The 576716-nt window shown below is 43.9% G+C and overlaps 4 protein-coding genes, 5 long non-coding RNA genes, 2 other non-coding genes and 4 pseudogenes across 95 annotated transcripts in view, besides 24 other annotated features; 5 read left to right on the top strand and 10 right to left on the bottom strand.

The window, feature by feature from the left end:
• MATR3 (matrin 3) overlaps positions 1–35547 on the bottom strand; it is a 57577-nt gene extending 22030 nt beyond the window's left edge. For 3 of the 31 annotated variants that reach the window (NM_001400460.1, NM_001282278.2, NM_001400462.1), the window contains exons 1-4: positions 35487–35547; positions 33498–33527; positions 31240–31321; positions 30519–30597 (exon numbers count right to left, since the gene is read on the bottom strand). Coding sequence is in view for 23 of the 31 variants with exons in the window: in NM_001400455.1 (NP_001387384.1) it covers positions 1321–2232 (912 nt within the window). In the remaining 8 variants the exon portion in view is untranslated. Of the gene's footprint in view, positions 1–1320; positions 2410–14650; positions 15909–16072; positions 16196–17573; positions 19181–29589; positions 29714–30518; positions 30598–31239; positions 31322–33497; positions 33528–35218; positions 35285–35482 lie in introns of those variants that run through there. The other 28 variants (NM_001400444.1, NM_001400448.1, NM_001400442.1 and 25 more) reach the window with 24 other exon arrangements.
• Positions 7494–7788: a silencer, noted in NCBI's record as "tiled region #13556; HepG2 Repressive non-DNase unmatched - State 14:Gen5'". NCBI's record gives its function as "represses a minimal TATA promoter and a strong SV40 promoter by Sharpr-MPRA in HepG2 cells {active_cell/tissue: HepG2}" and the evidence as "EXISTENCE:reporter gene assay evidence [ECO:0000049][PMID:27701403]".
• RNA5SP195 (RNA, 5S ribosomal pseudogene 195) lies at positions 9680–9796 on the bottom strand (annotated as a pseudogene).
• Positions 14430–15132: an enhancer, noted in NCBI's record as "NANOG-H3K27ac-H3K4me1 hESC enhancer chr5:138630205-138630907 (GRCh37/hg19 assembly coordinates)". NCBI's record gives its function as "activates a minimal SCP1, AML or CMV promoter by ChIP-STARR-seq in naive H9 embryonic stem cells {active_cell/tissue: H9 hESC(naive)}" and the evidence as "EXISTENCE:reporter gene assay evidence [ECO:0000049][PMID:30033119]".
• Positions 15133–15836: an enhancer, noted in NCBI's record as "NANOG-H3K27ac-H3K4me1 hESC enhancer chr5:138629501-138630204 (GRCh37/hg19 assembly coordinates)". NCBI's record gives its function as "activates a minimal SCP1, AML or CMV promoter by ChIP-STARR-seq in naive and primed H9 embryonic stem cells {active_cell/tissue: H9 hESC(naive and primed)}" and the evidence as "EXISTENCE:reporter gene assay evidence [ECO:0000049][PMID:30033119]".
• LOC124901081 (uncharacterized) lies at positions 16091–36581 on the top strand. Of its 4 annotated transcripts, none has more exons than XR_007058956.1 (4): positions 16091–16374; positions 24338–24400; positions 28963–29080; positions 35994–36581. It is a non-coding gene; the product is annotated as an uncharacterized LOC124901081 (long non-coding RNA). The 4 variants fall into 4 exon arrangements; XR_007058958.1 differs by lacking the exon at positions 35994–36581 and adding an exon at positions 30904–30994 and having other exon boundaries at positions 16091–16225; XR_007058957.1 differs by lacking the exon at positions 35994–36581 and adding an exon at positions 30904–30994 and having other exon boundaries at positions 16236–16374.
• On the bottom strand, positions 24748–35547 carry SNHG4 (small nucleolar RNA host gene 4). 11 transcript variants are annotated; one of them, NR_182757.1, is made up of 7 exons: positions 35487–35547; positions 35034–35284; positions 33498–33527; positions 31240–31321; positions 30519–30597; positions 29590–29713; positions 24748–26909 (listed from the first exon to the last, which is right to left on the bottom strand). It is a non-coding gene; the product is annotated as a small nucleolar RNA host gene 4 (long non-coding RNA). The 11 variants fall into 11 exon arrangements; NR_182752.1 differs by having other exon boundaries at positions 35219–35284; NR_182755.1 differs by lacking the exon at positions 35034–35284 and adding an exon at positions 30908–31083.
• On the bottom strand, positions 30669–30868 carry SNORA74A (small nucleolar RNA, H/ACA box 74A). The gene has a single exon (NR_002915.1). It is a non-coding gene; the product is annotated as a small nucleolar RNA, H/ACA box 74A (small nucleolar RNA).
• Positions 33325–33468, bottom strand: SNORA74D (small nucleolar RNA, H/ACA box 74D). The gene has a single exon (NR_145749.2). It is a non-coding gene; the product is annotated as a small nucleolar RNA, H/ACA box 74D (small nucleolar RNA).
• Positions 35474–35553: a silencer, noted in NCBI's record as "silent region_16407". NCBI's record gives its function as "represses an Ori minimal core promoter by ATAC-STARR-seq in GM12878 lymphoblastoid cells {active_cell/tissue: GM12878}" and the evidence as "EXISTENCE:reporter gene assay evidence [ECO:0000049][PMID:35858748]".
• Positions 35844–36193: an enhancer, noted in NCBI's record as "active region_23218". NCBI's record gives its function as "activates an Ori minimal core promoter by ATAC-STARR-seq in GM12878 lymphoblastoid cells {active_cell/tissue: GM12878}" and the evidence as "EXISTENCE:reporter gene assay evidence [ECO:0000049][PMID:35858748]".
• Positions 40853–40902: a silencer, noted in NCBI's record as "silent region_16406". NCBI's record gives its function as "represses an Ori minimal core promoter by ATAC-STARR-seq in GM12878 lymphoblastoid cells {active_cell/tissue: GM12878}" and the evidence as "EXISTENCE:reporter gene assay evidence [ECO:0000049][PMID:35858748]".
• Positions 46924–46993: an enhancer, noted in NCBI's record as "active region_23217". NCBI's record gives its function as "activates an Ori minimal core promoter by ATAC-STARR-seq in GM12878 lymphoblastoid cells {active_cell/tissue: GM12878}" and the evidence as "EXISTENCE:reporter gene assay evidence [ECO:0000049][PMID:35858748]".
• Positions 77299–77798: an enhancer, noted in NCBI's record as "H3K27ac hESC enhancer chr5:138567539-138568038 (GRCh37/hg19 assembly coordinates)". NCBI's record gives its function as "activates a minimal SCP1, AML or CMV promoter by ChIP-STARR-seq in primed H9 embryonic stem cells {active_cell/tissue: H9 hESC(primed)}" and the evidence as "EXISTENCE:reporter gene assay evidence [ECO:0000049][PMID:30033119]".
• Positions 85173–86019: an enhancer, noted in NCBI's record as "H3K27ac-H3K4me1 hESC enhancer chr5:138559318-138560164 (GRCh37/hg19 assembly coordinates)". NCBI's record gives its function as "activates a minimal SCP1, AML or CMV promoter by ChIP-STARR-seq in primed H9 embryonic stem cells {active_cell/tissue: H9 hESC(primed)}" and the evidence as "EXISTENCE:reporter gene assay evidence [ECO:0000049][PMID:30033119]".
• RNU6-572P (RNA, U6 small nuclear 572, pseudogene) lies at positions 87811–87890 on the bottom strand (annotated as a pseudogene).
• Positions 111075–111604: a silencer, noted in NCBI's record as "silent region_16405". NCBI's record gives its function as "represses an Ori minimal core promoter by ATAC-STARR-seq in GM12878 lymphoblastoid cells {active_cell/tissue: GM12878}" and the evidence as "EXISTENCE:reporter gene assay evidence [ECO:0000049][PMID:35858748]".
• On the top strand, positions 111280–362924 carry SIL1 (SIL1 nucleotide exchange factor). 5 transcript variants are annotated; one of them, XM_047417496.1, is made up of 13 exons: positions 111280–111379; positions 113120–113207; positions 176177–176314; positions 181596–181704; positions 181795–181909; positions 188475–188613; positions 258602–258710; positions 266929–267028; positions 282656–282847; positions 288356–288477; positions 357764–357860; positions 358313–358477; positions 362175–362924. In XM_047417496.1, the coding sequence occupies exons 4-13, from the start codon at positions 181685–181687 to the stop codon at positions 362529–362531; spliced, it is 1416 nt and encodes a 471-aa protein (XP_047273452.1). In that variant the 5' UTR covers positions 111280–111379; positions 113120–113207; positions 176177–176314; positions 181596–181684; the 3' UTR covers positions 362532–362924. The 5 variants fall into 5 exon arrangements, with proteins under 5 accessions (XP_047273452.1, XP_011541872.1, XP_047273454.1 ...); XM_011543570.3 differs by lacking the exon at positions 176177–176314; XM_047417498.1 differs by lacking the exon at positions 181596–181704.
• Positions 145321–145521: a silencer, noted in NCBI's record as "peak5496 fragment used in MPRA reporter construct". NCBI's record gives its function as "represses an SCP1 promoter by STARR-seq MPRAs in K562 erythroleukemia cells {active_cell/tissue: K562}" and the evidence as "EXISTENCE:reporter gene assay evidence [ECO:0000049][PMID:32103011]".
• RPL12P21 (ribosomal protein L12 pseudogene 21) lies at positions 274003–274541 on the top strand (annotated as a pseudogene).
• Positions 296821–298547, bottom strand: LOC124901080 (uncharacterized). Its single transcript, XR_007058955.1, has 2 exons — positions 298504–298547; positions 296821–296998 (listed from the first exon to the last, which is right to left on the bottom strand). It is a non-coding gene; the product is annotated as an uncharacterized LOC124901080 (long non-coding RNA).
• Positions 297207–297319, bottom strand: RNA5SP194 (RNA, 5S ribosomal pseudogene 194; annotated as a pseudogene).
• Positions 298457–299104: an enhancer, noted in NCBI's record as "NANOG-H3K27ac-H3K4me1 hESC enhancer chr5:138346233-138346880 (GRCh37/hg19 assembly coordinates)". NCBI's record gives its function as "activates a minimal SCP1, AML or CMV promoter by ChIP-STARR-seq in naive H9 embryonic stem cells {active_cell/tissue: H9 hESC(naive)}" and the evidence as "EXISTENCE:reporter gene assay evidence [ECO:0000049][PMID:30033119]".
• Positions 333709–357766, bottom strand: LOC124901079 (uncharacterized). The gene is made up of 2 exons (XR_007058954.1): positions 347427–357766; positions 333709–347314 (listed from the first exon to the last, which is right to left on the bottom strand). It is a non-coding gene; the product is annotated as an uncharacterized LOC124901079 (long non-coding RNA).
• Positions 355333–356270: an enhancer, noted in NCBI's record as "H3K4me1 hESC enhancer chr5:138289067-138290004 (GRCh37/hg19 assembly coordinates)". NCBI's record gives its function as "activates a minimal SCP1, AML or CMV promoter by ChIP-STARR-seq in naive H9 embryonic stem cells {active_cell/tissue: H9 hESC(naive)}" and the evidence as "EXISTENCE:reporter gene assay evidence [ECO:0000049][PMID:30033119]".
• Positions 359935–360799: an enhancer, noted in NCBI's record as "H3K4me1 hESC enhancer chr5:138284538-138285402 (GRCh37/hg19 assembly coordinates)". NCBI's record gives its function as "activates a minimal SCP1, AML or CMV promoter by ChIP-STARR-seq in naive H9 embryonic stem cells {active_cell/tissue: H9 hESC(naive)}" and the evidence as "EXISTENCE:reporter gene assay evidence [ECO:0000049][PMID:30033119]".
• Positions 365239–365451: a silencer, noted in NCBI's record as "fragment chr5:138279886-138280098 (GRCh37/hg19 assembly coordinates)". NCBI's record gives its function as "represses an EF-1alpha promoter that drives an FKBP-Casp9 reporter gene in an ReSE screen in K562 erythroleukemia cells {active_cell/tissue: K562}" and the evidence as "EXISTENCE:reporter gene assay evidence [ECO:0000049][PMID:32094911]".
• CTNNA1 (catenin alpha 1) lies at positions 374614–556223 on the bottom strand. Of its 37 annotated transcripts, none has more exons than NM_001323982.2 (19): positions 556138–556223; positions 554485–554954; positions 527619–527725; positions 526276–526471; positions 499444–499610; positions 497346–497465; positions 484849–485118; positions 481930–482133; positions 423356–423436; positions 422006–422158; positions 405207–405299; positions 391750–391906; positions 384938–385138; positions 384241–384392; positions 380292–380402; positions 378994–379175; positions 378713–378818; positions 376936–377070; positions 374614–375846 (listed from the first exon to the last, which is right to left on the bottom strand). In NM_001323982.2, exons 3-19 carry the CDS (start codon positions 527721–527723, stop codon positions 375559–375561), a joined length of 2721 nt encoding a protein of 906 aa, NP_001310911.1. In that variant the 5' UTR covers positions 527724–527725; positions 554485–554954; positions 556138–556223; the 3' UTR covers positions 374614–375558. The 37 variants fall into 37 exon arrangements, with proteins under 37 accessions (NP_001310911.1, NP_001310913.1, NP_001277236.1 ...); NM_001323984.2 differs by having other exon boundaries at positions 554937–554954; NM_001290307.3 differs by lacking the exon at positions 554485–554954 and adding an exon at positions 376690–376760.
• On the top strand, positions 434313–440727 carry LRRTM2 (leucine rich repeat transmembrane neuronal 2). Its single transcript, NM_015564.3, has 2 exons — positions 434313–434740; positions 435092–440727. The coding sequence occupies exons 1-2, from the start codon at positions 434737–434739 to the stop codon at positions 436636–436638; spliced, it is 1551 nt and encodes a 516-aa protein (NP_056379.1). The 5' UTR covers positions 434313–434736; the 3' UTR covers positions 436639–440727.
• Positions 456255–456787: an enhancer, noted in NCBI's record as "H3K4me1 hESC enhancer chr5:138188550-138189082 (GRCh37/hg19 assembly coordinates)". NCBI's record gives its function as "activates a minimal SCP1, AML or CMV promoter by ChIP-STARR-seq in primed H9 embryonic stem cells {active_cell/tissue: H9 hESC(primed)}" and the evidence as "EXISTENCE:reporter gene assay evidence [ECO:0000049][PMID:30033119]".
• Positions 480649–481149: an enhancer, noted in NCBI's record as "H3K4me1 hESC enhancer chr5:138164188-138164688 (GRCh37/hg19 assembly coordinates)". NCBI's record gives its function as "activates a minimal SCP1, AML or CMV promoter by ChIP-STARR-seq in primed H9 embryonic stem cells {active_cell/tissue: H9 hESC(primed)}" and the evidence as "EXISTENCE:reporter gene assay evidence [ECO:0000049][PMID:30033119]".
• Positions 519557–519726: an enhancer, noted in NCBI's record as "active region_23216". NCBI's record gives its function as "activates an Ori minimal core promoter by ATAC-STARR-seq in GM12878 lymphoblastoid cells {active_cell/tissue: GM12878}" and the evidence as "EXISTENCE:reporter gene assay evidence [ECO:0000049][PMID:35858748]".
• Positions 555056–555622: an enhancer, noted in NCBI's record as "H3K27ac hESC enhancer chr5:138089715-138090281 (GRCh37/hg19 assembly coordinates)". NCBI's record gives its function as "activates a minimal SCP1, AML or CMV promoter by ChIP-STARR-seq in primed H9 embryonic stem cells {active_cell/tissue: H9 hESC(primed)}" and the evidence as "EXISTENCE:reporter gene assay evidence [ECO:0000049][PMID:30033119]".
• Positions 555623–556190: an enhancer, noted in NCBI's record as "H3K27ac hESC enhancer chr5:138089147-138089714 (GRCh37/hg19 assembly coordinates)". NCBI's record gives its function as "activates a minimal SCP1, AML or CMV promoter by ChIP-STARR-seq in naive and primed H9 embryonic stem cells {active_cell/tissue: H9 hESC(naive and primed)}" and the evidence as "EXISTENCE:reporter gene assay evidence [ECO:0000049][PMID:30033119]".
• Positions 555623–556333: a biological region, named in NCBI's record as "H3K27ac hESC enhancer GRCh37_chr5:138089147-138089714".
• On the top strand, positions 555724–565218 carry CTNNA1-AS1 (CTNNA1 antisense RNA 1). 2 transcript variants are annotated; one of them, NR_134244.1, is made up of 2 exons: positions 555724–556125; positions 564886–565218. It is a non-coding gene; the product is annotated as a CTNNA1 antisense RNA 1 (long non-coding RNA). The 2 variants fall into 2 exon arrangements; NR_134245.1 differs by lacking the exon at positions 555724–556125 and adding an exon at positions 556339–556596.
• Positions 555894–556333: a silencer, noted in NCBI's record as "silent region_16404". NCBI's record gives its function as "represses an Ori minimal core promoter by ATAC-STARR-seq in GM12878 lymphoblastoid cells {active_cell/tissue: GM12878}" and the evidence as "EXISTENCE:reporter gene assay evidence [ECO:0000049][PMID:35858748]".
• Positions 566876–567175: an enhancer, noted in NCBI's record as "active region_23215". NCBI's record gives its function as "activates an Ori minimal core promoter by ATAC-STARR-seq in GM12878 lymphoblastoid cells {active_cell/tissue: GM12878}" and the evidence as "EXISTENCE:reporter gene assay evidence [ECO:0000049][PMID:35858748]".
• Positions 570532–570671: a silencer, noted in NCBI's record as "silent region_16403". NCBI's record gives its function as "represses an Ori minimal core promoter by ATAC-STARR-seq in GM12878 lymphoblastoid cells {active_cell/tissue: GM12878}" and the evidence as "EXISTENCE:reporter gene assay evidence [ECO:0000049][PMID:35858748]".

Here is a 576716-nt window from a genome sequence, read left to right as displayed (position 1 = left end):
GAAAATACATCTTCTTAAATGTTTAAATAAACCTAAATTTAGCATTTATGTTAATTTACTTTGGTACAGATTAAAGATTAAAAGACAAAAATACTGAGATCCAAACACAAGGAAAGGGAGTGACTGGTAATACTCTTTAACAGAATATTAAAAACAATGGTATGATTTAGTCTACTAAAAAAAAATCCATACTCATTTACTAAAAAATGCTTATCAAAGGATTAGCTATGAAAAGAAAATGACCCTTCCAGATGTTACTGTAAAGAAAAACCCTGTAACAGTAACCATCAAATCAATTTCATGGCAGCAACTTGTTCCAGTTAAGTAGAGCACATCAGGAAAAAATGGACGGTCACAGATTATAGATCAAGCTAGTGGGGTGCTATAACAATGACTTTAAGTCAACTGCACCATATATTGGGGGAAAAAAAGTCAGAATGAGTAACACTGAAAAAGTTGAAAGAGAAAGGACAACATATTTAAAAGGGCATTTTGAAAAAGTTCCCATTTTGCCAGATGTGATAATTAAAGCAAAGGAGAATTAGATTTTCTTTTCAAATGACTATTTCAGAAGTCTAAGCCTAACTCAGAAAAAGAATTTGTTTATGAGGAACACAGAGCAGGATACTGTAGTAGTTGATTTGTCCAAGTCTCTAAAGGGACAGATGTAACATGGGATAATAAAAAGTGAGTTTTGAAGTATGTTTAAGAAAGTTGTGGAAAAGGAGAAAAAAAATGATGAAAAATTTCAGTCATAGTATGAGAGTTTGTGTTAAAGGGAAATTAAAAAAGGAAGAATGAACTAATCTAAAATATGAAACATACTGAAACAAACACCAGGGCTCTACATTAACTCTTTCCCTGTAGCCACAGATAAGGAAAAAAAGAGAATTGTTCAAGAATACATCTTTACTACATACAAATCAGCAATCAAGACAGATGGAGAGCTGAAATCTAGCATCCTGAATGGCAGAGCACATTGACTGCAAAAAAAATACTTAAAACAATTCAACAAAGCAGACAAAAAAAACCTGCTTAAATATATGATTAAGAAGAACATATTGATGCCAAAAACCAACAAGATAATCTCAGTGGATGATAGCTTTGTGGCCAGAAGTAATCTAGGCAGAATATATTAATGTAAAGCCCTGGTTTAAAATGCTCAAAAACAATTACCTTCCAAATAAAGTAAGTGTTCTCAAAAGTTTAAAAATGCTTGATCAACTCAATGTCATCAGACTACAGAATTAGAGTCAAAGATATAGGTAAATAGGCACTACAATGTAAAAGAAATTAGAAGCATCTGTTGAGTTAACTCACCTTATTAGAATGAACTGGCAAATCACATATAGAGCACAGATGGGGATAACCCTTCGGTAAGAGTCCATGGAAGTCTTCAATATTGCTACTTGGAGGAGCGCCTCTCTTTTTCTCAAAGAGAGATCTCTCTTGTAAGGGGCCAGGACCACGTCCCATTCTCTCATACTCACTGTCAAATTTATGATAGTTATGCGAGGTCTCACCAAAAAAAGAATCATCCCTACACCTTTCTCCATCTCTTAATCTGTCATCTTCATAATCCATTCTGTCATAATAACCAGATTCTTGAGAACGACTTCCATGGTCATAATCAAGCACTGGGTTGAGACTAGGACCACGATCATCAAAACTATCTCTTCTAAAGTGCCTTTTTTCTTCCCAATCATCCCTAGGTACTCTGTATGGTGGCTCCCGTGTAGCAGATCTGCCATCTCTACCATAACTCAAGGTAGGGCCTTCTTCAGTTCTCCTCCTTTTAAGCTGTAGAAGGATTTGGGGCAAATTCTCAGGAGTAATCTTGTCCTCTGGATAACGACTCAGTTCATCTAAGTCTCTAGCAGACAGACCAAAGCTGGCCAAAATGTTACTGGCCTGGTCTGCATCTCCACGGTGTTGAGAAGATAAAGGGAGTGGACCTCTACTTCCAATGTTAAATATAGACTGCAAATTATGGGAAGAAGTACTAGCAGAAGACAGTGCACTATGAGCTCCTTGTTGATTCAATGAAGAACTCATTCCAAGATTCATTAAACTAGCAAGGCGTGCAGTACCCTGGTTCATCCTTCCAAGAGATGCTGGCATACTTAAAGACTGGGTAGCAGCAGCAAGAAGGCCTATTCCTGCCGCAGACAGGTCACGCCCATGACCCTGTGAGTCCCTACTGAGAGATGACTGCTGGAATGACTTGGACATTGTAGAACTAGCTCTTGTCTATTTTATAGATTAAAAAAAAAAATTTTTTTAAAGACGGCCAAAAAGAAAGCTCAAACTAGAAAGCTAGGTTAACTTTGCTTCAAAAATGGTAACGCCAAGAAAAAGGATCAATAAGGACTGCAGAATCTTCTTCAAGCTGAGAACCAGCAGACAACTCTGTAGAAAAATAAGCAATTTTAGTCATAAATCCCTTTAAGCAGATGCCGTTTTTTTAAGAAAAAAAAACTTATGCATCATGTTGATTTAAAAAAAAAACATTTAAGATCTCAAACTTACAAGGAATTTATTACATATCTTAAACAGATTCCTGATGTATGCAGAGCCTGCATATAGATATTTAAAAAGTAGTATTTCATGCTAAAGCTTAACTATTAAAGGGACTTTCATACTGAGTTTAAAAACATGTAAATTGAAAGGTTAGATGTCTGAGTACATCAAAATTTCAGTAAAAATATAGATGGGTTTCTTCTTTTAGAAGAATAAAAATACACCCTATAGTATGATGCTTAAGTTCCAGAAGACTAAAAACAAAAAAATCAAGGTCAGCAAGTCAAAGATGAATCAGTTGTACTGTGCTTTGGAAAATGAGACCTATTATCACTATCAGAAAGAACCAAGTAAAATCACAAGTAAATGAAGCTTAGGTTTCAAGTACCTAATGTAAGATATAAGACCAAACATAATAGCTGAGACCTTTATACAGCAAAATCAATTTGAGGTGAAGATAGATGTGAATAAGAAAAATAAGTCATTTCCTATAGTTTTAAGGATTGCTGCCCAAATTTAAGTTATACAACTAATTGCCTTCTTACTGACCATCCTACATCAGGCAGTGTTTACTTCATATCTAGTCTTTTAAAGTAAGGAGAACTAACTCTGGTCAGTACAGGAATAGGAGCCCTCCCAAGAAAAAACCTAGGTACAGGAAATACAGGTGATTTAAAGAAGGGAACTCCCCAAATCAGCATCCATCAGTACTCATTTAATGCTCAGGGCTACAGCACATCTAGAGCACAAAACAGGTAAAAATGAAAATGAGATCTTGGTTACACAGTTTCCTGTAAACTTTTCACAAGAATAGCCCAAATCACCTGGTAAATTTATGTTCTGATTATGATCCCCCAAGACGTGTTTCTAGATGAAATTGTTTTCTTTCTTAAATCATTATTGTTGTACCTCAGAAACTGTCACATAAGAATTTCCAAATCTTTTATATCACGATTGTCATAAAATATTAGTTGAAAGATATACATAACATCTTCAGTGAAACAATTTTATAATCACAACTACATACAGAGGTAAATCTGAAGTTGTTTGGTACAGAATTCTATGAGGCATTGCTTAAATTTTCTATTTTTTGATCACCAATACACTCAGCACTGGTAGCTTAATATGTGAAACTTTAACAGTAAAACCAGACAATATCCAGTAGTTACAAGTCTATTACAGGATCAATTTCACCAATGATAGATTAAAGCAAGGATACAATGGACAAATACAGTGGCAAAGGAAGTATAAAAAAAGTTGCAGGCAAGAAAGATTTAGACTGGATTTTAAAAAATAGATATAATCAAGTTTTAAAAGACACAGAAATGCTATAAGAGGTGGCTGGAGTTACAGGAAGATGTTTTTGCACACCAAGAAAGATGAATTTGAGAAAATACACCAAAGAAACTATTAATAGTTCTAGACAAGATCCACTATGTAAACTACTTAAGCTTTAAGATTAATAAAGACGAGAATAAGTGGACTTCTTCAGATGAAAGTTTCTTTGATATGTCTTATAAATGCCAGACAGAATGGCGGCTGAGATGCTATGTAAATGGTGGTGGACCCTCTAAATTTTCACACATATTTTTACAAATCAAATCCTTTAGAGGGTTTTTCAAAATAAAAATGTTGAAGTATCAGGGTTATTAATTGCAGCTTTGACCTTCATGTTGTAGCCAAAGCTTTGCATTACTGAAAAGTCAGTCTTTTGAATTATTTTTTCCCTAAGAGAAATTATATAATGGTATTACAATTATGTTTAAAATTTTTAAAACGGCCATATTTTAAGGAAATGTGACTGTTAGACTACAGAGCTCTGAATTACATTTTTTGGTAGCTCATAGGAAAACAGTGGATCAACAAAAGGAAAAAGTTAAGAGAAGCAAAGGTAAAGGATAACCTTAAGACAAACAGAAAATGAATGTCAGAAAAACTCAGAAAAGAGTCAAGACAAACAATGTAAATCCCATGACAACGTGTAATTCCATAACCACCTTAGTAGTTTTAAGATACTCAGTTTCAACGTAAAATGCAGCTCCATCAAGGATATTAGGGTAAAATTAGTGAAAAGCAACTTAAGTTAGATTTTGGATTAAACCACAAATAAACCAAATTCTTAAAAATGGTTTTATTAGAACAAAGTTGGGAGAAACCAGATGTGGCAACATTGTTGAAAAAGCATTAATGAAAACAGTTCCTCTATCATGTCAATGCTGAACATAAGATGTACAAGCCACTTTTAAAGGCTCATTCACATGGGCCCCACTGCCTATTAGCAAAGGCAGCACAATATGGAGACACTTACTAAAGATTTACAAAAGATTAGCTCCTTTTACTGTATTGTTTTTTCCTGTAATTATAAAATTGCCTTTCTATAGGAAACTGCACTAGAGGTTAAAACAATTTTAAATATAGTAGCTTTGGGAGAACATTTATTATCAAAATCCAATTTACCTATTTAAAATCTCTATATACTAGTGTAAATGCCCATCAATGCAGAACCCTTCACTTCCAAAAAAGAAAGCACCTGCACCCCCCTAAAAACTATCAACATTACCCACAATTTCACTACACAAATGCCATTTACTACAATCTTGATAACCAAATTCTTTTTTTTTTTTTTTCAGATGGAGTTTCACTCTTGATGCCCAGGCTGGAATGCAATGGCACGATCTCAGCTCACTGCAACCTCTGCCTCCTAGGTTCAAGTGATTCTCCTGCCTCAGCCTCCCAAGTAGCTGAAATTACAGACACACACCACCACTTCCAGCTAATTTTGTATTTTTAGTAGAGACGGGGTTTCTCCATGTTGGTCAGGCTGGTCTCGACCTCAGGTGATCCCCCTGCCTCGTCCTCTCAAAGTGCTGGGATTATATAGGCATGAGCCACCACGCCTGGCCCGATAACCAAATTCTTAACAAATTAGCTTAAAAATTCATTTTTATAGGCAACTCAAAACAAACTGTAACTTAAAATTATTTTATGATACAATTTTAAGCTGTTTAAAAATGTTAGCTTCACATTCAACATCTAAACAAATCTGAGTATCATCCCTATGTATGGTTAGGAAACGTTTCAGTTAATATTCTACCTCCCATTACATGAGAATCTGATTTTTGTTATTGGCTTTTTCTTCTCCAATTAAAAGAACTAGAGTACTAAAATATTTCTGAAAAATTTCACATACCCTGAAAATTCACGGAGAACAGAAGCAAACAGCTGTTCCAGATCTAAATTTCCTTAAAGATTACCGGTAAGTCCTTAGTCATTCTTTCAGAGTAATATCTAGCAGAATTACTAAAATAAGCGCAAGCTAACTTTAATTTCTTAGAAGGTATTAGAAAAAAATGAAAAGATTTTTAGTTTAAAAAAAAAAGACAGTGTCTGACTCCTTCATTGCCCAGGCTGGAGTGGAATGGCATCACACCTGGGAGTGCATTGCCCAGGCTCACTGTAACCTCTGCCTCCCAGGCTCAAACCATCCTCCCACCTCAGCCCAAGTAGCCGGGACTACAGACACATGCCACCATGCTCGGCTAGTTTTCATTGTTTTGGTAGAGAGGGGGTTTTCACCATGTTGGCCAGGCTGGTCTCGAACTCCTGGGCTCAAGCAATCCTCCCGCCTTGACCTCCCAAAATGCTAAGAGGTATCTACTACTCCACATGGATCTTCAGCTATGCTCTCAACTGTGTGAGATAATCACTCCTTTAAATAATTTTTCTCTGGCAGGGCGCAGTGGCTCACGCCTGTAATCCCTGCACTTTGGGAAGCCGAGGTGGGTTGATCACGAGGTCAAGAGATCAAGACCATCCTGGCCAACATGGTGAAACCTCGTCTCTACTAAAAATATAAAAATTAGCTGGGCATGGTGGCACGCACCTGTAGTCCCACCTACGTGGGAGGCTAAGGCCGGAGAATCACTTGAACCTGGGAGATGGAGGCTGCACTGAGCCGAGATTGGGGCACTGCACTCCAGCCTGGGCCACAGAGCAAACATCGTCTCAAAAAACAAAACAAATAAAAAAATAATTTTTCTCTTCTCAGTCTTTGTAGTCAGAATTAAAAAAAAAAAAAACAACTAATTTGAGATGGTTTACCCATAAAACTATGAAAGATTATTTATGGTTTAACCATAAAACTAGAGATACTCAGGGAAAAAAATACCTTCATAATGACATTATTTTAACTTCACATTGAAACTTACAAGCAACAGCTAGAAAACTACAGTTTCTTATATTTTCCTCTTCTGAATTGCAAGAAATGCTCAGATTTTCCAAATGTTCTATCAAGGCCAATCACCTTGATCATTTATTAGCTTATTCATGTGAAAATATACCAAATATGTTTTAGGTAGCAATCAACAATACCAATTTAGTAAAAATGTCTTAACCTATGTCACTGATAGATGGCAGACATAGTTGACTGTCAGTAATTTCAAAGCAGCACCATTTGGAAGGTAGCTGCTTGATTTTTGTCATAAATCACACAAAAATATTGATTCCTGCGGTCAGGACTTTCAAACCAAGCATCCAACTTATTTTCAATTCAAGAACAGGTTTCAGTTACTATTTAAATTTTTCTTCATTTATTAAATTTTATAATGGTTTTATAAAGAATTTACCATAGTTTCCATTTTAAAAGTACTACAAGTTTTCATTTTAATGGTGTATATAATATTTCCTAACATATTTTGTAACAATTATTTCATTTAAGGGTTTTTTTGAAGTATGCTGAAGAACTACATTTTTTTCCTAGAGTTTCAGCCACTTTCAAATCTTATGCTCTCTAATCTATGTTTTTGAGTGTCACAATCTCATCTCAGTATGGCATGTACCTTGAGTGGCTTAAGAGTTTTTAAAATAGGCCAGGCGCAGTGGCTCACACCTGTAATCCTGCACTTTGGGAGGCCGAGGCGGGCAGATTACCTGAGGTCAGGAGTTTGAGACCAGCCCGGCCAACATGGTGAAACCCCGTCTCTACTAAAAATGCAAAAATTAGGTGGGTGTGGTAAAGTAGCATGTGTCATCATACAATAGAAAAGATAAAAAAGTGTAGTGCCAGGAAGGCTGAAATACAAGCATGAATATTTTCAAGTGCTTTAAGACCACTGTTCTTAATCCATCTAACAGACGTGAAGTCAATTTTTAGTCCACTTCTTGATCCTTAGGCTAATGAATGACAAGAATGTTGCAGAGTGGCGTCAGCTGCTGAGAAGACAGAAAACTACTTGTTAACCAGTGTAAGAAATTCCCACTCAGACCTGGAATAATACTGTCTTCTTCCTAGGTTTAAAATTTTTTCCCAGTGACCTTCAATCAGGCAAGAAATAGTTTCAGATTAGAACTACACAGAATTGATGAAGTAAACCCGTATTACAAGATAGAAAGTTACCCCGTGTACCTGATGATGTTCATTGTCTATTTGAACTACGACATAAACTTGGCTCTTTACTTTCTTCTCTGCTTAAGCAAAATCAGTGATTTCTTTCAAGGCTCCATTCTGGGCTGGGCGCGGTGGCTTATACCTGTAATCCCAGCCCTTTGGGAGGCCGAGGCGAGAGGATCACTTTAAGGTCAGGAGTCCGAGACCAGCCTGGCCAATACGCTGAAACCCCATCTCTACTAAAAAATACAAAAATTAGCCGGGTGTGGTGGCACACGCCTGTAGTCCCAGCTACTTGGGAGGCTGAGGCAGGAGAATCTCTTGAACCCGGGAGGTGGAGGCTGCAGTGAGCCAAGATTGTGCCACTGTACTCCAGCCTGGGTGACAGAGTGAGACTCTGTCTCAAATAAAGAAAAAAGGCTCCATTCTGTATCCCTAAGAGCCCTATTCTCTTGACTTCCATAAACATTTCTACAACTATTTCATACATACTGAATTTTGGGGGCCCAAAAGCCTTCGTGTGAATCCTGGTTCTATTACAAACAGCTGTGTGACCTTGAGCCAAAAAGGGTGGTGGGAAATAAAAATAATACCTACTTCATAAGGCCATAAAGACTCGATAAATTAGGCCAGGCACAGTGGCTCATGGCTGTAATCCTAGCACTTTGGGAAGCTGAGGTGGGAGAATCACTTAAGGCCACAAGTTCGAGACCAGCTTGGCCAACATGGGGAAACCCTGTCTCTACCCAAAAATACAAAAAAGAGCCAGGTGTGGTGGCAGGCGCCTGTAATCCCAGCTACTCGGGAGGCTGAGGCAGGAGAATCACTTGAACCCAGAAGACGGAGGTTGCAGTGAGCTGAGATCATGCCATTGCACTCCAGCCTGGGCAACAAGAGCAAAACTCTGTCTCAAAACAACAAAACACCAAAAATCAGCCAGGTGTGGTGGCATGTGCCTGTAATCCCAGCTACTGGGGAGGCTGAGGCAGAAGAATCACTTGAACCCTGGAGGCAGAGGTTGCAGTGAGCCACTGCAGCCTGGGTGACAGAGTGAGACTCTGACTCAAAAAGACTTAATAAATTAGTCTAAATAAAACATTTAAAATAGTGTCTGACACACAGCACCGTAGTAATCATCTCATTTGGTATAATCTGATCCTCATAAAACTAAGAAGGTAAAATCTATTTTTCTTTATTTTTAGATGAGAAAAACTTTTAGAGGCAAAAGGACTGAGATCCAAAGACAAATGAATAAAGAGCTTATAAACTTTTTATCTGCACCGTAGTCTCTTTCATGTATCAACTTTAATGTCATACTGGTCACCAGGAATCAGCTTTCAAAAACAGACTTAAAGACTGGTAGTAACTTTTGTTTTTGAGACAGAGTCTCGCACAGTTGCCAGGCCTGGAGTGCAATGGCGTGATCTTGGCTCACTGCAACCTCCGCCTCTCGGGTTCCCGTGATTCTCCTGCCTCAGCCTCTGGAGTAGCTGGGGTTACAGGTGCACACCACCACACCTGGCAAATTTTCTGTATTTTTTAGTAGAGACAAGGTTTCACCATGTTGGCCAGACTGGTCTCGAACTCCTGACCTTGTGATTCACCCACCTTGGCCTCCCAAAGTGCTGGGATTACAGGTGTGAGCCAACTGGTAGTAACTTTCAACAGACAAGCTAAAGAACAATACACTATCTATATTGCAGTAATTCTAGTAAAAGTGGAAAAATTAAACATCTTCCTTCTTCATTCTGTATTGCCAACCTGTGTTTAAATCACCCTTCACCCTGCATCCTTAACCTGTTTCCCATCCAAGCACTAACCAGGCCCAACACTGCTTAGCTTCCAAGATCAGACGAAATCAGGTGCGTTTAGGGTGGTATGGCCATAGATCTTACCTTTCTATTCTCTCTGCCATAATCTTAGTCCTCCTGCTTTTTAGCTAGCCTCCTGGCATCAAAGCTCACACCTCATCACCTTTCAACATAAACAACCTGAAACATCACTCATTTCACACTCTCCTGGCTCAAAAACCTACTACTCCCTACCACTTACCACATGAAATCCACACTACGATTTCCTTTTTCAAGACAGGGTCTTCCTCTGTTGCCCAGTGCAGTGGCACAATCTTGGCTCATTGCAGACTCAATCTCTTGGGCTCAAGTGATCCTCCTTGGTCTCAGCAGGGACCACAGGCATGCACCACTATACCCGACTAATTTTTAACATTTTTAGTAGAGACAAGGTCTCACTACGTTGCATGAGCTGGTCATGAACTCCTGGGTTCAAGTGATCCTCCTCCCTCAGCCTCCCAAAGTGCTGAGGTTATAGACATGAACCACTGTGCCCTGCCTCACATATAATTTTCACTGCCTTTCATGTGTTGGTTCCATTCTACTTCTCTAAACCTTTTCCCCAACCATAACCAAACACCTTACAGAAACGTCTGCTTACTATTCCATTTACAGAAACTACTCAATGCTTGTGTAAATAAAATTATTAGCTGGGAGGCATCCCTCTGTCATTTCATGTAATACCAGTTATTTTCTCAAGGCCCAGCATCCCCTTTTAATCATTCAATGTATTATACAAACCAGTGTATATAAAAATACGAAACAAAACATTAACGAGACTTTGGAAATAAATCTACATAGCAATTTCCAACGACTCCCTCCCCTTGTGTTTAAGTTTGACTACTTAATGTATGTACCCTTAAAAAGTGTTATTTTTGCATTTCTGAACTTCATGCAAATTGACTTAAAATGTACTGTTCTGACTTGCTTTTAAAAACTGATTTATCCACAATTGTGAGTTAAACCTACATTTTCACTGCAATATAGGTATCATTATGTATGCACATGTACTTTATTCTGCAGATGATGAACATTTAAGTTGTTTTCAATTTCTTGCCATTACCAAGAACAACGCTGTTTCTTGGTGTCCCTTGGTGCAAAACTGCAAAACTTCCTCCTCCATGGTGCTCTTCCAAAATACCATGGCCCACACAAAGACAGACACAAGCATTAAAACTGATAGCCTTTTCCAATCTTTTCAGTCACGTATCTAAAAATCTCTCAACTCCTAGGCTTTTCTCTCTGCTCTAGTTTTAATTATCCATTAGATTTTTCTACACACAAAGAATATTTGGAGTTCAAATATTTGTGTTTCTTTTCTTTTTGAGACAGTCTTGCTCTGTCACCAGCCTTGGAGTGCAGTGGCACGATCTCGCCTCACTGCAACTTCCGCCTCCCAGGTTCAAGCAATTCTGCTTCAGCGTCTCCAACAGCTGGAATTACAGGAACGCGCCATCACGACCCGCTAATTTTTGTATTTTTAGTAGAGACGGGGTTTTCCGTATGTTGCCCAGGTTGGTCTCGAACTCCTGGCCTGAAGTGATCTGCCCACCTCAGCCCCCAAAGTGCTGGGATTACAGGTGTGAATCACTGCACCCAGCCAAATGTTTGTATTTCTTTGACATTATTCTTTCCCCAACTACTGCTTAAGTTGAGTGCTCAAATAATTGACTTTTAATTTTCACATATGGTATAGGTTCCCGTGTGTTAAGAGGGACGGTTAATATCCTAATAATCCTCACAAAGGAGGAAAAAAACCAAACACATCATCCTAAAAGATCTGAAAGTTATGCATCTTCATGAAGTAAATGCAGATAATACTGCTCCCTAATATTAATTAAATGACTACTTTCCATACTTGCTGCATTTACTGCTGGCCCACTAAGACATTTACCATAGGCACTCTGCTTTTACTTTTCTTACCCATCTGCAACTACTCTCTCCTTCTCCACAGGCAAGCTCCCCTCTTGTTTTCCTACTAACCTGTTTCTGCCTGAACCACATTAAAGAGAATGTCAGATAAGATGTTTTTAAGGTTTGGTGGGTGGGGAGCAAGCATACTTTAAATTTTGGAATAGCTTTAAAATTTTTTCAAACCTAAGCTTTCATTACTACTTCACTTTTTATTTTCCACTTCCAAAGAGCCTTGAGCTTTATCTATACAGAGAACATTAGGGCTTGATGTACAACTGGAAAATTATACATCACATCAAAGGCACTCCGCACTCCATCCACACAGAAGTGCCACAGTAATAAATTATATTCAGGTTAGGTCAGATAACAGCACTTTATCATGTAACTTTTACTGTATTACAAATAGGATTATAATAGAAATGCGTTAAAACCTAACACTTATACTCAATTTTTTAAATTACACATAAAACCCCTTTAAAGGTACATATCTAAAACTCAACCCATAGGCTTGTTTTCTGTTTTACTTTTAATTATCCATTAAATTTTCTACACATAAACTTTTATCAAGAACTTCAGAGCCCTTAATCCTAATGATCCAATGAGAAAGGTTTGCTACATAGCTAATAATTATAAATTACAGCACTTTATTTCTTGGACAGCGTTGTGCCTTAGAATAACCAACCACATATACAGAAAATGGCAAAACTACACTCCCAGCCTATAACCCTTCCAATCCATCCCAACAAACTTAGCACTGTCCATCCCAAATGTTAAGTCAATCATCCACTTTACTTTTTTTTGAGATGGAGTCCCGCTCTGTTGCCCAGGCTGGAATGCAGTGGCGCCACCTCGGCTAACTGCTACCTCCGCCTCCTGGGTTCAAGTGATTTCTCCTCCCTCACCCTCCCAAGTAGCTGGGATTACATTACAGGTGCCTGCCACCACGCCCGGCTAATTTTTGTAATTTTTAGTAGAAATGGGGTTTCGCCATGTTGGGCAAGCTGGTCTCAGAACTCTTTACCTCAGATGATCCGCCCGCCTTGGCCTCCTAATGTGCTGGGATCACGGGCCACTGGCCGCAATCATCCACTTTTAGAACCTGTTGCCAGAAGTGTGGGATAGCTGTACTGTAATTCTAACTAAAGGAGATATATAAAATCAAGTATCCCTAACAAAAAGATGTTCTAAGAACATCTAACCATTATTCAATTCTTTGGCTGCAATTCATATTGTAAGCTAATTAGTACTATTTCCAATAATAATGATTTTAACATTTTTGCCTAAGAATATTCTGATTCCTGTGTTTGCTTATACCCAATATCCAAAATGTTACACAAGCACTACTTTCTGTCACTTCTCAGTACTTTTCACTTCAGACTTGAAGCAGCTAGTTTGTCTATGCCAATTTCGCTTAAAAATACAGAGGACTCTAATATTTTAAGCAGTTACAGTATTTACAAAATATGTTTTTCATTTTTTTCTCTCATTACAAAAGTTGATGTTATTTCTCGTGGTAAATTCAGAAAAACATCAGGGAGTAAACAATGCCAACATCTGAGCAAACATTTTGGGGTATATCTCTATTTTCATGTTTACATTGTCGTTTAAAAAACAATCAAACGACATTAGCAGTTTTCCAACATTTTCCTTTCCAGTTAAAACTGTATACCGTTACCATTTTCCCATCATACTCTTCACCTACGATACTGTTTTAAGTGGCTGTATAGATTTCCACTTTCACAACAGAATTAGCAGATTCCCAAAACTTGAATATTTAATTTTAAAAAAAATTCTTAATAACTGATATTAAATTTATATACGCAAATCTGACACATTACTTCCTTAGGATAAATTCCTGTACGCACAGTCTTTCCATTTTAAGCCTATTATACTATGAAGGAGTCTGAATCAACATCTAAGAGCTCCGAGAGTTCAACACCAGCCTGGGCCATATTGTGAGAACACGTCTCTACAGACGATCAAAAAATTAGCTTGGTGTGGTGGCGCGCGCCTGTGATCTCAGCTACCCAGGAGGCTGAGGTGGGAGGATTACTTAAGCCTGGGAGGTCGAGGCTGCTGTGAGCCGTGAGCCACTGATCATACCACTGCACTCCAGTCTGGGCAACAGAGCGATCCTGTTTCAGAGAAAAAAAAGATCCAAGACCTCTGTAGACCACACTGACAGCACTGCTACTATTTGCAACTGGTCACGACCTATCTGGGCTTTAACCTTCTCTTCTATAAAATTAGGGATTTGAACTACGTGATGCTCCTAAAATACGACACCACCGTTGCACTCCTCAGTAAAAACCATTAACTGACTTGTAATATTAGCGTTTACAAACTCTAAAAGCATTAGTAAAAAAATTAGTATGTTTAAAGACTAAAACAAATGCACAGATCAAGGGTAGTTAAATCCTTCCAAGTTAGTTCAAAATGTGATATAAAAGCTGTACACGGCTGAAAAATATATAAAGATGATAAAGCGAAACTTCTCTGGGTAAAGTACAAAGTAATGTTCTAAGTATATACTGTTAAGTGCAAAGGAAGAAATACAAATTTAAAGCACTTCAACACACATCTGGCTAAATGATCTTTTCCAAATCTTACATAACCAAGAAACTTCATGCAGTATTTTAATGTTGTTTAATTTCGAGTTTGCAAAAACATTCTATTTAAGTGGAAAAGGCATCATCCAGAGCGTTTTTGCAACGAAAATGTCAAGCCTTTCTTGATTTTTAAAACAATACTGTGAAAAACGTCGATAGACTGCGTAGATGACTGAGCCATTAGTAAAGAAATGTTTTTAAAGGGAAATTTTAAACATTTATTAAAATAGCCTGAAACATCATTTTTGTCCGCATAGTCAACTGTTTAGATTTCCCTGGGAGAAAAATGTATTTTACCGACTATTCAGAAATCTTAAGCCAAGGTTTAAAACACAGAACGCAGTACCAATACAAAATCTCGTGACCCCTACCTACGAAATCAACGATTCTTCACATTATTCCAGCGCGCCCGAAAGACTAGCCATTTCAGAACCACCATAACCGTTCTAGAAATATCTGGCTAAAAAACTGTAACTGATCCAATAGGAATATTCCACAGAACAGGGCCACAGAGCAGGATAAACACCTAGGGGATATTCATCCACGGTAAATGCCGAACACAGAACATGGCACAGAGCTCGAAATGCAAAGAACGATGCGGCGACTACACCACGGTACTCCAAAACCCTTTGTCTGGAAACCGGAAGGTCCCACACCACACGATCCTCTCTGGAGGAACCTGGACTAATACTATTTTGATAAAGAGAAAAAGGATGTGAGGTGACTTGACTAAACAAGTGCAAATCACCCGCCTCGCACTGTACTGCAGGCGGCTTGTTCCACGACGCAGTACGAAAAACAAGCGTTAACGTTTCATTTTTCGGCCATTTTTACGCGATGGGGGGCGGGGAGGAATTGTTTCTGATGTCCAGCTAACGCCGCGCGCGCGCGCGCGTGTGGGCCGGGAGTCTTAGGGGGCGCTCTGAGGCGATGGGCAAGGAGCGGCGTGAAGGCCGAGACACCGGGAAAAGAAAGAAACGCTGCTCAAACAAGCAGGCTCTTCAGAGTCTGCGAAATCCTCCATTTTGGGGGAACATTTTCAGAGAAAAAAAGGCGAACGGGTTATTTGGCACTGGCGCTACCCAAGGACTTAGATATCTTAACCATCCTCCTCAAACGGCAAGCCCCCAGTGTACAGTCTGTCCCTCAGGCCTCGAGCGAGCTCCTCCCTCCCCCTCAGCGCCGCGGCCCGCGTGTAACGGGCTAGTCGTCCCGCCCCCGCCCACAACGAGCCCAGGACGCGCAGGAAGCTCGGCCGGTCAGCGCACCTCTTCACCCAAAATCTCCCGCCGCACCCTGGGCCCTTGGCCGGCCGCGTGTTTCCCTCCCGGACCGCTCACCTCCGCCGCCCTAGAAGGCTGGTTGCGCCGCCACTGCGCTCCTAACATGGCGGCCGCCGATCAGGCGGCTCACATACGCAACGCGGAGGGAGGCAGAGCGGGAGCGAGCAAGAAAGGCGCGCCGCCGGCTCCCCGCAGCCCCTGTCGCCGTCGTTGTCCCCTCCCGGCGGACACGGAGAACCCCCAGCCACCCGACCCCGACTCTTACCCGCTTCACGCCTACCTTAGGGAAAGGGAGAGGGAAAAGGAGAGGTACCTCTCTCCCAGCGAGCGGGACGCGGAGACTCCCACAATCCCCCGCAGCAACGGCGCTGGCGAGAAGCGGCGGCAGCGGCTGCAGCCCAAGAACAAACCCACTCTCGCGAGAGAGCTCGCCCCCACCCCCTCGATCTGGTTCGGCGCGCGCCAGGCCCCTCCCCCTACTCAGCGCGCGCACCTCGCTCGTGCACTCGCCTGCGGTCGTTGTTCTTTAATCCCGGAGATCCCTCTCCGTCATCCAGCTGAGGCGGGAAATGGAGGAACAGACGTGGCTTACGAGTTCGAGTCCCATTCCCGAAAAGGCTGTTTGTCAACCTCCTGAATAGCATAATACAAAGTTTAAATAGGGTATGCCTTAGAAGGGATTCGCGAGAGTCCCTGGCTTAGACTCGACTTTTATGCTCTCTGGTTGTTCTGTTTGCCAAGGAATGGTGGAAAGCGCCAGATATTGGGGCCACAAAGGGAAAACGATACCATTTTGGCTGGTTTTTATTTAGGTATGTTTATTTATTTATCATAAATAAACTGTGTTGCTCAGGTTGGAGTGCGCTGGCGTTATCATGGCTCATTGCAGCCTCGAACTCCTATCCTCAAGGGATCCTCCCACCTCAGCCTCCCCAGTAGCTGGGACTACAGGCTCGCACCACCATGGCCAGCTAACTTTTTTATTTTTATTTTTTCCGTAGAGATGGTGTCTCGTTATTTTGCCTAGGCTGGTCTGGAACTCCTTGGCTCAAGCAGTGCTCCCGCCTCCGCCTCTCAGCATTGGATTAAGGGCGTGAGCCTACACGCCCAGCCAGCTGTTTTTTTTGTTTTGTTTTTTGTTTTGAGACGGAGTCTCACTCTGTCACCCAGGCTGGAGTGCAGTGGCGCGATCTCGGCTCACTGCAAACTCCGCCTCCCGGGTTCACGCCATTCTCCTGCCTCAGCCTCCGGAGTAGCTGGGACTACAGGCGCCCGCCACGACGCCTGGCTAATTTCTTTTTGCATTTTTAATAGAGGCGGGGGTTTCACCGTGTTAGCCAGGATGCTCTCGATCTCCTGACCTTGTGATCCGCCCGCCTCGGCCTCCCAAAGTGGCCAGCTGGTTTTTAAAATCAGGAATTCTGTGCAGGAGGGTCGTTGAGGCGGAGGACCGCGAGCCTTTTCCTTCCTAAAGACCACCGCCGCCTTTTGGTGAATTTGACTGAATGCAATACACTCTTGGGACTGAGGTACTGGTTAGGTACCCGGGTTGGAGGGATTTGAGCTCCGGCCTTCAGAGGCTTAAGTAAATTGTTTGGAGACCTAATCTGGCTGCAACTCTCTCCCCAACCATCCTTGCAGAACTCCGCATCTGGAGAGTTGGGAATTTTCCAGCACAGTTAATGATTATAATATGGAGTGCTTTCTATAAGGTGGGCAATGCAATAAGCAGTTTACACATAACCCTACAATAACCTTGAGAGGCGGCTACTGTGGGATACCATTTGGTAGATCACAAAACTGAGACATTAAAAGGTTATGTGATTTGAGGCACGGTAGATCTCGCCTGTAATCCCACCACTTTTGGAGGCCTTGGCGGGTGGATCACTTGAGTTCAAGAGTTCCAGACCAGCCTGGGCATCGTGGCGAAACACCGTCTCTACTAAAATAATAATAATAACACAAAGTTAGCTGGGCGTGGTGGTGTACGCCTGTGGTCCCAGCTACTCACCTGGTACGGAGGACGGGGCTGAGGATCGTTTGAGCCGGAGGCGGAGGTTGCCGTGAGCCTAGTGCACCACTGCACACTCCAGCCTGGGCTACAGAGTCAGACATTGTCTCAAAAAAAAAAAAAAAAAAAAAAAAAAGGTTATGTAATTCAATAAAGTGAAAAAGCTGGTCAGTGGAGTCTTGATGCCTCAACGAAGCACTACCTGAAATGGCATAGCCATAAAAATGAAGTTACTTGGCCAGGCGCGGTGACTCATGCCTGTAATCCCAGCACTTTGGAAACCCGAGGCAGGTGGATCACTTGAGGTCGGGAGTTCGAGACTAGCCTGACCAACATGGAGAAACCCCGTCTCTACTCGAAATACAAAAATTAACCGGGCATGGTGGTGCATACCAGTAATCCCAGCTACTCGAGAGGCTGAGGCAGGAGAATCGCTTGAACCCGGGAGGCGGAGGTTGCGGTGAAGCCAAGGTCGCGCCATTGCACGCCAGCCTGGGCAACAAAAGCAAAACTCCGTTTCAAAAAAAAATGAAGTTACCATCTCAAGACAGGGTAAATTGTTTTATCTACAAAATAAGTAGTAAGCCACTGATTCACAATATTACTTTATCTCAATCTAATTTAGTCAGTGATACAAGAAATATTTCTTGAGTACCTACTGTGTCAATATATTAGGCCTCAGCCAAAGAGCAGGAAAGGAGACAAAGGCACTGCCCTCATGGAGCTTACACTTTATGCAGACATTAAACCAATAAATATGTATTTGAGACGAGTGAATAATCTGAGGGAATGAGGAGCTTTCCTGAGAAACTGAGGTTTGAGCTAATATCTGACGAGTAGGCAATTAACTAGGTGAAGGGAATAAAGCATCCCCAGGCAGAGGGATCAGAATGTGTGAAAACTCTGAGGTAGACTTTGGGAAACTGCAGAATTTTTGGTGTGTTGTTTATTTTTGGAGACAGGGTCTTGCTCTGTTGCTCAGGCTGGAGTGCAGTGGTGTGACCATGGCTCACTGCAACCTCTGCGTCCCGGGTTTAAGCAATCCTTCCGCCTCAGCCTCCTGTGCATAGACATTAAAAAGGGCTGGAGATGTAGGAAAGGGCCATTTCCCTGGGGTTACAAATTCAAATGCAGAATCTAAGATAAACTGGGTAATACAAGTCCTATTTAATACTATCCAACGCAAGTTCAGTTGGGGACACATGAATTTTAAGGTAAGGAGTGGTATATATGGGTCTTGAGCCCAGGGAAAGATTGTGGGTTAGTGACAAATTTACAAGTTAATGCCGTAAACGAAGTAACAGGAGTTGAAAAATAAACTTAAAGCCAGACACAGTGGTTCACACCTGTAATCCCAGCACTTTGGAAGGCTAAAGTGGGCCGATCGCTTGAGGCCAGAAAGTTCAAGACCATCATAGGCAACATGGTGAAACCATGTCTCTACAAAAAATACAAAAATTACCCAGGCGTGGTGGCATACGCACCTGTAGTCCCAGCTACTCCGGGGCAGGGGTAGACAGGGTCAGGGGTGGCTGATGTGGAAGGATCGACTGAGCCTGGGAGGGGGTGGCACTGCACTCCAGCTAGGCAACAGAGCAGGACCCTGTTAAAAAAAAAAAAAAAAAAAAAAAAAAAAGAGCGGCCAGGCGCAGTGGCTCATGCCTGTAATCACAGAATTTTGGGAGGCAGATCGTTTGAGGTCAGGAGTTCGAGACCAGCCTGGCCAACATAGTGAAACCCCATCTCTACCAAAAATATAAAAAATTAGCTGGGTGTGGTGGCGCTCGCCTGTAATCCCAGCTACTTGGGAGGCTGAGGTTGCAGTGAGCCATGATCACACCACTGCACTCCAGCCTGATCAACAGAGCAAGACTCTGTCTCAAAAAAAAAAAAGAACCTTAAGTGGATGCAGTGAAAAAAGAGGCCTGAGCGCCAATCCTTGAGGAACTTTAATCAAGTATAGCAAAGGAAACTTAGTGGACAGGGGTAGGGGGAGAAAAGCAAATATATGTATATATGAAGGGAAGGCAGAGGAAGGAAAGCACAGAAATTGTGTTGCCTTGAAAACAACAACAAAATACTTCAAGGACAAAGTGATCAACAGGGTCAAATGCTACCAAGAGGTCAAGATGAAGACCAATGACATCTACAAGATTTAGCAACATGGATATCAGGTAACATTGAGAGTTGCTTCCACTGAAGCGTGAAATAGACTGGAAAGGCTGAATATGGGAAGAAGGAAGACAAAAAGTACTCAATGCAGAAAATTTTGGCTATGAAGAGACTAGAGGAGAGAAAGCAGGATTAAGGGTTTTTTGTTTTACTACGTGAGGGACTTCAGCACAACGAATTGGCAGTAAGGATATCTTAACGAAGGAATTGTTGGAAAGACAAGGAGATGGGATAATCCATAATAGAGGTTCCTGAAAGGATAGGGAAGAAAGATAATTTCCTTTACAGTAACAGGAGGTATGGAGCAGACAGTGCTGAAATTTCATTAGATTGGTAGAAGGAAGACATGGACATTATAGTCAGCTAATATCAATTTACTCTGTGAGAAAGTCTTCTGTTGAGAGCTGGAGCTGCAAGAAGGAAATTTATATATTTATGTATTTTTTATCATATTTATAAATTTAGAGACAGGGTATATATTTAGAGATGGGGTCTTGCTCTCTCATCCAGGATGGAGTGCAGTAGCTTGATTGTGGCTCACTGTAGCCTCTAATTCCTGGGCTATAAGCTATCCTCCTTCCTCAGCCTCCCAAGTACTGGGACTTACAGGGGTGTGCCACCACGCCCAGGCAAGGAAAATGTTTAAATAGCCATTGTGAAAGTGGAACTGCAATCTTACATCTGTATGTTATTTTCTGTTTTTCAAAGGTTTGAGCAAAGCTTACAAAATGTGATTCACATCTTTGAGGCCAATCATTTGACAGGCTTGGAAAAGGAATTTGGTAGGATTCATCAAGGGCTGGGGCTTCCCTCATGATGTTGGCCGGGTGTGGTGGCTCACGCCTGTAATCCTAGCACTTTGGGAGGCTGAGACGGGCAAATCACAAGGTCAGGAGTTCAAGACCAACCTGGCCAACATGATGAAACCATGTCTCTACTAAAAATCCAAAAATTAGCTGGGTGTGGCCGGGCGTGGTGGCTCATGCCTGTAATCCCAGCACTTTGGGAGGTTGAGGCGGGTGGATCATGAGGTCAGATCGAGACCATCCTTTCTGACATGGTGAAACCCTGTCTCTACTAAAAATACAAAAAAAATTAGCTGGGCGTGGTGGCAGGCACCTGTAGTCCCAGCTACTCGGGAGGTTGAGGCAGGAGAATGGCGTGAACCCAGGAGGCGGAGCTTGCAGTGAGCTGAGATTGTGCCACTGCACTCCAGCCTGGGCGACAGAGTGAGACTCCGTCTCAAAAAAAAAAAGAGATGATGTTTAAACCCACCATGTAGCTAGCTTTGGAAAGACAAAATTTTTTTGGAGGGAATCTTACTTTTCAGTGACTCTTGAGTCTTCCACTCAAAAGCTGATCTGCTTTCTACTCTGCAAGTCTGATTCCAACTGATCTTGTTCTCAACTATTAGATGAAACAACAGCCTCTGGTCCTTTGGCAGACAGAAACATGACTGCCTATCAAATCTCAGTTCAGATACACACCTACCCATGTTTGCATAAGGTTCTAATGCCATCTGGTGATCGTGCAGAGAAAGTCAAACTTTTTCAACGAAGTAATTATTTATTGAGGAACTTAGTGATGATGTGGGAGATTCAAAAGAAATATAACAGGTGCTTAGGGGCTTATCAGCAAAAAGACACAAAGGAAAAAAAGTTTGGTTTTTGTTTGTTGGTTTGTTTGTTTTTTGAGACAGGGTCTCGTGTTTCCCAGGCTGGAGTGCACTAGTGCCATCTTGGCTCACTGTAGCCTTGATTTCCTGGGCTCAAGTGTTCCTTCACCTCAGCCTCCGAGTACCTGGGACTACAGAAGCGCGCCGCCAAACCCAGCTAATTTTTTTTTGGTATTTTTTGTAGAGACGGGGTTTCATTATGTTGCCTAGGCTGGTGTCGAACTCCTGGGCTTATGTGATCTGGCTGCCTTGGCCTCCCAAAGTACTGGGATTAGAGGTGTGAGCCACCATGCCCGGCCACCAAAATTAATGCAAGATTTCATTCATCAAATGCCTATTTCATGAAGGACATTCTACAATGATGGAAAAGACAAACTTCCAGCCCTTAGGATCTTGGTTTGATGGAGATTGACAAGGAGTTTGACCTCAAAGTGGGCCTGTTTGTGAGCAGGCATGGGTAAAAAGCTGTATTCACATTTGGGTGTGGGAGTGGGTGTGCATCAGGAATGGTAAAGAATGGGGCCTTTCAAAGCAAGAATTGCTGGTGAGACTTTGAAAGGTCTAAGTGACAAGTTTGGTACAGCTTAATGATGAAACTTTTTTTTTTTTAGAGACGGAGTTTTGCTCGTTGCCCAGGCTAGTGTGCAATGGCGCAATCTTGGCTCACGGCAACCTCCGCCCACCGGGTTCAGGCGATTCTCCTGCCTCAGCCTTCTGAGTAGCTGGGATTACAGGTGCGCGCCAACATGTCCAGCTAATTTTTGTACTTTTAGTAGAGATGGGGTTTCGCCACATTGGCCAGGCTGGTCTCGAACTCCTGACCTCAGGTGATCCACCCGCCTTGGCCTCCCAAAGTGGTAGGATTACAGGCGTGAGCCTCCTCTCCCAGCCCTGTAATGAAACTTTCAATGCCAGAATAGAGTATGGATTTGAGATTATAATGAGGACCTTTTCCAATTTTGAGTAGAGGAAAAAGCAAGAAAAGATTGGGGACATATACTTTGACACCACAAAATCCATTAAAATATATTATGTGAATATGAGGAGTCCTGTCATCAATGACATTTTTCTTGAAATTTCTTTTGATGAGAAAATTAAGCTTGACAAAGGTAAAAGTCCTAAAAGACGACAAAATGGAATTATGGAATTCACACCTTTGAGGTCAACCATTTGATATTCAGCAGCCAACTAATATTTGAGAGACTATTTATTACTATTGTATACTAGGCACTTGCCAGTACATAATAGTAAACAAAATAAAACAAAATAAAAGGTCTCTGCTCTCATGGAGCTCAGGAGTCTAGCAGAATAGACCACTATTTACATGCTCTACTAAGCAGTTGATAACACATTTTAATTACCATTATTCCTTTTTTTTTTTTTTGAGACGGAGTCTGGCTCTCTTGCCCGGGCTGGAGTATAGTGGCATGATCTTGGCTCACTGCAACCTCCGCCTCCCAGGTTCAAGCAATTCTCCTGCCTCAGCCTCCCAAGTAACTGGGATTACAGGCCCGTGCCACCAGCTTGGCTAATTTTTGTATTTTTAGTAAAGATGGGATTTCACCAAGTTGGCTAGGCTGGTCTTGTACTCCTGACCTCAAGCGATTTGCCCGCCTCAGCCTCCCAAAGTGCTGGGATTACAGGTGTGAGCCACTGTGCCTGGCCAACGTACCATTATTCCTATTTCACATAAGATATCAAGAAGCTTGTCCACAGAGGAGGTCTACAGAAATAAATAATAAAATTAAAAAGTCCAGGCACAGTGGCTCACACCTGTAATCATAGCACTTTGGGAGGCCGAGGTGGGAGGATTACTTGAGGGCAGTTCGAGACCAGCCTGATCAACACAGTGAGACCCCATTTCTATTTTATAATAAATAAATAGCTTTTAAAAAGAAGATTGCCTATGATCTTGCAGCTAGAGACAAATGCAGAGCCTTTGAATGTTATGCTGTCTGCAGCAGAGTTGACACCTCAGAAATCTACTGGGACAGTTTTAATGCCCTGGAACCAGGTCATTTTTTAAGGCTACTTAAAAACAGAAAACTTAACCAGTAGCTGCTCTTCTAGCAGTGGCAAGAGGATGGGGTCAGGTCTTACAAAGGAGTTTTTGAAAAGGTTATATATGAATTTCAAAACTCTGTCTTTTGAGAGTTTAATTATAATGTGTCCTGGTCAAGATATCTTTAATATATTTGGGGTTCTTGGATCTGGATATTCATTTGTCTCTCTAGATTGGGGAAGTTTCCTTTAAGTAAACTTTCTGCCCTTTATTCTGCTCTTTCTGAAATACCCAAAGTGCGTATATGGGTTCACCTGATGGTGTCCCATAGGCTTCACTTTTTCATTTTTTTTTCCTCTGACTAATTTCAAGTGATCTGTCTCAAGTTCATTGATTCTTTTTTTGAGTCTGTTGTTGAAACGTCTGTGGAATTTTCCAATTTAGTCATTGTGTTCTCTAGCTCCAGAATTTGGTTCTTTTTAATGATTTCTGTTTGTTGAACTTCATATTGTTCATGTCTTGTTTTCCTGATCTCATTTAATTCTTTTTTTTGAGACGGAGTTTCACTCTTATTGACCAGGCTGGAGTGCAATGGTGCAATCTTGGCTCATTGCAACCTCCACCTCCCAGGTTCAAATAATTCTCCTGCCTCAGCCTCCCAAGTAACTGGGAGTAGAGGCCTGTGCCACCAGTAGAGCGAGATTCTGTCTCAAATAAAAATTTTAAAAATGTCTTGAAATTCTTATTCTGGCCCACAGTTTCTTCAAGACACAACAGGGCAAGCATTGAGGAATTTTAATAAAAAGTGATAAATCATATCATGGGGCAAGACTAGGGATTAGAATGTGGCATTCATTAAGGCTTTCCAGAGGAATATTTTTTAAAAATCTAAAAGACTATGTTTTGTTCTGTTAGGACAAACAGAACCCACTGCACACTACAGCAAGAGTAGCCAAGATGTTGACCATCTGAAACAAGGTATTTGGCATTTGAAATAGTTGTAAGAATCTGTAAGTAAGACATTTGAGTAGTTCCTTCAAGATGTTAGATTGAACGAGGTTGATGATTGAAGAAGCAGAAATTTACAAGACTTGAGGGCACTATACATGAAAGCTCCTAAACCAAACAGTACTTTTGGAGCCAGATTCATTCAGCACCACACAAGTTCTCGTGTGACTGTGACTTTGGGCAAGTAACATGTACCTTGTAGGGCTGTTGAAAAAAGAGATGTGTTAAATGTATTTAACATGGTCAACATGTAGTAAATAGTGTTGATATTCTATGGCGCCACATGTCCCAAAGTATACCCTAATGACAAAAAATCATAGATTCAAAGATTTTATTTTTTATAGAACCCCAGAATAATAACATATTATAATTATACACTTCAATCTGGTTATAAGTTATATCCTCGCAGCTACTTACCAATATGCCTGCTTGTAAGAGAGGTTCTTCAAGTTATAATTTACACAAAGATGTCTCACAAATTTTCTCAAATATAAAGATATTTACAGATTACTGAAATAAGTAACAAAAGCCTACACATGTGTTTTAGTTAACAGATGTCTGAAATCTAAATAGCAAGTCTCTGCAAATCCATTATTTTCTTTTTTTTTTTTTGAGACTGTCTCAGTCTGTCACCCAGGCTGGAGTGCAGTGGCACGATCTCAGCTCACTGCAACCTCTGCCTTCCAAGTTCAAGCGATTCTCGTGCCTCAGCCACCCAAATAGTTGGGATTACAGGCATACACCACAACACCCAGCTAATTTTTGTATTTTTTTCTTTTGTAGAGACGGGGTTTCACCATGTTGGCCATGCTGGTCCTGTCCTGGCCTCAAGTGATCCACCCACCTCAGCCTCTCAGTGTTGGGATTATAGGCAACCGCGCCCGGCCAAATCCATTATCATCACTTAATGTTTAAAGGCTACGTTCAGTTTCCTATAGGTGATATTGTTAGGATCTACTAGCAAATGATTTGGTAACCTGACATCTTTGTATTCATGTCCAAAAAAATTCTTTTATAAGAACAAAAATGGTACTCTTAGCCTCATTCACTGGAGTATTACTGAAAAGCATGATATTCTTACTCTATTTTGGGTACATTATGACAGAGAGGTTATTATTACCAACTGTCAGTAGAACTGAGGCTTCTTGAGTAAAGGGGATTGAGGTAAACCTTTGGAAGCTGGTGAATACATTTCAAGACACAACATGGCACCTGTGTCTAGCTCTATGGTACAACATGGTACTATGACACATATAATGGGTTGCCAGATGGGGAAGGCAGCTTCTCTGCAACTGAGCTGAGATCTCAAAATAGACAATGTCAAGATGGAATGAGAAGGGAAAAACAGCATGTGTAGACAGGTAGTGACAAAAGGCTAATTAAGGACTGAAAGAAACCAGTGGCCAACAAGGGAATCTACGGGTGATAAAGATAAGACGGTGAGAGAGATAAGGCTAGATTGTATAAGGCTTGACAGACCATAGCAAGATAAGCAAGAACTGTGTCCTGTTAACCATTTATCCCTAACATCTAGCATAGAGTTCAGTTAGTAAAAGCCATAAACCCTTTGAGTCTTCTGGCAAGATAAGTAATTAGCACAGATTATTGTCACTCACTGCAACTCAGCCTTGGAGGGAGTACACAAATCAGAAGGAGGTCAAGTGTCTGGGAAATTAAATGACGGCACCTGGAAGAACAGATCATTGTTGGGGTAAGAAATGGAAGCCCAGTGTAGAAAAGGATAGAATGCCATGGGGTTAGAGGTAGCAGAGGCTGGGACAGAACTTGTCTGTTCTGCCCCCTTTCACCCCTCCTGTTCTTTGCCTTATGTCCAACCCATCACTTGCTGGGGTAGTCAGCCTAGTTGAACAGGTTTAGACAACCCTAGAGTTCTCTCCAGGAGAATTAATACTGAGAAGGAGAAGTTCTACCATTGTCACTCTGGTGAAGCACAGATTCTAACTCAGAGGCTCTTTGCCTTGAGGGGCATCTTCCCTCTCCTTCAACTCATCAGAACCCTTAGTTCTGGGCTTGGCTTCTCCCTTTTAGCAGCTGATAACAAAATCCCCATCCTCTACTATAAGCTTACGGGCTGAAAGTCAGCCATGTAAGGACTACAGCATCCACTCTCAAAAGACAACAGGCTCAACCACTATTCTCTACATGACAGAATAAAGTAAGACCACAGAATAAAAATGGAATGTTTTGAGAATTTAGGAGGCAGCCGGGCACGGTGGCTCATGCCTGTAATCCCAGCTACTGGGGAGGCTGAGGCAGGAGAATCACTTGAACCCGGGAGGCAGAGGTTGCAGTGAGCTGAGATTGAGCCATTACATTGCACTCCAGCCTGGATGACAGAGACTCCGTCTCAAAAACAAACAAACAAAAAAACAAAACTGTCAAGGTCATTAAAAACAAGTCTAAGAAGCTGTCATGGCCAACAGGAGCCTAAGTGTAATGTGGTATCTTCAACGGGATCCTAGAACAGACAAAAGACATTACATAAAAACTAATGAAATCTGAACAAAGTATGGACTTTAGTTAATACTAATGTATCAATATTAGCCCATTTAATTGTGACAACCATAATATACCAATGTAAGATGTTATTAGGGGAAACTGGGTATGGTATATATGGGAACTCTTTGTACCATCTTCCCAACTTTTCTATAAATCTAAAAGTATTGTAAAATAAAATAAATTTTAAAGTCCTTTTTACTGTACTTTCCCAATGAGTATATCACCCTTAAGAAGCAGCACAGAACATTCTTACATCCTAAAGGGCCTTTACTGGAGGGCAAGGAAGACCAAACAAGTAACAGGGTCTCCTCTGAACAAGCCTTAGGCTACTAAACTGACAAATTTATGACTCATCAAGTTGGCTCATTACAAGTGTTCCTAAATAGCATTAAGGAGAAAGATGTTGCTAAGCAGAGATTTTAAGTTATTACAGTTAATTTGTTAATTCAGTGAAATTGTTTTTCAAGAGTATATTGACAGGTCCATTAACTGGAGCTGTGTTCATAAAGCCCTAATTAAGCAACAACATTCACAGGAGTCATTGTCACTCTTTTTAAGTTCTTAATTAGTTGCTCTTAGCACGGTGTTTTCCTTTGTGTGAATTCCTAGGCACTTAGCCACCTCTTTGTGTCCCTTTGGGACTTGCAGAATTTATCCCTCTGGGTTTTGCTTTTCTGGTTTAAATTTGAGTGAGGCATGATCCAAAATTTCAACATAAAATCCCACTGACACTAGTTTGTTTCAACCCAGCAAGTGAAATCATGGACAGGTGCCAGGAATAGTGTTTATTAATTGTGGTTCCCTCATTTTTTAAAAAATTCAAGGTTGGTGGGGGTGTTTGGAAACCCTCCTTATTTTTAGTTTTTCCTCTTAATATGGTACAGGCCTAAGACCTGAAACTTGGCCTAAGCAATGAAAAGAGGCACTTGTGTTTACTGCTACCTATGGCAGCTGGCAGCCTGGGTATTTACAGACCAGTAACCCTGCCAGTCTCATTCAAGTTTTCATTGCAGCATGGGAAAAGATTAACAGAAAAAAACTACTTCGGCTGGGTGTGGTAGCTCACACCTGTAATCCAGCACTTTGGGAGGCTGAGGCGGGTGGATCACCTGAGGTAAGGAGTTTGAGACCAGCCTGGCTGAAATGGCATGGCAAAACCCCATCTCTACTAAAAATACAAAAAAAAATTTAGCCAGGTGTGGTGGCGTGTGACTATAGTCCCAGCTACTTGGGTGGCTGAGGCAAGAGAATTGCTTGAACCCAGGAGGTGGAGGTTGCAGTGAGCTGAGATCGTGCCACTGCACTCCAGCCTGGGCAACAGAGCAAAAAAAAAAAAAAAAACAAAAAAAAAAACTACTTCGAGGCCAGGCAGAGTGACATCTGTAATCCTAGCTACTCAGGAGGCTGAGTCAGGAGGACCACGTGAGCCCAGAAAGTTGAGACTGCAGTGAGCTGTGACCACACCACTGCACACCAGCCTGAGTGAGACCTTGTCTCTAAAAAAAACAAATAACTACTTTGAAGCCAGGCATGGCAGCACATGCCTATAGTCCCAGCTACATGGGAGGCTGAGGCAGGAGGTTTGCTTGGCCCAGGAGGTCAAGGGTGCAGTGAGCTGTGCTTGTGCCACTGCACACCAGGCTGGGTGACACAGTTGAGACCCTCTATCAAAAAAGATTTTAAAAACTAATCTTCTTAGACTCACCAGGAAATATATTTCTTTGCTTAAAAAAAAAAAAATCGACAGGGATAAGTAGGTGAGTAACTTTATTTATCAAGTAGGAAATCCCATCAAATTATTTAAATGCACATGATTACACCATTGATGCCTTTTGGGATATTGAATACAGGAATACCAATGAATTATCTATTTTCAAGTAGCAATATAGGAACGTCTCTGCACATGGATAGCGCTACTGTAGTCAGGAAGACAACCTGTATGCTTAGAACTTGAGGCCTCAGATTTAAAGTACTGTGACTATTCATGACATAAAATTTTCCTCTTTCCTTAGGAGCCATTTCGGTTTTACCAACTCAGACTGAGATTGTGGCTGAGTTTGATAAGTGCAGACTGCTATTCTTTCTTAAGACCTCTCCCTTTGGAGCACATTAAAAGTGGAGAGAACTGCTGTAAGTAACCCATGCAAAAAAACACATAAACAAATCCCAAACACACAAAAAACAGACTATTTTTACTACTGGTTAATTTCTTGCAGTCACCTTAGTGCCCTAAAAGATGAAGAGTATGATGCTCTAAGGCAAAGCTATTGATAACATTAAACTTTTCAGAAAGACACATTGCTATTGGCTCTGAACCTGTCACTAATGAGCTGTTCAACTTTCAAGGCCTGAATTTCATTCTCCAGGACAGAGGTTGGCAAACCATAGCCTATGGGCCAATTCCAGCCTGCTGTTTTTGTATGGCTCTCAAAATAAGAATGGTCTTTAAATTTGTAAATCATTGAAAACAATTTTGACACTGAAAATTTTATGAAATTCTAATTCAGTGTCCATAAATAATGTTCTATTAGAACTATAGACTTGCTCATGTGTTGATATTGTCTAAGGCTGTGTTTGCACTAGAGCTGCAAAAATAGTTGCAAAAACCACATGGCTGAACAAGCATAATATTATATTACCTGGCTCTTTACAGCAAGTTTGCTGATCCCTGCTCTAGAACAGCAGTGCATAATAAACTTTCTGAATTGGTGGAAATGTTCTCTAATATTGGAGTTGTCCAATAGGGTAGTCAGCAGCCAGATTCTGAGATTAAGAAATTGATTAATTTTTATCAACTTACACAGCCACATGTAGCATATACCTACTGCACAGCAGAGCTCCAGAAAAGTGAGGGATGGACTTTAGATCCTAAGAATTCTCTAAAATTCTGATACTTGGCTGGGCGCGGTGGCTCATGCCTGTACTCCCATCACTTTAGGAGGCCAAGGCAGGTGGATCACGAGGTCAGGAGTTCGAGACCAGCCTGACCAACATGGTGAAACCCCATCTCTACTAAAAATACAAAAATTAGCTGGGCGTGGTAGTGCACGCCTATAATCCCAGCTACTCAGGAGGCCGAGGCAGGAGAATCGCTTGAACCCAGGAGGTAGAGGTTGTAGTGAGCCGAGATTGCGCCATTGCACTCCAGCCTGGGAGACAGTGAGACTCCGTCTCAAAAAACAAACAAAAAAACCTGTAATCCCAGCATTTTGGGAGGCCAAGGCAGGCAAATCGCAAGGTCAGGAGTTTCAGACCAGCCTGGCCAATATGGTGAAACCTCGTCTCTACTTAAAATAAAAAAATTAGCCTGGCATGGTGGCAGGTGCCTGTAGTCCCAGCTACTCGGGAGGCTGAGGCAGGAGAATCGCTTGAACCCAGGAGGCAGAGGTTGCAGTGAGCCGAGATCGAGCCACTGTACTCTAGCCTGGGCAACTGAGCAAGACTCCGTCCCCCCCCAAAAAAAAGTCTGATACTCTACATAATTTTTCACATCATAATTTTAAGTCCCCTACCCCCATCTGAGCTATAGTAATTTAATTGGGACCTACATGACAAGAAGACTACATACGTTACTTATCTTGGTGTCACACAGGGCTGTCAGACATCTGGGGTCCTGATGGAGGTAGATGTCATTCAGGTGAAGGCATCTAGGATTCAAAGAGGTAAAGAATGACAGGCTGTCCCTAAGACAACCTGTCTTTTTCTGCAAACAGAAAAAAATTGTTTGCACCCAGACTAGGATCAACTCCACAGGAGTCATTCCACTCTCAGAGGTGCAAAACACTGCCCAAAGGTACTCAGCTACAACACCAAAACAGTGCTTGGAGCCAAACCTCAATAAAGACAGTGTTTGCTCTTCCAACAGTGTAACACCATCACAGGCACCACATGAGCCTGGATAGCTGACAACCGCTGGATGATTCCTGAAACAGCTTTCTCATTATTTGTTTCAGATACCTAGGCACTCCAGGTAGAAGACGTATCAGTTGAATATTGACTGCAAAACAGGCGTGGAAGCACTAATTGCAGACCCTGTTGTCAAACCCTTTAACAGGAATCCCCTTCTGTGTTTTCAGTTGTTTTATGCAACATTCAGGGAGGTCCTGCCATGTGCCAAGCACTGCGATTGGGATCTAGCAGTGAATAAAACAAGATATATTGTCCTTTCCTTCATGGATCTTACAAATACAGGTTAATTTACCTCCCATTTGTTTCCTGATAGATACCAACTAGCCCACAGGCCTGGCACAGAGGAGGTAGTCAATGTTGGAATGAATAGGGATATTTACCTGAAAACTGCACATGCAGACTGTCACCTGCCACTATTTCCTCCCTTCAGATGGGTGAAGGATGCCCTACTTTCAAGTCATCCTAAAAAGGAAGACAAGCAAACTTAGTGATCTAGTACACAGAATATAATAAATAGCAATGCATTGTGTGTGTGTGTGTATATATATATATATATTTTTTGAGATAGGGTCTCACTCTGTCTAGACTGAGTGCAGTGGCATGACCATGGTTCACTGTAGTCTCAATCTCCTGGGTCAAGTGATCCTCCCAGCTTAGCCTCCCAAGCAGCTGGGACTACAGGTGCATGCCAACACACCCACCTAATTTCTTTTTTGTTTTTTATAGAGATGAGATCTCTTTCTGTTGCCCAGGCTTGTCTCAAACTCCTGGGTTCAAATGATCCTCCCACCTCAGCCTCCCAAAGTGCTGGGAATACAGGTGCGAGCCACCGTGCCTGGCCTGTATATTTCAAAATTGCTAAAAGATACTAAATGTTTTCACCACAACAAAATATAAGTATGTGAGGTGCTAGATGTGTTAACTAGCATGATTTACTCATTCCACAATGTAAACATGTATGAAAACCTCATGTTGTACCCCATATAACATATACAATTACTGTCAATTAAAAAAAAAAAAAAAAAAAGACGAGCAGACATGATATATTTCCCATGAATTTGAATGTTTGGCACCCTGGTCTAAAATAGCAGCTCCTAAGGACCCTTATCTGGAGAGATGGAAATAGAATGCTGCTTGCCATTTACCCCAATTTCTATAGCCTCAGGAATTATTTTATTTACCATTATTTGCCTTTTCCCTGCCTATAGTACTATAAAGCTAACCATCCCCCAAGCCCTACAGATATCACTAGCCTTAAGACCCCATATGTAAAAGGCTATTCACAGTTGAGGCATTCACACAAAGCACTCACATTTAGTTGAGAGAATCCTATTAAGGGAATGCCAACTGATCTAACAAAACAAGCTTTGATAAACAACTCCCCTGCCCCCCAACATCCTCCCCATTTCCTCCTGTGGAAACTAGTATGTCACTTTTCACAGCAACCGAGGGTCATCTCTTCTCAAAAGATTAGCATTCCAGGCCAGGCACGGTGCAGTGGCTCATGCCTGTAACCCCAGCACTTTGAGAGGCAGGAGATCACTTGAGCCCAGGAGTTCGAGACCAGCCTGGACAACGTCGTGAAACCTTGTCTCTACTAAAGCCTGGGCAACATAATGAGACTTTGTCTCTACAAATTAAAAAAAAAAAAATTATCTGGTTGTGGTGGCACACACCTATCATCCCAACTACTTGGGAAAAAGCATTCCAAAACAAAATTACTACAAAGGGAACTCAATATCTACCACTTTAATGGGGCAACAACTGTTCATTTCTGAAAATCAGTAAGCAACTAAAGCAAATATACTGTCAGCCCAAAGGAGAAATTAGTGTGGTTGTAGTTGTTCAGTTCCCAGAGCCCCCTCAATCAATATTTTAATATTTTATTAAACAGCTAGAGAATGCCCATAATTTTAAAGTGAATTACCATCAATGTTTCCCTAATAGGGAATCCATCCCTCTACAAAGGGTGTCATGACTAGCTTTTATGGTGGGTAGTAGGAGCCATGGACTTTAATTTCAGTGAAATTAGCAAAAATCCCATTGTATCTGGCCCCCTTTGAGCCCTTGGTAGGCACTAAAAATAAAGGTGTGACTTTTCCGTCTATTTTTACCAACCCCCTCTTCCCATTAGCTTTGTTCTGTTTCCAAGGTATGATTCAAGTAACTTCATGCTACCCAAACCTGTTGGACCAGAACTATTCAGGAAGGTCTGGACTTATTCTCTGCAAAAAGTCATGCTCTCACAGATTAAACCTTAATGCAAGCTTTTCCAACCCGCAGCCCAACACAAATTGGTAAACTTTCTTAACACATTATGAGGAGTTATTTTTGGCAATTTTTTTTTAAATTTAGCTATCAGTTATCGTTAGTGTTACTATATTTTATGTATGGCCCAAGACAATTCTTATCCTTCCAATGTGGCCCAGGGAAGCCAAAAAACACGCCTGCCTTAATGGATAAGCAACTATGCTGGCATCCTGGGGTAGTCAACACAAGAGTTGGCATGAACCAGGGCCAGAATGCCAACCAGCTATTGGCTGCTGTTCTCCCAGCAGTGTAACACTTGCCTAGGTACAAGACAACCTAGGCAGCTGCCTACAGCTGGAGCCAAGAGAGCTGAAGGGGTTGCACTCACCTGCAGTTGCATCTGCCACAGCCAGCCTCTCTGCAATGAAACAACTCCAGGTTAGTCAGCCAACAGTGAACACGTGTGCAGCTCAGAGTCCCTCCCCTCAAAACACGGTAACTTAGGCCTAAGCCACAGAAACAATAGCAGACAATAAAACCAATAGCTTATCCTTGTTTAGCTTTGTTTTCATCTCTTGTTACTTATACACCACAGCAGTTCAATAGTAGCAAAAGAGTCGATTAAACAAATATCAGGGAGCCTGGCTCTATCCCCTAACCAGTGTCTAGCCAAATGATACTGGGCGAGAAACCTCTCTATACCTCAGTCTCATTTGTAGAATGGAGGTATTATATTACAGGGTCTTTCTCTGCCACCCAGGCTGGAGTGCAGTGGCACAATCATGGCTCACTGCAGCCTCCACTTCCTGGGCTCAAGTGATTCTCCTACCTCAGCCTCCTGAGTAGCTGGGACTACAGGCGTGAGCGAGCACACCAAGCTGAATGGGGATATTACTAATAGTCCTCTGTAAATAGGGTGGTTGGGAGGCTTAAGTGAAATATAAGCTAATCCTCAGGATAATGTCTGGTATAGTGTGGGCACTCAGTAAACACCTGAGGAGCTACATTCCAAAAAAGGCTTAGATGGTGAATATGAGTGAGTAAAAAGGGAAAAGTTATCCAGTGAGAGAAACGGGCAGTGAACAGTGGGAACACTGGATAGAGGAGGGCCTCCAATACTTCCTGAAGGACAATAAAAACAGCACTTGGAAAAATAACTGCAGTATTGGATGTGAGGGGAATTGGAGGCAGTAGTCGTGCCAAGACCTCAACTACTGATTAAAAGCAATAACGAAAATGTTAGGCCGGGCGCGGTGGCTCACGCCTGTAATCCCAGCACTTTGGGAGGCTGAGGCTGGCGGATCACGAGTTCAGGAGATCGAGACCATACTGGCTAACACGGTGAAACCCCGTCTCTACTAAAAATACAAAAAAAAAAAAAAAAAAAAAAAAAAAATTAGCCGGGCGTGGTGGCGGGCACCTGTAGTCCCTGTTACTCGGGATGCTGAGGCAGGAGAATGGCATGAACCCAGGAGGCGGAGGTTGCAGTGAGCCGAGATCGCCCTACTGCACTCCAGCCTGGGCAACAGAGCAAGACTCCGTTAAAAAAAATAAAAATAACCAAAATGTTTGCACAAATGATAATAAATATTCCTACACAGTCACCATTTTTTTTTAGACGGAGTCTTGCTCTGTTACCAGGTTGGAATGCAGTGGTGCTATCTCGGCTCACTGCAATCTCTGCCTCCCGGGTTCAAGCGATTCTCCTGCCTCAGCCTCCCGACTTCAGGCGTGCGACACCACGCCCAGCTAAGTTTTGTATTTTTAGTAGAGACGGGGTTTCACCATGTTGGCCAGGATGGTCTTCTTCTCTTGACCTCGTCATCCGCCCGCCTCGGCCTCCCAAAGTGCTGAGATTACAGGCGTGAGCCACGCGCCCGGCCTCACAGTCACCATTATAATTTATGTAAGGCTAAGATCATACCTTTTTCCAGCCATCCCCAAATTTCACTCCTGACTTCCTCCAAATAATTTAGAGGAACAGGAAAATGAGTAGAGAGGGTTCATTGTTCGCTGGGTCTAAAAACAGATCTAAAAATAGCCTGCCCCTTTCAAGGCTCGGGTTAAAGGGGCTGACTCAGTTCCACCGGACATTTGTTCCTCACAAACCTTCCAAAGTCCCTGCCTCTGGCCCTGGGAGATCGAGGCTCTCGGAGTCAGGCTCTATGGGACTCCCTAGGGAGAAGAGGGAAGAGGGATGGTAGAAAAACAGGGGACGACTCCGAGGCCCAAGTCTCTTTCAGATGCCCTCCAAGCTCGGGATCACGAGGGGACGAACCCCAATTTCGTCCCGTGCCCCGGCAGAAGCCACCCTGCACTGCTTCTTTCCCCAGGCTGGGAAACCTCCAAGGACTCTCCCCTCTGGGTCCTTACTCACGCGCACGTGTTCGGAGCTCCGCAGGGCGCAGCAGCACCGGCAGAGGCCGGAGGGGAAAGGGCAGCCGGGAGCCGAGGGGAACCCCGCCCCGGGGCGGCTACTGGGCGTGGCTTCGGTGGGCGGGGCCCTTGACCCCGCCTAGGAAAGGCCGGGCTTTAAAAAAAAAAAAAAATGCGAGTGCGGTGGCAGAGGTGAACCTGCTTCTTAGAGGAGAGAAGGGCTGGGGTCTGAGCAATGGCTGGGTTTGTTGGACTCCCATCCCATCTCTTAAGGGTAGAAGGGGCGCATAGTTCGCAGCTGCTCAGGAGAGAATCTGTGTGTCCTAGTGGAGCCAGGCTTCCTGCCTGCCCACACTGAGCGCCCCCGGAACGCTGGTTCCGCTCACGAGCGTGGCGCCTTTCCGTTGCTGCAGGCCCAGCCCACGCTTTTGCGCTTCCCACGCATATCCTTTTTCTGGCTTTCTGCGGCAGCGCTGTCATTCGGCTAATGGATCGCTCACCCACGCAGGTCACCTTGGTCCACGGTCTTCGGGATCTTTCCAGGAGGTTTTCGAATAGATTAAGCCAGTCACTCCTACTGCTGACCTCTGCAGGACCGGCCTCCCTAGTGCCCTGCAGTGGGATTCTTCGCCGAGCTGCAGTAACTGAAGAACACTGGCTTTCTCTGCTAGACTTGCCCTGCACCATGGCACAGTCAGGCAGAGTCCTTGGTCAGGACAGACTGCCTGCAAGGCTACCAGGATTTCTTTGGAACACTAAAACTTCCCTCTCCCAGTGGCTAGAGTCCATATGATTCTGCTGGGGTCCAGAGTGGAAGGCCTACAAGCAGTGATTCCCAACTCCATTCTCTAATTCCCCCAAATTCCTTTCCGACACCCGCCCCCCAACAACAACAACCAATCCTGTAAGTTTTGCTGATCTCTTGCACCTGGCACCATTGCCAGGTGAACCCCTGGGAACCAAGCCACTGCCCTTGGCATCTGCCAACATGTTTCATTGTCTATTTCCTCAGCTCTTTCATAATGAAAAAGGTATGCTTCTTGTGCACCCCAACTCTTGCAGACCTCTCCTAAGAAAGCCCAGAGCCCCAGTTTGATTCCAGCAAGAGACCCTAGGCTGTAGGGCCAAAGAGCCACTGGAGGGGAAGTGGCAAGCTCAAATCCTCCCCAGTTTTGATGCAGTTGGACATAGGCTCTGGTTGGGAAAAGGCTTACATAAATACAGTAATTTAAAAAGTCACATGACCAGTGCTGGGCTGGTAGGCAGGAGCTCTGCTTTGCAGTTAAATAGGAATGTGGCTGAAGACTGCTGCCATAATCAATGCCCACATCCGGCTGTCACAGCGTGTTCATAAAGGAAGGTTATGAGAGCTATAAAACCAGGCAGATTGGGTGGGTAATTGTCCTACCGAGCTCTGCTAAAGGAGAAATTGCATTGGCATCTCATATATTTCGCTTTCTTTCCTTCCAAACACACAAAGTGGAGAGGGCAGAGCTACCCTGAAGATTCATGAAAAGGAAAGATAGGGTGTGTGTGTGTGTGTGTGTGTGTGTGTGTATGTGTGTGTGTGAATGTGCATGTGTGCTTTCAGAGAAGAGACAAGAAGTAACTGAGGACAGGGAGCTATGCAGACCTTTGGGGAGAGAGGGACCAATAATCTGGTGATGACTGGATTCAGATTAGTCCAGGTAGAAGGCAGGATTTATGTGGAAGGCCAGCCATTATAAATAAGGCTGTGAGGTAAGCCATATTTTCATGTCCTGTTGAACAAGTGGTCAACTTTTTGGGCTATAGGTCTTTCAATGACCTTTGGAGAAAAACCTAGATGAAGATTTTGTTTCCAACTTAAAAATCCTTCATAGTCAACCTTTTTGACTTCCATCCTTTTAAATTCTGAATTAATTTTGATGGGTTGATTTATGTTTTTTTTACCTGTAATATCAACTATTTTTCTACTTTTTTGTTTCTTCTTGCAAAGACAAAATTATTGAGAATAATAACAAAAAATAAAAGGGAACATTTCTAGAAAAAAAGATGCAGCTAGATGGAAAGCAAAGGACTAGGGGAAGTCCATTAGCTCTGAGTTTGACCTCATAACTTAAAGCTGACCTCAAGTGACACCAGGTCCCCAAGCTTCTTCCCTGCCTTTCTCTTTATCCTCCATCTCTCCTCTCATTCCTGCTTCCCTCCTTGATGCTTTCTGCCTCTAAGACTGCTCTTTTTCTTTCTCCCTGAACAGGGAGAAAAACCACCAGTAGAGAAATATCTAGTCATTTGTTCAGTTAGTCAGTCACTCAGTCAATCAACATTTACGAAACATCTATCATGTGCCAGACTCTGTTCAGATGCTGCAGATAAAGTCAGAACAATAGAGATTCCTGCCTGCCTAAAGCTTACAGTCTAGAGGAGAAGAATGACAAGTACTATATGTATACTTGGTCACATGTCTGGGGGCAGCTAACATAGCCTAGGGGGTCAGGAAGAGTACTAGAGATAGCTGTATTCTCTCTGGCTGATCCTAAGGGCTTAGAGTAGAGGAGGGACCCCTCCTCCATCCCTGCACTCCTCTTGCTGCTATGTACTAGCTACCCAATTAGAGTGGGGCTCTTCAGTTGTCCTTGTTATTTCTCAAAAGCATAGTTGGATTGGCAAGGATGTGGAGAAATTGGAACCCTCATACACTGCTGGTGGGAATGTAAAATGGTGCAGCTGCTTTGGAAAACCGTCTGGCAGTTCCTCAAATGATTAAACACAGAGTTACTTTATGACTCAGCAATTCCAGTCCTAGGTATGTACCCAAGAGAAATTAAAGCCCGTCACACAAAAGCCTATACAGAAATGTTTACAGCAGCATTATTCATAATAGCCCTCCAAAACCAAACGTTCATTACTTGATGAATGGATAAACAAAATGTGGCATATCCACACAATGGACTATTACTTGGCCATAAAAGGGAATTAATCCTGTAATCCCAGCACTTTGAAGAGGCTAAGGCAAGAGGATTGCTTGAGCCCAGGAGTTCAAGACCAGCCTGGGCAACATAGAGATGGGACCCCATCTCTACAAAAAATAAAAAAATTAGGTGGGCATGGTGATACACAACTGTAGTCCCAGCTACTTTAGGGGGCTAAGGTGAGAGGATTGCTTAAGCCTGGGAGATTGAGGCTGCAGTGAGCTGTGATCATGCCATTGCACTCCAGCCTGAGTGACAGTGAAACTCTGTCTCAAAAAAAAAAAAAAAAAAAAAAGAGGCCAGGCGTGATGGCTCACACCTGTAATCCTAGCACTTTGGCAGGCTGAGGCAGGCGGATCACTTGAGGTCAGGAGTTTGAGACCAGCCTGGCCAACATGGTGAAACCCCATCTCTACTAAAAATACAAAATATTAGCTGGGTGTGGTGGCTTGTGCATGTAGTCCCAGCTACTTGGGAGGCTGAGGCAGGAGAACGGCTTGAACCCGGGAGGCGGAGATTGTAGCAAGCAGAGATGGAGCCACTGCACTTCAGCCTGGCAACAGAGCAAGACTCTGTCTCAAAAGAAAAAAAGAAAAAAATGAATCATGTACTGATTCATGCTATAACATAGATGAACCTTGAAAACATTAAGATAGGCAGGGTGCAGTGGCTCACGCCTGTAATCCCAGCACTTTGGGAGGCCGAGGCGGGTGGATCACAAGGTCCAGAGATCGAGACCATCCTGGCTAACACAGTGAAATCCCGTCTCTACTGAAAAATAGAAAAAATTAGCCAGGCATGGTGGCAGGAGCCTGTAGTCCCAGCTACTCAGAAGGCTGAGGCAGGAGAATGGCGTGAACCCAGGAGGCGGAGCTTGCAGTGAGCCGAGATTGTGCCACTGCACTCCAGCCTGGGCAACAGAGCGAGACTCCATCTAAAAAAAAAAGAAAGAAAAGAAAACATTAAGATAAAGAAGCTAGTCACAAAATGTCACATATCGTTTGATCCCGTTCATATGAAAGTCCAGAATAGGAAAATCTGTAGAGACAGGAAGTAGATTGGGGTGGCTTAGGGTTGAGTGGGGGACAAGGTGATAGCTAAGGGGCTTGGAGTTTCTTTTTGATGTGATGAAAATGTTCTGAAATTGTGACAATGGTTGCACGTAGCTGTGACTATAATAAAAACCATTGAATTGCACTCCTTAAATGTGTAGGTTTTAGGGTGTGTGAATTATATCTCAATAAAACTGTTTAAATAACAACAATGAAAAGCATGTGGGGCCGGGTATGGTGGCTCACTCCTGTAATCCCAGCATTTTGGGAGGCTGAGGTGGGAGGATCACTTGAGCCCAGGAGCACAAGACCAGCCTGGACAACATAGCAAGACTCTGTCTCTATGTATTAAAAAATAAATAAATAAAATAAAACAAAATACGGCCGGGTGCGGTGGCTCACGCCTGTAATCCCAGTACTTTGGGAGGTCAGGAGATTGAGACCATTCTGGCTAACACAGTGAAACCCCATCTCTACTAAAAATACAAAAAATTAGCCAGGTGTGGTGGCAGGTGCCTGTAGTCGCAGTTACTCTAGAGGCTGAGGCAGGAGAATGGTGTGAACCCGGGAGGCAGAGCTTGCAGTGAGCCAATATCACGCCACTGCACTCCAGCCTGGGCAACGGAGTGAGACTCCGTCTCAAAATAAAATAAAATAAAATAAAATAAAATAAAATAAAATAAAATAAAATAAACACACACACACACAGTTATAAAAGAAAGCAGCATACTTGAGAGCCTGAAAAAAATCTGTAATTCTGCTTGTAATTGTGGGCTGCATGGTCACTGTCAATTTTTTTTTTGAAGTGGAGTCTCACTCACTCTGTCACCCAGGCTGGAGTGCAGTGGCATGATCACTGCAACCTCTGCCTCCTGGGTTCAAGCGATTCTCTTGCCTCAGCCTCCCGAGTAGCTGGGATTACCGGTGTGCACCACCATGCTCAGCTAATTTTTGTATTTTTTGTAGAGACCAGGTTACACCATGTTGTCCAGGCTGGTCTCCAACTCCTGGGCTCAAGTGATCTGCCCGCCTCAGCCTCCCAAAGAGCTGGGATTAAGACATGAGCCACCACATCCGGCCTGTCATTGTCAATTTTAAGGACTAAAATAAAAAGGACTTTGTATTCTGAGTCCTGTGGCCTCTCAGAGCTCTGTTCTCTATCTATGGAAAAACTGAAGACATTTGGCCAGCAGCACAGATGCAAAGGGGTGGACTGGGCATTCCCATGCTTTTCTTCCATAACTCAACCCCCTCACTGTGACTCAGTTTAACATGTATGGCATACCTGCTATGTAGAAGGCATGTGGGACCTGAAAGAGCCACAGTCTATTTATTCCCTCTAATGTTTGAAATTGTTATTAACATATTGCCTTCTGTTTAAACAAACAAAGCTCTTTAGACAATAGGCAATGTGATACAAAGCATAGTTGCCAGGCAGCCTGGGACTGTGGGCTCCCTCTACAGCATGAAGGGAAACATCATCGTGACACCAGCTAGAGTAAGATCAATTCCCAGTCCTTCTTGGAGTTGAACAAGTTCCAGGACTTGGTTCCTTCCTCACATGCCTTCAATCACCTCTTCATTTGGTTTCTAGCTCAATTTGTTAGTCTATTTCCATACCCCTCATTTTCTCACCAGCCCCACCCCCACAATGTCCAAATTGGCCCTCCAATACTGAAACCATTTGCCGGAAATTCATTAAACTGAACACATGGGAAATTACAGAGGAGATTTCACTTGTCGCTTAAGCTCAAATATAGAAAGTAATTTTAAAAGGACAGTGGTGGTGAGAGGCTATTTTTATCTTGCTTGTTTGTGCTGAGTTTTCTTATCTTGCTGTCTCTCGTTCTTTTCCTGGCTACCTCTCTTCTTCTTTGCTTCTTCTTTAAACTAAACATTGACCCTTTTAAATCTTTGTCAGGTTGGTTCTCTTACCTTGTTTTTAGAGTCTTTGTCTGACTTCATCATTCATTCATTGAACCAATATTGAGTATCTGCCATGTGGCAGGCCCTGTGCTAGGCTCTAGGAGGGATACAATGATAAATAAAACAGACATAGTCCTTACCTTTATGGAGATTACAATGGACATCAGGTAGAGTGAGTTCAGATTTGGTCACAGGAAAGCCTCCAGGTAGGCCTGCCCTGGCCCAGCTCAAACAGATACTTTAAGAAAAGGAGATTCTGCTGCTCTCTCAGGCATCCACTTGATGGAGTTACTTGCATCTTTGTGGTGCTAAGTTTACCAAATAGTAAATAGGCATGTAAAATAGCCAGAACCTCAGCATGTTTATTGGACAATAAACCAAATATCTCACAGCAATGTAAGGAAACTAAAGACCTAGGTTTCTGTGTGATATATACAAGCTCCCTGGGTAGAGAGAACATGAACCTAGGAGTCAGATGTGGATTTGATTCTGACTCCACCACTTACATGTTAGCTGTTTGACTTTTAGGTACATGACCTCTGGCCTCAGTTCCATCACCTATAAAATGGGAATAGTAATCTCTATATTTTAGAGCTGTCGTGAGGATTAAATGAGATGTCATATATAAGAGATCAGGCAGGTACTCAATGCATGTTGCTTCCTTTCCATTACTTCCCTATCCTACACTTGAATCCCACAATTTAAAATAAATAAATAACCAACCTGGGCAACACAGTGAGACCTCGTCTCTATTTATTTAAATAAATAAGTAAGTAGAGATATAAAGATAAATAGATAAATAAATATAAAGCCTAGTCTCCCAATTGACTGGAAATGAGGAGTCTCAAGTGATATTCACCAATTATACGACCAGAGAAATGGGTTGTTTCTATATTGTTTACTATACATTGCACTATGCATGCAACTTATGACAGATCACTGTCTTATTCTGGGATAAGAGAAAGGCAAAAAAAAAAACCCCGAAATTATAGGAAAAAGACTGAAATGAGATATAACAAAGGACTTCCTCACCATGAGGGCTAGAAATATAAGTGGATGCCTGAGAGAGCTGCAAAATCTCCTTTTCTAAGAGCATCTGTTTTGGCTGGCCCAGGGCAGGCCTACCTGGAGGTCAAGAATAAACCTGATGGCCTCTTCATGTCCCACTTAGCCTAAGGAATCCTTTCAGGAGGAATTGCTGGTCCTCTTCCTTTTCCAAGCCAGGCGTGCTTCCAAGGCTTATTGCTCAAAAGGAAAGGAAAAAAATGGCAGCTGCCATTTCAGGCACTTAATAAGTACACTAAATTAAGAAATTGCTGATTTGGAGGCCGGGCGCGGTGGCTGACGCCTGTAATCCCAGCACTTTGGGAGGCCAAGGTGGGCGGATCACGAGGTCAGGAGATCGAGACCATCCTGGCTAACACGGTGAAATCCCGTCTCTACTAAAAATACAAAAACTTAGCCGGGCGAGGTGGCGCGTGCCTGTAGTCCCAGCTACTCAGGAGGCTGAGGCAGGAGAATGGCGTGAACCAGGGAGGCAGAGCTTGCGGTGAGCAGAGATCGCGCCTTTGCACTCCAGCCTGGGCAACAGAGCGAGACTCCGTCTCGAAAAAAAAAAAGAAAGAAATTGCTGATTTGTTTTACCTGATTCCTCCTCTCTGATAAGGAAGAAATATCGATTTAATTTTTTTTTGAGGAAATAAAACAACCAAGTGCAAAAAAAAAAAAAAAAAAAAAAGGAAGAAATATCTTCAATCAGAGATTCCTCGAAGTTGAAAAGGAAGCCTGAGCTCCAACTGCGGAAATTGGCAGAGGTCACACTTAAAGGAACAAGCAGGGCTCGGCAGGCAGCGCTAGGATTCTAGGATTCTCTCTCCCACCCCATCCGTAGGAGATCTCAGGCTGCCTTTATTTATTTATTTATTTATTTATTTTTGAGATGGAGTTTCGCTTTCGTTGCCCAGGCTGGAGTACAATGGTGTGATCTCGGCTCATGGCAACCTCTGCCTCCCAGGTTTAAGCAATTCTCCTGCCTCAGCCTCCCAAGTAGCTGGGATTACAGGCATGCGCTACCACACCTGGCTAATTTTGTATTTTTAGTAGAGATGGGGTTTCTCCGTGATGGTCAGGCTGGTCTCGAGCTCCCAACCTCAGGTGATCTGCCCACCTTGGCCTCCCAAAGTGCTGGGATTACAGGCGTGAGCCACCGTGCCAGACCTGCCTTTTTTCTACAGTTATTTGCAAAGGGGATTAGTTTAGTTGTCCTTTTCTCCCTTCACCACCATTTTTGTTTCTTCTTCTTATTTTCCTTGCTCTTCTTTTCCTTTCTTCCTCTCTTGTGCCACCTCCTTTTCTATTTTCTCCTCCTCCTTCTTCCCTCCTCCAATCTCCATTTCAGCTGCTGGATCTCATTGCCCAACCCACTGGAATTTCTGTTCCAAGAACGTTAGCACTCCTTCTTGATCTAAAGTAACAATAGGCCGAGCGTGATGGTTCATGCCTGTAATCCCAGCACTCTGGGAGACTGAGGTGGGCAGATCACCTGAGGTCAGGAGTTTGAGACCAGCCTGGCCAACGTGGTGAAAACATGTCTCTGTCTCTACTAAAAATACAAAAATTAGCTGGGCGTGGTCGCAGGCTCCTGTAATCCCAGCTAATCGGGAGGCTGAGGCATGAGAATCTCTTGAACTTGGGAGGCGGAGGTTGCAGTGAGCCAAGATTGTGCCACTGCACTCCAGCCTGGGTGACAGCAAAAGACTTTGTCTCAAAAAAAAATAATAAATTATAAACTAACAGTACTATTCTGATAATAAAGATAATGCTCTGTATTTGTATAGAGCAAGTTTTCCCAATGTATAGTTAGGTGCACTGGGAGTAGATATTTATGTGCAGGATTTTCAGAGCCTGTCATGTGCTAATGTGAGTTGCGAATGTCCAGCAGGAGTTAGAATATGGGAACTCACATTTTGCAAACCTCTTTGACCTTTCTTTTTCTTCATACCCTGGGATAACTGGTCTTTGGAACACATTTCAGAAACACTTACATCATGTGTTAGACTCTTTAAAAATGCTGTAACATTTGTCATCTTATTTGATCCCTACAACTACTCTATGATAAGACAAGGAAGTTATATTAGTCTTGCTTTACAGACGAGTAAAACAGACCCAGAGAGGTTACATGCCTGGCTCATGGTCACATAGCTGGCCAACAAGCAACAAGTCTGGGTCTCCTTTTTTTTTTTTTTTTGGAGACATAGGCTGGCTCTGTCCCCCAAGCTGGCGTGCAGTGGTGTGATCTTAGCTCACTGCAACCTCCACCTCCTGGGTTCAAGCTATTCTCCTGCCTCAGCCTCCCTAGTAGCTGGTATTTAGGCACCCACCACCATGCCCAGGTAATTTTTGTATTTTTAGTAGAGACGGGGTTTCACCATGTTGACCAGGCTGGTCTCGAACTCCTGACCTCAAGTGATCTGCCTGCCTCGGCCTCCCAAAGTGCCGGGATTACAGGCGTGAGCCACCATGCCTGGCTGGATCTTCTTATTTATGGCCCTTGTATCTGCACTGCCTTGTACTGCATTTAAATACAACATATATGTCAACTATCATACTATGGCATATGATATATAACATGGAATCTAGAAGATATAAATGGCAAATTATGACATTCATTTTTTTCCCATTCAACTAAATATATTGCATATCTCCCATATGCTTGTCACCATTCCAGATGCTAAGAATAGAACATTAACTAAAATAGACAAAAACACAAATTCTTGCCTTCATGGAGCTTACATTCTAGTGGAGGAAGACAGAAATTACAAGATAAATATGTAAAAGATATTTTATTACATGTTATATAACTATAAGGGCTAAGAATACAGTAGCGAAAAAAAAGGAAGATGTAGGAGTTACTATACAAGGAGTGAAGAGTGTCAAGACAGGCTATACTGAGGAGGTGACATTTGAATGAAGACTTGAAGGAGATAAAGAAGTTACCATGCAGAGATTTTGGGGTTGGTTGAGTGGGAGGGAGTTCCATCAGAGAGAAAAGCAAATTCAACGGGTCTGTGGCAGACTGAGCCAAGGGTGAGACTAAGCCGGCGGGGAGGCAGGGTGGTAAGAGATGAGGTTAGAGAGATTAAGGGGGTGGAGTCCAGACACCAGACTTTATAAGGAAAAGAAGTGATATAATGCAGATGATATACCATGATATAATAATAATACCATACAACAAATTTATTATGTTGCTGCAAAACAAATTATCCCAAAACTTCAAGAACTTAAAGTAACAAATGTTTATTTCATACAGTTTCTGGGGGTCAGGATTGGGGAGCAGCTCAGCTAAGCTGGCTCAGGGTCACTCATGAGGTTGTAGTCAAGCCGTCCACTAGGGCTGCAGTCATCTGAGGCCCTGATGAGGGCCAGAGGATCTGCTACCAAGATGGCTCACTTGGCTGTTGATAGAAGGCCTAGTTCCTTATCACATGACCTTCCACAGCACTGTTCACTACATGGCAACTGGCTTGCCCCAGAGTGAGTGATCAGATGACAGAGTGACCAAGAAAGAAGCCACAGTGTCTTTTATAACCTAATCTTGTATGTTACATATGATTACTTCTGTCATATTCTATTGGTCACACAGACAAACCCTGGTACCATATGGGAGAGGGGATTTACAAGTGCATGAATATCAGTACATGGACAGCATTGGGGATGGATCATCCTGGAGGCTGGTTACCACACTGGCTTGTAGAAAATTTCCTCAGAATAACCATTTCTTCAAGAAATACCAACAAATATGTGGCCCCTAAAATACTAGAGTTCCCAACCCTATCTGGGTTGGAGCCTGAACGAGGACAGTCCAAAGAGCAGGGGCTTCAAAAACTGCTGAGAGTCTGAAGATTTTATTTCAATTCTGCATGAGCATGCTTTTTTCTTCAAAGCCCCACTTCCTCTAGGCCTGGCCTCATTATTTCATTCAGCCAATTAACTCAACTTGTAATAATCTTAGTTAAACCTGCAAATTAAAAAAAAAAAAAAGCAAAAGAAAAGAAAAGACAAAAATAAACCCTTTGAGGAAATCTATAGAACTTCAGAGGCAGCCTGGACCTCTCTCGGTAATTTAACCTTGAGATGACACTGAACTTTGCGAAGGGCAGAGCAGACCCACCCATCCCCCTAAAATCCCTAGGTCTCTTCTTGTCGAAGAGAGGCATCTTGTCTAGTCTAAGAAGAATGACTGAGGACAGACTATTTGCTCTGTCCCGGAAGGCCAGTACTGGATTTATCCAGAAACAAAAAACATGGCTCTCCTGAGACCCAGGGCGGGCCTCTTGCCCAGCCCCCACCAGACTCAGCCTTGGCTGTGCAGCCCATCAGCCAGTTTCCTAAGCTGAGCAGCAGATGGCATCCCAGCCTCAGGAGCGAGCAGCTGAGGTTTCTAGAAAGAGCAGCATCACTGTAAGGAACTCAGACTGCGGCTTGGCATCTGGGAGCCCTGCCTCCCCAGCTCCCAGCTCAGGGAAGTTTCTGCTCTGTGCCTACAGATTAGGATACTGTTAGGCCAGTGTCTCAGAGAGTAGGGCCTGAAGCCCCTAGTCAGGAAACAGATGGTGAACACAGGGTCTTTTCTGAGAAAGATAAAAATCAGTGGTTTCTGCAATTATATAAGCACTAAAAAAAATTTTTTTAAACGAAGAAAACCAGTGGCTGCTGTTCTCAGACAGGCTGTTTTTCCTTCACTTGCCCTTTGCTTGAGAGGGTCCACAATGACTATATCTTGGTCTGGGGGCTGGCAGGTCCCTGGCGGGAGCCTCCTGGGATGGCCAGATGGAGCCAAAGACAACTTGAGGGATCAGTGGGCTACTGAAAGCATCTAGGGAATTCCAAGGGTTCAAAATTGAATATTTTTTTTCCCCTGATGACCCAAATGAAGAGCTATACCCCAGAGCTGACCGCCAATGACGCAGGCAGGGCTCAGTCCTGCAGGCCTTGTTTCTGTGCCTCAATCTTACTCCCTCTCCTTATGCTCCTCCTCCTCTCTGTTCCATTTTTTCTCTCCTTCCTTTTTCCTCTATCATTTCTATCCTTTTACGTCTTTCACTGTGTGGCTCTATTTCTTTCTTCTGCTCCAGTGTAGGAAAGAAAGCTGATTACCAAACTGCCTCGGCAAAGTGGCCATGGGCATTGAGCCACACACAATTCCCTGTCTTTAGGGACTCAGACCTTGTCTATACTTGCCTCTCTCTCCCTTCCTCATTTCTTCCCTCCCTGCTGCTGATACCTGATGGCCAGTCCCAAGGAGACCTGGACAAAGAGAGGTCCAGAGGTCACCAAGAAAATCTACTCTCCCCCCACAGAACCTGTACTCCCTGCTTTGTAGCTCCTGACAGGAAATACTCCAGAGGCTTCCCAGTAGGGCTGAGGTCCACTGAGCCTCCTGTTCACTGAGCACTCACTGTTTGCCACTAAAATGTGAGCTTGAGGGCAGGGCCCTGTCTACCTTGTTCACTGCTATACCCACCATATCTAGCACACAGTAGATACTCAAGAAATAATTGTTAAAAAATAATGAGTGGGGGATGGAAAGATGAATGTTGAGCACTGTATTAAGTATTAGGGGCACAGGGCTGGGCGTGGTGGCTCACGCCTGTAATCCCAGCACTTTGGGAGGCCGAGGTGGGCAGATCACAAGGTCAGGAGATCGAGACCATCCTGGCTAACATGGTGAAACCCCGTCTCTACTAAAAATACAAAAAATTAGCCAGGTGTGGTGGCATGCACCTGTGGTCTCAGCTACTTGGGAGGCTGAGGCAGGAGAATCGCTTGAACCTGGGAGGCTGAGGTTGCAGTGAGCCGAGCCAAGATTGTGCCACTGCACTCCAGCCTAGGCAACAGAGCGAGACTCTGTCTAAAAAAAAAAAGTATTAGGGGTACAAACATTAAAGGTGCAATCCCAGTCCATAAAGAGAAGAACACCCAGACAATCAGTCACCTATGATCTGGAACAGTAACTATGAGAATGATGGTGGTAGAAGCTGCAGCAGTGCCTGAGTATGTGCTGTGAAGACAGGGAATGCTTGGTTCACTCACTAATTCAACAATTATTCATAAAGAGCCTACTAGACTCTGGGCTAAGCAAGGAATAAGGTAGGTCCTTGTCCTCAAGGAGCTCCCAGTTGGATGTGGGAGACATATGAGTAAATAAATAAGCAGTTAACAGGATCACTGCTGTATTGGGAAAAATACTGGGCAGTAAGAGCAGGAAGCAGAGGCAGCTCACTGAGTCTGGGGAAGGGCTTATAGTGAAGTGAGTTCAGGCTAAGACCTACCTGAAGGGTCAGTAGAAGTTAGCTAGGAGAAGAAGAGAGAGAGTTCCAAGCCAAGGGAACATCACGTAGGGTCAAGACAGGCAAGTTTCAGGCCGGGTGCGGTAGCTCACGCCTGTAATCCCAGCACTTCGGGAGGCTGAGGCGGGTGGATCATCTGAGGTCTGGAGTTCAAGACCAGCCTGGCCAACATGGTGAAACCCCGTCTCTACTAAAAATACAAAACATTATCCAGGCATGGTGGCGTGCACCTGTAATCCCAGCTACTTGGGAGGCTGAGGCAGAAGAATCGTTTGAACCTAGGAGGCGGAGGTTGCAGTGAGCAGAAATTGCACCATTATACTCCAGCCTGGGGAACAAGAGCAAAACTCCGTCTCAAAAAAAAAAAAAAAGAGAGGCAAGTTTCAAGGAGCTGAGAAAATGTGTCAGGAACTCTGGCTGAGGTACCAGTAGGGTAGTAAGTGGGGCCAGAAAACAAGAAGCAAGAGAAGTGGGTGGGAGTGAGGTAGAAGAGCCCAAACTGGGTTAAGGGGTCATGACTTTACCTTTAGGGCAGGGGAAACCATATAAGAGTTTTAAGGAGAGTGATACAATCAAGTTTGCATTTTAGAAAGTAGACCAGGTGAGGTGGCTCATGCCTGCAATCCCAGCCCTTTGGAAGATTGAGGTGGGAGGATTGCTTGAGTCAAGGAGTTCAAGACCAACTTTGGCAACAGTGCAAGAGCCCATCTCTACAAAAAAATTTTTTTGAAAGAGTGAGGCATGGTGGCATGCACCTGTAGTCCTAGCTACCCTGGAGGCTGAGGCAGGAGGATCGTTTAATCCCAGGAGTTCAAGGTTTCAGTGAGCTATAATCATGCCACTTCATTCCAGCCTGGGTGACAAAGCCAGACCCTGTCTCTAAAAGAATTACTCTGGGTGCAGTATGAAAAATGGATGGGGTAGGGCCAGAGTGGCAGTCCTAGAGATGAGTTAGGGAGTAGTCCAGGCAAGAAATGATGATCTGAGTGATGATGATATTGGTGGGGAGAGAGGTCATATTTGAGTTGAGATTGAGGATAGTTAGGAATTTTCCTGGTCTAAAACGTAGGGGGAATACTGGCATTCCAGAGAGAGAAAATATACATACAAAGGTTTCAAGAACTTGTCATGTTCTGGGAAGCACATGTGATTATGTATTTAGAGATGAGGTAAGAAGGAGCCAACCTTTGCTGAAGAATTTGGGAAGCCCAGGGTGAAGCCAAAGCCATTTTGTTAGAGCTGGGGAAGGAGAGAGAAGGTATGGCGATCTTCCGCAGTTACCCAAAATACCCAGAGGGGTTCCAGAGGGTCATGATCCATCCAGGCATTTTCAGAACACACATATCACCCAGGACCCAGAACACAAGAGCAAACAATGTCCAAGGAAGTAAAGTAGGGCCTGGAAACGGGAGTAAGCAAGTGAACTAAGAAAATAAGTAAGGAGAATCGGGAGAGACCATCTGCCAAGCACAAAGAGGTGGGTAAGACTGAGTGAGATGGACCCCATCAGAACCTGGAAATCCCTCCTGCAGAGCTGCCCAGCCCCAGGACTCAATCTTTACTCTTCTGCCTCCAGATCTCAAAGGTGCCTTGATAGATATCTCTAATCTGTGGCCGGGTGCAATGGCTCACGCCTGTAATCCCAGCACTTTGGGAGGCCGAGATGGGTGGATCACCTGCGGTCAGGAGTTCAAGACCAACCTGGCCAAAATGGTGAAACCCCATCTCTACTAAAAATACAAAAATTAGCCGGGCATGGTGGTGGGTGCCTGTAATCCCAGCTACTTGAGAGGCTGAGGCAGGAGTATCACTTGAACCCGGGAGGCGGAGGTTGCAGTGAGCCAAGATTGCACTGTTGCACTCCAGCCTGGGTGACAGAGTCAGACTCTGTCTCAAAAAAAAAAAAAAAAGAAGAGGAAAGAAAAATACCTAATTTGTTCTCCAAAGAAGAGAGTTAGAAATGGATAGAGAGGATAGACCAAAATTAGTATAATGGTTATAAAACTGGGCTCTGCTTCTTCCTTGATCTGTGACTTAGGGCAAATAACTTACTGAACCCGTTTCATCACCCATGGGTACTAAAAGTTTAAAATGAGGTAATGTGAACAGAAAGCTGACATAATGAAGGCTCTCAAGAAATCTTTGGTGTTACTAAGATTTTGGTATGAGCCAGATGAGAAAAGGTGTGCAAAGCAGCAAGGACTGAGTGGAAAGGGAGTGAGTTCCAGCATGCTCAAATCCTTCAATGGCTTCCATAGCCTACAAAGCAAAACCCTCCACCAAGGCTGGTTCCTGCCTACCTGTCCTTCCTCATCACCCACTGTTTACAACCTCACTTTACAGACTGTTTTATCACCTTTTGTGATTCCCAGAACATACCATGCTCTTCAAGCCTTTGCACAAGCTGTTCTTCTGGAAAGAAAATGGCCCCTCAAACCTGTCTTCAGCGCCAAATATCAGGGAGCCTACAGAGCCCTAGAGCAGGAGTTAGGAAGGAACTCAGAGTATGTATATTGTGAGAGGAGCACCATGCACTAAGGAGAAGGAGGCACCCAAGCAAGTTAATATGGCTCAAATAAACATTTGACAGAGTACTTAGGTGAGACAGAGGGACAGGCAGGCAGGTTTTCGGCAGGCTTGTCTTGGTAGTGAGGCTAAGACTAGAAGAGAAGAAGGAAAGTGGAAAGGTTTAGGGAAGCCCCAGCATAGCCCTGGCCTTCCACCTCCTTCCCTGTTTTCTCCCTCCTTCCTTCCATTAGGGGCCAAGTTCTCTGGGCAGTAACTGTAAGCCTGGGAGTGTAGCCCAAATACCCACTTTTTCCTTTTAGGAGGCTCTACTAAAGCACCAGGATACAAAGGTCCAGTTATCTGGAAAGTGCTTTAGAAAGACATGTGCAAAAGGGCCGGGCACGGTGGCTCATGCCTGTAATCCTAGCACTTTGGGAGGCTGAGGCAGGTGGATCACAAGGTCAAGAGATCGAGACCATCCTGGCTGACATGGTGAAACCCCACCTCTACTAAAAATTAAAAAAAAAAAATAGCTGGGCGTGGTGGCACACGCCTGTAGTTCCAGCTACTCAGGAGGCTGAGGCAGGAGAATTGCTTGAACCTGGGAGGTGGAGGTTGCAGTGAGCTGAGATCGCGCCACTGCACTCCAGCCTGGTGATAGAGCGAGACTCCGTCTCAAAAAAACAAAAACAAAAACAAAAAAAGAAAGAAAGACATGTGCAAAGGACTGTGGAAGCCAGGAAGAAGGTATAGCTGTCCCAGCCTAGGGGAACCTGGAAAGGCTTCACAGAGAAGGGGAGCTTGGCCTTGGAAAAAGAGGAGATTATCAAATGGGAAAGGGTTTCCAGGTGATGAGCACAACATGAATGGAGTCAGGTTGTGCTTGGTCCCTGGACATGGAGGAAAAGAAGGAAAGGAGAGGGAGAGAGGGAGAGTAGTTTTTTTTTTTTTTTTTTTTTTTTTTGAGACAAAGTCTTGCTCCTTCGCCTAGGCTGGAGTGCAGTGGTGGGATCTTGACTCACTACAACCTCCACATGCCAAGTTCAAGCGACTCTTGTGCCTCAACCTCCCAAGTAGCTGAGATTACAGGCATGTGCCACCACATCTGGCTAATTTTTGTATTTTTAGTAGAGACAGGATTTTGCCATGTTGGGCAGGCTGCTCTCGAACTCCTGACCTCAAGGGATCTGCACGACTCTGCCTCCCAAAGTGTTAGGATTACAGGCGTGAGCCACCGCATCCGGCCTAGATTCTTCACTCCCTCTCCTTTCCTCCATCTCCAGAACTGAGCTCTCCTTGCTTCTCTCTGTCCTGGCTCATCCTTAGACTCATTGATGATGATGATGATGATGATGATGATGATGATGATAATTATTATTTTGAGACAGGGTCTCACTCTGTTATCCAGGCTGGAGTGCAGTGGCACAATCATGGCTCTTGAACTCCTGGGCTCAAGCAATCCTCCCACCTTAGCCTCCCCAGTAGCTGGGGTACAGACATGTGCCACCATGTCTGGCTAGTTTTTGAAATTTTTAGTAGAGACAGGGTCTCCCTCGTTGCCCAGGCTGGTCTTGAACTCCTGGGCTCAAGCGATCCTCCCACCTCAGCCTCCCAAAGTGCTGGGATTACAGGCATGAACCACTGTGCCCAGATAGAATCATTGATTATTAGAGCTGAAAGAAATCTTAGTGATTTTGTAGGTCATTCCAATCTTTGAATCTTGCAGTTGTGGAAATGGAGACCCAGGGGAAAGAAGAGGCTTGTTTAAGGTCTCTCAGTGGATGAGGAACTTAGACCCAGAACTCAGAGTTTCAGACTCGTCTCTGCTCACATTTCCCAGGGCCACATTGCCTCACTCACATTCGCCCCATCATTTATCCCCCAACCTCAGGGGCTGGGTTTTTTTTTCCAGGTGAGGGCAGAAAATGAATTTTTACCTAACATTGTTATCTAATGATAATAAATACAACTATCCTTTATTGAACGTTTACTGTATGTTGGGCACAGTGTAGATGCTGGAGACACAAACAGAACAAAGACTTTACTCTCATGTAGCTCAGATTCTAGTGTGGAGAAAGAAGTTAATAAACAAACTTATCACATATCATGTGGCAAGAGATATTAGGAAAGTTAAGGGCAAAAGGGGAATTGAGGCCAGGGGTGGTGGTTGATGCCTGTAATTCCAGCACTTTGGGAGGCCGAGGCGGGCAGATGGGTTGAGTCCAGGAATTTGGGACAAGCCTGGGCAACATGGCAAAACCCTGTCTCTACAAAAAATACAAAAATTAGCCGGGCATGGTGGTGTGGGCCTGTAGTCTCAGCTACTTGGGAGGCTGAGGTGGGAGGATCACTTGAGCCTGTGAGGCAGAGATTCCAGTGAGTAGAGATTTTGTGAGACCCTGTCTCAAAAAAATTAAAAAATACAAAATAAAATAAAATAAACCTTAAAGGCCTAAAACAACAGTGATCATTTATTATCTCTTAATGATTTCTGAGGGTCAGGAATTCAGGAGGAGTTAGCTGGGTGGTTCTGACTCAAGATTTCTCTTGAGGTTGCAGTTAAAAGATGTCAGTGGCCAGGCACGGTGGCTCACGCCTGTAATCCCAGCACTTTGGGAGACCGAGGCAGGTGGATCACGAGGTCAGGAGATCGAGGCCATCCTGGCTAACACGGTGAAACCCTGTCTCTACTAAAAATACAAAAAAAATTAGCCAGGCGTGGTGGCAGGCGCCCGTAGTCCCAGATACTCAGGAGGCTGAGGCAGGAGAATGGCGTGAACCCGGGAGGCAGAGCATGCAGTGAGCCGAGATCGCGCCACTGAACTCCAACCTGGGTGACAGAGCGAGACTCCGCCTCAAAAAAAAAAGACGTCAGTGGCCGGGCATGGTGGCTCATGCCTGTAATCCCGGCACTTTGGGAGGCCGAGGCGGGTGGATCACCTGAGGTCAGGAGTTCGAGACCAGCCTGGCCAACATGGCGAAACCCTGTCTCTACTAAAAATAAAATTAAAAAAAATTAGCCGGGTGTGGTGGTGGGCACCTGTAATCCCAGCTACATGGGAGGCTGACGCGGAATTGCTTGAACCCGGGAGGCAGAGGTTGCAGTGAGCCAAGATCGCGCCATTGCACTCCAGCCTAGGCAACAAGAGCAAAACTCTGTCTAAAAAAAAAAAAAGACGCCGGGCGCGGTGGCTCACGCCTGTAATCCCAGCACTTTGGGAGGCCGAGGCGGGCGGATCATGAGGTCAGGAGATCGAGACCATCCTGACCAACATGGTGATAACCCCATCTCTATTAAAAATACAAAAATTAGCTGGGTGTGGCGGTGGGTGCCTGTAATCCCAGCTACTCGGGAGGCTGAGCCAGGAAAATGGCTTGAACCCAGGAGGTGGAGGTTACAGTAAGCCAAGATCATGCCACTGCACTCCAGCCTGGTGACAGAGGAAGACTCTGTCTCAAAAAAAAAAAAAAAAAAAAAGATGTCAGCTAGGATCACAATTATCTGAAGGCTTAACTAGAGCTGGAGGGATCTGCTCCCAAGACAGCTCATTCATATGGCTGTGGCTGGAGGCCTCAGTTGCTCACCATGTGGACCTCCCCACAGGACTGTTTGAGTGTACTTATGACATGGCAGCATGTTCTCCAAGAAGGAGGGCAAGGAGGAAGCCACAATGCATTTTCTTTAACTTTTCATTTTGGAATAAATTCAGATTCACAGACAAGTTGCAAAGATAGTATACTGAGTTTCTATAGTCCCATGTACATTTCACCCAGCTTTCCTCTAATGTTAATATCTTACATAACCATAGTACATTTGCCAAAACTAATAAATTAACACTGGGGGCCGGGCGTGGTAGCTCACGCCTGTAATCCCAGTACTTTGGGAGGCCGAGGCTGGCGGATCACGAGGTCAGGAGATTGAGACCATCTTGGCCAACATGGTGAAACCCCGTCTCTACTAAAAATATAAGAATTAGCTAGATGTGGTGGCGCATGCCTGTAATCCCAGCTACTCGGGAGGCTGAGGCAGGAGAATCACTTGAACCTGGGCAGCAGAGGCTGCAGTGAGCAGAAATTGCTACACTGCACTCCGGCCCGGGTAACAGAGCGAGACCCTGCCTCAAAAAAAAAAAAAAAAAAAAAAATTGGTACATTACTGTTAACGAAACTTTTTTCAGATTTCACCAGTTTTTCAATTAATGTTCTTTTTCTGTTCTAAGATCCCATCTAGGATATTATGTTGAATTTAGTCATCATGTTTCTGTAGTCTCCTTCAATCTGTGACAGTTTCTCAGTTCATCTTTTTTGTGACCTTCACAATTTTGAAGAGTACTGATCAGATCTTTTGTAGAACATCCCTCAATTTGGGTTTGTCTGATGCTTTCTCATGAGCAGACTGGGGTAGGCATAATGCCTTTTATTACTTTGTCTTAGAAGTCACACACCATTACTTCCATTCCATTCTTTAGAAAGGCGTCAGTAAGTACATATAACAGTTAAGGGGAGTGGAGTTAGTTCTAGCTCTTGAAGGAAGGAATATCAAAGAATTTGTGGGCATATTTTATGTGCTTATTTTTGAGGGTCACACTGTAGGCTTTATTTATTTATTTATTTTGGGGGGTCACCTAGGCTGGAGTACAGTGGCATGAACACAGTTCACTGCAGCCTCAACCTCCTGGGCTCAAGTGATTCTCCCATCTCAGCCTCCCGAGTAGTTGGGACTACAGACATACGCCACCATGCCTGGCTAATTTTTATATATATATTTTGTAGAGATGGGGTTTTGCTATGTTGCCCAGGCTGGTCTCGAACTCCTGGGCTGAAGTGATCTGCCCACCTTGGCCTCCCAAAGTGCTGGGATTACAGGCATAAGCCACCACTCTTGGCCTTTGTGGGCATATTTTAAAAACACCACGAAAGGGTCAAGGAAGACCTCCCTAACGAAGTGACATTTGAACAAAGACTTGAAATAAGGAAAGGAGCAAACTGTGGGGGTATCATGGGTAAAGCTTTGTAGACACAGGGGACAGCCAGTGCAAAGGACCTGAGGCAGGAGTGTGAGTAGCAATGTTTGAGGAATAGTCAGAAATCCCATGTGGCTTGCCAGAGACAGCAAGGGGGAAGAGTGTTAGGGCATGAGGTCAAAGTTTGTGGATTGAGAGTAAGGAAGTTAATGTGGGGCTTTGTAGGACATGGTAAGGAATTTGGATTTTACGTAGGGTGAAATGGGGAGCCATTGAAGGGCTTTGAGCAGAGGAGAGAACTGATTTTATTTTATTTATTTATTTATTTATTTATTTATTTTGAGATGGGGGCCTCACTCTGTCACCCAGACTGGAGTGCAGTGGTGCAATCTCAGCTCACTGCAACCTCCACCTCCTGGGTCCAAGCGATTCTCCTGCCTCAGCCTCCCAAGTAGCTGGGATTACAGGCACAAGCCACCATACCCGGCTAATTTTTTGTATTTTTAGTAGAGACGGAGTTTCACCATGTTGGCCAGGCTGGTCTCAAACTCCTGACCTCAAGTGATCCACCCGCCTTGGCTTCCCAACGTGCTGGGATTACAGGCGTGAGCCACCGCACCCAGTCAAGACATGATTTTAAAAAGATCACTTGGCCGGGCCTGGTGACTCACGCCTGTAATCCCAGCACTTTGAAAGGCTGAGGCAGGCGGATCACCTGAGGTCTCCAGCCTGGCCAACATGGTAGAACCCTGTCTCTACTAAAAATACAGAAAAATTAGCCAGGCCTCGTGGCGGACACCTGTAATCCCAGCTACTTGAGAGTCTGAGGCATGAGAATTGCTTGAACCCGGGAGGTGGAGGTTGCAGTGAGCCAAGATCGTGCCACTGCACCCCACCCTGGGTGATGGAGCAAGACTCCGTCTCAAAAAAAATAAAAAATAAAAAATAAAAGGATCACTCTGGTTGCTGTATGAATAGACTATAGGTGGCAAGAGTGGAAGCTGCATGTCAGATGAGGAAAAACGCAGTGTTCCTTCAGCAGGAGGCTCTTTCCATAGTCCAGGTGAGAGATAATGGTTATTATCTAATTTAATCTCTAACTAAAGGGCCATTATGAAGATTAAATAAGACAACACATTTAGGGTGCCTGATGCATAGTGGGTGCTTAGTACAATAGAGCAAGGAGCAGCGTTTCAAGAGGAGGAAATGAAAATCTCTGGGTTTGAACATTATTCTTTTATGCTCAGTATGTGGCTTGGCTCAGGGCTTATAAGGAAGAGAAAACTCATTTCTTGACTTTGAGGTGCTGAGTTGGGTGGGTTGGACATTCCTGCAAGAAATAATTCCAACATGACGGGCTAAGTTCTACAGCTGGTTCAGCATAGGGATTCTGAGGGTGCTGGGAGGAATGCCTGATTTGGGCAAAGTACCAAAGAGGAGACTTAGTGTTAGCTAAACAGAGAAGAGAGAAAGGGACTGTTAGGCAGAAAGTACAGCATTCTCAAAAGCCCAGAGGTGTTTCTGTGCCCACTTTAACAGCAACCATCCTTCTGTGAGGCTCGGAGGAGGTGGCTGAGCCAGGTCAAACTCAGAGCTGTCTGAATTTCAAGACCTACATTTCCATCTACCCCGACACACTGCTGGTCCTATGTGACAAGCCCCTCCTGCACTTAACTCATGGTCTTGCTGGTTATACCCCCAGCAGACCCTGCCATGCAGTGGATTGAGGAGTTCTCAAAATGCTGAGGCCTTTTATCCTCAAACTAGTATTACTGTAACACTAAATAGCACCTACAGAGGGAGAGGAAATTGTTCTGTTGGGGTATGGGGCTCCTGTGGCCAAGGCTTTGGCAAGCCTCTGGCTACAGGGGAAATGTGAGTGCTGTGGTCCTGAGGCCCCTCTCCCACAGACTCACCAGCACTGATTCAAAAAACCCTGCAAAATACTCCGCCCATTTTACAGATGGAGAAAAGTGCCCTCTGCCGGCAGAAGACTTTGGCGTGAAAATGAACTTCCTCTTGGCCTTGGAAATCACCAGTTACAATTCAGCTGGGTGAGCTTCCCTCCAGAGAGGCATGGGAAAGAGAAACAAAGAAGCAGGAAAGCCAAAAGGACAACAGAGAGCTAGAAAAACTGAGGATAACACTATTAGAGGATGCAGAATGAATCGGGGCAGGAAGGGGCAGAATGTCTGAGGAAAGTTATTTAAAAAAAAAAAGAAAACAGCTGAAAAGTAATAAGGAGAAAATGCATTTCTCTGAAATAAATGCCAGCTGATCATTGTCCCCTCTGTTTCTAGAGAGCGATATAGCAGCTTCAGCATCTGCACTCAGTTCACTCTCACTGGCACCCCGCGGGAGAGGCAGGGCGGCGATGGCTCCCCATGAGCTTCTCGTCCTTCCATTCCTTCATTCCTTAAACAGATATTTATTAAGAACTGACTTTGGTGCCGGGCGCGGTGGCTCACGCCTGTAATCCCAGCACTTTGGGAGGCCGAGGCGGGTGAATCATGAGGTCAGGAGATCGAGACCATCCTGGCTAACAAGGTGAAACCCCGTCTCTACTAAAAATACAAAAAAAAAAAATTAGCCGGGCGCGGTGGCGGGCGCCTGTAGTCCCAGCTACTCGGGAGGCTGAGGCAGGAGAATGGCGTGAACCCGGGAAGCGGAGCTTGCAGTGAGCCGAGATTGCGTCACTGCAGTCCGCAGTCCGGCCTGGGTGACAGAGCGAGACTCCGTCTCAAAAAAAAAAAAAAAAAAAAAAAAAAAAAAAAAAAAAAAAGAACTGACTTTGGGTCAGAGACTGTTCAAGGTGCTGGGGTTATAATTTTTTTTTTTTTTTGAGACAGGGTCTCACTCTGTTGCCCAGGCTGGAGTGCAGTGGTGCAATCTCAGCTCACTGCAACCTCCGCCTCCCGGGTTCAAGCCATTCTCATGCCTTAGCCTCCCAAGTAGCTGGGATTACAGGCATGTGCCACCATCCCTGGCTAATTTTTGTATTTTTAGTAGAGACGAGGTTTCCGCTAGGTTGACCAGGCTGGTCTCCAACTCCTGACCTCAAGTGATCCACCTGCCATGACCTCTCAAAGTGCTGGGATTACAGGTGTGAGCCACTGCGCCCGGCCTGGTGCTGGGGATATAATTGTGAGCAGGCAATAAACAGGTAAGTGAGTTAATAAACCCATTTTAGACAGCAGCACATACAATGAAGAAAATGAAACAGTAAAACGATGGGATGTGTCCAGGAGGCTGCCTCCCAACTAAGGTGTTCTCACCTGGGCAACGACAGCAGTTAACAGGACCTTCCTCACCAGGTCACCGTGAGGATTGTAGGACTTAATGGATGTAAGCGCTGAGCACAGTGCCTGGCAGACAGCGACTCTCATCATTATTATCCTAGTGCAGGCAGGGTCCATTTCTTAGAGGGTGTTTTGTTACCATTGTTGGACTGTGTGCTCTTTGAAGGAAAGGACTATTGTGTATATTGTTTTCTGTTGAAAAGACAACCCCACAGCACAATTTCTGGCATATAATCAGTAAATATTTGTTGGATAAGTAAGCAAATTCCACCCCCTCGCCTTTTTTTATTTTTATTTTTTGAAATGCAGTCTTGCTCTGTCGCCCAGGCTGCAGTACAGTAGCACAACCTTGGCTCACTGCAACCTCTGCCTCCTGGGTTCAAGCAATTATCCTACCTCAGCCTCCAAAGTAGCTGGGATTACAGGCATGCACCAACATGCCTCGCTAATTTTTGTTTGTTTGTTTGTTTGTTTTTTAGTAGAGATGGCATTTCACCATGTTGGCCAGGCTGGTCTCAAACTCCTGACCTCAAGTGATCCACCCACCTCCGCCTCCCAAAGTGCTGGGATTACAGGCATGAGCCACCACACCCGACCACAAATTCTCAGTTCACCAATAGAGAAACCAAGGCCCACTGGGCACAGTGGCTCACACATGTAATCCCAACAGTTTGAGAGGCCAAAGTGGGCAGCTCTCTTGAGCTGAGGAGTTCAAGACCAGCCTGAGCAACATGGTGGAACCCCCATCTCTACAAAAAATACAAAAAATTAGCCGGGCATGGTGGCACACACCTGTATTTCCAGCTACTCAGGAGGCTAAGGTAGGAGGATGGTTTGAGCCTGAGAGGCAGAAGGTTGCAGTGAGCCAGGATTGTGCCACTGCACTCCAGCCTGGACAACAGAGCTAGACCCTGTCTCAAAAAAAAAAAAAAAAAAGAAAAGAAAAAAAGCGAGAAACCAAGAACCAAGGCTGAGAGTTTTGAGGATTAAAACCATCCAGCTAAGTTAGTGGCAGAACCTAAACCTCTGGATGAGAAGGATCCAGACCCAGGGATTGGTAGAGCTCAGTCCTGATGGCTCTAGAGCCCATGTGCTCTCTGGATAAAGGTTGATGGAGAATGGTGGGATGTGGCTGGAAGAGATCCAGAGAGGCTTTTGATCCCACCTCAAAAGTGGGCTTAAAAGGACCCCTGTGCCCTGTGACTCTCCTTATTCTCCCAATCTCTCTTGACCAACTACAAAGACAAGAAGAGCTTGGCACCCGCCAAAAAGACATCTGAATCTTGCTCATTCTTGCAGCCAAGGGCTATTCCCCAGCAGCAAGCCACATTTCCTGCAGAATCATCCATTTCTTTCACCCTTGGCTACTGAGTTTTCCTTTCTTCTTTCTTTTTCTTTTTCTTTTTTTTTTTCCTTTGAGACGGAGTCTTGCTCTTGTTGCCCAGGCTAGAGTACAATGGCGCGATCTCGGCTCACCGCAACCTCCACCTCCCAGGTTCAAGTGATTCTCCTGCCTCAGCCTCCCAAGTAGCTGGGATTACAGGCATGCACCACCACACCCGGCTAATTTTGTATTTTTAGTAGAGATGGGTTTTCACCATGTTGATCAGGCTGGTCTCGAACTCCCAACCTCAGGTGATCTGCTTGCCTCAGCCTCCCAAAGTGCTGGGATTACAGGCGTGAGCCACCGCATCTGGCCCAGCTTTCCTTTTTCCTGTCCTTTCCTTCTGCCCCCCTTGCCTAAAGCTTTCCCTTTCGGAGCCCTGTCTCTTCCCCTCTCATTCATTCCTCTTGTTCCAGATCTCTGATCTTTATATACCTCCCCTTCTCCTTTCCCTCCTTCCCTCCCTCCATAAAGCAATAGCCTTGCTCTTTCCTCCCTAGATTGAAGGGCAGTAGTGTAGTAAAACAAATCGCTATCAACAAAAGTACATTTCCACAGTATTCATCCCCATGCCTCTGAGAAGATTTATCAGGGTCTCTCACCCTGCACTGTTATGTAAATATAATCTAACAGAAATATGATATCTAAGGAGTCTGAGGATAAAGTCTCCATAAAAACTATCAATTACTCACTGTGGCTTGGGTTTGGTTAACTCACTCACTGCCTTGCCTGGCTCCTGCCTTTCCCCATCTTGGGGGACAACTTGACAGGTGGTGACAGCTTATAAAAGATGCTTTCTGCTTCCTTGGGCCCTAGGAGGTCATCTGGAGGATCAAATGTTTGCAAAGTGCTTGAGAAATTATAAAGTGCTACATAATTCAAGGGTATCATTATTTCTATTGTCATGTGGGCTGTCTCTATGCCTCTTTGATTTGACAGATGTCTGCTCTGCCTGCAAGCCTCAGCTAACCCCATGCTTGGGTATCTATAGCCTCCTTTTGCCTGCCTGCACCTATAAGCATTACTATCTGATTTCCCTCTTTCTAGGTAGTCCCTGGGAACCCTGGAATCACATTGATGTCTGTTTGTCCTAATAGTTGAATAGGAAGATAAGCTGTTGATGGGGCTGAGAATCCTCTGAGTAGCCCTCCACATTTCCACCCCGGAGAGTGGGGCAGGTATAGAAAGGGACGGAGAACTAGAAGGGAGGCTAGAGTTGAAGCCAGACCCCAGAGCAGCTGTGCCAAGGGCCTCAAGATTGCATGTGCTGCCCTAGATTACTCAGGGGGCTGTGCTCAAAGAGGCCTACACTGCCCTCTGTTCCCAAGACAGGAAGAGGAGCCTGGCAGTTAAAGGCCCAGGATGTGAGTCCTGGGTTTAAGCCCCAGTTCTGCTACTTTTCTCTTTTTTTTTTTTTTGAGACGGAGTCTCGCTCTGTCACCCAGGCTGGAGTGCAGTGGCGAGATCTCGGCTCACTGCAAGCTCCGCCTCCCGGGTTCACGCCATTCTCCTGCCTCAGCCTCCTGAGTAGCTAGGACTACAGGCGCCCGCCACTGCGCCCGGCTAATTTTTTTGTATTTTTAGTAGAGACGGGGTTTCACCGTGTTAGCCAGGATGGTCTCGATCTCCTGACCTTGTGATCCGCCCATCTCGGCCTCCCAAAGTGCTGGGATTACAGGCGTGAGCCACCGCGCCCGGCCGAGCTCTTCTACTTTTCACATTTCCTCTCACTTTTCTTATTTGCCAGATGCCGGTGATAATGGTATCTGTATTAGAGTTGTTGTAAGGAATAAATGAGACAGACTTGTGAAGACCTTAGCATGGAGCAAAACCATTTTGTTGTTTTAAGCGTCAATCAGAATGCTTTCTAGATCATGTGCCTTGCCGGTCAAAGATCTGGCCATGAGGGTACAGAACTTGCCTGGTCACCTTTCCTAGGAAAGGGCCCTTAGATGTGGGTTGTGTCCATTCCCCCTTGGGATCAGGCTGCTTTAACCCAGCAGCCCCTAGGGGCTGCAGTTTAGGTACTGTAGGAGGCAATAGAAAGGCAAGAAGAGATTGGGGGAGGTGGGTGTCTCTTATGTAGAAATGTCAAGAGTCAGAGCTGAAAGTGAGGGAGGTGGCGGGGGTGGGGGGAGGAAGGAAGAATATAGGATGTCTCTAAGCTGCCAGAATCCGGATGGGGCTGCAACTCTGGGGCCCTGGCACTTCCTGCCACCCCCAGTCTTGGGAATGAGTCACTAGAGGGAGGAGTGCTGGAGCCATCATGCTCGGCCCACAGAGCATCGGGTTCTGTTCCCCAAAAGAGGACTGGTGGGAGGCAGAGGGAGATCCAGAGCTTAGGGGCCAAGGGGAGCTAGTCCAGGGGAGAGGGCAGGAATTCCTAGGGCTCAGTTCACCTATTGCAAGGCCAGGGAGGCAGGCCTTATCTTCTACCTCCTGTGCCAGCTTCATTCCCCATCCTGGCCATGAAAAATCAACCTACAATTTCTCTTCTGATTTCTGCCTCTGCCTGTCCTGAGTAAACTCTATCCAGTTTTCTCCAGAGAGGGCTGTTTCATATCCTTCTGGTTACCCATAGTAGGGGAGGGGACAAGGGTCTACTCTGCCCTTTTCCACCTGGCTGACTCTTAAAGTCTCCTCCCCTTTCAAAGCCTTTCTCTCTGCTTCTGAACAACCTGCCCATGACTCTGTTTTGGCCCTTAGCTTATTTATGGGGATTTTTATTCCAGAAATGCCTTATACCTCAGCCTTCCAGCTTCTTAGTCAGGGTCTTCCTTATGTCCTTAGAACACAGCCAAATGTTAGGCATAAATGTATGGATATAGCATTGGCCCACAAATATTGTTTTTTCTTCCTCACTCCTTTAATTGTTGGCATTCCTTGGCTCTTCTTTATAGTTTTCATTTACTGAGCACCTACTATGTGCCAGATGACTTTACATATTCATGTATTTAATCCTCAAAATGACCTAATACATATTTTACAGATGAGAAAACTGAGCTCAGTGAGGTTAAGTAACTTGTCCAAGGTTACATAGTCAGCAGGTGGCAGAAATGAGATTTGACAGCAAAGCCCTCACTTTTTTGTTTTGTTTTAAAAAGCTATTGGCTGGGCGCAGTGGCTCACACCTGTAATCCCAGCACTTTGGGAGGCCGAGGTGGGCGGATCACGAGATCAAGAGATTGAGACCATCCTGGCCAACATGGTGAAACCCCATCTCACTAAAAATACAAAAAAAGACCAGGCATGGTGGCTCACGCCTGTAATCCCAGCACTTTGGGAAGCTGAGATGGGTGGATCACAAGGTCAGGAGTTCAAGAACAGCCTGGCCAAGATGCTGAAACCCCGTCTCTACCAAAAATACAAAAATTAGCCAGGCATGGTGGCACGCGCCTGTAATCTCGGCTACTCGGGAGGCTGAGGCAGGAGAATCACTTGAACCCAGGTGGCAGAGGTTGCAGTGAACTGAGATGGAGCCACTGCACTCCAGCCTGGGCGACAGAGTAAGACTCCGTCTCAAACAACAACAACAACAACAACAAAATACAAAAATTAGCTGGGCGTGGCGGCATGCGCCTGTAGTCCCAGCTATTCGGGAGGCTGAAGCAGGAGAATTGCTTGAACCCGGGAGGCGGGGGTTGCAGTGAGCTGAGATCGTGCCACTGCACTCCAGCCTGGTGACAGAGGGAGACTGTGTCTCAGAAAATAAAACAAAACACCAAGAAAACTATTGTTATTATTATTTTTAAATATAACTATTAGACGTCTTAGTGGTAACAATTTCATATAGAATTTTCTGTTACTTTGTGGGTTGCCTGTTTCTTTACTGAGATTTAATTTATACACTAGACAATTCACCCATTTAAAGCGCACAAAGTTTTTAGTATATTTACAGAGCTGTGCAACCATCAACACAACCAATCCTAGAATATTTTCATCACCACAGAAAGAAACCTCCTACCCATTTGTAGTCAATCCCAAATTGCCCCAACTCTAGGCAGCTACTAATCTATTTTCCATCTCTATAGATATGTCTAATGTGGACTTTTTATATAAATGGAATCATGCAGTGTGTGGCTTTTCCTCCCTGGCTTTTTTTTTTTTTTTTTTTGAGACGGAGTCTCACTCTGTCCCCCAGGCTGGAGTGCAGTGGCGCGATCTCGGCTCACTGCAAGCTCCACCTCCTGGCTTCACACCATTCTCCTGCCTCAGCCTCCCGAGTAGATGGGACTACAGGCGCCCACCACCACACCTGGCTAATTTTTGTATTTCTAGTAGAGACGGGGTTTCACCGTGTTAGCCAGGATGGTCTCGATCTCCTGACCTCGTGATCTGCCCGCCTCGGCCTCTCAAAGTGTCAAAGTGCTGGGATTACAGGCGTGAGCCACTACGCCCAGCTTTTTTTTTTTTTTTTTTTTTTTTTGAGACAGAGTCTCACTCTGTTGCCCAGGCTGGAGTGCAGTGGCACCATCTTGGCTCACTGTAAGCTCCGCTTCCCGGGTTCAAGCAATTCTACTGCTTCAGCCTCCTGAATAGCTGGGACTACAGGTGCACACTGCCACACCTGTCTAATTTTTTGTATTTTAGTAGAGACAGGGTTTTACTGTGTTGTCCAGGCTGGTCGTGAACTCCTGAGCTCAGGCAATCCACCTGCCTCAGCCTCCTAAAGTGCTGGGATTACAGGCATGAGCCACTGTGCCCAGCCAACTGGCTTCTTTTACTTAGCATAATGTTCTCACGATTAGTCTATGTTGTAGCATGTATCAGTATTTCATTTATTTTTATTGTTGAATAATACTCCATTGTTATACCACATTGTATTTATCCATTCAACAGTTGATGAGCATTTGGATTGTTTCCACTTTTTGGCTATGATGAATAACGTTGCTGTGAACATTCGTGTACAAATTTTTGTGTGAACACATGTTTTCAATTCCCTTGGGTACATATCTAGGTGTAGAATTTCTGGGCCATATGGTAGCTCTATGTTTAACATTTTGAGGAACTGCCAGATTGTTTTCCAAAGCAGCTGCACCATTTTGTAATACCACTAGCAGTTTACGAAGATTCCAATTTCTTCATATCCTCTCCAACACTTGTTATTATTTATCTTTTAAATTATAGCCATTCTAGTCGTGTGAAGTGGCATCTGATGTTTTGCTTTTCATTTCCTTAATGGCTAATGATGTTGATTATATATGTATTTTTTAATTTTATTGAGAAAAGGTCTCACTTTTTTTTCTTTTTTTTTCTTTTTTTACTTTTTTTTTTTTTTTTAAAGACAGAGTTTTGCTCTTTTTGCCCAGGCTGGAGTGCAATGGTGTGATCTCATCTCACTGCAAACTCTGACTCCCTGGTTCAAGTGATTCTCCTGCCTCAGCCTCCCAATTAGCTGGGATTACAGGTGCATGCCACCACTCCCGGCTAATTTTGTATTTTTAGTAGACAGGGTTTCACCATGTTGGCCAGGCTGGTCTCGAACTCCTGACCTCAGGTGATCCGCCTGCCTCGGCCTCCCAAAGCACTGGGATTACAGGAGTAAGCCACCACGCCCAGCCAAGGTCTCACTCTTTTGACCAGGCTGGAGTGCAATGCCATGATCATAGCTCACTGCAATCTCAAATTCCTGGACTGAAGCCTCCCGAGTAGCTGGGACTACAGGCACATGCTACCACATCTGGCTAATGTGGTAGCCTTTCCATGTTGTCCAGGCTGACTTCAAACTCCTGGGCTCAAGCAATCTTTTTGCCTTGGCCTCCCAAAGTGCTGGGATTACAGTGTGAGCCACTGCACCCAGCCTGATCATCTTTTTATGTGTTTATTGCCCATTTGCAGATCTTTTTTTTTTTTTTTTTTTTTTTTTTGAGATGGAGTCTCCCTCTATCGCTCAGGCTGGAGTGCAGTGGCGTGATCTCAGCTCACTGCAACCTCTGCCTCCCGGTTCAAGCGATTCTCCTGCCTCAGCCTCCTGAGTAGCTGGGATCACAAGTGTGTGCCACCATGCCTGGCTAATTTTTGTATTTTTAGTACAGACAGGGTTTCACCATGTTGGTCAGGCTGGTCTCGAACTCCTGACCTTGTGATCCGCCTGCCTCGGCCTCCCAAAGTGTTGGAATTCCAGGCATGAGCCACCACGCCCAGCCTTGCAGATCTTCTTTAGTGAAATGTCCGTTCAGATCCTTTGCCCATCTTTATTTTTGTTATTTTAAAAATTATTTTATTTTTTAATAGAGACAAGATCTTGCTATATTACCCAGGCTGGTCTTGAACTCCTGGGCTCAAGTGATCATCCCACTTCACCTTCCCACATAGCTGGTACTACAGGTGTGTGCTACCCACTGCTTGTCACCTCAAATCTATTCCATTGATCTACAAGTCTGTCTTTAGGCCAGTACTACACTGTCTTGATTATTATAGATTTGTAGTAAGGTTTGAAATCAGAAAGCCTTAATCCTCAAACTTTGTTCTTTTTCAAGATTGTTTTGGTTATTCTAGGTCTCTTGCATTTCCATATAATTTTTAGGATCAGCTTGTCAATTTCTGCAAGGAAACCAGCTGAGATTTTGATAGAGATTCTGTTGAAGCTGTAGATCAATTTGGGGAGAAAGCCCTTGCCTTTAGCCAAGACACCATACCATCTCTCCATTCCAGTGCAAATGGAGAAAAGAAAAGCATATAAGAGGGGACAGAGAGAAGAGAAGAGGAGGAAGAGGAGAAAGGAAGAATAGGCATCCATATGGAGCAAGCCGAAGTGAATCCAGGGGTGGGGAGGTCCCAGGCCAATCAAGAGGCAGAATCTCAGGAAAAATGAATTCTAACTCAACAGGTACATACTCTATTAACCACAATTTCAGCCCATATGTTGGTAGATGGCCTGGCTTTTTACCTCCCCATATCATCTTCCTCTTCTCCCCAGGATCTCTTCCAAATACCTGGTGGTTATGAGGATGCCTTATATGCCTTGGTTTATGGGATTTAATGAAAGCTCCCTGTTGAAAAGCCCCAATAAAATAAAAGCCCCAAGAAAAGTCTCAATAATGGAAATAAATGAATCTCATTCCCACCCCTTTTCTGCAGTGGGAAGTGTTACAACCCTTCTTGGTGAGTATCAGGGGAATTGGCCTGCCCTGGGACCTCTGTTCTGGAGAGACTGGCATATAGAGGGTGTTCATGGGTCCCTAAGGGTGCTGTGGGGTGTGCAGGGTGGGGAATGGGGTTGACTCTTACAGCCTCATGATGTGGCGAACTCAGCTTGGCCCAAAGTGTTTTGCTACAATCTGTGCCTTCTGTACCTCAACCAGACCATCTTTCCAGCTAATAACTGGTGAGGGAGTGAGGCTATGAGAGGTGGGGGTACAGGATAGAAGAGAAATGAGCTTAACTCCCTCCTAGCGGATAGAGAAAGGATGATTGAAATTGCTCACTTAGCAAACGATTTAGCCAGCTGTAGAAAATCCTATTAAATGACAATTCTTATCTCAGTCTCTTGCTCTTGGGAAGAGCGGCTTTGGGCTTTGTGAAGACCAGGGCACAGTCTCTTCTGAATCTGGTCAAATAATTTTCACCAACAAAAAGTTAAAACACAGAGACAGGCAAACTTCACCAGGTCTCCGTTCCTCTTTATACCCCTTGGTCTAGTCCCTCATATCATCTGTTAGTTATCTGGTTAGTTGAGCCTTTTCTCTACCCATTGTAATATAAATAGCAAGCATTTTATGGGTCCCCGTTAAGCAATGTGATCAGCATCAATTACCTAATGAGACTCTGGAAAGTTGTGATTTAAAATCCTGTCCTCAATTGTGACTGGGCTTTGTCTGGAGCCAACATGGTAACTGCGGTGACATCCAAACTAATTGCACTCCAGATGTGAGTTTGGCCCTGAGGAAAATTCACCTTCTGAGAAGGGAGCTGATCTTTGTACTTTGTTCTAAAAGGGAGAGTTTTTATGTCCTCTGAAGGCTCAGGGGGTAATGGGTGGACCTGTCCAATTCTGCCTGATAACCTTAGGTAGGGCCTTTGAGCGTGGAAGAAAGAGAATGAGACTAGAGGAAAGTACAGGGACGGTGGAGGCTATCAGCTCCCTGAGGGCAGGGAGTTTTGTCTGATTTGCTCTCTGCTGATTTCATAGTATCTGTAGACTACTGAGACCATAATAGGGGTTCCATAAATACCTAATGAATGAAGGAATAAAATCCCAGAATGATCCCTTCAGCCAGGAAGCCCTTCTCTTTGCAAGATCCTCCCCTCCCCACCAGGGACCTAATAAGTTTTGGAGATAATAAATGGTGGAGACTAAAGGATAGGATTTTTAAGACCTGTGGTTAGTTTGGCTGTAGTTCCCTGGAAGACGAGGGATTCTTTTGTTCAGTGATGATCCTTCTAGCCAGAAGATTCAGTAATTGCCTTGTTTGGGCTGATGGCTTGAGACACAGGCATTTGATGTGGACAATCTGGAGCATTTCATCTTCTTTCTCTAAATATCCCCCACCCTCACCCTCAGCCTGGTTAAGGATTATATTCTGGCTTTTTCCCAGAGCAATACAGGTGGTCCCTTTTCTTCCTCACTTTTCTTAGCTCCTCTCTTGAATAAGAAGCAACTTGAAGCCTCTTGCCAAATCTATTCAATTTTCAGCTGTCATTTATTCAAGGTCTAAGCAACATTTGACCTAGTTTATCATACATACCCTTCCTCTTGAAACACACTCTTCACTTGGCTTCCTGGGCACCAACATTCCCTTGGTTTTCCTCCTGTTTTCCTAGCAGCTCCTTCCCCTGTCTTCATGTCGTTATAACTTCATAGCTCTGTTGACTGATGCACATGGCAAGTCAATGTGCTGAGACACCAGGTTGCAGCAGAGAAAGAGGTTTAATCATAGGGCTGCTGAATGAGGAAATGGGAGGAATTCTTAAATCCATCTCCCTTAGGAATTTGGGACTAGGGTTTTGTTTCGTTTTGTTTTGTCTTGAGACGGAGTCTTGTTCTGTTGCCCAGGCTGGAGTGCAGTGGCGCAATCTTGGTTCACTGCAAGCTCCGCCTCCCGGGTTCATGCCATTCTCCTGTCTTAGCCTCTCAAGTAGCTGGGACTACAGGCGCCCGCCACCACGCCCGGCTAATTTTTTGTATTTTTAGTAGAGACGGGGTTTCACCGTGTTAGCCAGGATGATCTCAATCTCCTGACCTTGTGATCTGCCCGCCTCGGCCTCCCAGAGTGCTGGGATTACAGCTGTGAGCCACCGCGCCCGGCCGGGGCGAGGGTTTTTAAAGGTTTTGGAGTGGGCCAAAGTATGGAGACTGTGGATTGGTCGAAGAGTGCAGGGTGAAGTTATGGGACAGGGAGATGAAGAAACAATTTTGATGCCGATTTGATTCCTCTGCGGGGTCTTTAAACCAGTTAGTATCAGCTGTTCTGCTGGAATTCAGGATCTACTGAAGCAATTCTTTTTTTTTTTTTTTTTTTTTTTGAGACGGAGTCTCGCTCTTTCGCCCAGGCCGGAGTGCAGTGGCGCTATCTCTGCTCACTGCAAGCTCCGCCTCCTTAAGCAATTCTTAAATAGTAGCCTGATGATTCTAATGTGAGACATCCTATCTATAGGAACAACAAGGATGCAGATGGTCAGTATCTAGTGTTATGTGACTTTCAGTTACAAGGAAGAAGGTCAGAGTGCAGCCTGATTAATGCTTAAACTGTGTTTCTGTCCAGAATTCTTGTTAACCCTGTGAGGACGGCTTCATCCTCTGAGTGTTGAATGCCCATGGAGTTGTCTTCTGTCCATGCTCATTTCTAAGTTATGTTCTCCAGCACTAATCTTTAAGTACTATCAATGCTGACAACTCTCAATTTATATCTCTAGCTTGAACCCTGTCTTCTGAGCTCCAGACTCAGATATCTAATGCCTACTTGACGTCTCCACTTGTATGTCTAATAGGAATCTCAAACTTGATATGTCCAAAACAGAATTCTTGATTCCTTGTCCACCATCCCCTGGACCTGCTTAGGACCCAATTCTCTCCAAGCAGTATCTCTATTTACCTTTTTGCTCAAGTCAAATACCTAGGGATGACCCCTGACCCCTTTCTTTCTCTTAGTCCCCACAGAATCTGTCAGTTCTGTAAGCAGTGTCTTCAAAATATATTCTGCATCTGACCACTTCACACCCACTTTGTCATTACCACTCTGGTCTGAGCCATCATCCTCTTCCACCTTACTTTATAGTCTATTTTCAACTCAGTAGTCAGAGTAGTCTTCTTCCTGTGTGCCATCAAGAATCACACCTACCAGCCAGGCGAGGTGGCTCATGCCTGTAATCCCAGCACTTTGGGAGGCTGAGGCAGGCGGATCACCTGAGATCAGGAGTTCGAAGCTGCCAGACCAACATGGTGAAACCCCATCTCCACTAAAAATACAAAATTAGCTGGGTGTGGTGGCGCACGCCTGTAATCCCAGCTACTCTGGAGGCTAAGGCAGGAAAATCGCTTGAACCTGGGAGGTGGGAGGTGGAGGTTGCAGTGAGCCAAGATCACGCCATTGCACTCCAGCCTGGGCAACAGAGCAAAACTATGTCTCAAAAAAAAAAAAAAAATTAAGTCAAGACCAGGTGCAGTGGCTCACGCCTGTAATCCCAGCATTTAGGGAGGCGGAGGAGGGCAGATCACCTGAGGTTAGGAGTTCAAGACCAGCCTGGCCAATATGGCAAAACCTTGTGTCTACTAAAAATACCAAAATTAACTGGGCACAGTGGTGGGCACCTGTAATCTCAACTACTGGGGAGGCTGAGGCAGGAGAATTGCTTGAACCCAGGAGGTGAAGGTTGCAGTGAGCTGAGATTGTGCCACTGCACTCTAGCCTGGGCAATAGAGTGAGACTTCGTTTCAAAAAAAAAAAAAAAAAAGACTATTAAGACAAATCTTATCTGCCTTCTTCTCAAAGTTGTCCAATGAGAAGGTGTTAAAAAAAATGAATCCTATTTTATTCATGAAAAAAAAGAGAGAAGGTACTCAACATTATTATTCTTTGAGGAAATGTAATCACTCAACAAGTTCTTCCTTCCCACTGCACAGACAAAACCAGTTCACTGAAACTGTGGTATAGCAGCAAAGAAAGAGTTTCCAGCCTGAGCAACAGAGGGAGACCCTATCTCTACCAAAATAAATAAATAATAAAAAGCTAGGAAAGTGGTGAGTGCTTGTGGTCCCCGCTACTCAGGAGGCTGAGGTGGGAGGATCACTTGGGCCCAGGAAGTTGAGGCTGCAGTAAGCTGAGATTGTGCCACTGCACTCCAGCCTGGGTGACAGAGCAAAATCCTGTCTCAACAACAAAAAAGTTTAATTGATGCAAGGCCGCACAGGAGAACTGAAATCTCTCTAAGAACTCAGAGATGATGGTTTTGATGGACAATTTGGTGGGCAGAGAGCCAGGGAATGGGTGCTGCAGATTGGTTGGGCATGAAATCACTGGGGTGTGGAAAACAGTTCTCCTGCACTGAGTCTGCCTTTGAGTGGGGTCACAGGACCCATTAAGTCATGAGTCTCAGGATTGGGCAGGATCAGTTGTTTGCCAAAATATCTAAAATAATCTCAAAAGATCAATCTTAGATTCTACAATAGTGATGTTATCTATAGGAGCAATTGGGGAAGTCACAAATCCTGTGGCCTCTGGTCACATGACTCCTGAGTAGTAAGGGATTATAGAAACTATGCCGACATTTTAGCAGAATTGAGCCTCCTCCCATAATCCTAATCTCGTGGTCTTTCATTAGTTTTACAAAGCTGGTTTTTGGTCCCTGAGCAAGGAGGTGGCTGGTTTTAGGCAAGGACTATTATCATCCTTGCTTTCAAGTTAAACTATCAACTATAATTCCTCCCATGGTTGGCTTGGCCTATGCTCAAGAATGAGCAGAGATGGTTTACAGGTTAGAAGCGAGATAGAATGAGCCATGTCAGACTTCTTTTACTCTCATAATTTTACAAAGGCAATTTCAGAAATGCAAATTAAATCCACATTGAGATACCATTACATACCAACCAGAATGCCAAAATTCTGACAACACCAAGTGTAGACAAGGATATGGAGCAACTGTAATACTCACCAGCTGCTAGTGGGAATGTAAACTGATACATGCACTTAGGTAACCTGGCAGGTACCTGGCAGTTTCTATTAAAGCTAAACATACACCTTTTGTATTACCTATTAATCTACTCCTAGGTAACTACTGAAGATAAATGAGTGCATACATCTACAAAAAGACATGTTCAAAGAAATCTTCCTCATAATAGCCCCAAGTTGGAAATAACCCAAATACGCACCAATGAGAGAATGGCTAAATCAATTGTACACAGTCATGACTTGCTTGACAATGGAGATACCCTCTGAGAAATGAGTTGTAAGGTGATTTTGTCATTGTGCAAACATCATAGAAACCTAGATGGGGGCTGGGCATGGTGGCTCACGCCTGTAATCCTAGCACTTTGGGAGGCCAAGGTGGGTGGATCACCTGAGGTCAGGAGTTCGAGACCAGCCTAGTCAACATGGCAAAACCCCATCTCTACAAAAGACTACAAAAATTAGTCGGGGGCAGTGGCATGTGCCTGTAGTCCCAGCTACTCAGGAGGCTGAGGAAGTAGAATCGCTTGAACCCAGGAGGCAGAGGTTGCAGTGAGCCGAGATCATGCCATTGCACTCCAGCCTAGGCAACAAGAGTGAAACTCCATCTCAAAAACAAACAAACAAACAAACAAAAAAATACAAAAATTAGTGGGTCATAGTGGTGCAGGCCTGTAGTCACAGCTACTTGGGAGGCTGAGGTAGGAGAATTGCTTTAACCCAGGAGTTGGAGGCTACAGTGAGCCAAGATCATGCCACTGCACTCCAGCCTGGGCGACAGAGCAAGACTTCGTCTCAAAAAAAAAAAAAAACCTAGATGGGATAGCCCACCACACACCTAGGCTTTATGGTATAGCCTATTGCTCCAAGGTTACAAACCTGTATGGCATGTCACCATACTGAATGTATGACACACTGGTAAGCATCTGTGTATCTAAACATATCTAGGCCAGCTGCAGGCACGGTGGCTCACGCCTATAATCCCAACACTTTGGGAGGCTGAGGCGGGGGGATCGCTTGAGCTCAAGAGTTCCAGACCAGCCCAGGCAACATGGCAAAACCCTGTTGCTACCAAAAAGTATTGCATATGCATAATAACATGTTGGTCAGGAATGGACCAGATATACAATGGTCGTCCCTTAAGATTATAATCCTGTGGCTGGTCGCAGTGGCTCATGCCTGTAATGCCAACACTTTGGGAGGCTGAGGTGGGTGGATCACTTGAGGTCAGGAGTTCGAGACCAGCCTGGCCAACATGATGAAACCCTGTCTCTACTAAAAATAGAAAAATTAGCCAGGCATGGTGGCAGGCACCTGTAATCCCAGCTACTCGGGAGGCTGAGGCAGGAGAATCGCTTGAACCCAGGAGGCAGAGTTTGCAGTGAGCCAAGATCACGCCATCTCACTCCAGCCTGGGTGTCAAAAGTGAAACTCCATCTCAAAAAAAAAAAATGATTATAATACTGTATTTTTACTGTACCTTTTCTATGTTTGTTTGTTTTAATTATTTATCTATTTATTTTGAGACAGAGTTTCGCTCTTGTTGCCCAGGCTGGAGTGCAATGGTGTGATCTGAGCTCACTGCATCCTCCGCCTCCCAGGTTCAGGCAATTCTCTTGCCTTAGCTTCCCAAGTAGCTGGGATCACAGGCATGTGCCAACACGCCCAGCTAATTTTATATTTTGTATTTTGTTTTTGTTTTTTGAGATGGAGTTTTGCTCTTGTTGCCCAGGCTGGAGTGCAATGGCATGATCTTGGCTCACTACAACCTCTGCCTCCTGGGTTCAAGCAATTCTCCTGCCTCAGCCTCCTGAGTAGCTGGGATTACAGGTGCCTGCCACCATGCCCAGCTAATTTTTTATATTTTTATTACAGATGGGTTTCATCATGTTGGCCAGGCTGGTCTCGAACTCCTGACCTCAGGTGACATGCCTCGGCCTCCTAAAGTGCTGGGATTACAGGTGTGAACCACCACACCAGGCCTAATTTTGCATTTTTCAGTAGCAGTGGGGTTTCACTATGTTGGTCAGGCTGGTCTCCAACTCCTGACCTCAGGTAATCCACCCACCTTGCCCTCCCAAAGTGATGGGATTATAGGCGTGAGCCATTGCACCTGGCTGAAAACTGTAACTGAAAAGTGGTTAAGATAGTTAATTGTGGCTGGGTGCGGTGGCCCACGCCTGTAATCCCAGCACTTTGGGAGGCCGAGACGGGCTAGATTGCGAGGTCAGGAGATCGAGATCATCCTGGCTGACATGGTGAAACCCCGTCTCTACTAAAAATATAAAAAAATTAGCTGGGCGTGGTGGGGGCGACTGTAGGCCCAGCTACTCAGGAGGCTGAGGCAGGAGAATGGCATGAAGCTGGGAGGCGGAGCTTGTAGTGAGCCGAGATCGCACCACTGCACTCCAGCCTGGGTGACAGAGTGAGACTCTATCTCAAAAAAAAAAAAAAAAGATAAAATTGTATGTTATGTGTATTTTTCCGCAATTAATAAAATAAAATAAAGCCCCCACATGATCTGGCCCTTGCCTGCATTTCCTCTTCTCCAGGCTCATTAACCATGAGCACACTAAACATGCCCTAATCTCAAAAATCTTTGCATCTGCTGATCCTTCTGCCCAGTCAAGTCTTTCTTGTAATATGTCCTTGGCTCATCTTCTCACTTCACTCAGACTCTGTTCTAGTATCACTTTTGAGAGGCCTTCCTTGACCATCATCTAAGGTAGGCACCATTCCAGCACTTGCTATCCCATACCTGGCTTTATTTTTCTTCAAAGCACTTCTTTTTTTTTTTTTTTTTTTTGAGACAGAGTCTCCCTCTGCCACGTAGGCTGGAATGCAGTGGCACGATCTTGGCTCACTGCAACCTCTGCCTCCTGAGTTCAAGTGATTCTTGTATGTCAGCTTCCTAAGTAGCTGGGATCACAGGCATTTGCCACCACTTCTAGCTATTTTTGTATTTTTAGTAGAGACAGGGTTTCACTATGTTGGCCAGGCTGGGCTCAAACTCTTGACCTCAAGTGATCCACCTGCCTCGGCCTCCCAAAGTGCTGGGATTACAGGCGTGAGCCACCGTGCCTAGCCTTCAAAGCACTTTTTAAAAAATAAACTTGGGCTGGGCGCAGTGGCTTACACCTGTAATCCCAGGACTTTTGGAGGCCGAGAAGGGTGGATCACTTGAGGTCAGGAGTTCGAGACCAGCCTAGCCAACATGGTGAAACCCTATCTCTACTAAAAATACAACAACTAGCCGGGCGTGGTGGCAGGTGCCTGTAGTCCCAGCTACTTGGGAGGCTGAGACAGGAGAATTGCTTGAACCTGGGAGGTGGAGGTTGCAGTGAGCCAAGATCCTGCCACTGCACTCCAGCCTGGGTGACAGAGCGAGACTCCATCTCGAAAAAAATTATTAATTTAAAAAACATATTCCATAGCATATGGGTTGTGAAAAAAATAATAAATTTTAAATAAATTTTGAAAATTAAAAAAAATTTAAAAACCTTATTTATTTACTTATGAGACAGGGTCTTGCTCTTTCACCCAGCCTGGAGTGCAGAGACAGGATCATAGCTCACTGCAGCCTTGAACTCTTGGGCTCGAGTGATCCTCCTGAGTAACTGGGACTATAGGCATGCACCACCACTTCCAGCTAATTTTTTTTCTTTTTTGAGACGGAGTCTCACTCTGTCACCCAGGCCGGAGTACAGTGGTGCAATCTCAGCTCACTGCAAGCTCTCCACCTCCCGGGATCACGCCATTCTCCTGCCTCAGCCCCCTGAGTAGCTGGGACTACAGGCGCCCGCCACCACACCCAGCTAATTTTTTTGTATTTTTAGTAGAGACGGGGTTTCACCATGTTAACCAGGATGGTCTCCATCTCCTGACCTCGTGATCTGCCCGCCTTGGCCTCCCAAAGTGCTGAGATTACAGGCGTGAGCCACTGTGCCTGGCCTTTTTTTTTTTTTTTTTTTTTTGAGATGGGTCTCACTGTATTGCCCAGGCCCAGGCTGGTCTCTAACTCCTGGCCTTAAGGGATCCTCCTGAGAGAGGAGAAAGAAAGAAGCTGGTCAGGCAGGCAGTTAGGGTGGGTCCTTGGTTGAATTCTTCAAAACAAAAGAACACCCTGCAGACACAGATAAGAGAGCTTGCACAGAGGCGCTTGTCTAAGACATTCCCACAGCTACATAGATAAGAAAGGCTACACAGGAGACTTGCCCACACATGCCCAGCCGCATAGATAAGAAAGGCTACACAGGAGACTTGCCCACACCTGCCCACAATGCAAAATTCTGTCCTCTGACACATGCACAGTAAGGGGAAAAAAAGCAATATAGAGTAACTCAAGCTAAGGGCCCACATGTGCACTCGGAGGATGGGGTGGAGCTACCAGAAATTCGTGCCACTTGCAAATGAGATGCCAAGCCCTCATCTGTTTCTTATAAAAGCTTTTGCATTCAACTGTAAATACAGCAACCCTCTTCTGGGTCCCCTCTCCTCTTGAGAGCTTTCTTTCTTTCTTTTTTTTTTTGAGACCGAGTTTCACTCTTGTTGCCCAGGCTGGAGTGCAATGGCGTGATCTCGGCTCACCGCAACCTCCGCCTCCCAGGTTCAAGCGATTCTCCTGCCTCAGCCTCCTGAGTAGCTGGGATTACAGGTGGGATTACAGGCATGCACCACCACGCCCGGCTAATTTTGTATTTTTAGTAGAGACAGCTTTTCTCCATGTTGGTCAGGCTGGTCTTGAACTCCCCACCTCAGGTGATCCACCCACCTTGGCCTCCCGAAGTGCTGGGATTACAGGCGTGAGCCACCATGCCCGGCCAAGCCTTCTTCTTTTGCTTGTTTTTTTTTTTTTTTTTTGAGACGGAGTCTCGCTCTGTCGCCCAGGCTGGAGTGCAGTGGCGCGATCTCGGCTCACTGCAAGCTCCGCCTCCCGGGTTCACGCCATTCTCCTGCCTCAGCCTCCCGAGTAGCTGGGACTACAGGCGCCCGCTACCACGCCCGGCTAATTTTTTGTATTTTTAGTAGAGACGGGGTTTCACCTTGTTAGCCAGGATGGTCTCGATCTCCTGACCTCGTGATCCGCCCGCCTCGGCCTCCCAAAGTGCTGGGATTACAGGCGTGAGCCACCGCGCCCGGCCTTCTTTTGCTTGTTAAACTTTTGCTCCAACCTCACCCTTTGTGTCCGTTCTCCTTATTTCTCTTGGTTATCAGACAAAGAACTCCAGGTGATACCTCACAACAAGAGACCGCTACATTGTGGTGCACTGGGGAGACTGTAACACTCCCTCATTGGCCTGGCATAGTGAGGAATTACAGGTGTGAGCTATTGCACCTCGGCAAACTTTTAATTTTAGAATAGTTTTAGATTTACAGGAAAGTTGGAAAGACAGTATAGAGTTCCTACACACTGCACACCTAGTTTCCCCCTCTATTATCATCTTACATTAATATGGCACTGTTGACCTAAAAGAATAAAATGAAGCAAAGTTAATATAGATAATTTATTTAGACCAAGGTTGAAAACCATAGCCCAGAGTCATAGGTTCCAGTTGCCCTGAATATATGCTCTAATTAGCAGCAATTACAAGAGAGTTTTTAAGAGGTTAAAAAGAAAAAAGAAGGGAGAGGATAGTTCCTAAATTGTTTACCAATAACTTATTGGTTCATTAAAATAACATAAGCTATCGATTGGCTATAATTGTTCTTTGTATCACAAATTCCAGGAACGTGAAAATAATGAGTGAGGATCACATTGTGCAACTTGTGGCAACATTTTAGATAATTTATCAGCTAACCTGAAGCTAAAGGGAAGAAGAAAAACAAAATACCTTTAAACAATTTCCACCAGCCATGGGTTGGGGGATGTAACTGAGTCTCAGGCTCATGTCTCTCTCTGTGCCTGATAAATTTTGCAGACCCCCACGTTCCTCACATGCTCTGAGCCACTTTTTTTTCTTTTCTTTTTTTTTTTTTGAGATGAGGTTTCACCCTGTCACCCAGGCTGGAGTGCAGTGGTGCAATCACGGCTCACTGAACCTCGAGCCTCTCAAGTAGCTGGGACTACAGGTGTGCATGATCATACCCATGAATTTTTGTATTTTTTGTAGAGACAGGACTTCACCATGTTGTCCAGGCTAGTCTCGAACTCCTGGTCTCAAGCAATCCACTCGCCTTGGCCTCCCAAAGTGCTGGGATTACAGGTGTGAGCCACTGTGCCCGGCAGTCAGACTTTTTCCATTTTTGATGATCTTAACACTTGGGAGGAGTATTGGTCAAATATTTTGTAGAACGTGCTTTGACTGGGATTTATCTAAGTTTTTCTCATGATTAGGGTTATGGAGTTTTGGAAGGAAGACCACAGAAATAAAGTGACATTCTCATCACATCATATCAAGCAACATGACTTATTACTATTGATTTTAAGCTTGATCACCTAAGCTTACGTTTGCCAGGTTTCAACACTATAAATTTAGTCCTTTATCTCCCTCTTCCCATCCTATACTCTTTGGAATGAAGTTTCTATTCACAGCCTACACTGAAGGAGTGGGGAGTTGTAATCCACGTCCTTGAGGGATAAGTGTCTAAATAAATTATTTGGAATTCTGCAAGAAAGATTTTTCTCTTTGCCTTTTGTTTATTCAGTTAATTAATTTACATCAGTATATACTTATGAATATTTATTTTGTACTTTGGGTTTTAATCCAATAATGCTTCGTTTTGTTGCTCAAATGGTTCCAATTTTGGTCACTGGTAGTTCTTTCAGTTGGTTCCTATGTCTCTTTGACACACTCCCAACATGTGTTTTTGTCTGAACCCTTCCTTTCCTTCTGATACTACAAGATTCTCCAGGCTCACATTATATATTTCCTGCCCCAACCTAAAATCAGCCATATTTCCAAGGAGCCTGGTTTATTTTATTACAAAGATGTTTCATATCTAAAATTGTTATTTCTGGCCAGGTGCAGTGGCTCACGCCTGTAATTCCAGCACTTTGGGAGGCCGAGGCGGGTGGATCACCTGAGGTCAGGAGTTCGAGACCAGCCTGGCCAACCTGGTGAAACCCCACCTCTACTAGAAATACAAAAAATTAGCTGGGTGTGGTGGCAGACACCTGTAATCCCAGCTACTCAGGAGGCTGAGGCAGGAGAATCGCTTGAATCCAGGAGGCAGACGTTGCAGTGAACCCAGGAGGCAGAGGTTGCAGTGAGCCAAGATAGTGCCACTGCACTTCAGCCTGGGCAACAAGAGTGAAACTCTGTATCTAAAAAAAAAATAAATTGTTATTTCTTTGCATTCTATCTGTATCTCCCACTAGAACATTAGGCCTTTAAAATCAGGACCTTTTCTGCTTGTTCACTGCTATATCTTCATTACCTAGAATAGTATCTGGCACACAGGAGGATATCAATAAAAGCTTAGTGAATGAATGAATAAATTAGTAAGGCCAAGTATTGTGCCTTTTTACATATGCATTCTTCATGATGTTATAAGAATTTGATCAAAGTATAGTTGTATTGATAGATGGATACATGGATGTATGAATGGACAAATGAATGAATTAATACTAACCAGATGGACACATTATTGGGTGTATGAATGAATTGAGAAACAGATGGATGGATGTTGCTGCCACTACTATACTCTCTAGTTATTCAGGTGAAAACTAGGTGATGAGGGGCCTCATTCATAATTCCTTCCACACTTTCACCTCCCACATCCAATCAACCACTAAGTCCTGCCAATTTTGCATCTCAAATATTTCTCAAACCCATTTCCTTTTCTTCATTTCAACTACTATTGCCCTGCTGCAGGCTCTCTTCCTCTCTTGCCTGGATGCTTCTGCAGCCATGTAACTCATCTGTCCACTTTCTGCCATGTTTCCATCCCCACCACCATCTACATTCCTGCCAGAAGAATTATTGTAAAATACTGTTATGCCTGTGTCACTCCCTTGCTTAAACCCTTAGGGTAAAGTCTAAGCTCCTTAGCATGATATAAAGTGCCTGTGATGACCTGGACCTTGGCCACTCCTCCACCCTCTCTTCTTGCCATTCTCCACCTTGCATTGATTTGTGTGCCTCAGAAATACCAAACTGCTTGTAGTTCCCATCAGGGATCATGCTGCTTCTCTGCTCTGTCCTTTGCTCGTACTAGTCTCCCTGCCTAGAATGCCCTTTCCTCACATCTGGAGCTCAGAAGTCTTACTGGCTTCAAGTTGTTGAAAGCATGTATTTTTGCAGTTGTGGTTATGCTTATTAGGAGAGCCAGGGCAAGGGCACAAAATTTAAGTTGTTTTGCAAGTGAGAATGAACACATCTTTAAATCTTGTGCCCTGGGTGCTTTACTTATCCTAGTCTTGGCCCAGTCTTGTCTCCTAGGCTGGGAGCTTCCAGAGGGCAAGAATTTTGTCTTTTATCCCTGTAATCCCTAGCACAATGACTGGTGTCTAGTAGGTACTCAGTGTAAATGTTTGTGGGAGGGAAAGAGGGAAGATGAATCAGAAGTCCACTGCTTGGGCCTTCAAATCTAGACTCTGTCTCTTACTAGCTATGGGAATCTGACCAAGTTATTTCTCTGCTTCTCAGTTTTCTTATCTGTGGAAAAGAAATAATAACATCTCCATTACAGGATTTTTTTTCCATTTTAAGGAAAATTACCCGTTTCACCAAAATTTTCAAACTTATTGCTTTAAAATATTTTTTTACAGTGTTCTCTTATGACTTTAAATTTTCTGCTATACAGCTATATCTTCTTTTAAATGTTTTTTTTTTTTTTTTTTTTTTTTTGGAGATGGAGCCTTGCTCTGTTGTCCAGGCTGGAGTGCAGTGGCGTGATCTCAGCTCGCTGCAACCTCCGCCTCCCGGGTTCAAGCTATTCTCATGTCTCAGCCTCCCAAGTAGCTGGAATTACAGGGGCCAGTCACCATGCCTGGCTAATTTTTGTATTTTTAGTAGAGACGAGGTTTCGCCATGTTGGTCAGGCTGGTCTGGAACTCCCAACCTCAGGTAGTCTGCCTGCTTCATTCAGCCTTCCAAAATGCTGGGATTACAGGCATGAGCCACCGCGCCCAGCCCTTTTAAATGTTTTGATATTGTTTATCTATGCCTTTTTCTTGACTGAGCTTGTCAAAAAAATTTTGTTGATTCTCTATAGTATTTCTATGTTTTTTTCTGCTCTTGTCGCTCAGGCTAGAGTGCAATGGTGCAATCTTGGCTCACTGCAACCTTTGCCTCCCGGGTTCAAGCTATTCTCCTGCCTTAGCCTCCTGAGTAGCTGGGATTACAGGTGCCCGCCACCATGCCCAGCTAATTTCTGTATATTTATTTATTTATTTATTTATTTATTTATTTATTTATGAGATGGAGTTTCACTCTGTCACCCAGTTGGAGTACAATGGCGCAATCTCAGCTCACTGCAACTTCTGCTTCTAGCAATTCTCCTGCCTCAGCCTCCCAAGTAGCTGGGATTACAGGTGCATGCTACCACACCCGGCTAATTTTTGTATTTTTAGTAGAGACAGGGTTTCCTCAGGCTAGCCAAGCTGGTTTCGAACTCCTGACCTCAGGTGATCCGCCTGCCTCAGCCTCCCAAAGTGCTGGGATTACAGCAGTGAGCCACCGCACCCAGCTTGCTTTTCTCATATGAGCATTTAAAGCCATACATTTCCCTTTAAATACAAGTTTGTCTTCTATGGCTATTTTTTATTTAGAAATATCTGCATTTTGATTTATTTTTTATCCCATAATTCTAGAAATGTTTCCAAATGCATGGGGCTGTTGTTATCTTTCTGTCATTGAGTTCTATTTTGTTGTGTTTCTTTTTGCTTTTTTTGAAATGGTGTGTCATTCTGTCACCCAGAATAGAGTGCAGTGGCGTGATCACAGCTCACTGCAGTCTTGACCTCCTGGGCTCAAGCAATCCTCCCACCTCAGCCTCCTGAGTAGCTGGGATCACAGGCATGTGCCACCATACCCAGCTAAATTTTTTTATTTTTAATTAATTAATTTTTATTTTTATTTATTTATCTTATCTCCCTAAGCTGATGAAGGATTTTTTATTTTTTGTAGAGATGAGGTCTCACTATGTTGCCCTGGCTGGTCTCAAACTCCTGGGCTCATGATTCCCCCACCCCAGCTTCCCAAAGAGCTGGGATTACAGGCATGAGCCACTGTGCCTGGCCTTGAATTCTATTTTGATTAGAGAAAGTGGTCAATTTGTTACAATAGGTAGCTTAGTCAGGCATAAGCAGGGCAGGAGAGGGCTGCTCTCATACAACAGGAATGCCAGGTGACCATCAGGTGATGGTTAGGCAGTTGTTAACTGTCTCTCTAAACAAATAGTTGGTGACAGCCAGTGCCAGGGAAAGGCAGTCTCCTAATATATAGAAAACACTTGAAACTGCTATCAGCGGCTTTCTGGTAAGATCTCAGGAGTTGAGCGAGGGGGCCCAAGAATGCAGTTTAAGAGGCAAAATGGTGGAGTTTAACTGGTATATGACCTTGCTCTAGAGATGCTAGACTGGTAAGGGAAGAACGCCTCAAGTGAGCATGCTATGACTCCAGTAAGCACACTGCATATGCTCCCTTCCCAAGTGCTAGCAGTCCACTGCTCACGCGGACAGCCCACCCCAAGGCCCCAAGGGAAGAATCAGAGGAGAAATAACTCAAGACCCTACAAGTATGGCAACATATAAAACCCATGCATGTGATCTCTCAAGTGTACTTTACTTCCTTTGTGTTTTTTTTTTGAGAAAGAGTCTCAAATATTGGCTCACTGCAACCTCTGCCTCCCGGGTTCAAGCGATTCTCGTGTCTCAGCCTCCCAGGTAGCTGGGATTACAGGCGCACATCACCATGATCAGCTAGTTTTTGTATTTTTAGTAGAGACAGGGTTTCACCATGTTGGCCAGGCTGGTCTTGAACTCCTGACCTCAGGTGATCTGCCCACCTCTGCCTCCCAAAGTGCTGGGATTACAGGCGTGAGCCCCCACACCCAGTGCCAAATGTATTTTTATTTATTTATTTATTTTTTTTTTTATTGATCATTCTTGGGTGTTTCTCGCAGAGGGGGATTTGGCAGGGTCATAGGACAATAGTGGAGGGAAGGTCAGCAGATAAACAAGTGAACAAAGGTCTCTGGTTTTCCTAGGCAGAGGACCCTGGGGCCCTCCACAGTGTTTGTGTCCCTGATCAGGGAGTGGTGATGACTCTTTTTTTTTTTTTTTGAGACGGAGTCTCGCTCTGTCACCCAGGCTGGAGTGCAGTGGCGGGATCTCGGCTCACTGCAACCTCCGCCTCCCGGGTTCACGCCATTCTCCTGCCTCAGCCTCCCAAGTAGCTGGGACTACAGGCGCCGGCCACTACGCCCGGCTAATTTTTTGTATTTTTAGTAGAGACGGGTTTTCACCGTTTTAGCCGGGATGGTCTCGATCTCCTGACCTTGTGATCCGCCTGCCTCAGCCTCCCAAAGTGCTGGGATTACAGGCGTGAGCCACCGCGCCCGGCCGGTGATGACTCTTAACGAGCATGCTGCCTTCAAGCATCTGTTTAACAAAGCACATCTTGCACCGCCCTTAATCCATTTAACCCTGAGTGGACACAGCACATGTTTCAGAGAGCACAGGGTTGGGGGTAAGGTCACAGATCAACAGGATCCCAAGGCAGAAGAATTTTTCTCAGTACAGAACAAAATGAAAAGTCTCCAATGTCTACTTCTTTCTACACAGACACGGCAACCATCCGATTTCTCAATCTTTTCCCCACCTTTCCCCCCTTTCCACTCCACAAAAGCGCCATTGTCATCATGGCCCGTTCTCAATGAGCTGTTGGGTACACCTCCCAGACGGGGTGGTGGCCGGGCAGAGGGGCTCCTCACTTCCCAGTAGGGGCGGCGGGGCAGAGGCGCCCCTCACCTCCCGGACGGGGCGGCTGGCCGGGCGGGGGGCTGACCCCCCCACCTCCCTCCCGGACGGGGTGGCTGCCGGGCGGAGGGGCTCCTCACTTCTTAGACGGGGCGGTTGCCAGGCGGAGGGTCTCCTCACTTCTCAGACGGGGCAGCTGGGCAGAGACGCTCCTCACCTCCCAGATGGGGTCACGGCCGGGCAGAGGCGCTCCTCACATCCCAGACAGGGCGGCAGGGCAGAGGCACTCCCCACATCTCAGATGATGGGCGGCCGGACAGAGACGCTCCTCACTTCCTAGATGGGATGGCGGCCGGGCAGAGACGCTTCTCACTTTCCAGACTGGGCAGCCAGGCAGAGGGGCTCCTCACGTCCCAGACGATGGGCAGCCAGGCAGAGACACTCCTCACTTCCCGGACGGGGTAGCGGCCGGGCAGAGGCTGCACTCTCGGCACTTTGGGAGGCCAAGGCAGGCTGCTGGGAGGTGGAGGTTGTAGCGAGCCGAGATCACGCCACTGCACTCCAGCCTGGGCACTATTGAGCACTGAGTGAACCAGACTCCGTCTGCAATCCCGCACCTCGGGAGGCCGAGGCTGGCGGATCACTCGCCGTTAGGAGCTGGAGACCAGCCCGGCCAACACAGCGAAACCCCGTCTCCACCAAAAAAATATGAAAACCAGTCAGGCGTGGCAGCGCACGCCTGCAATCGCAGGCACTTGGCAGGCTGAGGCAGGAGAATCAGGCAGGGAGGCTGCAGTGAGCCGAGATGGCAGCAGTACAGTCCAGCTTCGGCTCAGCATCAGAGGGAGACTGTGGAAAGAGAGGGAGAGGGAGAGGGAGAGGCTATTTTACTTAGTTTCATTCCTGCTCTAAAGTTTTGTAATAAACTTCCACTCCTGCTCTAAAACTTGCCTCGGTCTCTCCTTCTGTCTTATGCCCCTTGGTCAAATTATTTCCTCTGAGGAGGCAAGAATCAACATTGCTGCAGACCCATACAGATTCGCCACTGGTAATATACTCTGGTGCCATGTGACTTGTGACTCAGATATGTTCGGCTGCTAACAAATTGATTTTTTGGTTTCTGATGAGATGTGCTTTCAGGCCTAGCATGTGATCAGTTTTCTCAGATGTTCCATGGATTCTTGAAAGAATAATTGTTGGCTCCCTCTCAGGGTTATGGTGAGAATATATTAGATAATACATATAAAGCACTTAAAAAGTTGCTCACCACTTAGTAAAATCTCAAGAAATGGTGGATCTCATTGTTGATGTTGTTATTATTATTGGTGAATAACAGTCTCAGTCATTGGTCTGTGTGTCCCTAGGTGCCCTGAGAATTGGGCAGTTGAGCCCTCTCCCACACGTCAGTGCTCAACAAACTGTGTGCAGTGCCTACACTAACCATAGGGTCAATTAATCTTTAATACACACAGAAAACATGACTGAGCTTACTAGAGTAGAAAAAGTTCAGAGTTTGAGTGAGACTGCCCTGTGTTGGGTCCCTGGCCTGCCCCTTGCTAGCTGTGTGATATTTCTGCTCCCCCAAACTCCATTTTCCTTATGTGTAAGAATGAGTATGATTTTGGGCTTGCAGAGTTGTTGGGAAGATTAATGTGAAAGTCTTTAGCATAGGGCTAGACACAAAGTAGACCTTTTTTTTTTTTTTTTTTTTTTGAGATGGAGTCTTGCTCTGTTGTCCGGGCTGGAGTGCAGTGGTGCCATCCCAGCTCACTGCGACTTCTGCCTCCCAGGTTCAAGCGATTCTCCTGCCTCAGCCTCCCAAGTATGTGGGATTACAGGCACCCGCCACCACACCCAGCTAATTTTTGTATTTTTGGTAGAGACAGGGTTTCACCATGTTGGCCAGGCTGGTCTCGAACTCCTGACCTCAAGTGATCCACCCACCTAGGACCCCGATGTGCTAGGATTACAGGCATGAGCCACCATGCCCAAACATGAAGTAGCCCTTTCACAAGTGTTAGTTTATTTCTTTTTCCTTCTACTGAGCCTGCAGGGACAGAGAGGAAGTGAAGTTAGAGTTGTAATGGTACAACCATTTCCATTCTCTTTTCCTGGACTTCTCTCCCAAGGAAGCCTCTTTCCCAGCTCTGTAAGACTGTACATCTCTGATGCCCCTCCCTGGAGAGCAGCGTAAAACCAGCTGTGACTACAGAGAAGGGAGAGAGAAGAGGATGTTGGAACATGCAAATCAGTTCCCAGCTTCCTGCTGAGTTAGTAGGACACCTGCTTGGACAGAATTTTCATTTTATTTCCTGTCTGGAGCAGCCCAATTAATTTTTCAGGCCGTGAGTTGCCACACATCACAGATGACAGCTCCTCAAACCCTCAGAGCAGCATCCTCCTCCTCGGTGGCCACACAAAGTCAGGATTTGCCCCTACCCTTCCTGGCATTCCCAGATTAGAGCAACATCTCAGGGGCACCCCTGCCTTGCCCTGGATCTGTTGCTGAGCCTCCTTTTAACACGAACTGTGGCTTCTACTACCTTCTCTCCTTTAAGCCTGAGTCCCAGTATACAAAGAGGATTAGCTGATTTTCTTACCTTTGAGTCCAGGTGGAGGCATGAAGCACAGAAGTGTGGGGAACAGAACAAGGGACGCTCCAGACAGTATGTTTCTAAACTGCTCTTGGACAAATAGAGTCATTTTCCCTCCATTCTCACTACTACCTCCAGTTCCTTTGCCTCTGGTCATTTTGTCCCTCCTACTCTAATTTCCACAAGAAGATAAGACAAGGTTCGTTTTCTCTGTTTCTGCCTCTTGCCTCCAGGCTACTAGAAAAAACCACGAAACTATGTTCACTAGCTCCAATGTCTGATTTTCAGTTGTGATCAGGCCTTCAATGCTACTTAGTAATCTTTTCTTAAAAATATAGAATGCTTCACAAATTTGCTGTCATCCTTGCTCAGGGACCATGCTAATCTCTCTGTACCTTTCTAATTTTCTTTCTTTCTTTTTTTTTTTGAGACGGAGTCCCGCTCTGTCGCCAGACCAGAGTGCAGTGGTGAGATCTCGGCTCACTGCAACCTTTGCCTCCCAGGCTCAAACGATTCTCCTGCCTCAGCCTCCTGAGTAGCTGGGACTACAGGCGCCCGCCACCACATCCAGCTAATTTTTGTATTTTTAGTAGAGACAGTGTTTCACCATGTTAGCCAGGATGGTCTCGATCTCTTGCCCTCGGGATCTGCCTGCCTCGGCCTCCCAAAGTGTTGGGATTACAGATGTGAGCCACTGTGCCTGGCTTTTTGTTTTGTTTTGTTTTGTTTTTAAGAGACAGGGTCTTGCTCTGTTGCTCAAATGAGTGCAGTGGCACAATCATAGCTCACTGCAGCCTTGAACTCTTGGGCTCAACCAATCCTCTCACCTCAGCCTCCTGAGTAGCTAGGACTACAGTTGTGTGCCACCACACCTGTCTATTTAAAATTTTTTTTGTAGAGTCAGGGCTGGTCTCAGGCTCATGGCCTCAAATGATCCTCCTGCCTCAGACTTCCTAACTGCTGGGATTACAGGCATGAGCCACCACATCTGGCTGGTAATCCTTATAATAGATTGTCCCCTGTGTACAATTTGTTTTGTCCTCCTGTTACGATCATTTGAGGTTGTGTCCAGTTTTAGCTGTTGTAAATAAAGTTGCTATGGGCTGGACAGGGTGGCTCACACCTGTAATCCCTGCACCTTGAGAGGCTGAAGTGGGAGGATTGCTTGAAGCCAGGTGTTTGAGACCAGCATGTGCATCAAAGCAAGACTCCTATCTATATTTTTAAAAAGTTGTTATGGACATTCTCATGCATGTCTTTTTGTGGACATATGTTTTTATTTTTCTTGGGTAAAATATCTAAGAGTGGATTTGCCCTTCATAGGATAGGTGTAAGTTTAGTTTTATAAGAAAGTGAGGCTGGATGCAGTGGCTCACACCTGTAATCCCAGCCCTTTGGGAGGCCGAGGTGGGAGGATCACTTGAGGCCAGGAGTTGGAGACTCAGAGTCTCCATCACAGTGAGACAACAGAGTGAGACTGCCATCTTTACAAAAAAAAAAAAAGTTTTTTTCTTAAATTACCTGAACATGGTTGTGTGTACCTGTAGTCCTAGCTACTCGGGAGGTTAAAGTGGGATAATTGCTTAAACCCAGGAGTTCAAGACAGCAGTAAGCTATGATTGAATCACTACACTGCAGTCCAGGCAACAAAGCAAAACCCTGTCTCAAAAAAAAAAAAAAAAAGTAACAAAAGGCTGGGCATGGTGGCTCATGCCTGTAATCCCAGCACTTTGGGAGGCCAAAACAGGTGGATCACCTGAGGTCAGGAGCTGAAGACCAGCCTGGCCAACATGGTGAAACCCCCTCTCTACTAAAAATAAAAATAAAATAAATAAATAAATAAATAAATAAATAAATAAAAAGCTGGGCATGGTGGCAGGTGCCTGTAATCCCAGCTACTCGGGAGGCTGAGGCAGGAGAATCACTTGAACCTGGGAGGTGGAGATCGTGCCATTGCACTCCAGTCTGGGCAACAAGAGCGAGACTCCATCTAAAAAAAAAATTAAAAAAAAACAAACAAACCCAAAAAACAAAGTCTGGGCACGGTGGCTCATGGCCTGTAATCCCAGCACTTTGGGAGGCCGAGGCAGGGGGATCACGAGGTCAGGATTTTGAGACCAGCCTGGCCAACATAATGAAACCTCGTTTCTACTAAAAATACAACAAAAAAATTAGCTGGGTGTGGTGGCAGGCGCCTGTAGTCCCAGCTACTTGGGAGGCTGAGGCAGGAGAATCGTTTGAACCCGGGAGGCGGAGGTTGCAGTGAGCCGAGACTGCACCATTGCACTCCAGCCTGGGTGACAGAGCGAGATTCTCTGTCTCAAACAAACAAACAAAAAAAAGTGACAATGATTTTCCAAAATGGTGTACTGGTTAAGGCCCTTATTAAAGAGGAAGATCCCTGGGCTCTGTGCTGAATTTACTGAATCAGAATATTATCAGAATAAAGGACATAAAGAAGCTCCCATGTAATTTTTCTTTTTTTTTTTTTTTGACACATGGTCTTGCTCTGTTGCCCAGGCTGGAGTGCAATGGCGCGATCACGGCTCACTGCAGCCTCAACTTCCTGGGCTCAAGTGATCCTTCCATCTCAGCCTCCCAGGTAGCTGGGACCACAGGCACACGCCAACACACCTGGCTAAGTTTTTTAAATTTTTATTTATTTTTTGTAGAGACAGGGTCTCCCTTTTTTGCTCAGGCTGGTCTCGAACCCCTGGATTCAAGCAATCCTCCTGCCTCACCCTCTCAGTGTTAGCATTACAGGCATGTAAACTTATCACCATTGCGCCTAGCCCCATGTGATTTTAATGCAGGTGGTTTTTTGACTGGCATTTAGAAACCACTGGAGAATATCTTAGTATCTTTACTTTCTTGTTTTTCGTTCCTTCCTCAATAACTAATTCTGGCCACCATGTATTGTGGTTGTAAATAATGGAATAATTGACCAACAGTGAATTAAGTAGTAAGGACATTTATTTATCTCATATAACAAGAAACCCAGAGATAGGTGGGTCCAGGTTTGGTTAATTCAGCCATTAGTAATGTCATCAAATAGCCAGGCTTTTCTCATTTTCCTCTTCACTGTCCTCAAAGTATTTGCTCCATTCTTGGGCTTATTTCTCATAGTCCTAAGATGGCTGTCACAGCTCTGAATAGCATGAGCTCACGTGGCAACTCCCAAGGCAGAAAAAAGCAAGGGATGGCCAGCAATGGTGTCTCACGCCTGTAATCCCAGCACAGTTGGGAGACTGAGGCGGGCAGATCACTTGAGGTCAGGAGTTTGAGACCAGCCTGGCCAACATGGTGAAACCCCGTCTCTACTAAAAATACAAAAATTAGCTGGGTATCATGGTGCATGCCTGTAATCCCAGCTACTTGGGAGGCTGAGGCATGAGAATCACTTGAACCTGGGAGGTAGAGGTTGCAGTGAGTCAAGATCATGCCACTGGACTCCAGCCTGGGTGACAGAGGGAGACTCCATCTCAAAAAAAGAAAAAAAAGAAGGAATTAAAGATTTCTCCCTAAGCATATTTATTGCATTAGGGAGGAAAATCCTTTGCAGAATCTTCCAGAAAACTTCCTCCTAAGTTCCATTATCCAGAACTGGGTCACATGTCCACCCCTAGGTTTAAAGGAGGTGGGGGGAGGGGTGTTGGCAAAGTATCTAGCAGTTTTGAGGCCTTATAATGTGAGGCAGTCCCTGCCAGTAAGTGTTGGGAACAGGCCCCCAAATCTGGCCATAAACTGGCCCCCAAACCGGCCATAAACAAAATCTCTGTAGCACTGTGATATGCTCGTGATGGCCATGACACCCACACTGGAAGGTTGTGGGTTTACCAGAATGAGGGCAAGGAACACCTGGCCCACCCAGGACAGAAAACCACTTAAGGTGTTTTTAAACCACAAACAATAGCATGAACGATCTGTGCCTTAAGGACATGTTCCTGCTGCAGATAACTAGCCAGAGCCCATCCCTTTATTTCGGCCCATCCCTTCATTTCCCGTAAGGAATATTTTAGTTAATCTACAATCTACAGAAACAATGCTTATCACTGGATCGCTGTCAATAAATATGTGGGTAAATCTCTGTTTGAGGATCTCAGCTCTGAAGGCTGTGAGACCGCTGGTTTCCCACTCCACACGCTATATTTCTTTTTCTTTTTTTTTTTTTTTTTTTTTGAGATGGAGTCTCGCACTTTCGCCCAGGCTGGAGTGCAGTGGTGTGATCTCAGCTCACTGCAAGCTCCACCTCCTGGGTTCACACCATTCTCCTGCCTCAGCCTCCTGAGTAGCTGGACTACAGGTGCCTGCCACCACGCCTGGCTAATTTTTGTATTTTTAGTAGAGACAGGGTTTCACCATGTTAACCAGGATGGTCTCAATCTCCTGACCTCGTGATCCACCCACCTTGGCCTCCCAAAGTGCTGGGATTACAGGCGTGAGCCACCGTGCCCAGCTCCACACGCTATATTTCTGTGTGTGTGTCTTTAATTCCTCTAGTGCTGCTGGGTTATGGTCTCCACAACCGAGCTGGTCTTGGCAAGTAAGGAAGAAGAGTGGGAAAATGGCTTTTGGGTTGGTAATCGACAGTGTCTCTGGCTGGGCATGGTGGCTCACGCCTGTAATCCCAGCACTTTGGGAGACCAAGGCGGGTGGGTCATGAGGTCAGGAGATTGAGACCATCCTGGCTAACACCATGAAACCCCGTCTCTCCTAAAAAATACAAAAAATTAGCCAGACATGGTGGCGGGCACCCGTAGTCTCAGCTACTCAGGAGGCTGAAGCAGGAGAATGGCATGAACCCAGGAGGCAAGCTTGCAGTGAGCCGAGATCTCCCCACTGCACTCTCCAGCCTGGGCGACAGAGTGAGACTCTGTCTCAAAAAAAAAAAAAAAAAAAAAAAGAGTGTCTCACATGAGACCTCATCAAAACTGTTCTTAGAAAGTCACATTAATTGCTAGATCCAATGACTTCTCTCCAGTTTTCCTCATACTGGACCTCTCTGTGGAGTTTTATATTGCTGGCTCCTTCTTTCTTGAAACTCTTCTCTTGGTTTCTGCTATACCTTCTACCCCGCTCATCATGTCCTCCCCTTGGGCTTCCCTTCACTACCCTTCTTCTCTTTATGTGTTGGTATCACCCTGGGTTTTGAACCAGACTCTGTCTGGGCACCTCTGAGCATCTAAACCAGGCAATCCATTCTAACCGTGTTTCTTTCTTTTTTTTTTTTTTGAGTTGGAGTCTCACTCTGTTGCCCAGGCTGGAGTGCAGTGGCGTGATCTTGGCTCACTGCAACCTCTGCCTCCCTGTAAGGGAGGAGACCACCCCTCATATTGTCCTATTGTAGAGACAGGGTTTCATCATGTTGGCCAGGCTTGTCTCGAACTCCTGACCTCAAGTGATCCGCCTGCCTCAGTCTCCCAAAGTGCTGGGCTTACAGGCATGAACCACTGCGACTGCCTCAAAGCTGAATTTTCGATTGAAACAATGTATGTTATGAACCCCCCATGACTGTACAAATTTTCACTGAAAACTTCTGAAGCCATCCAGTGTGTGGTGTGACTTGATTTCAGATGGACATCAGTGAAGGGGCCACAGGATTTATGAGGCTGACAGTGTGGACAGTCCCACATCTGAGTCACACCTAGATTATTGAAGCCTTTTACTGGTTTATCTGCCTCTGGCCTTCCACCCCTTCCAATGCTCCCTCCACATGGCTGCAGAGTGATCTAAGATGTAAACCCAGGCTATTTCCCTATTTAAATTGTTTAATGGATCCTTAATTGGTGTTTCTCAAACTTGGAGTTCCTGGATCCCTTGGGGACACATTCTCAGGTGTCTTGAGTAAACTTTAAGAAGTTTACTGGCTGGACACAATGGCTCACGCCTGTAATCCCAACACTTTGGGAGGCCGAGGTGGGAGGATCACTTGAGCCCAGGAGTTTGACACCAGCCTGGGCAACATAGTGAGGCCCTGTTTCTATTTTAAAAAGAAAAGAAAAGAAAAAAATAAGGAGCTTACTATTTGTTTTAATTTCAGGATTAATCTTTTGTTTTGTTTTTTTTTTTGAGACAGGGTCTTGCCCTGTTGCCTAGGCAGGAATGCAGTAGCAGGATCATGGCTCACTGCAGCCTTGACCTCCCCTGCTCAAGTGATCCTCCTGCCTCAGTCTCCAGAGTAGCTGGGACTACAGGCACAGCCACACCTGGCTAATTTTTGTATTTTTTGTAGAGACGTGGTTTTGCCATGTTGCCTAGGCTGGTCTCGAACTTCTGAGCCCAAGTAATCTTCCCACCTTGGCCTCCCAAAGCGCTGGGATTACAGGCTGAGTCACCATGCCCGGCCAGGATTAATCTTAACAAAATAGTAATAACGACATAAGCATAGTCTGTAACACCGGATGACCTTATAACCAAGCACTTTCAGGAAATTTTAGTGCCTTTTTTTTTTTGCACTTGTATTATGTATTGATTGGGTTGGTGCCAAGTGATTTTCTGAAATGACAGCATTTAACTTTTAATGCTGCAACTATTTTCATCTCATTATTTACAGATATATCTGCAGCACCTAGAACAACAGTGCACATCGTAAGTGTTCAATAAAGACATGTTGAATAAATGAATGAATGAAGTTTCTCAAGCTAGGTTCTGACATCCTTGGGGCTCTTCCACAGTTTGAAATCGCCTCAGTATGGCACGTGAGGCTCTTCACAATTAAGCTGGGAATACTCAACCAGTAATTTTCCCAGACAGTCTGGGCAGGATGCGGGGGCGTAGTCCTCTTTAGAAAATAAAAAAAGTGAAAGTATAAAGCATTTATGTACATTTTGACAGGGCAGACGTGATATGCAAATGGATTGCAAATATAATGCAAATGACATGCAACTCCTCATGCAAATGAGCATCCTGTCTTTGGAATCGACTGCCGGGTATTCACTGATTTGTCTGCAGTACTGGCAGTAAATCTTTCAAGGGTTTGGGATGCAAGTTGCTTTGATGGTGATGTGTGTGTACTAGGGAGGAGGGGTAGTGGGATGGGGTCTCTCAAGGAGGAGTCGGTGTGGTGCTAACGCTTGCAGCTTAGTATGAAGCTTAATACAGTATACAGTTTAATATGAGGTTATTCTCCTGTGATGCTCTAAGGACTGACATTTCGGAATTGGTGGCGGGTGGTGGCAATGAAATGCAACTTCTTATATTCTTCAACTCTTTGGTTGCCTCACATCTTCTGTCCCATCCATCTCACATCATTGGGGTTCTGGTCCACAGGAGTAGAGAGTAGGGAGTCAGAGATCCCTAGCCCCAGGCCCTCATCATGAGGACTACAGAAGAGCTCTTGTAAATCATTTCTGGAGGAGGTTATGAGCATGGTGTGGAGTTCTGCACTTCCTAATCACATGACAAGCAGAATTTAGCTGAATTTCTAGGCCTGTTAGAAAAAGATGAGTGGTGACAAAAAGCATGGAGACTTTCTGAGAAATATAGCTGCTTAATCTCAATGCCAATAATGTGATATCTGACAAAATTGGGAAGCTTACTTGGAAATCTAAAGGGAAAAAATGTCAACTATGATTTTTTTCTTGATAAAAACCTGTTCTTCCTTGTCCTTGGTGTGAAAGGAAATTTGTGGTTACACAGACTCTTCCCCAATGATTATAAAAATATTGGGCAAATGATGCAAAAGACGCTTTAGCAGGTATATTTTAGCCTAACTCAAGATCTGTTTTTCTCTGACACTTTGCATCAGACCTGGGTTCAAACACTCAATTTTCAGCTATATAAACTTGGACAACTTATTCAACTTTTCTGAGCTCAGTTTCTGCATCTGTAGGGGAGTAATAGAATAATAGAATCCTTATGAGGCTGTCGTAAAGGTCACATGAGATAATGCATGTACTTAACACAGTGCCGGGCTCATAGTGAGCATTCAATTAATATGGCAATTTGCAATGACCATCTGTAGATTTGCTGCCTAGATTCCATTCATCCTCCATCTGATAACTGTACCCCATTTCTTCCTGGTGAACCATCATTTTCTTTTCATTCCATGTGGTCCTAATGAAACTGACTCCATCCTCAGCATCAGGAGTAGAACATGTGGCGTAAGCTGGGTGCAGTAGCTCACACCTGTAATTCTAGCACTTTGGGAAGCTGGGCCAGGTGGATCACTTGAGGCCAGAAGTTTGAGACTAGCCTGGCCAACATGGCAAAACCCTGTCTCTACTAAATATACAAAAATTAGCTGGGTGTGGTGGTACATGCCTGTAATCCTAGCTACTCAGGTGGCTGAGGCATGAGAATCACTTGAACCTGGGAGGAAGAGGTTGCAGTGAGCCAAGATTGTGCCACTGCACTCCAGCCTGAGCAACAAAGTGAGACCCTGTCTTTAAAAAACAAACAAACAAGGCCGGGCGCGGTGGCTCACGCCTGTAATTCCAGCACGTTGGGAGGCCGAGGCGGGTGGATCACGAGGTCAGGAGATGGAGACCATTCTGGCTAACACGATGAAACCCCGTCTCTACTAAAAATACAAAAAATTAGCCGGGCGCGGTGGCGGGCGCCTGTAGTCCCAGCTACTCGGGAGGCTGAAGCAGGAGAATGGCGTGAACCCGGGAGGCGGAGCTTGCAGTGAGCAGAGATCGCGCCACTGCACTCCAGCCTGGGCGACAGAGCGAGACTCCGGCTCAAAAAAACAAACAAACAAACAAACAAAAAAGAACCTGTGACTTAGGTTTAAATCATTCATACCATTCTATTCTTAGGCCACAGTGATTGGTTCAAGAATGGGGACATACACAGAGTTACCGTACAATCCAGCAATTCCACTTCTAGGTAACCTTGTATGATCAACACTCAGTGTATGCAAAGGATTAGTTCCAGACGCCCAAGTACACCAAAATCCATGCAAACTCAAGTCCTGCAGTTGGCTCTGCAGAGCCTGAGTATACAAAAAGTCAGCCCTCCATATACTCAGGTTTCACATCCTGCGAATACTGTATTTTCAATTTGCATTTGGTAAAAAAAATCTGCATATAAGTGGATCCTTGCAATTCAAACTTGTGTTGTTCAAGGGTCAAGTGTATATGAATGCTCATAGCAGCATTATTCATAATAGTCAAAAAGTGGAAGCAACCCAACTATCTACCACTTGGCATCAGAATGCTGCTATGAACATTCATGTACAACTTTTTTATATTCATACAATGGGCTATTATTCAGCAATAAAAAGGAATAAAGTACTGATTCATGTTACAACATGGATGAACCTTATAAACATTATGCTAAGCGAAAGAGGACAGACACAAAAGGCCATATATTATTTGATTCAATTTATATGAAATATCTAGAATAGGCAAACCTGTGGAGACAGAAAGATTAGTGGTAGCCAGGCACTGGAAGGAGGGGGAATGGGTAGTGGCTGTTACTGAGTATAGGGTTTCTTTTTTTTTTGAGACAGGGTTTGGCTCTGTCGCCCAGGGTGGAGTGCAGTGGCTAACTGCCATTTCTGCCTCCCAGGCTCAAGCACTCCTCCCACTTCAGCCTCTGGAGTAGCTGGGACCATAGGCACTCGCCACCATGTCCAGCTAATTTTTGTATTTTTTATAGGGAAGGGGTTTCTTATGTTGTTCAGGCTGGTCTCAAACTCCTGGGCTCAAGTTGTCTGCCTGCCTTGGCCTCCCAAAATGCTGGGATTACAGGTGTAAGCCACTGTACTTGGCCTAGAGTTTCTCTTTAGGGTGATAGAAATGTTTTGGAATTAGATAGTGGTGATAATCATACAACATTGTGAATATATTAAAAACTACTGAATTGCATACTTTAAAAAGATGAATTTTATGGAATGTGAATTATATCTCAATTTAAAAAACTAAACCAGATAAAATAAAACAGTGGACATATGTCTCAAGTAGACTAATGACAGCCAGTAAGACCCACTCTAATTCTTTGGAGTCATGAGGGAAGCAAACTAGTTCCTTTCTTTCAGGACTCCAACTTGAGAGAATATAGGGTCTGGAGCTGCTGTCCTGTCTTGCTATGTGTAGATCCGGAGACTGAATTATCCAACTCAGCTGAAAGCAGAGCCAAGAAATGGAGACACCAAGACCTGTTTACACATTGGAGCTACAGTAATTAATTGTCCCAGTTTGCCTGGGACTTTCCTGGTTTTAGAACTGAAAGTCTGTATATCACGTTAAGCTGGAGCTCCGAATCCACCTCTGCTTGAAGGTCAACATGTTACCCGTGGACTTTTCAATTACAGTCATGCACCATGTAATGATGTTTTGGTCAATAACGGATCACATATGCGATGGTCATTCCATAAGATTATACTACAATAGTTTCACTGTACCTTTTCTATGTGTAGATATTTTTAATTTTAATTTTTTTTTTTTTGAGACACAGTCTCACTCTGCCACCCAGGCTGGAGTGCAGTGGCGCAATCTCGGCTCACTGCAACATCTCCCTCCCCGGTTCAAGCGATTCTTGTGCCTCAGCCTCCTGAGTAGCTGCAATTACAGGTGTGTGCCACCATGCCTGGCTAATTTTTTTATTTTTGGTTTTTTTTTTTTGAGATGGAGTCTCGCTCTGTCACCCAGACTGGAGTGAAGTGGCGTAATCTCGGCTCACTGCAACCTCCGCCTCCCGGGCTCAGGTGATTTTCCTGTCTCAGCCTCCGAGTAACTGGGATTACAGGCAGGCGCCACCACACCTGGCTAATTTTGTATTTTTAGTAGAGACAGGGTTTCACCATGTTGGCCAGGCTGGTCTTGAGTTCCTGACCTCAGGTGATCCGCCCGCCTTGGTCTCCCAAAGTGCTGGGATTACAGGTGTGAGCCACCGAGCCCGGTCCTCTGTTTAGATATGTTTAGATACGCAAATACTTACCATTGTGTTACAATTGCCTACAGTAATCAGTATAGTAACACGCTGTACAGATTTGTAGCCTAGGAGCATAGACTAGACTGTATAGCCTAGGTGTGTAGTAGGCTATACCAGTGGTCCCCAGCCTTTTTGGCTCCATGGATGGTTTCATGGAAGACAATTTTTCCACGGATGTGGGGAGTAGGGTGGCAGTATGGGGGGTAGCAATGGTTTCAGGGTGAAACCGTTCCCCCTCAGATCATCAGGCATTAGTCAGATGCTTATAAAGAGCACACAACCTACATCCCTCACATGCACAGTTCACAATATGGTTCGTGCTCCTGTGAGAATCTAATGCTGCAGCTGATCTGACAAGAGGCGGAGCTCAGGCAGTAATGTGAGCAATTGGGGAGGGGCTGTAAATACAGAAGAAGCTTTGCTTGCTCACCTGCTGCTTACCTCCTGCTGTGAGGCCCGGTTTCTCACAGGCCATGGACTGGTACCAGTCCATGGTTGAGGACCCCTGGGCTATACCATCTAGATTTGTGTGAATACACTTTATGATGTTTGCACAAGGACAAAATTGCGTAAAGACATTTCTCAGAACATATCCCAGTCATTAAGCCATGGATAACTGTGCATGAGTCAATAAATTCTCTTTTTGGCCAGGTGAGGTGGCTCACACCTATAATCCCAGCATTTTTGGAGGCCAAGGCAGGCAGATCACTTGAGGTCAGGAACTTGAGACCAGCTTAGCCAACATGGCAAAACCCCGTCTCTTCTCACTAAAAATACAAAATTAGCTGGGCATGGTGGCGCACACCTGTAATGCCAGCTACTCAGGGGGCTGAGGCAGGAGAATCGCTTGATCCCAGGAGGCAGAGGCTGCAGTAAGCTGAGATCCTGCCACTGCGCTCCAGCCTGGGTGACAGAGCAAGATTGTTTCAATAAAAAAAAAGGCTGGGCTCACGCCTGTAATTCCAGCACTTTGGGACGCCAAGGTGGGCGGATCATGAGTTTGAGACCAGCCTGACCAACATGGTGAAACCCTGTCTGTACTAAAAATACAAAAATAATTAGCTCGGCATGGTGGTGCATGCCTGTAATCCCAGCAACTTGGGAGGCTAAGGCAGGAGAATCGCTTGAACCCGGGAGGCGGAGGTTGCAGTGAGTTGAGATCGCGCCACTACACTCCAGCCTCACAACAGAGCGAGACTCCGTTTCAAAAAAAAAAAAAATTCTCTTTTTGTTTTTGCCAGCATCACAGGTTGGGTTCTCTGAAGGCAGGCACTGAGACAGTTTAGGGTTCAAGATATTTATTGTGGAACAACACCTGTGAAAAGAAGAAGGCAGAAGCAGAATTGGGCAGAGGAAGAAGTCAAGATGCAGGCTCTTGGTCGATTTGGTAGAGAGTTCTGGAGAAAGTATTGCCTTTCAGAAGTTTCCACATTGGGCCAAAATGGCTGAGCCACACTATACTTTTCCCTCCTTTTCTTAATCTGAAAACTTCAAGTGATCCTTCAAATCTCAACTGTTAAGTGTTGCTTTCTGGGGGAAGCCTTTCCTGGAGCCCCCAATGACATTAAGTCCCACAGCACCTGGCTTATCTCCTTTATGTGTAGTAATTTGATTAATTAATTATTGTTTATTTTTTGTTTCATGCCTGTCTTACATGCAGAATTTTAGCTTCCTGAAGGAAGGGACCGTTCTGGCTAGCTATTGCTAGGTTGCAAACTACCCTATACCTTCATGGCTTAAAACAGGCTGATGAAATAGGACCCATTTACTAGATCCAGCCCATAGTCTGTTTTTGTTTTTTTGTTTTTGAGACGAAGTCTCATTCTATTGCCCAGGCTGGAGTGCAGTGGTGTGATCTCGGCTCACTGCAACCTCTGCCTCCTGGGTCCAAGTGATTTTCCTACTCATTCTCTGGAGTAGCTGGAATTACAGGTGAGCATCACCACACCTGGCTAAGTTTTTGTATTTTTAGTAGAGACGGGGTTTCACCATGTTGACCAGGCTGGTCTTGAACTCCTGATCTCAAGTGATCCACCTGCCTTGGCCTCACAAAGTGTTGGGATTACAGCTGTGAGCCACCATGCCTGGCCCACAGTTTTTTTTGTTTTTTGTTTTTTTTGTATAGCTGGCAAATTATGAATTTTTTTAAAAAATGTTTTTAAGGGGTTGTGAAAAAAGAAAGAATGAAACAAAAAACAAGAATAATATGTGACAGAGATGGTATGTGGCTCATGAAAGACTACAGGGAAAGTTTGCCAACCCATGGACTGAAACAACCATTTTGTTATATCTCATAATTTTGTGGGTCAGGAATTCAGAAAGGGTTTGGCTGGCAAGTTCTTCTGTCTTATGTGATATTGACTGGGACCTCTCAGCAGCACACTAGCTATATAGGCTGGTGTGGTTTGGAAGATCCAAGAGGGCTTCATTTGCATGTCTGGTGCTTTAGTAGGAGGCTGGAAAGCTGCTCTCAGCTGGGCCCCTCTCCCTTTCCACATTCTGTCAAGGTAGTTGGAGTTATTACAGAGTGGCTAAGGGCTCCAAGGGAGTGAAGTGGAAGCTCTTAAAGACTAGGCTCATTTCTGGGCGCGGTGGCTCACGCCTGTAATCCCAGCACTTTACAGCACTTTAGAGGGAGGCCGAGGTGGGCGGATCACTTGAGGTCAGGAGTTTGAGACTAGCCGGGCCAACTGGAGAAAACTTGTCTCTACTAAAAATACAAAAATCAGCTGGGCACCGTGGTGCGCACCTGTAATCCCAGCAACTTGGGAGGCTGAGGCAGAAGAATTGCTTGAATCCGAGAGGCAGAGGTTGCAATGAGCTGAGATCACTCCATTTCACTCCAGCCTGGGTGACAGAGTGAGACTCTCCGTGTTAAAAAAAAAAGACTAGGCTCATGACTGGATAGCACCACCTCTTCTGTACTCTATTGGTCAAAGCAATCACAGGCCAGCCTAGATTCAAAGGGAGACGAAAGATACCTCACCTTCTGATGACAGGAGTGGCAAATAATTTGAGGCCATCTTTAACAGTCTCTTCACTCACGATTGTATTCCCAGTGCATAGCACAGCACCCAGCACGTGAACTCAATAAACTTGTTAACTAATGGACACACTCTGGCAGGTGGAATCTGACCTATTTGTAATATGAAAGTATTAGATTTGGAGCTAAATCAAGGCTGAGGGCTTCTTGGACCCTTAGGGAGCACTTAGGTCCACACATTCCAATTTGGGGCTGCCACGCGCCCAGCACTATGCTGCATCTCTCAGCGCATTTGGACTTCAGTTTCCTTTTTGGTTAATGAGGGGCAACAAAACAAGTATCTCATGGGATTCCTGTGAGAATTAAATGGCATAAGGAATGTGAGCAAACTTTATTAACTGTAACTGTAATGTTCTGCTTAACATTAGGTTATTATTGTCATTGTTGCCCAGGGTGAGGTGCGGACAAGGCCGTGGCCCTCAGATCCCCTGCCCTGGAGAAGGGCCCTTCAACCTCACTCCACTCCCCAGCTCTTACCCCTGCCAGTTCCTGAGGAGCAGGTGTTAGGAGAATGAAGCAGGGTTCCTATGGCTATGCAACCCAGTCCTAGCTGTGGAAGATTTACTTCCCAGCAGTGGCTCTAATGATGGTTTGATGGGCCTCATAATTCCATAATGATCCTGGAGCTAATGCCTCTCACCCTGGGCATCTCTGCAGAGGCCATGGGGAAATGGGAAGCCACAAAAACTAAACAAATAAGAATGATTAGTTGCATGTGGCCAACCTCTTGTTGCCTGAGTTAGCCTATTTTGTGCACCAATATGTGGAGTAATAAAGACGCTTCTGAGAAAAACCACATTCAACTTGTCATCCTCCCCCAGCTCAGAGGATGGAGTATTCCTTTCCCCAGAAAAGTCCCCAAAATTATCTTGTCCAGAAACATTCCCACACTTCTCATTTCCTGTGTGTCTCATTTTTAGCTGGAGGGAGGGTTTGTCTACCTGAGTAGATAAAGGTTACCTCTTCTTTCAACCTTTTCATGAAAGCATCCATATAGCCTGGGCATGATGTATAATGTGTGTGTAGGTCTGAGAGTGAGGTAATTATTTGGAATGTTAAGTAGGGATATAAAGCAGAATCCCCTATGTGAGTTTGTAAGTACTCACACATGTATTTGTGTGTGATTTAACTTTGCTCAGTCTCTAGCACAATGTCTGTGTAGCCAACAGGCATGGAAAAGAGTAGTACTAATAATAGCTAAGATCGGCTGGGTGCGGTGGCTCACGCCACTAATCCCAGCACTTTGGGAGGCTGAGGCAGGTGGATCACCTGAGGTCAGGAGTTCGAGACCAGCCTGACCAACATGGTGAAACCCTGTCTTTACTAAATACAAAAAATTAGCTGGGCGTGTTGGTGCATGCCTGTAATCCCAGCTACTTGGGAGGCTGAGGCAGGGGAATTGCTTGAACCTGGGAGCGGAGGTTGCAGTAAGCCAAGATTGCACCATTGCACTCCAGCCTGCGCAACAAGAGTGAAACTCCGTCTCAAAAAAAAAAAAAAAAATAGCTAAGATATATTCAGAACTTCCTGTGTGTCAGGCACTAGGCTGGATGCTTTACTTGTATCATTATCTCATTTAATCTCCATAATAATGGTTAAGGTGAGTACTAATATCATCTCCATTTTACAGATAAGAAAGCTAGTCTCTAAGGTTGGTTAGAGTTGAGCGACTTGCTTAGCTAGTGAGAGGCAGTCAGGACTTGGCCCTGTCTGATTCCAAAGTTGTTTTAACTGCTACAGAATTCCAAATTCATGTTCTCTGATGACAATTATATTGGATTCGATTATCTAATGTTCTGAGACAGGCTGCACAGCAATCTTTATTCACATGTGGTCTCCCAAAGCTCTGGCGTTTGGGAACCTTTAGTAGAGACAGTGTCAGCAGAGGGAAGAGTTCTCCCATCATTGGCTTGCTCACCGAGGACTGTGCTGGTGTGGTCAGTTACCACACTCATCATGCCCAGGATTTTCTTACAGCAGACACCATCCCTTCTGCAGCTCTCTGCTCAAGGAAACAGCATTGGCTCTTGTGTCGGGGTAGGTATAGATTGGACCAGGGATGGGGTCCACATAGGCTGCCCTACAACAGCCCTGCAGTGGCTTGGTTTATAGGACTCTTCCAGGTTGGGCAAGGGCGAGGGGGATGCTGGTGAGGATTACAATGAACTATTCTAGTTGTATTAGGCCCTTCTTGCATTGCTATAAAGAAATACCTGAGATTGGGTAACTTATAAAGAGAAGAGGTTTAATTGGCTCACGGTTCTGCAGGCTGTACAAGCATGGCACTGGCATCTACTCAGCTTCCGGGGAGGCCTCAGGCAGCTTTCACTCATGGAGGAAGGTGAGGCAGGAACAGGTATGCCACATGGCAAAAGCAGGAGCAAGGCCAGGGGAGGAGCTATACACTTAAACACCCAGATCTCATGAGAACTCACTGATTATGGTGAAGACAGCACCAAGCCAAGGGAGATCTGCCCCCATGACCCAAACACTGTCACCAGACCCCATCTCCAACACTAGGGATTACATTGCAACATGAGATTTGGGTGAGGACAAATATCCAAACTATGTCACCAGACAACCTGGCTCATCCCAAATTTGGAATGTAGAGTGAATTGCTCTTGGCCCATCAGACACCTGGGTGTGATGCAGATGACAAGAGTGACAGAACAAGCGGCCCATGAGAGGGAGCGTCGTCTCCTTTACATCTGATGTCTGTCTTTACATCAACCCTTTATTATGGGTCAAAGCAAATCTGAACTGCTCTGTATGAGAAAAGGGTGAAGAATTTGGAAGCTTGAGGGAGAATGTGACGAAGAGGGAGATGTGAACTGGCTGAATGGGTGCGGTGCAAGGGAAAGAGGAGGTAAAAAGTGATCCACGGAGGCGATATGGGGTGGGAGAGGAACTTGTGGGGCAGGGACTGTTCCTGTGGGCTTTCAAGTTGTTTGCTTGGGGGGAGTGATATTAACTTCCTCCTCCATCACCCCTATGATGTCTTTGGTAAATTCTGCATTTCACACTCATACTTTTGTAGGTATTACTTCTTGGTAGGGAAACAGAGGAGGGGGAGGGGACAGCTGACATCTGTGTTATACTCCATCTTCTCCTGCCTTATTTCTTTTTCTTTTCTTTTCTTTTTTTTTTTTGAGACAGAGTTTCACTCTTGTTGTCCAGGCTGGAGTGCAATGGCGCAATCTTGGCTCACTGCAACCTCTGCCTGCCAGGTTCAAGTGATTCTCCTGCCTCAGCCTCCCGAGTATCTGGGATTACAGGCATGCACCACCACATCTGGCTAATTTTGTATTTTTAGTAGAGATGGGGTTTCTCCATGTTGGTCAGGCTGGTCTCGAACTCACGACCTCAGGTGATCCACCTGCCTTGGCCTCCCAAAGTGCTGGGATTATAGGTGTAAGCCACTGCGTCTGGCCTTCCAGCCTGATTTCTTTAGGATCTCTTAGGGTTTTCAAGGCTATTCTACATGTGTAAGTTGGCACATCTGATTATACATGTCTAGTTGTATAATTAATACACCTGTAGCAATGTGCACATCTTTGTGTGACAGTGTTCATGTAAGTGGATGCAGAATGTTTTATCTACGTGTATAAACATATTTATGTGCTGTGCGTGAGTCTGAATGTGTAAGCTGTGTTCACAAGTGTGTATGCCAGGGCTTGTGGCACACTGTATTTTCCAGAAGTGTCTGCCAGGATACAGCCCATCCCACATGTTCTCTTTACAAAAGGATATTAATACTCCTCTGAATGAGAGGTGGGTTCTCTTTCTCTTTGAATGTGGGCTGACCTTTGTGACTCACTCAACCAATAGAGTACAGCAGAAGTGATGCTATGTGACTTCTGAGGCTAGATCATAAAAATACCAGATACTTTTATGCCGTGTTCTCTTGGGATGCTCATTCTTGGAAACCAGCCACCAAGCTGTGAGGGGGCCAAGTAGCTATTTGGAGAGGCCGCTTGTCAGTGTCCTAGCTGACAGTACCAGCTGAGGTTCCAACCTGCAGCTAGCATCAACTGCCAGCCATGAGGGTGAGCATCTTCCTGTAGTTGGGCCACCCCAGCTGACAGTGTATGGAACAGAGTCAACTCTTCCCTGTTAAGCCTTGTCCAAACTGCTAAACAAATTATTGTTGTTTTAAGCTACCAAGTTAGGGATGCTTTGTTATGTGGCAGTAGATAACTGGGACAGGGCTGTGTCTGTGTCTGCCCTGTGTATGGATTCCTGTGATTCTGTGCTTTTGTGGGTGTCTGCAGGCACTGCATTGGTGTCAGGTGTCTGTGTACATTAATAGGTGTGTGGTTGAAGGCGCTTCTGGAGACAGAGTCATGGTTCTTGGGGCTTCGCTTTGGCCTCAGTGGGAAGCTGTTTGGTGAGAACACTTTGAAATCTTGTCTGTCTTCTGGGTCCCTTCTTTTGAGTGTTTTTCCTTTGAACCAGAAAGGCTTGTTTAGCTGAGAGCAAATGCAGCTTAAATTTACTGACCTTCTTCTGGCCTAAGCCCCTTGGAGCTGCCAAAGACTTCCAAGCAGGTGGGAGGCTGCCATCCAGAACCCTCACATCCCTTTCAGAGGGGCTGGAAATGCTTTTTTTTCTCCCCCTTTTCTGCTTCTGAGGCCTTCAGAAATAAGCCAGAGACAGAGAAAAGCACAGTTACTGGAGTCCTTGAAGCCTCTTGGGGTGGAGAGATCTAGAATTCTTGAATGCCAGGAAGAAGCTGCTCAGGTGCTGCTTGGGTCCCACAGTAGAGATCATCTGGTCTCTGCCCTGCCTTGGCCACAGCAGCCCACTCCATCTGAGTGCAGCCCAGGAAGTGGAGGAATCTGGTTCGGGAGCAGTTCTCCTGATTTCCCCTGGAGTGCCCCTTAGCTTCCTGCTTCTTCCATGTTGGCCCCTTGACTTAGCTTTTCTGGGAATGCTGAGTGCTCTGGCTTCACACCCCTGCCGTAGCACTGCCTCTCAGGACCTCTCAAGCACTGTTAGACAATAGAGCTTTTTTTTTTTTCTGAGATGGAGTTTCGCTCTTGTTGCCCAGGTTGGAGTGCAACAGCGTGATCTCGGCTTGCCGCAACCTCTGCTTCCCAGGTTCAAGTGATTCTCCTGCCTCAGCCTCCCGAGTAGCTGGGATTACAGGCATGCGCCACCATGCCCAGCTAATTTTTGTATTTTTAGTAGACAGGGGGTTTCTCCATGTTGGTCAGGCTGGTCTCAAACTCCCGACCTCAGGTGATCTGCCTGCCTCGGCCTCCCAAAGTGCTGGGATTACAGGCGTTAGCCACCGTGCCCGGCCACAATAGAGCTTTTTCATAGAAATGTTCCATCATTTTTGTTGTCCAGTATAGTGGACTGAGCATTTGAAATGTGGCTAGTGTAAATAAGAAACTGTATTTTAACTTTTATTTAATTTTAATTAAATCTAAACAACATGCGGCAATTGGCTACCATATTGGACAACACAGCTCTGAAGAGTTCAGTGGGAAGAGTTTTTGTTCATCTGCAAAATAAATCTGCCCCACCTACCTCACAGAGGTGTCTGGAACAAACAAGGTGATAAATGTGAAAGGGCTTTACTCACAAAAGGGATCTGAAAAGACAGCAGTGTGAACCTCTGGAGTGCAGTGGTGCAATCTTAGCTCACTGAAACCACCTCCCAGGCTCAAGTGATCCTCCCACTTCAGCCTCCCAAGTAGCTGGGACCACAGGCATGTGCCACCATGCCCAGCTAATTATTTTATTTTTTTATTTTATTTTTGGTAGAGATGGGTTTTGTCATGTTGCCCAGGCTGGTCTCGAACTCCTGAGCTCAAGTGATCCGCCTGCCTTGGCTCCCAAAGTGCTAGGATTATAGGCGTGAGCCACTGCACCTAGCCCGTTAATATTTCTGTTAAATGGTGCTTGCCAGGCTGTTTTGATCTGTTTACATTTCTGTGTCTCTCATTTGACCCTGAGCTCTTCGAGGGTAAGAACCAGTAGGACTGTTTCACAGTTGTACCCCCACAGCCAATGGCTGGCATGTAGCTTGGTGCTCATGTTCAAGTGAATAAAATGTCTGCAGTCCAGAAGGGACTCCTGGCAGCAGGATCTGAGTTGTGTGGTGAAAGCTGGGTGGGCAAAGAGGAAGGGGCCGAGGGGAGGAGGCAGATCAATACAGTGGTGAGACAAAGTGAGGGCTCCTGCTCCCCACTCAACATTTGAGGCCCATCCAGAGAGAGCAGGGAGCCAACTCCTGAAGCCAGGAATACTTTCACACAACAGGGTGTGAGGCTTGTGGGAGATTAATTGAGAAAGGCTGATCAGAGGAGAAATGATCTACTCAACATATTCTGCTTGTTGAGGAAGGCCAAATTGATTATAAATCTCCGCCTAGCCAGGGCTCTGGGGGTAGGTGCTGTGGTTTCCTTTGATTTGATTGATGGTGGCCGGGTTGAAGGTGATTCCTCAGTCTCTCTACCCTTCCAAGCCTTCCTTTGCTCTTCTGGGGAGTGGAAGAGGGATTCTAGAAACTCCCCAACAGAACTGCAAGAGAGAGGTGGTTTTTAGCCTGTTGTTTACTTATTTAAAAGGATTTTTTTTTTTTTTGAGATAGAGTCTTGCTCTGTCGCCCAGGTTGGAGTGTAGTGGCGTGATCTTGGCTCACTACAACATCCACCTCCCAGGTTCAAGCAATTCTCCCTGCCTCAGGCTCCTGAGTAGCTGGGATTACAGGCGCCCACCACCATGGTTTGCTAATTTTTGTATTTTTTAGTAGAGACGGGGTTTTGCCATGTTGACCAGGCTGGTCTTCAACTCCTGACCTCAGGTGATCCGCCTGCCTCAGCGTCCCAAAGTGCTGAGATTACAGGCGTGAGCCACTGCGCCCAGCCTAAAAGGAAATTTTAAACTTACTTTTGCTCAATTCCAAGACTTATATAAGGAAACAAAGAGAGGAGACTACCAAAATTCCAGCACCCACTGTGATCACTGGACTTGCACCCAAACTTCTCACCTTTACAGTGGGCCTCCTTGCTTAAGGCCGTGTAAGTAGAGGCTGTCTGCTTAGGTTCAACCTTGCACACTGGCTTCAGCAACTCAAGAGGCTTGATTTCAGAGCAAGTTCAGAGCAAGTTCCTCTGAGAAGGTAGTTCTGTCAGGGTATGTCTTTGTCTGTTGGGACTACTATAACAAACACCTTAGGCTGGGTAATTTACAAACAGAAATTTACTGCTCACTGTTCTACAGACCAGGAAATCCAAGATCAAGGTGCCAACAGATTTAGGGGCTGGTGAGTGCTTGCTCTCTATTTCAAAGATGGTGCCTTGCTGCCTTGCTTCACATGGTGGAAGGGGAGATCACTGTGTCCTTCCACGGCAGAAGGGGCAAGGCAGCTCCCTTCAACCTGACCATTTTTATTTTATTTTATTTTTTTGAGATGGAGTCTTGCTCTGTCGCCAGGCTGGAGTGCAGTGGTGCGATATTGGCTCACTGCAACCTCCACCTCCCAGGTTCAAGCGATTGTCCTGCCTCAGCCTCCTGAGTAGCTGGGACTACAGGTGCACACCACCAAACCCAGCTAATTTTTGTATTTTTAGTAGAGATGGGGTTTCACCATGTTGGCTAGGATGGTCTCAATCTCTTGACCTTGTGATCCGCCTGCCTCGGCCTACCAAAGTGCTGGGATTACAGGCGGAAGCCACCATGCCTGGCCCAACCTGCCCACCTTTTAATACTATCACATTGGATATGAGGTTCCAATGTATGAATTTAGGGGAGACACCAACATTCAGACCATGGCAGAGCTTTTCAAGGTTTGGAGACCAGGCCTGGGGTGGCAGTGGGAGACAGACTATCCCTTTCCTACCACATACCTGAGCTGGTTAGATCCGTCCCAAGGAGAAAGGCCCCGCTTTGAGCGCTGGCAGCTGTGTTCAGCTGGACTCTTCTCTTGGCCCAAGCATTCATTTATTCATGCTATTATAAGATTTGAGCTTATTCTATTTTTAAGGCTCTTACTCTTGTAGCACTTTATTAACATCTTTTTTATAACTCGTGCCAGTCTTATTATAATTTATATGTTCATTCTCTAATTTATCACTCATGAAATATTTGTTGAATATTTATTATCTGTACTTATGGTACTAGGCAGTGACATAAGCTAGAATTATTCTTAGGCCCAGTTCTTCTCACTGGTCTCCTGGGTGTTCCAGGGGAAAAGTGAGCTGTTCTCTTTCCAAATCAGGCCCTAGGTGTTTTATCTAGACCTTTCTCATAAACTGGCACTATTCACTGAACTACTGCCCAGGGGCTTGTTCTCCCTTCCCATACTAGTAACCAAGGTTTGCTCAGTGGCTATGAAGTCAGTTTCCCATCTGCTTGAAGTAAACATAATCAAGAAGGTAAATTGTCTGCTAGAAGCTCATAGAGTACATGGAAAAGGGAAGGGAAGTCCAGAAATAGGTTGTTTGCTATTGGGAAATACTTGCCATTTGGGGAGGTAACTGTCTGGATTACTGTTTTCTCCACTCATGAATGACCAGGAATCACTATGTGGGGGATCTGAGGGCAGGAGGGGGCAGTCATTTTTATTCATCAGGTTAAGCATGTCTAGGCAAGGGGAAGGTCTAAAAGTGGAATAGTGGAAAGAGAACAGGACATTGGAGACACTTAAATCTAGCTTTAACTCCCAGTTCTACCACTTCCTGACTGTATGACTTTGTATAACTCCTTTAGCCTCTTTGAGCGTCAGCTTCTCCATTTATAAAAAGGGGATGACCATTCTGCTCAGAGGACGTTATAAGTAAATAAAATATATATGCAGCACCTGGTACAGAAAGCATGATATTCACTGGTACAGCAGAATTACAACTGCGTTGACACCAGCCTGGGCAACATAGCGAGACCCTGTCTGTAAAAAAAAAAAAAAAAAAAAAATTAGCCTGGCAACGGTGGCACGCGCCTGTGGTCCCAGCTACTGGATGGAGGCTGAGGGGGAGGATCCCTTGAGCCTGGGAGGTCAAGGCTGTGATAAGCCAAGATCCTGCCACTGCACTCCAGCCTGGGGGACACAGATTCTGTCTTAAAAAAAAATCAGAATCGCAAGTGACCTTTATTTTATTTTATTAGATTTTGAGACAGAGTTTCACTCTGTCACCCAGGCTGGAGTGTAGTGGCACGATTTTAGCTCACTGCAACCTCTGCCTGGTGGGTTCAAGCGATTCTCCTGCCTCAGCCTCCCAAGTAGCTGGGATTACAGGCGCTCGCCACCACGCCTGGCTAATTTTTGTATATTTAGTAGAGACGGGGGTTTCACCATGTTGGTCAGGCTGGTCTTGAACTCCTGGCCTCAAGTGATCTGCCTGCCTGGGCCTCCCAAAGTGCTGGGATTACAGGTGTGAGCCACCGCGCCCGGCCACCTGATGCTATTTTTAAAATAACTGGTCCTTGTAAAAAATCTACACAAGTATATAAAGTGAGTGGCTTAAAGGTGTCCTATTTTGCATGAATTTGCGAGAAATTTTATTGCTGGAGACTCTCGGCTTCTGTCCCAAACTGAGTCACAAGAACTTGATTTATTTTTACTCCGCACCCCTCTGATTGCTTTCTGAGGGTCCTTCCGCTAGAAAGAAATTACATTGTTGGAAAATCAGACAGGAAACTTCGCAGTTCCAGCCTGGAAGCAAAAGCAGGCGTGAAGCTATCTCTTCAGCCCTCCCTCCCCCCAAGGGGAGGGGCACGGGGGCAGCTCGTGCAAGAGTCTGCAGAGGGCGGGGCTAGGGGCGGGGCTCCCACCTCGGTGCGGGGCGGGGGGCGCCGCGCGCTGGTCTGGCGGCCCGCGATTGGGCGAGGCCGCGAGCGGCGTGACAGCTGCCAGCTCACCGGCTCAGACGGTCGCCGCCGCGTTTGCGCAGGGGGAGCTGGTCGCCGCCGCGGCCGCCTGGAATTGTGGGAGTTGTGTCTGCCACTCGGCTGCCGGAGGCCGAAGGTAGGGGCGGTGAGGGCCGCCCGGCCCTGGAGCTGGGCGGGGGGCTCAGGGCGCTTCCTGGGCCTCCTCCTGCCGGCGGCCTCGGCGCCTTCCCAGCAGTGTTCTGGGGACCCACACATCCTCACTAGTGTCTCCAAAGCGGGACGTCCAAGTGGGCCCGGGGCTCCCTGCCGAAGGCCTACCTTTCTTATCTTTCCCACTCAGAATGTCTCCATTCACCTCTTTATTGGCAGGAGATGGGGCCGTGGAAATTTGAGATTGGCTTTGGCTCCGCACCTGTTTTTAGTGCCCTTGCCTGTTTCATTCTCCCAGCCTAAGTTTCCGTATCTGTCCGAAGAAGGGGTGGTTTGGTGTTGATCTCCGAGACCCGTGTGTCTCTTCCCATGTGGAATTATTGTCACTCTCTTATTGCTTGTTTTTCTTTGTCCTGGAAAATTTGCCTTTAGAGGTTACAGACTGGTTAGTGTTATCTCTCGGATCGTCTAGGGGCTTTGTGCATAAGCCTTGGGCTCCATTCCCTGGGATTTCCGATAAGATGGTGCGTGGGCAGCTGTACCCCAGGGGGTTCTCATTCAGGTGGTCCCGGAATCCTGGCTTTGAAAATCCCTGCTTCAGAAGTCAGGAGAGAATGACTTGACATATGAGCCCCTGGAATGGGGCTCTGAGTGGGAAAAGCCAGGAATCAGGAAATGCTAACACGTGTGAGGCTGGGGCTTTCTTTGCACCGGAGGAATTAGAATGCCATTTGATGTCTTTTAAAAATATTTGACTACCTATATATGTAAGATCAGTTTTCTAATATTCTTAAATGCCTGGCTTCGTTTAAAGTTCAGTTGGCTTTCCCACCTCAATAAACCTAAATAAAAACATGATCTGAGAGATGGGGCGGGGGTTAAGTTAACCCAAACTAAGTAGACAGGAGGAGAATGAAACTTACATATTTGCTAAGAGAAGAAAGTGATGTGTTTATAAACAGTTTTTTTTTTTTTTTTTTTTTTTTGAGGCGGAGTTTCGCTCTTGTTTCTCAGGCTGGAGTGCAATGGTGCCATCTCGACTCACAGCAACCTCCGCCTCCCAGGTTCAAGCGATTCTCCTGCCTCACCTTCCCGATTAGCAGGGATTACAGGCATGCGCCATCGTGCCCGGCTAATTTTCTATTTTTAATAGAGACAGGGTTTCTCCATGTTGATCAGGCTGGTCTCGAACTCCTGACCTCAGGTGATCTGTCTACCTCGGCCTCCCAAAGTGCTGGGATTACAGGCATGAGCCACCTCGCCTGGCATATAAACAGGTTTTTTTTTGACATTGTGAAAGATATTTTGTTGTGTGTGTGTGTCTTTTCTGCTCTCACCCCACCCAAGTTTTTTTCTTTTCTGATAAAAGTATAGCCAGATTTGGGGATTGGGTAGGATTTTGATGGGAGCCAGAGTGTAACGATATTGGGATTGATATTTGTATAACATGGGTCAGAACTTGGTCTGTGGTTTTGAGAACATGGCTCTCGGGTTTTTAAGATGGTGTTACCACACCACATTTATTTCCCCTTTCTTTCATTTGTTTAGTGAATTTAATCTGCTCATGAATACATGTGCTGTTTTAATGAAATTGGCAATAGAAGAGACGTTCTGCTCCCATTTTACAGGTGATGGAAATGTTAGTAGGGATGCGGCAGTCCAGGAATGAAAAGTTGCCTAGTACTTTGATTCCCACTTACTTCCCCTTCCCTGCTGTTTTCTGAAGGCCAGCTATTACTTCTCTACTGAGGCCAACTGTGAGCCCTGGTGTGTTTCATTGGCAGGAGAAGAGGCTAATTAAGTGAAACTGAAAGGTAACAAAATGGATTTTAAAATAACTGACATGTGGGAACTTGATCCACCAATGAATGTTCTCCTTTAGAGTGATGTGTGCAGGTGTAGGTGGTGGGAGTTGAGGATGGCGTGCCTAAGTGATTTGGCTGTTGTCCAAGGCAGTTTTGAAAATCCACCTCTGGAATTGTTTTCAGAGACCTTTTTGAACCATGCGAGAGATCAGTTTCTTTAATATATTAAACCATACTGTATTATTATTATTATTATTTTTCAGATGGGGTCTCACACTGTGGTTCAGGCCGGAGTGCAGTGGCATAATCATAGCTCACTGCAACCTTGAACTCCTGGGCTTAAGTAATACTCTCACTAAAGCCTCCTGAGTAGTTGGGACTACAGGGGCGCACCACCAGGCCCAGCTAATTTTGTAATTTTAATTTTTGTAGAGACAGGGTCTCGCTGTGTTGCCCAGGCTGTTTTTGAATTCCTGGCCTCAAGCGATTCTTCTGTCTTGGCCTCCTAAAATGTTGAGATTACAGGCGTGAGCCACTGCACACAGCCTATATATATTTAACCCCGAATGGCATGGGTAAGCAACCTTGTCACCTGCCTTGTCTTCAGATGAGTTAACAGTTCTTTTGAAGTGGAAATAACAGATTTTTGGAGGGTGGTGAACATGAGTTTTAATTCTGAGTCTACCACTTATTAGCCACATAACCTTGGATAAGTTACTTCACCTCTGGGGCTCAATGTACCACTACATAACAGTGGGAATAGGGCCGGGCATGGTGGCTCACGCCTGTAATCCCAGCACTTTGGGAGGCCAAGGTGGGCGGATCACGAGGTCAGGAGATCGAGACCATCCTGGCTAACACGGTGAAACCCCGTCTCTACTAAAAATACAAAAAATTACCCGGGCGAGGTGGTGGGTGCCTGTAGTCCCAGCTACTCAGGAGGCTGAGGCAGGAGAATGGCGTGAACCTGGGAAGCGGAGCTTGCAGTGAGCGGAGATCACGCCATTCACTCCAGCCTGGGCGACAGAGCGAGACTCCGTCTCAAAACAAAACAAAACAAAACAAAAAAAACTGGGAATAATATTTACTTTGAAGGGTGGTTAAATGACGTATTACACATGAAAGCTCTTGGGACATAGGAATGCAATAAATGTTTTCACCCTCAAAGAATGAAGATTTGCCGTTAATGAGAATATTCAAAAGAACATGAGAGTCTCTGGCCGGGTGCGGTGGCTCACACCTGTAATCCCAGCACTTTGGGAGGCTGAGGTGGGTGGATCACCTGAGGTCGGGAGTTCAAGACCAGCCTGACCAACATGGAGAAACCCCGTCTCTACTAAAAATGCAAAATTAGCCGGGCGTGGTGGCGCATGCCTGTAATCCCAGCTACTCGGGAGGCTGAGGCAGGAGAATCACTTGAACTCGGGAGGCGGAGGTTGCAATGAGCCGAGATCATTGTGCCATTGCACTCCAGCCTGGGTGATAGAGCGAGAGATTCTGTCTCAAAAAAAAAAAAAAAGGCTCTGAAAGGAAGTTGTACCTTTTTCGAAATAGGTGGATTCTCTTTTTCACATACTTGTGGATTCATACTCTGACCTGCTCAGCCTCCCCCTGTCTTTCTTCATTCATTTTCTGTCCTTTCCTAAGTGAAGTTTTGCTGCAGAGGCTGTCTGCCAGTCTCTTGTAGTAAGCCTCTTTTCAGGAGAGCTAATCTGAACTCTCTTACAATGCTAGTCCCTTAGTCGCTATTCCTAGGGATTTTTTTCTGGGGGCTCCAGATGGTGCTTGGATCACGCTCTGTAGCACAGCCATCTCTAACTCCTGGATTTGGTGTCAATTTGGAGACCCATCCTGTGGAGCTAATCTTCTCTCTTTCTGAGCAAGGATGAATACTTTATCCTTTTCTGAGTCGGCCTTAAACTGCAAACCTTAGTCTTCTACAGCAGAGAGTCTTGTATTTTAATTATACGTAGACTAAAGACGGAATAGCATGCCCTTTTCTTTTCTTCCTTTACTTTCACCAAGGATTTCACTGCTGAGTAGGGGAGTAGGAGAATAGCCTGTTGCCATTCAGAGTGAGGCCTTGGGTAACCCCTGATTCCTAGCATAAGCAATAACTGAGTTCATCTTTGGGACAAAAACCTTGTAAAAGATTCGGGCTGCTCAGACACATGTGGAGAACCTCAAGCTAGGAATTTTCCTAGCTTGTGAGGAGTTTACACCTGGCATTCTTACTTTTGCAAATTTGTACCCAGAATCCAGTAGCAACAAAACTATATTCAGCCCAGACTTGTAGTTCCTTCAGGTTCCACCAGGCAGCTGTAAGACATGGCTGTGATTATGCTGGCTGGCCATGTTTGCCTTCATCCTCCTAATACTGCCCTTGGCTTTGGTATTGAGAAGGAAGTGGCATAATCAATTCATGAGTAACATTCTCTGCCAAAGTGGAAATCAGGGGCAGAGAGTTGTGAGCATAGGACTAGACAAATGGAAAGAGCCAGCCTTGCCTCAGGAATGCTGCTAAAGTGCTGTGAATCCGTGACAACCACTGTGTTTCTTGGTGTCACCTCATTTGTGAAATGGGAATGCCTTCATTGATCTCTCTCTTGAGAAGAGTGGACCACCATGCCAGTTTTCCCAGGACAGAGGGATATCCGTATGTGGGACTTTTAGTGCCAAAAGCAGGAAAGTCCGGGGCAAACCAGGACAAGTTAGTTACCCTACCCATGACCATTATACAAGTTAATGAACACTGTGCCCTTAGGGTTCATCTAAGACTCAACCCTTTGGGTTCATCTAATTATTTTTCAACCTTTTGTTCATTATCATATTTTGAGACTTTTTTTCCCTTAATTGTCTACTCCCCAGTGGAATGTTTTTTTGAGAGGGAGTCTCACTCTGTCGCCCAGGCTGGAGTGCAGTGGTGTGATCTCTGCTCACTGTGGCCTCTGCCTCCTGGGTTCAAGTGATTCTTGTGCTTCAGCCTCCTGAGTAACTGGGATTATAGGCGCCCACCACCATGCCCAACTAATTTTTGTGTTATTTAGTAGTAGTTTTTGTGTTTTGCCATGTTGGCCAGGCTGGTCTTGAACTCCTGGCCTTAAGTGATCTGCCCACCTCAGTCTCCCAAAGTGCTGGGATTACAGGCATGAGCCATCGTGCCCAGCTACCCCCAATGGAATTTTAATACCACAGATGTACTGTGTATCTGTTTTTGTATTGTGGCCCTTTGGATGGCCACAAACCATTGTAATATCTAACTTTTTTTCCCCCAAGAATCAATTTTCACCCCTTCTGGGCTGTTACTGCACTCACTGAGAATGCATGGTCTTATCTGATATTCTTTCTTTAATGTAGTCATCAAGGCCAGTTTTTTATCCAGAAGAAACAGCTAGTACCACAAGCTTTTTCGTTTCCTTTCCTGTTTTTTTTTTTTTTTTTTTTTTTTTTTTGAGACTGAGTTTCGCTCTTGTTGCCCAGGCTGGAGTGCAATGGCGTGATCTTGGCTCACTGCAACCTCTGCCTCCTGGGTTCAAGTGATTCTCCTGCCTCAGCCTCCTGAGTAGCTGGTACTACAGGCATGTGCCACCACATCTGGCTAATTTTTTTTTTTTTTGGTAGAGACAGTCTCACTGTGTTGCTCAGGCTGGTCTTGAACTTCTGGGCTCAAGCATTTCTCCTGCCTCGGTCTCCCAAAGTACTGGGATTATTAAGTGTGAACCACCACACCCAGCCAAGTTTATTCTTTATTGTTTTAATTTTCTTCCAGTCTTTGGATTTTGAGGTGGTCCATTTATCATCTGCTTCTCTGGTGCCTCTTGGACCTTCCATCTTCACAGCTGGGGCTGCTGTGTTGGCCCAGGTGTCCCCAGACTGGACATCGGAACCTTTGGGAAGAGTCTGATGTTTGGCCCTTGTCACATTTCACATTTCACATCTACAGAGAAATGGGGAAGGGTATGTTTCTGAGGTCTGCTCATAGGCTATGTTGTGACTGAGGAAGTTCTTGATCATCCCTTTTGGTTACCACTTATCATCACTGGCAGAAAAACATCAAAGTGGTCAGTGAACTCATCTCCACATCTGGCTACTTCCATCTCTGCAAGTAGTTTGCTTCTTCAGTCTTGTGATGGGAAAGAGATCTAGAAACTGGAAGAATAATCTGAGATACATCCTAAAGTTCTGGTGAGGAAAGCTAATGCCAATGGACTTTTTTTTTTTTTTTTGAGATGGGGTCTTGCTATGTTGCCCAGGCTAGTCTTGAACTCCTGGGATCAAGCAATCCTTCCACCTCAACCTCCTGAGTAGCTGGGATTACATGCATGTACCACCATGCCTCACTCGCCAGTGGATTTTTTTTTTTTTTTTTTTTTTTGAGACAGCATCTTGCTCTGTTGCCCAGGCTGGAGTGCAGTGGCACAATCTCGGCTCACTGCAACCTCTGCCTCCCAGGTTCAAGTGATTCTTCTGCCTCAGCCTTCCGAGTAGCTGGGACTACAGGCGCCTGCCACCACGCCTGGCTAATTTTTGTATTTTTAGTAGAGATGGGATTTCACCATATTGGCCAGGCTGGTCTCAAACTCCTGGCCTCGAGATCTGCCGGCCTCGGCCTTCCAAAGTGCTGGGATTACAGGCGTGAGCCACTGTGCCTGGCCCTTTTTAAGAGGGTCTCACTCTGTTGCCCACGCTGGAGTATAGTGGTGTGATCATAGCTCATTGCAACCTCCAACTCCTGGGCTCAAGTGATCCTCCCACCTCAGCCTCCCAAGTAGCTAGGACCATGGGTGTGCACCACCATGCCTGGCTAATTTAATTTTTTTTTTTTTTTTTAAAGAGACAGGGTCTTGCTTGCAACATTGCCCAGGCTGATCTTAAATTCCTGGCCTCAAGTGATGCCCTACCTTGGCCTTCTAGAGCACTGGGATTACAAGTGTGAGCCACCATGCCCAGCTATACCAGTGGGCTTTTAAATGGACATTTCTTTACCTCTGGGGATAGTCTCATTTTTGTGAGGCTCCCAAGGGGAAAGCAGCCATCTGACCAAACTAGAAAACTAGCAGGCTTCAGCCCAGTGGAATAACATAAAGTAGGACAATCGATACAGACAACATTGATTGGCCATGCTTTGAGTGCTGTGGATAGTGTGTATTGGAAGCTTAAGGGGCCAGCTCATAAGTAAGTTGTAAGTAAGTATTTAAGGATGCTTTTTTTTTTTTTTTTTTTTTTTTGAGACAGAGTCTCACTGTCACCCAGGTGTGAGTGTGATCTTGGCTCACTGCAACCTCTGCCTCCCAGGTTCAAGTGATTCTTGTGCCTCAGCCTCCTAAGCAGCTGGGATTACAGGTGCTTGCCACCATGGCCGGCTAATTTTTGTATTTGCAGTAGAGATGGGGTTTTACCATGTTGGCCAGGCTGGTCTTGAACTCCTGACATCAGGTAATCTGCTCACCCCGGTCTCCCAAAGTGCTGGGATTACAGGTGTGAGCCACTGTCTCTGGCCTAAGGTTGCTTCTTGTTTTTCCCCACACCCCATCTCATACTCATGGGGAGTTGGGTTTGACTGTATTCTTGAAGTTAAGTCTCCATCCTTGGACCCAGCTGCTAAAGTCTAAAATGATTGTGTTTTGGGCTGGAAGATATTATAGAGATCTTTATTTCCTTGCAAACATCAGGGCTGGCTGTTTGTGGTACTGTGGATGAGTGAAGAGTCAGGAGATACACTTCTAGTTCTGTTACTGCCCAATGCCTCCATTTTGCATTTGATAGGTTTTTATTTTTCTGACGACAAAAACTGAGCCCCAGAGAAGTGAAGTGGGCCACGTAATGGTAGGATCTTTTTTAGGCCACCCACATAATAGTGGGACTCTAGTGTTAGAGCTGGGACACAGGCTAGGGGTCTTACAAAGGGTGGCCATAGAAGTTGTTAGAATTGTTTAAAGCATTGTAAAGATGCAGGATGCTTTTGCAGTTAAAAGTCTCCTGGGAAGGAGGAGGCCCTGTCTCCACTTACTGCCTTGTACATGATCTTATACCCTCATGGTTGAAGATTTTTGCTGTCGTGCTGTTTTTCCTCCTACTCATGTCGAAATGTGTTTCTCTTGCTCTTACCTCAGAGGAAATGAATTTGAAGCCTTCCTCCGTGTTAGAAACAAATAGTGCTCAGGCCAGACTTGTGTGTTTCTGTAAAGAATGAGGCCAGATGTAACAGTGGACCTTATCTGGTGATCCAAGCAAACCTTCAAGACATCTCTAAGAGAAAGAGAGAAGGAATGAGTGTATTTCAGAGTGGTTTAAACACACTTTGGAGTCAGACTCACTTGTATTTACGTTCTGATATCTACTTACTAGTTGTCAGATTGTAAGTTACTTATTTTCTCTAAGCCTTAGTTTTATGATCTGTTGAATGGGAATAGTAATATGTATTTTTATAGCTATCTTAAGAATTCAGAGAATAGATATGGTGCTTCCTCTGGCACAATGTAAAACAGCAGTCCCCAACCTTTTTGGCACTAGGGACTAGTTTCATGGAAGACTATTTTTCCATGGACTGGGGGATGTGGGGGATGGTTTGGGGATGATTCAAGCACATTATATTTATTGTGTACTTTATTTCTGTTATTATTATTTTTGAGACAGAGTCTCACTCCATCACCCAGGCTGGAGTTCAGTGGCACAGTCTTGGCTCACTGCAACCTCTGCTTCCCAGGTTCAAGCAATTCTCCTGCCTCAGCTTCCTGAGTAGCTGAGATTACAGATGTGTACCACCACACCCGCTAATTTTTGTATTTTTAGTAGAGATGAGGTTTCACCATGTTGACCAGGCTGGTCTTGAACTCCTGACCTCAGGTGATCCACCCGCCTGGACCTCCCAAAATGCTGGGATTATGGGCATCATGCCCAACCTATTTCTATTATTATTACATTATAGTATGTAATGAAATATACAACTCACCATAATGTAGACTTAGTGGGAGCCCTGAGCTTGTTTTCCTGCAACTAGACGGTCCCATCTGGGGGTGATGGGAGACAGTGACAGATCATCAGGCATTAGATTCTCATAAGGAGTGTTCAACCTAGATCCCTTGCATGCACAGTTCACAATAGAGTTTGTGCTCCTATGAGAATCTAATGCTGCCACTGATCTGACAGGAGGCGGTGCTCAGGCGTTAATGCAAGCGTTGGGGAGCAGCTGTAAATACAGATGAAGCTTTGCTCACTCACTTGCTGCTCACCTCCTTGGATGGGTTTCTGATAGGCTACAGACCAGTATCGGGGGTTTGGGACCCCTGATGTAAATGCTCTGTGTTGTCATCATTATTGACAACAATAGTTTCCAGTTTCTGAGCCACGTCGTAGTTTCAGGATAGGTTATGCTGACCAAGCAAGTTTTATCTTAACCATCACCTCATTGTTGTCTTAGTTGGTTTGTATTACATATTATTTATACCAATAGTTATAGGTATTTCATGCTGAATAACTAAAAGTTGTGAGTAGCAAGGAACTTTGCTGCTTCTCTGCCATCTCCTTCCTTACTCAGCTTAGTGCTTATCTTTCTCAGGTTCTCTCTTGTCAGGTGCTCAAGCCAGCAGGCCTTGTTTCGGGGGCAGTGTCTGATGAGGGGATTTTATTGGGGTAGGGCTGGCTAGTCCAGAGCCTGCCTGGTCCCTCAGATAGTATGTTCTCCTTATCTCTTGCTTTCTGCTCTTCAGCCAGACATGAAGCAATTAGCTCATCAAGGGAATGTTGACTTTTGTCACTGCTTTCCTCTGATTTGTATGCTCATTTCTGGTCCTTGTGCAAAGTCACGGAGGCACAGTCACATACACTGACCCAGATTTTGTGCTCAAGTTGACTGTCTCTCTCTTTGAGATGTACAACTGGTTCCATGTAGCAAGGGAGTGAGGAAAAAGCCCCTGGAGCCAATCCCATTATTTTGATCTCAAGTTGAGTTTTTAAAAAAATCCAAGCACTATGACTATAGACCATGCCTCACTTCTCTGTATGAAACAAATAAGGTAAAAAAAACTCACTATTTGGAGGGAAGGCCAATCTGAATTGGTAAACAATAGGAATTAGTACATTCAAGAAAATGCCATTGTCTTTTTCTTTTTAGCGAGCCTCTGCAGTATCTTTTTTACCTAGTTTTGTTGCTTCCCCTGTTTCCTGTGACTGTGCTCCAGAATTATTACAGAAGCGCCCTCTTATTTCTTGCTTTTGCTTCCTCCAGGACACTATATACCACTGCCACTTTGGGTCTTCCTATATATTGTGCTTATCAGAGAATACTTATGCTTGGAAGCTGTATTAGTCTGTTCTCATACAGTTATAAACAAATACCTGAGAATGGGTAATTTATAAAGAAAAGAGGTTTAATTAGCTCATGGTTCTGCAGGCTGTACAGACTTCTGCTTCTGGGAAGGCCTCAGGAAACTTACCATCATGGCGGAAGGCGAAGGGGAAGCTGGCACGTCTTACATGTCTGGAGCAGGAGAAAGAGAGCAAGGGGGACATGCTGCACATTTTTAAATGGCCAGATCCTGTGAGAACTCACTTTTGTGAAAACAGCAAGGGGGAAATCCGCCCCTATGACTTAGTCACCTCCCACTAGGCCCCTCCTCCAATATTAGGGATTACAATTTGATATGAGATTTGGGTGGGGACACAAATTCAAACCATATCAGAAGCCTTCAATGGCACCCACTAGCTCCTGAATAAATTCCAAATGTATCAGGTTGTTGGTGTTCCAAGCCTATTGCAGTGTATACCCATCCTACCATTTTAATTAATATGTCCGTACCATCACCCACGTGTACCCCTTGCTCCTGATGAACTGATCCACGTGGTCCTCTGAGTATGCTTCATGTTGGTGTCTCTGCCAGTTCTTTTGCCCAGAGTACTCTCTCCTTAGTTTCCTACTTTTTTTTTTTTTTTTAAGATGGAGTCTTGCTCTGTTGCCCCAGGCTGGAGTGGAGTGGCACAATCTCGGCTCATTGCAACCTCTGCCTCCCGGGTTCCAGTGATACTCCTGCCTCAGCCTCCCAAGTAGCTGGGACCACAGGCATGTGCCACCACACCCGGCTAATTTTTGTAATTTTAGTAGAGACGGGGTTTCACCGTGTTGGCCAGGCTGGCCTCGAGCTCCTGACCTTGTGATCCACCCGCCTCGGCATCCCAAAGTGCTGGGATTACAGACGTGAGCCACTGCACCCAGCCGGTTCCCTACTTTATGCTGCAGAGCTGCCGCCTTCAGTGAGCCTTACCTGATGTGTCCTCATCTGTATCCCCATTGCAACACCTTTATTATAGAATTCAGCACACTTTTATTATGGTATGATGTTTGTCTCTTTTTATATGAGCTTCTCAAGGATATGGGTTGTGATTTAATGTGTCTCTTAGCATAATGCTGAGTGTAATATGGATACCATAAATGGTTGTTGAATGGATGTTTACATGAAAACTTAAGAAATGATAACAATCCTGTTGAAATCCTACTTCCCTGAAGCATTTCTTGATTCCCAGCCACAGTGAGTTCACATGCTCCATTCCCAGAGCCCTTTGTTTTTGAAGCATTGGATTCCTTAGAGTAAGCCTTATACACTCAATTGGATTAGAACTTCCTAGAGGGCAGACACTGCATCTGTCATTCCTCTTCATGCATCCAATCCCCAGCACAGTCCTGGCACATAGAGAGTGTTCAATAAATGTTTATGAATTCAAGAGTCCTGCTATTTGGTCAGCTGATGTACTTGCCAGTTTAGCCTCCTGTGTTACTCACTGGCTAGGAGTCTCCAACTCAGATGTTTTTAGGGCCAAGTTGGGAACAGAGAGGCAACAGAGAATGGTAGGCCTGTGTCAAACCGGAGTGCTTATGTGCTTCATGAGGGGTGGCTGCTACTCAGCCTATCGTCATGGGTGAGTATGGCCTCCTCATGTCATATGGGAGGCCAGATATTCATAATCTCTAGGGACTACCAAAGCATATTTGTGGTCTAGATTTGACCTATAGGCTACCCATCTGTATCCTTTAGGTAGAGGCTGGAGTTTCACACATTTAAATTCCTTGTAAAATAATAAAGGTGGGGGAGGGGAGGACATAGCTTGAAAACTTTTGAGGGCGTTTGGTGAAAGCCTATCTTTAGATAAAAGTGTCCTATGATTTTCTGTGGGTAGTGACTTAATCTCTTGGGTTCGGCCCTGTAGAACATCTATGGTCTGGGCTTTATCCTCCCTTATATTCTGATTTCACTGGGCTATGAAAAGCAACTTTTGTCCCTAGAAAGGTGGTGACTCAAGAACTTTTGCACTTTTTGCCCTTTTGCTCAGCTTCCACTGAGGCAGGTTTGATAGTTGTTCCTGCTTCTGGCTACTTTGAAGGGCCTGGTGGTCAGGCTGGTGCAGCATAAGGTCCCAGAGGCCACTTCTGTTAATGACATCTCTGAGAAAGAGCTCTGGGTGAACAAATACAACTAAAAGGGAAATACATTGTACAGAATCACTGCTTAAATGTGGTCAGCCAAGGGGCAAAACAGTATAATAGCCAGAAGGAAGTCTGCATCTCCATGGAACCTTTTGCAAGGTGATATCTTATCCTCTGGCTGTCTCATTTTTTTCATAGTCCCTAAGTGCCCCAGCAGTGCTTACTTGCCTGGCATCACCTTCTAGGTCTGAGAGTGTTGCCACAAATGATATCCCCATCTCCAGTAGAAATTAGCTGCCTGGGATATCTCGGGCAGACTACATGAGAAACTGAAAGCAGTGCAGTTTGTCTCTAGTGAGAGGCCCTGGGTAACTAGAGAATTGGGAAGGAGGGAGACTTACTTTTCACTATATGTCTTTGTGTGCCTTTTCAAATTTGAAACATATGCATATACAGTAAGTCCTCACTTGACATCGGTCATAAGTTCTTGGAAACTGTGACTTTAAGTGAAATGTATACAAAACCAATTTTACTATGGCTCATTGGTATAAACAAGAGTTAAGTTCCTACAGAATATTTCTTGTTACAGAAACATGACCAAACTTCTAAATAAAGACCAAAACACTTCTAATATTAAAAACTGAGATAAATGTGAGCTATACATTCCTTTAAGAAGGATTAACAAAAACAAGTGAGATAATTACTACCCTATTAGTTCAGGGTCTTGGGTGGCCAGAGCCCATCCCGGCAGCTCAGGGCACCAGGCAGGAACCAGCCTTGGACAGGATGCCATCCCATTTCAAGGTACACTCACACACCCTGACACTCATGCAGACTGGACCCCTTACACGCAACAGTGAACCTAACAGGCACGTCTTCGGGATGTGGAAGGTGACTGAGGACTTGGAGAAAACCCACACAGACATGGGGAGAATAAGCAGACTCCACACAAGCAGTGGCCCTGGCTGGGAAACAATTATTTTTTTCTCGTCGGTGTTATAAGGAAATAATGTTGATCGAAGCAATGTTATTTGGAGACCTGCTGTATTGTTATTTTTTAAATGTAGCTGAGCAGACCCATGTGTGGTCTTCTCTTCAAATTTTACTCTGTCCTCACTTTATTCCTGACATATGGATTTCTCTGTAAACAACTGGACCCAGTCGCTGTAGACTGCCTCTCAGATGTGACAGCTTGGCCTCTCTGCTCCCTAGAAATGTCCTAGGGTTTCTCATGCAGGGGTCTTTGGAATAACAATCAGGTGTAAAGTATGTGCAATATTTTACTGTTTTCAAATTTTACTGTTTTCAGTCTGATTCTTATGACATCCCCATTTATTTATTTTTTAGTTGTAGTTTTTTTAGAGACAACATCTCACTCACACCCAGGCTGGAGTAACAGTGGTGTGATCGTAGCTCACTGCAACCTCAAAATCTTGGGCTCAAGATATCCTCCCACCTCAGCCTCCTGAGCTGGGACTATAGGCATGTGCCACCATGCCTGGCTAATTTTTTAAAATTTTTTTGTAGAGATGGGGTTTTGCTATGTTTCCGAGGCTGGTCTTGAACTCCTGGCCTCAAGCGATCCTTCCACCTTGACCTCCCAAAGTGCTGGGATTATAAGAATGAGCCACTGTGCCTGGCCACACAACACCCCCATTTTATGGTGGTAAAATATTGAGGCTCGGAGAGTCTAAATGACCCATTTAGGGTCATACTGCTAGCCAGAGTAGGGCTGTGACTAATCCAGGTAGCTTTGTCTCCTATTAATGTACCTTGTTCTTAGTTCTTGTAGCAATGAGGCAGTCCTCTTTGGAATTCTTTACCATTTCCAGGACCATTGCAGTTAGGGCAGGAATGGAGTGGTGGTGATTCCTCTTTCCTCTTTTGGTTTGAACCCTCCTTTCAGGATGCTTAGTTACACAGGCCTGTCCTCTCTGGAAAAAGGGGATCAGTAGTAGGTTTCTCCACTTTTTGGAGAAACCTAAACTAAAGCTTCAATGGGGCAATACCTTTTAGGAGAGTTTGAACTGACAGTCTGGCTTCCTATTCTTTGCGGAGAGTTATTGCTGCTATTAGGCAGAGGGCTTTGTTTCCAGGTTACAAATCTTTTTAGCAAAGAAGTGAGTGTGGAATAGAATTGGAAGGACTTGTGTAGTCCTTGGATATAATTTAATGCTCCACATCCCAGAGAGAGTAAACATTGTAAAGTGTGCAAGATGGGTTTGGATTAATATCCTGACAGCATGTGGCTTGGCATGTAGGGCATTCCTTGGAGACCCTTCTTACCATACACAGCCTGCCTTTGCCGGGTGGCCTCTTCCCACAGGTCTTCCCAGCAGCTGTTGTGCACCTGGGTGAATCATCCGCTTCCCTGTGCTTTGAAAAAACCCATTTTAACTGATGAAAGCCCTCATACAGGAGGTGCAATAAACAGACAACCTTGAAAATGTTTTTTAGTACAACCTAAGCTGCCTCTGAGTTTGTCCAGGGTATTCACCTCCATTAGGAGCACTGGCTGATTCTCACCTCTGGTCTCTTCTGAATAGAATATGGAAAATCACCTTGCCCTTTCTACTCTGCTGCACCTGACATCATGGGTGTGGAAGGTCTCTGGAAACTCCGGGGAGGCAGGAGCACCATGGACATGGAGGGAAGGCTCATTTGCTTCTAAGGACCATGCAGAAATCCTTGGCTTTTTACTTCTGTTAGTCCTACTTAAATCAGAATTTAAAGCCTTCAAATAGAATTCTGTGTATGGCTGACATAGCATGGAGTAGGGAAGGCTTCTTTGTAATTTCTGAGGAGAACTTGGGGGCATGTAGAGGTCATGCTTAGGTTCTTTCCTTACCCAGACCTGACCTGTGCCGGGCCAGAGAGGTTTGCCCTAGAAAGCTGATGACTTAGGACCTTACTGGTGTGCAGCTTTGCAGGCCTGTAAACTTAGTTAGTTCATCCAGGTTTCAGTTCCTGGGGGCCTGCCTCAGGCATGTGAAATTCATAAGAGACCATCAAGTCACAGTTCCAGTTAACTAACTCCAATAAACATGACGACTAAGTTGATTTATGTGGACATGTAAGAGCATCTCTCCTCTGTAGGAGAGATTAGCTGGGAAGCCAGCTCCCCTCTGGAGGAAACCAAGGCAAATTATGGTGGCAAGCTTTTGGGTCATAGCATCAGATACACCCAGATTTAAACCATGTAACAGCTGTGAGACTTCAGAGGAGCTACTCAACCCCCCTGCTCCTGTGTCCTCAGCTGTGAAACCCCCTGGGTTTTTCAGATATATACATGGTAAGCACTCAATAAATGTTTTGTCTCACTTGTTTCTCACTCTTCCCTCTTCCCCTTTTCTCCTTCCCACTTTGTCCTTCTAGGGCTATATTGTAATCTGACCAGAATACACTTGTCAGTCTATTAAGGCACCAGGTACTGGAGATAGACTCATTTTTATTCTCTTGGCTCCCTTTATATATTCTTTGCCGTCCACGGCTCTTTTGTTACCACAGGTTACAATAGGAACAGTTAGATTCTAGCTCTTGTCAGTGGCTTCCAACCTAAGGGTTCTTTCTGGTTACCATTCAGTCCACCATTATTTGCTGAGTACCCATTGTGTGCCAGGACCTGCTTAGCCCTGGAAATACAGTGATGAATGAGACAGATGTGGTCCATGCCTTGAGTAACACCTCTTCAAACCCCCTCCTTAGATAGGTGACTTCTGTGGATGACTCGCCCTGCTCATTCCGTGTTGCGTCATATTAATTTCCTTCTGAGAGGGCAATCTTCTCCTTAGACCTAGGGAACAGTGCCTTTTTGTGCTGCGTGGACCTTGCCTGCTGGCTTGCCTGCTCCCAAGCAATGAGAGCAGCGTGTTGAGGCTGAAGGAGAAAGCCCCCCGGGCTACTACTGCCCTGGCCACACATGTCCCAAGAGGCTGCACTTGGCACTTCTGAATGTTCCTTTTCTCCTTGCACACAGATTATAGTGTTTACTGCTCGTTTAAATTCAAATAACCTTCCACCCCCTTCTCTGCCTTAAAAAAAACCAAAAAAACAAAAACTGTGTATTACAGTGTAGAAAACAAAACAGGCCAGCCCTGGTCCCCTGGCGAGGTTTGTTTTAACATCATTTTTTAGTGAAGCCTTGCTATGGGTTGCCTTTACTTTAATAGGGCTAATGTGTAATTCAGGCATATTGATAGTCTGCAGTTAAAGAATCTCACATCTTTTTTCTACCTTGATTGTCATCAACAGTGTGAAAGGTAGATGCAAGGGCTTTGGCTGACAGGAGGTGGGACTTCTCTGCTTTGGCCTCCAGACTCTATCCTGGACTCTGGCGGGTCCTATAAAGAAGGCTGAGCAGCCAGTTTAGTGATTTCTCAACTTCAAAATAGAAGCCTGGAGATAGTCCTACCCCTCCTCTCCCTTCTGCCAATTTTACCAGCAATTGCCAAGAACTGTGTGTGGGGAACCAGGCAGAATGACTCTCTGGAAATCATTTGTTTGAGAACTCCCAGTGGAGGAATGCATTTTCCTGTGCTTCTTCTCTTGTGATGGTGTGTGCTGTTGTGATTTGGTACTGCTTGTCCCTCTGCAGTACTGAGACTTGTATATAACTCCTCCAGCCCTGCGGGGGTTTTCAACAATAAATTGCTTGCTGGGTAGTATTTCCCCCAAATCCCTGGGAGAGCAGGGGAGCATGTTAACAATTAGGGACCTAGTTGAGCCTCTGTTTCTGGCACTGTGACTAGAGGCATGGTGGGTGAACCCAGATGAGCCATGTTTCCCACTGCTGCTCGGGCTGGGCATTTATTGCAGTTGGATGTAACATTAAGAGTCACACTAGAGGCTTGGTTGGAAAGGAGAGAGCACTGCATAATTATTGCTTATGTACTGTTTAAACCTATCAGCCAACAGATGTCAAGTGCAGAAAAAAAGCACAATAATGTTATTATAATGGCATAATAGTTATCATTATAATAATCAGCTGGCATAGGTTTTGATAAGAGGCAGATCCTGAAATGAGTGCAGGGGGAAGGGTTAACCTTGAACTACAGCACAATGAATGGCTGCTTAACCTTGCAGAAGATGCTGTGTAGAGGCAGGTGACTCAGGTATGGAGTTGCTACCCTCTCTGCCTAGCTAGAGGAGCTATGGAGACTTCAGCTGGGATTGTCTACCCTGCAGGTACTGTCTTTCTGATGGTGTGATGGAGCACACCATCCTTTGGTTTAAGGCATGCTACACTGCAGGAATACCATACTAGTGCCCAGAGCTGTGGGTTCTGGGAAATGCAGAGACTTCATCACTGTGGTCTCATTTTGGGTTTTCAGAAAATCCAGCCTCATGCCCATAGTTGCAGATGATGAATTTTGCTCCCTACAACAAACTGTGCTCCAAACCTAGGAAGTGGTGGTGCATCTCAGTTTTGTATGTATCAATTGTGGTGGGTTGTGCTCATGGAAGACAGACTTTTCTTTGCCAGAGAGCTTACCAGGAGCTACATTCCCAATTCTGGTTAGGAAGGTGGTGGTAAAGGGGTGAGGAGCAGAGTGGGGCTAATAGATGACCCACAAAGGCAGCATTGGGGTAGGAGAAAAAAGTCTGATTCAGGCAAAGCTGGGTATGATTTTTTTTTTTTTTTTTTTTTTTTTGAGATGGAGTTTTGCTCTTGTTGCCCAGGCTGGATTGCAATGGCGTGATCTCGGCTCACTGCAATCTTCACCTCCTGGTTTCATGTGATTCTCCTGCTTCAGCGTCCCAAGTAGCTGGGATTACAGGTGCACACCACTATGCCTGGCTAATTTTTTTGTGTTTTTAGTAGAGATGAGGTTTCCCCATGTTGGTCAGGCTGGTCTTGAACTCCTGGGTCTCGAACGCCTGGCCTCAAGTGATCCACCCACCTCGGTCTCCCAAAGTGCTGGGATTACAAGCATGAGCCACCGTGCCTGGCCAACTTTTTTTTTTTTTTTTTTTTAAAGAGACAGGGTCTTGCTCTGTTGCCCTGGCTGGAATGCAGTGGCACAGTCTTGGCTCACTGCAGCCTCGACTTCCTGAGGTCAAGAGATCCTCCCACCTCAGCCTCCCTAGTAGTGGGACTACAGTCATGTGCCACCACACCTGGCTAATCTTTTAATTTTTTGTAGAGATGGGATCTTGCTGTGTTGCTCAGGCTGGTTTTGAACTCCTGGTTTCAAGTGATCCTCCCTCCTCTGCCTTCTGAAGTGTTGGGATTATAGGTATGAGCCACCACATCTGGCTGTGGGTGTGACCCTTGACCTTACCATTCAATAGTTGGACAAGTTGCTTAACCTCGCTGAGCATCAGCTACCTATCTGTGTATGTGCTTATTCATTTCCCATTTGTTTTTTATTAATAGCCCTGTCTATAAAGTACCTGTCACTATGCCTGGCACTAAGTGGTGCTCAAAAAATACTTCTGCCTCCCTTCCTGCCACCCCCTACCTGCCTACCCTACATAAGAGAAGGGTAAGGAGAAGATCCTCCTGCTTCTGTAGAGGGAAAATGGCCTTAATTAGAGCTTTATGTGAACTTCTTTAGTTGCTGATATTGCTTTTCTGAGCCACAATCTGTGGACCTCCTCTGAAGCTGCCTCATCAGGAGCGACTTTGATATTTAGTGTTTGGGCACATCTCTGCTTCATCCAAGGAGTAAAAGAGGGTTTAAAATCTCATCAGGGCACAGAATGCCTGCTTCTGCCCCTGTAGCCTTGCCTCCCCTCCCTTCTTTCTTTGGGTGGGTCACTCGGGGGGCACTGTCTGCCCTGGGGATTACTCATTTCTTTCAGGGGGTCCTGGTTGTTTGGTTCAGTGTCTTTACTGGGGAAAGGCTTTTGTGTTTGTGCCTGCCTGGGCCTGTGCTGGGAACTTTTATTTTGGAAGCCTGGAGCACTCAGACAAGGTGATATCTTTTTAGACTGTTTCTGGCTGTAGGCCAGCTTATCACTATGGCTACCACCAGCTTAAAGAATGTCAGGACAGAAAGTAACTTCTGTAAGAAATTTGGGAGAGAAAGGGGGAAGGGGAGAGAATTGTTTGGCTTAAGGTCATGTAGGGAGGAGAACAGCTCTAAGTAGAACTCTTTGATTTGGATACAGCTTCGTTTTCCTTCTCTCTGAAATTTTATTTTTTCAGTCAACAAATGTATATAAAACATCTGTTACATTCCAGAGACTGTTAGGCCCTGAGATACAGTGTCAGATAGGGTTCCAGCTTAGAGTGTACTGATGAATATGTCAAAGTTAGTAAAATTACACTTGGAATAAGTGTATTGAAAGAAAGAGTTAAGAACATCTGAGAGGGATTTGACTTGGTCCTAGGGCTAAGAGGGTATCATAGAAGGCTTCTTTGAGGAAGTGATGTTCGAGTAAATATTGTGAAGACCAAACAAGTATTTACCAAGCAGAGTGACAGGACGTTGAGGAAAATTTCAGGCTGAGGGCCTGGATTTGCAAAGGCTCTGGAAGCAGGCAGTGGGTGGGGAGTTTTATGAGGAACTGAAAGTATGGTTGGAGCACAGAGAGTGAGAGGAGCCAGCTGAGGTTGGAGGGGTTGGTGAGGGCAGGCCTTGTCAGCTGTGGCATGGCATTTCATATTTACCTGGAGAACAGGGGAAGCCTTTGGAGAGTTGGTGGTGGTTTTGGTGGTTTTGGATTTGCAAATGAGCAGCACCCTTTTGGACACTGGATGGATTTTGTTGAGGGAGTGAAAATGAAGATCAGAAAAGGAACATTACTGTAATAGGTTGTTTTCCTTCAGTCAGCTAAATGGCAATCTTGAGACTAATCTCCTTTAGTGTGGCCTTGTTCCTCCTGATTCATGTGCTCTCTCAGTGCCAGTAGTCAGTGTGTTGTTGGGGCACCTGGCCACTCAGCAGACATGGTGGCCCAGGGTGCCAGCACTTGGCATCTTTCCATCTGCACAGAAAAAGGCCTGGAGGTTTCAGGCTTGTCACATGTTAACGGCTGACAGCTACAGAGTCCTTTGTAACCTGCTGTGTCACCATCCCTCTCTTGGCTGTCACTACTGGGTAAGGGCTACCCCCTTCACCTTAGACCACTTAAGCCACTGACACTGGCAACTCCCAGAGATGTGATGTGCCAAGTTAGCAAAGCCAGCACCTGTGGTTTGTGTAACATTCAGTTCTGGTTGATGTAGATGTGCACATGTTCTCTCTTGGCAGCAACCAATGTCTGGAGGGCCAGAAATGGGCTGGAGTTGTTCCTCCCACTGTGTGTCCAGGAAAACTGAGGTTTAGGAGTTGCCTGTGGTATAAAGAAAACTGGGTCAGAGTTACGTGCTGCCAGACCAAGTGTTAAGTGCATGGTGGGCGGGTATAGACCCTAGACCAGACTCTTTAGTGATACTGTGGCCTTGCCCACTACTCCTTTCACTTATTCATCTGGAAGGCCATGCTGCATAGTGGTTAGGAGCTTGGCCCTTGGACTGGGGCTGACTTTAGTTAGAATCTCAGCTTCTCGGCTGGGCGCGGTGGCTCATGCCTGTAATCCCAGCATTTTGGGAGGCCAAGGCAGGTGGATCACGAGATCAGGAATTCGAAACCAGCCTGACCAACATGATGAAACCTCATCTCTACTAAAAATACAAAAATTAGCCAGGCACGGTGGTGTGTGCCTGTAATCCCAGCTACTCAGGAGGCTGAGATAGCAGAATCGCTTGAAAGCAGGAGGCGGAGGTTGCAGTGAGCCGAGATGGTGCCACTGCACTCCAGCCTGGGTGACAGAGCCAGTCTCAAATAAATAAATAAATAAATAAATAAAATAAAGGCCAGGCGTGGTGGCTCACGCCTATAATCCCAGCACTTTGGGAGGCCAAGGCAGGTGGATCACAAGGTCAGGAGATCGAGACCATCCCGGCTAACATGGTGAAACCCCATCTCTACTAAAAATACAAAAAATTAGCCGGCTGTGGTGGCGGGCGCCTGTAGTTCCAGCTACTCGGGAGGCTGAGGCAGGAGAATGGCATGAACCCAGAAAGCGGAGCTTGCAGTGAGCGAAGCTTGCGTCACTGCACTCCAGCCTGGGCGACAGAGTGAGACTCTGTCTCAAAAAAAAAAAAAAAAAAAAAAAGAATCTCAGCTTCTCCACTTGGAAGCTATGTGACCTTGGACTATTTACTTTGCTTTCCTGCCCATTAATTTTCTCAGCTCTAAATAGGGAATAATGATAGTGCCATGGTCTGAATGTGTGTCCCCTCCAAATTCATATGTTGAAACCTAACCCTCGAGGTGGTTCCTCTGGGAGGTGATTAGGTCATGAGGGCTCCACCCTCATGAATAGGATTAGTGCCCTTATAAAAGAGGCCCGAGGAGCTTCCTTGCCTCTTCTGCATGTGAGGACCCAGTAAGAAGGTGCCATCTATGAAGCAGAGATCCCTCACCTGACGTTGAATCTGTTGGCATCTTGTTCTTGGACTTCCAAGCCTTTAGAATTGTTAGCAATAAATTTCTGTTATATATAAATTATCCAGTCTAAAATATTTTTATTTTATAGCAGCCTGAGTGGACTAAGATAGAAATTGGTTCTGAGAAGTAGGGTGTTGCTATAACAGATACCTAAAATGTGGAAGCAGCTTTGGAACTGGGTAATGGGTAGAAGGCTAGAGGAGTTTTGAGGTGCATTGCCATGAAAGGAGCCTTAAGGGTAATTCCGACGAAGGTTCAGAAGAGAGCTGTAGAGAAAGCCTCCGTTTTCTTAGAGATTATCTAAGTGGTCTTGATCAGAATGTAGATAGAAATCTGGATGGTAAAGGCCCTTCTAATGGTGCCTCAGATGGAAATTAGGAACATGTTATTGGAAACTGAAGGAAAGGCCACCTTCTTATGAAGTGGCAAAGAGTCAGGGTGCAGTGGCTCATGCTTGTAATCCCAGCACTTTGGGAGGCCGATGTGGGAGGATTGCTTGAGACCAGGGTTTTGAGACTGCAGTGAGCTGTGATTGTGGCACTGCACTCTAGCCTGGGCCACAGAGTGAGACACTGTCTCACAAAAAAGGTCATAAGAGAAACAGGTCTGTAGTTTTCTTTTTTTTTTCTTTTTGAGACTGAGTCTCACTCTGTTGCCCAGATCATGCAATGGCAAGATCGTGGCTCACTGCAACCTCCACCTCCCGGGTTCAAATGATTCTCATGCCTCAGCCTCCTGAGTAGCTGGGATCACAGGCATGCGCCACCACGCTCAGTTGATTTTTGTATTTTTAGTAGAGACGGGTTTTCACCATGTTGCCCAGGCTGGTCTTGAAGTCCTGACCTCAGGTGATCTGCCTGCCTCGGCCTCCCGAAGTGCTGGGATTACAGGCGTGAGCCACCGCGCCTGGCCAGTCTGTAGTTTTCTTGTAGTGTTTGTCTGGCTTTGGTATCAGAGTAACGCTGGCCTCAGAGAATAAAGTAGGGAATATTCCTTCCTCTTCAATGTTTTGGAAAAGTTTGAGAAGGATTGATGTTAGTTCTTTAAATGTTTGGTGAAGCCATCAGGTCTAGGGCTTTGCTTTGTTGGGAGATTTTTGATTACTGGTTCAGTTGGCTTGCTAGTTACAGGTCTGTCTGTTCAGAATTTCTATTTGTTTGTGATTCAGTCTTGGTAGATTTTGGTTCTATGAATTTGTCCATATCTAGGTTATCAAGCTTGTTGGTGTACACCTGCTCATAGTACACTCTTTTTTTTTGTTTGTTTGTTTTGAGATGGAGCTTCGCTCTTGTTGCCCAGGCTGGAGTGCAGTGGTGCGATCTTGCTCACTGCAACCTCCGCCTCCCGGCTTCAAGCAATTCTCCTGCCTCAGCCTTCTGAGTAACTGGGACTACAGGCGCGTGCCACCATGCCAGCTAATTTTTGTATTTTTTAGTAGAGACGGGGTTTTGCCATCTTGGCCAGGCTGGTCTCCAACTCCTGACCTCAGGTGATCCACCTGCCTTGGCCTCCCAAAGTTCTGGGATTACAGGTGTGAGCCACTGCGCCTGGCCTAGTACACTCTTATAATCCTTTTCATTTCTGTAGAATCAGTGGTAATATCTCCACTTTCATTATTTTTTTCTTTTATTCTTTTTTTTTTTTTTTTTTTTTTTGAGACACAGTCTTACTCTGTCATCCAGGCTGGAGTGCAGTGACATGATGTCGCTTCACTGCAACCTCTGCTTCCCATGTTCAAGTGATTCTCCTGGCTCAGCCTCCTGAGTAGCTGGGATTACAGGCACATAACATGATGCCCGGCTAATTTTTGTATTTTTAGTAGAGACAGGGTTTTGGCATGTTGGCCAGGCTGGTCTTGAACTCCTGACCTCAGGTGATCTGCCTGCCTTGGCCTCCCAAAGTGCTGGGATTACAGGCTGAGCCACTTCACCCTGCAGTCTTTTTTGTTTTTTTTTGAAATGGGGTCTTGCTGTACTGCCCAGGCTGGTCTCAAACTCCTGGGCTCAAAGGATCCTCCTGAGTACCTGGTACCACAGGCATGTGCCACCATACCTGGCCCAACTTTGATTTCTGATTTTAGTAATTTGAGTCCTCTCTCTCTTTTTCCTTTTTGAGACAGGGTCTCACCCTGTTGCCCAGGCTGGAGTTTGGTGGCGTAGTCATGACCTCCTGGGCTCAAGTGATCCTTCTGCCTCAGCCTCCCAAGTAGTTGGGACCACAGGCACCTGCCACCATGCCTGGCTAATTTTAAAATTTTTTGTAGAGATGGGATCTTGACATATTGCCCAGACGGGTCTTGAACTCTTGTGCTTAAGCAATCCTATCTTGGCCTCCCAAAGTGCTAGGATTATAGGTGTGAACCACTGTGCCTGGCCTGTTTTAAAAAAGTCCATCTAGGTAAAGGTTTGTCAATTTTGGTGATCTTTTTTGCATAACCACCTTTTAGGTTTGTTGATTTTTTTCTATTATTTTTCTATTCTCTATCTCATTGATCTTAGCTCTGATCTTTATTATTATTTTCTTTCTTCTGCTAGCTTTGGGTTTAGTTTGCATTTCTTTTTTCAGTTCCTTAAATTGTAAAGTTAGGTTGTTGTCTGTGATCTTTCCTGTTTTTTTTTTTTTCTTTTATTTTTTGAGACAGAGTCTCACTCTGTCACCCAGGCTGGAGTACAGTGGTGCAATCTCAGCTCACTGCAAGCTCCGCCTCCTGGGTTCACGTCATTCTCCTGCCTCAGCCTCCTGAGTAGCTGGGACTACAGGCACCTGCCACCACGCCCGGCTAATTTTTTTTTTTTTTTTTTTGTATTTTTAGTAGAGACGGGGTTTCACCATGTTAGCCAGGATGGTCTCGATCTCCTGACCTCGTGATCTGCCTGCCTTGGCCTCCCAAGGTGCTGGGATTACAGGCATGAGCCACCGTGCCTGGCTGATCTTTCCTGTTTTTTAATGTACACATTATAGTTATAAATTTCTCCTTTAGTATTGCTTTTGCTGTGTCCCGTGTAAGTTTTAGGTATTTATTTATTTATTTTTGTTTATTTTTAAGACAGCGTCTCACTCTGTTTCCCAGGCTGGAGTGCAGTAGCATGATCTTGGCTCACTGAAATCTCTGCCTCCTGGGTTCAAGCAATTCTCTTGCCTCAGCCTCCTGAGTAGCTGGGATTATAGGCTCCTGTCATCACCCCCAACTAATTTTTGTATTTTTAGTAGAGATGGGGTTTCACCATGTTGGCCAGGCTGGTCTCAAACTCCTGACCTCAAGTGATCTGCCTGCCTTGGTCTCCAAAGTGCTGGTATTACAGGCTTGAGCCACTACACCCGGCCCTCATTTTTTTTGGTGTATATTCTTTAGCTATTTTCTGTGTGGTTGCCATGGGCATTACATTTAACATCCTGAAGTTATAACACTGTAATTTGAATTTATAATAGCTTAACTTCAATAGCATAGAAAACTCGGCTTCTTCAACAGCTCCATTTCTCACCCCTTTCAGTTGTTGATGTCATGATATTGCATCTTACACGTTGTGTGTCTAAAAACATAACCTATATCTATTTTTTTAATGCATTAGTCTCTTAAATTATGTAAAAACAAAATGTGGTGTTGCAACATCCTGGGGGTGAATTCTAGGGTAGGCTGTCTTCTTTGGGATCATGGGGGCATCAGCGGGTTCTGGAGTGGGGGCAGAGATGTGAGGCATTATCTAAAATTGGAAATGTCACAGAGGATAGAGAAAAACTCCCCTCAGCACTTAGCAGTGAATCTGGGACCAGCTGGTGTTTTGCTGCCTGTCTTCACTGTGGCCGCAACAGCTGGCAGCCATTGCGGCTGCCATCTTGGGAGTGGGTCCCTCCAAAGTTTCTGATGAGAGATCTCCTTATCTTATTGAGGATCCTTGTGTGTAATGAGTTGCTTTTCTCCCCTTCAAGATTTTGTCTTTGTCTGTCTTTTTTTTTTTTTTTTGAGACGGAGTCTCACGCTATTCCCCGGCCGGAGTGCAGTGGCGTGATCTTGCCTCACTGCAACCTCCACCTCCCGGGTTCAAGCAGTTCTCCTGCCTCAGCCTCCCAAGTAACTGGGATTACAGGCACCTGCCACCATGCCCAGCTAATTTTTTGTATTTTTAGTAGAGACAGGGTTTTGCCATGTTGGCTAGGCTGGTCTCGAACTCCTGACCTCATGATTTGCCTGCCTCAGCCTCCCAAAGTGCTGGGATTCCAGGCATCAGCCATCATGCCTGGCTCTAAGCCACCATACCTGGCCCTTTGTCTTTCAACAGTTTGATTATAATGTGTCTTGGTGTGAGTCTCTTTGTATTCATCCTGTTTGGAGTTTGTTGAGCTTTTCAGATGTTTATGTTCGTGTCTTTCATCAAATTTGGGAAATTTTGTACCATTATATTTTCAAATGTTCTCTCTGCTACTTATCTTTTCTTTCTGGGACTTTCACAATGTGTATGTTGGTCTGCTTGATTGTGTCCCCTAGGTCCCTTAGTCTCTATTCACTTCTCTTCAGTCTTTGTGCTTCTTTTCCTCAGACTTGATAATTTCCATTGTCCAGTCTCCAAGTGTTCTCAGATTATTTCTTTTGCTTGCTCAAATCTGCCTTTGAATTCCTCTAGTGAATTTTTTATTTCAGTTATTGTACTTTCCAGCTCTAGAATTTTTGGTTTCTTTTTAAGATGTCTGTATCTTTATTGATATTTTAATCTTTTTCCAAACATTGTTTTCTTGATTTTTCTCCATGCCTTCCTTTAGTTCTTTAAGCAACTTTAAGGCTGTTGCTTTAAAGTCTTTGTCTAGTAGATCTGCCATTAGGTCTTTTCGGGGATAGTTTCTTTTGGTTTATTTTTTTTCTTTTTTTTTCTTTTTTATTTTTTTTCTTTTTATTTTTTTTTATTGATCATTCTTGGGTGTTTCTCGCAGAGGGGGAGTTGGCAGGGTCATAGGACAATAGTGGAGGGAAGGTCAGCAGATAAACAAGTGAACAAAGGTCTCTGGTTTTCCTAGGCAGAGGACCCTGTGGCCTTCCGCAGTGTTTGTGTCCCTGGGTACTTGAGATTAGGGAGTGGTGATGATTCTTAACGAGCACGCTGCCTTCAAGCATCTGTTTAACAAAGCACATCTTGCACCACCCTTAATCCATTTAACCCTGAGTGGACACAGCACATGTTTCAGAGAGCACAGGGTTGGGGGTAAGGTCACCCATCAACAGGATCCCAAGGCAGAAGAATTTTTCTTAGTACAGAACAAAATGAAAAGTCTCCCATGTCTACTTCTTTCTACACAGATACGGCAACCATCCGATTTCTCAATCTTTTCCCCACCTTTCCCCCCTTTCTATTCCACAAAACCGCCATTGTCATCCCGGCCCGTTCTCAATGAGCTGTTGGGTACACCTCCCAGATGGGGTGGTGGCCGGGCAGAGGGGCTCCTCACATCCCAGTAGGGGCGGCGGGGCAGAGGCGCCCCTCACCTCCCGGACGGGGCGGCTGGCCGGGCAGGGGGCTGACCCCCCCACCTCCCTCCCGGACGGGGCAGCTGGCCGGGCAGAGGGGCTCCTCACTTCCCAGTAGGGGCGGCTGGGCAGAGGCGCCCCTCACCTCCCGGACGGGGCGGCTGGCCGGGCGGGGGACTGACCCCCCCACCTCCCTCCCGGACGGGGCGGCTGGCTGGGCAGAGGGGCTCCTCACTTCCCAGTAGGGGCGGCTGGGCAGAGGCGCCCCTCACCTCCCGGACGGGGCGGCTGGCCGGGCGGGGGGCTGACCCCCCCACCTCCCTCCCGGACGGGGCGGCTGGCCTGGCCAGGGCTGACCCCCACCTCCCTTCCGGACGGGGTGGCTGCCGGGCGGAGACGCTCCTCACTTCCCAGACGGGGTGGCTGCCGGGCGGAGGGGCTCCTCACTTCTCAGACGGGGTGGCTGCTGGGCGGAGGGGCTCCTCACTTCTCAGATGGGGCGGTTGCCAGGCAGAGGGTCTCCTCACTTCTCAGATGGGGGCGGCCGGGCAGAGACGCTCCTCACCTCCCAGACGGGGTCGCGGCCGGGCAGAGGTGCTTCTCACATCCCAGATGGGGTGGTGGGGCAGAGGCGCTCCCCACATCTCAGACGATGGGCGGCCGGGCAGAGACGCTCCTCACTTCCTAGATGGGATGGCGGCTGGGAAGAGGCACTCCTCACTTCCTAGATGGGATGGCGGCCGGGCAGAGACGCTCCTCACTTTCCAGACTGGGCAGCCAGGCAGAGGGGCTCCTCACGTCCCACACGATGGGCGGCCAAGCAGAGACGCTCCTCACTTCCCAGACGGGGTGGCGGCCGGGCAGAAGCTGCAATCTCGGCACTTTGGGAGGCCAAGGCAGGCTGCTGGGAGGTGGAGGTTGTAGCGAGCCGAGATCACGCCACTGCACTCCAGCCTGGGCACCATTGAGCACTGAGTGAACCAGACTCCGTCTGCAATCCCAGCACCTCGGGAGGCCGAGGCTGGCGGATCACTCGCGGTTAGGAGCTGGAGACCAGCCCGGCCAACACAGCGAAACCCCGTCTCCACCAAAAAAGTACGAAAACCAGTCAGGCGTGGCAGCACGCGCCTGTAATCGCAGGCACTTGGCAGGCTGAGGCAGGAGAATCAGGCAGGGAGGCTGCAGTGAGCCGAGATGGCAGCAGTACAGTCCAGCTTCGGCTCGGCATCAGAGGGAGACTGTGGAGAGAGAGGGAGAGGGAGACCGTGGAAAGAGGGAGAGGGAGACCGTGGGGAGAGGGAGAGGGGAGAGGGGAGAGGGAGTAGAGCTTTTTTTTTTCTTAAATATACCATACTTGGGCCGGGCGTGGTGGCTCACGCCTGTAATCCCAGCACTTTGGGAGGCCAAGGTGGGTGGATCATGAGGTCAGGAGTTTGAGACCAGACTGGCCAATATGGTGAAACCCCATCTCTACTAAAAATTCAAAAAATTAGCCAGGTGTGGTGGTGTGCACCTGTAGTCCCAGCTACTCGGGAGGCTGAGGCAGGAGAATCGCTTAAACCCAGGAGGCGGAGGTTGCAGTGAGTGGAGATTGTGCCATTGCACTCCAGTCCAGCCTGGGCAATAGAGCAAGACTCTGTCTCAAAAAAAAAAAAAAAAAATCTATCTATATACACACACACATACACACACACACACCATACTTTTCTGTTTCATTGTATGCCTTGTGTTTTGGGTTCAAAACTGGACATTTGAATATAATAATGTGGTAACCCTGGAAAGCAGATCTTTTGCCTTTCCCAGTGTTTGTGGTTTTCGTTTTTGTTTTTATTGTCATAGGCTTTGTGTGCTGAGGATCAGCCTCAGGTGTAAACTTAAGGTCTTCTCAGGTCTCTTTTGAGCCTGCACTTTCCCCTGGGCATGTGCAGTGACTTTCTGATTTTCCTTACACATGTAGATGCCTTAAAAACATTTTTGTTTAGAGGCAGGATCTTGCTATGTTGTCCAATCAGGAGTACTGGGACTATTCATAGACATGATTATAATGCACTATACCATCCAACTCCTGGGCTCATGCAATCCTCCCATCCCAGCCTTTTGAGTAGCTGGGACTACAAGCATGCATGACTGGACAGGCTTATGTAGTTGCCTTTAAAAATTCAGTTTTTTTTTTTTTTTTTGAGACAGGGTCTTCATTGCCCAGGCTGGAGTGAAGTGGTGTGATCACAAGTCACTACAGCCTTAACTTCCTGGGCTCAGGTGATTCTCCCACCTCAGCCTCCAGAGTAACTGGGACTACAGACACGTGCCGTCAGGCCCACTTAATTTTTTGTAGAGATGGGGTTTTGCCATGTTGCCCAGGATGGTCTTAAACTCCTGGGTTCAAGCGATCTGCCTGTTTTGGCCTCCTATACTGGGATTACAGGTGTCAGTCACTGCGCCTTGCTTGAATGTTCTTTAATGTCTGACTCCCAAAAGGTGAAAAAGATAAATGATCAGGGGAGGAAAAAAAAAAGCATTGGCCCTTTAAATCTCCAGGAAGTCACTTCAGCCTGAGGGAAAGGGGCTTGCAACCGGGCTGGGAGGAGCAACAACAATCTCTGCTACTACTTTGTCTGCACCTCTGTAATCAGAAGCAGCAATCAGAATCAGCACAGATCCCCAGTATTTGGAAGACAGTGTTCTTTTTGTGCAAGCTGTGTGCAAGCTGCTCCAGGAACACATACACAACTACCTGCCGTGAAGTTGGGGGAAACGTAGCTGCTACTCTGCTAAGAGTTGAAATTGATAGACATTAACTGCAATTTGCCATCAAGGCCTTTCCCTGGAAGTTGCAAGGCTTCAGTTGTTTCCAGAGTTCCAAAATACAGCCATACTTCACTTAACAACAGGGATAGTTCTGAAAAATGTGTTAAGTGATTTTTGTCCTTGTGCAAACCTCATAAAGTGTACTTACATAAACCTAGATGGTATAGCCTACCACACATCTAAGCTTTATTGTATAGCCTCTTGCTCCTAGGCTAAAACCTGTACAGCTTGCTACTGTACTCAATATTATAGACAATTGTAACACAATGGTAAGCATTTATGTACCTAAACATTTCTAAACATAGAAAAGGTACAGTAAAAATGTAGTATAAAAGATAAAAAATGGTAGCTGCACACGGGTGTCACATGCCTGGAGTCCCAGCTACTTGGGAGGCTGAGGTAGGAGGATTGCTTGAGCCCAGGAGTTCAAGATCAGCCTGGGCAACAGAAGGAGACCCCAACCTATTAAAAGAGAAAAAATAAAAAGTAGTACCCCTGTACAGTGCACTTAACATGAATGGAGCTTGCAGGACTGGAAGTTGCTCTAGGTGAGTCAGTGAGTAAGTGGTCAGTGAATATGAAAGCCTAGGATGTTACTGTATACTACTGTAGACTTTATAAACACTGTACACTTAGGCTACGCTACATTTATAAAAAATTTTTTCTTCAATAATAAATGTAGCTGTAGCTTACTGTAATATTTTTACTTTATATACTTTAAAATTTAAAACTGTTGACTCATAATAACAGCTTAAACAAATGCATATTGTACAACGGCACAAAAATATTTATACATTATTCTGTAAGCATTTTTCTATTAGCAGTTTTTAATTTTACTTTTTAAACTTTTTTTGTTAAAAATAAAGACAAAAATACATTAGCCTAGGTCTACACAGGGTCAGGATCATTAACATCACTGTCTTCTATCTTCACATTTAGTCCCACTGGAAGGTCTTCAGGGGCAATCACACACTTGGAACTGTCATTTCCTGTGATAATAGTGCCTTCTGGAAAGACCTGCTTGAGGCTGGTTTACAGTTAACTTTGTTTTTCTTTTAAAGCCACTCCTTGGCTGGGTACTGTGGCTCACGCCTGTAATTTCAGCACTTTGGGAGGCTGAGGCGGGGGGTGGGGGTTACTTGAGCCCAGGAGTTCAGGATCAGCCTGGGCAACATGGCGAAACCGTGTTAGTAGTCTCTACTAAAAATACAAGACAAAGGCTGGGCGCGGTGGCTCACGCCTGTAATCTCAGCACTTTGGGAGGCTGAGGCGGGTGGATCACAAGGTCAGGAGATCGAGACCATCCTGGCTAACACGGTGAAACCCCGTCTCTACTAAAAATACAAAAAAATAATTAGCCGGGCGTGGTGGTGGGTGCCTGTATTCCCAGCTACTTGGGAGGCTGAGGCAGGAGAATGGTATGCACTTGGGAGGCAGAGCTTGCAGTGAGCTGAGATTGTGCCACTGCACTCCAGCCTGGGCGACAGAGTGAGACTCTGTCTCAAAAAAAACAAAAACATTGCCAGGTGTGCTGGTGTGTGCCTGTAGTGCCCGTTACTTAGGAGGATGAGGTGGGAAAATCACCTGAGCCTGGAAAGTTGAGGCTCCAGTGAGCTGCTATCATGCCACCGCACTCCAGCCTGGGCTATGGGAATGAGATCCTGTCTCAGGAAAAAGAAAAAAAGTCACTCCTTGCCCAGGCTGTAATGCAATGGCATGATGATAGCCCACTGCAACCCCAAATTCCTTGGCTCAAGCAGTCCTCCTGCCTCAGCCTTCCAAGTAGCTGGGACTACAGGTACTCATCACCACGCCTATTTTTGTATTTTTTGTAAGGACAGGATCTTGCTATATTGCTCAGGCTGATCTTGAACTTGTGGCCTCAAGGGATCCTCCTGTCTTGACCTTCTAAAGCTCTGGGATTGCAGGCATGAGCCACTATGCCTGGCCCCTCTTAAAAAATAAGTAGAATGAGTACCCTCTAAAATAGCAATAAGAAGTATTTAATGGTAAATACTAGGTGATAGGAATGTTTCAGCTCCATTGTCATCTTATGAGACCACTGTCGTATAAGTGGTCTGTTGTTGACTGAAATGTGCAGCACATGACTCTGATTTATATCAGACAAATTCTGTCAGTGCAGTTGTTGTCTAGTTAGGGAGACAGATTTCTGTGCTGTTGACGAAGAGTTAGACTCTGTAAAATATTTTTTAGAGACTTATTCTGAGCCAAACCTGAGTGACCATGGCCCATGACATAGCCCTCAGGAGGTCCTGAGAACATGTGCCCAAGGTGTTCGGGGTACAGCTTGGTTTTATATATTTCAGGGAGGCACAAGACATCAATCAAATACATTTAAGAAATACAGGCCAGGCGTGGTGGCTCAGGCCTGTAATCCCAGCACTTTGGGAGGCCTAGGTGGGCGGATCTTGAGGTCAGGAGATCGAGACCATCCTGGCTAACACGGTGAAACTCCATCTCTACTAAAAAATAATAAAAAAAAATTAGCCGGGCATGGTGGGCATGTACCTGTAGCCCCAGCTACTCAGGAGTCTGAGGCAGGAGAATCACTTGAACACAGGAAGCGGAGGTTGCAGTAAACCGAGATCGTGTCACTGTATTCCAGCCTGGTGACAGGGTGAGACCCCGTCTCAAAAAATAATAATAATAAAAATAATAAAAAAGACAGACATTGGTTTGGCCTGTAATCCCAGCAATTTGGGAGGCTAAGGTGGGCGGATCACCTGAGGTCAGGAGTTCAAGACCAGCCTGGCTAACATGGTGAAACCCTGTTTCTACTAAAAATACAAAAAATTAGCCAGGTGTGGTGGCATGTGCCTGTAATCCCAGCTAGTCGGGAGGCTGAGGCATGAGAATTGCTTGAACCTGGGAGGTGGAGGTTGCAGTGAGCCGAGATCACACATTTGTGCTCCAGCTTGGGCAACAAGAATGAAACTCCATCTCAAAAAAACAAACAAACAAGAAATACATTGGTTTGGTTCAGAAAGGTGGGACAACTCAAAGTGGGGGCTTCCAGGCTATAGGTAAATTTAAACATTTTCTGGCTGACGGTTGAGTTTATCTGAAGATCTGGGATCAATAGAAAGGAAATGTTTAGGTTAACATAAAGGATTGTGGAGACCAAGTTTTATTGTGCAGAGGAAGCTCTCAGGTAGCACACTTCAGAGAGAGCAGGTTGTAAAATGTTTCTTATCGGACCTAAAAGAATGCGTGACTCTTAGTTGATTATCTCCTGGATCTGGAAAGGAAGGAAGGAAGAAAGGAAAACAAGGGGGTAGGGGATTCTCTATAGAATATGTGGATTTTTCCCACAAGGGATCACTTTGCAGGGCCATTCAAGATATGGCAGAGAAACATGTTTTGGGGTAAAATATTTTTATTTTCTTCCTTGTTATGCCAGAGTCAGATTGGAAAGTAAGTCTCAATATACATGGTTAAATAAAACCCATCTGATGAGAATTTACTGTTTGTAGGACATGACTCCCCAGACCTTTTAGATAGGAATTTGGGCCAGATAAAATCAGAGTTTAGTCCTCATTGCTTTCTACTCTACCATCTTCCCACCTCTTCCTTACTAGCTTTTGGACTTTGTTCTTATTACTTCTGTGACTTAGTTTCTTCATCTGAATAAGTGTGTACTGATACCCACCTCCTAGGGCAGTTAGGATGAAATGAAATAATGGAGGTCATGTGCTTGGCACATGGTAGGTGCTCAATGAATGGTGAAGATTGTAATGCCTTTAAAGAGCTCAAGTTTCATTAGGGACAGAACCCATGGGCCCGACCCTAGGGGCTGAGAGAGGCTGACTAACGACATGGGGACAGTGGGGTTGGGTTTGCCTTGTTAGGGAAGGTTCTTGGAGAAGGTATTTGGAGTCAGGCCTCAATCTGTGTCCCTTACTGGGGAAGGTGAGCGGCTCCTTCAAGTAGAGAGAAGGCAATGGGCAGAAGCTTTGAGTAGTAACCAGAAAGAACTGTTTTTTCTCTTCCCTCTTGTGAGGGAAGGGATGGAGTCATTAGAGAAAGTAGCTGGTGCACTGGCTCTTTTGAGTCAGAGAGACTTGGAGTCCCTTCCTGGCTTTGTGCCATGTACATGTTGCGTGGCCTTTGGCAAGTCATTTCCCCTCCTGTCTGAACTTTGGTTACTTTATCTGTAAAATGGAGATGATAATATCTTTTTTTTTTTTTTTTTGAGACATTCTCTTGTTGTTGCCCAGGCTGGAGTGCAGTGGCACGATCTTGTCTTACTGCAACCTCTGTCTCCTGGGCTCAAGCTATTCTTGTGCCTTAGCCTCCCGAGTAGCTGGGATTACAGGCTTACGCCACCATACCCAGCTAATGTTTGTATTTTTAGTAGAGACGGGGTTTCACCCTGTTGGCCAGGCTAGTCTTGAACTCTTGGCCTCAAGTGATCTGCCCGCCCAGCCTCCCAAAGTGCTGGAATTATAGGCGTGAATTATAGGAATTATAGGTGAGATGATAATATCTACTTACAGTGCTGGATGAGGATGAAATAATTGCAATTTTAAATGGCAAAAACCACAATTACTTTTGCACCAACCCAATATTTAATACATTTAGTACAGTGCCCTTCACTTAGTGCATATTTAATAACTGATAAATTAAAAAATAGTGAAGCAGCTGGGCATGTTGGCTCATGCCTGTAATCCCAGCACTTTGGGAGGCCGAGACGGGCGGATCACTTGAGCCCAGGAGTTCAACACCAGCATGACCAATATGGTGAAACCCCATCTCTACCAAAAACACAAAAAATAGCCAGGCGTGGTGGTGGGCACCTGTAATCCCAGCTACTCAGGAGGCGGAGGCAGGAGAATCGCTTGAACCTGGGAGGTGGAGGTTGCAATGAGACGAGATGGTGCCACTTGACTCCAGCCTGGGTGACAGAGCGATACCTTGTCTCCACAAAAGAAAAAACCGAAAAAAAAACAAAACAGTGAAGCATTTCTTTTGGGGAAATTAAGCTGTTTTAAATTTCTGTGGTTAGATAACTTTTCTGAAAAGTCAGTTTCCATCTTGGAATCAGTTATCAGTTTCCCTCAATTTCTTAAGGAGCACGTCACCTTGCTGCCTGACGCCCTTTGGGCTCACCATCATACTTAGAATCAACTCCAAACTCCTTAGCCTGGTTATAAGGCCTTTCATATTCCGATCCCTGCCTGCCTTCCTTGGCAGCTTTATCTCCTAACCTCCCCTACTCCCTTCTGCTTGCCTTCTGTGTTCTGGACACAGTAACTTACTTTCTGCTTCTTAAACAGAGGGCCTTTGCTCCACCTGTACCCTCTGCCTAGAATATTTTTCTCTCGTCTTCATTGGATGAGCTCTTTGTCATTCTCAGCTCAGTTCTGCTGTTATTTACAAGAAAGGCTCTTCCTTTTATCTGGTATAAAGTGACTACTTAAGTCACCATAACTTAACCACTTGATATTTTTCTTGCTTTTCTGCTTCTTGTTGACTCTGTTTTCCCTCCACTAGAACGTAAGTTTCATGAGAGTAGGGACGAGATCTGTTTGTCACATTCACAGCTGTATTCCCAGTCCTAGGAAAGGTACCTGGCATATAGTAGATGATCAAACAACATTTGTTGAATGAATGAGCTGTGAATGAGAATGTGTTCTTTTATTACGCTGAACCTGGGTACACAGGTGTTCACATTCACATTCCTACTGCTTTGTTCCTTAAATAAATGTAATCAAGATGATTTTCTTTCTTATTCATTAACTATTGTGCTCCTCCACTCCCATTAATTGGAACAGTCTGTGGAGAGGCCATTTTCCCCTTCCTTCGTTTTATGTGGCTCTCTTTCTTCCTAGCATTTTGTTACTGGAAGGGGGAGTTTGTGGTTGCTAGGCTTTGAGCATTGATTTTTAGGATTTCTGTCATAAGGAAGCAAGCTTTAGTGAATTGGTTTGGAATAAAACAAACACAAAAGCTCACCAGGAATAGCAAATTTATCTCACTCTGATTTTTTACTGACATTTTTTGTAGTACTCCCTAAGTTCTTAGATAAGGTCATTAGACAGGAATTGACAATGGCCAGATAGAAACAAATTCACAGAATGTGAGTGGGTGGCAGGGTGAGACATGGAGAGGTCAGAGGGGATAGTGCTTCTCTTTCTGGTAGTGGCCTGGTTTTTCATGGCAAATATTGGCCAGTGTAACTGTTCTCCTTTCGTAGGGCCTGTATGTTTGGGAGCTGTAGAGACTGTAGGGGGACTGCTCAGTGCTGGTGTGCCCACCTGGTAAGGCCTAGGCAATCCTAATTTTTTTTTTTTTTTGAGACAGAGTCTCTCTCTGTTGCCCAGGCTGGAGTGCAGTGGCATGATCTTGGCTCACTGCAACGACCACTTCCCAGCCTCAGATGATCCTCCCACCTCAGCCTCCCAAGTAGTGGGGACTACGGGAGCGTGCTACCATGCCCAGCTAATTTTTGTGTTTTTAGTAGAGATGGGGTTTTGCCATGTTGCCCAGTCTGGTCTCAAACTCCTGGACTCAATCTGCCCACCTCAGCCTCCCAAAGTGGTGGGATTACAGGCATGAGCCACCGCACCTGGCCAGCAATTCTAATTCTTTGCTTTTCTAGGGAAGTGCTCCAAGCTCCTGGGAGTAAGGAAGATGTGGGACTCTGGTCACTTTTGAAAACGTTTGAGTCCTAAATGTTATTGGTGCTCAAAGACCTGGTTCTTAAGATAATAAAATCCCAGGGATGGATATGAGAAAGAGAGAGTGTCTAGAACAGGGTTAGCCGACAGATGTTCATTAGCTTTCCCAAAAACAATTCTTTGTGTGTTGAGAACTGTAGCCCTGCAGATACTGGTCTCTACTCATGTCTAGGGCTCCTTTTTCCCACCTGAAGCTGGCTTCTCCTTTTCCTTTTCTCAAAGCACATGGTTACCTTTAACCTGACTTAGATGTTGTCTACTCTTCACTATACGGCTCTCAAATGAAGGATATTGGACAGCCTGCTTGTTAGCTTTCTCCTTCATTTCCCTTATTTAAAGATTTGGCCTTGTGGCTGACTGAGGGTATTTGGTTATTCTTTTTTTTGAGTCAGAGTTTCACTCTTGTTGCCCAGGCTGGAGTGCAATGGCGCGATCTCAGTTCATCGCAACCTCTGCCTCCCAGGTTCAAGCGATTCTCCTGCCTCAGCCTCCTGAGTAGCTGGAATTACAGGCATGCGCCACCATGCCCAGCTAATTTTGTGTTTTTAGTAGAGACGAGGTTTCACCATGTTGGTCAGGCTGGTCTCAAACTCCTGACCTCAGGTGATCCACCCGCCTCAGCCTCCCAAATTGCTGGGATTACAGGCATGAGCCACCGCGCCCAGCCTGTTATTCTTGTTACTATTAACTTGCTTTAGTTACTGACTATCCCCTATCCTTCTGGAATAGTCTTTATGTTTAAACTTATGTAGAAGTCCCCTTTTAGTGAAACTCTTGCTACCCCCACCCTTTTTTATTTGTGATGGAGTCTTGCTCTGTTTCCCAGGCTGGAGTGCTGTGGCATGATCTTGGCTCACCGCAACCTCCACCTCCCAGGTTCAAGCAATTCTCCTGTCTCAGCCTCCTGAGTAGCTGGGACTACAGGTGTGTGCCACCACACCCAGCTAATTTTTGCATTTTGAGACGGGTTTTCACCATGTTAGGCTGGTCTCCAACTCCTAACCTCAGGTGGTCTGCCTGCCTCGGCCTCCCAAACTGCTGGGATTATAGGCATGAGCCACGACACCTGGCCTCGCTCCCTTTTTTATGCAAGAATTTCAGCTATACACCAGCAAGACAGGGATTTGAAGGTTCTAGTAGTTACCAGAAGGTAGTTTTTTGGTAGAACAGCTTTTTGGTAGAGTGGCTCTCTCAACCAACTTTGGGCTCAAAAATCATTATTAAGGCTCTGCTCACTTCTTTTACTGCCCCTTTTCAGTGCTAAATGATGATCCTCATTCCTTTAATCTTTTTTCACTTGCTCTGTTTCCTGGCCCCTGTGTTGTTTCTGCAGTTCTTCAAAGGAGTGTTTTCTTTCGGAAGTTTTCACAGCTGTCTTCTGGCTAGGGTTGTAGGTAATATGTTAGGCTCCATCTCTTCTACTCCTCCAGGCTATAACTTTTGTGTGTGTGTGTGTGTGTGTGTGTGTGTGTGTGTGTGTGTGTGATTGTGGAAATGTGATTGGGATGGGTAAAATGCACAGTTAGGCTCTCCCACCCCACTGTGACTGTCATTTGTGAATCTGTGTCATGTAATGGTACCTCAGCCAGGGTCCCCAAACTTGAGATGCTCTTGACCTTCAGGGATGGTAATGGCCTGCACTTCTGTGATGCCTAATGAGGCTGCCTTTAAAAGGAAATTTTTTTTTAGGTTGAGGGTTTTTGTTTTGTTTAGAAAGTAAACATACTTGCATCTCTTTTTATTTTGACTTGCATTGATTTCCTCTTCTTTCTTAAATCCTGAGTAAGAACTTCAAAATCAGTTGCCAACCTTTGTGTTCACAAGAATTGAGTGGATCAGCCTCTGTATTCTTCACCTGTGCACCTGATGGACTAATATACTGCTGTGGGGGAAACAGCTTCCAAAGGTCTCTCTTCTCTTACACATGCACACACACACAAGCACAACTGTGTTATAAAGAATAGGCACTTCTCTAAGAGGAACTTGTCCTGCTTCATGCAAATACCCTCCATTGCAGCAAAATTCTGGAAACTTTGAAAGAGGTACAATTAGTGATTTTTTTTTTCCCCAAGAAGCCTCAAAGCTCTTAAAATAAATCTTAAAAAATCTGGTACTCAGAGCTTCAGCTCAGAAAGCAGACAAATTGCAAACCTGGTGCAATAAGACTCTTCTCTCCTCTGATCTTTTTCCGTTTTCTCTCAATTTATTTTAACATCCCCTTTCATGGTCTTACGTTTCAGAAACTTGATTCAGTCCTTCCTTGCCAGCTCCTGGCAGGACAAGCAGCAGGGCTTCCGGCCCTAATTTATGGTTTATATTTCTTCTCCATCCCCTCTTTGCTGCCCCAGTTCTTTACCTCCTCACATCCTGCTGGCCTTTCTTCCATCAGAAAGGACAGTGTCATGTGTGACATGTTGCTTTGGAATTGGATGGCATCAGTGTTAGCCTAGTGATTTGGGTAGAATTTGGGAAACTGTTTTGCGCATGTGCTGCTAAATGAGGAGATGGGGCCTTTTTTTTTTTCCCTCTCTCTCTTTTAGTACCATCTTTCTTTCCCCTTGTCCCCTGTAGCCTCCATTAGCCCTGTTGCCAGGGGGAATGGGAAATTCTTTACCATGATTAGTTCTAGGGTATTATCCTATAAAGTTACAAAATAGCATTTCAGAGCAAGATGTCAGAGAGTCTCCCTGCAGTTCCCATGGAACCAGTTGACCTTTCAGTTACATTTTTTCAACATCTTTAGGGGCCCATTTGAAGAGAGCTAAAGCAATAACTAGGACTAAGCAAAGAAAGCTAATTTGGAGCCAGAATATCTTAAGAAGCTTAAAAAATTAGAACCTGCGGATACATAATAAATAGGAGCTTGAGCTTTGTTCTTTTCTTTTTTTAAAAAATTATTTTACCTTTTTTTCTCATCTGCCATTAACTGAAAGGCTTTGTTCTCTTCTTACTCCTTATCTTTTTACATTACTTTTTGGTTTTCTCCCCCACACTTGGGGACTCTCCATTATTTCCCTCATGGTGCGATGAATGAGGATCTTGCTGGTGACAGCCTGCTGAGATCAGGCAGGTGGAGGGAGCAGGGGTGGGCTCCCTTCAGGTACTGCTAAATCCGAGGGGTTTGGTTCATCTGGGGAAGGGGTAAGCTTGCTGTCATTTCTAGATTCATTTGCCTCCCACAAGGATTCTTAGGGACTAACTGCATTTTCAAGATGATTCTCTCTGAGGATGCAGGAATGGAAGAAATTTTCTAGACAGAATTCTAAGAACATTTTTGTGAGTCTTTCTGAGCACTTCAGAGGCTCACCCAAAGATGTGTAATTTGTCTCTTTTAGTTCTTCTCTAGCTTACACTATTAACTTTCCCCCATTCATTTGGTGTCATTTGGAGGCAGGCAGTTTGATATTGTAGTTAAGATCTTGGGCTTTGGAGTCAGACCTGCTTTCTAATTCTGGCTCTGCCATTGATTAGCTCTCTGACTTTGGGAAGGTGGCCTAACCTCTTTGATCTCAGCTGCCTCATCAGTAATAGGGGAATAATGATGGTTCCTATGACGAAGGATTGTTGTGAACCCAGTTTTGCAACTCTCTAAATGTTAGCTATAATTGTTTTGGGATACTGACGAAAAATCAGATTGAACCTTCTTGACAAAAGAAGGTAGAGAGTTGCTAGAATAACCTTGAAGGATTGAAGGAAGACATGGGGTTGAGGGAGAGGAAAAGCATCTAGCAAAAAGAAAAGTAGAACTCTGGGTACTTTAATGAATTAACTATTATTGTACTACATTAGTAAATTCCAAGTCTTCCCCTTTGCTATTCCACCAAACTGATTTTTCTCCCAGGAACCCCAAACTGGTTCTACTGGCTCCTCTGCAAAGATTTCATAGCCACAGCAGCCACAGTGTCCTCTGTTACCAAGACATCATTATTTTTACAAAACATACTGCTGTGTTTCTCCACCTGCATTTTGAAGTGTCATAAACAGATAAAGCTGAAGCACACTTGTCAGAATAGGTTCAAAAAGTGCATTTTGGGTTGCTTTACCTTTGTCCTGACAATGTGTTTATTAGCTTGCTTGTTAATTCCAGAATTGGTTAACTTGAGGTACCTCTGGGCCAGCCTGCTCACACCAACACTCATCCTGAAAACTTCCAGAGAAGGACTCAGGTGGCTCACTCCTTCTCTTGGTGTTCCTGGGAAGTCAAAGTGGTGAATAGCAGTCCTTCTCAGGGGGCAGAGAGGAAACTGAATTACTCGTGGTCTGATACCTTCCAAACATGTCTCTGTGGGAAAGGAGAAATTGTGGGCAGGATGGAGCAGACCAACAAAGGTTAGGAGCTTCTCAGTGATTGGAAAAACAAGTACAAACAAAAAATTAGATGAAAACCTTTGTTAGACAGTTTGATTTACTTCCTCTTGTGGATGATAGATTCTGGACTATTTCTCTCCACACCTGATAATTAGAACATCAAGAAGATAATTCAGTCTCTGATAAGCTTTTGCAGTGATGTTGGTGGGAGAAAGGAGAGGCTCATGAGAAGGCTTTGCAGCAGAGGAGCTGTCAGTGCTGATTGCTTCAATTCTTGGCAGGGTCACCCATCAGATAGTGGACAAGTCTGGCTTGGGGAGGCTGTGTATAGAAAAGGAGCAAGGCACAGGGCTCAAGAGTGCTGGCCTGGAGTCATAGGACCCAGGTTAGAGTCTGGCTAGCTGGGTGTGTTAGTTTCACGTGGCTGCTGTAACAGATGAACACAAACTTGGTGGCTTAAAACAAGAGATTTATCCTTTCATGGTTTTGGAGGCCAGAAGTCTGAAATCAGTGTCACTGGGCTGAAGTTAAGGTATTGGCAGGGCTGTGCTCCCTCTATACCTTGTAGGGCAAAATCTGTTCTTCCTTGCTGCTTCTAGCTTCTGGTGGCTAACAGCATTCCTTGGCTTGTGGACACATTACTCCTGTCTTCAAGGCCAATGTCTACAAATCTCAATCACCTTCTTTTCTGTGTCTCTGTCAAATCTCCCTCAGCTTCTTGTGATTTAGGGCCTATGCTGATAATCCAGGATAATCATTTTAAGTTCCTTAATGTAAAAACATCTGCAAAGATCCTTTTTTTTTCTTATTCCCTCCCTCAGCCAGACTCAACTCCTGGGCTCAAGGGATCCTTCTGCCCCAGCCTTCCAAGTAGCTGGGATTACAGGTGTGAGTGATCACACCTGGCTTCTTTTTTTTTTAATAAGGTAACATTTATAGGTTCTAGGGATTAGGACCTGATATCTTTGGGATGTTATTTTTCTGCCTACCATACTGGGTTACCTTGGGCAAGTGACTTTCATCAGTGTGAACTTATTTTCTTATCTGTAAAATAAAAATGATTATCAAATATTCTGTACTAAATTGCCATGAGATTTAAATGAAATCTTGCCTGCTAAGCACTTGGAAATGGGCCAGGTATGTAGTTGATGCCTGGTATCCAGAAAGCATTATTATTACGTAAACATATATTTTATATTACTATTATTTAGTCATCTTCTGTGAAAGGGAGAGGATAGTTCCTTAAGAGTTTGACCTGGCAGTAGTTCAAGACCAGCCTGGCCAACATGGAGAAACCCCGTCTCTACTGAAAATACAAAAGTTAGCCGGGCATGGTGGTGTGTTCCTGTAATCCCAGCTATTTGGGAGGCTGAGGTGGGAAAATCGCTTGAACCTGGGAGGCAGAGGTTGCAGTGAGCCCAGATCACGCCACTGCACTCCAGCCTGGGCAACAGAGCAAGACTGTCTTAAAAAAAAAAAGAGTTTATTTGACCTGGGACAGTTCCCCCTCATGCCTGCCTTGGCCTCCTGTGCCCTGGGGTCCTTGGCTGTCACCTGCTATGGTCTGCAGATATCCCCAAGGCCACCCTCTTACCCAGTCTTCTGTTTTCTTTTATCAGTGCTTGGGCTGGTCTTTGGGGGAACAGGTCTCTCCCTTTAGGGGGTATTAATGACTGAATGCTTGTGTCTCCCAAAATTCATATGTTGAAGTCCTAATCCCAAGTGTGGCTGTATTTGGTGTAAAGAAGTACGTGAGGCTAAATGAAGTCATCAGGTTTGGGCCGTGATCCCACAGGATTAGTGTCTCCATAAGAAGAGATTAAAGAGAGCTCGAGAGCTCGTTCTCTCTCTCTCTCTCTCTCTCTCTCTCTCACTCTGTGTACGTGTGTGTGTATACTGAGGAAAGGCCATGTGAAGACATGGCAAGAGGGCAGCCATCTGCAAGCTAAGATGAGAGTCTTCAGCTGGAACCTTGATCTTGGACTTCTGGCCTTCAGAATTGTGAGAAAATTTTCCGTTGTTGAAGCCATCAGTCTGTGGTATTTTGTTAGAGCAGCCTGAGCAGGCTAATACAGTGGGCCTAACCCAGCTCATACCCACTTGTGCCCAGAAATCTCAGAATAAACTTGAACTCTGAAATTATTCCTAATTAGCATTCAAAATAGTTTATGTTCCTGCTTTCCTGTGGATAACTATAACTCCATAATGAAGGATAGAATAATATTATTTTTACAGCGGTATTTAGTATCTGTTAGCTATCAGCCAAAAGGTACGTATCCCCAGTGAGGTACTGTAAATACATTTTATCTGTTCTTTTACCTGCTGTTTCACAAACACATCCCTGAAGCATTTCAATCTTGTTTTTCATACTTGTCTTCAGGTGAAGAATTGTTCTGATTTGCAACTTTGGGGGATAATTACTATGTTCATTAGTTTCTGTTCTTTTCTTCCTCTCCATTTATTTCTGGTTCCTTGAGAAAAATTTCCCCTAAATCTACACTAACAGGAGACAAGTCACTTGATTAAAAAGGTGTTTTACAACACTAGTTTCTCTGGCTCACTTGGCTTGGTGATGTGAGGGCTGTGTCAGCATCTCCTTAGCTGGAGTAAAGGTCTCCCTGGTCTAGGCTTAGATGAATAAGAGGCTTTCGGGGTGGGGGTTCTGACCTCAGCTATATTGCAAAATATTTTTTACACCGGGGTATTCCTGGGCAAGGGGCAGGAGAGGCTCACCTGGTTTCCTTCTTATCAGTGATTCAATCACAGACATTAATCAAGCATGTGTTATGTACAGAGCGTGCACAGCATTGTGGAAGACATGGCTCTTGGCTCACAGGGGTGCTCAGCACATGTTGATTAAATGAGCACATGGCTGGATAGAGTGGCCTTAGCATTCAGAGAGACTGAAAGGGCAGGCCAGAGGGTCACTGCCTGGGCATTAGTGAGTAAAGGGCACTGTAATGTCCCTGGAAATGTAACAGAATTGGGAACATCTTCTGAGGGCCATGATGCCCTAGCACTTGGATCTGTAAGAGGAAGCAGTAGAGGGAGAAAACTTTGTTGATGAAGGTTTATTTTGCCTTTTTTTTTACCTGATATTTTGGCTCAGTCCCTTCTTCATTATAGACAGAGACTGTTATTTACATTTTGTGTAAATGCAGATGTCTTATAAATGCCAAGTTATCATCCAAGACAGTTGAGAGAGGAGATGGAGAAATACTAGTTTGGACAAGTTGGCTCAGGATAAGAAAAGAGGCAGGGATGTATGTGAGATGCCTGAGAAAAGAACTGAAGAAGGCGAGAAAGCAGAAGCCAGAAAGAATTTCAATTAACCTGGAACAGAATGGGAGCCCAGCTTGAAGAAGTTGGGTCTGGGCTGGACACTCGGGGAAAGAGCACTGGAAGGATTTCTGTCTGTAAGAATGAGGAAGGACAGTGTGTAGTTAGCTTGGGGTACTGTGGAAAGAGGAGCACTGGGAAAAATGGTTTAACAACACCTACATTCCGATACCTCACCGTTATGACACTTATCATACTATGTGGTGATTATTTGTTTATATGCCCCTTTTTTTCTCTTAGAAGGCAGGAGGGGGAGCATAGTCACCTTTGTATCTCAGTTACTTAACACTGTGTCCATCAGATAGCAAATGCTGCAACAGATAGCTGATGAACGTGCTTAAGGTCAAGGCCTCAGTGAGCCATCCACTAAGGACAGAAATGTGAGGGGTCTGTGGAGGCAAGTGGGTGTTGTGGTGGCAAGCGTGTAACTGGCTTAGGGGGTGAACCAGGATAGAACTGAGAAGTGAGTCTAACAGAGACTCTAAATCATCTCAGTAATTTATTAAACATCTCTTTTGTCTCAAGTCTTGAGCTAGTTAGGCAGAATGAACATGGTCTCTGTCCTTGCAATGGTTAAGGTCTGGAAGGGGAGAAGGACAACTATATAAGAAAGTATAATAATGCTATGATCAGAGAAGTACAGGTGCTCTGGCAGCACTGAATTTGCTGTAGTGGGGAGGGTTGGGGAAGGCCTCAAAGCGGAAGTGTCTTTTAAGCTGTAGCCTTTAGGATGAGTAGGAATTTGTCAGATAAAGAGGAGGGGAAATGGCATTCCAAGCAGAGGGAATGACATGTGCAAAAGCCTGGAGGTGGGAGACGAGATGTCTTCAGCATTGTAAGAAATGTTGTATAAGACCAACTCTAGGCCAGGTGCGGTGGCTCACGCCTGTAATCCCAGCACTTTGGGAGGCCAAGGGGGGCGGATCACCTAAGGTCAGGAGTTCAAGACCAGCCTGACCAACATGGAGAAACCCCGTCTCTACTAAAAATACAAAATTAGCCGGGCGTGGTGGCATATGCCTGTAATCCCAGCTACTTGGGAAGCCGAGGCAGGAGAATCCCTTGAACCTGGGATGCAGAGGTTGCGGTGAGCTGAGATCGCGCCATTGCACTCACTCTAGCCTGGGCAACAAGAGCAAAACTCCATCTCAATAGGCAGGGAGAGGAAAGAGATGAAGCTGCTGATGTTGATCAGGGCTGGATGGTGGCAGGTTGCGAGTATGGAATTTGGCCTTTATTCTGAGGGTCCTGGAAAACCATTGAATGGTTTCAAGCAGGGAAGGATAGGGTCAGATTCATGGTCTGGCTATAGAGTAATCCCTCTACATTCTTTTTTTTTTTCTTTTCTTTTTTTTTTTCCCAAGATGTTGTCTCACTCTATCACCCAGGCTGGAGTGTAGTGGCATGATCTCGGCTCACTGCAACCTCTGCCTCCTGGGTTCAAGGGATTCTCCTGCCTCAGCCTGCCGAGTAGCTGGGATTACAGGCACCCTCCACCATGCCCGGCTAATTTTTGTATTTTTAGTAGAGGTGGGGTTTCACCATGTTGGCCAGGCTGGTCTCGAACTCCTGACCTCAGGCAGTCCACCTGCCTCGGCCTCCTAAAGTGCTGGGATTACAGGTGTGAGCCACTGTGCCTGGCCAATCCCTCTACATTCTAAATAAACATTTAATCAAGATGTATACTTGTAATTTGCTGATCTTTTACCCCAGGATACTTTGACGTTGCATTAAAGCCTGACCATTTACTCCAAATCACTGTCTGAGCATAGGAACCTGAAGAATTGTGTGGAGAGCGTGGCCTGCCGCAGGCCTGAGTCCCTGGTGTTTGATCTTAGACGCACGGCCCAAGGCACCATTGCCGAGCCTGCGGTGTTCAGGGCTGCTGCTCCCACCTCTGCTGCAGCTCTGCCTGCTCTCACCTCAGAGCCTCTTTGCAGCAGCTTAAAATTCCTCAGCCACTGCACCTTCTTCTGCTCCATGCTCTCTACAAATTGAAATTTTTTATGACAATGTTGTATCAATTGGAAAAGTTTTGGAAAGTAGGATTGAGAAATAAAGACTTCTTTGCCTTTTCTCCCTGCAAGGGAATTTGAAAAATATAGAAATTCTAAGTTACATGTTAAATATCCTTGGGGTTTCCTTTCCTTCTCTTTTGAAAGTTTTTTTTTCCATTAACCAAATATCCGACAGAAATGCTTGTGGGAAGATAATTCCTTTTGGCTAGAGCTTATACTCCACATTGTGAGCTTTTTAATTTTCTTTCCTTGGTGGTGGGTTGGGACCCAACTGTGCAGTTGCGGGAGCTCATCACAGTCCTGTTGCTGGGCAAGTTCTCCCTGTGAATCTGTGTTTTCCCCTTGTACCTACCTAATGAAAGCCAAATTAGATAAATTTTTAATCAAGGAGATGAATGATGAGTTTTTCCTTAGAAAAGAAACCACAAGGCCCCACAGTACTGGATACAATAAAATGTGAAGTTTTTGTTTGCATGTATGCTGTTTGGCATGGCTTTAATGTCAGAAAAACAGGAGGTGTTGTTAAAGTAGCATTTGGAAAGACAGCATTCCAGACAGATAGTGTGTTTTTCTCCCCAGTCGTTCTTCTCTTTCACAGTTGATGCATGCCTGTGTGTTCCCAGCACCTTGCACTAGTACACGGTAGGTGCTTGGAGATATCTGAATGAATGAAAAGGAGAGTTTTGAGCAGGGTCTTCTTTTTCTCCTGTTGCCCCCTTCCTCTGTCCTCAGTCTATTTGTTCATTTCTTCATTCATTCAACATATATTTTTTCTTTCTAGGCTGGTGTGGGGGCCAATGGTTGGGAATGGGGTAAAGGGAAGGTTTCCATTGAGTTGAGGCTGGGAGGCATAGTCAGATCTCTCCTTCTTCTTCAATACCTATTTTGTCCTTTATTTTGGAAAATGTTCAAGGTATTATCAATACCAGCATCCTCCTCCTGAAAATTGCTGCCTTCTACCTGCTTTCACCAAATGGTTTTCCTTATGCCAAGGGAGGGTGGCAGAGGGAGTAGGGATGAAGCCTCTTCAACTCAGGGGCTGTGTAGGTATGTCTCCGTGCACTGTGAGTGGTGGGGCTGTGGGGAGCCAAGCTTGCCTTGCCTGGGATATAATTCCCATAATTGAAGGCTTGGCTTTGGGCTAGGCTCCCAAAGTGTTGACATTTCCGGAGGACTCACGCCAGCACCAGACCTTCCCCGCAGCCCACGTTCTAGCTTGTTACTGCTATTGAATAGGCTCCCTGAGTGCCTCTCTTCAACCGAAGAAGAAAGTGGCTTTTATTGAGAGCCTTTAGGAGGGGTTCAGGAGACTGGATATTGGGTATTCCAGAAACCCTGAGTTGAGCAAATGAGAGATTCGTCAAAGCCATGTGCCTTTGGCTTCCTCATTTTGCTGCTCTGCTTGGGTCTGGCTTGATTGACAGCTTGCGACGGTTGCTCCTACCTGAGAAGTGGGGAGTGGCTATAATAATTTGGGCATGAGAACAGGAGCATAGGGGGAGGGACATATTTAGTAGATAAAATTGACAATAGTTGATGATGGCTGAGTAGGGGATAGAAGACAGGGAAGGGAGAGGAGGGATTGAGAGCTCTTGGGTTTCCAGCGTGTGCAGTAGAACTAGGCAGTCCTGGAGGAGGATGAGACGTGTGGAGGGAAGAGCAGGAGCTGAGCTTTGGACTTCTTAAGTGTGGAACATACAAGAGGAGAGTACAGCAGGCATATCACCCAGAAGAGATGGCAGGAAGACTACCTAAAATCTCAGGCTGCTTTTCTGTTGAAGTTATCCGCTGGGGTTTAGGCCACTATGGGTAGATAATACAGTCCAAATCAAATTCTGTTTACTGGCTCCTTCTATTAAGTGAAGTAGAAGTTGAGAGTTTGCAAGAGCTAACAAACCACTGAGCTGCCAGGAATGAATTCATAATCAGAGGTCACAAACTGTGGTGACTGTGTTATGCAAGTTGCAGGCTTATAGCAGGCTTCCTTCTCCCTTCTCTTATCTCTCATTCACCATGGGGAAGTTCTAAAAAGGAGAGATTTGCTAAGACAGTGCAGTGAGCTATGTGTTTGAACTCTATCTAACCTGTCTGGCAAGGAGGTCTTGTATATCATCATGCTACTCTCCATAAGCCCTTTGCTCCAGCATATATTGTTGAAATTAATGCATGTTCCTAGTTTCATGCCTCCAGGCCTTTAAAAAACCACTCTTGTCCTGCCTAGGATGCCTTTCTTATTGTCTTTGTTTCTGTAATTCCTTTTCCTCTTTTAATCATCAAAGCTCACCTCTTCTAGGAAGTCCTCCCTGACCCCATCTCCTGAATGAGACGTCTGTTGTCTTCTGCCTCAGAGTCATCTCTGTCAGGGCTCTTTTCAACTCAGTGTTTGCTGTAATTGCCGATTTTCCCATCTGGTATCTGTTCTCCTTAAGAGTGTGTATTGCCAATCTATCTCCATTGCCTGTGTGGAAGCTCCTGGAGGACAGGACCCCTATTTGTATCTGCAGCACCTGGCACATGTCTGGATTGCAGCAGGTCTCAAACAAATATGTGTGGAAGGATGAATAATCTTCTGTTTGGATGTGTTTGGGGTGGCAACTTGTTGTATGGTCCCTAGTAGGCAGTATGGGTTTATTCATCTTTTCGTAGAGCACAAATATTTGCTCTTTTGGTAGCTGTCCTGTATGGGAGAATGAAAAATGTTTTTGCAAAAATATATTTTTCCAGATTGGCGTGACTGTTAACTGCTCACCTGGGGTTGAAATGGCTTTGGCGTGGGTGTGTAACCACAGGTAGTAAGTGAACAATGTGCCTGGGCAGCACAGTTTCTTTTTTTTTTTCCTGGGTGCTCTTCACATTTTTGTGAGCTACAACCCAAGCACCTGGCTTCTCCGAAGCCAGGGTTTGTGCCTAGTTGTTAACGGGAGTGGTTGCATTTCAGGGTGAGAGTCTGTGATATTAACCAAGCTTCTTCTACCCAGTGTTTTCCGCTGGCATTACCAGGGGCTGCAGTGGCTGTTTTAAGGAGAGCTGCCATAAGAGGGATCCCTGAGCAGTGAGACTCAGGATGGAATAATTGGAAAGAATTGCCTCCTACTTTGCAGGAGGGCAAGCCCTTTAGGCAAAATAGAAGGTGTAGGAAGGGGCTGAGTGATAGAGACAAAAAAGTAAGACTTACTGAGAGGTGAGTTGGTAGTTCTGTAAGGAAACTAGAAAGAACTGGGGCCCTTGTTGTAAGAGTGAGGCAAAGGACGGCCACTTGGCCTCTCTCACACCCTTGTTGCTCTTAAAATGATGTTTTCTTATTCATGACCCGGTGGGATTGGGTTCAGAGCGTCTGCTGCCCAAAATGTAGACTCCTAATGCTTACTGATCCTTGGCTGAATGTGCTCTGCCTGGAGGCAGTTAGTGAGACAGACTGTTTCCAGGATATGTTTACCTGGGCAGGTAGCTGGCATGTCATCCCCTTACAGCAAATCTGGTTTGGTGAGAAGGCTGGCTGGCAAGCCATCCCCATGGAGCCTACTGTGGCAGGAGAGACTTCCTGGGGTCCCACTGGTATCCCTATCACAAGCTCACCCACTGGAACCCAGAGTCCCTTTGCAAGTTCCAGCCTAGGACACTGCTGTTGGCTGAGCTGTACCCCTGTCAGTTGCAGGCTGATGACTCTTGGCAGGCTGGGATTTGGTTGGTGGCATCTTGCAGGGCCCCCTGACCCTACCTGCTGTCACAAATCCTATTGTGTACCCCCTGTACACATGCCTGAATGTTTTGTGATATACCACTCTTAAAGAGAACAGATACCAGATGGGAAAAGTAACTCTCTTGGGTTTATGTGTGCTTTTTTTTTTTTTAATGCACTTTAAAAAATAAATTGTAGTCTGGTTTGGCACTTCTCCATGCTCAGAATGTATTTATTTGTCATGTTCTTGCTGCCCTGTGGAGACCAGCAGAGCTGTGAAGAGAAGCCACCTCATTAGGAGACTCTAGAAGAAAACCAGGGCTCTCCTGGCACTTCCCCAGGGATATGGGCTCCTCCCCTTCCACATCCTGCCAAAGCCAGGGCCTGGGAACGGCTCCCCAGGGCAGCGTGCTCTGTGCCAGTGTCCAAGGATCTTAAGGAATTTAATTAAGCAACTAATAGACTAGGGGATATTTAAAGTGTGATTTTGTTGACATTAAACACAGTTATTTAAATATCAGCTAATTAGTGCTTTTTAATATTGCTTCTTGAACTTAAGTTTGGTTACTGCAGTTGACATAGATACTTGACAGACCCAAGTTCAGTGTGGAGGTGTGGGGCACAGTTGAACATGGACTTGGAGGAGGGGAAGAGAGAACACATAATTTACAGCTGCTGAAATAATTCAGCTGTTTCTCTTGCTGATTGCTCTCCTCCTCTGGAGTGCTGAGGCAGTGAATTGTTAATGGGATGGGCTCTTGCTATGCCAATCAGGGTTGGGATGAGGCCATTTTGATTGTTGGGAATAAACTCTGAAATTGAGAGGAACACTGAGTTTGAAGCCACATTTCCCCTCAACCCCAGCATAGGATCTAAGCTGTGTGGTGTGCTGTGATACCAGGGCTGTATCCTGTTGGTGAAGGCAGGCACTGATCTGTAGAGTGTTGCTGATGAGGGTAAGTGGTGAGATGAGTGTCTCAGGGTAGGGTTCAGCTTACAGATCTGCAGACAAACTGAGTTGTCCACAGACAGATTAGATACCTCTTTGGAGTGGTTGGAAACCCCTTGGGAAAAGAGCTGAAAAGAGCTGAAAAGGCAAGGGAAACCCCTTGCCTGAAAAGAGCTGCTCTATACTCCTGCCAGGGCAAGTGACACTCTTCTGGATTAAGGTGTTTATTTGCTTATCTGTTCGTCTGTCCACTCACCCATTTATTCACCTATTTGTTCATCAGCTATACCTTTACTGAGTGCTTGCTGTGTGTTAGATCTAACTAGAGATTAAACAGTGGATGAGGAAGGAGTCCCATGTACTCAGGCAATTCATATTTACAGTACAGTTTTGTGGATCTTATGATAGTTGCACAGAGAATTATGGGAGTACATGGAGAATCAACAAAATATGGCAAATAAAATCCAACAGAAAATAAAAGTGATTATCTGACCAAATTGAGCTTACCCAAGAATTCACGGGTGGTTTCATATTAGAAAATCTATACATAAAATTAGCCACATTAATAGGTTAAAGGTAAAACTATATGATCATCTTAGAGGTAGAAAACACACTTGATAAAATTTAACACACATTCATGATAAAACCTCTTAGCAGTTTAGGCAAAGAAGGGGATTTCTTTACCTTGACAAAGAATATCTACCAAAAAACTACAGAAAAGATATTTTTTTCTTTCTTAAGTTTATTTTTATTATTTTTATTTTATTAAACATTTTTTGAAACAGAGTCTCACCCTGTCACCCAGGCTAGAGTACAGTGGTGCCATCATGACTAACTGCAGCCTCCACCTCCAGGGCTCAAATGATTCTCCCACCTCAGCCTCCTGAATACCTGGGACCACAGGCATGTGCTTCCATGCCTGGCTGAGTTTTTAAATTTTTTGTAGAGACAGGGTCTCACTTTGTTGCCCAGGCTGATCTTGAACTCCTGGGCTCAAGTGATTGTCTCACCTTGGCCTCCTAAAGTGTTGGGATTATAGGTGTGAGCCACCATTCCTGGCCTTCTTAAATTTTTAGAAGAGAGCAATATAATGTATTCATGTACCCAATGTCCGGTTTTAACAATTTCTAACTCATGGGCAATCTTACATTGTTTTTTAATTTTTTAGTATGATAAAATATATACAGCAGAAGGCTGGGCACAGCAGCTCATGGCTGTAATCGCAGCACTTTGGGAGGCCAAGGTGGGGCAATCACTTGACCCCAGAAGTTTGAGACTGCCCTGGGCAATATAGTGAGACCCCATCTCTACCAAAACACACAACACAATCTCATATACATATACATACACACACACACTCACATACTTATATATACACACACACAAAGCATAAAATTTGTCATTATGATGCCTCTTTATTTTTTTTTTTATTTATTTTTTAAGAGATAGAGGTCTCTCTGTGTTGCCCAGGCTGGCCTCAAACCCCTGGGCTCAAGCTATCCTCCCACTTTAGTGGGCCACCACACCCAGCAATATTTGTCCTTTATGTGTCTGGCTTATTTCACTTAGAATAGTGTTTTAAGGTTTCATTCATATTGTAGCATGTATCAGAACTTCATTCCTTTTTGAGGCTGAATAATATTCCATTGGAAATACACACACACACACACACACACACACACACACACACACACACACACACACACGCCCCCACACCCACACCCACATTTTATAAAAATCCACTTATCTGTGATGGCTGTTTGAGTCATTTTCATCTTTTGGATATAGTGAATAATGCTGCTGTGAACATTCACATGCAAGCATCTGTTTGAGTCACTGTTTTCACATCTTTTGGGTATCTACTTAAGCAAAGAATTGCTGGGTCATATGGTAATTTTATGTTTAGCTTTTTGAAGAACCACCAAACTTTTCCATAGCAGCTGCAACATTTTATACTCCCACCAGTGATGTATGAGGGTTCCAGTTTCTTCACATCTTCACCAACACTTGTTATTTTCCTTTTCTTCAATAATTATAACCATACCTAGTAGGTGTGAAGTGGCTTTGATTGGCATTTCTCTAATGATGACTAATGATACTGAGCATCTTTTCATGTGCCTCCAGGCCATTTGTACAATGGAGAGATGTCTATTCAAGATTATTGCCCATTTTAAAATTAGGTTGTTTGTCTTTCTGTTGTAGGAGTTGTTTCTGTATTCTGGATATTAAACCCTTATCAGATGTGTGATTTGCAAATATTTTGTTTCATTCCCTTGTCTTTTCATTCTCTTGATCGCGTCCTTTGCACAAAAATTTTAAAAATATTTTAATGAAGTTCAATTTATTTTTCTTTTACCACCTGTGATTTTAGTGTAATATTTAAGAAATCATTGCCGAATCCAAGGTCATGAAGGTTTTGCCCATGTTTTCTTCTAAGAACTGTATAGTTTTAACTTTTTTTTTTTAGATGGGAGGCTTGCTTTGTTGCCCATGCTGGAGTGCAGTGGCTCAGTCTCAGCTCACTGCAACCTCCACCTCCCGGGTTCAAGTGATTCTTGTGCTTCAGCCTCCCGAGTAGCTGGGACTAAAGGTGCCCGCCACCACGCCCGGCTAATTTTTGTATTTTTAGTAGAGACGGGGTTTTGCCATGTTGGCCAGGCTGGTTTCGAACTCCTGACATCAGGTGATCTGCCTGCCTCAGCCTCCCAAAGTGCTGGGATTACAGGTGTGAGCCACCGCACCCTGCCAGTTTTAGCCTTTTAAATTTCGTCCTTTAAAAATCCCTTTTTACTCAATAACACTTTTGTAAAAATCAGTTGACTATAGAGATGTGAGGGTTTAATTCTGGTCTCACAATTCTATTCCATTGGTCTATATGTTTATCCTTACATCATTACCACACTTTTGATTACTCTAGCCTTATGGTAAGTTTTGAAATTGGACTTGTGGAATTCTCCAGCTTTGTTCTTTTTTTCCCCTCAACTTTGCTGTTTTTTGTTTTTGTTTTTTTAAGAGATGGGATCTTGCTCTGTCACTCAGACTAAAGTGCAATGGCACTGTCATAGCCCACTGCAGCCTTGAGTTCCTAGCCTCAAGCAATCCTCCTGCCTCAGCCTCCCAAGTAGCTGGGATTACAGGCATGAATCACTGTGCCCAGCAGTTTTGTTCTCCTGCTTCAAGATTGTTTTGGATATTCAGGGTCCCTTGAAACTCCATGTGAATTTTAGGATGGGTTTTTCCATTTCTGCAAAAAATCCACTGGAATTTTGAAAGGGATTGCGTTGCATCTGCGTATTGCTTTGGGTAATACTATCATTTTAGCAATATCATATCTTTGAATCATGAACCTAAAATGACTTTTTATTTATTTATGTGTTGTACAGAAAAATTGAAATGGAGATCTTCTTTTATTTCTTCAGCAGCGTTTTGTAGTTTTCAGTGTAAAGTCTTTTGCTTCATTGGCAAAATTTATTCCTAAGTGTTCTTTTTGATACTGTTTTAAATGGAATTGCTTTCTTAGTTTCCTTTTTGGATCGTTCATCTCTGGGATATAGAAATACAACTGATTTTTGTGTGTTGGTTTTATGTCCTGCAACTTTACTGAATTTATTAGCTCTAACAGGTTTTATTTGTGAAGGTTTTCTATGCATAAGATCATATCATTGGCTGGGCGTGGTGGCTTATGCCCGTAATCCCAGAGCTTTGGGAGGCTAAGGTGGGCGGATTGCCTGAGGTCAGGAGTTCGAGACCAGCCTGGCCAACAAGGTGAAACCCCATCTCTACTAAAAATACAAAAACTTAGCCATGTGTGGTGGTACATGCCTGTAATCCCAGCTACTTGGGAGGCTGAGGCATGAGAATCGCTTGAACCCAGGAGGCAGAGGTTGCAGTGAGCCTAGATTACGCCCCGCTACTCTAACCTGGGCAACAAGAGCGAAACTCCATCTTAACAAAACAAAACAAAAAACCATATATATATATATATATATATGTGTGTGTGTGTGTGTGTGTGTGTGTGTGTGTGTGTGTATATATGTATATACACATGTGTATATACATATGTGTGTATATATGTGTTTATATATGTATATATACATATATGTATATACATTTATATGTGTATATACACATATATATGTATATATCATCTGCACATAGAATAGTTTTACATCTTCCTTTCCAATATGGATGCCTTTTATTCTTTTCTTGCCTAATTGCTCTGGCTAGAACTTATAGTATTATGTTGAATAGAAGTGGTGAAAGTGGGTGGCCGGGCGCGGTGGCTCACGCTTGTAATCCCAGCACTTTGGAAGGCCAAGGTGGGCGGATCACGAGGTCAGGAGATTGAGACCATCCTGGCTAACACAGTGAAACCCTGTCTACTAAAAATACAAAAAAAATTAGCCAGGCGTGGTGGCGGGCACCTGTAGTCCCAGCTACTCAGGAGGCTGATGCAGGAGAATGGCGTGAACCCGGAAGGCAGAGCTTGCAGTGAACCGAGATCGCGCCACTGCACTCCAGCCTGGGCAACAGAGCGAGACTCTATCTCAAAAAAAAATAAATAAATAAGTAAAAGAGGTGGTGAAAGTGGGTATCTTTGTCGTGTTCTTGGTCTTTGGGGAAAAGCTTTCAGTCTTTCACCATTAAATATGATGCTAGCTGTGGGTTTTTCATATATGCCTTTTATTATGTTGAGGATGTTCTTTTCTATTCCGGGTTTATTGGGTATTTTTTATTATGAAAGGATATTGGATTTTGTCAGTTGCTTTTTCAGTATCCATTGAAATGATCATGTGGTTTTTTTCCTTCATTCTATTAATGTGGTGTATTACATTGATTGCATTTCATATGTTGAGCCACTCTTGTATTCCTGGGATAAAACACCACTTGATCATGTTGTATAATTCTCTTAATATGCTGCTGAATTTTGGCTTGCTAGTATTTTGTTCAGGATTTTTTGCATGTATATTATAAGAGATATTGGTCTGGAGTCTTCTTATAGTGTCTTTGTCTTGCTTTGGTTTCAGGGTAATGCTGACTTCATAGAATGAATTAGGAAGTGTTTCCCTTCTCTTTGGTTTTTGTGAAGAGTTTGAGAAGGATTAGTGTACTGCTACCCTTCTTAACAGGCACCTTGCTGGCCAGTAAGTGCCTGTTAAACTCCTACCTTTTTGGAGCTTTGGCTTTGAAGTTGGGCCAGGTGAACTTTTCCATACTTTTTTGTTTTGACACTTCCATCTTGGCCGCCTGTCTGGGCAGCCAGCCATTCTGATTATGCAGCCTGGAAACTGCCCTTACAGGGTCAAGTTGCTAAGTTGGACTTTAAGACTGCGGCTTTTTCCATGTGTTCTCTGTTTCCTTTGGCTGATGAGTGTATGGTCTGATCTTGGGTTTGCTGAACAAGAACAAGGCCTCTGAGCCATTCAGGAGATCAGAACAAGTCAGCTGATAAGGGAGTAGGTTCTGTGCTGAAAATAATGTATTTTAAAGTGTTTTCTCAGATATTTAACATTTCAGGGTGAAAGATTCCATTGAGCACAGTTTTCCATAATTCTAAGTTCACATGTGATCATAGAGGTGGCCACACACACTTCTTTCCAAAGTAGTAATTTACATATGTATGCCATTAGGTTCTGCTGCTTTCACTTCCACTCAACAATTTTTTATGCATCTGCTTTTAAAGATAGGGGTCTCGCTATTGCCCAACCTGGAGTGCAGTGGTGTGATCATAGCTCACTGCAGCCCTGAACTCCTGGGCTCAAGCCATCCTCCCACCTCAGCCTCCTGAGTAGTTGAGACCATAGTTGCATCACCATGCCCTGCTAATGAAAAAAAAATTTTTTTTTTTTTTTTGTAGAGACAGAGTCTTACTTTGCTGCCCAGGCTGATCTTGAACTCCTAGCTTCAAGTCATCCTCCTACCTAGGCCTCCCAAAGTGCTGGGATTACAGGTGTGAACCATTGTGCCTGGCCAGCACCTGTTTTTATGTATTACCACAGTCCATATTTTTACCTATTTTAATGGCAGTGTTATTTTCCATTGTACTCTTCCAAATGGTTCTTTTTAGATTATTGATTTTATTAAATCAATGGCTATTTTTTGAGTGCCAGGAAAAGTGCTGGGCAATGAGGAGACAGTGGTATGTTACACAGACAATTGTCCCTCCCGCTGTGGAGCTCCCAGTCAGATGGATTCTAGTTATAGGCCTATGAAATAGAGCTTCACTGACACCTAAAACAGCCCTGGAGAGGATGAGGAGTTTGTGCAGTCCCTAGCTCTGGTTCCTATTGCTGCCTTCTAAAATGCGGGGGGACGTCTTGGCAGGACAGTGTCAGTTCTGCTTGTAACTGTGCTCTCAGCAAAGCACAGGATGGAAACCCTGTGACCATGGCAGAGATGGCTCTGAAGTGGAGCTGCCGCAGCAGGGAGAACTGCTGTTTCCTAGGCAATACTCTGCTTAATATTTTTAGCATGTGGTCATGACAGAACTAAATGTGGTTTCTGATCCCAAATTGGTAATAAATGTAGCCATATTTAGAGTCAGAAACAATGCATTTAAAATCCTCTGCTCCTTAATTGTCCTGCCAAGTACTGAGTTTAGGTTTCTTTGTTTCTTGGCTACCTACCCAGCTTCCTACCATCCCTTGTAGAAGGTGCCCGGATTTTCTCTGGGCATTCGGTGGGATTGTGAAAGCCGTGAGTTATGGCTCCCTGAGCTGTGTTGAGAGGCATCTGATTTTTGTGTTTCTGCCCACATATGTAAATGTGTACATTTTAAAATTCATCTCCCTTTCAAGTTTTTAAGGATCTGGTATTATAAATAGTCTTGGGCTCTCAGGCATGTTAAAAATAAAATGTTGCAGTTGCTGACTTACCTGGAAGACATAGTTGATACCAACATGGTAGTAGCAAGTCCTGTGCTTGGTGACCCATCCTCGTATTGTTGCTAAGTGTTTCTGTAAGTAAATGCTATTTTCTTGGGGCTCCCCAATTAGTTTAAGGAGTACCCTAATTATTGCCTAGCTCATTATTACAAAGTTGTAATTAGTGTCTTTTTTTTTTTTTTGAGACAGAGTCTTGCTCTGTCGCCCAGGCTGGAGGGCAGTGGCTCGATCTCGGCTCACTGCAACCTCCGCCTCCCAGGCTCAAGCAATTCTCTTGCCTCAGGCTCCCGAGTAGCTGGGATTACAGGCACCCATCACCACACCTGGCTAATTTTTGTATTTTTAGTAGAGACGGGGTTTCACCGTGTTGGCCAGGCTAGTCTTGAACTTCTGCCTCAAGTGATCCACCTGCCTCGGCCTCCCAAAGTTCTGGGATTACAGGCATGAGCCACTGCACCCAGCCTCAACTAATTTTTGTATTTTTTAGTAGAGATGAGGTTTCACCATGTTGGCCAGGCTGGTCTTGAACTCCTGACCTCGGGTGATCCACCTGCCTCAGCCTCCCAAAGTTTTGGGATTACAGGTGTAAGCCACCATGCCCGGCCCCAACTAGTTTTTGTATTTTTTAGTAGAGATGAGGTTTCACCATGTTGGCCAGGCTGGTCTTGAACTCCTGACCTCATGTGATCCACCTGCCTCAGCCTCCCAAAATGCTAGGATTACAGGTGTGAGCCACTGCGCCTGTCCTTTTCTTTTTAATAATTATGCTGTCTGAGACTAAGATGTGGAAGGCCACATTATCCACTGAATGTGAACAGGACATCATCCACCTGAGGCAAGTGACAATATCTTTTGTATATTCTGTTCCATAGTATGGTGCCCAGTGTGCTCAAGGAACTGACATTAATGCTGAAATTATCTTTGTGTGGTATTTGCTTTTAGAGTGTGAGTGCTGAATGCTTGCAATAGAAATGGCAAACAAATTGTACTTACCAGTTAGCAGATAGTTCCTTTAGAACTATGGACTGGAAATCATACCTTCTTCCCTATTTTAGCCCCTTTAAGAGGCCCTGATGTTTTCTGGAAGCTTAGAGACATCAGGGGAAAGGAAAGATGAATTCTGATCTCTCCTCCCCTCGAACCCTGACCGTGGTATCTGGATGACTGTGGTGTGAAAGTCCCTGGTGTTCTTTGGGAGCAGGCTATAGAGAAAGCCCATCGCACATACTGTCAGGAGATCCAGTTACTATTTTAAAAGGGGAGGGAAGAAAAGCCCTGGGACCCTTAGTCCCTGGATGCTAGCTGCATCTGTCTACAGTGGTCCCAGCAGTCTAGGTCAGCTGCATTTGCCCCGGCTGTTCCTACTCTCCCTGACTCCCCCTTAGAGGTAGGAGAGTGGCAGCAGGAATTTGGAGACAGGCCTGAGTCATCAGGAAGCGGGACTCTGAAGTGTTTGATGTCAGTCAGCTGGCACTGATGCAGAGCCAGCCAGCATCGCTTAAAGGTTTCAATGGAAATGTGTCTGTAACCACCCAGAGTATAGTCCAGGTGTGTGGGCTGACTTGTGGCTCAGGGAAGCTAGTCTCCAAAGAGGGGCTTGGTTGTCAGAACAGAAGACAGTTCTGTATGGGGGTGAAGCCCTCGCTGCTTTTGCTTATCCTATTCTTTGCTCAGAATTTTCTCTAATAATAGTAGTGAGAGCTATAAGCTTTATGAGCCCTCATTTTGTGTCAGGCACTGTGCTATATGCTCTATGTCATCTCATTTAATATAGACAGTCATACTAAATAGTTACTATCAAGTCCTCTTATAGATGAAGGGGTTGAAACTTGTAGAGGTTAAGCATCTGGCCCAAAGTCACACAGCTAGTAGGGGAGACTTGGCTCAAAATCCAGAGCCTGCATTCTTCCTATTACACTGTAGTGGGTTGGAAGGGAATGGAGCTTCTTGTAACCTTGGTTGTTATCAGACATGGGCTGATCACTCCCGGTACCTCAGGCAGGGTCAAGGATCAGGTATAAGGAGTAGGTCCCCTTGTCTGTATCTTGCTAGGAGCTTACAGTCTAGGACCTACTGGAAAGTACAGACTAGGACCTGAGTATTCCTCTGATTCATCTGGTCAACTGCTGGTATGCTTAGGCAAGCCCCATTCACCAAAGAAGACTCCGTCTTTGTCTGCCATGTAGAAATACTTCTGTCTTGTGTATTTTCTGCATGGAGGGGCGAGGTGTCAAGTTCTTGCCAGACAGTTGGGTGTGTGTATATACGTGGTGTGTGTGGTTGTGGTTTGTGTGTGTGTGTGTGTGTATATGTGTGTGTGTGCCTGGCACTGGGCTCCATGAAGGGGAGCAGGGATGCTTTTGCTTCGTGTATAGCTAGGAAGCTTGAGTGATAGGAGTTTAAGGGATCAAGTCACAAAGGAAGCCTGGCTGCAATCTGAGTCAAGGGATTTCTTCTTCCTGAATGCCTGTGCCTATGCCTTGGCTGGTCTGTGCCAAGGGCATTTAGTAATCAAGGTGCCTGTGTGTGGTATGTGTGTGTGTGCGCGTGTGTGTGGTGTGTGTTTGTGTGTGGTGCAGAAACTAGAACATGGTAGAGGTGGGTCTTTCCACAAGAGGGCCCCAGTAGGCTCATTTAAAAATTTCTGTCCTTTCTACATATGGCTAGCCAGTTTTCCCAGCACCCATTCAGAGGTGGGAATTGAACAATGAGAACACATGGACACAGGAAGGGGAACATCACACACCGGGGACTGTTGTGGGGTTGGGGGAGGGGGGAGGGATAGCATTAGGAGATATACCTAATGCTAAATGACGAGTTAATGGGTGCAGCACACCAACATTGCACATGCATACATATGTAACAAACCTGCACATTGTGCACATGTACCCTAAAACTTAAAGTATAATAATAATAAAATTAAAAAAAAAATTTCTGTCCTGACACAAAATGTGCCTTTTTATTTATACTGTTGCAGAACAAATAAAATGATGAGTCCAGTTTCTGTGGCTGATTTCACAGACCCCTCGAGAGACAGCACGGCTATGGAAAGAGCATGGCTTTGGGGCCAAACTGGCTTTGAATTCTGACTCTACTGCTCTGTGGCTGCATGAACTCTGGCACGTTACTTAACCTCTCTGAATTTTGGTCCCCTCATGGGTAAAATGAGCAGCATATTGGAACCACCTCAGAGGGTTGTCGTGAAGAGTAAATGAACTAATACTTTGCTTGCAACATGGAAAGTTCTCTATAAATGTTGACTATAATTATTATTTGACAGAATTAATTTTCCTCTGGGATGCCCAGATAGTATATTTGAATGCTGGGGGAAGGGGTGGCACTAGGGTATTTCTCTGTCTCCGCCATGGCGGAGTTATTATTACATTTCCACAAAGTGGAAGGACTAAAGCCTCCGGGCAGTCTGAGGCATGGCTGAGAGCCCAGAGAAGGTAGAATTGTGTCTGATGGGAGTTTCTTCTTAGAAATTTTACCTCCCTGCCCCCTCCTTCTGCTGGAGTGACTGATGCCCATCATTGTCCTGAGGTCATGTGTGTTGTGGGGTAGCTCTTCATCAATCATAGGAACTTATGTATGGTATTGAAGAATCCCTCTGTTGCACCCATGGAGGAATTTTTTTTTCTCTTTTCTCATTAAGACTTTAGTGAAATGTTGAAAAATCACATTTAGAAATGTGGCCTCAAATCTTCAAAATTTAGTGGACCCATTGAGCCTTTTGGAGTGGCCTACCCTTGTGCCTCTATGTCTTCATCTGTGGACACTCTTTTGAAGGGCCCTCTGACTGCCTCATTGCCAAATCCAGTGACTGATCTCCTGACATTGTTGCCTACAACTGGATTTTCTCAGGATTCTCCACTCTTTTGACCTGTGTAGGTCTGCACTAATCATGTGGCTGCTCCTCTGGTTTCCTTGCTTGCTCCCTTTTCCTAACGTGCAGCCATGAGTTGAAGACTATGCTTGGTCCGCTGTCCTTTTCTCTCTAAGGTTTCTCCCTAGAAAGATAGTCGCTCTGCTCCTGTTGCTTTGATGATCACCTCTGTGTTGATAGCACTGAAACTCTTGCCCTGCCTTAGCCCTGTCTACCTCTTCGTCTTCAACAGGTATGAGGTTGCCACAGCCTTCCTGGATCCATTGATAAGTTCCACGCCTAATGGCATTGAATTCCAATTGTTCTCTATGTAGGTATTGAGTGCCTGCCATGTCTTCTGGGTCTTTAGCAGTCCAAATAAAGATTGAGCCTTAAGCTCACTTCTAGCATTCAGATTCTTTGCAAGCTGTGGCCAAGTAGGAGAGATCTGGAGAGGGCCAGGCTAGGCTTTTTATTCAGTCACTCTGCTTGTCATGTGATTTCTTTTTTTTCTAATTTTGAGACAGAGCCTCACTCTGTCACCCAGGCTAGAGTGCAGAGGCATGATCTCGGCTCACTGCAACCTCTGCTTCCTAGGTTCAAGAGATTCTCCTGTCTCAGCCTCCCGAGTAGCTGGGATTACAGGCGTGCACCATGACACCCGGCTAATTTTTTTGTATTTTTAGTAGAGATGGGGTTTTGCCATGTTGGCCAGGCTGGTCTCGAGCTCCTGACCTCAAGTGATCTGCCTGCCTTGGCCTCCCAAAGTACTGGGATTACAGGTGTGAGCCACCATGCCCGATTGTGTCATGTGATTTCTTTTCATTGGATGCACTAACTTTTGTCGCTGTGATTGCAGTTTTTTTTTTTTTTTTTTGCTAGTTTGTTTAGCTCCCTTCTTGAAGATCTGTATTCTTCTCTACTGGAGTGGGAATGGAGTAGGTCGTGTTCCACCTCTGGGAGTACAGAGAAAGGGCTAGGAATGCTCCTCACTGCCCTTCCCATTTCATCCCATCCCATGTTGTCTTCCTTCCAGGTGCCTATTCCCAGCTGGGCCTGTGGAGCCCTTCTTGGCTCCCTGTGCCCTCTGGCAGGGCTAACATCTGTACTGCCACTGTTCTCCCTTGCAGGCTGCACGGTGGATTTTGTAGCTCTCTGTAGCTCTTTGTAGCTCTCTGGTTAGGCAGAGGCTTGGATCCATTGTGAACCCTCTACCCTCCAACAGCCTCCTCTAATAACCTTTTTTCTTGGGTGCCTTGGGTTTGTTGAGAGCAGTCCCTCTTTGCTTGGCCCTAGGCATGACTTCAAAACATAGGGGAGATATTATCCCCATTGTACAAATGGCCACTGGCTCAGGGATGTTCCAGTCCAGCCACCTTGCCAGCTGGGGGCTGGACTAGTTAGAAGCCACATTTGTTTTGCTGTTCAAAGACTTTCCATTTAATTGCTGTCTGCCTCTTGACTTTCTGTTTAGTATTGTCTCAGGCGGGAAAAGCTTGTTTGCCTGACTATTACAAACTTGTTTTTCTTGTCCTTCAAATTATTCTTTAAAATTCCATTTCTTTTCTTAAGCCTTTGCACGTTGTTCTCCCTTGTCAGGGGCGTCCTTTCAGTGTCCTCTTTGCGTTGTTTCTCCAGCTTCATATTTGTCTGCTTAAATTAGGTAGTGCACTTCTGTTTGTGTAGAGGTGAGTGACTGTATGTGTGCATATGAGTTTGTGCAGCCCATAAATAGTAATGAATGTGTGTCTGTGGAAGAGCTCATCCTCTAACCTTCAGTTTGTAAAGCAGGTGATTGTCTTACAGCTGTTCCTGCAGCTGGCAGTTCTGCATGTTGGTGGCTTGGCTCTCTGGATGCCAATATGCTAGGAAAAGCACTGAGTGGGCTGGGTCTGCCTTGGGGCTCAGCAGAAAACTGCCTCGGGTTTCTCCATTTTCAGCCAGGAGGGTCATCCTTTAACATTTATTTCCTTTACCTCCTGGGAGTAGCTACCCAACAAAAGGCTTTGGTCCTCATTTGAGGCATGGGTCAGCTGGACAGTGTGTGGATCTAACAGGGAGCAGGAGCTTTGGAGAGTAGTTGCCTGGCCTGGCTCTGATGGGCTGCGGGTCCAGGGCAGCAGTCATCATTTCCATTCCAATGATGGAGTGGGCCGGGCACCGAGGCTCAGGACTGTAATCCCAACACTTTGGGAGGCTGACATGGGTGGATCAGTTGAGCCCAGGAGTTCGAGACCAGCCTGGGCAACATGGTGAAACCCCATCTCTACAAAAATAATAAATTTTAAAAAGCCAGGTATGGTGGCACACCATATCTGCTACTCGGTAGTAGTCCCAGCTACTCAGGAGGCTGAGATGGGAGGATTGCTTGAGCTTGGGAAGCAGAGGTTGCAGTGAGCTGAGATTGTGTCATTGCACTCCAGCCTGGGTGACAGAGTGAGGCCCTGTCTCAGAAAACAAACAAAACAACTAATAAAAAAATGGAGTGATGATTAGATGCTAGGTGCTGTACCCAGTACTTCCTATTCATTGCTTTATTTAATCCTCGCTACCAACCTTTGAAGTAGAAATTCTTAATGTACCTATTTTATAGGTGAAGAAACTGAGGCCTAGTGAAGTTGTGTCCAAGATCACATAGCTAGGAAGTGGCAGAGCCAAGAATTGGCCTTAGGTCTGTCTGACTTCAAGTCCATGTGTTATACTACCCAGTGTTTTTGTTTCTTTTGTCTCTTTGCTTCAGTTTCTTCCTTATAAAATGGAAGTAGGAATTCTTGCCCTTTCACTTTTCCCAGGAGATTCAGGAAAACAAATACATGAACATACAGTGTAGGTTAATAACATGAGCATTTTATAAGATGGAATTCCAAGGGCTCCATGGCAGGCTACTGAGTTGGCTTTGCTTGTCCAGGACACTTAGAACCTTTTCCAGTTCTTTCTGTGCTCTGGTCCTGAAACTCAGCTACTGCCCATGGGTCCTGCCAGGTGTGTCAGAAGCTGCCAGAGACCCAGCAATACTGCTCCCTCTCCCTTTATTGGCTTCTTGCCATCCTCATCCCATTCTTTTGTTTTCCATTCTGGAGAAAAGACATTAAGAAGAGACGTCTTGTTTACACAGGGCCCAATCCCCACCCCCAGTCTTGTCTGAATTGTGTGGAAGACATGAGGCACTGAGAGAGGTGGGGGCCGAGTGGCCTCCTCCCACCTGCTCCCCAAACATCTGCTCTGGGCTGCAGTAAGCTGGCAATACAGATTGGTGAGTGCATCCAACCTCTATTTAAGCAGAGGTACAGCCTACAAATGGACACTTTTGATAGAAAAATGGGCATCTCAAGTACCTTATTGTCTCTTCTGTCCCAAAGCCCAAGGATACTTAAGGAAAGAGTTACCGGTGAGACACTGAAATAGTTTCCCCTTTCCTGGACAGAGTGATGGTATTTTATGTCAGAAGAGGGCCATAAATGTAAAGATGTAGGTCTGTCCTCCATTGAAAGCCAAGGATGATGAGAAGGATTTTTTTTTTTTTGCAGGGTATGCAGGGGCCATTGATCAGGTGAACCCAGAGTTTATGGGTGGCAAGTGGTTTGGGAATGGCACTATCATCAGGCCAGGTGTGCCAAACTGTGCCTCAATGGGATGCCATGACTTTGGCTTTACTTATGCCAGGGACCGCAGCTGGCTTTTGCCACTGCTGCTGCCTCTGTCCCTGCTTGTGATGGTGGGCCATCCTGGCAAAGCATAGCTGTGTGCCACTTCCCTTTCCCCCTTTCCCTTCTCCCTCAGCTTTAGCATAAAGCCCAGGGCAAACTATGCCTGCCACTTCTTGAGTAAGGACCAAGACCAGGTGACGTGGCTGCAGGCCAGGCCTTAAAAGGACGGAGAACACTGTTTTCCGTGCCTGCATGCTGTAGTTTGTACTTGCTCTTGCTCTCTGGATGCCCCTGTGAAGCCTGAGAAACTATCTCACACCTTTCTCCCAGCCTCACCTAGGTCTCTCCTCAGTCCTCTCAATCTCCCCATCCCTCTCCCACTGCCCACCTCAGCTCCATGTTCTTGTCCTCTCTTTCTCTCTCTCATTCTCTCTCCCTGTTTTGTGGAAAAATATATAGAGGCAATAACTGGGTCAGCTGTGCAGTCCATGTGGAATTATTGAGGGAAGATGAAGGATCCACTTGTGAATCCACCTCTCATCCTTAGTATTGGCAGAAAATGTTTCTGACAGTGTTAGCGTGTGTGCAGGAGACAGAGATGGCTGGGAGCCCTGTGGGAGCTACCATTTCTCTCACCCTCCACTCCTCTTCCCACTCCAAGGAGTGGGGGAAGCTGCTGTGTGTGCATCAGCTGCCCCTGACCTCTTCTTCCTCAGTCCCTTCTGGGCCTCCCCCTTCTGCTCATTTGTCTTCTTTGCCCTTGACTATTTCCTTCTCATTTAGCTCTTCCTCCTCTTCTTTTTCCCCAGCACCAGTTTCGTTGTTGATCCCTAGCTGTAAGAAGGAAGCTCATAACTGTGTGTCTGTATGTGTGTGTCTGTGTGTGTGTGTGTATACACATGAGTATCTCATGGAAGGGGAGGGATATCTGTGGCTTTGGGTTAATCTTTGTTTTGTTGTATGTTGTCCTGATAATGCTGTGAGTCCCCCACTTCTATTCTTTATTCTTTTTCTCCCCACAGCCAAGGCTGCAGCGTTAACAGAAGTATAGAGCAGTATAGGCAGCTCTAGGGTTGTGCCCTCTCAGGAACCATCTCCCTAGGCCTCCCTAGCCTTCTCCCTCCTGTTGTGGTGACGCCTTGCCCTTGTTCATCCTCACCCAGCCTGGCCCCTCTCCTGCTCACACCCAGGGATGGCCAGTCACCTATCCAGAGCCTGGTGTGGTGCTGTGAACTCAATCCCTGTCTTTCAGTGTGATTGGTGCCCCAGGGAGCCAGGTTGCTGGGGGAAGCTCTCGTGGCACTCAGCCGTTCCATTTTGTCGGCAAAAAAAGAGGGGGGGAGCTGGCAGAAAGCTAAGGCTTTTGCTGCTGGGTGAGTGTAGCAGCTATTTTTAGTACCCGAGCCTTTGCTTTTCCATTTGGCTGTGCTTTTTTGCACAGTGGCGGTCCAGCAGGGCTGTTTTCCTTCATGGCTGCAGATGTCCTTAGGGAAAGTTTCTTCCGACCCCTGAGAAGATGTGGGCAGGGCAGAGGGGTAATGACTTCTGAGAGTGGGTTCAGGCACGCTTTGGGTCCCACTGCAATCATGCCACAGGTCCAATTTGTTAAGGTGAAGCAGGGAGGAATGTGGCAGGAGTGGGATAGAGAAAAAGTAAACACCGCATTCTTCAGAGGTGCTGCCCTGTAATTAACTCACTTAAGCCTCAATTGAGTAAACTGCCTAATGAGGTATACTGGGGCTGAGGGATAAATATTAAAACCTCTTATAAGGGTCTGGGCTAATACTGACACATCCTGAATTTTCATAAGGTTTTCTTGTTTGTTTTGCTTGTTTTATTTTGTTTTTCTTTCCTAGATCATTTGCTAATTTGGATTAAGTTTTCTTGACGTCTATCCTAGTTTACTAGAATATTTTCACTATTCCAAATAGAAACTCTTTACCTATTAAGGAGTAACTCTCCATTTCCCCTTTTCCTTAACCCGGTAACTGCTTTTCTACTTTCTATCTAAATGAATTTGTCTGTTCTAAATATTTCATATAATTAGAATCATACAATATCTGAGCTTTTGTGTCTGACTTATTTCACTTGGGATAATGTTTTCAAGCTTCCATGTTGCAGCATGTATCAGAATTTCATTCCTTTTATGGCTGAATAATATTCCATTGTATGTATATACCACATTTTGAAAATCCATCTTTTGATGGCACTTGGATTGTTTCCACCTTTTGGGTATCGTGAATAATGCTGCAATGAACATTGATGTACATATATCTGTTTGAGTCCCTGTTTTCAATTCTTTGGGGGATATGCCTAGGAGTGGAATTGCCGGGACATATGTTAATTCTATATTTAGCTTTCTGAGGAGCCACCAAGCTATTCCCAAGTGGCTGCACTGTTTTATATCTACACCAGCAATGTACGAGGGTTCCAGTTAATCCACATCTTCACCAACACTTGTTATTTTACTTAAAAAAAAAATTACAGCCATCATTGTGGGTGTGAAGTGGTGTATCATTGTGGTTTTGATTTGCATTTCCCTCATGGTTAATGATGTTGAGAACCTTTTCGTGTCCCTATTGGCCATTTGTATATCTTCTTTGGAGAAATGTTTATTCAAGTCCTTTGCCCATTTTAATTTTTTTTATTTTTTTTAGTGGCAGAATCTCACTCTGTTGCCCAGGCCGGAGCACAGTGGCATTATCATAGCTCACTGAGGTCTCAAACTCCTGGGCTCAAGAGATCTTCTCACCCGAGCCTCCTAAGTAGCTGGGACTGTAGGTGCACACCACCACACCTGGCTAATTTAAAAAATTTTTAATTTGTTTTTTTAGAGAAGAGGTCTAGCCATGTTGCTCAGGCTGTTCTTGAACTCCTGCCTTTGCCCATTTTTAAATTGGGATACTTGTCTTTTTATTGTTGAGATTTAGGAATTCTCAACACATTCTGGACAATATACCCATAACAGAGATGTGATTTACAAATATTTTCTCCCATTCTGTCTTTTCACTATTTGATAATATCCTTTGAGACCCAAAAGCTTTTTAATTTTGATGAAGTCCAATATATCTATTTTTCTTTTGTTGCCTATGCTTTTGGTGTCATATTTAAGAAACCAGTGCTAAATCCAAGGTCGTTAAGATTACATCTATGTTTCCTTCTAAGTTTTATGCTTTTAGCTCTTAAATGTAGGTCTTTGATTCATTTCTAGTTAGTTTTTATAAATGATATAAGGTAAGGGTCCAACTGTACTCTTATTATTATTTTTGAGACGGAGTCTCGCTCTGTTGCCCAGGCTGGAATGCAGTGGCGTGATCTCGGCTCACTGCAAGCTCTGCCTCCTGGGTGCACGCCATACTCCGGCTTCAGTCTCCTGAGTAGCTGGGACTACAGGCACCCGCCACCATGCTCAGCTAATTTTTTGTGTTTTTAGTAGAGATGGGGTTTCACTGTGTTAGCCAGGATGATCTTGATCTCCTGACCTTGTGATCTGCCCGCCTTGGCTGGGATTACAGGCGTGAGCCACCACACCTGGCCCCAACTTCACTCTTACACTTGTGGATATCCAGTTGTCCCAGTACCATTTGTTAAAGAGACTGTCCTTTCTCATTGAATGGTCTTGGTACCATTGTCAAAAATTGGCCATATATGAGATTATTTCTGGACTCTCAATTTTATTCCATTGGTCTGTCTGTCCATCCTTATGCCAGTATCACCCTTTGATTACTGTAGCTTTGTAGTAAGTTTTGAAATCAGGAAGAGTGAGTCCTCTAACTTTCTTCTTTTACTTTCTTAGATGGGTACTCACTCTGTTGCCCAGGTTGTAGTGCAGTGGTGCGATCTCAGCTCACCGCAACCTTTGCCTCCCAGGCTTACGCGATCCTCCCACCTCAGCCTCCTAGGTAGCTGGGACTACAGGCATGTGCCACCACACCCAGCAAATTTTTGTATTTTTGGTAGAGATGGGGTTGTGCCATGTTGACCAGGCTGGTCTTGAACTCCTGAGCTCAGGCACTCCACCCATTGGCCTTGCAAAGTGCTGGAACTATAGGTGTGAGCCACCAGACCCGACCCTTTCTTCATTTTTAAGATTGTTTTGGCTATTCTGGGTCCCCCGAAATGTCATATGAGTTTTAGGGATGAGTTTCTCCATTGGGATTTTAACAGAGATTGCTCTGAATCTGTATGTTGCTTTGGGTAGTACTGTTGTTAACAGTATGAAGTCTCTAATTCATGAACATGGGATGTCCTTCCATCCTTATATTCTTTTAATTTTTTTTTTTTTTTTGGAGGGATGGGGTCTCATTCTGTCACCCAGGCTGGACTGTAGTAGTGCAGTCATGGATCACTACAGCCTCATCCTCTGGGGCTTAAGTGGTCTTCCTGCCTCAGCCTTCCACATAGTTGGGACTACAGGCTCACACCACCATGCCTAGCTAATTTTTTTGTTTTTTTAATTTTTTGTGGAGACAGGGTCTCACTGTGTTGTTCAGGCTGGTCGTGAACTTCTGGCCTCAAGTGATCCTCCCACCTTTGCCTGTCCTTTTAATAGCTACTGGGGCTTGTACTTTTATTTGTTTGACTGTTTGAAAGCTGATGTGAGAGGTTTTGTGACTTGGGAATATCGAACTTTGCTGTCTTAGAGGATATTGATGCCATCTGTCTTCAGGTAGGATAATGGGTGTGTTTTAGAAGTGGGTGGTTATAAAGGCTTATGTGGATTTGTGCCCATGTTTGTTCACATGCAGATCAGTTGGTTAGTTTCCCTCTCTCCTTATAGTCAAGACCACCCGCCACAACCTGATAACAAGTTCTAATGAAGAAGGAAGGGACTAGGGCTGTAATAGCTTATGCAGGAGTCCTGATCGACTGTATGGTTCTACCCAGGGCATATCTCTTGTTGGATGGCTGGACCCACCATGGTAGATGGAGGCTTCAGAATTATCTAGAAGTGGTAGAAGACTCGTTATACCTCTATGCAGGAAATGTCTGACATGTGAGCAAGTGACGACATGGGAATCACAGTGCGGGGGAACCAAGCATTAGCTTTTCATTGACCTTCTGTTGTCTATGCTTGCACCTGCAGGTCCCTGACTATGGCTCCCCAGAGCCTGCCTTCATCTAGGATGGCTCCTCTGGGCATGCTGCTTGGGCTGCTGATGGCCGCCTGCTTCACCTTCTGCCTCAGTCATCAGAACCTGGTAAATATCTTTATTGTAAATGGGAGGGACCCTTGATGAGGTCTTGAGAAGGCCTCCCTGTCACCAGGGCTGTTGTGGGAGTAGGGTGTGGGCTTCTATGTTTCTTTCTTATGTGAGTGTGGCTGGCAGTGGATCATGGAGTAGGTAGACTTCTTCCTCCCCATCCCTGTGTCTTCTGGCCTCTGTTTAAAGCTTATGACACAGTTTCCCTTTGGGGAAAATATGATGATGATGATAAATTCATAATTATAATCTTCCATTTACCAAACCTTGTAGTGAGTGCTTTATATGTATTCTCATTTAATCCTCCCAACAACACTATGAAGTAGGCAGCTACAGTTTTTATTCTCCTTTTGAGGAGAAGACTAAGACTCAGAGACATTAAGTAACTTGGCCAAAATCACACAGCCAGTTTGTGAGAGCTGTGAATGTCAGGATTCTTCCCAAAAGCTGAGTGCCTGTGTGGTGGGCATCAGTTCCAAGTAAGACTCTTTTTCTTCCTCTACTCCTCTCTCCCTTGTACTTTCTCAGTTCATCTCCATCTCTGTATCCTCCTTCCTTTTGTCTGTAGCTCCCTGTTCTTTCTGGGCCACACTTCATTAACCTAGAGCTTACTGCTCAGGGCTTCTGCCATTGCCACTGGCAGGAGGAGAATGCCCAGAAAGGCCCTGAGCTTGGCCTGGCTGCAGCACACTACGGTTCCTGGCCCTGTTTACTTGGCTTGTCCCAGCAACAGCCTGCCCTTGACCAGCTCCTAATGCCCTCCCTCTCCTCTCCCTTGATAAGCTCCCACTGTCAGTTATTTGACAGTTTCACCCTCCCCTGGCCACCTTCCCCAACCCCCAGGGCTCCCACTAAATGTTGGATAAAGCGCTGGAAGCTCTGGAGCGGGAGGTCCTTGAAGTGCAAATGACAATTGTGATGAATTTAATAACAATCCAGCTTAGCTGTGGTTCACCTCTGGCTCATGGCAAGCTTCCACCTTCTCTCTGAAATCATTTGTTTCCTCTCTGCCTTTCCCCCCACTTCGTGGAGCAGGGGAAAACATACAGTTAGGAGTCACGAGTCCTTTTGAGTTTTTAATGCCCTCTGAGATCCTGTTGGTGCTGTTTATTTGCCTCTTCTTCAAGGACAGTAAGAATGGGATCCCAGGGGCCCCTGAGAATGGGACTGGCTACAGCGTGAGGTTGGGGCTGTCTCTGGCATGGGTTGGCGGTGGAATGGCCCAGAAAAGAACCTTCAGGGCCCAGGGCTGTGTCCCCTCCCCAACTTGTACCTCATGAGGATGCCATGCTCCCCATCGTGAGCTTTAGCAGATGCACAATTAACAAAGGCATGCTGATGAATTTACTTAAGGACCGAGTTAGGAAGTCCCTTTTGGATAATAGTCCAACCAAATAGATGAGCTTTCAGAGCATAATTATTCTGGCCCATTTATATTAGCTCTATTGAGTCTAGTCTCAGAAAAATGTTAATACTGACTTTCATCAACAGAAGCTGCTTTTATCCTTATGTCTGTTCCTAAGCTGTATCCATTTGTCATAATCTTTCATCATGTGCTAAGCACAAGTAGGAGTTGAAGCATCTTTTCTCTCATACCATAAAAATTGCTGCCCTGATGTCATTTAAAATCTAAATTATGCAGCCAGCCACCTTCACAACAGTGAAAATGGGGTGGAGGTGGTTATGATCCTTTCTTCAGAGCCTGGAGTCCAGGTAAGTGCTCCTGATGACCTAGAATTGTCCTCCCCAAAGGCATTGGGGCAGGTTAATGCCCACCCAGGAAAGGCCGGCTGTGTGTATCACAGTATGATCTGGAGCCAGCTTTCCTTCCTGGCTCCTGCTGTGGTACTTCCCCGGGATGCCACATCTCAGGAGGCGTGTAGATGCTGAAGGGCTGTGGTTGTGTGTTACTGGCCTTGAAAAAGGTGGTAAACAATGAGGCGGGTACAGTAGTGGAGCCTTGTGGAAGGCGCACAGGCCCTTCGTAAGATCCCTTTTGCCTCCCACTTTGGCAATTTGACCCTTTCTGAGCTTTGTTTCCTAATCTGTAAAACAGGGTTGGTACCTCCCTCTTAAGGTTTTAGTGTAGATTAAATATGATTATATATAAAGCACCTGGCATTGAAACTGGCACAATATGGCCAATAAATGGTTAATGAATGTCAGCTGTTGTTTTTTAGTATGGGGATGCTGCTTCTATGGTTTAATTTGGGCTGTGTCAAGCAGGCTTCTGTCCCAAAACGTTGCCCTGGCAGTCTGTCTCTGTTACAGTGTCTGTCAACCCACCATTAGAGATTCATTTATTCTCTTGGATCTTGAAGGCTTTGGTTTTTAAGAATCTCTTATTCGGATACAAGCGCAAGGAAGTGTGACATGGTAAGCTGTTGTCAGCTAACACCTTAGCTAGGATTTCTTGCCAGTCACTTGAGAGGAAATTGGTATTTGGAATGATGGTGATAGGGAGAAGAGAGCACTGATGATCCAGCGTGGAAGGCAGCCCTGAGAAGCCAGCTGGGAAGGCACCAGAGCACGGGGTTTACTTCACAGCTGACCAAGGGCTGGCCTGCCTCTCTCTCTCTCCTGTTCAGGACACTGCCTAGGCAGAGTGAGGCTAGTTGTGCTTGTTCTTTTACTGGGACTATGGTTTCTTACCTGGCCCATGGAAGTCTTTGCCGAGGAAGGGCATGTGCTGGTAGATATGCTAAGGTGATCTCAGTATCCCGCGTCATTCCCTCAGCTCTCAGGGCACAACTTATTAGGACATCTGACCAAGAAAGAATCATAGCAGTGAGTCAAAACTTGTGTATGGGCTTTGGAGCCAGGCAGGTCTGGACTTCAATCTCTGCTCTGCTTTTCTGAGCAGTGTGATTTTGAAAAGCCCCATATCTGTCCTCCTATGGGACTAATATGATGTGCTTCACAGATGACACTTGGATGAATTGAGGAATGGAAGGCACCTTGCCCCAGTGCCTGACATATGATCAGGGCTTAATAAATGGTAGCTGCTGTTATCATTACAACCTCATCCTCTTGATGCTGCTTTTTCTCAAAACCTTTTCTGGAACTCTGCTTTTGAACTCACTGTCCAGCCTGTGGTTTGTTCATATCATTGAACCTCTCTCAAGGCTTCTGAGCCCTTGGCCTTTGAGGATAGCTAGGTGTGTTTTGGGCAAAGCATCTAAAGACTTTTATAGCCAGGGCTCGTAAACAGGGTAAGCATAGATAGGGGAGAACCAATTTTGTGTCAATCTCCACTAAAAACTGAGGTGTACTTTAAAATATACTTTTAAATGTACAGGTTTTGTGTTTGTGTCTTAAAATCTGATTCAAAGATGATACCAAAAGGAGGTGCAAAAAACATTTTGAACAGTGACAGGATTGTTGCAAAAGAGTCTGGCCTCCTTAGGACTTGAAGCATGTAGCTCGGTGGTTCATCAGTCTCGTTCTAACCCTCCTTCTTGAATCCACTCTATTAATCTTGTTAATGAAATCTAGAAAAAGAGGCTTTCCGAACCCTTAGTAGTTAAAATGAACATCAGCCTACCTGGATTTTGGAGGATTTCCTGTGCTACCTTCTTATCACCATCTCCCTTACCCCTTTCTGCTTCTCTTGATGAGAATTTTGCTGCTTGCTTACAGCCTGCCAGAAATTACCCGGCTAATAGGTAAACTGAAACAAGGATTGAGGCTGGGTGTGGTGGCTCATGCCTGTAATCCCAGCACTTTGGGAGGCAGAGGAGGGAGGATTGCTTAAGTCCAGGAGTTCAAGACCAGCCTGGGAAACACAGGGAGACCTTGTCTCTACTAAAAATTAAAAGAAAAAAAGAAGGTTGCAAATTGATGCTTAGATATTTTAGTTTGGCCTTCTTAGTGTTCTAAAAATAAGAACATTTCACATAAAAATCTGGATTTCTGTTTTCAAGTTGAATGCCTGCGTGACAGTGGTAGACCAGCGGAGTAGCAGCTGCTTCCCTTAGTCAAGGCAAGAGGGCTCCAGTTTCTGCAGTCCCACCACTCCCTATTGTTTACACCTGGTCCACTGATTTCCCTGCATCCCTGCCTGGCCCCTGGGGCATTTCATTGACACACCTCCAAGGTAAATTTTATTAACTTTCTCCTGGTCCTGCAGTCTAATGCTTCTGACCAGGGCTGATCCTAGTGTATGTAGGCTCTGGGTACTTAGCAGACAGGGTGGTCTTTGTTCTGGAATGTGAGGCAAGTACCTGGAGCAGACTCAGGTGCTTTGGGCTTTCCTCAGTCTAAGGCACCCAGAAGACACACCTGCCTATGGGAAGGGGCATTCATTCATCTGTTTTTTCAGCAGCTTCAAACTAAGCCCTGTGCTAGGCATGGGGGTGATGAAGGAGACTGACATGGTGCCTGCCCTCTGGAAACTCAGCTGTTGGAAGTTCTTGATGTCCATGTCCTCAGAATGGAGGATGCCTCCTGCCAGTCAGTCTTCTCTGTAGTCTCATAAGCACACCTATTCTTCTATTCCTAGTTTTCTTTTGAGCTCAGATTTGTGCAAACTTTAAGTTGAAGGGATAGGAGGGGTTTGAGGCACCAGGCTGCGCAGGTGACCTGCTTGAATGATGCCATATTGTATAGTCACTCCTGGATGTCACAACACAGCCTGGAATCTATGACTGCCTTCATAAGTAATAGTAGCAGCCACCATGTACCCAAAGCCAGTGGTTTACAATGTAGTACCTCATCTAACTATGAGCTAGATGTTGTTATTATTTTCATGTTGAAAATGTGGAAACTGAAGCTTAGGAGGTTAAATAACTTTCCCGAGACACAAGAAACTGGGATTTGAGTTATTCCAGCATCTTAAGCACTATGCTGGAGTCAGTGCCTCTCATAACTATGCATATTACATCTCCCAGGTGTGGTTAGATTTGAGAGCTTCTTCTTGCCAAGATATTTTCCTTATTGGTCCTTAGTAAGGCCTGAAATTCTGCCATCTAAATTTCATGCCTTTATTTCTTGTTAAAATGTAAAAATTCTTGGAGGGGCTCTACATTGGCATCACCAGCACCTTAACATTTTAACTTTTCCTCGACAACTAAAGATCAGACATTGAGGGACCCAGGCAGGAGGGAGTCCTTATCTGGAGCCAGGCACTTTTTTTTTTTTTTGAGACAGGGTCTTGCTCTGTCACACAGGCTGAAGTGTGGTGGTGCCATCTCAGGTCACTGCAGCCTCTGCCTCCTGGGCTCTAACGATCCTGTTGCCTCAGCCGCCCAAGTAGCTGGGACTACAGACATACACCACCACACCTGGCTAATTTTTTTGTATTTTTTGTAGAGGTGGGGTTTTGTGGTGTTGCCCAGGCTGGTCTTGAACTCTTGGGTTCAAGCAATCCACCTGCCTTGGCCTCTCAAAGTGCTGGGATTATAGGTGTGAGCCACCATGCCTGGCTGAGAATGAGGTGTTAGTTGAAAGTTAAATAACTTTACAGATGTATGCATATAACATCTCCCAGTTGTGGTTAGAATTGTTGGGAGACCAAAATGAGATCTATGTAAAGTACCCAGCACGGGTCTGGGCTCATAGGAAGATTCCAAGAAATATACTTTTTATTACTAGGGGAGGGATTGGGAAGCAGAGAAAAAGCGATGACAGGGGAGGTGGGCAGGCTGAAATACCTCCCCATGTGCTAATGTGGGTTCCTCCTTGTTTTCCCAAATGTAATTTCCCAGAGCTCCGGAACCCTCTGGTTCGAATTTCCTGAGGCCTTATTACTTTTTTTGCAAGAACGGGTTTAAAAATGGGATAGGAAGGATGAGAGTCCAGGAAAGAGCAAAATGAATAATACTTTGTATTTATCTTGCATCGCTGTCTCCTGAGCTGAGAATGCTCCAGAGACACCATCTCATTAATCCTCTATGTTCTACACAGGGTGGAAGGCAACAGGTTTTAGGAAGTGGTTTCCAACCTGAGCATCTTCCTCCCTCAGCCCAGCTGGATTCTCTCCTTCCCACTTGCACGCTTCCTCCATGGTTTGCAATGGCTCATAGGCACACTGGGGAATTGTGCCCTGCTGGGCTGCTTGGGAATCAGTTGGGCCTTAGCTGCCAGCTTTTGTACATCTGTAGTGGCCATTTGAGGCCTTACTCTCCCATTCATGTATGTGTTTTTTTCTTTTCTAAATATGTTTATTTTTATTGTAAAAATAATATGTGCGAGTTTTAAACATCAAACAGTATAATAGCATGTCAAAAAGTAAAAGGCTCTTATTGTTTCGTTTTGCCAGCCCCTGTCCCTAATGTGTTCCCTTAACCTGCTCAAGATACATGGGATCTTCTAGAGTCATTCCCTGTGCATTTTCAAAAGTACCACATACGCACAGGACAACATGCTGCATTCATTTAGCCATATCACCTCACATGTGCTGGTTCTGAGGCTGACCTTGGGAAAGGAATTGCGAGTGTCCAGACATATCAGGCTGTGGGGGAGAGGGGCATGGAGGAAAAGAACGTGCCACCCTAGGCCATTTTTTTTCTGCTTACCTGGCGCCTAGTTGCAGTGGGTCATGCCCTGTGTTTTCTTTTCTCAGAAGGAGTTTGCCCTGACCAACCCAGAGAAGAGCAGCACCAAAGAAACAGAGAGAAAAGAAACCAAAGCCGAGGAGGAGCTGGATGCCGAAGTCCTGGAGGTGTTCCACCCGACGCATGAGTGGCAGGCCCTTCAGCCAGGTATCAGGCCCAGCCCTGTCCCCACAAAACACACTTTGAATTCAAACTGCATATGTCCTTTGTCCCCAGAGGGCTGCTCCTTCAGGCTGCTCTTCTCTGGCCTGCGGGAGGGAAACAGCATGGTCCGTCAGAGTGGTAGCTGCTGCTGCAGGGCTCAGGGACCTTCGTTTTCCAGCAGAACAGAGATTGCAGCATCTTAGTGCCCTGGAAGGAAGGCAGGTGGTGGGTGGCCGTGGTTTCTGAGCAAGTGATTGAAAACTTTCTTTCCCTGCACTTCTGAAGCACCAGAGAGGCAGTGACATGTGCCTTGCTCTGCAAATGCTATTTTGGGCTCTGCTGCTCGGCTCAGTGCTGCTGAAATATTGTTCTTGGGAGAGTCCTGAGCACTGGTGTGGGGCAGGAGTATTCTGTTGTTAAAGGAACCTGTGCCAAGAAACAGGCTGGTCCTGGCCTGGTTTTTAAATAGTGCATCCTCAGAAGGAACAATTTTCTAACCCTTTCATGAGCCTGGGCCCAAGGCTTAAAATAATGAGAATAGTCAACAATTGCAGAGTCTTCACCATATTCAGGTACTGTACTAGGTGCTTCGTATGCATAATCTTGTTGAATTTTCACAATAATAGGAACTATTATTATCCTTATGTTCAGATGAAAGCACTGAGGCTCAGTGAGGTTAAGCAACTTGTCCTATGTCATCCAGCTAACTTGCCCTATGCCATTGACCCCAGAGCCTGGGCCTACTCTCTTCCCACTTCTTCCCAGTCCTAGCTGTCCTTGGCTGGAGCCTACTACTCTGACACTTGGGACTGTTCTCAGGAGTGGCAAGGTGGATGGCAAGCCCCAGCAGCTGCCACAGTGTAGTTTCACCAGCTTCTTGCTGATATTCATCACCATGTCCTCACTGCCCCCACTGCTGCTGTGCTGGCAGGGCAGCATTTGCTGTGCCAGCCAGCTTTCTGGTAGCAATATTGCTCCTGCTGTGTTTGCACATGGGTAGTTGCTGCCACAGAAGAGTGATGAAGCACCGAGGAAGCCAGGTGGGAGCTAATGGCATTGAGCAGAGGGAACTTTTAGGAATAGAGGTACTGGGTTCAGCAGATCCAACCTCTGCCTGCCACCACCCACCCCTTGCCAACCTGGCTTCACTTGAGAACTTAGTCCCACTGGTCCTTAAGGACTAAAACCAGAGGCTGTCAGGGGTAGGGCGTGGAAGATACGGACTATATCCGCTGATTTTATGTATATAGTGTTGCTTGTATCACTTTCACTTTTTTGAGACAGGGTCTTGCTCTGTCACCCAGGCTGGAGTGCCATGTTGCGATCTTGGCTCACTGCAACCTCTGCCTCCTGGGCTCAAGTAATCCTCCCATCTCAGCCTCCAGAGTAGCTGGGACTATAGGTGCAAGCCACCACACCCAGCTAATTTTTGTATTTTTTGTAGAGACTAGGTTTTGCCCTGTTGCCCAGGCTAATCTCGAACTCCTGGGCTCGAGCAATCCACCTGCCTCAGCCTGCCAAAGTCCTAGGATTACAGACGTGAGCCACCGCACCTGGCTTTCTTGTACCACTTTTAACCAGGCAAGTTCCTGGAGCAGATGGAAGTCAGTGTCCTGTGGCCTCGACTCCTACTCTATCTGTTTCTGTGGTTGAGTCAGTAGCTCCCTTCATCCAGTAGCATCCTGGTTCATGTTGCAGACTGAACGATGTTGATGGTTCTGACCCTGGCCCCTTGCCCAACCCTCTGGGCAGTGGGGCTGCTATTAATGGCTAAAAAGAGCCCCTCTCTGTATCCTTGGGGAGGGACAGCCAGAGCCTGTGTGACAAGAGTGGACTGTGGACTCTGAGAGACTCCTGGAGAATTGGAGTAGAGCACTGATTTTTACAGTTAACTTGATGTTTCATTGGCATCACCCTCTGCCTTGGAGTTTCTCAAGAGTCCCTGGTAAACTCTTCTGCACAAAATTCCCTTGGAGTTGTCCCAAAGGCTGGTGTGTTGCAGTTGCACCCAGACGCAGAGGCCCTGTAGCTCAGAGGGCAAAGCAACTCTGGTTCCGGTCATGCCTGCCCCATCCCAGGAGCATTTTTTGCCTACACTACATCTCAAAAGCAGGACTGGTGAGGGGAGGTTAGGTGGGAGGCTTGTTCTGGCCTCAGTATCTGATGTGGGGTGATTCAGAATCTGGTGTCATGGTGTCAGACCAGTGGAGGCCCCAGTAAAGAATTGACATGTTTTCTATGTATACTGTTAGGAAACTGACCTCTCAAGGGTGTGTGTGGATAGCTGGCACTTGCCTTCAACCAGATTATGGTACTTAATTTACCACATTCTGAATTCTGCCTGGGAGCTTCCCAACACATCTACCTAAAGATTAAAAGGAATGTAGCCAGTCCTGGGAACTGGATGGGTAGGTAAATGGGGAGGTGGTATAATTTAGTGGTAAAGAGGACAGACTAGATTCAGCCAGTTTGGGGTTCAAACCCTAGCCTTGATACTTAGGGGATCTTGGGCAAGTCACAGAATATTTCTGTTCCTTGGTTTTGCATGGGGTGGCATGGGGGAAGTGTCCTGCCCTGCCTGCTGCGGAGGCTGTTGTATGGAGTGAGATGGTAGATGCAAAGCCCTCTGCCTACTTCCTAACATGGAGAAATCACTCAGTACACAGCTGTTCTGATTTTCAGTGGTAAATTCTCCACTTGGCCATCCCTTCAATCCCATTGTGGAATCACTGGATGCCGGTGAGGGTACATGAGCATGTAGGCTTCTGTCCCTATGGCTTTACATGGGAAAGGGAACTTACGATGTGAAGAAGAGACTTGCATGTTCATGAAATGTCCTCTCTCCCTCAACAGAGACTTTGATCAAGGAGCAAGGGTAAGCACGAGCAAAAGGGGTTAGCAGAGTGTTTCCTGTCTGAGAGTCAGTGGCATGGCACAGGAAGACGGTGGACTTTAAGAAAATTGCAAGTTTATATGGACAGTTATTGTCCCCAGTTCAGTACCTTCTGTCCCCTCAGGGCTCTTAAGGGAGGACCACAGCTGTGTTGTCCTTAGGCTCCCAAGAGGGGAACTAGGTTTCGTGGGCTGTTTTGGCTGTGCTCATTTGAAGGCAGATTTCCAGACTGCCTGCTGCCTGGAACACCAGGGGACAAACTCATGACTTCGTGGGCCTTCCCTGCAGTCCAGGTAGGAATTGGGCCCCAGTCACTCAGTCCTGGAACAGCTGCAGGTGAATCTCCTGAAGTCTATCTGCCCCTGTTATTACTGTCAGCATCCTCACTGGGAGCTGCTTGTTCCTAGAAGTGATTTTCCTGTCTCTTTCTTCTGGTTTATTTTGGGATCTGCCTCACCTTACGGAGGCACAGCAAGCATTTGAGGGTGGATACAGCATTAGCTGTTCACAAGCAAGCAGAGGAAAGCTGTTTGCTGGCAGGTCCTGGGGGTTCTGGGCAGGGAACTCAGGAATTTGTCCTGAGGCTGAGGACCTGAGGCTGAACACTAGGACTTTGGACCTGTGCAGTTGGTATTACAGAATGCTGGTCACAGCCACTTCAATGGGCTCCTGCACCCTGGGCATCATCTATAGCCAGAGATATAGGTAACAGCTCACATTTACTGAGCACTGACTCTGCCAGGCATCCTTTGAGGGCAGGTGCTATAACTATCCTCATTTTTACAGATACAACTGAGTCTCAGAAGGAAGGACTCAGCCAAACAACCAAAAAGTGGTAGAGTTGGGACTCAAACCTAGATTTGTCTGGCTCTAAGCCCCAGCTCCTAACCACTGTGCCATACTATCTTCTTGTGTAGCAAAAAGGACGTGACCCCTGCCCTCTATCCAGCTCATAATCTTACAAAGGATACAGAGAACAAAGACAAAAACAGCCACCAAAGTGTTTTGGATGTCTTGGTGGAAGTATTTTGTGCTCAGTGAGGGCATAAAGATGGTATGGCAAGGCCAGGGCCTTTTCTCTTTAACCCTGAGATCTGTGTGGGGCAGTTCATCAAATTTTATGATGCTGAATCTCCAACTCCATCTGCAGCTCTCTCTTTGAGCTGTGTGGCCTTGCTCAGGTTGCTTAGAATCTCAGAACCTTAGTTTCCTCATCTGATGATAGGGATGAAAATATAATACCTACTTCGCAGAGATGATGTAAGAATGAAACAAGGTTAACATATGTAAAATGTTCAACACAGGGCCTGGCACATAGGCCATATTCAATAAGTGGCTATAGTTGTCATTTAAAAATATATACCTTTGTTCTGGGCACAGTGGCGTGCGAATGTAGTCCCAGCTACTCAGGAGGCTGAGGTGGGAGGATTGCTTGAGCCTAGGAGTTTGCATCATTGGTAACTTGGTGTCTGTGAATAGCTACTGCACTCCAGCCTTGGCAACATAGTCTTTTTAAAAATATATATCTATGTATATACACCTTTGCTACCTCCCTTTCCTTGGGGACCTGAAGGGGAAGTGGAGGTAAGGAGGCAGCCCTGGCAGAGGGCCCCTTGTTCTGCTCATTACCCAGTGCTGCATGTTGGCCCCATGTGGGCTCAGGGAAGCGTAGCCAGCCAGGAGCAGACCTGGGGCTCCTTATTGACCTGATCTGACTCCAGGCGGCTGTGAGAGTCTCTGAAATATTGGCATTAGCACAAAGAGCCCACTCAATGTGAGCACGCAGGAAGCCTGTGCAGGAACACGTTCATGTGAGGGGGAAAAAAAAGAAAAAGAAAAAAATTCCAAATCATCAACAACTGATGAGAGCAATCCAAGAATTATAGAGCACCAGCCATCTGGTCAGATCATTTCAGATCTGCACGAGCAATAAGAGGGAATTGAATTTTAAAAACCTCATTTATAGTAGACCAACTACTCTGGTTTCAAGTATTTAAGAGAGGAGTCTGATTTCCTGCAGGCCCTGGACATCTGTCTGAAGGAGCACCTGACTCTGGTCTGGGTGACTCTGTGACACTGTTTCTGTTGGGCCTCTGGCTCTTTGCAGCTTTGGAGGGGCGGCGTGGTTCTCCACTCCTCTGACACCAAGTGGGTGTGCAACAATTCAATTCAAATCTGCCAATGTCTATGTGGAATTAGTCTCAGATCCCTCAAGTTAAAGGGCTAAGTCCATAAGACTGCTTCCATTTCATATGGCAGTTGCAAGTCCTGGGCCACCTGTATTTCTGACTGACCAGGTATAAGTTGGGGATTCTCACAATCTCCTTCTCAGGTTTGACATTAATAATTTGCTAGAATGGCTCTCAGGAAAACACTTTATGTTTATTGGTTTGTTATGAAAATGCAACTCAGTGACAGCCAAACGGAAGAGTTTAGATGCGGCAAGATATTGGAGTGGGGGTAGGGAGTGGTGTGCAGAGCCTTCTAGCACTTCAGTGTGTCCGCCAACCCTCATGCTCAAGTGGAGTTCAGGAAGCTCTCTGAATCCTGTTGTTTCAGGGCTTTTATGGAGGTTTTATTATGTAGGCATAATTGATTAAAGCATTGGCCATTGATAATTTAGCTCAATCTCCAGTCCTCCTTCCCTCCCCTGAGGTCAGAGTGGGGCTGGGGCTGAAAGTTCCAGCCCTCTAATCCTGGGTTGGTCTTTCTGGCAACCAGCCTCCATCCTGAAGCTATTTAGAACCTCCAACCAAGAGTCACCTAATCAGTATAAAAGCCCCATAGTTGAAAGGGGTTTGGTAGGAATAACAAAGTACACTCTTATGGCTCAAAAAATTCCAAGAGTTTTAGAAACAATGAGCCAGGAACCAGGGTCAAAGACTACACATATTTTTTATTATACCACAGTTGCAATAAAAGTGAGACTAAGGGGGGCAAAGCTCCCAGTGTGTTCTGCCCCCTCCCCAGGTCTGTGGTTGGGAGGCAGGTGACCCTCCCTCCCTCCCTGATCCTGGAAGGATCTTCCTTACGGGTCTTCTCATTCCCCATGGTCCCCAAGAGTATAATCTCTTCTGTCCCATCCTTTATACATAGACATGCACACACATGTGAGGCCCAAGAAATTGGGTGGGAGCAAGGTTGTTGGTTCAGGACACTTCATGCCTAAGCCCCTGCGGCTCATCAAAGTGTGACAGTGGGACTTCTTAGCTGCTGTTAAGGAAGTAATGACTTAAGGGAGGGGGATAGCCAGGGGTCTTTGTTGGATGATGTTTCACCCTGGCTCAAGCACAGTGCTGGAAATGTGGGGCAGGGGCTAAATAGAAGAAACAGCCTGATTCTGTTGGGGTGGTCTGTCTTCTTGGACATAAGTTGCTATCTCTGGCAACTTTTCAGGATGAAGTATTCAACAGAGCTTACTTTTGGTGCTACTTCTTTCTGCACAGTGCCACCCTTCTTACTTTGAGGGCTTTCTAGTCTTCTGGGGATTTCCTTAGAACTTCATTTGTTCCTCTTCTACCTATACTTCTGGTCCCTCCCTCTATAACTTCCACCTTCCCAGCCTTTGCTAAGCATTCTCGACTCTGAGCATCTCCTTTGCTCCTTGGTAATACAAGCTTGTTAGGGAGAACCACTTGGGGGATGGAAGGATGCCAGGTCTCTTGAGGCCTATAGGAGCAGTTTCTGAGGCTTCAAATTATCCTGTACTGGGAGAGAAAAAAAGATGGTGGGCTGGAATACAGGAAGGCCCCAGGAGGCTCCATGAGGATCATTTAGATCTCTTCATTGCAGAGAGACCTCATTTCTCATGTAGGGAGGTCTCTTCACTAGCCTCTCAGGATGGCTGATCACTGCCCCTCAGCAGCTAAATCCCACAGCCCCCTGGGAGAGCAGGTGGAGGCCAGGCCAGGAAGGACTGCAACCTCCATGGCAGCCACTGCCAAGACTGAGGCCACTTTGCAGCCGGCTGGCTGAGTTCTGCTCTGACACCAAAGCATGTCTGCCCTGGCTTTGGCCTTCATTACCCGGATGGGACAGGCCAGGGTCCAGTTTGCAATCTGTGCATTTGGGTGGTGATGGAGAGCAGCTGTTGGCCATCCTCTTTCTAACAAGCATTTGTATGCTTAACATGCACCCTGAAGCCCTTATCCTCCCCTTCCTCTGCTTCTATCCACCTGTTCTCTCTGAGGTTTAATCAGGAGTGCTGAGCAGAGTGGCATAGCCTCAACTCTCAAAGGTTGGGACACCCAAATGTCTGAGATGGAAAACTTAGACCAAGTAGGGATGATGGAAAACTAGCTGCCAAAATAGTCCCAGCCCTCATGCCACAGACTTTGTTTTAGTTCAGAGAACCTTTGTAGCTCTGACTTTGCTTCCTTTTCTAATATTGGCCTCACCCCACTGGCCAAGACAGCCCAGGGCATCTCCACGGTTAAGACTAACCAGGGCTAGGAGTAGTTCTCAAGGGCTGGCCTAGAGCTTGAATGAGAGGCCCTTTCCCAGAACCTGTTGCATTCTTAGTTTTGTCAGAGCCTTGGAGGTAGGAATTGATCTATAACTTAGAGACAGTACTTCACTAGATAGAGAAGAGAACAAAGTATGAGTAGTGGTGTTGGTGGGGATAATATGAACAGAGACCTGAAGTGAGAGTATATCTGCTTGTCTGGAGTGGCAGGTGTGTGTAAGGGAAAAATGAGGTGGTGGGGGTGGGCAGCATCCACTCTGTCAGAGGTGGGGGCCAGTGAGGGAGAGGGAGGAGATCAGGAGGAGAACTGACAAGCCAGTAGATTTAAAGGTGTGAAACTTTTTTTTTTAAATTTATTTATTTATTTATTTTTTATTTTATTTTTTATTGATCATTCTTGGGTGTTTCTCGCAGAGGGGGATTTGGCAGGGTCATAGGACAATAGTGGAGGGAAGGTCAGCAGATAAACAAGTGAACAAAGGTTTCTGGTTTTCCTAGGCAGAGGACCCTGCGGCCTTCCGCAGTGTTTGTGTCCCTGGGTACTTGAGATTAGGGAGTGGTGATGACTCTTAACGAGCATGCTGCCTTCAAGCATCTGTTTAACAAAGCACATCTTGCACCACCCTTAATCCATTTAACCCTGAGTGGACACAGCACATGTTTCAGAGAGCACAGGGTTGGGGGCAAGGTCATAGATGAACAGCATCCCAAGGCAGAAGAATCTTTCTTAGTACAGAACAAAATGGAGTCTCCTATGTCTACTTCTTTCTACACAGACACAGCAACAATCTGATTTCTCTATCTTTTCCCCACATTTCCCCCTTTTCTGTTCCACAAAACTGCCATTGTCATCATGGCCCGTTCTCAATGAGCTGTTGGGTGCACCTCCCAGACGGGGTGGTGGCCGGGCAGAGGGGCTCCTCACTTCCCAGAAGGGGCGGCCGGGCAGAGGCGCCCCCCACCTCCCGCACGGGGCGGCGGCCGGGCGGAGGCGCCCGCCACCTCCCTCCCGGATGGGGCGGCTGGCCGGGCGGGGGCTGGCCCCCACCTCCCTCCCGGAGGGGTTGGCTGCCGGGCGGAGACACTCCTCACTTCCCAGACGGGGCGGCTGCCGGGCGGAGGGGCTCCTCACTTCTCAGACGGGGCGGCCGGGCAGAGGCGCTCCTCACCTCCCAGACGGGGTCGCGGCCGGGCAGAGGCGCTCCTCACATCCCAGACTGGGTGGCGGGGCAGAGGCGCTCCCTACATCTCAGACGATGGGCAGCCGGGCAGAGACGCTCCTCACTTCCTAGACGGGATGGCAGCCGGGAAGAGGCGCTCCTCACTTCCCAGACTGGGCAGCCGGGCAGAGGGGCTCCTCACATCCCAGATGATGGGCGGCCAGGCAGAGACGCTCCTCACTTCTCGGACGGGGTGGCGGCCGGGCAGAGGCTGCAATCTCGGCACTTTGGGAGGCCAAGGCAGGCTGCTGGGAGGTGGAGGTTGTAGCTAGCTGAGATCACGCCACTGCACTCCAGCCTGGGCAACATTGAGCACTGAGTGAACTAGACTCCGTCTGCAATCCCGGCACCTCGGGAGGCCGAGGCTGGCGGATCACTCGCGGTTAGGAGCTGGAGACCAGCCCGGCCAACACAGCGAAACCCCGTCTCCAGCAAAAAAATACGAAAACCAGTCAGGCGTGGCGGCGCGCACCTGCAATCGCAGGCGCTCGGCAGGCTGAGGCAGGAGAATCAGGCAGGGAGGTTGCAGTGAGCCGAGATGGCAGCAGTACAGTCCAGCTTTGGCTCGGCATCAGAGGGAGACCGTGGAAAGAGAGGGAGAGGGAGACCGTGGGGAGTGGGGAGAGGGGAGAGGTGTGAAACTTAAGTGTAACAGATTAGTCTGTCATAGAATCCAACCAGGAGCTGTGCTGGGAGATGAGGAGATGAAGAAAGATGATGTAAACTCCTGGGTTTGAGGAGTTTGATAGTAGAAGAGGAGAACTGAAAGGGCAATTTCAGTTAGCGATAGCCATATCAAAAAACTTGTTCATTTCATATTCCATTTGTTGAACTCCTGGAAGTATAGTGCTTGATGCCAGGGATACCATGGTGGGCATGACAGAGGTTGCTCACTTGGGCTTATAGTGATGGAGGACCCCCTACAGGAAGGTGGCTCAGTGAGAATGCAGAGGACACTGAAGGAAAGGCTTCCCTGAGGTGGGGTCATTGGAGCTGGATGGAGAGAGGTTTTCTGTATGTTGGAAGGCAGAGGGGAAAGGAATCAGTGTTGACAGATTTATAATCCCATAGAGGAGATCATTGATGGGGCAAAGTTATTTAGGTAGCAGATGGACAGTCTTGGCTTCATAAATGTGATGAGACTGAGAAATTAGAAGCAGAGGCTAGAAAGGGACACAGAAAGGTGGTAGGGATATAGACAGAAATTGAAGAAGCTCCTATTAGATGTCTTCAGTTTTCTGAGCCAAGCTGAGGGTGGTCTTCTGCTTTGAGCAATGAAAGAGAAGTACCCATTTGGGTGCTTGAGAAATGGAAGGTTGGGAAGAACTACTGTGGGGAAGGTGCTTGGACAACCAAGAGGTCAGAACTGAGCATCACCCAGTATTAGGAAAAGTCCAGTTAACATCTGACAACCTGACACTGTGGTGGGTGAGGTTTGTTGACTTCCTTGAGTAATCTGAGCCCTGGGCAGTGCATACATAGGTGGACAGTGAGATGGCTGGAGTCTGAGGAATGATAGGCAGATCATTCTGGGGACTCTTGGGTTGTCTCTGGGTATGGTAAGGGAGACTTTTGTCCATCTGGCCCATGGGGCTTTGTGAAGCCAGGTTTCTGGCAAGCTCTGGAGAGCTTTTTGGAAGCTCCTCTGAACCTGCTCCAACCTTCCCTCTTCTGAAGACAGGGAACATCAAGGGAACTCTTTGAGGCCCTGGCAGTGCACAGGGCAGGGTGGGGGTGGCACCCCACTAGCCACTGATCTTTTGGCAGCCTGTCAAGAGCCCACATGAAGCACAGCCTTGTGTGCAGGGGCTCTGTGAGCCTTTTGTTGCCTGGGTGCTAATCAAGCTGATTATATTTCTGTTCATGTGGGGGTTTTGTTTTGTTATTATTCATAAACTCATAAGTTGTTGGTTTTTCCTTATTTCCCATAATATGTGGATTTGGGCAAACAAAGATTGAGTTTTAGTTTAATTTATTTAATTCCCAGAACAGTCTGTTTATGGTTTGTGTAATGCAGCTGTTTGGAAGAAGAGAACCATTTCTTTGGATTAAAAGTCTTCAGATTTGATTACCTATGGCCATAATGAGTTTATCTGGGCAGGGGTGAGTTTTTAAGGAATAGTAATATGGTATATTTGTAAAGTTCTTTTTCCTTAGGGGAAAAAAGAAACGACCCCTGCTCCCCACCCCAGTAGCCCTCTAAATGTTATATAAACATCATCTTTTTAATCTCTATTCCATCATCTCCCAGTTTGGTCAAGTCATTCAGGCTCTTCTTTTTTTTTTTTTTCGAGACAGAGTCTTGCTCTGTCACCCAGGCTGGAGTGCAATGGCGTGATCTCGGCTCACTGCAACCTCCATCTGCCGGGTTCAAGCAATTCTCCTGCCTCAGCCTCCTGAGTAGCTAGGACTACAGGCGCGTGCCACCATGCCTGGCTAATTTTTGCATTTTTAGTAGAGACGGGGTTTCACCATGCTGGCCAGGCTAGTCTTGAACTCCTGACCTCGTGATCTGCCAGCCTTGTCCTCCCAAAGTGCTGAGATTATAGACGTGAGCCTCCGTGCCTGGCCAAGTCATTCAGGCTCTTAGAGGATGAGGAGGTTGTCTAGTATCTCATGACCAAGAAATGACTGAGAGGATCCTAGAATGGAAGGGGTTTACCAAAAAAAAAAAAAAAAGACAGAGGGGAAATAGGACCCAGGAATTCCAGTCTAGCAGTTGGATGGGGAAAGGAAGAAAACTGCTTTTTTTTTTTTTTTTTTTAACATCCCCTTGTGCTAGGTGCTTTGTGTATATTAAGTCCTCAAGATACCCCATAAGGGAGTAGTTATGTTTTCTCTTGGTCTCTTTTGGAGCCCATGGTCCATTGGTAAAGGGGCTTCAGATCTCATTGCTTTTCCCAGATTTCCTTTCTTCTGAAGATGGAATCTGCGGGGTCATGATCTGAAAGCAGTTTTATTTGACGTCTACATGGGAACAAAATAATGTGAATTTTGAAGGCCTTTGACACTGAGAGGGGGAAATTATTCAAGCAGACACAGAATTATCAAGCTGCCCTGTTTGGGTTTCTAAGTTGGATCTTAGGGATTAATTCTTATGTCCCTAAACACAGCAGAGTAAGCAGCCCTGTGTGCAGTGTGATTTGAGGGCTGTTAGCTGGCTTTAGATTCCCACTGGGTTAAATTGTAGATGTAGAGGCTGGAGGAATTGTTCCCTAAAGATGGTTAGCATTTTAGCTTCCAGTATTTGATCAAAGTATCTAGCTGAGGATACTTTGGAGTTAGGTATAGAACAGTAGATTTCAAAGGAGAGGGCTCTTTTACAAAGCTGGCAGTAATGGAGGCACCCAGATAAAGTGTTTCATTTACAGGAGTCCATCTTAGTTTTGAAGTTAAGGGATGTACTTTGTGGGGTGAAGAGCAGAAGAAAAGTTCTAAGGAAGGCTGAGCATTTTTCACCTATTTGCTGGCTTCATCTGACACTGCTGATGCATATCAATGAAAGTCTTGGTTCTAAAGTGGCCGTTTGAACACAATACTCTTTTTTTTTTTTCTTTTCCTTGTTTTCATGCTCTCAGTTCTTTTCCCTTTTCCCCTCCTTCACATCCTGCCCTCCCTGCCACCTTACCTTCCTAGCTGCCTCTACCTGCAGCTGACTGGCAGGTGGCAGGGATGAATAGATGGAGAGGTCTGTAGCTGGGGGAATATTTTCTCAATTCTGCTAGCATCAAAGAAATGATTTCCCAGCCTATTCTTCCAGCCACGTATTTCGCTGATCAGTCAGAACTAGAGGAAAAACACATTAGCGTTGCCAGAGAGGGGATTTGGGAAAAATCAAGTCTGTGGAACTGAGTGATCTAAAGTCATAAGCATTAAAAACAAATCCTGGAGTGCAGCTGGAATTCTTCCCAGCCTGCCTCCCACAGCCCTGTCCCTTGACACACACACCATGTGCCACATGAATAGTTTGTACCTCAACTTTCCCAAAGATCCTAATACTAACGACAAGGTGTCCGTTTGTGTTGCCCATCATTGGATATTTCTGGGCATAACATGGGAAAAAAAGCAATCCCAGGAGCTTTTTCCCCTTTTTGTGACCTCCGTGTTTCCATAGGCTTGAAAAGGCTTCGGAATAGAACTCTCTTGAATTGAGCACACCTACATGCTCATCTATTTTTCCCTCCATCTGGCACCAGTCCAGAGTGAGGTCTCAGGAGAACAATGGCCTTTTCTTTACCCTTAATCCAGGAAGGTGCTTCTTGTCAAGAGAAAAAAAATCTTCTGGTTCTATGGGCAGAAATTCAAGTGGAGTATTTCGTCGTCTTTGGAAGAAAGATAAAGCCTATAATGCCCTTTCTTCAATGAGACACATTCTTCGGAGAGGGAATGGCCAAGAGCTGAGCCCAGATTGTATTTTGGCATTTGATTGTTGCTGCCGTGCCTTGAATATAGCATGTAGTATAGTGTTTTAGAGTCAGTCTACCTGGGTTCACACCTCTGCTCTGTCTTTTATAGCTAGTAGCTGGGCAAGTTACTTAATTACAGTAAAGATTAATGAACTATCCCTCTCTGTAAAATAGGGGTAGTAATAATGCCTACTTCAGAGGGTTATTTTAAATAGTAAATAAGGTAAACATGAAATGTTTACTGTGATGCCAGGTGCATAGTAATAGCTCAGTAAATGTTAGCTGTTGTTTTTTCTGTTGTATTAAAAATCAGTGGACATCAGATGAACCCAAATTGAGGTACAGTCTGCAGAATAACTACCAGCACTTTTCAAGTATGTCCAGGTGATGAAAGACAAAGACTGAGGAACTGTCACAGATTGGAGGAGACAAAGGAGACCTGACGACCAAATACAGTGTGATATCCTGGATTAGACTGTGCAAGAGAGAAAAACATTAGTGGAAAAACTGGTGAAATCCAAGTAGAGTCTATAGTTTAGTTACTACTGTTGTATAATTTCTTAGTTTTGATAATTGTCCTATAGTTTTGTAAGACGTTAATAGCAGGAAAATCTGGATGAAGAGTATATGGGAAACTCTGTATTTTTTTTTCTTTTTTTTGCAACTTTTCTGTAAGTCTAAAATTGTTTCAAAATAAAAAGCTAAAATAGAATAATGTCTAAGTGATCTTTTTAAGTAAAGGAGAAACTCACCAGGGTATAGCTGTGCCCCCAGCATAACAGGTAACACCTGAGTCAGTCTTGCCTCCCATGTCAGAAGGAGGGCTCTTACTCAGGGATCCCAACACCTGCCTCTTAAGCACCTGCACACCTGCTGCATCCTCAGGCAAGGTCTGTTCTAGGCAGATAATTGGTCAGATAGCAATGCAGACACACACCCCAGATCAGATCCTGCAGCGGGGCCATACAGCAACTGGGGAGGAGGCCACTCATGTGGCATTAGGACTCTCTGCAGGGCTGAGTGATCAGGGCACTTGTCTCTGTTCTTTGGAATATAAATGAAATTCTGCCTGTTTTATCCTACCTAAGCACCAATCACTATGGCAGTATGTTTGTGGATTGTGATGCCTACCCCTACGCTCATTGTTTGATCATCCAGAGAAAGAAAAATAATTTCAAGCCTTTGCAGTAATTTATTATTTTCTTTCCTGCCAAGTGGCTTGCTTTTGCACAAAGCAGGTATTTTGCTTGCTTTTCTTAAGTGTAAAAGGTACATGTGCTTTTCTTATGACTGATGTGGCCATCCCTGTCATGCTAATAGCAGGGTTTGTAGAAGAAAGCCATTATCATCATTGGAAGAATGTGAGTCTTGGAGTTTTTATTTTTGCTTTGAAGTCAGGTATCGGGGGTTCTGGAAAGTATAGAGTCTTTCATTCTAGCACACAACTCCCTTACAAGCATTTACCCTCAGAAGCCCATATTTTCTAAGTTAAAAAAAATCAATGCTAAAAAACATTCTTTGTATTTTAACTCAATGGCTAAGCTATGCTGCTTTTTGCTGTTGATTTACACATCTTATTGTCAGACCCTTGGGATGTATGTGGATTACTCAATGCTGTGACAAATGGCTAGGCTCCGAATTGTGTATTATATTACAGGATAGTTCATAAACCATATTTTTCTGTAGGTTATTTTAGGCATAAGACTAGTGAACTGCCATTTCTCTTTTAGTCACACGTGACTTTAAAAAGGTGGAGGATGCCAGTGGGAAGGAGAAGTGGCTGGCTCAAGATTGAATAGCCAGTGGCCCCAAAACCTTGTGAATGCAGAGGCTTGAAGTGGACAGACCTTGAGTATGGATTGGGAGGATTGAGAGAGCAGAGAGAATCTGCTGGAAATCAAGCCTTTTGCTATACCTTTGCTCAGGCTAGAGCACTAGCAGAAAAATAACTGGCTTCTCCTCTCCTGGGGCTTCTGAGTCCTGAGAATCCTGCACCATGAGTGGGCCTTCCCCACTCCTGCGTCCCCCTCCCCTACACAGCCACTTATGCTGATGGATGTGCAAATCCTTTACAGACAGTTTGGCACGGCTTCGCTTGCAGAGATCATCTGTCTCTTTTGACTGAGCAACTTTATGTTTGCGGCTCCTTTTCCCTGCACAGAGAGAAATTGCCTTGTGCCGGCTTCTGCCTTCTGATGGAAATGTTTACCTTCCCTAGGGAAAGCCACTATTCTTTGGGGGTAATGTTTGCTGGTGCTCTCCACCCCTTTTGGGAACATAAGCCTGTGCTCAAGGGTGGACTGGAGGAGGCGGCCGTTGGAGCGTGCACGATTGCTACCGGGGCAGCCATCTGCCAGTGTCGCGGCTCACAGCCTGCCTCTGAGCAGGCCGCCGGGAGGGAATGTCTGCACTCCCGGGCCTGCATGCATTATGCACAGCCCATTCCCTAAATGAGCTTTCTAAGGGTATATAACTCCTTTCTACTCTGTTCTTGTATGGCCTGCCTCAGGACACCTTTCAGAATCTCCCCTAATTATGCTTCTAGTGCCAAGCATTTAGAATTTCTGGTAACAGCTGAATTTTTTTTTTGATAGATTTCTGCAATTGCAGTGAGGGATTGATTTATAGTTATGGGAGGATTTGCTTCTTCCAGGGAAATTATCAACACTGCGATGATACAGTTTCATGTCAGTGGTATTTTGACTATCCAAAGCCACAGTCCAGCCTCCTTGGCCTGCCTAGCTTCTTCTGGAATGGACCCCTTGTAATTTGAGGAGGCTGTTCTGGCATTAGAATGAAATCTGGGCTTCCAGTTGCCGACCACCACCTTCCCCACATATCGCCCCCCTCTTCCCCACCTTCTCTTCCTGAGATGGAGGAGTTTTTTCACATGCTGCTTAGAAAAAGGAGATTCATAACATGACTCAATCCTCACCCACGGATCTAGGATTCCTGCCATCCAGTAAATTTTGGCAGGCAGGCTGTGTGTACGGAGAGCGAGTCCTGCCGCCCTATCCCTGCCCTGCTCCCCTCATTGCGTGTGCTTCTTGGGTGGAGTCTGGGTTGCCTAGCCTCTCATTTCTTCCGCTTTTCCTCTAAGCAGCCCTTCCTTCTTCTCTAGGATTGGCCTTCAGTATCTGTCAGGAAAAGAGGACAGTCTCTCACGTTCCTGGGACTTCACAGAGAGACCCTTAGGAAGAGTTCAAGTCCTGAGGTGTTTGGGTACTTGCCATGTGCCTACTGCTGCATTAAATACAGTGAGGTCATAGCAGAGTGCCTGGGCCTTAAGTCTTAATCCTTAACCACAGCCTACCTGGGAATCAATTCAAACAAAAAGATTGGCAGTCTTACTAACCCACTCAAGGATCTGGATATACAGGTGTCCTTGTGTCTGTCATTATGTTGATATGTCAGGGTCGTTGAGGCCTCCAGGCTAGTGCTGGTGATGCTGTGATACTGTTGAAAGTGAGTTACTGGTAACGTTGGGTTTTCCTTTGCCCTCTGCTAGGGGAGAGGAGAGGAAAAGGGGCATTAGGTTCTAGAAAATCCTTGTCTGTGAAGACTTTGGTTAAACTTTGTCTTCCTTTTACCCATCTCTGGACAAGACAAAAGGACCCTGAATAACAGAGTAGGGAGCAGAGTGGGACTTTGGGGAATCAGAGGCAGTGAGAGACCAGCAGGAACAGAGAGAGGACTTCTGGCCTACCAGCCTGTTAGAACAAGAGAAAGGAGTCCCTTCTTCAGCCTGGCTAGCCAGGGACACCCATGCTCGACCCATTGTTGGCGTGGTCTAGGAGGAGCCAGGAGGCCCCTGCCCAGTCTGTTACCTACAATTATTGTTGCTACCTCTGAGCCACGTGCTGCCGTCTTTAAAGGCTCACAGCTACAGCAGAGTGAAAGGTCCTGAGCTGCTTGGCTCCTGCAGCATGGAGGCTGACACACAGGGAGAGACTTAGGACAAATCTGGACCAGACCAGGTGTGGCTTCTTTTTAACCTAGCCAATAGGAAGCACTTGTTGTAGGAACCCTCACCCCAGTCTGTGTAGATGTGTCTAGAGCTGAGCCTCTTTCTTCCAGTTTGGCCTTTGTGGGCTCTCCTTCCCATTTCTGGCCTCAACAAACTGACCTGCCAGCAGGTTCTGGAGCCTTCCCAGGCCTGCAGCAAATAGGGCTTGGCAATGACAAGATCTGTGGTAGGGCAGCATTTATTGGATGTCCTTTGAAATTAACTTTCCCATGGTCCATAAGTGCCTCCTGGGAGTTTCTTCAGGGTCCTGGCTTCCCTTGAACTTCATGCTTATGCTGACTCCCACACACATGTCTGTGTTTTTCATTTTAAAGATGATTGGTAATGAATTGGGGGAGGGGAGTGAGAATTTGCTTTCCTCTGCACCAGAAGTGCAGTGCTGCTAATTTCATTCTCCACACTTTGTCTCTGAGATGAGCAGGGTCCACTGTGCCCATGTTTAGTACTGCTGTGTTGCTGGACTCTCCTGGCAAAAATTAGGCTAATGTCTCCAACAACTGCATTAGCCACTGAAATGAGGTTCTAAATTGAAGGTACTACACCAAGTCTCTCTCCAAGGTATCGCCTTGTTCTGGCTTTTATTATTCAAATTCATTCTCTCTGATTCTCCACAGACTGACTGGCACGCTGGTTCAGTGCAGCACATTGTACTAGCCGAAAGGCAAGATCACCTTTTAAAAAGAGGGAGGAAGGAAAGGGGCAGGGGGAAAGGCAAAAGAGGAATACTTGCTGTGGTGCAAAGAATCAGAACTCTTATTCTAAGAGCTGCTTGACAGGCCTGTGCAATGCTCAGAGATAGGAGAGAAAGGGATCAGACCTAGAATAGGGTGGAGCGGTACCTTGGGTGGGGATGTCATTGCGGTAGTGGTATCTATGCCTTGTAAGTTCACTACATCTTCTTCCTTCCCTTTCTTGTTTACTGAGCGCCTAATGCCTCACAGGGTGCTGAGAATTTTGAGGTGGGAGACCAAAGATCAAAAGGACAGGATCTTTCCCTTAAGAAGCTCTTGATAGGCTGGGCATGGTGGCTCACACCTGTAATCCCAGCACTTTGGGAGGCTGAGGCAGGTGGATCACCTGAGGTTGGGAGTTTGAGACCAGCCTGACCAACATGGAGAAACCCCATCTCTACTAAAAATACAAAATTAGCCAGGCGTGGTGGTGCATGCCTGTAATCCCAGCTACTCAGGAGGCTGAGGCAGGAGAACTGCTTGAACCTGGGAGGCGGAGGTTGCGGTGAGCTGAGATTGCACCATTGCACTCCAGCCTGGGCAACAAGAGCAAAAACTCCGTCTCAAAAAACAAAAAAAAAAAAAAAGAAAAAAGCAGCCCTTGATCTTAGTTTCATCTGTTTTCTGTCTTGGGTGCTATGGGAGGGGAAGGAATGGGAGGAGGGGGCTGGACCTTAGGATTCTTGCATATTATATTGGAAGTAGGATACTTTCAGCAGTCAGATGCCTAGAGAGTTGAGAATTTGGCTCTTATATGTTTGTTTTTAAAATGACTTTCTCTCTCTCTCTCTCTCTTTTTTTTTTTTTTTTTGCCTGCTGACAAAGTAATATGTTTTCAAAGCAGAATACTTGGAAAACATAGAAAAACACAAAGGGAGACAACAACAACAACAACAAAATCACCCAAATCCCACTGTGCAGATGTAAAATTAACATTATGGCTTGTGTTCTTCCAGTTGTTTGCACAAAAGTGCAGTCATACTGTACAGACTATTTTGAGACAGATACTTTCCCTTTAGAAATGGAGACTGAAAGTTAGAGCCTCCAGCATATAGGTATAAAGTGAGCCTTAGGCATAAAGTGAACATTTTCCAGGTGCTGTTCTTTAATATATTCAAGTGTATGAATATACCAAATTATACTTAATTCTTACGGTTGGGCATTTAGATGGTTTCCAGTTTTTCACTGTTGTAAATAATTCATTAGTGAATATACTTGTATTTATTTTGATGTATTCTCTGTGTTCTTAGGATTCACACCCAAGTGCGTGTCTTTTCTGATTCTTTTCACCCAGCATTTCAGCGAGGGCAAACTCTTTTCCAGGCGTTTTAGATAATACCATGATTTTGAGTATCTCTCTGCACTAACATCAGATGCCCTGGAATTTCTTCTCTATGTGGTCCCTGGATTCTTCTTCTTTGTCCAGGAAATAGCTGGGTTCAGGTGAGATGGGTAGCAAGAACAGAATACACATTCTCATTGTTTTGTGCCAAGATCGTAAGGTCCCCAGAGACCTCACATTGTCATCATCCCCTTTGATAGCAAGCAGTTATTGAATGCCTACCTACCTGTGTCTAACCCAGAATCAAATGGAGGAGATACAAAACAGGTCTCTACTCTCAGGGAGCATGGTGACTGATTGAATAACAGAATTAACATGAAAGAATTCACACACAATTTATTGAGCACTTGCTATGTGGTAGGTATTTGTTCTAGGCTATTTTGGGGGGAAGAGAAAAGGTAGATGTGCTTTTCTTCTTAAAGGAAGCTACAGCATTTATACACAGTTTATATACAGTTAGCCACACAGGTCAATAACTGATAAATATCTGATTGTACAGACATTAAGTTCAACGTTGGTAGTCATTGAAGTGTTAGGGTTGCTTTGGTGGAGAAGCTCATTCACTATGAGAGTAATTAGGTAAATTTCAGAGAAAAGATAGGAGATTAATTGGGGCTTGGAAAAGCTGGTATTTGATGAGGTGGAGTATAAAGGGTTTTCCAGGTGGGAGGAGCAGCTTGCAAAGAGGTAGTGGCAGTAATGACTGTCTTATGATGGTGACCAGGTGTACGGCAGCACAGAACAGAGGATGGAGAATTACAGAGAGGTGAGGGAGAGTTAAGGTTATATTCTGAGAGTTAGGGAATCCAGAGCAGTACTAGGTACACAGTGGATGAGAAAAAAAACTTGCTACATTTGTATCTGATTAAAGGGAAGGTAAGAAAGTCTTGATTTTTCTCAGTGCCAGAACGCCCCAGGCTCAGTCCTTGGACCTCTGCTCTTCTCTGTCTACACTTAAGGCGTTGGTGACTCATCTAGTCTGATGGCTTCATGTTTCATCTGTATGCTGATGACTGCTAGGTTTTTTTTTTATCTCCAACCTAGGCTTCTCTGAACTTCAGATCCATCTGCCTACTAGACACCTTTACTTGGATAGGCATCTTAAATTTAACATGTCTAAAACTGAGCTCCTGCAGCTTTCCCCACTTCAGTTAATGGCTATTCTATCCCTTTAATTTTTCAGGTCAAAATCCTCACAGTCATTCTCGACCCCTTTCTTTCTCTAAGACCCCACATTCTGTCTGACAGCCGATCCCAACAGCTCTGTCTTCAAAAAATATATCCAGAATTTGACCACTTCTCATCACCCGTGTGATCACCATGATCTCTCACCTGGATTATTGAATAGACATCTAATTAGCCTCCCTCATTCTGTCCTAATTACCTGCAGTTATTTCTCAACACAGCAGCCAGTGATCCTTCTACCATGCCTTCCTGTGCTTAGAAATATCCTCTGGTGTTCCTTCTCACATAAAGTAAGGGTTAGCTCCTTCTTTGGCCTGCACAGCTCTGTGATGCGGCTCACCATTACCTCTGTCATTTCATTTGCTGCTACTCTCCCTTATATTTCCTCTCCTCTAGTCACTCTGGTCTTGCTCTTGTTCCCTAAACACATCAGGCTGTCACACCTTGGGACCTAGAATGTTCTTCTACTGGATGGCTTTGTGGCTAGCTCCCTCACTTCCCTTAGTCTTTCCTCAGAAGTGACTTTCTTCTTTTCCAGTGTCCAAAGCTGGATTGATATGAAGCAACAAAATAAGTAAGGTAATATTGGATTATAACTCAAATTATAAAATAAATGTACATGAGTCTAAACTCATTTAAATAAATGACTAGGGGAGAAGAAGTTAAATCTTTTTAAAAAAATTTCATGTTACTTTTTGTGCATACATTATAGGTGTATATATTTATGAGGTACATGAGATGTTTTGATACAGGCATGCAATGGGTAATAATCACATTATGGAGAATGGGGTATCCTTCCCCTCAAGCATTTATCCTTTGTGTTATGAACAGTCCAGTTATACTCTTTTAGTTATTTAAATGTACAATTAGATTATTATTGACTACAGTCACCGTGTTGTGCTATCAAAAGTAGGTCTTACTTATTCTTTCTATTTTTTTAATATCCATTAACCATCCCTATCTCCTTGTTCCCCTTCCCCACTCCCTTTCCTAGCCTATGGTAACCATCCTTCTACCTGCTGTATCCATGAGTTCAATTGTTTTGATTTTTAGATCCCACAAATAAGTAAGAACATATGATGTTTGTCTTTCTGTGCCTGGCTTATTTAACATAATGATCTCTAGTTTCATCCATGTTGTTGCAAATGATAGGATCTCATTCTTTTTTTTTAATGACTGAATAGTATTCCATTGTGTATATGTACCACATTTTTAAAAATCCATTCATCTGTTGATGGACACTTAAGTTGCTTCCAATGTTGGCTATTGTGAACAGTGCTGCTACAAACATGGAGTACAGATATCTCTTTGATATACTGATTTCTTTTCTTTTGGGTATATATCCGGCAGTGGAATTGCTGGATCATATGGTAGCTCTATTTTTAGTTTTTTGAGGAACTTCCAATTATTCTCCATAGTGGTGTAGTAATTTACATTCCCACCAACAGTGTATGAGGGTTCCCTTTTTTCCACATCCTCTCCAGCATTTGCTATTGCCTGTTTTTTGGATATAAGCCATTTTAACTGGGGTGAGATGAGATGATATCTCATTGTAGTTTTGATGCACATTTCTCTGACGATCAGTGATGTTAAGTACCTTTTCATATACCCGTTTGCCATTTGTATGTCTTCTTTTAAGAAATGTCTATTCAGGCCAGGTGTGGTGGCTCACACCTGTAATCCCAGCACTTTGGGAGGCTGAGAGGGGGAGATCACTTGAGGTTGGGAGTTTGAGAACAACCTGGCCAACATGGTGAAACCCCATCTCTACAAAAAATACAAAAATTAGCCAGGCCTGGTGGTGGGTGCCTGTAATCCCAGCTACTCAGGAGGCTGAGACAGGAGAATCACTTGAACCTGGGAGGCAGAGGTTGTGGTGAGCTGAGATCACACCACTGCACTCCAGCCTGAGTGACAGAGCGAGACTCCCTCTCAAAAAAAAAAAAAAAAAAAAAAAAAGAGTAAGAAAAGTCTATTCAAATCTTTTGCACATTTTTTTGATGGAATTATTAAGTTTGTTTTTCCTATAGTTGTTTGAGCTTCTTAGATATTCTGGTTATTAGTGTCTTGTCAGATGGGTAGTTTGCAGATATTTTCTCCAATTCTGTGGGTTGTCTCTTCACCTTGTCGATTGTTTCCTTTGCTGTGCAGAAGCTTTTTAATTTGATATGATCCCATTTGTTCATTTTTGCTTTGGTTATTTGTGCTTGTGTGGTACTGCTCAAGAAATCTTTGCCCAGACCAGTGTCCTGGAGATTTTCCCCAATGTTTTCTTGTAGTAGTTTCATAGTTTGGGATCTTAGATTTAAACATTTAATCCATTTTGATTTGATTTTTGTATATGGTGAGAGATAGGGGTCTAATTTTATTCTTCTGCATATGGATATCCAGTTTTCCCAGCACCATTTATTGAAGAGACCATCTATTCCCCAGTGTATGTTCTTGGCACCTTTGTCAAAAATGAGTTTACTGTAGGTATGTGCATTTGTTTCTGGGTTCTCTCTTCTTTCCATTGGCATATGTGTCTGTTTTTATGCCAGTACCATGCTGTTTGGGTTACCATAGCGCTGTAGTATAATTTGAAGTCAGGTAATGTGATTCCTCCAGTTTTGTTCTTTTTGCTAAGAATAGCTTTGGCTATTCTGGTTCTTCTGTGGTTCCATATAAATTTTAGGATTGGTTTTTCTATTTCTATGAAGAATGTCATTGGTATTTTAATAGGGATTGCATGAATCTGTAGATTGCTTTGGGTACTATGGACATTTTAACAACATTGATTCTTCCAATCCATGGACATGGAATCTCTTTCCATTTTTTGGTGTCCTTTTCCATTTCATTCATCAGTGTTTTATAGTTTTCATTGTAGAGATCTTTCACTTCTTTGGTTAAGTTAATTCCTAGATATTTAATTTTAGTGTGTAAATGAGATTACTTTTTAAATTTCTTTTTCAGATTGTTCACTGTTGGCATATAGAAATGCTACTGATTTTTAGGGCTGGGCACGGTGGCTCTCTCCTGTAATCCCAGCACTTTGGGAGGCCGAGGTGGGCAGATCATGAGATCAGGAGTCCAAGACCAGCCTGGCCAATATGGTGAAACCGTGTCTCTACTAAAAATACAAAAATTAGCCAGGCGTAGTGGCGTGTTCCTGTAGTCCCAGCTGCTTGGGAGGCTGAGGCAGGAGAATTGCTTGAACTGGGGAGGTGGAGGTTGCAGTGAGCTGAGATCAAGCCACTGCACTCCAGCCTGGGTGACGGTGAGAAGTCTTAAAAAAAAAAAAAAAGAGAAATGCTACTGATTTTTGTATGTTGATTTTGTATCTTTACTGAATTTGTTTGTTAATTCTAATAGTTTTTTGGGGGAGTCTTTAAGTTATTCCAATGCTGTAACCATTCCCTGGCTATTGCCTATGTTCACTCAAGGCCCTGGGGTTCTACAATGAGCAGGTAGCAAAGCCAGCCAGGCCCATATCCTTCCCTTCAGGGCAGCCAGCTCCCCCAGGTGCTATGTGGGACATCATTCCCAGACGGCACCTCGCTCTAGAGGTGCCGCCTGGGAGTCAGGGACTAGAGTAAAAAACCTTAGACATCTACCTGGTATTCTGTGGTATTGCAGCTGAGGTGGCACTTAAACCACAAGACACAGTCTTCCCTCCCCTTTCCAAAGGCCACCTTTGGAAAGTGTGGCCACCACCACTACAGGCCCATGGGGAGTACTGCCAGACTACCACCGATGTTCCCTTAAGGCCCAAGGGCTCTTAAGTCAGCTTGTGGTAAATGCTGCCTGGCCTGGGACTCACCCTTCAGCGCAGTGGGCTCCCTTCTGGCCCAGGGTAGGTCCAGAAATGTCATCCAAGAGTCAGATCCTGGAATCTGGGACCCCAGGGCCCTGCTTGGTGCTCTACCCACCTGTGGCTGAGCTGTCTCAGAGGCTTACCCAAGGCCCTCAGCATGGTACCTGGGCATCATTGCTGGTTATTCAGGGTCTAAGGGCTTTTCAGTTAGCAGATGACGAATGCTGCCAGGACTGGGTCCTTCCCTTTAAGGCAGCAAGTTCCCTTTTGGCCAGGGTGTGTCTAGAAATGTCATCTGGGAGCTAGGGCCTAGAACAGGTGCCTCACAACTCTGACTGGTGCCCTGTTCTGCTGTGGCTGAGCCGGTATTCAAGATGCAAGATGAAGTCCTCCCCACTCTTTTCTCTCTTCTTCTCAAGCAGAAGGAAGGGGCCTCTTTTGGAGCTGTGAGTTGTGCAGCCTAGGGTTAGAGGAGGGATGATGCCAGGATTCCCTTAGGCGCCTTGGCTAGTGTCTTAGGAGATTGTGTTTCCCACTCTTCTGCCGCCCCACCGTCTACTGTCTCTGGTTCCAGTTCAGCATTTGGACTCACCTGAGAGTTACAGTCCTTGCGGTCTAGACAGGCTTTCAAGTTTACTTAGAGACCCAGAGCACTTTAGCCTGTGGCGGCAAGGTTTGTGGGAACTCAGGTTTAAACTGCCGGGATCGGTGATTCCCTGTTGGTGTGGGCTGGTTTAAATGCTCCCTCCATGGGTGGGCGTCAGCTGAGTTTGGTCCAGTTTTTCTATCTGCTCTAATAGGACAGTGTGGAGTTCAGTGCCTCACAGTTGCTGTGCTCTCCCTCTGCCAGTGCCCAGAGACATTCTTCATACCATACTGCCACTGTTGGGGGGGTGGGCGTTAGCAATCCAAGGCTATCTTTTCTATCTCTTCAGTGCGTCTTTCAGCGACACAGAGTTAAAAGAGGCACTGTGAATGCTCACCTGATTTTTGGTTTTCATGAAGGTGCTTTTCTTGTGCAGATAGTTGTTAAATTGGTGTCCTTGCAGGAGGGACAATTGATGGAGCCTTCTATTCCACCATCTTGTTCTGTGTCTTCTCAAAAGTTAAATCTTTCTTTCTTTAAATTTTTTTTTTTTTTAAATTTTGACACAGGGTCTTGCTCTGTTGCTCCAGCTGGAGTGCAGTGGCACAGTCACGACTCACCGCAGCCTTGACCTCCCTGGCTCCACCAGTCCTCCCACCTCAGCCTCCTGAGTAGCTGGGACTACAGGTGTGTGCCACCACAATGGCTCATTTTTGTATTTTTTGTAATTTTGTATTTTTTGCACTTCTCAAAGTGCTTGGATTACAGGCGTGAGCCACTGCACCCAGCCAAAAGTTAAATCTTTCTTGCAGAAGAATTCCAATAATAGGGCTGGGCATGTGGCTTATGCCTGTAATCCCAGCAGTTTGAGAGGCCAAGGCAAGTGGATCACTTGAGGCCAGGAGTTCAAGACCAGCGTGGCCAACATGGTGAAACCCCATCTCTGCTAAAAATACAAAAATTAGCTGGGTATGGTGGCGCACGCCTGTAATTCAGCTACTCAGGAGGTGAGGCACGAGAATTGTTTGAACCCAGGAGGTGGAGGTTGCATTGAGCTGAGATCGCACCACCGTACTCCAGCCTGGGAGACAGAGTGAGATGCTCTCAAAAAAAAAAAAAAAAAAGAATTCCAATAATATATATATATAGATACTCCCCCCTCTAGAAGGTGGAGCTTACATCTTTCCAGTTGGGCTAGACTTACTGACTCATTTCTAAAGAACACATTTTGGAAAAGGAAAAATAGTCACTTTACAGTGGAGAAATCTGGTAAGTACTACCTGTGATCAAGGGTATCAAGTGAGCCAGGGTAATATCACCAGTGTTGTCATGTGGATATGATGCACCCTATGGTATGATGAGACAAAGGGACACTTTACCTTTGTGGTATTCTTCCTCAAAACCAACGACCCCAGTCTAATGAGAAAAACATCAGACAAACCCAGATGGTGGAACATTCTGTAAAATACCTGACCAGTACTCTGCAAACTATCATGGTTTTGATAAACAAGGAAAGACTGAGAAACTGGCATAGACCAGAGAGGACATGACATGTAAATGCATTGTGGTATTGTGAATTGGATGCTGGAACAGGAAGAGGATATTCATGGAAAAACTAGTGAAACATAAAGAGTCTGGAGTCTAGTTAACACTAATATACCAATGTTGGTTTCTTAGTTTTGACAACTGTACTATGGTAATATAAGATGATAGCATTAGGGGAACTGAAACTGAGTAAATGTTGTACAGAAATTCTAGGAACTCTCTGTATTATCACTGAGTTTTCTGTAAGTCCAAAATAATACCAAAAACAAAACTAACCTTGTCTATGAGGCCATCTCTGTCTACCCTTTCAAAAATGTTTTAGCCTTTCTTAACATTTCATATCCCTTTCCCTGCATTATTTTGCTCCTTAGCACTTATTATTTAATCTATAGATTTTACTTAGTGTTGTTTATTGTCTGTTTCCACTACTAGAATGTAAGCCCTGAGTGGACAGAGATTTTGGTCTGTCTTGCTCACATCTGGATCTTCAGAGCCCAGGGCTGTGCTTGGCTCATAACAGGTATTCAATAAAGATTGGCTAATGAATGATAGAATGAATTCTGTTGTATCACCTGTTTATTCTTAAGGTGTGTGAGGAGTTTGTGTTTAGGCCTTTGTTTCTCTTTTGAGATTTCCAGTGGTTTCCCATTCCAATGGGGACATGATTCCTATTGTTTCTTTTCCACTTTTGCTCAGCATGGAAATGAGAGTCAGGTTGGAGGTGGGTTGTACAGAAACACGATGTGTTCACTCCATCAGCAGGAAGAGCAAATAAATAGCTTCATTTACTACTTTCCTGGCAGAAATTGTTTCCGCTGCAGGTGAGGGCTGGTTTATGATGATACCCTCCCCATTTCATGTTTAAACCTGAAACATGATCCAGGACTGGCTTCCTGAGAGGAGGAACACTTATTTCTGATTCTAGTTCAGCCCATGACAGATGTGGAGTATGTGTGGATTTGAAGACAGTGGGGGAAAGCATGGGACTTTTTGATGTGGAGTAAAGCCAGAGAAGGAAAATTCATCTACTCACAGTATGTATTGAGCTTCTCTTTGCCATGCACTGAAAATTTATAGGGTAAAGATAGTGGGAATGTGGACTGGTTCAACAAATCCTGTTCAGTAGAGCCTGACATCATGTGATCCCAAGGGAATTAAATTTGGGACAAATGAAAGAAAATTTACCTCACACAGTGTGTTGTAGATACAGAGTTGAAAGGATTTAAAAGTACCTTAGAAAAATGTAATGGGTAAGGGATTGAAAGAGTTTTGAAGACCTCCATTAACCATCACGGAGAAGAACCAATCTCTTCTATCCTCAGCGCAATGGCCAGGGTATGGAGATTGTGTCAGGTTATTACCTTTTCACACACACGGACTGGGTTAGTGTGGGAAGAGAGATGGAGCTAACTGCGCTCTGAAGGATTGTGGACGGCACCTGTTCAATAACACCTGTCTCCCTGTGTTAGAACTTGATTTATCTCTGTCTTAGTACATTTTATGCTGCTGTAACAGAATAATTGAGACTGGGTAATTTCTAAAGAGCATAGATTTATTTCTTACAATTCTAGAGACTGGGATATCCAAGTTTGAGGAGCTGCATCTGTTGTGGGCCTAGTTGCTGTGGCATACGTGGCCAAAGGCATCATGTGGTGACAGAGCAGGTGCTGGAGAGAGAGCAGAATGGGGCTGAACTTGCCTTTTGTGGGGGGGAACAAAAGAGACGGAGTGTTGCTATGTTGCCTGGGCTGGACTCCTGGGCTCAAGCAAGTCCTCGCGTTTCAGCCTTCCATGTAGTTGGGAAGCTAGGACTATAGGGGCACACCACTGCACCCAGCTGGACTTGCTTTTTTAATAAACTACTCTTGCGAAAACTTACCCACTCCTGTGATAGTGACATTAATCATTCATGAGGGCAAAGCCCTCATGACCTAATCACCTCTTTCAACATTGTCACATTCAGGATTAAGTTTCCAACACATGAACTTTGGAGGCCACATTTAAACCATAGCAACCTCATAATATATTTTAAAGCTTCCATAGAATATACTTCCCAAAGAATGAAGTCATACTGATTTGAGGCCTGAACAAGGTCATTAGGAGCAACAAAATGTAAGATAAAAGGTATTTCCCTTGTGCCTGGCACTCTCCATCTCCTGTTGTTTTCATGTTCCCGTTGTCTTGAGCCCAAAGATGTAGCGGTTCTGCTTTCTGTTTTTGGTGTGGTGCCCATCATACCTGTGGTGTTCTCTGAACAAAGGCCTGTTCCTGCTGGGCACAAAAATTGGGCTGGGCTTGGGGCTATAGATTTCTTTTGGAGATAAATAAGCAGGGTATCTTGCATCCCCTTCCATTTCGCCTGTCTCAAGGAAGAGGCCAAGGGTCCCCTCTTTTTGCAAGTAAAACAGAATGTACTTTCTTAAAACGATTTAAATATCACAGTTGGGTTCAATTTATCTACAGAAATAGACTTATATAAAAGGAAAACTTACAAAGGAGAAATTTCTACCAAATAATGGGCTCCCTTTTTGTTAAAATTTTTTTCCTACCTTTTTCAAGGTCATCCAGTTTAAAGTCTGAGTGTCCAAGAAAGAAGGGAGGGGAGGCCTAGAGGGAGAAGGGAAAGTAGAAGAAACAGAAGTACTTATAGATTCTTTAGGGTAAATCTGAAGTCTTAGTGATCATATGCTTTTTATCAGTACCAGCGATGCAGCCTGCCAGGGGTTTCCCCTCCTTGACCTTTTTCTTCACCTCCTGCTCCCATACTCCCGTTGGATGGTCAGGCAAGGAGGGCTGGCCTCAAGAACCTCAGCTATTCTAAGTCCTTAGCTCTGCCTGTCTGCTGTTTCAGCCAAACTAGATGGCCTAAGATCTCACACAGTCCACTTACTCCCATTTCCAGCCTTGGTGTGAACCCTTTCCCCCATCTGCAGGGCTGTATTGCAAATTACAGCTGTGAAACAAATTGCCACCAACTTAGTGGCTTCAAACACCGTCTCATTTATTATTTCATAGTTGATGTAGGTCAGAAATCTAGGTCCTGGTTAGCCGAGTCTTCTGTTCAGGGTCTCACAGCCTGAAACCAGGGTGTTGGCCAGCCTGTGTCCCTTTCTGGTGGCTCTGGAAAAGAATCTACTTCCAGGCTCATCCAGGTTATTGCCAACATATCTTTGCAGTCACTTCCTAGAAGTCAGACTTCTGGGTCAGAGGGTAAATGCAGTTATAATTTTATTAGATGTTGTCAAATTCCCCTTTATAGGGGCTGTATATGCAAATTTCATTTCCCTAGTCTCGCCTGCAAAGTACTTACAACCTAATAGGTGGAAAGCAGTTTTCTACTGTAGTTTTATTTTATCTTTGTCATGTGATGAGCAAAGTTGAACATCTTTTCATAGAGTCAAATAGCATTGTATTTCTTTTTCTGTGACCTGCCTGTTTATATCTGTAGTCTTTTTTTTCTATTGTGTTTTTGGTCTTTTTCTCCTTATTTTTTAAAAGTTTTTTATATATTGGGGATATTAACACTCTATGATATTAAATTGCAGATACTTTACCTAGTTTGACATTTGTCTTTTTTGCTTATGATATTTTTCCATGCATTTTTATTTTTTATAAAACTTTTTATTTTTGCATAATCAAATTAATATTTTTGTGATTTCTTTTGGATTTTGAATTATAATTAGGAAAGTTATTTACTTTCAACAAGTTGTTGCCACCAACTTATAATTAGGAAAGTTATTATTTACTACTCCCAGATTATAGAGTAGTTGACCTATGCTTTCTTTTGGTACTTATATGTTTTCATTTTGTATATTTAAAGATTTAATTTGTTTGGAATTTATCTTGACATGTAGGCATAAGACATGGGGTTAATTTTTACCTTTTTCAGTATGTCTGTTGAGTTATCCCAACACTGCTTATTAAAAAGTTTGACTTGGCCAGGTGCAGTGGCTCACTCCTGTTACAATCCCGGCCCTTTGGGAGGCTGAGGTGGGCAGATGGATTGAAGCCAGGTATTTGAGACCAGTCTGGGCAACAGAGAGAGATCCTGTCTCTACAAAAAAGAAAAAAAATTAGCCAGGTGTAGTGGTGCGTGCCTGTAGTCCTAGCTACTCCAGAAGCTGAGGTGGGAGAATCGCTTGGGCCCAAGAGTTTGAGGTTGCAGTGATCATACTACTGCACTCCAGCCTGGCCGACAGAGCGAGACCCTGTCTAAAAAAGAAAGTGCTTTCCCTATAGATTTGAGATGCTGCTCTTACTGTATATTAAATTTCTGTGTGCAGTTGGGTCTGTTTTTGAATGTTCTTTTCTGCTTCATTGGTAATTCTGTCTATTCATGCACCAGTATCAAACCATTTTAATTGTAGAGGTTTTGCAATATGTTTTATTATCCAGTAGGTCATTCTAGTTTTATTTCTGTGCGCTCCTGTTTGTGTGTATGTGTATCTAGATGGCAGTTGGAGACATGAGAACTGATGAGCCCCAGAAGAGAATCAAGAGCATCCTGAGAAGTTTCAACTCTTAACAGTCAGGTAGAAGAGGGTGAGCTGGCAAAGGAGAGGCTGTAGTGGCAGGAACTCATCAGGTATTCAGTCTCAAGGAAGTCAGGGCAGAATACTTACTTTAGGACTGAGGAACTGGCCTCCTGTGTCATGTGCTGCCAAGAAATCTCAGGAGGGGAGGAGTGAGAAGCATCAGTGGTTGTCACTGGGTGAGAGTGGAGTGGTGTGGAGTGGGCTTTGGAGTGAATGGCGGGTAAGGAGGTCTAGACATTCCTTGAGAAGTTATCAGTATAAGAAAAATGAAAGGAGATGAGAAAAGATGCTACCCAGAAGAGGTCTAGGGAAGTTTTTCTTTATTCTTTTTCTTACATTGAGGTTAAATTTATATAATATAAAATTAATCATTTTAAAGTGAGAAGCTCAGTGGTATTTAGTACATTCATTATGTTGTGCAATCACCGCTTCTATTTAATCCGAAAACATTTTCATCACCTCAAAAGGAAATCCCATACCCGCTGAGCAGTTTATCCACATTTCCCTATCCTCTAACATCTGACAACCACAAAGCTCCTTTCTGTCTTTATGGATCTACTCATTTTGGATATTTCATGTAAATGGAGTCATACATACATGAGTTTTTGTGTCTGTCTTCTTTCACTGAGCATAATAATTTTTGAAGTTCACCCATGATGTAGCATGTATCAATACTTCATGCCTTTTTATGGCTGAATAATGTATCATTGTATGGAGATACCATTGTATGGACAAATTTGTTTATTCATCTGCTGATGGACTCTTTATGTCTTTTTTAACAAAAAGAAACTATTTATAAATGCTGATGAGAGACTCTAGTACATAGGGACAGGTGGAAGCTTCAGGAGAGAGGGTGGGTAAGAAGTAAAGTTCTTCAAAAGGTGGACTCCATCTGTTTGCTGGTGGGAAGCTGGGGAGACCCTGTCTGACAGCTTCTGTTTGCTCTGTGATGTAGAAGGCCAGGCCTCCACTGAGAGTGGAGAGTCAGAAGTTCAAGGGAAGGGTAAGAATCTGAACTAGTGATTGAGTAGTGAGTAGTATGTGCTAACTAGAGAATGTGGTTATGATTTATGGGTGGTGCTGGACAGTTGAAATCTTTTCCCACTGTTTCAGTTCAGAAAAGGCCTTCTCAGGAGTCTTTCAAATGTTAAATAGTCACAGAGGGGATATTTACTATTTCTGCCTCCTCCTTTCTAAGACAGTGTTCCAACCGTATATACTAGAGCTTGGAGTTCTGCCACAAACAGAACCCACAAGGTGTAGCAGCTTCTCAAATTTGAAAAACTTTTGGTAAGTGTTGTGGGTTGGGTTCTCCTGAAGCCGATGCTGAGATAGAGGTTTGAATGCAGTATGTTTATTAGAGATCGACCCCTACAAAAGGAAGGGGGAGGAAGTAGGATCGGGCAGAGGAAGCAGTCAAACTTTGATGTAAGCCTGATGAAGTCTTGTGCATCCCAGTGAGGAGTTCTGAAGTGAGTATTGTCCTTCAGATGATCCTGAATTAGGCTAAAATGGTTAGGTTTTTATATCCATGCCTGGCTCAGTCACTAGTTACAGGCTGTCCTAAACAATCATGACTTCATGCAAAGTAGCTCTCTGCAACTGAGGCAGACCCTGCAGGAGCTGAAAAGTGTAGACTGTCTGCTGACCAAAGCCAAGTCTTCCCTTGAAAGGGCCATGGAGGATTCTGGGCTTATCTGCCACAGTATAGGCAGTCTAGTTGGGAGTCCAGCTGGAATAGCTTGGAGTCCAGGCATGTGCGCACTGGACTTCCTTCACAAGGACTCTTCCCATTATTGCCCCAGAAATTGTTCTTAGAAACTGAGCTGATGGACAGGAGCTGGGTGGGGTAGTGGAGGTGGCATCAGAAGTTACACTCTGCTTTTCAGGTAGAATGAGCTCAGCCCTGGCATTTGAGGACAGGGCATGTGTTCCCATGGGGAATGAAATCCCACTTATTAGAAAGGCTTTATTGTCAGCCAGTCAACTGACCAGGAATGATTTGGATTTTGAAAATGTATCATGATATTTTTGACTTCACTGTTATTTGTCAGAGAAATGACAAAAAGGAAAGGGCACTTAGTCAGCAGTCAGCAACTGTTTGCTGAACAAGTGAATGAAAGAATCATTGTGGGCAGAACAGCAGCAGGAAGCAGAGGGTCAGATTCTCTGTCATCTTTTCAGAGGAGTCTGAGCTCCAGTGGCAGCAGCTCCACGGGCCTAATGATTGCTTAGCATGGAAAGAGAGGGCAAAGGATAGAACCTGGAGCAGAGGCAGTGTTCCATGGTGGGCCAGGGAGGTACCTACATTATGGTGGACATGGATGCCAGCTGCCTTGGCTGGTTTGGAGGAGGGAGGGAGTGAGCACCTGGCTGTGGGTGGGTGGCTGGATGCTAGCCACATTAGCCACTTGGGATGTGGAGGGGTGGTCTGGTAACCTCTCCCTGAGGAGGCTTTTTCTTCTTCCCATTGTTTGAGAACTTGGTGTAAGGGAGAAGGTTTTCTCTTAAGCCCAGTTGCTCCTATATCCTGAGAAACTCTAGGGTCCATACCCACTTCTCCTGTGGCCTTCCCCTACTTTTGACATTTTCCTCTCATAACCTGTCAGCCTCACCTCCTCTATTGTCTTCTCTCCCAGAACTTAAAACAGTATGACTGCTCCCTCAAAACAGTATGATTGCTCCCCCAGTTCCCATAAGCCTATTGTTTCACCTCAGGGAGCCAGGACTGTAGCCCATCAGCAGTCATCTTATTTTTATTTTTTGAGATAGGGTCTCGCTCTGTCACCCAAGCTGGGGTGCAGTGGCATCATCATAGCTCACTGCAGCCTGGAAACTCCTGGGCTCAAGCAGTTCTCCCGCCTCCGCCTCCTAAGTAGCTGGGATTATAGGCCTGTCTTGGTTCTTAGAGTCTTTCAATGTCCTTGTGGCCTCACTCTTCCCCACACAGCATGGACCTCATGGCACCTATCATTTCTAAGATACTTACCAACCCCTTTGATTCCCTTACCCTGTTGTCATATGGGAAAGAGATGGGATTGTAGCAGGATGTTGGATTAGGAATGAAGTAATGCCTAGAGGGTGGAAGTTAGGATCCTGGGGTCTGGGCTGGTGTTGATGTCTGATTGTTGGCCTGAAGAGTGGAGTATGAGTTGGGGATGAAGAAAGAAATATATTGGCTAGGTGCAGTGGCTCATACCTGTAATCCTACTATTTGTGGAGGCTGTGGTGGGTGGATTGCTTGAGTCCAGGAGTTCGAGTCCAGCCTGGGCAACATGGCAAGACCCCATTTCTATTTATATAATTTTTTTAAAAAAAGAAATATAATTAATTATTATTATTATCTTTTTCAAATGGAGTCTCACTCTGTTGCCCAGGCTGGAGCTCAATGGCGCGATCCCAACTCACTGCAACCTCCGCCTCCCGAGTTCAAGTTATTCCCCTGCCTCAGCCTCCCAAGTAGCTGGGATTACAGGCATGTGCCACCAGGCCCAGCTAATTTTTGTATTTTTAGTAGAGACAGGTTTTCACCATTTTGGCCAGGCTGGTCTCGAACACCTGACCTCAAGTGATCCACCTCAGCCCCCAAAGAACTGGGATTACAGGCATGAGCCACCATGCCCGGCCAATAATTTATTTTAAAATTCATTTATGGCCAGGCGCGGTGGCTTATGCCTGTAATCCCAGCACTTTGGGAGGCCGAGGCAGGGGGATCACTTGAGGTTAGGATTTCGAGACCAGCCTGGCCAACTGGTGAAACCCCATCTCTACTAAAAACAAAAAAAATTAGCTGGGTGCATGCCTGTAATTTCAGCTACTTGGGAGGCTGAGGCAGGAGAATTGTTTGAACCTGGGAGGTAGAGGTTGCAGTGAGCCGAGATAGTGCCATTGCACTCCAGCCTGGGCAATAAGAGCAAAACTCCGTCTCAAAAACTAATAATAATAAAATAAAATAAAAATAAAAAAATGAAACTCATTTATGTAGAAGTTAAATTTGGCAAATTGCTTCTTCTTCTTCTTCTTTTTTTTTTTTTTTTTTAAGACGGTCTCACTCTGTTGCTCAGGCTGGAGTGCAGTGGTGCAGTCATGGCTCACTGCAGCCTTGACCTCCCAGATTCAAGGGATCCTCCTGCCTCAACCTCCTGAGTAACTGGGGCCACAGGTGTGCACCACCACACCCAGCTAATTTTTTTTTTTTTTTCGGTAGAGTCGGGGTTTCAGTATGTTGCCCAGGAGAGCAGTTGGTCTCAAACTCCTGGGCTCAAGCCATCCTCCTGCCTTGGCCTCCCAAAGTGTTGGGATTACAGATGTGAACCACCAAGCTGGCCGGCAAATTGCTTCTACATCTGTTGTTTCACTGGAGTCCATTGTTAGCTCTTTCCTGACTCCTTTTCTTCTTTCATCTGGAAAGATGTAGCCATTTATCAAGGCTGTCATAAATATTGTTTCTTCTGTCTTCACTTTCTCCCTCAGAGATTTCTGGCTCGAGCCCTCATTGCCATGCAGATGACATCCAAGCCTGTGTTTCCAGCCTCATCCTCACTTGCTGTGCCCCATCCCATGTTTTCAGCCCCTGGTATATATTTGCCTGTCCCATTCATGCTCCACAGTCTTCTAAACCAGCCTTATGATAATTTCCCTCCAAACTTGTTCTTCCTGTTGAATCATGACATCAGCATTCTCCCAGTTACCTCACCTTGAAACTTGGGCATCTCCTTCCTTCCTTTCTCCCAGCCTAGTCACTTGCATTGCTCTGTCCCATCACTTATTTCCATTCCCACTGCTCTCGTTTCCACTCCATGACTTCTTTCAAAGCCATGCCAACAGCTCCCTACCTAGTTTTCCCAACGCCAGGTGTATTTGCCTCTCAGTGCATCATACAATTGCTGGCCACCATATTAGTCTTTCAAAGCCACTGTTCTTATTGTCACAAGATTTTTCCCTGAAGAAACCGAAGTGGTTTCCCACTGTTTAGAGTTAAGATCCAACTTCTCAACCTGAACTGTGAGGCCCCACGACCTCCCCCTTTCTTTCCACTGTGGTCCTGTACACACTCACTTCATTTTCTAGCCATGGGACTGCTTCTGTTTCCCCTGATTGTGCCCTGGACTTTCCTTCCTCCCTGTTTTTGTTCATGCTACTTTTCACCCTGTAGCTTTTTCTCTTCTCTCCTTCTCCACTCCCCCGTCCCTTAGCCTGTATCATTTTTACCTGTTAAAACCATATTCTTTTATATCCATTGCAATGGAATACTGTGGCACTGTTGGGATGTACATTTGTTGCCACAGAATGCTATTCACGGCATGCTGCTAGATGGTGAAGCATGTTGCACAACAGTATGTATGGTATGATTCCATTCTAGAAAAAATTATTAGTGATAAGTGTAAATGTATATAGAGAAAAAAATCAAAACTGTGCCCTTGTTAATTACTATACTTGAGAAATGATGATTATGGGAATTACAGTGTGAGAATATATTCCTGTAACATTTGATTTTTTATTTTTTTTTATTTATTTTTATTTTTATTATACTCTAAGTTTTAGGGTACATGTGCACATTGTGCAGGTTAGTTACATATGTATACATGTGCCATGCTGGTGCGCTGCACCCACTAATGTGTCATCTAGCATTAGGTATATCTCCCAATGCTATCCCTCCCCCCTCCCCCGACCCCACCACAGTTCCCAGAGTGTGATATTCCCCTTCCTGTGTCCATGTGATCTCATTGTTCAATTCCCACCTATGAGTGAGAATATGCGGTGTTTGGTTTTTTGTTCTTGCGATAGTTTACTGAGAATGATGGTTTCCAATTTCATCCATGTCCCTACAAAGGATATGAACTCATCATTTTTTATGGCTGCATAGTATTCCATGGTGTATATGTGCCACATTTTCTTAATCCAGTCTATCATTGTTGGACATTTGGGTTGGTTCCAAGTCTTTGCTATTGTGAATAGTGCCGCAATAAACATACGTGTGCATGTGTCTTTATAGCAGCATGATTTATAGCCCTTTGGGTATATACCCAGTAATGGGATGGCTGGGTCAAATGGTATTTCTAGTTCTAGATCCCTGAGGAATCGCCACACTGACTTCCACAATGGTTGAACTAGTTTACAGTCCCACCAACAGTGTAAAAGTGTTCCCGCATCGCCAAGTCAATCCTAAGCCAAAAGAACAAAGCTGGAGGCATCACACTACCTGACTTCAAACTATACTACAAGGCTACAGTAACCAAAACAGCATGGTACTGGTACCAAAACAGAGATATAGATCAATGGAACAGAACAGAGCCCTCAGAAATAATGCCGCATATCTACAACTATCTGATCTTTGACAAACCTGAGAAAAACAAGCAATGGGGAAAGGATTCCCTATTTAATAAATGGTGCTGGGAAAACTGGCTAGCCATATGTAGAAAGCTGAAACTGGATCCCTTCCTTACACCTTATACAAAAATCAATTCAAGATGGATTAAAGATTTAAACGTTAGACCTAAAACCATAAAAACCCTAGAAGAAAACCTAGGCATTACCATTCAGGACATAGGCGTGGGCAAGGACTTCATGTCCAAAACACCAAAAGCAATGGCAACAAAAGCCAAAATTGACAAATGGGATCTAATTAAACTAAAGAGCTTCTGCACAGCAAAAGAAACTACCATCAGAGTGAACAGGCAACCTACAACATGGGAGAAAATTTTTGCAACCTACTCATCTGACAAAGGGCTAATATCCAGAATCTACAATGAACTCAAACAAATTTACAAGAAAAAAACAAACAACCCCATCAAAAAGTGGGCGAAGGACATGAACAGACACTTCTCAAAAGAAGACATTTATGCAGCCAAAAAACACATGAAGAAATGCTCATCATCACTGGCCATCAGAGAAATGCAAATCAAAACCACTATGAGATATCATCTCACACCAGTTAGAATGGCAATCATTAAAAAGTCAGGAAACAACAGGTGCTGGAGAGGATGTGGAGAAATAGGAACACATTTGATTTTTTAAAAATAATGTTTGTGTATTTTTGTAGTGATGAGAAAACATAAAGCAAGAAAAAAAATTGTCCTCAACCTTCAAGGTACATCTGAATTTTCACCTCCCTAGTTTCTCCCAGTGGCAGGTGCTCTTACTTATATTCCCCTTCCCCTCCACACCCTCTTTCATGAAGCTCACATCAAGCCTCAGGTTACAGTAATTTATGGACTTGCTTTATTCCCTGCTTCTTGCTCCTAAATCAGGAGCAGTTGGTATCATTTGAATCCTTGAGCCCCTGCAGGGCCTGGCCCAGTGCCCATGCTCAAAGACTGCTGCTTCAGTGCTTTTTGAGTTGGCCTGCTCTCTCCTGGGTATCCTGGGGCCTTCCTGTTCGTCTAGTTCGGGAGGGACTGACTTTCCATGGCTGGAGCTATATGACTGATGGGGCTGATCTGATGGGCTTAATCCATGATCAGCTTCCTGACTAGGATCTCACTGATTATGATTGATAAGAACGTGATTGGAAGTTTCACGTGTGTTCCTACTGATCTCTAGAGGAATCCATTCCCACATAGCAACCTTGGCCCTAACCTGGCATTAGATAAATTCAGTTCAGCAGTTCATCAAGACACCAAGTAATTGAAGTGTGGATTGCTGCCTTCCAAGAATGACAGGAAGAATGATAGAAGGGCTTTGGACCAAAGGGGCTGAGCTGTTCAGCCCTTAGGGAATCCATTATTATACCAGTCTCCACCAATTTCTCTTTTGAGCTTTAATAATGTCTGCTTTGCGGGGGCTTCCAGGCCCTATCTTGGAACATAGATTCTGGTCTTTGTATCAAATGACTTGTAGCACATGGGGAGAGACTTTCCTATTTTGTTTCAATCAGCTTTCTTGGGGTGGGCAGGGAAGGTGTTGACAGCTAGTCAGGATTTGGTTGTTCCTGAGGTGCTGTCAGACTCAGCATACCCTCACACTGGCTCAGACACAGAGAAGAGGCAGTGTTGGGCAATGGAAGAGCTGCTTTTGAAGCCATACAAACCTGGTTAGAGACTCAGTTCTATCATCAGCCTGAAGGCTGCTCTAGGCAGGGACCACTGTGAGTTGCAGGATACAAAATGCCTGGTAATTTCTGTTTGGTAAACATTTGTCGAATTGTACTAGTTGTGTAACCAAAGAATTCTCATCTGTAAAATGGGAATACCTGCCCCATATGATTGTTGTGAAAATTAAACAAGATGATGTGTGTATAGCAGCTATTCTGATGCCCAGTACCAAGTGGTAATTTGTAATGCTAGATTTCTTTTAGAATTCTGCCCTCTTCCCCCTTATGCTGTTAAAGATTAGAAGTCTTCTCACTTCCTCTGTACATATTTACTAGGCTGCAATGAGAATGGCTTGGGCTGGTCTCAGTGTGTTTTTGTTTTTTTTGTTTTTTTTTTTTAAGACAGAGTCTTGCTCTGTTGCCCAGGCTGGAGTGCAGTGGCACGATCTCAGCTCACTGCAACCTCTGCCTCCTGGGTTCAAGCGATTCTCCTGCCTCAGCCTCCTGAGTAGCTGGGATTACAGGCTTGTGCCACCGTGCCTGGCCAATTTTTGTATTTTTAGTAGAGATGGGGTTTCACCATGTTGGCCAGGCTGGTCTCAAACTCCTGACCTCAGGTGATCTGCCTGCCTTGGCCTCCCAGAGTGCTGGGATTACAGGTGTGAGCCACCGTGCCTGGTCTTCTGTGGTTCTTGTAGCCATTCACATAGTCTACGGAGGCTCCATTCATGACAGTGGTTCATGGCACAGCAGGGTGGTACACTGTAGAGGGCCAAGAACTAGGGAGGGTTTCTTGAGCTCTTTGTCATGTTTTCTTATTTGTAGAAAATATCTGCCCTGTCTAAAATTTATATTGTTAGCTGGGTATGGAGGCATGTACCTGTAGTCCTAGCTACTTGGGAGGCTAAGGCACGAGGATGGCTTGAGTCCAGAAGGCAGAAGTTGCAGTGAGCCATAATTGTGCCACTGCACTCCAGCCTGGGCTACAGAGTGAGACCCAGTCTCAGAAAAATAAATAAAAAAATTTATATTGCAGGCCACATCTAATTGTTTTTGAAAGGGCATTTTCTCACCTTCATTATTCTTGAGTGACTCTGTGTCCTGTAGCATGCTGCCCTTCCCAGTGCCCTGCCTGCACCCACTTCCCTTCCCTTGAATGTCTGTCGTAGGACAGGAATTTATCACGTGGATCAACATTGACGCCATATTGCGATAACAGTGGTTAATGCTGTGCTTAGTGAGGTAGTCCAACTCTTTTTTAGGGCTGCCTGCTAATAAAAAGGATTTTAATTAGCTTTTAGTGAAATACACATATATGGAAGACTGCTTAAATATAAATTGAAACTAATTTAAATTCTATGGGTATGGGACTGGCGAAAAACAAATATCATAACCAACTTGGCTACTTTGGTTATAGGTTCCAAATATTAAATATAGTTTCTGAACATCCTGGTAGCCAAGACAAAAAGGGAAATATGATGAATCACATAATTGTCACTTAATTAAAAAGCTAATAGTTCTCAGCAGTCAGTTGTCTGCTGAGAAAGCAGCTTTTTCCTGGTGCTGGTAAGAATTGATCTAAAAGCATTTTTATCATAGAGATTAACCATGTACTGGACAATGACAAGCTTGTTTCAGAAAAGACAGGAATGGATTTTGCAGTCTGTTCCTTATGTAATAGACCCTGAACAAAATTTGAGGACATACAAGTGGTGTTGTATGAGTTTGTCTTTTATGGGACAAATCTAATGTGTATGCTTCTGTCTTAAGCTGGTACTAGAGTGCAATATAGAATCCTCTTAGTAGAATACATGAAGAGCCTGTCCTTTAGGCTATCTTTCTCAAATATCTGCTCTGTCAGGTTGGTTTTTGGCAGAGACTGAACAGTAGTCAGATTAAGATTAAAAGCTCTAGCCAGGACTTGGCATAATCTAGCTAGCCAGTGTTCAATCTTTCAGGACAACATTAGCCCACAGCTTTTTCTGTGGAATGATCCATTTGTGTCCACACTGTATGCATTGTGTGAAAATGAATGGACGTATGTTGACTTCTTAATTAAAAAACCTAATGATTTAACTGTTTTCATTAGTGTGTCCAATGGGTGGTAAAATCTGTATCCAGCAAGTTTTATGTTTATATTTAGTTTTATTTGGAGAAAAATACATCATTCACGGTCTATTGCCAAGTACAATAATATGTGCCACCCCCCACCCCCAGTAAAGTTGGTAGCTTTCAGTTATGTAAGAAATTATTTTGTTTAAGATCAGAAGTGTAAATATAGGTTTTGGAGACTTGCTGAGAGATGATAGCTGTGGCTACATGAGAGAAAGTAGGAATCCCAGGTTTTCAAGTACTTGCTTTTGGTTTTCTAAAGTTGGACTTTGTGTGGGGAAGAAAAAAGTCATTGTAAAATGTTGGTGTAGCCAGTGCATATTTGCTAATGGAGATGATTCCTTCAAACCTCAGAAATGGGGAAAACCCCAAGGGCTGTATTTGAATAAAATGGTTGTGAAGTGATTTTCTTACTTTTTTGAACTTTTGGTTTTAGTTAGTCTTATAAGACATTATTCAGTAGAGTTTAACTTTCCATTTTGTTCTATTTGCAGCCACTTGAACTAAAATACAGTGCAGTTCATTGTCCCTTTGCCCTTTGTTAGTAAGTTATTTTCTATCCTGTCTTCCTCCATCTCTGAAAGAGTTCTCTTGAATTGTTTGGGAGGGCAGCACATTCTGTACTTGTTTTTATCCATTATTTATGTTTGCATTCAATTATACTCAGCCTTCCTTTCAATTGTGGAGATGGCCCTTGAGCTTTTTTGTTTCAGGGAGTTGGGTATCTGCTATAACAATTAGCTATGGAGAGAGCGAATTACCCATAATTCTTGTCCTCAGAAGAGATGTAGTGCTAATGGGCCCCTGGTGTCCTAGCTGACTACTCTGGAGAGCCACTGCTCTGGTTTACTCCTTGGCTCAGGGTCTCCTGAATTGGAACTGGCAGGAGGTACTCAGTGTGGTAAACCAGATTTGAGTCCCCCAAAGGGGCCTTTGCTGCAAGGCGCCAGGATTCCACTCATGCTTGTGCTGCCCACCATGCCTCTCAAAGCCCCTTTTCATCTGATGTTTCACTGGGCCCCCACAATATTCCAGGGATGCACTATTTGTGAAATGAAGATCTACTTCTGTGCTATCTGATATGGTAGTCACTAACCATTTGTGATTATTCAAATTAAAATTAACATTTTAAAAATTAAAAATTCAGTTTCTTAGTATCACTAGTCACATTTCAAGTACTCAAAAGCCACATGTGACCAGGGGCTACTGTAAGGGCCAGCATAGATATAGAACATTTCTGTCATTGCAGAAAGTTCTATTGGACAGTGCTGGTCTAGAAAGTGAATGGCCAATACTGGTCTAGCTTCATTGACTGCTGATGTGGAAACACAGTGTCCCCTCTCTCACTGTATCTCTTAAACAGCTGCTTGGTGACTATCATTATTATTTGGCAGTTTTGTTAATTGAAAGTCATCAAGTGAAAAGTGCTAGATTTTTCTAGCTAAAGCCACTGGCAATAATGCCAGGTCTCTGCCTCGTGCCTGGCATTTGATGTGTGCAGTGTGGTAGTGGTTTTTTATCCACTGGGATCGGGAAGAGTTGACATGCAGGTTGTGAGGCCGAGCAGAGAAGCCACAACTGGTAGTGCAGCTGGCCTGTGCAAGTTGCCTTGCCTTCTCCTGCTGTTCTGCGTCTCCCCAGCAGGAAGTGGTGGAGAAAGCAGGTCTGGTGAAACCTAAAGGATCAGCTGAGAAAATGCTTAGCTTTCAAGACCTATATTCTAAAAATCAAGTCTGGAGGGCTTCAGGAGAGATGATTCCAGAAATTAAGGCCTCCCCTTTTTTTTTTAAATTCCTTTGAAACCTGGAATGAGAATTAGGAAGTTTTTTGTCAATTACAATTTTTGCCCATTATAATTCTTTGTAACTTAAAAAATTTTTTTTTGGTAGAGATATGGTCTCACTGTGTTGCTCAGGCTGGTCTCAAACTCTTGGACCCAAGAGATCCTCTCACCTTGGAAACCCGAAGTGCTGGGATTACAGATGTGAGCCACCAGGCTTAGCCCTTTGTAACTATTTTTAGGCAAGGTGAGATTGGTCAAAGAAAAGTGTGCAGTAACCAAATATTGTTTGTGTACCCAGAGATGTGAATGTGAGATTTTGCATGGAAAAATACATCCATATTGCACAAGTGGCTCAGGACCCAAACTAAATATCTCATCTCTCAGTTCCCCTCTGGATGGGTGCCTTCTTGCTCTGTGCTATAGTTTGTCTGGAGTGTGATAGAGAGAATGAGGATGATGAGGAAGCACAATCATGTATACCACTCCCCCGCAACACTATAATCTCCTCCTCCTAGGGTGCACTAAAGCATATGATTTGGCCTAGCATAATCTGAAGATTTGGATCAAAGAGCTGACTCTGTAACAATGAGATTTGATTAGTAGGATTTTGGGTGTGTTGGGGTTATCAAGTGTCTTTTTGATACCTCTCAACTCCCATCACTCCAGTGACTGTTTTGGTGCCTCTGTGTGGAACTGTGCCCTCTACTCTGCCCTTTCAGGTTGAGGTTTTCTCAAAGAGGAGGCTTTTGGGAAAGTTCTTGCTGTATGGTGAGATCTCTGTTTCTGAGCTTAAGAGGTAAGGTAGTAGCTGTTGGGAAAAGCTAAGGGGGTTAAACAGTCAGTTCCTGAGAGAATTAAAAAGGTTGCTAGACTGGAATCACAGTCCGTAAAACAACAGTTTAGGGAGATGGAGTTTTGTTGTAGATTGGGTCACTGTAAAGTGTCTAAAAATGTAAAATAACAAGAAAATCTTGGCTTGGGTTTGGATAGTAGAAATGTAGGGGAAATTGAGATATATATCACGGTTTTATTCTTTTTGTAGTTTGGAAGTGATTTATTTATTTTGTATCCAAAAAAGGAATTGTATTTTGTTCATAAAGGTATTATGTATTAAGCCACATGAAATCCCAGAAAAATTTGGGAAACAACTTGTTTTTAGATTGAATGTGGGGGAGGGAATAGTTAAAGAATAAGAATTAGCCCTGGGGCAGGGTCAGAGGTGGTGGGGAAGAATTGCTTTTTCTTTTTTGAGATGGAGTCTTACTGTGTCGCCAAGGTTGGAGTGCAGTGGTATGGTCTCGGCTCACTGCAACCTCCACATCCTGGGTTCAAGCAATTCTCCTGCCTCAGCCTCCCAAATAGCTGGGTTTACAGGTGTGTGCTGCCATGCGCAGCTAATTTTTTGTATTTTTAGTAGAGACAGGGTTTTACCATGTTGGCCAGGATGGTCTTATCTCCTCTCCTGACCTCGTGATCCGCCTGCCTTGGCCTCCCAAAGTGCTGGGATTATAGGCATGAGCCACTGTGCCCGGCCGAGAATTGCTTTTTTCTTTCTTTCTGGTGACTCTTTTGTTGCTCAGTTTAGGTCACTGCGGTCTTTGAGTAAGAGTGACCATTAGCCATACCAATAGAAGGGGAATTGGTTTCTTAGTCCACTGTACTGGTGAAATAATGAAGTGGCTATAAATTTGAGCTTTTTGACATTGTGTCCTCAGTTTTTTTATGTCTACTCACTTGTTACAGGCCCTAGGAATAATCAGATTTACTCCTCCAAATTGGAAATGGAGGAACTCTGAGGTACTGTAGCCCAGAGATTGATTGCAGGATGGGGCAAAGCGCAAATGACTGTATCAGTATCAGCTTTGCTATTCCCAAGGTCTATATATTTGGCTGTTTTAGTGGCTTTCCATGTAATGCATTTGACTTTTAGCTTCTGTTACTAAAGTGAAATGGTAACATATTCTGTTTTCCATTTGTTTATTTATGGTCTTGTTTTCTACCCTTGCAAAACTTGATATAGGTACAAAGCTTCAGAAATGTACACATACCAGAGTAATAGATAACTCTGATTTTGTTACAAGGCAATAATTTAAGTTGACAGGTTTAGCTGATAACAAAACACAAGAGAGAAATAGGATCAGTTTATAAATGTCAGCAGAACCCCTGAGAGTGAGTTGCTGCCTTGGAACTGATTCCGGTACTGTTGTTTTGTCTAATATATTATAAAGTGAAATAAACTGATGTCTGTGAAAATCTGGCTGACCAAGATTAAAAGAATAGGACTGTAAATTAGCTGCTTCCCTTATGTCACTTTAAGCAACTTTCAGAAGGGACTAAATGACAGGACATTAGGGTCTTGGGAAGGACTTGAAGTCTAGCTTCTCTGGAATTTCAAGATACCAAGAGCATGGATGGGCCTGCTTGGCAGATCGTATTGGGAATGAATCACAACTGGCCAGCTTTCCATGCCCTACTGTGCCTCTTTCCTGGGAAAATGGAACCTTAGAATGGAGGAGATTGTGAAGTCCAGATGCCTGGAAAGTAGACCTTGTGAAAGGTCATTGCAGATTCTGTCATTATGACAGCCACAGCCTCCAAAAGGAGATTGTGAAATATTTTAGTGATTTGGCAAAACTAAAATCAATTCAGTATAATGGGGCATTGACACACAGAATCACCATCTCCCACATAGAAAATAGATATTCCTGCTTTACCTTGACATTTATTCCCCATAAACACACTAGCGTTTATGTAGCATTACCTTATGATTGTGTTTTATTCCCTATGACATGCTCTGTTACTGATGTCTGCAGAGTCAGGGAGGCGGCAGCGACTGTGTAGGGTGTCCAGGAGCAGTTTGTTTTTAAGGAACTAGTTTCAGTTTTGCATAGTTAGTAGGAGTAGACATAAAAACTAGGCACACGTATCATTTTCATGCATCTCAGTGGTTGCTACATACTCAGAAAAGTCCTTGGATTATTGCTTTTCCTCTATAGAGTAGTTTGGACTAATGTCCTTGTTTTGAGATATCTCCTGCTGCAGAGGGAAAATAAAGTTCTAGGGGATGGGAGTTTTTAAAATGTCATGCTTCCATCCATCTGCCTCCAGGCAGAACTGCACTGAACCCTGTCCAGGTTGGTTAGGACACTCTTCTTTCAGAGGTTTCTGTGGATAGTGCTTTCAGACTCTGGTTGGTAATTTCTGCTTCTCAGTCATAATGGGTGTTTAGTATTAAACATAACCTCATAAAAAGAGATTCTGGCCAGGCACGATGGCTCACGCCTATAATCCCAGCACTTTGAGAGGCCAAGGCGGGCAGATCATGAGGTCAGAAGTTCAAGACCAGCCTGGCAAACATGGTGAAACCCCATCTCTACTAAAAATACAAAAATCAGCTAGACATGGTAGCATGTGCCTGTAATCCCAGCTACTCAGGAGGCTGAGGCAGGAGAATCGCTTGAATCCGGGAGGCGGAGGTGCAGTGAGCCAAGATTGTGCCATTGCACTGCAGCCTGGGTGACAGAGCAAGACTGTGCCTCAAAAAAAATAAAAATAAAAAAGACAGAGAGAGAAAGAGATGCTTAGTTCTGAAGGCAAGAGGGGATGAAGGGAAATGATTCCTATTTTAAAAAACTCTTTAATCCCTTCCACTCCCACCTCACAAACTACGGCCAATGTGGGAGCAAATCCTCCTGAAGTACACATTCTCTTTCACTCTGGCTTCACTGTGCGATCCTTGAGGGTCAGATTGGCTGGTCAGGTGAGGGCTCTGTTCAAGGTCATGTGGAATAAAGGCATTGAGGTTGAACTCAGCATCTTGTTCGTTGATTTGCATTTGTGCAAGGCCCCTGTTCCCAGACTTCTGGACCATTTCCTTGTAAAGCCTAACCCTAGCAAAATATCTGTCAGGTATTTCATTGTGAATATATAGTTTATATTTTTATTTATGTATATTATTTGTTAAAAATTGACAGGAAAATTTGTATGTATTTTCCATGTACAACATGATGTTTTAAAGTATAAATAGACCAGCCATGATGGCTCATGCCTATAATCCCAGCACTTTGGGAGGCCAAGGCAGGAGGATTGCTTGAACCCAGGAGTTCAAGACCAGCCTGGGAAACATAGTAAGACCTTGTCTCTACAAAAAATTAAAACATTAGCTGGGTGTGGTGATGCATGCTTGTAGTCCCAGCTACTCCGGAGGCTGGGGTGCGAGGATCTCTTGAGTCCAAGAGTTCAAGGTTGCAGTGAGCTGTGATTGCACTACTGCATTCCAGCCTGGGTGACAGAGTGAGTCCTTGTCTCAAACAACAAAACAAACTAAAGTATAGCTATGTTGTGGAATGACTAAATCTAGCTAATTAACATATGCATTACCTCACATAGTTATCATATTTTTGGTGAGAACACTTTACATTCTTTCTCTTGGCATTTTTCAGGAATACAATGTATTATTATTATTTATGTATTTTTTTTTTTGAGATGGAGTTTTGCTCTTGTTGCCCAGGCTGGAGTGCAATGGTGTGGTCTTGGCTCACTGCAACCTCCGCCCCAGCCTCCCAAGTAGCTGGGATTATAGGTGCCCACCACCAAGCCTGGCGAATTTTTTGTATTTTTACCATGTTGGCCAGGCTGGTCTCAAACTCCTGACCTCAGGTGATCCACCTGCCTCGGTCTCCCAAAGTGCTGGGATTACAGGTGTGAGCAACTGCACCCAGCCACAATATATTATTAACTATAGTTACCATGTTATACAATAGATCTCTTGAATTTATTCCTCCTATCTAACTGAAACTTTGTATCCTTTGACCAACATCTCCCCAGCCTCTACCCCACCTCCTCAACTACCGCAGTCCTGGTTAACTATGATTCTGCTCTCTGCTTCTATGAGATCAACTTTTTTAGATTCCACATGTAAGGGAGATAATGTGTATTTGTCTTTCTGTGCCTGGCTTATTTCACTTCACATAATTCTTCTAGGCTCACCCATATTATTGCAAATGACAGGATTTCCTTATTTTTTATGGTTAAACAGTATTCCATATTTTCTGTATTCTATTCCTGCATTGATGGAGATTGAGGATGATTCCATGTCTTGGCTATTGTGAATAACGTAGTAAACATGGGAGTGCAGACGTCTCTATGACATGCTGATTTTATTTCCTATGGTTATTTACCCAGTAGTGGCATTACTGGATCATATGGTAGTTTTATTTTTAATTTTTAAAGGAACCTCCATACTATTTTTCATAATGACTATTCTAATTCACATTCCCATCAGCAGTGTACAAAGCTTCTCTTTTCTGTACATCCTTGCCAACACTTTTCTTTTGTCTTTTTGGTAGTAGCCATTCTGACAGGTGTCTGGTGATACTTCATTGTGATTTTAATTTGTGTTTCCCTGATGATTAGTGATGTTGATCTTTTTTTTATATACCTGTTGGCCATTTGTATGTCTTCTTTTGGCAACTGCCTATTTAGGTCCTTTGCCCATTTTAAAATCAGGTTATTTGTTTTTTGCTGTTGAGTTGAGTTCCATATTTATTTTGGGTATTTATCACTATCAGATGTACAGTTTGCAAGTATTTTCTCCCATTCTGTAGATTGTCTCTTCACTCTATTGATTGTTTTATTTGCTGTGCAGAAGCTTTTTAGTTTGATGTAATCCTATTTGTCTATTTTTGCTTTTGATGCCTGTGCTTTTAGGGGTCAAATCTAAAAAGTCATTCTCAGACTAATGTCATGGAGCTTTCCCACTGTATTTTCTTCCAGTAGTTTCATGGTTTGGGGTCTTATATTTAAGTCTTCAATCTATTTTGATTTGATTTTGCATATGGTATATGACAAATATACCAAGGGTCTAATTTCATTCTTTTACATGTGGATATTCCATTTTGCCAATACCATTTATTGAAGAGACTGTCCTTTCCCCATTTTATCTTTGTGGCACCTTTGTCAAAAATCAATTGGCTGTAAATGCATGTATGGATTTATTTCTGGTTTTATATTCGCAATATACTTTTGATTCGTTGAATTCATCTCTATTTCGCAGGATGTGTTAGTACGTGTTTGAATAGTGTATGTTATTTATGACTGGTATTCTGAGTTATTTTTCATTTTAGAATGTATTAATATGTTTTAGGTATATAATTTATAATAGACCCCAATTATAACAGCATATTTTAAAGAAGCCCAAATGGACCCTTCCTATAATAAAAGATACCAAATGATTGGTTTGTTTTTTGCAGCTACCTCCCCTTTTTCTTTTTAAAATATATGCCACAGTTTTATACTTTTAATAGTTTTGAAGTAATTTATTTTGTGCCTAGAAAAGGAATTATGTATTTTTTCCATGAATGTGTCATGTTTTTAGCAACTTGTAATCCCAGAAAAATTAAATAAATAAAAATTTGCTTGCCAGGAGCGGTGGCTCATGACTGTAATCCCAGCACTTTGGGAGGCTGAGGCGGGGGGACCATGAGGTCAGGAGTTCAAGACCAGCCTGACCAAGATGGTGAAACCCCGTCTCTACTAAAAATACAAAAATTAGCCAGATTTGATGGTGGGTGCCTGCAATCCCAGCTACTTGAGAGGCTGAGGCAGAGAATCGCTTGAACCGGGAAGGTGGAGGTTGCAGTGAGCTGAGATCGCACCACTGCACTCCAGCCTGGGCGACAGAGTGAGACTCCGTCTCAAAAAAAAAAAAAAAAAAATGCTAATAATAAAAGGTATGAATGCTCACTATAAAAAAATCCTAATTATAGAAATGTATAATTTAGGAAGTACAAGTCCTTCTAAGTCCAGTTTCTTCACCAGAGATAACATATACTCCTTTAAGACTCTTTTTATTATAAAGTTAAACACAGATATAGAAAATTATACAAAATATGTAGCTTAATGAGTTATTACCAGGTGAAGTCACACCCAAGTCAGGAAATAGAACTTTGCCGAGCACTTCAGCAGGTCCCTCCAACTGTAATATTTCCCTCCTACCAAATGTAACCACTCTCCTGATTTTTACAATAATTGCTCCTTTGCATTTTCAAATAGTTTATGACTAAGTTTTGCACCCAAGACTATAGTGTTGCCCATTTAAGAAACGTTGTTATATCCTTTAAGTCTCTTTGAATCTACAGGTTACCTATCTATTCCCCACCCCCACCCCCTGCTTTTTTTTTTCTTCTTCTTCTTATAAATTGTCTGTTGAAGAGCTCAGGCCATTTCCCAGGCTAAATTTTGCTGATTTCATAAATGATGCAGTTCGGCATGTTTCTCCAACCTCTGTATTTCTTGCAAATTGTCAGCTGGATCCAGGGGCTCAATCGGACACAGGTTCCATTCCTTTGGGAAAACTATAGGCAGTTTTGTGCTCTTTCATTAGGAAGTGCTTAATGTCTGATTGATTCTCTTTTTGTGGGATTGCAAGAGGGTGATACTCAAATCTATCATTTCTTTTTTATTTTTAGCTGCACTACTTTTATAAAGAGGTATTTCCCCATATATATTATTTTGTTACTCAGTGGTAAAATTCATACAGGAAAGACAGGATAAATGTTTGGTTCTTTTTTCCTTATTTACCAGTTTTCAAGATAATGAGTTGATCCTCTGAAGATGACCAATTAAGATGTTTTTTTTCCCTTTACAAACTCACAGGTTCAAAGCATATTTTATGGGCTTTAATTCATTGTAATTATTACTTTTATTGAAGTTGAAATTGTTTGATTTTTGGTCAGTTGAAGGTTTTCAAATGAGTTCTTTTCATGTTACTCTAATAGTCTTTGATAGTTTTCTTGCTGTCTGGTTTGACAAGATATTCTAAGCTCGTCTTGTACATTTCCTTCCCAGGACTGGAATTAGCTGTTTCTCTAAGAAGTTTTAAGACTACATTCTGGCCATTAGGTCGCTCATTACTGCTGTGTTGGTCATTGTTTCTAGGCCTTTTCTGTTGACAAGAGATAGGAAATATATGTTATAATCCTCATACATTCAAGTGGGTACTGCCTATTCATATTCCGGCTGGCAGGGTTTTTATTTAATCTCTTCGATATTACATCTGCCTCTTTTTTTCCCACACCGAGAGTCCTGATTCTGGACACAGGGGATTATACAATTAGAATATGTAATAATTTTACTGATTTGATCTGTCTCATTTTGTACATGCAACAGTTTCAGAATGGCAGTAATACTATCCCTGATATGATTACTGAAAATAGTTTAAAACATTTTTTTGTGTGTGCTCTCATTGTTCTTAACCAGCTGTGTTGTATGTATATTCTCAGAGTAGCCATTATATACTTCCTTTTTAGCCCTTATTTAAGGCATTTATACAAATAACTATATATGTAATGTTTACCGCCGGTCTTACTTATTTTCATTGTCTGGGATGTATTTTCTAGTAAATTCTTCAGGAAGAGCCCATCGAAACAGTAATCTCTGTGTTTTTGTATGTTAACTTTGTCAGTGTTCTTTACATCCCAAAGCACTTTGGTAGGATATAAAATCCTTGGCTCACATTTTCTTTCTTTGAGTACTTCATCTTCTGCTGGCAGTAGGCTTTGCTGTTAAAAATGCTGATGACAATCTAATTTTCTTTATAAGTTACTTGCTGATTTTTGCTTATATGCCCAAGTGATCTTTCCTTTGCCTTTAAAATCCAATTATTTTACTAGAATATGCCTTACTGTTGGACATCCCTGGTCAGTATTCTTAGGTATACAGTGTGTTATTTCAATACATAGTTTTAAGTATTTTTTTCATTTCAGGAAAGCTTTCTTGAATTATAATTCTTTTTTGTTGCTCGTTTTTATGTGAAATTAGATTTCTTGAGCTTTTAAAAAGAAACATGGTTTTTGGTATTCTGTTTGCTTGTTTAGGGTTTCTTATATTTATGTTGGGTCTTCTTTTGTCTTTCTTCATTGTTTATTAGTTTGTTACAAACCTTACTTTTTCCATTTCTGTTTGGTTTTTCCAACTTTCCTCCTTTTCATGTTCTATTTATCTTAAGGCATTTTCTGTTGTGATTATTTGTTCTTTTATTTCTGATTCTTCATTGAGTTCTAGCACCTCATTTCTTTTTATTTAATTTTTTTTTAGAGGCAGAATCTCGCTCTGTTACCCAGGCTGGAGTGCAGTGGTGCTATCATAGCTCACTGCAATCTTGAGCTCCTGGGCTCAAGTGATCCTCCCACCTCAGCCTCCCAAGTAGCTGGGACTGCAGGTGCATGCCACCATTCCTGACTGACTTTTTTATTTTTAGTAAAGATGAGGTCTTGCTGTGTTACCTGGGCTGATCCTGAAATCCTGGTTGCCCAGGCTGGTCTCAAACTCCTGGCCTCAAGTGATCCTGCTGCCTCAGCTTCTCAAAGTGCTGGGATTACAGGTGTGAGTCACCATACACAGCCTCTAGCACCTCATTTCTGATTTTTGTTATTGAGTATCTTGTACCATTTAACAAATGTCTTTAGTGCATTTTGAAACAGGAAGTTACAGTTTTTATATGTTTGTGGCCATGTCTTTCTGGCTTACTTTCATTGTATGTAGGGATGTTATTCTTTTCTTTCTTCTTCTTTTTATTATAATTTTATTGTATAGGATTGTACCATAATACTTTCTATTGCTCATTTTTATGTGAAATTAGGTTTCTTGAACTTTTAGAAAAAAGCATGGCTTTAATTACCTTTTCTAAATCCATAGTGCTTTCTCTTCTTTTTTTTTTTTTTTTTTTCCTTTTCATTCTGAGTCAAGCTTGAGAAAGTTTTCTCTTCTCTTGTTTTCAGGTAGTGTTCAAAAACATGGCAGCTTGCTTTATGAGGTTTCCTGGCTCTGTTTTACTCCTCCAGTTTTATCTGGACTCTGTTTCCTTTATTTCTGTCGTCCAAGTCTACTCAGTTTTGATTTCACTTCTAGCCGTATTTTCTCAGTGTGGGGCCCTGTCCTGGTAGGGAGCACTGGTTAATTTTGAGAGTTCAGGGGACTAGACAGCTGTGGCCCCTTGAAGTCCTACCCCAGACTTCTTGTCCTTGTCCACTGTTAGACATAGGTTCACTTGCTGTTACCCATTGGCCCACTATAATTTTTAGTGAATGCCTATCAGCTACTTAGGTGTTTTCTTGTTCTTAGGTCTCTCAGCCAACTTGTTGCTTCCCAATACCTTTGCACTTGGTTTTGATAGAAATGTTGCTCATGGGTTTAGTTTTGCTCTCTAGTCAGTCTGTTTTTATGTGAGGATTTGGTAGATTAGACGACGTTGCTTTTGCCACATTAACATATGTTCTTTAAAAAGAAAGATGAAATCATATATATGCAACTTATTTTTGCTTAGTTTTAGTGATCTTGTTTATGTCAGTACAAAGCTCCCTCTTTTTTGTTGAAGACTAATATATTCCATTGAAGGGATATGCTGTATTGTGTAACAAATCCCCTACTGATGGACATTTGTATTGCTTCTCATTGTTTACAATTATTAGAATGCTATAGTGAACACTCTATCCATATATCATTGTGCACTTCTGTGAACATTTCTATTAGATAAATTCCTAGACATAGCATCTGCTGGGTCAAATGGAATGAACAGTTACAGTTTTGATAGATGTTGCCAGATGCCCAAAAGCCTTGCACTAATTTATCCTTACCTACAGTTATTAGGATGCCGGTTGCTGCAAGGCCTTGCCATTATTGGCCCAGAGGCTCTTCAAGGTATGAGTGTTTATGTATGTGTTTTGAGAGTGATTTACAGTTTTCTCTAAGAAACTCATGAGACCTATGGACCTTTTTAGAAAAATGTAAATGTGTACTTAAAACTTTCACATATAATCTCAGAGGCTTCACCAGCTGGTCTCTAGTAATATTGTTCTTATTCTTGTTTTCCTAACCACCAACCACTTCTGCTTGATGAACTAGGAAATACTTGAATGTTTAAGGATAAAGAGCAGTTGTAGAGCTATGACCAATAGTTCATCAAATCCTGTTATCAGAGGTGATAATACTCTGAAGCCCATGATAAAGTCTGATGTGTGTGGTTTAGTAGTAGTTAAGAACTAAACAACACTTCTATCCCATTCTATTTTGATGCTTGCTTGTTTCTGTCTTTGCAATTCTCAGTCTTTGTATCTTTCTCTTATTTTCCTTGTGGGTTGAGGAGTGATGCTGTGGAATTAAAATACATTTAAAAATAAGAAGTTTATTTTCCCCTTATCCCAAGTTAAAGGCTATCTTTGCAACATCCTTCTGCCCCACATTTCAGAAAGAGGAAATTGTTTTTCTTTCCATAATGCTCACTCATCTTTGTTTTAGAACATATACACAATGGACATTCGCTATGTACCAAGCACTCTGTTCAGCAATGCAGGGAATATAAAGATGTTCTGACTTCAAGAATAATACAATCTATTGGGGAAAACTTGGCAAGTATTATAATTTTTATGGATTTGTTTCCCTCACTAGACCAGTGATCTCTTCAAGAGTAGAGAGGCAACATGGCGAAACCCTGTCTGTACAAAAATACAAAAATTATCTGGGTGTGGTGTGCATGCTTGTAGTCCCAGGTACCAGGGAGGCTGAGGTGGGATGATCACTCGAGCCTGGGAGGTCAAGGCTGCAGTGAGCCGTGATCATACCACTGCACCCCAGCGTGGGCAACAGAGTGAGACCCTGTCTCAAAAAAATAATAAATAAAAGTAAAGTAAAAAGAGTAGAGAGGCCATGTCTCACTTTTAATTTTCCTAAAACCTGGCACATAGTAGATGGTCAGTAAATGTCTGTTTAATGATTAACAAGAAGCCAAATGACTAAGAGAAAATGAATAGAGGAAGTGTCATTAGAAAAGAATAAGCAAGGCACTAGAGATTGAAAGGATGGAAAGATAATGTATAAAACTGCATGGAGTTGTTGCTCAAGCTAGCCTATTAAAAAATGGACTGTCACTTGAGCTTGGGAGGTCAAGGCTGCAGTGAGCTGTGACTGCACCACTGTACTCCAGCCTGGGTGGCAGAGCAAGACTCCATCTCAAAAAAAAAAAGCATTGAAATTTGACAGGCAAAAAGCAAGGAAAGAGATGGCATTAAGGACTAAGAAAAGCATAGGGGGAGTTTAGCCAGAGCGTGGGGTAGCTGTGGATGAGGGGCGATAAGGCAGAGAATATCAGCAAGGATTTCATTAGGTTAGGCAGGCCTTGAACACCATGAGATAGTATTATTGGTACTTCGGAGGGCAGCAGGGAGCCACTGAAGGCTTGTAAGAAGGAGAGTGCCAACAAGCCTGTCCTGGGGGATGCTGTACTTAACTGCAGTGGCACAAGGAGGGAACATTTATCTTTTCAGTGGGGGCTGGGTCTCATGATCTCCTGAAGTTCTTTCTAGCTCAGAATGCTGAGGTCCTGAAGTTATGAGGGATTTGCCTTCTCTTTTATAAATCTGAAATGGAAGTTTGAAAGAGGATATCAGAGAGATGACTTGTTGGGAGACGACTTCTGTCAAAAGTGATCCAGACCACAAGTAGTCAGTAGGGCCTGAATCTGCCTATGAATAGGAGGGAGCACCAAGGCCAGAGGTTCCATATACTTCTGCCTGGGTACTTGGAGAAGACTCAGGAGTGTATAGTGGGTAGAGTGTTTCTCATCAAGTGACAGCACAGAGTTCCCATTAGTTGCCCAGGATTGGGTGTATGGGGGTGCAGTTGGGGGCAGCATCAGCTGTTGTGAAGGTGGGGTGGAGGTGTGAGGCAGGCTGCTTGTTGGAAGTGTGCACAGCAGCAGCTTTGCTGGAGCACCAACCTTGTGTGCATTGGCCTAGAACATCCAGGCCTCCTTGCCCATGCTTGGGTGGGCACCTGTCAGCACAGCCCTCTGAGGAGCAGAAACCCAGAGCAGGGTAGCTGCTTTTATAAGCTCTTTGGTGCATTGTTGCAAAACTGGCTTAAGTTTGTGACTGAGCTAAGTTTATCAGGAAACCTGAAGCCCTTCTTCCTTGTTGCCAGCTGGCAGTTGTGCTCCTTTAAATCCTCCCCACATTTGCTTCAGTTTTGCTGCTGGATATGGCCTCTTTGATTTCTATTCTGATGTCTTGGGGAGTGAGACAGAGACTGACCCATCTTAAGTGGGTTTGGTGGCCTGCAGGTTGGCTGAGCCAAGGAAAGCTGTAGTGGGTGTTTTCGATGTGGTACAGGCTAAGTTTAAACAGCTCATTTGCTGCCCTCTCAGTTTGGATGCCCCGCAGCCCTCATTGTTACTGAATTTTTTGCAGCCTTAACAAGACAGCCTGACATGAATATTCTAAAAAATCATGTACTCTTCTTTCCTCTGCAGAACTCAATCAAGTATGTATTGAGAGCCGATTAACACTCAGTTTGAGCATCTATCATGGCATGGCCCTGGTCTTTTTCTCATAGCTGGGAAAACTGAACAAGTCACAGAGAGGCAAGAGCCAGGCAGAGAACATTATTGAGAACTCTCTGGTGTCAGCTCTGAGCATCTCCTATGCATGATCTCTTATTCCTGGCAGTGAACCCTGTGAGCCCTGTGAAGTGGGTACTCTGATGCCCATTCTGCAGATGAGTCATAGGTGTTATTTGCTCAAGGTCTCAGAGCTATTAAGTGGTGGAACTGGACCTGGAACCAGATCTTCCTGAGTCTGTGCCCTCTGCCACCAGCTGAACAATTGCCTAGGTCATCCGAGTGCTAAAGGCTGCAATTCCTTCTAGTGAAACCAGCAATACAAGTGAAGAAAGCAAAGCACAACACTACTTAGTAGGTCTCTCAATACCAACGATCCAAAACTTTAAACTAAAAGGCAGAAAATTTGGATTGTCATTACACTTTGACAGGTGAAAGGAGGCTCAGGTGAATAACCTCGTTTTGTTAAAGTTGCCTATATTTAAGGAGGGTGGGCTCCCCCAATGGGAGGTGGACAAGGACTTAGGACCAGTTGTTTATATGACTGCCGTCTCTGCACTGTACCTGTTGCTCCATCTGCCTCTTCTCCCACTCTGATTGTCATTTTCACCTCCCTGATCCCTGCACACACCACCCCACAACAATAAATAGAATGATGTGGAGTCCCATCCTTTAGAGCTGGTCTAGAGAGAAATTCTACCCTAAGAATTTTGCTGCAGGCATCCCTATGGATTTTTTTCCCCTTTTCATTGCTGGGAGTATCCAAACTGAGGGGCTTTTGTGGCAGGGCCACTAGGGAAATTGTAGAAGTCAGTAGTAGCTGATACTGGTCTGAAATAATTCATAGAACCATATTTGTCTGTGGAGGTAACAGGTGCTGTAAACGAGAACAATAAGAGCCAATTATGATGACAGGATTCCTGGGGACTGATAGGGTACGGGGAAAAAAGGATTAAAAATTGAAGTACAATATCTTGGCACTTTGCTTTTTTAACCCTTTTATTCAATCATGACTTCTGTTTGAGGAAAATAAATGAGAACAAAGGGTATGTTTAGAATACAATCTCTGTTTTAAATTTGACTAATGAGTGGTTTTAGCACTTTCATTTGGGTCTCAGTCAACCTGTATTCAGAGTGTCAATTAACCAATAAATATTATGAAAAACAAGAGTCAGAAATGGTTGCACCACTCCTGCTAATGAGCTGCTAATGAAATTGTACCTGGGTGGGAAATGCAGGCACTCTGGAATCCTCAAGAGTCTTCTCCAGAAAATGAGCAGTAGTGGTGCTAAGGCCTCTGGGAAACAGACACATTTAACTCCTTCACTTCCAATTTGTTTCCCTCCTTATTATGAAGTAAAGCTCATTATCAGTATCTCAGGGTTAACTTCAATTATAGTGAGAATTTAAAAAAATGTATTTTTGACTCAGTAATTTCCAAGTGGGATTAGAGAGCCGGAAGAGCTATAGCCATGCTGTGGTATACTCCCAACTGCCTGACCTTTGGTTTCTTGGAGGAACATGGGAGACATTGAGGGTAGAGATCAAAGGGGAGTGGAGGCATCAACTAGCTAGGAAACAGGTGTGAGATGCCCAGGATGGGTCTCCACATGAAAGTGGCCCCCTTTAGCCCCAGTTTTCTTTATTCCATCCCTGGATTTATTAAATTTGGGGGCTGTGGTAGGCCCCCTAGGCTGGTGGAAGGAGTGAGTAACTGCACATGCTTAAAGGTCTGATGCTTTTCTCAGTAGGAGGGCTGGCAGGGCCACAACAAGATTCCTAGTTTTTCTGGTCAAAATACTATCATCCTTTACTGCTGTCTCAATCTTCATTTCCTACCCATTCCTCTGGGTCAGGGTTTATTATGTCTGATTAGGACAATGATAACAGCCTGCCAAGTGGCCTCCCTGCTTCTTGTCTGCCTGTTTTATATGCTGAGCTCCAGGTGCTTCATATGGAGTTCCTCATTGCTTGCTTGAAAGCTGTTCTCTGGACTTGGAAATCTAAGTGTTGCTACTTCTCTCCCCATTTATGTCATACTTCTCAATGGCAGGCATTGGTCTTGTTCACTTCCCAGTATACTTCCCAGTGCCCAACACAGCAGTGGCCCTTTGTGGGCACATGGTAAGCTGTGGCAGAAGGAATGCCTGGAAAAGAGCAGACTCTTGCCCAGTCCTCAGGAGATGCTTGTGGACTAGCCACTTATGGAAAGAGGCTCACCATGTCCTAAATGTGGTTACTTTGAGCCTTGTGCTGATGATGGTTCAAGGTACCTCTCTCACTAGAACACAGGAAATCTAAGTAGCATTGATAGTCCTTGTCTGTGGAAAGCGTTACTCTTGTGAATTCTGTGTAGAATGGTTGGTCACCAGCTGTAGTTTGTCCTCCTTGAGGACTGGAAAGGAGACATGGGTTAGGGTGCTGTGGATGAGATTTTGGAGGGTAGTGGGGTAGTGGTGCAAGGGTATGGTGGGAGCTGTCAGGGTAGCTGTTCCCTGGGGGAAACTGGCGTCTTTTTTTCTGAGCGGCTTTCATGCAGCTTGGGGATTTCTACCCTTGCCTGGAAGCCATGCTGGGTAACTCTTCTAAGACCCGGCCCAGATTCTAGATTCTCTGTGATTCAGAGTAAAAATACATTTGGAGAATATTCCTATTTTTCTCAGTTTGTCATTGTTTAGTCCTTCTAAAAAATACATAAATATGACTATGATCCAGAATGGCTCATTATGTATTTTGCTGTTTAAAAAAAAGGTCTCCATTTTTGGTTCCCTTAAAAACACAATAACATTAAGTGTTGTTTCAGGGTTCAGCACCCTAGAGAGGTTTGTGCACGTTATTTGTTACTGGTTCCGTTCAAGTCCTGGAGACAGGATAGATGCTCATTTGTGTAAGGCAGGGATCTTGCCAAGACTTGTTCGGGGGTTTTGAATAAAGAAGCAGGAGGAGAGGGCTTTAGTAGTCATGGCAACTGGGCCTGTAAAGCCTCAGCTCTGACCAGCCCTATTAGGAGCTTGGAGGCCCCAGCGAGGTGAGTGGCATTGCTTCCTGTTCTATATTTTTGTATTCCTTTTGGTCTGGGGAAGAGGGAGCTGGCATTCAAGCTGACCTTTATGGAGGCCTACTGTGTGCCTTGAGCTGAGCTTGAGCTGTGGGCACCAATAATTGGTTCCTGCCCTTCAGAAACTCAGCATAACCGGGAGTTTTTACTCTTAACACCTACCTGTAGGACTTGACAAATAAGCTGTCTTTGCTTCATCCGGGTTGACATTTACCTTTTTGGGTTGTTTTTGGGACTGCTTTTTCTGGTGTACTTTTTATTTCTTCTGAGCACTGACACAGTTCTTTTTTCATTTGTTCTTCACAACAATGTAGCACATTAGGGAAAACAGACACGATAAATTCTTTTCAGTTGACACATAAGGGCATGAAGATTCAGAAACATAAAGGAATTTGGCTAGAGTCACCCAGCCAACAAAGATAGCCAAGTGAGGAGCAGAGTCCCAGGGCTTGCGGCATGGCCAGCCGGGGCAGCCTCTGGCTTTCTGCCATTGTGTCCACGTATGACTGGAAGTCCCTGGAGCAGGAAGTTTCCAGGCAGGAGCCTATGGAGGACATCCTGTCCTTTTCACCCCTCCTGAAGTCCCATAACTACCAAAGCTCTTAATGCCAAGGCAGACCCAAGAGCACCATGCATTCATTCCAGTTGGCCTGTCTTCGTTGAAGCAGGGCAGCCAGGCTCCACAGCAACCTCACTGTGGGCACCACCTGAGCAGGCCCTGTCACTGGGAGTCCAGGAGGGACAAGTTTCTAAGCACTGGACACTGGGATGAGTTGGGGCAAAGACAGAGCCAGGTATAATTTGTTAATAGGTAAAACTATCATTTCAGCAGTTACAAACTGGCCATATGTTTTGTTTGCCTTTTCTGTATTTAAGGTGGAATACTTTTAGAAGGGGCATTTTTCACAGCCCTCACCATTCATGTTTTCTTACAGATGAACCTCCTCACTCTCTTGCCTCCTGCCTCCTGTGGGCATTTGACATGGCTCCTACCTCCTGATCACTATTTCTTACCTGTCCTTCTGCCAGGGTTCCTCTTGTCCTGGTGCTTCATGGCCTCAGGCTTCCTAGGCTAATTTTCCCCTTCCTAACGTTCCAAGAACTTCATTCCTGGGTCTGTGTCTAGGCCCTGAGCCTTAGTTCTCTTTCCTGGCCCCTAGAAATATTTACTGTCACATTGAACTGTGTCTGATAGACTAATTGCTGTTCAAGGATTTAAAAAGAGATGGTGGAGGAATATATTTCTACAACCACTTTATCGAGATATAATTTATATACTATCCAATTCACCTATTTAAAGTGTACAATGGGAATAATTCTCAAATGTCCTAGGGAAGATTGGTAGAATGGAGAGGTGGTTTCTAGGCTATGGTGTTTTATGGACCAGAAAAACTTAAAAAAAAAAAAAAAATTGGAGGACTAAGGCCAACTTTTTATTTTGCTGAGTTAAGGGCCTTAACATGGAAACAACACACTATCTACTATCATTATCTCATCTTTTAAAAGGACATTTTAACACAAAAAAGCAACTATATAATTTCAGAAAAAACTGTTATTTATATTGGGCACTTTTAATTTCTTGTTTCGGGACCATTGGAATGAATGCCACAATAAACACCTCAAATCCTGGTGGCTTAAAAAAACAGTAACTATACAAAAAAAAAGTATGTAAGAGAACAGAACACTGTTCTTTTTTATAGCTCCGACTCTTAGAACCACAGTAATAGTTCACATACTCTTCATAGGCTCACCAAATAAACAGTTAAGCCAATCAGGATATGGAGGGGCAGGAGCCATAAAATGGAATACAAATACTAACAAATGAACCAAGTATTACTAATTAATAACATAACCTTAATGAATTGGACAGGGAAGAACTAACCCAAGTGACTTTGTGAAGCAATATTTTGACCAGGTACTGTAAAGCTAAAAACAGAACTGTACATACATGCTGTAATCTAGTTTGGTAAATGTATTTCTCACAGGGATATGGGTTAACAGTTTTGAAACTAGTTTATTTGTATACTAGAACAAAAATATATTGTAGATAATAAGAGCAGGTTTCTCAGTGTTAGAGAAAGAAGTTATAAATAAGTAAAGTGAGAAGACAAATGAGCCCGTGTATTAGATTGGAATCTGAACTATCAGTATAAACTTGTAGTTTTAAAAATATATACAGATAAATAGATATAGAAATATAGATGTGTGGATATATACACACAACAATAATATAGCAAGAAATATAGGTGTGTGCATGTATATAGATGTCTGTATGTATATATATTGTACATCTGTTGATGTCCTCTTTTGTTACTTTTGGCACAGATTATTAGAGAAAGTGAACTCAGTGTCCCTTAAACATTAATGATTGATGATTACATGGAGGGCCTGAATGTTATTCTAAATCATATATGTATATGTGGTTTAGAATATATGTAATATAATATTCTAAGCTGTATATATTAGTTTCCATGCTGCTAATAAAGACATACCTGAGACTGGGTAATTTATAAAGGAAAGAGGTTTAATGGACTCACAGTTCCACATGGCCGGTGGGGCCTTACAATCATGGTGGAAGGTGAATGAGTAGCAAAGTCATGTCTTTACATGGCAGCAGGAAAGAGAGCGTGTGCAGGGGAACTGCCCTTTATAAAACCATCAGATCTCCTGAGGCTTATTCACCATCACAGGAACAGCACAGGAAAGACCCACCCCCATGATTTAATTACCTCCTACCAGGTGGCTCCCATGACATGTGGGAATTAAGGGAGCTACAATTCAAGATGAGATTTAAGTGGAGACACAGCCAAACCTTATCACCACATATATATATACAAATGTATGTATGTCTATGTGTGTGTGTACATATACATATATATAATTAACATTTGTGTGTGTATATATAATTTGTATTGTTTATAAATTACCCAGTCTAAGGTATTTTGTTACACACACACACACACATACACATTTCTAGCTCCGCCTACTGAGAGGGCTTAGAAATACCAACACCCTAGTATTAATGAACACACCTAGCATCCAGATCTTGGCTTCTAAACACTGTTCTCCAATTGAAAAAAGAAAAAAGAAAGAAAAAGAAAAAAAACTAGGGCTCGTTAGAAGTGGCTGATTCCAGGGCTGGGGAAATGAAAATACAAGATGAACCTGGAACATCTTATGGAACCAGAAAGTAAGGAAATACTTTTAAAAAGAAAATGATGGTGGGGAGGAAGGGTTTTTCAAAGGAATGTAAGAGCCAACCTGAAGGCACTTCTGATTGCTAAGGCTGAAACAATTTGAGTAACAAAATAAATAATAATAGTGTTGGACCCATAGAATAAAATATCCATGAGTTCATACTCATACAAATAATTAGAGGAGTGACAATTTTTTCTTGGAGTGAAATAAATCCCAATTAATAAATGTGTAAAGAAGGAGGGAAGTAGCAAATTCCCATTAGATGATTACCACAGTGGTAAATGTTGCAGATGGATTCCTCTAATGGCATGCAATGGTTTTTAGAGTCAAGGGATGGATTTGTATAATCTGAAAGTATTTCCCCCATGATTTTTTTCTTGGTAATTTGGTGTTTTTTTTTTTAGTTTACCCACAGTGTTGTGCAATTACTGCCACTGTCTAACTCCAGACCACGAGTGGTCAATCCTCATTCCTTCCTTCCCACAGCCCCTGACAGCCATTAATCTACGGTTTCTATGGATTTGCCTATTCTGTACATTTCATGTAAAAGTAATCATATGATACATGCTTTTTTGTATCTGGCTTTCACTTAGCACAATGTTTTCAAGGTTCATCAATGTTGTAGGATGTAGCAGTATTTATTGCTCCTTTTAATGGTGAATAATATTATATGGATATACTACTTTTATTAATTCATTTATCACATGATGGACATTTGGGTTGTCCCCTGATACCCAGTATGATAGTATTAGAAGGTGGGGCCTTTAGGAGGTGATGAGGTCATGAGAGTTCCACGCCTCATGAATAGGATTAGTGAAGAGGCTTGAGGGTGCCTCCTGGCCCCTTCCACCATGTGAAAACACTTAGAAGGCACCTTCTGTGAGGAACAGGCTCTCACCAGACACTGAAACTGCTGGTGTGATCTTGGACTTCCCAGTCTCCAGAATTGTGAGCAATAAATTTGTATTGTTTATAAATTACCCAGTCTAAGTTACTCTGTTATAGGATTCCTAATGGACTAGGACACACTCTAAGACAGCCATTAAAGCAGATGCTTTTGGTTCCCTGCCCATACTTCCTGGGATCTCCTTTTCCTATAGGGGGTGTTTCTTCCCCAGCCTCTGTGGGGGTTCAAGACTCACTCTTGCCACCTGTTCCTGGACCCCTCTGAGGAGCCAAAGCTTCTTTGCCCAGAGCTTCTGCCTCCACCTGCTCTGGTAGCCTGCGGCCTCTGACTGCCAGGAGGGGGCAGGTGGGGGTACAAAGTCCTCCCTGCCTCCTCATTTCCTGTCAACTGGAGAGCACCCCTTAATAAACCATGTGCACATGAAGCCCTGACTTGTTTCTTCTCCGTGGGTGTCTCATCCTTCTTGGACCAGAAGGCTAGCAGTGATGTTCTTTTCTTTTCTTTTTTTTTTTTTTATTGATCATTCTTGGGTGTTTCTCGCAGAGGGGGATTTGGCTGGGTCATAGGACAATAGTGGAGGGAAGGTCAGCAGATAAACAAGTGAACAAAGGTCTCTGGTTTTCCTAGGCAGAGGACTCTGCGGCCTTCCGCAGTGTTTGTGTCCCTGGGTACTTGAGATTAGGGAGTGGTGATGACTCTTAACGAGCATGCTGCCTTCAAGCATCTGTTTAACAAAGCACATCTTGCAGCGCCCTTAATCCATTTAACCCTGAGTGGACACAGCACATGTTTCAGAGAGCACAGGGTTGGGGGTAAGGTCACCCATCAACAGGATCCCAAGGCAGAAGAATTTTTCTTAGTACAGAACAAAATGAAAAGTCTCCCATGTCTACTTCTTTCTACACAGACACGGCAACCATCCGATTTCTCAATCTTTTCCCCACCTTTCCCCCCTTTCTATTCCACAAAACCGCCATTGTCATCATGGCCCGTTCTCAATGAGCTGTTGGGTACACCTCCCAGACGGGGTGGTGGCCGGGCAGAGGGGCTCCTCACTTCCCAGTAGGGGCGGGCAGGCAGAGGCGCCCCTCACCTCCCGGGCGGGGCGGCTGGCCGGGCGGGGGGCTGACGCCCCCACCTCCCTCCCGGACGGGGCGGCTGGCCAGGCGGGGGGCTGACCCCCCCACCTCCCTCCTTGATGGGGCGGCTGGCCGGGCGGGGGGCTGACCCCCCCACCTCCCTCCCGGACGGGGCGGCTGGCCGGTCGGGGGGCTGACCCCCCCACCTCCCTCCCGGACGGGGCGGCTGGCCTGGCGGGGGGCTGACCCCCACCTCCCTCCCGGACGGGGTGGCTGCCGGGCGGAGACGCTCCTCACTTCCCAGACGGGGTGGCTGCCGGGCGGAGGGGCTCCTCACTTCTCAGTCGGGGTGGTTGTGGGGCAGAGGGTCTCCTCACTTCTCAGACGGGTTGGCCGGGCAGAGATGCTCCTCACCTCCCAGACGGGGCGGCAGGGCAGAGGCGCTCCCCACATCTCAGACGATGGGCGGCCGGGCAGAGACGCTCCTCACTTCCTAGATGGGATGGCGGCCGGGAAGAGGCGCTCCTCACTTCCTAGATGGGATGGCGGCCGGGCAGAGACGCTCCTCACTTTCCAGACTGGGCAGCCAGGCAGAGGGGCTCCTCACATCCCAGACGATGGGTGGCCAAGCAGAGACGCTCCTCACTTCCCAGACGGGGTGGCGGCCGGGCAGAGGCTGCAATCTCGGCACTTTGGGAGGCCAAGGCAGGCGGCTGGGAGGTGGAGGTTGTAGCGAGCCGAGATCACGCCACTGCACTCCAGCCTGGGCACCATTGAGCACTGAGTGAAGGAGACTCTGTCTGCAATCCCGGCACTTCGGGAGGTCGAGGCTGGCGGATCACTCGCGGTTAGGAGCTGGAGACTGGCCCGGCCAACACAGTGAAACCCCGTCTCCACCAAAAAAATACGAAAACCAGTCAGGCGTGGCGGCGCGTGCCTGCAATCGCAGGCACTCGGCAGGCTGAGGCAGGAGAATCAGGCAGGGAGGTTGCAGTGAGCCGAGATGGCAGCAGTACAGTCCAGCTTCGGCTAGGCATCAGAGGGAGACCGTGGAAAGAGAGGGAGAGGGAGACCGTGGGGAGAGGGAGAGGGAGACCGTGGGGAGAGGGAGAGGGGGAGAGGGGGAGAGGGGGAGAGGGAGAGGGAGAGGGAGAGGGAGAGTCAGTGATGTTCTTTTCATGACAATAGCAGAACATGATACAACCATGCAAGCACATTTCAAACATCTGTTTGCGGCCCATTTGCTAGCATCCCACTGGCCAATGCATGTGATAAGCAAAATCCAAAGTCAAGGTGTGAGAAGGCACACTCTGCAGTAGGAGGAACTGTAAAGTCACATGGCAGAGAGTGTGACAAGCAGGGAGGAAAAAAATTGGTGACGATGTTGCAGTCTACCATAGATTATCCCCCAACCCAGAAAACAAGAGTTGTTATCTGGGTCCTGGCCTGTGACTGAAGTCAGTGACAGTGTCAGTGGGAGTCAAAATTCAAGCATGAGGTGGCCTTACTCAATATGGACAGGGCTTCTGCTTAATATGGATGGGTTTTCTAGGCTAGGATAGTCAGCCTTGGGATCAGCTCTGAAGGAGCTGGAGGTGGGAAAACAGACACTGTAGGCTTTGCAGGCCTGTTTGCCTTCCTGGATCCAGACATTATTTTCTGCCTGTACCCTTGCTCTCCATCCCCCTAACTTGTTACCTGTATGTATCTTGTTTTCTCTTTGCTCTGATTTGCCCTTCCCCTGTGTTCTGGTACATTTTCATCTGTCACAGGGGCTCTCGAAGGATACAGGTCAGATTATACTATCTTTCTAACTTGGACATTTCCCCAGTGGAGAAGTATTTGAAATACTGCATTTCCTGTTGCTTTTGCCACTGCTGCTGCCATGACGTGTTTAGTATATTTTAAATGAACACAACCTGTATTTTGAGTTAATGCTGTTGTGGTTGCTCTTGCCCCCTGTGGTGGCTTATGTGAAGGGAGTAATTTTGGAATTTTCATCAAAATAACTAGATTCACATAAGAACCTAGTCTCTTCTTTGGCGAGCTTAGCACACTATAACCTATTACTTCTGAAGCTTATACACTTACATGCTTTTTTCTTTTCCATTTCTAACTTTGGTCAAAAGTTTGAAAATTTTAAATACTATTTTTATTATATTACTAGTATTAGTACCATTATTACTAAAAATAACTATTAACATGACTAATTACTATTATAACTCAACCTGCCCTAGTAAAAATCCTTCTTGGCCTTTCCATATAACTCTAGATCAGCTAGGAATTCCCTCTTTCTTTTAAACATTTTCACTTAACAAATAATTATTATTTTTTTAATTTAGAGACAAGTTCTCACTCTGTTGCCCAGGCTAGAGTGCAGTGGCATGATCATAGCCCATTGCTGCCTTGAACTCCTGAGCTCAGGCAATCTTCCCACCTCAGACTTCAAGTGGCTAGGACTATAGGAGCATGCCATTGTGCCTGGCTAATTTTTTTATTTTAATTTTTTTGTACAGACGGGGTCTCACTGTGTTGCCCAACCCATGGCCTCAAGTGATCCACTTGCCTTGGCCTCCCAAAGTGCTGGAATTACAGGTGTGAGCCACCACACTCAGCTAATTTTAAATTATTTTCTAGAGATGGGATCTCATTGTGTTGCTCAGGCTGGTCTCTAACTCCTGGGCTCAGGTGATCCCCTCGTCTCAGCCTCCCAAAGTGCTGGGACTATAGGCAAGGGCCTCCTCACTTGACCAACAAATAATTATTGAGAGTTCACTATATGCCAGCCAGGTCATGTTATAGGCCCTGAGGATAAAATGGTGAGCATTTATATTCACTACATAAATAAAAAAACTAATGTGTAATTACTGATTGTGGTGAGTGCTATAAAGGATTCATGGTGCTGTGAAATCTTTTGGAGGCAGGTAAATCTAGTCTGAGAAAATAGAGGATGCCTTTCAGAAGAAGTGACTTTAGCTGGGATTGGAAGGATGAGGAGATGGAGGCTGAGGGTGGGAAGACTCTTCTGGACAAAGGGAACAGCAGATGGAATGGCCCCCTGGTAGGAGGTAGCATGGTTCTTTCAGAAGGATGGAAAAAGACCAGTGTGCCTAGAGCACAGGAATGAGGAGTGGACAAGGCTGGAGAGGTAGGCTGGGGCCAGATACTGCAGGGCCTCATGGACCAGGGTGAGGATTTTCATTTTTATCCTCAGAATAGTAGGAAGCCATGAAAAGGTTTGAAGCAGGAGAATGACATAGGTTTGGTATTTTGGAAAAGAAAAATCATTCGCTTTAAAGAACAGTTTGATTGGGAGGTGAATCGGGGAGGCCAGTTAGAAAGCTGTGATAGGGCGCAGATCAGAGATGGTGATGGTTCAGACAAAAGCAGTGGGGGAAGATGGAGAGAAGAGTATGCATTCAAGACATACATAGCAGGAAAAATCAACCAGTTTGGGAGGTAGATTGGGTATCAATGTGGTAGAGTAAAGGGGGCTGGCATTTTAGCATTCATCCAGGAAGAGACTATTGTCTTGTTTAGCATTCATCCAGGAAGGGACTATTGTCTTGTTTAGCATTCATCCAGGAAGGGACTATTGTCTTGTCAGTTTGGGATCTCTCCAGGTGAGGCAGCCTCTCCCCTTCACACATTCAGAGATTAGATTAGTACTAAAGAAATTACCTCTTGCCCTGTGATCATAGTAATAGGATAGAAGTTGCCAGTTCTTTGTTATTCTTGCCAGTATTCAGCCTCCTCTCCTCCCAGAACCATCTTCCGCCGCTGTTTGATGAATATTTTCCCATCCTAGGAATATGAACCCAGGCTTCCTGGTGGTACCAAGCCAGCAGCCCCCACAGCCCTTCCAGTTAGTTCTGTGGCCTAGTCTCTCCTCAGCTTCTGTGGCCTATTGGGTTCCGTGTCAGTGCATTTGCACATGGGGCTTCCTTACTCTGGTATTCCCTTTATTCCTAGTCTGGGACTCGCTTTTTTCTTCATTTGACCCCAACTTTATCAGGAGGGCCACCCCAGAGAAGGATTTTTCCACTGCGCTCTGAACTTTTTTTTTTGAGACGGAGTCTTGCACTGTTGCCCAGGCTGGAGTGCAGTGGCGTGATCTTGGCTTACTGCAACCTCCACCATTCAGGTTCAAGCAGTTCTCCTGCCTCAGCCTCCCAAGTAGCTGAGATTACAGGTTCCTGCCACCACACTTGGCTAATTTTTGTATTTTTAGTAGAGATGGGGTTTCACCATTTGCCAAGGCTGGTCTCGAACTCCTGACCTCAGGTGATCCACCTGCCTTGGCCTCCCAAAGTGTGAGCAACCATGCCTGGCCTGAATGTATTTTTTATCCTTGAAAATAATGGTTGGGGTTAGAGGGAGATCATTATGCACATACTTCTATATACTGTATGTAGGTTCCCATTTTTTAAAGTAAAACATACAGAAACTCCCTACTGAAGTGGGACGGCAGGAACAGCAACAGCATGGTGTGCGATATCCCTGGCATCTTGATTGGGGATAGAGTGACTGGTGGAACTCAGAGTTCTCTATGGGCCTCCCAGAATTGCGAGAACTGGTGAATACTTGCCTATATCATTATCCTTCTATACTTGAGTTTACCTGATTATTTGAGAGAACTTGTGCTGTGTGCTTCCTTCGGAGGAATTTTTTCTGAAAGTCATTGATTTGGGTTCTTAAATCAAACTTAACACCAGCAAGGCAATGCTGTCCTCTGGCAGGAGAAAGCAGAGTCAAAGTCCAGGTTGTCAGAAGCACCATCTTTGCTTCAAATCTCCCATCTCCTGAAAAACCTTTTCCCTGAAATTCTCCATCCCTACAGCAGTTTCATGAATGAATGAATGTGTGTAGCATTCCATTTGTAGTATGTGCTACTGCACAGTTGCTTTTTAACTATACTTGAGTAGTTTTGTGCAGTGCATAGGAATAGCCCATCGATTCACAACACTTGTTTTTCCCAGCTGTGGATCAGCTCCATAGATAGGTGGGTGTAGGTTTTCAGTTTCTCTTGGCTCCACTCCCTGCCTCCTTGGCTTGCTCTGTCCTCTTGCCTTCCAGTCTCTTCCTTCTTCCTTTTCATAACGTTAAGTGCCACACTTTTATGTGCCAAGCCCTGGCCTAAGGGCTGGGAAATCAAAAAGGAGGAAATACAGTCCCTGTGCTTAGGAAGGAGAGAGCCTCATAGAAGGAGCCTAATTAAACAGATGCAGGTGGTGAGGTGTAAGCTTGCTGGGATGGCAGGCTGTCTGGGGCCCTGTGGGACTGACTGTCGAGGAGGGGCAGGAAGGGTGTCATGGAAGAGACGGTAAAGTAGCATGTCCTGAGGAATGAGTAGTTATCTACCACTTACCTGCTGCACGTAACACAAAGCTTTTATTAGCTCAAGAAGACATAGAAGAGCTTAAATATGCAGGTTCTAACTGGGGGACATTGGTCTCTAGATTCAAGTGTGAATCCTCTTGCCCATCTTACGTCATTCCCTTACAGATTTCCTTATAGATTAGCAAAGTGAGTTTATGCGAGTGGTGTGTGTGTTCAAGGGAGAGGGATGGGTGGATTGAGGAGGTAACTGAACACAGCTGAGTCGTGTCTTCATGAACTAGTAAGTCCTGTTGGCTTGCTGGCCATCCCGACAGCCTTCCAAAGACCTTGTACCTCATGAGCCTTTTCTCTTCTTGGCTTTTAGGGCAGGCTGTCCCTGCAGGATCCCACGTACGGCTGAATCTTCAGACTGGGGAAAGAGAGGCAAAACTCCAATATGAGGACAAGTTCCGAAATAATTTGAAAGGCAAAAGGTACAGTGTCAACCCTAGGGACTGGGAGGCTAAGTGATAACGTTGATTTTGTATTGTAATACTTAAAATGTTACCCAAATTCATGTGGCTTTTTTTAATTTGAAATTTAATAGCATAGAATTTGTGATAAATCTGTCAGGGTTTTATGAAAGTTTACTTCTACAGTCTTTGGAAAGAGATAGTTTGCAAAGCAAATTGATACTTTAAAAAAGGCTGTAGGGGGAATGCTTAACCTGCTTTAAAAATGAAACTATTTTTCCCAGTACTTTAAGAGCACCCATTTGAATCCCAACAATTAATGCACTGATTACAGATGAGTCATCTATTCATTAAAACAGGCCTGTTAGGCCTTCTGCTTTGCAGTAATACTTCCTTGGTGAACAATAAAATTGCATTTTAAAGTCTTTAATTCAGGCTAACTTTTCCTCTCATTAGTCAGTATTAAAACAGGCCTTCTTATAGTATAAAAGTAGAAGCTACTGCCATTCTCCACTGGCTAGAGGTTGCCTTATTTCTCAATAACCAGGTTATATTATTCAATTTTAGAGAATTCAGTGTCACTATTTTTCTTTTGTTGCCTTGAATTAGCATGCTTTCTTTGCTTGATATTTCCTGAATGAGGGGGAAGGAGGTTGAGGCATGGAGTTGCAGGGGTTGCTGAAATTGTGCATTTTGAAAGCTCAGTAGAAATACCAGCCATGAAATTTCTAACACAGGGACCAGCAAATTATGGCCTGTGGGCCTTATTGGGACTGCTCCCTGCTTTGGTTCAGCCTGCAAGTGAAATTGGTTTTTACATTTCTTAAAGGTTGGAAAAAAATCAAAAGGTAGTATTTCATGACTCATGAAAATGTATGAAATTCAGATTTAAATGTCCATAAATAAAGTTTTAATGGGACACAGCCATGCTCATTTGTTTACATATTGTCTATGGCTGCTTTCTTGCTACAATGACAGAGTTGATTAATTGGGACAGACACCATATGGATCACAGAGCCTAAAATAGTATCCAGTCATTACAGACAGTTTGCTGACCCTGTGCTAACACGTGTAAGCACTGGGAATTATTAGTTATGGATTGAGTGTGGTTAGTGTTACTCAGTCCTTGGATGATGATGATGATGATTTTTTTTTTTTTTTTTTTAGAGATAGGGTCTTGCTCTGTTGCCTAGGCTGGAGTAAAGTGGTGTGATCATAGTTCACTGTAACCTCAAACTCCTGGGCTCAAGCAATCTCATTGTCTCAACCTCCTGAGTAGGCTGGGGCTACAGGTGTGTGCCACTATGCCTGGCTAATTTTTTTAAATTTTTTTGTAGAGACAGGGTCTCACTTTATTGCTCAGGCTGGTCTTAAACTCCTGGACTCAAGTGATCTTCCTGCCCTGGCCTCCCAAAGTGCTGGGATAACAGATGTGGACCACTGTGCCCAGCCTGGATTTTATAATTTAAACAGTATTTTGCAGGTCGGGCGTGGTGGCTCACACCTGTAATCCCAGCACTTTGGGAGGCCGAGGCCGGCGGATCACCTAAGGTCAGCAGTTCGAGACCAGCCTGGCCAACATGATGAAACCCTGTCTCTACTAAAAATACAAACAAAAATTAGCTGGGTGTGGTGGCAGGTGCCTGTAATCCCAGATACTCAGAAGGCTGAGGCAGAAGAATCGCTTGAACCTGGGAGGCAGAAATTGCAATGAGCCAAGATCTTGCCACAGCACTCCAGCCTGGGTGGCAGAGCGAGACTCTGTCTCAGAAAAACTAAAACAAAAACCCAGTATTTTGCAGTTAGATGTAATCAGAAGGAGGTCCTAGAGACTCACTTCTTACCCTAGTCTTTTCCTTGACATGCCTGTCAGAAGGTCACTCAGCTGGTCCATGTGCACTTTTTTCAGGTGGCACTCACCCCACAAAACAGCCTGTTCAGATTTAGACAGTTTTCACTGTTAGAAAATTCTACTTCATATTGAGATAGAGGCATTTGTTCTCCTTACAGTCACTCCAAATTGGGAAGGATCTTTCATCTTCCCTCATTCCTCCAGGTAGGCCTATACTTGGAGTGGCCCAGGTCAGACAATTACTCCTTTCTAACAACCATGTAAGAAATAATCAGCTGTCATTGTCACGGCCCCTGCCAAACTTCTTTCGTCCACAATACACACATATTTCAGTGCCTCAAAGTACTTTTAGGAAGTCTTTTCTCACATGTAATCCAAGTCTTATTTTCTGAAGAAAACAATCTATTCTTTTCTTAGCTTATGAATATTGAGTTAGGGGCCGGGTACAGTGGTTCACACCTGTAATACCAACATTTTGGGAGGCTGAGGCGGGTGGATCGTTTGAGCCTAGGATTTGAAGACACACACCAGCGACAGGGTGTGTGTCTGCAAAACATATAAAAATTAGCTGGAGGTGGTGGCACACGCCTGTAGTCCCAGCTACTCGTGGGGCTGAGTTGGGAGGATCACTTGAGCCTGGGAGGCAGAGGTTGCAGTGAGTCAAGATCGTACCACTGCATTCCAGCCTGGGTGGCAGAGCCAGACCCTGTCTCAAAAAAAAAAAAAAAAAAAAAAAACCAACAACAAAAAAAAGCAAAACAGAAAAAAACACCAAAACCAAAAATTAGCTGGGTGTGTGGTGTGTATTATGCCTGTAGTCCCAGCTACTCAGGAGGCTGAGATGGGAGGATTACCTGAGCCTGGGGAGGTTGAGGCTGCAATAAGCCGTGATTATGCCACTGTACTGCAGCCTGGGTGACACAGTGAGACCCTATCTGAAAAAATAAATAAGCAAAATATATAAATAAAAAATAAAATCCCTTTACAAAAATAATACTGAGGAATTTTATTAATTTGGAGTTTATTTGTTGGTTTTTATACTATGAGAACTCACTTCTCTACCACCTGACTATAGATTATCAGTGTGAACACGTACTGCTTTGTCTGTTACTCATATCTTTTACGAATAGACAGCAGAGCCGTCCATGTGAACTGTAGAGACACACCATAAGGGAGAAATATTTGTCCCTACTCCTGCCTTTTTACTTTCCTCCTTTGGAGAGTCTCTGCCTGAAATGGCCCCTAGCATATGCTGGACCTTTCTTCTTCCTTCTCAGCATTTATAGCTAATGGCAAACCTATCTGAATAGAAGTCCAAAGGCACTGACAAGGTGGTGTGAACATTCAGTGCTGTGAGCTCAGTGAGCCTTTGATGGTGACTTCCTACTTCTGGGATGGAGCTCCTCCAATTCCATTTCATGGTGTCTTCCTGGCCCCTTAGCACTGGAATAGGAACAGAGGCCTAAGGGCAGGGTCAGTTCCCTGAAATTGTTAGAGTATTTTGCTTATATCCTTATTCTGTTTTAGAGGACAAAATCCATAGCTTTCCATGAAATTGTCCAAGAAGTTAGTGATCCCACAGAGTTAAGAACCATTGGCCTAGAGGGAGATGGGGACAGCCCATTAATCCAAAATTCATGGCAGTCTTTCTACTATTTTTACTGGTTGTGTGGCTGGCCACATTGCTACCTAGAGCTGCAATGCTTGTGGGCTCTAAAGCCTGGGACAGAAGACCCTGACTCTGGCTTGTCTCAGAGAGTTCCTTTAGCACTGCCTTATTTCATTGCATGTAGTTGGCCCTTAGCAACAGGTTTCCACTTGCTATTTATGCTTTAGGCTTTGCCATCTCTAGTGGTTTTAGTCCATATCCCTGTCAACGTAGTACATCTCTCTTTTTGCCCTGGAATAACCAGCTTCTTGGACTCTTCCTCCTAGGTTTGGAGGACTGAGGGTAAAACCACGTTCAAGTTGTGCCATCTTGGGTTGAACATTTACCAAGGTCCAATATGGTATAGTGGTTAAAAGGTTGGGCTAAGGACAGGGCCATTTACTTCCTCCATTTATTTATTTCACAAAAACCTATTGAGTGCCCACGTGCCAGGCATTGGGATACAGTAATAAACAAAACAGCCTCCACAAGGCTGGCAGACAGAAAACCAGGTACATAAGCACAGAAGTAAGATATTATCTGGTCATTACTGATAGTTTGCTGACCCTGTTCTAAAACATGAAAGTATTGGGAATTAATCATAGATTAATTAACTGGCCCCAAAGGGAGGAAGGAAAGGAACCAATGTGGCTGATCCCAGGAACCTGTCAAAGACTGGATTGGTATCCTCACTGAGATCCCTGGAGCTGATCCAAACCACAGCCATGTAGCTTGACTAGAGAGAAGACATCCATTGGGGAGCAAGGTTTTACCACTAGTCCTTATTTCAATTCAGGGAACAGAGGTAAGAACAAGGATGATATGGACAAAAAGAATAATTAACTCTTTATGTAAAGGGTTAGGTTTATAGGTTTAGGAGTTAGGGCATTTCAGACAGATGGAACAACAGGAAGTCCCAGGCTTTATCAAGGAAAAGGCTTTGTCAAGTATGAGAAGCAAGAAAATGATCAAGGTGACTATAGGAGAAGAGAGAAGGAAGGAAATCGATAGGAGATGAGATTGGAGAGGTATGTGGGGGCCAGATCATGTGGCTTTTGAGGAAGATTTTGTATGTTCTTCATTCACCTTTAATTGTAATGGAAAGCCATTGGAAGATTTTTTTTTTCCCCATAAGACGGTGTCTTGCTCTGCTACCCAGGCTGGAGTGCAGTGGCACCATCTCAGCTCACTGCAACCTCCGCCTCCTGGCTTCAAGCAATTCTCCTGCCTCAGCCTCCCGAGTAGCTGGGATTACAGGTGCCTGCCACCACACCCAGCCAATTTTTGTATTTTTAGTAGAGACGGAGTTTCACCATGTTGGCCAGGCTGGTCTTGAAATTCTGACCTCGTGATCTGCCCGCCTCGGCCTCCCAAAGTGCCGGAATTGCAGGCATGAGCCACCGCGCCCAGCTGCCATTGGAAGATTTTAGGCAGGAGAGTGATTTAGTTACTATGTGTCTGGAGATGAGATTGAAGGTGGACAAAAGAAGACAGAATTAGGATGTCATTTCAGTAGATCAGGTAGGACATAATGGTGGCTTAGTCTAGGGTATCATAACAGAGACTGAATGAATTTGGAGATTTAATTTGGAGGTAGACTCAAGAGGACTTGCTTATGATTTCAGTGTAGAGGTTGAAGGAAGGTGCAGGGAGGGGCACAGATTCAGGATAAAGCCTCATTTTGGAACTTGAGCAACTGGGTGGTTGTTGGTACTATTTATTGAAATAGAAAAGTTGGGAGGGGGACAGACTTATAAGGAGAAGAATCAAGAGCCATGTTTTAGATTCAATAAGTTTGAAATACTTGTTAAACATTTGAGATACAGATCTATCAGGTAGTTGTACAAGAGTCTGATTGGTGCTCAGGGGAGAGGTTGGGCTGGAGATGTAAATGTGGAGATTACTGGCAGATAGGTTTTTAAAGTAACTAGGGGAGGATGTCGAGGTGGAGAAGATTGACAGGGCTGAACTCCAAGGCATTCTGGGCTATGTGGCTCAGGTAGGAGATGAGGAACCAGCAAGAGTTGGAGAAGGAGTAAGGAAGAGGAAGAGCCATGAGAGTGAGGTAACAAGCCAGGAAAGGAGGTTTTTTTTGTTTGTTTGTTTGTTTTGAGACAGGGTTTTGCTTTGTCGCCCAGACTGGAGTGCAGTGGCCTAATCATGGCTCACTACAGCCTGGGCTCAAGCAATCCTCCCACCTCAGGCTTCTGAGTAGCTGGGGCCACAGGTGCACACCACCTTGCCTGGCTAATTTTCAATTTTTTTGTAGAGACAGAATCTTACTATGTTGCCCTTACTGGTCTTGAACTCCTGGGCTCAAGCAATCCTCCCTCCTCAGCCTCCCAAAGTGCCGGAATTACAGGCATGACCCACCACACCCGACTGAGAGTTTTTCAAGAAGGGAGGGTCAACTGTGCAAATGCTGCTTAGTGGTTGAGGAACATGAAGTGAGTGAAGAAGGGTCCATCGGATTTGGTCATCAATTATTGGTAATTTTGATTAGTAGTGTGAGTACAGTTGTGAGGACAGAATCCAGATTACAGTAAATGGCAATATAAATAGGAATAAAAAAGCTGGGGATAGTGAGTGAAAACAATGTGTTCATAAAGTGTTACTCTGAGTGAGAGCAGGGAAATGGCAGGATAACCAGAAGAGACTGTGGAGTGACAGGAGAATTGGTGTGCTGATGGGAATAATCCAGCTGAAGGGAGAAATTGATGATGCAGGCAGGAGGGAGCGGTGTAATTATGGGAGTTAAAGCTTTTGTAAAGGCAACTGCGATCTGGAACTAAGTTTAATAGGATCAGGGACACTCATCCATTATAATAGGAAGGAAAGTAGAAAACATAGACTTAGGTGCAGGTTGGCTTGTAGAGCTGATCATGGGAAAATGAAGTTTTGGTCTATTTTTCTTAGTGAAGAATGAAGTAAGAACACCAGATGACTGTTTCGTGTGTGTGCGTGAACTTGAGTGCACATGTGCATGCTTGTGTGTATGTAGTTGGGACTGAGAGTGGGTGATGAGAGATGGCTTGGGAGAGTTGAGACTTAAGGCGTAAACAGAGATGCACGGAATAATGGGATTAGTCCTGACCAAGTCTTACAAGAGGGAGGAGATAATGTGTTCAAGCTATGGTTCCTGAATACTTAGCTCCCTCTTGGGTATGTGGGGTGGGGCAGTGGTATCCTCACACATTGGCAGTGGATGATGCTCTGTAGGGAGAGGGATTCAGGATTCTCTCCCTACTTTGTAGCATTGTGATAACTATTTGAATGAAATATTACTTTGAAGGGATTAACACACTGCCTAACACATGGCTAAATGCTCAATAAATGAGTTACTAGCTATTATTAATTAGTTTAGGAGGACTGAGGTTTAGAGAAGACGAGTGTTCTTCTCAGAGCCCTAAAAGGTCTCTAGGAAGAATGAAAGCCCTTGGTACATGAGAGCTGAGGCCTGCTGGAATCTCAGACTATGAGACTGATGTGCTCTTCCTGCCTGGAGTAGAGCAGGCCAGTAGCCCCTTCCTCCTCACCTCTGAAATCTTGTGGGCATTCCAGGATATATGGAATCCTGAACCCAACACCAACCTGACAGTCTTGTTAAGCACATTCCATACTCCACTCTTCCCTTCGTGCACATCATTCTTGTGCTTACCTCTGTTCATTGAACTAAAATGAATGCTAGTGGTAAAACCTTGCTCCCACATGATGGATGTCCTCTCTCTGGTCAAGATGTGTAGCTGTGGCTTGGATCAGCTCCAGGGAATTTTGTGAGGAGACCATTCTGGTCTTTGGCAGGTTCCTGAGATTATAGCCACATTGGTTCCTTTCCCTCCTCCCTTTGGAGGCTGGCTGTGGAAGGGGCTGACCTTGATTCTACTCCTTAGTATCTCAAATCCATTCCTTGGTCAGGTTGAGACATACCTCCTGCCTCTCCTTTGTGCTCATAGGTTGGTCTTATGGTGTGAATCTATCCAACTTGTTTTTGTAAAGACAGGCTGCCTTGTCTAATCAGTTCAGGCACACACTGTGGGGCTCAGGGCCCTGTTGTCCCCTTTCATGGAAAAATATATTAATAGATAAGGGTGCATGCTACTCCTTGTGGCTGGGCCCACTTCCCTCTGAGAGGTCCTGCCCTGGCAGCGTGCTGAGGGAGAGCATTGCACAGTTATGCCAGGCTTATTTCTTCCTGAGAAGCTGGCTGAGAGCCCTCTGTTCGTGGATGGCTTCTGTCTGCCCCATGCCATTGCTTCCTCTTTCATGAAATGATCCCATTTTCAGCTGCGTCTTTCCTCTTCTAGCTTCAAGGTAAGGTCACTCTGTTAGACCCTTGGCTGACTGAAGACAAAGGTATGATAGTACACTCAGCTGGCCTGGCCTCACTTACCTTAGGGTGCCATTCACCCAGGGACATTTTCTTTCTTGGGGAATATGATGCTCCCCTCTTATTTATTTTTAGAGACAGGGTCTGACTCTGTTGCCCAGCTGTGGGAGTATGGTGGCACAATCATAGTTTACCACAGCCTCGAACCCCTGGGCTCAAGTGATCCTCCTGCTTCCCACGTAGCTGGGACCACAGGCACATACCATCACATCCTAACTAATATTTTTAAATTTTTTGTAGAGATGGGATCTTGGTATCCTTCCATCTTGGCCACCCAGAGTACTGGGATTACAACTGTGAGCCACCAAGCCTAGCCATGCCTCCCTCTTTACTCTCAGTTTTCTTTGGACAGGCTGGATATCAACACCAACACCTACACATCTCAGGATCTCAAGAGTGCACTGGCAAAATTCAAGGAGGGGGCAGAGATGGAGAGTTCAAAGGAAGACAAGGTGTGTGATTATTTTTCCTGTGAGTATAAGCCTGCAGCATGGCCTTGTTGTCTTTGCAGAGAATGGAATCATTTTTATGGGAACTCTTGCAATAAACATGGGATAACAATATTGTAAAATAATTTAAAGAACATTAATGACAAATAAGAAACCCTTTTAGACTATTAAAAAAAAAGTGCTGGGAGCATTTCTGTCATGGTTTAGGTTAGAATTCTATTTGCCATCCCATGTCTTCAAACAGCTCCCCATGTTTGGAGAAATTGAGGCACTGAGCAGGGGTAGCCATTCTCTCCATTATCACAGGCCTGAGTGGAGTGAGTAGACTTTATGGCCCAGATCTCTGCCTCACTTACACTTGGATTAGACACAAGCTTGTTCCAAAAGAACAGAGGAGCTGGCCCAGGAAGCAAGAAGCCGGAATCCTTGTCCTTGTCCTTTGAACATGTAGCAAATGTGTTTCTTCTAGGCTTCAGATTCCTTAAATTTAAAACATGGGGCTGGAACAAGAGGATGACTGAGGTTTCCTCCAGCTCTAAATTTCTCTACAAGCTAAGGGAATGAGAGGAGGAAAAGGTGAAGAATTACAGCCCCTTGGCCATGCCCCTAATGTCTGGGAGGGCTCACAGGTGCAGGTCTATACCAGGAAGATCATGAGCTCTTGGAGTCATTTCTCTGTATTTCTGTTTGAGTCCTGTCAGTTTTTGAAAGAACCTTCTCTGATGGCTGCCTTAGAGACCTAAGTTCTCCCTCCCTCTTCTCCTTACAGTCCCCATTTGCTTTTTTTTGTTTTTTTTTTTTTTTGTTTTTGAGTTGGAGTCTTGCTCTGTCGCCCAGATGGCCTTGTTGTTTGTGCGGTGGTACGATCTTGGCTCACTGCAAGGTCCACCTCCTGGGTTCAAGCGATTCTCCTGCCTCAGCCTCCTGAGTAGCTGGGATTACAGGTGCTTGCCACTACACTCAGCTAATTTTTATGTTTTCAGTAGAGATGGGGTTTCACCATGTTGGCCAGGTTGCTCTCGAACTCCTGACCTCAAATGATCTGCCCACCTTGGCCTCCCAAAGTGCTAGGATTACAGGCATGAACCACCGTGCTGGGCACTCATTTGCCTTTATTTACCTCTTCACTCCTTCCCCTGAATCCAGGTAATGTCCTAGAGAGACAGCATTAGCCTCTTGACAGCTTGTGTATTACTGGAAGAAGCCATAGGTTGTTCTGATCCTTTAGAACTAAATATTTCTGGGAAAATGAACCTTTTTGGGGGATAGGAAACTGGTGTTTACCTGTTTAAGAAGTGTGAAATGCAGGCTCAGTCTCCACGTCTTTACTCATCTTACCAAAGTCACTTCTCCTACACGGAGAGTGTATGTGGTGTGGGAGGGCACGTGGCTTGGTGGCAGCAGCAGTGGGTGAAGGAAGGCAATGCTCGCAATTGTGTCCTACCACAGATGTATTAGCCAAGGGGCTGAGGAGAAGCACATCTTCTGCCTGGTACAGGTGAGGCCAGCAGAGGAGTGCCTGGGTGCCTAGGACAGGGACTGGCCAGGGCTTTGGCTCCTTCCCACCCACTGTCGGTTCCATGTGGGACTGATGGGAACATTAAACAGCTCCTATTCAGCGTCTTCTCTGTGGATGGAGGACCCACTTAACCTTGTTCTCTTCTCTTTGCTTTCCCTGGGAGTGTGTTTGGCTTTTCTTTTCTCAGGTGATGGCATTTCCCCCCACCCCAGTAATTCAATTAGTGTAGAAAAGTATGAATATTTATAAAAGTATTTCAAAATGTATAACCAAGAGATTACTTAAAAGTTTTAGTTGCTGGTTTTTGTAATTAAAAATACTCCTCTCGGCTGGGTGCAGCACTTTGGGAGGACAAGGCGGGTGGATCATCTGAGGTCAGGAGTTTGAGACTAGCCTGGCCAACATGGTGAAACCCCGTCTCTACTGAAAATGCAAAAATTAGCCGGGCATGATGGTATGTGTCTGTAGTCCCAGATAGTCCAGAGGCTGAGGTGGGAGAATCACTTGAAACCGGGAGGTGGAGGTTGCAGTGAGCCTAGATTGCACCATTGCACTCCAGCCTGGGTGACAAGAGAGAAACTCTGTCTCAAAAAAAAAAAAAAAAAGAAAAAAGAAAAAAGAAAAAATACTCCTCTCCCCTTGCAAGGGGATCCCAATATCAGCACCCAAATGCAAGACCCAAGCTCCAGCTCATTTGCACCAGCTGCACACCTCTGAGGTCTGGCTATCATACTCTTTCCTTACTTATGTGGAACTTAGGTTGTTAGCACCATCACTGAGGTGCTAAGTCCTGGCATCCTTCTCCTGCTTTTCATTTGGAGCCTATCTGGACTGACTCAGCTCACTGCCAATGTGCTCATCGAGCTGGCACTGGGATTGGCAAATAAATGGATTTGAAATTGGTTGGGGAGTTTCTTACATATATCAAGCTTTTGGCTACAGATATCATCCTATTTTTGTTTATTAATCTTTAAACCTAGCCTATGTGGTGTCTTGTTAGTACAGGATGGTGCTTTTGTGATTTATATAGACAATACTGTCAGATATTCGGCCATATCCTCTTAATTAAATGAGTGGGTTTTTGGGAACTGGATGTTTTTGGGGACGAGAACATCAATTATATTGTATCCATCGGTAGCTTGGTAGGTTTAAGTGAATCAGTCTTTCCCGGAGTTCCTTGGTTCTTGGAAAAGCTGTCTCTCCCAGCAGATTTGGTTGTTATGGTTGAATCTCGTCTACTTATCCCTCTATTTCCATACAAATTGCTTGATGCTTTTATGTTTTATTATGTCTGCTATTGTTCACCTGTATTCTACAAATTATTGTTTTTTAAGATATGGCCTTTTTAAGCTTTTGATTCTTGGCAAGATGTAATAGACTTATTTCTCCCTATTCCCCCAGCTAAGGGTAACTAAAAACCCTGGACATAATACTAAAGGCAAATGTAGGAAGACTCTAAAACACAGTCAGAAGGCAGCAGACTGGCTAGGGACCTTGGAGCTTGGGGAATGACATCAGTGAGTTCCTTGGATTTTCTTTTTGTCCTCTATATATTTTAGACTGAGTGTTGGCAAATCCCACATCCTGAAAATGTCAACTGGTGCAGATTTTAAAAAGTTATAAGAAAAGCCTGCTATTTCTAGACAAAGAATTGAGCAAAGGGCATCCTAACAGGATAGAAACCTTATTTACAATACCTGTCCAACTCCTGCCAAAGATAATGAAAATCTCCCCACCCCACTTAGTGCCAGTGCAGTGGACATTGAGGTGGGGAGTCTGGATTTCTGCCTGCTATTTGGTGGTAGTAGCAAGCTGTACTCTGATTCCTCCACCAGGGTCGCCAGGAGCCAAGTGGACGGCCTGAACTCACGTCTGCTCCTGGCAGCAAAAAGTGGTAGAAGGCAGTAAAAAGTGGTAGAAGGCAGTGTTCTGCTTCCTCCACCAAGATGGTGTCAGTGGGAGCTGAGCAGAGAGCTTGACTTTTCATCCTCTGCCCAATGGATACTCTCTGCTTCCCCTGCTGGTGTATTACCAACAGACCAAGTGTGCACCCTGATTTTCCATCTCCCATCTGACAGTAGCAGGCTGTTTATCCTGCTGGAGTGGTGTCAGCAGAGGCTAAGCAGGGAACTTGAATATCTGTCCTCTGCCTGGTAGCACCAACATGGTTTTTTACTTTTCCCTGATAACATGGTGTCTGTTGGGGTGAATGAAGAGTCTGTACTTCCACCCCCAACTTGGAGGCAGTGAGACAGTGTGAGGCAGCATTCTGCTTCCCTCTCTGGGGCGGGGCCAGTGGAATAAGTGAGAAGTATGAACTTCCACCCTCAGGCCAGCAGCAGTGAAACAGTGCTCGATTCTCCCGCCAAAGTGGTGTCAGTAGAGGCCCAGGGAGGAACCTAGACTTCCACTCCCAGTGGCCAGCATCCAGTGGTGGCAGGTGAAGTTGTTTCCCTTCTCAACTAGAGAGTAGGGGTACGATTTGGGAGAGAGGAGAGCTAGAGAAAGGGATTTTGCATATGAAGTCCTAGACATACCCGTTCAGTGACCCATACAAGAAACTGACCAGAATTAATACAACAAAAAGTTTAGGAACTGAACTATAGTGTGGAATGCTGCCCAGGTTTTTAGATTGGCCTCTGGGTAGCACACAAAGGAAGCAGACCAGAATAGCACTACAATGCTCTGAAAACTAAATTGTTGTTGGAGCCACAACCCACACAAGTAAGCCAGAACCAGTATACTAAGCCTAAATAGGATGTCTACCTACTGAAAAAGATGAAGTAGGATCTGGAATTTCATAACTTAATACCCAAAATGTCTAGGATATAATTAAAAATTACTTTTCATACCAAGAACCAGGACAATCACAACTTGAATTAGACAATCAACAGATGCTGTTATGGATTGAATGTTTGTGTCTCCCCCAAATTTATAAGTTGAAGCCCTAACCCTGCAATGTGATGTTTGGAGGTGGGACCTTTGGAAGGTAATTAGATTTAGGTGAGGTCATGAGGGTTAGGCTCAAGAGGGATTAATGTCCTTAGAAGAATAAGAGAGACCAGTACTCTCTCTCTCTACCGTGTGAAGACACAGCTAGAAGGTGATTATCTGTAAGCCAGAAAGGGGACCCTCACCAGGAACCACGTCGACTCATTCCTTGATCTTGGACTTCCCCAGCATCCAGAATTGTGAGAAATAAATGTATGTTGTTTAAGCTGCCCAGTATATGATATTTTGTTATAGCAGCCTGAGAAGACTGAGACAGATGCTAATACTGAAATGACTCAGAAGTTGAAATCATCTAACAAGAATTTTAAAACAACTATTATAAAATTGCTTCAGCAAGCAATTATGAGCACCCTTGAAGCAAAGTCTCAGCAAGGAAACAGAAGATAAGAAAAAAGAACCAAATGGAATTATAGAACTGAACAATATAATAACTAAAACTTTAAAAGTCACCAGATAGGCTCAGTAGCAGAACAGAGATGACAGAGAAAAGAATCAGTAAACTTAAAGACAGATAAATAAAAATTACACAGTCTGAACAACAAAGAGAAGATAGATTGGAGAAAAAAAATAACAGAGCTTTAGGGACCTGTGGAACTGTAACAAAAGATCTAACATTTGTGTCATTGGAATTCCAGATGGAGAGTAGAAAGAATATGGGGCTAGAAAATAATCAAGAAACAAGGGCTAACAAATTCCCAAATGTGGTGAAAGGCATAAACTCACAGATTCATAAAGTGAATCCAGTGAATCCAGGTGAACTCCAGACAGGATAAACTCAAAGAAATCAACACCAAGATACATCACAGTTAAACTTCTGAAAACTAAAGACAGAAAAATCTTCAAAGCAACTAGAAAAAATAACACAACTATAGGGGAACAATGATTGAGCGATATTGAATTTTTTATCTGAAACCATAGAGGCCAGAAGTATGTGGAATATTTTTCAATTGCTGGGGGAAAAAATGAACTGTCCACACAGAATTTTATAGCCGTGAATATATTTCAGGAGTGAAAGGGAAGTCAAGACACTTTTAGAGAGAGGAAAATTAAGAAAATTTCTCACCAGCAGACCTACTCTGAAAGAATGACTAAAGGATATTCTCCAAATAGAATGAAAAAAGAATAATAGAAAGAAACTTGAAATATCAGGAATAAAGAAAGAACAATGTAATGAATAAAAAATAGGGAAAATGCAGCCTATCCTTTTCTTCTTGAGTTTTTATTATTTATTTTCTAATTTTTAACTTTTAAGTTCAGGGGTACATGTTCAGGTTTGTTATATAGATAAACTTGTGTCATAGGGGTTTGTTGTATAGATTATTTCATCACCCAGGTATTAAGCCCAAGTACCCAACAGTTATTTTTCCTGATCCCCTCCCTATTCCCATCCTCCACCCAATAGGCCCCAGTGTGTGTTGTTCCCCTCTAAGTATCCGTGTGTTATCATCATTTAACTCCCACTTATAAGAGAGAACATGTGGTATTTGGTTTTCTGTTCCTGCATTAGTTTGTTAAGAATAATGGCCTCCAGCTCCATCCATGTTTCTTGAAGGGATAGATCTCATTCTTTTTTATGGCTGCGTAGTATTCCATGGTCTTTGCCCAGTCTATCTTTGATGGGCATTTAGGTTGATTCCATGTGTTTGCTATTTTGACAAATCTGACAAAAACAAGCAATGGGGAAAGGATTCCCTATTCAATAAATGTTGCTGGGATAACTGGCTAGCCATACACGGAATATTGAAACTGGACCCTTTCCTTATACCATATACAAAAATGAACTCAAGATGGATTAAAGACTTAACCTAAAACTATGAAAACCCTGGAAGACAACTTAGGCAATACCATTCAGGACATAGGCATGGGCAAAGATTTCATGACGAAGATGCCAAAACCAATTGCAACAAAAGCAAAAATTAACAAATGGGATCTAATTAAACTAAAGAGCTTTTGCACAGCAAAAGAAACTATCAATAAACAACCTACAGAATGGGAGAAAATTTTTGCAAACTATGCATCCAACAAAGGTCTGATATCCAGCATCTGTAAGAAACTTGAACAAATTTACAAGAAAAAAACAACCCCATTACAAACTGGGCAAACTGCTGAAGTTTGACCCCAGCGACATCAAAGTTGTATGCCTGGCCGGGCGTGGTGGCTCTCGCCTGTAATCCCAGCACTTTGGGAGGCCAAGGCGGGTGGATCACGGGTCAGAAGATAGAGACCATTCTGGCTAACATGGTGAAACCCCGTCTCTACTAAAAATACAAAAAAAATTAGCCGGGCGTGGCGGTTGGCGCCTGTAGTCCCAGCTACTCAGGAGGCTGAGGCAGGAGAATGGCGTGAACCTGGGAGGCGGAGCTTGCAGTGAGCCAAGATCACGCCGCTGCACTCCAGCCTGGCGACTGAGCAGGAGTCCATCTCAAAAAAAAAAAAAAAAAAAAAAAAAGTTGTATACCTGAGATGCACGGAGGGTGAAATGGGCGCCATGTCTGTGCTGGCACAGGTATCATTGCTGGTATCTGGCACTGGCCCCCAAGATTGGCCCCCTGGGTCTGTCTCCGAAAAAGGTTGGTGATGACATTGCCAAGGCAGCCGGTGACTGGAGGGGTCTGAGGATTACAGTGAAACTGGCCATTCAGAACAGACAGGCCCTGATTGAGGCAGTGCCTTCTGCCTCTGCCCTGATCGTCAAAGCCCTCAAGGAACTGCCAAGGGACAGAAAGAAATGGAAAAACATCAAACACAGTGGAAATATCACTTGTGATGAGATTGTCAACATTACTTGACAGATGCGGCACCAATCTTTAGCCAGAGAACTCTCTAGAACCATTAAAGAGATCCTGGGGACTGCTCAGTTTGTGGGCTGCAGTGTTGATGGCCGTCACCTCATGACATCATAGATGACATCAACAGTGGTGCAGTGGAATGCCCAGCTAGTTAAGCACAAAGGAAAATATTTCAATAAAGGTTCATTTGACAACTAAAAGAAAAGTGGGCAAAGGACATAGACACTTTTCAAAAGAAGACATACATGTGGGCAACAATCATATGAAAAAAAGCTCAACATCACTGATCATTAGAGAAAAGCAAATCAAAACCACAGTGAGATACCATCTCACACCAACTATAATGGCTATTGTTAAAAAGTCAAAAAATAATAGATGCTGGCAAGGGTTGTAGAGAAAAAGGAATGCTTATACACTGTTGGTGGGAGTGTAAATTAATTCCACATTGTGGAAAACAGTGTGGCAATTCCTCAAAGACCTAAAGACAGAAATAGCATTTGACCCAGCAATCCCATTACTGGGTATATACCTAAAGGAATAGAAATTGTTCTGTTATAAAGACACACATGCATATGTTTTTGAGTTTTTAAAATTGTTTGATAGTTGAAGCAAAAATTATGACAAGATCTGTTTCTGAATGTATAGTGAGGAATTTTGAAGACAATTAGGAGGAAGAAAGGATTAAACATAATTGGAGGTAAGGTTTCTACATTTCACTCAAAGTGATAAAACATTGATACCAGTAGATTATGATGTTACTTATGTATATTATAATACTTAGAACAATCATTATTAAAAACTATACAAACAGTTACACTCAAAAGCATAGGTAATCCAAAAAGGAATTATATAAAATGTACCTTGGTTTGTCACAGGAAGGTGAGAAATGGGAAACAGGAACAAAAACTGGAGGAAACAAAAAAAATAAATAAAATGGTGTATTTAAGCTCTAACATATAAAAATATTACCTTAAAACATAAATGTATAATAATTGTAAAATGTTTTATAATTGGTCTAAATATACCAATTAAACAGATTTTCATAATGAATTTTAAATGAATTTCAAAAATATGCTTTCTACAAGAAATTCAAATATAATGATAAAGACAGTAGGTTGAAAGTAAAAGAATGGAAAGCATATCATACAGATATTAATTAAAAAGCAGGAGTTACTATATTAATATCAAAGTTGACTTTAGATTAAAGGAAATTATTAGGAACAAGAGCAATTTACATAATGATAAAAGGGCCAGTCCATTAAAATATACAGTAATTCTAAATGTGTATGTACCACTTTTATTTGTATATAAAAATACCTGAAGCAAAAACTAACAGAACTAAAAGAAAGAAACAGACAAATCCGCAATTACAGTTGGGGATTTCAACATCCCTTTCTCAGAATTGCTAGAACTACTAGACAGCGGATCAGTAAGGGTATTAAAGAGCTGAATAACACCTTCAACCAGAAAAATTTAATTGACATTTATGGAACATTCCATTCTACAACAGCAGAATATACATTCTTTTTAAGTGTCCATGAAACACTCCTCAAAATAGAGTATATCCTGAGTAATCAAACAGATCTCAACAGTTTTAAAAGAACTGAAATTAGGCAGAGTATGTTCTCTCATTATAATGGAATCAAACTAGAAACCAGTCATAGATAGGAAGAAAATCTCCAGTCAAGTCAAAGAGGAAATCTCAGGGGAGGTTAAAAAAAAAAGATACATTGAACTGATTAAAAATGAAAATGCACTTTATCAAAATTTGCAGGATCCAACTAAAGCTGGAAGGGAAATTTGCTTATATTAGAGAAGAAGTAAGGTCTCATACCTATAATGGAAGGTCCTACTTCAAGAAACTAGGAAAAGATGATCGAAACAAGCTCAAAGCAAGCAGAAGGAAGGAAATAAAGAGCAGAAATCAATGAAATTGAAAACATGAAAACAGTAGAGAAAAATCAGTGAAACCAAAAGGTGATAAACTTCTATCAAGACTGACAAACATGGCTGGGCACGGTGGCTCACGCCTATAATCCCAGCACTTTGGGAGGCTGAGGTGGGCAGATCACCTGAGGTCAGGAGTTCGAGACCAGTCTGGCTAATATGGTGAAACCCCTTCTCTACTAAAAGTAAAAAAAATGAGCCAGGCATGGTGGCGCACGCTTGTAGTCCGAGCTACTCGGGAGACTGAGGCAGGAGAATCACTTGAGCCCAGGAAACAGAGGCTGCAGTGAGCCAAGATTGCACCACTGCACTCCAGTCTGAGCAACAGAACGAGACTCTGTTTCAAAAACAAAAAACAAAACAAAAACAAAAACAAAAAATCCACAAGACTGACAAACACATAAAGCACTAAGATAAAAATTACCTGTATCAAGAATGAAACCAGGAATATCATTACAGATCCTGCAGAAATTAAAAGGAAAATACAGTAAGAGAATACTATGAACAACTCTATGCATATAAATTTGATAACTTTCATGAAATAGTCCAGCTGTTTTATAAGCACATATTATCCAAATTTACCCAATATGAAATAATACGAGTAGTCCTATAACCATTAAAAAAACTTGAATTTGTAGTGAAAAACCTTCTATAAAGGAAGTCTCCAGGTTCAGATAGTTTCACTGGAGATATTAACCAAACATTTAAAAACCACTGGCGTCAATTCTACACAGTTTGTTCCAGAAAATGTAAGAGGGAGGAACACTTCCCAACTTACTTTATGAGGCCAGTGTCACACTAATACCTGAACCAGACAGAGTACAAAATAAACTACATAGCAACATTCCTCACGAACATGGAAACAAAAATCCTCACCAAAATTTAGCCAATCAAATCCAGCAATATGTAAAAAGAATTATGCATTATATATAATCACATGGAGTTTATTACCAGAATGCAAGGCTGGTTCAGTGTACAAAAAATAATCAGTATAACCCAACATATCAGTAGGCTAAAGAAGAAAAATCACATCATCTTATGTCAGTTAATACACAAAGAGCATTTGACCATATTCAGTACCCATTCATGATAACTCAGAAATCTAGGAATAGAAACCTTACTTGATAACAAGCATTTACAAAAAGTCTGCATGGAATATTATACTTAACAGTGAAAGACTGAATACTTTGCCACTGAGGTCAGAAACAAGCCAAGGATGTTCACTCTTACCACTCATTCAACACAGTCATAGCCAATGCAGTAAGGCAAGGCAAGGAAAAAATAAAACTATCTCATTTTCCAGATGACACAGTTGTCCATGTATAACTCCCAAAGAGCCTCCAAAAAAAAGTCTTCTAGAATTAATAAGTGAGTTCAGCAATGTCACAAGATATACAGACAATGCAAATCAATTGTATTTCTATATACTAACAAAGAATATTTGGAAATTGAAATTAAAAACATATGTACCATTTACAGTTGCTCCCCTAAAAATGAAATATTTAGGAATAAATCTAACAAGACAGATATAAGATCTATATGCTCAAAAGTATAAAAGTTGGGTGAAAGATGATGATGGAGTTAAATCAAAGAAGACTTAATTAAATGGAGTGACACACTGTGTCCATGGATTGAAACATTCAACATAGTAAAAATGTTAACTCTCTCTGAATGTATAAGTTTAGTGCAATTCCTATCAAAATTTCAGCAGGATTTTTTTGTAGATGAGCTTATTCTAAAGTTTGTATGGAAAGTTGAAGGAACTAGAATAGCTAGAATTTTAAAAAGAAGAATAAGTGGAAGAAAACACACCACCTGATTTTAAGGCTTACTCTGTAGCTATAGTAATCAAGACAATGTGGTATTGGTGGAGAGAAAGAATCATAGATCAATGGAACAGAGTAGAGAACCTAGAAATAGACCCACACTAATACAACTGACTGATTTTTGACAGGTGCAAAAGTAGTTCAATGGAAGACAAATAGTCTTTTCAGCAAATAGTGGGCATCCATAAGCAAAAAATGAGCTGTCACTTAAACCTCATACCTTAAAAAAAATTAATTCAAAATAGATCATAGATTTAAATGTAAAATGTGAAACTAAAAAGAAAAAAAAAATCTTCTAGAATGAAACATAGAACATCTTTGGGAACTAGGACCAGGTAAAGAGTTCTTATGACATGGCACCAAATGTAAGATTTATAAAAGAAAAAAATTGATAAATTGGACTTCACCAAAATTAAAAAGTTTTGTTTTGTCAAATACCCTGTTAAGATGATCAGAAGATAAACTACTGGAAGGAAATATTTGCATATCATATACCAGCAGTCCTCATTTTATGTTATGTGGAATTGTGAAAATGTGCACACTGAAACTATGCAAAACAATCTTAACATAATCAAGGGAAAAATTATGATTGTTCCATGATCCTTGAAATGTTTTGCCAGACATTAAAGCAACTACATTGCTATTGGTTATAAGTATATATAGAAATGAAAAAGCAATAGTAATATTTATTTAGCACACTGTAATTTAAAACATTAGAAACATTTAGAATTATGCCGGGCACAATGGCTCACACCTGCAATCCTAGCACTTTGGGAGGATCGCTTGATTCTAGGAGTTTGAGACTAGCCTGGGCAACATAGCCCGGAAATGGTCTATGTTTTCTACAAAAAATAGTTTTTTTCTACCCCCCAAAAAAAAGAATTCTTTTTTTTTTCTTTCTTGCTTTTTTTTTTTTGACAGGGTCTCTGTCACCCAGGCTGGAGTGCAGTGGCAGGATTACAGCTCAAGTGATCCTCCCACCTCAGCCTCCCGGGTAGCTGGGACTACAGGTGTGTGCCACCATGCCACACCAAAAAATACATTTTTTTTTTTGAGACAGAGTCTTGCTCTGTCGCCCACACGGGAGTACAGTGGTATGATCTTGGCTCACTGCAGCCTCCACCTCCCAGGTTCAAGTGATTCTCCTGCCCCAGCCTCCCAAGTTACAGGCATGTGTCACCATGCCTGGTCATTTTTGTATTTTTAGCAGAGAAGGGGTTTCATCTTCTCTCTAATTTCACCTTCTCTAGTTGGCCAGGCTGGTTTTGAACTCCTGGCCTCAGGTGATCCACCTGCCTTGACCTTCCAAAGTGCTGAGATTACAGGCGTGAGCCACTGCGCCTGGCCAAAAAATTCAAATAATTTTTGTGTTTTTTGTAGACACAGGGTTTTGCCATGTTGCCTAGGCTGTTCTCGAACTCCTGGCTCAAGCGATCCACCCACCTCAGCTTCCCAAAGTGCTGAGATTATAATCTAATTATAACCTAATCTCGTTAGAAAGAAGTATGATAATTAGCCAAGAGAGAAAAGATGCTTGCTCTGTGTCACAATTTTTTTGGAGTCAGAGTCTCACTCTATTGCTCAGGTTGAAGTGGTACGATCACAGCTCACTGCAGTCTCACCCTCCTGGACTCAAGTGATCCTCCCACCTCAGCCTGAGTAGTTAGGACTATGGGCACACATCACCATGCCTGGCTAAAATTTTTAGTTTTTACAGAAAACTAAAAACTTGGCTGGGTATGGTGGCCCACATCTGTAATCTCAGCACTTTGGGAGGCTGAGGTGGGTGGATCGCTTGAGCCAGGAGTTCAAGACCAGCCTGGGCAACATGGCGAAACCCCATGTCTACAAAAAACTAAAAATTTTAGCCAGGCGTGGTGACTTGTGCCTGTAGTCCTAACTACTCACGCTGGGGTGGAAGGATCACTTGAGTCCAGGAGGGTGAGACTGCAGCGAGCTGTGATTGTACCACTGCACTTCAACGTGAGCAATAGAGCGAGACCCTGACTCCAAAAAAATTATGACATAGAGCAAGCATCTTTTCTCTCTTGGCTAATTATCATACATCTTTCTAAGTATGGATGAGCCTCCAACATTTCACCCTTCGTACTTTCAATGTTGTGAAATTTCTCAGAGAGTTCCTGTAATGTGAAGTTTTTTGCCAGTGTCATTTCATCCTTTTTATCACTTTCCTAATTTGTGTCTGTAAGTTTGCCTTTGCTGAGTCCCTCTGTCTGCACATCTAGAGCTCATCAACAGTGGCAGTGTTAACATTCCCACAGTCAGCCATTTCTTCTATAACTCCATGTACATTCAATTCAAATTTCATTGCCAAAGTTACCACCTTTCATTTATTTGCTGCGCTTTCATCTTTGCTGGCCAGTTCTCTGTTTAAAAAAATAGAATTTAAAAAATATAAATACAGAGAGTCTCACTATATTGCCCAGACTGGTCTGGAACTCCTGAGCTCAAGTTGTCCACCTGCCTTGGCCTCCCAAACTTCTAGGATTACAGGCATGAACCACTGTGTATATAACATTTTTTAAATGCCAGAATTATAAACATGGAGAATAAATTAGTGACAACCAGGGCACAGGGATGTAAGAGAGTAGCATGGGAGGATAAAGTATAACTGTAAAGGAGTAGTACATAGTAGATTATGTGATCATGGTGGGACAGTTCTCTAGCATGATTGTTCTGGTAGTTACACAAGTCTACATCTCAGGTAAAATTACATAGAATGATACACATACACACATACATGTAAGTGAGTATATGTAAAAACTGGTGAAATCCAAACAAGGTGTTTAGTCTAGTTAACAGTATGGTACCTGTGTCCTTTTCTTGATTTTGACATTGTATCCTTATGTAATATCCTTATGTAAAATGTTAACATTGAGGGAAGCTGGATGAAGGGTACATGACACTCTCTGTACTATTTTTTGTTATTTCTTGGGAATTTATAATTATTTCAAAGTAAAAGTTTTGTTTTGTTTTGTTTTGTTTTGTTTTGTTTTGTTTTGTTTTGTTTTGTGATGGAGTCTCGCTCTGTCGCTTAGGCTGGAGTGCAGTGGCACGATCTCCGCTCACTGCAACCTCTGCCTTCTGGGTTCAAGCGATTCTCCTGCCTCAGCCTCCCGAGTAGCTGGGACTACAGGTGTGAGCCACCATGCCCGGCTAATTTTTGTATTTTTAGTAGAGATGGGGTTTCACCATATTGGTCAGGCTGGTCTTGAACTCCTGACCTCGTGATCTGCCTGCCTCGGCCTACCAAAGTGCTGGGATTACAGGTGTGAGCCACTGTGCCCGGCCAAAACCTTTTTTTTTTTTTGAGGCCTTCTTGAGAGCCAGGCACACATCGTTTTTGTGAGACAGATGTCACTAGTTTCTTATTGTGCTCACTTGCCTATCATCTCACAGTTCTAGAAAGTGACTCAGCCTTCCCAGACCTCTTTGCTTGGCTTTGGCAGCCATCCAGAGACCTCTAGCTGGGTGCAGGGAGAGTATCTCATATTATTTTAGCCCAGAGAATCAGGATGTGGCGCCCCATGGATGTGATTGCTCCGCTAGGAGCTTGGTCTTTTTTAAGAGAGGCTGATTCATTTCTTTGGTTGGTGTTTCTATGGAGTGCTTGTAACTGGGGAGAAAAACCCATAGGTAATAGATGAGCAATTTGGAGCTGACAGCTGTTCATCATCCGGCTTTTTATAAATATCTGTGCCTTTTAGTTTTTCTTGGAAGACAGATACATAAGCCACTGTGACTTTTCAGACTCTCTTTATAGGCACTATCTTCTCAAATTGGGAAGAAAACAGTGTCACATGTATAAAATATTTAATTAAAGTCTTTTATTCACCTCTAATGTAACTTCATTTTTAAAGTTTTTATATGTGAGTGGAGTGGGGAAGGATTCAGAGAAAATTGTTCGAGATTTGAGTATAGTACATATAGTAATTTAGCCATTTCAAACAGTTGAACAAATTGTACACCTGTGGTTAGATTGACAGTAATGACAGTGATTTAATTTTCATCAGCAAATTGCTCCTGCTGTGACAGCTCTTACCCATAGTTTTCTATGTCCAAGTTTCCCTAAAATGTTGTTGGATTGGGTAGGGCAAGGCCAAGATAGTCTATGATTGTGAGAAGTGGAGAAGTAGGGTGTGGGTTATTCTACCTTAGGTCTCAGCTGTTTCATATGTGGTTTGAGGTTGAAGATGAACTTGCATTACTTCCCCTTAACTCAGTGGTTGTGACAAAAAGCCTTTCTATTCTTCCTGAATATTGGAAATCGGACTTGAATAAGCGAATCTTGGAACATCTTGAGTGTGTTTTTAGAGCTGAGGCCTATATAGGCAGACTTTGAGGGCTGTCTTCTCTGGGCATCTTAGAAAGTATTAGTATTTTTGATAGCATAGATGAGAGAAGACTGTGAGTCTTGGAGCAGCAGTTTTTTGAGGATGGGCATCCATGGTAGACCACAGACATCTTGGGCAGATGTCTCCAACCAATTTAATCACCTCTTTGCTGCTCTCCTTAGGCAAGGCAGGCTGAGGTAAAGCGGCTCTTCCGCCCCATTGAGGAACTGAAGAAAGACTTTGATGAGCTGAATGTTGTCATTGAGACTGACATGCAGATCATGGTACGGCTGATCAACAAGTTCAATAGTTCCAGCTCCAGTTTGGAAGAGAAGATTGCTGCGCTCTTTGATCTTGAATATTATGTCCATCAGGTACTGTATTTCTTCGTCCATAAGTCAGACTTTTAACAGCTCCAAAAATAAATCCCCCTTCCCTAAGCCCTAAGAAAATAGCATCAACATCTTTACTTCTCTCCCAGAGCACAGACTATTTTTAATCTAGTCTTGTTATCTTTTGTAGTAAGATACAGTCTTAGAGGCCAGAGCCAACTTCTTTTTCTTTTTTTGTCTGAGTCAGAGTCTCACTCGGTCACCCAGCCTGGAGTGCAGTGGCGCGATCTCGGCTCACTGCAACCTCCACCTCCTGGGTTCAAGCTATTCTCCTGCCTCAGCCTTCCGAGCAACAGGGATTACAGGTGTGCACCACCACGCCCAGCTAATTTTTTGTATTTTTGATAGAGATAGGGTTTCACTATGTTGGCCAGGCTGGTCTTGAACTCCTAACCTCAAGTGATCCACCCACCTTGTCCTCCCAAAGTGCTGGGATTACAGGCTTGAGCCACCATGCCTGGCCAGCCAACCTCTTTTTCATGTGGAGTGGTACCTTCTTTAGTACCTCTGAGGGTACCACAGAGATAAAATAGACATAGTCCTAGTTATGCAGCTTATAGCCTGGAAGAGGAAGTAATTGAATAATGAACAATTGAACAAATTAATTAAATAATGAGATAATTTAAGATTGTAATGAGGGCTCCAGAGGGTGATGTAAGAATATGTAACTGGAGAACTTAGAGCCTAGTCATGGACAATAAGGGAGGCTTCTCAGAGGATGTGACATTTAGGCCAAGCGTTATAGGATGATTGGGGTTGGCTGGGTGAAGAGGGGGGACTAGAGCAGGGGATGGCAAACTACTGCCCATAGGTCAAATCTGGCCCAACACCTCCTTTCCTAAATAAAATTTTATTGGGGCACAGCAACCCCTATTTGTTCATGCATTGTTTATTGCTGTTTTTATGCCACAATGGCAGAATTGAGTAGTTGTGACAGAGACCATATGGCTCACAAAGTCAAAAATATTTACTACCAGGCCCTTTAGAAAAAGTTTGCCAATCCTTAGATTAGAGCATTCCAGCTAGAGGAAACAACATGTGCAGAGATTCTAGGGCAGGGACAAGCTTGGGGAGATTGAGGGCCTGGAAAAGATTGGAGTGACTGGAGCACAGCGGCCTGGAGGGGAGCATAGATGAAGTGGGAAGGTTCGGGGGCTGGAGAGGTGAGGTTGGAGATATCATGCTCTTTATGATTTTAGCCTTGATCCTAAGAACCACTAGAGAGTTTGAAGCAGGGAAGTAACTGATCAGACTTATAATAACTAATATTTGTTGAGTGTTGTCATATACCAGGCACTGCTTCAAGTGCTCTGTATGCATTAATTCATTGACTTCCGTGGCTGCCCTATGAGTAGGTACCACTATTAATCCCATTTTATAACCGAGGAAAATGAGGCACAGAGAGATTATGTAATTGCTCAAGATCATCCAGCCTAGTGAGTGGTAGAGCTGGAATTTGCAGCAAGGTCTGTCTGACCCTAAACTCTGTGCTCTAAAACTTTTGGCCACTCTGTTTCTCAAAGGCAACTGGTACCTTTTGAATTAAGCTCAAAAGGTGGAGCTAACAAGGAGCCAATAAAAGCCATTGATTTATTCAATAAATAAATCAAGTGTCTACTAACTCCCAGGCACTGTTCCAGGCACTTGAGATACGTCTATGAACAAAATTAGGGCTTAACCTTCTAGCAGAAGCAGATAGACAAGCATAAGAAAGAAGTAATTATATGTAATATGTTTGTAGGTAATAAATACTGTAGAAAAATAGAAACTATGGCGAGATAGGAACTGGCAGCATTGAGAAGGGGCATCTCTGGCTGGAGGAAGAGCAAGTGTGGAAGCCCGGTGGTGGGAACATGCCTAGTGTGTTTGAATCAGCTGGAGCTGAGAGCAGGCAGAGAAGAAGTACATACAGCTCAGAGAGATAATGGGAGGAAGAATATAGAGGGCCTGTAGGCCATGGAAAAGAGTGAACTTGCATATTATTGAAGGATATTGAGCAGAAGAATGATGTGATCTGACTTACTTTTAAAAGGATTCCTCCAGCTACTGTGTTGAGAATTAGACTGCAGGTGGGGGGCTTGGTAGAAGCAGAGACCAGATAGGAGGCTATTGCAGTAATCCAGACTAGGGGCAACAGTGGCCCAGGAGGCTGTGTAATCATAATCAAAGGCTTGTTTGAGATCCTTGTCAAGACACAGATCCTCAATGTCCTCCCATGCACCATGCACGACAGTGCCCTTGTTCTCTGTAAACTGGGCTAAAAGACATGCTTTCTTCCTTTAGGATTTTGCCAGCATCTGTGGTGAAAGAGGATGAGTATGCACTGTATCCATAGGAATTATGGGGCAGCCTCTTCATCTTCTTTCTCTGCTCATAACTCTTTCTCAGGCCTCAAATAGCAGGACTCTGATCCTCTTAGAGAAAAAAAATGAACCTCGGTTCTCTTTCCCCTTTCCAGTCTTACTCTCCAGGGTAAAAACCAAGAACTCCAACAGCTTTTCCATTAGAGATATTTAAAGGATTAAGGATATAAGGGGTTATTTGCCAACTCAGTCCTCCTTTGATGTTGACAGCTTCTATTTTTTCTCATCTTAACATATTTGGATGAATCTTTAGGTATCAGGTCACCATGGGCTCTTGCACATGAAACACCAAAATGACTGGAGAGCTTATCATACCTGGAAGGGTGTGAGTCCACAGGAGGCTTGGGCTAGCATTGCCCCAACAAAGTTCTTTGTTTTCCCTTGTAGGCTCTTTGTCACTTGGCAGTGTCTTCCCTAAGGTGACATCCCCATTCTGCTTTCACAGGCCACCTCACCAGACCCATCCTGAGGTCATCCCAAAATCAGTCCCTGGCAGAAGCCAAATTTGTCTGTTGGCAGAGAAATGTTCTGGATCATTGGTGTTTTGACTGGAAGGGCTGGTGCATCAGGCTGCCATGCAGCAATGTTAAGCTGTGATTTCACTGGGGGATTAAGTAAGACACAACTCGGCCCGAGTCCCAGTTGTGATGGGGGCTTGGGGTGATGTAGTACTAGTTTTAAGGAAGATGGCACTTTCCTAGCCAGGAACTTCCCCAGTCCTTTCTCATTCCAGACTCACTGAATGGTGGTTTGAGGAGCTGTAGGCTCCAAGGACCCAAACCAGGTCTGCCAGGCTTCCTCACAGCCATATTTGAATTATTAAACAGGATATGTGAAAAGCAAAACCTTGTGTGTGGAAACAGATGGTGAGTTATTTATGAGGAGCGGCCTCCGTCCGCCCCATCTACCTCGGGCAGTACATTTGCCTTCTCCCACGTGTCTCCTCAGCTGTGTGCCACCATTTTTCCCCTTCGCTGTTTCCCATTCTCTCATTGTCTTATCAGTGCCCTGCTTCTTTCCTTTCCTCCAGGGTGTTGGCATAGTTCCCTCCTGCACTCCCTCCTCCTCTTCCTCTCTGCCTGTCCCACCCCACCCCGAAGGCAGCCTGAGAACAGTTTTGGCCCCAGACCGAGATGGGGAGCTGTGGACCTGGGCTATGGTCATGGTTTCTCCTGTATGTCACCAGGGGGGGGCCCAGCTTTTGATGTGCACTGGGCAGAATGAATCGTTTCTTCCTCACTGTTAGTGAAGTAAACCATGAGAAAACATCCCAAAAAGGCTGAAGTGCTTATATAAATGTCTGCATTTCTATCATGCTGAATTATCATTGTAGTAATAGTAGATAAACTGACTCTAGAACAGAAGGTCCATGATTCTGGGCTGTGTTGCTTTGGAGCTGACCGAGTGGCAGCTGCTCTGCTAGGAACTCATACCAGCTTTATAAGTGGCCATTCCAGGCGTGGTATGACAGGATTCTGAGCCATAGTTTTGTATCCAGAAAACCCAGAGGAAGGACAACCAAAGAATAGGTAGTGAATTCTTACATTGTAAAATTAGAGCATGTAGGGAAGGAAGGAAGGTGCTTATGTCAGCAAAGCACCCAACCCTGAGTCTCCCTAGTTAGCTGGGCTGTGGCTCAACCAGTTATTCCTCTTCATAAGAACAGTTTGGGGCAGAAAAATGTCCATGGCCTGGGGCCACATGGCAGAGCAGACTTCATGCTTACTTCACAACCTGGTTTAGCCATTACTTCATGTCTGCGGTACCAGAGGCCCATTCATTTTGTTGGCACAGATACCCCAGATTGCCTTTTTATTCACACTGGAGCTTTATTTCAGGAACATTCTTTTCTGATCAAATTCATACTCATTAATGCAACAGTTATTCATTGAACACCTAACCATATGCTCAGCACCATCCTAGTCCCTGGAGCTACAAGCGTGGACAGACAGACAAAACCCCTGCTGTCATGGAGATTCCATCCAAATGTGTATGAATATGATTTTTCAAGTGGCAACAACAGGCTAGGCCACCACAAAACACTAGCACAGTCAAATACCAATCCTCACACTTGATTTCTCTGTCAGAGTCCTCTCCTAGTTCAGAGAGGCAAGGATGCAGTTGGGAAGGGGCCCTGTGGAATCTGGAGGAGAAAGATGGGTAGCAGCCACAGTTGTTGGGCTTCAGCTTCCTGAGTTTTCCTCATGATTGATAGCGTGGGATTAGCATATGGGCAAGATGCAGCCTTTGTGGCAACAAAGATATATTCGAGGGAGACTGTAGCGGGTACATGTAGAAAACAGGATCCAGTGACCTTTCTGAGGAAAGCGAGTTGTCTTGTTCCAGGGTACTAATAAACTGTGGGTAATGAGATCCGCTATAGAGTAAAAGAGAGAATCCGGACTTGGGGATTTGGAGCTTAAATGATAGCCTAGACCAATGCTGTTGAATAGAACTTTATGTAATGATAGAAATGTTCTGCACTGTCTGATACATAGCCACTAGCCAGTAGCACAGGCTTAGACAGAAACCTTTGGGAGAGCGATTTTCTTGCATATTTTATCATGAATGTCTTCAGATGCAGTCAACCTGAGATGCAAGAGAAAGGTACTATTGTTATTCCCCCCTCCCCAGCACTCTTACGGCAACCCCCCTCCCAATAACAGGGCTCCTTTTATAGTCCCTAGCTTCTAATTTAAAATCAGCTTTAAAAATCTGCCTCCACTGTCCCCATTGGGATTGGACATCAGCAGGAAGCATGGCACCATTTAGTGGTGCTGATGACGCCAGATTCTTTGTGTTAACAGCTTGTACATTAGGAGCAAGCTTTGTGACTCATTATGATATTAGAATTTTCCAGGACATGTTTGGCATAAGCAATAGCTAGGTGTCATTTCTGCTGATTCCCACGCAGGTGCTCATCAATCGTGTTAGATGAATTAGGAGTTCTCAAATTTAAGAGTATTAAAAAATTGGTTTTTACAAACCTTTTCTTAGTCAAAAAGGCCATTATTGATTTTTCCATGGCTTTTTAATTTGTTTTTGGGTAGTCACCAAAAGAAAGGCTCTAAGAACAGCTTTCCTGTCCCTGATGGCTATGCTGTACTAAGCAGTGGCTCTGTTGCAGATGGACAATGCGCAGGACCTGCTTTCCTTTGGTGGTCTTCAAGTGGTGATCAATGGGCTGAACAGCACAGAGCCCCTCGTGAAGGAGTATGCTGCGTTTGTGCTGGGCGCTGCCTTTTCCAGGTGAGCAGTATAATGGACGTCCCAATGGCCAGAATTGCTTGGCCTGATCTGCTTGGAAGAAGGGTACACTTGAATGTGCCTGTTGCTACTGACATTTCAGTGTCATCTCAATGAAACTAGAGTAAAATTTGATTCTGCCCTTATTCCAAGTAGATAGGAATTTTTACCCATGTTGTCACCATCTGTGACTCTCTGTTCCCCCATCTTATGTGTATGGACATTTAATAACACATCTTAGGTCACATTCTCTGTTTTATTCAAAGCTTGTAAAAAGTTAGACCAACTATAAATAGTAGAGAGGGAGGGGAATAAACAAGAGTAGGTCTTTTGGCAGTAAAGCTACATCTAGTGACGAATAAATGATGAGCCTGACCAAGGGGGTGCTTTCAGGGAGGAATGTGTCTTGCCCTAGTTGTCTGGAACCAATGTACATGCCGTCAGATTATCGCCCTCTCTAGGTTGGAAATTGTTGAGAATTTCAGTTAGTCTGGCTTGTGATGGAAGACTGATAAGGCAAGAGGAGTGGGGAGGTAGCATCTCGAAAGAGTAGATGCCAAAAGATATGTAGGCACCACATCATTCTACACCACCTGCAAAGGTCAAGATATCTGCATGCTGCAATTGGTCCATTGGAGCTATTGTTCCTCCCATTTTTGAAAATCTGCTCTTAGGACCATTTGTGCCTTTAAAACAGGAACAAATATTCTGATTCTTGCTGCAAGGGCATGGGTGGAGGCTATTAGATGCTTAGATGCAGGTCACGATGTTACAGGAGAAAAGCTATTCTGAACATATTTACCATTATAGGCTTTGTTTCGAGAAGATTTCCTTTGTGCTTTATCTGTGCTTGTTTTTTAAATCAGAATCTCAGTCTGATGCTCTCTCACTCTGAAAGGCATTCAGCATATTTTCTTAGTAAGTTGAAGGGCAGAGCTGGGAAAGCTGGAGGAGTTGTTCCATGAGGAGAGGCACTGCCGGCCTTTGTTTCCGTTATCACCACTCTGCCTGGATCTTCAAGCCCTGGCTCCCTGTGTTGGTGGTGTTGACAGTCAAGGCTCTGGCCTCAAGGGCAACTCCACCTCCCTTGGTCTCACCTCCCAGAACCAAAGTCTCCCAGGAAGCCCAGGGAAATCTCCTCCTGTGCAGCCACTGGAAAGATGGAAAATCTGCATGTTTGACGTTAGTATCTGCGGTTTCAGTCATGAGGAAGTCCAGGAAATCCAGGGTCTTAGCCTTATAAGGCTTTAGAGGCTTGAGAACTTACTAAAGCTCACTTTTTACTTCTCAGGCCAGAAAAGAACTAAATCCAACATTATTAACCTCTCTCCAGACCCTTTTTGGAAATCTTTGCCTTACTCCCGAGTACTTTTATTCTACCTTTAATATGAACAAATTATCCTATACGTCCCTTGCCGTTGCTTCTGGAAATACATTACTTGGGGGAAACTGTGTAGCATTTTCATGTCACATCCTAGTTAAAGGGGACTAATTAAGTGACTTGAGAAACATGCGTTGGGCCTGCTTTGCAGACCCGTAACTCACCCAGGGGCTGTGCCAATGTGTGGTGTTATTAAGACTTTTCTGTGATTGTATTAGCTTAAGACCATGTTAACATTTATGCAGCATCAACTAAAATTTAAATAGAGATAAATATAAAATATTGCAATTTAGTGTTTTGGTGGCAAGCAAACTGCTGTATTCAAAATGTTCTAGCTAGGTTTTTGATGGCTCACTGGAGGGCTGTTACCGTGACAGCATGGTATGGCGCCAGAGCTTTTGGAAGCCAACAGCAGGCTCCCAAACACCATGGAAATGTCAATGTTTTCTGCAAAGAGGAACTTGATGCAAGGTAAGGATATTTCTACATGGAGAGGTAGGTTTCAGTACTCTAGTCTGATATTCATCATTTACTCTTCATGTCTTAAGTATTGGCTCTGCACCTCTGTAACCGCTTCTAGTATACAGGTGTGTATACACCTGCCACACATGTGCACAAATACACAACACAGTGATGGGATGAGCTTGCTCTTTATCAAGAGGGTGTTCAGATGATAGTGAGCACTCTGGAATCATGGAGTCCTAGCACTGGGGATAGTATCTAGAAGATATTCTTTCTAGTTTTCTGCTGATGGGCATGAATACTGCTCAGTCAGTCCAGATGTTTGGGTATTTAGGAGGATTAGGCAGACCACTGGACCTACAGTCAATCTAGTTTCAAGTTTAGTTTCTACTATTTCCTATCTGTGTGCCCATGGACAACCTTTCTAAGCCTCACCTTTTTCTTACGTTAACAGGGAACAATAATAGGTGTTCTCTGCATTTCATAAAATTGAGTGAGTATCAAATAATATACAATGACCTGTGAAAACGGTTGTAAAGCACCTGTCAGTGACAAGATGGTATCAATATCATCCCCCTCATCAGGATGTGTCCTTTATACTATGAGTTTCTGCTATAGTAATTCTTATTTCTTTTCTTTCTGCAATAAAAACCTTTATCTTCCTCATTTTCTCTTCTGTTAAGTCGCTTATATTCTACCATGTATCTCTTGGTGCTACCCTTTTTTTTTTTTTTTTTTTTGAGTCAGGGTCTCATTCTTTTCACTCAGGCTGGAGTACAGTGGCCCGATCTTGGCTCACTGCAACCTCTGCCTCCTGGGCTCAGGTGATCCTTCCACCTCAGCCATCTCTGTAGCTGGGACTACAGGTACGCGGCACCACATCTGGCTAATTTTTATAATTTTTGTAGAGGCAAGGTTTCACCATGTTGTCCAGGCCAGTCTCCCGGACTCAAGCAATCTGTCCATGTTGGCTTCCCAAAGTGCTGGGCTTATAGGCATGAGCCACCATGTCCGGTCTCTTGTTGCTAATCCTGCTGCTTCATTGAGGGCATTTATTTGCCTGCTTGGGTTAATTGCTTAATAAGGTTTTGATATACATTTGTGTGGATGAAGAGATCTATTTCCTGGTGTTAAACATGAAGCAATTATTCCAAGATCGAGAAGAGAGAGTACATGTAAATGTAATTGACATGACTACTAAATGTTACATGACCACTGAAATAAAGTTTATTTAAATACTATTCACACTTATATATGGGTCACACACGTTCATTTTCCTGTTTTTGCCCACATATAAGGCAGGTCAAGCTCTTACATAAAAAGATATGCAGGGGTAGGGGTGCTGATGCTTTTAGCAGCTTCGTCTTTTAATGGTTTTTCTTTTATCTCAAACCTGCTTTCTCCTTCTTCAAGTAAATACTTTCATTGGCCTTTCTGTGACCTGATTTAATCTCATAATGGCACTTGTGTGTGTCTGTCTGCAGTCTGACCTACCAGGAGTCTCTGGAGTTCCAGACAAGTCATTTGTGTTTCTGTATAAGGGGAGTCTCGAAAAGGCTTTGTGAATTTCAGAGGCCAGGCAGCCTTCTGTAATCTGGTTTTGGTTCTTAGCAAACTAGCCGCCTGCTTTTGTTTTCCTCTTAGCTCCCTATATATCTCCTTTACCTCGTAACCGTCAGGAGTTAAACTATCAAGTAACTAGTATGCCTGCCCCATGTAACACTGACTTTGCTGTTCTCATGCCCCTGCCTCAGTCACCTTTGGAGTCCTGTATCCTTCTTTAATAACCCATGTTCTCATCTGCACATGTATGAATTACTATGCAATTACATGGGCTTATAAGCATTCATGTTTGCAGTACTTTTGAACTTTCCACAGTTTGCAGGATGTCATGGAACTGAACCTAGTACAAAAAAGGATGTACATGTGCCATTAGTCATGGTGAGATTATGTACTTTTACAATGGATCCCCAGAACAGGTTTCTGTTCTTCCCCCTTTATCCTTGGCATCATCCTTGGAACCTCCTTGGCAGATTTTGGGTTATATATATCCCTTTATAAAATGAACGTATCCCCCTCCCCCAACCTTGTCCCCTCTCACCTCATGCTTTGTTGGCTCTCTTAATTTCCTTAGTTGTGCTCTTCCTGCTGAGGGTTTACCAATTAATTTTAACTCTTTGAACCTGGGTGCAATGGCTTACGCCCATAATTCCAGCACTTTGGGAGGCCACGGCAGGTGGATTGCTTGAGCCAGGGTTCAAGACCAACCTGGGCAACATGGTGAAACCCTGTCTCTACAAAAAATACAAAAATTAGCTGGGCATGGTAGCATGTGCCTGTGGTCCCAGCTATGCTACTCGAGAGGCTGAAGTGGGAGGATTGCTTGAACTTGGAAAGTCAAGGCTGCAGTGAGCCATGATCACACCATTGCACTCCAGCCTAGGTGACAGAGTGAGGCCCTGTCAGGGGGGAAAAAAAAAAGAGTAGACAGAAAGGAATACAAATGAGTGCACATGGGCATTAAATTAATGTACTTGAAACTACTATTCCTACAATCTGGTTTCTGTCCCTGAAATTTTTCAAGAGTACTATCCCTGAAATTTTTCAAGAGTACTTTGTCATCATTGGCATCTTTGTGGCAGTCAAACTGTTGGCTGCCACTTTCCTTAGGGAACTTTACCTCTTGGCTGCCATGTCATTATAGTCCCTTGGTTTGGGGATGATTGTAATTAATCACTCACTCCCCTTTTCCTTTTTTGGCAACATCATCATCTTACTATCTTCTGTTAATAATTGTAGCTATTCACAAAGATTCCTCCAGCCTTGTCCTCCTTCTCTCTTTTCATTTTCTCCCATAATGGTACTATCTATTCCTGTGGTTTCGAATCCAACCTCACTGTGGATGACTCTAGTGTCTACATTTAAGTCCAGCCTTTCTCCTGTGGTCTTCTACGTTTCTACCACACTGTCTCATCGCACCTCAAACTCAAGAAAGTGGAACTCATTATTGTTTCACAAACTAGATTTTTCCTCCCACATTCTCTTTTTATCTGTTCTTGGCATTGTGACTATTGTAGTTCTCCAAGCTTGAAACTTTTGAGTGATATTTGAGTCTACTTCCTTCTTCACTTTCTCATTAACTTAGTGAACAAGTCCTGTGGATTTTAATTTCTACTATTGTTGTCTACTAGACAATCATTCCCCATTTTTCTGGTTTTTAAGGTTTTTTTTTAGAGACAGGGTCTCACTGTGTTGCCCAGGCTGGAGTGCAGGGGCTCTTCACAGGTGTGATCATAGCATACTACAGCTTGAACTCCTGGGCTCAAGCAGTCTTCTTGCCCCAGCTTTCTGAGTGGCTGGGATTACAGGTATGCATCACTGTGCCTGGCCTCCCCCTTTTTCATCTACTAAGGAACCTCGATAATGTGAGGGCAGCAACATGTTTAGGCAGAAGATTCCCTTCCCCAGTTCTAGGAAATGCGCTATGAATGGTCTAAAGCAAACATGGAAATCCCATTCTCTATGGATGTGTATTAGTTTAGAGATGGCCATGTGGCCCAGTTCTGACCAATGAGACATAAAGAGATGTTTGCTTGGAAGCCTCTGGGAAGGATTTTGTTCTTATAATAACATAGTAAGGAGACCCTACCCACTTCTTCCTGCCTTGACTGCAGCTGTCTTGGAGCTGCAGCAGCTATCTTGGACCAGTGAGGTGAGAAGCACAAGAACAAAAAGCCAACATGCTGAGGAGGATAATAGAGGCGAAAGACAGGAGGAGGAAACTGGGTTATTTATGATGTAGTTTAGCCACTTTCGTGATTTTGGAACCATCTACTTCCAGATTTTTCTTATGAGAGGTAATGAAATGTCTTTGTTTTTTAAGATCAATGTTAATCATGATTCCATTACTTGCAACTGAGCATATATTCATATTGATATGAATTCATCTGGATATTTCCAAAATCCCTCTCAGATCTTTTAAATGAAAAAAAAATCCTGTTGATCTTCATAGCATTCATCTCAATTTGCAGTTATATATTTGGTTGGTTACCTGTTTACTGTTAATCTCCCTTATTAGATAGTACTTAGGGGATAAGATCTCTTTTCTATCTTTATTCTGCTGTCTCTCTAATATATAGCATAGGACCTAGTATTGGGTGGGTGCTCAGGAAATAATTATTGAATGAATACATGAAAAACAAAGGAATAAATTGATACCTTGGACATGAATTGTTTTTCAGAGAACGTTGGAGGCTGAGTGGACGGTGCTGTTTTTATTATTAATGATGTAATCATGGATGATTCAGATACCGCACCTTGACCCTTTAAAATCTAAGGCCATGGAAATGAGTGTATAGCCCCACTGGCTGAAGGCCCAGAAAATAGAAGGTTGGAGATTGGGATGAGGTCACACACTGGAGATGCCAGTGTTTGAATAAAAGTTCAAATGTGACCCCTAGGACTTGTCTGACCTCTTGTCTCTAGTAGCTCATTTTTCCACACTCTTATAGTGACAGGAGAGGTGCTCAAGCCTTTTGCATCTGATAAACTGATTAGCATATTAACCGAGATTGGCCTAGGAAATTGGATAGTCATAGCTCTCTTAAGCTACATTCAAAGTCTGATTACTTTTTTCAAATGGCAAATAATGACGAATGGAAAATGACCTCTGACTCTGACCAGCTATCCTGAGTACTGCAGAAACTAAGCCTTCATTCTGGGGAGGGAGGCACCACTTTGCTTAATAAACTTGTCCCTTCAGCATTTCGCTTGAATTTGTCTTTGTGATGTACCTCTGCCTTCTCCACATCCTCTATGTGGCTGTCTTCAGATTTTTTCACTACTATCCCCTTCTTAATTTCTTCCTTACATAACTCTCAGCACACAAAGTTCTTTGTTTTATCATCATCTTTATTAGCATTTGTTGTTGGACTCCTAAACTGACTCTTTTTTTTTTTTTTTTGAGACGAAGTTTCACTCTTGTTGCCCAGGCTGGGGTGCAAAGACGCGATCTTGGCTCACTGTAACTTCTGCTTCCTGGGTTCAAGTAATTTTCCTGCCTCAGCCTCCCGAGTAGCTGGGATTACAGGTGTGTGCCACCATGCCCGGCTAATTTTGTATTTTTAGTAGAGATGGGGTTTCTCCATGTTGGTCAGGCTGGTCTCGAACTCCAGACCTCAGGTGATCCACCTGCCTCAGCCTCCCAGAGTGCTGGGAAAACTGACTCTTTAATACATCTACTTCTCTGTTGTAAGCCAGTTCTTTCATCTATCTCCTCAACAAGATTGAAGGCTTCTTGAGCATGGGAACTGGTATTCAAGTCTGTGGTGCTCACAGCACCTTATAGAGGGTAAGTTTCATGTGGATGCTTTGAACATAAATGGTCTAACACAAAAATTGAAGTCACCAAAAATTGGTGGGAGAAAGAAAGCCACCAAGAGCAAGGAGGCTTTAAAATTTTTCTGTGCTTTGAGTTTGTTTGATTTTTCTTCCAGTGAGTATGTATTATTTTTGTAATTAACATTTAAATAGTGAGTGATGAAACAAAGCAAAACAGCACTGGGAGACTTCTCAATCTATCAAATAGCACATTTCCCAAGAAACTCTCTTAGTTCAAATACCTGAAGATGTTGTATTAAATACTTAAACATTTCTTTAAATGCTTAATTCAGCCAACAAGAAACTGTAGAGCCACTGCTCTGTGTAACTGCAGGGGAATTTAATAATGTCATATTCTTTATGTGGTAGCCCTGTAAGAAAGTGAGAGAAATTCTAAAGCAAATATAATGGAAAGCTCAAATCCTAAGAGATACAAAACACTGAACCTGACAGCTGACCTGGGAACATTTGCTATTCCCTAGTGACTGTGAGCTCTTGGTTTCAACAGGAATCATAATTTAGGGGACAAGAGACAAAGCTTAGGGGCCATGAAATAATTAGAAAAATGAAAATCTTCCACTAAAAAGGAATTATTAAGGCAAATTGGCTTTGAGTGGAAGGGAGAAAAATGCCTGCAGATCTTCAGTCTGTTTCCTAAGGAAACTGAGTCTGACATGCCTTCTGAAAACAGTGTAACACCACATAGGAAGCACTCTTGATAGAAAATCTAATCTGAATTTGAACATACTTCTAGATCTGATGTCCAATTTAAGGGAAATATTGGGGACAGGTGATAGGTTCAATGATATAATAGACTTGCAATCAGCAAAGACCAGACTGTGGAAAACCGTAGAGCAGGCAAATTACTGGCTTTTTCACAAAATAAGATACAAGAGAAAAAAATAAAGAGATGGGATGAAGCCCATAAATTAAAAGATATTTAAGATGAATATCAGCCAATTATAGTTACAATGTATGTACTTTTTGTTTTATTTTTTGAGACAGATCTTGCTGTATCACCCAAGCCTAGAGTGCAGTGGTGCAAACACGGCTTACTGCAGACTCAGTCTCCTGCCTCAGCCTCCTGTCTAGCTGAGACCACAGGCATATGCTCCATGCCTGGCTAGTTTTTACTTTTTATTGTTTTGTAGAGACAGGGTCTTACTTTGTTGCCCAGGTTGATCTTAAACTCCTGGGCTTGAGTGATTCTCCCACCTTGGCCTTCCAAAGTGTTTGTATTACAGGCGTGAGCCCCCATGCTGGAGCTCTACGATATGTTTACATCTTGACCAAATCAGCAATCTGCAAAAAAAGAAAAAAGAAAAAATCATGACATAATTGGGAACATTTAAACAATTACTTGATATTTGATAATATGAAGGATAATATTAAATTTTTGGTGTGAAAATGGTATTGTTTTGTTTTTGTAAAAAAGAGCCTTTTTAGAGAAGAAGTATGCTGAAAAATTTATGGGTAAAAGATAGGATGTCGGGCCAGGCACAGTGGCTCGTGCCTGTAATGCCAGCACTTTGGTCTCCCATCCAAGTACTAACCGGGCCCAACCTTGCTTAGCTTCCAAGATCAGATGAGATCAGGCACATTCAGGGTAGCATGGTCATAGATAATCAAAGCACTTTGGGAGGCCAAAGTGAAAGGATTGCTTGAGCCCAGGAGTTCAAGACCAGCCTGGGCAACATAAGGAGACCCCGTCTCTACAAAGAAATATTTTAATTTAGCTGGGTCTGGTGGTATGTTTCTGTGGTCCCAGCTACTCAGAAGGCTGAGGTGGGAGGATTGCCTGAGAATGGAAGTTGAGGCTGCAGTGAGCCATGATCATGCCACTGCACTGTAGCCTGGGCAACAGAGCGAGACTCCATCTCAGAAAACAACAACAAAAACCAAAGATAGGATGTCTCCATTATGCTTTATTTTGAGATCTGAGGAGGTGGGTAGGTGGCTGAGTCGGGGTATAGATAAAATAGTGCTAGCTATGACTTCATAATTTTGAAAGCTGAGTGAAGAGTCCATGGGGATTATTATACCATTCTCTGTATTTTAGTATATACATGAAAATTTCCATGGGAAAAGGTTTTTTTTAAAACGTAGTTTGAAATTGGCAGAATTTCTGGGTTACTGGTAGATGCAGAAACAAATCCTCTTTGGAGGAACTCACATCCAGGCCTCAGAGCATCCCCACAAACAAAAATCTTCCTATGATCATGAGCTCACAACCAAAACATCACAAAGCACATAAAAAATAAGGCACTATGAGTGAAAGACAGCAGAAACAGATAATCAAACTTTTAAAACTATAGCTAGATGGGGTGCAGTGGCTCACACTTGTAATCACAGCACTTTGGGAGGCTGAGGCAGGAGGATCACTTGAAGCCAGGAGCTTGAGACCAGCCTGGGCAACAAAGCGAGAACCTGTCTCTATTAATAATTTTTTAAAATAAATAAAAATTGGAGGAGCCAAGATGGCCGAATAGGAACAGCTCCGGTCTACAGCTCCCAGCGTGACCGACGCAGAAGATGGGTGATTTCTGCATTTCCATCTGAGGTACCGGGTTCATCTCACTAGGGAGTGCCAGACAGTGGGCGCAGGCCAGTGGGTGCGCGCACGGTGCGGGAGCCGAAGCAGGGCGAGGCATTGCCTCACCTGGGAAGCGCAAGGGGTCAGGGAGTTCCCTTTCCGAGTCAAAGAAAGGGGTGACGGACGCACCTGGAAAATCGGGTCACTCCCACCCGAATATTGCGCTTTTCAGACCGGCTTAAAAAACGGCGCACCACGAGACTATATCCCACACCTGGCTCAGAGGGTCCTACACCCACGGAATCTCGCTGATTGCTAGCACAGCAGTCTGAGATCAAACTGCAAGGCGGCAGCGAGGCTGGGGGAGGGGCGCCCGCCATTGCCCAGGCTTGCTTAGGTAAACAAAGCAGCCGGGAAGCTCGAACTGGGTGGAGCCCACCACAGCTCAAGGAGGCCTGCCTGCCTCTGTAGGCTCCACCTCTGGGGGCAGGGCACAGACAAACAAAAAGACAGCAGTAACCTCTGCAGACTTAAATGTCCCTGTCTGACAGCTTTGAAGGGAGCAGTGGTTCTCCCAGCACGCAGCTGGAGATCTGAGAACCGGCAGACTGCCTCTTCAAGTGGGTCCCTGACCCCTGACCCCCGAGCAGCCTAACTGGGAGGCACCCCCCAGCAGGGGCACACTGACACATCACACGGCAGGGTATTCCAACAGACCTGCAGCTGAGGGTCCTGTCTGTTAGAAGGAAAACTAACAAACAGAAAGGACATCCACACCAAAAACCCATCTGTACATCACCATCATCAAAGACCAAAAGTAGATAAAACCACAAAGATGGGGAAAAAACAGAACAGAAAAACTGGAAGCTCTAAAAATCAGAGCGCCTCTCCTCCTCCAAAGGAATGCAGCTCCTCACCAGCAACGGAACAAAGCTGGATGGAGAATGACTTTGACGAGCTGAGAGAAGAAGGCTTCAGACGATCAAATTACTCTGAGCTATGGGAGGACATTCAAACCAAAGGCAAAGAAGTTGAAAACTTTGAAAAAAAATTAGAAGAATGTATAACTAGAATAACCAATACAGAGAAGTGCTTAAAGGAGCTGATGGAGCTGAAAACCAAGGCTCGAGAACTACGTGAAGAATGCAGAAGCCTCAGGAGCCGATGCGATCAACTGGAAGAAAGGGTATCAGTAATGGAAGATGAAATGAATGAAATGAAGCGAGAAGGGAAGTTTAGAGAAAAAAGAATAAAAAGAAATGAGCAAAGCCTCCAAGAAATATGGGACTATGTGAAAAGACCAAATCTACGTCTGATTGGTGTACCTGAAAGTGATGGGGAGAATGGAACCAAGTTGGAAAACACTCTGCAGGATATTATCCAGGAGAACTTCCCCAATCTAGCAAGGCAGGCCAATATTCAGATTCAGGAAATACAGAGAACGCCACAAAGATGCTCCTCAAGAAGAGCAACTCCAAGACACATAATTGTCAGATTCACCAAAGTTGAAATGAAGGAAAAAATGTTAAGGGCAGCCAGAGAGAAAGGTCGGGTTACCCTCAAAGGGAAGCCCATCAGACTAACAGCGGATCTCTCGGCAGAAACCCTACAAGCCAGAAGAGAGTGGGGGCCAATATTCAACATTCTTAAAGAAAAGAATTTTCAACCCAGAATTTCATATCCAGCCAAGCTAAGCTTCATAAGTGAAGGAGAAATAAAATACTTTACAGACAAGCAAATGCTGAGAGATTTTGTCACCACCAGACCTCCCCTAAAAGAGCTCCTGAAGGAAGCGCTAAACATGGAAAGGAACAACCAGTACCAGCCGCTGCAAAATCATGCCAAAATGTAAAGACCATCGAGACTAGGAAGAAACTGCATCAACTAACGAGCAAAATCACCAGCTAACATCATAATGACAGGATCAAATTCACACATAACAATATTAACTTTAAATGTAAATGGACTAAATTCTCCAATTAAAAGACACAGACTGGCAAATTGGATAAAGAGTCAAGACCCATCAGTGTGCTGTGTTCAGGAAACCCATCTCACGTGCAGAGACACACATAGGCTCAAAATAAAAGGATGGAGGAAGATCTACCAAGCAAATGGAAAACAAAAAAAGGCAGGGGTTGCAATCCTAGTCTCTGATAAAACAGACTTTAAACCAACAAAGATCAAAAGAGACAAAGAAGGCCATTACATAATGGTAAAGGGATCAATTCAACAAGAAGAGCTAACTATCCTAAATATATATGCACCCAATACAGGAGCACCCAGATTCATAACGCAAGTCCTGAGTGACCTACAAAGAGACTTAGACTCCCACACAATAATAATGGGAGACTTTAACACCCCACTGTCAACATTAGACAGATCAACGAGACAGAAAGTCAACAAGGATACCCAGGAATTGAACTCAGCTCTGCACCAAACGGACCTAATAGACATCTACAGAACTCTCCACCCCAAATCAACAGAATATACATTTTTTTCAGCACCACACCACACCTATTCCAAAATTGACCACATACTTGGAAGTAAAGCACTCCTCAGCAAATGTAAAAGAACAGAAGTTATAACAAACTATCTCTCAGACCACAGTGCAATCAAACTAGAACTCAGGATTAAGAATCTCACTCAAAGCCGCTCAACTACATGGAAGCTGAACAACCTGCTCCTGAATGACTACTGGGTACATAACGAAATGAAGGCAGAAATAAAGATGTTCTTTGAAACCAATGAGAACAAAGACACAACATACCAGAATCTCTGGGACGCATTCAAAGCAGTGTGTAGAGGGAAATTTATAGCACTAAATGCCCACAAGAGAAAGCAGGAAAGATCCAAAATTGACACCCTAACACCACAATTAAAAGAACTAGAAAAGCAAGAGCAAACACATTCAAAAGCTAGCAGAAGGCAAGAAATAACTAAATTCAGAGCAGAACTGAAGGAAATAGAGACACAAAAAACCCTTCAAAAAATCAATGAATCCAGGAGCTGGTTTTTTGAAAGGATCAACAAAATTGATAGACCGCTAGCAAGACTAATAAAGAAAAAAAGAGAGAAGAATCAAATAGACACAATAAAAAATGATAAAGGGGATATCACCACCAATCCCACAGAAATACAAACTACCATCAGAGAATACTACAAACACCTCTACGCAAATAAATTAGAAAATCTAGAAGAAATGGATAAATTCCTCGACACATACACTCTCCCAAGACTAAACCAGGAAGAAGTTGAATCTCTTAATAGACCAATAACAGGAGCTGAAATTGTGGCAATAATCAATAGCTTACCAACCAAAAAGAGTCCAGGACCAGATGGATTCACAGCTGAATTCTACCAGAGGTACAGGGAGGAACTGGTACCATTCCTTCTGAAACTATTCCAATCAATAGAAAAAGAGGGAATCCTCCCTAACTCATTTTATGAGGCCAGCATCATCCTGATACCAAAGCCTGGCAGAGACACAACAAAAAAAGAGAATTTTAGACCAATATCCTTGATGAACATTGATGCAAAAATCCTCAATAAAATACTGGCAAACCGAATCCAGCAGCACATCAAAAAGCTTATCCACCATGATCAAGTGGGCTTCATCCCTGGGATGCAAGGCTGGTTCAATATACGCAAACCAATAAATGTAATCCAGCATATAAACAGAGCCAAAGACAAAAACCACATGATTATCTCAATAGATGCAGAAAAAGCCTTTGACAAAATTCAACAACCCTTCATGCTAAAAACTCTCAATAAATTAGGTATTGATGGGACGTATTTCAAAATAATAAGAGCTATCTATGACAAACCCACAGCCAATATCATACTGAATGGGCAAAAACTGGAAGCATTCCCTTTGAAAACTGGCACAAGACAGGGATGCCCTCTCTCACCACTCCTATTCAACATAGTGTTGGAAGTTCTGGCCAGGGCAATTAGGCAGGAAAAGGAAATAAAGGATATTCAATTAGGAAAAGAGGAAGTCAAATTGTCCCTGTTTGCAGACGACATGATTGTATATCTAGAAAACCCCATTGTCTCAGCCCAAAATCTCCTTAAGCTGATCAGCAACTTCAGCAAAGTCTCAGGATACAAAATCAATGTACAAAAATCACAAGCATTCTTATACACCAACAACAGACAAACAGAGAGCCAAATCATGAGTGAACTCCCATTCACAATTGCTTCAAAGAGAATAAAATACCTAGGAATCCAACTTACAAGGGATGTGAAGGACCTCTTCAAGGAGAACTACAAAACACTGCTCAATGAAATAAAAGAGGATACAAACAAATGGAAGAACATTCCATGCTCATGGGTAGGAAGAATCAATATCATGAAAATGGCCATACTGCCCAAGGTAATTTACAGATTCAATGCCATCCCCATCAAGCTACCAATGACTTTCTTCACAGAATTGGAAAAAACTACTTTAAAGTTCATATGGAACCAAAAAAGAGCCTGCATCACCAAGTCAATCCTAAGCCAAAAGAACAAAGCTGGAGGCATCACACTACCTGACTTCAAACTATACTACAAGGCTACAGTAACCAAAACAGCATGGTACTGGTACCAAAACAGAGATATAGATCAATGGAACAGAACAGAGCCCTCAGAAATAACGCCGCATACCTACAACTGTCTGATCTTTGACAAACCTGAGAAAAACAAGCAATGGGGAAAGGATTCCCTATTTAATAAATGGTGCTGGGAAAACTGGCTAGCCATATGTAGAAAGCTGAAACTGGATCCCTTCCTTACACCTTATACAAAAATCAATTCAAGATGGATTAAAAAAAAAGATTTAAACGTTAGACCTAAAACCATAAAAACCCTAGAAGAAAACCTAGGCATTACCATTCAGGACATAGGCGTGGGCAAGGACTTCATGTCCAAAACACCAAAAGCAATGGCAACAAAAGCCAAAATTGACAAATGGGATCTAATTAAACTAAAGAGCTTCTGCACAGCAAAAGAAACTACCATCAGAGTGAACAGGCAACCTACAAAATGGGAGAAAATTTTCGCAACCTACTCATCTGACAAAGGGCTAATATCCAGAATCTACAATGAACTCAAACAAATTTACAAGAAAAAAACAAACAACCCCATCAAAAAGTGGGCGAAGGACATGAACAGACACTTCTCAAAAGAAGACATTTATGCAGCCAAAAAACACATGAAAAAATGCTCATCATCACTGGCCATCAGAGAAATGCAAATCAAAACCACTATGAGATACCATCTCACACCAGTTAGAATGGCAATCATTAAAAAGTCAGGAAACAACAGGTGCTGGAGAGGATGTGGAGAAATAGGAACACTTTTACACTGTTGGTGGGACTGTAAACTAGTTCAACCATTGTGGAAGTCAGTGTGGCGATTCCTCAGGGATCTAGAACTAGAAATACCATTTGACCCAGCCATCCCATTACTGGGTATATACCCAAATGACTATAAATCATGCTGCTATAAAGACACATGCATACGTATGTTTATTGCGGCATTATTCACAATAGCAAAGACTTGGAACCAACCCAAATGTCCAACAATGATAGACTGGATTAAGAAAATGTGGCACATATACACCATGGAATACTATGCAGCCATAAAAAATGATGAGTTCATGTCCTTTGTAGGGACATGGATGAAATTGGAAATCATCATTCTCAGTAAACTATCGCAAGAACAAAAAACCAAACACCGCATATTCTCACTCATAGGTGGGAATTGAACAATGAGATCACATGGACACAGGAAGGGGAATATCACACTCTGGGGACTGTGGTGGGGTGGGGGGAGGGGGGAGGGATAGCATTGGGAGATATACCTAATGCTAGATGATGAGTTAGTGGGCGCAGCGCACCAGCATGGCACATGTATACATATGTAACTAACCTGCACAATGTGCACATGTACCCTAAAACTTAAAGTATAATAAAAAAAAAAGGAAGAAAAAATAAATAAATAAATAAATAAAAATTTAAAAAATTATAGGTAGTAAAATTCACAGAAAACAGAATATAAAATAATACGCTTAAATAAGATTTTATCAAAAGTATGGGCAAAAAAACAATAGGCTATCAAAAGTGACAATGGACAGATTAGAAAATGACACAACTAGAACTTCTTTTAAATTAAAAAAAATTTTTTTTTACTTGGCAGATAAAATTATATGTATTTATTTTGTAAAACATGATATTTCAAAATATATATACATTCTGGAATGACTAATCTTGCTCACATAAGTTATCATTTTTGTGGTGAGAGCACTTAACATCCCTGCCTCAGCATTTTTCAGGAATGCAATGTATTGTTATTAACTACAGTCACCATGCTATATGATAGATATCTTGGACTTAATCCTCCTGTCCATCTGAAATTTCGTATCCTTTGACCAACATCTCAATACTCCCCTGCCCCAGCAACCTGGCCCGACATCCTATCTTTTACCCCAGCCCTTGGTAAGTACCATTCTACTCTACTTTTATGAGATAAATTTTTTTAGATTCCACGTATGCACAAGATGATGCAATACTTGTCTTTCTGTGCCTGGCTTATGTCACTTAACATAATGTCCTCTAGTTTCATTTGTATTGTCACAAATGGCAGTTTTTCTTTATTTTTTTCTGGCTGAATAATACTCCATTGTGTGTGTACATCACATTTTCTTTATCCATTCATTCATTAATGGACAGTTAGGTTGATTCACAAATAGAACTTCTTGAAGTTGAAAATCTAATTGCAGTTAGGAATTCAGTAGACAAGGTAAATAGCTGGTTAGACACAGCTGAAGAGTAATTAAGTAAACTAGAGTATAGAATGGAAGAAATTACCTAAAGTGCAGCATAGACAGAAAAATGAAAAAAGAGGTTAAGAGATGTGAAGATTTGAATATAAAGGTCTCACATGAGTTTCAGAAGAATAAAGAGAATAAACCTCTATTTAAAGAGGTTTGGCTGATACTTTTCCAAACCTCTTTAAATTGATAAAATACATGAATTCTGATTCAGGAAATCCACTGAATCCCATGCACAGTGATTCAGGAGAAATCCATTTCTGGTAACAGTGAAACCACAGAAAGACTGGGTTATAAAAACAGAGGCCAGGTACAGTGGCTCACACCTGTAATCTCAGCACTTTGGGAGGCTGAGGTGGAAGGATCACTTGAGGCCAGGAATTCAAGACCAGCCTGGGAAACATAACAAGACCCTATCTCAAAAACTAATAATTAAAAATTAAAGCAGGCGAATAATAATGAAGACAGATTAGCTGCAAAGTACCAGGAGTGGGGAAAGAGGGAAGACAGTGCTTTTGGTATTCTTAGCCTAGTTGCTTGGCCTGACACTAGGCTCTGTTTGATATAATTTTCATCAGTTCTCCACAGCTGTTTCCACTGTGGTTCCATTGCCTACAACATTCCTCTCTTGGTGTTCCACTCACCTCCCGTTAGACATCTGGATTCAAGGAAAAATCCACTGTGCTTCCCAAAGTTGGAGTTATTTCAGGTGTGCCTGTTTTCTCATTAAGGTCCTGTTCACGGGCTGAGGTTATTAGAAAGAGTATAATTCATTTATTGAAGCAAAGAGAAGAATGGAACTACAGAGACTGGCAAGGAGGCCACCAGCCAGCATGGGCTTCTCTTACTGTTCTGGAAGTTCTTACTTTCTTACCTCCTACCAGCTTTCAGTTTCTCTCTCTTTCTCTGTTTTTATTTTTAATGTCCTCCTTGGTTTTGCAGATAATATATATGCTCATCATAAAATATTTAAATGATACAGGAGACATCATCTTCTGTCTTGACAGTGTGAGGAGCTTTGTTGACCCACTCCTAGTAAAACTTGTGTACGTTATTTAAAAATTAGTCTTTGGGAATAGTCCCAAGGGCAAAGAGTAAATAAAGAAACATCTGCTCAAGGAAATCTGTGAAATTTGGTGTGAAAGGTGGGAGTCTGTGTTATCTCACATAAGACGTCTCCCTCACTGCCTGCTTCCAGCTTGGTGAAGTGGAGACGCCATTCCAAACTGCTGCAGCCAAGCACCCAGAGCTCCCTTTCCCCCAAGTCCAAGGGCTTGCTTCCCAGAAGGAGCAGACTGTTAACACTTCTCTCCTGCCCCTTGCTACCTGTTGCTAAGGCCAAGTCCCAGGCAACTGCATTTGAGAGTTTGGGAGTTGGGGGGTGGGAGAGTCCCTTCTTCAGCTCATCTCCTGCTTGTAGAATGGAAGCTCTATCTTGGATCTTGGCTGTGGCACACAGAGAATACTAGAGTCCTAATTGCCTTTCCCCAGCTCCTGAGATGGTGGTTCCATGTGACGAAGGGCCTTGGGCTGCTGTCCCCCAACTCACTGAGCACTCAGAACCTTGTTATTGTTTCCACCTCTAGCTCCAGGGTCCTAACTCAGAGGTTTGGCCTGAGTTAGGCCATAAAACAGATAGCTCTTAATCTCTTCCCGAAGGAACTGACTGCATTTGCAACAGAGCATGCAGAAGTTCAAACCTAAGGACACTTTGAAGAACTGTGGAGGTTGTGGTGAAATGAAACTGGGAGAGATTCATGGATATAGCATCAGAATCAAACTATACGTGGGCTAGTTCTCAGGAGGGAACCGGGGAGTAAGCCAGTTGGAAGGAGCCCTCCTAGGATCAGAAGAAATATCAAACAGTAACCTCAGCAACTATTCCTTCAAAGGGGGCAAAGTTGATTTGATTCATTTGTGGAGCAATTTGTGCCCTAGGACATTGTTGAAAACAATACAGCTCTTTATGTTTCAGGGATTAATCTTCTGTTTTGCAAATATTTCCCCAAATTTGTATTTCTCTTTCATCCTTATTTATGATACATTTCTATATGGAAGTTTAAAATGTTTATTTAGAGAAAATGGATGCTTATTTCATGGTTTCTATTTTTTTATGAGATACTTAGTAAAGCCTTTTCTGCAATGAGTATTTATTTATTTTTGTATTATTTCAAAAATATGAAATATTTCAAAGAGGAGTTCAGAAAATCTTACGCTCACTACCCAGATTTAATAAACTAAAATTTGCTATATTTGCTTCAGATTTTTTAAAGAAATAAGATATTAGATATAGTTGATGACCCTTTCATAATCCTTTGTATTTCCCTTTGTTCACCCCCGGAGGTAACCACTGTTCTGAATTTGGTGTGTATCATATCTATTTTTTTTTTTTTTGAGACAGGTTCTCACTTTTGTTACCCAGGCTGGAATGCAGTGGCATGATCTTGGTTCACTGCAGCCCGACCTCCTGGGTTCAAGCAATCCTCTTGCCCCAGTCCCCCAGGTAGCTGGGACTACAGGTGAGTGCCACCACACCTGGGTAATTTTTATATTTTTTGTAGAGACAGGGTTTCACCATGTTGCCCAGGCTGGTCTCGAACTCCTGAGCTCAAGTGATAGGCCTGCCTTAGCCTATTAAAGTCCTAGGATTACAGCCGTGAGCCATCACTCCTGGCCTATTGTATCTATTCTTTTTTTTTTTTAGACGGAGTCTCACTTTGTCACCCAGGCTGGAGTGCAGTGGCGCGACTTGGCTCACGGCAACCTCTGCCTCCCGGGTTCACACCATTCTCCTGCCTCAGCCTCCTGAGTAGCTGGGACTATAGGCGCCCGCCACCACGCCCAGCTAATTTTTGTATTTTTAGTAGAGACGGGGTTTCACTATGTTGGTCAGGCTGGTCTCAAACTCCTGACCTCTTGCTCCACCCGCCTTGGCCTCCCACAGTGCTGGGATTACAGGCATGAGCCACTGTGCCCGCCTGGCAGTATCTGTTCTTTATAGTTTGTCATATATATCTGTCTTCATTGTATCCCCCCTACCACATACACACACAGATAGTGTTTTAGTAGTTTTCTATGTTGTTACATGTAGCTCCGTGTACAGCTTAGTTTAGCATCCCACTATTTGAAAACCTTTGTTAAGGAACATTTAGATTGATGCCAGTTATTTTGCTGTTATACACAATGTTGCAATGAGTATCCTTGTGCATGACTCCTTGGGTACATATGCAAGTATGTCCCTAGGATATATGCCTTAAAGTAGAATTGCTAGGTTATATGCACATTTTCAGTACCACTAGATAATGCCAAATTGTTTTCCAAAGTGGTTGCTAGTGGAAATAAACCACTATGTTTCAAAAAACTCATACTGTGTTTGATGGTTCCTATTTCTCCATATCCTTGTCAATGTTTTGTATTAGAGTTTCTATTTTTTGCCAATTTGATGGGTATGGTATAGTATCTCATTCTTCTTTTGAATTTACTCTTTCCTGACTACTATATAAATTGAGTAGTTTCCCCCCCCACACACACAGACAATTGGAATTATACTATACAGATTGCTCTGAGATTTTTTGGTTTGGATTATGTAGGTTTTTGTGTGTTTTCAATACAGCCATCTTTTTTAATTGCCTCTTAATATCTTTTCCCTATTTTTTCCCATAGAGTCTTTTGTTTATGTTTTAGTTGGCATTTATATATTATATATATAATCTGGGTAATTATATATTTCATATGTATTTTCATGAATTATATATAGTCTGGATACTGTCTTTTGTCAATTATATGCATAGCAAATATATTCTTGTGTGTAGCGGGTCATTTCACATTGCTTATGTTGCTTTTGTTACAGACATTTTAAAGTATTTTTAGAAAGTCAGAATTATCCATCTTTTTCTTGAAGTTTATTCTCTGTGTGTTTTAAGAAATCTTTCCTTGAGGTATAGAGATATTTGCCTATATTATCTTCTGAGAGTATAAAGTTTTGACGGGTTTTTATTTTAATATTTATTTTTATGTATGCTGTGAGATATAGATTTAATTTTAGTTTTTATCATGTGGCCAACTAGTTGTTCTGGCATTATGTACTAAAGAGTCTATCTTTTCCCCAGTGAAGTATAATTGTTCCTCTACTATATACTGAATTCTCTTATTTGTATTGGTTTGTATTCTGATCCATTGGTCTCTTTTTCTATCCTTGCACCAATCTCATATTATTTTAATTACTGTAGCTTTATATAAGTTTTGACATCAAGTAGAACAAAACCTTCATCCTTATTCATGTTTAAAATTGCCTTGGGTCAGGGATACAAGGATGGTTCAACATATGCAAATCAATAAATGTGATATGTCACATTACCAGAATCAAGAACAAAAACCATGTAATCATTTCAATGGATGCTGAAAAAACAGTCAATGAAATTTAACATCCCTTTATGATAAACACCCTCAACAAACTGGATATAGAAGGAACATACCTCATAATAATAAAGGCCATATATGACAGACCCATAGCTAACATTGTACTGAACAGGGAAAAATGGAAAACTTTTCCTGCAAGATCAGGAAGAAGACAAAGATGCCTATTTACATCACTTTTATTCAACAGAATACTGGAAGTTCTGGCCAGAGCAATTAGGCAAGAGAGAAACATAAAGGCCATCCAAATTGGAAAGGAAGAAACAGTTTAGACAAAGTGAACTTTTTTCTTTTTCTGAGACTTACTCTGTCACCCAGGCTGGAGTGCTGTGGTGCAATCATGGTGCACTGCAGCCTTGACCTGCTGGGCTCAAGCAATCTTCCCACCTTAGCCTTCCAAACAACAGATCTTCTACTTAGAAAAACCTAAAGACTCCACAAAAAAAACTGTTAGAACTGATAAACGATTTCAGTAAAATGGCAGTATATAAAATCAACATACAAAAACCAGTAGCATTTATTCTTTATTATTATTTTTAGAGACAGGGTCTCTGTTGCCCATACTGGAGTATAATGGCGCAGTCATAGCTCCCTATATAACCTCAGGGCTGAAACAATCCTCCTGCCTCCACCTCAGTAGCTAGGACTGCAGGTGTACTCTACCATGCCTGGCTAATATTTTCATTTTTTTTACACAGATAGGGTCTCACTATGTTGCCCAGGATGGTCTTGAACTCCTTGAGGATTGCTTGAGGCCAAGAGTTTACCTTGGCCTCCCAAAGCTTTGAGATTACAGGCTTGGCCATCGTTTCCAGCCAATAGCATTTCTATATGCCAACAGTGAACAATCTGGAAAAGAAGAAAGCACTTCCATTTACAGCAGCTATGAAGAATACCTAGGAATCAATTTAACAAAAGAAATGAAAGATCTATAAAAGGAAAACTATAAAACACTGATGGAAAAAATTGAATTGGACATGATATAGTGTGGATATTTGTCCCCTCCAAATCTCATGTTGAAAGATAATCCTCGGCCGGGCATGGTGGCTCACACCTGTATTCCCAGCACTTTGGGAGGCCAAGGTGGGCATTTCACCTGAGGCCAGGAGTTTGAGACCAGCCTGGCCAACATAGTGAAACCCCATTTCCACTAAAAATACAAAAATTAGCTGGGCGTGGTGGCGGGCACCTGTAATCCCAGCTACTCCGAAGGCTGAGGCAGGAGAATCACTTGAACCTGGGAGGCAGAGGTTGCAGTGAGCTGAGATTGTGCCATTGCACTCCAGCCTGGATGACAAGAACAAAACTGTCTCAAAAAAAAAAAAAAAAAAAAAAAGGAAAGATAATCCTCTGCATCCTACTTTATTCATGAGGGAAAAACAAAAAGAAAGATAATTCCCAGTGTTAGAGGTAGGGCCTGGTGGGAGAGTAATTGGATCACAGGGGGCAAATCCCTTGTGAATGGTTTAGCACCACTTCCTTGGTGATAAGTGAGTTCTTCCTCAGTTAGTTCACATGAGATCTGGTTGGTTAAAAGTCTGGGACTGCTCCCTTCTCCCACTGTCACCATGTGAGACACTTGTTCCTGCTTTGCCTTATATCATGATTATAAACTTCCTGAGGCCCTTACCAGAATCAGATGCCGACACCATGCTTTCTGTATATCTTGGAGTACCATGAGCCAAAATAAAACCTCTTTTCTTTATGAATTACCCAGCCTCAGCTGAGCACAGTGGCTCACGCTTATTATCCCAGCACTTTGGGAGGCTGATGCAGGCAGATGACTTGAACCTGAGAGTTCGAGACCAGTGTGGGCAACATGGCAAAACCCCATCTCTACAAAAAATATAAAAATTTGCCAAGTGTGGTGGTGCGCGCCTGTGGTCGCAGCTACTCAGGAGGATCACTGGAGCCTGGGGAGGTTGAAGCCTCAGTGAGCTGTGATCACACCACCACACTCCAGCCTGAGTAACAGAGTGAGACCCTGCCTCAAAATAAATAGATAGATAAATAAGTAAAAATTACCCAGTCTCAGATGTTTCTTTATAGCAGCATAAAGAGTTTAATACAGGACACACAAAAATGGAAAGTTTCCGTGCTCATGGATAGGACTAATTAATATTGTTAAAATGATAATACTACCCAAAGCAATTTACAGATTCAATGCAATCCCTATCAAAATACCAGTGCAATTCTTCAGAGAAATAAAAGAGACGATTCTAAAATTTACATGGAACTACAAAAGACCCCAGATAGCCAAAGCAATCCTCAGCAGAAAGAACAAAGCTGGAAGCATCACACTACCTCACCTCAAAATATAGTACAAAGTTGGCTGGGCACAGTGGCTTATGCCTGTAATCCCAGCAGTTTGGGAGGCCAAGGCAGGTGGATCACTTGAGGTCAGGAGTTCAAGACCAGTCTGACCAACGTGGTGAAACCCCATCTCTGCTAAAAATACAAAAATTAGCCAGGCATAGTGGCACACGCCTGTAGTCCCAGCTATTCGGGAGGCTGAGGTGGAAGAATTGCTTGAACCTGGAGGTGGAGGTTGCAGTTTGCCAAGATTGCGCCACTGCACTCCAGCCTAGGCTACAGAGCACTCTGTCTCAAAACAAACACCTGCAAAGCTGTAGTGACCAAATCAGCATGGCATTGGTAAAAAACAAAACAAACAAACCAACAAAACAACCCAGACACAAAGACCAATGGAACAGAACCCAGAACCCAGGTGTAAATCCACACATTTACGGCCAACCCATTTTTAACAAAGGCACCAAGAACATCCAATGGGCAAAGGACAGTCTCTTCAATAAATGGTGCTGGGAAAACCGGATAACCATACGCAGAAGAATGAAACTGGACCTCTATCTCTCACTATATACAAAAAAATCAAATCAAAATGGATTACAGACTTAAGTCTAAGACCTGAAATTATGAAACTACTAGAATAAACATTGGAAACCAGGTGTGGTGGCTCATACCTGTAATTCCAGCATTTGGGGAGCCCAAGACAGGAGGATCGCTTGAGGCCAGGGGTTTGAGACCAGCCTGGGCAACACAGTGAGACCCCTTCTCTATAAAAAATAAAACTAGCTGGGCACAGTGTTGCATTCCTGTAGTCTCAGCCACTCAGGAAGGTGAGGCAGGAGGATTGCTTGAGCCCTGGAATTCAAGGTTATAGTGAGCTGTGATCGTGCTGCTGCACTCCAGCTGTGGTGACAGAGCAAGATACTGTCTCAAAAGAAAAGATTGGAGAAAGGCTCCAGGACATTGTTCTGGGCAAAGATTTTTTTGTGTGTAAGACCTCAAAAGCACAGGCAACCAAAGCAAAAATAGACAAAAGAGATTACATCAAGCTAAAAATCTGCACAGGCTGGGCATGGTGGCTCACACCTGTAATCCCAGCACTTTGGGAGGTCGAGGCAGGCGGATCACAAGGTCAAGAGACCGAGACCATCCTGGCCAACATGGTGAAACCCCATCTCTACTAAAAACATAAAAATTAGCTGGGCGTGGTGGCTCGCACCTGTAGTCCCAGCTACTCAGGAGGCTGAGACAGAAGAATTGCTTGAACCCAGGAGGTGGAGATTGCAGTAAGCCGAGATTGCACCACTGCACTCCAGCCTGGCGACAGAGTGAGACTCTGTCTCAAAAAAAAAAAAAAAAAAAAAAAAATCTGCACAGCAAAGAAAACAACCAACAAAGTGGAGAGACAACCCACAGAATGGAATAAAATAATTTGCAAACTATCCATCTGACAAAGGATTAATAAACAGAAAATATAAGGGGCTCAAACAACTCAATAGCAAAAAAAAATCTGATTAAAAATGGGCGAAAGATCTGAACAGACATTTTTCAAAAGAAGACATACACATGGCCAACAGGTATATGAAAAGATGCTCAGCTTCACTAGTCATCAGATAAATGCAAATTAAAATCACAATGGGATATCATCTCACTCCAGTTTAAATGGCTTTTATCAAAGAGACAGGGAATAATGGATGCTGGTGAGGATGTGGTGAAAGGGGTACATTGTTGGTAGGAATGCAAATTAGTACAGCCACTTTGGAAAACTGTATGAAGTTTCCTCAAAAAACTAAAATTAGCACTACCATATAATCCAGCAATTCTGCTGGGTGTATGTCCAAAAGAAAGGAAATCAATATATCAAAGAAATCACCACATATTCATGTTTATTGCAGCACTATTCACAATATCTGAAATATGGAATCAACCAAAATGCCCATCAGTGGATTAATGGATAAAGAAAATGTGGCACATATACACAATAAAAGAAATCCTTTAATATGCAGCAACATGGAGGGAATTGGAGGTCATTATGTTAAGTGAAATAAGCCAAGTACAGAAAGACAAATATCACATGTTCTCACTTATATATAGTAGATAAAAATGTGGATCTCATAAAGATAAAGAGTAGATTGGTGGTAACCAGAGACTAGGAAAAGTAGGGGAAAGAGGAGATGAAGAGAGGTTGGTTAATAGTTACAAATATACAGTTTGATAGAAGCAGTAGCACCATTGTTTGCTAGATCAGTAGGGTGACTATAGTTTACAATAATCTGTTGTATAATATATTTCAAAATAACTGGAATGTAATTTGAATATTTCTAGCATAAAGAAAAGACAAGGTGGGGCGTGGTGGCTCATGCCTGTAATCCCAGCACTTTGGGAGGCCAAGGTGGGCGGATCACCTGAGGTCGGGAGTTTGAGACCAGCCTGACCAACATGGAGAAACCCTGTCTCTACTAAAACAAAATTAGCCAGGCGTGGTGGTGCATGCCTGTAATCCCAGCTACTTGGGAGGCTGAGGCAGAATTTGTTGAACCTGGGAGGCAGAGGTTGTGGTGAGCCGAGATCACGCCATTACACTCCAGCCTGGGCAACAAGAGTGAAACTCTGTCTCAAAAAAAAAAAAAAGATGAATATTTAAGGTGATAGATATCCCAATTATACTGATTTGATATTTACAAATTATATGAATGTAATAAATAGCACATGTATCCCATGCATGCCTATGTTCATTACAGCACTATTCACAATAGCAAAGACATGGAATCAACCCAAATGCCCATCAGTGATAGACTGGATAAAGAAAATGTGGTACATATGCAGCTGTAAAAAGGAACAAGATCATGTCCTTTGCAGGACATGAATGGAGCTCGAAGCCATTATCCTCAGCAAACTAATGCAAAAACAGAAAACCAAACACCACATATTATCACTTATAAGTGGGAGCTGAACAATGAGAACACATGGACACAGGAAGAGGAACAACATACACTGGAACCTGTTGGGGTGGTTGGCTGGGGGGCAAGAGGTGGGAGAGCATCAGGATAAATAGTTAATGCATGCAGGGCTTAATACCTAGGTGATGGGCTGATAGGTGCAGCAAACCACCATGGCACATGTTTACATGTAACAAACTTGCATGTCCTGTACGTGTGTCCCGGAAATTAAATTTATTAAAAATTTATTACACGTATCCCCAAAATATGTACATCTATTATTTATTAATTTAAAAATTGCCTTGGATATTTTTGGCGCTTTACTCTTCCATATGGATTTTAGGCATACTCTGTGAGGCTCAACAAAACACTGGATATTTAAGCTAGAATGCAGTAAATGTATAGATTAATTTATGAGAATTAACATATTTATAAAATGTGTTTCTGTTCATGAACATGATATGTCTTTCCAGTTAGATGGTCTCACATCTTTTAATAAAACATCATAATTTTTTCCATATAGGTAGTGAATCAATCTCTTTTGTTATGCCTAATTACCTCATAGTATTTGTTATTGTAAAGAGGTTAATTTTCAAGTTTTTATTTTATAATTGTTTGTTGCTGGTATATGACTTTATAGCCAACAAACTTGCTGATGTCTTATTAGTTCTAATAGTTTACATTTTTTCTTGGATGTTATTTGTAGATAATCGTATCATTTAATATAAAAATAATTTTGTTTCTTTTCAATCTTTATCCTCCATTTCTCTTTCTTATTGCAATGTCTAGCACCTTTAATACAGTGTTTATTGAAATACTAGTAGACATCCTTATCCTTTTCCTGTCTTTAAAGGGAATGATTCTAATATTTTACCACTAAATATGATATCTTCCATAGGTTGATGAATTTATTTATATATTATCTAGTAGTGAATCATCCTTACATTTCTGAAATAAATGTTTTTGGTCATTGTATTAGTTATCTATTGCTATGTAACAAATTCTCACAAACTTAGTGGCTTAAAACAATGCACACTTATTATATTACACTTTCTGTAGGTCAGGAGTCCAAGTGTGACTTTGTCGGGTCCTCTGCATTGCCGTAGTCCAAGGTGTCAGCTGGAGCTAGGGTCTAATATGGCACTTGACTGGGAAGCATTTCCTTTTAAACTGATGTGGTTGTTGGCAGAGTTCAGTTCTTTGCAGGCTGTCAGATTAAAGACCTTAGTTTGTTGCTGGTGGGAGGCTGCCCTCAGTTCCTTGCCACATGGCTATCTCCATAAGCAGCTCACAACATGGCAGCCTGCTTCTTCAGAGCCAGCAAGGGAGAGTGTTTCTCAGCAAAACAGATGTTACCGTCTTACGTAGTGTAATCACATACACATAGTCGTATATATCTTGTCACCTTTGCCGTATTCCATTGGTTGGAAGCATGTCATATTCCCACACCCAATGGGAGGTAATTACACAAGGATGCGTCTGGCTGTGGCCTAGACATCATATTTCTGGAAGTGACAGAAAATGACATAATGGGATAGATATTTATTTTTTCCATGTAAACAGCATCTTCAGGTCAGCAGCTTTGGGTTGGTGTGGCAACTGTATTGTGGGTAGACTCTTGGGTCTTGAGTTCCTTCGAGTCACACTAGGATGCCATCCCTAAGGAATAGCCCTTCCTCATCATCCCAGATGGCAAGATCTGCATTCCAGGGAGCAGGGTGGAAGGAGCGACATAGAAGAGGAGGTAAAGGGCACTTAAAAATCTCTTAAGGGGATCCCAGAAGCTGTCAAATGATGCTTCTGCTTATAATCTGTTGGCCAAAACGTAGTGCCTTGGCCATACCTCCCTGCAAAGGAGGCCGAGAAATATAGTCTTTATACTTTATTTGCCCAGCAAAAATTCTGCTACTGTGGAAGAATGGGAGAACAGATTGTGGGGGACCACTAGCAGCTTCCATCTCAGCTAGCTTTCAGTTACAAAAGAAAAAGTTTCTCTTTTCTCTTGGCTCTGGAATAGTTTAGCATAAGATTATTTATTTATATTTTTTTAATTATTATTTTCTAAATTTTACTTTTTTCAATAGTTTTTTGGGAACAGGTGGTGTTTAGTTGCCTGGATAAGTTCTTTAGTGGTGATTTCTGAGATTTTGGTGCACCTGTCACCAGAACAGTGTACACTATACCCAATGTGTGTAGTCTTTTATCCCTCACCCCCTCCCACCCTTCCCCGAGTCCCCAAAGTCCATTATATAATTCTTAGGCCTTTGTGTCCTTGTAGTTTAGCGCCCAAGGATTATTTATTTTTTTGATGTTTGAAAAGATAACCTGAAAAATTACCAATTACTCTATTTCTTATGTGTAGAAGAGCATAGCATACCAAGAGAGTACTGGACTCACCTGGACCAGGTATGCTGTGGATATGAGAAAGGCTGGCTGTGGAAAAGGAGCCTGCTAGGGGCAGGGGCTTTACATATACTGTCTCATTTAATCCTCACAACAACTGCCAGAGTGAGGGGTAGGATTTTGGCTTCACAGAGGAGGGTCCTCACCCAAGAGCATGCAGTTAACTTATGGGATGGTTACACTTCAAACCTAAAGCATTGATGTCAAAGCCCATGTTCTTTCTATAGTTTGAAGAGCTAGCAGACTCTCTCAGAAAGGGCCATCTCTCTGAAGGTCTTGAGTGGGGTTCCTAGTCTCTTTCTTCATCACTCACACAAGCTTTTGACTTGGATATCTGGAGGATATAGGTAATGATAGGGAGGGAGCAGGTGGGATTTGTGGCAAGGTCTCCTCATTCAGCCTAGCACCCATAGTCGTGTAGTGATTGCCATGGGACTCAGTACATCCGTTCTGCACCTTGCTTTCCTTCCATGGTCTGCGTATGCATTAGAAGGTGTACAGTGGGCACTGACTGGAGTGAGCCTCATCAGGAGTCCAGTACCTACAGGCTTCTGCCCTTTGGCAGCAAACCTGAAAGAGAGCTCTGACCAGCCTTTTTAGAAATAGCCCTGATTTAACTAGAGTAAGCATGCTTCTAAACTCTGCTGCTATGGTCCATTTTTTGGATCAAGCCCCTTCTGGATGGGTTCTCTGTGATATTTAAGTCACAAGGACATAGATGGGGAACCTTCTCCGTTGTATTTCTTCTCTTCTCTCCTTCTGCCAAATACTTTTGAGTGTTTGTTTGTTAAATTCTGATCAGTTAGATGTATTCTCTCCCAGCAGCTCTTCTTCTGTAACCATAGTTCAATACTTAAAAGTGGAGAATCTGTCAAGGATAGAGGGAGGGCAACTATTGAAGGATGGCAGGAAATATCGACCCTGTACCCTGATGATGACCAGCCCTGCTTTGCAGCCTGTGCTGCCTGGATAGAAGGCCTGCTGGGGGAGTCTTGGGGCTTTTTTAGGGAGTTAGTGTATCCCATTATCTCAGAATGTGTGCAAAATGTGGAATGAACAGCCCTGAGTAAAAGAGGCTGTCATGTGGCTGTGGAACAGAAGGATTTCCTTGTATTGGACAATCCATAATCCCTTTGTTTCAGGGAAATCTCTAAGACTGACTTCCCATGCTGCCTCCCAGCCCCTACTGCATTTCACTTGCATACACAGCCTTGAGGTCTAAAGCTAATTTATTTCTATCCCATTTTCTCTCAGCTTTTATTCTGCATTTAATCAGTTGCCTTGGTCCCACAGCTACTTCAGCCAGGCTGCTGGGAAAAGATTATAGCTGGCCCTGGTGCCCCAGCCTCCATCCAGAGCATCTGGCCAACACGCCAGAAAACAGAATGTCTCAGGCCTTCCTACTCTTTCTGACTGGCAATTGCAGGATGGTGTAGGCTATAGAGACTCCTGTCATGAAGCCTTCATTTTTCAGATCACCCGGAAAAAGGAAAGGATAAAGACTGTTTTAAAAAGCCGGCTGGGGGTGGGGCATGGTGGCTAACGCCTGTAATCCCAACACTTTAGGAAGCTGAGGCAGGCGGATCACCTGAGGCTGGGAGTTTGAGACGAGCCTGGCCAACATGGCAAAACCCCGTCTCTACTAAAAATACAAAAATTAGACAGATGTGATGATGGGTGCCTGTAATCCCAGCTACTTGGGAGGCTAAGGCAGGAGAATCGCTTGAACCCAGGAGGTAGAGGTTGCGGTGAGCCGAGATCGCGCCACTGGACTTCAGCAAGACTCTGTCACGAAGAAAAGAAAAGCCAGCTGGGGCCTGTTTGGGGCTCATGCCTCTAATCCTAGCACTTTGTGAGACTGAGGTGAGAGGATCACTTGAGCCCTGGAATTTGGGACCAGCCTGGACAAAATAGTGAGATCCCATCTCTAACAAAAACAACAAAATTATCCAGGCATGGTTGGAGACTGAAGTGGGAGGATCCCTTGAACCTGGGAGGTCGAGGCTGCAGTGAGCCATGATAACGCCACTGGACTCCAGCCTGGGCAGCAGAATGAAACCCTGTCTCAAAATAAATAAAAAGCCAGCTGGAAAGCATCTAGAAAATAGAATGAAAGTCATCTGCCCAATTCCCAGCAGTCCTCCCCAGGTTACCTTCTACGGTTATCTGGTCATTTAGATTCTCATGGCAAGGAGTTGAGACTAAAGGCTGCCCTGGTTAGAGTTGCTGTTTGGCATTAGACTGGGATCTCTGTGGGCATCCTAGGACAACCTTCCCTCATAGTGGTCACACTGGTGCCTTTGCTCTGAGCAAGTGTCTTTCCACAGTCCTCATTGTCTAGATGGAAAACTCTTGGGTAAGTGTACGCTCACATTGGGTTGGATACAAAGATTCAAAGAGAAGCAAAGGCCAAAGCAAAAAAATGGGACCAGGAGTAAACTTGCTGGGCGGTCCAGGAAGAGAGGGCAGGAAGACGCAAGCCCTGGTGCCTACCTGTGACCCTTAACGTGAAATTCCTGTCGCACGCATGCCTTTCCCAAAGAGCCATGGACAGTGATCAGTGGCTGAATGGAGGAGCCTCTGTTCCCACTCAGTACCTCTGCTGCAGTGATTTGTTCAAGACCACAGAGCCAGCTGGCAGTCAGAATGAGAAGATGAGTCAGAAACTCTGAGTTTTCAGGATAAGACATGGCCTTCAGATGGCATTTCCCGTGCAGTTAGAGAAGTCCTAGGATCAGAAGTGATGTGTTCCTGCAAAGTTCATGTAAAGCCACCCTCTCCACCCCTGTAACTCACTATGAACTGTGACTTAAATGAGCTGCAGTTTCCCCTTTTGCAAAGGAGAGAAACTGTTGGGGGCTTATCAAGCTAGATGATGCCTTAGAGGGCAAAAGGTGTCCTACATAAAGGAGTGCGGCCCTTGTTTCCAGCCTTCTTCCCCTCCCTCCTTCCGTATCTCTCTCCTTTCCTTCCTGTCTTCCTTCCTCTCTTTCTTCCCTCCCTCCTGTGCTGCTGCCATCTGCCCTCAGATATGTGTAGTGACCACTGGGGGCCCCATTTTTCTCTTGCCATGGCTAATCTTGATGGTGTTCGTGAAGTCTGTACACAGAGGTTCATTCAAACCATATGACTAAGATAATTTCTGTAATTTTTGGTAGAGATGGGGTTTCACTGTGTTGGCCAGGCTGGTCTAGAACTCCTGGCCTCAAGTGATCTGCCCGCCTTGGCCTCCCAAAGTGCTGGGATTACAGGTGTGAGCCACCATGCCTGGCTGGGATATATAAGATTCTTGTTTTCCCTGTGGAACATGGTCTGACTTCTCTGTAGTATTTTGGTAAGTGTCCAGATTACTGTCTATGAGATGACTTACTTAAACTTCATGTTTTCAACTCTGATTTGGTAATACAGTCACATGGCTCAAAATTCAAACGGCACCAGAGGATATGAAAAGTATCCTCCACTGTGTCCTTCCACCGTGTCCCTTTGCTACCCTGCTTCCCTGCCTCAAGGCAACCAGTGTTGTCAGTTTCTTCTAGAGATATTTTTCCATGTTAAAGTAAATATTTCCATATATTGTTTTTACATGAAAGGCAGTTTACTGTAGATTCATCATTCTGTAATTTACTTTTTCTGTTTAACTATATAAGTATTTTGTTTGCTTATTTGGTAGAGATACGGTCTCGCTCTCACCCAAGCTAGAGTGCAGGGGTGCAATCATAGCTTAGTGCAGCTTCAACCTCCTGGGCTCAAGCGATCCTCCTGCCTCAGCCTCCCAAGTAGCTGGGACCACAGGTACGTACCACCATGCCTGGCCAATTTAAAAATTTTTTGTAGAGATGGGGTTTCACTGGGTTGGTCAGGCTGGTAGCACTGTATCTTGAATATCATTCTTTATCAGTCCATAAAGAGCTTCTTAGGAGATAGTTTCTTTGCTTTCAATAGTTGTAGAATGACTCAGGTGGAAACTTTTGGGAAAATGCTTACATTGACCTACGTTTAAAAATGACAGTGCTTCAATTAATTAGACTTATTAGTAGGCAAAATTTATTGTTTAAACGAAGGAGGTATTTGATTGTTGTGTCTAAGAAGTGATTACTGATGGTTTTTTAGAGCCAATATGACTCACAAAACATCTTTGATGTTAAGTTTGGAATGCCTATGTCATTAGTTCTGATTGGGAATCTGTGTAATTCAAAATTTTAGTTTAAAATCTGTTAAGGCAATAAAGAAGCCACATGCTGTGTCTCCTTGGCTGCAGCATGTTCCCTCCATTGTGCTGGGACTGTTCTGTAAGAACCAGGTGTACGGGTCTGTGCTAGGCGTACAATGGCCACCAGGAGCTTTGGACTCTGGAGAGGCCCAAATGCTTTGTCTTTACAATTGTAAAAAGTAAAAAGTAAAAAACTTGGCCAGGCGCAGTGTCTCACATCTATAATCCCAACACTTTGGGAGGCTGAGGTGGGCAGATCACCTGAGGTCAGGAGTTTGAGACCAGGCTGGCCAACATGGTGAAACCCTGTCTCTACTAAAAATACAAAATTAGCTGGGCATGGTGGCGCATGCCTGTAATCCCAGCTACTTGGGAGGCAGAGGCAGAATTGCTTGAACCCGGGAGATGGATGTTGCATTGAGCCGAGATCACGCCATTGCACTCTAGCCTGGGTGACAAGAGCAAAACTCTTGTCTCAAAAAATAAAAAGCTCAACTATTTTCATTTTCTCTGTTGAAACCTGCTGACAAGTTAGGCTTGCTTCTAGATCCAGGTGGCCAGCTGGTTGGGCCGTGGCCCTTTCCATGGTCATGCTCCTGGTAAAGAGATTATCCTCAGGGTAGGGGATGAGATGGGTGTAGTAAGAGGGCTCCATTTAGAGTGTTTGCCAGGGCAGTCACTTTAATGCTTCTATGAGAGCCAGGCTATGCAGGAATACAAAAGCCATATATCATGCCCTTTAGAGGAGTGTGAGGGTTTAGACTCCTCAGGGCCAGCTGAAAACTTCTAGAGGTCCTACACATTGAAAAGAATATGGTGCCCTATCTTCCCTGACCTCCCTGCCTTCATGAATAGGTAATGCAAAATAAAAATAATTCTAAATTTTAGGTTAAGTCCTCTGGTCCCAGAATGGATGACTAGTTAGATTTTTTTTTTAATAATGCAATCCCAGCACTGTGGGAGGCCGAGTGGGTAGATCAATTGAGGCCAGGAGTTTGAGACCAGCCTGGCCAACATGGTGAAACCCCATCTGTACCAAAAAAGATACAAAAAGCAACCAAGAGTGGTGGTGTGTGCCTGTAGTCCCAGCTACTTGGGAGGCTGAGGTGGGAGGATCACTTAAGGAGATTACAGTGAGCTGTGATCATGCCACTGCACTCCAGCCTGGGTGACAGAGCCAGGCCCTGTCTCAAAATAAATAAAATAAAATAAAATAAAATAAAATAAAATAAAATAAAATAAAATAATCTATCATAAATAAAACAAAATAGTGCATCAAATATCAAATTGACCCAATTTTTTTTCCCCTCCCATGTTTTAGGTACCTATGTTGTGCCCAAGGACAAATTGAGTCTTTCTGTTGTCTGATCCAATCTCAGGAGTTTCTGATTCTCCTGAGAAGCTGCCCTTTTCCAAGGATTTGGGGGCAGGAATTATTTTACAATGTCAAGAAGTTTGAAGTTAAAATTGTTTTTGTTTATATTTACAAATATCTTTATCTGAACAGAACTTTAAAGTAGCTCTGAAATTTTTCTTCAAGAAATGTATTTTCTTTTTGAGTGTTCCATGATGAAATCAGTCTTAATTTCAGTTCAACTAGTGTGTAAAAACACACAGTGAGTGATTATTAGTCCCCGAAGGAGGCAAGACAGATGGAGCCTAGAATGGAATTGGCTTTATGATTAATTGAATCCTTGAAGAGTTGAATAGAGTTAGAGCTGATTCTGCCCAATCAGTGCCTTGAGAGGGCTGGTGTTGTCCTGCGCCTGGGAGAGGAAAGGGTCACAATAACCCAGATTTATCCTCTATTAAAATGGATTGGATGTATGCACCAGACGGTTCCCATTTTTAAACCATTGATGCAGGATAATTGGAATGGAAACAAACAAGATTAGAACTAGATTACAGGTATTTGTGCAAGTTGCGTCCTAAATCAATCAGAGTCCGTGATTTGTTCAGAGGGTGCATTATCATTAGAGTGAATCATTGAAACTCAGAGACACATCTGGAGCTGTCCAGCCAGGAGGGGAAGCAGGGGAAGGGCAGCAGAGAGCTGCTTGGAGTTGGGAACTAGGTACAACTCCAGAGTGCTTTTCTGTCTTTCTGGGCAGAAATCTTCCAGAGAGAATTTTAATTTAATTTTGCTCTTTTTTCTTTCCAGCAGGGATGCATAATGTATAGGTTTGAAATAACTGCCTCTTTGCTATAGTGAATGGACGCTTTTTTAATGTTTGGATCAAACAGACACCTGGGGTAGCTGCTGCCTGTGGGGACCCTGCAATCCAGAGGGAGGGAAGGGAGAGGGCCTGGCGCTGTAGGTGGACTAGCCATGTTAATCACAAAGTCCATTAGGATGATGGGTGCCCTGCTGCCTTGCCAGGGAGCCTGTTAGTACAGAACATCATCTGTGGAGCTGGAGATTGCAGGGTTTGCCTTCATCAGCGGGCTCTACTTCACTGGCCAGTCGCTGAGGGAGGAAGTCCACGTTCCCGCCCACAGCTCTGCCACCACTTATCTCTAGCCATGGCCATGGGGTGGGAGGTGATGCAAATATGTACAGGGGCCCCTGACTCAGTGTGACTCTGACCTAGTCCTGAACTCAGGAGTCTGGACACATGGGATACAGTCTTGGGTCGACAGTCAGAGAACTGACTTTTAAGCCATCATTTTACTTCTGTGAGACTTTAAGTCTCTGTGAAAACAAGAGCACTAGATATGAGGTTCTTTCTGGCTTGAGAAGTGTGCCCTGAGTTCCTTCCTTCCTGAATTGTATACCCATGCCAAGTCCCTGGCAGCGTGCTGGGTTAGGCCCATAGAAGCTTCACGTGATAGGCAAGTCTCACCCTTACCTTTGAACTACACTGGTTTGTTTCTCTTCATTTTTCCATTTTGAGCTGCCGTGAGTCAGGCTGCAGGCAGCTCATTTACACAGGAGTCAGCCTGAAGGAAGGTGGCTTGAAGTCTACTTTCATTTTGTCATGGGAGGTGTTTTCCTGTGGAATCGCTAATCAGGCAGGTCAAAGGGAACCATAAGGGATCTCACTCATCCCTAGATGGAAACAAGTACAGCAAAGCCATCTCAGAAGGAGACCAAAAACACACAAAAACAACTCCCCTGACAGCATTTCTTAACTCTGGCACTCTCAAAATTGAACATACTTAAAATATCCCCAAGGGATGGAGGTGAGGTTTCTTGGTCCCACATCAGAGCTGGTGAACCAGGGCCCATGCCACACCCTTAGGATGCTATAGAGATAAGAGCTGAGCCCTGCTTCTCTTCTCCCCATGTGCCCACTGCCATGTCCTGCCATTACCTCGGCCCCTCTAGCTGCTCTGGCTGTAGCTTCCACTGCTGCCGTTGTGCCAGGCACAAATGAGTTTAATTTGCCTATTTTGCTGGTGTCCCCTTTGTGAAGAATAGCGCCTGAGAAGCATCTCATCCCCTGTGTCTGATACAGCCTTTGTTCTTATCAGAGGCATCGCCCTGCTTTCCAGCTTAGACTCAGCTGGACCCTTTGCCCACACCCTAGCTTGGGCCCTCAAGAGCAAGAAGTGGTCAGATTTTCCTTCCTGCTTTTGTCTGGGTATAAGGGGATGGTAGGGGTTGGTAATCCCACTTGGGAGGCTATGCCTGATTCTCTAGAGCTCACAGGCCTCAAGAATGCATAAGAGGCTGGGTGCAGTGGCTCATGCCTGTAATCCTAGCACTTTGGGAGGCTAAGGTGGGTGGATCACCTGAGGTCAGGAGTTTGAGACCAGCCTGGCCAACAGGGCAAAACCCAATCTCTACTAAAAATACAAAAATTAGCCAGGCATGGTGGCACATGCCTGTAGTCCCAGCTGTTTGGGAGGCTGAGGCAGGAGAATCGCTTGAACCTAGGAGGCACAGGTTGCAGTGAGCCAAGATCACCCCACTGCACTCCAGCCTGGGTGACAGAGTCTCCAGAGTGAGACTCTGTCTCAAAAAAAAAAAAACAAAAGCAAACAAAAAAAAAAACACCGTAAGAGAGGGAGGGTTGGTGGGATAGTATCAGTCCTGCCTGAGACTAAGTAATCCTTGGCATCCAGGTTCTAAGGAGTTCATTCCTCTTTTGTACTTGAGCCTGGATATTATCTCTCATCTGCCTTGAGTGCTGTTTCTCCTGAAGTCCTGCAAGCACAGCTGCTCTATTCAGTGACAAGAGGACAGACCAGACACTTGAGCCTGCTGGTTATATAAGGTGCAGGAGATCTTATTCAGTGCCTTCCTCAGCCTTTGATTTTTCAGATCTTGATTGGAACCTATCCTCTGCACCAGGATTAGCTACCTTTGCTAATCCCCCGACATAGCCCAGTGTGACAGGAAGCTTTGATTTTAGCCTTCAGGATGACACACACTACTTGTGGCCTCCTGTCCCACCTATCTGCCTGATGCCCAGAGCTGTGGGCAGGGTATGTATCATGGAGATGGCTGGATGAGCTGTTTCCAGCAGAGGAAGCTCTTGTCTAGTGGTGGTTAGGGTCCATCTCTGGGAGGAGGGATGCTCACTTGGCATGTGTCTCACAGAGACTGTGTCTGTCTGCTTGGGCATCACTGTCATTCATGTTCATAGTTTCTGCCAGACGTCACTCTTGGGAGTAGAGTTCTGTGTTGGGGAGGGGTGGAGCGTGGGAGTCCGGGCAGGGTAGAGTGGGTGGTTGGACGGGAATCTCCTTGGACACACATCTGTGTGTCGCATGGGTAAGATTGGACCTGTCCTTTCTCTGCCTCCCTTTGTGTGGCACTCCAGCCTCTGGACTACTAGGTGGGTGTGATTGATTTCTTTTTTCTTTTTTTTTTTTCGAGACAAAATCTCGCTCTGTCGCCCAGGCTGGAGTGCAGTGGCGCGATCTCGGCTCACTGCAAGCTCCTCCGCCCGGGTTCACGCCATTCTCCTGCCTCAGCCTCCCGAGTACCTGGGACTACAGGCATCTGCCACCACGCCTGGCTAATTTTTTGTACTTATAGTAGAGAAAGGCTTTCACCATGTTAGCCAGGATGGTCTCAATCTCCTGACCTCGTGATCCGCCCTCCTCGGCCTCCCAAAGTGCTGGGATGACAGGTGTGAGCCACCGCGCCCGGCCTTTTTTTTTTTTTTTTTTTTTTTTTTTTGAGACAGTGTCTCACTCTGTCACCCAGAATGGAGTGCAGTGGCATGATCTTGGCTCACTGCACCCTCTGCCTTCTGGGTTCAAGTGATTCTCGTGCCTCAGCCCCCCTGAGTTGCTGGGACTAATAGGTGCAAGCCGCCATGCCTGGCTAATTTTTGTATTTTTAGCAGAGATGGTGTTTCACCATGTTGCCCAGGCTGGCCTCGAACTCCTAACCTTAGGTGATCTGCCTGCCTCAGCCTCCCAAAGTGCTGGGATTACAGGCATGAGCCACCACGCCCAACTGGTAGGTGTGATTCTTGATGGCACACAGGAAGAGGAAGACTAAGCCAAGGAGTGGTCATGTCTAAGGGCTTCCCGCCAAGAGGATGCTTTTTGGAATAGTGCTTGATGCCACCCTCCACCCATGGGTGTTTTGTTAAAAGGTTAACTTTGCTAAACATCTGAAAAGAACTATGCTAGGGAAGTTCTGTCCTAGGGAGATGCCATCCAGGGATGCAGAGGGCCGCAGAGACCAGGAGCACCGGCATCCCACTGACTTGTACAGTGACCTTGGCCAAACCCCTTGGCCTCTCCTGCCCTTTACTTGAAGTGGGGAATATTCTCCTGCTCCTGCTGGAGCCATGGAGAGATAGATGAAATTGTCTCTATAAAATGCTCTGATTGTTTTGGAAGAAAAATGTTGTATCACTGCCAGTTGTTGTTGTTATTAACAGTGACACTTAAAAATCGATAGGGCATCGCTCTGAGGAGCTGCAAATACTGCCTGTGGCTGTTTGTTTTCCAATTTATTCTCACCTTTTCCTAATGGAGGGAGGGGCAGATGCTGCCCACCCTGCACACCTTGCTGGTGGTTGGGAGGATTTATCTTGAGGTGATGAGAACAAATGGGGCCGGTGAACTGGACAAATGCATTTGCCAGCTGGGTTTGTTGCCCATGGCAAACATGCTCAGGGAAGCCAGCTCATTTGACAAAAGTTTACTGAATTTCAACTCTGTTACACTCTTAGAGGATAGGAAGATGCATTTGGCATGGTTACTGTCCTCAAAATGTTTAGAGTCTAGACCAAGACATGAAGAATATTTAGAAAAAAGTACCTACAACATGTCAGGCACCGAGCTGAGAGTCACTGCATGCTCTCATTGAATCTGGCCAAGTAAGTACTGTTATGGAGTAAAGACAATTACTATTTCCATTTTATGCATGGAGAAACTGAGGCTTGGGGAGGTTAAGTACTTGCCTAGTGTCGCCCAGCTAGACTGTGTCAGAGCCAAGACATGAACCCAGGCAGCGTGACTTCAAAGCCAGACTTCTAACCACAGTGTGGTGCCAAGTGGTGATAAATGCTGAGAGAGAGAAAAAAAAAAGAGAGAGAGATTGAGAGCACGCGAGAGCAGGCGTGAGCGTGGGAGAGCAAGTGCTTTTCCTACAGGACTGACTTGGGTGAGATTTGCGCATCTGGGACAGAACAGAAACTCCAGTCCCTGCCCATCACTGGCCCACATACAATTTGGGTTCCTGTTGTTTTCTCTGTCCATGAATCATACTGAGCTTCACTCCTTGCCTTTATTTTCATGTGCCATCAGTCAGATCTAATCCCAGGGGGGAATATCCTGGTGCATGTGTATCAGGAGTGGGCAGTGGATAAGAAACTTGATTTCAGTGCCCCACTAGTCCCATGAAATGACTCTCATGAAATACTCCCATATGATCTGGACTCTGGGGAGGATAATTTGGGGACTCTCCCCTCCTTTTTTGTTACATTGGTTCTGATGCCTCCATAGTTGGATTCTCCAGTGGAGTCCTGCATTCACTTGCTCCCTCTTGCCAAGGGATCTTTTGGAGACTGTTGAGAACCTGAGTCACCTCTGAGGCATGAGTGCCATTATCAGCTTGTGGTCCGAGACCCAGAATGCTTCTCACAAGAAATCTCCTTCTTACTGGAGACAGGCACCCAGGGTAAACTTTTTTTTTTTTTTTTTTTTGGAGACAGAGTCTCACTCTGTTGCCCAGGCTAGAGGGCAGTGACGTGATCTTGGCTTGCTGCAACCTCCGCCACCTGGGTTCAAGCGATTCTCCTGCCTCAGCCTCTCAGCCTCTCAAGTAGCTGGGATTACAAGTATGCGCCACCAGAGCCAGCAAATTTTTGTATCTTTTATAGAAATGGGGTTTCTCCATGTTGGCCAGGCTAGTCTCAAACCCCTGACCTCAAGTGATCCGCCTGCCTCGGCCTCCCTAAGTGCTGGGATTACAGGCGAGAGCCACCATACCTGGCCCAGGGTGAACCTCTCATAAGAACATGAGGCTGCCATGGCAGCATTAGACCTGCCACACTGGGAGGAGAGTTTGCCTGTTGTTACCAAGCACAGGAGAGGGACTCTGCCACTGGGGAGGGGGTCAAGCACAGTATTTTTAGCAAGCAATCCTTTACTGTTTATTCAGCCACTTTAAAAATAGATACCACCCTTTCTTTCTAATTGGCACCATTTTTCATCCTCTGTCCTTGCTTTTCATACACTGAGCTGTTCATGAATATTTATTTACATTCCCAGAGGCAACTCCATATATGTGTGTGTGCATGCATGTGCCTCTAAAACTCACTGTGCCCTCCTTCCTTTCCCTCATGAAAAGTGACACAGTGGAAGTCTGGGATGGAAGGGCAAGGGCCCTTGCCTTTGAATACCTTTCTTGATGCTGCAACTGATGAGTTTCCAGACCTCTCTTTTGGACCCCTGCTTGTCTCTTAGGTTACCTCCTTCCCTGCCATGGGACTCATAGACTGGTTGTCCAAACTGTCCACCTTTTTTAGCACTTAGCCAACTTTAAGCACCCATACCACACCTCCAACCTCTTTGCCTGACTAAAATGCCTCCTCTCGGCAGTCAAGTCTAGGATCCCTGAGGTGCTTTGATGAAGCACCCTGGCATGGACATTCAGCTCTTCAGACTTCTTATTTCATTGTTCTTGGCAAAGGCTAGAAGAGGCAAGTTCATAGGCAAAATGTGGAAACAACCCTAATATCTGTCAACTTTATCTTTTGACTTCATCTCTTTTTCCTCAGTATAACCGCTTCCTGTCAGCCATGCTGACACACAGGCCCCTAGCGGTTTTTGTAAAGCAAGAGCCTAGAGCCCCCTTTGGGGGTGTTGCTGTGTGCTGAGGATTCTGGAAAGAACCTCACCCCTGTGACTAGGCCCTTTTGCCTGAGTTGTCCCCATTCCTGAGCCATTGTTCTGTCTTTTGCTCACCCGGGTGGCTGAAAAGACAGGATGACTACCTGAGCATTTCAGTCAGGGAGTTTGTTATTGATGATGCCGTTCACTTCTCAGGAGTGTTGCATCTAACACTGCCCCCATGCTCTTGTGGAAGACCGCATTCTCTCACTCTTTACAGCTCCTCTAGACAGAAATGATTCCAGATATCACTGTGTTCACCCCTGCCTCCTGGCAAGGAGCCCTCTCTCATAGCCCATCCCAACACTCATCTCCTCTGGCCCTAAAAATTCATACATTCATTAAAAAATATGAATTAGCCGGGTATGGTGACTTGTGCTGGTAGTCCCAGCTACTTAGGAGGCTGAGGTGGGAGGATCACTTGAGCCTGGGAGGCAGAGGCTGCAGTAAGTCGAGATCACGCCACTGCACTCCAGCCTGTGTGACAGAGTGAGACCCTGTCTCGAAAAAAAATTATTTAAAAAAGTCATGACTACCTATTATGTGCCAGGCATTTTGCTAGACTGAGGATGTGGTGGTGAACAAGACAGATAGGTGTTTCTTTTTACATGTCAGAAGTTGATTTTTTAGTCAGTCAGTATGTCATCAAAATTAAATACTCTTGGCTGGGTGCTGTGGCTCACGCCTGTAATCCCAGCACTTTGGGAGGCCAAGGCGGGCAGATCATGAGGTCAGGAGATCGAGACCAGCCTGGCCAACATGGTGAAACCCCGTCTCTACTAAAAATACAGAAATTAGCTGGGCGTGGTGGTGCACTCCTGTTATCCCAGCTACTTGAGAGGCTGAGGCAGGAGAATCGCTTGAACCCGGGAGGCAGAGGTTTCAGTGAGCCGAGATCATGCACTGCACTCCAGCCTGGCGACAGAGCGAGACTCCTTCTCAAAAAAAAAATAAAATAAAATTAAATTAAATTAAATACTCTTGTGCTTCAAAGGATACCATCAAGAAAGTGAAAAGGAAAACCACCGAATGGGAGAAAATTTTTACAAGTCATATATCTGGTAAGGGACTTTTTATCTAGAATACCTAAAGAATGTTTGCAACTCAGCAACAGAAAACAACGTAATTAAAAACTCCTACAATTCAACAATAAAAAGACAACCCAATTAAAAAATAGGCAAAGGATCTGAATGGACAGCTGTCCAGACAAGATAATGCAAATGTGCAGTAAGTACAGGAAATGATGCTCAACATCATTAACTCCCAGGAAAATGCAAACCCAACCACAATGAGAGAACACTGTATACTCAAAAAGATAGATAATAACAAGTGTTGACAAGGATGTGGAGAAATTGGGACCCTCATATACTGCTAGTGGAAATGTAAATTGATCCAACCATTTTGAAAAACACTACTAGTTCTTCAAATAGTTAAACATAGAGTTATCATGTGATCCAGCAATTCCAATGCTAGGTGTGTACCCAAGAGAAGTGAAACCATATTCCACACAAAAACTTGTACATGAATGTGCATAGCCTCAATATTCATAACAGCCAAAAAGTGGAAACAACCCAAGTATCTGTTGACTGAGAAATGGGTAAATATAATGTAGTATATCCATACAATGGAATATTTAGCAATAAAAAGAAATGAAGTACTGATACATGTTATGAATGGATGAAACTTTTAAAAAGTCAGAGTGAAAAAAGCTAGTCACAAAGCACCACATACTGGATGATTCCATCTCTGTGGAATGTCTGGAATATTCAAATCTGTAGGGCCTAGTGCTGAGGGAGTGGGGGTTGGGGAGAGTTGCGGGGGGCACTAGTAATAGGTATGGGGGGGCAATGAAAATGCCTTAAAATTGTGATATGTTGCACAACTCTGTGAATACACAAAAAGCTATTGAGTTGTACACTTTAAATGGGTGAATTGTGTGGTATGTGAATTTTACCTCAATAAAGCATTTTTAAGTCAGTAACGTGTTATGAAGAAAATAAAATAGGATGATATAAGGTTCTTTAGATGAGTTAGTTACAGAGACTTTTCCAAAGAGATGTCATTCTGGCCTCAACTCAAATATAGATTGAGTCAGCCATATGTACATTAGGCCAAGGGTTTTCCAGGCAGCAGGAATAGCCGTTGCAAGGGTCCTGAGGTAGGGACAAGCTTGGCCAGTTGAGGAAGCAGCCAGAAGGTGAGTGTGGCTGGAATGGAGTGAGCTAAAGAAAGACTAAGAAGAGGTGAGGTTGGCGAAGTTGGCAGTGCACCTAGAGACCTAGGTGAACTAAATTTGGATTTTATTCTAAGGGTAGCAGGAAGCCACTGGTGCCATTTAATTAAGGGAGTAACAAGATCTGATTTACATTTTAAAAATGATCCCCTGGCTTGGCTCAGTGGCTCACACCTGTAATCCCAGCACTTTGGGAGGCCGAGGGAGGTAGATTGCTTGAGTCCAAGAGTTTGAGGCTGCAGTGAGCTATGATTGCACCACTGTGCTCCAGCCTGGGTGACAGAGCAAGACCTAGTGTCAAAAAGAAAAAAAGGAGGAAAAAAAAAAGATTCCTCTGATTGCTTTGCGGGAGAGAAGGAACTCTTCATGGTTTCAGACTACAGCACTGCCTACCTTGTTATCTTAAATCTCTGATAGTAGGAAGCTCTTCCTGGTATCTAGTTCAAGTCACCTCCTCTCATCAGGATTTTGGGTGGTAGATCTGATGGCCATGATAGTGCTTCATAACTGGGAAGATTATTGTTCCCCAGATTAGGATATAGAGTCAGAAAGCTTCATGTCTCTCCATGTTTGTGGCTACTCTCATCATAAGATTGTGGCTGTCCAGACTCAGGACCGTGATGTCTGCCTGATTTTCAATTGCTGGGGCTGTCTTTGGCCATGGCACCTGGTCCTGAGACGAGTAGAGCAATCCTGCCACTTCCACCAGCTAGCAGCATACCTACTTCCTTCCTCTGAGTTGGAGGACAATCTGGAGGGTCAAGCAACACAGGGTGCTGTGTGAATGGGCTTTCTAGTGGATCCAGGTAGCTCTTGAGAAGCTGTGTGAGAAGCTCAGGATGTGTGAGAAGCTCTCAGAGAGTCAGCTCAGGATGGAGGTGCACTTCTCTGGGAAACGTGATGGATGGCACATAATGATTAGAGCTTTGCTTGCCCTACAAATTTTTTTTTTAATTTCATATATATTGTTTCCTCTATTTAAGTAATACATTCTCAGTGTAAGCTTTTCAAACGTTAAAGTAATACGTAATATAGAAAGTTGAAATTATACCAAAAGGACATAGATCAGTTATAGAGACGAACTCCTAATGGTGGTTTATTTACTCATTTAGCAAATATTTATTGAGTCCCTACTATGTGCTTCCTCTGAGGATTGCAATGAAGAATAAGGGAGGTAATGGCCTGCGTGGTGGCTCAAGTCTGTTAATCCTAGCACTTTGGGAGGCTGAGGCGGGTGGATCTCCTGAGCTCAGGGGTTTGAGACCAGCCTGGCCAACATGGCAAAACCCCGTCTCTACTAAAAATACAAAAAATTAGCCAGGTATGGTGGCGCGTGCCTGTAATCCCAGCTACTTGGGAGGCTGAAGCAGGAGAATCACTTGAACCCAGGAGGCAGAGGTTGCAGTAAGCTGAGATCGTGCCACTGCATTCCAGTCTGGGTGACAGAGTGAGACTCCGCCTCAAAAAAAAAAAAAAAAAAAAGAGAGGTAATATAAGAATACTGAGCATGCACCGGGCACATAGTAAGCATTCAGTAATGGTAGCTTCTAATATTGTTGTTATTGTCATCCTGACTGGAGGCAGAGGTATGGGCATCGTGAATATTTTCTGCAAGCTTTTCCTTGACTGGAGGGCTGGAATATCTGGGCCGTGAAGGTCATTGTTTTTTCTCATATAGTGTTCTAAGACCTTAGGGGCTTAGTCAGGGCCTTTGGTGGCCTCTGGCCCTGACACCAGGTTTGGTTCTTCTATGGATACGTCACACTTCTGGAAACAATGCTGTGAAGCAGCTCTTTTCCCTCTTGTCCAGTTTATTAGCTATGTGTTGTTGTATAACAAATTATTCTCAGATGTAGTGGGTTAAAACAACAGTAATAGTTTATTATTTTTCTGTTTCTTTGGGTCAGGAATTTGGAAATGTAGGCAGGGTGTTGACTGGGTATGAGAATCTGCTTCCAGTTTACACGCCTGGCTGGTTGGTGCCAGTTGTTGGTGAGAGGCCTCGGTTTCTCTCTCTGTGAGTTTCTCCACAGGGCTGTGCAGGTCTCCCCATGGCTTCCCCCAGAGTGAACAACATAGGACAGCAAGATGGAAACTTCAGTTCTTTTTGTGGCCTAGCCTTAGAATTCGACATCATCACTTCCTCTTTATTCTTTTGGTCACATAGATCATCTATAGTTAATGTGGGAGGCACCAACACAAAGGCTGGGATCGCTGGTGGGGATCGCCGGTGACCGTGCTGGAGACTGGCACCACACCTAGTATCTGGGGACTCTGTCCTAGGCACTGTGGAAGGAGACCCCACACATGCAGGGACAGTCAGTCACCTCATGGACCCTTGTCTGAGGCAGGTGTTCCTTGCAGCTCACTGAGCCTATGCCCTTCCCCCATGCTCTGGCCTCACGGTGCTGAGCTGCCCAGCTCAGTAGCTGCCTCTTGGCTGAAGTGGTGGCGTGTCAGGGGGAGGACAGTGGTTTCATTTTTGAGTCTTTGATCATGAGAGAAGGCTGAGCTCTTCTGGAAGTCTGCCAGTGGCTTGTGCTTCCAGACACTGGATTTCTCGAAATGGATTGACCAGCTGACCAGCCCCTTCCTATAGGCTTCTTGCCAACCTTCAGAGGAGGGAGCCATTTTTCTTACCTTGAAATCCAGTAATTTCAAGATGAGAGTAGACAGTATTATACTAAAAATGGGGTGTTTTTATCCTTTACAGTTTTATGTCTTGTGTAAGGAAGACTCTTAAAAGTGGGAGAGGTAAGAGGTGTGTGGCAAAAGAACTTCTTGAGTAAGATCCTGGTCTATGGATGGACATACAGCTTGTTGCTGTATATCTCTGGGCAAGTTACTTAACCTAAGCCTCAGCTTCCTCAGCTCAGAGATGAAGAAGACAGTGGTGCTTCACAGACTCATGTGAGGATTAAATGAGATAATGTAGGATGATACACATGAAGCTCATAGCACAGAACACAGCACATTGTAAGGAAATACAGCAAGAGCTGTCACTAAAATATTGTTAATGTTAATATCATCATCATCATTGTGCTCACCGACTCTGAGTGAGACCGAGAGAGGAGCATTGACTTCCCAAGCAACATAAAGGAAACCCAGGCCCGGAAACAGGGGCTCCTTCCCTCTCCAGCTTTCATACTTTCCATACCGAATGTTCTTCCACGTGATGCCTGAACTACAAATAGAAGTTTGGGCAACTCCCAATTATCCCTAGTGTGAATAATTCACTCTGAGATAATCTGTGTGCCTGGCTGGCTTCCCAAATCAGCTGAGTGGATTATTCTCCTCTTTCAATTATTCAACAGTACAAGTAATTGGGAGCTGGCATTAGAATGTAAAGGCCGTGAGGTCATCTCCTGTTGTTCTCAGTTGCACAGTCCTGCCAGTGGTGATGTTTCAGAGCAGTGCGGAGGCTGTAGAGCAGGCCCAAAGGGGGAGGACAGAGGTGGTGACAGGCATGACAGTGAAGAATGAAGGCCCTCAGATGGCAAGTTGGGGGAGGTGAAGCTAACAGCCACAGGCAGGAGAGCCCAAGAGGAACGGTTTATAAAGGCTGCCTTCCCTCTCCCTGGCCTGTAGAGAGAGACCCCGTTGCAGCCGAGTTCACGCTTTCCTGAGGAGCTCTTTGGATTTAGCTTTTGGTTCTGGAATGTTAGTGTATCCTGGAGTCTTTTAAAATATGACCAGCCACCCCTGTTCTCTTCTGTTTGCTGCTCAATTTGATATCAAGGGGTGCACGGAGAGACCTGAGGAGCCTCTTCTTTCTGGAGAGTAGGGTCTCTACATTGAAAATAGCATGTGTAGAAGCGTGATCCATTCATATAAAAAGTAAATGGGTAAAGATTTATATATAAATTTATATTGCACATATATTTTTAAATATGTGATATAAAAATCTGGGCCGGGCGTGATGGCTCATGCCTGTAGTCCTAGAACTTTGGGAGGCTGAGGCAGGAGGATCACTTGAGCCTGGAGTTTGAGACCAGCCTGGGCAACATAGTGGGACTTAGTCTCTACAATCACAACAACAAATTAGTCAAGGCTGGACACGGTGGCTCACACTTGTAGTCCCAGCATTCTGGGAGGCGGGAAGATCACTTGAGCCCAGAAGTTTGAGGGTAACATAGTGAGACCTCAGCTCTATATTAAAAAAAAATTTAGTCAGGTGCAGTGGCATATGTCTAGTCCCAGCTACATAGGAAGCTGCAACAGGAGGATCAGTTGAGCCTGGGAGCTCAGGGATGTAGTGAGCTGTGATCACACCACTGTACTCCAGCTTGGGTGACAGGGCGAGACCCTGTCTCAAAAGAAAAAAGAAAAAACTCTGCTCTTACCTCTGATGGTCTGAGAAACAGGGACTTTTCCTTTCTATTTTGCACTCTTCTATACTGCTTGATTTTTTTTTTCTTTACCATGAACTTACATGATTTATAATTATTTAAATTACTTATTATAAAATAAGACACAGAAGTTGCTGTTGGGTTTTCTGGCATGAGCCCTTTGGATTCTGTGTTTTAGCATTCATGATCATTCTCTGGGCCACTTTATTCTTACACAACCTTTTTTTTTTTTTTTTTTTTTTAAATACTTCAAGTTCTAGGGTACCTGTGCACAACGCGCAGGTTTGTTACATATGTTACACAACCTTTAATTGTATAAGGATAACCTTTAATTGGCTTGGGCTTGGGGGTGGACTCATCAGTTTGCCCAGATCCCTTCAGCCAGGTGGCAGGCAGGTGTCGCTCCTGCTGTACTGTAGGAATACTGTGGCCAGCCTCAGCTCCATGCTGGGACTGAACAAGGGCTTCTCTACCCCCATCACTGGGGCCTCAGCCCTGGGTTGTCCTCCCTTCTGCTCTTATTGCCCCTCTGTCCCCCTTGCCTGAGGACCCAGGACCCGTTTGTCCTGGACTTGGTGGACCCAGGGTTTTACCCTCATGTTACCCACATAGTCCTCTCTTTGCCTCTGGGGAGAAGGATTAAACTCTTGGTTCATGTACTATTTTGAGGTATTTGTCCAAGTTTAATAGTTGTGAAGGAAGAAAAAGGTTAGTTGCTGTTTGAACTGTTTCTCTGGGATTAACAAAAATTAGTTTGTGGCTCAAGAAAAATTGTGTGAGCTCAGTTTGTGGGGTGGGGTCATAGTTTCTGAGGTTCTCTCCAGGTTTGGCTGGTGCTTGGTTCCAGCCTGTGCTGAAGAAGGGCAGGGAACAAGTGGGAAGGAGGAGCTTTCTTGTCTCTGGGGCTCTTAACAGCTGTAGTAAATTGTGGCATGTGTGGAGCAGCAGCAGAGCCAGCCTGAGGAGCTCTGAGCCAGAGGGTTCACCCATGGGAAAGCTGCTTTTTAGCCCAGCTTGAGGTTCTTACATCTGGACCCAGCATGGCTGCGTTGAACCAGACCTTCAAATGTGGCTGTGAGTACCAGGCATGGCTAGAGCATTTAAGTACTCCACATGGGAGCTGAGCTTTGTCTTTCTGCATTTCTAGGGACAGGCTCAGTGGACAAGTAATGGTGGCAGAAAGAACTTGGTGACCAGATGTTGGCTAGCACCACTGCTTTCGGCGGGCCCCAGGTTGTTGGTGAAGTCAACGGAATCACTTAAGAATGTGCAGAGCTCAGGAACTGAAGCCTCATGATTCTCCTGCTGGATCTGGCTTCCAAAGGTCCCCATAACCCTTATCCCCAGCTGGCCTTGGAACAACGAGGCCTCCTATGTCTCAGCTCTCCCCAGGGACCCTACAGAGCTCATTCTGGGCTTTTGGAGGGTGTCATCTGTGTGGCCTGAAGGAGACCTGAGTTTTGGACACGCTTGAGAAGGGAAGCTGCTTTGATATTTAGCCAGAGAGATGACTGAGCCTGTTGGTTGGAGCCCAGTGAGGATGTTAGAAGAGTGTGCCGTGGGCCCTGGAGGTGAGGAAAGGCCAAGGACCTCTCTTCCTTCAAGCCAGGTTGTGGGGAGAGCCCCACTGTGAGCCCTTTGTGCTAGGCATTGAGCAAAGTGGCAGCTTTTGTGGTGCTGGGGATGTGGGAAGTTTTCTACTTTTGCAGCTATTATGCTGAGTTTCCCTCCCTCTCCAGGATGTAGGGGTATATTGGAATAGAGAGCTATCCTGTGAAACCATTGGTGTGAATGGGGAGCAACTCTGGGCTGAGCCTCATCCCCGCTCTTGACCCCCGTCAAAGGTGCTGAGGTTTCCAGGTTCAGGGGAGTTAATCTTTATGGTCTGTGCTCTGAGAAGAAGATTCAAGTTAGTTGGTGAGAAAACCCTGCAAAGAGTTGGCTGCTGGGGGAACTCCTCACTATGCTTTTAGTGCTGTGTAGATTTCCTAAGTGGAGCTGTTTGAAGTAGAAAAAGTCCTGTGCATGGTCTCAGGGGCAGGTCTACAAGGATGGGCTGCTTTTAGAAGTACAAGCAGCAGGGCCTTTGGAGCATTTCAAGCCGGTAGGTCACATGGGATCTCTGCAAACAAATCTCCAACCAGACTGTTAATAGACTTGGCCACCTCCCATTCCAGCCCCAGATAGTCAATTATCATCTAGTATCTTGGCCTGGGGTGGTATAAAACAATGTGGTGGGCTATGAAGGCTCTTGATTTATGTTGTTTTTGGTCTCTCAACACATTCTGTTCTCCTCTTTGGAAAATAATACTTCCTTTCCTTTGGGAATCTCTTCACCAGTGCCACATGGTGTGGTGAGGCTGTTAATCTTTATGCCCCACCTGTTCCCTTCCCAGTTAGGGCTGGTCATGTGATCTAGACTTGCCACTCACAGTATCACTTCCATCTGGACAGTAATTGGTCCAGGGGTGTGTGTGTCACACAAGCAGGACCAATCAAAGTTCTTCTCTGGAATTCTTTTTTTTTTTTTGAGTTTTGCTCTTTGTTGCCCAGGCTGGAGTGCAGTGGCGCAATCTTGGCTCACCACAATTTTGGCCCACTGCAACCTCCCCCTCCCAGGTTCAAGCTATTCTCCTGCCTCAGCCTCCCTAGTAGCTGGGACTACAGGTGCGCATCGCCACACCCAGCTAATTTTTGTATTTTTATAGAGACGGTTTCCCCATGTTGGCCAGGATCTTCCCTGGAATTCTATACCACTTGGGAGGATGTAGTTACCTTTATGCTGGGATTGGCTGTTTACAGGGAGAAAACTGGAGAGAAGCAAAGCCTAGAGGTGCAGGCTGAGAGAGGGCCTTGGCACATTACTTAAGCCTCTGGACCCAGCTGTGCTTTTTACCTTTGTCATGCCTCTTCATAATGGGACCCAGTACACTCTCTTTTCCATAGATGAGGAAGGAATTCAAAGGAATTCAAATTCCTCTGAATTTCATTTTGGTCCCTTAAAAACAGAGTCCTAACTAATACAAAACAACTTCCAACTGATCTGTTTGCTTCCAAATAGCTAATGTCATGTCCAGGGAAGCTGCTTCCCTGGTGAAATCCTGTACCTAACACTTTGCTTTGCACACATTGGGTGCTTGCCTTGTGTTTCTTATGTGGTAACTGTACCCTCACCATCTGCCACCATCCTTTGGGAGGAGAGTGGAGACCTGAACCTGGGTCTCCCAGCCTGCCTTTGTTGGTGGCAGTGAATCCTGTCATCTGTGCATACATTTTCATCTCCCTTCCTCTCTGCCTCTGCTTCTGCAAAGATAAATACAATCTGCCAGTCTTGCTTTGCAGGGGCCTTTCCAAACATGCCAGTGGTGGGGCATTTATCGGAATACCTCAGGCTGCTGTCTTCCAGATGCAGACAAGAGGCCATACTCCCAGGGCACAGTACTGTTGCAGCCATGGGTGTGATTATCCCCCTCTGAGATCAAGCTGTCCCCTTGTGCCCAGTGTGAGCTGGTGCTAAATTTATTGTGCCTAAAACATCAGGGCAGTGTTAGAGGTTCCTTGCCCACTGCTTCCTTCCCAGGCTGCTCGTGCCAGCTGCAAGGCCCTTGTGAGGCTGTTAGATGTCTCTCTGTGGCAGATTCATTGTTCCATATTTTTATTTAATTACTTACTTTTACAGCTCTTAGAATAAATCTAATTATCCATCTGTTATGCTACATTATGCCACTGCGGTTCATGCAATTCTTTCTGATCGTATATGGTATTTGTCAACTTGACCTTGCCCTCTTCCAATGTTGTTGCTCCCCTGTGTGGCTCTGTGCCATCTCCTCAATGGATCCTTGGCACCAGCCAATCTATCAGGGACCTCGGGCAGAGCTGACTGTGAGTGGCTCTCAGATGGAACAGGGGTTGGTGGAGCGTGGAGTATTATTGCAGGAGGAGAGTGGCCAAACAGCCATCTCTGATACCATGCTGACCTGACAGAGGCATGGAAAGTTGGGCTGGTACTGTGTTAGAGTCCCAGAAAGGAAAGCAGGAGCTCTAGCCTACAGTTTCCAGTCTTCAGCCAGAGAGGACTGTTGTCAAGGAGGACAGCCAGCTGAGGTCAGGCTGAAAGGAGGTGACAGTGGCCACCTGGGGACATATCTGTGGACTGTCCTGCCATGGCTGGCAGGCGGTGCCTAATCCTAAGATTGAGTCAGGGCTGATCTTAGACACAGCAGAGGTGGGCATTACCTACTAGAGGTGATTTCAGGAATCAAGTGAAACTCCCTGCTTCCCAAATCTTTTTTTCTTTCTGCTACTGCCTAAAATTCAATTAATACCATTAGAAATTTGTTTCTTGGTTTTATATATATAAACTTCTCTTTGTGAGCAAATACAGACATTCCTAGGAGGAGGACCTCAGGGGGTTATTGACCATCTGGGCTGCATCCCTTTTCTCAAGCAGGCAGGGGATATGCAGTGAGGAGGACCCATGGTCAAGAGAATCAAAGTGCAGGGAGATGGGGAGAGAAGTCAGAACTCAGGGCAGTCGCGGAGTCTGATTCCGTGAGCTCTTGGAATGGGCAAGGTGCTCAGAAAGGGAGGGAGGTCATGTGCCCAACCCATCCACGTGCCTAGTGCTGGGGCTCAGTGTCTCAGCTGGGAGGGGACACAGAGCCAGCCTTGTGTCTGCAGGCAGCTCCTGTTAATTGCATGCTGGGCATTGGGCTCTACCATCTAGAGTGAGGTCACAGTTGAACAGACAACAAGGCACAGTCCAGGTCCTTGAGAGAGTTCATGGTTTAGGAGGGGAAGCTGATCTTGTCAGGTCTGTTAAGAGGATGGAAAGAAGGAGGGCCCCAGGAATGCATAGCAGGGGCCCTGTGAGGGTCAGGAGGTCAGCGAGTGTTTCTCTGAGGAGATCGTGTCTGAAGGGTTCTTGCAGTAGGAACTGGCCAGATGAAGATGGGGACGGGCAGGGGCAGGGCGCTCAGGCAGAGGCGGTGGGGAACACAGCACACTGAGATTCCTCTGTCGATGGAGATGAGTTGAGAAATTCATCGGGGCAAGAGAGGTCCTCCCTCCTCATCACTTTGGTCCTGAAACAGGGTCATTTTCAGCAGACCTCTTGAATGGAAACGCTGAGCCTGCTGCTGTCACTGCTTCTGAAGCATATTCCCCAGGGGCCAGGGGAGGACCTGTGTGGCACAGGCTTTCTGTGGTGGAGGCACTGTGGTCAGAAGCTGTGCTCTACCGCCTCATCCCCCCAAGGTACCTGCAACCCAGGGCAGGGCCTGCTATGCTGACTCTTCCTCCTCATTCACCTGCCCCACCTCCAGCCCAAGCACACATTAAAGGACTTCCGACTTGGATGTGGGCCCAGTTTGGAGCTCGTTATAGCCCAGTGGCCAGGCCCTTCATTTTCCCTTCCAGGTTAAGACTTGGAAGGCATCAAAGGTTGCAGGAACACCCCACAGGCCTTCTCCCTTAGTCGTCTTGCTCTTGCCCTGTCTGCGTGGCCTCCTTAGCTGAGCTTTTCCCACCAGAGCCTCTGGTGACTTTCCACAAGTTTCTCCTCATTCCAGCAAGCAGATTCATGACTAATTGCTGGTAATTTTTTCCTCAAGACTCTATTTATATAGGCTGTCGTGTTGGGGGCGGGGGAAAGCAGGCTCTAGTCCTGGGGGGGCTGCTGTTCCCTGCAACTGCCATCATTAGACTGAGGCCCATGTGGCATTGATATCCACACTTTGTCTTTATTCTTGTATTTTTTGTCGTTGTGACATTTGGTTCTTTGAACATCTAACGTCCCTTTTATGCTTCTCATCTCCCACAGAAGATTGTTGTATTTTGACCCCCACTGAAGCTGCGTTTTCTTTTTGTCAGATTTCTCACTTTCTTCTTTATTGTATTTTGATCAGTGCAGCCATGTAGGTCTGGGTTTTATTGGGAGCTTTTCATCTTTGGGGCAGTGGCCCTCACGGCCTGGGTCTTCTGGCCAATGCTGGGTCCTGCCTCAGGCCCACCAGGGTGAGAGAGGCCCAGGTTGTTATCTGTCCAGGGATACTCTAGCCTAGCGGTTCTGAAAATTAAGCATGCCTCAGAAGCACCTGGAAGCCTTGTTAAAATGCAGATGGCCAGGCCCCTCCCCTAATGGTTCTGATTTCGTGAGTCTGGGGTGACGCTTGAGAATTTGCATTTCTAACTAGCTCCCAGATACTGCTGGTGCTGCTGGCCCAGAGATCAGACTTGGAAAACCACTGCTTTAGAGTAATTCCTCCTTTACCTTGAGCCAGAGTGTGCAGGGCCCAAGGGAGGAAAGAACAGCAGGGTACCAGGATTCTCCTCCTCCATACTGGGTCCAGCTCTCAGAAACACAACGATGGAGGATGTTGCCAGGGCATCATAATAGTAAACACCTGTACAGTGATTTCACCTGCCCTATCTCACTCGATACTCACAGCAGGTCCATTGGTGAAGTAGCACAGCTTCTTGACAAATAATAGAAGTCAAATTGAGATAAGTTAAGGCCTCCTTCCTGGCCATTAGGCTAGTAATTTGCGGCGTGTCCCCAGTGGAATCCAGTTTTCTTAGCTCCTATTCTAGAGCTTTCATGACTCTGCTACTTATTAGCTATGTGACCTTGGGAAAATTACTTAGCTTTCTATGACTCAGTTTGTTGATGAGCAAAATGGGAGTAATGGTGTCTGCCTCATTGAGTTGTCATGAGGATGGCATGATTTAATGCTTGAAAAGCACTTGAGAGCTATTAAATGGTGGCCTCCAGAATCCCCTCCTCTCATGGCGATGAGGGGCTGCGGGTTTTTTGTTTTGTTTGTTTTTGGCATTTCTGTCACAAGAGGCACAGGAAGATGTACTAGTGCCCACCAGACAGCATTACCCGGCCATCAGGACAGGGCTCAGTCACTTTGGAAAGTCACCACCCCCCTACACCCGCCCGCCGAGGGAAATGGCCTGAGGAAGCCTGGTGGGTGGTGTCTGCCTCCAGGAGTTGAGGATGGAGCAGTAGCTGAGGGGCTGGGTCAGTGTGTGAAGCCTAAGACCAGGAGGAAGGGGCACCAGGAGAGCAAGGCGGCCGGGTGGTCCACTCCTCAGGAGCTACTGTGATCCTGGTCCTTTCACTGCCCAGCCCTGGGTGGTGGCCCTTGGAGGATTAGTTTGGAGGGAAGCTAAACTAAGTCTGCCATTTTAGTGGTTTTCTCTTCCTGCCTTGCCCCCACCTTCTGACTTGGGACATTTCCAGCAGTAACGGGGGTTTGAGTGGAAGGCTGGTCTTGATTATGCTAGCAATATTGAACTTGTTGAAAATTACATGCCAGGTACTGTTACATTTGGTATCTCATTTAATCCTCGGTAGCCTCATGAAGTAACCCTCATTTGACAGATGAGGAAGCTGGGTCCTCATCTGTATAAGTAGGGTGACCACATAATTTATTGTCCAAAATGGGATACTTTTAAGAGTGAAAGGGGCACAGTTAATTACTGCACTGGGACAAGAGGCATAAACAGAACATATGGTCACTCTCTGTATAAGGCTTTGTGTTAAGTTCTATGGAAGATATAAAGGTCAATAAAGCACTCTCATGGTCCCGGAACCTGGACCTTGAGCTGAGAGGCAGGTTAATTGACCTGTCTTAAGGTTGTACAGAAAGAAGTCCAGGATTCAAAGTCAAATCTGTGTGGCTCCAGAGCCCTTGGTCTTTGCTAAGCTGCCATGACACTTCCCTCTGGAGTGCTGTTATCCCCCTCCGTGGGTGCCTAGAGTTAGCCTATTCCCAGGATCTCCTGCCCCTCAGCTCAAGGTCCAGGTTCCAGGACCATGAAAGTGCTTTATTCACCTTTGTGTCTTCCATAGAACTTAACACAAAGCTTTATACAGAGAGTGACCATATGTTCTGTTTATGCCTCTTGTCCCAGTGCAGTAATTAATTGTGCCCCTTTCACTCTCAAAAGTGTCCCGGTTTGGACAATAAATTATGTGGTCACCCTACTTATACAGGGTCCTCCCAACCCAGGGACAATGGCATTTTAATAGAGGACCCTGAAAGACAGAATTGTCTTTAAGACTCAAAGAAGTAAATCCCAGATGGTGAAATTTTAAGCGTTTATATCCCAGTAGGCAAGAGAATGTAGACAAAGATTCTGCTCAGCACCCCACAAACCTACCACAAAGGACTATTTCTAACACCCGATTTGAGGGTTGTGGGGGTCACCAGGCCTGTGATGAGATTTGAAAGGGCAGGAGTCCCACTGTGGCTCATGGAAGTGTCTGACAAGCAAGGCCAGAAAAGGGGAGGGACAGCAAAAAGCTGTTGCTTCCCCACCTCCCCAGGCAAGAGGGAAGCCCCTGCCTAGCATTTGATTGTTCTCAAGCCCCCAGCCTCCCTGCAGGAAAGAGCTAATGGGGATTGGCCCTCTTCCCAGCGTCACCCTCAGCCCCTGGTGGGCCCCTGGGCTCAGCTTCCCCACGCTTTCTTGTCGGGTTCCCTCAGGCCCTGCCCTTGTACCCTGGACATTGGTCCATACTCAGCCATGGCGTGTGCAAGTCACATTCCAGGCTGTGTCCTTGCCCCATTTGCAGGCAGCTGAAAACTGCTGTGCATATGTCAGTTCACACTTGAACTGGTTTAATGTTTTTTTCTTTTAAGTTGCAATCTAAAATTCAGCCAGACAGGCTTTAACGAGCACTAAATCGTCAAGCCTTTTGTTTCCCTTGCTATTCAAGCCATAGAGATTTTGTGTTTGATTCAGCAACAATTGCTGAATCTTAAACAAACCATTTACGTTTTGACATTAACTATTTTACGAGTGTAACTTTTTCTTTGGTATTTGAGTGATTCCAGCAGAAGGCCTTTTAATGATTTATCAGAAATAGAGTTAAAAGAGTCTGTGGAAGGTGATTCTTAACATTTTCTTTTGGGGAAAAAAGGAGGTTTTCATCTGCCTTCAGTTGGGCAGTACATACAGAAGTTTAGCTTTCCTCCTCCTATTTTAATAACTTTTGATCTTGTCAAGGTCATTCCTCCAGCATGCCCTCCTGCTCAGCTCCTCCATTTTTCAGACAACCCTTGCACCCAGTGGCTTCTCTCAGAGTGGCTCTCTGCGCGTCTCTGTCGGCTGTTAATTTTGTCTGATAGAGACAGGAACTATGTTCGTTCTTTGCTCTAGCCCTGGTATTCTTAACTGAGGTCCCTGTGCACACTGGGCGTGATCAGTATTTGTCAACCAGCTGACTGGACAAAGAGCCTCAGACAAATAGCATGTTTGCAAACAAAGCCATCCATCATTCTGTCCCTTGAAGCTGTAAGTAATTGGAACTTTTCTCCAGTTCTTAAAGATTTCCACAGAATGGGAAGTCTCCACTTTCCTTTAGGTTCCCATTCCGGTCTGGTGAGTCAGGTCAAAGGGCCTTGAGCAAGGTCAGGCCTCCCAGTGTTGTTCCTGCTTCCGGGAAGCTCTGTATTTTTCTCAGCCTCCAGTGAGACCTGGTGAACCCCGCGCCTAGCTGAGGAGTCAGCGGATCTGCCCAGTTTTCTTCTCTGTTACAATGTGAGCCAAGTGGCCAGGCCTAGGAAACCCATGCTAGGGGGGCCTGAGACTCCCTGTGAAATGCAGCTAGCTGAGGAGGCCATGTTGATCCGCCCCCACGGAAAACCGGGAGCCTGGGTGCTGCACTTGCCTCTCTGAACTAGAACTAATTGTTCTTAAAGATCTTTCCAAATACCAATGATGCAAAATATTTGGATGGTTCACCATATTGTTCACCATATTTAAACTGTCAGAACCTTAAATATCTGAGCAAAACCTCAGCAAACAAAGGATATTTTGGGGACTTGTTATGTGTGTTGCACAGCAGAGAGATTTGTAGTCTATACGACTTCCAAATCCTGTAAACGAAGTATTTCAGTGTTGTCATTTTCAGCTATAGACCGTCCTACGATCATTGCCTTTTCTTTTGCTATTAAGAGATGGCTCATTCATAAACATTCCTACAGTTGTGTGGCAAACGCAAAATAGGCCCTGCGTGATTCCACTGGCTCTGATTGAGGAGATGATTTTTCACACAGTGAGATTTATCATGTTTATCAAGTTTATGACAGAACACAAGGAGGGTGAGGGGATGTGGAGGTTGGAGGGAGTGCAGATCTGAGTGAGGAAGGAAGCTCTTTCCTGAGCCTCAAAGGGCGGGTTGACAAGGTGTGTTGCCTATAAGCTTGGAGCAAGGATTGTGTGGGCCATTTCCTTGGATCCCCTCTTGCCCTGCAGGGTCTGGCCTCCTCCGCTCTCCCCCAGCCACCAGACATGGGGATAGTTATACCACCAACTGAGTATAGAAGACCTAAAATAACATCCTCTGTGTTCTCTAATAAAGTTGATAAATCTCAGTGTGTGAAAAATCTCCCGTATGTTTTAGCTTAAATTTTCTTCTGCTTAACCTTGTTACTCCTGCCTTGCCTCCCTCAGACTGCCTGAGACAATTACTCAGGGACATTCTTTGAATAATTAGAGGCTGCAGATAATTCTCTTTAGCCCGCTTTCTTCCATGTTCCCTACCCTGTGGTCTCCCTTTAGCCAGTTCTAATTAGCTGCTTTGATCCTTCCTCCCAATCTCTCCCTCTAGCTTGTTAATTACATTTCTCCCCCATGAATTCCTTCTGTACTGGCTTTGTCTATCCAGTCAGAGGAGCTGAGAATGGGAATCTAAGGCCACTCAGTGGGAGGTCTTCTTTGTCCCCCAACACAGATAGCTCCTCTCCCTTCTGAGAAGCCTGAAAACCCTGGCATTCTGTCTTAGCAGAAAAGTAAAAATAATAATTTTTGTTAAATGGTATATTATGATAAAACAGCTGTTATCCTAATGCTTGGCATTTGCCAGGAACTCTGGGTATGTTTATGTATATAAAATCACATTTCATCCCCGCAACAATCCCATGAGATAAATATTATTGTTATTAATCCCTGTTTTACAAATGCAGAAACTGAGGTACAGAGAGGCTTAGTAACTTACCTCAGTCACACAGCTGAAAACACTAGAATCTCGGACTTTCACCTAGGTCTCTCTGACTCCAGAGCAGCACTCAGTGTTTTGCTTCCTGGGTTTGGGCTTTTTGGTGAAGAGGAAAAAAAAAAAAATGGAAAAAGTCCAGGTCATTGGCTTTTAGCCCACCAAAAAACTAACCAACCAATCAACTCTGAGGTAATTGTCAACTCTTTACCCTCCGTGTAGAAGAGGCTTTCTCAATTGAAATTATAAAACTGGCACAGAAGCAAACTGGCGTGGTGCACGGGGTATCTGGGCAGTTGGAAATCTTCTAGAAAAAAAAAAGAAACCAATAAATTCTTCACTTGCTTTAATTCTTAATTCTCTTTTCTGACAGTTTTCTCTCTCAGGAGGTTAAGGAAGCAATAAGGAGAAGGGCCTCACTGAAATTATATTCTGAGCAACAAGAAGGATCTGTCTGGTAAAAAAAAAAAAAAAAAAAAAGTCTAGAGAACATCAGCAGAAAGTGACTGTGTTTGGAGAAGCTAAAAGGGGAAGGTAAAACTCTCTGCCTCTGAGTTTTAGGGAAAGTAAATTTCAGAGGGTCCAGGAAAAAGTAGATATGATGTCTGAACAGGAGCTTCAAAAGGAAAGATGACTTAGAGTTTGAAAAATGAAGTGTACTTAATAGAGTCACGAGTGATTACTGCAGGGAACAGGGAGCCACCTAAAGAGACCCACATGGCTTCAGGGGGCACAGTTCGAGCTGAGATTTTGTCTAGAGATGAAAAAGGGACCTGTAACCAAGAGCAAATAGAGAAGTGGATGCAACCTCCGAGAACAGTGTCAGGAGCACCAGATGGGTGAGACCTGGGAAACACTAAGAACAACAAAGGCGCCTGTGCAGCTACTGTTGAGAGTGAGAGGGATGGCAAGGAAGGCTTTAGGCCACCTGGTTCAATCAGGTGATTTAGCAGATGCCATAGAGGGCATCTCTGTCCTTACTGCTTATTCTGTTTGCCTCTGCCTTCTCTCTCAAGGAGAATGGCCTTCCTGCAGAAAGTAAAACAAACATAGAGTTAAGTGGAACTTGAGACCAGGAGTGTACAAAAAGTGTAAATGAACCACTGGCTTCTCCAAATTAGACAGGGTCTGAAAAATTAAATGCCAGACAGAAACTTAGGGACATCATCATCAAACTGTGTGCAGAAATCTTTATGGCATTATGGGGATTGGGAGAGGGGCAAGGAGACACAATGGGCAACTGTTCTGGTTTTCAAAATAACAGAGCAAGTTTTTGAGATGTGACTTAAGAGTATTTTTAAAGAAAAGAGGTCATTTCTTAGAGTTAGTGTGGGTTCCATAAAACCAGGTCTTGCTGGACTAGTTTAATGCTTAAGTCCTCCCTCCCCCATCCCTCCATATAGAAAAGTTTAACACATTCTACTTGATGAATTATTGAAAGTGGAGACACCCATGTAACCACCACCCAGATCCAGAAATGTAACATTATCAGTACCCCAGAAGACTGTCTCAAGTTCCTCCCAACTCTAATTTTCTTTTTCATAAGATTTGCCAGGCTGGCAGATTAGGCCGGTATAATAGACACAGAGGAAGTCTGCGTTTCAGGAAATCATTTGACAGAATCTCATAATAATCTAATAGATCAGATAGAGAAATGATAATAAAGACGTAGATTTGAGGCCGAGTGCCGTGGCTCACGCCTGTAATCCCAGCACTTGGGAGGTCAAGGCTGGCAGATCACTTGAGGCCAGGAGTTCGAGACCAGCCTGGCCAACATGGCAAAACCTTCTCTCCACTAAAAATACAAAAACAAAAACAAAAACAAAACAAAACTGGGCATGGTGGTTAGTGTTGTGGTGTGTGTCTGTAGTCCCAGCTACGTGGTAGGCTGAGGCATGAGAATTAAGCTTGAGTTCTGGGAGGTGGAGGTTGCAGTGAGCTTAGATTGCGCCACTGCACTCCAGCCTGGGTGACAGAGTGAGGTGAGACTCTGAATCAAAAAAAAAAAAAAAAAAAAAAGACGTAGATTTGTAGCAGCTTGAACAATCAGACTTAATCAATGTTTATTTAGAAATGGTTCAAGTGGTTCAATGTCAACAGAGCCTTCACTGTAGTGATGTGCCAAAGAGCTTGTGGCAGACTCTGTCTGTCTAACCTGCATTCTGGTTCTCATGTGAAGATGTGGGAACAGATGGCACGGATCAGGAAGAGATAACCATGTAAGATACATGACAGTGAGAATCCAAAAGAATAGTGACAGGCTAGGAGGAAGGGTCTAGGTAGCCAAGTGGCATGTTAAATTTTATTGTTATTAAACTTCTAATTTATAAGTAATTCAGATTCCTTGTTTAAAACAAAAATTCACCACCCAGAAATAAATATATGGTGTCATATCACCCATACCATTTGTAATTTGCTTTTTGCCTCCTGACAATATTTATTCTTTAGTAAGAATAAAATCGAAGCCCTGTGCTTGGCTTCAGAGCCATGTTGGGGACCCCCTGGCTCATCAGAAGATCATGTGAGCAGCCTTTAGGGATTTGACCTAGGCAGGCCACTGTAAGCTCTGTGAGGCTACTAACAAAAATCTAGAGATTGAGGCATTAGGGGCAGAGTGGCCCTGGGGCAGAGGCAGCCAGGCCCATTGGACTGTGGGTGGGGGGTTGTCCAGCCTGGATCCCTGAGGGTAGGTTTGGGCACCACCACTGTAGGGATTCATCAGTAAGTGGAACAGGGTCCCATAGAGCATTGTCAGGAAAGTGGAGAGTTTCAAGAGTCACCCTGAGAATGACTGCAGAATCCCGTGAGGCCACGTTGTGAGAGGGGAGCTTTCTCTGGATGGTTGGCTGCTCCCAACTTTCAGAAGGGCTGACCTGTCAGGACAAGATCAGGCAACCCTTTCTTTCTTCAAGGGTAGACTTAGGACCAGAGGGTATAGGACCAGAGGGTATAAGCTTCATGAGAGCAGATTTCAGCTCAGTATCAGAATATGTTTTTCTGGCAATTGGAGGAGTTTTAAACTAGCGTAAAGCTGCCTTGTTTGATGATGTAGTCTTCAAGTACTGGGCTGCCAATTACCAGAGATGCTATACTGGATAAAAGGTTGAGCATTGACTCTAGTTATCCCAAATGCTTGTCCTCAGAACGTAGGAATCACATGTGGCATTTATGAAAAATCAGGTCTTCGGAGCCACGTTCTCTGAGATTATGATTTAGTATATGCAGGGTAGGGCTTGGAGTCTGTATTTTCAAAAAGGGCTCCAATTGTTCCTTGGAGAAATGGCTGATTCCATGGCTGGCACGGGAAAAGAGCAATATCTTGTACAAGAACATCCTGTGCCAGAAGGTAAGAAAATATTAAAGGGTGATGGAAACATGTTAAAAAGACACAGAAGCCAGCATGAAAATGCCTGGTGATTAAGGATAATTTGAGCATTGAAGTAAATGATAGAAATGGATGCCATTCCATAGATTAAATAAGAATCTATTAATCCATACTGATACCAGTAAATGAATGAATGAAGAAATAGGAAAGAAGGAAAACCTCTTCTTTTAGGTAGAATGCCAGCAAATAAAGATAGAAACAAGAAAAATAAAGACAGGAGTTTGAATATCATCATTTGACAAACATCATGGTACAGGTTGAACATCCCTTATCTGAGATGCTTGAGACTAGAAATGTTTTGGATTTTCTTTTTTTTTTTTGGCTTTTGGAATATTTGCATTATATACTTACCACTTGAGCATCCCTGATCCAAAAATCCAAAATCCAAAGTGCTCCAATGAACATTTCCTTTGAGCATCATGTTGATGCCCAAAAAGTTTCAGATTTTAGAGCATTTTGGATTTTAGATTTTTGGACTTAAGATGCTTAACCTGGGATAATTAAGCAAGAATTGTCAATGATTGCCAAAACGACTACATGAAAGTTTGATGAGGAATAGGCTGTCTTCATATCTCAAAGTGTCTCCCCACAAAATATTAATTTCAGAGGAACAAATAGTATTTTTATAGTGGAGAAATCTGGCAGATACCACCATAACCAAGTATGCAAAGAAAACATCCAATTGTGAGACTTATGGACATCACTTGCCCTCCTATGTGATACACTGAGAAAGATACGGCATTGTGTTTGTGTATTCCTGCCAAAGCCACAGCCTCAGTCTAATCATTAGAACACATTGGACAAATCCAAACTGAGAAACATTCTACCACTGGCCTGCACTTTTCATAAATGTCAGTGTCATGAAAGACAAGACTAAGGGACAGTTCCAGATGAAAGGAGACCAAGGAGACAGGCTGCTGTGTACATCGTATGGGCATAAATCGGACGTGGGGTCAAAATTATTTTTCTAAAAACAATATTATTGAGAGGGCTCTGTGCAGTGGCTCATGCCGGTAATCCCAACGTTTTAGGAGGCCAGGGCGGGAGGATTGCTTGAAGCTAGGAGGAGTTCAAGACCAGCCTGGGCAATATCGTGAGAACCCCCATCTACAAAAAAAAAAAAAAAAGTGTTTCTTAAAAAGAGGAAAGAGTGGGGGGTAAGGACTATTATTGGGACAGCTGGCAAAAGCTGAATAAATATCTGTAGATTACTGTGTCAGTGTTAGTTTCCTGATTTTGATCACTGTACTTTGGTTATGTTCTTGGGACATACACACTGATATGTTTAGGGGTAAAGGGTCTTCATATCTTCAATTACTCTCAAATATTTTAAAAAAGAAAATCTGTGTAAATATTAAGAGAGACAGAAAATTGTGGTAAATGTCCACAATTGGTGAATCTGGATGGGAGTTTATTTACTATTCTTGCAGCTTTCCAGTAAGTCATTTTTTTGTGTAATTACTTTTCTATAATTTTTTTTTCTTTAGAGAGACAGAATCTCACTCTGTTGCCCATAGCTCACTGCAGCCTCAGCCTCCTGGGCTCAAGTGATCCTCCTACCTCAGCCTCCCGAGTAGCTGGGACCATAGGTGCATACCACCATGCCCGGCAATTTTTTTTTTTTTTTTTTTTTACTTTTGCAGAGACGGGGATTTTACCACCTTGTCCAGGCTAGTTTCAAACTCCTGGACTCAAGCAGTCCTCCCACCTTAGCCTGTCAAAGTGCTGGGATTACAGGCATGAGCCACCACACCTGGCCTATTTTCTGTAATTTTTTAAAGCACTAGTCTGAAATGGTTTCAGGAAATAAACTGCCCAGGTGATTGTGACACAGGGCTGTGTTGGAGAGCTACCAGATGACCCTCAGGAAGGTGATTTGCTGCCCCTCCCTCTGAGGTTCCCTTTATCTCCTCAGAGGTGGGCAGATGATTGTGTCTGTGTGTGTGTATTGTGTGTGTGTCTGTCAGTAGGGTCTAGAGACCCTCTTGTGAGTTGCTGTTACTGTGGTGAGGAGTGGGTGTCTCATAGTTGCTTACGTGGGTGGCTTCCAGTTGGGGGCTGTACATGAAGGGGTCAGATGATAGCCCTGCCTTTCCCCAGTGTCCAGATGGAACTCCTGAGGCCATACAGGTCCCAACACAAAGTGATGTGCAGCTCATGTGTTTTGTTATTCCTGGAAGCTTGACTTTGTAGTGGAAGATTTGTACAGTGTTTTTTTTGTTTTGTTTTTTGTTTTTTGTTGTTGTTGTTGTTAAACCTATTCCATTTTTATTCAATTCGGTAATTGTATCTTTTTTTTTTTTTTAAGATAGAGTCTTGCTCTGTTGCCCAGGCTGGAGTGCAGTGGCGTGATCTCAGCTCACTGAAACCTCTACCTCCTGGGTTCAAGCGATTCTCCTGCCTTAGCCTCCCGAGTAGCTGAGATTACAGGTGCCTGACACCACACCAGCTAACTCTTGTATTTTTAGTAGAGACGGGGTTTCACCATGTTGGCCAGACTAGTCTTGGACTCCTGATTTCAAGTGATCTGCCCGCCTCAGCCTCCCAAAGTGCTGGGATTACAGGCGTGAGCCACTGCGCCCAGCCAATTGTTTGTATCTTAACTGATTGATTACCTAGCCCCACTCATCCCTGGATGGCAGGCAAATATAGATGTCTCTTGAACCCATCTATTTCAGGATTACACATCCTGCAAATTCTTGCTTTCCCAGATGATGGAGGCCACACATTAAGGCATAAGCAAGGTGGGGCCACCAGAGGAAATCTTTCTTTCTGGGCAAGAAGGTGAGCTGCACTTCATCAGGTGAATGATTGAGCCTGGCCCCATATACCCCTGAGATGTGCCCTCTGCCCTCAGTGCATGGCATCATCTCAGAGGCATTTCAGAAGAAAAATAATAGTTTTTTCCTGTTCTAAGGGAATGAAAAGAGTATTTGTTGCACTTAGAAATGTCACGAGGACGCGTGAGTGAGCACATCCCTCTGCTGTGCCTCTGGTGTCCTGGTCTGGCCTGGCAGTCTCAATCACAGAAGCTCTCTTCAGTTACACCTTAGCATTTCCTTGGCCCCCATCTAACTAGTCACCCTCATCCTTATTCCCATCCTAGAGCTCTGCCTTTTCCAGTTGTTTTCCTTTTCAGAAATTCAAGCTTACTTTTCAGCCCTTGTTGTTCCGGTTGGTTGACCCTGGAGCAGGATTTCCGTGCACATACCTTGTTGGCCCTGCCACCCGTGCAGCGGCACAGGACCCCACACTCAAAAGGGCCCGTGCTTGGCTTCATGCTCTGTTCTCACTGTCTTGAAATTTCTGATAATTCTTGAACAAAAGGCCCTACGTTTTCATGTTGCACTTGGGCCTGAAAATTATGTAGCCAGCCCTGAGCCCAAGGGTGAAGTCAGCCCCGGGGTGTGTGCTGGGCAGCAATCTCCTGGGCCCCCTGGCCGAGCTGGGCTGCCTTCCCTGTGGTCAGCTCCTTCAGTCCCCTTCCACCCAGACACTTGCTTAGCTTCAGTTAGCTAAAATATGACCTCTGACTCTTGGCTGATTGCCCAAATTGCTGTCACCCTGACCCAAACTCTTTGGTTTTTGCAAATGCAATCACTTCCATTTTTGCAGCCTGCCCCACCCCCAGCCCATCTCCCTGCAAGATTTACAGAGTAGCAGCTGCTGTCGTCCCTCTGCACACAGACAGCTGACTTGCCTGCTGATTGTGAACATCCCAGTAATCCAAGTGCTAATGGTATTTATTTAGTCCAGCCGGCTTAGCCCTGAACAAGGTTTATTCTCATTTATCGCATCGGAGATGAGCTACGTCCTTAATATCCTTCTGTTGACTTTGAGCACACCAGCGCCACTGATGTCACTTTGAGGCGTGCCAGGCCCCCGCCCCCTTAACTCAGATCCCCAACTGTCAGGACACCTACCTTCCAGCCAGCAGGACTGGTCCCTCCAGGGGTGGGCCGCAGCTCTGGTCCAGAGTCCATAGGCTGGAGGAGGATGGGGCTGCCATACATGATATGTGCTCGAGGCATCCAGGCCAAATAAAGCTGTGCTCTCAAAGATGTGGTCTGGCCTCTTTGTGTAGTGAGCCTACTGTAATTATCTTTTGGCCACAGTGCATTGGCTAGCAGTGTGGCATTTTGGCATTCATTAACTGTTCTGTCTTTTACATGGGTAGTCCTAGCTCTGCCTCACAGGTGAAAACTTGCCCAAGGCCATGAGCCATTCATTGCTTATGAGATTCCCAGCAAGGGTCCTGCAGGCCCTGGTCCTTGCACATCCAGAGGCCTCACTCTGAGCTGTTTTGGTAGTTGCCTCCCCCAGCCCCAGGCTGTGAGCATTTAAAGCCCAAGGCAGAGCTGACTGGCGAGAGGGTCTGTTTCTAGGAGCAGATTCTACCCTTGGTGGGTGATTGCTCAGGAAACCTTCAGCTCTACTGGCCCTGCCTGGATGGACTGAGGAGCAGCTGGAAGCGCAAGCCTCATCTTCCCCCTCTTCCTCTGCTGTGTTTCTTCAACCCCTTGCCTGGGCAGCCCTAAAAGGCCACTTCACAGGGTGGCCTTTTAGGAAACTCCTGAAGCTGTGGGAACCCTGGGGTAAGGCCTGGAGTTCCCAGGGTTCCATGGGTACCTCGTTTAAGCTGATCATGTGAAGAGGCCAGGCAGGGCATGGGCCCAGGGCTGCCAAGGCTGTGCACTGTCACAGCCCATGTTTGGCCCATGGTCCTGCCGTACCCACAGACTTGGCTGTGGGTGAAAACATGAATTTATTGCCTTATGAACCTGATTTCAGCAATTTACAAAAGGTCAGACTTTCTCTTTTCTCTCCGATTTACTTATCTGATGTTGGAGCTCTCTTCTCTCCTACTCTAAATGGGGTGGGAAGAGCCTGCCTGAGGGGGACAGAGTGGGTGGGACTGGGCTGCTGCTGGCTTGGCTGTGGGTGGCTCCCGACCCACATCAGCCCACCTTCTGAAGAGAAGGGACTTCTCTTTGCCCTGGTCACAGTGCAGAAAGTGGAAGGGCTTTGGTTGCCCAGCCCTGGGTGATTAACTGAGGCTGCGATGATGGGGTGCTGTGATGAGCTTTGTGCTGTCTTTGGAGGGCCTTGTCTCTGCTGCTCTGAGGGCCCATGAGGGATGGGACTCCTTGGCAGTGCTCCCAAAGGCTGATGCGATGTCAGATCTCTCAGCCCCCTTGGGGAAGCAGCATTTGATGTTTGTGTGAATCTCTCAGCGTGGTCGTCTTCTCTTCCTGGACCCTCCTGTCATGGGTGAGCGTTCCTTAGGCACATGATGGCAGAGACAGCCCTAATTAGCTCATGCTTTGATGAAACAGCTGCCTGTCTCAAGTCGTGGGGGGCAGGGGAGCAGCTCAGCTCCCAGGCCCCCCTGCGCCAGCGCCTGCCTGCCTATCTGGAGAGGAGCTGTCAGCCTCCCTTCCCCAGGGACTCTGGCCCATCTCCAGGCTGCTCTGCAGACACAGGGGTGGAGTTGCTGTGGGACGGGCTGGCACCCACCCTGTACTTCCTTTCTGGCTGAGAGGCTACAGAGTGACACGTGGTACAAAGGAGCTTTTCTCTTTAGAAAGCTGGCTCAGCGTGCTCGGTCTGCTCTGGACCTTGAAGCTTGTTCCTGGTCAGAATAGAAGTGGGGAGCTATCTTCATTCCATTCAGCCAGCTTTGGGGGCACGCCTGCTGTGTGTCGGGCCCTCTCCTGTACGGTGGCACAGTGTGTCTTTTCTGGGTTTAGGACCAGGAGCCAGCTCCTTCTGATTTGTCTTTGTTTCCTTATACCCTGGCTCACTCTCAAGGACACCGTGAGGGCCCCCTGGCCAGGAGGGTTGGGAGTTAGGAGGAACAGGTGCTTTTTGGGTCTCTGGGAGCTTGTGGTCATGCCAAGGGCAGGCAGCCAGAGGCATGCGGTGGCTTTGGTAGACTGCGGTGTCCTTTGTGGGCTAGTTGGATGGGTGTGACAGCCACCATCTGACTGCTGGCTTGGCCCCTTCACTTGTTGTTGGCCTCAGGCTTTTGTGTGCCTGTCCCCTCTTTTCTCTGGGGCCTCACATGTGGGCTGCTGAGAGGGGAGCCCTGACCTGCCCAAGGGCCTGACTATCTGGTCCCTGTGCTTGACACTTGCTCCTTAATTGATCCCTAATGCAATCTTGAAAAGCAAGGAGCCTGCAAAAGGGCATCCTGTGAGGGATCCCGGCCTTGTCCCCTGCATGGCACCCTGCCCTGATGGGGGTCCCCGCCAGGCCCCTCATCCCTTCATCTGGGAGGTCTGGGCCTGAAATGTTTTAATCACATCACTATTTCTCTAGCCCAGAATGGGGAGAGGAGTTCCAGAGGCAGCTCAGGGTTTTGAGTACTTTAGTGCAGTATGTTTATCTATTGATATGTTCATGGTTGTGTACACGTGTTGTTCATTCGTTCGTTCGTTCAGTCGTTCATTCATTCCCTACTGTCCAGGGACCTGTGACGTGGCAGGCTCTGTGCTGAGTGCTGAGAATACAGGGCAGAGAAGCTGACAGTAGCTGCTGTTATAGAGTGGGAGCCCAGTGGGAGGCATTGGGTTGTCCTGTTTTAGGATCTGCCTGGGTATTCAGAGGCTCCTGTCTCTTGCACTTTCTTCCTGCCTTCTCCCGCAAGCATTTTCTATGTGCAGTCTGAGTGCCGACCCAGGAGAGGAGAGGGATGGGGCCCTGGCCTTGGGGCACCAGACCCAGAGGGGAACAGACCCATTAGTAATTGCCCCAGTGTGTGATGTGCTTGGGTCATGGAGGAAGGAACATCCGGCACTGGCTTGGGAAGCGCCAAGAAAGGCTTCCTACGGGAGGGACGCTGAAGGAGCACCTTCGGCATCGAAATGTCTTTACAGTAGTAGAGGTTGTTCACCTTCCCAGCCCACTCCAGCCCCTTGGCTGCTGGGGAGTGGGGGCTGGCATGGGAGCACTCAGCCCTGTCACCTGTGCTGTGGGCCGCTGTTCCCACGTGGGTCTGTGCCAGATGGTCTTTGTTTCCCCAGCTGAGTTTGACTTGCCCCGTGTGGGAACCTCTGTTGTTCTTGTTTCTCCCCAGGGATGGCTGACATGGGCTCAGTTCCCTGACCATCCGATCCCTGGGCTGGGCAGGGTAGTCATGCTGTCCTGTGCTTCTTCCCCAGCAACCCCAAGGTCCAGGTGGAGGCCATCGAAGGGGGAGCCCTGCAGAAGCTGCTGGTCATCCTGGCCACGGAGCAGCCGCTCACTGCAAAGAAGAAGGTGTGTTTCCATGCCCTTCCTCCTGCCCAGCCTCCAGGACACGTGTGGGGCCTGAAAGGAAAGGGTTCCTGTCCAGGCTGTGCATGTTACCATGGGGGCCTGAGCATCATCTGCTGGGTGGCACAGGGGGAGAAGTTACACTCAACTAAAGCAGATGGCAGTGTGCCGAGGTGACTAGAGGCCTGGGGGCAGCTCCTGTGCTGTGGCCTTGGGCCCTACTCCTGGCCTCCCACCCTTGGCCTCTGTTTACCTCCCATTTACTCACTTGGTAATGTTGAAGGTGTCTGAGTCCCTCCTGGCCTCACAGTCCTGGGTTCTGGGGTATAGCTGTAACTGAGGTGGGGCCGGGAGGAATGGGGACTAATTTGGGGCACCTCTGCCTGCCTTCCCTGGGCCTCAGGGCAGGTCCAGCTCGCTTGGCCCCTCACCTACCCCTGGGTCTGTGCCCCCAGGTCCTGTTTGCACTGTGCTCCCTGCTGCGCCACTTCCCCTATGCCCAGCGGCAGTTCCTGAAGCTCGGGGGGCTGCAGGTCCTGAGGACCCTGGTGCAGGAGAAGGGCACGGAGGTGCTCGCCGTGCGCGTGGTCACACTGCTCTACGACCTGGTCACGGAGAAGGTGAGTGCCCAGGCCCACCCAGTCTCCTCTTGTTTGCTTTGTGTGTGCTTCTGGGTGGATGGACAGACAGATGGAAGAGACTGCGGACGTCACTTGTTTGCTTTGTGTGTGCTTCTGGATGGATGGACAGACAGACAGTTGGAAGAGATTGGGGACGTCAGGGAGTATGTCATGTGAGATGTGGTGGCTAAGCTGAAACCTGAGGGCTGATGAGGAGTGGGAGGTGGCCCTGCCAGCCATGGTCACGGCCAAGTGTGCAGGCAGAGGGCTCAGTATGAGGCAAGCCTTGGAGCAGCCGAGACCAGGCCCCGAGGGGACAAAAGGCTGAGGGGGTAGAACAGCCCAGAGCTCCTTCGAATGGCACTCACTCTTCGGATTCTAGAAACGTGGAGGTGCCTCCTCTGTGAGCTTTGGCTCTGGGCAGGGCCTCAGAGTGGCTGCCCTTGAGAGTCTCAGGGACCCAATTGCTTGCCACTTGGGAGGAGACTTGGTGCCCAGCCCTGTTTGCAAGCTTGAAGAAGCATCTTAATTAAGGAGGAGAGAGGAAAACCAGCCAGGCCTGGATTCTTAATTCAGCTACTGCAGAGAGCATTGGCAGGGCTTCCTCAGTTGCCTCTCTCGGGCCACACGCTCCCCAGAAGAGCCGCATGCCGACTAGTGGAGCAGGGCTGGGCAGCCGCTGGAACTGCTGCCGAATGGTGGAGGCTGGGCCCCTCACTCCCTCTGCACACGCCTCCCCCAGGCCTTCTCTCCCAGGCAGTGTCGGGATGGCTGTGGCCACCTCTGTCCATCACTGTCTCTCCCCAACTCTCTGTCTTTGCCTGTTTCTCTCTCTTCTCTTGTTAAAGCTGCAGAAATCCAGTTTCTTAGAACAGCAGGCAGCCATGTGGTGCTCAGATCCAATTGATAAGGCCTGGGCACAGTTCAGGTTCTGGGACTGGGCCAGTGAGCCTGGAGAAGGACATGTCAGCTGGCTGGGCATTTCCCAGGGAAACTGGGCTCTGTTCTCTGGTGTCTTGGGTGTGTGTCCCTGCTGCCCCCAGCCCTGGCATCCTGGGCACTATGGCACTGACACATTGCTAGCACACTACCACCAGGCAGGCTCACCAAGGCTGCCCCGAGGCTGCCGGCCCCGGGAGCCTGCCTCTGGAAGCTTTGGGGTGCTGACATGATTGGGGAGGGGAGGACTGGCATCTCTCTACAAACAGTACAGAAATGGCCCTCTTCTTTCAGGGAGGACAGCAGATAAATTTCAGCCAGAGAGATTTAGGACACACTGTACTTGGGCTGAGGCAGTCAGGGCTTCTCTGTTCTTGTGATTTCTTTTTTCTTTTTTCTTTTCTTTTCTTTTTTCTTTTTTTTTTTTTTTTTTGAGACAGGGTCTCTCTCTGTCACCCAGTGGCACGATCTTGGCTCACTGTAAACTCTGCCTCCCAGACTCAAGTGATCCTCCCACCTCAGCCCCCTGAGTAGCTGGGACTACAGGTCCATGCCACCATGCCTGGTTAATTTTGTTCGTTTTTTGTAGACAGGGTCTCACTATGTTGCTCAGGCTGGTCTTGAACTCCTGGGCTCAAGCAGTCCTGCCTCAGCTTCCCAAAGTATTGGAATTATAGGCGTGAGTCACTAAGTCCAGCCTCTTGCAGCGCTTAAGAATGAAGACCTAGCCAAGCTAGGGGTGGGTCCAGAGCTGCCTGAAGGTGGAGGGACATGAGCTGTCCACCACGATGGAGGGGTGCCATGCAGCTCGGGGATCACTGCAGCATGTTGTCATGACAGCCAAGGACTGTGGAATTCCCATGGGCAATGTGACACCCCCATCAGGGTGCTGGGGTCTGCCAGGCCCCAGGCAGTCCTCATATGTACCTTGGCCTGTGAGAGGACCTCTACTGAGAGACCATGCCCTGACATCTGGGCTTCTGCAGTGGTGAGATGCCTGCCTGGGGTTTGGATTCCATGGCCTCTGGTGCATCTGAGGAGCTGAAGGGCCGCAGGGGGACCCTGCCTGCCTGTGCTGCCTGCTGTGCCGGGTGCTGGGAAAATAATCCGCAGTCCCTGTCGTCCCTGAGCTTTCAGGCAGATGTTTATCAGAGAATTCCCCTGAGCTTGTGTTGTAGTCTGTCTGCTGCTGCTTTAACAGAATACCCGGGACTGGATAATATAAAGAAAAGGCAGTTTTTGGCTCATGATTCGGGAGGCTGGGAAATCCACGATTGGGTGGGTGCATCTGGCGGGAGCCTTTGTGTTGCATGACAACATTGTGGAAGGTGAGAGGGCAAGAGCACTTGCGGAAAAAAGCATGCTGGGCCGGGCTTGCTCTCTAGAATAACAACCGCTCTCCCGTAAGGAACCCGCTGCCCTCCTGACCTAGGCAGCTCCTCTCAATACTGCTGCCTTGGGAATTAAGCTTCCAACACTTGAACTTTTAGGGAACACACTCAAACCACAGCAGCATATAAGCAGAGAAGGCCAGTCAGGGGAGGCCGGTCAGTGGCGGTGAGGTGTGCAGGGAGCCGTGGAGTGAATGGGGCCAATGCGGGGGTGCACCTGGAAGTCGGAGCTGCGCCTCCAGAGGCCCCAGGGGAGAGTTAGAGTGACAGGAGTGGGTGTGAGTGGGTCCAGGCCGCGCACAGTGGGGGCAGAGCCTGCAGAGCCTCGCAGTCCCAGGGAAGGGATTGATTTTGTCTTTATCACCCGCAATGCCAGGCTGTGAGGGTTTGGGGGCTGGAGGAGAGGGTGAGAGCAGGAGGCACTGGATCGCAGGACACAAGGGACAAAGGTGGAGCTGACAGAATTGGGGTGTGTTTTGGAAGCGAAGCTGGCAGGACTGAGGGGTGAAGTAGGAAAGGACTAGGGGATACCTCTCAGCCTCTCCTGTCCCAGGATGCAGGATTGCACCCCTCCTCAGTTTCCTCTGCCAGCCCCAATCAGCCCCACGACTTCCTGCTGCCGCAGGAAGCACAGGTGGTCCACTGTGGCCTCCTCTTCTCCTGGGCTTCCCTCTTGCCTTGTGCATCTTCCCTGTGCTTCATTCTCCCCTGGAGTTAGGGCAGGCATTCCTTCTTTCTCCATACAGGCACACTTCCTACAGCTGCACGGGAGATCTCTGCCCCCTCCCAACCCTCTACCTCTGACCTTCAGGTAACCTGCCTGCTTGTCATGGTTCAGGTGTTGGCTTTCCCGCTGCTGGTAGCCCGGCAGGATTGGCTCCCACCATGTTCTGCTGATAGAGCTGGGCTTCTGCGCTTTACAGACAGGCTGAGTTTCTCCACTTAGGAGGTGATGACGATGAGTCTCAGGGAGGCTAAGTGCCAGCCATGGTCATTCAGCAAGTCAGTGGTGGAGCAGGAATTTGAAGCCAGCCTGTCTGCCTCCATGCTGCACTGTTAGATTACATTTATGCTATTTGGGAATTAGTTAATTTTTATTCTCCTGCTAGACCTTAAGCTCCTTGAGGGTAAGACTATGTCTCCATCGTGGTTTCTTCAGCACCTGGCACCACACAAGTGTTTCTGTTGGTGGATGAATGAATGAATAGACAGACAGACTTGGGGATAGAGGAAGAGGTGGGCCCTCAGGGGTCAGCCTCGTGCCTTCCTGTCTGAAGGGCAGAGCTAGCCAGGTGTGAGCTAACTGCTCCCTGTGTGTTCTCTCCCCACCCCCACCCTACCTGGCCTGCGGCTGTGGCGGATGGCAGATGTTCGCCGAGGAGGAGGCTGAGCTGACCCAGGAGATGTCCCCAGAGAAGCTGCAGCAGTATCGCCAGGTACACCTCCTGCCAGGCCTGTGGGAACAGGGCTGGTGCGAGATCACGGCCCACCTCCTGGCGCTGCCCGAGCATGATGCCCGTGAGAAGGTGCTGCAGACACTGGGCGTCCTCCTGACCACCTGCCGGGACCGCTACCGTCAGGACCCCCAGCTCGGCAGGACACTGGCCAGCCTGCAGGCTGAGTACCAGGTGCTGGCCAGCCTGGAGCTGCAGGATGGTGAGGACGAGGGCTACTTCCAGGAGCTGCTGGGCTCTGTCAACAGCTTGCTGAAGGAGCTGAGATGAGGCCCCACACCAGGACTGGACTGGGATGCCGCTAGTGAGGCTGAGGGGTGCCAGCGTGGGTGGGCTTCTCAGGCAGGAGGACATCTTGGCAGTGCTGGCTTGGCCATTAAATGGAAACCTGAAGGCCATCCTCTTTCTGCTGTGTGTCTGTGTAGACTGGGCACAGCCCTGTGGCCGGGGGGTCAGGTGAGTGGTTGGGTGATGGGCTCTGCTGACGTGCAGGGCTCAGCCCAGGGCATCCAGGAACAGGCTCCAGGGCAGGAACCTGGGCCCAGGAGTTGCAAGTCTCTGCTTCTTACCAAGCAGCAGCTCTGTACCTTGGGAAGTCGCTTAATTGCTCTGAGCTTGTTTCCTCATCTGTCAGGAGTGCCATTAAAGGAGAAAAATCACGTAGAAAGCTTCACACTAGTGCTGGCACCCCCCAGCTGTGAGGTAAGGCAGGGAATCATCTCACTGCCCCTCTATCGGTGCCCACATAACAGCCTCAAGGCCGCTGACCTGGCCGGCGCCTGAGGCCTGTCCATACACTGGTGCTGTGGTGACCCAGGCAGCTGATGGGCTTGACAGCTGCTGGAGTGATGGGTGCTGGAGCAATGGGTGCCGGGGTGGGGTGCTGAGAGGTGCTGGACTCTGGAGGCCCAGGGGCCAGGCCTTACTCTGGGAGAAAGCTGGCAGTGGGAGCCCAGGGGAGCCCAGGCCTGCCTGGCCCACCTGACAGGGGAGAAGTGCCTCTCTGTGGCCTTGCACCACTTCTGTGTCCAAGCAGAAACAGGGCCAAGCCCAAGGAGGAGGCCTCAGAGCTGGGAGCAGCCGTGCCTGGCGAGTCCCGGCCCCTACCCAGGCTGGCGGAGTCCCGGGCTGGAGCTGGCTGCAGGTTGCCATGGCAACCCGGGCTCTGGGCTTTTCAGACTCGGATTCTGGTGTGTTTGTTTCTCAGCTTTCCCAGTGCACCAGAGGCTTGCTCTTGCGGGCCCAGGCAGCCCCTCCGGCCCCCAGGTGGTAAAGTCGGGAGGGCCAGTCTGGGGCAGGACTCTCCTCTCCCTGGCTCTAGGCCTCACTTGTAGAAATCTCAGTTTTACTGAGCTGAGGGCAAATTGAGGCCCAGAAAAACATGGGGTCAGTAGTTGGCCTTCCCTGCAGTCCCTTTGCTTGGCCACCTGGCTCTTCTCCTCAGCCCCTCTCCTGCTCGCCTCTTGCCGCAACACGACACGCAGGAAGCTCGGAGCAGAGCCACGGCCTGCACGGAGCCCCTCCCAGCAGGGCAGGCTGGAGGCAGGAGTCCAGGCTGATGCTGGAGTAACAGCTTCCCCAGGGCGGGAGGCCTCAGGGCTAGGGCAGAGTGGGGAACAGACTCGCAGTCTGCCAGCCATTGGGTACCTGCTGCCTTTACAGCCTCGCAGGAGTCTTCGAAGTAGATTTTACAGATGAGGAAATCATGGCTCAGAGAGGCCAAGTGATCTGCCTGTGGGGGCAGCAGTGGGCCTGCGGTGCTGATGGTGCTGTGGGAGGCTTGAATGGGAGGCCAAGAAGGGGACGATGTTGAACTGACAGGCAGCGGAGGGAGGACCACGAGAAATGGCCGGGCATGTGTGGCCACAACAGGGCAGGCAGGTTTCAGACAGGAGGTGCCAGCGCCTGGATGAGGCCAAGGTCAAGGGGTGCTTTAGAGGTAGTGTTGGAAGATCTAGCGTAGACTTGAGAAAGGGGCAAGGTGAGGTTTGATGGGGAGAGGGGCTGCCTCAGCAGAGGCTTGGAAGACAGGAGGACTTGGGGCTGGGCTGGGGATGAATCTATTCTAGGCTTTCAGCATTCAGAGGTGAGCACCAAGGCTGGACAGTGGGAACAGTGGACAGGCGAGAGTGTGGGGCCTTGTGGGGAGGCCAGGCCGGGCGCTCGGCTGTGTCAGGACCAGGCTGGCCCTGGAGGCCTCTGTGACCACCAGGGTCTGGCCCGGGGTGTGGAAAGCGTCCCTATGGGAGGAGTGCCACTAGTAGGGGCCTAACTGCAGTCCCCAGTGTCCCCTCTGCCCCCAGGTGTGCTGCCCTCAGCAGCGATTCTGTAAAGCAGAGGGAGGCTTTGGGCCAGGTGCTCTTGAGAGGATTTCTGGGAGCGAGGATGGAGGAACGGGCACCTGGGGGCTGTAGGGAGGGGGCTGGACCAGCGCCAGGCTGCTGAGCCCGAGGCCTGGGAGGTGGGACTGCGTGCACTCTGCCCTCACACACTCAGAGCATCGGAATGGGAGTTGGGCTGCAGTCTCTCTCCTCATTGGCCGCATCCAGGTTCGTTCTGGACTGTTAAGCAGACCCTCCAGGGAGAGGGTGGCGAGGCGCCCCAGGGTCTGGGCTTGGGCTGCTTGGGGGTGGGTTCTGGCTCCGCCTCCTGATTCATCGCGGCTTGTTGTCTGCAGGTCAGGAAGGAACCCCTTCTCTGCCTTCCCTTTGGCTGCCATCCTGGGAACTGTGGTCAAGGAGTGTGACCGGGGCTCGAAGTGAGGCAGGGAGTGGTGACGGGGGAGGTGGGACTTCCTCCTGTGGGGCTGGAGCCTGCTTTCCTGTCCTCACTGTCTTGGGATGGGCTGAGAGGTGTGCTGGGCTGACACCCACAGGCCCTCAGTGATTATTGGGTCCCTGCTCCTGGGCTGGGCTGACCCGGGCCCTAGTGTGGGAGGATGGCAGGGAGGGTGGTGGGCCTAGGTCCTCACCCCATCCCTCAGCAGCTGTGGTTTTATGAGTTCACTTGTTCATTCATTATTTCATTCACACTGTGGCTGTTGAGCAGTCGTGTGTGTCAGGCAGTTGGAGCTGAGAAGTCTGCTGAGCTGGGTGAAGCCAAGGAAAGGCCTCCCAGAGCTGGTGATGGCCAGGCTAAGCCCTGCAGGCTGCAGGAGTAGCAGTCAGGGATGGGCAGTTGGAAGGGCCAGTCTGGGGCAGGCAGGGCAAGGGCTCTGGCCCTGGGAAGATACAGGAAGGCCAGAGAGTGGCCATTTGCAGAATCCACAATTTCGGGTCCTCCGGCAGCTTGTCAGCCCTGCCAAGGGCTGTGCCCTCATCCTAGCAGGTGTTCTCTGGGCTGCTGCTTATTCATTCATTTGTTCAACAAATCTGGTTGGGTACTACGAGCCAGGCACTGTTCTAGGGCAGGAAGTGGTAGGACAGGAGGGGAGAGGGCTGGACCATGATAAATACACATGCTTCAGGGGAGGGCCAGGCAAGGAAGACAGAGCCCAGTGGGAAGGGAAGAGGGGTAGGCACTGCTGTTTCCCCTCAGTGGTGGGGAAGGCCTCTGAGGAGGGGCCAGGCACAGGAGCGCAGCAGTGAGCCATGGGGGTGCTTTGTAGACAAGGGGATAGCAGAGGCAAAGGTCCTGCAGGAACAGGCCAAAGCACTTCAGGAAAAGCCATGAGAACCAGGCCTGGAGCAGGCAGAGACCGAGGGAGGAGTTGCAAGGGAGGGCCGCCTGGGGAGGCTGTGGAAGGGACCTGGGATTTTCTTTGAGGTGGGGCTGTTGAGAGTTGGGTGCAGAGGAGAGACCTGATGTAACCCACCTTTTTCTTTTTGAGACAGGGTCTTGTTCTGTCACTCAGGCTAGAATGCAGTGGTGTGACCATGGCTCACTGCAGCCTTGACCTGCTAGGCTCAAGTGGTCCTCCCACCTCAGCCTCCAAAGTAGCTGGGACCACAGGTGCAAGCTGTCACGCCCAGCTAATTTTTTTCATTTTTTTGTAGAGGTCTCCCTATGTTTTCCAGGCTTGTCTTGAGCTCCTGGGCTCAAGCGATCCTGCTGCCTCAACCTCCCAAAGTGCTGGGATTACAGGTGTGAGCCCCTGTGCCCGGCCTCACCTTTTCTTACTGTTGTGGTGAGAATAGATGACACAGGGGCCAGGAGGGGCAGGGAGCCCAGGGCAGCATCCAGGGGGCAGCTGGACAAGGATGTGGGGCAGGGTGAAGACATAGGACTGTGAGAAGTGTGCAGACTCCAGATGGGGCTGAGGCAGAGCTCAGGGCTCTGCTGGCGGGATGCAGGGTGTGGGGAGAGGAGTCGAGGGGATGGAGCAGATGGGCGTGGGGAGGAGCTGGTACCAGAGTGGGAGCTTGGAGAACAGGGGAGTGACTGGGGCTCTGAGGTGGACCCTGTTGATGTTTATATGGAGATGTCAGCAGGACATCCAGGTGGGGGTGCTGACAGGCAGCAGCAGACAGCCTGGAGCTGAGAGAGAGGCTGGGTGGGGGATACTGACCAGGCCTGGGAACCTCACACAAGGGAGCCGCAGGGTTCAGAATGTGGCCAGCTGGTTGTTAAACACAGCCATTATTAAAACTAAATGATGCAAGTGTACAATTAAGTAACACCAAGAAAGCAAAGGTAATTTTTAAAAACTAGTAAAAGAAGAGCAAATTAAAACCAAAGGAAGCAGAAGAAAAGGAAATAATAAAGAGTGGAAACCAATAAAATTGAAGACAGTAAAACTAAAGAAAATCAATGAAATTAAAAGATGGTCCTTTGAAAAAGAGAGAAGACATAAATCAGCAGCCTCACGGATGAAAACGGGGTGTCACTATAGGCTCTACGAGCATTAAAGGATAGTGAGTAGTGAGTATTATGAACAACTCTAAATAAATACATTGTAAAATCAATTTGACAACTTAGAAGAAATCATGGACCAATTCCTTGAGAAACACGGCCTCTCACTGTATTAGCTTTCTATTGCTGCTATGCTAACAAATTACCATGAGCTTTATGCCTTAAAACATTCCCAGTCAATTTTCTTACAGTGCTGTAGGTTAGAAGTCTGGCCCAGTTCTCATGGGGCAAAAATCCAAGTGTCGCAGGGCTGTACTCCTTTCTGGGTGGGGTCCATCCCTTGCCTTTCCCAGCTGCTAGGGGCTGTCTGTATTCCTTGGCTCCTAGACCTTCCTCTGTCTTCAAAGCCAAAAAAGGAAGTCAAGGTCTTCTCATATTGCACCATTCTGACCTCCTCTTCTGCCTCCATCTTCCATTTTTAAGGACCCTGTGATTACAGTGGGCCCACCTGGATGATCCAGGATAATCTTCCTATCTGAAAATCAGCCAATTAGCAACCTCAGTTCCATCTGCAACCTGGATTCGCTTTCTGCCATGTAACATAACATGCGCAGGCCCAGGGATTAGGATGTGGGCATCTCTGGAAGCCATTATTCTGCCTAACACAAGCTGCTGAAACCCACTCAACAATAGATAACCTGTGTAGCCCTACAGGTACTAAAGAAATGGAATTTACTGTTTAAAACCCTTCCACAGAGAAAACTCCAGACCTATGTGGTTTCACTAGCAAATTCTACCAACTAATACCAATTTTATACAGTCTCCTCCAGAAAATAGAAGAAAACATTTCCAAACTCATTTCATGAGGCCAGCATTGCCCTGACACCAATACTAGACAATGATATATCTTTTCTTTTCTTTTCTTTTCTTTTCTTTCTTTTCGACAGAGTCTCACTCTGTTGCTCAGGCAGGAGTGCAGTGGCACGGTCTCGGCTCACTGCAACTTCCACCTCCCAGGTTCAAGTGATTCTCCTGCCTCAGCCTCCCGAGTAGCTGGGATTACAGGCACCTGCCACCATGCCTGGCTAATTTTTTGTATTTTTAGTAGAGATGGGGTTTCACCATGTTGGCCAGGCTGTCTCGAACTCCTGACCTTGTGATCTGCCTGCCTCGGCCTCCCAAAGTGCTGGGATTATAGGCGTGAGCCATCGTGCCCGGCCTGACAATGATATTTCAAGAAAAATATCCTACAGGCTAATATCCCGTCATCAACAAGATTAGGGAGGTAATGGCGACAGGAGATCCTGTAGGCTATGGCAAAGACTTTAGATTTTTCTGAAGTCTCTACAAAAATCCTCAACAAAATATTGGCAAATTGAATGCAACAATATGTAAAAGGATAATATAACCAAATGGAGTGTACCCTGGGAATGCAAGGCTAGTTCAATTAGTTCACCATATTAACAGACTAAAGAAGAAAAGGCCACACCATCATCTCAACAGATATAGACAAATATTAAGCAGCCATAATAAAAACTCTCAGCAAATTGGAACAGAAGGGAATTTCCTTAACCTCATGAACAGAAACCACATAAAAACCTACATCTAACATCAAACTTAAGGGTGAAAGGCTGAATTCCTTCCCCCTCAGATTGTAAAACAGGCAAGAATGCCCACTCTCCTGACTCCTTTTCAACATTGTACTAAAAGTTCTGGGCACTGCCTTAAGGCAAGAAAATGAAATAGCATACAGATTGAAAAAGAAGAAATAAAATTGTCCCTATTCACAGATGACATGAGTGTCAATGTAGAAAATCCCATGGCATCTGTAAAAACAATTTCACAGAACTAGCTAATGACTTTAGCAAGGTCATAGGATACAAAGTCAGTGTATAAAAATCAACTGAAAAGTGAAATATGTGCAGGATTTTATGCTGAAAATTATGAAATACTGATGAAGTAAATCACAGAAGATCTAAGCACATGGACAGACCTACTGAGTTCATTCATGGGTTGGAAGACTCAACATTGTTAAATGATGTCAGTCCCCACAAAATTGATCTCTAGATTCAATGCAGTCCCCGTAGGAATTCTTTAGGTATCAGGAGTCTTATTTGAAAACTTACATGGAAATGCAAAGAACAAGAATAAGAATAGCTAAAACAATTTTGAAAAAGAAGAACCAAGTTGGAGGGCTAACACTTGCTGATTTTAAGATATAAACCTGTAATACCACAGTGTGGCATTGGCCAGACCCACACAGATATAGTTAATTGATTTTTGACAAACATGCAAAGGCAGTTCAGTGGAGAAAAGACTGTCTTTTCAATAAATGGTACTGCAGTCATTAGACAGTTTTTTTTTTTTTTTTTAGAGTCTTGCTGTGCCACCCAGGCTAGAGTGCAGTGGTGCAATCTTGGCTCACTGCAACCTCTGCCTCCCAGGCTCAAGTAATCCTCCTGCCTCAGCCTCCCAAGTAGCTGGGACTACAGGCATCGAATCTTTTTGCCTAATTTTTCGTTTGGTTGACTGTTTTCTTAATGAATTTTGAGGGTTCTGTTCATTTTCTGGATACAAGTCCTTTGTCAGATATGTGATTTACAAATATGTTCTGTTTGTAAGTTTTTATTCTTTTAACAATTTCACAGAGGTTTTTATTTTAATGAAGTCTAATTTATCCATTTTTAAATTTTATGAATGGTGACTTTGATGTTGTCTCTAAGAACTCTGCCTAACTCTAAAGTCACAAAGATTTCTCTTCTGTCTTCTTCTAAGAGTTTTATAATTTTACATTTAGGTCTCTGATTTTGAGTTAAATTTTGTATAAGATGTGAGGTACTGTAAATAGGTCAAGGCTCATTTTAAAAAATATGTTGAGGTCGGGTGTGGTGGCTCATGCCTGTAATCCCAACACTTTGGGAGGCTGAGGTGGGTGGGTCACCTGAGGTCAGGAGTTCCAGAGGAGCCTGGCTAACATGGCAACAGAATGAGACTGTCTCAAAAAACAAAAAAATCAGTGTTCATGTGAAAACCTGTGCGTCAATGCTTATATCAACTTTATTTGTAAAAAATAAAAATAAAAAACTGGAAACAACTCAAATGTCTCTTATCTGGGGGATGTATAAACAAACTGTGATGCACCCTTACAACGGAATACAACTCTGCAGTAAGGAACGAGCCACCGATGCACACAGCAATCTGCGTGCATTTTGAAGCCGCACTGATTGAAATGCACTGCGCCATATGCAGCCAGACCCAAAAGGCCACGTACTGTATTACTGCACTTATGTACGTTCTGGAAAAGGCAAAATGATAGGGAAGGTGTTGCCAGGACTTAGGATTGGGGACTGTTTTGATGATACTGGGATAGCACAGGGGAATCCTGGGGGAAGGGTGACTGTTCCATCTTCCTTGTGGTGGTGGTTACAGGACTGCGTTTGTCAAAACTCATGGAATTACACACCAGAAAGAGCAGATTTCACTGTGTGTAAATTTTCACCTAAGTTATAATAGCAACTCATCCTTTCCTAATGACATTTTACCACAATCGGTCCAATTGTCTGGGTGATAGAAGGATGCATCACGGCGCGCTCCTGGGCTTCTCTAACCAACTCCACGTTTTCGCACTGCCAGCCCGTGGCTCGAAATCTGATGTGGTGGGAGCATTTACCCATGGAAATTGGGAAACGCTACAGATCAAAGGTGAATTTGTTATGTTAATAATGCCAATTAAATGTAAATGTGTGTTATCTATAGCAGTTACATCGTCAGTAGCACAAAAAAAAATGGAAGAAATTGTCAAAGTAGTTAACAACTATTATCTGACTCAGCAAGGAAGTCACTCACTGACAAAGTGAAAGTCCAACATAGGTTTTTGTTGTTTCACTTTCATTTATTCCTTAAGGTAAACACAAATATCAAGCAGCATTCCTGTTGGAACTAGTCTCGTTTGTCAGTTACAACCATAGGTTGGCCGTGGATGCAAGAGTCTGGCAAAAATCAATGAAAGCCTTCTGTGGGAATCAGCTGGCTGGCTGGGATTCCCAGTTAGAGTCCTGTACGTCTCCTTTTGTGAATGGTGTGCTGCAATTCCTTTATAGCGGTCCCGTGTTTTCTAAATGCACAGATGTGCATCTGTTCGCATCCTCCCTGGCCTGGCCCTAGAGAGCCGGTGGCTCAACATTGACCAGCAAGCCCCTGCTGGGTGTCACTGAACATGGAGAGGAGGCTCCAGATGGGAGCCCTGGAGCACCTCAATGTCAGGGGCCACGAGGAGAAGGAGCTGGTAAGGGAGACGAGGGACACGCATTGGTGACGGGCAGGGAACCGTGGGAATCGACAAGGTGTGAGAGGGAGGGAGTGGCCACTGGCATCACCATTACTCAGAGGGTCCAGGAGGGATGGCCCAAAGCTGGGGGCCCTGGAGGAAGTGCCTCTCAAAGCCGGGTGGCGGGGCCAGCCACTTGCCGCAGTGTGACTTCACCTCCCCTAGTCACTTCTTCAGCTGTGCAGCTGGAGATGCAGCAATGGCACTGACATCTCGGGTCGCACAGATGAAATGGGGTGACGAGAGTAAAGGCTGGACACAGGCTCTGAGGTGCCCAGCACGTGGCAGCTCCTTCTCTCTTGCTTCCGTGGGGAGGGGAGGAGGCCTTGTCCTGGGAGGAGGGTGGAAGAGGTTGGGGCTGGAAGCTGTGAGGATGAAGGCTGCAGAGTGAACTGTGGCCTTTGAAGGTGTTGCACAGGAGACACGGGAACCCCTGCAGGGCACTAAGCAGGCAGGGACCAGGACAGAGCCATCCTGGGAGAGGCATGGGTGCTGCTAGCCACAGGAGAGCAGGGGCTGTGTGCTGAGTGCAGGGAGTAGGGAGCAGGTCTGAGGGGTCACCAACGCAGGGTGACAGGCTGGGGAGGCACAGTGGGGTGGAGGGATCTGGGACTCGGCTTTGGTCCTTGGCTCTGTTCCCCCAACCCTCCTCTGATGAGGCATCAACAAGACTGCTGAGAGCAGGGGCCCGTCCTGGATGCGAAATCTCGGGATGCAGAGGGGAGGCAGTCCCCTTTGCAGATGGCACAGGGGCAGGAGCGAGCATAAAGGAGGCTGCAGGAAGGCCCCAAAGGCCCCGCACGCACAGGCAGTTCCCCTCCTGCTTGGCCCAGCTCTGTCGTGGTCTGTGAGGTGAGAGGAGGGGTCAGGACTTCGGGGCAGGGCCTCTGAGCCTCAGCCTCGGCTCTCCAGGCCCCTGGTGCCTTCTCATTTGCCAGCTTTTTGCCCTCTAACACCTTCTGATGGGTTGGTTTAAATCAATAATGGTCCACATTGTTCAACTACTATCTATCGAGCACATGCCAACAAGCCCTTTGCCTCTGATGAGGATGAGCAGAGCCAACACTGGCTATTCCCCATAGGTCAGTCCAGTGAGGGCTGGTGCCTGCGGTGCTGTGAGCCTTGGCAGAGGATGGAGGAGCCCAGGGAGCAAGGGATGGTGTGGGCTGCTTTCCCACTGAGGCACAAGGGAAGATGTTAAGAGATACATAAATGGACATTGGACTTTTTTTTTTTTTTTTTTTTTTTTTTAAGAGAGACAAAGTTTTGCCATGTTGCCCAGGCAGGTCCTGAACTCCTGGGCTCAAGCGATCCTCCCACCTCGGCCTTCCCGAGTGCTGGGACTACAGGCATGAGCCACCACACTTAGCCTGTCGGAGTCCTTTTGATAATAAGGTGACTTGAGGAGACAGGAAGGAAACACTAAAGCCAGCACAGGGTGTCCCGGGGCAAGTGCATTCCAGGCCAGGAAGCATACGAGGCAGGATGTGCTCGGCATGTTCAAGACTTCAGGGACACCAGGGGCAGATGGAGGATGGCAGAGAATGGTGAGAGGAGGCCAGAGCAGGCAAGAGGCCTTTAGGACTCTGGCTTTTACTGAGGGACATGGACGCCGTTGGAAGGTCTGAGCTCGGAATGACCTGAGCTGACCTGTCTTACAGGGACAACTTGTCTGTGGGGGACACTGGCAGGGAGGCTGGCTGTGGCCACCCACCGCCGGGCACTGGCAACCTCGTCCTTGCCTTCCACAGTGGACCGGCCTTGGTCTGTGTGACCCACAGAATACAGACATGATGGGGAATCACCCTCCATATCAGGTTTTAAGGGAACACCATGGCTTCCATCTGGACGCTGCTCGCAGATACCGCTCTGGGGAAGCCAGCTACTACCAAGCTGTGAGCTGCTCTGTGGAACGGGCCATGTGGCATGGAACTGAGGCCTTCTGTCAATAGCCACGCGAGTGAGTCTGGAAGCAAATCCTCGCCAGGTCAAGCCTTCAGAGACGGCAGCCTTAGCTGGCATCTTGGCCACTTCATGAGACCCCGAGTCACAGCCATCCAGCTGAGCTGCTCCCAGATTCTTGACCTTCAGGAGCCGTGTGAGGTCGCTTTGGCTGCAACTTGCTACACAGCAGTAACAGCAGGATGGCTTAGGCCAGGCGGTAACAGGTAAATTGTGCATACATTTTAAAGATCAGAATTTTGATTTGTCACTAGAAGCCCATTGTGCTACAGATCCACCTCAGAATTTTTATTTTTAGGCATTTGGCAAGAGGAAGGGGGGGAGGGGCAGTGACGTGGGGAAAACGGTATGGAGGGTGTGGGGGTGGGCGGTGGCGAGTAGAGGTGGCAAGCAGTTTGGACAGGTCAAGTCTGAGAGATTCATTAGACATCCGAATGGAGCGTGAGGCGGCAGTCAGTTATAAAAGCCAGGCTCTGGGGAGAAGAAGTCGGCATTTGGATGTCTTTACATGCGAGATTCTGGCTGAGCTCAGGAGAGTGGGCACAGACACAACCTCTCAGCCCCAGGAAAGGAGAAGGAGCCCCCAGTAAGGCAGGCAGAACCTGAGCGGGGTGTCCTGGAAGCCGAGTGAGCAGCGTTCAGGAGTCCTTGTCCTCCTCCTCCTCCCCGCCACGCCCCCAGGCCGCTTGCACAGTGAGGTCTCAAGACAATTGCCAGTGTGGCTGGCAGTGGAAGGCAGTCACCTTGACGAGGGGAGGTGGAGGGAGCAAGGTGACAGCTGACTGTAAGTGAGGAAGGGGAGAAAATGTCAACAAGCTTCTCTTTAGGGAACCTTGCTTAGGGTGGGGATGCCAGCTGGGAAGGATCATGGGGTTAAGGATGGTTTTCATCTCGAAGGCCACTATCAATCAATCATCATAGCTTGGTATGTATGTGTGACGGGAAGGATGCAGAAGGGATATGCTGACAGAAGGACGCAGGAGAGGGGTCAGCTATAATGAAGACAGGGATGCCTCCGAGGTTGACATGAACCTCAAGGAATGGACATGTGAATTCCCAAGGTGGGGGTGCAGGGTGGGGCACTCAATAGGACAACGGGCATGGCCCTCCCTGATGGGTTGGCACGAGCCGTGCAGCCTAGAGCCACAGACAGTTTCCCTCCCGGGCATCCCCATCCTGGAAGAGACGGACACCGGGAGGGCCCAGAGCACCACAGATACTGCGGGCAAATCTATGACTTGAAGGCAGAGAAGACGACTTTGGGCTCTTGGATGTCGTGGTTTCATAGTGGACTTTATTGGGAAAAGTTAGTTAGTGTAAAAAACATTCAAATTAATTCATAAAATTTAAATAAGGTGATAGTAAATTATACCTTGTAGTTAATAGTAATCAATCAATCAATCACTACAGTAATCACAAATAAGGTAAAGTCTAAATTACTGCCTTAGCAAACACTATGTTGTCAGGTTTTTCTGCTGCAAGCCCAAGGCGGGAAACACTGCAGTTATTAGAAGTGAGCCCAATGATGAATTTGCATTTGAAGCTGGGAGAAAGAGGAAAAAAAGTGTGTTCTGATTATGGCATCGAGACACTGTAGCCTAAAAAAGCAACTTTATTAATGTCCTGCAGCAGCGTACATTAGTAATTATAACAATGCATTAAAATTTTCATTTCATGTCATAGAGAATCAGTTTTCTTCATGATACATTATGTTTTACTGAGTGAGTTTGTCCCTCCAGAGACCTTTCTGGGAACATGCCTTCTCCAGGGACTGCTTCCTAAGATGCCCAGGTTGCTTACCACAGGTCATCTTTGGTCATTTAAAAGCAGTCAAGCTGTCTGGACTGCACCCTCTCAACTGAAGTTGAGCCAAATTCCCTTCTCTCAAACCCTAACGCCGCCATCACTAAGAGAATGGGCATCTCGGCTTGGTCAGAGCATTACTAACAAGCTAATGTGGGATTCTCTTTGGTTATGAATTTTTATTTTTATTTAAGCATACAAAAAATACAGCTAGAAGTAGGCTCCTGCATTCTAAAAGCATTTTTAATCAACTTAAACTATGTTCTTGGAAAATTCACCACCTGGACTGGTTCAGTCTGCCCATTTCCCTGTGGAATCTAGTATCAGTGTTGTATTTAGCAAATTCATTTGAGTGACGAACAGTGACTGATATTCAGGAGCCCCGAGGGGTGGGGGCGGCCGGCCTGGGCAGACTTAGATGCTGTCCATAGCTTTGAACTCGCTGAGGGCCTGCACCGGGTTCACGTGCTTCTTCTGAGATGCCCGTTTAATCTTGGTCTGTGTCTCATCCTGTTTCTCTCTCTTCACCAATGGCTTTTTCTCTGGTGCCTTCATCTTCCATGACACAGCAGGAAGGTTGAGGGAAGCCATACCCTGTGACTTTTGGTATTTGGTAGAGGCGACGTAGGATGCCTTCACTGTCTGCACCACAGCATTCATCAAGTTCTTGGCTGCCTGGATCAGGGACATGGCGCTGTCCACCTACGAGGCAGACAGGGGTGGTAAGAAGCACCGGCCTGACCTCCAGCCTCGTGGACACAGGTGGGCTGTGCTTGAAGGGGAGCCCCCTACTCCTCTGCAAGACCAGGGCCTGGGCAGGTCGCAGAGGATTGGGCAGCAGCCTGTTCCTGAAGAACACCCTCAACGGCTGCTCTTATCTAAATAGCCTGGAAGCGCCTGCCCTCAGACCCTTTGGAGAAGACATGAGGCAACCTCGCCTTGCTCACCCCCACCCCTCAGCAAGTGTTTATTCACTCAAACCAACTGGAAGTCACTGTAAGTGATCCCAGAGCTGTAAGCACGTGGGGGAGGAGAAGCAGGAATCGAGACAGGGATGTTTATGGCAAAGCAGATGAGCAAATGGTCTCAATATGTTCAATATAAGAAGTGTTTCTTTTAAAGGAAATTCAGTGGGATTAAGAGAAGCCATGGAGGCTCGGTGGACCCCAATCCACTCAGCAAACCTCTTCTTTCCCCTGCCCTAGGTGAGAAAGGCCTCAGAACTGTGATGTGGTAAAAAGAAAGAGACGCTACCCAAGCACTCTGAGGAGTGAAGGGCTTTTGAGAAAACACCCTATCTATGTCTACTCTTAATTCCTCTCTGGGGGAAGAAAAGGAAGTTTTGTTTTGTTTTGTTGTTTCGTTTTGTTTTGAGACAGTCTTGTTCTGTTGCCCAGACGGGAGTGCAGTGGTGCCATCTCGGCTCACTGCAACCTCCATCTCCCAGGCTCAAGTAATTATTGTGTCTCAGCCTCCCAAGTAGCTGGGACTTACAGGTACCTGCCACCACGCCCGGTCCCAAGGAAGATTTTTAAAAATTCCTACCCAGTGAGTGGCCAGCAAAGGGGAGGAGGCCAGCCTTTCAGCCCTTGCAGTGCCCCGCAGGTGTCACAGTTCTACAGGGAACAGATGATGGACAGACCTTGGTCTCCAGAGACTGGGACAGGACTTGGAGTTTCTGCACAGCACACTTTCCCAGGGCAGGTGTTTATGCGGATAGGAGGTGACTTTCATTTCTGACAAGGGTCAGCACGTTCCCACTGGCCCTCTTTTTGTTCAGCTAATGCTTACCCCAGAGACAACAAGCTCCCCGCCGAGATTCTGCACCTCGGCCTTGACCTTGCTGCAGATGTTCAGCTGGTGGCAGTAGAGGGCGATGCGTTGCAGGTAGGCCAGCAGGTCCTGCTTGCAAGCCGAGTCGGGGCACTGAAGAGAGAGCAGGCTTAACACCAAGTATCCTGGCCTGGCCCAAGCACCCCCGACCCCACGGCTGTTTCTGAAAGGTTCAGTGTGGCACTCACATGCTTCCTCTCCTCTTGCTGGAGCAAAATCACCCAATTACCTGAGGCAGTCACAGCCCTTGCCTACACTCTGCTTGGGGATGGAGGCGGGTGAGCTGATGGAAGTCGTCCATGGGACCCTGACTGCGCCGCATGGCACTGGTTGTATAGCCAAGGCCTTCTGAGCCTCCCACTGACTTCCCTCCTATGACGGCGGGGAAACCACCCTGGCCAAGGATCCCCTCACCCCAAACGGCAGGGTGGAGGCCCATGCCCCTCGAGGTGAGAACAAGCCGGCTCAGCAAGCAGGAGCCTGGCTATGGAGAAAAGTCCAGATGTTTTTAGCTAAGTAAACAAATAGTTAACTCTTCTGCTCTGAGGCACTTTGCGTTATTAATGCCTGATGACAAAAGCCACTCACTGCAGGCTGAGGTGGAAGACAAGTGAGTAAAGTAAAGCAAGAAAAAAAGCAGTTGGGGATGGTCAAAGAGAAAAGGGTGGCCCCTGCCCAGTTCCTGTCTCGCTCCACATCTCAGAGTTTTAGAGGCTCCCAGATTAGGACCAGCCTAGAAAGCTTTACCCAAAGGGAGAAACACAGAGCACCTCTCAAGTGTTTATAGCAAGCAAACATTTTCTTCCAGTGAGGCTGGAGCAAAGTACACCACAGAGAGTGGTATGAACTGAGACCCCGCAGACCATACTGGAGATGAGCTGTATTCTAAGTAGTCATGGAAGCAGGGCAGAGCCATGTGATCTGCATTTTCAGATGACAGTATTGACAGCTGGATGCAGAAGGAAGTGGAGAGAGGAAAGAACAGGAAATCGGGAGCGGCCACAGTAGTCCAAGTGGCTATGGAGATCTGCAGAAAGGACAAGACTGGTTTGTGTCAAGATACATTTGGCCAATGGAAGCAATAGGCCCTATTACCGATTGTGTGGGAGTCAAGGATGCCTTTACAATCTTTGGCTTGTGTAAGGAGGCTTGTGTCTCACACATCCTGTGGCCTAGATGAGGCTGAGAGTTTGGCTATTTCAGGGAAAATGGTGGGGAGGCTTGTTAACTACAGAGAAAAACTGTAACTGAGAAAGAGCTTCTCTTGATCAGGCTTAAAACACCAAATGAAATGTATTGTACAATTTCCAGGCGGTAGGAACCGTATTTTTGTACCTATCAGTGTGAGGGAATAGGGGGATGAAGACGGGGTGGCTGAGAAACACAGTGCTGAGGATGAAGAAACCTGGGCCCATCTAGGCACACCAGCCTTCCACAGCACTGGCCACATGGCTTCTGGCTGCTCTCGGCCCCTGCCCAGAGGGGGAGAGAGGGAACTGAGACATAAGAGACAATAGCAGAGGTTAATTTTGGCTACCAAGCGATGGAAGATTCCAGGACATACACATCCGCTCTAGAGAATCCTTACAAATCTATGCTGGGATTAATAAGAACCATTTTTAGAGATGAGTGGCAAAAGTGCTGTGGCCCATGAAACTTACCCTGAATGGACCAGGCTGGGCTGCCTGAGCCCCAGGAGGAGCTTGGAGACCCACCTGGCAAGTCTGTCACTTACATGGTCTGCAATGGTGCGGCCAAGCTTGTCCATCCTGGATCCTGCCTCAGCAATTTTCTTGGCAGCACTGATGACATCCGATGTATTTTTGAGTGGTCCTTTACCTCTGAGAAGAGGGAAGAGAACAAGGATTATTGTATGTGAAGCCCCTCACAGTTGGAGTAGAAAAAGAAGATTGTCCACAAAGCCCCATGGCCTGGGCTGTCTGAGCCGCTGCGCAGGTGACCTGTGGGGAAGAAAGTAGCCCCTGTGCAGCCTGGTGGGGCCGGGGTGCTGCTCACCGGGTAAAGTCTGTCATCTCCATCATAATCATGCACATCTGCTTGGCCAGCACAATGATGTCATTGCCACTGTCGTCCCATTTGGACACTTCAGCATCCAGCTTGCTCTTTTCTTCCTGGAAGCTGGCCACCTGTTCCGCAATCTTCGCTTTTTGCTCCTGGGGAAGCTGAGCCATGATCGCCTGTGATCAGAAGCACAAAGAGCTCTTACATAAAAAGAATATGAAGTTCTCAGAGTGCATTAGCCAAGAATATTTCCAACAGGCAATCTGTGGCATAGGTAGGATAATGCTTTAATAGGTTTCATTTCGCCTGAAGGGCTATTTCTCTCATTTTTTGCAGAAACTTATGGCAGCCTGAATTTCCGACCCACTTTTGAGCACAAGTTTTAGTGTGGAAGGAAACAGCGAGGGGTGGAAGGCTAATGTGGAAGCTTTGGAATCACACCTGTGCAGGGACAGAACCTGCTTAATTCTTATTAATATAAGACAAGAAATGAGAGAAGGGGTTGATGAAAGTGTGGAGCCCTTTCCCTGGTGGGCCCTGATGGACATTTCCAACTATTCAAGATGAACTGAAAGTGGCTTTAGAATGTACACCTGAAGAAAGAGGGCTGAGAGATACCGCTGGCACTCAGGCCATACTTGAGCAACACCTGGAGGCCTGCTGCCCACCTCCAGCCCACAGACCTACGGCTGGGGAGCTCCTCCCTCTCAGCTTCCCTAAGTGCTCATGACTGAGCAGGACATAAGGCAGGGATGTGCTCGCTGTTCACGACAGATTTCCAAGGAGTGAAATCAAAGACTCCTTAGAAATATTTCTTGGCATCCTCCCCAAAACATAAATGCTATTGATTGAAGATTTAATGACTCAAATGAATGCAATGGCTCTGACTGGCTTTCTTGAATGTACCACTGTTATTTTTTAAACCCATGAATAATTAAATAGTTCATACCCATAGTATCGAGATGGACAAAGGCAGCAATCTTTTTCAAATTTCACGATCCTTTCAACAAACACTGCATTGACTAAATCTTAGCCCTTCCCTGACCCAGGGCTCTATCATAAACTAAAGCTCAGGGCACTGCAGAGGAGGCCCAGGACCTGGTCTGCCTCTAGCTGAGGAGGCTACATTTGACTAGCAGGTGCCACAACTTAGTTTAACTTCAGTCTACTGCCAGAGAGACAGAGAGAGAGAAACGGTGTTCTGAATACTGAGGGTGTTTTCCTGGAAACAAGAAAGGGGACAGGGAAAGTCGGCAGCACAAGCTGAACTGCCCCACGGAGCGCTTCCTTACCCGGGCACTCTGGCCAGCTATCAGCTGATCGTCTTCTGTCTGGACGCTCGTCCTGCTTCTGACATCAAAATCTTCTGTCTCAAAGTCAGAGTCATCCAACTCCTCAGGGGTCTGCCACCCAGACAAAGATCACAGGTCAGACACATCTCTGGGCCACCAGCCCCCAGCCACCCTGAGCCTCTTGGCCAGGTGCACGGAGGCCCAGAATTCTGGATTTTAATGTGCAGTGTTCTGAACAGTATGGTGAATAAAGTCAAAATCACTCAGCATTTGTCTCGAGCCTCTGCTTCACTGGTGCACACGCTGGGCTGCCTGGCCCACAGCAGGCCTGGGCTGGTTTCACTGTGTGTGGGGCTCAATTGCTATCACTGAGTCAATTCACTATTTCTTTGTAAGACATGATTGTTTTTTTTTTTCCTTTGAGACAGAGTCTCGCTCTGTCACCCAGGCTGGAGTGCAGTGGCGTGATCTTGGAATCAATGCAACCTCCGCCTCCCGGGTTCAAGAGATTCACCTGCCTCAGCCTCCCAAGTGGCTGGGATTAGAGGCAACATGCCACCATGCCCGGCTAATTTTTGTATTTTTAGTAGAGACGGGGTTTCACCATGTTGGTCAGGCTGGTCTTGAACTCCTGACCTCAGGTGATCTGCCTGCCCTGGCCTCCCAAAGTGCTGAGATTACAGGCGTGAGCCACTTGTGCCCAGTGACATAAGGTTTTTACTTCCTAATTTACTTCCCCAACACCGGCATTTTAAGACAAAGATGAGAACTGTCCTGGGTAGAAAAGGTACTGACTTAAAAATAGAGGTGTTTTGTATAGTATTAAGCGGATTTGTATAACTTTCCTACTTTATGACAAAAAGAAAATTAAATAACTGGGCCTTCTGTTAGGGTACCAAGGCTGCTTGGAGGAGTAAAAATAGGCAATGTATTTTAAAGTATTCTTTTGACTTTCATCAAAAGAAAAGAGGGGAGAATATGGCAGGTGAGGGCTGAGTAAATACCCAAGGGACTGATTACTGGTCCTAGCTCTTTGCTTTAATTATGAAATAAAATTCTTATTTTGTACCAACTACCAGCCTCTCATGATTAGCTACTGACTTGAAACATAATGTTGTCCTCTGGCAGTTATCAGTAAGGGGGCAGCAGGCAGAACAGCTGGGGTTGGCGCTCAGCCCAGCCGGCTGGCCTGTGACAGGAGGGCAGTGAGGCGAGTCTCTCGTCTGTGTACCAGGACATAGTCCAAGCCCAGCCCAAGGACTTGCAGTGAGGTTCAAACAAGAAGATATGCAAGAAACATTCTGGAACCACCAAGAACGTGCTGTGCAAAGGCTGGGCCTGTCCCTTGATGAGGTGAGAACAGTGGACGCTCACGCAGGGGACCAGACAGCATGTCGGTGTGAGGTCCTGGAGGCCGATGGACTCGGTGGCACAAAACACAATGCCAGCACTGACAGTTTTAACGCTGCAGTCACACATGCCTTCGGGACTGGCATGCAATCAATCAGTTAAGGGGCTTTTCAAAGGACCACCTCCTAACATCATCTCTACCTCCCCAGCACCCCATCGCAGACCCAAGAACCGTTCTTGCCAAGAAAACCGAGTACTCTCATTCATTCATTCATTCATTCATTCATTCATTCATTATCTCTCTGCCAAGCACTGTTCTGGGCCCTAAAGATACAAAGTGACAAACAGACAAAAATTCCTCTCGCATATTCTAATGGAAGAAATGACAACAAAGTAAGCAAATGAATTATATGACACATCAAAAGTGACCAGTGCTATGAAGAAAGCAGTGATGAATAAAGGGAGATTTTAATTCTATATGGGTGTTTGGAAAAGTCTCACGAGAAGGTGCTCTCAAGGAGGGGGAAGGGGGGGCGGGTGGCAGCATAGAGGCCGTGGGGAAGGGGCATTGGCCCAGGGAACTGCGTGAATAGCAAGGAGGCCACAGAAGGGGGGCTTAGCTCACTGCCCCCATGTCACCGGCTTGCCTGGAACCCCATGAGTACAAGAGGAGATCAGCAGGAAATAAGGTTGGAGAAGTGACAGGTTCCAGTCCCAGAAGGCCTCGTAGGCCAGCATAAAGAATGAGTGACGTGGCGGCCTGTGGAGACGCTGGCACAGAGGATAACATGATCTGATTGAAGCTTACAGAAATCGCTCTGGCTGCCCTGTGGCTCATGAGACTGTAGGCACCCAGGATGGGAACAGGGAACCAGCTGAGTGGCACCTGCATGAACCCGGGTGAGAGGTGCTGGTGGCTTAGACGAGGGTGAGAACATGTTCAGGTTCTCTACTGTGAACGGAGAGCCAAAAGAATTCACAGATAAAGCAGATGTGAGGTATGGGACAAAAGGGAAATAAAAGATTCGAGGTCTGGGCCCGAGCAAGGGAAGACGGAGTCACTATCAACTAACATGTGCTGCCTGGGTGGAGCAAGTGAGAGGGAGGAGGCAAGGTGCGCAGACAGGTGTGGAACTTAGGAGAGTCGGCCTCTAGACAGGACTCTGAAGAGGTCAAGGACTTCCCAGCAGGCCACACCCGTGTTTCACAGGCTGAGGAGATGGGGAGAAACCAGCCAAGGAGACTGAGAAGGGGTGTGGGTCAAGAGACTTTTTTTTTCCCCCTAAAAATGGGAGAAATCATCATAGGCTTGGGGAAAGGTACAGGAGGCAGGGGGTGAAGAAGCTGGGATCCTAGTACAAAGACGTGCAAGGGATGGCCTTGGCCAGAAGCACCGAGAGCAATGCCCATGGTGCTAGGAGGAAGGTAGAGCACACAGACATGGGATGCAGAGGGGTGGACGCACTAACTGCCTCAGTATCCTCAACGAAATCGGCAAGTGGGCCAAACAGGACAGGGGCACAGGTGTGGGTGGGTGGGTGGACGCCTGTTGCAGGGCAGCAAGGGCGCACAAATGGCCGCGGCTTCTGCGGCTCCATCAGCGTGGCTGTGGCCATCTGCACTGTGCTCAGGAGAGCAGGATCTTGCCAGGACTGCACCTTGCAAGGCAGGTGTGAGGAAACAGCAGGGCAGAGGAGTGAGTATATTCAACTATGGACTCAAAGCTAACAAAGGACTGAACCAAGGACACAAGGGGCTGAGTGACACATGGGGAGGACCAACTGACTGAAGACCCCACAGTAGACTCAAAGGCTCGCTGGGAGTTGCAGGACTCGAGGGCGCAACCTGAACAATAGATCTAGGCTGCTGGGGATGACAAAGACAATGGCAGGCAGTGACAAAAGCTGAGGTACAGCTATGGCCGTGAGGTTGAGGTGGAGGAGGACAAGACATCAAGAAACTGAGAGGCCCAGGGGCTGGATGATTCTTGAATGAAGACAGGAATAGTTGTCAGAGAGCAGGACGGTATGCCGGGAGCTCAATCACAGATGCCATAGAGGCCCCTTTCTCCTCTGCCCCTGCGACAGAGGCCCTCCAGGCACTCTGGCTATGGGGAAAGGGGCTCGGCACTTGGCCATGAGCCTAGGAGCATCACCTGGGGCCGCTCCTCCCCCCAACACCCTGGGGTTCCATCATCCCGTCTGCCTGCAGCCCCTCCGAAGAGAGGGGCACTTCATGTGAACAATAACTTGAATCCGCATTATGAAAATACTTCCTTCTCTGATACTAGCTTGAGAACCATTATTTTCTATAATTTCCTGCCTAACTCAAACTGAAGCCTCATGTTGTAGAGACTGTTTATCCTAAATTAAATCGTCAACTCAGGCTAGCTCCCCTTCTTGGCCCAAGTTTGGGCTCTAACTTGCAACTAACAGTCATTTTAGACAACGTAATTAAATATATCTCATTCTAACAGCTTTTAGATTCATGGTTTTAATATACTGCCACCGCATCTGCCGAGTTCTAGAATGACGCATTGCTCAAGTTTAGCAAATGATAAGAAAGAAGCTGTTAAGACGTCTGAAATGCAGTTACTCACCCTTATCATCAGCACTGCTTTCCTGATGTCCCGGATGCCATCATATACCAGGCGGGAAGCATCGATAAACTCATTCTCATCCATGGGCTGGGCAGGGTCCGAGCTGAGGGCTTCCACGGCTGCTTCTACTTGCTCAGTAAAACGTGGCATGACTGTGGAGAAAGAGGCACAGTAGATACCCTGGTCAGCAGGCAGCATCATTCCCCTGGCCCTCCCTGAATCACTCAGCTAGACAGAAAGAGGTGAGGCTTATGATGAGCCTCTGCTTCTACCTGTGTGAAGGGTATTTACAGTTGAAATAAATTAAATGCAGTATTTTACGACTCAAATCATCTTTTTCTCTGCAACAGAGATTGGATGGTTGAGAACTTGAAGTGAGACTAACTTGAAGCCTTGCTTAAGAATGGGACCTACCTTAATTTAGTCTTTACTCACTAATAGGAGATTTAACTCAGAAATTCATCTTAAATCGTGTGTTTAGAATTAGTCCCGTGATTACTCATGAGATACAGATGAAGAAAATATGCTTGTGAGGCCTGAATTTGGCTATGACCAGCTTCTCAGGAGCCCGATGTGCCATGAGACCAAATCTGAGTTCCCAACTCCTCCTTCCTCACCACAGGGCTGGGCTAATGGGGTGGCCTGCCTCACTGAGGCTGCGGTGTGTGCGAGCACTGGAAAGGGAGAGTTCCCGTACCTGTGTTGGAGAGCAGCTTAGTGGCTTCCAGAACCTTCTCTGTGTAGACTCCTGGCTCATAGTTGTCCATCTCTGAGGTGACTACGTGAATGACCCGGGCTGCCCGGCCTCGAATTGCACCAGCTGTGCGGTCCAGGCCATCCACATCCTTCTCTTGGAGAGCAATGACACATTTGTTCACATCTTCCAAAATGTGATTCTCTGGAGAACAAGCAAAAAGTTGAATGAGGAAGGAGGCTTTCTATGAAAAGGTGGCAACTGTAAGCTGGCATCTATCATTTATTGTTTGCTTGGTGCCAGCCACAGTGCTGAAAGTTTTACATATACTTCATTGGAGAGACCAGTGACTAGTGACAGAGACAGAAACTAAACCTGTTATCACCCCCAAGAATAACAATCTTCATTCCAGGTTTTTAAAAAAAAAAAAACAAAAAATAAAAAACACACACAAAAAAAACAGGAGACATGCCCATCTTTGAGACACAGCTGTTCTGTAATTTTCTGGCAGAAAATTATCATAGAAGCATCAATAACTTATCTTCCTCTAGCTTCACTGACTCTATGTCCCAAATAAAGGAAAGGCTAAATTAGAACAAAAGTCCACTGTCCCCTCTCCCTCTCCTTCCAGGAGATGCTGATGATATTCAGACAATCTACCAAGAAGCCAGTACAGCCCTGGGATAGGAGAAGGTGCTGGAAAGCAGGTTGAAGCCTCCTCTAGAGGACCCTGAGGTGTGAGATGAACTATTTAATAACCCTCTTCATGGTACACAGATGGGCTTATTGTGATATTTGAAGGGTCCCTAGAGGTGAAAACCCCTGACTCCTATGAAGCTGATGGGTGGCTCCTAACAGTCATACAGCTGAATTTGGGCAACACACCAAAACTATTTTTCCTCAAAGCAAAAAGCCTGACACTATAAATTTTTAGGAACCCCACCACAAAGGGTTTGCTCGAACTCATCTGTAGTAACAACGTGAAAGCAACCAAAATCTCCAAGAGAAGGGTGGATAAATGAATTATGGGAACTATGCAGCCATTAAAGTGGATGATACAGATCTAGAGGCTGAGGCGGGAGGATGGCTTGAACCCAGGAGGCAGAGGTTGCAGTGAGCCAAGATCGCGCCACTGCATTCCAGCCTGGGCAACAGAGTGAGACTCTGTCTCAAAAACAAAAGCCAAAACAAACAAAAAACACCTTTCCAGGGAAGGCCAGGAAACAGTAAGAATTCTTATTAGAGAAGGGAAAACTAGATTACTGCAATATAGTTAAGACCATATTTTGGTCTCTATTAATTACAAATTATGAGACTTGCCAGGGTTTATACCACTGAACTAATGAAAAGAGTAAACATATTAAACTTCTAACATAAACACATTTTAAGAGGGATATTTAAACCAATTACAAGAATAAATGGATTTGGAGCCCATCACAAGCATTTTTAAAATATATAAACTCTAATAATTCAAGCTAAACAAATGTACTGAGCAGGACTACCATACGAGGTCTTGGGTTAAAAACTGCTGCTTTACTGGATCTAACACAATACCGTTAAGATGAAACTTGCATTGCTAAGGAAAGGAAAGGAATACAATTGAAAGAAATCATGTTGATAGCAAAACTAAGAACCAGTGTTTTCTCATATCATTGATTTTAAGACTCATCCCTATTTCAGAATCAATGAAGTATGGCATTCCTTTCCGTTCAAAAGTGACCCAAACTTCCACCAAGGATTTTTTAACCTTTGTCTAGATACTTCTACGGTTTTTTTTTTTTTTAATCCATTTAGACTTTCTTGAATTCATCCTGGCCGCCTTCTAGATGAACCTAAACCAGGAAAGAGTGTGCCATTTTTTAGAGTAATATTCCCCACTTCAGGAAGCTGACCAAAGTAATATTCTCTACCCTCATGAAACACTTGTCTCTAGGAAAGCCCCAGCCTCGCTGAGGCTACCACACACCCAGGACAGAGCACCCAGCCTGCTCTCCACAACTGAACCTGATGGGGGGAGGTGCGAGTCCACTGTTCAACAGAGGGGGACAGGCTCTGCCCACACTTAACTGAAACCATACATCATTTTAGCTAAGGAAACAGCATAGGTCCACTATGAGTAGACACAACAATCTGTACCCATGAACAACTGTTCAATACATTATTTATAGGTGTGCTTCTAATAGAAAAAAATTCATACACATACATATAACAGTCCATACAAAATACAGACAACTATATGTAAATGAATATAAAAGGAATTATATTATGGACACTATTGTATCTTTTTCACTTGAAAACCTTTCTAGGTCTGGCCCTACAGATCTACCTCATCCATTTTAATGGCTGCATAGTACCCTACTGAATAGATGGAGGGGCTATAATTCACTTATTCAGTCTTTCCTTAGACATTCTGGTTGAAGAAAACATCCTTATACAGGTATTTTGGCAAATATTTGTGACACTCCCCTAGAGAAAATGTCTAGCAGTTAGATCACGAGTTAAAAAGCATATATGTTTAAAGTAGAAGTATGGTACCTAATTGCCCCCCAGGAACCATGCCAACTGGCATTCTCCATAAAAGATGTCAGAATGTCAGTCTACAACGTGTAGCAATAGAGCCTCTTCTTTGTACCCTCTGCCCTGGGTATCTTTATGGCATGCAGCGTATGCAGGGCTGCTGCACACAAAGAAAATGAAAACAATGTTTCATACTTTATGTAGAGGATTTACCCTGTGACATGAACTATTCTGATGGCTTGCCATGTAAACTATATAGTAGGCTTAAAAAAAAAAAAATCACCGGCCGGGTGATTTTTGATTACATGGTGGCTCATGCCTGTAATCCCAGCACTTTGGAAGGCTGAGGGCGGGCAGATCACGAGGTCAGGAGATCGGGACCATCCTGGCCAACATGGTGAAACCCCGTCTCTACTAAAAATACAGAAATTAGGTGGGTGTGGTGACAGGCACCTGTAATCCCAGCTACTCAGGAGGCTCAGGCAGGAGAATCGCTTGAACCTGGGAGGCAGAGACTGCAGTGAGCCGAGATCATGCCACTGCATTCCAGCCTGGTGACAGAGCAAGACTCCATCTCAAAAAAAAAAAAAAAAAAAAAAATCACCACTAATCTAACTTCACCACTTCCTCCAAAGAGAGAAACTGTCTATAGTTTAGCATTTCTGCTATTAAACACAAAACCAACATTTAGGTACAATAATAATTAGGTATTTAATGACCTCCCAATCAGACCAAATTCTTTGGACACTGACACTTAATGAAGGAAAGTACAAATTACCACTCCAAGTGTTGCTCCAAAGCATTTAATGCATATATATTGTTTCTAAGAGCATTTAGTAAAAAATTTAATAAACCCAATTAGAGCTTCTCTAAGCAACCACTTGCATCTTCAAAAAAAAGGGAGCCAAAACTGCAACATGTAAGCACAGAGAATGGAAATCAATAACATTTCCGTGGAAAACGTTTATCAAATACAATCCAAGTGAAATTCAAAGAGTCTTTATCACTTTGATGAATTTCAAACCACTCTCCTTAAGGGATTGGTCAATATAAATATATTCTTGGTCTGCTGAATGCCAGCATCTTAAACCATCTCCAATATTTACAAGGCAGCATTTGGGATAGAATAGCTTGGGGGTGAGGAGACCCTACCCCTCCTCCCTGGAGGTTATCATGCATATTCCTCTTTTTCTATGCAAGTGCGACTGTCACATATTTGACAATGATCAAAGTTCCCCCCGCCCTACAGCCTCATAAAATGCTGGCATCGGGGTCTTGGTGGCTGCACCAGGTTATACACAAGATGACCATTACTTTTTGAGCCACAAATCAGGACATGACTTGTTCTAAGTATGAGGGAATTTCTGGAGCCAATGGGGCAGAATATCCAGAACAAAGGAGCTGAAGCCCTACTCCATAAACGATTTCCTCTTGGACAGGTTCTCAGTGACTGGACAGTGCTATAGCCAATATCCAGGCCCCATGGAGTGTAAGAGAATTTGATGGTGGAAAATCACAAATGCAAATACTACATAAAACCTCTCACTCTGTACCAAAGGGCCTCAAGCCCCAGGAGACAGTAGAAAACAACCACTCCAAGAAGTCAGGGTGCATCCCTGCTGTTCATTTAGTAAAAGCTATGAAGCCCACCTACCTCAAAAGCCAGATCCTGTGCTGGGCACTTGCCAGGCAGCCCCTACTCAAAAACAAGCCCATCTCACTATGGGTCCACCAAAGCACCGCTATGCTTTAGGGCCAGGGGACACTGGCAAATGTGGCAGGGCCACGTCAGGGCCAAGATGTGGCTTCCCATCTAAATACTGCCCGTGACTGCTGCAGATGACACCTGCCTAGGCTGTGTGTCAGGAGCGATGGGGAAATATCTCTAGTCCCCCGAAATAAAAAGTGTGACACCTAGACCGGGCACGGTGGCTCATGCCTGTAATCCTAGCACTTTGGGAGGCTGAAGCGGGTGGATCACCTGAGGTCAGGAGTTTGAGACAAGCCTGGCCAACATGGTGAAACCTTGTCTCTCCTAAAAATACAAAAAATTAGCCAGGCATGGTGGCAAGCACCTGTAATCCCAGCTACTCGGGAGGCTGAGGCAGGAGAATTGCTTGAACTACTGAGAGGCAGAGGTTGCAGTGAGCCGAGATCCCACCATTGCACTCCAGCCTAGGCAACAAGAGCAAAGCTCCGTCTCAAAAAAAAAAAAAAAAAAAAAAAAAATTGCCAAAGCTACCATGGGTAAGGGATGTACGTAAGAACATAAAGGAGTCTGAATGCTGAAAATTAACTGGTCATCCCAGTAGAAACCTGCACAGGCATCTGCTTGTCTCCGCATATTACATAAATCAGAGGAGTTATGAAGAAAGGCCTTGCCCTATTAATGATTTAATTACGTAACATTCCTAAGCAGGGCTGTGACAGAACATCAGAAAAACACACCAGGTAGACTTCTAAAATTCAGATGCTCTGAAAACACCACCACCTTTGACTGAAAGAATTGTTCCATGATTTTATTTGCTAAATAGAAACTGTCTAAACTCCTTTCCATCAAATCAATCCCTCTTATACTCTCATACATTTGCATAAAAACTGAACACACTCACCAGACAACAGTGTATCTGTTAAAAGAATTTGATTTCTCTTTTCCATTCTTTTATGTCATATGCCCTAAAGATATTGCCTAGAATCCACTAAATGCTGCTGCAGAATCCCTTTTCTTCACTGATTTGACGAATGGTGCATGAGGGACATCTGATGCTGTTACATTTTATTTGGCTGTAAGGAGGACTGAAAATCCCTTGAGACCAAGCCTGAGACATACCCAACCTAATCTCAAAAAAGTAACTTTAAGAATGTAGTATTTATCCGGAGGGGGGCTTTGCATTTAGATTTCAGAATTTGTTGTTTGCTTAAAAGTGTGCTGTGAAGGTGGAATGTTTTTCTCTAAACCAATGAAAAAGAATAATTCAGTACTTCATTGGGAAAAACAACAGAAGGCCAAGATTTCCCAAAAAAGCCATTGCTGCATTTCTGGCACCTGCAAAGATGTGCTTGCAAATGAGATTTTTGTTTTAAAGTACCAACACCTGCAATTTGGCAGTCCTGCAGCAACATGGTTTACCCCCTACTTTTTGCAGTTTACAGATGGCTTGCTCCCCAGTTTCTCAAGTTAAGCCAAGGCTACCCATCCTAAGGAGAGAGTGTGAAGACAGGGAGGCATTGGTATGCAGAACACACAGTCACCCTTATATAGGTCACTGCTGGAGGACTGTGCTGTGCATGTACTTAAGCCCCGCTTCTGTTTCAAGCCCTACTGCCACGTTCTAGCCCGTGGTTCCCTGGGGTGACAGGTAGTTTCAGCCCTACAAAAACTTAGCCACTGATTCTGCCCACAGCCACTGGCCTCAGGAAGTCTGGCACTTTCAGAGAGCAAGCCATGCAGCCAAGGGCAACAGAGGTCCCGTTAAATGGAGAATGCATTTATAGTTACTCAACTCTAAGAAGATGGGATTGAAATTTATCTCTGTGTGATAAACACTGAATTGCATTTGACAGATATTTTCTATATGAATGCAATTTACTAAGTCATTACCAGTTTATGTTTATATAATGAAATCAACTGTTTTTGTGAGGTGAATTACCCAGATTTATTTTTTCAAGTTCATAATTAAATGGCACTTAAATATTTCCTCTCTGTTTTCTATCTGTGCATCATGCAGACAGAAAGTCTTTGGAAAAGTAGGCAGATAAACTATGACTATGATCATTTCTGAGAGACAGAAGAGAGGCTTTCCAAGAAGGGAAGAAATTATTTTAAAAAAGAAACTAAAGGTGATGGTGTTGAGAATCCCTTCTTCTCCTAAGTTTCATAGGCTGATAACAAATAACCACAGTCTCCACCAAGACACAGATCAATGTTTTTTCTAAACACAATGGCAGCAAGAGGGATGGATGGTCCTGGTGTTCTACCGGTCCCAGTTGAAAGACCTCACTCTATACAAGCAGGGATAAGCCTTTGCCAGCCAGGTTTCTAATTCATGCTCCTAGGATTCAGACCAGCCCTATCAAGGGAAACATCTCCAACCCCAGCTACTTCCTAGTAGCTGAGAAGCTGTCACTTGAAAACCCTGTAGCTGATAGCTTTTTTAACATTAAAATGAAAACCAGCACAATATTATTGTTAGAATAATTTACCTGCCAAGACATAGCAGTGTTTGCCCATTAATACAACTTAGACAAAAGTAATTATGAACATCTTCACATACTTCTCTGGGGAACCAGCTCATTACCTGAGACAGCCAAGAAGTCATCAATGGAAGTAATGTCATCGACAGCATCTGTGAGAACACGGACTTGTTTTTCCCATTGTTCTTTAAAAAGATCCATGTTCTCTTGGGCCAGTTTACTCTGTGGTTTTGCTGCTAAAGCCAGTGCAGCATTAATAACCTGCAAAAGATATTAAACTTCACTGTTTACTCTTTTTCAGAGTCATGGCTTTGTCTTACATGCATTTCACTAGGAGACATCACACCACATGCTCTATCCTAACTATCACAAAGATGAAGGGGAAGAGTGTAAAACAGTAAGTTTTATATGGTGAAGTTGAATTAATACATATTTTATTTGCAAACTATAGACAATGATAAAACAAATAAAAACTGTACTAGCTTCATTCATGGTGGCAAGCCTACCATTTTCAGTGACACTAAATTCTAGACTTTTTTCTCCTCATATAGACACATATATAGCCACATCAAAAAATACACAATTAGAATTATATGCCACTTAAAATGGACTATACTGATTCTTACTTTAAATGCTTCTCCATATCATTAAATATATGTTTAAAACACTAAGTATATATTCTATGTTATGGACACACTGTTATTCTCCTATTGTAGGATGTCTGGGTTGTTCTGGTTATCCATCACTACAAATATCTTGTGATAAAAATGTGGCATTTCAGGTTCTCGATACATTATCAAAATGTATTCATGAAAAATACATTGCATCTAAGCATAAGTATTTTTCATTTTCTTTTTAATGGAGTCATATTTGACAAACAAAAAACTGCTCAAAAAATGTATAATCTATTAAGGTTTAAAAATAATTTTAGGCCAGGTGTGGTGGCTCACGCCTGTAATCCCAACACTTGGGAGGCCAAGGCGGTCAAATCACCTGAGGTCTGGAGTTCGAGACCAGCCTGACCAACATGGTGAAACCCCGTCTCTACTAAAAATACAAAATTGGCCGGGTGTGGTGGCACACGCCTGTAATTCCAGCTACTCAGGAGGCTGAGGCAGGAGAATCACTTGAACCCAGGAGGTGGAGGCTGTGATGAGCTGAGATCATGCCACTGCACTCCAGCCTGGGCAACAAGAGTGAAACTTGTTGTCTCAAAAAAAAAATAAATAAAATAATAAATAAAAATAAATAAATATTAATTTTAAAGCCTGGATAACATAGTGAGACCCCATCTCTATAAACAATAAAGAAAATGAGCTGGGCATGGTGGCACACACCTGTAGTCCCAGCTACTTGAGAGGCCAAAGTGGGAACACTGCTTGAGCCCAGGAGGTCAAGGGTGCAGTGAGCTGTGATCACACCACTGCACTCCAGCTTGGGCAACACAGTGAGACTCCACCTCAAAAAGACAAACAAGCTGGGCGTGGTGGCTCGAGCTCGTAATCCCAGCACTTTGGGAGGCTGAGGCAGGAGGACTGCTTGAGCCCAGGAGTTCGAGACCAGCCTGGACAAACAGGACGACTCTTGTCTCCAAAAAAAAAAAAAAAGACAAAAAACAGCTTTATTGAGATAAAATTCACCTATCTACAATTCACCCATTTAAAGGACACAATGTCATTGGTTTTTTAAAGTATATTTGCAGTTGTTCAACATTCACCACATTCAGTTTTAGAACATTTTCATCACTCCAAAAAGAAACCCCATCCATATCCATTAGCAGCCATTTCCCATTAACTCTCCTTAGCCCCTTCTTTTTTTTTTTTTTGCAACCACTAATTTGCTTTCTATCTCTATGGATTTGTCTATTCTGGATATTTCAGATAAATGGAATCATGTAACATGTGGACTTTTGTAACTTGCTTTTTTCACTTAGTGTGTGTGTGTGTTTCTTTTTGAGACTGAGTCTTTCTCTGTCGCCCAGGCTGGAGAGCAGTGGCGCGATCTCAGCTCACTGCAACCTCCCTCTCCCAGGCTCAAGCGATTCTTGTGTCTTAGCCTCCCAAGTAGCTGGGATTACAGGTGTGTGCCACCACGCCAGGCTAATTTTTGTATTTTTAGTAGAGACGGGTTTTCACCATGCTGGCCACACTGGTCTTGAACTCCTGACCACCTCCCAAAGTGCTCGGATTACAGGCATGAGCCACTGCTCCTGGCCTAACATAATGTTTTCAAAGTTCACTCATGTGTAGCATGTACCAGTACTTTGTTCCCTTTTGTTGATGAATAAGATTCTGTTATATTACCATGCCACATTTTACTTAGCCATTCATCAGTTAATGAACATTTGAATTATTGCCACTCTTTGACTATTATGAATCATGTTGCTATGAACGCTCATACACGTTTCTGTGTTTTTACTTCTCTGGGAACGGAGTAGAACTGCTGGGAAATATAGTAAACTTTGTGCTTAAACTTTTGAGAAGCTGCTTTACCTTTTTCTAAAGTGGCTGTACCATTTTACATCCCACCAGTGTGTATGAGGGTTACAGTGCCCTACATCTTCCCTAACACTTGTTATTTTCCCCCTTTTTGGTTAATTCTAGCCATGCTAGTGGATCTGAAGTGACCACCATCCTGATAGCTGATGATGTCAGGTACCGTTCATATGTTTATTGTCCATTTGTTTATATTCTTTGAAGAGATGTCTATTCAGATCCTTCGGCTGTATTCATTGAATAAGTGAATAATGAGAGTAGTATGAAAATGCGCTGAGAGGATAATTAGTAGGATTCCTAGGTACAAGGTGCTTATGGGTTATTAGAAGTAAATGTATTTATTTTATTTTATTTTATTTTAGAGACAGAGTGTCCCTCTGTTGCCCAGGCTGGAGTGCAGTGGCGCAATGTCAGCTCACTGCAACCTCCACCTCCCAGGTTGAAGTGATTCTTCTGCCTCAGCCTCCCGAATAACTGGGACTACAGGCGCCCGCCACCACATCTGGCTAGTTTTTTGTATTTTTGGTAGAGATGGGGTTTTATCGTGTTAGCCAGGATGGTCTCGATCTCCTGACCTTGTGATCCACCCGCCTCGGCCTCCCAAAGTGCTGGGATTACAGGCAGGAGCCACTGCGCCCGGCCCAGTAAATGTGTTTATAATCATGCAACTTGGGAAGGAAGCAAAGACAAGAGGAAACTGCTGGACCTGGATGAGGCAGGAGTGTGGGGGCAGCCCTGAGTGGAGGAGTCTGGGGTGATTTTTCAGATGCTTTGGATCATGGGTGTAATTCCCAATTTATTGGAGGGGTATTCAAGAATGTTGTAACTTAGCCCTCCAAAGGCTGGAGGTGAAAACAGACTAAAGACGACTCAGGCCCACTAGATTGGTGCCGCTATTCCTCTTCCCTCCTTAATACTTAGAACTGGTAGATTATCAGACTGTCAATTATAGATTCACAGGCACAGGGAACTAAGCCATCCCAGTTTATGAACTATTAATAGCCCAACACTTCCATAAGTGCCTGGGTTTAGGCAATAATTTGGAAGAAGAGATCCTTGTTTTTCTCACGTTATGCTGTGGTCTCCCACACTTTCATCCAAAAGACTTATTCCTTCCTGTCATTCCTTATCCACTACATGTGTTCACCATTGTAAGACCACTTTCTTCATTAATTAACTCATTAATTCAATAATGTATCCATGTATCAGAGTGGAGCTATACACTGTAAGAATATTTGGCTAGTGAAAATGTTTCCGAAGAGAGCCAAGTAAACATGGGCAGGGAATTAATCACACGTTTTACTTATTTTTCACTACAAAGGGAAAAATGCTTTCTTTGTAATATATCGCATACAGTATAATGAGGGGAAGCACCTTGCCTAAGGTTAGTTTTCTCATTTTGATTACAAAATTGTGTACAAAAGACAGCTGATAATATTAAATACTCATTTCTGATTACTCTTACTAAATTTGGAATAGAAAGAGGTGTCCTGGCTGAGCACAGTGGCTCACGCCTGTAATCCCAGCACTCTGGGAGGCCGAGGTGGGGGGATTGCCTAAACCCAGGATGCCAAGGCTGCAGTAAGCCATGATCATGCCACTGCACTCCAGCCTGAGTAACCATGAGACCCTGTCTTTAAAAAAATATATAGATATGTCCTTAACATGCTACTTTAATCATCCAACATGACACTGAGCTGTGAAACTATAAAATCATTTACCTTAAAAAATCAAGATGTTATTAATTGGAATACTTACTGTCACCATTGGTTAAATAATAATATAATGGACTTTCTAGCCAAAGAAATAAGGTGAGAAATGAAAATAATAGGAAAAACTGTTAGAAAAATGAGAAAAATCACATACTCCAATGCAAATTACACAGAAAATTGAAGTACATCAACTGAATTTTTTTTTTTTTTTTGAGACAGGGTCTCCCTCTATCGCCCAGGCTGGAGTGCAGTGGCATAATCTCAGCTCACTGCAACCTCCGCCTCCCGGGTTCAAGTGATTCTCCCACTTCAGCCTCCTGAGTAGCTGGGATTACAGGTGTGTGCCACCACACCTGGCTAATTTTTGTATTTTTAGTAGAGATGAGGTTTCACCATATTGGTCAGGCTGGTCTGGAACTCCCAACCTCAGGTGGTCAAGGTGCTGGGATTAGTGAGTGATGTGAGCCACAGCACCTGGCCTGAAAAAACTCTTAGAATAAAAGTTCATTAATGTAACTAAAGACAATATAAAATAGTAAAAACCAACAGCCTTTCTATATGCCAGGAAAAAAAACAGAATACAAAATGAAGGGAGGGTCAGATCTCTCACAAAGCATTTCAAACGAAATATGTAAAGGTTAAATCTGTAAAGAAACGAACAGTTTCAACGAAACTGAATGAAAGTTAAAAAACAAAAACAAACAAAAAAAAACTGAACGAAAGTTAAAAAAAAAAAAGTCACTTCAGTTATATACTAAGTCGCCATATATACTAAGTCACCATTAGTCACAATATTTATGTCTTAGAAAACTCTATTTCAAAATAACAATGGGAGACGTCAACCTATAAATTCAATTATGTATGTCTGTATTTAAATATATATTACAGATTAAATATACAGTATTAGGTAAATCAATAAGGAAAACACCAAAACAGCAGTAGAAAAACAGGGACAGGAATGGACCACTTACTTAAGGTAAAGTGTAAATGATGAGAAAACAGCTATTGGTTGGGGGGAGTTTACTCTTACTTATATAATTTTAAAAATGGAAATTCATGTTACTATTAAATTTGCAAGGAGCCCCCAACTAGGCACGATCACTGTACTGATCGTAACTTTTAAAATGCTGTTGTTGGCTTGAGCCCCAGTACAGTGTGACATAAGGGTGGCAAGGGTGGACGTCCTTGTCCTATTTCTGATCATACAGGGAAAGCATTCAGTTTTTACCATTAAGTATAATGTTAGCTATCAACTGTTCATGGAGATTCTTTATCAGGCTAAGGAAGTTCCCTCCTTTTCCTAGTTTGTAAAGTGTTCTATCAGGAATGGATGTTGGATTTTCTCAAACACTATTTCCGTTTTGTTTCCATCATTCTGGCTATTTTGTCTTTGTCTCCTTTGCTCTCTCATCTTCTTCTAAGGTGTTGGGATTTCCTCAAAGCTCAGTCCTATGCTGCCTTCTCTCCTCTTTCTACTCTTCCCACCCCTGGGCAATCTCATCTAATCTTTTCCTAGAAACTCCCCCGCTTTTTTTTCTTTCACTTGGCTTCTAAGACACAGTCAGCTTCCGGGGCTCTGGTCCTGACAGTGCTTCCTCAGGCTCCTGTGCTGGCCACTGCTCACCTCCTGAAACTCTCAATGTTAGGGACCCCAGTTCCACTCCCAGATCTTTCCTTCACGTAGACTCACTCCCTTGGTGATGTCTCACATTTACACATCCTGTTCAGACCTCTGCCCTCAACATGACATGCATCTTGCATGTCTAATAGGCACCTCAAAAATAACATGTCCAAAACTTATCTCTTTCCCCAAACCATCTTTCCTTACCAAAATAAATGGGAACTCCGTCCTTCCAGCTGCTTAGGCTCCAAACTGTGTTATATTCCCTGACTCTTTTTCTCTCTCACCTCACATCTAATCCTTCAGTAAAGTTCACCTTCAAAATATATCCAGACTCTAACCAGTGCTCACCATATCCACTGTACTCTTGCCTGGATTAGTACAATACCATCTGTTTTAGTCTACTATTGCTTCTGTAATAAATTACCACAAATGTAGTGGCTTAAAACAACACAAATCTATTATCTTACAGTTTCTGGACATCAGAATTCTGAAATGGGTCTTACAGAGCTAAAATCAACAACATTATCATCAAATCTGTGTTCCTTCTGGAGGTTCTAGTGAAAAAGCCAGCCCTTAACTTCTCCAAATTCCTGAGGCTGCCCACATTACTTGACTTGTGGCCAGCCTCTGCTTCCATCACTGTATTTTCTTCTCTGCCTCTGATGCCCCTGCCTCCCTCATATAAGGACACTTATGATTATATTGGGGGGGGGTCCACTGGGATAATCTAGGATAATCTTTCCATCTAAAGATCCTTAATTTATTCATCCCTGCAGAGTCCCCTTTGCCATGTGAGGTGATACATTCCTGGGCTTAGGGAATTAGGAAATTGACATGTTTGGGAGGCCATTATTCTGTGTACTGCAATTTCCTAAAGAGCCTCTCTGCTTCTTTCCCTCTTCACAGAAGTCAGAGAGATCTTGGTTTTTTGTTTTTGAGACAGGGTCTCACTCTGTCACCCAGGCTGGAGTGCAGGGGCACAATCATGGCTCACTATACCCTCGACCTCTGGATTCAAGCAATCCTCCCACCTCGGCCTTCCATGTAGCCAGGACTGTAGCCTTGCACCACCATGCCTGGCAAATTTTTTATTTTTATAGATACAGGGTCTCACTATGTTGCTCAGGCTGTTCTAGAATTCCTGGGCTCAAGTAGTCACTGTGTCTTGGCCTCCCAAAGTGCTGGGATTATAGGTGTAAGGCACTGCGCATGGCCGAGATCTTGTTACAACCTAAGTAAGCTCATGTCACTCTTCTACTCAAAACCCTTCAATGGTTTCCCATCTCAAATTAAAAGCCAAAGGCCTACGACCAAGGCCTCCAAAGGCCCTGCAGTCCCTAAACTTGTTTTAGATATCTGATCTCCTTCCTCCAAGCTTTTGCACTTGCTGTTCTCTCTGCCTGGAGCTCTCTCCCCTGAGACATCCTCCGTGGTTTGCTCTGTCATTTCCTTCAGGTCTTTGTTTATACATCACTTTCTCAGTGAGTCCTTCCTGCCCATCCTAACCATATTTAACACATCATAATAAAAATCTGTGGGGCAGCTAAAACAGTGCTTCGAGGGAAATTTATAGTATTAAAATGTTTAAATGTTACCTTAGAAAAGGAGGAAGGAAGGTCTCAAGGCAATGAGTTAAAGCTTCCAATTTTAAAACTAGAAAAGGAGCAAATTAAACCCAAAGCAAGCAGAAGGAAGAAAACAAAGAGTAGAAAATTAATGAAAGACAAATTACCAAAGCTCACTCAAGAATTAAAAAAACCCTAAATATCCCTGTCTATTAAAGAAACTGCAGTCATCATTAAAAACCTTCCCACAAAGCAAATTCCAGGCCCAGCTAGAGTTTAACAGTTACCAGGCTTCACTGGTAAATTCTCCCAAACATACAAAGAACTAATACCAAATATACACAGATTTTTCCAAAAAAAAAAAAAAAAAAAAAAAAAAAGAAAAGTAGGAAACACTTTCCAATTTTAAGATACAGAAATCAGCAAAGCAACAGGCAAGCCTTATGAAAAGAGCACAGCACCTCTGTGGGGCTGTTACCTGTAGACCTCAGTCAAGGAGGGGTGGGAGGCACAGAAGGGTAGAGATGGGAGGATACAGAAAATGCTCAGAGAAACTTTTAGTAAGAAGCATCTCCCTTGAGTTCTCTGTGAAACTGCTTTGTAAAAAACCAGATTAGAGAATACCAAAGTGGAAAAGTGAAGCGATTCAAAGACAGATGGTCCCATGATTGTGAAATAATAGGTTAAGTGACAGCTGAAGCCACAGGTCTGCCCCGTCCTGTATGTATGGGGTGCTCCTTTAAGGGCCATGTATTTTCCCACCTAGAGCTAGGGGCCAGGCCAGCCTGAGTTTATGCTTATTTGATGTGTGTCAAGCATGTCAGCCACAAATATGATCAGGGTTCCCATAAGCACAATGACAGAAGAAGCAATATGGAAGATAAATCTAGGGAGGCAGAAGGAAGAATGAACAATTTCAGAAGTAACTTCTCAATTTAGTGAGTGAGAAATACCAAAAGAAAAAAGAGACCTGGGACAGTGGCTCACAGGCTGAAATCCCAGCACTTTGGGAGGCTCAGGTGGGAGGATCACCTGACCTCAGGAGTTTGAGACCAGCCTGGGCAAACAAAAAATTTTAAAAATTAGCCAAGTGTGGTGGAGTCCACCTGTGGTCCCAGCTACTCAGAGGCTGAGGTGCAAGGACTGCTTAAACCTAGGAGGTCAAGGCTGCAGTGATTCATGATGGCACCACTGCACTCTAGCCTGGGTAACAGAGTGAAAACCTGTCTCTTAAAAAAAAAAAGGGTGGGGGGGGAGGAAAGAAAAAAATGTAGATAAGTAGAGGCTTCATATACTTAATTCATCCTTTGTGTAAATTTCCAAGAAAAGCCATGCATTAAACCAGGCATTATAAATTATTTAAGTGCCAGATTTGTATTAACTTAATGTTAATACGAATGTGTAATGCTCATTCTTGCATAATGAACTAAGAAAAAATATTGAGTGAGATAATCTCCAAAATGCCCTCCTCTGATTTTAAAGACTCAAAATGTCAGAAACCTGCTGCTGTTTGCAAGGTTTGGGGTTTTTGTGTTTTTGTTTCTTCTTCCTGACCAGCACACCAAATGGTTTTGAATTTAAAAATTAAAATATTTAAAGCAGCTACTATAGACTAAAACGGGCACATTCACAAGCAAAACATAATGCCTGGGATACAAAGGGTACAGATTCTGGTCTCTTCCCAAACCAATTTGTAAACTGCTTCCTCGTAAAAGTTTGTGAGACCGGGGCGCTCTGCTCGGATGGAGGCAGGTCCCTTTCCAGAGAAAAGAGTGAGAGAAAGTAGCCATCAAGTAGAAGGCAATGCAGAGAGAGAGCCGACCTACCTCCTCTTTTCTTAATGATAACAAATCGCCAAAAAATGTGGGTTCCTTCTCCCAACAAAATATAGCCACTTTTAGATTACTTCTTCCTCAACTTGATGTTATATTTAGAGAAGGGGTCAAAGGGGTCATACTCTGTCGCCCAGGCTGGAGTGCAGTGGTATAATCACAGCTCACTGCAGCCTGGAACTCCTGCGCTCAAGCGATCCTCCTGCTTCAGCCTCCTGAGTAGCTGGGACTACAAGTGCACGCCATCATGCCCAGCCAATTCTTTTATTTTAGGAGATGGGGTCTCGCTCTGTTGCCCAGGCTGGTCTTGAAATACTGGCTTCAAATGATCCCCCGACCTTGACCTCTGAAAATGCTGGGATTACAGATGTGAGCACAGGGCCTGAACTCAACTTTACTATCTCAAATGTTTCCAGTTAAAGTTGTTTAACTGCTAAAAAGTGAGTACTGTAGAATGGATTTTCCTATGTCTCTCAAAAGTTAATTTGCTATAGGGCAAACTTTAAAATGGGGATGAAAGGCCGGGCACAGTGACTCATGCCTGTAATCCCAGCACTTTGGGAGGCCAAGGAGGGTGGGATCAGCCTGACCAACAAGGTGAAACCCCATCTCTACTAAAAAATACAAAAATTAGCCGGGCGTGGTGGCAGGCACCTGTAGTCCTGGCTACTTGGGAGGCTGGGACAGGAGAATTGCTTGAACCCTGGAGGCGGAGGTTGCAGTGAGCCGAGATTGCACCACTGCACTCCAGCCTGGGTGACAGAGCGAGACTCTGTCTCGAAGAAGAAGAAGAAGAAAAAAAAAAGGGCGGATGGGGGGCATGGGGATGAAAACTCCTCTAATGGTCCCACCTGTCATTTCTCCCCACCAGAAACTAAAAATAGCATATAGGAGCCAACTCCAAACTGTAGTGCTGCCTATGTACAGCAGCCTGGGCATGAGGCATAAAACACTAAAATACATCCTAGAAGCACTGAGCACCTCTTCCACACTGTGAAGAGAGGTCAACAGTAGCCTTACTATAAAGAAACACACACTTTAAAATAATAAATGTTTGGCTACATGCTGCAGCATATTAAAACACCAAATTAAGCTCCTAGTGAATTAACTAACTACCCTAGTTACCTAACATGTTGATTAACTTGCCTAGACCTTGGAAGGGAATACCTCAAAATCAGGATCCGTGGTGCTTGTGATCACTGCCCACAAGAGAGGAGGCAGAGGTCTCCACAATCAAGGCCCTCTTCCTCCGAGGGACAGCCCTTCGCTTCCTTGAAGGAGAGATCCTCTGAGCATGAAACACACGGGCCACAGCAGGCCAGAGGCAGCACACAGAAGAGTTTGAGTTATCCTCCTCAAAGATTTCAAAAACTTTAAATTAGTTACCAATTGTTTAAAATTGAGACATGACAGAAAAATCTGAATTGCAGAATTTTTGTTTAAAATAATGTAGGGGGCCGGGCGTGGTGGCTCAGGCCTGTAATCCCAGCACTTTTGGAGGCCAAAGCAGGCATCACTTGAGGCCAGGAGTTCAAGACCAGCATGGGCAACATGGTGAAACCCCGTCTCTACCAGAAATACAAAAATTAGCTGGGCATGGTGGCACATGCCTGTAATTCCAGCTATTTGGGAGGCTGCAGCAGGAGAATCACTTGAACCTGGGAGGCAGAGGCTGCAGTGAGCAGAGATCATGCTACTGCACTCCAGCCTGGGTGACAGAGTCAGACTCCATCTCAAAAAAAGAAAAAAGAAGAAGAAACAAGAAAGAAGGAGGAGGAGGAAGGGATCTGGCAATAACGGGGCTGGGGTGAAGTCAAAGCTGCCTTACTGAAAATCAAGCACATGATGCCCAGTTTGCTGTGACCATGTCTGTAAACACCTACTTTATTTGCCATTACTGAACCTGCCCAGTCCTGTGTGCATAGCAGTTTGTGAGCAAGAGTAGCAATGAGCCCAGGTGAGAATCTGAAGAATAATCACACTTGAAAAAACATGGTTTTTTTCAGGACACATACCCAGTACCAAGTGTGGTCTGGGCACTGTCTGCCTAAAGCCTATTCCTCTTGAAATCTGTTTTAGTAGGAAAAATGAAACTGCAAGGGAGAGGAAGACACATTGCTTTCTGATGGCTAACTCAAACCCATGTGACATGGCTTGGCCACACAGGTTATGCACACCATCATTTTCATTAGGATCTACTAGACTCTCCGTGTGATTTTTTTCCTGGGTTTTAAGATCATTTATATAAATACTCTTGGTAGGTGTGATCAGTGTATGCTACCATCTGTTTCCACAGATTTGTGAAAGCATTGTCGCTTTTCAAGCATTTCAAGACCAAATGGAAAACCAAAGACATTAAAAACAAAGTGCTGATAGGGTAAATGGCAAACAAACTTGAAGAAAGAATCCAAATTCAAATCTGTCTCATACAACTTGGCCATCCAAGATCCTTCTGGATGTGGTGATTGGATCCATTGCAAATATCTATGCAGCTGTCAATGACTGGCAGATTTCAGGACTGGACTAACACTGGGAAAATGTCTATCAGATGATGTGAATTCACAATGGGTCCATCACAGTAATATTAAGGCAGAGCAACTCTCATTGGCAAATTAATCCACATGGTTAGGTGTTAGAACAAATGCCCTACTAACCTATGTAGCAATGAGAATGACAGATTAATAACCACCGAGAGAGGCTTTACTTATTTTGGTTGCCTACCTTGAATGTCAGGGATTATTTACATGAAAAAAGCCAAATAATAGTCACAGAATATTTTAAAATTGGTTGCAGACATAACATAGCAACTTCATTCCTATGACCTCTATTTCATTTCTCCAGTCCCTCTGCTTACTCTCCTTTATTTGAGGCCACTGCCTTCTGGCAGGACATGTAAAGAGAGGTAAGTCCTCAGAGTATGCCATGAGCAATTTACACATGGGAAAGTGGAGAGGAAACCTCTTCTACTGAATCATCACTTATACTCCTTAGAAATCCCTGGAATGACAAGGAGTGTCAAGCCAGACAAACAAACTCAGCTCTTCTCACAGGAGGCAGGCAACACACTGGGCACTTAAAAAGCATTCGCTGTCATGTGTGCTTCAGAGTCTTTCTAGAGGGCCAGATGTGTAACACAGCTTCATCATCAGTCTTCCAATATACTATTATAAATGGAGACAAGTTCTTGAGCTTTCACTTCAGAAGCTGGCCAAATTAAGTTACTATCTGTATCATAAGGCTGCTTTATGACACTACAGAATAAAGAGACTAGCTTGTGAATTTGGTTTCCTCCAACACAGAGACCCAAATACTGACCATTAAAATGAATATAGGTGAATAGTGTGAGGTAACTCTCATGGTTCCAGGATGGCCAGATGTCACAAATGGCCCTCAAGGAGGGTGTAGACTCTCCCTCAAGGAGACTGTGGTCACTGCCACCCTGTATTTTCCAGCAATGGAAGGCACCATACCTTCCTCAACCCACCAAGACAAGGTCTCACTCTGTCACCAAGGCTGGAGTGCAGTGGTGTGATCTCGGCTCACTGCAACCTTTGCCTCCCAGGCTCAAGCCAGCCTCCCACCATAGCCTCCTGAGTGGCTGGGACTACAGGTGCACGCCATCATGTTGGGCTAATTTTTGTATTTATGTATGTATGTATGTATTTTTTTTTTTTTTTTTTTGAGACGGAGTCTTGCTCTGTCGCCCAGGCTGGAGTGTAGTGGTGCGATCTCAGCTCACTGCAAGCTCCGCCTCCCAGGTTCACGCCATTCTGCTGCCTCAGCCTCCCGAGTAGCTGGCACTACAGGCACCTGCCACCACACCCACCTAATTTTTTTTTTTTTTAGTAGAGACGGGGTTTCACCGTTTTAGCCAGGATGGTCTCGATCTCCTGACCTCGTGATCCGCCCGCCTCGGCCTCCCAAAGTGCTGGGATTACAGACGTGAGCCACTGTGCCCGGCCAAAATATGTATTTTTTTTTTAAGAGATGGTGTTTTGCTATGTTGCCCAGGCTGGTCTCAGATTCCTGGGCTCAACTGACCCATCCACTTTGGGATCCCAAAGTGCTGCGATTACAGGCGTGAGCCACCGTGCCCAGCCCACTGTGCATTTTCAATGAAGGGCCAGGAGTAACATGTAATCTCCCGTGCAAATGTCACTTAATGTTAAACAAAAAATATTCCAAACTATGTGGGTTCTGTGTCAGTGATCTGTCCCCAAGACTTCCATCTAAAATCCTAAAAACAAAACAAAACTTAACAAAATAAACCTCATCTCCACTTGAATCAAAATTTAATTTGGTTATGCTGTCACCAGTGTCAGTTGTACTTTACCTGAGGACAGAGGGCTTCTAACTGGCTTGCAGACATTCGAACAAGCTTTACACCTTCTTCATTATTTGAGATGGAACAGGCCAAGTTGGCAACCTATAAACATAAAAAATAATCTTTAAAGATTTTTCTCTTTTGACTGCTAAGGAAAAAACACACACCTGGCCCTACCTCTGACCATTCTGGAACAGATGACAAGGGCACCAAGGGTGCCTCCCTTCTCACAGCCTGATTATTTACTTAGATGAGGACACATTTTTAACTCTACACAAAGCAAACTATACAGACTCATAACATACATCACATTGCAGGTTGGTGGCAAAACCTTGAAAGATCCCAGGGCCTGTAACTCACATGCTTTGCATGGCCTCTAACCCGCCTGAACAGTAACTTCAGAAAAAGGTTCTTCTAGTATGGGCAATAAGGTGAGAAAAGCTGAAGAATCAAGGGCATCAGGAAAGAACTGTTGTTATCCTCAAAAATGTGTTTTGCAGTGTTCTTGAAGGAAGGAAATAAAAAACTCTAAGGTGCTATGCTCATTTGACAGGGAATAGATGCTTAATTTAAGGCAAGATGAATTTTATTTGAACACCAGACAATTTTTCAAACAAAAAAAAATAACATGAAGACAACATCAAGATGGACCAAAGGCAATCATGATCAAAAGTGGAAAAGGAAACTGGTTATGTTTCATAGTTAAAAGCAAAACTGCCCTTCAACTGGGTTCTCAAAAACACTGACAGCTTGAATCTCTCCTGGCTGATGCGGCTTAATTTGAACCGAAATCTTTACCTTCCCGTCCAGCCATCTCAATGATACAGCTCACGTGGCCAGGAACAATCTTTCCAGGTTGTGTCATACTTCCTTTGCTGAAGCTCTGGAATGTTACTGCGTAGTGACTGCTAAGGCTGTGATCACTTATCCATATTTCTAAATGAACAGGCTTGCCAATTCCATTAGCAATATCTGGGCCCAACTGAATACACGGTACTGAGACACATCTTTACCCCAGTTGCAAACTGAGTTATGAATGATAAAGGCGTAGGCAGTTGAATATCAGAGGCACTTTCTGGGAATTTAAATGCTAGAGTAAACAAGGGCAATGGCAATAACCTTTGATTTTCACTCCTCCGCCCAACTTAAGCACATAAACACATCAGAAAAATTATACACTATTACGGCAGTTGTTTGTAGTGCTACAGTTAAGGATTATCAGCTTTCTATAAGACTGCTAACTATCAGAATCCTGCAATGCCCAAACACAAGGAGAAACAAAAGAAGTTAACGTGCAATTTAAACATAAAAATGTAAAGGAACTGGAAAGTCAGATCTCTGATGTTTATGAGTCCTTCAAAGTCACATAAAGAAGCAACACTTATACTCCCTGACACTTACAGTTCCACCTTCTCTGTCATCTGGACCCAAGCAGAGAGACATTTCTTTTCAGGATGACAAATCTACAGAGATGACTGGGGATTTCTATTTGTTTGCTTAAAAAATCACTGCAAAATATGACCTAAGATAAATTTTGTAAAATGTAAGACTTAAAAAAAAAGGAAACAAATATTCATTGAAGGAGAAAGCTTGAATTAGATGTGTTCATGAAGAGTAATCTACAACTTCTATTGCTTCACTGCCTTAAGACGACATTTTGAACAACAAACATAAAATCTGATGATGATCATTGAAAAAATTAGCATTTTGTGACTAACAAAGATCGCTGGTGTACCGGGCACGGTGGCTCATGCCTGTAATCCCAGCACTTTGGGAGGCCGAGGCGGGCGGATCATGAGGTCAGGAGATCGAGACCATCCTGGCTAACACGGTGAAACCCCGTCTCTACTAAAATACAAAAAAATTAGCCGGGCGTGGTGGCAGGCGCCTGTAGTCCCAGCTACTCGGGAGGCTGAGGCAGGAGAATGGCGTGAACCTGAGAGGCGGAGCTTGCAGTGAGCCGAGATCACGCCACTGCACTCCAGCCTGGGCGACAGAGCGAGACTCCGTCTCAAAAACAAAAACAAAAAACAAAGATCCCTGGTGAGGTGCCCAGCACCCTGCCTATTCCAATCATTTAGGAGGCCACTTGAATGCTGGATCCAGGACAGTCACTACTAGCACAATCTTATTTCAATCTATATTCTCAATCTTATGAATCCTTAAAACTCAGAAAAATATTTAAATTAAGAAGCAAAAGATTTTTAAAAAAGAAGCAAAAGATTACGTAAGTACTCTCTACATCAGACACATGAGGGTAGTGTGTGGCTAAGGCTGAAATGGCTGTTAAACCATCTTTTCTGTTTCATGATTACAAACACTAACAAAACAAAGGTTATGGAAGACTTGTTCTTTATTTTAAAACATTACTTTAAAATATTTCTGGTGTACTGTTGAAGCAGTAATGTTCTACAAGAGCACACTGCCTATTTCAGGAGGCCTGGGAGGAGGAAGGAGTGCCTGTCACTAACAGTCTTCTCCAGATGAATGAGCTTCAATTCACCCCCCAGGGACAGGGCTACTCACTTCTAACAATGACAAATGTGCAAATGCAACATCATGACCATAGCTCTCTGAGAGGCTAACCTCACATACTAGTGTCAGGCCTGACTACAGTGAAAGGAGAGGGCGAGGAGAGGAGCTTCCTAAATGCCTCTTTCTGTGGAAAATCTGGGGCTCTAGAATGACGTAACTATTAACAATGAGACTAAAGAAGATCCTGAGGTTAGAATGAGAAACACTCTGAGCTGGGTGCAGTGGCTTCCAGTCCAAGGCAAGAGGATCACTTGAGGCTAGGAGTTTGTGACCAGCCTGGGCTACATAGCAAGACCCCATCTCTATACATTAAAAAATTTTTCATTGGCTGGGTGTGGTGGCACGCACCTATAGTCCCAGCTAATTGGAAGGCTGAGTTGGGAGAATAGCTTGAGCCCAGAAGGTCGAGGCTGCAGCAAGCCATGACTGCAAGACCATGTCCCAAAAAAAGAAAGAGGCTGGGTGTGGTGGCTCATGCTTGTAATACCAGCAGTTTGGGAGGCCGAGGTGGGCGGACTGCTTGAGGCCAGGAGTTGGGAGACCCACCCCTGGCCACATAGTGAAACCTCACCTCTACTAAAAATACAAAAATTGGCCCAGCGTGGTGGCACGCCCCTGTAATCCCAGCTGCTTGGGAGGCTGAGGCATGAGAATTGCTTGAACTCAGGAGGTGGAGGTTGAAGTGAGCTGAGATGGCGCCACTGCACTCCAGCCTGGACAACAGAGCGAGACTCTCTCAAAAAAGAGAAAAGAGAAAAGAGGGGAGGGGAGGGGAGCGGAAGAGAAGAGAAGAGAAAAGAAAAACACTTGGAGCAGTTAACTTCCACAGAGAACCCAGCAGAGCCAAGACTTCGTAGAACAGTGAGAAGTATCTCTGGATTTGTTAGGAGAATAAATTATTATCTTTCCTACCACAGTTACTTGTATTAACAACTAAAATGTCTCTGATTCCCACTATTCGAAGAGGTAGGCTAAGACTGACACCACAACCACTAGTTTGAGATCAGGCAGCCCTCTTTTGTACCATCTGTGCCTACTGTGTGGAAGTTTGGACCTTGCGGAAGAGCAGGTTTCAGAAAACATTTAAACAATCGGCCTTGGGTTTTGCTGGTTTCAGGAAAACCCAAGCTCAAATCTGAGCTGTTGAGGAAATGACTCACAGCCCCCCTGTGTCAGATCAACAGATTAGACATCTGTACATGACAGACAACTTTTTCAGTCTTTTAGGAAGGCTCTACCTTTACTCCACGATGGATGATCTTTACTTACATAAAATTTGTTAAATGAAGTTTCATTTAGGAAAAAATCCCATTATGACTTTATTTCAATCCTGCTCCTTCTGTAACCATAATGACTATTTTTCTCTATTATACATAGATTTATGATTTACTGAAGTCGAACACAAGTTGTTTCCCACTTCCTTAACTGCTCCTGGCTTCCTATTTGGCTGAGTTCCTCTTATCCTGGAATGTTTGTAGGAAGACAAGATAAGATTTCTTTTTGTTCTTGATAATAAATTAATGACTGACTCTCATAACAGTTTATACCTGTTGTAGGAGTAAGCAAGTGAGAAGAGATGTGGGACAGGGAGCTTTTAAGTCTAAATAATGACCCACCAACGCAGCAGCAGCCCAAAGGAACAGAGTTCAAAACATTCATCTCTTCCCCTGTGCCCCTGGGCCAAGCTAGCACCCGAGTTTTCTTCTTTAAAATGATCTGAATGTCTAAAAGTCAAAAATAACAATAAAATCAAAAACTCAACTTTTACAAACTTGTCGTACATAAAGTAAAAGTCCCAAATGCAGGTCATAACATTTCAGAGGCACTCAATAAGTTTTTAACAACTACTTCCAAACCCACAGGGGAAATGATGATAAGCCCCTACCTTTCCAATTTCCAGGGAAAGGTGTTGGTGATCTTATTAGGAGAAATAAGATATCTTACAATACTGAAAAATGAAGTATGCATGGATAATAGAAAAATTCTACAACTAGATTGTGGTGATGGGTGCACAGTTCTGTAAACTTACCAAAATCTGAATTGTACACTTAAAATGGTTAATTTTATGGTATACAGATTATGCTTTAATAATGCTTTTTCAATTTTTAATGCAGAGCTAGGCAGGTGAAAAATTAAGAGAAATTGTCAGAGGCTAGAAAAGAGAAAGGAGAACTTCAGAGAAGTAAGCAATCAGCCAAAACAGTGTTTCCTCTGGTGGGTGGTGGGGGGTTTTGCAGGGAGGCACCATTTCATGATGAGAACTTGGGTTTTAATGGGCCAAGGCCAGGGTCCTCTCAAGGTAGATGACTCAGATCAGAGACTGCGCAGAGCTGGAACAGGCAAAAGGCAACAACCCTAGTAAGTGACCAACCCTAAGAGTGATCAAGAAAGTCACCATGGAAAGAGGGTATTTCTCAGTCTAAGCATTCGCTCAGGGAGGAAAAGAAGAAAAAGCCCCTATACCCCACTCCAAATTCTAATCAAAAGCTGGCAGAGGTTTAGGTATAGAAATTATGTTATGTATATGGTTCAGAAAACTTTTACATTTAAGAGGTTATGTATTAGTAGTACCTCTAAGCAGGTGGCAGAAGCAAATATAAATGAAAATTTTACCTCATGGAAGGTAAGCTAAACACAGGCTTCAAAGAATTCCCACAATAAAACTCCAGGAATGTGAACTCACAAATTAAAAAAACAAAAACAAAAACAAAAGTATACAAGGAAATGAGCCGTCTTGGGCAAGAATAAGCAAAACCACCACCTGTGTAATCAGATCCATAATAACGCAATACTCAAATGATCGAAAATGCAATTTAAAAAATATATTTATGTTAACAGAAGAGTACAGATAAGGAAAAAGACACTCAAAAATAATTAGGCAGATTTGAAAAGGATCAAAATAGAAGTTCAAGAAAAAAGTAGTAATTTCTACCACTTCTAGAAATTTAAAGTGATATTGACTTAAACTCTACTGAAAAGAGAATTAGTAACCTAGAAAGTCAAAATGAGGAAATTCTTTAGAAAAACCAAGATATTTTCATCTTATGGAAAATGTGGAAACCACAAAAGAATTTAAGAGACATGCAAGATAAACTGAGAAAGTCTACTATTTAACTACCAAGAATTTCAAAGAAAGAACAGAGAGAATGATGGGAAAGACAATGCTGAAAGAGATAATGGCTGAATGTTTTTCAGAAGGGATGAAATATCATTTTCAGACTTGGGAAGACAAATTCCAAATGGGGCAAATAAAAAGAAATCCACACTTAGACATGTCGTAGTAAAGCTTTAGGATAACTTTTTTTTTTTTTTTTAAGACAGGGTCTCACTCTGTCACACAGGCTGGAGTGCAGTGGTGCAGATCACCACTCAGATGATCTTGTAATCATTTCCATTCACATGGTATTATATGAACCACTTTTAAAGTTCTCTACTTCTAGTCTACCTAAGTGTGTGAATAATTTATAAGTAAAGCTAGCAAAGGTACTCTCTAAACATTAATCCATCAGCTCTACTGATGAGGAAACAAGAAGGCTGTATTAGGCCATTCTTGCATTGCTATAAAGAAATATCTGGGATTGGGTAATTTATAAGAAAAGAGGTTTAATTGGCTCACAGTTCTGCAGGCTGTACAGAAAGCATAGTAGCACCTGCTTCTGAGGAGGCCTCAGGAAATTTCCAATCATGGTGCAAGGCAAAGGTGGGAGCAGACATATCACACGGTAAGACGAAGAGCAAGAGAAGGGGTGGGGGGGGGTGGGGGAGGAAGGTGCCACACACTTTTAAATGACCAGATCTCATAAGAACTCACTATCACAAAGACAGCACCAGCTATGACAGATCCAAACACCTTGATCCAACACCTCCCACCAGGTCCCTGGAGATTACAATTTAACATGAGATTTGGGCAGGGACAAATACCCAAACTGTATCAAAAGCTGTATCCAAACTGCATCTCTTTTCTGGAACAGAGCAAAGGTTGGGCAGAGTGCTTCTTTAGTCATGCCTACCAATGCTCCAAGAGAAAAGAAGAATCCTGATGCCCCTTGAGAACAAGGTTCATCCAACTGCCTTTGCTTGATCATCCCATAATGTGACGAGGTAGTTAAATTCTGCCTAAAAAGCTTATTTTTGGTCAAAGTGTTAAAAATAGAACACATGTAAGACAATTTTGTCTCAAACAAAAGTAAGGGTCTGAACTTACAAACCCTTGAATATGTGAGAAAAATCAAGCTAGTATGCTTAGAATTCTGGAATCCAAGGTCAGCATTCTCCCCAAGGACAGCTAACTTCTCTCGTGAAAACATTCCATAATCTGAGAAAACTGAAGCTTCATTTAAAATTTGCTTTTTGCCAGAATATCAGCCTACAGTACTGAGAAAATACCCAAGATGTCACAGGTAGTCACGTCAGGTCAGTGTTTAATTCAAATGCTCCTTACAGAGCCTTTTTCAAGGCCACTTTACCACATATTATCAGCATACTACGGAATAAAAGTTATAATGCAGATCATCCAATTTGCAGTTAAAATATACATTTCAAACCAATAAAGCCATAGCCTATGAAGTTCCAGATAATGGGAAATACTGTGTGTGCTGGGCGGGGGCGGGGGGGGGGGGGGTGCGGTGTGAGGTATAGGTAACAGCTCAAAAGCATGCCAGTTACATTCACTTTTTGGTTCTTAATTCACAAGGTAGTCCATGGAATAGAATCTTATTGTAGCAAATTCATTATAATAACAGCCACATTTTAATACAAGGTCTGGAGCTGAGGGGAAAGGATTTTGGACTGAAGTTACTGGTGGTAGCGGGGAAAGGATGAAACACAATCACTGTATATATCATATGAATAATATATCATTTTTATAGGCAGGATTTCATTAATGGCATTTTCCCTATGCCACTCTCTCAATTCACAAAATTGAAAATGTACTCAGAAGAGAGCAAAATAAAAGGTAAAACAATGCTCTTTGGCTGTTTAAGCTGCTCACAGCCAAAGGAGGTGGGCAAGGAATGAAGCAATTAAAAAGGACACATGGGTACTGCGTTATTGACAAAAAGGTTAATATTTCTGATAGCGAATAAATTCTTCACCTCAGTACACTTTAAATTGAAGAGCAACATAAAGAAATCATGAACTTGATAGGGGAGAAAGGGGTGAGTATAAAAGGTGTTATCCTTACCATGGCCTTGAAAGGCCATGTTATTTTATAAACAGATGAAAGAAATGCCCTCAGTGCTATGCTACACTCCAGAACAGAAGAAAATGGTAAAGGGAAGAGCCATCCAGCCCACCAATACCAGCCCTCTGGCTCCTGCTCCCCTTACTCACTGGCCTTGAGGATAAACAACATCTATGCACCCTTCACACAAGAGAAGTGGCTTCAATACCATGCAGGGAGTTACCAGATTCCACTGAGAAGTGCAGTATGAGGCGGTCACAGGTCCCAGCCAGACCCTCAGAAAATAACAGTTAAGAGAGATCTCATGGCGAATATTCTGCTATTTGCTTTTAAGTAAAATCACAAAAGATTCTTATTAAAATAAGGACCCAGAACTGGGCACAGTGATGTGCACCTGTAGTCCTAGCTACCTGGGAGGCTGAGGAGGGAGGATATCTTGAGGCCAGGAGTTTGAGACCAGTGTGGGCAAAAAAGCAAGAACCACATCTCAAAAAATAATAAAGATCCAATAGGCAGCCTGCACCACACAGACTCCCTGACACTGTGTACACACAGGGGGACTAGAGGAATTTACTTCTGTCGATAAAACCTCAATAGTCAATATGTGGTTTTTATTCTTGAAATGAATCTTATTTCCATAGTGTGATATACACACAAGGCATCATAAAACACTTCCACTTCTGAGTGGGTGTTAGCCCTAATACTACTCAGGAACTATTCACATATTTGAAGCAACTTTATGTGAAACTCCAGATTAAAGCATAACCTTTTTATACTGTTTTATTTGGTCTGGGAGAAAAGTATTTCTATCAAAGCAACAGATAAGATTTCCAAAAACCAAGTTAGCAAGAATCAACACATCTGCCCCAAATTTGTTTTGGTCATGTATTAAAATGCTACTGAAATAACAGCTTTTGTTCAACTTTCATTTCAAACTCTGATAAAATGGACAACTTGCACGTATCACCTCAGTACAATTTCTACTACATTGTAAAAAATATATACATTATATAAAATACGTATTTAGTACAAGATAATCTTTATGTGAGTAGAGATTATTGTTGTATTCACTACTATATTCCTAATGTCCAGAACTGTGACCAGGACATACTAAGAAATCTATAAATACTTATTTTAAGAATTTTGTTACAATTTTCTTCTCCCTCAAATACAGGAAGTTTGCTACAGGTTTTTGAAAGCTTCATTCTAGCCACTCCCATCCCCCCCCCCAAAAAACTGCTCAAATCAATGTCAGTTAACCTTTTCAAAAAAAATCTCCAAATTTTTCCCACCATCTCCACATCCCACAAGTTTTCCCAGTTCATTCCCCTTGTGCACACTGGGTATATATGCAAGATGCATTACAACGCTCTTTTGTGCAAATGTTACACATACTTCAGAATAAGACAAAGTCCACTAACAAGGACGATCAGTCATAATGTAGAGCTCTGCATTTCTAAAGTATAGTCTTCAGCCCACTAAATCAGAATCTTGGGGAGGGGGCTGGGTGGTAGCCCAGGAATCTGAATGTTGAGCACCTGGGCAACTCTAATGTTTATTAACTTTGAGAACCAATAGGTTCCCTCATCTAGTAGTTGCTGAGCACCTACTATATTCTAGGTACTATTCTTGGCCCATGTCCTCAGATAACTTATATTCTTTTGGAGTATGGGGTGGGGGCCAGACAAATAAGAAAATAAATTCAATAGTTTCAGATAGTAAGAAGCACTACAAAGGATGTAAAACTGGTGAATGAAAAAATGACTGCTAGAGGATGCAATGGAGGGGATAAGCGTTCCAGGAAAGTTTCTCTACAGAAGTGACATGTGGGTAGAGGGCACAGGTGGTGACATGTTTAGGTATGGTCAAAGATGAAAACTAGTCAACTATGGCAGAAGTCATTCAGCAAGGGAGACACAGGACGAAAGGCAGTTGTAGGCAGGGAAACTTAGGGGCCATGGTTGAGAATCTGGATTTTTGAATATTATTCCAGGCTTACCTAGAAGCCACAGGATGGGTGGGTCAGGGGAGGGACAGGGTTAGTGCTAGAAAATCATAATCATAATCATAATCATAATCATAATCATAATCAGGAGGCTGCTACAGAAGCCCAGTGAGAGATGGCAGTGCAGACTAGGGAGGTGGCCACAGAAACCAAGTAGACCAGGCGCAGTGGCTCACACTTGTAATCCCAGCACTTTGGGAGGCCAAGGTGGAAGGATCACTTGAGTTTGAGAACAGCCTGCACAACATGGCAAAACCCCATCTCTGCAAAAAATGAAAAAAATTAGTGAGGCATGGTGGTGCACCTGTGGCCCCAGCTACTCAGGAGGCTGAGATGGGAGGATCATCTGAGCCTGGGAGGTCAAGGCTTCAGTGAGCCATGATTGTGTCACTGCACACCAGCCTAGGTGACAAAGTGAGTCCTTGTCTCAAAAAAAAAAAAAAAAAAGAGAAAGAAAAGTAAAGGCTCTATATTATGCCTAATCTTAGGCAACATTTTTTAAACATCAGAGGCCAGGCATGGTGGCTCACACCTGTAATCCTAGCACTTTGGGAGGCTGAGGCGGGTGGATCACCTGAGGTCAGGAGTTCGAGACCAGCCTGGCCAACATGGCAAAACCCCATCTCTACTAAAAACTACAAAAATTAGCCAGGCAGGGTGGTGGGTGCCTGTAATCCCAGCTACTTGGGAGGCTGAGGCAGGGAGAATTGCTTGAACCGGGAGGCGAAGCCTGCAGTGAGCAGAGATCATGCCACTGCACTCCAGCCTAAGTGACAGAACAAGACTCTGTCTCAAAAAAAATAAATAGGCCAGGCGCGGTGGCTCACGCCTGTAATCTCAGCAGTTTGGGAGGCCGAGGTGGGAAGATCACAAGGTCAGGAGTTCGAGACCAGCCTGACCAACATGGTGAAACCCCATCTCTACTAAAAATACAAAAATTACGTGGGCGTGGTGGCACGTGTCTGTAATCCCAGCTAATCAGGAGGCTGAGGCAGGAGAATCACTTGAATCTGGGAGGTGGAGGTTGCAGTGAGCCGAGATTGCGCCACTGCACTCCAGCCTGGGTGACAGAGAGAGACTCCATCTCAAAAATAAACAAATAAATTTTAAAAAATAATTAAATAAGAAAAAATAATAAATAAATAAAATAAAAATAAAACATCAGGTTGGATAAAAGGAGAAAAGATATTTTATTTTAAAGAAAGGACACAAATGGAAGGGGGCAGCCAATAATATGTGGAAAAATGCAGCAGGAATCCTGATAGGACAGAACATGAGATGGAATATAAGGTTATACTAGATGAGTTTCAAAGCCATACATAAGAGCCAAACACCCACCCACATCCACGCTGATAGGAACGAACATGATGACACTGAGCAGCAGCACCTATGTATGGAAAGCCTAGGGATGCTGACCAACTGTGAGCTCAATGGGCATCACAAAGTGAGGCTGCTGCCCAAAAGGCTGAAGGCATCCTGGGATACACTGGGCAGTCTCCTTCCGGAATGATGACAGCCTCCACTGCTCTACCCTCATCCCCAGACCCCGGAACAGGTGTTCCGTGAGGGCTGGCCTTGAGTGAAGGGCATTCAGAGGAGAGCTGGGACAAAAATGACCCTCTAAAAGGCTCAGGGAAATCATCTAGATCAACAAAAGTACAAGAGCCACTGAAGAATTTTTAATTTATTTTTATTTATTTATTTATTTATTTTGAGACGGAGTCTATCTCTATTGCTCAGACTAGAGAGCAGCGGCGCGATCTCTGCTTACTGCAACCTCCGCCTCCCGGGTTCAAGTGATTCTCCTGCCTCAGCCTCCCGAGTAGCTGGGATTACAGGCACCTGCCACCTCACCTGGCTATTTTTGTATTCTTAGTAGAGACAGAGTTTCACCATGTTGGCCAGGCTGGTCTCGAACTCCTGACCTCAGGGGATCTGCCTGCCTCAGCCTCCCAAAGTGCTGGGATTACAGGCATGATCCACCGCACTCAGCCTGAATTTTTAAATTTTTTTAGTAGGCACATTAAAAAGGCAAAAAGGTACCAAAAATTATTTCAACATACAAGCAATATAAAAAATTATTACTGGGCCGGGCACAGTGGCTCACACCTGTAATCCCAGCACTCTGGGAGGCCGAGGCGGGCGAATCACTTGATCAAGATTGGGAGTTCGAGACTAGCCTGGCCAACATGCTGAAACTCCATCTCTTCTAAAAATACAAAAATGGCCAGGCGTGACAGCAGGCACCTGTAATCCTAGCAACTTGAGAGGCTGAGGCAGAGAATCGCTTGAAACTGGGAGGCAGAGGTTGCAGTGAGCCAAGATCATGTCACTGCACTCCAGCCTGGGCGACAGAGCAAGACTCTGTCTCAAAAAAAAAAAAAAAAAAAAAAAAAAAAACTAAGCTATTTTATATTCTTTTTCCATATTTTATATTCTTTTTCTATATCACATCCTGAAAATATGTAAGTATGTGTTAACCCAAAATATCTGAGATAGGTCTCAGTCAATTTAGAAAATTTACTTTGCCAAGGTTAAGGACACGCCTGTAACACAGCCTCAGGAAGTCCTGTGCCCAAGGTGCTTGGGGCACAGCTTGGTTTTATACATTTTAGGGAATCATGAGACATCAATCCATATATGTAAGATGTACACTGGTTCTGTCTAAAAGGCTGGACAACTCGAAGGAGGGAAGGGGCTTCCAGGTCATAGGTAGATAAGAGACAAACAGTTGCATTCTTTTGAGTTTCTGATTCCCTTTCCAAAGGAAGCAATCAATCACATATGCATTTATCCCCACAGCAGAGAAATGACTTTGCAAAGAATGGGAGGCAGGTTTGCCTTAAGCAGTTCCCAGATTGATTTTTCCCTTTAGCTTACTGATTTGGGGGTCCCAAGATTTATTTTCCTTTCACATATGTATCTTATGGTTTTTTGTTTTTGTGGTTGTTGTTATTTTATTTATTTTTTGAGACGGCGTCTCGCTCTGTCACCCAAGCTGGAGTGCAGTGGCACAACCTCGGTTGACTGCAACCTCCACCTCCTGGGTTCAAGCAATTCTCCTACCTTGCCTCGCAAGTAGCTGGGATTACAGGCACCCGCCACCATGCCCGGCTAATTTTTGTATTTTTGGTAGAGATGGGGTTTCACCATGTAGCCAGGCTGGTCTCGAACTCCTGACCTCAAGTGATCTGCCCACCTCCGCCTCCAAAAATGTTAGGATTACAGGCATGGGCCACAGTGCCCGGCCATTAATCTTATGTTTAAAGTACTTCTAATTCACATGTGTGTAATCAGCAAGCACATGGACAGGAGAGGTTCCAAAAAAAAAAGGAGGTTGTAACTCCCCTCCTCTAACAGCCAGAGAATCTACCATACCAGTTAAATATGCTGTCTCTGGAGGGAGAGTTTCCCACTGCTGAAGGATCCAATACAGACATGACAATAAAGATTACAAGTGAAAGGGATTTACACACCAGACTAAGAACCTATGATTCTATGAGAAAGGACCACTCACTCTGGTGTGAAGAGATGGGATCAGATTCCCTGCGGAGAAGAAAAAACTTGACTCAGAAAAGAGCATCTCCAGGGAAAAGGAAAGCTCAAAGCAAATAGCACCCAATAAGACAAGTGGTAAATCACTGGGTAACAACCATAAAAAGGATCGACAAAAAGCTGCAGAAACAAACTTGCCCTGCCTTACCTCTTCCAGGTGGTGTTTATGACTCTGCAGCATGCTAAGCTGGCCTGTGTAGTCAAGCTACCTAAAAATCATGCATTCCACATACCTTTAAGATGGGGAGGTATTATATAATTTGTCTGGTCTGGTCTTTGTCCTGGATTCCTGTGAGGAAACCTCTGAATCTTTGGAATTTCAGTAGTAATGGAAGAATGTTATTCATGCATGGCAAGCCCTGATAGTTTATGCTAAGGAGATTCCTCAGGATATGGGGCCAACCATGTGATTAGAGGACTGGGGCTTTCAGGGAAGGGGACTGGAGATTGAGTTCAACTATATCATTATTGGATCATCATGCCTCCATAATGAAACCCCAATAAAAACTCTGAACACTGAAACTCAGTGGAGCTTCTGGTTGGTGAAACATCAATGTGACAAGAGGATGATGAACCTTGATTTCATTGGAAGAGGCATAGAATCTCTGTATTTGAGACCTTCCCAGACTCCATCCTATGTGTCTCCTCATTTGGCTGGTCCTGATTAGTATCCTTTATAATAAAATATTCTATGAGTTGTTCTAGTGGATTACTGAAACCTGAGGTGGGTCATAGGAACCCCTCAGATTTGTACCTGGCTGGTCAGAAGTACAGGTGGCCTGGGGACCCCAGAACTTGCAGCTGACATGTGAAGTGAAGGCAAATCTTATTGGGGACCATGCCCTAAACCTGTGGGGTCTGCACTAACTTCTGGTGATTAGCATCAGAACTGTATTGCAGTATTTTAGGAGGAGCACTCAACCCAAACACATCTGGCAGACTTCTCAGTGGCTGCAATGTCTGAACCTCTCCTCTCTTGCCAGAGGCTTATCACCATCAACCCTGCCCAACTTTCATATAGCACTCTCACTTCCCTTACACCCCAGGGAAAATGGCAAATGGCCCTTAAAACCAAAGTTGGCCTGTAGACATTTAATCCAGTTAGAACAAGAAGAAATGAAGCAGTCAAGAAATTAACACTCACAATGAAATATTTTACCTTTGCTTAAAACAAGTCACTGACTAGTTCAAAGTGTTTCATTATAATACAAAAGTGGTAGGGGAGGAGAAGCCTTGTCACTGAAGAATAAAATTCTGCCATAAGTCAGGAATTTGAGGCTTCTACAACACTTTAAAAATTTATTTCCTTTTCATGGACATATGCAATTATACATCCTAGTGTCTCTATTACCGTAAATGTAATTTAACTGTTTGCAGAATGGGACTACAAAGCCTATGGTTATGCCTCAAGCAATGAAAAGCCATGTGTCATTTAATGCATAGTTAACGTGTGGGGGTGTGGAGAGAAGAGAGGTTAGAAAGGGGTCAGAACTGAGCTGTGATGGGGAACACCAAACTCTCAATTCTGGGGGGTGGGGGTGGGGGGGCCTTTGGTTAGTAGTGTTCAGAATTAAATGAAATACAATAAAATATATAAGCTTGGAAAAAGCTCCTGGAGCAAGGTCTCCAATACTTCCTCGCCCACTCAATGCTTCAGTGGGGTATTAGGCTGTCCACTAAGCCAGTGAGCTTGAGTGCACAGTGCTCATTATTGGAGGGATGTAAGCCAGGTGAACTTAGGCAACTTACTTAACCTCTGTAAACCTGTTTCCTTACCTGAGAAATGTTGTGGGAAGTACACTGTACTTGCACATAGCTGATACACAGTAGGTGCTCAGCAAATGTCAGCTCTCTTAGGCTGGAGAGGCAGAGGATAATGCAGCTGGCCCTAATAAAGGATGCTCCAATACAGACAAGGACTGCCCTCTCTTCAGCTGCCACACTCAGCCCTTCACCACACTGGTACCCAAGGCCTTGGGCTGGCAGCATCCTTGCTTCCTACCATGCGGAAGAACTTTCTAATATGTATGCTACTTACAAGAGACTGGCTTCCTGAGCGCAATCTGTGTGTATCTGGAAGTTATACCTCATGCTGTCATGTGACTATTGTGAACAAGATTATGCTTAATGGAGATACAAAATCAAAGTCTTCTAATTTTAGTTTCAAATGCCAGAATCATTAACTTAAATAGCAGACTGACCTATGTATTCTGTAAATAATGAATTCAGGTCAGAATAACACTTAATGTTCAAAGAAAATGATGTAAAATTAGTAATGCACGATGTGACTACTGGTGTCTTCCTCGGAAAATTTTTATGGTATTAACGTGGCCTAGCCAGGCGCAGTGGCTCACGCCTATAATCCTAGCACTTTGGGAGGCCAAGGCGGGTAGATCACTTGAGGTCAGGAGTTTTGAGACCAGCCCCGTCTCTACTAAAAAAAAAAAAATACAAAAAAATTAGCCAGGCATGGTGGCGGGTGCCTGTAATTCCAGCTACTCAGGAGGCTGAGGCAGGAGAATTGCTTGAACCCAGGAGGCAGAGATTGCAGTCAGCTGAGATTGTCCCACTGCACTTCAGCCTGGGCTACACAGCAAGACTCAGTTTCAAAACAAACAAATAAAAACAAAACAAAACGTGGCCTAATATCACTATAAATTCAAAAGTACGAGACACACATTTTACATAAGGTCCCGTTTTCTGTTTTTACACAATGACCAGCTTACCATATGGTATATGGAATATCTTTACCAAGTATTAGATGTTCTGCATTAAGATTACAAAATCAAATAACTTGAATATATGCTTATTTTGTGTCCCATTTCCAAAATACAGCAATAATGAATAAATTAAGTAACATAATTTCAGTTAGCAAAAGGAGAAGTAAGCCTAACTTACCTGCGAAATAAGTCACGATTCACTCTTTCTTCTTGCCACCCTACAAACCAACTACTAACATACAGATTTCTACCAAGCAAATGTAACTAATTAGCCCCATGTCAGGGCTCAGTTTCTCTGCTTTTAAAACAAGACTGGTCTGAGTCTATGTCTCAGGCATAAAGCTAAGCATTTGACATACATCATCTTTTTAGGTCCTCAAAATAATCCCAAGATAGATATTATCAGTGTCCTAATTTTACAGACAAGAAATGGCAATTGAGGAAGGTTAGGTTAGCTTGTCAGGATGCAAGCGCAGGCAGTGTGGTTCCTGAGCTCTGGTTCTTAGGCATTGTTGCTTTCTATCCTATCTTTTGAGTCTAGTCATGTCATGATTTATCTTTATTTGCATTAAGTGGAGATGTTAGGCTTCTAGGATAGGAACTGTTAGTATTTAATAACGTACATAGTTAATGTAAAGTGACCAAAATGGTAGTTTTCCTTAGATGTTAAGTGATAATGAAAGACTATCATCTCAGACATGTTGTATGTTAAGCGAGCCCTTACAAATTTTAACTGATTAAATAATGTGATTAAAACTCACCACACTTCACCAAGTTGCCTACAAGTCAATGAAACTGCTAATTCACTTACCTCAATCAATTTGTTGGCATGTTCACGGAAAACTTGGGCATACTCCTTAACTTCTTTCTCATTTCCATTCTTTGCAGCTTCAATCAATACCAAAAGTGGAACATTGGTTTCCAGGAAAGAATCTGAAACGTGGTCCATGACAGCTTTGCGGAGCTAATGATTAAATTGTAAAAATTTGATTTTATTTCTACCAAAAAGGTATTAAATAGATTGCTTTTTATTCTCTTGTACACTTAAATCTAATGAAGCTTACGGTAGACTTGCTGCACTTACATGAGGACCCCTCATGTAAGCCATGCAGTTACATAATCTACAACACAGGAAACATGATCATGGAGACAATGGTTTACATTACTACAGTTACAGCATTTCAGCAACAGAATCTCAGTTCTTAAGACAATATCCTTTTTTCTTGGGAATTACAAAACTAGGGCTTACAACTTAAATAATACAAAAGCTGAACTGAAAGCAGCTCTGGGTTGAACTGGCACATAGCCTTGGAATATATATATAATTAGCCTAATTGGCTAAATAAAAAGAGAAGAGAGAAAAAAGAGTTATCTGGCTTATCTGAAAGGATTCACACACTATGAACCTTAAAACTTAAGGTTCTCTTTATAACCATTTCTGATACTGCTTCACCAAAAGGAAATTGAATAAAGATATATTTTATCTTTAATTTTGTTTTATATCAGACATAAGCAATAAAATATCTGTCCATTACCTCTTAAAAATTGTCTGTATTACAACTTCTTAAGTCTTAATACATTGCTTTATAAAATCAACTCTAACTTCTTTAAAGACTAAAACTCAATTTGACTCCAAATGTTAATGGGGTCATTTATCATTAAAAGGTTCGATTTCTCTACTCTGTATTTACTAACTCAGAAAATTCAGCACCTCAAATATCTCTATACCTACCATATTTGGAACTGGAAACATTTCACCATGGATCTAAGGGAACTGCAAGTGTGTAATGAGTATAGGGCAAGTCAGATAAACAACTGAAATTTCTGTCTCTATTGTACATAGTCAATACAACAAGATCCTTCAGGATTATTTTCACAGGTCTCCAAGTCATTTTAAATTTATTTTCCTACCTGTACATGCCTTTCACACTAGAGCTAACTTATTCAGTCCAACACAGTGAGACTGTATTATCCCATGTCTTCATGAAATTTGATTAGCCATTAAGAAGCATATTAGCAACAAAACAAAGATAGGCACTTTCTTGTGAAAATCCATCCTTTCTCTCAATAAAAAAATATAAGGCCAGTGCTTATTAGGATTTTAATCAAAACTACAAAATTGAGAACTTAGAAAAACAATCAGCACTTTCATCCAGATTACCTGTCTACGCAAGTCCCTGGTCTTCTTGGTCATTTTATCTATTGCAGAATTGAGTGCATCACTTCTTTCTTTACGTCCAGCCTGGATAAAAGGAAAAGAGATGAGCATTTTATTCATTTACAAAGAAACCTAATGATAGCCTATAGCCATTTGTGCTCATGTCAACACTGAAAAAGCAGTACAACTTCTTAAACTCAAAGTTGGAAAATACTGGGGAGCAGAGGGGTGTTATGTGGCTTTATTCATAAAAACCCAACCTTACAATTCTTGGGCTCCACATTATCTGATGACTGGAATTGAGGGAGTTTTGCCAAAATAAGAGAAGCCAAGAGACAAAGAGCTTTGCTTAAAGTTTGGCTTTTAAAAATTAAATTTATATTTTAACTCAAGGTTCAGCATACACCAATTTTATTAATGAAGCAGCTCTCCTTGAACTGCAGCAAGAACAGGGTACACCTGATTTTGATGAACTCTGAGATCTGAAGAATGTCAAGATGTGAAAAATGGGACCTGGCACTGAAACAATGTGAAACAACAAATTTAAAAACTAAGATGTACCTGATAGGTCAGAGCTAATAATGTTTATTATGCAGCTCAAATCATAATGCTTTGTAGGATTACTTTGGTCACTTTAAAAAAATCCTAGACTAAGCTTTAATGCAGTTATATTGCACAGAAAAGAACCCGCTAGTCACTCTTGAAGTGGTATGTAAAACAGCATGTCTTCAGAGGTCAAGGTGCTGAGTCGAGATTTGCCAGGGTAACATTCTAAGCAGAATCAAATGGAATAAAATAGCAGTTGAAAGAAAAGGAACAAAAGTCTTTTTTTAAATCCCAGGTGGAGATTGTTGTGTCCCTGGAAATGCCTACATCATGTAGGTTAAACTATAAAGTATATATAAAGTATATTAAAAGCTTGTTTTCGCAAAACAAATACGGTTCTTTCTGAAAAACATGTCAGCAAATAATAGGAGAGATACAAATGAACAAAGGAATTTAGCCCATTGTTCTCCCTTTGGATGCCCTCAAGACATTTTGGTATGGGTATGCTCTTAGTACACAAGCCAGTAGAGCAGATGAATGGTTAGGAATGGGGAGATCTGTTTACTAAGTGCCTTTAATGTACATTTGTTATTCACTTTATCTCTTATCCCTTACCTGTCAATTGTGGAAAATGCCACCTATCTCTCTATGGACTGTTAGAAATATTGAGGGATATAGGTTATTTAGCAAAGGGCAGAAAGGAGACAACAGGGAATAGTAAGAGTTGAAATATAAGTAAAATTGATATGATCACTATCAAATCTGGTTATGGTCTCATTCCTTAAGCCTTTCCCCCTAGCACTCTTGTACTGCCAATCAAATTAAATATTCCATTAATACTGATGGGGAGGAGAGGTCTCAACAAAAACTCATTCAAATAGGAAGATTTCTACCTGCAGGAATAAACTGATTTATTCAGGGTCATGAATGTCAACCAACCAACTGAATGGACCCCCTTCTCAGCCAGGGCATTCCAAAGTAAACTTGAAAAACTAGTTTAGGCCATCATGGGAAGGAGGGAGTTGGATGTGCCTCATTATACTCTCCTCCCTTTGGAATTCAGGCACAACTGTCCAGCACTAACATTAAAACAGACTTAAGACTGACAAAGCAGATTATTTGTAGCAATAAGATACCAAATTCCAAATGGACTCTAGTATAACATCACATGACAGATAGCAGGCCCTGAAAGAAATCCAACTATTTTACCCCAAAATGTATTTATCTGAAATATTAATATTTTGAAATGGCCCTGCAAATTGGTCACTTTTGGGGAAAATCTACATTCTGTAGAGAATCTCCTTCCCTTTCTAGGTTTTTTCCTGATTTAGGAGAAATTTAACTAAGAATCTGGCACCTTTTAGGATCTGATTTGCCATCTAATATCTGAAGCCTACTACCTGGAGGCTTCATCTACATAACAAGAACCTTGGCTTCCCGCCTCCATTTATCTTAACTACAAACATTTCTTTCTGCCAACTTTAGCTCTTCAGGGAGAGCTTAATCCTTTCAACTAACTGCCATCAGGAAATCTTTGAATCCACCTATGACCTGGAAGCCCCCCACCAACCCTTTCAAACTGTCCAGGCTTTCAGGACCAAACCAATGTACACCTTACATGTGTTGATTGATGTCTACCTATAAATTCTGTCCCCCTAAAATGTATAAAATCAAGGTATGACCCAACCACCTTGGGAATATGTTCTTGAGACTGTGCCTTGGGCCTTGGCCACTCATATTGGGCCCTAGAATATTTATTTCTTCAAACATTCTACAGAGTTTGACTCTTTCTTGTTGACACTAGTCAGCTTGAGACGTGCAATTATTTACTGGCAATCTTAAAGCTCAAAATACCAGGATCTAAGACAAAGGTAGCTAAAACTGAATCACAATCAAACTGACTTCATAATTAATGCTTTAATCAGGAAAGTCTCAGCATATTCCTTAAGATACTCAAGCACTCACGTCAAGAAAATTTCTCTAAATAAACCCTGTAAAGTTTGCCATTGTTCCTAGCCACATTTTTCTGGTGTTTCTAATAGATCATTTGTTCTAGAAAACACTTAGAATCTGAAACCCAAAGGTTGAGCATGTAGACTTCATGAAAGCCCAATCCCCTACAACCTGAAATGCCCAGGAATTTTCTCAATTTGAGTAAAAAGATTTACTGTTCAAGTTATGTAAAACCAAATCCTTGAATTTGACTTTTGAAAGAATTACAGTCACACAGCAAAATTCACTTTAAGATGCAATGCAACCCACACCATGAATCTGTTAATTCTGTCTTTGTCAAACTACCCAAAAAATCAATTTGTCTTTCTTGTTATTGCAGGAAATAGAGGTTTATGCCTCATTAATCAGAAGGGGAGCAGTTTAGGAGCAGTTATTTACTAAGCCCTTTAAGTTATACTAGACAGACCATTTTAAAATCACAGTATCATTTTAGAAAAATACAGTCCAAATAGCAAGTTTAGGGTACCAATCATTTAAAATGTAATAGAGATGAGTACACATAGACACACTCACAACCTTAACACTGAGCTTGAGGAAAGTATAAAGCTTGCTCATTTTAAAACAAGATTCTGCCAGGCGCGGTGGCTCATGCCTGTAATCCTAGCACTTTGGGAGGCTGAGGCGGGTGGACAGCCTGAGATCAGGAGTTTGAGACCTTTAGCCTCAAAGCTGAAACCTTTGGTTTCAGCCTGACCAATATGGTGAAATCCTGTCTCTACTAAAATTACAAAATTACAAAAATTAGCCAGGCGTGGTGGCATGTGCCTGTAATCCCAGCTACTCGGGAGGCTGAGACAGGAGAATCCCTTGAACCCGGGAGGCAGAGGTTGCAGTGAACCGAGATTGTGCCATTGCACTCCAGCCTGGGTGACAAAGCGAGACTCCGTCTCAAAAAACAAACAAACAAACAAAAACAAGATTCTACTTCTTTTGAGATTAAAGTTATGATTTTTTATTTCTAGCATTAACTGAACAAAAATTACGTTACTCAAACATAACCTTAGGAAAAGCAACCCTGTAGCGTATAACTATTACTGGAAGTAGTGAGGAAACTTTTTACTCCAACCCTTGCCAGTTTGGAAGGGATGAAATATGTTCCTGGCATTGCTGGTGGCATCTCAAGGCACATTTTAGTCCCTAAATGAAAAGGCAAAGGTTTCCAGGTGAACCTACAAAAAAGCTACTCAACCTGACTGCACGAAACAAATATCATCCCACCATACTTCTTAGATAAAAAGTGCCCTACATTGAAAGATCCACATAACCTCTTCCGCTAAACAAAGGCTTTCTTTTCTCCTTCTTCTACACATTCTCCCTATGGAACCTGGTCATTCCTACTGCTTTAATGAACCTATGGTCACTCTGCCATCTTCCATGCTGACCCACCCACATACATTTTTGTTCTTCAGACATGCCGTGCTCTCTCTCACCTACATAAAATACTCTTCTCCCCTCCTTCCAACTCCTACCCATCGTTCAGATGAGAAACTACTTCCTTGTGGAAGCTTCTGCTAGCCAACCTCAGCCCTAAGTTCAAGTTCAGTGTCCCCACAGAATGCTACCACACCATCTCATGTTTCCTCTCAAAGACCTTCTCAAATCATACCTTAGGATAACTACCTGTTGACTTGTCTGTCTCCCATTGGACATGAATGAAATGAGAAACCAATAACCAATTAGAGACACATTTAAAAGATATAGGACTTCATGTGTAATCTGTGTGGCAAGTCATCAGTCTCTGCTTCCTTGTCACTAGTTAGAATATAAGACTTCAAATAAACCTCTGCTTTCTATCCTCATTTTAATCTAGAGTAAGCCTGAGGTGGGTAGAGGAGGGTGAAATACAGTGTTTTAACCCTTAACATTTAAGGACTGTTTAAAAAGGTAACAAACAGGAGGTCTGATTAGTTTAACAGGAAGATCTAGTTAGATAAAATACCTCCTCAGCCATTAGAAAATTCAACAACAACAACAAACAATGAATTATGGCATTTTACAAGACCAAATAAGAATCAGCATTGAAGCTTCTTCTACCCAAGACAATAAAAAAGAGAACTGGGGCTGTCATCCATACAGTAGGGACCTTCAATAAAGCAAGAGATGAAGATCTTGAGAAAGGAAGTGATAACCAAGCTGTTGCTCACAACCAAGAAGGTTTCTGAGAGGAAAGAGAACTTTAAAGAGAATTATCAAGAAAAATGTTTGAAAACTAAGGGAAACTAGCAGCTTTTAGGGAGTCAATACATGTCTTCATGAGTAGGGCTAAAAAGCTTGCTGTGGGCTGGGCAACACAGTGTCATACAACATATATTTAATGAATAACAGGAGAAGCAATTTGACCTTGGTTGTTCTACCTGGCCCACAAATGGCTGGTGGGCTCTGCCTAAGCTGAACATGTAACAAGAGTTGCTGGGAGTGCTTTAAGCAAAGCTCAACAGTAGATCAATCTTAGAATACAATGATTATATAGTCCTGTATTCCCAAATTCTTTTCAAAGAATGCCCTCTTCTTAAATTACAAAGAGCAGAACAGACACTGCAGACATACACAGACAAACGCAACAAGCATCAAGACGAGCTCTCAAGGAGGACAGTCTTACCTCACTGCTCTCTCCAGCCTCAGGAAGCCCCTTTCAGCAATGTGCAATACAAGGAGGAATCAACATCTCAACTGCAGACGGAATGCTGACATGCTGCTATAAACCGTACAGAGTAAGAAATGATCTTGTTCTCTTTGGGCCAAATTTTTATGAATTTTCTTTGCATTAACAACATCACATATTCAATGTGTTTTTTTTTTTCCTTGCCATATCACTTGTCACTGCCCCTCCAGCCCAGAACCTATTAAGAGGGTTCTCAGATGATGGTTTCCAAGCTTCATCAACCTTAAGTGCTAGCATATAGCCAACAAACATGCAAACTAACCCCTTAAATTTAGACAACTGGGTCAGAGAGTCCACTAAAATTGAACGATTCTTCAAGTAAGTATGAACGGGTATCTTACCTCTTAATTCTATCCTGTGCAAACAGCTTTCTTTGTATAGCCCCTTGGGCCATCTATGTAGGTAAGAGGAAATAACATCTACATCAAAAGCTACTCAGAAATGTAGAGAGGAGAAAGGAAGGACAACCCCAAACTTGGCTATGTATTTCAGAATAAAAGATGAAGCATGCTACACAGAGGGGAAAGGGAAAACATGAACACAATGAAGCCACTAGCAGAAGAAGAGTTTTAAAAGGGGCGGCGGGGAGGTTGCCATAAACATTTCAGCCTGTGCTTTAATCAATACTTCAAGATGGTCTGGGCATGGTGGCTTATGCCTGTAATCCCAACGATTAGGGAGGCTGAGGTGGGAGGACAGCTTGAGCCCAGGAGTTCAAGACCAGCCTAGCGCAACATGATGAAACCCCGTCTCCACAAAAAATTAGCCAGGCATGGTGGTACGCACCTGTAGTCCCAGCTATCTGGGAGGCTAAGGAGGGAGATCAATGGAGCCTGGGAGGTTACGCCACTGCACTCCAACCTGGGCAACACAGTGAGACCTTGTCTCAAAAACAAACGAACAAACACAAAAACTTCAAGATAGAGTCTGTTATTTTTGTTTTGATGTCTATAATAGGAGAAATAAAACATCTTAATAGTATAAACGTTCATCTGTCCAAACTTCTATGGAAGACCTTCCATAACCTAATGCCCAACTTAGACGCATTGCTCCAAGATTTCTTGCTGAACTATCTAGCCCTGGGCACAAAATACAAGGGAAGCAGGTTGTCACATGATTCTGACCCTGAAACTTCCCCAACAGCAACAACTGCCGGAGTGCACATGTATCCAAAACTAGAAGGATATGTCCCAAAATGTGTAAGGTGCATCCAAAGAAACACTGCTTACCATTGTTAGTGTAATCAGAATCCCCTTCTACTGCTTTCTCAGTTGTGTTTACTAACAAGATAACAAAAGGACTTTAAAAATCAAAATCAGCTGGCATGGTGGTTGACACCTGTAATCCCAGAAACTTTGGGAGGCCAAGGTGAGAGGATCTCTTGAAGCCAAGAGTTCGAGACCAGCCTAGGCAACATAGTGAGACCCTGTCTCCACGAAAAAAATTTTTTTAATTAGCTGGGTATGGTGGCATGTGCTTGTAGTCCTAGCTACTCTGGAGGATCACTTGAACCAGGAGTTCAAGGTTACAGTGAGCTATGATCGTGCCTCTGCACTCCAGCCTGGGTGAAAGAGTGAAGACACTGTCTTTTTAAAAAAAAACAAAAAAAACACAACAACAAAATAAAATCAACAGAAGGAAGGGATGGAGACAAGGATCCAGGCAGAAATGGAGATTCTGGTAGTCTAATGTAGACACTCTACTATTGAAAGATTCCCTTCTCTTTCAAAAAAAGACAAGCTAGTAAAACCCACTTACTCTAATACAAGTCTGGCTACGACATAAGCCTAAGTATGTGGTTGCCAGTTAACACCTTAAAAGGTTCTTGGCAGAGGACATAAGACACACAACATCTAGGACCTCCACCCTAAAAATGGCTTTTTTTTTTTTTTTTTTTTTTTTTAAAGACGGAGTCTCACTCTGTCACCCAGGCTGCCACCTGGTTCAAGCGATTCTCCTGCCTCCGCTTCCTGAGTAGCTAGGATTACAGGCTCCTGTCACCGTGCCCAGCTGATTTTTGTATGTTCGGTAGAGACGGGATTTCACCACCTTGGCCAGGCTGGTCTTGAACTCCTGACCTCGTGCTCCACCCACTTCAGCCTCCTAAAGTGCTGGGATTACAGGCTACCACTGTGCCTGGCCAGCTATCATTTTTTTAAAAGCAGGGATTGAGACTGCCAGCAACAAGGTTTATTTTAACATGCTCCTCCAAAACACCTCTGGGCAACACTTTGGTGCCAGGGCATACACAATTTTTGGAGCTGGGTATGATGAAAGAAACATTTGCCTTTTTAGCATAAAGCAAATATAAAGCTCCCTCTCTACCCTCCCTCCCACAGAAGAACAGGAAATTTCATGAATATATCTGTACATTTGCTTCTCCAAGTAGGGGAATAACTCTCCCTAATCAGCAATACATATGAAAAGCAAACTCTCATGTGGAGGAATGCAGACAACTACAGCCATCTAAGCCCTGCCACTTGACTCAGTTAATTTGCTTAAAACCATTTACAGAGAGGAGACAGGTTAGATTTTACTTCTCCTTTGCCTTATCATGAACATCTAAAGCAATGAAAATTGAAACAGATCATATGGACAGTACCTTCCAGAAGTAGTATTGCCACTTTAAGTCAAAGTCATATGTTTGCGGAAAAAAGCTGCTCTACAGCAAAACCAAGAGAAAGTTTAGAAAAATAGATATGTAGCCCTTTTAGCTAAAGAAAGATAAAGACCAAAAAATGATACACAATTCCATCAATGGGAACTCTGCACTCTACCAATTTTAAGGCAAACTCCATGTCTTCTTTGGTTCCACAGCCTGAACCTCTTGAACCCAAAGAGTGGGCAGGTGAGAAAGATGGCTGGTGACCTGGAAGGGGCTGTGCTCTCTGGGCACCATGATACTGCAAGCATTAGTGCCCACTTCCTCAGAGGCCTTCAAAAAATAATTACTCTTGATTGCACTGATGCTTCTCTGGGCAATTTTCCTTGCCCACAAATCTGTTATAATAGTACTGAGATAATATAATTTAAGTAGTCTCCATTTATTAGTATTTAAGAGGTAGGCCAAGCAGACTAAAAACCAAGAGTTTAAGGGCACGGAGATGCTTTTCCTTCTGCATGTTAACACACAACTCATTCCTAATCATGGTGGCTCTAATCCAACTGACTAAAATGCTTTTCTCCCCAAGGAACTAACGTAGTTACTTGAGAGAAGAGTTTAATCCAGCTTCTCCTGCGTGGCAAAGGGTTTTTTTCATCAGAGGGTAGCTGACTTCAATAAGGGCATTTACAACATCCCAAGGGCTTATTTTCATTTAAGAAATTTGGCCGGGCGCGGTGGCTCACGCCTGTAATCCCAGCACTTTGGGAGGCCGAGGCGGGTGGATCATGAGGTCAGGTGATCGAGACCATCCTGGCTAACAAGGTGAAACCCCGTCTCTACTAAAAATACAAAAAATTAGCCGGGCGTGGTGGCGGGCGCCTGTAGTCCCAGCTACTCAGGAGGCTGAGGCAGGAGAATGGCGTGAACCCGGGAAGCGGAGCTTGCAGTGAGCCGAGATTGCGCCACTGCAGTCCGCAGTCCGGCCTGGGCGACAGAGCGAGACTCCGTCTCAAAAAAAAAAAAAAAAAGAAATTTAAGAGACCACTCCTATGAGACTACTGTCCTTAGAACTTTTGGGGGCAAGTTCCTGTAGAACAGCAGCTCTGAAACCTAGGGTGAGAGACCCTGTAGGAATCGGACTCAACCTTATCCACAGAAAAATGAACAAGCAAAAAAATTTCACAAGACAGTTTATGGAACCAGGTTAAGAAGTTCTAGCCTATTGAGAGAGACTATAGGAAGGATTAAGGTCAGAGGGGGAGTAGCATTCCCCGGGTCTAAACCAGGACTTGTTTCCTTCCCTTCTTTAACCAGCAAGAAGGAACAAAGAGGACGTACTAGTGCAGGCTCATTACTAAGGACTCAAGAGTCTGTTCACTGGCAACTTTGGCTTGGGAATTTCCATTCAGCCTACAAAATGTGTCTAAGAACCACAATGCCAATCTCATCTTCTTTGCTTCCTCTGTCCCTTCACAGGTGTCAGACCTGCCCTGTGGTACGAAGACTCTCAGAGCATTCCTGCTGCCTTCTGTCTCCCTTTGTACTTCGTAGGCATTTTTGCCTCTTGTACTTCTAATTCTACCTTGGGATCACTTCTAGGAGGACTCAAACCACACACCTGCACTGCTGCAGTTTTCATAGCACCTTTACACAGAGCCCTAAGGAAGGGACCTTGGAGTCTCACAGCTCTCACTCCAGCACAACACTACAACAGAAAAATTTTACCCAAGACAATTACTTCTTAGATCTGCCCAGTGGGATGAATCCCTCAGAACCAAAAAGGCCAACGATGTTCTTGTTTCACAGACACCATCAGTAGTTTTAAAGATGTCTGTCCTTAGGTCTGAGACAAGACCCACAAAGGGTAAGTGCCAATGATATGGGAGAAATAGGTATGTTGGGTCAAATCAATAAGGCAAGATGTAGAAAAGGGCTTACCTTTGTCAGGCCTGAAAATATAACATCTAGAAACATCTTTTGCATTTATATAACACTAAACATGGAGCTATACATCCACAACTGAGGTCTGAAAAGTGAAGACACCATTCAACAGGGAGAAACTGGAGTTAGGGCAAGCAAAATCAAGTCAAAACAAAAATCCCAGTCCAAAGCATGAGTGACCTTTTGTATTCACAAGACAGGTTCTAACAACAGCAGTAGGCTCAGTTAAGTCAGCCACTTGGTGGCTGGGAACTAGGGTGCAAATGCTCTATTATTTCAGTGTCACAACCACCAACCTCAGTACCAGCGGAGGCTTTTAGTTATGGAGTAGGTGAGATTCTGAGGTAAAATACAAGGGGCCATGTCAGAATCCAGCTACACGGTATCACTTGTCCTAAATCATCTCTGCTTTGCTGTTAGGGCATGTGCATTAAAATGACTGTATCAACCTGCCTTGTCCTCCCAGGAGGACATTTAAAGATCAACTCAGCATTATTTTTTCAATCAGTATGGCGACAAAACATTGTTATAAAATAGGAGAAAGAGAAATCTTTTTAGAGTTCCCCTGAAATTCTCAAAGAAAAAAATAACCACATGCTTTGTTTTGCAAGCTTCCCCTCCCCCTTTATTCTTCGTTTATAATGTTAAGCTCTTGATGACAAACAAGCCAAGCCCACTTAGCTAGTTTATCAACACATCTAAAGCAAATCATAGTCATACTTTGATTTTAACCAAGCATGACAACAAGGCAACTGAATAGCTTTCCAAACTACCAGTGCAGCGACACTACCTTGCATAGGCTGGTGTTAAATCAGCACTTCATAAATTGTGCAGGCTTCTGCCCATTTAGATGATCTCTCTATGCAGAATCGGCAGTCTAACACTGGCTCTCACAAGCATTAAAAATCATCACTCTGCTAACCCAACTCACTGTTCAGATGGGTCTTCTTGAATGCAGCCTTTATTACAACCTCACTGCTGCTTCCTACACTGAAGGAATATCATGTTTTTAAGTCAGGAGTTCTTCTTTCTCGCTTTATTGTAATCAGGGGGTCCTGCAACGACCCCGATGCTGTTACAAAGCATGGTGCTTTATAACAGTAAAGCTTCTGGAAAACCCAAACAAAAGACACGTCATCCGGTGACGTCAGCCTATATACAGTTCTGTGTGGTCGCAGCACATAAGCAAATCCATTCTTGTGCCGTTTCTCGGAAAAGCTTTTCAGTAAATGCACTCATGCTGCTCCAGGAGCTCTTCTCTGCAACAAGCCACCCATCTGCCATCAACAAGTTAAGACCAAGAGAACTAACGGCTGCGGAAAGGAGACTGAAGCTTTGATTAACCAGCTGAGCAGTTAGAGGTGGAGAAATTTAATAACTTATATTCAAAACTGATTTAGGGATCAGAGCAATCACAGAAAATGAAACCAATGCTTTCCAGAGGGATATCCTAAGGAAAAAACAACTCGTCCTGGTGGATTCAATTTTACTTGGAAAGCCTGGGACACAGAAAACAGGAAACTGGTCAAAGGCTCCTACATGTTAGAGCCTTTTACAGACTCACTGCGTTGAGTCTAACAACCGCGACTGAATGCAGCCTCCAATGTGCTCAGAAGAATGGGTAAGTCTGTGCATTTATATGTCTTGTACATTCAACAAGGAATCACGCTTTTAAAATAAGCTACCGAATTCACATTTTATGAGGGAAATCACCATCATATTTTGGATTTTGAGGTTTAGGTAAAAGCATATATCGATGATGACAGAGACATGTTTTATCTTCTTTTTAAATGGCTTAAGTTTTGGTCCAGTCATACCAATAAGGTTAATTTTTCTGCAGTAAATGAAAAATAAGTTATATGCAGTGAAATCTTTTGCTATAATGTTGGTGGTGGTTGTTTTTTTTAAATAGCCCATATGTTCTGCTGAAAAATATCCTATCTTCTTGTTTTCCTTAAATTATATTCTGCAGGCTTACATTTCAAGTGGCCATTAGGGGCCCCTATGCTGGCAGCAATATATGCAATGAGTATGGTTTTAAAAATGCTGCCTGCCCTGGGTATGGCGTGTCCACCCAAATGCCGCTGCGAGAAGCTGCTCTTCTACTGCGACTCTCAGGGCTTCCACTCAGTGCCAAACGCCACAGACAAGGGCTCTCTGGGCCTGTCCCTGAGGCACAATCACATCACAGAGCTCGAAAGAGATCAATTTGCCAGCTTCAGTCAACTTACTTGGCTCCACTTAGATCACAATCAAATTTCAACAGTAAAAGAAGATGCTTTTCAAGGACTATATAAACTTAAGGAATTAATCTTAAGTTCCAACAAAATATTTTACTTGCCAAACACAACTTTTACCCAACTGATTAACCTGCAAAATTTGGACCTGTCTTTTAATCAGCTGTCATCTCTGCACCCAGAGCTCTTCTATGGCCTTCGGAAGCTGCAGACCTTGCATTTACGTTCCAACTCCCTGCGGACTATCCCAGTACGCCTGTTCTGGGACTGTCGTAGTCTGGAGTTTCTGGATTTGAGCACAAATCGTTTGCGAAGTTTGGCTCGCAATGGATTTGCAGGATTAATTAAACTGAGAGAGCTTCACCTAGAGCACAACCAGCTGACGAAGATTAATTTTGCTCATTTCCTACGGCTAAGCAGTCTGCACACGCTCTTCTTACAATGGAACAAAATCAGCAACTTGACATGTGGGATGGAGTGGACCTGGGGCACTTTAGAAAAGCTAGACCTGACTGGAAATGAAATCAAAGCCATCGACTTGACAGTGTTTGAAACGATGCCCAATCTTAAAATACTCCTCATGGATAACAACAAGTTAAACAGCCTTGATTCCAAGATCTTAAACTCCCTGAGATCCCTCACAACCGTTGGTCTCTCTGGCAATCTGTGGGAATGCAGCGCCCGAATATGTGCTCTGGCCTCCTGGCTGGGCAGTTTCCAAGGTCGGTGGGAACACTCCATCCTATGCCACAGTCCTGACCACACCCAAGGAGAGGATATTCTAGATGCAGTCCATGGATTTCAGCTCTGCTGGAATTTGTCAACCACTGTCACTGTCATGGCTACAACTTATAGAGATCCAACCACTGAATATACAAAAAGAATAAGCTCATCAAGTTACCATGTGGGAGACAAAGAAATCCCAACTACTGCAGGCATAGCAGTTACTACCGAGGAACACTTTCCTGAACCAGACAATGCCATCTTCACTCAGCGGGTAATTACGGGAACAATGGCTTTATTGTTTTCTTTCTTTTTTATTATTTTTATAGTGTTCATCTCCAGGAAGTGCTGCCCTCCCACTTTAAGAAGAATTAGGCAGTGCTCAATGGTTCAGAACCACAGGCAGCTCCGATCCCAAACACGACTCCATATGTCAAACATGTCAGACCAAGGACCGTATAATGAATATGAACCCACCCATGAAGGACCCTTCATCATCATTAATGGTTATGGACAGTGCAAGTGTCAGCAGCTGCCATACAAAGAATGTGAAGTATAATATCTACCCATCATCAAAAATCACATCAGATAAGTAACCTATTTTACATAGTAGAGGCTAAATACATATCTAATTTTTACCAATGGTGACATTAAGCCTAATTTTCCAAACTAAGTGGAGACTTAGTTTTTGAAGTGTTGAAGTATTTTTAATTTTTTAAATGAAACCATATTTTAAGTGTTAAATGAATCAATGCTCACATTAATTTGCACTCCTGTTGGAAAGTCTAAAATGCTTACTTCAAAATAAGAAATGTATGTAATTATATACAATCGTGTGTAAACCTTTACACTAAGGTCTCCATATACTATTTTTTTCTACTGAAAACAATTTAGAAAGAAGCTATTGGGCAGAAACAGATATAGATCAATACCTGTTTGATCACTGCTCTCCATCCCATGTACCACAACTATCTTGCTGCTTAAAAGGAGACTTAGTAAAGTTCTCTTGTATGATAATTTGGTATTTACTCAAATCTTCAATTTCTTGCCAGGGTGGGAAGTAGAATTTCATGTATGCTGAAGACTGGTAAATATTAAACATTCTCCTTCCAGAGTTTCTGCCTGGGTTAGTAGATATTATCAAAGTCCATATCATGAATTCAGAACCCTTTAATGTAATTCTAATAAGCTGAGTGACTCTTTAATATATTTACACAATGAATCCAAGTGACTGTGAAAAGGTCTCATTACAATGAAACCAATCCTAAATAATTACACCAACTTCTTATACATTTCTCGTTTGACTTATAATGGACATGATTTTTGTGGCATTTAGACAACTGTTTTAAACTAGCATTAAACTGTCATTGTACTAATTAATGTACTAAATCCTATGTTTACATTAATATGTGAAAAAAGATTTAGAAGATATTTTGGAGATAAACAAGACAAACTGAGTCAATTTAACAATCCTGACATGCTCCCTCCAATTTAAAAGCGCACACACACACACACACACACACACACACACACACACACACTCTCGCGCTCTCTCTCTCAACTATCATGATCAAAGATGCCTTGACAAAGGGGTTTAAACCTCTTTCTTCTGCTTTTTCCTGATCTTCAAACCTCAAAGAGCCAAGTTAAAAATAATTGGCTAGCAACAGGCTTAACACTGATTCTTATTGTATTACAAAGGAACCATGAAAAAAAACACTTTCCAACTATTATATAATACATTTCGATCTTTCAATAAAGATACGCATTCACGCTGTAAGTGTAGTTCAGTGTAGGTGAAGAAAACAGCACCACTGAGATGAATCTCATGGCAGAACAACTCGACATGCCTATGCAGCCACACAGTGGTAACTTGAAGGCAGCACAGAGGTGAGGGATTAAAAGGAAAGGCAGATTTTGAAATCTGACTCTCAGGTTAGCTGGAGTTACAAGGCAGCCAACAATGATTATACACAATCTGCACCAAACAGGGAAAGGACCTGCTGCTGAAAAGGGAAGAGGGGTAGATCCTCCAATGTAAATATAAACATGCCATAGTTAACAAATGATAAGGATGCCACATTTTTCATGCAGAAAAGAACCACAGGTATTCAGTTTCTTGTATTATGATTTCTAAAGAAAACCTATTAAATATTTGGAATTTAGATGCAAGCTACTCATTCACACAGAACTTTTCCATAAACATTGTTCCACATATTGAAAAAACTGTAAAATTATAGCACTAACTTGATTTTAGAAAATGAGCATTTTTTACAACTGCCATTTACTGTATGTAGAAAAAAGACATAAAACCTTAGAGAAAGCCACTACCATTTTTCAAGTTATCTTTTCCCCAACATCAACATCAACATGATATCCTTCATTCAGGGCATATTTTTTCTTCCCAGGATCAAACTGAAAACATGTTAAGGCTATAGTTTAGCCAGTAAGATTTAATCACAATTTTTCTTCTTTAATACTAAGAGATGGGTACCTTAGTACCCTTCACCTAACATCTCTCGGTAAAAAGCAGACAAGATCACAAATTACAGTAAAAATGTGCTCTTTTTTAAGGTGGGCAGATTAGTTTGTCAAAGTCTCAGCCCAGTTCAATTCAGTTGATCTCGAGTGGTGAGTATTTTGTCTCTTGTTAAACCAGACCCTGGGCTTGTCTGGGCAGAGACAGAAGCTGATTTAACAGCATAGAGCACAGCGCCCTACTTCCCCACAGACAGGCTGAATTAGAAGCCCCTATTACAAATAAGAGCACCACGAGCTAAAATTTACCAACCCATTTATCAGGATGACCATTGCCATTTGTCAGGTGACAGACAGCTTGGTCACAACACAACTGTGTCCTGAGCACACAAGATTCCATCAGCCCTGAAGGACAGCAGAGGAGTATTTTCCATCATTTCAAACCACAAACAAAATTAAGATTTAAACTGTGGGATGGGTAAGAAATCCCCTTCTTTGGCTGGGAATCTCCACCTTAATCCTTAAAGGACCATAACTGGCAAAATCCTTAGTGTACGGACAAAAGCAAATTGGAAAAGCCAGCCATTTACTAATTCAGAGGAACAGCATAGCCAAGGCTAGCGAGGCATACTTTCCAGTTGAAAAAAATCAAAATTTTTTGCCTTCCATTTTTCTGGGTAATGTCCTTTAAGAAAAGTGAATGACAGTAGTACCAAAAAGGTATTTTCCTTTCTCATTTAAAAGCAAAAACCTCCCTTTTTAATTGCCTGTAGAAGGCAAGATTTTCTTTCATTTTTGTCCATTTGTGTTTCAGAATCAGCACAGGTTTGAAGATTAGACTGTTAGTCATCTGTGCTTTCTTTACCAACTGGCTAGAACGGAACAGCATCACAGCAACGCTGCGGATCTTGGTTACACAGTGTCAGAGCTTTTGTTTTTTGATGGGGTTTTATCCTCTTCACCACCACTACCCACTCCATTTTTTTTCTATTTTTAAGATTAGAGGAAAATGACCATTAAGAACCAGAAAAATAATTAATCTCTCTGGAAAAAGGAAAGCTAAAGAAGACTATGATACCATACCCATCTAGAAACCAAGAACTAGTTTGAAATCGTTTATATTCATTTCTGTAGCATGACAGGGATTTCAATCACCTTTCTGAAAAGAGTGGGCTGATAAACTTGTAAATCCACACACAACTCTGAGAATACCCACTGCCAGCATCAAAAAGCAAAGATACTAATTTTTTAAGCCAAAAATCTGTACTAACACATGTAATTTCTTAATGTGCCTAAGTTAATTTCTGTATCAATTCAATAAATGGAATTGACTGAACTTCCCAACGCCACTAATTATTAAAATCCATCTGCTTATTCTAATGCTAGTCACCAAGAGCTAGACTCCATCTTTCCAATAAAAATGAGCCCTATGTAGCACTAGGTTTGAATTCTAAAATTCAAAACAGGCATTTCATTTTCTTAAGGCACACTTCCTACACACAGCTATCAGGGGAAAAAGCTATAAATGTCCTGTTCTTTTTCTGAAGTGTGGATATCAATATAAAATTTGTTAAAGAATATTTTTAACAGCTGACTTACATGATCGTTTTCCTAATACAGGAATACAGCGACAGACCTATCTGAAAAGTCTGTTTGGGGGCATACTTTTCATATCTTATTGACTAAAGCCCTTGAGCCAGGAAAAAAAAAAAAAAAGAGAGAGAGACAGTAAGGCCATCTATAGATAATTAAATATTTCTCTATCTAACCTGGGGCAAACTCATAGTACTTGAATAAGGCCAAAAACAAATAGAAAATTACTGTTTAAGCTTTCATTCTGCTATTGCAAACATTTGGAAACCTCTGCAACTCTTTCAACTAACATTTTTGTCCTTAGCGGTTTTTTTTTTTTTTTTTAAGTCTGATATATGGAATGTTTGGTGAACCTTCCTATCAACACTGAGACTGGAAACTCAAAGTACAGTCCAAATACATTGTGTTCAATCACCTTCAAGAGCCATTTTTCTTTTTGGGTGGGAGGTGGGCAGATGGGTTGAGGGTGGGAAGAAAATACTATTATGCAGGGTGTTTTGGGAGGGGGGAGGGTAACATAAAGAGCAGTGTACAGGCAAGTTTTGTTATTAAAATTGTGTATACTGTAAAAAGTGAATGCCTTCTTTTTACTTTTCCTTGATAACCTATCAATTTTGACATGTGAAACTTGAAAAGCCATTTGTGACAGACATAGAAATCTTAAATGAACAGTTGTTTTATTCCATGTTCCTCTACAATGTCAAATGTGTCCACTGAAAAAAGGGGCAGCTAATCATTACCTGTCTTCAGAGAGAGGTAAAACTAGGATAAGAAGAAAGTAAAGGTAAAGTGGTGAGAAGGGAGAGTGCCTAAAAAGCTGTCATGCAGTAAGAAGCTGCTCTGTCAAGAGCCTGAGCAAGTGGACAAACAACTGTCCCAGGCTCACAGGGCATGGAGTTGGCTGCCCCTCTCTGAATCCTCCATTACAGTGAACTAACACCACAGAGAGCTTCGGAAAGGTACCAATTGCCTGTATCTAGCCAACAGCGACTTGGCCTCTACCTTGGGGGTTGGTTGATGTCCATCCCAGCAGCACCTTCCATGCCACTCCTAGGAGGGAGGTCCCACAGGTGCTTACACACTAGGACCATGAAGATCCCTACATGACCTCCTCCACCCTGGATGACGACTCAGTGAGTACAGATGGGAAAAGGAAGGGAAGATTTTAAACTACAATTGACCCTTGAACAACACTGGGGTTAGGGGTGCCAACCCCCTGCTCCACACAGTCGAAAATCTGCATAACTTTTGACTTCCCAAAAATTTTTATTAATAGCTACTGCTGACTAGAAGCATTACTGATAACATAAACGGTCAGTCCATATTAGATAACACATATTTAATACCGTCAGTCAAAATAATACATATTTTATATGTTATATGTATGATATATGGTATTCTTACAAAAATAAGCTGGAGAAAAGAAAATGTTATTAAGAAAATCATGGTGGGGCATGGTGGCTCACGCCAGTAATCCCAGTACTTTGGGAGGCTGAGGTGGGTGGATCACCTGCGGTCAAGAGTTTGAGACCAGTCTGGCCAATAAGGCGAAACCCTGTCTCTACTAAAAACACAAAAATTAGCCAGGCAACCTGGTATGCGCCTGTAATCCCAGCTACTCGGGAGGCTGAGGCAGGAGGATTGCTTGAACCCGGAGGTGGAGGTTGCAGTGAGCTGAGATCATGCCACTGCACTCCAGTCTGGGTGACAGAGTGAGACTCCATCTTAAAAAAAAAGAAAAAAAAAAAAAGAAAGAAAGAAAATCATAAGAGAAAATACATTTATCATTAAGTGGAACTGGATCACCATAAAGGCCTTCATCCTTCTTGTTGTCTTCACATTGAGTAGGCCGAGAAGGAAGAGAAAGAAAAGGAGTCAGTCTTACTGTCTCAGGGTTATCACAGGTGGGAGGAAATCCACATATAAGTATCACAGGTGGGAGGAAATCCACATATAAGTAGACCTTAACAATTCATACCCATGTTGCTCAAGGGTCAACTATAATGTCCTTGGCTTGCTACAGATAAACATCCTCAGGACAGGATTCTACACCTGGGCAGTGCTAGGGCATAAACTGCCCTGGCTTCCAGGAGCTGACTGCCAGTAGTCTGCCGTGTTTGCCCAGATGCACTTATTGTTTCTCCAGCACCACAGCCCCATAGCAGGACCACATGGAGGAATAGGCAAAGCCACCCTTTTCCCAATGCCAGGGAAGCTGGGATCAGAGAGACTAAGAGAACTCTCACACCAGGAATATCAGCAGTAACCAGGGCAGAAGCAGGAAACAGAGAACACAATTCTATTGTCAAACTCATCCCATAAGCACTAGAGGGCATAGGTGATGGTGGTTTTAAATTGCACAAAGGAACACATTCCTATACTTGATAGAGTTAAAAGCAGAGCTTATTAACATAATTCTCCTACATTTTAATTTTGAAAATCCCATTTAAAGCTACATCTGATTTATCAGTTATTTTAATTAATTTTGTCTATATGCCACAGCATTCTCAGGTTCCCACTCAAATATACAATAGATTCTTCCTGGTCTGTTTAAAAATTTGGGGTAGTCATGTCTCCCTTAGAGAGACAAAATGTACTACAAATTGTCTTTTACAAAGAGGGAAGGGGAAAAAGAGGTGAAAGTCATAGCTACTGCAAAAACATTTCTCCTTAGCATGAATTTGACCTTTATCCTCAATACTTGTTTTGGGAATACTCTTAAAGGACACATCTTAAACCTCCCCTTCTACTATCTGAAGAGGACAGTAAAGAGCAAGAAATCTCCAAAGTCAAGTACAATCAAGCATCCTATCCTGCGAAGCCTACAAATGAAAATACTACCCTCTATATATGGAGGCTGAAGAGCAAAGGCTTGCCCAATGCCTCCAAGTCAGGAACTCCCAATAGAAATCCAGCATGAAGAAGCATCTGCTAACAGCAACCCTGATGGGCAGAGGCCAATGGTTCATGCCTCACTTAGGAAACAGATATGAAAACTGCAGCCCTAGAGACAATTGCCAAAGCCTTTTTATAGCTTTCATCAAGATTTTACCAAAAACCACACAGAAGAGGTGTAAAAACATCATAAACATTAAGTTTACTGAATATCTATTGACAATTGTGTTTAGAGCATAAGACTTCCATCTTTAGGCCCTAGTATTTGTACCAAAATAAATAAATAAATAAATAAATAAATAAATAAATAAATAAATAAATAAATAAATGAGTTACAACAGAATCTACAGGTTGCTTTTCCTGGAAAATCATTGTACCAAAACTCTACAGCCATTTTTAATTAATTAATTATTTCCAGACCGGGTTATGAGACTGGCTAATTTTTGCATTTTTGGTAGAGACAGAGTTTCACCATGTGTTGCCCAGGTTGGTCTTGAATTCCTGGGCTCAAGTGATCCACTCGCCTCAGCCCACAAAGAGTTGGGATTACAGGCGTTCGCCACCACACCCAGCCTCTGCAGCCATTTATAATTAGCCTACCAATTTCATCATCGTGAGGGCCAAAAAATTTCCTCTTGTGATGAACAAAAACATTTCCCATTGCCTCGCTGTCAAATACATGGAGGGCAACTGCTCAGTACCCAAAACCTCTAAAAACAATGTTATTTATCATTTACACATAACCTACTTCTATACAGTCAAGGAAACTTAGAATAAAACTATGTACAGAATAGTGAAATAAAGATATAAAAAGATCAAAAGCAGGACTCTTAACCCCAAGGGTCCAGAATACGTTTCAGGATGCAAGAACGTCTTAAAATTATAATACAATATTGTATGTGAGTCCACATATTTTACCAGATCTAATGGGTTTTGATAAATTACAAAAAGGGGTTAGAAAGGCCTAGTACAGCAATGAAATCATTATTTCTAGTATACACTATACACCAATTTGGCCCTGATCTTCCTGGTGGCCAAAACAAAGAATAAAACCAACAGCTTTCATCGGATAAAGCAGCACATTGGTTTCGCTGGAAAAAGAGACACTTAAGTGAAAAAACCTGTGAATTATTTATAAAATGGAGCCAGCTGTAGGAACAACGTTGGACTGTCCCTCTAAGGAGGTTCTAGAGAACAGGCAGAGTTGTTCTTCATCAGGACCCTTGATAAAGGCTAAGGGTAAGGAGCCTACACAAGCATGCTGCGCACTCTGTGATGACCTAAACTTTGCCGTGACCCAAGGGTGGGTGGAGCCTAGAAGTTCTGCAAGAATGAACCAAGCACTTTCAGCAGCTGGTGTTTCCTCTTTATCACATCCCTGGGACCAGACAACAGGGCTCCAACACACAAGGGACACCCAGTAAACACCTACTACATTATATTACACATCTTCTACACGAGGAGTACAATTTAAAATTAAAAACATCTTCCGGCCGGGAGCGGTGGCTCACGCCTGTAATCCCAGCACTTTGGGAGGCAGAGGCGGGTGGATCACGAGGTCAGGAGTTCAAGACCAGCCTGGCCAAGATGGTGAAACCCCGTCTCTACTAAAAATACAAAAATTAGCCGGGTGTGGTGGCGAGCACCTGTAATCCCAGCTTCTCGGGAGGCTGAGGCAGAGAACTGCTTGAACCTGGAAGGCGGAGGTTGTAGTGAGCCGAGATCGCGCCACTGCACTCCAGCCTGGGCAACAGAGCAAGACTCCCTCTCCAAAAACAAAAACAAAAACAAAAACAAAAACAAAAAACACATCTTCCACTACATCAGGAATGAACAGAAGCATATTTCATACAACATCTCTGGTTGTGCATGAAACCACCTTTGCAAAATTATACAAGTGAGAGCAATCGAACATAACTGATTCCATCTTGTTTCTAACCTCACAAGTTGTCTTTGTTCATTCCTGTGCATAGGCTAAGCTAACTATGGGAGGATTTAGTTTATAATTTAGCTGAGGAATTTAGTTTACAGCTTAACTTTAAAGCAAGGATGATCATAGTCCCCTCCCAAAAACTACCCTTCTTCTCGTTGGTGGTCTGAAACTGCCTTTCTAAAATTAATGAAAGGTGGTAAGGTTAAAATTATTCTGATAAGATCTAAGCATAGTTAAAACAGTAGGCTATTACTGTTTCCTAGCTTGCTTTTTATAATTGTTTACTGCTCAGGAGTCACTTAGCCAATGGTCATAATAAGATTTGTAACTTTCCCAATTGCTTCTATAAGCAACATCACTACTGTGAAACTTAAGACTGGTGGGCAACACAGTGAGACTCTGTCTAAAAAAAAGAAAAGGCCAGGTGCAGTGGCTCATGCCTGTAATCCCAGCACTCTGGAAGGCAGGAGGACCACTTGAGGTCAAGACTTTGAGACCAGCCTGGCCAATATGGCAAAACCCTGTCTCTACTAAAAATACAAAAAGTAGCTGGGTGTGGTGCACCTGTAGTCCCAGCTACTCTGGAGGCTGAGGTGGGAGGATCACTTGAGTCTCAGAAGTGGAGGCTGCAGCAAGCCAAGATCGTGCCACTGCACTCCAGCCTAGATAACAGAGCAAGATCCCATCTAATTAAAAAAAAAGACTGGTGTTTGAGATATTTTTCAGACTGCATTCTAGTGGACCAACTGACGCCACCTATACTGGTGATCCATACCAAGAAACAGTTTCGACACTCCTATGATTTCATGCCCAGCCCAATCAATCAGCAGTACCCATTCCCTAGCCCCTGCTTACCAAACCATCTTTAAAAACCTAGTCTCCAAATTCTTTGGGAGGTGGATTTGAAAGGTATCTTGTCCACCTCAATCAGCCTTGCGATTATTAAACTCTTTCTCTGCTGCAAATTCTGCTGTCTCAGGGTACTGGCTTTTTCTGTGCAGCAGGCAAGAAGAACCCAACTGGGCTGTAAAATGCTGATGATAATCATACGTGTTCTCCTTAGGTAAGAATCTATAACACAATAACTAATTTCCTAAGAAACAACACATTTAAAAAGATAAAGCAGCTAGGTGCAGTGGCTCACACCTGGAATCCCAGCACTTTGGGGGCCTGGGGCAGGAGGACTGCTTGAGCCCAGGAGTTCAAGACCAGCAGGGGCAACATGGCAAAACTCTGTCTCTACAAAAAATACATGTATACACAAAAATTAGCCAGGTGTAGTGACACTTGCCTGTAGTCCCAACTACCCGGGAGGCTGAAGTAGGAAGATCACCTGAGCCCAGGAAATCAAGGCTGCAGTGAGCCGTGATCACACCACTACCCTCCAGCCTGGGCAACAGAGCAAGACACTGTTTCAAAAAAAATAAATTATATATATATATAAAAAAAGATGAAGCAATCATTAGCCTGAACAAGTCAGAAATTTAACTGTCTCTTTCTAGAAGCCATTAAAAAAAAACCACCTAGATTTTCAACAGGGGCAAGTTAAGTTGCACAGCAGTTAGGAGCCCTGATCCACACTTGAGCCTCTGACCCTGGACAAGTCCTTCAACCTTTATGTACCTTGGGCCTTTGACCTGTAAAACAGAATTAATAGCAGTAACAACCACAGGGGGATTTATTCACATAAAGTCCTGAGGCTAGCACAGAATAAATGCTCAAAACTGTTTTATTATTTTTAATAGCAACGTGTAGAGAGTGAAATGCTACAGATCCATCAAATAGAGAATGTAATCACATTAAAGACATGTTAGACCCATGTGCTGCTTCCTAAAACCCTACTTTCTAGTCTTTCTTCTCTAAGTTAATGTGCAGTATTCAAAATGAGAACTGATAATTAGCTAGAACTTTCAGTAAGCCTCAACAGCCTTGTTACACTTTTTACATCTAATATTGATATAAAACTTACCACATTATCTCACCGTCAAGTAACCTGCTTTGCAAAATGTACTATAATATTAGATATGATATTACTCTCGTTTGGCTTTATGAATCAAGGCTAAATTTCTAAAGGTTTAAAATCCCTAACTCAAAAATTCCTTCTGAATAAGGTAGTCACTTAAAATCAAGTGATGTCTTTTCCTTGTTCAGTAAAATTATATAGGACAACAAGTACTATCCATTATCATAAAAGGATACTATTTTTTCAAAAGAAATAAGAATCTCATTGATGTCTCAGCTTTGGACAATTATATTTTAGGACAAAATACATGGCTGAGAATTAAGGATCACTATTACGTTCCTTTTTGTTTAGAAAAAAATGTACTTTAAGTCTATCACATCTAATTTAGGAAGCAGCCCTTCCAATTGTGGCAGGTTTGGTTCCAAGGCAGATTTGCCAGAATTATTGAGGGGTGTGGGCAGGAGAGGTATGAGAATTTAAAAACACAAACATAATCCATTAGTTCAATGCACGCAGGAGGGTATGTTTCGTGATAGCTGGAGAGTAATCCTCCATATTACTGAAATCTCTATTCCATATAAAGCTTGCTCAGAATTAACCTATCTCAATGAAAGACATACAATCTTATCAGAACTTATCAGATCTTATGACCCAGATTCTTCAAGTCAAGAAAACAACTTTCTTGGCATTGTCTTTCCAAGATAATAATCTAGTTTATCCAACAAGGAAAATCCTTTTATCTCCTCCTTCATCCACAACTTTTCTCTACTTTCCCACATCTCTTGACCGTGGGCTTACTACCTGCTTCTCCCAAATCCACAAAACTAAGTGCCTATCAGCTACAAAATAATCTACACGATTTGGAAATTACAATAAAAAATATAGTCACTCATCTGAGCTATCTTTTCAGTCCACGCTTCTCTTTGCTCTTTGTACAGATTCAAGTATAAAATAGCATTTATTCATTTTGCTTTCACTTTTAAAAGACCAAGAATACCTGCCATTTAAGACGTACCCTTTTTACTTTTAATAATTAGCACTCACTCCAGTTCTATGACCAAATAAAGTCCCCAACACCCTTCATACCTGTAATAAAAGTTGCTCTCTTGCTGTTTTTAATTGGGAGTGGGGAATGTGAATTGGGGCGTAGAAGATATGGCAAACATTTCAGAAATGTAGAATTCTTTAAGAATAGGCAGTAATCTTTCATTCCAGTTTTCTTGGGATTCCATAGAATTGGCCACAAGAAAGCTGGGACCTTTCATTTGAAAGTATGTTCTGCCAGTTTTTGATCCAAATAGAAAAAAAAGACACGAACATTAGGCACTAGTAACTATTTCATGTAAGGATCGCCCATGTGGCCCACACATTAAGAAGTGCGTTCAGAGCCAGGCGTGTTGGTGGACGTCTGTAATCCCAGCACTTCGGGAGGCTGAAGTGGGCAAATCACCTGAGGTCAGGAGTTCGAGACCAGCCTGGCCCACATGGTGAAACCCCGTCTCTACTAAAAGTACAAAAATTAGCCAGGCATGGTGGTGCGTGCCTGTAATCCCAGCCACTCAGGAGGCTGAGGCAGAAGAATCTCCTGAACCTGACAGCTGAAAGGTTACAGTGACCTGAGATCATGCCACTGCACTTCAGCCTGGGCGACACAGTGAGACTCCGTCTCCAAAAAAAAAGATTGTGTTCAGGAGTGCCTTGACAGCGCTACCTCTCTATTTTCCCTTGTAATTTACCAGGAGGAAAAAAATGGCAGTGGGAAAGAGAAGAAGAATATACCATCCTCGGCACACTCCTGCAGGCAAATGGGACAATACCACATCACCACATCTCCATCTTCTCTCCTGATAGACCCTGCAAGCCAGTGTGTGCAAAACTGTTCTCTGACACTTGCTGTCAACTTCCAAAAACTAGAGCCCATTTTATTACCGTATTAAAACTGCCAAGTCTTTGGGAGGCCTAGGAGGGTGGATCACCTGAGGTCAGGTGCCCAGACCAGCCGGGGCAACACGGTGAAACCCCGTCTCTACTAAAAATATAAAAACTAGCTGGGCATGGTGGCACGTGCCTGTAATCCCAGCTACTCAGGAGGTTGAGGCAGGAGAATCGCCTGAGCCCGGGCGGCAGAGGATGCAGCGAGCTGAGACTGCGTCATTGCACTCCAGAGATAGAGCAAGACTCCGTATCAAAACAAAACAAAACAAAACAAACAAAAAAAACCAAACCCTGCCAGTCTAAGATTTGTCTATTATTCCACATGAAAATCTAACAGCAGGTGGTCAGGAATTTTCTTAGTTTTGATGCAGCATTCCTAAAGTGTCAAAAAAAATTACAGTGCATAAGTGGTACCATTTAGACACTCAATTTGTGCTTGCTTTGAATTAGATGTGTGTTGAATCAGATAGATTATGAAGAACAGGACAAACTATAAACGGTTTATCTGAAGTTCAGCTGACACTCCCACCAAATCCATTACCCTAATTTATAACTAGAATTATTAAACAAATATATTTCCAGTAAAAACATAAATCACTGGCTTTCCAAAAACAATAATCAGTATTTTGATTTATTCATCAATTATTTCAGTATCAGAGGTACCACATTGGAAAATAATATTTTTAAGATCTCACCTTTCAAATATTTTATATCAATCTTTAAACACACACACACAATCTTTAAACACACACACACACGCATGCACACGCACACCACACCCCGCCCTCAGTTTAAATTGAGAAGGGAGTCTGGGGATTAGATATACTTATGAAAGGTTAGACTTCTGTTTTTTGTTTAGTTGTTGAGACTGGGTCTTGCTCTGTTGCCCAGACTGGAATGCAGAGTTGCAGTTTTGGCTTTCTGCAACCTCTGCCTCCTGGGCTCAAGCGATTCTCCCACCTCAGCCTCCCAAGTAGCTGCGACTACAGGTGCATGGCACCACACCTGCCTAATTTTTGTATTTATTGTAGAGATGGGGTTTTGCCATGTTGCCCAGGCTGGTCTCAAACTCCTGGGCTCAAGCGACCCTAAAGTGCTGGGATTACAGGCGTGAGCCACTGCTCTGAGCCCTGTTATTTGTAACTAGCATTTTAACTAACTGAATACCAAGAAAAGATTAAGAAGACTATTAAGTGGAACACATTAGGAAAGTGGGGGATGCAGAACAATTAAGATTCAATATATGACATGTTAAAGTTAGAATGTTTATTAGTCGTCCAAGTAGAGATGACAAGTCCAGGGGAATGGTCCAGGCTGGAAACATAAATTTAGAAGTCATCATCCGTGAATACAGGTATTTAAAGTCACTAGCCTAGATGAGATCACCAAGGGAATGGGTGTAGATGGGAGATGAGACTCACAGAACCATCCTTTCCTCCTAAACCAGTCTGAGAAATCTTTAAACAATACCTGTAAAATGGCAGTCACGGAAAAAAAAGGATAGGTTTCAAGGGAAGCATTCCCTCAACATCAAAGCCACTTGAACAAGTCATGTGCTATTGGAAAACAAATAGGAATATGGTCAGCTTAATTCATGAAAATGACTGGAAACGACATATCAAAGGAATTTTTAATCAATGAAGAATACACATGTATACCATTTAGGAATTCAGAATGATGACTACAATAACAAGCCCATCAATCATACTATGCTCCATGCCAAGTAAGCTGGCAAATAAGCTGGAGATGGCCCTGTTCTCAAGTCAATGTAATAAACTGAAGAACCAATGAAAGTTCACGAACAATCAGAAAAGCAGGGGTTAATTCTGAGGGGCATGTAGAACTCATGTACTTGAACTACAAGAGAGCCAAAGGCTGGGCCCAGTGGCTCACGCCTGTAATCCCAGCACCCTGGGAGGCCGAGGCAGGCGGATCACTTGAGGTCAGGAGTTCAGACCAACAATGGCCAAAGTGGTGAAACCCTGTCTCTACTAAAAATACAAACAAAATTAGCTGGGCGTGGTGGCAGGTGCCTGTAATCCCAGCTACTTGGGAGGCTGAGACAGGAGAATTGCTTGAATGCGGGAGGCGGAGGTTGCAGTGAGCCAAGATCATGCCACTGCACTCCAGCCTGGGTGACAGAATAAGACTCTGTCTCAAAAAAAAAAAAAAAAAAAGAAAAAGAAAAAGAAAAAAAAGCCAAATATTCAACTAAAAGGGTATTACATAATTTTATCTTGATAGAGGCTTGGGTTACAAGGTATGTGCCTTTATCGAAATTCACCAATAGCACACTTAAGATTTGTACATTTCAGTATGTATAAAACTTACCTTTAAAAATACTGGGACAGGCGCAGGAGCTCATACCTATAATCCTAGCACTTTGGGAAGCCAAGGTGGGAGGATCACTCGAGCCCAGGAGTTCAAGATCAGCCTGGGCAACATGGCAAGACCCTGTCTCTATAAAAAATAAAAAAATTAACCAGGTATGGTGGTGCATACCCGTGCTGCTAGCTACTCAGGAGGCTGAGGTGGGAGGACTGCTGGAGCCCACGAGTTCAAGGCTATAGTGAGCAGTGTTAACATCACTGCATTTCAGCCTGGGCAACAGAGCAAGAACCTGTCTCAAAAAAAAAAAAAAAATTTTTTTTAACTCTAATTAATGACACATATGGGACAGTGTTTAGAGGTGAATGTACAAGTGTCTGCAACTGAATTTGAAATGCATCAAAACAGTAAGATGGATACAGGGATGGCTAAATATGTCTCAAAGGAAATATTTAAACATTTAATAGAATCTAAGAAGTGGATTCATATGTGGGTGGTTCACTGTATAATTCTTTCAGCTTCCCTACATGCGTAATTTTCAAAATAAAATGTCTGAAAGGGAATTACAATTGTAAGTTATGGTACTGTCAATCTAATATACTATTAATTTCAACTAGTCCTTACAGTGTTGCACAGTGGTTAAGGGCTCAAATTCTGGAGCCAGGCTGGGTTCAAAGTATAGCACCTCTACTTACTAGCTATGGGACCTTGTATAAATCATTTAACCTTTATGCATTAACAGTACCATGCTTCATGCTTTGATGGTTAAATACAAATGGACAGTGCCACTAATATTACTGATATTTAGAAAATAGGAAGGCACTTAAGAATGCAGTGGTAGGCTCACATCTGTAATGCCAGTACTTTGGGAGGCCGAGGTGGGAGGACTGCTTGAGGCCAGGAGTTGGAGACCACCCTGGGCAGCATAGCAAGACCCCATCTCTATTTAAAAAAATTTTTTTTTTTAACGAATGCAGTGGATAAATGAGCTTTGAGCTTGGTACAAAAGGAACAGCAGGATTTCAATATGGCTGGGTACAGAGAAGGCCAGAGCCAGTAATCTGAGACATGATGCCCATTAATAGTGAAGTTACTCTGGGCTTGGCCAAAGTAGGACCAAATAACAAGAAGCCTCTGGGGCTAGGAAGGGAGCTTAGATTTAACATGGTTGACAAGAGCAGTCACTCCAGATTTCTGAAGACGGCTAGGATATGATGACCAAAGCAGTGACTTAGAGAGATGTATTCTGGCAATTTTTCTTGTTTTGCAGAGAAAAATCTGTAACTTCCACTATTAGAAAAAGGCTGTTAAGGGAGATAAAGAAAAAAGGAAAGAAATTTATTTAAAGGGCAGGCAAAGGGTAAGAACCAATGGTCAGGTGAAAAAGAACATGACTCCCTCCAAGAGAAATGGGCAGCAGACTGGGGCATGAGGGAAAAACATGAGAGAAATCATTCATTCACCAGAATGTACTAAAGACAGCCTTGGAGTTCCCATGACAACTTTCAAGTGTTCATTATTAATCTCTAGTCTAAAACTATTTTCTGAAAAGATACACAATTTCTCTCTAAAATACTTCCATATTTACAACTTTCTTTTCAAATCTCAATAAGGATTTCATCTCATGAATTAGGCACAGAAAGGTCCAGTTTCTACCTTGTAGTAGAGGGAAACACTCTTGCTTGAGTCCAATTTACCCTAGTAAAATCCACCCTTCTGCCAATCTTAGTCATGTACTCTTAAAAGCTTTAAACAATAATTTCTAGCTCCCTAACATGGTGCAAATATTAAACAGAAATGCAGGCCAGGCACAGTGGCTCCTGTCTGTAATACCAGCCCTTTGGGAGTCCAACACAGGAGGATCATTTGAGGCCAGGAGTTTGAGACCAGCCTGGGCAACACGACGAGACCCCATTATTACAAAGAATTTAAAAATTAGCCGAGTGTGGTAACACACACCTGTAGTCCCAGCTACTTGGGTGGTGAGGTGGGAGATCACTTGAGCCTGGGAGTTTAAAACTTTGGTAAGCTATGATCACGGCCACTACACTCCAGCCTAGGTAACAGAGTGAGACCCTGTCTGTTTTATTCTTTAAAAAAAAGGAAAAGAAAGAAATGCACCATCACAGTGTAGTGACAATGTTAATTTTACTCCCTCACACACTACAAAAGAGTATCTTATTATAAGGTTTAATTTGTTACGTTCATATACAAGAGGTTCATTAATGGCTTCACTGTTGGAAATCTCAGCAGAACTGCTGGTTTTGTTAAGAAGTATGTGGCATGGCTATCAATATAATTTTAATAAAAGCCCCAAGCCATTATCTACTTCCCATCTTAACAGAAATTAAAGCTAAGAAATGACATCTTGAGGGTTATACTTCAAAAAATATGTATCAACAAGTTTCAGGATTTTGGAATCCCTTCATTCTCTACCCAAAATTAACTCTATAATGTCCCTAGTTTCCTCTCCAGGGTCACATACTTTCTCCTTCTTTAGAAAGATTCTTTCAAAAATTGTAATAATAAGAGCTCTTCAAAGTCTCAAGTAATAACATACATTTCTTTTCACATTTTCATTACAATCAAGACTAGCTAACAACTCAAATTTCTCTACCTAGGCAAACTACAAAAACTGTCAAATCCCAGACAGTAAAATTCTACTGCCATTTTTACTTAGCCAACCCAAATGGAAAGTACCTACCAAAAATCAACTCTTACTGCTTTTCCAGCTCTTTTTATAAGAAGGAAAGACACACGCTTACAGTGACAAAGTAAAGACCTTGTCTCACCCACCAAACACCGTACAAAATTGTAGACTCCCCAAACACCTCCTGGCAAGTGCCAGCAACTAAAAACCACTGGTAAAACAGCATTCTAAGCTTTTTAAAAGGAAGATGAAAACTCACCTAGATGCAAATTTTTAGGAAACAGGAAAAAACAAAAACCAGTTTAACCCAGTATGAACTGAATTTTCTCTCACTGAAAGTAAAGGGCATCTGCTGGTAACTTTGCAGTTTCCTGCATCCACAATTATATTAATATCTATACATAGAAAAAACAAGTGCTGGCTGGTTAGCTTGTTTGGTTTAAAACATGACAGTTGAGGCTGGGCGCGGTGGCTCACGCCTATAATCACAGCACTTTGGGAGGCTGAGGTGGGCAGATCACAAGATCAGGAGTTCGAGACCAGCCTGGCCAATATGGTGAATCCCTGTCTCTACTAAAAATACAAAAATTAGCTGGGCGTGCTGGCAGGCACCTGCAGTCCCAGCTACTCGGGAGGCTGAGGCAGAAGAATAGCTTGAACCCGGGAGGCGGAGGTTGCAGTGAGCCGAGATCGCGCTACTGCACGCCAGCCTGGGTGACAGAGTGAGACTCCGTCTCAAAACAAAAACAAACAAACAAAATGACAGTTAAAAAGCCAATCATGGGTTTGGTGTTTGAGTGGACCAATTTTGCTCTTCACACTCTAAATCCCAATATTTTTTTCTCTCTGAAATGGAAAGTATCTGTCAATGGTTATAATGGGTACTCAAAAGATGTGAGTTCAGTGAAAATACATTACCAATGCTGGGAGGAGAATCACTCAAAGTGTATGTCCCGTGGAGTATGAAGTACACTGGATGTGCATCCACAGGATGACATTATTACATAAGCCATCATTACCCTTTTTAATGAACAGTGTCTACAGAGAATAAGGGGAAACAATGTAACATGAGAAAAAATTATCCAAAGAAGGAACTGAAAAATGTCTACAGAGAGGCTTACTGGGAAATGTTTTTCTAATAGAGAGGCTTAGTGGGTCAAATCAATTCTGCATTTTAAATCCTTTATTCTATTTTCACTGTACCACATAATTTCTATATTTTACGCTATTGCAGTCTGAGGAGTCTGTTGAACTGTTCTGTCCTCCTTTCCTTCTCCCACTTAAGTTCCTCTAGCATTTACACTTTTCACTTAAGCCTATGTAAGAGAGTGTGTGTACAGACACAAGTACATGTGTTCAGTTGGGGGGAAATGGAGGCAAATGGCCCCAGATCAAGACAAAATAGCCCCTATTTATTTCAAAGAGAAAGCCATTATTTAGCTCATTTCTTGTCAAAGATTTTTTTTAAGTTTGGCTCCCCCTGTGATTTTGAGTCTTGTACTGACTGCTCTTACTTGATTAGAAAAAGAACCACTCAGTTGAATGTGTGTAGAGTCACATTCAGTGCTTGCATTCAGAAACTTGTATATCCATAAATAATTCGCAGATATCCACACACATTTTTGCAGATGTGGGTAAAAAAATAAAAACAAATATTCTTAAAACTACTTACAAGTACGAAAGTCTTGCAGATGTAATATCAATGATAATTGTGAAAGGAAGGTTTATCATAGAATGCTATAGCAGGAAAGGCTCCAAAAACCTTCACTAACCCAGCTCTATGATTGGGCTTCTTCTTCCATTCACCCAGGTCAAATGAATTTTGATCTTAAACAATTAAAATGGTCTATGTGAAAAGAATTTTCTTTAAACCCAAAAGCTCAAAGTCAGGCAATTTATTATCACCCATGACATTTTTGCAAAGGAATCTGTATTTGAAATATGTCAATTTATTTCAAACCCTCATTTGAAATGTGAAGGTTCTTCCCTAGAAACACCAAATTGAAAAGTCCTCTCCCTTTTTAGAAAAGAAATATAAAAGCAACAGCCTCACATAAACTCTTTAATCTGTGCCCATGATTGTAAAATGTCAAATCCCTATAATAAATTCCTTACACATCTTTCCTAGTTCTTCTGCTTCTGTGATTTAACCCTGATAGTCCCAAACTTATGTGCATGTAAGTAATCTAAGTGAGAAAGACATTTTTACCCAAAACAGGAAATCCTCTAGCCATAAAACAAAAGATAAACACATCTACCTGAGAACAAAAACAAAACTTCAATACTTTTTTTTTTTTTAAGTATATACTTCCGCTGGCTAGGAAGGATTAAAAAAGGCGGGGGAAAACACACGCAATGTCAAAAGACAAATAGCTATAATATACCAAGAGCTCCGGCAAAGAAAAACATACAAATGACAGTAGAAAATGGGCAAAGAATACAAACAGACACTTCATAAAAAAGCAAATCCAATGACTTACAAGTACATTAAAAAGATTATTTGAATTCAACAGTGGTCAAGGGAAATGCAACTTTAATAATGAGCAGGCCGGGTGCAGTGGCTCACGCCTATAATCCCAAGCACTTTGGGAGGCCGAGGCGGGAGGATAACTTCAGGTCAGGAGTTCGAGACAAAAAAAAAAAAGTAATAATGAACAACTGCTTCACACTCATCAGATCAGCAAAATTAAAACAAATAATGCCTACTGTTAGCACACTGAAATAAAAACACACAACACATGGGAGGGGAGTGGTCAAATACATAGTGTAGTCAGCAATAAAATGAACAAATTAGAGGTAAACCAGAAGGCTTGCAAGGATTTCCATGAGTTACTGATGAATAAGATGATGCAGGTTTGTGAACATTTGTGAACAATGATCCCACTTTGATCAGGCAAACACCTATGCAAAAATGTGTGTGTGCGCGCGCGCGCGAAAAGAGGGAAGGGAAGCAGGAATCTATAGGCAAAGGAAAGTATACAGTTATTGATTCCAGATTGGTAACACTGGTTCTTAGGAGGAGAGGATGTGGAATGTGGAGAGAGGCGGGTAGAAGGAGGGAGGAGAAGGGAAGGAGGGAAATCAGGGGAATCAGCATGTATATAAATTTCATTTATGGAAAAGGCATGTGTGTATGTAAATTTTAAAAGATTACCTTTGCCTTTACACATTTTTGTATAATTGTACATGTTAAAGTTAAGTCTAATTTCTTACAAGTATATTGAACACGAAATATGACCTATATAGGAAGAAACTGTAACTGAACTATAGTAGTCATGAGATTCCCTGGGTCTTGGAAAGGAAAGCAAGTGACAAATGTGTACCCCCCCCACCCCCCAAAGAAGCAGAAATGTAAAGTATGAAGGCAGTGGAGAAAATAATGTATAACAGAGAAAAAGCTGGAATCACTATCCTAGAACACTGCCCGAGAAAGAGGTGAAAGGAAGTACCTCGAGGTGAGCCTGGAAGCAAAAAAAATGTCAATATGGAAGGAAGGTATTTGGCTATTAGCCCACAGCCTCACAGGCAAGGCTCATCTTCATGGGTTACACTGAGGCAATGTTAAAAGTATTGAAATATTCCATACCCCTATTACTCAAGTACTTAAAGGGTTAACGCCAGGCCCATTAGAGACCTCCAAAATCCTGCTCCAGAACTATAGCACTACTAATTGGGTAGCACCCATGTTATATATTTATTTATTTATTTATTTTTTATTTTTTTGAGATGGAGCTTCGCTCTTGTTGCCCAGGCTGGAGTGTAATGTTGCGATCTCGGCTCACTGCAACCTCCACCTCCCAGGTTCAAGCAATTCTCCTGCCTCAGCCTTCCGAGTAGCTGGGATTACAGGCACGCGCCATCATGCCTGGCTAATTTTTTGTTTTGTTTTGTTTGTATTTTTGTAGAGATGGGGTTTCACCATGTTGGCCAGATTGGTCTTGAACTCCTGACCACAGGTGATCCGCCTGCCTCGGCCTCCCATAGTACTGGGATTACAGGCATGAGCCACCATGCCTGGCCTTTATTTATTTATTTTGAGACGAAGTCATACTCTGTGCCCAGGCTGGAGTGCAGTGGCGCAATCTCGGCTCACTGCAACTTCCGCCTCCCAGGTTCAAGCGATTCTCCAGCCTTAGCCTCCCAAGTAGCTGGGACTACAGGTGTATGCCACCGCGCCCAGCTAATTTTTGCATTTTTTTTAAGAGACAGGGTTTCACCATGTTGGCCAGGCTGGTCTCAAACTCCTGGCCTCAAGTGATCTGCCCCCCTCGGCCTCCCAAAGTGCTGGGATTACAAGTGTGAGCCACCGCGCCCAGCCAGGTAGCACCCATGTTAACCACGTGTACACCTCTCCTGCTTAGAGACTAAAATCACCTATTCTTCAAAGATGCTGTCAGAGTCCACCTTCACCCACAGGCAAAGTAGCATCACCTTCTATGATGACTAGCTGCCATGATCAACTGAACAACCTCTGGAGGATGTGAAGTCAAGGGCCCCAGAAGCCCTGCAGACAGAGATCAGGCACAAGAATGCCCATCAGGATAGGAAATGAGGCTCAGTTGAGATAAGAGCCCAACAATGAAAACGACAAAGGCAGTGTGCATTCTCTGCCCCCTGTCATCCATGATATGTTCTACACAGAAACCATTTTGTGGAATTATCCTGAACCTCAACTTCCCAGGAATATATCATGGGTGACATTACACTGCATGTTTTCTATACTGATGCCAGCTGGCACAAGGCAATAAATGCCTTTTGTTTGTTTACTGAATCATCTTCTTTCTTCACATAACACAGCATGCCAGTTTTTACCACTGCTTAAGGTAATGCTCAATATTCCCCTAACAGAACGTTTGTGCATGGCTAAAGTTAAAGATCTAATATTAGAAAGCAGAAACTAATATCAATCACCAAAAGACTTATTAGACAGGGTTTCTGTTTGTTTTGTAGTGATAATAGGTAAAACTTAAATCTGTAGAAGCATCCATCTTTGGGCTCTAAAACCAGAGAGCCTCAGTAAAAATTAAGAAAGAACAAAATGAAGATTTTCTGGATAAGACCCTGGATCCAGAGCTAAAGACCACAGGAGTCGTTGGATACACAAACTGAAAGAGACTACAGTGAAATAGTAAAACCTTCAAAGTTGTTATAGTAAATGAAGACTTTAAACCATCTGTGATGTGAAAAATAAATTAATGAAGTATAAAGAGATCTAACACCGTAAGATAAACATTTGAAAGAAGATGGTAAATGCCTAATGGCTACATAGATAATACAGTAAGATGTACTATTATTAGTATTAATTATTTGTTAAATAGAAGTATCCTCAACATTATACAGAACAGTCAATAACAGAGCACCTAGACTAAGGCCACTCGATCTGACTTGGTTGAAAAACAATTCAAACATGAAAGAAGCCAAAGTGATTATATTCTAGACATGTGAGCTTCATAGAGTTCATTGCAATTAAGGGACTATAAGCTGATGCCATAGTACAGTGAATAGAAATAGAGGCATCCAGGATTAAATATCTAAGAAAGAAGAAGGAAGGCAAAGATAGAAGACAGGGAGAGCACAAATTGCGGATGGTTTGGCCAAAAGAGGGCATGTGGAATCAGACTGGGTAGCCATAAGAGCAAAGTAAATAAACATTAGGAAAACATTGTTTTAGAGGAAAAAAACAAAATAAGTGTAGGTCAGCAAATTATCATAGTAAAACCTATTTCACAATCAAGTATAATAACTTTCCATATAAGTCAAAAGACACAAAAATCTTAAGAGAGAGAGTGTGTGTGTGTGTGTGTTTTATTGTATCTACAAAAAATATTTCTGGAAGATACACAAGAAACTGTAAGAAGAGAAACTGAATGGCTAGGTAACAGGGATGAGAGGCAATGCTCATTAGATACTCTTTTAGACCCCTTTAAGCCATGTAAATGCACTGCCTATTTTAAGAATTAAAAAAAAAAACTTTTTATCAGGTATAAGGAAATGCAACTGTAAGGATCTCAGTTCAACAACAGACCTTTTTCAAAACAAGAACCCTATGAAAGCCAGCAAATGAATTGCTCTCCTATTACTCTTTAGTTTTCTGAAGCAAATAACCATTAATCCAATGAGTAAGTTCATAGATAACATCTGATGGCAACTGTTCACATCTCCTGAAGTGGAGTGATGATACCAGCCAGCGCACGTGCCTCACTTCAAAGTCAGCCCTGCTTAACTATAAAGATTTTCCTAATAAGATTTTTCTCTTCAGAGGTTTAAGAGCTCTAAAGACAGAGAATGTTATAACATGAAAGGGAAAGAGAACTTCTAGACCTCACACTGCCTGTCCTACCGTCTTTGTTTTTGTTTTTGTTTTTTAAATACATAGGCTATGCCTAGGTTTACTGTTTTTGGTTAATTATTCAACCAGTTCTAGGGTGTGTAAATTCTCTTAAACAATGAGATAGTGGGTTTGTTAAAACAAAAACAACAAAACCCTATTCATAATAGCTTTTTCCTCTAGTGCTAATTTTAAAAAAAAATAGAGAGGAAATACAACTTATAAAAAATGAACATGAAACTACATGAATAGTTACAGTATTCAAATAAACAGTCTACTTCAAATGCAATCACCAAATAAAGCCAAAACCAGTAGGAAAGAATAATCAAGAAATTTTATACAGAGATGCCTATACAAAACTCAATTCAGAGAATGAACACTGACGATCAGAGCCATGCTTCCCCATGCCAGATAACTCAGAATTAACAATAAAGAAGTATGCCAGGCAGGGCAAGGTGGCTCACGCCTGTAATCCCAGCAATTTGGGAGGCCGAGGCAGGCATATCATGAGGTCAGGAGTTCGAGACCAGTCTGACCAACATGGTGAAACCTTGTCTCTACTAAAAATACAAAAATTAGCTGGGTATGATGGTGCATACCTGTAATCCCAGCTACTCAGGAGGCTGAGGCAGGAAATCACTTGAACCCAGGAAGTGGAGGTTGCAGTGAACCAAGCTCACGCCACTGCACTCCAGCCTGGGCGACAGAGAGAGACTCTATCTCAAAAAAAAGTATGCCAGGCCCAATCAAAATGCACATTTTAATAGTAAAGAGAGCATATTATGAATCTAGGAATAAAGCTACCAACTTCAGGCAAGACAGTTAAGACAAATGGAGAGCAATAAAATAAGCTATGCAGCACAGTCAACAGGGACACAGTCTTTAGACATTATTATCAGAATACACATGTAAAAGGGAAAATTCTCCAAATGTATTTGACCATGACTGTAAAAGAAGAGAGAAGAAAAGGGGGAGCAGAGAGAGAACTAAGCTCTTGGAGGAGAATGATAAATGCAATGGCTCTATGAAACTACTGGAAATCAGAAGAGCTAAAAAAACAAACAAACAAAAAAAAGAGGACTTAAAGTGTGAACAATTCAAATATAAATTATTAGTTATAGCAATGTTAATAGTAACACTAGTATTAACAGCAGTGGTTGTGCCTTACATGACTCTTTTCTATACACTTGCAACCATGATGGGTGCATAGGCACCATTATCATCCCCAGTTCCCAGTTGAGGAAACATAGACTTGGGAAAGCTTAGGTAACTTTTCATGCTCAGTGCAGCTGTCAAGACTAGAACAGTCTCTCCATAGAAAATCCCTTCAATAACAAATTTATCTTTATGCCAACAGCATATATGCATTAGTAAATGTAGTTCAAACATCTCTGGAAGGAAAGCAAAGCTTCAAATTAGGTAGAATTTATTACCCAAGAAGCAAGACCCCTGAATCTCAGCTAGGTAAAGAAGAACTTAAAGAAACAGAGGTGCCACTTGATTTATCTCTAGAAACACAGGTAATTATAAGTGCTCCCAACAAGTTCAAAACTAACAAAAGATATACTGGCCTATACAATCTCTGCTACTTTCAGCTTTTACTCAGTACCACATAAAGAAACACAAACTTAATGACTATTAAGCTCCAAAGCAACAGAAATGGGAGTTGCCCAAATGTTTCCTTTTTGTAATGCATCAAAAGTTTACTTGGGGCAGCAAAAATATGCTCTATCTCCTAGTACATCAATTTAGAGAGAAATGCCCCTCCCCCAAAATATGCCCCACAAGCAACTGCCCACACTGATCTAAGGGTGACCACCTCTACCGTAACACATCTTTCTTACTTCCTGCCACAGTGCCTGAAATCCCACCATCAGGTTTCTCTTCAAGAATTTTCTTTTCAAAAGGAAAGTAAATATCCCCCGAATAAAGCAACAATAAAAAGTGGACAGGGGACATTATATTTGAATTCTTCAACTAATACTTTGACTAAGAAATTATGACATCGGCCTGCCACTCATGCCTCTAATCTCAGCACTCTGGGAGGCTGAGGCAGGAGGATCACTTGAGCCCAGTAGTTCGAGACCAGCTTGGACAATGTAACCAGACCCCTATCTCTAAAAAAACAGAGGGAGGGAGACAGGGAAGGAGACAGGGAGGGAGGGACTACGCCGGCTTTAAAAAGGAATGTTGTCAGTCTCCTCTTCCCTCCAAAAGGTGAAAATCCATGCTGTTGAACTACAAGTACTACCCAATAGAAGCAAAAAAGTAAAAACCTATTTTTAAGTAAATAAGTTAATGTTGCTAAAACAAACCACTTCACTTAAAACTTCTGCTACATCTTTTTTTGCAATTCCTTCAAGTGGGCCTAGAACAAAGCTTTCAGATACTACCATGTATTTAAGAGTGCCAATATTTCAACCAAAATACCCAACCCCAAAGCTCTGACTGCAAATAATAATCCAAACATGTAATTAATAGAAAAATTAGTTCCTTTTCATAGTTCTCAGAGCTGTATAATCAAATTCTAGGTGATTATATGCAGAATCTTCTAATAATCCAAACCATTCAAAAATCTTTAAGGGCTAACAATGTACATAATGTAGAGATCTAACACTTTTTCAGAGAGAAGACACCCTGCCCCCAAATGAAAAACACTCAGCTTGAAATGACACCTGTTCAGTATAATTTGAGGGGTTTTTTTTTAACTATTTTTAATTCAGCAATCCTTCATTCAACATTTGTATAATTTAAATGAAATAGTCACAGAAAATTGTAGGCCATTAGTTTGTCCCATACAAAGTCAGAAGATTAAAGAGGTCAACAGTGTACACAATATAGGATTTAATGTAGACCATGTAATTCTGGTGGCAATAACAGACACAGGCCGTGTTTCAAAATGGGAAAAATACTCTTTACTTCATGTAAGATGAACAAATTGCCTGAACTCCTACAGGAAATATAATTTAAAATACATATCACATCATTAGCAAACTGACATGTGAAACGCATGTAAATATCTTTAAATAATTTTACAAATATATAAGATAATTATCTACTGATACAGATTATATACTGATATAGGTCACCTAAAATTCACCCATTGATAGTGTACAATTTAATGTTTTTTTGGTTTATTCACAGATATGTACAACCATTACTACAGTCAATTTTAGAGCATTTTATCATCTCCTAAAGAAACCCAGTACCCTTGGGCCAGGCGCAGTGGCTCGCGCCTGTAATCCCAGCACTTTGAGAGGCCGAGGAGGGTGGATCACCTGAGGCCAGGAGTTCAAGACCAGCCTGGCCAAGATGGTGAAACCCTGTCTCTAAAAGTATGAAAATTAGACCCTGTCTCTAAAAGTATGAAAATTAGCCGGGCGTGGTGGTGGGCGCTTGTAATCCCAGCTACTTGGGAGGCTGAGGCAGGAGAATCGCTTGAACCTAGGGGGCGGAGGTTGCAGTGAGCCGTGATCGCGCCACTTCACTCCAGCCTGGGCCAGACAGCGAGAATCTGTCTCAAAAAAACAAAAAACAAAAAAACAAAAAAAACCTGTACCCTTTAGCTATCATTCCCTGACCCTATATCTATATGTGAATATTTAAGTGCTAAACTGTTAAGTACCCAGGACATGGCAATCAAGTACCCAGGACATGGCAATCATACTCGGTTATAAGCTTAAAAGCTCTAAATTTGTTGTCCTTTTCTTAACAGTAATTTAGTAGAAATTCAGTCTAAATTTGCTCCTTATGCCTCAAGGATCACAGTTTTATCCATTCTCTTCCACAAGACTCTTCAGATAATTCCTGTTTATGAAAAGGGGGACCAAGGCAATCAAAACTCTGAAGTATGTCCCTCTCACACACAAATGCATGCTGCTTCGCACCTACCAACAATTAAATGAAAATAAAGACAAAGCCTGTAAACACATTTTAAAATGTCTTAGTCGATACTATCTACGTGACAAACAGTAACCACCCTCATTCTATAGCATGTGACTTTCTTGTGTTTAGAAAGGTAGAATCAGGCTCCAATTCCAACTTTGCTGAACAGGGCCTTAAAGAATGTTAGACACTTTCTTCCTCCACCCACATTAAATATACACCCCCTAAAACTGTTGATTCACCGGATTCTCAGCTGCCAAAGAAAGTAGACTAGCTTAGTGTTTGACATTTCCTTTTGGCAGTCATTAGTCCTTAATGTGTCACTGTCTAGAGGCTAAACCGAATAGTTTTATTCATTTCTACTTTAGCAGCTCATTTTCGTGGGCCTAAGAAAATGTATCAAAGGCTAAATCCACCCTAGAAGAAAGTTGCCAATCTAAGATTTTATGACACAAAAATAACAATATGATCAAAACATCTCTTTCCACAAGCCCCGTATTGCTCAAGTCTGATTCAGTCCTGGCTCCTTCGGCAGTAACTTTATACACAGGAGCAAATTAAAGGGAGAAAAACAAACATTTCAAACACCTAGGACAATGTCAGTGAGCCACCTACTAATGGGGAAAGAAGACTGCTTCTAGCCAGTTATGCTTATTAAATAGTTTTTCATTCCCACCAAGCCAAGAGGTTTGCTGTCTCCTGCACACTAATTAATTTTTGACTCTAAATCTTTGTTTTAACCTTAGCCCACTCCCCAGAGCCAATGAATGCCAATCTTTTCTTTCTTTGTATATCCTACTTACTATACATAATTCTATACTTGCTCTAGTGCTTTATAATAATAAAATAATAGGTAATTTTTTAAAATCTCCATTACTAGCATTATCTAAGCCAGATCTTCTCAATTCTTACTTTCGTCCCCTAAAAAAGAACACCAAAGAAAAGGAAAGAGACAGACAATGGTAGATTTAGAGTCAAACAAAGCTCCCTATGTCTTTTAACAACCAACAACCAAAGTGAGGAATCTAAAATTATACTGGCCAACAAAATAGTGTTACAGCCACCTAAAATTGTGTTGAGGCAAATTCTCAAGCATAGGAAACCTGAAGACAGCAAGCTAACCCCTCCACCAAAAAACACCTGATTACTGCCATTTATTAAATTCAATTCAATCAAAGTCTAGTGAACAATGTAAACATCACTACTAAATTATATAAAAGTCAAGCAGCTAAGAGACAAAAGGTTTCGTACTATACAAGACAGAACTTTAAAAATATGACTCTGGGGCCAGGTGCGGTGGCTTGTGTCTATAATCCCAGCACTTGGGCATGCCGAGGCAGGTGGATCGCTTGAGTCCAGGAATGTGAGACCAGCCTGAGCAACACAGCAAAACCCCATCTCTACTTTTATTTTTAAAATTTTAAAAATTTTTAAATTTTTAAAATGCTCTGCCTATGGAGTGGCCATTCTTTATTCCTTTGCTTTCCACAAACTTGCTTCCACTTTGGTTTAAAAAGAAAAATTAAATTACTTGGGGAAGGGCCAAGTCTCCAAAAAAAGCCTTAAGAATTGCACAATGGAATGCCTAGATGAATAGGCAATGATCACTTTTGACCTTCTAAAAAAAGTGCTTACTTTTAATTTAGCCAAGAAAATTCTGCACTGTTCAGTAACTACAGTAGACTCCTTTTGGGGGAATCCAGAAACCCAAATTGAATACAGTGACAAAGGGTTTTACTTCAAGGACACATATACAGAAGAACCCAAGTACAGCTGGGCCACTGCCCCTAGAAGCGGCCATACAGGAAGCCCAGGACACTCCTCTTAGCTGGCTATCCCATTCTCCAATCTCAAATGCCTGACCCATTCTCACCCTCTTTGCTGCCTATCTAATTCATAGCTGCTACTCAGCCATAAGTTCACTTTGTCAAGACCCCTATGACCCTGGCTCTACATAATGGCATCATTTCCTTTTTCAGTTTCCATTACTAATTGCATCATTTTCCCATTATTTACCCATACAAATCCCCAAGAGAATCTAATTGGCTTAAGAATCAGCATAGGCACCAGCCAGCCTATAAAATGGAGAGTGAGAAGAGGACTGAGTGGGATAAAACAAGGCCTTCCAGGGGTTGCAAAGCATGCAAATGCCCTCCGAAGGGTGTACATATGGCAAGGACTGTGCTCTCAGACATCTAACATGCTAACACCTACTCAACTAACCATCATGGTGATGACATGTCCTTTAAAAAAAAAAATTATTATGAGTTTTTTCTAACATAACCACCAAAAGGATTGAGAATACTAAATGAACTCCCTCACTTAACCATTACCAAACTTTAAAAATCATCAACTTTCTGCTTTCTTGTTTCATTTATCACCTTTCCATTGGTTTTTCTGCTGGAATGTTTTTAAACAAATCATACATCTCACTCTGTAAGGAATTATCTTGTATGTAACCATTCCTCCTAAACCAACTTTCATATCTGTTCAAATCTTGAGGGTTAAGGATAATTCACACTTGATCAATACCTTAAATCCAAAATATACAATTATTGCTGTTTATTAACATAACCCCCAAATTAGTGTAATTCCAGGTTCAGAGTGGTTTTAAGAAAATGGTTAATGGAGCATTGGATAGAAAAACCTAGTTGAAAAGAGTAGTTTGATTTTTAACCTCTACAGTTGGCCAATATGAAAGCCCTGTAGAAAGCAAGTAAGAGGTGGCCAATGGTGTCAGGTGTTTTTTAACTGCCATGATTAGAAATTTTAATTTTAAAATTGGATTTTTATCTGAACGCTACAACATTTAATATTGCTTTGAAAAAGAAAACTCAAACAAATTTCTTAACCCATTTAGGCCTGGTGTTCCATTACTGCAACGCTAAGCTTCTGGGAGCTATTTATATCCTACTGCTCAAGGTCATCATCAAGGTCTGATTTTCCACAACAAAAAATTTGCAACCTCTGGCATAAATGGGTTAGAGCCTTGAGTCTGTTTCCTTAACTGAAAAACTTTAACGGCATAAGAAAAACCAGTTTTGAAAAGGTGAGGGAGGTGAGAGGATCCTTTATCACAACAGAAATCACTAAATAGTATATATTAATGGCCAATTTTAGAAAACAAACAATTTTCCTATATACAGTGGCTTCGGCTATTTTTCAGCAAAAATACAGAATCTTCAAAGTAACATAAACAATATGCTCTGCTCCTGGCAACAAGTGTGTTTATTAGTATGAGCTTAAAAGATTACAGTTCAGTATTACTGGTCTTTGTGTGAAAAATGAAGTCTCATTCTGTTTCCCAGGCTGGAGTGCAGTGGTGCCATCATGGCTCACTGCAGCCTCAACTTCCCGGGCTCAGGCTCTCCTCTTACCTCAGCCTCCCGAGTAGCTGGAACTACAGGTGTGTGCCACCATGCTCGGCTAATTCTTAATATTTTTATAGAGATAGAGTTTTGCCATGTTGCCCCGGCCGGTATAATTTTTCTAATAAAATATCTCAGGTCATTTTATACCAGGAAATAGTAAGCAATATTCTTACAGACACAAGAGCAAGGGCAAGCCAAAACATTAATCTTTTCACTCCTAGAAGATGACTTTCATGTTTGAATCTATAAAACCAGTAATTCTCTCTCAAAGCAAGGAGAAGTAATTCAGGCTAATATGTTCCAGTGTTAAATTTAAAGGACGGTTAGCCCTTAAGGAAGCCTTGAAATACGATGTCACACTGTATTCAACTTGGTAGATTATTATAAACTGCAAACATTAAAGTGTCTTCAACTGGGGTTAAAACCAGAGCAGGAGGCCAATCATTTCAAAACATCTGAAAGTAATACTTGTAGGATATTTACTGACCAGATGTTATTTCAGCATAAAGTAACTCAAAGGAAATATCTTCCTTATGTTTCCAAATTATGACATTACAAAAAGCCCTAATGGCAGTTTTGAGAGAATGACCAAATGGAATTGGTGCCCAACAGTCTTTGGTTCTATATATCCAATATTCCTCTTCAAAACAGGCCTGGTGCAGTGGCTCATGTCTGTAATACCAGCATTTTGGGAGGCCAAGGCAGGTTGATCACCTGAGGTCAGGAGTTCAAGACCAGCCTGGTCAACATGGTGAAACCCCATCTCTACTAAAAATACAAAAATTAGCCGGGCGTGGTAGCGGGCGCCTGTAATCCCAGCTACTCAGGAGGCTGAGGCAGGAGAATCACTTGAATCCAGGAGGCAGAAGTTGCAGTCAGCCGAGATCACACCATTGCACTCCAGCCCAGGTGACAGAGGGAAACTCCATCTCAAAAAATAAATAAATACATACATACATATATACATACAACATAATAAAATAAAATAAGCAAGCCATTGAGTTGCTGGCAAGGACTTCATTAGCAGTCATCAGATATGAACAAAGATTCAACTGAAAATGAATAAAATAATCCCATCTAAGAATAAAAACATATTCCACAGACTTGTGCCCTTCTAAGTTGGCATTATGACTGAGAAATATATCAACCAAAGAGGCAACTTTCAACACAGCAGGTCTGAAGTCAGAAAGGAGGAAATCTCCTGTCTCCGACAAGGACAGTTTGGAAACTCAATGCTCATGACAGAACCTGAACTACCCATCATGAAAAGCAGAATGGCATCCTTTTATGTAACTATATTTAATGAGGGGAGGAGAGGGTTAAAGACAAAAAATAAATAAATAAACATTATGGCTAGTTTGAGGGCAGACAAACCGAACACACAAACCCAATTTGTTTAATCCTTAACTGCCCTAGTCACAATGAGTTTTTATTTACTACCTTAAATCCTCTAAGACACCTAATTTTAAAAAAATGTAAAATGAATGGATAAAAACTATTAGGGTAGAAAGTTATGATTGATAAGCTTTTAGTTTTACATGTTTGTCACATATGGGCATTCTAAACTAAATAGGTGGCCTCCCACAACTATTAATTGGCTACATTTAAACAATCACAATATTTTTAATAAATCGATTTTTTATTATCAACACATGACAACTTTGCCAAAAAGTAAAGCCTACTCCTTGGGCCAAAAAGAATAACTGAAGGAGAAACTATATTATATTTTTCCCTAAAAACACCAATTTGCACATTTGCACATACATTTTATAGTTTTACGTTCACACCAAACATGGCATTGCACACACAAACACACGAGAGGAGAGGGAGAGACCTGTCAGCTATGATTAGATGCCTGAACTACAAAATCATGCAGACTGGAAATGGAGACTGCCACTTTGGCTCTTTGCTAGAGGCAGAGAGCAAGCAATGGAGCAGACACAGAAAGCTATAAAGCACCTGTCACAGAAGGCATGTCCCTTGGTCCCCACCTATCCAGATCCCTGTTCACCCTATTCTTTGCTACACTTTATTTTCTGTTCTTTTGTTCCAAGGCATCTTGATATTTTTTAATAACACCACCCATTATATCCCCATCTTCACGGTTTTACTTGGTCTTACTTGAGAGATTCTCTGTGCATTTTAACAAGGTCAGTTAGAGGGGCAGCTATTAATGACCCCAATTCCAGCCAAGAAAGCTGCCCTGGGGAGATTACATTACTTGATCAAGCTTTAACAAGTTCTATTCTATGGAAGTATCAGCTTACTGCTCATCATCCATGGCATCACATGTGAAGAGCACCACCAGGAGTATCTCTGGACTAAAAAATCAGAAGCCTTAGTTCTAGTCCTAACTGTTCAAACATGGGTGTAACCATGGCCTAACACTTCACTAGTTTCAGACTCAGTTTTGAAAACACTGGTTGAGTTTTGGTTCTGGCTAAATGTAATAAATATACTCCACCCTGTCTGTCCCACTGAATGTAACTAAAGATCCTGAGCAGAACACATGGAGTGGCAATCCAAGAATTGAAATAAAGAATGGTCGAATCTACAATTAAAGTTGGAGACTGCAACACTCTTATCTCAGTAATTCTTAGAATAATTAGATCTTTCCCCCAACTAAAAAAACAGCAAGCTATAGAACAATGCCATCAACCAACTAGATCTAAGTGACACTTTCACTCCACCCAACAATAACAGAATACAGGCCAGGCACGGTGGCTCATGCCTGTAATCCCAGCACTTTGGGAGGCCAAGGCGGGTGGATCACCTGAGGTCAGGAGTTAGAGACCAGCCTGGCCAACATGGGAAAACCCCACCTCTACTAAAAATACAGAAATTAGCCAGGCGTGATGGCGGGTGCCTGTAATCCCAGCTACTCGGGAGGCTGAGGCAGGAGAAATCACTTGAGCCGAGATCATGCCTCTATACTTCCAGCCTGAGCAACAGAGCAAGACTTCGTCTCAAAAAAGAAAAAAAAAATAAAAAGCAGAATACATATTATTTGTCAAGTGCAAACAGAACATTACAAAGGTAGCACTGGGTCATAAAACAAGGCTCAATTAACAAATTTAAAAAAAATTGAAATCATGCAAAGTTTATGTTCTCTGACCATATGGAATTAGAATTAAACTAGAAATCAGTAACAGAAACATAGCAAGAAAATCTCCAAATACTTGGAAATTACACAACATACTTCTAAATAAGCCAGTGATCAAAGAAGAAGACTCGAGGAAAATTTTAAAATATCTTGAACTGAACAAAAATGAAAATATAGGCCGGGCACGGTAGCTCACGCCTGTAATCCCAGCACTTTGGGAGGCCGAGGTGGGAGGATCATTTGAACTCAAGAGTTCAAGACCAGCCTGGGTAACACGATGAGACCCGATCTCTTAAAAACAAACAAACAAACAACAACAAAAAAATAAAAATAATTTTAAAATGAAAATACAACGTATCAGAATTTATCGGATGCAGACAAAGCAGGGCTTAGATTAGGGAAATCTATACCACTATATCTTTACACAAAGAAGAAAGGTCTCAAGTCAATAACCTAAGTTCTCACCTCAGGAAACTAGTAAAGATAGAATAAAATAAACCCAAAATAAGCAGACAGAAAAATAAATAAATAAAAAGCAGAAACAGATGAAATTGGAAGTATTAGAGGAAAAAAAAATTAATGAAACCCAAAGCTGGATTTTTCAAAAGATCACTAGAATTGATAAACTTCTGGCCAGATTGACAAAGAAAGAAAAAATAAAACAAATTATCAAGAATAGTTATGAAACAGAGAATACTGCTACAGATGCTAAACAGTAGAAGGATAGTAAGAGATTACAACAAACATCTCCATGCGTACAAAATCAACTAAGTGGATAAAATGAACTAATTCATTGAAAGCCACAATCTTCCAAAATTTACCCAAGAAACAATACATAACTTAGTTTTATATCTACTGAAGAAACTGAATTTATAATTTAAAACCTTCAGAAAAATTAATTGGTTGGGCTGGGTGCCATGGCTCACGCCTGTAATCCCAGAACTTTGGGAGGCTGAGGTGGGTATAGCATTTGACATCAGGACTTTGAGACCAGCCTGGCCAACATGGTGAAACCCTATCTCTACTAAAAATACAAAACTTAGCCAGACATGGCAGTGCACACCTGCAGTCCCAGCTACTGGGGAGCTGATTGAAACAGATTAAAAATTGGCAAGTTTCTATAAAGGACCAAATAGCAAATACTTTAGGCTCTGGGGCCATGCGGTCTCTTTAGAAACTACTTGGCCAGGCATGGTGGCTCACACCTGTAATCCCAGCACTTTGGGAGGCTGGGGCAGGCAGACTGCTTTCAGTCCAGGAGTTTGAGACCACCCTTGGCAAAATGGCAAGACCCCATATCTACAAAAAATACAAAAAATTAGTCAGGCATGCTGGTGCACACCTCTAGTCCCAGCTACTGGGGAAGCTGAGATGGCAGAATCACCTGAGCCTGGGAAGTCAAGGCTGCAGTGAGCTGTGATTGCACCACTGCAGTCCCAGCCTGGGTGGCAGAATAAGACCCTGTCTCAAAACAAACAAACAAAACCAAAAAGAGGAGAGAGGAGAGAGGAGAGAGAGAAGAGAGAGGAGAGAGGAGAAGAGAAGAGAAGACGGAGGAGTGGGGAAAGGGGGGGGAGGAGAGGGAGGGGAGGGAGGAGGGGGAGGGGGAAGGAGCAGGAGGGGGAGGATCAAGAGGAGGGGGAGGAGGAGGAACAGGAGGAAAGAAGAAGAAAAGAAGGAGGAGGAGGAGAAGGAAGAAACAACTAAATGAGTATGGCTGTGTTCCAATAAAACTTTATTTATAAAAATAAGTGGCAGGCTAGACTTGACCTGAGAACTATAATTTGTCAACCCCTAGACCACATGATAACGAACGTCACTTCCAAATTCTACCTTCACAATTTTATACTTCCAAGGTCAAAAATCGCTTTGATATACACTGCAAGAAAAGAATGAAGCAAATGCTATCACAGAGAGATAATTGAGTCTCACTTCAAGACTTGATAGAAATGTATACTATAATTTTTTATAAAACCAAACTAACCACTTTAGCCAAACTAGTCCTGAATGAATCATTACCTCGAAAGGACGAATCAACATATTAATGTGTGAAAAACCATCAAATTTCCATATTAATAGTGCTTTGGAAATGAACACGGTGTATGATTATAAACAAAACCTAAAAATCTAAGACACGCAAATCTAACGGTCTAAGTTTTTTAAACTTTGTGACATTAACAACATAAAAAACTTTTTTTAAATGTGGGAAAAAATATCAAAGAAAATTTATAGTGCCCATCGCCCCACCAGCTAGAGATAATTACTAATAATCTGATATATTTAGAGGTTATTACCTGTTAATTCAGAAATACTACTTTAGATATGAAGTCTTTTCAACCCTGCTTGATGGCTAAACAGCACAAAGTGATATAAAGGACAGTCTAACAGCAATCCTGAGGAGGCTAAACTCCTATCCACCTGCTGCCTAACACTGGGCAGGCTTACATGCCTGCTCCATCATTCTGATTTCAAAACCACTACTGCTCCATCAGGCCAGCATCACTTCAACAAATACATAAACATGCATCTTTCTGGTATTAGAGATTAAGAACTTGCCTGCTAAATACTGCAATGCGCAATGCCAGGATAGCTCATAAATGGGAAGTACTTCAAACCTCTTTGAAAGCAACACAAATATAACTGGGGTAAGATGTCTTTCTCAGAGTTATGAAGATCTTTTAAACTCCTTATCTTGAACCGTAAGAAAATCACAAATTAATTTTTGACAAAGTGTTTTCAAATTAAATAAATGCTGCTCTACAACATGGATGAACTTGGAGGGCATTATACTAAGTGAAATAGACACAGAGAAAACTATTGCATGATTTTTACATGTTCTCTAATAAATAAAAACAAGAGAGTAGAAAGGTGGGTTACCATATGGTGGGAGTAGGGGACACTTATGTCAAGGAATACAAAGTTGCAGTTATGCAGGATGAATAAATCTAGAACTCTTGGCCAGCCATGGTGGCTCACACCTGTAATCCCAACACTTTGGGAAGCCAAGGCAGGTGGATCACTTGAGGCCAGGTGTTCGAGACCAGCCTGGCCAATAGCACGGAACCCCATCTCTACTAAAAATACAAAAATTAGCTAGGCTTAGTAACACAAGCCTCTAAACCCAGCTATTATGTTTGGGAGGCTGGAGCATGAAAATCACTTGAATCAGGGACGCAGAGGTTGCAGTGAGCTGTGATCGTACCAGTGCACTCCAGCCTGGGTGACAGAGCAAAAAATAAGTAAATAAAAAATCTAGAGCTCTAATCTACAGCATGAAGCCTATAGTCAATAGCACTGTATTGTATTTGGAAAACTTGCTAAGAGAGTAGATTTTAGGCCCTCTTACCACCCACACAAGGTAACTCTAAGATAACAGATATGTTAAATGGCTTCACTGTAGTAATCATTTAACTATGTATATCTAAATATCACCTTGTATACCTTAAACATATACAGTAAAAATAAAATTTATTAAATAAAAAATAAAAATAAATGCCGCTGTCAAAAAAGCAAGTCCTACACAGGCTCAAATTTTGCATTCAATGCATCATCTACTTATATAAACTCTCCCAAATCCTGTTTATTAGGCAGCTCACAGAAAAGCTTACACTAACAATTCAATAAAATAATCTTCAAATGCCTCTACAGAACTATGGACTACTAATTTAGGTAAGCATCTCTTGCAGAAAACTCAAGAGTTCAAAGAAAGATGGAAATCATACCATAACTGTATAACAAAACTCAGCCTCTGTACCTGCAAACCACAGAGCCCATTTAAACAGCTACAGCACTCAAGTACCACCAGTCTAGCATGGAAAATACTCTAAAAGCTCTTTTGCTCCATGTCAGGCCTCTGAGCCCAAGCTAAGCCATCATATCCCCTGTCACCTGCATGTATACATCCAGATGGCCTGAAGCAACTGAAGATCCACAAAAGAAGCGAAAATAGCCAGTTCCTGCCTTAACTGATGACATTCCACCACTGCGATTTGTTCCTGCCCCACCCTAACTGATAAATTGACTTTGTGACAATACACCCTCCCCACCCTTGAGAAAGTACTTTGTAATATCCTCCCCTGCCCTTAAGAAGGTACTCTGCAATATTCTCCCCACCCTTGACAATGTACTTCATAAGATCCACCCCCTGCCCACAAAAAATTGCTCCTAACTCCACTGCCTATCCCAAACCTATAAGAACTAATGATAATCCCGCCACCCTTCGCTGACTCTCTTTTTGGACTCAGCCCGCCCGCACCCAGGTGATTAAAAAGCTTTACTGCTCTCAAAAAGCCTGTTTGGCAGTCTCTTCACACAGAGGCAAGTGACATTCCACTCACTTCAAGCAGCTATCCCAGACCTGGATCTATTTTACTTAGTCTAGGATATCCAATTTTAGAAATTTAATACTGAAATTTAGATTCCAGTATTTATTTTAGTTCTGGGGGTATTTAATTTTAATGGAAAACTCTGCCACCATTAAGATGTTATAAAATCATATTTGTTAACTTGGGACGATGTACAATGGTAAAAGTATTAAGAGTTCAGACTTTCAGGTCAGACAGATCTGAGCTCAAACTGCACCTGTGTGTATATGTATTTTTGAGCAATTATCAACTCAATAGGGTTATTATGGGGATAAAATGTCTCTCAGCACAATGGCTGGCATATGGTAAGCAGTGTAAAAGTATGGACAATCATTACTAACAACATTTTTAAAAAGAAAAGGTAAGAAAAGAACAGATATAAGTGTACATATACACAGATCCGAATTAAGTCTGGAATGTTATACACAAAAATGAGTGGTGGGATTATGGACAATATATAATGAACACAGAACTTTTATAATCAGGAAAAAATTAAGCTACTCTAATTCTGAAGAAAAGAAAAGTGTAGCCACAACATAATGCAGTAACAAGCTCTTCAGAGTCCTTCAAAAGCTCTGGCTATGCTAAAGAGATTCCAGGAAGGCATTTGCAAAACTGAGAAAGGATTAACATCTAAATTGAGTGCTTCACTTCACTATAATAACAATATATCTTTTCAAAAGATCTTTGAAAATGAACATTAGCTGCATACCATTCATACAATCCACATCAAATTTACCCAAATCGAATTAAAATTTTATACTTGATGTATTAACATAGTCATATTCCTCAAATATACATCCAGTCCAACCAAAGTATGTCCAGTTACTGCATTCTTCTTTTGGGATCCTACAACTACTATGTCCAACGTTTTCAGGCAAGAACAAAGATAAAATGTATCCTTAAGAAACATTATCCTTACAAGGTCCTAAATTGAACCAATTTTCTTCTATCTAAAACTACAGTTTTAAGTATTAAAAGAATACAAGTTATAATAGCTACTATGCATGGACTACCATGCCATTCTGGACATTGAACAAAGTTGATCCTAACCTCTCATCTACTCACCTTAGCTGGTTGGTTACTTATTGGTTAGAACTATCCAACAGAGATACAATGCAAGCCAGAAATAAACCACCCATATAATTTTTATAACATATATACAAGTTATAGATACATATATAACCAATGTAAATATGATTTTTCTCGTAGCCATAAGTGAAAAGAAACAGGTAAAAATAAAGTTTAATAGATTTTATTTAACCCAATATATCTAAAATAATATCAGTGAGATAATTCACATTCTTTTTTCTATACTAACTCTGAAATCTGATGTACTTACAGCAAACTTCAATTTAGACTTGTCACATTTCAAGTGCTCAATAGCCACATATGGTGAGTGGCTACCACACTGAATAGCAGAGAGCTAGAACTACTTAAGCCCATGGCATGTGTTTGTTCTTACCAATTATAAGCCCTAACGCCAGTCAGTCAAACACGACCATGACCTGCTGGGCAAGACTGCTCTGGTCAAAACCAAATGGAGTTCATTTCAAAGACTGAGGGTCCTTTATGTTTCAGACATTGTATTAAGTATATTCAGATTTGGAGGTTTTGGGGAAAGGGTAGGTTTTGCTTATTTGTTCATTGAGGAGTCAGGGTTGAAGGGGGGTATGGTAACAGAGACAAGTTTAGTTCCAATAAATTCTACTATTGGAAAAACACATGCCTTAAAAAACGGAGAAAGGAACATATTAACAGTCAGCATATCCCTCAGCAGAATGAAAGGCATGAAATAAAGAAGTCAGCTGTATAAAGCATAGAGCCCTTCAGAAGTCTTTCTCAGTAGCACTGAAATAACTCAGAGAACATTAAAACACACAACTGGGCAACCAAGTCAGCTATGTATTTGAAAAACAGAAATTTTAACCCATTAACCAGACAGCAGACTGTTTTAACCCATTAACTTAATAGTCTGAAACCTAGTTCTACGGATATTTCATGTTTATAGGCAGAAAACACTGAGAGAATTAAAACTGTTATTTTATGCTCTGCATAGAAGAAGAAAAGAAAAAAACCTGAAAATATATATCCCTAAATGCTAATAGTAGTGGTATTTTAGTAATTTAATGCACATGTCTGAATTTCAATCATGAAAAAAAATGGTAATAACTTTTTCAAATTTAATTACATTTCATTTTAATTTCAATCCATTCACTTTTAAACCTTTTAAGATTATAACATCCATCCAAAGCTGTTTTTCTCTCTCACAGGCAAAGCAACTTTAGGCTGACAGAGCCAAAACAAATTAAACTTAACCACAATAACCACATTTCATTTCAAGGAAACCTGGAAGTCATCTCTGAAACTACAAGGATACACTGAAGGGTCGCAAAACCTCCACTGTCATGGGTCTGTGATATTTCCCTAATGTTAAGTAAGTAGAGGTCAAATGCATTACTTTTATGTCAATATTTCCTTAGAGTCCGTATAGTAAGTTAGTTGTAGAGCCAAGACTACCTACCAACTCTTCATCAAACCACTATGCAAGCAATAACATTAAGGCTGCTAGCCTCCTGACCCTTGGAAACTTTAAAAGGGGATTTGGCCCTCAGCTGATGAATTAAATTTAACTCTGCTCTAAGATATCACTTTCACTTAATTGCTTATTCCAGAGTATTTGGTTTAATTTTTTCAACAAATGTCATCTGTATAGTGAAAGATCTAATAGGAAGTAGAAATAAACCACACAGCCTCCTCCTTCATCCACTGTAGAATGTAAGGCCCATAAGGGTAAAGGTCTTTGGTTTTTTCCACCACACTATTACCTCCTTAGCACCATGAAAATCCAAAATTATTCATTTTATTCATTCCTACAAACCAGCATGAGTTCATTAAGCAAGCATTTACTGAGCACCTCTTGCAGCATTATACTAGACCATGAATGAATATTTTTAAGGAGTTGTCATGTTCCAAAGGCTTAAAAACCTAGTTGCAGAATAAAATGGATAAAAGAAATGCAATTAAACAACAATTCAAGGGAGTATACAATAAGGCACAAAACTTCAAGCACCAAAGAAATAATGTAAGATGATGTAGTTTGAAATGGCCTTCAGCAAAGAGATGAAAAACAAATGTGGGGCCTGAAGAAAGAGTAGATTAGGTTTACATAGGTAGGAAGGGAATTTCCAGAACATAATGAACAATGCCCTAGTACTAAAGACAGGAGCTCAGCCTGGCCTGGGCAGGCAGAACAAAGTGGAAAATGGAGAAAGTGAGGAGACACTGAAGTAAGGTAATGGCAGTGGGGACAGAAAGGGACAAACAGAATAAACTACCAGAGCAGTTTTTCCACCTTAGTTGCACACTGGAATCAACTGGGAAGTGTTTTAAAATAACTGACGCTTGGATCTTGACGCAGAGATTCTGACTTAATTGGTCTGGGGTACACCTGAAACATCAAAGTTGCCCAAGGACTGTAATGTGCATCCAAAGTTAAGAATCACTGCCTCAGAGAAAAAGCCAGTGGAACCTGGTAATAAGCAACACAAAACGAAGAAAGAAGACACTTTACGAATGTGTGTCCATAAAAATATTAATAACAACATGAGAGAATCCAAGAAACAGAAAAAGTGAATATTATGTGAGCCTTTCTGGACTTTACAACAATGTTTATACAAAGTTCCACGTAGTAAACAAGTATTAATTAATGTAGGTGATTTCAATTCTCCACATAACATAATTTGTCTAATATTTTTCAACAGAAATAAAATGAACCATTTTTTTAAAATCAAGATAGAAGTTAACCAAAAGATTACAAAATAAATCTTCTAGAAGAGAAAGCCTCCTGGATTTCCCAGATAGAAATAACCTCAACCTCCTTGCAATTTCCACAGCATTTTGGCTGTACCTATGATGACACTCCCATTAAACCCCCTATAGAAACTTTGTCTGTTCCAGAAGGGAGGGATCAGAGCCTCATTCCTCCTCTTACATTGTGCCCAACACACTGCTTTGCATGTGTCACATACTCAGAATGAACTGACTGACAGGCAGACATTGCTGGTTATATTCTGACACTCACTAGAGGTTCTAAATGTTTTTGAATGCTTCATAAATAAGCAAAAATCTATCCCCAGTTGCTTCTGCTTCTTCCAGACCCTTTTATCATTCTAAGCTTTCTTCAAGTGTGCTCCACTGCCCTCACCGTTTATCCTCACTCCAGTGCTTTTTGACAGGACCAAGCCTGTTCACTGTTACGTGAATCAATAAAAGGAAACTAAAGATTTTTACCTTTAGGAGAAACATACCCAGAGACCATCTCCTAAAATACATTTCTAAATCTCAAGAAGATTTCTTTCTTTTGTGCTTTTTTGTTTTTGAGACAGAATCTCGCTCTGTCGCCCAGGCTGGAGTGCAGTGGTGCGATCTTGGCTCACTGCAAGCTCCGCCTGCTGGATTCACACCATTCTCCTGCCTCAGCCTCCCGAGTAGCTGGGACTACAGGGGCCCCCACACCACGCCTGGCTAATTTTTCTGTTTTTTGTTTGTTTATTTTTTGGGTTTTTTTTTTTTTGAGATGGAGTCTCCCTCTGTTCCCCAGGCTGGAGTGCAGTGGCGTGATCTTGGCTCACTGAAAGCTCCGCCTCCTGGGTTCACACCATTCTCCTGCATCAGCCTCCAGAGCAGCTGGGACTACAGGCGCCCGCCTCCATGTCCGGCTAATTTTTTTGTATTTTTAGTAGAGACAGGGTTTCGCCACGTTAGCCAGGATGGTCTCTATCTCCTGACCTTGTGATCTGCCCGCCTCAGCCTCCCAAAGTGCTGGGATTACAGGTAATTTTTCTGTATTTTTAGTAGAGACTGGGTTTCACCATGTTAGCCAGGATGGTCTCAATCTCCTGACCTTGTGATCCGTCTGCCTTGGCCTCCCAAAGTGCTGGGATTACAGGCGTGAGCCACCGTGCCCGGCCAAGATTTCTTTCAAGATCCCTACCATAATACTCAAATTTCAGCCTCACATCACACATTGTTCCAGTTTTCATTTAAGAATGCTACTGCAGTCTCCATGTCTTCAGTATAAATGAGTGCTTCCCACCTTTTCTTACACTGATGGCATGAATAGACAGTACTGTTTGTATGGCACTCTAGGTTTCGAAACCTCAAGGTTACTCATGACCAGGGGTGATTGGCCCAAGAATGTGACCAACCTCAAGACTCAAGGGATATCTTATAGACTGATTAGGAGGCTCTAAAACGGAGCAATCGGAACAGATTTATCACATCCTCCTTCCCACCAAAGTCTGTTTTTGAAGTGATTTCCTCATCATAACTACATAAGACACTTTTACACCATTTCCAGCACTACCCATGATAGCAGATGACTGATCCACTTACCATGAGTTTTTGTTCCCCTGTTTAAGACTGCAACATTGTGAGCCATTCTGCAACATATCCATCTTTTAAAATATTTTCTAATGTTCAATCTTAGCTATGGATTTTTAAATGTGTCCCACATTTTCACTGTGACTTAAAAACCACTTTTTCCATTTGATTTAACAAAACCTCTAATCTCATTTTTCTTAAGTAGACTGCCTATAATCAAAACATGGCTTTTTTTTTTGAGACACTCTCGCTCTGTCGCCCAGGCTGGAGCACAGTGGCGCGACCATGGTTCACTGTAGCCACAACCTCCCAGGCTTAAGCGATTCTTCCGCCTCAGCCTCCCGAGTAGCTGAGACCAGGCGTGCGCCACCATGCCCAGTTAACTTTTGTATTTTTTGTAGAGATGGGATTTCACCATGTTGCCCAAGATGGTCTCAAACTCTTGGGCTCACGCAATCCACCCACCTCAGCCTCCCAAAACGCTGGGACTACAGGCTTGAACCATCATGCCCAGGGGGCAATGGCTTTAAAAAAATTCAATATGCATCACTAATTTCACAGTATGGTAGAGACAAGATAAACAGAGGAAGGCATTCATCTTCACCCTAGGAATTCCACCATGATTTACCATCACCCATTAACTTTTACAGGCCTGTAAGTGAACAGACAAGATGTATGGCAAACGAACAAATGAGAAAGAACCAAGATCTTTTTTTTAGGTGTTAAACAGGTAAAAAACGCTAGTGATGACAACTAATTTGTGTTGTTGTCCTTCTTCCCCTTAAAATGATTTCATATAATTTTTACTTAATTTATTGCTAATTAGCTACAGTAAAATATTGGGTCCAAGGTCTAAATGACAGGAACCCTAAGCTAGCATTAAATAACCAGAATAGAAGAAGTATAAGCGAAGGAAAAAAAGAAAGACATATGGCAACAGAGAAAAATCAACAAATATAGAATTTTCTATGGCCTTTTAAAAAAAAAGTGGGTATCAAATTTCATAGCCTGGGTTTTTATGCACAAACCTTCAAAATTCAAAAACACTATCCAGAGTTTGCTTTATGTAACTCTACTTGGCAATTATCTACTCTTGTGACATTCAATATGGTTCACGAAAAAACTTTCACAACTATAAATATTGAGGAGGCAGGTTTTCAACATTCCCTTTTGCCCAAAATTAGCCACCTACTTGGGATAATGAAACTTTAGTGGTATAGAAGGTCATTATTCTTTGGAGAGGCATGCTAAAATATTAGAGGTGAAGCATCACAATGTCTACAACTTTCTTCCAAAGGCTTCGGGGGAAAAAAGGATGTTTGTGTATATACCATACATACATATACATTTATATATACACACACCTACACATGTATCTACATGTTAATTGATGAATACAGATAAATTTCCTAGGTATTCACTGTATGATTTTTATAAGTTGAAAATTTCTCAATAAGCTGGAGAGAGGAAAGAGCCACTTAGCCATTTATCCATTTCTTTAAAAATCTGACCTACTCCCAAAAATCAAGGAGTCAAGGACATATTTGGTATTTATAGTGAAAACATCTCAGATCCAACATGTTATAGAAAACTCCTCATCCATAAATATCTTACTTCAAAGAAAAGCTGTCAAACTCACATTGCCCATGTACTCCGAAAGCAGGTCCTGCAGGGCCTGGCGGACAGCATTACACTCTGCCACAATTCGCTCACGACGGTCATCACGCGTGCAGGACGAGTCGGCCATCAAGGCAGCCCCACTAATGATGCTTTCCAGACGCTCCTCCAGGGAAGGCCTAAAGCGCTCCTCGCTGAAGCTCAAGGGGTCCACAATGATTTGTTTCTGCAGAGAAAGTATTACCGAATGTTAGTACTCATCTCTGTTCCCTTCTTTATTCAAGGTGAGAAAAGTGTTATTAGTAATATCAAGATTTAACACAAAAATTCCAACATCTGAAAGAAAGTTATACTTCTTAGCAGGTAAGGGGCTGTCCCACAGAAGATGGCCTACTGTTGATCACTCCTCAAAGAAAGCAGTGGAAGTAATGCTATGTAGCCAAACAAGGCATGATAAGGTATGATACCACAAATACAAACATATCATGCTCACACAACTTATTCTGAACATCTAAAGGTAAACCCGTATAAGACTAGCAATTCAAATCATCAGATGAGAATTACAAGGAAAATAAAAGTTACCTCTTACTTGCAGAATATAAAACTGCCATGTGATATTTAGAACTGTTGCACCACAAAAAAATTAAAAAATAAAAGCCAAACAAGCCAGGTGTGGTGGCTTATGCCTGTAATCTCAACACTTTGAGAGATTGAAGGAGGATTGTTTGAGGCCAGTTGAACACCAGCCTAGGCAACGAGGCAAGACCCTGTCTCTACAAAAAAATAAAATAAGTTGGGCATGGTGGCACACGCCTATAGTCCCAGCTACTCGGGAGGATCACTTGAACCCAGAAGTTCAAGGCTGCAGTGAGCTATGATTGTGCCACTGCACTCCAGCCTGGGTAACAGAGCAAGACTTTGTCTCTTAAAATATATACACGTGTGCGCACACATACAAACTGATCTCTAACCTTAAAGTTTCAGAAAGAAATGCATTTACAATGAATTTCCATCTATTTGCCTCATCTTACACATCTAATCAAGTTTTCTAAATAATTCAGTCTCAAATTTATCCTGTTATGTCTAAATTAGAGACTTCCTTTCCTCAAAGACCTCTAGTATTCTGTAAGAGATGATAGCAATCCTCCCAAAAACCTAAGCTGTGAGGAAGAACTGCTCCAATAAGAATAAATCCTTTTTCTGTCTCCCCTTCCCTCCTGACTCCACTTACATCCAGCTTTTCTAGCATTTAGTGAGGTCTGGTCACAAGTAAGCTATAGGTACAAGGTGAAACATCGGCATCCTCAAGACAGCAGCTACTGGCCTCCCTCCAATTCCTCCACTTGATATAATTTATCCTCACCCTGATAAATGTCTGTGCAAATATTATGGCTTTAATTTTTCTTTACAGAGACTATGTCCTTATTGATTTCAACTTAAATGCCAAATTTTTTCTACCAAAACCTTGCCCTTTTCCAATAAGTATACATTTCTTCCTTCCCTTCCAAAGAACCCTCAGTTTTCAAACTGAACATGCAATACCTTCAGTTCATTATTAACCTACACATTTTAGCTGATCATTTTTTGTAAGGTTAGGTTATTACAGGATTTCTCTGGTCAAAACTGAATACAAAATGCTTTCTGGCCAACAAAAATGAGAAATGAATGGTCATAGAATTTTAATAGAGTAACAGAGCCTCAATGAGCCTGAGATCATTTAGCACAAACCCTCATTTTACAAATACCTGTGTCCCTGAGAAGTTAAGTAGCTTCTGGTAGATATTACTCAACTTAGGGCAAAATGTGCTACTACCCTGAAAGATACCTAATACTGCCAAATTTTGAAGGGGGGAAAAACAACATTGCTAGTAAATTTTAACATGCACCATAAGAGTTTGTTATAAAATAATTTAATGTTTAAAGCTCCATGGTAAAAACTGAGTTCTAACACCATGGTCTTTAGACTTAACACTGCCTTCTTGCTTTATGAAAAAGTCTTAAATCGGCCATGCATATCAACAAGGATCAGCTACCTAAGCGAAAGTAAAGTGGCAAAAGAAAGAAAAGGTAAAGGCAAGGAAAAACTTAAAAACAAAATGCACTCCATTGTAATTTTTTTTTATTCTATATTTCATAGCATCCCTACTTTATGAAAGGATGCTGGTCACCTGGAACACAATTTCTGTTTTTTGGTTTGTTTTTTTTTTTTTTAATTAGCCCCAACAGTTACTTTTAAAGCCCTAAAAAAAAAAAAAAAACTTATACTGCTGCCATCTACTGGAAGCCAAGAGGCACTGTGGGTAGGAATTAAGAACACATAACCCACCAAAAAGTTAACCTTAAGAGTTGTGTACACAGGACAGACCTAGCGCATCATTTATGAAAAGTAATTATGGCATTATGCTAAGAAAGTATTTTAATCCCAAATTTGCTTCCACTTGATTAAATTTCTGTTCATTATTCCAATTTAGTCACTGAAAAGAAGTATATCTAGGCAGACAAGAAAGATTAGAATGATGGTACTTTTGCTGCAGTCACTTATGATGTTTCTCTATCTCCCAATAGACCACGAGCCTCTAGGGGGCTGACCCTACGTGTACTTAGTTTCTGTATCTACCATAGCTTCACATCTGCCAGAAGGTCAAAATCTTGGTTGAAATGAACCAAACCCATATCCTCAGTAAAGAATGACCTCATAGGAAACACAAGCTACATAAAAGAATCCAGAAGTTTAATTCAAACTAAAAACAAAAATAAAAATAAATGTTTTAGGCCAAGTTAAAATCAAGTAGACTGATGATTCATAATTTCTTTTGACTTAGATTAAAGATCTAAGTGGAAATTGAGCTATCATCAGAAGCCTTGATCACTTTTCCCCAGAAATCTGTTATCTTTTGGGGGATGGTCAAGAGCTGGAAATTTCCACCCAAGCATAACTTACGTCAAAGTTATTGAGTGCATATGCCAGTTCTCCTCCTCCTCCACCCTGGTGCTGTGAGGCATCGTCTGAGGCAGTGGCCTGGGCTGCATTGGAAATGCCTGTGACCGCCTGCTGCAGCTGCTTGTATATCAGGTCCCTGTTGGCCTTATAGGCTGCGACATCAGGGTGCTGTAGGCATGCCTGGGATGCAGTATAGAGGATCGGAACGTTCTTCTGCAGGATTCCTCTAGCTGCAGCCATCTGATCACGATGGCCAACATCTTTCAATTCCTACAAGAGTAAATAAAACAAGAAATTGGAGCACTCTTTATATGGGCTTTACTCATATAAAAATTTGCTGGTAAATGCTGAAAAGTTAGAATTTCTATTAATTAGACACATTATTTTCATTAACAATCTAGTTGAGAGTCAATCACAAAGAAGGCAGTATGGTTTGGTAGGTAAGATTCTGAGCTTTGGAATCACACAGACCTAGATCTGAATCCACCCCACACCCACTTCTACTTTCTCCTGGCTATTTTATGACCTTATTTTAAACCCTCAGGGCTAAGGTTCCCCTTCTGTCAAAGAAGAGCAGTAACAGTACCTTTCTTATCATTGTTTTGAGGATTAAATCGGATAATGTATGTAAAGTACTTAGCACAGCACTAAATAAGGCATTAAATAAAAGACAAAACAAACTGCCTAGCATCTTGATTACAACTCTATATAGATATATGTACCTATACCAACCAACGATAGAAAGATCATGAAGAGATACAGTCAAACAGAGTAAGACTTATTATGAGTATTATTTTTTATCAAGTTACATAATTTTTTTTTTTTTTTTTTTTTTTTTTTTTTGAGACGGAGTCTCGCTCTGTCGCCCAGGCTGGAGTGCAGTGGCGGGATCTCGGCTCACTGCAAGCTCCGCCTCCCGGGTTCACGCCATTCTCCTGCCTCAGCCTCCCAAGTAGCTGGGACTACAGGCGCCCGCCACTACGCCCGGCTAATTTTTTGTATTTTTAGTAGAGACGGGGTTTCACCGTTTTAGCCGGGATGGCCTCGATCTCCTGACCTCGTGATCCGCCCGCCTCGGCCTCCCAAAGTGCTGGGATTACAGGCGTGAGCCACCGCGCCCAGCCAAGTTACATAATTTTATTGTAAGAGTTTTGTGAAATTTGGGACAGGATGCCACAGGTATGTATGAACTACATAAATAGGTGAGGATATCACAAGGCTGTTCTGACAAGCACGTATCTCCTCCTCTCCCGCTCCCCACCCCAAAAACCACTTTAGGACACAGAACCACACTTTTCTTACACAGTACATTAAACAGTTCGCAGGTCAGTAAGCCATAAAGTTGAGGCGTATGTGCTTCATAGCCCCAATCTATGATTATAAGACTCTGTATAGATACGGTCTTAAACTACTTTTTTTCATTTCTTCTACCCCATAATTATAATCCACAGTAAGAAGGATTTGAGGTCCTTGGCATCATTTCCACTAATGATGGCATCTACTTGGTAGGCTGAGTAGATATGCTAAGCGACAAATAAGTGATGCCAAAAATACACAAGATGGGAATGGGAAGCGGGTATTTCTGGTATCCCTCTTTCACTCACAATACTCAGAAGGGAAAAAAAGGCTTTAGTAAAAATGGATCACCACCACAGAAGAAGAATACAGGTGATAACTCTAAATAATCACCAAATGGTAGCCCAACTCTTATTTTACATGTTAAAATGTCAATGTTAATGTCATTAACTAAATCCTAGAGTATAAATTTAAACATTTTGAGTATTACATGTGTAAACAGTAACAGAAAATTGACCAAGTTAGAAAGGACAAAGTCAATTACTCAATTAGCCATCTGACTTAGCTATTTAGTGGTTCATCTTTCTAGATGAGTTCCTAATTAGGCATTAGAGACACCAAACTGGCTTCCTTTTTCTGAAACTTCATCTCAGTATATATTTAGGTTTGCATCTTTATTCAAACCTTGTATAACATGACAGCTTACTTTTCCTCCTAGAATTCTTTTCTCATTTGGAATCTAAATTTGCAAGTAATAGCTCACAGCACTCCAAATGCCCTGTAACACAGTACATTAGGCTAAATATTCAAAAACAGGACCCTGTAGATTTAAAGAATCAGTTATCATTTAAAGACTCAAGCAACAAGGGGCTATGACTAAACATTACACTTAAACAGCTGGTGCACATGTTTTGTGTGGCATTTTCTAAATGTCTTGCCTTCACCACAATCTGAGGGGCTCTAAAAGTTTTCCGGGAAGGCATTTGCCTTTAAGTACTTAAATTGTCTACCGTTTTATAAAAATGCTTTGCAATCAGCTTTGGCATTCCTCCTAAGTATCTATGACCTAGATCAGCATAGCTTCTTATAAAGGTTAGTTACCAAAGACACTTACGGTCATCTCAAGTTAGCAGGTGCCATAATTACTATTCAACACATGACTTTCCTAAGCCACTGCCTGGTATGGTATTACCAACTTCTACTTTTCCAAAGACTACATTAGGCTAAATATTCAGAAACAAGATCCTGTGGATTTAGAGAATTGGTGATCATTTCAAGACTCGAGTTATGACAAGGAGCTAGGGTTAACCATTATGCTTAAACAGCTGGTGCATATGTTCTGTGTGCCATTTTCTAATTGTCTTGCCCTTATCACAGTGTATCTCTGATAGACTCCTATTTACAAAGTATGAGGGATATATTTTAATCTATGATGAAAATAATAACGAAATACCATCATTTGTCCTGACTGCTAAAGTGTTCTTTTTTCTCTCTTTAGAACTGCTCTTGCCTTAGCACAAAGAAATTAGATTTTGTTACATAAAGAAAACGGACACTATCACAGTACAGCACTATTTACTGTAATAAGAATAATGATTAAAAGTACTCTTTTCAAGATATATAATGCCAATAAGTAATCCAGATTACTGAGGAAAGTGACCTATTAAGCAACATAATAGATTATTTACAAAACTAGAGTCTCTTGGTCTACTTTAGCTTTCATAATCCCCAACTTCACCAACCCAGTGATGGTTCAAGCAGACTCAGGAACAAAGAACTGCTTTCAATGTAATCTGAATGATATCCCATGGACTGACCAAAAAATAGAAACTAACTTCTAAGCAATCTATAACACTGCCTCTAACCAAGAGCTGAAAATTCAAGTGGAAGTTTCCTCTCATTTCTCTCTTAACAATATAAAATTATAGCCATAGATTTCTCTTGGATACAAATGGCTACACTTAAAAAAAGGGTCCATGGTCAAACAATCCAACCAGTCCAAAGTATTTACAAATAAAACACCGACAGTAACATTACTATTCAGTGTCCAAGTTTTCAGAAAAAAATAATCACAAAAGGCAAGAATTCATAGACTAGGTAATAAATAAGAAGCATTACATTATCATCAAATACCTCAATAAGCTCTCTGCACACAGATGGAGGGAATGTAAGCATCAAAGCATTATTACATCACTAGCATGTTGGGAAGCCAGAGTCGACAATATGAGGCAGAAGTGGTCCTTCTCACAGGATCTAAGGTTGATGCCAACCCATCCTTACTTCTGCCATCAATTTTACACTTACAGTCAAAGAACAACATGCAGCTAATGGAGATTCAACACTTCTAGTCAGCAAATAATATTCCAGCCACACTTAATTAGAAAGTAACTGATTGGCGTCACACTTAGAATCCAATTCCAGTACAGCAAAGTGGTTCAGTCACTCAGTTGTTAAACAAATATTTATTGAACACCACTATGTCCAGGCAATATTCTAGACAGCAGTGATTATAGGAACAATTAAAACACAGTATCTCTGTCCTCTGGTGCCAAACAACCTAGGTTCAAATCCTGGCTCCACCATTTGTTAGATGAGTGACCTTGCAAGATTACGTAACCTCTATTACAATTAATATGCGACCAGTTATAGTATCTACCTCACATTATTTTGTGAAGATTAAATGAGTTTATGTTTACAAAGGGTTTAAAACAGTGACATCAGATGGCCAACTAGCAGCTCCTAGCATTCACCCCCCTCAAAACAACACCCAAAACAACGACTAAACAACTACATTTTAATAAAAATAATTGAGATAGAGTGCCAAAGCGCATCAGAGGAGTTACAGAAACCCTGGTGACAAATCTCAGGCTGGCCACATGGAAAACAGAAGGAAACACCAGGCCTCCACCACCCTATACCCCAACCAGGATCACCCGGGAACCAGGACAAACCTCCCTACTTCGAGGAGGTAAGCAAGAGGATTTCAGCAACCCCCATCAACACCTTGGACACATACAGACCTCACCACTGTCCCTGCAGTTCTCATAGGCACTAGGCCCAGCTGAGGGACCTGCCTAGAATCCACATTGCTGTGCTCCCTCCAAGAAGGGGACGAGACTGTGACCTGCCCTCTACAGCCCATGCAACTACTGTGCTATACCATCTTGGAAATGGAACCATGGCTGGAGTGTGTCTTGCTCCTAGTGTGAGCGGCCACAGCTTCCCTTCATCCCCAAGGCTAAGTCACCACCAAACTATCACAACCAATTGGCCAGACATCCCCAAGCTGCAAGCAACTGTTATACCCTTACTCATGGGGCCAAGGAGAGAGGAAGCCACTCCATCTACCCCTCTTCTCTCCCTGTATTAGCCCATACTTGCACTGCTATAAAGGACTACCTTTACAGGTTTAATTGGCTCATGGTTCTGCAGGCTGTACAGGAAGCATGGCTGGCGGTGGGGGGCAGGGCGGGGGGTGGGTGGTTCAGGAATCTTACAATCATGGCACAGAGCAAAGAGAAAGGAATCATATCTTACATGGCGAGAGCAGGAGGAAGAGAGCAAAGGGGGAGATTTTAAACAACCAGATCTGTGAGAACTCACTCCCAAGAACAGCAAGGGGGAAATCCCCCCACTCACCCCCCCGCCCCCCGCCAATCCAATCACCTCCTACCATGCCCCTCCTCCAACACTGGGGACTACAATTAGACACGAGATTTGGGGGGGGACACAAATCCAAACAATATCACTCCCCTTCCAGGGAAAACAGTACCTTCGCTGCTTAGAGGAGTCACCCCACACTAGTGCCCAACTTGAAGCGGTGCCCTGAATCCAAGGAAATGGCACCCAGAGCAGTCACGCATCCAAGTGCTTTAGCAGAAGTGGTGCCCTGCATCCCAAGGAATCAGTGCCTGGACTGTCCAGAAAAGTCATGCCCCTCAGGCCTGCGCTGAAGCAGCACATTGCCCCTGGGGAACTGGTGCCCTAAACCAGCTGAGCATCCCAGGGCTGAGCCGACATAGTACCCTGCATCCAAGGGAAACAGAACAGTGGCTGAGCAGAGACATTCGCCGTACAGGCCAAACAACTCTAGTATTCTGTTTCCCTAAAGCTGGATTCTCTAGAGTCTGAACTGCTGAGACACTCCTCTCCTTGCAGAGTAGAGTAATCGCTGTGCTGTTCCCTCCCCTCCCCAGGGCCCACACAACAGCTGTGCTCTGCCATTCTGGGATATGTGCTGCTGTTGCACCTGGCTTCACAGAGCCTAGGATACTGCCAAGCTCCACCATCCGGGGGCCTAGAGTCATTACTGCATGGTGCCTCATCCTCTAGGCTCCAACTTGCCACTGAGCCCTATTGGCTCAGGTTCCCAAATTGTAGCTACATACACCCTGCTCCCTGGGCCCAAACCTCCAGAGCACCCCTTCTTCCCAATCACGCCAATGCTGTGCCCTGCCCCCTAAGGAAAGAATCATAACCTCAACCTAGGCCCCTGGGCCAAAGCTACTGGGGTGCCTCAGAGTCACAGATCCTGGCTTTATGGGCAACTGACATCCAACTCTGCCATAGAGAACAAAGCCAGGCACTCAATACATCCCAAGATCCAGGTGCCACAGTAAGTTCACAAAACCCTGAGCCTGGGACCCCAGCCCCACAGCCACCGCGAGCACCTGTACCTGGAACCCAGTGCCACAGTAGCTGCTCGTACACTGTGTCATACCTGACACAACCAGGGACCCAGTCAGCTAAGTCTCCCTACTGTGAGAAAAACAAGAAGAGGAGGACCCCAAAAACCCTTGACACCAAGGACCTACATGACTGCCACAACTACCACAAACTTCTACAGCCTAGGCAACTGAGGCACCCAAAGTTACTGCTGATGTTGAACACAGGTGAAGAAGCTGCACGAAGACTGTACTATTGCTCCTACTGGACACAGAGCCAACACACACTCCCTAACCAGCACACTAAAATCCAACTGCAAGGGAAAGTCTCTATAAAAGCCATTCAAAAGACTGTAGAAGAGGTGATTGTCCCACCACATGCACAGACATCAAAACAGGGACATAAGAAACATGAGAAAGCAAGTAAATATGACACCAAGAAAGGAATATAACTCTTTAACACTAGAACCCAATAAAAAGGAAGTCAGTGTGAGCCCAGGAGTTCGGGACCAGCCTGGACAACGTAACAAGACCCTATCTCTACCCACCCCCGCTCCCAAAAAAAAAAAAAAGCTGGATATGGCATGCCTGTAGCCCCAGCAATTTGGGAGGCTGAGATGGGAGGATCACTTGAGACTGCCGAGAAAATGCCACTGCACTCTGGCCTGGGCGACAGAGCAAGACCCTGTCTGAAAAAAAAAAAAAGAAAAAGGAAAAAAAAGGGGGAAATCAACAAACTGCCAGAAAAAGAATTTAAAATCTAGGCCCAGATGCAGTGGCTCACACCAGTAATCCCAGCTACTTGGTTGTGGGGGCGGGGGCGCAGGGACGGGGCTAAGGCTCAAGAATCATTTGAACCTGGGAGGTGGAGGTTGCAATGAGCCAAGATCATGCCACTGCACTCCAGCCTGGGCAACAGATGACAGCGAAAGTCTGTCTCAAAAAGATAAAATAAAATAATTATCTTAAGGAACCTCAAAGAGATACAATAAAATACAAATAGAAAATTCACCAAAATCAGGATGTAAATGAGAAATTCAACAAAAAGAATGCATGAAGAAGAACCAACAGAAATCATGCAGCTAAAGAATTTAATGGTGAAAACAACGAAGAATTCAATAAAAAATACAATAGAAAGTTTCAAAAGATTTCACCAAGAAAAAGAAAATCTCAGAACTTGAAGATAGGTAGCTTGAAATTACCCAGAGGAAAAACAAACAAACAAAAAACAATGAAAAAGAGTGAAGAAAGCCTGCAAAACTTATAGGATAGCATTAAATCAACCAATATTCCCATCATGGGAATTCCAGAAGGAGAAAAGAAAAGGCATAGAAAACCTATTTAATTAAATAATAGCTGGAAACTTCCCAAGTCTGGGGAGAGATATGGACATACAGATCCAAAAAGCCCAAAAAGTCCCCAAAGAGATTGAATCAAAAAAGTAGTTATAATTAGTGGGTAGTTATACACCCAAGGCACATTATAGTCAAATTGTCAAAAGTCAAAAGACAAAGATAAAATTCTAAAGACAGCAAGTGAAAAGCATCAAGTCACATAAAAGGGAATTCCCATTAGAATAACGCAGATTTCTATGCAGAAACGCTACAGGCCAGGAAAAAATGGAATGTTATATTCAAACAGACAAACGGAATTATATAAACTAAAAATCTTCTGCACAACAAAGGAAATAATCAACAGAGTGAAGAGCCAACCTGAAGAACAGGAGAAAATATGTGCAAACTATTCATCTGATAAGGGATTAATATCTAGAATATACAAACAACTCAAACAACTCAACAGCAAAAACTCAAATAATCTGATTTTAAAATGGGCAAATGTAGCCGGGCACGGTGGGTCACACCTGTAATCCAGGCACTCTGGGAGGCCAAGGCAGGTGGATCACTTTTGAGGCCAGGAGTTCGAGACCAGCCTGGCCAACATGGTGAAAACCTGACTCTACTAAAAATACAAAAATCAGCTGGGCATGGTGGCGCATGCCTGTAGTCTCAGCTACTCAGGAAGCTGAGACAGGAATTGCTTGAACTTGGGAAGTGGAGGTTGCAGTGAGTCGAGATTGCACCACTGCACTCCAGCCTGAGTGACACACTAAAACTCTGTCTTAAAAAAAAAAAAGACAAATGAGCTAAACATACATTTCTCAAAAGAAGACATACAAATGACCAACAGGTATATGGAAAGATCCTCAACATCACTAATCATCAGAGAAAAGCAAATCAAAACCTCCAAGAGGTTATCATCTCATTCTAATTAGAATGGCTATTAGCAAAACGAAAGGAAAAAAAATGCTGGTGGGAATGCAGGGAAAGGGGAACACTCTTATACACTGATGGTGGGAATGTAAATCAGTACAGCCATTATGGAAAATTGTATGGAATTTCCTCAAAAAACTAAAAATAGACCAATCATATGATCCAGCAATCCCACTACTGGGTATCCAAAGGAAAGGAAATCAGTAAGTCAAAGAGAGACATGCATTCCTGTGTTTACTGCAGCTCTATTCACAATAGCCAAGATATGGAATCAACCTAAGTGTCCATCAACAGACAAAATGTGGCATATATTCACAATGGAATACTATTTAGCCATTTAAAAAAGACAAAATTCTGTCATTCATGGAAACATGGATGACCTCAGAAAACACTATGGTAAGTCAAATAAGCCAGGCACAGGAAGATAAATACCACATGTTCTCACTTACATGGAAGCTTAAGAAGTTGACTCATAGAAGTGAGGAAGGGTAGTGCGGAGAGGTGGGTAGCCAAAGGTTAGTTATCAGATACAAATATACAGTTAAATAGGAGGAATAAATTCTACTGAAGGAGGCCAATGGACAGTGCCCAAAAGAAATAATGAAGTTTCCATCAGGCTGGGCCCTTAGGACAAAATTAGTATTTGTTTAATTTCCAAGAAAAGCATTCGTCTACTGGAATATACACCAAGGCCCAAGCCTATAAAAGACCATTTTGTGAACGGGGGTACACAGGAGCCCACAACCAGTCTACTCAGTGAATTCTCTTTCAGGAGGCTAAGGCTAAAAACTTAGGCCCAAGGAAAACTACAAATGACTCATGACTTACTATAAACCCAAGAAAATGCGAATACGTATCATTCAAAATTCTGGCAGAAAAAAATAGAATAAAATCAAATCGGGTGACTCAAAGGCAGTTTAGAGACTATACTATCATACATAGGTATGGACAAAATACAGAAAAACTACAAAGCTGGTAGGACACTTAGGAATGAAGGGACAAGAGGAGGCAGCAGTTACCAAAACCAGGGAGCAAGATGTGTAGAGAATGCCATCACTTTTAGCAACCCAGGGCACCCAGCAGGAAAGAGGCCTAAGAGTAACACCCTAGCATCACTCTATCTCCTTTGACCTCCTGCTGGTGCTCCCACTCACCAAGCCCAAGCAGGAGCCCACAAATGAAATCCAGGCAGGTTAGGTTCCTGGGGCAGAGAATAGGGTAAACAAGGGTGGGAAACAATATGGAAGGGCAAACAGAAGATTATCCAGCATGTATATAATAATTCCAATATTTCTGTGACATCTTATTTCAGAAAACTTTGGCATTTGCTACTACTTTCAAAAAAAAACACATGAAAAAAATACATAAGGGATTATGTTCAAGGAACTCTTCACAGATCCATGGAACATGGTATTAAAACTTAGGCATTGAGAAGTATTTGGCTTTGGAAAAAAGAAAAAAAACAACTCAGGTAGCATTACTTTCTAGTAAGTTTCTTGAATAGCATACAAAATTCCAGACAGAGTGTGGTGGCTCATGCCTGTAATCCCAGCACTTTGGGAGACCGAGGCAGGTGGATCACAAGGTCAGGAGTTCAAGAGTAGCCTGGCCAAGATGGTGAAACCCCGTCTCTACTAAAAATACAAAAATTGGCTGGGTGTGGTGACAGGCGCTTATAGTCCCAGCTACTCGGGAGCCTGAGGCAAGAGAATAGCTTGAACCCAGGAGGTGGAGGTTGCAGTGAGCCGAGATCGCACCACTGCACTCCAGCGTGGGCGACAGAATGTGAGTCCACCACAAAAAAAAACAAAAAAAAACCCATCTATTTACTTATTCCGCCATTTTGCAATGATGCACAATAGTGGCAATCTTAATGTTTATTTTGTCTAAATAACAGTCAGTCTTCATAAACCAAGCTCAGACTACGTTTTAAACCAGTAGGACTATTTGCCAAATTGTATCTTTTAAATATAACTTAATATTTACTTCACATATTCAAAAGAGAATTTGTATCAAACCCATTAATTAAAATAAATTGTGAATGTAATTTGGCCGGCTTGCCACATTTATAGGATTACCATTCTATTAAACAAGTTCTTCTCAGGATCAATTAGCTCCAGCAAAAAGAAAAGATACTTATAATTTATATGATGGAGACTAAGCCAATACAAAAATAAATTATAAAAGCACACTGACGGGAGGCTGAGGCAGGATAATCACTTGAACCCGGGAGGCGGAGGTTGTGGTGAGCCGAGATTGCACCATTGCGCTCCAGCCTGGGCAACAAGAGCGAAACTCCATCTCAAAAAAAAAAAAAAAGCACACTGAGCCTACACTAACTTGGGTATACCAACCTAGCTATATTACCATGTATAATCTTAAGTACTAGAAATGCAAAACCAGGATCTCATATATAAGTTAGTCTGATCACATCTTATGACTTGAAATATAAGCAATAAACTATTATTCACCAACTGCCTACTGAGAAGGGCCTTCTTAGTGCCTGGCACTATATTAAACACTGTACATATATTATTTATTTGAATCCTCTCAACCCTATGGCATAGATTTTTAATACTAATGTAAATATAACCAAATGACTAAGAAGCCCCCAGAAAAGAAGCTGTCATATATTAGACTTTAATAGCATTTAGCTAGCCACAGTGGCTCATGCCTGTAATCCCAGTACCTTGGGAGGCAGAGGTAGGAGGATCTCTTGAGCCCAGGAGTTCAAGACCAGCCTGGCAACATGACAAAATCCTGTATCTACAAAAAGTACAAAAATTAGCCGGGTGTGGTGTCCTGTGCCTATAGTCTCAGCTATTCAGGAGGCTGAGGTGGGAGGATCACCTGAGCCTGGGGAAATCGAGGTTACATGATGCCACCACTGTACTCCAACCTGGGCAACAGAGTGAGATCTCCTGCCTCAAAAAAAATTTTTTTATGTGTTTACTGACAACCATCTTGCTGTAATGAAAAAAGTCTATAGCAGTCATAGCACGTTGCCTACCCAAATCCATTCCCTACTCCCACTACTCCCAACCCAACTTTCTACTACCTGTCAGACCTTTTGTCGGGTGTTTCTGTCCTCAGGAAAGCTACCCCTTAACCCAGAGCAGAAGGTGGATCTGGATTATTCTGAGTCAGGCAGACTCCTTTCCTCTTGCCAGGGATAACTGAGGAATAGGCATGTTGCACAATTCAGATTTAGGACAAGTCTACTAGGAGCTTCTAGATTGTTTGCTTATAAAGAGAGACATATGGAAGGAACAGTCCTTTTTGTTCTCACTGGACATATTATGTGCAGATGTCATGCAAAGAGCCTCTGCAGCCACCCAGTGCCAGGCACACTGAAGACGATAGTGATGAAAAATATCAAGAACCTGGATCCTTGATGATACTGCAAAGCCCTTATATTTAACAACCCTGAAGTCACTTAGCCTAACTCAGGACTTATACTTAATGAGAAAATAAATCCCCCATTTTTCAAGCAGTTTGGGAGCTGGGTTTTCTGCAAACTCCAGTGCAAAGTATCCTAACTGATAAAGGTACTAGCTAACAACAACTATTCTTCTTGGGGCTTGTTTTAAAGTAAGAATGTAAAGCGTAAGCTTGATCAGGACTATGAAAGATATAAGAAGATGGATAGCAATATATGGATCTTCCTTGAAGAATATACACCTGAAATACACAGCGTCCAACAGCAAGGGCACAGGAAGGGTTTCAAAGCACACCAACAGTGAAAATGCCGAAGGGTCAAAGGGCTACTGGAGCTTGGAAAAGTTAACACTGATCCTCATGCCACACAATGGAAAATACTAATAACAATAAGAAACAGTTAAAAAGTAACAAGACACGGGGCTGGTGGGGCAAGGTATGGAGATACTTTCTGATACAGAGATAATTCCAGTATATTTAAATGGATTAAGATTTTATTAAAAATCTGAACAAAACTGCACCACTAATTCAGGTTAATCCTTAAATACACAAAGACCTATTACCTCTCCAGACACTACCTTCATCACAAGTTGTCAAGCTACTTAAGATAAAATGTTCACAAGAATTAAAATAGGAGCATAACATGAATGCAATGTAATTACAACTTTATTAACAGCACAATACTGAAAAGACACCTTAGTTTAAATGTTTTAATGGAACTATATTGGCGAAGGTAAGTAATGGTACTTTCAGAAAACACACAGAATGAGTTTTTCCCTCTAGATAGTAAAATGAACAACTTTAATATATCCCCAAATCATGACTGTACCTGTTGTCTTTTGGCTGCCATAATGTTCAGCTTATCCACTTCAGGTTTTAGGGCTTTATACTGGATTCCTAAGTCTTGTTCATTGCCAGCATTCCTCAACTTCAAGATACCATCTTCCACCTATAAAATAAGAAAGACCCCAAAACCCAAAAATTCTGAATGTAGGTCTGTAAAGAAGATGGCATCCTAGGAATTTTCATTCCTGTTAACAACTACTCAAAAAGCAACCCAAACTTAGCTCTCGAGTTTGCGCATGGTCTTCTAACATTTAAACAGCAATTACACAGGAGCTTCATAGTGGGAAAAACACTAATATTGGCCTCTAAAAGTACAAAATTCCCTCCCCCTTCCCCTCCCTCTCCCTCTCCCCACGGTCTCCCTCTCCCTCTCTTTCCACGGTCTCCCTCTGATGCCGAGCTGAAGCTGGACTGTACTGCTGCCATCTCGGCTCACTGCAACCTCCCTGCCTGATTTTCCTGCCTCAGCCTGCCGAGTGCCTGCGATTTGCAGGCGTGCGCTGCCACGCCTGACTGGTTTTCGTATTTTTTTGGTGGAGACGGGGTTTCGCTGTGTTGGCCGGGCTGGTCTCCAGCTCCTAACCGCGAGTGATCCGCCAGCCTCGGCCTCCAGAGGTGCCGGGATTGCAGACGGAGTCTGGTTCACTCGGTGCTCAACAGTGCCCAGGCTGGAGTGCAGTGGCGTGATCTCGGCTTGCTACAACCTCCACCTCCCAGCCACCTGCCTTGGCCTCCCAAAGCGCCGAGAGTGCAGCCTCTGCCCGGCCGCCACCCTGTCTGGGAAGTGAGGAGCGTCTCTGCCCTGGCCACCCATCGTCTGGGACGTGAGGAGCCCCTCTGCCTGGCTGCCCAGTCTGGAAAGTGAGGAGCGTCTCTGCCCGGCCGCCATCCCATCTGGGAAGTGAGGAGCGCCTCTTCCCGGCCGCCATCCCACCTAGGAAGTGAGGAGCGTCTCTGCCCGGCCGCCCATCGTCTGAGATGTGGGGAGCGCCTCTGCCCCGCCGCCCCGTCTGGGATGTGAGGAGCGCCTCTGCCCGGCCGCGACCCCATCTGGGAGGTGAGGAGCGTCTCTGCCCGGCCGCCCCGTCTGAGAAGTGAGGAGACCCTCCGCCTGGCAACCGCCCCATCTGAGAAGTGAGGAGCCCCTCCGCCCGGCAGCCGCCCCATCTGAGAAATGAGGAGCCCCTCCGCCCGGCAACCACACCGTCTGGGAAGTGAGGAGCGTCTCCGCCCGGCAGCCACCCCGTCCGGGAGGGAGGTGGGGGTCAGCCCCCGCCAGGCCAGCCGCCCCGTCCGGGAGGGAGGTGGGGGGGTCAGCCCCCTGCCCGGCCAGCTGCCCCGTCCGGGAGGGAGGTGGGGGGGTCAGCCCCCTGCCCGGCCAGCCGCCCCGTGCGGGAGGTGAGGGGCGCCTCTGCCCGGCCGCCCCTACTGGGGAAGTGAGGAGCCCCTCTGCCCGGCCGAAACCCCGTCTGGGAGGTGTACCCAACAGCTCATTGAGAACGGGCCATGATGACAATGGCGGTTTTGTGGAATAGAAAGGGGGGAAAGGTGGGGAAAAGATTGAGAAATCGGATGGTTGCCGTGTCTGTGTAGAAAGAAGTAGACATGGGAAACTTCATTTTGTTCTGTACTAAGAAAAATTCTTCGGCCTTGGGATCCTGTTGATCTGTGACCTTACCCCCAACCCTGTGCTCTCTGAAACATGTGCTGTGTCCACTCAGGGTTAAATGGAAAAAATAAATAAATAAATAAAAGTACAAAATTTAATGTATCTTGGTTTCTCAACTCCAGAACTCTACAAGGAAAATATTTAATCATTACTGGAAAAAGGGAAGGAGTCAAAACAGTATCTTTGCTACAAGTTCTTCATTACAGCCAAGACAACACTGGCTCAGAACAGAGCCAGGATGATATATACTTGGAATAGAGGAGTAAGTGGAAATTAAACAAAAACATCTCTGGTCCATTGAGATAAACCAAATTCAAAACCAAACTAAATCCTAAGGAATACTGAACTAAGGAAGGCCAGTAGCAATCTTCCTGTGATAGAACAAATTACAGACATAGGCCTGTATACTTACAACTTTCAGCTGAACAAGTAATTTGTAGACATCTGCCATGTCAGCCAAAATCAGCAACCGGGTAACAGCAGAGAGCAAAGCTCGAGCTGCCCGAACCATGTTGCCTCGCTTCACAGAAGAGCAGGGATCATCTGCGAACTCTCCTGCAGCAGCCTTCATCAAATCACCTGTTTTACAGAATGAAAAACAAACTCAGCAAGAATGAACTCAAATAACTGATCTACATTTTTAAAAATATAAAAATAATCCAAACTTTGTATATTTCATGCACAAATTTAGTTTAAGAGTTTTCATTTTTGTTGTTGTTTGCTGTTCCTTTGTTTGTTTTATAGCTATCACTAAAAAAAGCACCTTCATATATTGCTGGTGAAAGCAAAATATCTGGAAAGTGACTTGGCACTATATATCAAGAGGCTTAAAAATATTTCCCTTTGATCTAATAATGTTCCTTTAAAAAAAAAAGGGCATTATATGTATCCAAAAAAAAGAAAAATTCAAGATTTGAACAGGAGAAAAAACATATCTAATAAAATCTACTCTCACATCCATAGAATACAGAAACAGGGCCACAATTATGCAGAACCACCACACTTCATTAATCATCCCAACTACATGATGTGTACAGCCATAACAGAGACTCACTGGTATGTGAAAATACAGAGCTCAGCCATTGATTCATTCATTTCCTTCACAGAACACTACCAAAAGCTCACATGCTCAATAAGCATCTAGTTAAGTAAATTATGGTATGGCCTACAATTGACTATTATGAAAATATTTATATATATGAAAAATGTTAAGCAGAAACAAATGAAATCATAAATGTATGCTTCTTTTTAAATACAGAGGAAAGACTGGAGTCAAAAGGCAAATAATAGTTATCATTGGGTTACACACGGCCTCTTTACATTTCGTACTTATAAAAAGTTTCTATAATGAAGAGGTATTGTATCTATAATTTTTTAAAAACTAGCTAAAAACATATAAAATAGATTTTACTATAGCTTATAGGAATATCCAACTTATACAATCCTGAGCTCAAGAATTTATTTATAGGCTGGGCATGGTGGCTTACACCAGCAATCTCGGCGCTTTGTGAGGCCAAGGCAGGAGAATCTCTTGAGCCCATGTGTTTGAGGTTGCAGTGAGCCATGATTGCACCACTGCACTCTAGCGTGGGTGATAGAACAAGACCCTGTCTCTTTAAAAAAATTTTTAAAAATAATTTATAACATTTCCTAGAAACTTGTGAAACTTATACTTTCTGTCATTTGTGTCTTAAAATTATTTACAGTGCCCATTGCCACTCTTTTCTTACAGCTAGAAGCAACTAAAGGGCCAGTGTTGTGTCTTGTCCACTGGTTATACAAATAGGGCCTCTATGGAGACTATCTTTGGAATCCTGGAAAAGCAATTACTCCCTCCTTTGGCTAAGCAAGCCCACTTCAGTTCACATTAAAGCCTAAAACCCATTCACACTCTCATGTCTTCCCTGAATTTTTTTTTTTTAAGGCACTTTCAAGAAGACTAGCTATTTCTCAACAGACCTATCAAATTTCTCCTAGCTATCATCTTTGGATGCACAACACAAGCAGAAGAGGGGGGAAAAATTGCCTCACATGCATATATTAATTAGGCTTAGAAGCACTGTATAATTCTAAGAGTAAAGATACGCTCCACATATTTGTCAGGCCAGAAAAAAACTTCCAATGAATTATATAGTTAAAAGGTTTTCCTGGATCTAACACAGTCTTCTCTCTTACATCTTCAGGAAGATACAGACATATGGCAATCATTATGTGGATTCGTAACATTAATGCTAGTATCTTCTGGTATTTTAAAAGATGGAGATCATTCATTCTTTTATTTGTTCAACAAATGTTTGAGCACCCATCGCACATCAAGGGCATACCCTACTGGAGCTCTATGGAGGGAAGGAGGGAGACAAAAAATTAACAACTGGTTAAGACACGGCATTTGGTCTCAAAGGGTTCACAAATTATAGAGTATTACAATGCACCCAAAAATTAAATAGCCTTGTGAACAAGGTGCTCTGGAAATACGCTGAAGAAAACTATTTACTCAGGGAAGAATTTATCTGAAAAGCCATGCAGAAAGAGATATTTGCCTTAAAAATATATTAATAATGTCTTAGGCTGGGCACGGTAGTTCACACCTGTAATCCCAGCACTTTGGGAGGCTGAGGTGGGTGGATCACCTGAGGTCAGAAGTTTGAGACCAGCCTGGCCAACATGGTGAAACTCCGTCTCTACTAAAAAAATACAAAAAAATAGCCAGGTGTGGTGGCAGGCACCTGTATTCCCAGCTACTCGGGAGGCTGAGGCACAAGAATCACTTGAACCTGGGAGGCGGAGGTTGCAGTGAACCGAGAACACGCCACTGCACTCCAGCCTGAGCAACAAGAGTGAAACTCCATCTCAAATATATATATATAAATACTGTCTTAAACAATATTACTACCAAACAAGAGAGAATAAGCAAGAGATGTTGACCCTATATAATAAGCAGAACTTCACCTAATTTAGCACTTACTACACACTAAAAACAAACAAATCCACTTCCAAAACACAAAGCTGAACATAACATCCCTGCCTTCAAATAATTTATCCAGAAAAGATGGATTTGACCATTAAGAAATTATGTGGCATTTTAACATACAAGCTGTAAGAAAGAAAACACAAGGTGTCATGGGAATTCAAAGGAGGAAGCACTAACAACTAGTTTAGGGAAGAAATGAATACCAGCAACAGCTTTATGGAAGGCTTGGTACTCTGAAATGAACCCATCCCTCAAAGGAGAGGAAGGATGTGGGCAGCAGAGTTAAGGGAGTTACCACCTCAAGCAGAAGGAACAGTAACATAATAATGTCCAACACTGGCTGGGTGCAGTGGCTCACACCTATAATCCCAGGACTTTGGGAGGCTGAGACCGGTGGATCACTTGAGGTCAGGAGTTCAAGACCCATCTGGCCAATATGGTGAAACCCCATCTCTACTAAAAATGCAAACAGCCAGACATGGTGGCAGGTGCCTGTAATCCCAGTTACTCGGGAGGCTGAGGCAGGAAAATCACTTGAACCCAGGAGGCGGAGGTTACAGTGAGCCGAGATTGCGCCACTGCACTCCAGCCTGGGCAACAAAGCGAGAGTCTGTCTCAAAAAAAAAAAAAAAAAAAAGTCCAACATCTACTCTATGGCACTACACATATTTTTAAAATTCTGTCACCCACCTAGAGAGTAAGTGGTATTAGCCTTTGCTTACAAATAATGCAACTAAAGCTTATACAGATTAACTAACTAAATCCCTGCCACCTAACTAGTAAATGGCAGAGTCAGGATTTGTAATGCCAGTATTTATGCTCTTTGTAGAACCACTTATCATGCTGAGGTATACAATAAGGCTTGTATATTATATATTAATATATAATTCATATATTAATTAGGCTTAGAGGCATAATATCTAGTCTGAATTATCTAGTCTAACTGAGGAGTAAGGGATATGCTTAGAAGAAGCAGAAGATGGGAGTAGAAAGGCCAGAGACAAACAGAATTCAATTCCCTCAACCAGAGTGAAGTCAAAGTAAAGAGGATTAACCTATCTAAAGTACATACAATAAACCTAACCAGAGAGATGGATCAGAAAGCTACAGTGAGAGCCCAGAAGAGAGTAGTAGTAAATTACAAAGGCAGGGGTCAAAAGATCTGATCACCTTTGATTAAGCACAGTACATTATTTAAAGGTTGCAAGCTAGGGCCTTTCTGAGCGGGAGAAGAAAGCCAGAGATGTATGAAAACACATGAGTTGGGAAAGATTTAGAAAAAAAAAAAAGTTAGGACCCTCGAGACTGTGGACAGCAGAGTAAGGAGAGGAAGATTCTGCAATAAAAGAAACAATGAAGAGAACCAAGACTGTCAAAAACAAGAAGGCCAGACTTGTAAGAGAAAACTGGTCAACCAAAACAAATGTAAACATAGAGATCAATCAACTTTGAGAATCCAGAAATATATTCTGATTTTAACAAGAGTGCCGAGAATATTCAATGAAGAATGGTCTTGTCCACAAATGGTGCTAGGACAAGTGCAATATGCAAAAGAATTAAGTTGGACCCCTATCTCACACCATATACTTACAAAATTTATCAAAACCTAAATGTTAGAGCTAAAATTATAAAACACTTAGAAGATAACACTGGTGTAAGTCTTCATGACCTCTGATTCACAATGGTTTCTTAGCTATGACACCAAAAGTACAAACAACAGAACAAAAAACAGGTAAGTTTGACATCATCAAAAAAATTTAAAATTTTGTGCTTCAAAGAACACTACCAAGAAAGTAAAAAGACAATCCACAAATGAAAGGAAATTTCTGCAAATTATAAGGATCTAGTATCCAGAATATATAAAGAACTCTTATACTAAATAATTTTTTTTTTTAAGTTGGCTGCAGTGGCATGTGTCTGCAGTCCTAGCTACTTGAGAGGCTGAGGCAGGAGGACTGCTTGAGCCCAGAAGTTAGCATCTAGCCTGGGCAACATAGCAAGACCTGGCTTCTTTAAAAACAAACAAACAAACAAAAATAGACCAATAATCCAACTTAAAATAGGCAAAGGATTTAAACAGGTGCCTGTCTGAAGATTTAGAAATGGCCAACAAGCACATGAAAAGATGCTCAACCTCACTAGCCATCAGGTAATACAAATCAAAACCACACAAAGATATCACTTTGTACTTAGTTAGGATGGCTATAATAAAAAAGGCAGATAATAGCAAATGGCAAGAATATGAGGAAATTAGAACTCTCATACCCCAATGCTGGGAATGTAAAAAGGTGCAGCTACTTTGGAAGACAGTCTGGCAGTTCCTCAAAGGGTTAAATGTTATCATATGACTCAGTAATTCCACTGCTAGGTGGATATGGTTTGGATCTGTGTCCTTGCCCACATCCCATGTCAAACTGTAATTCTCAATGTTGGAGGTGGGGCCTGGTGGGAGATGAGTGGATCATAAGAGTGGTTTCTCATGAATGGGTTAGTACCAACCTCTTGGTGCTGTTCTTGTGATGGTGAATGAGTTCTCATGAGATCTGGCTGTTTAAAGGTGTGTGACACCTCTCCCACCCCCTCTCTTGCTCCTCCCCACCATGTTAGATGCCTAGCTCCCCATTTCCCTTCCACCATGATTGGAAGCTTCCTGAGGCCACCCCAGAAGGAGAAGACACTATGCTTTCTGTACAGCCTCCAGAACCTTGAGCCAATTAAACCTCTTTTCTTTATAAATTACCCAGTTTCAGGTATTTCTTTATAGCTATGTGAGAACGGACTAATATAAGCTGGTGCAAAAGTAATTGCAGTTTTCATCACCTTTTTTTTAAATGGCCAAAACCATAACTACTTTTGCACCAACCTAATACATAGCTACACAACTAAAAACCTGTACATGAATACTTAGTGTCACTATTCATAACAGCTGAAAAAGCAGAAAGAACCCAAACATCTACCAACTGAAAAACAGACATACAAAATGTGGCATTATCCAGTATTTAGCCGTAAGAAAAAATGAAGTGCTGATACATGTGCAACATGGATGAACTTTCAAAACATATGTTAAGTGAAAGAATACTGTATTGTTCCCTTTATATGAAATCGCCATTTGCCACAACAGGCAAATCCATAGAGACAGAAGGTAATGCTTGCTGGGCAGTGGGAAGCAGGTAAGAATGAGGACTAACTTCCAACAGGTAAAACTAGGTTTCTTTCTAGGATGATGAAAACATCTGAAACTACACAGTGGTGATGGCTGCACAACCTAATAATATACTAAAAACCACTGAATTGTGCACTTTAAAATGATGAATTTTATGTATGTTGAGTTATAGCTCAAAAAACACAAAGGAAAAAAAACCAGTATTGAATGCAGTAACATGAAAGAGCACAGGCTCTGGAGCTGGATATAGGCCTAAGTTTTGGCTTTGCCACTTGCCAGCTATGCAACTAGACTTTATGATTCTGTTTCCTCCTCTGCACGATGTGTAGAATACCTGCTGTGAGTGTCAATTAAGATACCTTGTAAAATGCCTAGTTCAGTGCCTTGCAGCAAGCACTAGGAGACAAAATAGGGTTGGTAGAAATGATTAATTCTAGGTAAAACAAGATCAGAAGACAGAGAAAAGGTCTTCATTGTGTTTCATCAGTATTCACCTATTCAACAGCAATCTTCAAGAGCATTCATGCCTCTTTCAAAACATGCTTACTGATCACCTTCTATCAGCCAGGCACTATTCTAAATGCTCCAGGAAATTAACCAACCAGGCCAGGAAAAAATCCCGGGCTCCAGGGAACTTACATTCTAGTGGGAGAGAAAGACAATAAACAATAGTACTGGAGTAGGGTCGGGGGCAGTGACAGAAAGGAGGACAGAGAGAAAAGGGATGTAAGATACAATTTAAAATAGGGGGATCAAGGTAGGCCTCCTTGAAAAAATACCATTTGATTTGAAGACAGTCTTGACAAAGGAATCACAGGAATAATGTGGCTATCTGGAGGAAGAGCATTCCAGGTAGAGGGAACACCAAGTCAAAGATCTAAAAAGATTATGGAAGGCCAAGGAAGCCAATGTGGCTAGCACAAGACAACGAAGAAGACAAGTGGCTTTCTGGGAGTTGCACACACCAGATTTCAAGGGTAATAAAGTAAGTTATAAATAAGACTGCTCTTTCAAGAATTTGGCCTGAGACCAGACACGGTGGCTCACATCTGTGATCTCAGCACTTTGAAAAGTCCAGGCAGGAGGACCACTTGAGACAAGGAGTTCAAGACCAGCCTACGTAACATTGTGAGACCTCATCTCTACAAATAATAAAGAAAAATTAGCCAGGCATGGTGGCATTCACCTATAGTCTTAGCTACTTGGGAGGCTAAGATGGGATGATCGCTTGAGCCCAGGAAGCCAAGGTTGCAGTGAGCCACGATCATGCCACTGCACTCCAGCGCATGGGTGACAGACCCCATCTCCCAAAAAAAAAAAAAAATTTGGCCCATTACCAGGAGGAAAAGCAAGGGCTACTAAAGGAATTATTTTCTACTTTATTTTCAATTTTATGTAGCACCTATAATCCCAGCACTCTGGGAAGCTGAGGCAGGAGGATCACTTGAGCCCAGGGAGTTTGAGACCAGTTTGGGCAACATAGTGAGAACCTGTCTCTATTTAAAAAAAAAAAATTAATTAGCTAAGTGTGGCGGTGCATGCCTGTAATCCCAGCTACTCAGGAGGCTGAAGTGGGAGGATCACTTAAGCACACGAGGTCAAGGCTACAGTGAGCTGGGACTGCACCACTGCACTCCAGACCACTCCAGCGCAAGACCCTGTCTCAGAATATAAAAATCTTGTGTAGGGGTAACCAGTATAATAGAGAATAAGATCATAAACTCAGAAGTCAAAAAACAAAAACCACAGCTTCACCACTTAATAGTCTCAGGTTCCACAGTTGTAAAACAGAGATAACAATACTGATCATCTTCACTTTGCACAGTAGCACAGGACTGTAAAAATGACCATACAAGCTGAAACAGTGCAACCTGATCTTAATCAGAGATTAATCACAGAGAATTATGATTCTCCCGTAACCTTTAAAAATTTTTGGCAGTTTCCAACATCATATTTGGAGAAAAGAAAAAAATAAATTTTTAAAAAATAAGACCCCCCAAAATTTTGTCAGCCAGGCATGTGAGCTCACAACTGTAATCCCTGCACTTTGGGAGGTCAAGGTAGGAGAATCGATTGAGCCCAGGAGTTTCCTGAGATCACCCTGGCCAACAAAGTGAGACCCCATCTCTACAAAATAAAAATTAAAAATAAATACTTTTGTCTATGCATTAAAAATTCCTTTATTGTCTATTATAAATGTATAGGGATATGATATAGTCAACTAATATTTGCTTAATGTACTAAATTAAAACATTATAAACACTGAGACAAAATATTTTATTTCCTTGTGAAAAAAAATTTTCAAAAGTAGTTTGAACAATGCTTCCCTGCCTTCTTCTTGTCATTTACATTAGGGTGCAGAATGAGCATCTTTTTAATCCCTTGGCGAATCATCATATTTCTTTCTAAGTTTGGACCCATTTCCAACATTTTATCCAATATCTACGCTTATTTGTCATGAATATCTTCAAGAGTTCCTTTAATGTGTCGTTTTTAATGACATCACACATTCTCTTGGACATCACAACCACATTCCTCATTTAAGTCGAGAAGTTTGCCTTCACTAAGTAGTTCTAGCTGCATAGCTAGAGTTTTAAATAGCAGCAGGGTCAACATTTCCACAATCAGCTATTTCTTCCCTTTATATTCTAATCAAATTTCAATTCCAGGTCTATCACTTTTCATTTCTTTGTTGCACATTCATCTTTGTTGTGTTGAATAATCTTTCAATTATTCAATTCTGTCAAGTAGTTCATGTGGGTTTATCACTAGGAGAAAAGGAAGCAACACAACTACACACTTTGCATAAACTGAACAGATTTGCAGGGAACTATCACCAACAGACTTTGAAAGAAGTGACATGACTGGTCATGATGCACATCGGTTATTTATGCAGCTATTTGTACACTTAAAAGCTAGCAGCGAAGTTTGTACAGCCACCCTTGAACAACACAGTTTGGGTTTGAATTGCATGGGTTTATTTATACGTGGATTTTGTTCAATAAGCATATTGAAAATTGTTTCAGAGATTTGCAACAATTTGAAAAAAACTCATCATGTAATCCAGAAGTACCAAAAAATTAAGAGAAAGTTAGGTATATCATGAATGCATAAAATATCTGTAGATACTAGCCTATTTTATCATGTACTACCATAAATATACACAAACCTATCACAGAAAGTTAACCAATCAAAACTTATGCACACAAACACAGGCCGTACATGGTGCCATTCGCAGTCAAGGGAAATATAATCAAACATAAAATTAATTGTAGTACACACTGTACTACTGTAATAATTTTGTAGCCATCTCCTATTGCTATTGCAGTATGGTCAAGTATTGTGAATATCCACTTAAAATGCCATATGATGCATCTGCATGCGATGCTAATCATCTCCACCTGAGCAGTTCACAGCCAGTAAATTGCATGACAGTGAAAAGTGATCATTCGTAGTTCTCATTCATCATGTTTAGTACAACACTCAAAACATTGAGAAACACCATGAAGCTAATACAAAGTGCCACTAGTGATGCTGGAAGTACTACCAAGAGGTAAAGAAAAGTCATGACATTGTAAGAAAAAGCCGAACTGCCTGATACATACTGTGAATTGAAGTCTGCAGCTGTGGTTGCAGGCATGAGCCACCGTGCCCACCCTTCTGTTGCACTTTTTTTTTTTAGACGGAGTTTTGCTCTTGTTGCCCAGGCTGGAATGCAGTGGCGCGATCTCAGCTCACTGCAACCTCCGTCTCCCAGGTTCAAGTGATTCTCCTGCCTCAGCCTCCCGAATAGCTCGGATTACAGGCATGCGCCACCATGCCTGGCTAATTTTTCTATTCTTTTTTTTTCAATAGAGACAGGGTTTCTCCATGTTGGTCAGGCTGGTCTCGAACTCCTGACCTCAGGTGATCTGCCTGCCTTGGCCTCCCAAAGTGCTGGGATTACAGGTGTGAGCCACTGCACCTGGCCTTCTGCTGCACTTTTTAATGGCATTTGGGAACCCTTCTCTTGGTCAGCAGAAGCTGCTTCCCCTGTTATCTTGACATTTTTAAAGCCACATCTCTCTTAAAGTATCAAACCATCCCTTGCTGGCATTAAATTCTTCAACTCTAGATCTTTCACCTCCCTTTTGCTTTAAATTGTCATATAATGACTTTGCTTTTTCTCGAATCTTACTAGTCTATAGGTATGCCTTTCTTATAGCAGCCCTGCACCCACACAGAAGCTGCATTTTATCTTGTGTTGACAAGATAAAATTATTTTCATAAAAAGTGCAGGGGTTTTCATGCTTGCTGCTGTAGCAGCTACAGCTTCATGGATTTTCTTTTTTTACAGTGGTCTGCTGAATTCATTTATCAGGAGTTCAAAACCAGCCTGGCCAACATGGCAAAACCCCGTCTCTACTAAAAATACTAAATTTAGCTGGGTGTGGTGGCGAGCACTTGTAATCCCAGCTACTGGAGAGGCTGAGACACGAGAATCGATTGAACCCAGGAGGCAGAGGTTGCAGTGAGCCGAGATGGCACCACTGCACTCCAGACTGGGCGACAGAGCAAGACTCTGTCTCTAAATACACACATACACACACACATACATACATACATACATACATACATACATACATCTACATCTACTCTAATTTATTTTAGCTCACAGCCCTAATGACAAATCCTTAATTTCATGGCTAACATAAAGTATTAGTAATGAAAAAATACATCAGAAACACACTGTATAATGGGTTAAAATATTCACACTTTCTCCATCAGCAAAACTATAAACAAGTATATAAATAAGCCCCCAGCTAAAAATGAGGTCCTCAAACTTCTGAATGGTCATCCTTACAAAAAAAAAAAAAATGACACTAAGACTAACTTGAGATGTTTAATAAGTTTCATTTCAAAATTAAATGTAAAAAGAACCCATGCTCAAAACCTTGCTTAAAAAAATTGTAAAAAGGAATCAACAACTTTTTTTTCCTCCATCTCTCATGTCTCTTAAAAGAACTCTAAAAATAAAAAAAGATGGCCAGGTATGGTGGTCACGCCTGTAATCCCAGCACTTTGGAAGGCCGAGGTGGGTGGATCACCTGAAGTCAGGAGTTCGAGACCAGTCTGACCAACATGGCAAAACCCCATCTCTACTAAAAGTACAAAATTAGCCAGGCGTGGTGGCACATGCCTGTAATCCCACCTACTCAGGAGGCAGAGGCAGGAGAATTGCCTGAACCCGGAAGGCAGAGGTTGCAGTGAACCGAGGTCACGCCATTGCACTCCAGCCTGGGCAACAAGAGCGAAACTCTGTCTAAAAAAACAAAATGTGGCAGAAGGCTGGGCACGATGGCTCAGCACTTTGGGAGGCTGAGGGTAGGGGATTACTTGAGATCAGAGGTTCAAGACCAGAACTACTAAAAAATAATAATACAAAAATTAGCCAGGCACAGTGGCCTGGGTGACAGAGTAAGACTCCATCTCAAAAAAAATTTTTTTTAATAAAAAAAATTAAAAATTTAAAAAGATACCTGTTAGTTTAAATTTATAAGATATCAAAAGTGCTCTCTGCACACAAAAGGGCAAACTGGGGAAACTGAGGTAGACAGGAACTATATCCAAGATCGCACGGTTGTAAAACCTGACTTTGTCCCAGCTGTTTCCAGTCAACTACACTACATCTACTAACAAAGGAGATGAAACTTAAGAGAGCTCAATACTACTGTACCATCTGCCATGAAATAAAATCTGTCATCCCCTGATGTTCTCTCCTGAGCTGGGAATAAAATAAGTTCCTCTGGAGTTTAAAACAAAGACAATGGGCAATTATAAAGTAAACAAACAAACAAAAAAACCCACAATTCTTTATTAGGAGAAGACAAAATCAAGAAGTTTTTGAAGCATCAAATATCATGAGTAAATTCCCCTGAAAGCAACCAAACTTTATAAAGTTACGGGGAAAGGATAGGCTTGGAAAATATTTGGGTGATGGATAAAAAAAACAAAAGGCTTGTTTGTTTTAACCTGAACCTGTTACATTGCTCCTTTAAAACAAAGAATGCTATGAAGTAATGTTAATGAATATAACTACTTCTCTCCCAGAACACTACTTGGTGTAGATGAAATAAGGTATTGGAACTGGGTCTAAATCCAGCTTCGATATTTGGCAGCTGTGTTACTTTGGGTTGTTTTATCTCTAGCTGTTTTCTTTTCTGTAAAATGAGTACACATCTCCCATACCTTACTCAGTTGTTTTGAAAATTAAATGAAATAATATATGCAAAGCTCAACAAATACTTCTGTGCCCCCTTCTATTTTTCCATCTACTTTTTCCAGTTTTTAAACCTATTTAGAACATGTCATTATCCACACACCAGCTGTTTCTTACCTTTTTAGAAATAAAGTCATGATACCAAGTTTCCTAAAGGACAGAGGAAATGTTAGCTTTTAATTTTAAATGCTGAAGCTGTAAAGGATGAGGGGAGCTTCCTTCACTCCACTGTCTATAGTGCAGAAAGTAGTAATAATTGTTCCTTTTGTGCTAATAGCTACAACCAAAGCTTGCTGTGCCTTACGTTTTTCCAACTGCTTTTTTTAAATTTTTTTTTTAGCAGTTTTTTTGTTTTGTTTTGTTTCATTTTGTTTTAAAGAAGTTCTCAAGTCAAGCTGGGATTCCTTCCAGTTCTCAGGAACTGGTCATCTTCCTCATCTATCCCATTTACAGTGTCACATCCCAAAATTCTACAGTATACTACAAAAGAAAGGTTCCCAACCACAACGTAATGGCTCAGAAATCCAGCTATGGAAACATCTCTACTGCCTGTAAAAGTCCTCCAAAAACCTCAATAAATAGGGCAAAGTTATATCTCCTTCCCCAAAATAATACTAAGGATACTTTTAAATAGCTTCTTCACCAGAACCTTTCTACCTTTAAGGTCCAGAAAAAATATTTTTGCCAGCCCAGTAGAGAAACACAGCTTATCTTCGATAAATTATACAATCTGCCCCCACCCAGGTATCTTCATTAATGGAAATGATTTTCATTTCCACTTTAAATAGCAGATATATAACAATCTGTACTGCACAGTGAGAATGGAGATCACAATGTGTTTATGTCCTGGGAAAGGGATGGGATGGTAAACACTACAACCAACACATACCAAAATATCGACAGAGCTTAATCATAAGGTGGTACAGCCTGATGGGTGATTGTTTATTGTTTATTTTTACTTTCTATAGTGAATATACTTTTATATAAAAAAAGTTTTTAAATGATAAAAATGCCAATATCTTTAGTTTGTGTGTATGATAATAAAACTCAGGCTTCAAATTTTCTTTTTTCTGAAGTATAAAAATCCCATGGCTGCTAGTTCATGCAAAAATGAAAAAGTAAAACTTGCACATATTACAAAATCTTTCTGTAAAAGCTTATAAAGTCAGCTAACTAGAGGGGTTTTATCCAAAATAAGAGTAAGCCAAGTGGTAAAATAAATGGGTATCTGTAGCCCCAATCTCATTTTTAAAATTTTCTGTAGAGTTGCTGCAGGGAAGAAGATTCAATGGTTACACAGACCTTAGGTAGGCATTTCTTAAACAGAACATTTTACAGGAGCATATTGTTTGTTATCAACTGCCAAATCCAAAAGAGAAAAGAGATTTTAAAGACATCCACCTGAATATGCTTCTGCAAACCAGCAAAAACAGCCCTGCGCTAAAATGACAAAAGCTTCCAGGAGAAGAGTTAGACACCATCAACTATCTTAAACATGTTCAAATTACTCATTTCAGGATCAGTTTCATGAGCATACTTGGAATTCCAACTCTCCCTTCTCCCACTGATTTCCCAGATAACCTTGCTCAAGTAACTTTGTTCTCTTTATCTCAAAATGATTTTAACTATCTAAAACCTTTTATTTCTTCTCAGATACCTACTACTTTTTTTTTTTTTTTTGAGACGGAGTCTCGCTCAGTCGCTCAGGCTGGAGTGCAGTGGCGCGATCTAGGCTCACTGCAAGCTCCACCTCCCGGGTTCACGCCATTCTCCTGCCTTAGCCTCCCCAGTAGCTGGGACTACAGGTGCCCGCCACCGCGCCTGGCTAATTTTTTGTATTTTTAGTAGAGATGGGGTTTCACCGTGGTCTCGATCTCCTGACCTCATTATCCGCCTGCCTTGGCCTCCCAAAGTGCTGGGATTACAGGCATGAGCCACCGCACCCAGCCGATACATACTTCTTAACAATAGGAGCCTTCAGTCTTTAAAGTAAAAAACTAGGATTGTAACTATTTATTAATACTATACTCCTTTGAAAATGTGAAAAGTGAATAAAACTCTTGACATAACAGTATTAAAGAGAAGTCTTTAGTTTGCTGGTATAAAATAATGTTCTTAAATCATATTACTCTCTAGAGGATAGTGTTCAGCCATTAAAAATTATGTTGTAGAAGAATACTTAATATTACAGAAAGATGTTCAGGATCCATTAAATGAAAAAAAGCAAATGACATAATCAAACCCAACATATCTCTACCCACGTGAGCATATTCACAGAAGACAAACTGGAAAGCATTTAGGACAAAAATGTTAACCATTAGTTTCATCTCTAGGATACAAAATTGTAAGTTTTCATTTTTTTTCTTTTTGCTCTTACTATCAAAACACATGTTCACTGCAGAAAATTAACGCTCATTTTAAAACCGTTTTTAATTCTACCCAGGGAGTAGAACTAGAGGAAGAAAAAAAAAAGAGAGAAAGTAACCAACATCACAGGCAAGCCTATAATAAAACTGCCCTGTACTTAACAGCTTGGCATCTTTTTACACAGTGTTTTACAGAGTAAAAAACATCCAGCCCTGGATTTAATGAATGCCCAAAACTTCCCTACCATGAGATTCCTAACTCTTGAAAGTTACTTTTTGGTGCTTTAGCTCCAAAACCTACTGATAAACCTACTTTATACCAAATTCTCTTAAATACATCTGATTTGATTAAGGGATCTCACCAACAAGTGATAGCTTTTTTCTTTTTTCTTTTTTTTTTCTGAGACAGAGTCTCGCTGTCGCCCAGGCTGGAGTGCCGTGGCACAATCTCGGCTCACTGCAATCTCCGCCTCCTGAGTTCAAGCAATTCTCCTGCCTCAGCCTCCAGAGTAGCTGGGATTACAGATGTGCGCCAACACGCCCAGCTAATTTTTATATTTTTAGTAGACGGGGTCTCACCATGTTGGTCAGGCTGGTCTCAAACCCCTGACCTCGTGATCCACCCACCTCGGCCTCCCAAAGTGCTGGGATTACAGGCATGAGCCACCATGACTGGCCAGCTCTTTTTTTTTTTTTTTTTTTTTTTGAGAGTCTCACTCCTTCACCTAGGGTGGTGGTGGTGTGCAGTGGCGCAACCTTGGCTTATTGCAAGCTTCACCTCCCGAGTTCAAGTGATTCTCCCACCTCAGCCACTTGAGTAGATGGGGCTACAGGTGAGTGCTACCACATCTGGCTAATTTTTGTATTTTCAGTAGAGACAGAGTTTCACCATGTTGGTCAGGCTGGTCTCGAACTCCTGACCTCAGGTGATCTACCTGCCTCAGCCTCCCAAAGTGCTGGAATTACAGGCGTGGGCCTGATAACTATTTTCATCTGTTATTCCACCAACTTTCATTTTACAACATAATAAAATAACAGGACCAAGACTTCACAAAATTATCTCCTAACTTCAAGATAATCCAAAGTTAATATATGTTTCCTACCCCATCCCATCTCCATGTCCCACCACTCCCACCCAGCCAAATTTTAATTCATTTTCTATGATCTGGTAATAAAATGTTTTCCACACTTGTCAATATAGATGCAAATTGGCAATACAGATGCAAAGAATAATAGACTTCATAACACAGCCCTTATAAGAAGGAACCAAATGGTAGTATATATTTGGCATAACCCACGTGCCCTATGACATGAGGATGATCCTGAATAACACACTTTAATCTTCTCAATCAAGCCTTCCATTTATCAAGGAGGGATATTTGGTAAAAACAGACCCCTAGATGATATCCCTGTAAGTACAGATAAACTGAGAATAACTCAAAGAATCCCTGACAGATGCCTTAAGAGAACTTTCTGGGATGCAGTTGTTTTTTTGTTTTTTTTTTAAATCCACACAACTGTTTATCTTTTGAAAGAAAAGAGGCCAGGCCCAGTGGCTCATGCCTGTAATCCCAGCACTTTGGGAGGCCAAGGCAGGCCGATCACCTGAGGTCAGGAGTTCAAGACCAGCCTGGCCAACATGCCAAAACCCTGTCTCTACTAAAAATACAAAATTAGCCAGGCATGGTGGCGGGTGCTGGCAATCCCAGCTACTTGGGAGGCTGAGGCAGGAGAATCACTTGAACCCGGGAGGCGGAGGTTGCAGTGAGCCGAGATTGCACCACTGCACTTCAGCCTGGGCGACAGAGCAAGACTCCGTCTTAAAAAAAAAAAAAAAAAAAAAAATCAACCCAGGAAATAAACATTTAATATGAAGTTATTTAAATACTATAAGCCCATCTGAATCAGAGCAAGCCTAGAAAACCTCTTAACTTCCCCCCCTTCCCCATCCCCTGAGGGTAAGGAAAGAAGCTTTGAAATTTCTTTTTCCAGTTGACAGACAGAATGGATTTAAAAAAAAGTTAAAATAAAGTAACACACATATTCATGTTCTCATTTTCCTTACTAATTCAAGTGTGCCCTGCTGCTATTCAGAAACACTCCAAAGAGAGGCACTTACTTCCTGATTACACATTCAAATAAATGCATAACATGCATTTCAACTTGGAATCACTTTCTTAAGAAATTAACTAGTAGAAATCATGTTACTGCAACATCATGGTTGAAGTCATGCCAAAACTAAAATTTTAATACCTAAAATAACTTCCTCAGCTACACTGACTGTACAAATATATTAAGGCAGTAATATTACCCACTGTAACTCATAAATATTATTATCCTGGTTAGTGTTATTTATTTTTGTGAGCTTAACAGGACAGACTTTTTAATAAAAGGGGAAAAAATGAACCACTTCAAAATGACATTAGAATGTAATAACTTCACTCTTCTTTCCTCAATTCCAAGCTGGCTACAGCAGAACACAAGTCTCTGCAAAGCAGCATATGCTCACACAAGGGTAGTGATCCAGAAGCAGACAGCATCCTTGAAACATCCCAAGTCAAAGAAAATATAGCCTCTGCCCTAAAGACTTATAGTTTAAGTCAGGCAGACAACTTTAAGACATAAAATTCCCAGATGACAACCAGCTAATGATTTTTCAGAATTTATATTTTGCTTTTCCTGCTCAAGTTAAATGAAGAACAAGAAAAAATGGATTAAATGGTGAGACTGAAGGAATGGGGTCAATAACAATTTTTAAATTAATTACAGTCTTCAGGAACATCTGAAAGGTATGAATTGGAGTGGGAGCACTTCTAACAAAAGACCAAGCCACAATGGGATCACATGAAAAGAGACATCCACAAAAATAAGAGGAGAAAACAGGATGAAAATTCTAAGACAACAAGGGGAAAAGGTAAGATAACAAATGAGAAGCCAGAACTCAAAGGAAGACTATGAGAAAAAAATCAGCTGATTTCTTGCTAGTTTTAATAAAGTTATTGTACTAATCTGAAAAGCTAATTAACTTAACTTTAATCTTTTTCAAAATGTTGAATGTTTCCCAGCTACTGCTCTTCCAGAGCATCATTAACACTTTTTGAAATCCATACTCAACATTCCAAAGTAGGAACACTTGTCATTTTTCTCTTGTGAAAAATTAAAGAGCCCATATGTGAGATCAAGCTCATGATCTCAACCCGATTAAAACCACACTAACCAGATCAGACAAATTAAAATGCAATCTCTCTCACACACACCCACACAATGCTCTTCAAAGCTATGTTTTAAGTCTTCACATCATGAACCCAGCAAACCCAGATTCCATTCTGCCTCCTGTCTACGTCTCAAACTCTACTTAAAACAGTCACTGATACGTGCTTTGTCCTAATCACAGCTGTCTTTTAACATCTATCTTCCAGGCTGCCTATAGTAGATGTGGGTACATCAGTCTGAAGCTGTCAACATCTGCACTGGACAGGAGACCAATTTTCGCCTCCTTCAATCTTGACTCTAGTCAGTTGCCAGGGAGAAAATCATGCCTCAAGAGCCTGACAGCTTGTGCTCAATAACCTTTTGTCAGGGATGAAATACATTATTTTTCTGAAAATTGCCTTGCCAAGATTCACAGTGAACTATGTATATATACACATACACATACATGTGTGTACACATTTTTTCTCCCTATATACAAATTATTCAAGCTGTACCAAGGAAGATGGCATCTATGTCCTTAGCTTCACTACACAGTTATACACAATTACTGAGATAAATAAAAGAATGTCTCTCCATTAACATCAATTAAGAACTCTCATTTTCCATCCTTTCTTTATAACAATGCCCTAAGAGACCCTCAGTTTTATATGACTGGGTAATTTCATGCTTTAAAGATTTAAAAAAAGCTGAGAATGAGTGCAGCACACCAACATAGTACACGTATACATATGTAACAAACCTGCATGCTGTGCACATGTACCCTAGAACTTAAAGTATAATAAAAAATAAAAATTTAAAAAAACAAGAACAGCTACAATGAACAGTAATTGCCTCTCTAAAAAAAAAAAAAAAAAAAAGCTGAGAAAACAAGTACCATTAGAGTATGCTCACAAATCAACTATAGGTACTAAGATTACCCAGATGCTTGCAAACTCACAGATGTTAACTATTGTGTTAGCAGACAATAAATACTCCTTTCTTGTTCTAAAACTAACAAGACCCTTTTTTTTTTTTTTTTTTTTTTTTTTTGAGACGGAGTCTTGCTCTGTCTCCAGACTGGAGCACAGCGGTGCAATCTCAGCTCACTGCAACCTCTGCCTTCCGGGCTCAAGCAATTCCCCTGCCTCAGCCTCCCAAGTAGCTGGGACTACAGGCACGTGCCACCACGCCTGGCTAATTTTTTGTATTTTAGTAGAGACGGGGTTTCACCATGTTGGCCAGGAGGGTCTTCATCTCCTGACCTCGTGATCTGCCCGCCTCGGCCTCCCAAAGTGCTGGGATTACAGACATGAGCCACCGCACCCGGCCGACATTTTTTACATAAAAGATGATTTATGTAATGATTGAGATTTAGTACTTAACAACACTGACTGCTTTCAGTAAGTTGAGATCTTCTACTCAAGGAAAATGCATTCGCAGTATCAAAGTTTGCCTGAAATGGAATGACCTGAAAGCCAAAACCTAAAAAGAAACGTTTCAAAGAAATCTTAAGACAAATCTGTCTAAACATAAATAGATATGAAAGGGGAAAAAACTGTAAGCCAAACATTAAGATGTCTGCTTTTTATTTATGGACAGGAATATTTAGTAAAAGAACTTACTCTATCTTCACCTTCTGGCCATCTGGGGGACAAAGGATGTATAGTTGTCACTATAAAATGTTTTTTCAGCACTGAAGAAGAGGCTGCAGTGAATTACCCAGAGGTTTTCACAGTGTTTGCCATGAGAATAACAACACATACATGAGAGGTGACTGGCTGTGGTTAGTGGTACGATAGTCACAAAATGAAGGTCAAACCAAATGGCAGGCAGTAAGTCACTAGACTTAGCTACAATCAATCCTTGCTCTGTTCAGCAGCACTCAATCACCTTTTCCCAGACTACCATAATCTTGTCCTACCATTAAAACCAAAATTGCAGACACACACAATCATTTCTTGATTTTCTACTCCAAGGTAATTTAACCTCTGCTATGCCATTAGATTAGTAAAGAGAAATCTAAAAGATCAGCATCTCCAGCCCAATGAGCCATGTCTCAATTTTTGAAAACTTGGTGGAATTCCAATTAAAAAGAAAAATAACAGGGCTTCAACAAATCAACAGAGAAAGGAGCACTAATGTTTACCAATACTTATCATTGCCATAGGAACTCACACAAATAACATGTTTCAGATGTATTAATAAACATTAATACGTGTGATTAATGAACACAAAATAAGGTTTGACATCCATTACAAGCAAATAATGCAAACATTTTAAAAGGCAGCATTTTACACCTGTAAGAACACAGGTTCTTAGCAGCACATGCTGCCTCAACACCACCCTAAATGCCTCAAGTCACAGGAAAATAAATTACTACAACTTTTCACATACCAGGTCCCTTAGTTTTACCTACTGAAAAGATCAGCTACTTGCACAGGCCCTGCTGGCAGTTAACATGCATGACAACTGGCCAATTCTCTCTTTCCATCAATTCTGTTATAGCAGTCCCTTCCTGCACAGCTCCATTTCACTCCCCACTACTATGGTCATCTCCAGACTCTAGGTCCTACCTCTGGGCTGTCTACCAGTCACTTTAACCCTTCCTGCACACAGCTAACACTAATCTCCCTGCAAAAACTCCACTTTTCCTCATATTCTGTATTGCCCAGATGGTGGAACTTCTTAAAACAGGAAGAAAATTCAAGAGACAAATTTCAGTTTCTAAGGGGAAAAAAAAGCTTTTAAAATAAACACAAACCAATACTGGAAAGAGCTCCCCCTTGAGGTAGTGAGTGAGTCCTGTGTCACTTGATACATTCAAGCATATGGGACCTGAACCATGTAATGCCACATGGCATTCCAAGCCACCCTCTAAATATGCTCCAAACTATATTAAACCTCTCCTGCAGCCGGGTGCGGTGGCTCACGCCTGTAATCCTAACACTTTAGGAGGCCGAGGTGGGTGAATCACGAGGTCAGGAGTTTGAGACCAGCCTGGCCAATATGGTAAAACCCCACCTCTACTAAAAATACAAAAATTAGCCAGGTGTGGTGGCACATGCCTGTAGTCCCAGCTACTCAGGAGGCTGAGGCAGGAGAATTGCTTGAACCCAGGAGGCGAAGGTTGCAGCGAGCCAAGATACCACCACTGCATTCCGGCCTGGACGACAGAGCAAGACTCCAACTCAAAAAACAAAACAAAACAAAAACCTCTCCTGCCAGCAGTGCTCAACATGACTAGCACCCACCTCCAGCCAGGGACCTCACTGTTTCTCATGCCCATCTTGCACAGTCTATTTTTCTTACCTGGATGAGTTTCCTCCTGCTCCCTTTTTCTACCTTTCAAGATCCAGTGCAAGCTCAAATACCTTTAGTTAACTTTCCCAATCCCATGCTTATCCTCCCATTCCTCTGCCACTCATGCTATTAATTATTTTTCGTATTCATGTATCATTATAAGCTCTGGGGGGGGGGAAAAACAGGAAAAACAGCCTCCTATGTGCTAGAATACCATCTCCCCCTCAGGGACCACACACTATCAACCAGCCCATTCCTCACTCATATTTCCCTGACACAAGCTTCTTCCTAGGAAATCTACTGTTGCTCAGTGCACGAATAATCTATTTGGCCCCTTTACTGAGCAAATATGATTAGAAGCAGTGCAGGAATACAAAAAGGTGGATTTCAGTTTCTTTGGGTCTTCTCCCCCTTCACTGACCCAGAAATGCCCATGAGCTATAGGGAAGAAGCTACAGAAGTAGCAATAATACTGATCCTGGCCTTTGAGATCCAAGTATAAATTGTGGCTAATGGATTATAAAACACTGTTCTAGTAAGAAGCTGTTCCTCATCACTCCACTTCAAATTTAACATTAATGGGCCTCTGTTCATAATATCTCTCCTTTTTCAAAAAAGCTTCATTTAGGTCTTCTCATCTCTGTCCCCTGAAAGTCCCCTATCCGGCTTAAGAGGCTTCTTTTTCTGGTCAGAGCCCTATTCAAGGATTCATAAAATACATTTATGTACCACAAGGCAGCTGCTACTCTTTATCTACTGTTAAAATGTACATGTATGGGGAATGTCTGCTAATGAGTATGAGGTTTCTTTTGGGGGATGATAAAAATGTCCTGGAATTAGATCATGGTGATAGCTGTACAACTCTGAATACCCTAAAAAACACTGCATTGTATACTTTAAATGGGTGATTTTTATGGTATGTGAAATTATATCTCAATTTTTTAAAAAAAACATAAGATTCTCCACCCCTACCCATGCATTTACATTTGGCACTGGAAAGGAAAACACACTTTAAATTTCGAGAAAAAAGCATTTTCTCTTACTGTACTTCTCGGAGAATAATCAATTATCTTACTCAAACATTTAAGTGCCTATCACGGACCAGGTACTATCATAGATACAAACAGAATGGTCACCAGACCAGCACAGAACCTGCACTGCTGGAGCGTAGAGAGGAAAAGGCAACCAACTTAAATTACCACTGTGATAAGCGCTAAGACAAAAAAGAACAAAGGTAAGATTGATCTGATAAGGATGGGGGGATACGGGAGGTAAACAGGATCCTAAAATAAGAAAAGAGCACATCTAAGAGGCATATGTACACCTCTGCCTATATAAGGTAGCTACTCAAAAACGAAGCAGATTAGTAGTACAATTAAACTCTTAGATCACAGAGATTTGGAAGCCATGCAATTGGTGACTGGCTCCTATCCACCACATGTGGCTCACCTGACCATTTCATTAGCCTTGAAGTCAAATGATCCTGTTTTTATGTACGTGAATTTTTTTAACATCACTTACAGCATTATGGTGAAATTTTAGTATACTCACAAATGTGCATATTCATTATTTATGTAATCAGGGTCTAACACAAAAAGAAAGTTACACATCAAAAACTGTGTACATTCCAACTTTTGGTTATTATGATTGCACGGGAAGCAATGGACATGTACAAACCCAAAGATACAGAAGGTCTAATTTTTGGCTCAAAAGTATAATAAATAAACACATAAATAACTACCTTTTTGAAGACAGTAAGCTCATATCTTTAACAGCCTGGGAAAACCCTATATCAGGGTTAGCAAACTATAGCCTGTAATTTTTCTAAATGTTATTAGAACACAGCCATCCCCCATGACCATTTCTTTATATCTTGTCTATAGCTGCTTCCCAAATCAACAGCAGAGCTGAATATTAATAGTTTCAACAGAGACCTTTTTTTTTTTTGGAGACGGAGTCTCGCTCTGTCACCCAGGCTGGAGTGCAGTGGCACGGTCTCGGCTCACTGCCAGCTCCGCCTCCCAGGTTCACGCCATTCTCCTGCCTCAGCTGGGTATACAGGTGCCCACCAACACGCCCGGCTAATTTTTTGTATTTTTAGTAGAGACGGGGTTTCACCGTGTTAGCCAGGATAGTTTTCATCTCCTGACCTCGTGATCCGCCCAACTGGGCCTCCCAAAGTGCTGGGATTACAGGCGTGAGCCATCGCACCCAGCCCAGAGCCCTTATGATCAGAAAAGCCAAAAATACTTATTACCTGGCCTTCTAGAAGAAATTTACCAACCCCCATCCTAAACAACGTCAACAGTGATTCAGAACAAAGACATCTTAAAAATCCTTTAAAAATTAAGTGTTTCAGTGGATGGCATATTTTTATTTATCAGAAAAATTCAGAAAAGTTAGGTCAGGGTTTTACGTAAATGCTCAGGACCACTGAAGCCAGGGCAGGGAAAAGTGTTTGTATAAATTTTCTTTTGCTGCCTAAGAAATTCCAAGAGGTGGCAGCTTAAAACAATTATTAACTCCCAGAGTTTTCTATGGGTCAGGGATTTGGGGTTGGTCAGGACTGATGTTGTCTGAAACTTGACTGGAGGTGGAGGATCTGCTTCCTAGGTGGTTCACTCACATGCTTGACAAATGTGTGCTGACTGATGGTTGGAGACTTCAGTTCTTCTCCACAGGACCTCCTGAGTGCACTCAAGACATAGCAGCCAGCTTCCCCCAGACAGAATAATCCATGAGAAAAAGTGGAGTGGATACGGCCCCATTTTTATAACTTTGCTCCCAAAGTAAATAGCACCACTTCTACCACATTCTAGTCATTGTAGGAATCACTAAGTTCAACCCATGTTCAAGGGTTAGGCTCTATTTTTTTTTAAGGGAGGGGTGTCCAAAGAATCTGCAGACCTATTAACACCACTACAGGGTTTCAAACGATGAGTAAATGGCTTCAACGACATAGCCAACAAGTCTCAGTTGATTAAGCAATCTGTGCTTCATATTTTTGTAATATGTATTTTGTTCTATTTATGATAGAAAAGAGATCTTATCACCATTTGTTAAGATTCTCCAAAGAAAAAAGTAAGCCAAGAGAAAAAAGTAAGGCATTTCAGCTTTTCATATCTGATGCAATAATGATGATGGGAGGAAGTTATATTTTGGTTTTGGCTCTTTTTTTCCAAAGAGAAGGCAAATTATGGTGGACAGGTCATGATAATAAATAATTGCAAAAGTGGACTAGGACAGAAAAGTCCTTATGATTCAGAACCACATAAAAGATTATCATATACAAACAAAAATAACAAAAGCAATTCAGATATGCATTCAAAATTGTGGGGGGTTTGGGGAGCAGGGAATGTATATTATACCATGATTGCTACATATTTGCACTGGAGAAACTTCTGAAATAAGAAACATATAAAGTCAAATTAAAATTACCTACAACAATTAAATGCATTTTAAAAATAAATGTGGCCAGGCGCACTGGCTCATGCCTGTAATCCCAGCACTTCGGGAGGCCAAGGCGAGCAGATCACTTGAGGTCAGGAGTTCGAGACGAGCCTGCCAACAAGGCAATACTATACTATACTATACTACACTACACTACACTACACTATACTATACTAAAAATACAAAAATTAGCTGGGTGTGGTGGCATATGCCTGTAATCCCAGCTACTTGGGAAGCTGAGGCAGAAGAATCGCTTGAACCCAGGAGGTGGAGGTTGCGGTGAGCCAAGATCGCACCACTGCATCCCAGCCTGGGAGACAGAGCAAGACTCCAACTCAAAAAAAGAAAGAAAAGAAAAGAAACGTCAGTCACTAGAGCCAGCAAACACTGCCCAAACTCATCTGTTAATATGATTGTGAGTTTCGTTATAGAAGACAAGAAGGGCTGGGGAGGAGAATGTACCACAGAATACAATTAAGTAATAGCCTGATTTCCTCAACAGCAAGCTCAAAAACTGTCCTGAACTGGACCATTAAACTACTTTAAAATAAATTAGGCCGGGCGCGATGGCTCACGCCTGTAATCCCAGCACTTTGGGAGGCCGAGGCGGGCGGATCACGAGGTCAGGAGATCGAGACCATCCCGGCTAAAACAGTGAAACCCCGTCTCTACTAAAAATACAAAAAATTAGCCGGGCGTAGTGGCGGGCGCCTGTAGTCCCAGCTACTTGGGAGGCTGAGGCAGGAGAATGGCGTGAACCCGGGAGGCGGAGCTTGAAGTGAGCCGAGATCCCGCCACTGCACTCCAGCCTGGGCGACAGAGCGAGACTCCGTCTCAAAAAAAAAAAAAAATTAATTAATTAATTCAAAACTCACTGTACTGGGTTGAATAGCATTGCCCAAAAATTCATGTCCACCTGGAACCTGTGAATGCAACTTTATTTGGAAACAGGGTCTTTGCAGATGATATCAAGTTACGATGAGGTTATACTGGATTAAGGTGGGCCCTAATTCAATGGTTGATGTCCTTATAAGAAGAGGGAAACTTGGACACAGAGACACAAAAAAAGAAAAGTATATGATAACAAAGGCAGAGACTGGAGTAACATGTCTGCAAGCCAAGGAATGCTAAGAATTGCTGGCAACCACCAGAAGCTAGGAAAGAGGCATCCACAGATTCTTCCTAAGTCCCAACAAGGAATCAAGCCTGCCAACACCTTGATTTCAGATTTCTGGCCTTCAGAATGATGAGAGAATAAATTTCTATTATTCTAAGCCACCAAGCTTGTAATAATTTATGTTATAGAAGCCCTAGGAAACTAATATACCTGCCTAATTAGTACTGTGGAATTCTAATAATTTCATCATTTTCAGTATTAGAAATATTTATCTTCAGCCTGAAAACTGAAAAAATATTTACCATTGAAGGTTATTTGTTCACAAATTCAGAAAACAATTGGAGATGTTATCTCCATCTAAGGCACTGCCCATTTATGGGTACTGCCACAGGGATGAATTTGACATAAGACTCTGGACTATGCAATCTACCATCAGGCACGAAAGATCTATGAAGTTCTCCCAAGGGTTAGTAAAGCACCTGTAAATAGCAGGGCTCGATTTACCTTAGCTGATATCCAATAACCTAAAAAACCTACATCATTGTTGAAATTCTCCGACTGGAAAAGAAACCTAACACACAACTACAGGTTTCAAGGCCGGGCACTGTGGCTCATGCCTGCAATCCCAGCACTCTGGCAGGCCGAGGCAGGCGGATTGTTTGAGCTTGGGAGTTTGAGACCAGCCTGGGCAACTAGTGAAACCCCATCTCTACTAAAAATAAAAACTGCAGGTTTCAAGAAGTTTATCTTCCGTATTTAAAGTCTTCCTTCCACATTTGTAACATAATAAGGACAATTTTTCTAGCATTAATTATTAGTAAACTGTGGATTACCATTTTACTTTTTATCAATTCTGAATTTCCCAAAACATGATTCCTTTATACCCAGATTTATGTCAAGCTCCAACCAGTTCAAATATGCATGGCTGATTTAACATACTATTCTGACACAATAGGACAATTTCTAGAGTATTTTCAGAGTAGGTAGATATTTTTCCATTTTATCACACCCATCTCTTCAGCATGAACTAAAAAGAAGTATTACACAGGATGAAAAGTAAACTTCGGTCCCATTTCTTTCCTATCAATTTGTGTTACAACATTTCTAAGACTTAACTATTACTTGAAATACCCAAGAGAAGTGGATTCAGATTCTCCAGATGTCCCTCTGCAAGCATCTCTCATGATTAAAATGAGCCAGTCCAACTTAATACATCTCCAATAACTAAGTTACTGAGCAACTGGCAAGCATAAGAATGAGAATTAAAATATGAGCCAGTCCAACTTAATACATCTCCAATAACTAAGTAAGTTACTGAGCAATTGGCAAGCATAAGAATGAGAATACTGACCACAAAAAAAATCTTCAAACACTGATTTTCTAGAAAGGCCTGCCTCTCTTTACCTAAAAAGCAGTAATGACCTACCTTGTTTTCGAACATCTTCTACAGCAGCCACAAGCTCCTCCTTGAGAAACTGGCTCTCCTTCGCAATTTTATCCCCCTTCTCCAAGAAATTCTCAGTTGCTTGTTCAACAGATGCAGCCAAAACATGGGCCTTCTTAGAACGACCTCTCTTCTTATTAGAGGGCCCTTTACTATTGGTGTTTACAAGGGTTGTAACCTAAAAGTTTCATTTTTAACATTAAACTGGAGTCAATTAAAATGACAAACTAATATCTTTAAAGACAGCAAGATTAAGTTATTCTTTTAAAAAATCACATGAGATTCCACTGAACATTAACATACAATTCCCCATATTTAAGATATACAGCAATGATGCTATATTTAATTTCCAAAATAATTCAGCTTTCTTAATGTGTACAGAGAATTATTTAACACATATTTTAATTTCTCAAATATGATCATTAGGTTTTTAGTTTGATTTTACAAATTAAAAAATGATTAGAGACAAGTTAGATGTCTCTACTATATGTCACCAAGATGTTCCAGAAAGAGGTTAACAATGAACTTAGCTTTATCTGGAGATCACACTGCCACTGTTTTCAAACTTTGCAAAACATTTTAAGATAATTTGCTTCTGAAGTCTTTTGACAGTTTATTCACACAAATCTCAGCAATTAGTAAAGGTCCCAATAAACGAATGATTGCCCAAAGAAGCCTACAGTGATGACGCTTTATGTCTTAGAACATTACCATCATTAATACACATAATACCAGATTATCTCTAGGTTAAAGATGATGAATATATGTTATAGTGTAAATTTGCCAAACAAGACTCATTTTCTCTCTCTCTCTCTGAATCTCTCACATACAAACAATAGACATACTATTGTAAAACACTAAAAGTACACAGCTAGTTGCTAACAGTTTATGAACTACCCTAACATTGTGACATTTGTAGCATACCAAACCTAAACCCTCAAGTTGAATTACCTGCTAATTAATCCCACACAATGAAAGGTGTGTTAAGCAGAGTGAGAGACCTTAACAATCAAGGATCCAGACTCCACCTTTCTTGGGTTTCCCCTCTGAAGAAAGGTGAAGTATCTGCAAAGCACAAACATTTGCAAAGTTGCACTACATACCATGGACCCGTTACTAGCAATAAGACTGAAGAAAACGACAGCAGCAGCGTTCTCAAGGGTTAACTAAACCCATGCATCAATATTCAAATCATCTAAGAACTGTCACCTAAACTCAAGTACTGGAATTAAGGCTTTGAACTAAATAACCTTGCTCTTATGGTTGTTACCCAGGCCTGTGCTATAGAACCATGTTACAATGTATTTGTGTTTTCAGATTCTTACCTGTGTAACAAGAGGCTCCAACAGTCTCTCAACTGCCAGAGTCCTGATCTCTAGACTTTTAGGATCCCACTTGAAGTTTATGTTGCCTGCATGGACAGCAGTCATTTCTAAATAAGAAACAAAAAGTCAGTCAGGCAAACATCAAACACAAACATGAAATATGTAACAAATCTTCTCCTACTTTGGGACTTTTGCATCAGGAAAGCTATATTCACTATAGATGAAAAAATTCTAACTAGCCTACACATGAAGACCCAGTAAACCTTACAACCTCTTAATATTTAATGATTTCAGGCTTACAAATAGGAGGGGTACTACAAGAGGGCATTCCCAAACACACAGAATGTTTCCCTTTGGGCTTCTCTAGCACCAAGACTTCCTACCTCAGTTCCTACTCACTTTATCTGCCCCACCTTTAGAAACAAGATGAAAAGCTAAAGTGAATGAAAGCTACTTTCTTTTTTTTTTTTTTTTTGAGACAGAGTCTTGCTCTTTCGCCCAGGCTGGAGGGCAGTGGTGGATCTCAGCTCACTGCAAGCTCCGCCTCCTGGGTTCACGCCATTCTCTGGCCTCAGCCTCCCAAGTGGCTGTGACTACAGGGGCCCGCCACCACGCCCGGCTAATTTTTTTGCATTTTTAGTAGAGACGGGGTTTCACCGTGTTAGCCAGGATATGATGGTCTCGATCTCCTGACCTCATGATCCACCTGCCTCGGCCTCCCAAAGTGCTGGGATTATAGGCGTGAGCCACCGCACCCGGCCAAAAGCTACTTTCAAAGACACTGCTTCAAAAACGAATACAGAAGATCCTGATTTTTCCTACTCCACAACATTCATGGTACAGTAGTATCTAAAAGGTATGCTTCACTTCATTTTTTGATGGATTCCTAGAGAAGGACTTGTCTTATTCTATTAAAACATAATGTTTAAATCAGCTGCCCTCTGCACCCACAGCTATTATCACTCATAGCCAGAAGAAATTTCAAATCACACTTAGTCAAATATCACTGTATCAGTGTCAAGAGAAACTTCTGTCAGACAGCGGCTTTAAGAATAGGGAGAAAACATCAACGAAAATAACAGTTAGTCTTTTCTTCTAAAAGTAGTGCCTTCAATTATTAAAGAAAAAAAGAAAAGAAAAGGCATGAAGCTGAGGTAAACACTAATATAAACTTTCTAGACAACAAACTGCTGGTAGACATTTAAAAGCTTAAAGGCTGGGCGTGGTGGCTCACTCCTGTAATCCCAGCACTTTGGGAAGCCAAGGCGGGCAGATCACCTGAGGTCGGGAGTTCGACACCAGCCTGACCAACAAGGATAAACCCTGTCTCTACTAAAAATACAAAATTAGCCAGGCTGGTGGTGCACGCCTGTAATCCCAGCTACTCGGGAGGCTGAGGCAGAAGAATCGCTTGAACCCGGGAGGCAGAGGCTGCAGTGAGCCGAGATTGTGCCATTGCACTCCAGCCTGGGCAACAAGAAAAAAACTCCATCTTAAAAAATAATAATAATAATAAAAATTAAAAAAATAAAATCTTGGCCAGGCGCAGTGGCTCACGCCTGTAATCCCAGCACTTTGGGAGGCTGAGGCGGGCAGATCATGAGGTCAGGAGATTGAGACCATCCTGCCTAACACGGTGAAACCCAGTCTCTACTAAAAATACAAAAAAAAAATTAGCCAGGCGCAGTGGCGGGCACCTGTAGTCCCAGCTACTCGGGAGGCTGAGGCAGGAAAATGGCGTGAACCCCAGAGACGGAGCTTGCAGTAGCAGAGATAGCGCCACTGCAGTCCGGCCTGGGCGAAAGAGCAAGACTCCGTCTCAAAAAAATAAAAAATAAAATAAATAAATAAAATAAAATCTTTAAAAAGTACATTTGTATGACCCAGAAAATCTACTGCTAAAATCTTATTCTAAAGTTAAGGAACATGTAAAAACTGGGATACAATGATGTTCACAACACTGCTTTATATAAACATTAAAAGTTATAAATTACCTAAATTTCAAACAACAGATCACTCAATAAATTATGTAACAATGACACAACGGGCTACAATGTTACTCTTAAAAACAATGTTGGCAAATTAAAAAACAAAACAACCAGCCTGGCCAACATAGTGAAACCCCGTCTCTATTAAAACTACAAAAATTAGTCCAGTGTGGTGGTACACGCCCGTAATCCCAGCTGCTCAGGAGGCTGAGGCAGGAAAACCACTTGAACCTGGGAGGTGGAGGTTGCAGTGAGCCAAGATCGCACCACTGCACTCCAGCCTGGGCAACAGAGCAAGCTCTTGTCTCAAAAAAAAAACAAAAACAAAAAAAAACCAGTGTTATCAGTGCCCAAGTATTTATTTCTATTAAATACCATTTGCATGGTGGTTCATGCCTGTGATACCAGCACTTTGGAAGGCCAAGGCAGGAGGATCACTTAAGCCCAGGAGTTTGAGACCAGCCTGGGCCACACAGAGAGATCCCATTTCTACTTATTTTTTTTTTAAAAAACGGACCATTTCCCATTAATAGAAACCAAAGTTCCAGGTCTGAAGCACTGTATTGTGCGGAAAGGGGACAAGACTAACAAGATCATATCAAAAGACACAGGAAGCAAGGGCTCCCATCAGCCAAATTTAGGACAACTATCAAAGAGAATAATGACTGTAACTGTCTGTAACTAAATAATTAAATAAATATCCTTAAGACCATAGGGATCCTCAAAAGAAAGGGTATGGGGAGGGAATTTCTTTACCATGAATCTAGAATAGAATTAGAAAATGACCATCTTGCAACCCCCACTGGTAAAAACTGATCCAGCCAAGGATTAGCAATGAATGTCAAAACTACTGGGTGAAAACTGGCCAGGCATGGTGGTTCATGCTTGTAATTCCAGCACTTAGGGAGGCCAAAGTGGGTGGATCACCTGAGGTCAGGAGTTCGAGACCAGCCTGGCCAATGTGGTGAAACCCTCTCTCTACTAAAAATACAAAAATTAGCCAGGCGTAGTGGCGGTTGCTTGTGATCGCAGCTACTCATGAGGCTGAGCCAGGAGAATCGCTGGAACCTGGGAGGCAGAGGTTGCAATGAGCCGAGATCATGCCACTGCACTCCAGCCTAGGCAACAGAGCAAGATTCCATCTCAAAAAAAAAACGTAACTTTGAACTAGATCCCTCATAAAAGACTACCAACCACTGCCTTCTTCAGAGAGCTTTAGTGGAGATTAGATAGAACAAAGTATGATCCATTGACTAATGCATGAGTCCATGCTAATATGAATAAAGAAGGAAAAGTTCTTCCAAACAATAGGAAACAAACTAATAAATGTAGAAAGAACAATGTATTTAGAAAAATCAGCATTCAGGAACCATAATATTAATTGCCTCAGGCAAGAATCAAAGAATGCTAACCAAGTAGATTAGCATTCAGTTTCTCAGTAGCGTGATCTAGTGTCATAGTAACTCCCAACAGATTATTTATTTATGACAGATGGGGGAAATAGTAACTTCACAGTCCAGAAACCTGAGATGCCACCTTAACCAAGTAATCAAAATTACTGTCCCTAATAAGGACACAAACCCACATCACGTATCTCCTAACACGATGCACTGAGAAGGATACAACATCACCTCTGTGTTATTTCGCCTGAAAATTACATAACCTCAACTAGTCATGAGGCAACATCAAATTCAAAGCGTGAGACGATCTACAAAATAACTGGCTGTAGTCTTGAAAAATGTCAAAGCAGCCGGGCGCGGAGGCTCACGTCTGTAATCCCAGCACTTTGGGAGGCCAAGGCGGGTGGATCACGAGTTCAGGAGATCGAAACCATCCTGGTCAACACTGTGAAACCCCGTCTCTACTAAAAATACCAAAAAATTAGCCGGGCGTGGTGGCGGTCGCCTGTAGTCCCAGCTACTCGGGAGGCTGAGGCAGGAGAATGGCATGAACCTGGGGGAGCAGAACTTGCAGTGAGTGGAGATGGTGCCACTGCACTCCTGCCTGGGCCACAGAGCAAGACTCTGTTTAAAAAAAAAAAAAAAAAAAAAAAGACAGATTAAGAAACATTTCCCCTCCCCCTCTCCCTCCTCCCCCTCTCCCTCCTCCCCCTCTCCCTCCTCCCCCTCTCCCTCCTCTCCCTCTCCCTCCTCTCCCTCTCCCTCTCCCCACGGTCTCCCTCTCCCTCTCTTTCCACGGTCTCCCACTGATGCCGAGCTGAAGCTGGACTGTACTGCTGCCATCTCAGCTCGCTGCAGCCTCCCTGCCTGATTCTCCTGCCTCAGCCTGCCGAGTGCCTGTGATTGCAGGCGCGCACCGCCATGCCTGACTGGTTTTTGTATTTTTTTGGTGGAGACGGGGTTTCACTGTGTTAGCCGGGCTGGTCTCCAGCTCCTAACCGCGAGTGATCCGCCAGCCTCGGCCTCCAGAGGTGCCGGGATTGCAGACGGAGTCTGGTTCACTCAGTGCTCAATGGTGCCCAGGCTGGAGTGCAGTGGCGTGATCTCGGCTCGCTACAACCTCCACCTCCCAGCCGCCTGCCTTGGCCTCCCAAAGTGCCGAGATTGCAGCCTCTGCCCGGCCGCCACCCCGTCTGGGAAGTGAGGAGCGTCTCTGCCTGGCCGCCCATCGTCTGGGACGTGAGGAGCCCCTCTGCCTGGCTGCCCAGTCTGGAAAGTGAGGAGCGTCTCTGCCCGGCCGCCATCCCATCTAGGAAGTGAGGAGCGCCTCTTCCCGGCCGCCATCCCATCTAGGAAGTGAGGAGCGTCTCTGCCCGGCCGCCCATCGTCTGAGATGTGGGGAGCGCCTCTGCCCCGCCGCCCCGTCTGGGATGTGAGGAGCGCCTCTACCCGGCCGCGACCCCGTCTGGGAGGTGAGGAGCGTCTCTGCCCAGCCGCCCCGTCTGAGAAGTGAGGAGACCCTCCGCCTGGCAACCGCCCCATATGAGAAGTGAGGAGCCCCTCCGCCCGGCAGCCACCCCGTCTGGGAAGTGAGGAGCGTCTCTGCCCGGCAGCCACCCCATCCGGGAGGGAGGTGGGGGGTCAGCCCCCGCCAGGCCAGCCGCCCCGTCCGGGAGGGAGGTGGGGGAGTCAGCCCCCCGCCCGGCCAGCCGCCCCGTCCGGGAGGGAGGTGGGGGGGTCAGCCCCCTGCCCGGCCAGCCGCCCCGCCCGGGAGGGAGGTGGGGGAGTCAGCCCCCCCGCCCGGCCAGCCGCCCCGTCCGGGAGGGAGGTGGGGGGGTCAGCCCCCCGCCTGGCCAGCCGCCCCGTCCGGGAGGTGAGGGGCGCTTCTGCCCGGCCGCCCCTACTGGGAAGTGAGGAGCCCCTCTGCCCGGCCAGCCGCCCCGTCCGGGAGGGAGGTGGGGGGGTCAGCCCCCCGCCCGGCCAGCCGCCCCGTCCGGGAGGTGAGGGGCGCCTCTGCCCGGCCGCTCCTACTGGGAAGTGAGGAACCCCTCTGCTCGGCCACCACCCCGTCTGGGAGGTGTGCCCAGCAGCTCATTGAGAACGGGCCATGATGACGATGGCGGTTTTGTGGAATAGAAAAGGGGGGAAAGGCGGGCAAAGGATTGATAAATCGGATGGTTGCCGTGTCTGTGTAGAAAGAGGCAGACACGGGAGACTTTTCATTTTGTTCTGTACTAAGAAAAATTATTCTGCCTTGTGATCCTGTTGATCGGTGACCTTACCCCCAACCCTGTGCTCTCTGAAACATGTGGTGTGTCCACTCAGGGTTGAATGGATTGAGGTGGTGCAAGATGTGCTTTGTTGAACAGATGCTTGAAGGCAGCATGCTCGTTAAGAGTCATCACCACTCCCTAATCTCAAGTACCCAGGGACACAAACACTGCGGAAGGCCGCAGGGTCCTCTGCATAGGAAAACCAGAGACCTTTGTTCACTTGTTTATCTGCTGACCCTCCCTCCACTGTTGTCCTGTGACCCTGCCAAATCCCCCTCTGTGAGAAACACCCAAGAATGATCAATAAAAAAAAAAAAAAAAAAAAAAAAGAAACATTTCCAGAGGCCGGGCATGGTGGCTCACACCTGTAATCCCAGCACTTTGGAAGGCCAAGGCAGGTGGATCATGAGGTCAGGAGATCGAGACCATCCTGCCTAACACGGTGAAACCCCGTCTCTACTAAAAATACAAAAAAAAAATTAGCCAGGTGTGGTGGCAGGTGCCTGTAGTCCCAGCTACTTAGAAGGCTAAAACAAGAGAATGGCATGAACCTGGGAGGCGGAGGTTGCAGTGAACCGAGATCGCGCCACTGCACTCCAGCCTGGGCGGACAGAGCAAGACTCCGACTCAAAAAAAAAAAAAAAAAAAAAAAAAGAAATATTTCCAGATTAAAGGAGGCTAAAGAGACTTAAACACAGTGATTCTGGACTGAAATTGTGTTGAGAAAGGGAAAAACATTGAGACAATTGACAAAATTTGACTATGGGTACTGAATTAAACAGTAGCATTGTATCAATGTTAAATTTCTGAATTTTCATCATTATACTGTCATTATACTGTCATCAAATCTAGAATCACTAGAGATAGGGGTGCCAAAAGGAACCTGCATTTGCCTAATCTGGTAACACAGAATGCCTGTGTCCCAGTCATCTGTTTCATTGAAGGTAGATGAATTTGCTGTCTACATTCATGTGACGTCAGGCCTACACTTTGGTTTTTAAAGGTTATTTGTCCACTCAACTGATCAACCCAAGTCAGTGAACCTTAGGAAATGGAATGCTCTAGATTGCTAAAGGTTTGACAACAGCTCAACCAAATGTCATCAAATGTCACAGATAAGACATTTCAGAAGAACTATTTGCCCTATGGATCCTACATATCCTAGCATTCCAGAGATACTGCATTAACACAAACAAAACACAGAACCTTCCAGGGTTGCAAAGGGAGAGAGCCAAGAGGAAAGTTAAGTGAAGCTAGCTGCAAGCAGACATTTAGGTATATGTGGTCACATTTGTGTTTAATTATTAAACAGGTACAACACATAACTATTTCACTTTCTCAAAAAAAGACTTTCATTTTTTTCTTGAACAAAAAACATTCTTGGTCTTTTGTTTTCCTAATTTTGATACTTTGGAGTACAAATAATTTCACTTACTTCTTAACTTAAAAAAGGTGGCACAGGACGGGCGCGGTGGCTCATGCCTGTAATCCCAGCACTTTGGGAGGCCGAGGTGGGCGGATCACGAGGTCAGGAGATCAAGACCACGGTGAAACCCCGTCTCTACTAAAAATACAAAAAATTAGCTGGGTGCGGTGGTGGGCGCCTGTAGTCCCAGCTACTCAGGAGGCTGAGGCAGGAGAATGGCGTGAACCCGGGAGGCAGAGCTTGCAGTGAGCCGAGATCGCGCCACTGCACTCCAGCCTGGGCGACAGAGCGAGACTCCGCCTCAAAAAAAAAAAGGTGGCACAACAGCACAATATGCACAACAGCACAATAATGAATTGCAAATGACACCTGGCCTCTCCAGGCTGGGGACAGGGACCACTAGGAGGAGCCAGGACTTCAAAATCAGAAAGCTTGTGCCCACTTGTTCATCAACTCCAGGCAATCTTTACCACATAAATCCAGGGTTTCCAGACCATCTGACTTTTCAAGAGAGGCCAGGGATGCAGATTTTTACATGGAATCTCCCAACTTTAACGTTAGTGACAACTTCCAAGAAGTCTTACTGTGCAAAAATAAATTATTTAATATTAGAAAAAAAGCCAGGTGTGGTGGCTCCCACCTGTAATCCCAGCACTTTGGGAGGCCACGATGGGAAAATCACTTGAGCCCTGGAGTTCAAGACCAGCCTGGGCAACATAGCGAGACCTCATCTCTACAAATAATTTAAAAATAAAAAACAGGCCAGGCGCAGTAGCTCATGCCTGAAATCCCAGCACTTTGGTAGGCTGAGGTGGGCAGATCACCTGAGGTCGGGATCTCAAGACCAGCCTGGCCAACATGGTGAAACCCTGTCTCTACTAAAAATACAAAATTAGCCGGGCATGGTGGCACATGCCTGTGATCCTAGCTACTCGGGAGGCTGAGGCATGAGAATCGCTTGAACCCAAGAGGCAGAGATTGCAGTGAGATGAGATCACGCCACTGCACTCCAGCCAGGGCGACAGAGTGAGACTTTGTCTCAGAAACAAAACAAAAACAAAACAATCAGCCAGGTGTAGTGGTGTGCATCCATAGTCCAGCTATTCAGGAGGCTGAGGCAGGAGGATCGCTTCAGCCAAAGAAGGTGGAGGCTGCAATGAGCCATGATCTTGCCACTGTACTCCAGCCTGGGCAACAGAGTGAGACTCTGTCTAAAAAAAAAAAAAAAATTAATTCACCAGACTCAGCCTCCCTAATCCTGCTTCTAAACGAGTTAAGGCAAAGGACTCTAATCACTCACTTACATTAAGAAACTTAAAATACACTAACACTTGAAAATTGAGAACTCAGTGTATTTTCAAGACTTTCAATAACCATAATGCAAGCAGACTGCCCTGTATAGCACCTTTAATCAAAAGTGCCAAGGAGCTTGTTTTTGTTTTTTCCTTCACTTGATCACTTACTTCTTGCCCTGTTCTAGTCACACTGGCCTTCTCTTTCTGTAAGTCCCTGAAGACACTGCCTCATCTGTGTTCCCTCTGCCTGGAATGCTCTCTTCCCTCAGAAGACCAGTTCTTTCCTAACTTTCAGATTTCAGCTCAAATGCCGTCATGACAGAAAGGCACTCTAAAGATCCTACTAATTCCATTACTTATTACCCTGCTTAATTTTATTTTAGCTCGTATCGTCTTCTTTGTTTACTTATTTATGCCATTATTACAGTGTAAGTTTCATGAGCGCAGGGTCCTGCCAAGAATGACGCTGAACATCATGAAATGATGCTACAGAGCCAAGGCATGTTTTTAGTGATCCCAATCCTAAAAGGATTTCAAAAAATAAAAGTATCTTAAAATCTAAAGAGAACATGTTCTACTTGAAACATCAGCTTCTGGAACCAGCACTGTCACTTATCCTCTGACTTTTGATTAAGTCACTTCACCTTTCTGGATCCTTGGTTTTATCATCTATAAAATGAAAGAAGTTGAATTCTATACTCCAAATCCTTCTAGTCCTGAAATTCTGGTGCTCTTTTCATCTATCTATAAAATGAAAGAAGTTGAATTCTATACTCCAAATCCTTCTAGTCCTGAAATTCTGGTGCTCTTTTCATCTATCTATAAAATGAAAGAAGTTGAATTCTATACTCCAAATCCCTCTAGTCCTGAAATTCTGGTGCTCTTTTCATTTATGTTGTCACTCAACAGCCATTGAATTGTTTTATTAAACTTAATTTTCTCAGGTTTAGCATATGGTCTTCAGAGCTATATTTTAAGTGTAAGGATGATAACCATGCCTATGTTTCTTTATATCCCGTAAGTTGCTGGCTGGGAGCTTTATGCAGGGCAGATAGTATTAGTTGAGCTGAATTTATGCAACATAATTTGCAAATATTTACAAGCCTCCCAAGACAAAGCTCCTGCCTTAATCTTAGTCGTATCTTCTGGTTCTCTACAATTAATGGTATTGTTCAGAGTAACTAAACAAATAACTTTTAAACTCTTGACAGTTTCTACTTTTCCAATTAACTTACAGAGCACTCCTTCGCAAGATCTATCACAAAACCTACTAGAGCTAGCCAACCTTAATGAATTACAGCAACCTTAGGTTTTTCCAGGAGGGATCATGCTTAATGGAACTAAATAAACAGTTAAACTGTACTTATCTGGTCTTCATTACCTTATAAATGGTAATCCTGGCTATAAAGCAAAAGTTTGCTATAAATTCAGAAAGGGGCAGAGATGCAATCATTTAGCTAGCAATCTACAACAGAAAGAGAAATTGAGAAGCAATGAGGAGAAAATAAAAGCATAGTTCTATCAGAACCAAGGGGGCTGATAACTGGCAAACTGCCTCATTTGTGCAAAGAACTACGTACCTTCTCCAAAGATGTTCAGCATTCACTTATAAAAGAATGGCCAAATCATGCTTAAAATGTGTCTGCTCCTGAATTTTCATTATTATATTGTGGCAGATTTAGACTACCTTAACCATGCTACTCAATGCCAATTTTTTTTTTAACAGCAAAGTTAACTTAATGAAATGTTAGGATGGTTCGTTTAAATGCAAATCAGGAAATTTAGAAATTAAAAGTACCCGAAGCAACGTTAACTGTCACACTGCACAAGACAGAAGATTGTGGAATACTCAGTGCTGTCACAGGTATGCCAGCTTGCATCTGCATCAAGCAGAGTTAACACAGCCTTTGGAACCTCAACTCTCAAATCTCCTGGTAACTGCCAAAAAAATCAAGGTAACTTATAATTAAGACACACTCTGACTTGTTATCCCAGCACTCTGGGAGGCCAAGGTGGGAGGATCACTTGAGCTCAGGAGTTCAAGACCAGTCTGGGCAACATAGAGGCCTCGTCTCTACAAAAACAACTTTTAAAAAGAAAAAAAAAATTAGCTGGGCATGGAGGTGCACACCTGTGGTCTCAGGAGGCTGAGATGGGAGAATCACTTGAACCCAAGAGGTCAAGGCTGCAGCGAGCCATGATCATGCCACTACACTGCAGGCTGAGTGATGGGGGAGATTCTGTTTCAAAAATATACAAAAAATAAATAAATAATAATAATAAAACACTTGAATCATTTTTATTTTGCTCCTTTTCTTATTTTTCTTGAGGGCACCAAAGGCAATGGGAGCAGTTGGAACTGCTGTGCTACAAGCATCAGGAGACACTACAACAAAAGGCACTCATCAAAGGACAAAAAGTAAACAAAAAAAAAAAATTCAGCCAACCATTTAGCCTTCACTCACAAATATGAGTGCCTCCTTTGTATAGTCACTATCCCAGAAAGCAGTCAACAAGAAAAAAAGAACCCTGCCTTCATGAAGCCTTCATTGCAATAATGGCATAAATAACTAAACAAAGAAGACAGTATGAGAGCTAGGAAGAAAATTAAGCAGTGTAATGGCAATGGAATTAAGTAGGGTCCTTAGAGGTCTTTCTGTTTTTTGTTCGTTTGTTTTTGTGTTTTTTTTTTTTTTTGAGACGGAGTCTCGCTCTGTCGCCCAAGCTGGGTGCAGTGGCGCAATCTCGGCTCACTGCAAGCCCTGCCTCCCGGGTTCACGCCATTCTCCTGCCTCAGCTTCCCAAGTAGCTGGGACTACAGGCGCCCACCACCAAGCCCGGCTAATTTTTTGTATTTTTAGTAGAGACGGGGTTTCACCATGTTAGCCAGGAGGGTCTCACTCTCCTGACCTCGTGATCTGCCTGCCTCGGCCTCCCAAAGTGCTGGGATTAAAGGCATGAGCCACCGCGCCCGGCGAGGTCTTTCTGTCTTGACAACATCTGAGCGAAAATCTAATAGTCAGGAAAGAACTAATCAAGTGAGTATCTGGAGGAAGAGAGCATTCCAGGCAGAGGGAACACAGATGAGGCAGTATCTTCAAGGACTGACAGAAAGAGAAGGCCAGTGTAGCTGGAACAGGGCAAGAAGCAGTAGGAGGTCAAGTGAAGGAAAACAAAACAAGCTCCTGGGGTGAAGTGACAGTTTGCTGTATGGACTGGATATCTATGTTCATTTCCTCAGCTTCCATCGTATTATAGTTGAGAACATTAACAATGGAAGAGTGTTTAATAGAAAGCTGCATCAAGCCCTCCTAACAACTGATAATGGATACAGAGGAAGTCCCTGTTTCCATGAGACTGAATGACTAGTCTAAAAAGCAAAGAATGTGAAACAAGCACCTGGACTGGAGGCACAAGAGAAAAAAGAAAATACAGAAGACATTTTTGTTTTAGAACAATTGGACCGAACTGACTTCCTTGAACCAAAAATCATTTTTTAAAAAATAAAAGTATCACCGGGCACGATGGCTCACACCTGTAATCCCAGCACTTTGGGAAGCCAAGGCAGGCGGATCACTTGAGATCAGAGTTCGTGACTAGCCTGGCCAACATGGTGAAACCCCCTCTCTACTAAAAATTAGAAAAATCAGCCAGGCGCCTGTAATCCCAGCTACTTGGGAGGCTGAGGCAGGAGAATCGCTTGAACCCAAGAAGCAGAGGTTGCAATGAGCCGAGATCACGCCATTGCACTCCAGCCTGGACGACAAGACCGAAACTCCGTCTCAATAAATAAATAAATAATAAATAAAATAAGCGGCTGGGTGCAGTAGCTCACACCTGTAATCCCAGCACTTTGGGAGGCCGAGGCGGGCGGATCACCTGAGGTCGGGAGTTCGAGACCAGCCTGATCAACAGGGAGAAACCCTGTCTCCACTAAAAATACAAAATTAGCTGGGCGTGGTGGCGCAGGGCCTGTAATCGCAGCAACTCGGGAGGCTGAGGCAGGAGAATCGCTTGAACCCAGAAGGCGGAGGCTGCGGTGAGCCAAGATCGCACCATTGCACTCCGGCCTGGGCAACAAGAGCGAAACTCCGTCTCAAAAAAAATAAAATAAAATAATAAAATAAAAATATCGGGAGGCTGAGGCAGGAGAATCACTTGAATCCAGGAGGCGGAGGTTGCAGTGAGCCGAGATCATGCCACTGCACTCTAGCCTAGGCGACACAGTGAGACTCCATCTCAAAAAATAATAATAATAATAATAATAACCCAAAAATAATAAATAAAAATAAAAATTTAAAAACACAGTGGGACTAAGGGAGGAGAAACCTTTCACACAGCTAAGAAGCCCACAGGGAGAAGAGTGAGGTATTTTTGTTGGAAAGCCAGGCAAAAAGATGCCTGGACTTGACTAGAGTCTGAGAAGTTACCCAGACTGAGCAGGAAAACAAGAAGGAGCCAGGCTCAGTGGCTCACACCTGTAATCCCAGAACTTTGGAGGCCAAGGCGGGAGGATCACTTGAGCCCAAGAGTTCCAGACCAGCCTGGGCAACATAGGAAGACCTCATCTCTACAAAAATCAAAACAAAAAAAAGAAAGAAAACAAGAAAGAATGGCCTCTAAAACTTGTGGTATATATCCTGGATGACCTATTCAGTCATTCATTCATCAATGACTGACGAATTATCAGTTCTGGGATCCTGCTAGATGTCAGATCCTGCTAGATGCTAGATGAATTGGAAATTGCTAGCAGATCACTGTAGCAATTAATTATTAAGACCAAAAGACCATTCTGTCTTTGTAACACAGAAATCTGGAAGATGCTACTTAACCAAGTGTTTAAACTTAGCATCATCACCAGTGGAACAACCTGACCCACTGAATGCCCTAAGAAAGAAACATCATCAAGCCAGGCACAGTGACTTACACCAATAGTCCCAGCTACTGGGAAGGCTCAGGCAGAAGGACCACCTGTACCCAGGAGTTCAGGAGTTTAGCATGCCGTGATTGTGCCTGCAAACAGCCACTGCACTCCAGCCTAAGCAACACAGCAAGACTCCATCTCAAAAAAAAAAAAAAAAAAAAAAAACAGACACCGTTGTCTCATGCCTGTAATCCCAGCACTTTGGGAGGACAAGGTGGGTGGATTGCTTGAGGTTAGGAATTTGAGGCCACCCTGGCCAACATGGTGAAACCCTATCTCTACTTTAAAAAAAAAAAGCTTAGCTGGGTGTGGTGGTGTGCACCTGTAGTCCCAGTACTTGGGAAGCTGAGGCATGAGAATCACTTGAACCTGGGAGGCAGAGGTCGAGGTGAGCCGAGATCGCACCACTGCACTCTAGCCTGGGTGACAGAGCGAGACTCGATCTCAAAAACCCAACAAAAAAACATCATCACACCTATTTGACAAATCCAAAATGGAGAACATCTACAAAACTGGCCTAAACTATACAAAAATGCCACTGTCCCAAGTGGGAAAGCTGGAAGTGAAGGCTAAAGACATACGACAATCGAATGCAATATGTGATCTTTTATTGATTCCTGATTTTTAAAAAGAGAAAGAAAAACCATAAAGGGTATCACTAGAACAACTGTGAGAATCTGAATCTGAATATGGACTGCACAAAAAAATCAGTACTTCTGCGGATCTTGTTAAAACACAGATTCTGATTCAATATATCTAGGGTAAGGCCTAAGATTCTGCATTTCTCAAGAGCTCCCAGGGAGAGCCAATGCTAACCCTCAGACTGCTCTTTAAAAGGTATTACATGTTACTGTATCAATGTAAAAGGTCTTGAGTGTGACAGTAGTGTCAGGGTTATGCAGGGCCTGTTATGTTATTCTTCAGAATAACATGCTAAAGAGTGAAGTCCCATGAGGTCTGCAGTTTACTTTCAAATGACTCTGAAATAGTTTCTATCGAGTAATTGAGAAAATTTGAAAAATGTTAACAATGGTCAGCTGGTAAATCAAGCACTCACTGTACTTCAACTTTTCTGTAGGTTTGAAGATCTTCCCCAAAAAAAGTAGGGGGAAAATGCTTACAACAGTCTATACAGGAAAAGAGTTATAATACGATAGAAGGTATAATGTTCTAAGTGCTCCAGGGGCACCCAAAAGACGGTCCCCAAATAGTCAGGAAGGACTCACTGAGTATCTGACGTACTGTTTGAGGGCAGGGAGGCTGTTTCAGGTTGTGAAGGACAATGGCGCCAAAGAACACCAGCACCTTCCGGCAACCACAGTGAGTGAAAAATAGAGGATGCACAGTGAAGTGGCAGATAATAAGCTGAAAGAAAAGCTAAGAAATTCAGCCTGGCGCGGTGGCTCATGCCTGTAATCCCAGCACTTTGGGAGTCCAAGGTGGGCAGATCACAAGGTCAGGAGATCGAGACCATCCTGGCTAACACAGTGAAACCCTGTCTCTACTAAAAAATACAAAAAATTAGCCAGGCGTGATGGCGGGCGCCTGTAGTCCTAGCTACTCGGGAGGCTGAGCAGGAGAATGGCGTGAACCCGGGAGGAGGAGCTTGCAGTGAGCCAAGATCACGCCACTGCACTCCAGCCTGGACGACAGAGCGAGACTCTTGTCTCAAAAAAAAGAAAGAAAGAAAAGTTATGAAATTCAGAAGACATTGGAGGGTTCAGCTTTATTCTTCCTATCTTAAAAATATTTGGACCCACTGTATTCTTACTGTTCATAACAACTACTTGAGCAACACTGAAACAACCCCTTCCCTCTGCCCCCTAAAAAACAAAGGTAAAGGAGCAAACCCCACCTCTTCCCGTTACCACAGTGAAGGTGGGAAGTGACGAGACATGCCTTCACCAGAGCTGCATTTTCACAAGTATAGGGCTTCTCCCTGCACTTAACTGCAAAGCTGAGTTCCTCAAACTCCATGAGCCCCAAACCAAGCATCCCCTCTATACTCCACTGCATTCCCCCTGTGGCCTTCCCCTTCTCCGCTGACCAAAGTTCCACCAATCCAGGTCCCTAGAATGAGACTCTAGCCTCATTTTCTTTCTCCTCCGTACCTCAGTAAACACCTCACTCACCCTACTAACCCCCTTCCTGCTCTCAGGGCTCTGTTATCTCTGGTTGAGAATATCAAGGTGTCTTCTAATTTCCAATCATTCTCCAGGGAGCCCCAGTTATCATTATCATTGGGTCACTCCCTCTGAAAAAAAAAAAAAAACAAAACATGGTATTGCTTCCCCACCACATACAGGATGAAGCCAAAAACTCCTACAAGCCTCGCCTACTCTAGCCTGTCAGCCTTATCACCTGTCTCCACTCCAAGAAAATATTCCCCAATGCACCTGCATGCCTCCAGATCTATACACAAGACTGTTCCTCTGCCCAGAGCACCCTTCAAGTCTTCTCAAACTGGAAAGCTACAATTTTCCTTCAAGACTCAGACATCTGTCATCTCTGCCTCACAAAGAGACACAACATACCATGTTCCCCCAGCACTTGTCACATAGCACTATTATCTGTGTGTGTGTATGTGTGTCTCCCATGAAACTGAGAGCTCTTTCGAGTTTTTTGATCATGGTAACTTTCATCTAATCTAACACTCTATACATGTTTAACTGAATTAGCTCAACTGCTCTATGCACAAAGAAATAAGAAACATCTCTCATGACAGATTAGCAAAAAGTGGGTATAAACTGCCTTTTTTTTTTTTTTTTTTTTTTTTGAGACAGAGTCTCACTCTATCGCCAGGCTGGAGTGCAGTGGCGCGATCTTGGCTCACTGCAACCTCTGCCTCCCAGGTTCAAATGATTCTCCTGCCTCAGCCTCCCAAGTAGCTGGGACTACAGGCATGCACCACCATGCCCAGCTAATTTTTATATTTTTAGTAGAGATGGGGTTTCACCATGTTGGCCAGTATGGTCTCGATCTCTTGACCTCGTGATCCACCTGCCTCGGCCTCCCAAAGTGCTGGGATTACAGGCATGAGCCACCTCGCCCAGCGCCAATTCTTACCTATCAGCTATTTTACCAAACCTGATCTCCTGAGTTCATAAATTTCCTGGGGTTAGCAATGGTGGCTTACACATTAACATCCCTCCAGCACACAGCACACTGCTTTGCAAGGCAGACTTAATAAATGAACTGTATTTAAGTGAGCCTTTCCTGATGCAATTGAGATACAGCAAAATGGCCAGGCACAGTGGCTCTCACCTATAATCCCAGCACATTGGGAGGAAGAGGCTGGTGGATCACTTGAGGTCAGGAGTTCAAGACCAGCCTGGCCAACATGGTGAAACCTCGTCTCTACTAAAAATAAGAAAATTAGCTGGGGCCGGGCGCGGTGGCTCACGCCTGTAATCCTAGCACTCTGGGAGGCCGAGGCGGGCGGATCACCTGAGGTCAGGAGTTTGAGACCAGCCTGGCCAACCTGGTGAAACCCCATCTCTACTAAAAATATGAAAATTAGCTGGGCGTGGTGGTGGGTGCCTGTAATCCCAGCTATTTGGGAGGCTGAGGCAGGAGAATCACTTGAACCTGGGAGGCGGAGGTTGCAGTGAGCCGAGATCATGCCATTGCACTCCAATCTGGGGGACAGAGCAAGACTCCGTCTCAAAAAAACAAAAAGAAAACAAGCTGGGCATGGTGGCAGGCACCTGTAATCCCAGATACTCGGAAGGCTGAGGCAGAAGAATCGCTAGAATCCTGGAGCCAGAGGCTGCAGTGAAGAGAGATCGCATCACTGCACTCCCACTCCAGCATGGGCGACAGGGCGAGATCTCAAAAAAAAAAAAAAAAAAAAAAGAGAGAGATACAGCAAATTACTGCTTTAGACTAACTCAAAGCAACTAGAAAACATCACATCTTTCACTGGTCTTAAAGACCCGAAATAAATGTCATCTGGCCAGGTACAGTGGCACACACCTATAATCCCAGCACTTTGGGAGGCTGAGGTGGGCGGATCACCTGAGGTCAGGAGTTCGAGACCAGCCTGACCAACATGGAGAAACCCCGTCTCTAATAAAAATACAAAATCAGCCAGGCGTGGTGGTGCATGCCTGTAATCCCAGCTACTCGGGAGGCTAAGGCAGGAGAATCGCTTCAACCCAGGAGGCAGAGGTTGCGGTCAACTGAGATCATGCCACTGCACTCCAGCCTGGGCAACAAAAGCAAAACTCCGTCTCAAATTAAAAAAAAAGAAAAAAGTTGCCATCTTCCATTTCCACTTTTTTTTCCCTCCCAAGGGATCAAACTCACATTTCACTTAGTTACCTCTCTGCAAAATGGAAGGTTTCTTTTTTTTGTTGAGACAGAGTTTCACTCTTGTTGCCCAGGCTGGAGTGCAATGGCACGATCTCAGCTCACTGCAACCTCCGCCTTCCAGGTTCAAGGGATTCTTCTGCCTCAGCCTCCCGAGTAACTGGGATTACAGGCATGTGCCACCATGCCCGGCTAATTATTTTTTTGTTTTTTGTTTTTTGTTTTTTTGAGACAGATTCTCGCTCTGTCACCCACGCTGGAGTGCAATGGCACAATCTCAGCTCACTGCAACCTCCACCTCCCGGGTTCAAGCAATTCTCCTGCCTCAGACTCAGGAGTAGCTGGGATTACAAGTGTGAGACACCGCGCCCTGCAATTTTTTGTATTTTTAGTAGAGACGGTGTTTCTCCATGTTAGTCAGGCTAGTCTTGAACTCCTGACCTCAGGTGATCTGCCCGCCTCCCAAAGTGCTGGGATTAAAGGCGTGAGCCACCGCACCCAGCCTAAATGGCAGGTTTCTAAAGACACACTTAAAAGTCAGTCCAAAGCTTTTCTAAAAATATGATAACCCAGGTCCACAGACGCAAGAGAATGACAACAAATGAATCCCTCATGAAACCTTTTGCCAATTTAGAGATCCCCAGGAATATAAAACCCACAAACACTGTTTCATCAGTAATAGTAACATGCTTCTCCCTTTTAGCCTCTAGCTTATTCACTGCACCATCATATTTCACAAACCATGATTTAGAATTTGGATTGTAAACTCAGGCCAGGCACAGTGGCACATGCCTGTAATCCTAGCACTTTGGAGGCCAAGGTGGGCAGATCGCTTGAGTTCAGGAGTTCAAAGATCAGCCTAAGCAATATGGTGAGACCTGTCTCTACTAAAAATGTAAAAAATTAGCTGGGTGTCGTAGTACACACCTATGGTCCCAGCTATTCAGAAGGCTGAGGTGGGAGGATGGCTTGACCCTGTCTCAAAAAAAAAGCTTGGATTAATATTGAAATATTGAATCTAATGAAATATTCAACATACCATGAGAGAATGGTAACAATGCATCTTTGCCTAGAAAGAATGCATGTAACAGAGCCGCACAGGGCAAATGCACTATCAAAGGCTCAATCCTTCAATTAACTTGAAATGGGCCATAGTGAATGTGTTTTCTGAGTTATAACAGCACTTTCATTTTCAAGAACAGTCTGTATGTAGTCTAACCTAGTTAATAAATACAGGATTATGTAACTTGGTAATTAACCAGGTTTCCAACTCACATCTTCAATTCAGAATGTCAAATACTGACAAAAAAAAACATAGCAATAAGACACTTTCAAGAGAGTTGATGAGCCACTTATTTTTGACAATATTTAATAATGAAACCTCAAAACAAGAAAATGAAGGAAATTCACAGCTTGATATGATGGAATCAAATAGTCAAAACTAAGCAATCTAGGGAAAAAATTAGCCTTTAAATTAGCAATTAAGAAAGATAAATTTTTCTTCTGTTAAGCCCTTTTAGTCTAAAAAGAAAAAAAAACCTCTTAGAGACAAAAATTACATTAGCTTCCACAATATAGTTCCATCCCTCCTTTTAATAAAATGGGAACATGAAAAAAATGACAGACATTTTAAAAATCACTTCACACTACTCATACAATATTGTTCAAAATGAGCAAATGTTACAAGTATTTAGAACATCCGAAGTTGCCCTGTGAACTGTATTTACATTACATGCATTACTCCAAACTTACAGCTGGTAAAAAAAAAAAACCACAAATTAAATCCCAATCAAAAAGAGGGGTTGATCGATGACAGCCCATCAACAAGTAAGTGGAAATACATGCTAATTTCAAGCTCCATTAGAAATGGAGTTGTGGCATACTTCCACATGGAGAAAAATAAGTTTGATAGTTATAAAAAAAAACTAAAGAAAATAATGAACATTTAAGGCTCTAACAGAGAAAGGGCAATGTTGACATTTTATTTTTGAAGTGTGGTTCTTTGCACACTTGGAACTTTCAATAATGGATAATTCAGTATAGTGCTCTCACAAGTGAGCAAACAGCATGAGACAAGGCAAGTCACGCTGGACTAATTCCCCACACTGTTCAGTCCATTCAATCCAGGCCCACAACATGTGGGGGACAGGGCAGATCACCAAGCAGTACATGTAATATCTTCAAGGTCTGGAAGCAGGCATACTGGTACCCAGGCAAGTTTCAGAAAGTGCTGCTCTATGAGACTCTTCCAGATGTGTTTTAACTTTTTCCTTACAGAAAACAGAAGCTGCTAATAAGACTTAAATCCTCCAACATGCATAGAATAATAACCTAAATTTCTTTAGGACTTCAAAGTGGGCCAGGCGCAGTGGGTCACGCCTGTAATCTCAGCTCTTTGGGAGGCCAAGGCAGGTGGATCACTTGAGCTCAGGAGTTTGAGACCAGCCTGGGAAACACGGTGAAACTCTGTCTCTACAGAAAACACAAAAATTAGCCAGGCATTGTGGCAGGCGCCTGTAGTCCCAGCTCCATAGGAGGCTGCGGTGAGGGGATCACTTTCAACCCGGGAGGTCAAGGCTGCAGTGAGGTGTGATTGCACCACTGCACTCCAGCCTGGATGACTGAGTGAGACCCTGTATCAACAACAACAAAAAGACCTCAAAGTGTGTGGTTTTGGTCACTTGAGAAAAAAATGATTTGGGCAGAGAAGGTAGAAAGAATAATTGGGTTCATGTTTTTCACTACTTATTTATTATCTCCATATAGAAGGCCAAACTCACCCCCAAAATTTTTTTGAGTAAATTTTTTTACCTGTTCATTTTTCCACCTTTTATGCACAATAAAATTCACTCTCTCGTATACCAATCTAAAAACAGCTGTGTGGGCCAGGTGAGTGGCTAAAGCCCGCAATCCCAGCACTTTAGGAGGCGGACGGATCATTTGAGGTCAGGAGTTCAAAACCAGCCTGGCCAAAATGGTGAAACCCCGTCTCTACTAAAAGTACAAAAATTAAACAGGTCGTGGTGACACATGCTTGCAAATCCCAGCTACTCAGGAAGCTGAGGCAGGAGAATCATTTGAACTCAGGAAGTGGAGGTTGCAGTGAGCCGAGATCATGCCACTGCACTCCAGACTGGGCGACAGGGTGAGACTCTGTCTCAAAAAAAATAAATAACAGTTGTGTGATCACCTCCACAATCAAGATACAGAGAAGTCAAATGAATTTATTTTCACAACAGCATGTACCTACAACTAATCCACAGAATATAAGAGTACAAAATATTATTTACTTAGAACACCTGCTTCAAGAGCTAAGTGGGCATCAACTTCTGAAGAGGCTGACGAAGGACTACAGTTGACAAGGCAGATCCCTAACATCCCTGACAAGGAACGTTCCTGAACAGAAATTCAGTACCAAACCCTTTCTGGATGACATCATCACCAGCATGTGGCCTTCCAGAACTTATTATATATCCAACCAGCCCGAGAGACATCTCCTCTTCTATCCAAGTTTGTGACCTGCTATTAAAACCCCCCTTTCAGCTTCATTCAACAGTCAGCCTACAGTCACACCACTTCAAGTACTCAGACAATAGATCAAGAATGTCTAAAGTGGAAAATACCCTGATGTACCACAGGTGATGATAAAGTACATTTCTGGAGAGGAATTTGGAAAAATTTTAAGAGCTATAAAAAAGTAGCATACCTTGGAAATAATCCAAACGTCCATCAACATATGAATGGATAGGTCAGACGTGGTGGCTCACGCCTGTAATCCCAGCAGTTTTCGAGGCTGAGGCAGGTGAATCATTTGAGGTCAGGAGTTAGAGACCAGCCTGGCCAATATGGTGAAACCCCGTTTCTACTAAAAATAAAGAAATTAGCCGGGTGGTAGTGGCGCACACCTGTAATCCCAGCTACTCAGGAGGCTGAGGCAGGAGAATCGTTTTGAGCTTGGGAGGCAGAGGTTGTGGTGAGCCAAGATCGCACCACTGCACTCCAGCCTGGACAACAGAGACTCTGTCCCCTCCAAAAAAAAAAGTATGAATGGATAAACAAAATATGGCATATACATACAATAAATGGAACATTATTCAGCCTTTAAAAGGAAAGAAATCCGGCTGAGCACGGTGGCTCACTCCTGCAATCCCAGCACTTTGGTAGGCCGAGGCGGGTGGATCACCTGAGGTCAGGAGTTCAAGACCAGCCTGACCAACATGGAGAAACCCCGTCTCTACTAAAAATAACAAAATTAGCCAGGCATGGTGGCGCATGCCTGTATCCCAGCTACTCAGGAGGCTGAGGCAGGAGAATCGCTTGAACCCGGGAGGCGGAGGTTGTGGTGAGCCAAGATCGCGCCATTGCACTCCAGCCTGGGCGACAAGAGTGAAACTCCATCTCATAAAAAAAAAAAAAAAAAAAAAAAAAAAAAGGAAAGAAATTCTGGGAGAGGATTCCAGATTCTAAAACAGCAGAGTAGGAAGCACCAAGATCAGTCTCCCCACCTAGACAATTACACTGGCATAATTAGTCAGATGTAATTCTGGGGACTGTTGAAGAAAGCTTGCAACTTCCAAGGAAAGACTGGGACAGTAAATTGGGTTAATTTCAGTCAATTTCAGCCCTTAGCTGAGCAGCAGCTACCCCATTCCCTAGCCCCCAGCCACGGGCAGACAACCTACAATGCATTCCTGAAACAGCTTGCAAGCAGCTTTTGGGAACCAGGATGGGTAATAAGGACCCTGTCCTCCAAATATTAGGGATCCGTATTCTAATTGCTGATTGCTGCTTATAATCAGGGATAGGCAGACACTGAGAAGGATAGCCATTATTGCACCCCCTCCATGACTGCAAGTCCTCCCCCTCCAGCTGAAGTAGACTTCCAGGAAATTTAATGGGCCAAGGGCCCCCACCTCCCTACTTCCTTCATTTTTCTCTTTTTCCTCTTTAGGAGCTAGACTTTAAAGACTAGGATATTCAAAAGCAATCATGAGGGTGCGGGGGAGATAAGGAAAAAAGTTACCATGGTGCATGCGCCCAGGGAAAGGTGCAGGCTCAAAAAAGACCTGAGAAGTCCTTAAGTTTGTATCTCAGGCTGATCCTCAGCATAAAAACAAACTGTAACAAATAAACAAAAAAATCCAGCAAACCCTGGGAATGAGAAGAGTCCAATTTTCAGAGTTAGCACATCATTAGATTCAAATGTCCAGTTTTCAAAAAAAAATTAAAAAGTCCCAGGTCATACAAAGATACAGGAAAGTATGACCCATTAAAAGAAAAAAAAAATTAACCAATAAAAACTGTCCCAGTTGCTGGGCACGGTGGCTCATGCCTGTAATCCCAGTACTTTGGGAAGCCAAGGCTGGCTGATCACCTGAGGTCAGGAGTTCAAGACCAGCCTGACCAACATGGAGAATCCCTGTCTCTACTTAAAATACAAAATTAGCCAGGTGTGGTGGCGCATGCCTGTAATCCCAGCTACTCAAGAGGCTGAGGCAGGAGAATCGCTTAAAGCCAGGAGGCAGTGCAGTGAGCCAAGATCACGCCATTGCACTCCAGTCCGGGCAACGAGAGCAAAACTCCATCTCAAAAAAAAAACAAAAACTGTCCCAGAGAAAGACCAGATGGAAGACCTACTAGACAAAGACATTAAAACAACTGTCTTACAGATGTTCAAAAAACTAAAGGAAGGTATGGGAAAAATCAAGAAAATAATGTATTTTAAAAATAAAAATATCAGCCGGGTGTGGTGGCTCACACCTGTAATCCCAGCACCTTGGGAGGCCGAGGTGGGCAGATCACGAGGTCAAGAGATCAAGACTATCCTGGCCAACATGGTGAAATGCCATCTCTACTAAAAATACAAAAATTAGCTGGGCGTGGTGGCATGTGCCTGTAGTCCAGCTATTTGCGAGGCTGAGGCAGGAGAATCACTTGAACACGGGAGGCAGAGGTTGCAGTGAGCCAAGATCGTGCCACTGCACTCCAGCCTGGTGACAGAGCGAGACTCCGTCTCAACAACAACAACAAACAAACAAAAAAAGTTAGCCGGGTGTGGTGGCAGGCGCCTGCAGTCCCAGCTACTAGGGAGGCTGAGGCAGGAGAACGGCATGAACCCGGGAGGCGGAGGTTGCAGGGAGCCAAGATCGCACCACTGCACTCCAGCCTGGGTGACAGAGCAAGACTCCATCTCAAAAAAAAATAAAAATAAATAAAATAAATAAAATTAAAATACCAGATTAGCCAGGTGTGGTGGCACATGCCTGTAATCCCAGCTACTTGGGAGGCTGAGGCAGAAGAATCACTTGAACCCAGGAGACAGAGGTTGCAGTGAGCCGACATCACGCCATTGCACTCCAGCCTGGGCAACAAGAGCAAAACTCCATCTCAAAAAAAAAAGAAATAGGAGAAAAAAAGAATATATTACACATAAGCTGAGGACTGCATGGAGAGGATTTCATCAGTGATTAGATCTGGGTGGCAAGGAAGAAGAATGGGCTGTAGATGGTTCTCAGTTTGCCCAAATTTGTTATTGGAGGCCCTCCATAATCTGACTGTTGCCTCATCTGTTATCATTCCATCCACAAGCTAGACTCCAGGCAGAAAAGACTTTTTCCTCCTTCACTCAACAAGCATCTAATTTGCCCTCCATGCCAGGTACTAAGCACCAAGACAAGAACTAAGACTCTCAGTTCCTGCCTTCAAGGAGCTTACAAGGCTCCCTTCCTAGCAGTAAAGGCAAACAGGTACATCAATAATAACGTACAGCATAATGTAATGCACCACCCAGTGCTAAAAAATTTGCTACCAGAAACGAAAGTGCTGAGTCTTAAGATATGACTAAAAGCTCATCATGAAAGGTTATGTTGGGAGAGTAGAAGGGAATCACTGAGGAAGCAACTTTACCCTAGGCCCCCAACATCCAGTCCATTTTCTTTTTTTCTGAGTCAGGGTCTCACTGTGTTGCCCAGGCTGGAGTGCAGGGGCATGATCATAGTTCACAGCAGCCTTGAACTGTTTTTAAATACTGTATGCCTCAGCGGCATTACATATATTCACGATCCATTTCCAGAACTTTTTTCATCTTCCCAAACCGAACTCTGTACCCATAACAATAGCTCCCTATTCCCCTTCACCTGGCCCCTAACAACCACCATTCTGTTTTCTTTCTTTCTCCTTCCTTCCTCCCTCCCTTCCTCCCTTTTTTTCTTTTGTTTGAGACAGGGTCTCACTCTGTCACCCAGGCTGCAGTGTGACATGATCAGAGCTCACTGCAACCTCCACCTCCCAAGCTCAAGCAATGAATCCTACCACCTCAGCCTCCTGAGTAGCTGGGACTACAGAGCGTGTCACCATGCCTGGTTGATTTTTTTTTTTTTAGAGGCGGGGTCTCATAAAGTTGCTCAGGCTGGTCTTGAACTCCTAGCTTCAAGTGATCCTCCCAACTCAGCCTCCCAAAAAAACAGGATTATAGGCATGAGCCTCCCTGTCCAGCCCCAATCCATATTTAAGTCCTGTCTCATTTCTCCAAAATACAGCTCCCTTCATCCCTACCACCTCGTACTCCACCATCTTCCTAGCTCAACTCTCTGCTTCCACATGCACACAAACACAAGCCTTCTCCAAGCACTAGCAGGAGTCTTAAAAAGGAAATCAAATCATGAAACTCCCTACAATGGCTTCTTACACCTCTAGAATAAAACCCCAACATGGCCTCTGCCTTCTCTGGCAATCTCATGTGAGGTCTTCTCCCCACTGAAAAAGTACCCAAGCTATACAAGTCTTCTCTCAAGTCTCTAAACACACGGAGTCTTTCCTGTCTCAGGACCTCTACAAATGCAGAGGGCCCTGTTCCTTCTCTCCATATTCTCACCAGCACACAACACTACCCCCAACAATCAGGGCTGTCTGTTATGCCCCACAGTGAGTTACGTTCTCAAAGAAATCCGAAAGTGCGGTGGCTCACACCTGTAATCCCAGCACTTTAGGAGGCTGAGGCGAGTGGATCACCTGAGGTCAGGAGTTAAAGACCAGACTCACCAATATGATGAAACCCCATCTCTGCTAAAAATTAAAAAATCAGGCTGGGCACGGTGGCTGAAGCCTGCAATCCCAGCACTTTGGGAGGCCGAGGTGGATCACGAGGTCAGGAGTTTGAGACCAGCCTGGCCAACATGGTGAAACCCTCTCTATCAAAAATACAAAAAAATTAGGCAGGCATGTTGGCACACACCTGTAATCCCAGCTCCTTGAGGTTGAGGCAGGAGAGTTGCTTGAACCCAGGAGGCACGGGTTGCAGTGAGCCGCAATTATGCCACTGCACTCCAGCCTGGGAGACACAGCAAGACTATCTCAAAATAAATAAATAAATAAATAAATAAATAAGCCGGGCGTGGTAGCTTGCACTTAGTAATCCCAGCTACTCCGGAGGCTGAGACAGGAGAATCGCTTGAATCCCCAGGAGGTGGAGTTTGCAGTGAACTGAGATCACCTCACTGAACCCCAGCCTGGGCAACACAGGGAGACTCCATCAAAAAAAAAAAAAAAAAAAAAAAAAAAAAAAAAAAGAAGGAAATCCCAAAACCCGGGCAGGGCAGTTACCCTGGATCTCCACATCTGGTTCATGTCTCCAGAAGAGACAGGAGTCCCACTTTGGACACCTTGAGTTTGAGAAGCCTGGGACACCCAAAAAGCTTCCCAATGCACAGGTGACCATGTGGGTCAGGAGACACACCTGCACTCAAAGGCTTGGACTTTTAGCACATAAGGCTGATGACAGAAGAGACTGCACAGAGCAGTGATTCTCATCTTGGAGGAGGGTACCTCTCATCTCTAAGTCACTATATGAAATGAGATATCACTGATGGGAGTGAAGGTGATGCCACATCAGTGGTGTGGAGGACAAAGATACTTTGGAAAGAACCCTGGGTACGAGAGGAAAGAGTGAGGGCGAGGAAAAGAAAGAAACTGAGATGAGTCAAAAGGAAAAGAAAACCAGGAGAGTGATATCACAATTCCCCAAACTCCTATGCCCTTTTATGCTTCTCATGACTTTCTCCCTTCACTTAAAAAAAACTCGACTCATGTTTCATCCAGATCAAATGCCACCACCTCCTGAAAGCCTTTCTGGACTTACCCAAGTAAAACTTATTAGCCCCCTCTCCGTGCCTCTACAAGTTTCTTTTGTTGTTACTATTAGGTAAGATTTGACTCAGACAATAGTTTCATTAGTACTGTTAAGGCACTTACTGCAGTCCGCTCTGTACTACACCTGGGGTGTGTGTCTCCCCTATTACACTGTGAGCTCTTAGGTGGATTAAAAAATTATTCTTTCGCTGAATAAATATCCAGATGGGGTCAGGCACCCTGGCTCAGGCCTGTAATCACAACACTTTGGGAGGCTGAGGCAGGAGGACCACTTGAGCCCAGGAGTTCGAGACCAGCTTGGGCAAGACAGCGAGACACCATCTCTACCAAAAATACAAAAATTAGACGGATGTGGTGGCGCGTGCCTGTAGTCCCAACTACTTCGGAAGCCGAGGTGGGGGGATCACTTGAGCCCAGGAGACAGAAGCCGCAGTGAGTCATGATCGTGTCACTGCGCTCCAGCCCGGGCGACGGAGACCCCGTCTTTAAAAAAAATGTTTGTTCAAAAGTCCAGATTGGTAAATAATTAGGCAGAAACTATAGGTAACTCCTACACTCATTCTTCATTCTTCCTGTAAAACAAAATAACACATCCTAATTAATTCGATTTATAAATTCCGTTCCTTAAAGTAACACCCACCTGTCCAGTATTTAAAAATCACTGCTGACTAAACACAAATATTCGCTCCACAAAATGCCTATCCTGTCCCAACAATGATGTAAGCATTTCCTTCATCATAAATATAAAATGCCCCGAATTTAGTCGTAGACTTGACATATCTCGCTCTTTTCCAAATAATTGTAAATTCTGTACAAAACACACGCACCAAAAAAATGTCACCAAGATGCAAGAGGACGTAAGAGGGAGTCAACCTTGGAACTGGGCCAACCGCCGCCTGCATTACTGGGAAGCCACTGCTGCCAAGCAAAGGTCAGGCATTCATTCAGGCAACATTTTTTCCAACAAGTGCTTCACACTCGCACGCACACACACGCTCCTTTAAAAGTCAACAACAATTAAAAAAAAAAAAAAACCTCTCTAATGCCACTCCTGAAAACTAGGGCTGAAAGCTAAGTGCGTCCAACCGACAAGAAACCCAGGAAAGCTGAGTAATCCCCGAGTCCAAGTGGACGGTCACGCCAAAAGTCCACACGGGTGTGGCCCACCTACGGCGAAGCTGTATGGGAGAAGCCCGGGCTCCAGCCTCCCGGTTCGCCGAGCCCGCGTCCCCGCCGCCCCATCGGGAAGTCTCAGCGGCCGGGAAGGGGGAGGGGGCAGGAACGCCTCGGAGCCGGACGACAATCACTTCCCGGGAAAGCGGCTCCCAGACAAGCCGCCCCAGGGAAGGAAGGCGGCCGAGGGGCCCGGCGCGGGGCTGCCGCGCGCGCCGAGGCCGCGGTAACAAAGTTTGGAAACCGCGAGAAAACTTTTCCAAGAGGAAACGCGGCGGCGGCGCTGGGCCTATAGTTTCTCCTCCCCAGCCCAGGCGGCCCCCCGACTTCCCGAGCGCTGGGAAGCGCCGGCCGTGCCCGCCCGGGCCCCATACTCGGGCCCTGCGGGGGAAGGGACCGCCGGCCCGACGCGGGTCCCACGCCCGCCCGGGGCCCAATTCCCGGCGACGTCGCCAAAGAAACCGCGCCCCGCCCGCTCGCCCGCCCGCGGCTCGCGGGGCCCAGCTTGGGACGGCCCGGCCCAAGGACCCTCTCGGCCTGGCCCGAGAGACCGCGCCCGCGAGGAGGGAGGTACGAAGTTACCTGCGGCTAGCTGGGCGAGCGCTAAATTCCAGAGGCCCGAAGCAGACGGGCGCTGCTTTGTCTCCCTCCAGTCCGGCTAGGAGGAGGAAATGGGCCGCCCCACGCCCCCGCCCCCGGCCCGCCCCCCGCCCGCGGCCCCCGCCCCTGTCCCGGCCCCGCCCGCCCTTCCTGGCACCTCCCTCCGACTCGCTCTTCCCGGCGCCTCCCGCCGCCGCCCCGCCCGCTCCTCCCGGCCGTTCCGGCCTCCGCTTTTGGGGAAAGGGAAGGCCCCCACCGCGAAGAGAGTCTGGCAACGCCGGACCGGGACCCCCGAGGGACCTCTTCCTCCCCGCCGCCCACCTCAGAATTCCTTCCTCCCCGGCCCCTAGTGGGAGCTTAGGCCGGGAGTGACCCCTGAGAGGGAGGAGGAGCGGTGACTCCTGGAACAGCCCGCGGGCGGAGAGGGCTGCGCGAGGGCAGGTGAGTCACCGCTCCGCGCACAGGTGAGGCTCAGGGGCGGCCTCGCGCGGGCCCCCACCCCGGCGGAATCCCAGAGACGCGACCAGGGGTACTGGGCACGCTCCCCTCAAGAGTGTCACAGGTGTCCCGGAGTCACAGTCTTCTGGAAAAGTGATCTAGGCCAACTACCTGGCTTTACAGAAGGAGAAGCGGAGGCTAAGGAAAGGCCCCACAGCTTCGGGACACAGTGGAACTAGAATCTGACTCTCAGGACCTTTCATAATGTGAGGTGGAAGCGCCCCTAGAATTCACCTAACCCGTCCCCTCACTCCACAGATGGAAACACCCGAAGCCCTCTTGATCAAGGACTTTTTTTTTTTTTTAAGACGGGGTCTCCCTCTGTCGCCCAGGCTGGGGTGGAGTGTCGCGATCACGGCCCACTGCAGCCTCAAATCCCTGGACAACCGACCCTCCCACCTCAGCCTCCGGAGTAGCTGGAACTACAGACACAGAGTCTCACTATGTTGCCAGGCTGGTCTCAAACTCATGGGCTCAAGAAATCCTCCTCAGCCTCCCAAAGTGCTGGGATTACAGGCTAGAGCCACCTTGCGGGGAGGACATTTACAAACACAAAAGAGGCACCGCAGCAGCTGTCCCTTTTTGGGCTTGTTCCCGCCCCGCCCCCAGCACGTCCCCCCTCCCAGCTTGTCCCCCTCCTCCAACAAATTTGAGGGACCTGACTTCTATCTCTATTCCTCTGGTCATTTGGGGCATTTTATTCTTACCCTTTCTTATCTTCATAGTGAATACTCCAAAAACAAAAGAAAACAAAATTACAAAGCAAACAAACAACACAAAAAAACAAAAACTACTACATGCTCACTATCATCCTGGTATAGAAAACCCTAATGATGTTTCCCCTGCTCACGGGATGATGAATAAGATAGATTTCAGTATTGGCCTATAAACCTGAATAATGCAAGACGACGATGTCCACTGCTGGCCTTGTGCTGAATAGAGAGCAGGGTGCTAGGGAGACCTGCCCTTACCGTGTTTACCCTCTACTCCTCACATCTCCCTCTCCCCCAAGGGAATATAAACTTCTGGAAAGCAGGAGCTGTATCTCCTGCAGCACCCAGCACATTGCCCATCCCCTAGGGAGTGCCTAGTGAACATCTGTGGGTGAATGTGCCCACTGTAATTCAAAGTACTGTGGGCCTGTGCTAGTTAACAGATGCTGACAAAGGGCAATAGGACCATGAAGTGGGGAGAGAACAACCTTTAAGAAAAAGAGGATGGGCACAGTGGCTCACACAAGTAATCCCAGCACTTTGGGAGGCCAAGATGGGTGGATCACATGAGCTCAGGAGACCAGCCTGGGCAAAATGATAGAACCCTTGTCTACAAAAAAATACAAAAACATAGCTGGGTGTAGTGGCACCTACCTGTAGTCCCAGCTACTTGGGAGGCTGAGGTGGGAGGATCGCTTGAGCCTGGGAGTTCAAGGCTGCAGTGAACCATGACTGCACCACTGCACTCCAGCCTGGGCAACACAGTGAGACTCTGTCTCAAAAAGAAAAAGAAAAAGGCAAACCCTGACAAGGTCATTCTTGTCCAACTACCCCTGTCCTGTTTCTGGCTGCAGGGTCTTTGCTCCTGTAGTCTCCTCTGCCTAGAGTGGCTTTGGCGTCCCTCTACTTCACCTGGCTAACTCAGAACATAATTCATATATTTTGGATATTTGTCCCTGCCCAAATCTCACATTGAAATGTAATCCCCAGTGTTGGAGGTGGGGCTGGTGGGAGGCATTTGGGTAATAGAGGAGGATCCCTCATGGCTTGGTGCTGTCCTCCAGGTACTAAGGGAATTCTCATGAAATGTAGTCGTTTTAAAGTGTAGCACCGGCCAGGCACAGTGGCTCACACCTGTAATCCCAACACTTTTGAGAAGCCAAGGTGGGCGGATAGCTTGAGCCCAGGAGTTCGAGACCAGCCTGGGCAACATGGTAAAAACCCATCTCTACAAAAAAATACAAAAAAATTAGCCAAGCAGGCTGGGCACCGTGGCTCACGCCTATAGTCCCAGCACTTCAGGAGGCCAAAGCGGGCAGATCATCTGAGGTCAGGAGTTCAAGACCAGCCTGGGGCAACATGGTGAAACCCCATCTCTACTAAAAGTACAAAATTAGCAGGGCATGGTGGCATGTGCCTGTAATCCCAGCTACTCGGGACGCTGAGGCAGGAGAATCATTTGAACCTGGGAGGCAGAGGTGGAGCCGAGATCACGCCATTACACTCCAACCTTGGCAACAAAAGCAAAAGTCTGTCTCAAAAAAAAAAAAAAAGCCAGGCATGGTGGTGTGTGCCTGTAGTCCCAGCTACCTGGGGGGCTCAGGTGGGAAGATCACCTGAGCCTGGGGAGATTGAGGCTGCAGTGAGCCATGATTGTGCCACTACACTCCAGCCTGGGCAACGGAGTGAGACCCTGTCTCAAAAACAAAAAGATGTGGCACCTCAGCCCCCTCCTGCTCCTGCTTTCAGCATGTAATGTGCCTGCTCCAGCTTCACCTTCCACCATGAGTAAAAGTTCCCTGAGGCCTCTCCAGAAAGTAGAGCAGATGCCCAGGCCTTGCTTATACAGCCTGCAGAACCATGAGCCAATTAAACGTTTTTTCTTTTTTCTTTTCTTTTTTTTTTTTTTTTGTGTGTGTGTGTCTGTGTGTGACGGAGTTTCACTTTTGTCACCCAGACTGCAACCTCTACCTCCTGGATTCAAACGATTCTCCTGCCTCAGCTTACCAAGTAGCTGGGATTACAGGTGCACACCACCACGCCCGGCTAATTTTTGTATTTTCAGTAGAGACGGAGTTTTACCGTGTTGGCCAGGCTGGTCTCGAACTCTTGACCTCAGGTGATCCGCCTGCCTCAGCCTCCCAAAGTGCTGGGATACAGGCATAAGCCACCGCACCCGGCCTGTTTTTTCTTTATAAATTACACAGTCTCAGGTATTTCTTTTTAGCAGTGCAAGAACAGCCTAACACAATAGTAATCAGTCAATAAAGTATTTGGATAAAGTAACAAGAGACAGAGTTAAAGGATTATGCTCCATAACTTTGTATATTCATCATTTCACTCGGGACAAGATTCTTAATTTTAAGGCCCCTTGTTCAAAAACTATTAACCATTTTAAGACAGCAACAGCAGAGTATTAAACCAAGCATGGGCTCTTTCTTTATTATTATTATTTTTTTATTTTTATTTATTTATTTATTTATTTTTGAGACGGAGTCTTGCTCTGTCACCAGGCTGGAGTGCAGTGGTGTGATCTCGGTTCACTACAACCTCCGCCTCCTGGGTTCAAGCGATTCTCCTGCCTCAGCCTCCCAAGTAGCTGGGACTACAGGCGCCTGCCACCACGCCCAACTAATTTTTGTATTTTTAGTAGAGATGGGGTTTCAGCATGTTGGCCAGGATGGTCTCAATCTCTTGACCTTGTGATCTGCCTGCCTCAGCCTCCCAAAGTGCTGGGATTACAGGTGTGAGCCACTGCGCCCAGCCAGCATGGGATCTCTCTAAGCATGGGACCCTGAAGATGAAATTACAGGGTTTGTTTTGGGAAAAGAAGGGTAAGGTGACAGGAAGATATGAGAGATTTGCAGTGTGCCTAAAGAGAGTCAGTTTCCTACTCCTGAGAAATCGTGAAAAGCTTACCAGGGAAGGCTGGAGCATTCTCTATATCCCAGGCACTTGCTGTGTGCTGAGGAAGTGAATAAAAACTGAGACTGACTTGATCCCTGTTTTCACACCACTTAAAGGTAATGATGAAGACAGATACTAAAACAGGTAAACTGACTGGGCACGGTGGCTCATGCCGGTAATTCCAGCATTCTGGGAGGCTGAGGCGGAGGATCGTTTGCGTTCAGGAGTTGGAGACCAGCCTGCACAACATGGCAAAACCCTGTCTTTACAAAGGATACAAAAATTAGCTGGGTGTGGTGGCATGCACCTGTAGTCCCAGCTATGTGGAGAGGGCTGAGGTGGGAGGATCACTTGAGCCAGGGAGGTGGAGTTTGATGTGAGGCGAGATTGCACCACTGCACTCCAGCCTGAGCAACAGATTGAGACCCTGTGTCAATACACACACACACACACACACACACACACACACAGGCACACACGTAAACCAGGAAAAAAGAAAGGCAAGTGTGAAGATAGGGGAGAGATACATGTAGGTTTGTGGGTAAATTAACTACCCTGGGATTCGGAGACCTGAGAAGTGACCTTTATGTGGTGACTCATCTCCAGTCTGGCTTTAGCATTCGCCTTTCCACCAAAACTGCTTTTATGAAGGTCCCTGATGGCCTCCACGTTGCAAAATCCAATGGTCCGTCCTTCCTCAGTTGACTTGTACAATCAGCAGCATTTGGTCACTCTCCTCCTTGAAACACTTTCTTCATTGGGCCTCCAGGGCACCAGGCTTTCCTGATTTCCATCCAGCCTTCCTGGCTAAGCTTCTTAGTCTCCATTGATGATGACTTCTAATTCCTCCTAACCTCTAAATGTTAGAGCAGGGATTCTCAAAGTATAGTCTGGACATCACTGATAACTTTTCAGGGAGTAATGTGGTAAAAACTATTTTCACAATAATTCTAAAATATCATTTGCTTTTTTATGCTCATTTTCTCCCGGGTGTACAGTAGAGTATTCCACAGGCTAAATGATGTATGATGTGGCATCACATGCAATGTGAAAGCACATATGAGAATCCAGCTATCTTTTATTAAGTCAGATAGAGATTTGTAAAAATGCAAAACAACAACAGTTCTCCCTGAATTTTTCTTTTGTTTTAGAAAACATGGTTATTTTTCTTTTCAAAAATGTTATTTATTGATAAGATGTAATGGACTTGCTATTGTTATTTTTTAATGAATTAATAAATATTTTGAAATTGTTTATTTTAATTTCTAATACAGGGTCTTGCTCTGTTGCCCAGGCTGGAGTGCAGTGGTGCTATCATAGCTCAGTGTAGCCTTGATCTCCCAGGTGCAAGCAATCCTTCCACCTCAGCCTCCCCAGTAGCTGGGACTACAGATGCACACCACCACGTGTGGTTAATTTTTAAATTTTTCTTTTGTAGAAACAGGGGTCTCACTCTGTTGACCAAGCTGGTTTTGAACTCCAAGCCTCAGTGATCCTGCTGCCTCAGCCTCCCAAAGTGTTGAGATTACAGGTGTGAGCCACCCTGCCAGGCCTATAGTAAATATTGATAGATAAAACTTTCATAAGCAAGAGTTCTTTGAGATCTTCAAATTTTTTATAGTGTAAAGGAGTCTTGAGATCAAAAAAAGTTAAAAACTTTGGCTGGGTGCGGTGGCTCACACCTGTAATCCCAGCACTTTGGGAGGCCGAGGCGGGTGGATCACCCAAGGTTGGGAGTTCGAGACCAGCCTGAACAACATGGTGAAACCCCATCTCTACTAAAAATACAAAAATTATGGCCAGGCGTGGTGGCTCATGCCTGTAATCCCAGCACTTTGGGAGGCAGAGGTGTGCAGATTACCTGAGGTCAGGAGTTCGAGACCAGACATGGTGAAACCCCATCTCCTTAAAAATACAAAGTTAGCTGGGCATAGTGGTACATGCCTGTAGTCCCAGCTACTTGGGAGGCTGAGGCAGGAAAATCGCTTGAACCTGGTAGGCAGAGGTTTCAGTGAGCCAAGATCACACCATTGCACCCCAGCCTGGGCGACAAGAGCAAAACTCTGTCTCAAAAAAAAAAAAAAAAAAAAATTAGCTGGGTGTGGTGGCACATGCCTATAATCCCAGCTACTCCAGAGGCTGAGGTAGGAGAATCACTTGAACCCGAGAGGCGGAGTTTGCAGTGCACTCCAGCCTGAAGTTATAAATTTCTGTTAAAGTGTCCCAGGGCTCTGTCCTTGGACTTCTTTTTCTACTAATAGCTGTCATTAACCCATTGATGCCAGTCTTTTGACTTGAAATATGCTGACAACTCCAGGTATATATCCCTAACCTGAACCTTTCCCCTGAATTTGCAGCTCACTTATCCAGCTCCCTACTTGATGTTTCCACTTAGATAGCCAATAGGCATCTAGGCATCTCAAACTTTATCTTATTTTTGAGCCAGGGTCTCACTCCATCACCTAGGTTGGAATACAGTGGTTTGATCATAGCTCAATGAAGCCTTGATCTCCCAGACTCAAATGATCCTCAGCCTCCCAAGTAGCTGGGACTACAGGTATGTGCTGCCACGCACAGCTTTTTTTTTTTTTTTTTTTTTTTTTAGTAGAGATGAGGTCTTGCTATCTTCCCCAGGCAGGTCTCAAACTCCGAGCTCAAGTGATCCTCCTGCCTTGGCCTCCCAAAGGATTACAGAAATTAAATGGCATGAGCCACCATGCCCAGCCCATCTCAAACTTTATATGTCTGTATGTCCAAAACTGATTTCCTAATACCACTGTCCAAACCTACTTATCCCATAGTTTTCTTAATTTCCTTAGATGGCAACTCCATCCTCTCATTTTGGCCATGGCTGAGGCCAAAAACCTTGGCGTTATCCTTGGCTATTTTATTTCTTGCATGCATTTCAAATCTGATTCCTTAGACCCTGTACTTCTGCCTTCGAAATAGAGTCAGAACCCACTAACTTTTTTTTTTTTTTTTTTGAGACGGAGTCTCACTCTGTCACCCAGGCTGGAGTGCAGTGGCGCAATCTCGGCTCACTGCAACCTCCACCTCCCAGGTTCAAGCAGTTCTCCTGCCTCAACCTCCCGATTAGCTGGGATTACAGGTGCCCGCCACCACACCCAGCAATTTTTGTATTTTTTTCAGTAGAGACGGGGTTTCGCTGTGTTGGCCAGGCTGGTCTCGAACTCCTAACCTCAAGCAATCCACCCACCTCGGCCTCCCAAAGTGCGGGGATTACAGGCATGAGCCAACGCACCAGGCCCAGAAGCCACTAACTTTTTACTATCACCATTGTTACCATCCTGAATCAAGCCACCATCATCTCTTAGCCTCAATTTTGCCAGGGGAGCCCAACTGGTCTCCCTACTTCTGCACTTGCCTCCCTCAGTCTAGTTTAAGTTCAGCAGCCTGAGTGATCTTGTTAGAAAGTAAGTCCAAGTGGCCAGGCACAGTGGCTCATGCCTGTAATCCTAGCACTTTGGAAGGCTGAGGCGGGCGGATCACGAGGTCAGGAGATGGAGACCATCCTGGCTAACACGGTGAAACCCCGTCTCTACTAAAATACAAAAAATTAGCCAGGCGTGGTGGCGGGCACCTGTAGTCCCAGCTACTTGGGAGGCTGAGGCAGGAAAATGGCGTGAACCAGGGAGGCAGATCTTGCAGTGAGCCCAGATCGCACCACTGCACTCCAGCCTGGGCGACAGAGCGAGACTCCGTCTAAAAAAAAAAAAAAAGTCCAAGCATGTCACTCCTGCTCCACCCAGACCCTCCAGTGGCTCCCATCTCACTCAAAGTACAGAGAAGTGAGGGCCTTATAAGGGCCTCACTTGCCCCGATACTCTTCTCTGACACAGTGTCCTCTTTGCTATCAAGTAGGCTCTTGCCTTAGGGCGTTTGCTTCCTGCCTGGAATGCTCTCCTCCAAATAGCTGCCTGACTTGCTCCCTCACCTCTGCCAGGCACCTTCTCAGTGAGGCTTCCGCTTGGCCACCTTATTCAGAATTGCAACCCGTTTCTCAACATCTCACCCCCCTCTTCCTTGTTCAGTGTTTTCCTTAGCTTATATCACCCTCCTGATATATAAAATCATATTTTAAAAATATATATTTAATACATATTTAAAATTTAAAATAGTCATATATGGTATATAATTTATTGCTTTTCTTCTGTCTTATTCCTGTTAGAATTTCAGCCACACAAGGGCTAGAGTTTTTGTCTATTTTGTTCAGTGCTGTATCCCTGGTGCCTAGAATAGTGCTTGGCACGATGTTGACAAGGTAGATGGGGAGGGAAGGAAATAACTTCATTTTAGACCAAGGGAACAAGGAAGGTTGAAGGCCCCGAGTCCCATCTAGGAAAAACTTTCTGTGATTTGGGAGCTGCTGAGGTAGGTAGAGGCCAGACTCGGGAGGGCTTGGTGAGAGTTTAGACTTGACCCTTAGGGGAATGGAGAACCACAAAGGATTCTAAACAAAGGATGACAGGATCATATTTTGTTTTTTAAAAAAATTCACTTTGGAAGAAAGAAGATAGTGAAGCAATGCACATAATATTGCATTTACGTTTGAACAGCATATACATATTATCTTAATGCTCTTTTCTCATAGTGGCAGAGCCATTGAAAACACACCACTCTATTCAGAACCCCTCCAGAAACACTGAGTACGCGTGGATACAAAGGAGAAAACCGAAGACACCTGGGCCTACTTGAGAGCGGAGGGTGGGAGGAGCGTGAGGATCGAAAAACTACCTATGGCTTACTACGCTTATTACCTGGGTGACAAAATAATCTTTACACCAAACCCCCATGACATACAATTAATTTATCCATGCACATGTACCCTCTGAACCAAAAATAAAAGTTGGAAAGTAAAGGAAAAAAAAAATCACCCTCCAGTGCTTCCCATCTCACTCTGAATAAAATTTATTTGATCTCACCCAGTCATCTCAGACCCGTCTTTGGCTTTTTCTCTCTATCTTTCCATTCAAGCCCACGTTGTGGTCTAGACATTCCTGTAAGGCATCAAGCACCCTCAGACCTCAGGGCCTTTACCTTTCCAGTTCTCTCTGCTTGGAATGGTCATCCCTCTGATAGCCCTTAGTCACTCCATCACCCAGATCTCTGCCCAAATGTCACGTTGTCCAACAGGCTTTCCCTGACCACTCTGTAAAATAGCACCAGCAGCCAGTCACAGAGGCTCATGCTTATAATCCCAGCACTATGGGAGGCCAAAGTGGGAGAATCACTTGAGCTCAAGAGTTTGAGACCAGCCTGAGCAACATAGCAAGAAATTGTCTCTATGAAAAATTTAAGAATTAGCTAAGTGTGATGGCATACACTTGTAGTCCCAGCTACACAGGAGGCTGAGGCAGGAGGATCACTTGAGCACAGAAGGTCACGGCTGCAGTGAGCTATGATTGCACTACTGCACTCCAGCCTGGGCAACAGAGTGAGAGCCTGTCTCAAAATTTAAAGAAATAAAATAAAACCAGCACCCATTTCCCTTTCCTCCTCCCCATTTCATTCCCTTACCCTAATGTACTTCAGAGCACTTACAACCACCTAACACGGGTCCCCAAACCCCAGGCAACAGACTGGTACAGGTCTGTGGCCTGCCAGGAACCAGGCTGCCCAGCAGGAGGTGAGCAGCAAGTGAGGAAGCATTAAGGTCTGAGCTCCACCTCCTGCCAGATCACGGCGGCATTAGATGTTCGTAGGAGCATGAATGCTATTGTGAACTAGGCTGTGGGCTCCTTATGAGAATCTAATGCCTGTAATGCCTGATGATCTGAGGTGGAACAGTTTCATCCCAAAACCATTCCCCCTGCTCCCACAAAACCAGTCCCTGGTGCCAAAAAGGTTGGAGACTGCTGACCTAACACATTGTATGGTTATTTATTTATTGTCTGTCTTCCCTCAATAAAATGTAAGATTCATTAAAGCAGATATTTTCTCTTCTGCTCACTGGTTTTGTTTTGTTTTTTGATATGGAGTCTTACTCTGTCACCCAGGCTGGAATGCAGTGGTGCGATCTCAGCTCACTGCAACCACCGCCGCCCGGGTTCAAGCAATTCTCTTGCCTCAACCTCCCAAGTAACTGGGATTACAGGCATGCAACACCACACCCGGCTAATTTTTGTATTTTTCGTAGAGACAGGGTTTCACTATGTTGGCCAGCCTGGTCTCAAACTGCTGACCTGAAGAATCTTCCCACCTCGGCCTCCCAAAGTGCTGGGATTACAGACATAGGCCACTATGCCCGGCCTCTGCTCACTGTTATAACTCTAGCACCTAAAGCAGTGCCTGGCAGTTAACAGGAACTCAGTTGAATTAATGAGTAGTTAAGTCTGTGAGGATACACAGCAAATGTTCCAGTAGTTAAACAAAGGGAGGGGAGGGGAGTAGAGTAGAGCAGAGGGGTCTTTAAAACAGATTAGATGGTTTAGAGTACATAGTGTAGTATATAGTATGTAAGTGTCGTGGGGATGGAAAGAAGTGGATAGATTTGGGAGCTACGCAGAAGAACAGAGGAGCCTAGGCCTTGCCGATGGATTGGATATGGAGGTTCTGGGAAAGGAGAAGTCAAGAATCATCTTCAGGTTTCTGATTTGATCAGTGAGGAAATAGTGGTGCCATTTACCCAGAGAGATAGAGAAAGAGCCCTGGAGGTAAAGCTTGTGGGGAAGTGGGTGGAGAGTCATGCAGACAGTTATTTTTGGTCATGCTTAGTTTCAGTGCCTACCAAACATATATGAGGAAATGTTCTATAGACAGGGAAATATCCAGACGTGAGCTCAGGAAAGACCCAGTGTGGAGAGAAAGATGTGTAAGTCACCTGCACTTAGAGAATGTGTGCTAGGAAAGCATGAAGGTCCAGACCCAACATTTAAGAGAAAGAGAAACCAAAACAGGAGACTGTGTTGCCCTCTGCAACACCAGAGCCCTCCTTTTTGCCTAAAATGCATCAATTCCTTTCCCACATCAGGATCTTTCCATTTGTTGTACTCTCTACTTGGAAATCTCTTTGCCTTAACTCTTCACCAGCCTGGCTCCTTCTCATTCCTGAGGGCCAGTTTCTTTCCTTTTTTTTTTTTTTTTTTTTTTTGAGACGGAGTCTCATTCTGTCACCCAGGCTGGAGTGCAGTGGCGTGATCTCAGCTCACTGCAAGCTCCACCTCCTGGGTTCATGCCATTCTCCTGCCTCAGCCTTCCGAGCAGCTGGGACTATAGGCACCTGCCACCATGCCCGGCTAATTTTTTTTATTTTTAGTAGAGATGGGGTTTCACCGTGTTAGCCAGGATGGTCTCGATCTCCTGACCTCGTTATCTGCCCACCTCAGCCTCCCAAAGTGCGGGATTACAGGCATGAGCCACCGCGCCCGACTGAGGGCCAGTTTCTATATCATCTGGTCAGAGAGGCCTTTCCTGACCACACCTCAAACACCCCAGTCTCTCTCTACCACATCACTGCATTTTTGTTCTTTATAGCACTTGTTCTGCTCTAGAATTGTCTTGTTTGCCTGCTGGTTTATTTTCTGCCTCCTCCATTAGGAGGAGCTCCATAAGGACAAGAACTTGTCTCATTTTTTGATTTCTTTGCTCCCATAATTTAACACAGGGCCTGAAACATAAAATGCACTTTAAAAATATTTGCTGAAAGAATATGGGCTATAGACGTAGGAGAAAAATCAAGTGTCATTAAAGCCAAGGACTTGGTCACTGATTTCAATTGATGGCATTTGGGTTGAAACTTTAGATTTCAACTTACTTTAGGTTGCCGAACATAATGCCCATACCCACCAAATTTAAGGCTGTGCCAAGAATATTAAGGAAAAAACAAAACAAAAACCCTATCAAAGATCATTTTAGAGATTCTCTACATCATGAGGACTTTGTTATTATTTACCTACCTGTCATAATTGTTTCATTATCATGCTGGTAAATAGCTTCACAGTTTAAAAAGCACTTTCCTGGATATTGTCTCATTTGAGGCACTCCAAACCCCTAAGAAAGGTACTCCACAACTTTTTTTTTTTTTTTGAGACAAAGTCTCACTCTGTTTGTTGCCCAGGCTGGAGTGCAGTAATGCTATCTCAGCTCACTGCAACCTCCACCTCCAGGGTTCAAGCGATGCTCATGCCTCAGGCTCCTGAGTTGCTGGGATTACAGGTGCGCGCCACCACACCCAGCTAATTTTTGTATTTTTAGTAGAGACATGGTGTCACCATGGCTGGTCTCAAATTCCCAACCTCAAGTGATCTGCCCTCCTCCACCTCCCAAAGTTCTGGGACTACAGGCGTGAGCCACAGTGCCTGGCCTCCACAAGTCTGTAATCCCAGCAGTTTGGGAGGCTGAGGCGGGTGGATCACGAGGTCAGGAGACTGAGACCATCCTGGCTAACAAGGTGAAACCCCGTCACTGCACTCCAGCCTGGGTAACAGACCAAGACTCTGTCAGAAAGAAAGAAAGAAAGAAAGAGAGAGAGAGAGAGAGAGAGAGAGAGAGAGAGAGAGAGAGAGAGAGAGAGGAAGAGGAAGGGAGGGAAGAAGGAAGGAAGGAAGGAAGGAAGGCAGGCAGGCAGGCAGGCCGGCTGGCCGGGTAAGATGGTTCATGCCTGTAATCCCAGCACTTTGGGAGGTGGAAGCAGGCAGACCACTTGAGGGCGGGAGTTCCAGACCACCCTGGCTAACATGGTGAAAGCCTGTCTCTACTAAACAAACAAACAAACAAAAATTAGCTGGGAGTGGTGGCGCACGTCTGTAGTCCTAGCTACTCAGGAGGCTGAGGCAGAAATCACTTGAACCTGGGAGGCGGAGGTTGTAGTGAGCCAGGATGGCGCCACTGCACTCCCCCAGCCTGGGCAATAGAGGGGACCCCATCACAAAAAACAAAAAAAAACAAAACAAAAAAAGAAAGGTAGAACTAAAATGAGTAAAGATGTCGGAATGATGAAGACAAGAGCTGACTTGGCAGCTTTGTAATGAAGATTGGAAAATCTTTACTCGTGGCCACGAAGTGGTGAGCACCCCCTCCGCCAATTAAGTTCCATAGAAAAAGTTAAAGGGACTCTTGGTTTAGCCTGAGGAAAGCCAGCAAAAGGAGTTAGATTTAGACAAGAGTCAGTAAAAACAAAAGGTAAAACCAAAGTGTGGGCCACATCAGGGTTAGCCAATGCCTGATGGCCCTGGTTGCCTTTCAGTTTATTTTCAGATGAGTGGGAGAAAAGCAGGGGAGGCCTGCCCACCCTAGTTTTGTCTGTTGGTTTAGTTAACATCAGAGGATTTCCTCATTTCTGTAGAGCCCAGTAATTCTCAACTCTGGCAGCACACAAGAATCACCTGGAGAGCTTTTAAAAAATATGATACTCAGGCACCACCCCCAGGACTCAGATTCAATTGTTCTTCAGTAGGAACTTAGCATTTTAAAAAATCTCCCTGGGTGATTCTAATGTGCAGCCGGAGTTGAGAATCACTGATACCTAATATAAGCCTGAGCAGAAAACAAAGTCATGTATACCTAAAACTTATTAATTCATTTGCTCATACAATAATTAACACACTCGATGAGTAAAAATAATAATAGTTCATATTTACTAAGTCTTTGATGTATGCCAGGCTCTGTGCTAAATGCTTCATATTTCTTTATTTTTTATTTTATTTTTTTTGAGACAGAGTCTTGCTCTGTCACCAGGCTGGAGTGCAGTGGCGCGATCTCGGCTCACTGCAACCTCCGCCTCCCAGGTTCAAGCAATTCCCCTGCCTCGGCCTCCTGAGTAGCTGGGACTACAGGCTCACGCCACCACACTTGGCTAATTTTTTTTTTGTATTTTAGTAGGGATAGGGTTTCACCATGTTGGCCAGGATGGTCTCGATCTCCTGACCTCGTGATCCGCCCACCTCGGCCTCCCAAAGTGCTGGGATTACAGGCAAGAGCCACTGCTCCAGGCAAAGTGCTTCATATTTCATCCAGGCCTCTCAACAATCCTACAGTAGTTAATGTTGTATTCCTCATTCTATAAATAAGAAAACAGAGACTTAGGTCATGCTGAGATTATGTGGCAGTGCTGGGGCCCAGATCTGCCAGAATCCAGAACCACCCTCTTTTTTAGTTGTTGTTGTTTTTTCGAGATGAAGTCTTGCTCTGTCACCCAGGCTGGAGCGCGATCTCAGCTCACTGCAACCTCTGCCTCCCGGGTTCACGCCATTCTCCTGCCTCAGCCTCCCGAGTAGCTGGGATTACAGGCACCTGCCACCACACCCAGCTAATTTTTGTATTTTAGTATAGACAGGGTTTCACCACATTGGCCAGGCTGGTCTTGAACTTCTGACCTTGTGATCCACCCACCTCAGCCTTTCAAAGAGCTGGGATTACAGGTGTGAGTCACTGCGCCCAGCCCAGAACCATGCTCTTAACCACTCCCACTTAGCCTCTGAAATGTCAATGGGTTTTTAAAAATCTTTCTTGAAAAGCCACATTCAAAATAGTTTTCCTGTCAAGACGATACCATAATGGAGGTGATTTAAATGCCTCGTTTTTATGCTATATACGTCTTGTCTTTTTGCACAGCTTCAAGCGGTCTGACAGGTGGGGCTGTTTGGGGAGTTAGGGGGTCCCAGGACGAGGGCTTCACTTGCATCCCTTTCAGGCCTCTTCTAACAGAGGATGCCATTGGCTTTACCCAGTGAGTTAAATTTTAAATAAAAAGAACCAAACTTAGGCCCTTGACACTTATGAAAGATGTGTAAGCTTCTCTTTATTCATGTTATTCATCTTCCCTGTAGAAACTAGAATCAAGATTTAGTTCTTAAAATCAGTCAGCAGTGGGTGTTCATGATTCTTCCCTTTCTGATATGATCAAAGATGTGTACATAAAAACAAACACTTCCCGCCCCTTTCATGCTCATATTTTTGTTGATAACAAAGGAGAAAAAGAACCTAGGGGGGAAACGTTAAAGACTGTGACAACCAAGCAAAATTATATCTGAAAAGAAATAGTTTTAAAGGAGAGAGGGTTGGAGGAGGAGGTATGTGTTTTTCTTCTTCTCTTTAAAGTATCAGTGGGCTTTATTTTGGAAACCTGGCTCTTTGTATTCACCATTGTAAAAATTCTTTTTTTGTGTGGCATTTTTAGATTTTTATAGGGGTAGGAAATGTGCTATCAAAATAAGAATTGTCTCATGGTAATATAAACCAAATTAAATTAATACATTTTAGATTTCAGATGTATTGGTGAATGAGTCACCTGTCTTCTTTCATTGTTTCTGTTGCCTAACAACAATCTCTTGTGAATTCCAAGACACTTGGAGAAAAAGAAAACCTTCTGGAACAGAGCAAAGAGGTACATCTGCCAGGAATCTTTACATGCCCCCGTAGATCCCTGTATGGACACTCTGAATACAGGTGGACTTAAAGTAGAAGCCAGCCCAGCCTTTGGTTTTGGTTTTTGCATACTGAATTTCATTATGGGTTGACTGGAGTCAGGTGGCATGAGCTGGCCCTGGGATTCCCAGATTCCATGAGCTCACAGTGGAGTCTGGCAAACCTAGATTCCTTCCTGGCTCCCTCCATCAGTTCTTAGCAGTCCAGTTTCTCTTTTTCTTTAAGCACAATAAATCACTCTTCTGTCTGCCTGCAAGTCTGGCAGCACCTGCCCTCTATCACAAAAAGCTATTATCATATTCATTCATTCATTTGTTGACCCAGTCAACAAATATTTTGGAGCACCTACTATGTGCTGTGCATTGTACTGAGCCAGGAGATACAGTGGTGAACAGCCTTCATGAAATGTACACTCTGCTCTGTCACCCAGGGTGGAGTGGAGTGGCACAATCACGGCTTACTGCAGCCTCAACCTCCTGGGCTAAAGCAATCCTCCTACCTCAGCCTCCTGTGTAGCTGGGACTACAGACATGCACCACCATGCCCAGCTAATTTTTGTATTTTTTTGTAGAGACAGGGTTTCACCATGTTGCCCAGGCTGGTCTTGAACTCCTGGACTCAAGTGATCCGCCCCTCTTGGCCTCCCAAAGTGCTGGGATTACAGGCGTGAGCCACCGCACGAACTTGGCCTGTGTTTTTTAAGACCACTTTGCTGTATAAAGAATAAAGTATAGGCCGGGCGCGGTGGCTCACGCCTGTAATCCCAGCACTTTGGGAGGCCGAGGCGGGCGGATCACGAGGTCAGGAGATCGAGACCATCCTGGCTAACACGGTGAAACCCCGTCTCTACTAAAAATACAAAAAAAAAATTAGCCGGGCGTGGTAGCGGGCGCCTGTAGTCCCAGCTACTCGGGAGGCTGAGGCAGGAGAATGGCGTGAACCTGGGAGGCGGAGCTTGCAGTGAGCCGAGATCGCGCCACTGCACTCCAGCCTGGGCGACAGAGCGAGACTCCGTCTCAAAAAAAAAAAAAAAAAAAAAAAGAATAAAGTATAAAGTATAAGAGAACATGAGTGAATGCCTGTCATCTTTTTTTTTTTTTCTTCAAAAACAGGGTCTCACTTTGTCACCCAGGCTGCAGTGCAGTGGCGCAATCATGGCTCACTGCAACCTCTAGCACCTGGGCTCAAGAGCTCAAGAGGTCCTACCAACTCAGCCTCCCAAGGAGCTGGGACTACAGGTGCATGCCACCACACCCTAAGGTAAATTTTTGTGTTTTTATAGAGACAGGTTTTACCATGTTGCCCAGGCTGTTCTGAAACTCCTGGGCTTAAGGGATCGACCCACCTCCATCTCCCAAGGCACTGGGATTATAGGCATGAGCCACCGCGCCTGGCCTATCATCATTTATTCATTTATTCATCTATGCAAAAATATTCTTTGAGTGCCTAATTGCTAAGCAATGGGACAAGCACTGGCAAGTCACACTGGCAAAATATCATCCCGCCACTCAAGGAGCTTATAGGTCAGCTGGGGAGACAAAGAAGAACATGGGCCCTTGTAATGAGCTAAGTATGGTGCTAGGGGAAATATCCATATGTTATGGGAACCCAGAGGAATTCATTCATTTATTCGTTTAGTAAATATTTATGTGCCAAACTCTTGGGACCCAATGGTGACCTAAGCAGACAAGACACATCCACCTACAGTGTTTACAGAGTAGTGTGGGAGACAGACATTAATGAAATGCTCTTACAGACCTATCATTACCTATTGTCATATGAGTTATGAAAGAAAAATAACAGGCCAGGCATGATGGCTCACGCCTGTAATCCCAGCACTTTGGGAGACCAAGGCAGGTGGATCACTTGAGGTCAGGAGTTCAAGACCAGCCTGGCCAACATGATGAAACCCCATCTCTACTAAAAATACAAAAAAAAAAAAAATTATCTGGGCATGGTGGCAGGCAGCTGTAATCCCAGCTACTCGGGAGGCTGAGGCAGGAAACTCGCTTGAACCTGGGAGGCAGAGGTTGCACTGAGCTGAGATTGCACCACTGCACTCCAGCCTGGGTGACAGAGCAAGACTCTGTCAAAAAAAAAAAAAAAAGAAAGGAAGGAAAGGAAGGAAGGAAGGAAGGAAGGAAATAGAGTGTAAGAGGGGGGCCTAGTGTAGTCTAAGATGACTCAGGAGAAGCTGTTTGAGCTGATGCCTGAAGACGGGTTGCATGTAAGTAGTTGAGTAGGTAAAAGAGAGGGGTACTATCATATCAGGGATTCGGGAGAAAAAAAAAGAGAGAGAGAGAGGGGAAGAGTGCTGTGGACCCATTGAGCTCCAGCCCAGCTCCAACTCTGTGGGTCAGGAAAGACTTTCCAGCATCTAAGCTGAGTCCAGAAGGATGAGTAGGAGTGAGCCAGCTGAGGAGGAGCTGGGGTGGAAGGAAAGCATTCCAGAGCAGCAGATAGCTTGTGCAAAGGCACACAGGCAGCTGGGTGTGGTGGCTCACACCTGTAATCCCAGCACTGTGGGAGGCCAAGATGGGTGGACCGTTTGAGCCCAGGAATTCAAGACCAACCTGGATGACATAGTGAAACCCTGTCTCTACCAAAAAAAAAAAAAAAAAATTGAAAAAAAAAAAGAAGCTGGGCATGGTGGCGTGCACCTGTGGTCCCAGCTACCCAGGAAACTGAGGTGGGAGGGAAGTCGAGGCTGTAGTGAACCATGGTGGCACCATTGCATTCCAGCCCGGGTGACAGAGCAAGGCCCTGTACAAAAAAAAAAAAAAAAAAAAAAAAGCATGGAGGCAACAGAACATAGTGGATTGGAAGGAAAAACAAGTGGTTCAGACCAGGTGCAGTGGCTCATGCCTGTAATCCCAGCACTTTGGGAGGCCGAGGCGGGCAGATCACGAGGTCAGGAGATCGAGACCATCCTCGCTAACACAGTGAAACCCCGTCTCTACTAAAAATACAAAAAAATTAGCCAGGCGTGGTGGTGCGTGCCTGTAGTCCCAGCTACTCAAGAGGCTGAGGCAGGAGAATGGCGTGAACCTGGGAGGCGGAGCTTGCAGTGAGCGGAGATCATGCCACTGCACTCCAGCCTGGGCGACAGAGCAAGACTCCATCATAAAAAAAAAAAAAAAGTGGTTCAATAAGCTGGGCTGTAGAGTGGGAGATGTGGTCAGAATGGAGAAATCACCTGGATCAAAATCCTAACATGCTAAGAAGGGCATGCTAAGGGCAGTAAGGAATAGCTGAAGGAGTTCAAGCAGGAGAGTGACCTGGTCAGATGGAGCATTAGAGACTGCTCTGGCCGCAGAGAGGAGGCTGGGCTAAGCCCCCACACGATGCCACACTTTATCCAGCATGGCAATTCTACTGAGAGTGGGCGTTATGCCCTCAGAAAATTCCTTTTGGGATTTTTTTTGAGATGGGTGAGGACCCGTTTGGCAAATGACACTGGCCACCCCATTACTGCCTCTCCTCACTGTCCAGGGCCCAGGCCTGGAACAGCAAGAGCCCTGAATTTGGAGGCATCTGCTTGTTGTACTGAGCAACAACCCATCGTTGACTCCAGGACTGGGCATGCCAGGGACTCCAGTTTCCTCTGCCTAATGGAGCATAATGTTGCACCACAATGCAAGGTCTCTTTAGTTATCAAAGGTCCTTCAATAATTTGCTTAGGGTGAGGCCATGACACCCCTGACTACTATCATTCACCCCCAGCAGTCCTTTCTTTTTTTTTGAGACGCAGTCTCCCTCTGTCACCAGGCTGGAGTGCAGTGGCGCGATCTAGGCTCACTGCAACCTCCGACTCCCTGGTTCAAGCAATTCTCCTGCCTCAACCTGCCAAGTAGCTGGGATTACAGGCATGCGCCACCACGCCCAGCTAAATTTTGTACTTTTAGTAGAGACGGGGTTTCACCATGTTGGCCAGGATGGTCTTGATCTCCTGACCTCATGATCCACTCACCTCAGCCTCCCAAAGTGCTGAGATTACAGGCGTGAGCCACCGTGCCCAGCCCATAGACTTTTTTTCCACCGGGTGCTGGGCATTGTCTTCCGACTGCTCTGCCCTTCCAGGGACCTGTGTCTCCACTGAGGCTGAAGCTCAGGAGACCAGGGTAAGCTTTCTAAAACGTGGTCTAGGCAGGTCCTCTGTCCCCCATGGCTTCCCATTTTTATAAGATGAATCTCAACAATGCAGTGTGGCCTGCAGGGCCCTTTGGGAGCTGCTTCTTTCCACCAGCTGTCCACCTGCCTATAGGGTTCTTCCCCTAGATCTTCCTGTGGCAGTATCTTCTTTGCATTCAGGTCTCAAATCAAATGTCACCTTCCTCAAAATGCCTTTCCTGACCACCCAGTCTAAGGTATCTGAATAGTTGCTCTCCTTCCCATCACCCTATTGTATTTTCTTCATAGCACATCACCATTATAAAATTATCTGTTTGTCCAGTTGCTTATTGGTCTTCGTCTTCCAGGATGTGGCCTGATAGCAGAGGCTTTGTCTGTCTTGTTCACTGTTTTATCCCCAGTATCTAGAACAACGTGTGGCACATTGTAGGTGCTGAATGAACGAAGGATTGGTCCTAGCCTATATTTGCAGCCTCATTCCCTTCCATCCTGTCCTTGCTCCCTGAGCTTTGGAGGGATGGAGGTCTTTAGACCTGCCTCAGTAATTGAGGCCACTACTTCCTTCAGCCTGGACTGTCTCTCCTTCTCTCCTCAGCACCCACCTCCTTGCTCCTATGCTTATTCTCCCTTTTATTCCGGATTCTGAACTTCTCCCACATATTCAATCCTAGCACATACCTCTGTCAAGGCTCATCTCACTGAACTGCAATGACATGTTTATCTGACATCTGTATCACCTGTCTGTAAGCTGCAGGAAGACATCCTTTCGCTTCCTGACGCCCAGCACACAACACAATAACCAGCACACAGCAGGTGCTTCACTAATGTTTGTCGGTTGACCAAATACCAAGATGTGGTTCAGAGAAACATGGATTAGGACACTAGTCATTTTTATAGCAATGGTAGGAAGAGCTGTCATAAACCTTA

This window comes from Homo sapiens, chromosome 5, assembly GCF_000001405.40.
Source record: "Homo sapiens chromosome 5, GRCh38.p14 Primary Assembly".
NCBI classification, from domain to species: Eukaryota; Metazoa; Chordata; class Mammalia; order Primates; family Hominidae; genus Homo; species Homo sapiens.
This window is presented reverse-complemented; position numbering and strand designations above follow the sequence as displayed.

What these genes read in the sequence shown, in the direction of transcription:
- SIL1 (XM_011543570.3), top strand. Translation starts at nt 181,685, where the DNA reads ATGCAGGAAATGTCTGACAT. An exon ending in AATAATTTGAAAGGCAAAAG is followed by an intron (nt 258,711 to 266,928) that starts GTACAGTGTCAA and finishes TTCTTTGGACAG; the next exon opens with GCTGGATATCAACACCAACA. An exon ending in ACGACCTGGTCACGGAGAAG is followed by an intron (nt 358,478 to 362,174) that starts GTGAGTGCCCAG and finishes GGCGGATGGCAG; the next exon opens with ATGTTCGCCGAGGAGGAGGC.
- CTNNA1 (NM_001323982.2), bottom strand. Translation starts at nt 527,723, where the DNA reads ATGACTGCTGTCCATGCAGGCAACATAAACTTCAAGTGGGATCCTAAA. An exon ending in TAGCTGGCCAGAGTGCCCGG is followed by an intron (nt 379,176 to 380,291) that starts GTAAGGAAGCGC and finishes TTCTGATCACAG; the next exon opens with GCGATCATGGCTCAGCTTCC. An exon ending in GAGATGACAGACTTTACCCG is followed by an intron (nt 378,819 to 378,993) that starts GTGAGCAGCACC and finishes CCCTCTTCTCAG; the next exon opens with AGGTAAAGGACCACTCAAAA.